The 485001-nt window shown below is 53.9% G+C and overlaps 4 protein-coding genes and 2 long non-coding RNA genes across 10 annotated transcripts; 3 read left to right on the top strand and 3 right to left on the bottom strand.

Moving 5' to 3' along the window:
- The first annotated feature begins 51492 nt into the window (after positions 1-51492).
- On the top strand, positions 51493-234448 carry GREB1L (GREB1 like retinoic acid receptor coactivator). The gene is made up of 34 exons (XM_068165491.1): positions 51493-51626; positions 127460-127563; positions 149517-149676; positions 150638-150835; positions 162959-163135; positions 166364-166540; positions 170206-170328; positions 174970-175104; positions 179245-179382; positions 180420-180539; positions 182216-182353; positions 184471-184656; positions 191068-191394; positions 193204-193332; positions 193860-193994; positions 195327-195524; positions 198365-198545; positions 199905-200097; positions 201883-202016; positions 204825-205164; positions 208823-208938; positions 209296-209540; positions 210501-211054; positions 211776-211878; positions 216628-216783; positions 216948-217087; positions 220275-220436; positions 220739-220943; positions 222213-222378; positions 223347-223574; positions 225886-226027; positions 227405-227605; positions 229455-229593; positions 231930-234448. The coding sequence occupies exons 3-34, from the start codon at positions 149520-149522 to the stop codon at positions 232091-232093; spliced, it is 5907 nt and encodes a 1968-aa protein (XP_068021592.1). The 5' UTR covers positions 51493-51626; positions 127460-127563; positions 149517-149519; the 3' UTR covers positions 232094-234448.
- A 934-nt stretch (positions 234449-235382) lies between these two features.
- On the bottom strand, positions 235383-278223 carry ESCO1 (establishment of sister chromatid cohesion N-acetyltransferase 1). Of its 2 annotated transcripts, XM_068165497.1 has the most exons (12): positions 277995-278218; positions 275196-275284; positions 272953-273151; positions 271051-272452; positions 270320-270431; positions 265420-265483; positions 261499-261613; positions 247674-247805; positions 242973-243062; positions 240245-240388; positions 239009-239196; positions 235383-236197 (listed from the first exon to the last, which is right to left on the bottom strand). In XM_068165497.1, the coding sequence occupies exons 3-12, from the start codon at positions 273147-273149 to the stop codon at positions 236050-236052; spliced, it is 2592 nt and encodes an 863-aa protein (XP_068021598.1). In that variant the 5' UTR covers positions 273150-273151; positions 275196-275284; positions 277995-278218; the 3' UTR covers positions 235383-236049. The 2 variants fall into 2 exon arrangements, 1 of the variants encoding a protein (XP_068021598.1); XR_010990733.1 differs by lacking the exons at positions 235383-236197; positions 239009-239196 and adding an exon at positions 243629-243746 and having other exon boundaries at positions 240300-240388; positions 277995-278223.
- A 7660-nt stretch (positions 278224-285883) lies between these two features.
- On the bottom strand, positions 285884-323562 carry ABHD3 (abhydrolase domain containing 3, phospholipase). Its single transcript, XM_068165502.1, has 9 exons — positions 323353-323562; positions 321701-321864; positions 319151-319333; positions 317446-317491; positions 314130-314242; positions 301647-301820; positions 299808-299856; positions 299558-299723; positions 285884-287934 (listed from the first exon to the last, which is right to left on the bottom strand). Exons 1-9 carry the CDS (start codon positions 323497-323499, stop codon positions 287756-287758), a joined length of 1221 nt encoding a protein of 406 aa, XP_068021603.1. The 5' UTR covers positions 323500-323562; the 3' UTR covers positions 285884-287755.
- On the top strand, positions 323324-327100 carry LOC137455013 (uncharacterized). 2 transcript variants are annotated; one of them, XR_010990735.1, is made up of 3 exons: positions 323324-323460; positions 325370-325621; positions 326481-327100. It is a non-coding gene; the product is annotated as an uncharacterized lncRNA (long non-coding RNA). The 2 variants fall into 2 exon arrangements; XR_010990734.1 differs by lacking the exon at positions 323324-323460 and adding an exon at positions 323593-323831.
- An 18944-nt stretch (positions 327101-346044) lies between these two features.
- On the top strand, positions 346045-455849 carry MIB1 (MIB E3 ubiquitin protein ligase 1). 3 transcript variants are annotated; one of them, XM_068165496.1, is made up of 21 exons: positions 346045-346602; positions 361446-361617; positions 367424-367553; positions 370199-370303; positions 377777-377843; positions 381661-381865; positions 385147-385330; positions 386786-386930; positions 388410-388543; positions 390940-391047; positions 393543-393740; positions 398535-398686; positions 426499-426631; positions 427036-427122; positions 431568-431696; positions 437234-437415; positions 440755-440947; positions 442473-442551; positions 444663-444776; positions 445723-445823; positions 454537-455849. In XM_068165496.1, the coding sequence occupies exons 1-21, from the start codon at positions 346374-346376 to the stop codon at positions 454675-454677; spliced, it is 2988 nt and encodes a 995-aa protein (XP_068021597.1). In that variant the 5' UTR covers positions 346045-346373; the 3' UTR covers positions 454678-455849. The 3 variants fall into 3 exon arrangements, with proteins under 3 accessions (XP_068021597.1, XP_068021596.1, XP_068021595.1); XM_068165495.1 differs by having other exon boundaries at positions 431568-431729; positions 444663-444749; XM_068165494.1 differs by having other exon boundaries at positions 346047-346602; positions 431568-431729.
- LOC137455015 (uncharacterized) lies at positions 410549-413233 on the bottom strand. The gene is made up of 3 exons (XR_010990737.1): positions 412464-413233; positions 410812-411040; positions 410549-410728 (listed from the first exon to the last, which is right to left on the bottom strand). It is a non-coding gene; the product is annotated as an uncharacterized lncRNA (long non-coding RNA).
- Positions 455850-485001: the final 29152 nt, after the last annotated feature.

Raw genomic sequence — 485001 nt, 5'->3', positions numbered from 1 at the left:
GGCTGGGAGCCCGTTTCCATGAGCATCAGCCTCTTTGTATCTGGGTGAGTAGGAACTTGTGCATTTCAAGCACTGACCACTCAGAAACCGTGGGAAGTTCCATCCTACCCAGCCAGTCAGGGCACTGAATGTGATGTTGCAGCTTGTTCTGTGCTTCCTGATAACAAATAGACTAAAATCAGCCATTGCTGCTTCCTACAGTTGTGTCACCTGTGTTGTAACTGAGCTGGCTTCTGTTGAGTGAAATGGAGGTTACTTAACTTATGCATGCCCTGATAACACCGAGCTGATCAAGCATGCAACCCTGAAAGATAAATTTCTTCTCTTTTTGAAAGCCTGTCTCTAATTCATGAAAGTGCCTCCATGTATGTGTTTGGCTGTGCCTAGCAGATAATCCTTAAGGAGACAGGAATCACAGTCCTCAGATCCATGCTCTTGCCTGGATTATAAGATATGGCTCTTGGTTTTGGTGTGGTACCAGTAAGACAAACTGACACTAACCTGCAAGAGATTGGAATTTACCATTAAATGCCTAAAATCAGTAGAGTTACTCCGTGGGTTCTGTGAAGGCATCATACCTTACCCAGGGAGGTAGCTGTGGCCCCATCCCTGGAGATATTCAAGGTGAGGCTCATCAGGGCTCTGGGCAACCTGTCCCTGCTGACTGCAGAGGGGGTTGGATTGGATGAGGTTTGGAGGTCCCTTCCAACCCAAACGATTTTGTGATGCTGTGATTCTGTGATTCTGTGATTCTGCTATCCTGTGATCCTACTTCTGAAGAGCAGCTGTAACAGCGTATGGTGCAGGCAGCACTCGTGTAGGCCAGAGCAGTAAGACTGCATCAGAGGAGGTTTCAGCAGTGCACAGCTCAGGAAGTGAGCAAACAGCAAGAGCACAAGAGCAGTGGAATACTCCACAAGTGCTAGCAGGGCCCTCCCTCAGCAGGTGCTGTCACCCAACCCTCTGGTGAAAAAGCTCAGAAAAACTGAGTGAAGCATCCTGTGGCAAAGCCAAAGGCCCTCCGGATTGCTTAGGGGGCTGGCTGTGCAGCTTTTGAAGGCATACACTCTGAGAGTGCTAGAAAAGGCCAGGGCACATCAGTTTCTGCTGTAACTGCTGCCCTCAGGAGAGCTACAGAGGCAGAAAGGAGCCTGTCTGCTGTTCCCCAGGCTCAGCCAGGTTAGCAGTGCAGGCTCTACCTTCACATTCAACTTCCTCTTTAGTCAACATGAAACCTGCAGCCGCTCAGTCCCCTTGCATTAAGCCTGCCTTTGGTCCACCACCCTCTTTGTTTGCCACAGAGAACTGGCTCAGGTTTGCCTCAGGACACTTAAAAGTCTCTGGACACTTAAAAGTGTAGGCCAGTATTGCTCAAAGCTGGGAGATGAAAACTGGTCAACAAACCCAGTCCTTGGGCAAAACATTCTGCCACTGCTAAAGCTCACCAGTGCAACAGAAAGGCCTTTGGCAGGAGCTCCCCACTTCAGGCAAGGGCTGATGGCTGCTCATGCAGATGTACCTGAGCTGACTTTAGGCAATGATAAAGTCACACCAACACTGACCTCAAGGTACTTGCCAAAGGAAAAAAAGCTGGGTTAGGTGCTGAACACTGCTGGCTGTGGGGAGCTGATGGAAAGCCACAGTCACACTGCTGACTGCAGTGCAGCTCCCTCACCTCCCTGGGGGCTCAGCTCTGCACTGAGACAGATCCTCGAGGAATTGCAGACTGTAAGGTCGAGGTGCTCTGAGTAGAGAACACACTGAAATGCTCTGCCAACAGGAGAGAGCACCCAAGGAAAGGTGGCAGACATCAACCATGTCATTTAGTGCACAGAGAACAGGCCCAGTGCTGATTCCAGCATGAGGCCAACTGTGTGAGCTAGGATAGAAGTGAAACAGAATCACAGAATGCACTGGGTTGGAAGAGACCTTTAAAGGTCATGTAGTCCAACCCTCTGCATTAGGCAGGGACATCCCCATCTAGATCAGGCTGCTCAGAGCCCTATCAAGCCTGACCTTGAATGTCTCTGGGTATGGGGCTTCCACTAGGGCTCTGGGCAGCCTACTGCAGTGTTCCACCACCCTCACGCTAAAGAATTTCTGCCTAATGTCCAACCTAGATCTCCCCTGCTCTCATTTAAAGCCATTGTCCCTCATCCTGTCACTCCCAGCAGTTGTCACAAGTCCCTCCCCAGCTCTCCTGGAGCCCCTTCAGATACTGGAAAGCTGCTCTGATGTCTCCCTGGAGCTTTCTCTTCTCCAGACTGCACAGCCCCGACTCTCTCAGCCTGTCCCCTCTGATCATCTTTGTGGCCTCCCCTGGACCCTCTCCATCAGGTCCATGCCTTTCTTGTGTTGAGGGCCCCAGAAAATTGGACTGAAATAGCCTAGACAATTTGCTGTGGATATACTAAAACAATAAACCCCAGTATCTTTGGGACATCTGTAGCTGCTGAACCAGTGCATCATGCACATATAAATCTGTGTGCTTTTCCTGTGTCTCACTGGCTTTAGTAAAGATGTGAGGCTCCTGGGACATAATCTTGCATATTTCAGTTTATCCCAGCTTCTTGACCAAGGGCAGTTGCTGTTTCCTCTTACAGCACAGCACATTTTCAAGTGCTGGGGTTTTTGCATCCAGCACTGGACGCAGAAGGAGAAACTGCTGCTTGTGCCTGATGAGTGAAGCAGAAGAGATGGGTACCCAGTTGTTGTTCCATTGCCTTGAATGAGCTAGAAAGAGGAACCTTTGGGAACTTTTGCAAAGGCCTGGTTTGATGGAGTTGGATCTGAAAACAAACTGTTGCAAGGGAGGAAGTAATCTGGAAGGGATTGTCTGCCCCAGTGCAAGCACAAATGCGCTGGCTGCCAGCAGACAAGGGCAGAGTTGTATAAACAGCGCAGCGTAGGCACACCCAGAGTCAATTCTGCTGCATCTGTGAGCCCAGGGACAGGCAGCACTGCACAGGGTAAGGATCTGGTCACCATATGGCTCAGGCCAACACCAGCCACGACTGCACACACAGGGCAGGCTCCCTTTGCTTTTGTGCCTCAGAAGTGCAGACCAAAAGAGCAAAGCCTGCGGCCAGTGTCCAGCAGGAGCTCACAGAGTGATTTGAAATCAAATCAAAACAAAACTCCAGTGGAATGCTGCGAGCGTCATACCTCAGTGGGGACAATTTCCATGGCAAATGCTATTTTCCCACTGCAGCCACTTGGAGGGTACAGAAAATGTTAAGATGCCAGAAATTCTTTATTTACCCTGGGAAAAGGCTTTTTATTTTCACTATCTCAGAGCTTAAAAATGGACTGAGTGCTGCTTGCTTGAAATCTTCAACAACTCAAACAGACTCAGAGAGAAGCTGCAGATAAACCCCCAGACATTAGCCTGGAAAAAAAAGAAAGGTTTCAGAAAGTGGGGAGCATATCCAAGCAGGAGTTCGAAATGAGGCTCCTGATGGTAGCCTTTAGCAGGATATAAAACACAAAAGCTGTGGCTTTTTACTTGGGTGAGGAGGGACTGCCACCACTGCAGCCCTCTCTGGAGATTAAGCTCCCCTGAGGCTGACTTTCTGCTCTATTAATTCGTTAGCTGTGAATCACCTACAAGGCTGAGACCTTCCCTTATTTCTCCCCTTCTTACCCCAAGTGCTCTCCCCCAGAGCAGATTTCTCCCACGCTACCTCACTCCTACTTCCTCCACATACCCAGATCTCATTTCCTGTGGGTGGATTGGTTTTGCAGTCCTCGCTCCAAAAGTCCTTCTGCTGCAGACAGAAGTTAAAAGTAAACTGGGCTGAGTTTAAAAGTAAACCAGTTTTGATTCTCCTGGCTCTGGGTTCACCAGCACTGTCCTAAACACCCCCACCCCCTGGAAAGTCTTGGCTCTGCTGGAGCCTATGTCAAATCCACAAACCACTGTGGCTTTATCTTGGGCCTGGGAAATATTTAACACTTTTCTGATTGTAACATCAAATTAACTTGCAAAGGACACATTTGACCACTCTGCTGGAATCAGTGGAGCAGGCTCCATGTGGTGCCCCTGTGGGCAGAGCAGCAGAAGTTGCAGGTTCTGACACAGTTTTGCAATGCAAGATTTGGACAATTTGTTTTACACCATGAAGCTTCACATGATTATGTATGGCTTGCATCTTTAATATAAGGTAAACAGTCCCTGCCCATGGCAGGGGGTTGGAACTAGATGATCTTGAAGGTCCCTTCCAACCTAAACCCAGAAGGCCAATTGCCTCCTGGGCTGCATCCAAAGCGGCTTTGCCAGCAGAGCCAGAGAGGTGATTCTGATACTGTGCTCTGCTCTGGGGAGACCTCACCTGGAGTACTGCATCCAGGTCTGGAGAGCTCCGTATAGGAAGGACACGGACTTGATGGAGAGGGTCCAGAGGAGGTCAATGAAAATGATCAAGGGCTTGGAGCACCTCTGCTATGAGGACAGGCTGAGGGAGCTGGGGGTGTTCAGCCTGGAGAAGAGAAGGTTCCAGGGGGGGAACCTAATAGTAGCCTTCCAGTAGCTGAAAGAGGCTACAAGAAGGCTGCAGAGGGACTGTTTGCAAAGGCCTGCAGGGACAGGACCAGGGGCAATGGCTTCAAACTAGAGCAGAGCAGATTGAGATTGGATGTGAGGAACAAGTTCTGCACCAAGAGGCTGCTGGAACACTGCAGCAGGTTGCCCAGGGAGGTGGTTGAGGCTCCATCCCTGGAGATAGTAAAGGTGAGGCTGGACAGGGCTCTGGGCAAACTGGTCTAGTTGAGGATGTCCCTGCTGAGTGCAGGGGCTTGGACTGGATGAGCTTTGGAGGTCCCTTCCAACCCAAACCATTCTATGGTTCTGTGATTCTCTGAATCTGCAGGGTCTCAAACCTTGTGTGCTTCATAGGATAACAAACAGACATTAAACACATTTTTTCATAGGATCTTTCCAGATATTAAACACATTCTGTACAGAGGTTTAGTCACCCACAAAGAATTCAAACTCATGGCACCCTCAGGATTTATAAATGAGACAACTTAGTCATTCTTCATGGCTTTTAGTCACTGAACTGGGGATTTTGTTCACACTCAGGATATTTTCAAGCCCTTCTGTTAATCTCATGCCACCACACAGCCACTTAACAGTTAGTTTGCACTGATACTACCCATGTTGCTGGTTCAGAGCTCTGCCACCCTTAGAGCACACCTGTAAGCTTCGAGTCCAGCCTTAGAGGGCAGAGAGGATTGAAATTAGCTCTCTGTTATGATTCTGTTTTCCATCAGCCATAACAACCCCAGACCCACAAAGGGAAGTTTTGTGGGTGTGACAGAAGACTATGGCATTAAAGTGTGAGCAAGATCCTTCCCAGTTCTGGAAGCTAAGGGTTAATCTCTTCCTTCTTCTCTCCCTCCCCTCCTAGAAGATAAAAGACACCAAGCTTCCTACTTCTTGTTGCAAAATGCCCTGCAAGTCTGTTGGGTAATTCAACTCCAAATACTTGCAAAATGGCAATTCTAGAGCAGTTTCAGCCCATTCTTGTGTTTCACTATTGTTGTCACTGTCATTGCTTTTATGTTGTCAGCAGAACTACCTTAAACTGCTTTGAAATGGAGAAGGGGACCTATAGATTCCTCATTTGATGAATCATAGAGTTTAGGTTGGGCATTACAAGAAACTTCTTCACTGAAAGAGTTTTCAGAGCCTGGCACAGGCTCTCCAGAGAGGTGGCTGAATCCCCATCCCATGAAAGTGGTTTAAAGAGGCAGAGATGTGGTGCTGAGGACCATGGGTGAGCACCAGAGTTAGAGAATCATTGGACTGAATGATCTGGAAGGTTTATTCCAACCAAACAGATTCCATGATTCTATGATCCAAATAAAACAAACCAAAAATCAATCAACATGAAGAGTAACCCTAAGGGGAACACAGAATCTACTGCTTTCCATAATCACAGGATCAGAGAACAGTCTGAGTCGGAAGGGACCTCCAAAGCTCAGCCAGTCCAACCCCCTGCACTCAGCAGGGACATCCTCCACTAGATCAGGTTGCCCAGAGCCCTCTCCAGCCTCACCTGGAATATCTCCAGGGATGAAGCCTCAACCACCTCCCTGGGCAGCCTGTTGCAGTGTTCCACCACCCTCATGGTGTAGAACTTGTTCCTCACATCCAATCTCAATCTGTTCTGCTCTAGTCTGAAGCCACTGACCCTCATCCTATCCCTGCAGAAACACCCTGACAGAGGGACAAGCTAAAGGCCAGGAATGGGCCTCTTGCTGAGATCTTTCAAAAGTGTGGTAGACCCAAAGTAATACCTCCTACATGGGAAGTGTTTAGGCAGAGGGGACAGAGAGCCACCTCAGCCCTCCAACAGGACTGGAGCATGGCAGGGCTGTCCTGGGCTGCTTCTGAGCAAGTACTGGCACCTGGCACAGGTTTGGAGCACTTCCAGCAGAGCTGACAGTGCAACAGACTCTCTCCAGCACTGAGCAGGCTTTCAGCCCAGCAGAGAATGCAGCCCTGGGAAGCCAGCAGGGCCTGGGCATGATGCAAAATCCACAGCACTCTGCTAGGCTGTTGCTGGAGCTGATGCTGAACTGCAGAATGATTTCCCTCTAGAGGTAACTGCTCTGGGTGTGTGTGGGGGTGAGTGTGTTGATAAAAGGCGTTGTTATGGGCTTGGAAAGAGGGAGGAAGTGAGTAGAGAGGGGGAAAAAATTGCTAAGAAGCACTGTAAGATATTTGTATGAGCTTGTTCCTGTGTGCCTGACATTTTGCCTCTGATCTCTTCTTTCTGCAGGGACTGTCAGACAATACCTTGAAAGGGCAGAACTGCATTTCAAGTGTCCAGACCTTGTGCTGCAATTGCCTTAAAGTTCGTTGCCCTCTGCTTCCCAGCAGATCTGTGCTGCCACTCCTGACATACCACAGTCTGCCAAGATGAGGCTGCTCCCTACAGGGCTGGGTTTAAAAAAGTCCCAGGTGATTGACTTGTTCCTGGCCCCTGGCCACACTGATGCGTGCAGAACTGCTGCTGGCTGATGTTCTTAGCACCTTTCCTGGAGAAACAAAAGGTGGCAGGGCAAGCAGAGCTGCCATCCACTCAGCACAGGGCTGTGCAAATGCAGATGCAAAAGCAGTGTCTGTAATGACTGACAGGATTAAGCTTCTGCAATCACTTACTGCTCTTCATGTGCCAGACCTTGCTGACACTCTGGAGAGGAAGAATTCAGAACCAAAGCAACCGATTTAAAATGACTTGTGGAACCCACAAGTACTGTTTCCAAATCACCATGGAGTTTGAGGTTGTTCTAAGGAAAATGTCTTTGGCTTACCTTGTCCAGGGAGGTGGTCAGGGCCCCATCCCTGAAGGTGTTTAAGCCCAGGCTGGATGAGGCTCTGGGCAGCCTGATCTAGTGTGGGGTGTCCCTGCCCATAGCAGGGGGGCTGGAACTAGATGATCCTTGTGGTCCCTTCCAACCCTGACTGATACTATGATACTATGATACTATTACCTCATTTTGTGTAGTTCTCAGCACTCCTTTGTAGTGGCCATGCCATCATCCTGTACACCTCTGACAGTGGCAACATTCTACAGCCTGCACTGTAAAATGACCAGAGCAGCTCAGGCCACATCTGCACCACCCTGATGGACCTGATGGTGTCATCCAGCAAGCTGAGGCCACGGCAGCTGCATCCTCTGACTCCAAATGTGAGCTACCTGCCAGCCCCAGGGTGCAAGAGCAGAACTTTGTCCTTGTGTGTGCAGAAAAGGGACTCACAGCCCTGCACCTCCAGTCTTGCCTGAGCTATGTTCTAGCCAGCTGGTCAAGGTACCTACAGCAGCAAAACCAGGCTCCACTCTCCATCCTGGTGCCTGCCCAGGACCCAGAGCCCACAGTGGCACAGCTGCATGCAGCTGTTCTTTAGACACCTGGATGCCATCACATCTGCCACGTGTGATGTCGATGTGGCCTGGATGGCTGTGGGCTTTTCACAGTACAGGCAGTGTAAGGCTGCTGCCTTCATGTGCATGGCAAAGGAGGACACAGCCAGCACAGAGCAGTGCTGGGAGCTGCTGCCAACTGGAGAAACACAGGACCTGTTCCACTGAAAGAAACCCAGGCTGCAATAGTTTGGATACAGTGCTGGCAGTTCCAGTGACTTGAATATAGAAGCTGCAAATAGAAATGGGAACATGAGATTGAGAGCAGCCCTGCAGCAAAGGACTTGGGGGTGCTGGTGGATGAGAAACTGCACAGGAGCCAACAATGGGCACTGGCAGCCCAGAAGGTCAGTGGCAGCCTGGGCTGCATCAAAAGAAGTATCAAAAGAGAGAGGTGATTCTGTCCCTCTGCTCTGCTGTGCTCTGTTCTGCTGAGACCTCACCTCAGAGCTGGGTCCATCTGTGGGGCTCCCAACACAAGAGAGACATGGAATGGTTGGAAGGGTCCCAAGGAGGCCAGCAAGATAGATCAGAGCCCCCTCCCCCCCCAGTAGGGAGAGGTGGAGAGAGATATGACTGTTCAGCCTGGAGAAGAGAAGACTCCAGGGAGACTTTAGAACTGCATCTCAGTATCTGAAGGGCACCTACAGGAAGGCTGGGGAGGGACTGTTTAGAAAGGCTTGGGGTGATAGGACAAGGGGCAATGGTTTGGAACTGGAGCAGGGGAGGGTTAGGTTGGACATTAGGAGGAAGTTCTGCACAATGAGGGTGGGGAAATACTAATCAGGGTTGTGATTGAAGCTCTGTCCCTGGGGACATTCAAGATCAGACTTGCTGTGGCCCTGGGCAGCCTAATCACTCTCCCTGGATGTGTTTAAGAGCCATCTAGATCTGGTGCTTGGGGACATGATGTAGTGGCAGACTTGGTGGAGTAGGCAAAATGACTAGACTTGATGATCTCAGAGACCCTTTCTGGCCTGGATGGCTCTGTGATCTAGTTGGAGGTGTCCCTGCTGAGTGCAGGGTGTTGGGCAAGAGGAGCTTTGAGGGTCCCTTCCAACCCAGTGCAATCTGTGGCTCTGTGAAATCCATCCAATTATGAGCAATCACACAGCTAGCAGTGAGTGGTCTCTGATGTTATCTGCACTGCAGTGAGAATGTCTTGTGGCCATTATTTATACTCTTTGATGCCCACATGATTGTTTTTCATCCCTGTTACTACTTCCTTCTTGACTCATTCCCAAAAGGCTCTGAAACATCCCAGTGTTATCACTCAGCCAGCAGTGACTGCAGCTGTCTGTAAGTTAGCTTTGCAAACCACCAGCAGGCATCTCCCAGCAGAAGGATCTGCACTCTCCACCTGGGCAGCTTGGAGTCTCCCTGCTCGCTTCACACAAGCCATTGAATCCAGCCCTTGGTGAGCTTGTGGAGCCTGGGCTGAGCTGAAGGGGAAGCTGTCCACAGTGCACTGCAGGGAACAGCACAGCATGGACACAAGGAGAGCAGTGCTGGTCTGGTGCAGTGGGGGAGGTGGTCAGCTCTTCTGCACAGTTGTCAGCTGGGTACAGGCTTTAACCACCCCATCTCAGCTCTGCCAGCCAGCAGTTCATTACACAGTGGCCTTCTCTAGAGCATCTGTTTGAAGGTGTGGGGGTGCTTTGTACCCTTTCTGGGCACACTCTTTGTTGCTGCTTGGCTTTCCTGTCCTGGTCAGACTATTGTAAAACCACAGACACAGGCTCCCCACCATGAGCCATGTCTGCAGCATGGGAGGCCTGCAGGATGTCGCTGCACAGAGGCACAGAGCTGTGCAAGCAGCATGGGAGAAGACCACGCTAGCACAGCAGCACAGCTTGCTTGTTAGAGACAACAACTTACCAGAAGAGCAGAGTGCCAGCGAGTCTGCACAGGCTGGCAGCTTCCAGGTAAAGCGTGGCAGGTTGCTTGTGACTCCCAAAGCCCTGCATGCCAGCCTGGCTGCCACGGGAGCTGCCCCTCTATGAAACACATCCTCCCATGCATCTGCAGAGAGCTGAAGCTATGCTCTGGAAGGGTAACTCCACGAGGGGACTCAAGGCACTGAACGTGACCTCCTTTGCACCGCTGGGTCCCCAACCTTGCCTCGCCTGCGGCATGTTCTGAGCTGTCTGGTTTCAGACCCACTGTCTGGGAGACTTTTCCCATCCATTGAACTGGGAGAGGAGCTGCATTACTCATGCATAGTTTCAGAACTGTGGGTAAACTGGGTGGTTTCTTGCTCCCATAGACAGATGACGTCATCCTCTCTATCTTCACAGCTTCATGCACTAGCACAGCCAGAAGAGGATCCTCTGCCTCAGAGGCAGATCCGTGCTGCCCTGTCACCGACTGAGTCCTTCCTTATCACCTGTGAAGAGGAAGGATCTGTGTGTAAAAGTGGCCCAGCCATGTGCTATCTCTTGGTTCCTACTTGGCAGCAGATCAGCTGCATCCAGTTTCAACAGCCTGGCTTTTCTTAACGTGTTCTTTCATTCCTCGTTACTTAGACAGGGCTGGCATGGGCTGGCATGGCACAACCCCACAGCAGGCCAGACAATAATGGCTCCCTTTTGAACAAGGGAAAAATGTTTTGCACTCAGTGACTCCTGATCCTGCCACAGCACAGTCACCTGGGCGAGTTACTCAGGCCTGAGGAAGTTGTAATTAGCACTGTGCTGCTAATTGCTGAAATGCTCTGTTGTGCTGCTACTGTCCATGAAGGATAAAAACCCTTATGCAGCCCAGTCCCTTCCAAGCCCTGCAATGTCCACTCACTAAATGAATAGAACCAAAACTGTATTCAGGAATTGTCCCATCCTGCTCCTTGTGCTTCCTCGCTCTGTTTCCTGGCATCTCTTACATGCAGCAAAGAACACCTGGAAGGCTTTGTTTATTCTCCTGTCATTGCTCAACCCCCCCAAACTACAAGGGCATGTGCAAACTGATACTGAGAAATAGCGATTTACACATCCTTCACACTCAATAGCTGTTTCTAGCAGCCTGCCTTTGTCCTTAGGATTTAATCAAATCTCTCACAGAAAGCAGAATTTGCTGGCACTTGACCTTTGTTTTCAGGGCCCCCAAACACAAAGGGCGTTTAGAATCAATGACAATGCACAAAACACAAACTGCTGCCCTTGGCCTCGGGGCCACACAATCCTCATCCTTTACACAGAGAGAGCCGAGGCTGAAAAAGGACTCAAATGCAGCCCCAGTGTTCTTGTGGAGGTCCTCTCCTGAAGAATCACAGCCACTGCCTCAAGCTGTCATGTAGTGCACCAGCACATGATGCCCAAGGCTACCACCCAAGCCATCTTTTCTCACACAACCTCTATCACCTTCCACTCATTACGGGGCTTTGTCTCAGCGCTAATGGCAGGGGCTGGCTGGGGTGGTGAGGAGCAGGCACTAACAACGATGTGAGCAACATTTGAATGCTTGCAAAACACCTCCAAACGCAGCTGAGAGTGAACCCTCTCGGCTGAAAGGGAAGCTAGGGGAAAGCTAAGCCAGAGAAAGATGCTGCTAAGTGGTCTGGAACTGTGTAGAAATGAGTGAGAAGCTACAGAGAAGAGTTTTGCTCCTGGTCATGTTACCAAGGGACAGTAAGCCACACAGTGACACTGTGATACTGTGATATTCCTGGAATTAGGAGAGCTTTCAAGTCTGAAACTCTCCTTAGCCCTTGCAGGGAGGCCCAAGTAAGATAAAGCTGCGCCCTTCCTATCGCGCTGGCCAGCCAGGTCCCTAACTTTTCCTCCCATTGCTCTCTCGGTCAGTTTTGGTCCCAGGAGCTGCAAGGAAGCCGAGCCACAGCTTCTTTGCCACCCGGGGCGGGCTGCACCACTCCCTGCTCCCCGTGCAGCTGGGGAAAGCCTGTCTGTGTCCTCTGGAGGAGAGTCTCTCCTGTGTCCTCTGGAGGAGAGTCTCTCCTGTGTCCTCTGGAGGAGAGTCTCCCCTGTGTCCTCTGGAGCAGAGTCTCCCCTGTGTCCTCTGGAGGAGAGTCTCCCCTGTGTCCTCTGGAGGAGAGTCTCCCCTGTGTCCCCTGGAGCAGAGTCTCCCCTGTGTCCTCTGGAGGAGAGTCTCTCCTGTGTCCTCTGGAGCAGAGTCTCCCCTGTGTCCTCTGGAGGAGAGTCTCTCCTGTGTCCTCTGGAGGAGAGTCTCTCCTGTGTCCCCTGGAGCAGAGTCTCCCCTGTGTCCTCTGGAGGAGAGTCTCCCCTGTGTCCTCTGGAGCAGAGTCTCCCCTGTGTCCTCTGGAGGAGAGTCTCCCCTGTGTCCTCTGGAGGAGAGTCTCTCCTGTGTCCCCTGGAGCAGAGTCTCCCCTGTGTCCTCTGGAGCAGAGTCTCCCCTGTGTCCTCTGGAGGAGAGTCTCTCCTGAGTCCTCTGGAGCAGAGTCTCTCCTGTGTCCTCTGGAGGAGAGTCTCTCCTGTGTCCTCCGGAGCAGAGTCTCTCCTGTGTCCTCCGGAGCAGAGTCTCTCCTGTGTCCTCTGGAGGAGAGTCTCCCCTGTGTCCTCTGGAGCAGAGTCTCTCCTGTGTCCTCTGGAGGAGAGTCTCCCCTGTGTCCTCTGGAGCAGAGTCTCTCCTGTGTCCTCTGGAGGAGAGTCTCCCCTGTGTCCTCTGGAGCAGAGTCTCCCCTGTGTCCTCTGGAGCAGAGTCTCTCCTGTGTCCTCTGGAGGAGAGTCTCTCCTGTGTCCTCTGGAGCAGAGTCTCTCCTGTGTCCTCTGGAGGAGAGTCTCTCCTGTGTCCTCTGGAGCAGAGTCTCTCCTGTGTCCTCTGGAGCAGAGTCTCCCCTGTGTCCTCTGGAGGAGAGTCTCTCCTGTGTCCTCTGGAGCAGAGTCTCCCCTGTGTCCTCTGGAGCAGAGTCTCTCCTGAGTCCTCTGGAGCAGAGTCTCCCCTGTGTCCTCTGGAGGAGAGTCTCCCCTGTGTCCTCTGGAGGAGAGTCTCTCCTGTGTCCCCTGGAGCAGAGTCTCCCCTGTGTCCTCTGGAGCAGAGTCTCCCCTGTGTCCTCTGGAGGAGAGTCTCTCCTGAGTCCTCTGGAGCAGAGTCTCTCCTGTGTCCTCTGGAGGAGAGTCTCCCCTGTGTCCTCTGGAGGAGAGTCTCTCCTGAGTCCTCTGGAGCAGAGTCTCTCCTGTGTCCTCTGGAGGAGAGTCTCCCCTGTGTCCTCTGGAGCAGAGTCTCCCCTGTGTCCTCTGGAGGAGAGTCTCTCCTGAGTCCTCTGGAGCAGAGTCTCTCCTGTGTCCTCTGGAGCAGAGTCTCCCCTGTGTCCTCTGGAGGAGAGTCTCTCCTGAGTCCTCTGGAGCAGAGTCTCTCCTGTGTCCTCTGGAGCAGAGTCTCTCCTGTGTCCTCCGGAGCAGAGTCTCTCCTGTGTCCTCCGGAGCAGAGTCTCTCCTGTGTCCTCTGGAGGAGAGTCTCCCCTGTGTCCTCTGGAGCAGAGTCTCTCCTGTGTCCTCTGGAGGAGAGTCTCCCCTGTGTCCTCTGGAGCAGAGTCTCTCCTGTGTCCTCTGGAGGAGAGTCTCCCCTGTGTCCTCTGGAGCAGAGTCTCCCCTGTGTCCTCTGGAGCAGAGTCTCTCCTGTGTCCTCTGGAGGAGAGTCTCTCCTGTGTCCTCTGGAGCAGAGTCTCTCCTGTGTCCTCTGGAGGAGAGTCTCTCCTGTGTCCTCTGGAGCAGAGTCTCTCCTGTGTCCTCTGGAGCAGAGTCTCCCCTGTGTCCTCTGGAGGAGAGTCTCTCCTGTGTCCTCTGGAGCAGAGTCTCCCCTGTGTCCTCTGGAGCAGAGTCTCCCCTGTGTCCTCTGGAGGAGAGTCTCCCCTGTGTCCTCTGGAGCAGAGTCTCTCCTGTGTCCTCTGGAGCAGAGTCTCTCCTGAGTCCTCTGGAGGAGAGTCTCTCCTGTGTCCTCTGGAGCAGAGTCTCTCCTGAGTCCTCTGGAGGAGAGTCTCTCCTGTGTCCTCTGGAGCAGAGTCTCTCCTGTGTCCTCTGGAAGAGAGTCTCTCCTGTGTCCTCTGGAGCAGAGTCTCTCCTGTGTCCTCTGGAGCAGAGTCTCTCCTGTGTCCTCTGGAGGAGAGTCTCTCCTGTGTCCTCTGGAAGAGAGTCTCTCCTGTGTCCTCTGGAGCAGAGTCTCTCCTGTGTCCTCTGGAGCAGATTCTCCCCTGTGTCCTCTGGAGGAGAGTCTCTCCTGTGTCCTCTGGAGGAGCATCTCTCCTGTGTCCTCTGGAGCAGAGTCTCTCCTGTGTCCTCTGGAGGAGCATCTCTCCTGTGTCCTCTGGAGCAGAGTCTCCCCTGTGTCCTCTGGAGCACAGTCTCTCCTGTGTCCTCTGGAGCAGAGTCTCTCCTGTGTCCTCTGGAAGAGAGTCTCTCCTGTGTCCTCTGGAGCAGAGTCTCTCCTGTGTCCTCTGGAGCAGAGTCTCCCCTGTGTCCTCTGGAGGAGAGTCTCTGCTGTGTCCTCTGGAGCAGGGTCTCTCCTGTGTCCTCTGGAGCAGAGTCTCTCCTGTGTCCTCTGGAGCAGAGTCTCCCCTGTGTCCTCTGGAGCAGAGTCTCTCCTGTGTCCTCTGGAGGAGAGTCTCTCCTGTGTCCTCTGGAGCAGTGTCACTCTATGCAGTCGGCAGCCCTGGGGGTCATGGCCTGGCTTTTGGCAGAACTGGAACCTGGGCTTTTGCATTTGCTTCAGACTTCTTGTGGGAGTGGAAGAAGCAAGGAGCAAATGCAAGTGTAGCTGGGGGAAATACTTGAAATAATTCACATTATTTTGTGACTTATTGTTTTTGCTCCCCTGCAGAAGGATCACTGGGTTTGCTTGGTGTTTTCAGATGCCCTCTGTGCTGTTGCTCAGGGTTTACACTGCTGAGGGGCCTCCTGCACTCAGGGCTTCTGGAATGCTACAAATCACATATTGGGAAGCCTTCTGTAGGAGAAGCAGAAGTGCCCACAACTTAAGAAAGCCTGGAAGATTGGGGGAGATGCAGTCCACAGACAGGGTGGCACTGACCCTATTTCCATCCTGCCTGTTGGTCAGACCGGCAAAGACTCCTTTTCCAGAGCAGGCTGTGCTCATGGGTCACTTCCACTGCACAAAAGCTGAGGGCTGGCTGTGGCCTCGCCTATCTCCGTGTACACATCTGGTGCAGCCCAGCCCTGCCCCTGCTGGAGCCTCTCCAGGAGCTGTGTGGGGCTGTGTGAATCACCGAGGTGTTCCAAATGTCTGCAGGCTGTTGCACCGGCTGCCAGGCAAGCTGCAGCGCTGCAAGCCCCTGCCCGGGGGCCGCTGCCGCTCGGGGCCGCTGCCGGGCGGCACAAGCAGGGGCCTGATCCGGCAGCTGGCTGAAGGAGGGACAGGCAGATGTTCTCCCGAAGGAAAAGAACTCCAGACACATCCTGTACCATGACTGCACATGCCTACAGAAAGCATGCTGCAGGAGCTGCCTCGCCAGGGCTGCCTTTGCCTTGATTTTCCTCTGGCCAGAAATAGGAAATGCATTGGGGAGTCCAAACCCATAGCCAGCCCTGGAGCGCTCTGCACTCAACAGAAACCAGCAAGAGGCTGCTTTTCTCCAGCATCTTTGTGTAATCTACTAAGCTCTTTCCAGCTTGCTTGAACCAGGAGCAGCCAGAGAATGTCAAGTCCTCCAGCCCATGGCTGTCCTGTCACCGCTCTGTGAGGCACGTCTCCAGGCAAGGCTAGAGGCCTCCACAACTACATCAGATGTCCAGATCACGAAATGTTGTGCTCAGAGGTAGATAATCATAGTATCATAGTATCATAGTATCATTCAGGGTTGGCAGGGACAACAAGGATCAGCTAGTTCCAACCCCCCTGCCATGGGCAGGGACACCCCACACTAGATCAGCCTGGCCACAGCCTCATCCAGTTTAAACCCCCCCAGGGACAGGGCCCCAACCACCTCTCTGGACAACCCATTCCAGGGCTTCACCACTCTCATGGGGAAGAACTTCCTCCTCCCCTCCAGCCTCAATCTCCCCACCTCCAGCTTCATTCCATTCCCCCTAGTCCTATCACTGCCTGAGATCCTGAGCAGTCCCTCCCCAGCCTTCCTGTAGCCCCCTTCAGATCCTGGAAGGCCACAATGAGGTCACCTGGGAGCCTTCTCTTCTCCAGACTGAACAGCCCCAACTCCTTCAGTCTGTCCTCACAGGAGAGGTGCTCCAGCCCTCTGCTCATCCTCCTGGCCCTTCTCTGGACACCTTCCAGCCCCTCCAGATCCCTCTTGTCATAGGGGCTCCAGAACTGGAGGCAGGACTCCAGGTGGGGTCTCCCCAGAGCTGAGCAGAGGGGGAGAATCACCTCCCTTGCCCTGCTGGCCACACTTCTCCTGCTGCAACCCAGGCTCTGGTTGGCTTTGCGGACTGCAAGTGCACACTGAGAGCTCCTGGTGAGCTTTTTGTCCACCAGCACCCCCAAGTCTCCCTCCCTCCTGAGATGTCCAGAAACAGGCAACATCCTACAGCTGAGCTCCCCTGCTCCTTCCCATCCCATACTCAAGTCTCTGCTGGCTTCCTTATTCTTTGTCCAGAGTTTTGACCTCTGATTGACTTTGAAGTTTACATAGGAGGAGAAGCAGGGAGGCAGCTGCTAAAACAAGCCAGGAGAGATCAAACAGCTCCAAAAGAATTAAAAACAAACAACTTTTATCTTCTGTGTTTACCAATACATTAACAGATCCAGCTAGATGGAGAGAGAGACGAATGCACAGACGTCCATTCAAACAATACCGCTGAGAACGGCACCGAGAATATTGTTTAGATTAGCACTGCTGAGCACTGGAGGATAAGGAAATTAGGGGAATTAGGAAATACCAGATTAAGATTGCAATGCTAATTTCTTTCTGCCACTGGGTGTGATTATCCTGTGTGGTACAGAATGAGGCATGCATCCTGTGGGAAAGTCTGGAATCTGGCGGTGTCGTAGAAGGGTTGGTAATGCAACCGGGAGGGACCACAAAAGGATTAGCCAGAGAGTCTTAAATCTGCCACTTCCTAGCATATCAGGAACTGCTGCTGGTGGCTGGGGCTGGGGAACTGGGATGGCCAAGCTTGTTTGTCAGGGAAAAAAAAAGCTAGAGGAGGGCAGCCCCCTGCAACAGGTATCGAGAAACACAGATCCTTGCCACTGACACCAGCGGCCGTGGTAAGCATCGATACCATCAGCTTTGGAGGGGAGGTGCCATGCCAGGCACAAGCAGGACTTATTTGGTCCAGATCCTGGAGCTGGAAGACCAATTAGTGCGAACCAGGTTTTATTTCCACTGCCTTACTAAATCTTCCTAACTCTCTTCTCTGTTAAATTCTCTCTTCTCAGTCCAGAGATTTCATCCTGCTTTAGCTGTGCGATTTCTCCCAACGCTTCCTCCTCTGTTCCTGTTTTAGCATCAGTTGAGAACTCAGGACTTTAAGGTGGTGCTTTTGTCCAGTTACTGGAGTTGAAGTCTGCCATGGCCTTCCCTGGAGAGATCAGCAGTGGTAGTTCCCAACAGCTGCCATGAGTGCACCTCACACAGACGTTCACAGCACACAGGATAAAATTTTGTCTCCAGGGTGAAGGACTTTGCCTTCCAAAGGCCACTGCAAACAATCAAGGTGTTGAACTTCCCCAGAGATGTCAGATTTCCCAAATACATGAGAATATTTCTACAGATATGACTCATTGTCTGGACCAGGGTGGGTTTATTTAAATTCAAACTACACAACTCTGCTTGTTTCCTCAGAGGTTTCCTTTCTTGCTACAGTGAGATACCCCTGGCTGGTATAATCCCAGCTCTGAGGTGCTCTGTGACTCCAGGCAGAGGCAGACCTGGCTGTGTGCTCTGCTGCCCCTTAGCACTGCTCATGCAGTTCACCCCCACAGGCAGCTAACTCAGCTCTGCTTCCTGAAGTGCTGACAAGGGGCTGCACATCATACCCAACGACAACTCTGTGTGTCAGTTTGCCTCTCTGCCACAGACAGTGAAAAGGAGCAGGCCAGGGGACAGAAACAGAGCACATGGACATTGGCAAGAGGAAGGCTTCCTCCGCCCTGCAGGAGGTCTGGCCCCACCTTAGCCCAGCTTTAAGATGTCGCTCATTTAAGCAGCTCCTGCTTCCAGTGCTTTACTCTCCACCTGACTTTGGAGATGTAGGCAACATTGTTGGTGCAGGACATGCTCTTGTCATAGTCCAGCTCAGGATTAACCTCTCAAGTCACCTCAGAAAACCACTTACCAATAAACAAACAAAGCAACAAGCAAGCAGATGGTGGTCTTAGGCTGACAGTTGGATTTTCCAACCAAAAGAATCCCATGGTCCTATGGCAAGACATTGTCAATCATGCAGCCCACAAGCCATTGTGTCTCCTATATGCCACAAGCAATTGTCTCCTACAGCCCATGAGCCATTGTCTCTCCTACAGCCCACGAGCCATTGTCTCTCAACAGCCCATAAGCCATTGTCTCTCCTACAGCCCATGAGCCATTGTCTCCTACAGCCCATGAGCCATTGTGTCTCTACAGGCCATAAGCCATTGTCTCCTACAGCCCATGAGCCATTGTGTCTCTACAGCCCACGAGCCATTGTCTCCTACAGCCCATGAGCCATTGTCTCTCTACAGCCCATAAGCCATTGTCTCTCTACAGCCCATGAGCCATTGTCTCTCTACAGCCCATGAGCCATTGCCTCTCTACAGCCCATGAGCCATTGTCTCTCTACAGCCCATGAGCCATTGTCTCTCTACAGCCTATGAGCCATTGTCTCTCTACAGCCCATGAGCCATTGTCTCTCTACAGCCCATAAGCCATTGTCTCTCTACAGCCCATGAGCCATTGTCTCTCTACAGCCCATGAGCCATTGCCTCTCTACAGCCCATGAGCCATTGCCTCTCTACAGCCCATGAGCCACTGTGTCTCTACAGCCCATAAGCCATTGTCTCTCTACAGCCCATGAGCCATTGTCTCTCTACAGGCCATGAGCCATTGTCTCTCAGCAGCCCATGAGCCATTGCCTCTCTACAGCCCATGAGCCATTGCCTCTCTACAGCCCATGAGCCATTGCCTCTCTACAGCCCATGAGCCACTGTGTCTCTACAGCCCATAAGCCATTGTCTCCTACAGCCCATGAGCCATTGCCTCTCTACAGCCCATGAGCCACTGTGTCTCTACAGCCCATAAGCCATTGTCTCTCTACAGCCCATGAGCCACTGTGTCTCTACAGCCCATAAGCCATTGTCTCTCTACAGCCCATGAGCCATTGCCTCTCTACAGCCCATGAGCCACTGTGTCTCTACAGCCCATAAGCCATTGTCTCTCTACAGCCCATGAGCCATTGCCTCTCTACAGCCCATGAGCCATTGTGTCTCTACAGCCCATGAGCCATTGCCTCTCTACAGCCCATGAGCCATTGCCTCTCTACAGCCCATGAGCCATTGTGTCTCTACAGCCCATGAGCCATTGCCTCTCTACAGCCCATGAGCCATTGTCTCCTACAGGCCATGAGCCATTGTCTCTCTACAGCCCATGAGCCATTGTCTCCTACAGCCCACAAGCCATTGTCTCCTACAGGCCATGAGCCATTGTCTCTCTACAGCCCATGAGCCATTGTCTCCTACAGCCCACAAGCCATTGTCTCTCCTACAGCCCATAAGCCATCGTGTCTCTACAGCCCATAAGCCATTGTCTCTCCTACAGCCCATGAGCCATTGCCTCTCCTACAGCTCATAAGCCATTGCCTATCTACAGCCCATGAACCATTGCCTCTCTACAGCCCATGAGCCATTGCCTCTCCTACAGCCCATAATAAACTACAAATGTGCCAGCCTGGATCAATGGAATGCTGAATTTCACAGGGAGGCTTTGGAGAGCAGAGGCTCACTATGAACAGGAGTAGCTGTTTCAGGTCAGCATTAGCTCTGCAGCTGAAACCACTTGTGTCCAGCTCCCTTCTCCATCTGTCCCTTGGGCACAGAGGCCACGAAAGAATTCCTAAAGAGGGAAGGAGAAGGCTTTGGTCAGGGTCAAACGGCAGCCGTGCGTAACGTGACGTACTAACCGCTGGCCAGCAGACATCGCTGCAGGAGGCTTGCCAAGATCTTAGCTGTCCCAAGGGCTGGAGTTCCATGCTTAAAAATCATCTCAGGTTCATTGTGGGACAAAGTCCTGAGAGTGGCACAGACTGCTTGTCCTAGCTGCATGGGCAGCGCTGAGGAGCTCTGAGAGAAGCCCTGGGCTCACTGAAGTGCTCCTCTGCCCGGTGGGGTCACTGCAGAGACAGGAAGTGTAACTCTGCAGCTCCAGTGCCTGGAGTCAGTGCAAAGCTCTGAGGTTATCATTGCAGCTTGCAATTAGCTCACGCTCTAATGAGCACGTGGCTTTGTGTAGCTCCTTGCACTTCTGGAAATGTCAGGTGGTATCCTGGAGACAGGCTGGGCACAACAACGTCCTTGTGTAGTACCAGTTTGCAGATGACACCAAGCTGGGAGCAGATGTTAGTCAGTTAGAGGGCAGAAGGGCTCTGCAGAGGGACCTCGACCGACTGGACAGATGGGCAGAGGCCAACAGGATGGCATTCAAGAAGTCCAAGTGCCAGGGGCTGCACTTTGGCCACGGCAATCCCATGCAGAGCTACAGGCTGGGGTCAGAGTGGCTGAGAGCTCCCAAACAGAGAGGGACCTGGGGGTACTGATCAACAGCCACCTGAACATGAGCCAGCAGTGTGCCCAGGGGGCCAAGAAGGCCAATGACATCCTGGCCTGCATTAGGAATAGTGAAGCCAGCAGGAGCAGGTAAGTCATTGTGCCCCTGTACTCTGCTTTGGTTAGGCCAGACCTTGAGTCCTGTGTCCAGTTCTGGGCTCCTCAGTTTAAGAAGGACATTGAGCTACTTAAAGGTGTCCAGGGAAGGGCAACAAAGCTGGGGAGAGGCCTTGAACACAGCCCTGTGAGGAGAGGCTGAGGGAGCTGGGGTTGTTTAGCCTGGAGAAGAGGAGGCTCAGGGGTGACCTCATTGCCCTCTACAACTCCCTGAAGGGAGGTTGTAGCCAGGAAGGGGTTGGTCTCTTCTCCCAGGCAAGCAGCACCAGAACAAGGGGACACAGTCTCAAGCTGTGCCAGGGGAGGTTTAGGCTGGAGGTGAGGAGAAAGTTCTTCCCTGAGAGAGTTGTTAGCCATTGGGATGTGCTGCCCAGGGAGGTGGTGGAGTCCCCATCCCTGGAGGTGTTCCAGAGGGGATTGGATGTGGCACTTGGTGCCATGGTCTAGTCATGAGGTCTGTGGTGACAGGTTGGACTTGATGATCCTCGAGGTCTCTTCCAACCTTAGTTATACTGTAAGACTGTGATAACTCAGAGCTGTACTCCATAGCCTTTGCACGAAAGCCTGCAAGTTGTGGATGTCATTTGTCAGCTCTCATCTCCAACAAATGGAGACCTACTCTGTACTGTTTCTGAAGCCAGAGGCTCAGTCAATACTCCATTCAAAAGACTCCTGGTGAATAAAATACTCCAAAGCACAGAGGGCTTCCAATCTGACTTCTGCTACACAAGACTGCGCTTCATCACCCCAGTGCTGGGCTCCCCACATCATGAGAAGAAATACCCCAAAGCATAGAAGCAAATTCTCACTTTGATAGCCAGGAGTTGATCAAGAAAACTCTTCTGAGCACACCAACTGGTGCCTGCTTAGATCTGCTGCTGAGGGAGAGAGCAGTAGCCTCAGAGCAGCCAGGTGATAGCTGTCCAGCAGTGAATGCTCCAGCCTTTCTCTCTGGTATTTCCCCTTTCCACCAGACTGAGAAGAACCTTTCCATGAATATATTAAAACATTTGACTTGCTGTGCTTTTCACTGTGGAAATTATTTGCATAGGTTTGGGGTGCTGCTTTTGGCTGAAGAAGGTGAGACTGCAGAGGGAACACTCAGAGTCACAGCCACCATCACACTTACTGTGGATTACTGAAGCATGGAGATGATCAGCATTTCCCAGGGGCACCAGCACCAAAGCAAGCTCTTTTCTTGTGCTAATCTTAATTTCCTACCAGTATTCTTCTGTGGTGAAATTCAGTAGCTAATGTTCATCCCCAGCCTATACCCACGAGTGTTTCAGTTCCATCTCTGTATAAAACTACAGAGGGAAAGATGATCCAGGGTCAGATACAAGAATGACTTTCTTTGCTGAGGGTACTGTTAAGCTTTGCTGCAATAGTCCTAGAGAGAGTTCTTGGGAACAAATATAAGAGCAACTAGCAATAAATAGTGTTGGGAAACAAACAAACAACACAACACAACAAACCCAACCCAACCAACCAAAACCCAACCCAACCAACCAAAACCCAACCCAACCAACCAAAACCCAACCCAACCCAACCAACCAAAACCCGACCCAACCCCCAGAAGAATTACTGAACTGCAGTGGTCGAAAGCTGATCTTCACCAAGAGTCCATCCAGATGCCTCCAAGCAGTATGTAGCTGGAGGGTCTGCACACCTGTGTGACTTGTGAGAGGCAGCAGCCGTGTCATGGCCCTTCCATAACTGCACTGGATCCTGAAGTCCTTGTGTACCTCCAGAGGATGCTGTGCAGGCATCTCAGTTGGTCAATCTTTTCTTCCAACACAAGGGAAGCTGGCAGCAGCCTGGAGCCTGAGCTGGAGTGGGCTGGATGAGCTGGGAGGTGGGGAGAGCAGCTGCTGATCCTGTTTGTGTCTGGACACCTGACACACCTCACAGGCTGCTCCCCCCTGCCAAAAGGCTTCTCTTGCTTCTGCAGCATTCAGAAGAGCCAGGCCTGTGCACTGCCTTCTCTGACTGCTCTGAATCCCATCAGCCTGATGCTTCTTGTGTAAGCTGCCCCACAGTGACCCAGGAGCTTGGGGTGGCTGTGTCAGGCAGGTGAAGTGCTGTGCCTGCCCTGTCCCATGTACCCACACACTCCTGAGTGCAGCACCCCTTGGGTGGCAGCTACCTGGGAGCAACTTCACCCCCAGTGCCAGGGAAGTTCTGGGGCAGCCCTGCTGCAAGAGCAGGAGCAGAGAACCCTCACCCAGCTGCCCTCCAGGGAATGCCAACCAGCAGAAAAGGGCAACTGGTGAGGGCCCTACAGAGCCAGGAGCCGTCCTCAGAGAGGAAAAAAGCATCTCCTTGGAGGTTTGGCCAAGTTTTGCTTCTAACTGCCAGGGCAGATACTGACAGCTGTGTTTGGTAACGGTGCCAAGGTACGTCTGAGCTCCCTCGTGCTGAGGAGCTTTCTGCCTTGGAGAGAGAAGAAAAAGCAAGGAGGTAAGCCACAGACTCCTTGCTGCCTTCTATTTAGGCCACCTCTGGGCTGCTGCCTTTCTCCTTCCTCTGCAGCAGCTGATGTGGGAGGGGCAGAAGCGGCTGTGGCTGCAAAGCCCCACGGTGCACCACAGAAACTGGAAGCAGCGACCTGCACATGGGGCACGGTGAGCAGCAGCTCCCCTGGGAGCCAGGGAGAAGAGCCAGGGCTCGGCAACCACAGCAGCAGCTGGGGAAGTGCTGGAGGTGCCTCCAGGTTGGCTGCTCTGGCCTCTTACACCTTCCTAGGGAAAGGTGTGGAGCTGCTGCTTGCTGCCAGCCCTGCCCTGCACCTTGACAGAGTTTCTCCATGCATGGAACGCTTGTCCCTGGGAGGTGAAGAATTCTGGCTTGCACTAATAGTTCATATTTTGTTATTAAAACTTAATAATCAACTGCATTAATAATGTATTTTATTATTATAGGGTGCTATGTGATTTATGTAAATATATTGGATTCTCTACCTCTGGCCTGGGCAGCTGGCTTGGCTTTCCTGGGGAGGAAGACTCCTTGCTTGGGAAGGTGTACATCCACCCCCTGAGGAGCTGCCAAGCCCTGAGACCCAAGTGCTGTCCTCCTGCACTGTGCCACCTGAGGGAAATGCCACTGGTGATGATTCCCTTGGGCTGAACTGAGGATGAGCAACACAGCCTGAAAAGAGGTGAATTCTTCTGCTCTCCCACTATGGCCTCCTCTTTGCTCGCTCTTGCAGAAGGTATTGGCTGGAGTCAGTATCTGTGCAGACAAGAGTTTTCTGAAGGGAGCTTAGCCAGGCCACTGGGGCATCTCAGAAGTGCTGAGCAAGAGCAGCCACCACTTTAGTTAGAGCAGAGCACTGTTTACCCCTCTCTCACTCCTTCACCTCTCCCATTTCCCTGTTTCTCACTGGAGGCAGAGGCTGCCTGAGGCATGGGAGTACCAACAGATCCTGCAGCTGCTAAGGCTGCCAGACTAAGAAGGGCACAGGGAGTCCCAGAGTGGCCACCCAGGCCCCTTGGAAATCTGCTCACCTTGCTACATGGTCCTGTGGCCATGCCCAGAGCACCCCTGCCCAAGGTCCTAGGGGGGAGATGCCACTGCATGGTCTGAGCTCCTTCATGCACACAGCCAGCCTGACTAGGGCAGGCTGTTTTCTCCTTCAGGGGTCACTGCCACTGCAGAGCATGTGTGTGTGCAGCTGGAGCTGGCCCCCTCCTCACCACCACTGCTTTGAGGTACAGAAGGAGGACCCCCATGCAAAGGGAGGTCTCCAGTCATAGTTTGTGGTCCTAGCTGTGCCGCTGCCAGCAAAGGTGTCCTTCACTGATAGGAAAGCAAAGAGGCTCATCAAGCAGCCCTGTGGCTGCCTGTGCTCAGAAAGTCTCAGGGGCCCAACAGCTGGCACTGAGCTCTGTTTCAGTCTTCTCTGTCTTCTTTGTTACAGAGGCCAGGAGGCTTGGCCCAACTGGTCATGCCAACTGGGTGAACTGGCTTGGGCTCTGGTTCACCAGGCTGGTGCAGCTCTCATGAACTCATGCAGGTTTCTGCCTATCTGCAAGGTTCTTTACTGATCACAGACACCACCATGGTGAAACCCCAGGTCCTCACAGAGGACCATAAAGGAAACTACAGCTTACCACTGGCCAGGCCAGATTCCTCAGTGAGCAGCCTGATGCCATCAGGAGCAGGAGAGCTGGGAAGGAGAGCCCAGTTAACAGCCCTGGGCATGGCACACACAGGAAGGTAGCTCGGACCTGCATGCACTAAGGATCCTGACTCCCCCTGCTTGTGCTTTTGGAGTCATTTCAGTTTTAAATCTGGTGTAAAAGATTTGCTGGTCCTGTCCATGCCAGCTTCATAGTGCAGACACATCCAACCCCCTGCACCAGACCTGCTGTGCACTGGCAGCTGCTGCTGCCACCTGCCATCCCAGCTGGCAGCCAGATGCTTTCATCTGCAGCTGAACATGGCTGTGGAGCCAGAGTGCTGAGGGTTGTTCCTACTGCAAGAAGAAATTGGTGGTGGAGCCACTTTTCCCCTGAGTTAGTTACAAGACCATTTCCTTGGACACAGCAGAAGGCAAAGAGCAGGAGGCAGTTACTTTGCTTGTCCCCTCCACCAGCTCCCACCACCCAGAGCTCAGCTGAAGAGGCTCTTCACAGAATCACAGCATGGTAGGGGTTGGAAGGGGTCTCTAGAGATCATCCAGCCCAACCCCCCTGCCAAGGCAGGGTCACCTAAAGAAGGTCACCCAGGAACACACCCAGGCAGGTTTTGAAAGTCTGCAGAGATGGAGACTCCACCACCTCTCTGGGCAGCCTGCTCCAGGGCTCTGCCACCCTTAAAGAACTTCCTCCTCACGTTCAGGTGGAACTTCTTTTGTTCCAGTTTGTGCCCAGTACCCCTAGTCCTGTCACTGGGCACTACTGAAAGAAACCTGACTCCATCCCCGTGACAGCCACCCTTCAAGTATTGATCAGCATTGGTGAGATCTCCCTCAGACTGCTCTCTTCGAGACTAAAAGGCCTCAGTCTTCTCAGTCTCTCCTCATAAAGGAGATGTTCCAGGCCCTTCAGCCCTGTTCTGTTCTCCTCAGAGACACATTCTATGGCTCCCTTCCTGTCTACAGGATCAAATATTCCCTTGCTGCTTTGTCTCAGAGATTCTCCCCTTTTCTGCTTCCCTTTTGGCTGTTTCCAGCATGCACTCCACATTGGCCACAGTCACTTTCCCTCTCACACATTTCTTGCAGGTCTGCTCTGCTACAGGCACTGACTTGCTCCTGTTTGGGATTGAGATTGCTGTGTTTGTATGGTCTAGCTACCTGGAGAGCCCTTTTCATGGCACTAGCTTAAATAAGGGCCAGCAGGGAGTCAAATGCACAGCTACTCAGTGTAGAGCAGCAAAGATCATTGATCAAAGCCCACTCTTGCCCCAGACTGCTTTGTTCTGTTGCACAGGCAGGGATGGCAACCCTTTGCTTCATAACATGTTAGAAAGGTAAAGAAACAGCTGTGTGTGTGAAGCTCCCAGACAGTGTCAGAGAAGCATGGAAAAGCCTAGGAAGAAGCAGGTGTTTGTCCTTGGAAAATGAGGCTTGGGTCAGGGGGAGAGCCCCTGTGCAGAAAAACTCACTTCTACCACTTGTCTTTTTCTGCCAGACATTCAGCCCAGCTCCTGATACTGTGGGACGTGGAGGAAGGAGTAGGGTAGAAGGGAAGGCACCACCTCCAGCAGATGACAGGGGCAGAGATCCCCTATTCACCAGGGAGACTCTGCTGTGGGAATCTTCAGGCTTGGCAGGCTGAGCAGTCTGTCCCTCAGGAGCAAGGACAAAGAGATGTCAGCTCAATTACCCCGAGTCTTCATTTCACTTGGGTGACTTGTGCCGTGCACTAAGTACCTCAGCACCTGGAGGCACACTGAACAGCAGCAGAAAGCCTTTTCCGGTGCCAAGAGCAGAATTTTGTGCAGTGTTTGTAAGGTGCAGAAGGGTTGGGGGAGAGGGGGCTGGGGGAGGCTGTGCCTTGTTTCCACTCTCCTGAGCAAACCAAACCTGTGTAGGAGGTAGGCTTGGGGTGGGGGGTGGGGTTGGGTTGTTTGTTTGGGGTTTTTTTTCGGTTGGGTTGGGTTTTGGTGTGTTGTTCGGTTTGGTTGGTTGGTGGTGGTGGGGTTTTTTGGTGTGTGTGTGTTGTTGGTTTGGGTTTTTTTATTGAGGGTATAGCTGCATGCCTACGAGTCTGTAAAACTGAAAGATGCAGAACCAGCTCCTGAATTGTCCTTACCGTTCTCATCACCAGCAGCATCTTCACCCTCATTAGCCTGGCTCATTACCGAGAGCTGAAAACACAAAAGAAGTAAACACGAGTTAATGAGGTTTGCACCTGGGAGGTGGGGAGCAAAGTGCTCTCCTTGCCTGTGAGCTCTGCGAGGGAAGCTTGCTGCTGCTGCTGGAAAGCAAATCTCAGCACAGAAAGGACAGGTCTGCCTGGGGCAAGGTGTGTGTGCAGGGAATGGGAAGAATATTCTCCTTCTGATCTCATAATTAGACAGGGAATGATGAGGAGCAAAATCTTTCCGAAGTTTGTTCCTCCAATTAGAAAACCCGCAGTTGCCTTAGCCTTGTTTTCCTTGTGGCTAGAAGCAGAAACTGTTGCTAATCTGATTCCTTGCTCCTTCTGTAGCCTGGGACGCTTCAAATCCATATTTTTCATCCCGAGGCTCTGTCTCAAGCAGAGAGAAGGGAGAGGCTGGCTTGACCTTAGAGGCAGTAACACGGCGCGGCTAAACAGGACGAGTCTTTGTGGACCATTATTATCAACACATTTAGAGCAGCAGGAAACAGCAGGACAAGGACTTTCCTTTGCTAGCTAACTGCTACTGCAGAGCTGCTGAAGTTCAGCTCCTTTGCCTTTGAGCTCCTGTTGCAGCGGCTGAAGGCTTTGGCAGAGCAGCAGCCGGAGGAGCTCGGTGCAGGGCAGTGGTGCAGGTGTGGTGTCCCTGGCTCTGCGCCTCGCCGCTGCCTCCCGCACCGCTCCGAACGCCGCTGGCCCCCCGGCGCCCGGCTGCCACCTCTCTGCCGCCTGCCCAGCCCGGAGCATCGCCGGCCGGCCCTGGGGAGCGGCACAGCGGGGCCAGGCTCCCCCTCTGGCGGCCAGCGCCAGGCTCGGTCCCGGTCAGCAAGGCGCTGCCGGGAGCTGTTCGCTGGCAGCACCGCGCTGCGCGCTTCGGTGTCGGCGGCAGAGCTGCGCCTGTGTGAGGGCAGCTCTGGGGGCAGAGTTCACTCGGCACACCTCAGCGTTCCCTTCTCTTCTCCTGTGCTTAAATCAGGGCGAGGATGGACTGCACTGGAGGTAATGGAGCCAATGCTGCACAAGTCGCAGGAGAATCAGGCTGCAGCTCTAAGTTTCCCACAGGACTGCAGGAGAAAATGTTTGCCCCTGAGAGCAGTCAGAGACTGGAATCATCTCCCAAGGGCAGCAAGGGAGTCCCCTCCATGGGGCAGTTGGGAGGCTCAGCTTGGCAGGGTGCTGGGCCAGCTCAGTTCAGTTCTGCTGTTACCTGGGAAGGTTGGAGCAGCTGATCTCTGGGGTCCCTTCCAACTCAGTATTCTGTGACTGTGAAATCTCTATTCCTGTTCCTTCTCAGACTTTTGTTGTGCAAATACATAGAGCTCTGTATGAACCAACCCTGAAGACCAGAAATCCCTAACTGCATATCCAGGCTGCCAGGAGCACTGTGTGCTGCTGGTGTGTGGAAGAGGTATCCTGGGCTGCAGCAAGAGAAGTGTGGCCAGCAGGGCCAGGGAGGGGATTCTGCCCCTCTGCTCCACTCTGCTGAGACCACAGCTGCAGCTCTGGGGCCAGGTCTGGAGCCTCTGTGCCAGGAAGGATCTGGAGGTGCTGGAAGGTGTCCAGAGAAGGGCCAGGAGGAGGAGCAGAGGGCTGGAGCTGCTCTGCTCTGGAGACAGCCTGAGAGAGTTGGGGTTGTGCAGGCTGGAGGGGAGAAGGCTCCCAGGAGGCCTCATTGTGGCCTTGCAGGATCTGCAGGGGGCTCCAAGCAAGCTGGGGAGGGACTTTTGAGGGTGTCAGGGAGGGACAGGAGTTGGGGGGATGGAGCAAAACTAGAAGTGGGGAGATTGAGATTGGCTGTGAGGAAGAAGCTGTTCCCCATGAGGGTGGTGAGAGCCTGGCACAGGTTGCCCAGGGAGGTGGTGGAAGCCTCATCCCTGGAGGTGTTTGCAGCCAGGCTGGAGGTGGCTGTGAGCAACCTGCTGTGGTGTGAGGTGTCCCTGCCCATGGCAGGGGGTTGGGACTGGCTGAGCCTTGAGCTCCCTTCCAGCCCTGACAGTTCTGTGATTCTGTGACAGGACACAAATGCACTCAGCCTGGGCTTAACTTTAACTTCACCCACACAAAAGATATCTTTATAACCAAGAGTGGTGGGAGGAAAGATCTCATTCCAGACCTCATGTTTTGGCTGAGGCTGGGTTTGGCTGACCTGACTTAAGACATTGCTCAGTGCTTTGGAAATTGCATCAACACTCTTGTGCTGGAGACGCCACAGCCAGGGGAAAAAAAAAGGTTCTATTTTTAATATTCTGCTGTTCCTTTTCAAAATAGCTCAGTGCAGCACAACTTTTCCTGTAGCTGTAATTCTTTCAGGCTAAGCAAACTGCAGTAATGTCAGAGGCAGTGGGAACAAGGGGTCACTTGGGGCCAGCCTCAATAAAATTAACTCTTTGTTCCTTCCCAGTCAAAGCTTTTGTTATTGCTGTTGCAAAGAGTCAGGGCATAAATGCAAAGGGAAGGTTTCCCTTGCAGGAAAGAGCACACTGACCAAGTGTGTAGCAGGAGCAGTCTCTGAGATGGACGCCACCAGAAAGCAGCTGTGGCTCTGCTCAGTACCTGTGGCTGGAGCACAGCCAGGTTTTGCTGAGTGATGACTGTCACTGGAGAGCTGGTCTCAGGAGGAGACTGCCAGGAGCCACCACCACCTCTCAGCAGCACTGTACCAGCCTGACTGCACCTTCAGGCCTGAGACCTCCAAAGCCTTTCCCTAATGAAATACAGCTGAGTCTTCAGATTTGGGGGTGAGGGGTGGAGGTGGGAGTGTTGGGGGAACAACATTGCAGCAGCATGAGCCCCTGAAGCAGGAGTTTCATGACTGTGTTGTGCTGGACACTTAGACCAGGGAGGTGGTTGAGTCATCGACCCTGGAGGCATTCAAGAGGAGATTGGACGTGGCACTTGGTGCCATGGTCTAGTCATGGGGTCTGTGTTGATAGGTTGGACTCGATGATCCTCGAGGTCCTTTCCAACCTAAGTGATACTGTGTGAGACTGTGATACATGATGGTACAACAAATCTGAGCCAGTGTTAGGCGATTCTTAACTCACACATTTTATTCCAGTGCCCACACAATCCCAAAGCACTGGAAACCCTGAGCACAGGGAGGTGGGCTGCCCTTGCCATGGATGGGTTTAGCTACACAATGGACTCTTGGCTTCATTGTACACCTTTGAGCATTGGCCATCCCACAGGTCAAGTCCCTTGGAGTAAAGCTCTGCCCTTGCCTGCCCTGTCAGCCATAGCTCAGTGCTGATTTCAACAGGGCCTAAATAAAGTCACATTTCTCTGGAAGTCGCTGACCATCCTCCTGGCAACTCACAGAGCAGACTTGGGTTTTTTACTACCTGTATGGGAATGGCATTAAAAACCCCAAACAAATCCCAGGCTACTTCCAACTGGGTGAAGTAATGATAGCTTGCAACTGGCAAGGCTCAGCCTCTGTAGCTTGAGAGCCAAACTGGCGAAGCTGGGATAGACATTCAGGCTTTGAAAACACCACATCTGTTTGTTTGTATCTACACTTGTGCTGGGATAAACAGCTCTCAGCAGAAGAAAATGCAATTCCTGTAAGTATTTCAGCCAAAGGACAGCAATTATACCAATGAGCCACTCCCTTGCCTACCTTCAAAGCATTTGCTGGTATCAACAGTGGACCCGAGACTAAGTGCCGAGGCTTGGATGTCTTTGAACTGAGCCAGCTTGACACTTCAGAGACCTGCTGTGGAATTAGACACTGAGAAACATGACAACTGTTTGCTAGTTGGAGCATTTCTGTCCCTTTGGTGGCACTACTTGGGTACATTGCAATGATGCTGCAATGCTTCAGGAAGGAGTTTCTTCGTGTGGTAACTGCAGAGTGTGAGCAGTGGGCAGGCTGGACACTAACAAACCTTTAGTCCCAGGCCCTTGGAAATGGCTGCAGCTCCTCAGCTGTCAGGAGACATTGCCTTGTTGAATCACAGAGATGTGTAATGGTACTTTAGCTTACACAACACTGAGCATGCATGATTTCTAGGCAAGGCAGGACAGCCAACTGCATCCTGGGCTGATCCCCAGCAGTGTGGGCAGCAGGGGCAGGGCAGGGATTCTGCCCCTCTGCTGTGCTCTGCTGAGACCTCCCCCTGCAGTGCTGGGGCAGTCCTCAGCACAGACAGGGACCTGTTGGAGCAGGGCCAGAGGAGGCCACAGCAATGCTGGCAGGGCTGGAAGCCCTCTGCTGTGAGACCAGGCTGGGAGAGTTGGGGTTGAACAGGTTCAGCCTGGAGAGGAGAAAGCTCCAGGGAGACCTTCTGGTGGCTTTTCAGTACTTAAAGGGGTGGATAAAAAAGATGAGGACAGACTTTTGAGCAGGGCCTGTTGTGACAGGGCAAGGAGTAATAGTTTCAAACTAAAAGAGGGAGATTCAGACTGGAGAGAAAAAGTGATGAGCTCCTGGGCCAGGTTGCTCAGAGCGGTGGTAGAGGCTTCATCCCTGGAATCATTCCAGGTCAGGTTGTTTGGAGCTCTGAGCAACCTGCTCTAGCTGGTGATGTGCCTGCTGACCACAGGAGGCTTTAAGGTCCCTTCCAACCCAAAGCATTCTATGATTCTATGAAAAAACCCCAGATACAAGAACCTGAAGGAACCTCTCCTTGTGTTAACAGCTTTGACTCGGCCAGCAGCTGAGGTCAAACCCAGCTGCCACACAAAACTCCCACACATGCCAGCCTCCTGGTGGGACAGGAAGGAGGATCCGGAGCAAAAGACTGACCAAAAGCCCCTGGGTGGAGATGGGGAGAGCTTAAGGGAGTCATGCCATCAAAGAGAGCCAGCAAGCCCACAGAAAGCACCCAAGGTTGGAAGCAGCAGAGACAGAAAGCCCTGGAAATAGGAAGAGTCACAGGTCACAGCCTGCACTCCAGGCTCCATCCACCTTTAGGTCACAGCCTGCACTCCAGGCTCCATGCACCCTTAGGTCACAGCCTGCACTCCAGGCTCCATCCACCCTTAGGTCACTCACAGCCTGCACTCCAGGCTCCATGCACCCTTAGGTCACAGCCTGCACTCCAGGCTCCATCCACCCTTAGGTCACTCACAGCCTGCACTCCAGGTTCCATCCACCCTGAGGTCACAGCCTGCACTCCAGGATCCATCCACCCTTAGGTCACTCACAGCCTGCACTCCAGGCTCCATCCACCCTTAGGTCACTCACAGCCTGCACTCCAGGCTCCATCCACCCTTAGGTCACTCACAGCCTGCACTCCAGGCTCCATCCACCCTTAGGTCACTCACAGCCTGCACTCCAGGTTCCATCCACCCTTAGGTCACTCACAGCCTGCACTCCAGGCTCCATCCACCCTTAGGTCACTCACAGCCTTCACTCCAGGTTCCATCCACCCTTAGGTCACAGCCTGCACTCCAGGCTCCATCCACCCTTAGGTCACAGCCTGCACTCCAGGCTCCATTCACCCTTAGGTCACTCACAGCCTTCACTCCAGGCTCCATCCACCCTTAGGTCACAGCCTTCACTCCAGGCTCCATTCACCCTTAGGTCACAGCCTGCACTCCAGGCTCCATCCACCCTTAGGTCACAGCCTGCACTCCAGGCTCCATTCACCCTTAGGTCACTCACAGCCTGCACTCCAGGCTCCATGCACCCTTAGGTCACAGCCTGCACTCCAGGCTCCATCCACCCTTAGGTCACAGCCTGCACTCCAGGCTCCATCCACCCTTAGGTCACAGCCTGCACTCCAGGCTCCATCCACCCTTAGGTCACTCACAGCCTGCACTCCAGGCTCCATCCACCCTTAGGTCACTCACAGCCTGCACTCCAGGCTCCATCCACCCTTAGGTCACAGCCTGCACTCCAGGTTCCATCCACCCTTAGGTCACAGCCTGCACTCCAGGCTCCATCCACCCTTAGGTCACTCACAGCCTGCACTCCAGGCTCCATCCACCCTTAGGTCACTCACAGCCTGCACTCCAGGCTCCATCCACCCTTAGGTCACAGCCTGCACTCCAGGCTCCATCCACCCTTAGGTCACAGCCTGCACTCCAGGTTCCATCCACCCTTAGGTCACTCACAGCCTGCACTCCAGGCTCCATCCACCCTTAGGTCACAGCCTGCACTCCAGGTTCCATCCACCCTTAGGTAACTCACAGCCTGCACTCCAGGCTCCATCCACTCTTAGGTCACAGCCTGCACTCCAGGCTCCATCCACCCTTAGGTCACAGCCTGCACTCCAGGTTCCATCCACCCTTAGGTCACTCACAGCCTGCACTCCAGGCTCCATCCACCCTTAGGTCACAGCCTGCACTCCAGGCTCAATCCACCCTTAGGTAACTCACAGCCTGCACTCCAGACTCCATCCACCCTTAGGTCACAGCCTGCACTCCAGGCTCCATCCACCCTTAGGTCACAGCCTGCACTCCAGGCTCCATCCACCCTTAGGTCACAGCCTGCACTCCAGGTTCCATCCACCCTTAGGTCACAGCCTGCACTCCAGGCTCCATCCACCCTTAGGTCACAGTCTGCACTCCAGGCTCAATCCACCCTTAGGTAACTCACAGCCTGCACTCCAGACTCCATCCACCCTTAGGTCACAGCCTGCACTCCAGACTCCATCCACCCTTAGGTCACAGCCTGCACTCCAGGCTCCATCCACCCTTAGGTCACAGCCTGCACTCCAGGCTCCATCCACCCTTAGGTCACAGCCTGCACTCCAGGCTCCATGCACCCTTAGGTCACAGCCTGCACTCCAGGTTCCATCCACCCTTAGGTCACAGCCTGCACTCCAGGTTCCATCCACCCTTAGGTCACAGCCTGCACTCCAGGCTCCATCCACCCTTAGGTCACAGCCTGCACTCCAGGTTCCATCCACCCTTAGGTCACTCACAGCCTGCACTCCAGGCTCCATCCACCCTTAGGTCACAGCCTGCACTCCAGGCTCAATCCACCCTTAGGTAACTCACAGCCTGCACTCCAGGCCCCTCCCATTTTTTCCCTTTCCTATGCCGCAGGCTTGGCATCAGCAGGGTATCAAACACCCACTGGCTGGTTCAGCTGCCTGTCTTGAGTGGTGCTCCCTTGCCAGACCTTCCCAGTCTGGAAGTGCATTCCAGGAGGGAACACTCCACAGTACAACTCAGAGTAGCTCCTCACGTTGGCATGGACACAACCCCAGGCAGCCTTCTCTGTGCTCTTGAGATTTCCACAAGCTGATCAGAACATGAAGAAACCTTCTAGTGATTATCTCTGTGGCTTTACAACCAAATGTCTGCAGCATATAAACGACCACAACAAATCACTTGTCAAATGCTAATGTATCAGGTGGATTAAAAACACTAGAGAGAACTGTTGAGAAGAAGAGTGTGCCTGGTTTATGCAGTGCCACCTCAGTGATGTCTGCTGGGCTCTATAGCACTGCTGGGCTTGACTCAGCTTTTCTGCCAGTGCTGCTTGAACACCTTTGTAGAGTACAAGCCGTGGTTGAAAAGCACAAGATAGAGGTGAACTGCTTGGTTGGTGGCTGCTGCTGGAGAGGTTCTCCTGCTGAAGGGGAAAATCAAAAGCAGGGCTCTCATCCCTTCTCCTTCCTTCAACCTTTCATGTACTTCCACAGTTTCATGTTGGGATTGTGCAGCACAAATGTTGTGCCAGAGTTCCATTTGGGAGTGACCCCCACTGGTGCATCCCAGCAGCTCGACGCAGACTGCCTGTCAGGTGCAAAGACTGCAGCTAGATCCTGCCTGAAACACCTCCCTGAGAACAGGCCATGGCTGTTCTGAGTTGTACAAGCTGAAGAGAGCCTGAGCACAGCCACCTAAGAGACATGCAAAGGAAGAAGCTGCAGGCTGGGGACGTGGTGAACTCGGATCAGAGCTCTGCAGTCACATAGGGTAAAGCACTTTGGTAAGCCATGGTTTTAGCTGAGTTCTGTTTGAAGCCAAGTTAACTGTGCAGGTGGATCTTGGGTTTATTCTGCTACTGTCAGAACAAGTGTCATCAACCACTTCTTGACTTCATCTCATATCCTCAGGGGACTGTTGCCAGTCACTGCTCTCCTTCAGCTGGAGACTGGAGTCAGAGCCTCACCGATCCCCACGCTGCAGCCCTTCCTGCATACCAGCTTCACTTGCCTTGCATGCCCTGCATGCTCTGCTTTCAACCTTCTGGGTTTTCCACCCATTTCTCATCTCCACCCTCACATTCTGAATATTGTGAAGCAACCTGAGCCAATCACAGAGCCAGAGAGGGGATTCTGTCAGTAAAGAGGTGCACCAGAATGCATGAGCACCCCCAGTGCTTCGCCAGCCCTGCCTGCCAAAACGCAGCCTGCACCCAGCTGAGGAGCTGGCCGTGTGCTGGCAGTGTACACCAGGATGGAGCTTACAATGCTCCTCCCACGTGGATTTGCACCAGAGCAGTGTGGAGACCCGTCTTTGAGGTGTGAGTACAGGAAGTCTAGTGACTGAAATGTATGGCCTGATGCAAGAGCGTGCTGAGGGCTCCTCAGGAGACCACCTGTACCCAAAGGAGGTACACAGGCAACCTGATGGCAGACTTCCCTTTGCTTGAGCCCCAATGATCTCTCATCATGAGAAAAAGTAGGGCCCAGGAGTGGTGAGTGGGCTGTTCTGGGAAGTGAGAAAGGTAGGCAGGCAGTGCCCTCTCTGTCCTTGGGTCTTGCTTACAGAAGGGCTTCAGGGTTAAACAGAATTAAATAATCTGCCTCTGGCCCATGTGAGGAAGCTTATTTGGGAGCCCTTTGCTGCCTGAATTTTGTGTGTTTGACTCCTTTTGTGAGCTACTCTGGTTCTCAGGGCATGTTGCCAGGTGCTTTGCCTTGTGTTCATGGGCAGGCAACATCCTGGTTCCACTCTATCCTCCAGAGAGTGTCCTTAGACACCCACAGGGACAGTCCAGCAGATTGACTTCAGACAGACATTTGGTGAAGTTAGCCTAACCCTGCATTTCCCCCTGAGCTGACCTTAGTGCACTGGCAGCTGTAAAAGCCAGGTGCAGTTTGACACTGCAGTGCTGTGTCCCTGGGAGAGCTCCCAGGAGAAGATACACTGCCACAGAAGTGCAGAGGCTCTTCCCACAGCCAGGCTGGCAGGCAGTGCTTGCTGCTGTTACCCTGTGACGTAGTTTGACTTGAGTGACAAGGGACTTCATGCCGTCAGAAATTCTGTGGGTCTTATACTCCAACAGGGCTGAGACTTCTCCTGCAGGCCGTCACGCTCCCCTGGCACTGCCCCCTCACCTTCTCCATCCATCAGATGTCTATCAAGTCCATACCTTCTCAGCTGGAAAGACCCAGTCCAGGAGTCAGCACACAGACATATATCTAAGGTGAGGGGCTCTGGACAGCCTGATCTCATTGAGGATGTCCCTGCTGACTGCAGAGGGATTTGGACTAGATGACCTTCCAAGCCAGACCATTCTGTGATTCTGTGTGACATTTCTTATCAGCCTGGACAAGGAGGGAACAAACTATTGATGCAAAGGTCTGAACAGAAAGGAGAAGTGTTACTTATCTGTGTAGCAGAGAGAATAATAATTGTTTAACTTTTACAGCAGTATGAAAGCCAGGGAGCAGAAAAAGGCAGCTGGAGTGACAGGCGAGCACCCAGCTCATCAAACCTGCACACCCCAGGGGCAGAGCTCTGTTCCAAGGCAGCCATGGCCGGGGCCAGGCTGCCCCTGCAGCCTCTGCTGCGCTCTCGCGTTTGCAATGCCCGGAGCAGCTCAGAGCAGCCGGTTGGTCCGGGGCAACGAAAGTCAGTACCGCGGGAGCGCGGCAGGCCCCGCTCCTGGAACAAGCCCCAGCTTCATGACGCGTCTGGCTCCTGGGGCAGCTCCCGGCACACCGCCGGCTCCCGGGCCGGGCCGCTCCGGAGCCCTGCCGCTGCCGCCGCCGCAACCGCAACGCGCAGGTGCCGCTAGGCGGCGCTGCAGCCGCGTGGGTCCGGCCCCCGGGCCCTGAAGGCAGGAGCCTGGAAAGAGCGGCAGAGGGATGGGGATGGGGTGGTTTAGCTTGTCCAGGCTCGGTTTGGTTTGGTTTGCTTGGTTTGCCTAGTTTTGATGCAGTTTGGCGTGTCCTGTTTTGGTCTTGGTTTGGTTTGGTTTAGCTTACTTGGTTTGGTTTGGTTCAGCTTGGCTTGGTCTGGGTTTTGTTGTTGTGGTTTGGTTTGGTTTAGCTTGACTTGGTCTGGTTTCATTTGGCTTGGCTGGGTATGGCTTTGCTTGTTTTGACTTAGTGTGATCTGGTGTGCTTCGGATTGGCTTGGTTTGACATGGTTTAGCTGTTGGACTGCTCCCCCTGTGAGCAGCCAATGCTGATGTCTCTATGTGGGGGTTCCTGTGTATGTTGCTGCCTGCATCTGAATCCCTCTGCACTGTGTCACCATGGTCATGTTGGCTACAGCAGCACCACCTGCACTGCTGGGAATTGAAACACCCCCCAGAGTGGCCATTCTTTGGTATGAGTCCTATGCAATTGCTTATTGAGGAGAGGCAAGAGGGACCCCTGCTCAGAATGGGGCCCAGTTAGCACATGCTGCTCGGGGTCTTTTCCAGTCAAGCTGTGAATATGTGCAGGGATGGAGATTCCTCAGTGCCTCTGGGCAACTCATGTTTGAAAAGCTTTTTCCCAGTGTGGCAGTGGAATTTCCCTCCTTGCTCCCCACCAGTGCCAACAGCTGTTTACAGGAGAAGGCAGCATGCTTGCTGGAGGGTAGAGAGGCTCTGCAGAGGGACCTGGACAGGCTGGACAGATGGGCAGAGGCCAAGGGCAGGAGATTGAACACATCCAAGTGCCAGGTGCTGCACATTGGCCACAACAACCCCAGGCAGTGCTACAGGCTGGGGGCAGAGTGGCTGAGAGCAGCCAGGCAGAGAGGGACCTGGGGGTGCTGGTTGATGGTAGGATGAACATGAGCCTGCAGTGTGCCCAGGCAGCCAGGAGGGCCAATGGCATCCTGGCCTGCATCAGGAAGAGTGTGGCCAGCAGGAGCAGGGAGGTCATTCTGCCCCTGGACACTGCACTGGTTAGGCCACACCTTGAGTCCTGTGTCCAGTTCTGGGCTCCTCAGTTTAGGAAGGAGGTTGACTTGCTGGAACGAGTCCAGAGAAGAGCAACAAAGTTGGTGAGGGGTCTGGAGCACAGCCCTGTGAGGAGAGGCTGAGGGAGCTGGGGTTGCTCAGCCTGGAGGAGAGGAGACTCAGGGGTGACCTTATCACTCTCTACAACTACCTGAAGGGAGGTTGTAGACAGGCAGAGGTTGATCTCTTCTCCCAGGCAGCCAGCACCAGAACAAGAGGACACAGTCTCAGGCTGCGCCAGGGGAGGTTCAGGTTGGATGTTAGGAAGAAGTTCTATACAGAGAGAGTGATTGCCCATTGGGATGTGCTGCCCAGGGAGGTGGTGGAGTCGCCGTCATTGAGGGTGTTCAGGAGGAGACTTGATGGGGTGCTTGGTGCCATGGGTTAGCTGTTTGGGTGGGTTGGATTGGTTGATGGGTTGGACATGATGATCTTGAAGGTCTCTTCCAACCTGGTCTGGTTTATTCTAATAAAGTTTATTCTAATGGCAACGTGATGAAGAGCAAACTTCTTTGCAGGGAGATGACATTGACATTCTCCAGCGTGCCCTTGGTCTAGCTGGTTGCTCAGCAACTTTTTTCCAGTGAAAGTGGCTAAGATTTGAGTACCAGCACTGCTGTCCCAGTTAAATGACCAGGCAGTGCACCAAAGCATTTGATGAAGTCAAAGGAGACTCAGTTGTGAGCAGCACTGTAGCAGTCATTGTGTGTACCTCTCTCCATTTCAGGTCCATCCTCTCATGCCAGTTTTAGCAATTTCTGGTTCCCTTTCTAGCAACATCTCTTGCAGGATTTAACACCCCTTCCTAATATCTCTGCTCTCAGCTCTGACTTGCTGACAGCACTGGGCTCAAGTTTCCACTCACAAGTGATATGCTTTTCCTCCTACTCTCAACTTCACTTGCAATGAACATTTCAGAGTCCTGTGATCTTCAAGTTTACTTTTGCATAATGTTCAAGCTCCTGATGCTGCTGATCACAGCAGGCACAGCCAGGGCTCAAGAACCAAAAGTGATGTCTGGCAACACTAAAAGTTCCTGCCACAGCTGGAGCCATCTGTAAGGCAGCACACAGCACCTTTGGTGCTGCAGGAGAAGTGTTACTCTCAGGTGGTCTGTTGAAGAGGCTGCTGCTGAGCCAGGCAACAATAGTCCTGGGTTTAATTTTGGGCTGCCCAAACCCAAGAGGAATCTTCTGCCTTTCAACTGCAAAATGTTACACCAGATGGAATTGACCTGTGAGGAAAATCCTTCCTCAAGGGCTAAGGGAAAATGAAGTAAAACACAAAAGAGGAAGCACAGGAGGGCAGAGATAGCATAGCTGCAGGATTTCTGGGCTGAAAACACTGCTGCTCTAGAAGCAGAAATCCATTCTGTGTGGTCTCATATTTGATGTCAAGTTCAGAGGTTGCTAAGTGTCCTAAGTGAACACAGCAAGAGACATTTATTGCTTTGGATGAACACAAACTCTTCCAAACAAACCAGAAAACCCAGAGGGATTTGTTTTGCATAACCTGGAGCCAGGCTTGCTCTGGAGCTGCTGGGACGTGGACCATTGTGTGCAAGAAGTACAGAATGATGGGAGTGAATAGAGAGGAACTGTTTCTATGCTAAAATATCCCACAGCATCAATGAGTTCAGGTTTGGTAGCCCTTAGGATTTTCTTCCTCTCCTTGGCTGGGTTTGGACCTGCTCTTCCTCTCCTGACAGCAGCTGGGTTTGGACATGTTTCTAATCACAGTCTCACAGTATCACCAAGGTTGGAAGAGACCTCAAGGATCATCGAGTCCAACCTGGCACCACAGACCTCATGACTAAACCATGGCACCAAGTGCCACATCCAATCCCCTCTTGAACACCTCCAGGGATGGGAACTCCACCACCTCCCTGGGCAGCACATCCCAATGATGAACAACTCTCTCAGGGAAGAACTTTCTCCTCACCTCGAGTCTAAACCTCCCCTGGCACAGCTTGAGACTATGTCCTCTTGTTCTGGTGCTGGCTGCCTGGGAGAAGAGACCAACCCCTTCCTGGCTACAACCACCTTTCAGGTAGTAGTAGAGGGCAATGAGGTCACCCCTGAGCCTCCTCTTCTCCAGGCTAAGCAATCCCAGCTCCCTCAGCCTCAAACCAGCGGTGCAAAGAGGCAAGCTTCCTCCCCTCCTGACAGCAAAGAGAATTCTGCCTGGCAGGAGAGGCTGCAAAACCTGTACAAAAATAGAAGAAAAGGTCTGTAAAAAAGCCATGCCCTGAAACCTCCTCCTGCAGTGGTGAGGATCCAGGCTGGGACAGTTGTGAGTTCTGGGGGGAAGCAGTGCAGGGCTTACTGCAGCAGCCTGCCCTGCTGACCACCACCAGCCCAGACTGCTTTCAAAGTGCATGCAGGGCCCCTCCAGGGATTCCCTCCTATGGGTGCCACCAGAACACCCATGGAAAGGCTGTGCAAGTGGTTAGCAAACTCAGCTGACTGTGCATGTGGTAGCACCAGGGGCTTGGGAGACAGTGATGCAGTGAAAGGCTGCAAAAGGGACTGAGCCTGGCAAAACAGGAGATGAGCCTGGCAAAACAGGAGAGCTCCCTGGCACAACTCAGTATGGAACCCAGGAGCTTTATGAGACATTCCTTCTCTCAGCCTCCCAGGAAAGCAGAGGGGTAGTTACACACAAGTAGCTGTAATTAATGCACTCTAACTCATGAGCAACTTGATTTTTGCAAGGATTACAGGCATAAGGACAGAGCAGGATTTAACTTGCTGGGGTGTTTTCTTTTTCCTTTCTTTGAGAAAGAAGAGGAACAGCTGGGAGAGGAGCAGCTAAAACACTGCCTGCACACCTGGGGAGTGCAGGTTAAGACAGCTGAACACCACCACCCTAGAGAGTGCCCAGGAGAGGTGTGGCAGCTCTTAAGACATGTTTCTGAAGCTCTGTGGGAAACCTCCAGTGTGAAAAGGCAGCTGGCAGCTCTCACCCCACAGCACACTCCTACTTTTCCTGCTGTGCTTCAAGAGAAATAAGCCCAACCATCCTGCATTCACATCCCCCCATGCATTCTTCTGGAGAAGGTGGGGAATTTATAAACATGGGAGTGGGGAGCTGAGTAGGCTCAGAGGTTTGCCTCCACAAGACTAAGTCTGCTGCTGACAGCACTTGAGCCTGTTCAGGTACAGGGAGTGCTGGACTAGCTTCACTTAGCAGCTAAGCTGCTCATTAGAATCATGGAATGGTTTGGCTTGGAAGAGACCTTAAAGATCATCCAGAGCCTGCCCCCAGCCATGGGCAGGGAGGGGTGGTCTGGTCTAGCACTGTGTGTGGATCTGGTAGGAAACTGGGAGGGGAGGGACTGCTGTAGCAGCTACACAAGCCTGGGGAATTTCCCCTAAGCTGCATTAAGAAGGAGTTTTGTCTGTGTAAAGGGAGCAGTGACAAGTCTGGGGAGCCTTCCCCACCTCCCCTCAAAAACATTTCCCATTTGTGAAAAAACCCAAAGGTCAAACACATCTGTGGCTGGCAAAACAAAGGGGAGGTCACAAACCAAGACAGGAGTGTGATACCCTAGGTATCATAGTATCATTCAGGGTTGGAAGGGACCACAAGGATCAGCCAGTTCCAACCCCCCTGCCATGGGCAGGGACACCCCACACTAGATCAGGCTGCCCAGAGCCTCATCCAGCCTGGGCTTAAACACCTCCAGGGACAGGGCCTCAACCACCTCCCTGGACAACCCATTCCAGGGCTTCACCACTCTCATGGGGAAGAATTTCCTCCTCCCCTCCAGCCTCAATCTCCCCATCTCCAGCTTCATTCCATCCCCCCTAGTCCTATCACTGCCTGAGATCCTGAGCAGTCCCTCCCCAGCCTTCCTGTAGCCCCCTTCAGATCCTGGAAGGCCACAATGAGGTCACCTGGGAGCCTTCTCTTCTCCAGCCTGAACAGCCCCAACTCCTTCAGTCTGTCCTCACAGGAGAGGTGCTCCAGCCCTCTGCTCATCCTCCTGGCCCTGCTCTGGACACCTTCCAGCCCCTCCCGATCCCTCTTGTCATAGGGGCTCCAGAACTGGAGGCAGGACTCCAGGTGGGGTCTCCCCAGGGCTGAGCAGAGGGGGAGGATCACCTCCCTTGCCCTGCTGGCCACACTTCTCCTGCTGCAGCCCAGGCTCTGGTTGGCTTTGCGGGCAAGCCTCTGCAGGTTCCAGGCAGTGAAGCATGTTGAGCACTTTTAGAAGGACTCAAAACGCCTTGCACTGCAGCCATCACACCATGGCTGTGGGGACTGCACTTGTGAGCCCTCTGCTTCTCACCTTTCAAATGCCCAGTGTCTTTGGCTTGACTCCCATCTGGCTTCAGGGCTGTTTTCTCTGTTGTTGCCTCTCTTGTGAGCTCATCGGCAGCATCTCCTATGAGGAGCAAATAACTCTTTCAGAAGAAAGCAGCAAGAGCAGAGCAGCAAGTGAGCCTCCTGGCATTCCCCAGCGGGCTTCAGAGCACATCCCAGCCCCAGCAGCCAGCACTGACATCCTGGCCTTGATGAGATTCACTGCTCCTGCTGGTGACAGCTACAGGAAGCACTGCAAATGTAGAATCTAAAAACCTTTCACCCTTGAGCTTCTCTGGTTAACCCCTGCCAGTGCTGTGAAAACCCCACAGCTTTCTTGAGCTCTGCTCTGAGCTGCTGATGTGAAACTGCCCCTTGCCCTGTTCCATACATGACTGAGGAGCCAGGGGACTTAAACGTGCCTGTGAGTGGTAGTGGGGTGCATGTCAATGGGCAGCAGCAGGGGGGATCTGTATAGATCCCTGTGGTGAGTGGTAGGGTGGCCCCAAGAAGAGGGACTGCATTCACCCAGTGTTGGTGGTGTCCAGGGGTGCAGCCTAATCTAGGTCTCTATGTTCCTGATGGTGTCCAGCCTAATCTAGGTGTCTAAGCTCCTTCAAAAGTCAGTGAGGAGAATGGCAGGAGAGGGGTGACCTCTTGCAGGTGGTTATGCAAGGATGGGATGAAACTTCCTGCTGAAGCTGCCAAGTTCTTTTCAGTTTTAGACAGGTTAAAGTTAGGCAAGACTACCTCCTGTCTAAGTATGGCTTGCTTCAAGGGATGGTTTCACTCTGGGCTATAAAACAGTTTGATTAGATGATGTATTTGGCAATGGAGACATCATTTAGGGGTAATAGGTCTATGTTTCAGTGGTGTTTCTGAGGAGGCAGCCTAGGGGATGATGAAAGAGCCAGAGAGCTGCTCTACAGAGCAGCCAGCACTGTGCCTGCTTCTCTGCTTGCTGAAGCTGTTGTTCTCTACAGTTGTGTGCTTCAAAACCATGCACACAGAGGGGATGCTTCCTGTAGACTGCACACAATTAGCCATGGCAAAATTCTCTGTGTGTAGTACCTCCTGATGACCAAAAGACTGTATCTAGAGATCCAGGGGGGAGAACAAGAGTCCTCAGATCTACAGATCTGATAGTGCCCTACCCACGCCTCCAAAGGCCCAGGGGAATCCTTCATGGTCTAGCTAAAGGCAACAAATCCAACTATGGTCAGGAAACTCCTCTGGAATCCTTTAAAACAATCAGCTACCAGGCTTTTAATCTTCCTTCCAAACATGATAGAGTATTGATAAGATTTTTTGCAGAGTGAACAATCAGAACCTCTCTTTGCCCTGCAAGAGGTCGGAATGGGTTGTGCTAATCCCGTGGTGCAGAATGCACAGCAGTTTGGGGATATATACAAACATATCCCAAGCTCAACTCTCAAAACCTCAGTTCACACAGGTGGTTCATCAGCCACAGTCTACAGTGGTGCACAGGTTAGCTCCCAGAAGGTCCTGCACTGAAAGGGTGGAGAAGTCTCAAAAGGAATTCTGAAATCAAAACGTGTCCAAGGCAAACCCTCATAAAGCCTCAGCTGTGCCAGGTGCTGCCTCACAGACGTTTGCTTAACACAGAACTTGCTTTTCACAGCAGTCCTGAGAGCACTAAAGAGAGGCAGTCCTTCTGCACTGCCTTATCTGGGACAAAACTCAAGTTCACAAGTGTCCAGAGAAGGGCCATGAGCATGGCCAGAGGCCTGGCAGCCCTGCTGTGTGAGGAGAGGCTGAGAGAGCTGGGGGTGTTCAGCCTGGAGAAGACTCCGAGCAGACCTTATTACCATGAACCAGTACATAAAGGATGGCTAGCAGAAGGATGGAGACTCCCTTTGTACAAAGAGCCCCATGGAAAGGACAAGGGGGGATGGGGACAAGGGACTGCTGGGGACATTCCCATGGGACTGCAGGAGAAAATGTTTGCCCCTGAGAGCAGTCAGAGACTGGAATCATCTCCCAAGTGGAGTCCCCTCCATGGGACAGTTGGAAGGCTCAACTCCATCATCAGCTAGAAAGGTTGGAGCAGATGACCCCTGGGGTCCCTCCCAACCTGGCACTCTGTGACTCTGTGACACATTGCTACAGACTCTCTCATGCAGTGCAGTTACCACAAGTGCCAAAAGTTCTGCCTGCTGCAGCACACCACTGCTCTAGGCAGGGCAGTGAATGCTGCCTTTGGCTGGCACCCAGCCTGCTGCTAAGGGCATGGCTCTGTGCAAAAGAAACAGCATCCTACTGTGCCTGGCATGATGGGGTACAGGTGCCAGCCTGTAAGCAGGAGCTGACACTGCCGTGCCAGAAGGTTCCAAGCCAGCAGGGACTCTGGCTGTAGGCTGTGCAGTCAGGGTGACAGATTTCAGTGGCTAACTCCAGGCCTTTTGCACAACCCTCTGTTTCTTTCTGTGCAGTCAGGGTGGGCATTCTGCAAAACCCAATCCAAAGCATGGACCAGCAAGTGAGCCTGTGCCACTGACTGTGTGCTGCTGCTGAGCTTGCAGGGTTTGCTGCTCCATGGGGCAATGGAAAGACAAAGCAGCCATGGTTCTGGTAGCTGTAAGAAATGCTCTGCCTCTTTCCCCTCGCTGTGCAGGAGCAATTCTTTCCTTCTGTCTTTATTTTTAGCTAAATATCAGTGCTAAAGACACTGAGGCCAAAATGTGTATTTTAAGGAGTGTTCAACAAAATAATAGAGATGAGAAAGCTTAGCTGTGATGGTATCAGGATCACAGCAGTGTCTGAGCATCAGGAGCTCTGAAGTCAATTCCTAGCTCTGCCCTCCAAGGGGCAGCCTTAGAGACATTTCTTTTTATGTACCTGAGCTCACCGCCTCCAGCACGGCTTCCTGTTTCATCCCCTCCACCTGCTTCAGCCGTGGAGAATAAACATCTCTTGTATTTGGGTAGTTCTTATGCCATGGATGCTGAGGGGACTGGAATATCTCCCTTATGAAGAGAGACTGAGAGAGCTGGGGCTTTTGTTCTGGAAAGGAGCAGACTGAGGAGCATCTCACCAGTGCTGATCCATACTCAAAGGGTAGCTGTCAGGAGGATGGGACCAGGCTTTGTTCAGGGGTGTCCAGTGACAGGACAAGAGGTAATGGGCACAAACTTGAACATGAGGAAGAACTTCTTTAAGGGTGCTGGAGCCCTGGAGCAGGCTGCCCAGAGAGGTGGTGGAGTCTCCAGCTCTGGAGACTTTCAAAACCTGCCTGGGTGTGTTCCTGGGTGACCTTTAGGTGACCCTGCCTTGGCAGGGGGGTTGGACTGGATGATCTCCAGAGGTCCCTTCCAACCCATTCTGTGATGCTGTGATAGACCTCAGTGTTAAACAGACCCAATGCAACTTCAGTGTTACAGCTAAGGAAAGAATAATTCATGTCACACCAAAAGTATCATGACTCTTAGAAGACCACTGGTGACTCAGACAGAAAGGTGAAATCCCTTAGGAGGCTGACAGCAGAATTCCCTATCAGCATGGGGGGCTTCCCTGTAGCCCCAACAAAGGAAGTCAAAGCAAAGTTTGCAGTCAGCTTTTAAGAACAGCAAGATGAGGTCTGTGGAACTCAGACACTTCGTTCAGGCAAAGTTTAATATGAGAGGTTTGCTAGGCTGGCTCAAGGAAAACACTCCTGTTGATGTCTGGAGGCCAGGAATCGCTGGGTTTAGTCTGCATGAAATGGAGAGTTCACAAATAACAAGAAATGAAAGCAGGGTTCCTCTGTGGCTATTCATTTGCTTAGGGGTTTGGAAACTTCATTTCTACGGTCAGATACATCCAGTTATCCATGAATCTGAAAATGCAGGGAGGGAAGACAAACACAAACAGAAGCTTCAGTTCAGAGAATGATCTAAGATAACTGATGATCTCTAGCAGGGGGAAAAAAAAGGTGAAGTCTGTTGGCAAGTTTGCTTTCGTGGGTAGGAAGGGGCAAAGTGACATTTCCTGCTATCCACAGTGTTCTGAGTACTCTGTCTGAGAGGATCTTGTTGCTGTTGTTCTCAGAATCAGGAAATAGGAAGAAAATTAAGAGATACCTGAAGGCAGGGGACTGAAGGATACCTCTCAGGCTCTGTAGTTCCACTGGGGGCCCCTCAGTCTTTGCACAAGCTGCAGTGTCACACCAGGCCCTTACACAGTCCCTTGTAGCAGAAGCTGATACAGGTGATGGCTTCTTGCTTTGTGAATATGAAAATGGCCAAAACCCAACCCAAGAATGACAAGGTTCTTCTGTCTTGCTTAGCCAAGGATCAGAAAACTCTGCTTGCTAAACCAGGTGCTTTTTTCACGACACCTCTTTACCTCAGTACTGACCTTGCTTCCCCAGAGAGCCTCTAATTGCTGTGTGCCTGCAGATCTGCTGTCAATAATTCCCAGTGACTGATTCCAGTTTCCCACTGCTTGAAGCCACACTTTTTTGTTCCCTCAAGCATTCTTTTGTTCTTGATGCCTGCATGGTCCCCAACTGTGTGGTCTCTCCTTTACTTCACTCCAGCAGCTGCTTTGGCATTCTGCAGCTTCTGTTTCAGACGCCTGAGCGGCTGCAGGTTTGTGTTGCCAATATCGTGGCTGTGAGCTCTGGAAGACTTTAATGTCCCCAAACGTTCTTGCTAAAGGTTGTGTCCTGCCATCTGATGTGCTGTAGGGCCCACAGGTGGTACAGATGAAACCACCCTACGAGCTGTAAATATTGATAGTCAAAAGTTAGTAGAAAGCCTACAACGAATGGTTTTGCCTTTCCAAGCGAGCAAAACAAAAGTAAGTCCAGATAGAATTAATAGCTGCTGCAGTAAAGCTACCAGAAGGATTCCCACTCCTTCAGGAGATGCCTCTAATTAAGGTTAAACAGTCTGAAATGTCAAGGGAAAGCTAGACTGCAACTATTGGGATCAATTTAGCTATAATTAATTACCCTAGGTTAGAATGAGCCTGTGCTATAGCAGGTAATCTACAGGCACCTTGGTAGGCTTTCAAATGGCTCAGGAACTTTTCACAGCAATAATCAAGTCATCTCTGAATCTGTCCAGGGTTGCATGGCAACCTGATCTCTAGGGACTGCCACTGCTTCGTTCCATTGTTTTGCAGAGTACCAACAGCAGGGTTGACACACAGCATGTGAGTGGGCACTGCGGCATGGCAGCCCAAACCCCTGCACAGCTATCTACTCCCAAATTACCAGCAAAGGGAAGTGGACGTTTTAGCATAAGCCAAGTGGCAAAGCTGTAAGGCCCAAGGCCTCACCTGACTTGGCAAAGTCTCTGAAAGTCTGCTTTGGCTAAATTTTTTGCTGCCTGTTGGTGAGGGTCATGGCATTAGCAACTTTATGAACACCCAGGTGCCAAGACAGGCCAGCAGAGGAAGAGTGTCTTCAAGTCATCCACAGCTGAGGCTCAGCTGCAGGCAATTCGAACATGTGAATAGTCCTGTCAGAGCCAACTGACTTTGCTCTTCATGTAACAATCACATAACTCACAGTCAAAATGGCCAATTAACAATCTCATTGAAAAGTTCTGTTTGGGAAGCACCTTGGTTTTGAGAACAACTCTGATATGAGACTGTAAGAGGTGAATATATAATGTAAATATCTTGAGAGGCTGGAGCAGGTCCAGAGAAGGGCAACCAAGCTGGGGAAGGGTCTGGAGAAGAGGGCTGGGGAGGAGCAGCTGAGGGAGCTGGGGGTGTTGAGTGTGGAGAAGAGGAGGCTGAGGGAGACCTCATTGCTCTCTGCAGCTCCCTGAGAGGAGGCTGCAGGGAGGTGGGGGTTGGGCTCTGCTCCCTAGGAGCAAGTGACAGAATGAGAGGAAGTGGCCTCTAGTTGCACCAGGGGTGGTTTAGTTTGGATATCAGAAGAAAATCCTTGATGGAAAGGGTTCTCAAAGCCTGGCAAAGGCTGTCCATGGAGGTAGTTGAATCCCCATCCCTGGAGGTGTTTCAAAGGGGCAGAGATGTGGTGCTGAGAGCCATGGTTTAGCACCAGCCTCGGTGGAGTCAGAGAATGGTTGGACTGGATGGTCTTAAAGGGCTTTTCCAACTGCAATGATCCTATGATTCTCTAGATATGAAAGCTCTGGGCCTCACAGCCACAGCCAAGAGCTAAGAAGCACTGAAGTACTATAAAGAAGTGCCAAAGAAATTGGTAAGAAACCAACTTCTTTTGGTGTATCCCAGCAAAGAAGTTGGTCTGAAGAAAAGCCTGGATCCAGAAACATAAATTGACATGGATGCAAAGGTAGTGATTATATTCTGTTGAATGCTCAAGGCCATCTCTGTTGTCAGCAGCCCTCTGTTCTCTCTTCCAAGCTGAGCAGCAGCATTGCAGTGCCACACCACTGCTGTGCCATCCCTACTTTCACCCAGAGAGAAAAGGCTGTGAGGGAAGCACTGACCAGCTTCCTTTTCTCAGGGTCACACAGCAGCAGGTCCCTGTGAAAGAACACAAGCAGCACCAGTGTGTGTTCTGTTGCTGTCGTGCTCTTCTCAGCCCTTGAGGCAGAGGGGGAGGACACTGCACAACACTGAGCCCTATGGTCCCAAGAGAAGGAAAAAGTTTTGGGGAAGGCTCCCAAGAAACACGTCCCTTTGAAAGCAAAATGAGAAAGGAGAGAGATGGTTCATATGGCAGTTTCATCAATCAAAGGCAAGAGGAAGAAAATGCCAAATCATTTTTCCCCAGTTCAATGAACATTTACCCTCAGAATGCCCTCCTGTGTTTGAAGCCTTCTTCCCATGATCCTGCTGCATCCAACCTCAACAGGCACCAAGAATCCCCACATGAACTTGAGCTCCATGTACAGCTTTAGGCATTCCAGATCCTTCTGTTTCCTTTCCAATGCACTCAGATCACCTCATCTCCACACCTTGCCTTGGGCCCAGTGCAGTTTAACCTCTGACACGAGAGGGTGCTCATAGCATCCTTCTCCAGCCCATCTCCAGCCCATCTCCTGCACCCTTCTCCAGCCCATCTCCTGCACCCTTCTCCTGCACCCTTCTCCAGCCCATCTCCAGCCCATCTCCTGCACCCTTCTCCAGCCCACCTCCCGCACCCTTCTCCAGCCCACCTCCCGCACCCTTCTCCAGCCCACCTCCCGCACCCTTCTCCAGCCCATCTCCCGCACCCTTCTCCAGCCCATCTCCCGCACCCTTCTCCAGCCCACCTCCCGCACCCTTCTCCAGCCCACCTCCCGCACCCTTCTCCAGCCCACCTCCCGCACCCTTCTCCAGCCCACCTCCCGCACCCTTCTCCAGCCCACCTCCCGCACCCTTCTCCAGCCCACCTCCCGCACCCTTCTCCAGCCCACCTCCCGCACCCTTCTCCAGCCCACCTCCCGCACCCTTCTCCAGCCCACCTCCCGCACCCTTCTCCAGCCCACCTCCCGCACCCTTCTCCAGCCCACCTCCCGCACCCTTCTCCAGCCCATCTCCCGCACCCTTCTCCAGCCCACCTCCCGCACCCTTCTCCAGCCCACCTCCCGCACCCTTCTCCAGCCCATCTCCTGCACCCTTCTCCAGCCCATCTCCTGCACCCTTCTCCTGCACCCTTCTCCAGCCCATCTCCAGCCCATCTCCTGCACCCTTCTCCAGCCCATCTCCTGCACCCCTCTCCAGCCCATCTCCTGCACCCCTCTCCAGCCCATCTCCCGCACCCTTCTCCAGCCCACCTCCCGCACCCTTCTCCAGCCCATCTCCTGCACCCTTCTCCTGCACCCTTCTCCAGCCCACCTCCTGCACCCTTCTCCCGCACCCTTCTCCAGCCCACCTCCCGCACCCTTCTCCAGCCCACCTCCCGCACCCTTCTCCAGCCCATCTCCTGCACCCTTCTCCAGCCCATCTCCTGCACCCTTCTCCTGCACCCTTCTCCAGCCCATCTCCAGCCCATCTCCTGCACCCTTCTCCAGCCCATCTCCTGCACCCCTCTCCAGCCCATCTCCTGCACCCTTCTCCAGCCCACCTCCCGCACCCTTCTCCAGCCCACCTCCCGCACCCTTCTCCAGCCCATCTCCCGCACCCTTCTCCAGCCCACCTCCCGCACCCTTCTCCAGCCCACCTCCCGCACCCTTCTCCAGCCCACCTCCCGCACCCTTCTCCAGCCCACCTCCCGCACCCTTCTCCAGCCCACCTCCCGCACCCTTCTCCAGCCCACCTCCCGCACCCTTCTCCAGCCCACCTCCCGCACCCTTCTCCAGCCCACCTCCCGCACCCTTCTCCAGTCCACCTCCCGCACCCTTCTCCAGCCCATCTCCCGCACCCTTCTCCAGCCCACCTCCTGCACCCTTCTCCAGCCCACCTCCTGCACCCTTCTCCAGCCCACCTCCTGCACCCTTCTCCAGCCCACCTCCTGCACCCTTCTCCAGCCCATCTCCTGCACCCTTCTCCAGCCCATCTCCTGCACCCTTCTCCAGTCCACCTCCAGCACCCTCCCAGCACATTCAGGTCCTTCAGGTCCATTGCCAGCTAAGGCTGAAACAAAGCAGTGACCGCTCTGACTGTGGCCTCTGCCCGGCCCGCGCTGCAGGGCCGCCTCTGGCAGGGTGGTGCTCCCAGTGCCGTCTTCTGTCCCCGTGGGCCGCCGAGCCACGCTGGGTTTCTGACAGGGATTTGAAGCTTCTCAGCTCCGTTCTCGGCTTCGCTCGGCGCAGGGCCCCGTCCCTTCCCTCCCGGCCTGGGAGCACCCCAGCTCGCTCCGTCCCCACAGAGCCGCTGCCGCCTGCCCTGGGGCGCCCACCCCAGCGCCCGCTCCTGAGCCGCTGCGGGGGCCTGGCTCGGGCTCCGAGGCCATTCCTCAGCCCTGCCGCCCACCGGACGCCCCTCACCTGAGCGCGCCCCCCCGCTCCCCTCCTGCTCCCCTCCCGCTCCCGTCGCCCACCGCCCCCCAGCCCTCTCCCTGCCGCTGTCAGAGCAGGAGGGGCAACACCTGCGGGTCCGCCCCATTCTCCTCCCCTCGCCTCCCCTCCCCTCCTCCCGCCGGAGAGAGAGAGGCTGAGACCCGAAGGGAGACGGTGGCACCGAGGGCGGCAGGCAGGACTGCCGAGCGCAGCTGCTCGGTGTGCGGGGAGGGAGGACATTCACAGCAAACAAAAGTGAGGGAGGGGTGGAAGGAGAGCGCTTCGCCTTTTCCTCTCTTTGCTCAGCAAGGTAAGGGAACGGCCGGGGGCTTCGCTTCGCTTTCTCGCCGGTTTCTGCGGAGGGCACAAAGGTAGCGGCGGGGGCCGCAGGGCGGCAGCGGCGGCCGCTCGCTGGGTCGCGCTCGGTGTCAGGCACCCCGTGGAGCGCAGCACCGGGAGCGGCGGGACGGGGACTGTGGGCTGCCAGCGGCCGGTGCCCCCACCCGGGTGAGCTCCAGCCCTTTGTTACCGTCACTTTAGACTAGAGAGGGGGAAATGACACCGCGCCGATGGGGCAAGGCGGGGGCAGGAGAGCCCTGGCCAGGCGGCTGCGGGCGCAGGGCAGCCGCTGCGGGCGGGAGGTGCGGGGAGCGGGGGGCAGAGGCGGGCTGGGCGCGGGGGGTGCAGGTGGCTCTGGGGAGAGCGGGCGGGCGGCAGCTCCCCCCCGCGCTGCTATGCAGGCTGCCGCCGGCAGGGGGCTCGGCTGCCCCGGCCTCGGCGCCCGGCGGCGGGGCGCGGCGGCGGCCCGGGGAAGCGGGGGTTGGGGTCTCGGTGTTGGGGTGTGCAGAGGAGGGGGGGGGGGGCCTGGTCCCCTTCCTCGGGGTGCTCTCCCTGTCGCGCAGGGGCGGCGGTGTGGCCTGGAGAGGCGGCAGCACAAGGGGCAGGAGCGGTGGCGTTGGTGGGGGCTGCGGGCAGACTGCCCGGGGGGCTCTGTCACAGGCGGCCCTTGGGGGCTGCCCTTTCCCGCCGGGCTTGTTTGCTGAGTTGAAGTAAAAGAGAGGGAAAAACCCGGCTGCGCTGGAGCCAGCGCCGGCTCCCCGGGCAGCGGACGGGCCGGCCAGGGCTCCCCGGCGGCCGCTGGGCACCGCCGCGCTCGGCGCTCCCCGCCGCTGCCCGTCCTGAAACCTCGGAGACGAAAACTTAGTTTAAACCTCAGGATTTGGGCCAGCCCGGAGGAGGGTGTGCCAAGGATTGCTGCTCGTTTAAGCCCCAAGCCTCCGAAGATTGATCTGTGTTCTGTAGTGTCAGAATTATCAGCGGTCAGATGTGTTTGGAATGCAGGAGACTTTTAAAGTTACTTGGTGAAAAAAAAGGTTTCCTACGTCTGCTGCTTGCCAGTGCGTTTGCTTTAAATACCCCGAGGAGACGACCTTTTAAACACAATTCCTTTTATTCATTGGCTACTCTTGCAACTTGTCCGCGGAATGGAACTTGAAGTATTACTGAAATAACATTTCATACTTCATTGTTACCTTGGTGCAAAAAGCTTTTAGAAAGCTTGAAAGAAAAGGGTAGTGAAGAAGAAAGCGCCGTCGTTTATTGTCTGACTAGGAATAACTGAAGTTACTTAAACGTAAAACTGTAGTTCAGAGGCGGAGGGGAGTCGGTGCCGGTTGCAGCGGCAGACACATAAGCGACTGCCAGAGGACAGCTCAAGCTTTCTGCACTTTAACCACGGTAATGCACGCTGAAGTTTGGGGGTTGTTAGGAGAGGCACCTTCTAAAGAAAAACAAGGCTGGCTCTTCTGCTGATTGCAAAGGTTATTGCATATGCACTGGTGGGATGAAAGAAAAACGTCCTTGAAAATATCAAACCTTAGCCAGGAGAATTTTCTTGCAAGGCAAAAACTGCTTACGGAGTTGGGAGGTTAACTTCGAGTAAGGGAATAAGGATTGTGTGAGGATCCTCAGAGAAATGTTTGTTTATTCTTCGTTCTAACCAGGGGGATTTGGGGCATGTGTCTTCTTTTTCTCTCTCTCTCTCAAGTATTTCCAGGAAAAAAACCCAACAGCACCAAAACCAAACAACAAAACAACTCCAGAAAGTCAATGACCATGCTCGGTCTGTGCCTACCTGGTTAAAGGCTCTGAACCCTGCAGGTTTAATTATGTCTGTTAATAGAGGTTACAAACTCAGTGCATGGTTTTGTTTATTAGTGTTTGTGCCAAACAAAGTTCAGTGATGAGCCCCAGTGTGTGTGCACCAGGAATCTGTATTGGCTGGGTTTGGCTGCAGATAACCTGACAGTGAGAAATGGTGATGGGGTTTGGGAGGGCAGTTTTTAAGCCCAGGATGTAATAATGCTGAAGGAAATAAGCACTACCAGGCAACCCGAGCCTGGATTGGGAAATTAAGATAGGTGAAGTTTCTTCAGATCTCCTGAGGACTTCACAGATGAAAGGAAGGCTGCTGCGACTGTGTGAAGTTTGTGTGCAACTCAACAAAGCGCGTTTGGTCAAGTTCTTAAACTCATCACTATTGACATTGATATTTGGCAGTTCAACAAGTCATGTCCAAAGTATTTTGCAGGTACAGGGAAGAAAAAGCCTTGGCGGTGCAGGAGACTCCAATTGGTTGCTATGGGATGGAGGGAATGCAACTGTTTTTCTAAGGGGAATCTGGGAAGGCTGTCATGCTATGTGTGACTGCTGAGCTGTTCATGCAGGGCAAGCCCAGACTCGGTATTATGTCAAAAATAGACTCAAGGAAATCTGATTGATAGCTTTAAAAGAGGAGTGAATGCATTTCTGTGTAACTCTCAGTGCTTCTGGGAAATTTCAAGTGGGCATGGAGCTCTGAGGATTTTACTTTCAGTGGTGTAACCTTTCGTGGTATCATATTAAGCAGTGCAGAGTGTTTTCAAAGTGCCTCTATGCTTGGTATGGTTCCATACCATATGTTTTTTATTTAATGTTGAGTGACCGCTGAAGTGCGGCCAACTTGGGGTGAATGTGGCAACTGTTAAGCAGCGCTTAGCAACAGCGCCCAGAGCTCGGGAGGGGAAGTGAGGAAGAATACCATGTCTAATTGAAACGGCAGGGGGGCGTTTAGGTAGGTAGGATGTAATTAACAAAACCTGCAGCTTGCACATCATATGAAGGCATCGCTTCGTTCCCCTTGGAGTTGTTTGTGCTTCCTCTCTTCTTGCACAGTTGTTTCTTGCACACGATGCAGAAGGCACGTTATCCTTTGCCTCTAAAGCGGGCTTGTGAGAGGGAAGGCTGTTGAGGAGACCAACAGATGAAGGAGTAATAAGCCTTGACATTTTGACAGTGATGACTTGTAGAGAATTAGTCCCAGGAACTGGAATTCATTAGGTGTAGGGATTAAGATATCTAATATTCTGAAACAGATTGCAGTGGCAGTCAGAAACCCACACTAAATGTTTACCATCAACGTGTTGTTATTTTCTCTGGGAGTCACTGGCTTGCCTCAAATGCTGTCTGTCTTGTCATGACATTCCTGAAAGTGTCATGAGAAGTGTTGCTTGTGAGAATATTTGTTCAACACACTTCTGCCTAACGGGATTGTGGTTTAATTTTTTAGCAAGTTCCAAACCTGGTAACTTTGTATTCTGTGTGGGAATACCTTCATGGACTGGTTTGATCTCTTGTATACCCCAAACACAACTTACACCTAAGAACTCTGAAAATGCCCTATTCTGAGCTTAGAGTTAGATAAAAGTTGGACTTCATCTTAAAGGTCTTTTCAAGCCAAAATGTTTTGATGATTCAATAATACTAAAGAGACAAGTAGTAAATGAATTTTCAGTGTGCCATTACAGGGCTCACTTGTAACACTGAGTATGAAAAGTACAGCCCCTGTTACTCAACTTGAAGGTAGGTAGTGAAGATGACTCAAAACCAGAGAGTCATGCTGTGACAGTGCTTATAGTGCTAAACTGCTCACTAGTATTTGGCTCTCAACAGTTTAATAGAATAATTAATGGGTTTGTAACCCAAAAGAAACACAGAATATGTGCTGGCAGAACTGGTGGCTGACAGAAATTTGGAACACTGTTTATTCCCAAGGGGAGCAGCCAAGTTCTGCATGCTGCTGTTGCTGGCTTGGAAGCACAGTATCTATCACAGTATAACCAAGGTTGGAAGAGACCTCGAGGATCATTGAGTCCAACCTATCAACACAGACCCCATGACTAGACCATGGCACCAACTGCCATGTCCAATCTCCTCTTGAACACCTCCAGGGATGGGGACTCCACCACCTCCCTGGGCAGCACATCCCAATGGCTAACGACTCGCTCGGTGAAGAACTTTCTCCTCACCTCGAGTCTAAACCTCCCCTGGCACAGCTTGAGACAGGGCAATGAGGTCTCCCCTGAGCCTCCTCTTCTCCAGGCTAAGCAACCCCAGCTCCCTCAGCCTCTCCTCACAGGGCTGTGCTCCAGACCCCTCCCCAGCCTTGTTGCCCTTCTCTGGACACCTTCAAGTATTTCGATGTCCTTCTTAAACTGAGGGGCCCAGAACTGGACACAGGACTCAAGGTGTGGCCTAACCAATGCAGAGTACAGGGCACAATGACTTCCCTGCTCCTGCATCAGAGGTATGGAGTTCTTATAGAAATGACAGGCTGGATGGATGGGCTGAGCCCAACTCTGAGGCTCAACAAGGCCAGGTGCCAGGTCCTGCACTGAGGTCACCACAACCCCATGAATGCTCCAGGCTTGGGCAAGAGTGGCTGGAAAGCTGCCCCTGCAGAGAAAGCCTTGGGGGTGCTGGTTGCCAGCTGGCTGAAGATGAGCCAGGCTGTGTGCCCAGGTGGCCAAGAGTTTGCCTTGAGTCCTTGGTTTGGCTTTTTGTAATTGCAGTTGTACTGCAGTGACAAAAAACGTGCATCAGATAGAGGAGAGGGGAAGAGCTGCCACAAAATCAGCAGGAGATGGCAGGGAGCAGCCCGAGTCAGTGTGGCAAGATCTGACAGGAGCCTTCCATGAATGCAAGCTTTAATCAAGGTCATTCTGAGGTAGTTTGTCAGACTAATGGAGCTGCAAACAGCAAAACAGTGTAGGCAGACTTAAGATACTGTTACTTAAGAGATTACCAGACATCTGTTGTAGTGGTTCCATGACCAAGCTTACAGTGACTAGCTTCATAAAATACTGTACCAGATCCTCATGTTCTGTCTCCAGCAGTCTGTAGTTGCCTCTTTTCAAGATCCTTGGCATGATCAGAGTAGAGCACTTGGAGGCTCTGAAGAAGTTTGTTACTGAAAGGGCCGAGGCGCACTCTCTTAACAGCGTTCTTTGGCTTTTCCTTTAAGTGAAAAGTCATCTGTGCCTCTCCCCTAAAGGAGCAGGGCTTGCCTGCAGCACACAGTGCAAAGCTGTTAAGGTTAGTTAGATGGCTGGATGGTTTAAACTGATGCATTTAGGGTGGCAAATGCAATTGGATGTTTTGCTCCTACCTCTGCTCCTTGCATGGGGTCCTGCTGCGTTTCCATCCCCAGCTTCTTTGTTGGATGCTGGTGTACCACCAAAGCTCCAGAGAGACCAGTAGCCTTCTTTGGAAAACAGTTTAGGCTGCTGGGTTTTGCTTCTGCAGAGCCATGCAGCATTTAAATTTGGCTTCATAAAGAAGAGTCACTGTGCACAGGAAACTCTTTCCCTTTAATGTTCTGCATACTTCAGAGGTATCAGGCTCCCCCCTTTCTTTCAGAATGCTACCTCCAAAACTCACTCTCTTGTAGGCTCTTGTGGCTCTAGACATAACAAAACCTCAGGAGACTTTTGCTGGGAGTTTGATAGTTAACTCCAGCTGTCTTTTGAAAGATAGTGAAGGTTCAGATGTGATTTTAATGCCAATGTTCAGTGAAACTCTGGATACTCAGAGCTGTAAGGCCCCTTCCTTCTTGTGCTATCTGTTGAGAGCAATCAGTAGAGTATTTGGACTTTGCTGTGTGCCTGATCCTCCACAATTTTTTTTCCTATAAAGAGGAAATGACCACTTTAAAAACTGCAGTGTAGCACAACCTCCTTGGCTGGGTGAGGTCCAAGCTCTTTGGGGCTTCCTTTACCACATCTACTTTGGAGAGATGTTGTAGTGGTGAGGAAAAGCAGTTCCTAATAGCTGAGTTCCGCTGCTTCTGATCCTGTGAGGAGTCTGGGCAGCTGCCTCTTGACACTGAAGTCCCTGGGGAGATAGAGACATTCACAGCAGAGTTCTGTCAGCATTCCTGTTGTGTACTCATGTCTCAGGGTGGAGAGCATGTGTGGCAAAACCTTGTCTTGCTGCCTGTCAGTCTGGGATTTGCAGAGGTCCGAGAGCTCTGCTCTCTCCCCTGAGCCGTGCTGCTGCTGGCACAGGACTTCTGCTCTTAGCTCTCTGCTTACTGTCTCCATGGTGATGAGGTGCTGGCTGTAGTCTGGTGTTTCACAGGGTATGACTGCGCCTCAGCCTTGCCATTCAGGACATCATGCCATTCAGGACATCATGCCATCCACTCTTATTGCTTTTGTTTCTGCCTCACTGACAAGCTCTTTGTAGCTTGTCAGGAAGCCCCCCCACCCTCCCCAAAGATATATTTCTGTGTTCATTTAGAGCCTTGGGTGGCTTTATTCTTCTGCCCTTCAACACTCTCAGCCCACTTTGGGAGCAGCTGTTTCATAAAGGCAGATTAATCTTGAAATTGCTGTGAACTACATAGAATCAAATTTTAGTGCAACTGGGCAATTCCTGTGAGAAGTCTGGGAACTGGGTCTGGAGTTTCACAGTTACAGTGCCCTCCACTGCACCAGGCAAAGGGAAACAGCCTCCTGCCACTCACCCATCTTCATGTGACACTTAGGAGCGTGGTGGTCTCCTAGTCTCATAAAAAGCCACTTTCAAAAATCTATTTGTGTGTCTGTGCATGAATGTTAAGGTGCTGTTCTTACCCTTTCTAATCTTAATGTTTTAGAGGGAAAATCCTGGCCATGGGAACAGTAAGAAATTAGATAGATTAGCCAAGTGTTGGTGAGGGGTTTGGAACACAGCCCTGTGAGGAAAGGCTGAAGGAGCTGGGGTAGATTAGCTTGGAGAAGAGGAGACTCAGGGGTGACCTTATTACTCTCTCCATCTACCTGAAGGGAGGTTGTAGACAGGTGGATGATGGTGTCTTCTCCCAGGCAGCCAGCACCAGAACAAGAGGACACAGTCTCAGGCTGTGCCAGGGGAGGTTTAGGTTGGATGTTAGAAAGAAGTTCTACACAGAGAGAGTGATTGCCCATTGGAATGTGCTGCCCAGGGAGGTGGTGGAGTCACCATCACTGGAGGTGTTCAGGAGGAGACTTGATGGGGTGCTTGGTGCCATGGGTTAGTTGATTAGGTGGTGTTGGATTGGTTGATGGGTTGGACACAATGATCTTGAAGGTCCCTTTCAACCTGGTTTATTCTATGTAATTCTATGTAAAGTGATCAGTGACAGCTCAGAGGAGCAATTTGGAAGATGACCTAAGGGGAAGGGAGGAAAAGGGCAAAGCCATCCAAAAAGATTTTAGTGCCTTGGGTAGAGGCACCCAGGACTAACAATGGTGTATTTAAAAGCAGAGCTGAAAGTGAAAAGTGTACATACAATCACTGTCCTCACTGCACCACCTTCAGCACACTTGGAAAGTCAGAGCTTGTCAGTTCTTTATCTGTTTATTAGGAGAGTCAGCTCTTGGTTTCCAAGCCTCTTGTGGAGGATGAAGATCACTTGCCTGCCTGATTATTTCGACTGATTCCTCCAGCTCCACAGTCATGGTTTCAGCAGATGTGGGAGGCAATCAGATTTCAAGGGCATCAGGAGTAAATAGTTGTTAGCTTGTGTGTCAACAGCTGTAGAATCTTTCTTATGGAACACACAATCACAGAACTGTCAGGGTTGGAAAGGACCTCAAGGACCTCCAGTCCCAACCCCCTGGCATGGGCAGGGACACCTCACACCGCAGCAGGTTGCTCACAGCCACCTCCAGCCTGGCTGCAAACACCTCCAGGCAGGAGGCTTCCACCACCTCCCTGGGCAATCTGTACCAGTCTCTCATCACTGTCATGGGGAAGAACTTCTTCCTAACATCCAGTCTCAATCTGCCCTCCTCTAGCTTGGATCCATTCCCCTCAGTCCTGTCACTCCCTGACACCCTCAAAAGTCCCTCCCCAGCTTTCTTGGAGCCCCCTGCAGATCCTGGAAAGCCACAATGAGGTCTCCTGGGAGCCTTCTCCTCTCCAGCCTGCACAACCCCAACTCTCTCAGGCTGTCTCCAGAGCAGAGCAGCTCCAGCCCCCTGCTCCTCCTCCTGGCCCTTCTCTGGACACCTTCCAGCCCCTCCAGATCCTTCCTGGCACAGAGGCTCCAGAACTGGCCCCAGAGCTCTAGCTGTGGTCTCAGCAGAGTGGAGCAGAGGGGCAGAATCCCCTGCCTGGCCCTGCTGGCCACACTTCTCTTGCTGCAGCCCAGGCTCTGCTTGGTTCTCTGGGCTGCAAGTGCTCACTGTTGAGCTTCTCCTCCCCCAGCACCCCTAAGGCCTTTTCTTCAGGGCTGCTCTCAAGCACACACTTTGTTTCTGTAGCAATAACTCAGTGATTCCTCTCCTGTTTTGTGCCTGAGAGTGCTTTGGGTGGAAGAGGCATAGGCACTTACCTCCTCCAGAGGCTGCAGGGAGGATAGTGTGTATGTGTGTGCATGTACATGCACACAGGAATGAAAGGATTCCAAGTGCTGGGGTCTAATATCATCATGGGCCAGTGTCTTCATGGCTCACAGGATAGGTTTTCTTTAGTGATTGTTTGGCAGAGATGGCTCCTACTGCTCTGGGCCCCAACACTGTGTTCAGTTTGCCTTTTCACATGTGTGTGACTAGGCCAGGAGTTGTTAGTGTGTAGTAGGTGTACCTCTGGTAATGTTATTCAGAATAGTGTGCCTCAGAAGCTCTTCAACAAAATCCACCACCAAAAAACTACTTCAGTTTTGAGCAGCAGATGTGACCTTGTGGCAGGAAAGCCTGAGGAAGTAATAAAAATTAAAGGAAAATAAAAGGCCTTCTCCTGGCTGCCCTCAGCTGTCACAGTGAGCAGTGTTTGCAGGGCTGCTTTGTTGAGAGATGTCTTGTGCCTGTGCTCAGTTTTCATTGCAGCACAGCTGGCTGGCTTTCTGTCAAGCTTGGCTTTGGGTGACTCCAGTTGGGATGTGGATTTGGTGTAGAAAGAGACTCTGGTTGTGGCAGGGGTTAAGCCCTCCCCTGCACACTGCAGTGTGGGGTTTCACAGTATCGCCAAGGCTGGAAGAGACCTCAAAGATCACCAAGTCCAACCTGTCACCACAGACCTCATGGCTAGACCATGGCACCAAGTGCCACATCCAATCCCCTCTTGAACACCTCCAGGGGTGGGGACTCCACCACCTCCCTGGGCAGCACATCCCAATGGCTAACAACTCTCTCAGGGAAGAACTTTCTCCTCACCTCCAGCCTAAACTTCCCCTGGTGCAGCTTGAGACTGTGTCCTTTTGTTCTGGTGCTGGTTGCTTGAGAGAAGAGACCAACCTCCACCTGGCTCCAACCTCCCTTCAGGGAGTTGCAGAGAGCAAGAAGGTCTCCCCTGAGCCGCCTCTTCTCCAGGCCAAGCAACCCCAGCTCCCTCAGCCTCTCCTCACAGGGCTGTGCTCAAGGCCTCACCCCAGTCTCGTTGCCCTTCAGCTGCATTTGCTCTCGCTGCAGTAAATCCACTTCTGATGCTGTGTCAGGTTAGCATTGGACAGATTGACTGCTGAGCTGAACTTGTGAAGCTGCATGTGTGATGTGTGTGGTGCCACAGTTCCTCCTGCTGAAAAAAGGCAAATCTTCATAACCTGTAGGTTCAGAAGAGTTGAAAAATCCTCCTACCACTGTTGCTTTGATGTCTGTTTAAAGCAGGGGCAGAAAAGAAGGATTTACTTTGGATCCTTGTTAAAGGATGCTGTCCCAGCAGTGTAATAAATGAGAACTGGATGTGGGATTTACTTCTAGTAAGAAACAGCATTCTTCCAGGTGCTTTCTAATTGAATTTTCCTGTGAGAGTGGGCTCAGCCCTGAATTCAGTACCAAGCACTTCAGGGTCTTAGGACTGAAAAAGAGAGGAATGCCACAGATGCTGCATAGTTTTGGTACTTGTCTGATGATACTGATATCTTCAGCTTGTGTTCTGATTCAGTATATAAACAAGAACAGCATGAACCTCTGGCTGGAACCCTCACACATGGTTGGATCTGTGCTTTGCACTTCATCTGTAGTGTGTCCAGACTGCAAAAGCTGTCTATGGGGAAGCAAATAAAGTATTGGCATCAATAAAACATTTCATTATCTTTGAGAACCTCTGTCTTGTGCCTTGGACTGTTTAAGAAGCAGACTTTCAGTTCTGATTTCATTGTGGTCTAGCTGAAAATGACCCAGAACTTCCCATTGAGATGTGACAGCTTTATAAATCAAACCTGCTGGTGTAGATCAGCCATGAGCCAAAATACATCACAGCACTGTTGGGTTTTCTTCCACAAACCTTCCAGTGTGGCCCTGCCATGAGTGTTAAGTTGGACTGGTGGTCCTTCCAGCTGGGATTGTTCTGTGGCTCTGCTGTTTGTTGTAAGGTGGGGGGGTACAAACCCCATAAAACTGGGCAGCATTACCTCTTGGGAAGACAGGGCTTCCTGAGACAGTTCACCACGGATCAGTGCTGGGCCCCATCACTTTAATATCTGCATTGATGACCTGGATGAGGGCATTGAGTCAGTCATCAGCAAATTAGCAGATGACACCAAGCTGGGAGCAGATGTTGGTCACTTAGAGGGCAGAAGGGCTCTGCAGAGGGACCTTGACCAACTGGACAGGTGGACAGAGGCCAACAGGATGACATTCAACAAGTCCAAGTGCCAGCGGCTGCACTTTGGCCACAACAACCCCAGGCAGAGCTACAGGCTGGGGGCAGAGTGGCTGAGAGCTGCCAAAGAGAGAGGGACCTGGGGGTGCTGATTGACAGCTGCCTGAACATGAGCCAGAAGTGTGCCCAGGTGGCCAAGAAGGCCAAGGGCATCCTGGTCTGTATCAAGAATAATGTGGCCAGCAGGAGCAGGGAAGTCCTTGTGCCCTGTGCTCAGCACTGCTGAGGCCACACCTTGAGTCCTGTGTCCAGTTCTGGGCTCCTCAGTTTAGGAAGGACATTGAGACACTTGAAGGTGACTTCATTGCTCTCTCCAACTCCCCGAAGGGAGGTTGGAGCCGGGAAGGGGTTGGTCTCTCCTCTCAAGCAAGCAGCACCAGAACAAGAGGACACAGTCTCAAGCTGTGCCAGGGGAGGTTTAGGCTGGAGGTGAGGAGAAAGTTCTTCCCTGAGAGAGTTATTTGCCATTGGGATGTGCTGCCCAGGGAGGTGGTGGAGTCCCCATCCCTGGAGGTGTTCAAGAGGGGATTGGATGTGGCACTTGGTGCCATGGTCTAGTCATGAGGTCTGTGGTGACAGGTTGGACTCCATGATCTTTGAGGTCTCTTCCAGTCTTGGTGATTCTGTGATACCTGGCCCAAGGGCTTTGCAAACCTACTCCAGGCAGTATGAAATGCTCCCTGCTGCTGCCTGTCTGGCCATTTTCTGCTGTTAGATGTACACTCTGTATGCCAGAAGTTTCTGCTGGTTACATATCCAGTCACACACAGCAGTGGAGAGTCTGAGTTCTCTTGCTGGCAGCAGTTGGCAGGAGTGGCTTTGTTACTGGATTGCAACCCAGAAATCATCTGGTGATTGAGGCATTGCTAGGCATGTGTTAATAGTAAGGCTGCAGAGCTTGAGTGACTCTGAGAGGCTGTTTGGCCTCTGTGGGATGGAGGATTGAGCATCAAAGGGCAGTGCTCCCTGACACTGACATTGTCGCTTTGTCTAAAATCAGGCTTTCTACCTTAATGTTCAGAATCAAGCATTATACTCTAAGGAAACTTTAAACCAAGCCCAGTGCTCTAAAGCTTTTCCATGACTAAAAGTGTGCATTAAAAAAGGTTGGTATTTCTGTTAATGAAATAATAAGTGATTGATTAACTGATGAGGTCTGGGAACTGCTTCTCTCAGTCCTGTGTCCTTGTGCATCATTCTGGTAACTGAGTTGCATTTTGCCCATATGTTTCATTTTCCTGGCCATACTGAGTCTGAGTCAGCATGTGGGTTGCAGTTTCTGTCTACTGAACATATTCCATGTGTCCAGGAAAACCAGCTGAGTGTGGAGGGCTCTGCTTTTGAGTTCCAGTTATGAGTAGAGGAAGGGAAGCTGAACCACCACACACTTTCTTTCAGTGATTGTCTGAAGAAACTGTAGGAGGTTGTTATAAAACACACATCAAGGAGGGGAAGAAGAACTAGAAACTGGCAACTAGAGATGGGATGCTCCCTGAGAGACCTGAGGCTTAGGACAGAGTTGACTGGCAAGTTAGCAATGGCCAGAGAGCAGAGCTGGGGGCAGGAGTTGATCTGCTGGAGGGTAGAGAGGCTCTGCAGAGGGACCTGGACAGGCTGGACAGATGGGCAGAGGCCAAGGGCAGGAGATTGAACACATCCAAGTGCCAGGTGCTGCACATTGGCCGCAACCTGAGAGCAGCCAGGCAGAGAGGGACCTGGGGGTGCTGGTTGATGTTAGGCTGAACATGAGCCTGCAGTGTGCCCAGGAGGCCAATGGCATCCTGGCCTGCATCAAGAACAGTGTGGCCAGCAGGAGCAGGGAGGTCATTCTGCCCCTGTACACTGCACTGGTTAGGCCACACCTTGAGTCCTGTGTCCAGTTCTGGGCTCCTCAATTTAGGAAGGAGGTTGAGCTGCTGGAAGGTGTCCAGAGAAGGGCAACAAAGCTGGGGAGGGGTCTGGAGCACAGCCCTGTGAGGAGAGACTGAGGGAGCTGGGGTTGCTTAGCCTGGAGAAAAGGAGACTCAGGGGAGACTTTATTGCTCTCTCCAACTCCCTGCAGGGAGGCTGTAGCCAGGCAGAGGTTGGTCTCTTCTCCCAGGCAGCCAGTACCAGAACCAGAGGACACAGTCTCAAGCTGTGCCAGGGGAGGTTTAGGCTGGCTGTTAGAAAGAAGTTCTATACAGAGAAAGTGATTGCCCATTGGAATGGGCTGCCTGGGAAGGTGTTGGAGTCACCATCAGGGGAGGTGTTCAGGAGGAGACTTGCTGGGGTGCTTGGTGCCATGGGTTAGTTGATTAGGTGGGTTGGATTGGTTGATAGGTTGGAAACAATGATCTTGAAGGTCTCTTCCAACCTGGTCTATTCTATTCTAATCTAATTTTTATTCATAACTCATCCTTTGCCCTATAGAGAGAAAACAAGGATGAATTCCTTAAAACACTTCTGTCCTCCCTGTTCCAAAGTGCAGCTCATGCTGAGAGGGACAGCAATTTCTCATCAAAAAGAAGCTTGTTGCAGCTGAGGTCTGTTCTGTGTGTTCTCACTGTGCCTTTCTGCAACAAGTCACATAGTATCATAGTATCAGTCAGGGTTGGGAGGGACCACAAGGATCATCCAGTTCCAACCCCGCTGCCATGGGCAGGGGCACCCCACACTAGATCAGGCTGGGCTTAAACACCTCCAGGGCTGGGGCTTCAACCACCTCCCTGGACAACCCATCCCAGGGCTTCACCACTCTCATGGGGAAGAACTTATTTCACACCATTGACTTCACTGAAGGAAGAAAACTGTTGCAGTCCACCTTCATTTAATATGTGCCAGGCAAATTGCTAGCATGAATTAGAGAAAGTGTATTGTATTCAGGTCTTATTCAGCCAATTTCTCCTGTGTTGGAGAAACAGATATATCTGCTCCTGACTAATTCTGGGATAACTATCACTGCCTGACTAATTTCAGTAAAGAACTGGACTGAGCTGGAGAGCTCTCACTAAGCTGTGAAGAGTCAAGGAAAACACAGCTGTAAAAATGGTGAGTTGGCTATGAATTGACATAAATAACAACTTGCTTTCATCTGAATGCTGAGGCTGATACTGCAATGTGGACTTGGATCTGCAGCAGTTCTGGGGTTCCTTTCAAATCCTCCTGGCTTCTCACTTGCCCTGTTGCTGAAACAAGGAGGGTGGTGGTGTGGGGAGTATTTAAAGGGTAATGATTAGCTGTTAGGGTCTGCTGGGGCTGAGTCTAGAGGGTTCTTTCTTCAAGTGTCCTGTCAGGAACCTGGGTTGCTGAGCTTTGTGCTTCCGTCTGGTAGACCTAGTGGACCAAATTGTGTTCTTGGTGTAGTTAGTAATCTGGCTCTTGTGTTCAAACCTTTCAATTAACTTTGTTGTAATTAATTGAATTGAGACACCTCAGTCTCTGGCTTCCCTGTGAGGTCTGGTTGCTGTGTGGAGAGCTGGGGCAGGGTTGCTGCCAAGATGGCTTTGTGCTGAGATGGATTCAGAAGCGCAGAGCCCTTCCTCTGCGAAGCAGCCTGCAGCCAGGGCGCTGTGTGCCCATGGCAGTGGTGCTGCCTGGGGTCTGCACTGGTGTTACAGGAGTGCATGAAATAGCCACTGAAACTGGGGGGCTGTGTGAAGCCAGCTGGGGAGGGAGCAGCTCTGGTCCTGCAGGTCCCGCTGCCCAGCCTCCCCGGTTCCTGGCCATATGTTTTGGCAGGGAGTCTGTGTCAGTGGCAATCCAGGCTCTGCCTTTCTGAAGTCTGATTATCCCATTTGGTGCCCAGCTGAGGCTTTTGTTTCTCCATTTAATTTTTGTGAGGGTCATAACTGTAAACTTTAAAACAAATGAAAGAGGAATTCCTCGCAGCTGACTGCCTGTGTGGCTGCATTTACCTTCACCTCCTCCCGAGGCCTGCCAGCCCGCTGCCAACTTTTCTGCGGGGATCAAACAAACGGCTCTGCTGCCATCTGAATTTCAGAGCTGCTGTCCTTCACCCCTGCTCTCTGCCCCCTCCCCTGCTCTCCACAAACAGCCACAGCAGGTCTCTGCCTCCCCTCCCCCCAGCTCCCCTCCTCCCCAAGCCCAGTAGAAAAGTAAATGCTGATTATCTTTCCCTGCTCATCCCACAGCCCCAAGAGCTGATCCTCGCTTAGGGTGGTTGATGTACCAGAGAGCTAATGCTCTGAACAGGCCAATTATTGGCAAGTCCCTGGATCTGAATGTTACATTGCAGGTATCCTGGTGCCTTTTGGAGCTTAAATTTTATGGGTTAGAGAAGGTACAGAGCTTTAGGATGACTCTAATAAAAATCATCTCTTTAGTCAGAGTGTGGTCAGAGCCACGTTGGGTTTTAATCGAGCAGTGCTCAGGAGTGCCCCTCCTTGGGGGGTAATTTTTCAGCTCTCCAGTGAACCTTGGCCAAACACAGAGGGGTTACTGATTTGCTGCTTGTACCCCAGCTTGATGATAGTGTTCATAGCACGGTTCCACCTTCTTGCCTCAAACAAAAAATGGCTGGTAGGCAAGCAGAAATGTCCTGGTGATTGCCTGGGATAAAGCCTCCTACCTGGCACTCAGAAAGCAGAGCCACAAGCATCCCGCCTCAGATTGAAATGTCTGTGTGTCAGGGAGGAGGGGAGCCACACCGAGCAAAAGATTTATGCCTTCCTTTGGGCTGTTGCTTGGTAACAGAAAATGCCTCTTAAGCCTATTTTTGGAGAGGGGAGGGGTGAAACTTGATTCAGTGACCATCTGTCCCAAGCTGGTTGATTTCCTGTTGAGCTCTCCTTTGTTTCTGTCAAACAATTGATTGTTACCCTTTACAGATAAGAATACTGTTGGTGACATTGCCCTGAATCAGCAGGTTGGCTTGTAGCTGCCACAAACCAGGCCTGCTAAATTATGATCACTGTTTGATTTTTAAGGGCTTTTGCTGGTTCTGCTGGCACTAACTGTGCTTTTGCTGGCCTGTATTTATCTGTATTTGTGGGGGGTTGGGTTTGGGGGTTGTTTTTTTTTTCTTGGGGGATGCTGCTCAGTACAGTAGGCAACTGTGAGAAATTAACTGAAACATCTTTGAAGAGGATGCAGTAATGCCTTGGGTTTGTGTTTGGGGTTTTCTTTTTAGCCTGAAATCACTGGGACAAAGCAGCCTCTCTTTTGGGCCTGTGAAACCTTTTGGTGTGTGGGGGGAGAGTAAAAGTTAATTGAAGACACTATTGGAGAAACCCCTCCTGCCTCTGTGAAAACAAACCCCAGATTCTTAATTGCAGATGGAATATTTGCTATTGTGCTTGCTTAATTGTCAGAAAAGTGTTCTCTCTTTGAGTACCTCCTGATGTTTGCTCAGTGGCAGGGTGCTGGATAGATTTGACCTCTGATTATTTTTAATTTGTGTGGCAGAAGCCCATGTTTTCCTTTTGGCTGTCTGCACTCAGGGCACAGGGTGCCTGCATGTGCAGATACATGTGCCTGCTCTGGGGCTGCTGTTGTTTGTTAAGCATTCCAATGCTATTTCCTTTTCTTGCCTGAATTTCAGCATTCAGATAAGAAGTTCCTAATTCCACATATCTGATAAAGATGGAAGGCATGTGTGTCTAGAGGAGACAGGTAGTATCTGCAAAGAGTCAAGTCCCCTGTGCAATGGGACAATGAGAGGACCTCTGATTTCCTTCAGTCACTGGAGCCCCCAGGAGCATTTCCACGATGCTGCCTTTCAGAGGAGGGTGAGAAGGAAAGTGCTTCAGTACAGATGTCTTTGCTGCTTTGAGTTTAGCCTCCCTCTGACTCAGCAGATGAAATGTGGAGGTAATTCCCAGGAGTAACTTGACAAAGGAGAAGGTGTTAGAGAAGTTAATTTCCCTTTCTCTTTTGTTTCCCCCACAAGCTGCTTTCCACAGGTAGAAGTGCTGCTGTCTGCAGCGTTTCAGCCTGGCCCTGGGGTGTAGGGCAGATTCAGCTCTGTTTGAAGGTAGTGTCAAAGTGCCTGCTGATCACTGATCTCGTGGATGTTGGGTCAGGCATGCTTGTGAGTTTTCCTTTCTCTTCAAAATTGCCTATGGTAACTAAAATGCCTATGGTAATTAAAACTGACTTGCTGGCTGCACCCACAGAGTGGCTGTCCATGGCTCCATGTCCCAGGGGAGGCCAGGGACAAGCAGAGTCCCTCAGGGATCACTCCTGGCACCAGGCTTGTTCTACATCTTTGTGGGTGCCATGGACAGTGGCACTGAGTGCACCCTCAGCAGGTTTGCTGCTGACACCAAGCTGTGTGGTGCAGCAGAGAGCTGGAGGGAAGGGATCCATCCAGAGGGACCTGGACAGGCTGCAGAGCTGGGCACAAGCCAACCTCAGGAGGTTCAACAAGACCAAGGGCAGGGTCCTGCAGCTGGGTGGAGGCAATCCCAGGCACAAATGCAGGCTGGGCAGGGACTGGCTGGAAAGCAGCCCTGAGGAGAGAGCCTTGGGGGTGCTGGGGGAGGAGAAGCTCACCAGGAGCTCTCAGTGTGCACTTGCAGCCCAGAAAGCCAACCAGAGCCTGGGCTGCAGCAGGAGAAGTGTGGCCAGCAGGGCAAGGGAAGTGATTCTCCCCCTCTGCTCAGCTCTGGGGAGACCCCACCTGGAGTCCTGCCTCCAGTTCTGGAGCCCCTATGACAAGAGGGATCTGGAGGTGCTGGAAGGTGTCCAGAGCAGGGCCAGGAGGATGATCAGAGGGCTGGAGCACCTCTCCTGTGAGGACAGACTGAAGGAGTTGGGGCTGCTCAGTCTGGAGAAGAGAAGGCTCCCAGGTGACCTCATTGTGGCCTTCCAGGATCTGAAGTAGGCTCCAGGAAGGCTGGGGAGGGACTGCTCAGGATCTCAGGCAGTGATAGGACTAGGGGGAATGGAATGAAGCTGGAGGTGGGGAGATTGAGGCTGGAGGGGAGGAGGAAGTTCTTCCCCATGAGAGTGGTGAAGCCCTGGAATGGGTTGTCCAGGGAGGTGGTTGGGGCCCTGTCCCTGGAGGTGTTTAAGGCCAGGCTGGATGAGGCTGTGGCCAGGCTGATGTAGTGTGGGGTGTCCCTGCCCATGGCAGGGGGGTTGGAACTAGATGATCCTTGTGGTCCCTCCCAACCCTGACTGATTCTATGATACTATGGTCGAGAGCAGTGAGTGCCACCAGCAAGGCCTGGCTGATATTCTCAGTCTCTGTAGAAATTACACTGAGATCAAGAAAATATTTGTCGAGCAAGTGTCAGTTTGGCTGATGTCTGGGGGCCAGGGAGTAACTTGGCAGTAAAGGAGCTGTCCTGAACTGGTTTGAGACCTCACTCTTTTTTTATTCCTGCAGAAATCAGTTTCTGGGGGGCTGGGGGGAGGGGCAGGAAAAGATGACTCTTGGGATTTTATTTCAGAGTTATAGACTCTGTTCTAGGTATTAGGAACCCAGTTTTGTCTGGCATAGAGAAAGAGAGGAGCAGTTGTCCTGGCTCAGGTTTTCATTGTTCATTTAGGAGAGCATTTCTAAGCTGCACAGCTCAGACTGTAGGGCCTGCCCAAGTCCAGTTCTTCTGCCACGTGTGGAGAGCAGTTCAGTCCCTGGCCTCTGCAGATGGCAGAGCAGTTAGCATTCAGGCCTCCACCTATCCTCATGCTTTTCCAGACCAAGTGGCACTGCACTTCTCCCTTTAAAACAGATCTGATGTGGTTTTGTTCCCAGATAAAAGCAGCCACAGAGCTGCCAGTCAGCAGAGACAGAGCCTGTAGCTTACCTTACAGTAACCCTAGAAAGGGAGGTCGGCACAAGGCTGGCATCTGCTTGCATTCACCTTCTCACGTTGCTGCTGCAAGGATGGAATTAATGATGTATATATATTTTTTTCCCCTTCTAAATGCAGTCAACAAGAACCTGAGCAATGCTATTTGGTGTCAGGGTGCTCTGCAGGGGATTTCTGTTTGGGGGCAGGCGCAGAGGTAGGGCCACGGGCAGCTGCTTTCCCACACCGGGTGAGTTGTGTGCACTCCTGACATGCTGCTGTTACAGTGCTCCTCTTGCAGCTCTGACTCAGCCTCCATTTACAGAGCTGATAGCACTGCTGTCCTGAGAGGGCTTGAACACTCCTTGCTGTAAGGAGAAGAATGATGCTATCCTTCCCTCCCCTCCCCATGCCCCAGCTCCAAAGCAACAAAGGTGAAAGTGCTGAACTTCCTTCTAGGAAAGTCTGGCCTCCAGTAGCACTAGCGTGCTTTCCAGAGGGGAGCAACAGAAGAAGGATCTTGAGGGAGTCTTTTGCTTCCAACAAGTAGCTTCCTGAAGCTACTAAGTTCAAGCTGAACTTGGGAAAGAAAAAACCCCATTCCTTGCTGGAGATACATGGCCAACTACAGTCCATCACAGCCCTTTTTTGTCAGAAGCCATTCCCCAGGCAAACCTGTCCTTCAGAAGAGCTCCAGGCCTTGGACATGCTGGGCTGTGCTTATCCTCTAATCTCTGCTTTGGCTTGGCTTTAGACTGAGCTGCTCTGCTTAGACCACTTCTGGCAGCTTTATTTATTTGTCATTAAGTGCACTGCAGGAGAGCAATTGTCACAATCAGTCCTGCCCTCTAGCTTTCTGCTCTTCTGACATGCTTCCTGGGTGATAGCTGTGGGTGCTGGGGCTGCTTAGTAGTTGGCAGCAGGGTCCATAGGAGATAGACATTTCTGGGGCTGCCTGTAGCTGCTGCTTTAGCTGCTTTGTCCTCTAACACAACGAGAGCATGGAGAGGCTTCATGAAGTGAGATGGCAAGGGACAGGAGCAGAGGAAATTGTTCCAAGCTGCCCCAGGGGAGGCTCAGGCTGGATCTCAGGAAAGATTTCTGCCCTGGAAGGGATCTCAGCCATTGGCAGAGGCTGCCCAGGGCAGTGCTGCAGTCCCCATCCCTGGGGGTGTTCCAGCAGCTGTGGCCCTGGTGCTTAGGGATATGGTTTGGTGCTGAGCCTGCAGTGCTGGGTGGAGGGCTGGACTGGCTGAGCTTGGAGCTCTCTTCCAAGCAGATGCATTCTGTGACTGGTTTAAGTTAACTTCAGTTGCATTTTTGTTTCTTCACAGTAGACTTATTCCTGGTACAGGTTCTGATGGGAGAGACTCTGCCTTCTTCCTTGCTGGAGGAACCTTCTCAAGGGCTGGCCAAGCAGTGGCAGGTGATGCTGCTCAGGGCAGCAGTCAAGGCTACACCGGGCCAGGCAGAAATGGAGTCTAAAGGAACAAAGCAAAATGTGATAGCTTAGAGGGAAGCCTGGAAAGAAAGAGTTTCTGATGATTTATGCAACCTCATAGCTGGTTCTAAGAAGAAGACACTGAATTTGGTTTGTGTGATAAAAGAAACCAGATTAAGTATTTTGAGGAGGTTTGGTTTTTATTCTCAGCACCTGGGGTTTCCTCTGGCATCCTTTTCTCCTAACAAATAGTTTGCAGTTGTGTTTGGTTTTCCTTGTTGCCTCAAGAACTGAGTGTCTCAAAACCAGGATGGACTGAGTGACCTGCAAATTGGACTTCTGAGGCCTAAGCTAATGTCTCAGCCCCTGAGACGGCCTTCCTTCTGCATGTGGCTGGAGGAAATGTGCTCTGCTCTAACACACTGCCTCGTTGCTTACCACTGTAGAGATGAGTCTGTTTCTGGACACCTGACTGCACTCAGGGGTCTGGAATAGCAGCTCCTTCCTCTGTGTATGTCTACAAACTCTGTCAATGGATCATGCACAAAGTATTCCTCCATGCATAATGGCTATCTGGATTTGACCTAGATGCTGATTCTGATTTAACTGGGAAGTTGCAGTTGCCTGCAGACAGGCTGCTGTGTGGCCCTGTGAGCAGTGCTCTGAGTGTGTCCCTTCAGTGCTGATTAAGGACATGTAACATGTCCAGTCACAGGACAGTGTGACAGGAGTCTGCAGTGCTGCCTGGAAAGTGGCTGCTGCCATCATAGTGCTTCATGGATGTGTGCAAAGGAGAGCAGAAGGCTGCAGATACACAGAGACAAGTGTCAGTAGGGGTCTGGAATGGCAGTCCCTGTGGAGGGAGAAGAAATGTGCATGAAAGGCAAAGGAGAGAATGCTAGGCAAGGCAAGAGCAACATCTCTGAACTGCTCTGACCTTCCAGGCTTTCCGGTGCAAAGATTTTTGTCACCACATGATAACCAAGTAGGCCAATTATTGCCATTTCTTTTTTTGTTTAGTCAGAGGAAAACAAACCCAACCATGTTCCTTTGCTCCTTTTCCATTCTCACTCTCCAATGCTGCTGTAAGTGTCCAGAGCAGGGCCAGGAGGATGAGCAGAGGGCTGGAGCACCTCTCCTGTGAGGATAGACTGAAGGAGTTGGGGCTGTTCAGTCTGCAGAAGAGAAGGCTCCCAGGTGACCTCATTGTGGCCTTCCAGGATCTGAAGGGGGCTACAGGAAGGCTGGGGAGGGACTGCTCAGGATCTCAGGCAGTGCTAGGACTAGGGGGAATGGAATGAAGCTGGAGGTGGGGAGATTGAGGCTGGAGGGGAGGAGGAAGTTCTTCCCCATGAGAGTGGTGAAGCCCTGGAATGGGTTGTGCAGGGAGGTGGTTGGGGCCCTGTCCCTGGAGGTGTTTAAGCCCAGGCTGGATGAGGCTCTGGGCAGCCTGATGTAGTGTGGGGTGTCCCTGTCCATGGCAGGGGGGTTGGAACTAGCTGATCCTTGTGGTCCCTTCCAACCCTGACTGATACTATAAGTTGGTCAGGCTTTCAGAGGAAGCTTAGCTTTGAAGAGCAGGCAGATGTTTTGCTTGGTTGTGCTGCTGTGTTTCTAGCTGGCTGCAGAATTGGTGGGTGAGGAGAGCAGTTGACTTTCTCCAGCTTTTTGACCAGGCCTGGTTTGTAGTTGGGTGAAGGAATCTGGGCTGTGTCTGCAAAGTTCAAGGCACTTTGGGGTGTTCTGGGGCTGGGTCACACAGAATACACAAGGCTGAATCTCCTGCTTGTTTTTCAAACACTTTTGCCTGCAGCTTTTTTCCAGGTTGTTTTCCCAAGTAACTGGATAGCAGTGGAGAGCAAGAGCATGGGCCTGAATTAAGCCAGCTAAAGGCAGGGGTTGGGATCTTTGTTTTGTCGTGAGCAGAGGATTCCCACCTGACCCCGATGGGGGCAGGGTCATGGATCTCAGTTCTTTACTTTCCTTCCCCCCTCCATCAGTGCAGTGGAAAGGCAGTGCTGCTTAAACCAGCAGCCAAATTCTGTCTGTTGGGCTTGAACTACCATAGTCCATGAAGCCTGTAAATAAGCTGTGGGGTTACAGAAGTGCCCTGATGGAGACCTTAGCTTTTTACTTTCCTGGCAGAATGTTTGTTTGAAGTGAAGTGTCTGAAGCCCCAGCAAAGTGGCTCTTTGGTGTGTGCTCCTTCTCTTTGGAATGCAGTTTATTAGTGATATCCAGAGGGGTCAGCAGCATGAATAATGTTTGTTTCCAGACTGGTTGGGTGTAAAGGGGCAGGGGGGAAGGTTCCCCAGTGAAGAGAGCTGTTTTGTTTGGTGTGGCTAATCAGGAGTGAGGCTGGAATTGCTCATAGCTGTCATTCAGGTTTTGTTTCAAAGTCCAAGGACCCACTGGGGAAAACAAAAAGCTAATGAAAGCTGACTGTATTTCGACCCAAACACTGTGGAATCCAAACTGATGTCCTGACACTCTGTGTATTCTTCCTCTCCTGCATTCCCATGGTTACTAAGGTAACAGGTTTTTAGAGGCTTTGCATCTTCATTGTCAAGTGTTTGCTACACTTATTGTTGCTGTTTACAGATTAGGGCAATCTAAACAATGCCTTTTGAAACGGGGATGGAAAAATACGAGAAGGGATACAGTAGGAAGAGTTGTAATGAATCAGTGACCCTCTCCTTTAAGTTTGCACTGCTGCTTCTCAGGGGCTGGGTACAAAATGTCCTGTTGGTTCAGTGCAGGGAATGCAGGCAGGGGGAGATGCCTTTTTCTCCAGGCACGTTCATTGCAGGGCTCCTTGGATACAGATGGGAAGTGACCCAGTGGCTTTTCAACCGGCAGAGCTGTCATGGAGAAACTGAAGCTTGTGTTTGCATCAGTGTTGCTTCCCTGCTTCTAATGCAGGAGGCAGTTGTCTGACTCTAGGGAGCTCTGACTTTTGCACTGCTGCACCTGGGAATTTGTACTTTCAGAAATCAAGCAGGCAGGGGGAAAAAGCCAGGAGAATGCTTTTTCTGCGAGCTGGGACCTGCATGCAGGGCTTTGTAGTCAAACATACTTCTTCCCTGCTTCCCTCTGTCCATTCAGCTCAAGCAGCAATATGCCTGCTCACATCTTCCCTGCAAAGCTGGCTTGTGGAGAAGATGGTCAAGCTTGCAAATGAGCTCCAAGAAGACACATTTGTAAATAGATTTAACTTCTGTTGGCTTGGTGAAGGTTTGTGCACTGCTGCAGCAAGTATCCTCTGCACCTGCCAGGAGAGGGGCTGTCAAACATTGCTGCAAATACTGCTTCTTGAAGTGAGGGAGGGCTTCACATCAGGCTCTGTGGCTTGGCTGTTAGGTGAGTAACTTTAAAGCTCTTGGCTTGTAGTTTTCTTCCTGTAAAATACATGTCCTGCTCAGTTATGAGTCTGGAAGGGAAACTGGAGATCCCAGCCTCTGTATCAAGTGCTGTGGGAGGATTTTGTCTGTAAGATGACGTGCTCAGATCGTGACAGGCAAAAGGTAAGGTTGGAACACTTCCTGCTCCTGATTTGCCAGTGCTTCAGTTCAAGTTTGAATCCCATAGATAGTTTAGCCATACAGTAACTGTATAGCTTTTACTATACCTGTGCTTTAATTGGAAGTGTGAAGTCCCTAGCACTGCTTGATTGTGGCTTTGTAAAACAGGGAATAGAATAGAATGAACCAGGTTGGAAGAGACCTTCAAGATCGAGTCCAACCTATCATCCAACACCACCTAATCAACTAACCCATGGCACCAAGCACCCTGTCAAGTCTCCTCCTGAACACCTCCAGTGATGGTGACTCCACCACCTCCCCAGGCAGCACATCCCAATGGGCAATCACTCTCTCTGTGTAGAACTTCTTCCTAACCTCCAGCCTAAACCTCCCCTGGCACAGCTTGAGACTGTGTCCTCTTGTTCTGGTACTGGTTGCCTGGGAGTAGAGACCAACTTCTGCCTGTCTACAACCTCCCTTCAGGTAGTTGTAGAGAGCAATAAGGTCACCCCTGAGCCTCCTCCTCTCCAGGCTAAGCAACCCCAGCTCCCTCAGCCTCTCCTCACAGGGCTGTGTTCCAAGCCCCTCACCAACTTTGTTGCCCTTCTCTGGACACCTTCCAGCAAGTCAACCTCCTTCCTGAACTGAGGAGTTGCTGTTCTTTTTAAACAGGAGGCATTGGTCTTTGGTTCATTGATGGGTTTATTTTGGTGGGGTTTGTTCTCCTTTTTCTACCCTCTCTACTCCTTGCCTCTTGGGGTTTTTTTTCCCCTGTCTTCCCCCTCCCCTTCTTTCTTACTGCACTTTAAAGGCATCAGTTTGTTAACACCTCGCTGCAGAGCTGCTTCTGGCTGCTGTTGCTAGAGCAGCCGTGTGAACACAGTTTCAGGCAGGGAAACTCTAAAGCTGTTGTTTAAAGCTGCTTTAGATGACCAAATATTACTTCATCCATATTAAATCATTCACATGTCTGATCTTCCTTGTTGCCAGCAGACAAGTTTGCTTTGTCTTTTTGTGCAGCAAACTGAACCACTTACTGTGTCTCTCTAAACTGAGCTGCTCATTCCATATCCATTTGTGCAGCTTGTGCTCCTTTGTAGCTCTGCATCTAGCAGGAGCCTTTCTCAGCCTGTGTAAAGGTGTTTGAGTTTTGGTAAAAGAAAATCTCTTTTGGGACTGTATTATCTACCTGCCAGGATTTCAGAAGTAGTAATCATCCTACAAAGTCATTTTTCCAGGCACAGGCAACACTGTTGTTGTGACTGAGTCAGTGTTTTCAACTGGGTATCTCTCCTCCCTTTAGAAAACCCTGCATCTGAGTAAGCACCTTAAAGATGGGAGTCTGTGAGGCTGAATGTGTGAAGTGGGCTTGGGGCTGAGGTTAAGATGCAGGTTTTGTAGCTTTTCACACTGACTTGTGTTCAGCCTGCAGCTGAGGTCGGGGTCTAAGGAGTCTTTTTTGGTGGCAGAAACAGGATGTTTCTGGTTGAGAGGGTTCCTAGCAGACTGGGGAAGGTACAGATAGTTGTTCTCTCTCTCTGGGCTCTTCAGATGAGTCCCTTGCCCTTTACTGGGCAAACCCTTGCAGTGTGTCCTGGTTTTGGGCCACCAGCTTCCCAGGACAAAAGGCCAGGAAAGATATTTTGCCCCTTCCCAAGGAGTGAAATAAAAATGCTCCACACTGGATTGGAGGTGCACATGGGAATTCTATTTACAAATATATACAAAAGGCACTCAGGTAACAGGAAGACATTCACAGATTGGGCTCAGTTCTTCACCTCCTCTCAGGCCAGAACCTCCCAGAGCCTCCCAGAACCCTCCACCCCCCTCAGCCTCAGTAGCCCAGGAGCAGCCCAACTGCACCCCCAGAGCCAGGCCTGCCCCAGGCTTCCCCAGGCCCTGTGGTGTAGCTGAAACTGGCTGCCAGCCCAGGCCAGGAGAAAGCCTCTGCCCAGCACCCCACAGGATAAGAGCAGAGAGAGCTCTGGCTGGGCACTGCCTTAGGGAGACACAGGGAAGCAGCACAGAATGGCAGAGTGCAGGCTCCTGGCACCAACTGCCTGTCCCCTGGGACTCTCTAGCCTCTGGAGGACTTTGCTTTGTGGTTGTACCAATTAACTCATGATTGCCCTTACCCTCTACCACACAGTGCCTCTGACTGTGAGTGAAACCCCCACCACATCCCTGCTGGCTTCATCTAGGCAAGACAGACTCTGGCCTTCCATGACGTTTTTCATAAGGGAAGGTTCTGTATCTCAGCTGCTGCTTTTCAGCTAAACAAAGGTCACTGGGAAGCATGAGCTGGAGAGGCCCTGCCAAGTGCCATTACCTTGAGTACTGTGTCCAGCTCTGGGCCCCTCAGTTTAAGAAGGACATTGGGAGACTTGAAGGTGTCCAGAGAAGGGCAACAAAGCTGGGGAGGGGTCTGGAGCACAGCCCTGTGAGGAGAGGCTGAGGGAGCTGGGGTTGCTTAGCCTGGAGAAGAGGAGGCTCAGGGGAGACCTCATTGCTCTCTGCAACTACCTGAAGGGAGGTTGTAGCCAGGTGGGGGTTGGTCTCTTCTCCCAGGCAGCCAGCACCAGACCAAGAGGACATAGTCTCAAGCTGTGCCAGGGGAGGTTTAGGCTGGAGGTGAGGAGAAAGTTCTTCAGTGAGAGAGTCGTTGGCCATTGGGATGTGCTGCCCAGGGAGGTGGTGGAGTCCCCATCCCTGGAGGTGTTCAAGAGGGGATTGGATGTGGCACTTGGTGCCATGGTCTAGCCATGAGATCTGTGGTGCCAGGTTGGACTCGATGATCCTTGAGGTCTCTTCCAACCTTGGCTGTACTGTGAGACTGTGATTTCATCACGGCTTTGCAGATGCTGCTGGTGGTGGCTTGAGCTTAGCAAGGCAAGCAGTTACCTGGGTTTGGTTACAACCACCTCTACTCCAGTATCAGCAAGAGGCAATTTCCTTGAGGTAGAAAAGACTTAGGAGGATAGTGTGCAGCTACTCTTGAGTACAGAGCAGGTCACCTAGGAAAATGGGGGTGAGAGATGGGTGACTGACACCAGAGGAGCTAAGTGAACTGCAGGCTGGACTGCTCCCTGCACTGAAGGCCAGGAGGTGCACAGCACACACCTCTCAGGAGTTATCATTTTAAAGTGTTTGTAGGGAAGCCTTTAATTTGATTAGGTCATTTCCTTAGGAGTTCTACCTGTGTGGCTGTTGCATTGCCCTGGGCAATGTGTGTGTGTGGCATCAAAATGTTTGTGAACATTTACCTTGATCACAAGCTGCCTATGAGAGGCATGGAACCCTTCTGGTAAGTACAAAAAGCTGCTGCAGGAAGGAATCTCTATAGGTATGTGGAAATGCTTGTGCTGTGCTGAGATTCCAGAGGGAATGCTCATCTTCCTTCTCCCTTGCTTAAGGGGATGTCCAGTGCCTCAGAGAAACGAGATGGAAAATGACTGCATGCTGTGTGCCACAGAACTGGAGTTGTTATTAACTCTTCATTTTTCTGCTGTTTGTGTCAGTGTGCTTACACCTCTTCTCACACTTGCAGAGCTTCCTTGAATTAAATCTCCTGAATGCTCTGAAGCAAGAGGGGCAACCAAGCTCTTTATACCTTGTGAAGCATTGGAGATCTAAAGCTACTGGCATTCACCATGTGGCAGCTGTAAGCTTACTAAGAGTGCTTGTAAATTCCTTAGGGGGGAAAAAAAAAGGGCACTGAAGTGTTAAGAGTTTAAGGAGAGACTTGACACTTGCATAAGTGTCCACAAGAGCTTGCCCTTACATTAAAAAGAGAGATAATTCCTACTGCTGTTTTACAGACTTGGAATAGTCCTTGCAAACTGATGTGGCAGGAGGCAGCAGTACCCCCAGCTGAATTGTTCCTCTCTGTGCTGAGTAGCTTCCTTCCCTGCTGGAAAAGGAATGAATGCTCCCTCAGCCCTACAGACAGAGCCCCTCAGAGGATGCCAGAGGAGGCCTCCAGAGCTGGGAGCAGGGAGGGTGTCTGGGTGCTTTGTGTACGCTCTGACATTCCAGATACAACAGCAGCAAAGCATTTGTGTGGTCCTCGAGGGATCCTTGCAGTTCAAATGAAGAGCAGCCTGCCTCCTCTCCTCTTCTCTGCCCTCACCCAAAAAGCAGGGCCAAATCTTGCACAGAAATGGAGTTTTCAACCCATTTTTTGTTGTTGCACCTGTTTGGGTGGGGTTTCTCAAGCATGGCTTTTGTTTTTCACAGTAGGCTTCATTTGCTTTCCACTTTGTTTGACAGTAGCATGCTGTTGTGTTCAGACTGCATCGTAGTCACACATCAGGCAGAGGCAATGGATGGAGAGCTGCAGAACTGGCAGCACCAAGCCAGGATTAGCAGCTCAGCAGGGTGCTTTGTGCTCTGGGGTTCAGATCAGCGTGTCCAGTGGTGGCAGATACTGTCTCACATTTGGGAAGCACAGGTTTACCTGGGGGTTTGGAATAGATATCAGAAAGATGATGTCTAGCAACAAGAGCAACTGATCTGCATCACATCTGCATCACCTCTGTGTTGATAGGTTGGACTCGATGATCCTCGGGGTCCTTTCCAACCTAAGTTATACTGTGATACCTCAACTGACTGCACAGATGGGCAGAGGCCAACAGGATGGCATTCAACAAGTCCAAGTGCCAGGGGCTGCACTTTGGCCACAGCAACCCCAGGCACAGCTACAGGCTGGGGTCAGAGTGGCTGAGAGCTGCCAAACAGAGAGGGACCTGGGGGTGCTGATTGACAGCCACCTGAACATGAGCCAGCAGTGTGCCCAGGCAGCCAAGAAGGCCAAGGGCATCCTGGCCTGCAGCAGGAAGAGTGTGGCCAGCAGGAGGAGGGAAGTCCTTGTGCCCTGTGCTCAGCACTGCTGAGGCCACACCTTGAGTCCTGTGTCCAGTTCTGGGCCCCTCAGTTTAAGAAGGACATTGAGAGACTTGAATGTGTCCAGAGAAGGGCAACAAAGCTGGGGAGGGGTCTGGAGCACAGCCCTGTGAGGAGAGGCTGAGGGAGCTGGGGTTGCTTAGCCTGGAGAGGAGGTCCCCTCTTGAACACCTCCAGGGATGGGGACTCCACCACCTCCCTGGGCAGCACATCCCAATGGCCAATCTCTCTTGCTGGGAAGAACTTTCTCCTCACCTCCAGCCTAAACCTCCCCTGGCACAGCTTGAGACTGTGTCCTCTTGTTCTGGTGCTGGGTGCCTGGGAGAAGAGACCAACCCCCACTTGGCTACAACCTCCCTTCAGGTAGTCATAGAGAGCAAGAAGGTCTCCCCTGAGCCTCCTCTTCTCCAGGCTAAGCAACCCCAGCTCCCTCAGCCTCTCCTCACAGGGCTGTGCTCCAGACCCCTCCCCAGCCTTGTTGCCGTTCTCTGGACACCTTCCAGCAGCTCAACCTCTTTCCTAACCTGAGGAGCCCAGAACTGGACACAGGACTCAAGGTGTGGCCTCAGCAGTGCTGAGCACAGGGCACAAGGACTTCCTTGCTCCTGCTGGCCACATTATTCTTGATACAGACCAGGATGCCCTTGGCCTTCTTGACCCCCTGGGCACACTGCTGGCTCATGTTCAGGCAGCTGTCAATCAGCACCCCCAGGTCCCTCTCTGTTTGGCAGCTCTCAGCCACTCTGACCCCAGCCAGTAGCTGTGCCTGGGGTTGCTGTGGCCCAAGTGCAGCCCCTGGCACTTGCTGCATGCCAGTCTAAATAATGCTAGTCTAAACAATAATTAAAAAAAGAAAGCAGAAATCCTCTCTGGCTTAGCATGAACTCACAGCAAACCTGCTGTGCAGTTAGGTGGAAGAGTTTGCCTTCATATGGGAAGTTATGGCCTGTGTTTAAGGCAAGCCTGCCCTTGCCACCCTAGCTGGTGTTCAGGAAACACGTAGCACCTGGGGACATGGTTTAATGGCTTGATGGTTGGACTTGATCTTGGAGGTCTTTCCCAACTGAAAGAGTTCTGTGATTTGGGTTGTAGATGTGCATGATGGGGAGCTGAAGGTGAAATTCTGACTTCCTGAGCCACTAGGCATTTACAAAAGGCCAGTTGTGCTTGCAGGGTGTTGCTTCTGTTGCACTTCTGCAAGCAATGGTTTGGGATCTTCAACATAGTAATGCTGCAGTGTGTTAGGTGGAAGGATCCTGCCTGTGGATTTCTGCAGATCTGAATGATGCTTGTGAGGTATTAAGGAATCAAAGAATGCCCTGTTACTGACATGGCACCTTCCAAACCTGGGTGGAGAGCTGTAGGCCATGCAGCAGATTTGAAGTAAGTTGAGTAATCTCTCATCTGACATGGAGTGCTTGATTGAATAGACAGTGATTATAATGTCTCAGCTATTCAAACTAAATGCCTCTAATGCTCATGAGCTAGGAGACTTTTCTGATACAATGCTTGCCTTAGTCTGTCTCAGAATTGGTGGGTTTGAAGTTCTGTAGTTAGCCTGGGAAGCTTTCTCTTAAGGACATGGAGAGCTGGAGCCTCTGGTTAGGCACTGGCTGAGTGTACTGAAGGGAGAAAATGTGCTGTTTCACTCTGCTACAGTGCTGCTGAAGCCAAGCCACTGCACACCACTGCTTACAGCTCCCTTTGGCCTATAGTGAGGGGCACAGTGGAAAGCAGAAGGCCAAAGGGGTTGTCTTCCATCTGTGCTGGAGATGCAAAGTCTTAGTATCTAAAGGGAAAGAAAGATGGCATTGCCCTTTAGCCTGGGTTTAATGTAGGTCAGTTGGGTCACAGATGACATGACTTTAATGGCCAAACTGCTTTTAACAATTGCCTTGGGCAGTGTTTAATTTCACTGATCTTTGCCAGCCTGCAGGAGAAGAGAGAGGAAGAGCCAACCTTCTGCTTTTCACACCATGTGGGCTCTGCTGCTTCTGTGATCTTTTATGGGTGGCCACTACAGAGCCACATGTGCCCGTGTGCTTCTCCACCTACCAAATGTCAGGAACTTCACACTGATCACAACCCACCCCACCAGCCTGACTTTGGCTTGTGCTGGTTTTTATTCTTTAACCTCAGTTTCTTGATGCTGAACACCCCAGGGACAGAACAGAGACATTCTATTCCTATCAGCTTTGCAACTGCTTGTTCTTCCTGAAAAACTCAGGTGCTTCACTCCTGCCTCACAGAGATCTCTAAGTCTGTATGATTTTGATTCTTCAGTCCTCTCCTCTACTGAAATGTCTGTAATGGAACCTGTTACCTGGCACAGAAGTTCTAGTGGGGAATGAGGAAAAGCTCAGTTTAGGAAGGACATTGCCCTTCTCTGGACACCTTCAAGTCTCTCAATGAGGCTGGGGAGAGGCCTTGAGCACAGCCCTGTGAGGAGAGGCTGAGGGAGCTGGGGTTGCTTAGACTGGAGAGGAGGAGGCTCAGGGGAGACCTCATTGCTTTCTACAACTCCCTGAAGGGAGGTTGTAGCCAGGTGGGGGTTGGCCTCTTCTCCCAGACAACCAGCACCAGAACAAGAGGACACAGTCTCAAGCTGCACCAGGGGAAGTTTAGGCTGGAGGTGAGGAGAAAGTTCTTCAGTGAGAGAGTCGTTGGCCATTGGGATGTGCTGCCCAGGGAGGTGGTGGAGTCCCCATCCCTGGAGGTGTTCAAGAGGGGATTGGATGTGGCACTTGGTGCCATGGTCTAGCCATGAGGTCTGTGGTGACAAGTTGGACTCGATGATCTTTGAGGTCTCTTCCAACCTTGGTGATTCTGAGATCCTGTGAGTGTCTCAGTGGTTTGTATTGAATTTCAGGAGGAGCTGACAAAAGGTTTGCCAGCGTTGGGCTCTTCAGCCAGCACAGGCAGAACTCCTCTGCTTAAGTGCCCTGCTCTTGCACGTGCAGTGGCTTCCTTCTCCTGAAGCACTGTGGCAGAGTCAGTCACAGATCATACCAGCACAGGAAGGACAGGGCTGAGTTCCAGTTGTCCTACTGCTTTGCCCTCCTGGTGATGGCCTGGGGTAGCAGTGCAGGCTATGTTCTTTGGGAGATCCTGGGTGTGTAACTGAGACAGGGCTGTGTGTGTCAGATGTGTGTTGATGCTCTGAGTGGGCTGCTGCTCAGAAACAGCCTCCTCATGGGATGGAGAGTGCTGGTGACATGCTGGCTTAATGGCTGGAGTGGGGTGGGGGGCAAGAGAAAGAAGAGCAAATGTTAAGAGTCATTGATGGGGGTGGGAAGGGACACCAGGGCAGACCTCATGATTTTGCCATCCATGTGCGTTTGCAGCATGCTTGAGGGCCAGGTGCTGGCTGCCTCCTTTGTACAGTAACAGATATAAAAAGTGGGGAAAATACAGAGGAAACAAGGAGTGATTGCCTATGTCCAACAGCTACTGCTGTGTGAGCAAGAGCTGCACTGACTGGACATCAGCCTGGGAGGGAGGCAGCTGAGGTCCACAGAGTACCCTGGGGCAGAAGGTGGCTGCTGTTCATGTTCTCTGTGCAACATGAATTGAGGAGCATCAGATGGAATGAGCAGGGGCTGTGCTGAATGCAGACAGAAGCTGGCAACTGCCAGGGTGAGGTGGGTTATAGCCCTGCTTTCTCAGGGCCAAGGCATGCTGAAGGCTTAGGTGGTTTCTAAAGCAGCTGGATAAACTCATGGTTGCTGTTAAATGAGCCTTGAGCTGCTGATCAGGGGAGGTTGGAGATTATTTTGGCTTATTGCTGCTGCAGGAATATCACAGGGTCTGTATCCTGCCCTGGGTGTCTGCTGTGGGCTGCTCTGTGACAGGGGGAAGAGGGCTGGTGGTCTGCCATGGCATGTCCTTGTGCTAGGTTGCTCCTATCACAGTATCACCAAGGTTGGAAGAGACCTCAAAGATTACCAAGTCCAACCTGGCACCCCAGACCTCATGACTAGACCATGGCACCAAGTGCCACATCCAATCCCCTCTTGAACACCTCCAGGGATGGGGACTCCACACCTCCCTGGGCAGCACATCCCAATGGCTAACAACTCTCTCAGGGAAGAACTTTCTCCTCACCTCCAGCCTAAACCTTCCCTGGCACAGCCTGAGACTGTGTCCTCTTGTTCTGGTGCTGGGTGCCTGGGAGAAGAGACCAACCCCCACCTGGCTACAACCTCCCTTCAGGGAGTTGGAGAGAGCAAGAAGGTCTCCCCTGAGCCTCCTCTTCTCCAGGCTAAGCAACCCCAGCTCCCTCAGCCTCTCCTCACAGGGCTGTGCTCCAGACCCCTCCCCAGCCTTGTTGCCCTTCTCTGGACACCTTCAAGTCTCTCAATGTCCTTCTTAAACTGAGGAGCCCAGAACTGGACACAGGACTCAAGGTGTGGCCTCAGCAGTGCTGAGCACAGGGCACAAGGATTTCCCTGCTCCTGCTGGCCACACTCTTCCTGATGCAGGCCAGGATGCCCTTGGCCTTCTTGGCCACCTGGGCACACTGCTGGCTCATGTTTAGGTGGCTGTCAATCAGCACCCCCAGGTCCCTCTGTTCTGTTCTGTGTGGGTCAGTGGCTTGGGTGGGGTGGGCTGCAGGAAGTGTTGCAGGTCTGGTCTGTGCTTGCAGTGCATTTGCTGCATGCAGTGAGTGCAAGCAGTGGCAGTGCTGTTTTCTCTTCTGCAGCATGTTGGTTTTACAGGTAATACAACTGAGTGTTAAACAATTCCAGTAGGGCCACAGCTAGAGAAGCCTGGTTTAAAGGCCTGGATTCTTGGCTGACAGACTCTGATTTGCAGTGTTTTCTGTGCTTTGGATGTGATTAGGATCAGCCCTTCCAATAGCTTCTTTTTGCACTGCCTTTTAACTGTCTCAGGCCTAAGTGGTTGGTTTTCCTGCTGAACACTGAGGGCATGAAACATACTTCAGGCTGTTACAGGCCTGAGACCAATGTCCTGAGTGTACATAAAAGTTTTTGATGGAATTCAAGAGTCCAGGGGCTGGGTAGGACATAAGAGATCTTTTTATCCCGTTCCATTGGTCTGCAAATTTTCTATGTAGTCTGAAGCACAGCTTGTTCTTCCTTTCTCTTCTTGCTGCTTTTCCCCCTGCCTCTCCTTCTGACCTTGCTTGCTCCTTCCTGTTTGGGTTATGGTAAGAAAGAGTGGTGGGGAGGAGAGAGAGAGAAGCTGGGCTGTTTGTCCAGGGGGGTGCCCAGGGGGTCTGGTTATTGCTGGGTTGTCCATATGTCTGTTTATTACCTTTTATATGTAGCTTACTTTTGCATTTAATCTCCTTCTGTAAACCTTACTTTCACTGAATTGCCCAGTTCTGAGCATGTGTGGTTGCTTACTCAACTCAGGGTAAATTCCAAGTCCTGTGTGGTGCAAAACCACTCCAGCCCCTAGCTCTGTCTGCTGTGTAGGAATTGGGGGTTTAAGAGGCACCAGACTTGGTCCCAGGAGCAGTGCTTCCCTCAGAAACCAGGCACAAAGAAACAGTGCAGAATGCAGATGATGAAACAAACCAAGGGCTCCTTCATCTTGCCCCAGAGCAGTGACACTGCAGTCCAGCCAAGGCCCATGGACGCAGGGAGCAGGCTTGTTGCAGTCTCTGCAGCCTGCAGTGCCATCCAGGTCAGTGTCTGTGCACAGGGCTGACCCAGCACAGGGAGCTCCAAGGGGCACATCCCCTTTTCCCTGGGTCACTTAGGCACTGACACACATGCTGAGCTCGTGCTGCTTGTTAACAGCAAGTGAATTATGAGGCCAAAGAGGTCTTCCTCCCCACAATGGCTGCTGTTTAGAGAAATGCAAGGGTCATGATCATGGCTAGTTGTTTGTAATGCCAAGTGGCTAGCACTGACAGTGACTGAACTGGGCAGGTCTGAAGGGTCAGCTCCCTGACTTACCTTCCCTGCTCTGTGAGCAGCAGGGGGGTCACTGCCACCAGCTGACTGCTGTGCTCTGCCACTTCAGGTGACTTCAGCCTTGGATGACTTCCCTGCATGCTTCTGTGCCAAGTAGGAGCTCTCTCGCTCAGTAGCTGTGTGCTGCTGAGAGGTGCTGCTCCATTAGCAATGGCATTGCCATCTTAAAAGAGAGAAGGAAGTCAACTTCTTTAGAACACATCTTGTGCTTTTGGGATAACTCCCCCAGCCCCCCCAGGCTGTAGTTAAACTTCAGTGGAGCCAAAATGTGTTGGTTTTGTCCTCCCATGTCACACAAGTGAATGGTAGCAGAGGTGTAGCTTTGAAATAGAAGCTTTTAAGTCAAGTTTGAACACAGACCTCTTGAGGTAAGTCTGGGCCATTCAACCAGCTTTGTGGCTGAAAACACATAGTATCCTAGTATCAGTCAGGGTTGGAAGGGACCACAAGGATCATCTAGTTCCAACCCCCCTGCCATGGGCAGGGACACCCCACACTAGATCAGCCTGGCCACAGCCTCATCCAGCCTGGGCTTAAACACCTCCAGGGACAGGGCCCCAACCACCTCCTGGACAACCCATTCCAGGGCTTCACCACTCTCATGGGGAAGAACTTCCTCCTCCCCTCCAGCCTCAATCTCCCCACCTCCAGCTTCATTCCATTCCCCCTAGTCCTAGCACTGCCTGAGATCCTGAGCAGTCCCTCCCCAGCCTTCCTGGAGCCCCCTTCAGATCCTGGAAGGCCACAATGAGGTCACCTGGGAGCCTTCTCTTCTCCAGCCTGAACAGCCCCAACTCCTTCAGTCTGTCCTCACAGGAGAGGTGCTCCAGCCCTCTGCTCATCCTCCTGGCCCTTCTCTGGACACCTTCCAGCCCCTCCACATCCCTCTTGTCATAGGGTCTCCAGAACTGGAGGCAGGACTCCAGGTGGGGTCTCCCCAGAGCTGAGCAGAGGGGGAGAATCACCTCCCTTGCCCTGCTGGCCACACTCCTGCTGCAGCCCAGGATCTGGTTGGCTTTCTGGGCTGCAAGTGCACACTGAGAGCTCCTGGTGAGCTTCTCCTCCCCCAGCACCCCCAAGGCTCTCTCCTCAGGGCTGCTTTCCAGCCAGTCCCTGCCCAGCCTGCATTTGTGCCTGGGATTGCCTTGACCCAGATGTAGGACCCTGCCCTTGGTCTTGTTGAACCTCCTGAGGTTGGCTTGTGCCCAGCTCTGCAGCCTGTCCAGGTCCCTCTGGATGGATCCCTTCCCTCCAGCTGTCTGCTGCACCACACAGCTTGGTGTCAGCAGCAAACCTGCTGAGGGTGCACTCAGTGCCACTGTCCATGGCACCCACAGGGATGTTGAACAAGCCTGGTGCCAGGAGTGATCCCTGAGGGACTCTGCTTGTCCCTGGCCTCCCCTGGGACATGGACCCATGGACAGCCACTCTTTGGGTGCAGCCATCAAGCCAGTTCCTTATCCAGGTTGGACTTGATGGTCTCTTCCAACCTTGGTGATGCTGTGATACAAAGTCTTACTGAGCTTAGAAATGGCAATGCAGAAAGAGTAACTTCTATCACAGTATCACCAAGGTTGGAAGAGACCTCAAAGATCCCTGAGTCCAACCTGTCACCACAGACCTCAGGACTAGACCATGGCACCAAGTGCCACATCCAATCCCCTCTTGAACACCTCCAGGGATGGGGACTCCACCACCTCCCTGGGCAGCCAGAAACAAAGGAGAGGAAGCAAAATATCTTTGTCCAAAAGTATTTGTGGTTTTCCTTCCTGAAGTGAGTATACCATAACCCATCTCGCTTGCTGCTACTTGCAAGTGGTTTCTGCTACACAGTGTGGTGTGTGGTGTGCCAGGGCTTTACCAGGCTTCAGCCAGGGCTTGCTGAGCAGCTGCTGCAGGCTGCTCTGTGCCCTCCTTCCAAAGTGCTTGGCAGTTTCTGGCATCAGCTGCACAGATGGAGCAATTGCAGTAGGGAAATCGCTGGGGAAACATTCTTGCCTTGTTTTTTGGCGACGTTCTTGGGCTCTAATTACTTTGTGCCTGGCCAGGAGTAGATTTCATCAGAAGTTTGCATCTTTGCTGTGCCTTCAGAAGTCAGCCAAAGCTATCAGAGTTAAATGGCAAAAATTCTGAGTTGATTCATGCTGAGATTCTTGGTGGGGCCTCTGTTAGAGCCCACAGCTGTGCAAGCTTTAGCTGTAACCCTGCTCCTTGTGACCTGGCTGAAGGTCAGGCACTGAAACTGAGGAGAGGTTTTAGGGTTGGTTTTATGTGTGTGTGACTTTACTGCTTGGATTTATGCAGTATGCAGGTGGCAGCTACTTGGCTTAGATGGTGGGGAAATGTAAACAGTCATGGGGGAAGGAAAGGAGGAGGCTGAGAAATACAGGAGAGCTTGGAGTAAAGGCTGTGGAAAAGAAGGAGAAGGAGCTTGGGCTGGCCATGCAGTAACCTGAGCCTTGGAAACAAAAAGACAGGCACATGCTGGAAGAAATCAAGAGTGGCTTGAAGAGGAAAGGTGTGGGAAATGGAGTAAGAAATGGAAATGAAGTGGCTGTTGGAGGCAAAGCTGGGCAGTGACACTGAGAATGTTGGCAAGGAGCCTCAGAACTGCTGAGGAAAGATGTGAATAAACCAACAGCTCCTGACAAATTCAGATACAAGCATGGGATCCAGTTTGTGAGGAGCCTTGGGATCATGGGAGAGTTGCTGGGATGGAGAGCAGCCAGGCAGAGAGGGACCTGGGGGTGCTGGTCGATGGTAGGATGAACATGAGCCTGCAGTGTGCCCAGGCAGCCAAGAGGGCCAATGGCATCCTGGCCTGCATCAGGAAGAGTGTGGCCAGCAGGAGCAGGGAAGTCATTCTGCCCCTGTACACTGCACTGGTTAGGCCACACCTTGAGTCCTGTGTCCAGTTCTGGGTTCCTCAGGTTAGGAAGGAGGTTGAGCTGCTGGAAGGTGTCCAGAGAAGGGCAATGAAGTTGGTGAGGGGTCTGGAGCACAGCCCTGTGAGGAGAGGCTGAGGGAGCTGGGGTTGCTTAGCCTGGAGAAGAGGAGGCTCAGGGGAGACCTTCTTGCTCTCTCCAATTCCCTGAAGGGAGGCTGTAGACAGGTGGGGGTTGGTCTCTTCTCCCAGGCAGCCAGCACCAGAACAAGAGGACACAGTCTCAAGCTGCACCAGGGGAGGTTCAGGCTGGAGGTGAGGAAGAAGTTCTACACAGAGAGAGTGATTGCCCATTGGGATGGGCTGCCCGGGGAGGTGGTGGAGTCACCATCCCTGGAGGTGTTCAGGAGGAGACTTGCTGGGGTGCTTGGTGCCATGGGTTAGTTGATTAGGTGGTGTTGGATGATAGGTTGGACATCTTGAAGGTCTCTTCCAACCTGGTCTGGTCTATTCTATTCTATGGGTTGGGATGGGATCCTAAGAGATGATGGGGGGTGGTGGGGACTGGAACTGGACAAAGCAGGTGGGAGAAGAGGCAGGAGGGTTAGATCCCAGTAATGTTTCCATGATCCCCCATTGCAGTGCCTGAAAGAGAATCAGAAGGTTTTCAAAGCTTGTTGCTCTTCTGCTGTGTGTGAGGTTGATTCAGGCTGGATGCCAGGTGCCCACCAAAGCTTCTCTACTGCTCCCCTCCTCAGCTGCACAGGGCAGAGAGGATAGAATGAAAGGCTGTTGAGTCAGGGTGAGCACAGGGAGATTACTCAGCAGTTATCATCACAGGCAAAACAGACTTGGTGAAATTAGTCTGATGTATTACCAATCAAATCAGAGCAGGGTAATGAGAAAGAAGCCTGGATCCTAAACCCTCTTCCCATCACTCCTCCCTTCTTCCTGCCCTCAACTTTACTCCCAACCACCTTCCCCTCGGTGGCACAGGTGGATGGGGCATGGGACTTGTGGTCAGTTCATCACCAGTTCTCTGCCACTGATTCTTCCCTGGGGAGAGGTCTCTTCAGACTCTTCCCCTGCTCCAGCTTGGGGTTCTTCCCATGGGAGATAGTTCTCCAGCATGAGCCCTTCCCATGGGCTGCAGCTCTCTGCAAACTCTCCAGCATGGATCTTTCCCACAGAGCATGGTCCTTCAGGAGCAGACTCCTCCAGCATGGTGCTTCCCAGAGGGAAGATTGGTATCTGCTCCTCTGTGGGCTGCAGGGGGACAGCCTGCTTCACCATGGTCTTCAACATGGGCCACTGGAAATCTCTGCTATGTCTCCTGGAGCTCCTCCTCCTCCCTTCTCCTGGCCTTGGTGTCTGCAGAGTTGCTCTCACATTCTCACTCCTCTCTCCAGCTGAAGTTGCCTTTATTTCCCCCCATTCTGAACTCTGCTGTGCCAGGGAGGCTGCCACTGTTGTTGATTGGCTTGCTCTTGGCCAGCAGTGGTTCCACCTTGGGGCCAGCTGGCATTGACTTTGTTGGACACAGGGGAAGCCTCCAGCAGCTTCACACAGAAGCCACCTCTGCAGCCCCCCCTTGCTACCAAAACCTTGCTAGACAAACCCAACAGACACTGTCAGGAAGTATCTTAAATCTATAGATTGACTGTGTCTTGCTGGTGGTCTGCATGGAGCACTCTGACCTGAGAGGAGGAGCTCCAAAGACCTTTGCCACTTCCAGCTGCAAAGCAGTTATGGGAGAAGCAAGCAGCACAGCACTCAGCTGTAGGGATGCTGGCAGCACTGCTTGGCTTCATCAAAGGGGACCACCAACCCCTGCCTCTTCCCCCTGTGTGGGGCTTAAAGATCTCCACAGATACTCTGTGATCACTGCTCTGCCTGGGATGTGGCTTCATGGCTGGGTCAGGCTGCTGCTGGGATAGAAGGGGGTCAGTGTTGGGAAGACCCAAGGGCAGAGCCCAAAGTCCAAACTTGTTAATGCTGAGTGCAGGGCTGTGGGAGCCAGGCTGTGGTGTGGAACGTGAGAGCTGCCACCCTGCCAGAGTAAGCACTGGGGCCTGGAGGCTGGGCTGGGGCACAGGCTGGGCTCAGATTTGCACCAGAATGCTGAATGGAGCCTGGTGAGGCAGGATGGGTGGGAATGAGTCCCTGGCTGTCAGAAAGCAGGGTCAGGGATTAAGGCCAAGAAGTGCAGCCCAGCACAGAACTGCCAGCTCCTGGAAAGCCTCCTGCAGAGATGTCTTATCTGAGCTCTGAGTTTTACCAAGTGTAATGAAGGAGGTCCTGATAATAGCACTGTTAGGACAGGAGAATTGGCTCTCTGGGAGACAGCTGGGGCCTGAAATACTGCAATTATGCACTTGACTATTTCAGAAGATGACAGCTCTTCACTTCCCATTGAGGAAAAGAAGAAAGTGTGTGGGAAGGCTGCTCTGAAATGAGTTCTTTCTGGTTGGTGGTTTTTGAGGGGGGGAAAAAAGAAGTAATTAGTGAATTTTCAGGTAGGTGAAACCAGTCTCCCTCCCTGTGAGAACCTTCATCTGATCCTGGCTGCTGGCAAGAGACAGGAGCTTCATAATGAGCATGGGATGGGCTGCTCTGTGGGTAGTGTGTAAGGTGATACCAGGTGTCAGTGAAGGGAAAGCTCATCTCTAGGTGGCTGGGCTGTGAGATTTCTACTACCACGAGCACAGTCAGTGCCCCAGAGTCCTGGCTGGTAGAGGCACCTGCAGCTCCAGGTCAGGAGGCACTGGAGGACTTCAAACATGGATTTCCATGGTGCTAGGGCTCCAGTGAGCCAAGTGGCTTCACTGCCTTGTGTGAAGTGGGAATTCAGAGAGAACTCAGCTCAAAGACTTGCATAAACCAGTCCTGATTCACAGACTTGGAGCTGTGGTGATTTCTGCTGAAATGGTCAGTGCTCATTGGTGGTGGGTGCATGGAAGGTGAGGGGACAGGAGCAGAAGTGACTCACTGCTCCTTTGGCCTGTCTCCATGTAGAACACAGAGGATTGTCCCAGGGCATGCTGGACCTTGGCTCACAGGAGATGCCTAACAATTTGGTGTGATTTAATTGGAATAAAACCAAACCAGGTTGGAAGAGACCTTCAAGATCATCGTGTCCAACCTATCAACCAATCCAACACCACCTAATCAACTAGCCCATGGCACCAAGCACCCCATCAAGTCTCCTCCTGAACACCTCCAGGGATGGGGAATCCACCACCTCCCCAGGCAGCACATTCCAATGGGCAATCACTCTCTCTGTGTAGAACTTCTTCCTAACATCCAGCCTAAACCTCCCCTGGCGCAGCCTGAGACTGTGTCCTCTTGTTCTGGTGCTGGCTGCCTGGGAGAAGAGACCAACCTCTGCCTGTCTACAACCTCCCTTCAGGGAGTTGTAGAGAGTGATAAGGTCTCCCCTGAGCCTCCTCTTCTCCAGGCTAAGCAACCCCAGCTCCCTCAGCCTCTCCTCACAGGGCTGTGCTCCAAACCCCTCACCAACTTCATTGCCCTTCTCTGGACTCGTTCCAGCAAGTCAACCTCCTTCCTAAACTGAGGGGCCCAGAACTGGAAGGATGTTGACTTGCTGGAACAAGTCCAGAGAAGGGCAACAAAGTTGGTGAGGGGTTTGGTGATTTGGTTTTCCTCCCTTCAGCTCAATTGCTGTCACTGGTGTTTGTCTGCCTGCTTCCTTCCACTCTGAGACCCATGCAGAGTGCTTCCTACCGTATGTTTCACCAGTCTAGGGGAGCTTTTGCTGGATGGACTTCAAATTCGTGGGAGTTTAGGGTGAGATTTCCTTCAAAATGTAATCTCCCACTGGTGTGTCAGGTGGGACTGAGAGGCATTTCTAGGTTAGATACACTGACATTAGTTGAGGGAATACTTGAAAAGGAAAGGCTGCCCCTCCAGGCTGCCCCTCCAGGCTGCCCCTCCAGGCTGCCCCTCCAGGCTGCCCCTCCAGGCTGCCCCTCCAGGCTGCCCCTCCAGGCTGCCCCTCCCTCCTGGCTTCCCAGCCCCACTCTCAGCTCCCCAGGAGTAGCCTGTTTGTGCATAAAGCTTCATTCTTCTTTCAGGGGTGGTGTTGAGTTATCCTCAGACATGGTCTTGGCCAGTTGTGAAGGGGTGCATCAAAAATGACAATTCCTGTGCCTGTGACTTGATGTATTTGTCCTGCCTGGCTCTGGTGGAGAGGGCAGAGTGTGCTGCACAGGCTGGGATGGGGAAAGGGCCCATGGCTAAGCTGAGCTGCAGCTCTTGGCTTCCTAACACTTGCTGATTCAGTTTAAAGCTTGCATTTCTATTTGGTGTTCTGTACAGCAGAAGGTCTGGGTCAGTTGTTACCTTTTTTGTGTGTTCCTCTGCTTCCCAGGCTGCAGCAGAGTGCTGTTCATCAGGAAGCTGTCCCAGGCATTGGCAGCAAAGCTTTTGGGCCCACACTCCAACTTCCAAGGGAATCAGAGTTAGGAGTAAAGCAAAGGGGTGGGGGTAGGACAGCAAATACCAGCCCCATCAGCTGCTCTGCCTCTCTTGAAAATCTTCTTCCTCCCCTGACAGCTGCTTTATAGCTGACAAAATGAAGCCATTTCCTAGCCTGAGCCTTTACCTATGGAGGTCATAAAAATTGCTAATGGAAAGGCTGGTGCCTTCTGTTGTGTGATTCTAATAGGAAATGGATCACTGCAGTTTATGGGGTACTTACCCTGCTGGAACATGATGAATGGCTCACTTCAAATGATGCTTCCTCATTGATTTCCTGGGGTTTGTCACCAGTGATGACAGAGCAGGAAGAACAACATTTCAACATGAAGTTGATTTTGAAGCTGACATCTTTTCACTGCAGTGTGAATTCATGGCAGTACAGCAGGAGATGCAGGAGAGGAGCAAGAGAGCTGGAGCCAGTTCTTTAAATTGCTCTTCAGATGAAGTGTCTCTGAACCTACTTTTTGTGATGCTGCTCTTAGCTTCCTTGCCTTTTCTTTGGTGGGGAGAGCAAGAGGCTTGCTCCTTGTAGAGGCTTTCATCACACTGCCTGTTCAGTGTTGTGCTCTTGAAACAAGTACCTGAGATATTTGTGTGTTCTTAGTCACTTTGTCTTGTCAGGCTCTTTTGGGGTGTGTACATTTTAAGGGAGGGGAAAATCCATGTGCAAGTGATTTCTGTGTGGTACTTTAGCCAGCACCACCAAAGCAATCCTATTTGTGTGGTAGTTCTTTTGCTACAAGACAGTACAAGTAGTGTCAGAAGAATCTCTCTTGACCTGCTCAGCTTCTCTGCTTGGGCTGGATTGACTCCAAACTGCAGCCTGTCCCTTCAGTTTCTGCAATGTCCATACAGTTGTCTTTTGTTGTGAGTGGCTCTGTGAATCACTGGGCAAGACCACAGACAAGCCAGCTCAGGGGCAGATCCAATCCTCCCAAAGGGCTGCTCTAAACTGAGTAGAGTAGAAAGGGAGGCATTCCTTTGCCAAGGGGGAGAGCTTGTTTCAGAATCTCAGAATCACACAGAATCACCAAGGTTGGAAGAGACCTCAAAGATCATCAAGTCCAACCTGGCACCACAGACCTCATGACTAAACCATGAGACCAAGTGCCAATAGTAGTAAAATAAGTAAACACAGAGCAATGGTGGGTTTAGAAATGGTTCACTACCTCTGTCAAGGGAAACCTAAAATATCAGTGACTTATGAACCAGGCTGAATTCTTTGACCAGTCAACTTATATATCAAAATTGGTCCTCAAATTGCTGCTAGGAAAGGGATGCAATATACAAAGTCAGAGCTATGAAATCCACAGGGTTATTGATATGAGATGATAACAGGGCAAAACCACGCACTGTGACCTCCTCATTTACACCTCCAGCCTTTCCTGAGAGATAAGGGTCCTGGGATTGTTATAGATAAGATTTTGTAGACATGTACTATAATGAATTTGTCTTTTGCAGAGAAACCCACATAGATTTTGTGTGCCACCCTGAAATGTCTGGTTATCTGGCTGTAATTCATCAGTTTGCTTTCCTCATTTCTCTTGGCCACATGAAATCTTTCAGTTTAGAAGGACATTCACAGAATCACACACGTTAGGGTTGGACCTCCAGAGGTCATCCAGTCCAACCCCCTGCCAGAGCAGGGTCACCCAGGGCAGGACACACAGAACACATCCAGGTGGGGCTGGAAAGTCTCCAGAGGAGACTCCACAGCCTCTCTGGGCAGCCTGCTCCAGGGCTCAGCACCTTCACAGGGACAAAGTTTTCCCTCTGCTCCAGCTTGCCCCCAGTGCCCCTTGTGCTGTGCTTGGACATCCCTGAGCAGAGCCTGGCTCCAGCCCTGCACAGCTTTACCAGAAACAAGGAGGGGCAGCCTTCAGGCTCCTCTGCCCCAGCTCCCTCAGCTGTGCTCACAGGGAGATGTTCCACTGCCTGCAGCAGCTCTGTGGCTCTGTGCTGGTCTCCTTCAAGCAGTTTCCTGAGGTCCTTATTGAGCTGAGGGGCCCAGAACTGGACCAAATAATCCAAATGTGACCTCACCAGGGCAGAGTAGAATAGGAGGAGGAGAACCTCTCTGACCTACTGCAGGTTTGCTAATAATAAGACTGACTTAAATTCCTTTGGCTTGACAGTGTGTGAATACTTCCAACTGTCAGAGCTCTGCAGTAGATGAAACTGTTCCATCTTCTTTGAATGTTGGTATCATAGTACCAGTCAGGGTTGGAAGGGAGCACAAGGATCATCTAGTTCCAACCCCCCTGCCATGGGCAGGGACACCCCACACTACATCAGCCTGGCCACAGCCTCATCCAGCCTGGCCTTAAACACCTCCAGGGACAGGGCCTCAACCACCTCCCTGCACAACCCATTCCAGGGCTTCACCACTCTCATGGGGAAGAACTTCTTCCTCCCCTCCAGCCTGAATCTCCCCACCTCCAGCTTCATTCCATTCCCCCTAGTCCTAGCACTGCCTGAGATCCTGAGCAGTCCCTCCCCAGCCTTCTTGGAGCCCCCTTCAGATCCTGGAAGGCCACAATGAGGTCACCTGGGAGCCTTCTCTTCTGCAGACTGAACAGCCCCAACTCCTTCAGTCTGTCCTCACAGGAGAGGTGCTCCAGCCCTCTGCTCATCCTCGTGGCCCTTCTCTGGACACCTTCCAGCCCCTCCAGATCCCTCTTGTCATAGGGGCTCCAGAACTGGAGGCAGGACTCCAGGTGGGGTCTCCCCAGAGCTGAGCAGAGGGGGAGAATCACCTCCCTTGCCCTGCTGGCCACACTTCTCCTGCTGCAGCCCAGGCTCTGGTTGGCTTTCTGGGCTGCAAGTGCACACTGAGAGTTCCTGGTGAGCTTCTCCTCCCCCAGCACCCCCAAGGCTCTCTCCTCAGGGAGAAACTGGTGTTGAAACTTGTTTGCATTCTTCATTTTCCTGGAGTTTGGTGGTGGCTAACTGGCCAGCAAAATTATGGTCAGGTAGGTTAGAACAAAGCATGGAGTGCCCAAAGTAACAGTGGTAGCTCTTACTGCAATGAGCTTGTCTTTTCATTTGATACCAACTGATTACGTTTTATAACTGCATGATTTGAAGCCCCTAAGGTGGAAGGTTCCTGGGAACTTGCACTACCTTAGCTTTAAAGTTAAAGGCAAAGCCCCACACCAGACTGGAAAGAATTGGAAGTCTCAATGGCAGTGCTATTCATAGCTACATACAACACTATAACACCAAGCCATAGTCCACCTCAGCCACAGGGCTCCAAAATACCTTCTTAGGCCAAAGCTTCACAGCCCACAACCTCCCTCCAAACCTAGGCAAAAACCTCAGACTTCATCCAAGTGCCAGGCTCTGCACATTGGCCACAGCAACCCCAGGCAGTGCTACAGGCTGGGGGCAGAGTGGCTGAGAGCAGCCAGGCAGAGATGGACCTGGGGGGACTGGTCGATGATAGGCTGAACATGAGCCTGCAGTGTGCCCAGGCAGCCAAGAGGGCCAATGGCATCCTGGCCTGCATCAGGAAGAGTGTGGCCAGCAGGAGCAGGGAGGTCATTCTGCCCCTGTACACTGCACTGGTTAGGCCACAGCTTGAGTCCTGTGTCCAGTTCTGGGCTCCTCAGTTTAGGAAGGAGGTTGACTTGCTGGGAGGTGTCCAGAGAAGGGCAACAAAGTTGGTGAGGGGCTTGGAGCACAGCCCTGTGAGGAGAGGCTGAGGGAGCTGGGGTTGCTTAGCCTGGAGAAGAGGAGACTCAGGGGTGACCTTCTTGCTCTCTCCAACTCCCTGAAGGGAGGTTGTAGCCAGGCAGAGGTTGGTCTCTTCTCTCAGGCACCCAGTACCGGAACAAGAGGACACAGTCTCAGGCTGTGCCAGGGGAGGTTTAGGTTGGATGTTAGGAAGAAATTCTGTACAGAGAAGTTTTTGCTGGAGGTGAGGAGAAAGCTCTTCACTGAGAGAGTCATTTGTCATTGGGATGTGCTGCCTGGGGAGGTGGTGGAGTCCCCATCCCTGGAGGTGTTCAGGAGGAGACTTGATGGGGTGCTTGGTGCCATGGGTTAGTTGTTTAGGTGGTGTTGGATTGGTTGATGGGTTGGACACGATGATCTTGAAGGTCTCTTCCAACCTGGTTTATTATTTTATAAATGCCATCCCCCTCCCCCCATGCCTCTCTATCCACCCCCATTCCAAACCCAAGTGACACAGCTGAAAATTCAGCTTGCAAGCTCCTGGCCCCACTCTACCACACTGCAAAGCTAAGGGAGGCTGTGGCAGGGAGGGAGCAGGGCTGGGCAGCTCGTGCTGCTCGCTCATGAAGGGGAGCTGCAGGCATCCTGGGAATGGAATAACAGGAGATCACCCTTTGCAGTCTGCATCTCCCACCCTGTCCAGTCCCCCTGGAAGACTTCTCTATGGCTCCTCGAGGCATCCAGCCTCAAACCATGACAATGTCAGCTGAAACCCCCCAAATACTCTCATCCCTCTCTGAAACAAAGCAGGAGTTCAAGTGAAATGTGGCTCTTCTTCTGGGAAGGAAGCTGGGGTGATGGCTCTACAGGAGCACTCTCAAGTGTTCCATACTTGACACTGGTGTCTTTCTCCCATCCCCCTGTGGTTGCTCTCAGCAGTGGTCAGAGATCTGTGAGACACTCTTGTGGTGCTGTTGTACACAAGGTTAGCAGCCTTGCAGGATGCTAGCTGACAGCTCTCATTAAGCCCTTGAGTAAAAGCTGTCACGTAAGGGTTGCCTCAATTCCCACAGTGTTCAAGTGAAGCCACCATGATTAATGACAGCCCAAGATCCCTTTGGAAGGGGATGGTAGTGGGGCAGACACTGAGTGAGAGGTGATTCTGGGCAATATTGGAACCTGGTGGGTAATTCAAAACCTACCTTCAAAGCCCAAACTGTGCTCCAGCTTGTTAGAAAGCAAGGGGCCAATGATGCACGTTCCTCTGGGGGATGTTACAAAGAGATGAGTGAGAAAGGGGGAAGGAAAAACACTGCTGGGCTGCTCTGCTGTTCTTCATCTCCATGGAAAGCAAGCAGCACTCATCTCAGCAGGTCTGCCTTTCTTTGTACCTTGGTGTTTGGTGCACATGCTGGAGTGGCAGGGAACAAAATGTGCTCTTTGAAGCTGAGAATGCTCTCAGTGCTGGTGATGAGAACAGCACGATCTGAACAGGCACAACCCATTCAGACACTTCCTTACATTTCAGATGGTGAATTGAAGTGACTGAAGTGATAGTACAAAATTACACACAACCTCCTCCTCTTCTTTCTAAATCCAGCTTTTAGAGCTTGATTTCTTGTACACCACACAGCTGTTGATGGCAAGTCTCTAAGTGACTGCCCCAAATCTCAGTTTGATAGCACTGGGGGAAGAACTGTTCCCAGTGTCTGCTCTTCTGAACCAGTCTTGTCTCTGACAGTGGTAGAAATGACCTCCTTGTTGTTGCTAAAGCTGTGCAGGGTGATGCCCAAAGGCTGGAGCCAGGCTCTGCTGGGGGATGCCCAATGCCAGCACCAGGAGCAGTGGTGGAAGCTGAGGCAGAGGAAGTGCCATGGAAACAGGAGGAAGGATTTTTGCCCTGTGAGGTGCCAGAGCCCTGGAGCAGGCTGCCCAGGGGGGTTGTCCAGTTCTGGGCCCCTCAGTTTAGGAAGGACATTGAAACACTTGAAAGTGTCCAGAGAAGGGCAACAAGGCTGGGGAGGGGTCTGGAGCACAGCCCTGTGAGGAGAGGCTGAGGGAGCTGGGGTTGCTTAGCTTGGAGAGGAGAAGGCTCAGGGGAGACCTCATTGCTCTCTGCAACTACCTGAAAGGTGGTTGTAGCCAGGAGGGGGTTGGTCTGTTCTCCCAGGCACCCAGCACCAGAACAAGAGGACACAGTCTCAAGCTGTGCCAGGGGAGGTTTAGACTCGAGGTGAGGAGAAAGTTCTTCACCGAGCGAGTCATTCGCCATTGGGATGTGCTGCCCAGGGAGGTGGTGGAGTCCCCACCCCTGGAGGTGTTCAAGAGGGGATTGGATGTGGCACTTGATGCCATGGTCTAGTCATGGGGTCTGTGTTGATAGGTTGGACTCGATGATCCTCGAGGTCTCTTCCAACCTTAGTTATACTGTGAGACTGTTGTGGAGTCTCCCTCTCTGGAGATATTCAAACCCCACCTGGATGTCTTCCTGGGTGACCTGCCCTGGGTGACCCTGCTCTGGCAGGGGGTTGGACTGGATGAGCTTTGGAGGTCCCTTCCAGCCCCTCACATCCTGTGACTCTGAAAGGTCAGTACTTACAGCCTTGGCTCTTGCTCTTGCTGCTGTCATGGCTAGCACTGAAAATCTCAGGTCTAGAGATCCTGACATTCTGGTGCAGCTGGAGAAGAGCATCTGGATCCCCATAGGCACAGAGCTGGGACAGACAAGTGTCTAAGTCTGGGACAACATTGGGTTTGTATGGTGCATGTTGCTGGAGGCCAGGGAACTGCAAAACAAATGCAACTGCAATCAAATTTGCCACGGTTAACGAAGCCACAACTGTTACATAAGTGCTCAAACCCAATTCACTTTTATCTTTACCTCCTCCTGCCATTAATAACTGAAAGCAAAAATCTGCTGTGGGTTCATGAAGAATTTTGGTTATCCAACCACATCCTTTCATGACCTTTGCAATAGAATTGGACAGAGCTCCATGGAACTGCAGAGAGACCTCCCAGAGCCCAGGTTCTGGGGAGGAAAAATCCTTAGAGGGAGCTTTGGATAGGTTAGAGCCTTTTGAAAATTCAGGTTTGATTCTTCTTATTCTTAAATAAAGTCTTAAATTATGACTCAGCAGTTTGTAGAGAGCTTTGTGAAATGTTTGCCTTTTAGAGGCTGGATGAGAGAGGCTCTTGTGATGGAGAGGAATCCTGTTTGCAGCAGCAGCAATGAACTTCTGCTGTGGAGTTTCTGTTTTGTTGGGTTTTTGCAGGCAGAGAAATTAAAAGGTGATTGAGCAGGGCTGTGTTACCTCCAAAAACCACAGCTACTGCCTGTAGCTGGGAGTCTCCTGCTGCCCTCCTCCAGAGGGTGTTGGCTGTTTTGCCTTGAAGCAGACTTGGATCCCCACAAGTCCATGGGACCGGATGGGATCCATCCTAGGGTGCTGAGAGAGCTGTCAGAGGAGCTGGCCAAGCCTCTCTCCATCATTTTTCAGCAGTTCTGGCTCACTGGAGAGGTCCCAGAGGACTGGAAGCTGGCCAACGTGGTGCCCATCCACAAGCAGGGCCGGTTGGATGAGCCAGGGAATTCCAGGCCTGTCAGCCTGACCTCAGAGCCAGGCAAGGTTATGGAACAGGACATCCTGAGTGCAATCACACAGCACTCACAGGATGGCCAAGGGATCAGGCCCAGCCAGCATGGATTCAGGAAGGGCAGGTCCTGCCTGACCAACCTGATCTCCTTCTATGCTCAGGTGACTGCCTGGTGGATGTGGGGCAGGCTGTGGATGTGGTCTGCCTGGACCTCAGCAAGGCCTTTGACACCGTCCCCCATAGCAAACTCCTGGCCAAGCTGTCAGCCCCTGGCTGGGACAGCAGCTCTCTGAGCTGGGTTAGGAAGTGGCTGGAGGCTGAGCCCAGAGAGTGGTGGTGAATGGTGCCACAGCCAGCTGGCAGCCAGGCACCAGTGGTGTGCCCCAGGCATCAGTGCTGGGCCCTGTGCTCTTTAACATCTTCATTGATGATCTGGATGAGGGCATTGAGTCCATCAGCAGTAAATTTGCAGATGACACTAAGCTGGGGGCAGGATTTGATCTGCTGGAGGGTAGAGAGGCTCTGCAGAGGGACCTGGACAGGCTGGACAGATGGGCAGAGGCCAAGGGCAGGAGACTGAACACATCCAAGTGCCAGGTTCTGCACATTGGCCACAGCAACCCCAGGCAGTGCTACAGGCTGGGGGCAGAGTGGCTGAGAGCAGCCAGGCAGAGAGGGACCTGGGGGTGCTGGTTGATAGTAGGCTGAACATGAGCCTGCAGTGTGCCCAGGCAGCCAAGAGGGCCAATGGCATCCTGGCCTGCATCAGGAAGAGTGTGGCCAGCAGGAGCAGGGAGGTCATTCTGCCCCTGTGCTCAGCACTGGTTAGGCCACACCTTGAGTCCTGTGTCCAGTTCTGGGCCCCTCAGTTTAGGAAGGAGGTTGACTTGCTGGAAGGTGTCCAGAGAAGGGCAACAAAGCTGGGGAGAGGTATGGAGCACAGCCCTGTGAGGAGAGGCTGAGGGAGCTGGGGTAGCTTAGCCTGGAGAAGAGGAGACTCAGGGGAGACCTTCTTGCTCTCTCCAACTCCCTGAAGGGAGGTTGTAGCCAGGCAGAGGTTGGTCTCTTCTCCCAGGCAGCCAGCACCAGAACAAGAGGACACAGTCTCAGGCTGCACCAGGGGAGGTTTAGGCTGATGGTGAGGAGGAAGTTCTATACAGAGAGAGTGATTGCCCATTGGGATGGGCTGCCCAGGGAGGTGGTGGAGTCACCGTCACTGGAGGTGTTCAGGAGGAGACTTGATGGGGTGCTTGGTGCCATGGGTTAGTTGTTTAGGTGGTGTTGGATTGGTTGATGGGTTGGACACGATGATCTTGAAGGTCTCTTCCAACCTGGTCTGGTTTATTCTAAATAGACTGTTTGAGCAGAGGTTCCCACTGTCGGTGAGCCCTGCTCAGTGCTTGCAGTTCACACAAGCAGTTCATCCACCCGAGCTGTGTGCCCCAGAGAGCACTCCCCTGGGCTACCTTCTGGAGGTGCCAAGTGCTGTGTTGCCAGCAAAAAGAGGAACAGCTGAGAGTGCTGTTCTCCAGTTTCTCCCTTGCTGCTTTGTGTTCTTAAACAAGAGGGGGCCCCAGAGCTGGAGGCAGTGCTGCAGGTGGGGGCTGAGCAGAGCAGAGCAGAGGGGCAGAATCCCCTCCCTGTGCTGCTGCTCTCCCTGCTCTGGCTGCAGCTCAGCACTCAGCTGGCTCTGGGCTGCCAGGGACCAGTGCTGGCTGCTGGGGAGTTTGTCACCACCTGACACCCCCAAGGCCTTCTCCTCAAAGGTGCTCTTGAGCCACTCCTTACCCCTGGCCTGGGTTTGTGCTTTGTATCATGCCCTGGTCCATCCTACCATCAAACAGAAAAAGCACTGAAAAGGAAAGTGCTGTTTCTTCCTCTCTTGTGCACTGCAGTGTACAGCTACCAAGCTGAGTGTCCAGGGAAAGGCAGGACTTCAGGAGATACTGACCCATGATAGCTAGAAGCTCCACGTGAGCTTTCCAGTCCACTGCTCAGTGTGCTGTCTGCAGCTGTAGGTGGCTCTTGCTGGGGCTCAAGCTGCCTCCTGCCTCCAGAGATCTGTGCTGGGGAGACAGAGCCTAGTGTGGGCTGCAGGCCAGCTGGGTCAGCTGCAGCTGCTGCAGTGCTCACTGCTCTCCCATCCTGCCCCTGGTGGGGACCTGCTCCTGTGCTTCAGGCATGGAATGCAAAATCCAGCAGTTGAGTGCTGAAATGGTTGTAGTTGTTAAACTTCACCTCTGACCAAGAGACCTCTGGCTTGCCTTTGGCCTTCACCAGCAGGAAGGGGGATCAGAGCTGTCAGAGGAGCAGTGCTAGTGACCCTTGCACAGCTGAAGGCTCATTACAAGTAATTCTCTGCAGTCTTTCAGTGATCTTTAATGCACTTCTCTGCTGCCTGTGCTCCACTGAAACTGTGCTGACAGTAAGCACGTGATAAATTCTTGCCACTGACTTGACAACAGAGAGGGAGAGTGCTCAGCTTTTATGGACATCAAGCTCTGTGATCTGCTCTGCTCTGGGGAGCTCACCTCTGGCTGGCCTGGGCCTTTGCAAGGTTACAGCTTACCCTCTATTGATCTGCTTTCCCCCCTCCTCCTAGTTTTGACCCTGCATTCATAGAATCATGGAATGGGTTGGGTTGGAAGGGACCTTCAAAGGTCATCTAGTTCCAACCCTCCTGCAGTCAGAAGGGACATCTCCAACAGGATCAGGCTGCTCAGAGCCCCATCGAGCCTGACCTTGAATGTCTGCAGAGCTGGGGCTTCTACCACCTCCCTGGGAAAGCTGTTCCAGTGTTCCACCATCCTGAGAGTACAAAACTTCTTGATGCCCAATATAAATCTACCCTCATCTAATTTCAAACCATTGTGCCTTGTGCAATTGCTTTATGCCTCTCAGAACAGTCCCTCCCCAGCTCTCCTGTAGCCCCCTTCATGTATTGGAAGGCAGCTCTAAGGTCTTCCCAGAGCCTTCTCTTCTCCAGGCTGAACAGCCCCAGCTCTCAGCCTGCGCCCACAGGCAAGGTGCCCCAGTCCTCTGACAACTTTTGTGGCCCTCCTGCAGACCCTCTTGATCAAGTCCATGTCTTGTGTTGGGGGGCTTATAGCTGGACAAAGTACTGCAGGTGGGGTCTCATCAGTCACAGAATCTTCTCTCATTTTGATGCTTTTGATGCAGGCCAGAGTGGGATTGGCTGCAAGTGTGCATTGCTGGCTCATGTGCAGCCTTTGTATCCACCAGCATCCCCAAGTTCTGCTCCACAGGGCTGCTCTCAATCTCCTCATCCCCAGGCCTGGACTGGCAAGGACTGTGCTGACCTTTGTACTTGGCCCTGTTGAATCTTATGAGGTTTACCTGGGCCCACTTGTCCAGGTCCTTCTGGATGCCATCCTGTCCCTCTGGTGTGTCACCTGCATCACTCAGCCTGGTGTCATCTGCCAACCTGCTGAGAGCACCTCAGCCCCACTGTCTGTATCACTGATGAAGCACTGGTCCTTGTAGATACCCCTGAGGCACACCACTTGTCACCCAGCTCCAGCTGGAGGCTGAGCCATTGACCACTACCCTCCAGATGTGACCAGCCAGCTCCCCATCCACCCACTGAATCTTTCCAACTCAGAAGGATGCTGTGGGGGATGATGTCCAAGGCCCTGCAGCAGTCCAGGCAGATGACATCAGCTGCCCTTCCCTTGTCCACTGATGCAGTCACTCCATTGTAGGAGGCCACTAGGTTGGTCAGGCAGGACTTGCCCTTGGTGAGGCCCTGCTGGCTGTCTTGGATCACTTCCCTGTCCTCCATGTGCTTCAGCACAGCTTCTAGGAGGATCTGTTCCATGATCTCCCCAGGCACAGGGGTGAGGCTGCCAGGTTGGTAGTTCTCAGGGTCCTCCTTTTAAGCCTCTTTAAAAATGAGAGTCCCTCTGCACGTGGGTTGCACCAAGTGTTGGCTTGCATGCAGCACTCTGAGCTGGGTTAGGAACTGGCTGGAGGCTGAGCCCAGAGAGTGGTGGTGAATGGTGCCACAGCCAGCTGGCAGCCAGGCACCAGTGGTGTGCCCCAGGGATCAGGGCTGGGCCCTGTGCTCTTTAACATCTTCATTGATGATCTGGATGAGGGGATTGAGTCAGTCATCAGCAAGTTTGCAGCTGACACCAAGCTGGGAGCAGATGTTGGTCAGTTAGAGGACAGAAGGGCTCTGCAGAGGGACATTGACAGGCTGGACAGATGGGCAGAGGCCAACAGGATGGCATTCAACAAGTCCAAGTGCCAGGGGCTGCACTTTGGCCACAGCAACTCCATGCAGAGCTACAGGCTGGGGTCAGAGTGGCTGAGAGCTGCCAAAGAGAGAGGGACCTGGGGGTGCTGATTGACAGCTGCCTGAACATGAGCCAGCAGTGTGCCCAGGGGGCCAAGAAGGCCAAGGGCATCCTGGCCTGCATCAGGAAGAGTGTGGCCAGCAGGAGCAGGGAAGTCCTTGTGCCCTGTGCTCAGCACTGGTTAGGTCACACCTTGAGTCCTGTGTCCAGTTCTGGGCTCCTCAGTTTAGGAAGGACATTGAGAGACTTGAAGGTGTCCAGAGAAGGGCAAGAAAGCTGGGGAGGGGTCTGGAGCACAGCCCTGTGAGGAGAGGCTGAGGGAGCTGGGGTTGCTTAGCCTGGAGAAGAGGAGGCTCAGGGGAGACCTTCTTGCCGTCTACAGCTACCTGAACGGAGGTTGTAGCCAGGTGAGGGTTGGTCTCTTCTGCCAGGCAAGCAGCACCAGAACAAGAGGACACAGTCTCAAGCTGTGCCAGGGGAGGTTTAGACTGGAGGTGAGGAGAAAGTTCTTCCCAGAGAGAGTTGTTAGCCATTGGGATGTGCTGCCCAGGGAGGTGGTGGAGTCCCCATCCCTGGAGGTGTTCAAGAGGGGATTGGATGTGGCACTTGGTGCCATGGTTTACTCATGGGTCTGTGGTGACAGCTTGGACTCGATGATCCTTGAGGTCCCTTCCAACCTTGGTGATACTGTGAGACTGTGTCCTCAGAGAGGTTTCTGGGGGGGAGCTGGCTGTGATCTGCAGTGTTCTGTTAGAAGGCATTTTATGAAGCTGCAAGTCCTGACAATCTCCTAACCCCCAGCTTCTGACAGCTTTACCTGGGAAGGGAAGAGGAAGCAAGTTCAACTGCTTTGTGAGAGCAATGATTTTACTGTGACTGATATCTAGAGGGTCTGTGATTGGGAGAGAAGGACAGGAGGCCTGAGTGCATGGTCCTGCTCCCAAGGGGAGTGAAAATGGAAGCAGCCATAGCTCAATTCAGAGAGAGTGTGTGCAAAATGCTTCCCTTTAGAAGGTCTCTTTCAGTGCCCAGTGATTGTGCCTTGGTCTCCACAATTTGTCTGGATTTTAAATCAGATCAGTGTAATTAGCTAACTTTACTGATTAGCTGGAGCTTACTCTGGTGGTACAAAGGCTGAATTGGTTGCCATTATATTTGTTTAACTGCTGTAAAGTGAGTTTCTAACAATAGGTTCCTACACTTAAATAGCACTGGTGCCCCATCAGTCAGGCAGCCCTCTCCCTCCTGCTGTCTGCTCTGATAGACAGTTCTGCTGATGTGGGGACTCTGGCAGAAGAGATCAGGAAGAAGGGATGATGGATAAAGACCATCTCCTGTCCTGGGAGGAAATCAGAGAAATCCTTTCTTTGGCTGAGGACAAGCTGCTTTGTCAAGGTGCCAGAGGATTAATCATGCCCCTCGAGAGCCACTGCTGTGCACTCTGCTTGGGCTGGGCTGGGCTGGGCTGGGGTTCTTCTGAACTCTGCCAGAGAGCTGCAAAGAAAGAGCCTGAGGAGGCTGCAGTCCCCTAACATCCCTGCCCCACCAGCCTTTGCAAAGCTCCTGGCATGCATCCCTGACACTCTGAAGTCAGTCAGAGGATTTGTGTTGAGTGCAGTCTGGACTTGATGTCATGAAATGTTTGGGGCCAGTGGCTGGTAAGGCCTGCCAGCAGGCTGGGCAGCTGGGGGGGATGAAGAGCAGCTTCAATGCAGAGGCAGGCAGCAACCCTGTCTGTGGCATAACCACCAATGTGCTGATGGAAACAAACATTCCTGGGGGGTTGGCAGTGATGAACCAGGGAGAGGGAAAATCTCCAGGCTCTGAGGGGTATTCCTGGCTTTGGGGCTGAGCACCTCAGTTTAATGCTCAATTTTGCTTTTCCCACTGTCCTCTTGTATGCTTTTGAGTAAACAAAGTGCAGAGTGTAATAAAATTTTACATGGTCAGTGACTCTTTGGGGAAATAAATAAAATGTGCTGACTTGAATTCTGAGCAGAAACACCCCCCAGACCCAAAGCAAAGCACTGCTGAAAGTATGAAGCCATCTCGACTCTCTCGCTTGCGTTATCACTCAGCTCTCATCAGCAGCTATTTAAGTCTTGCACAAACCACGTCAGCACAAGGACTCCTTCCATCTGGCCTGATGTGTGCCTGGCTCCTGTGCTCAGGTGATGGAAAGCAGTTTTTGCAACTGCTGATTGAACTTTTCCTTCTTCCCCCCCTTGGCAGTGTGAAGCCTTGCAGTAACCAAGGGGTTGTTAATTTGAGGAGAGTATTGCACATCGGCCACAACAACCCCAGGCAGTGCTACAGGCTGGGGTCAGAGTGGCTAAGAGCAGCCAGGCAGAGAGGGACCTGGGGGTGCTGGTTGATGGTAGGCTGAACATGAGCCTGCAGTGTGCCCAGGCAGCCAAGAGAGCCAATGGCATCCTGGCCTGCATCAGGAAGAGTGTGGCCAGCAGGAGCAGGGAGGTCATTGTGCCCCTGTACACTGCACTGGTTAGGCCACACCTCGAGTCCTGTGTCCAGTTCTGGGCCCCTCAGGTCAGGAAGGAGGTTGAGTTGCTGGAACGAGTCCAGAGAAGGGCAACAAAGCTGGGGAGGGGTCTGGAGCACAGCCCTGTGAGGAGAGGCTGAGGGAGCTGGGGTTGCTTAGCCTGGAAAAGAGGAGACTCAGGGGAGACCTTCTTGCTCTCTCCAACTGCCTGAAGGGAGGTTGTAGCCAGGCAGAGGTTGGTCTCTTCTCCCAGGCAGCCAGCACCAGAACAAGAGGACACAGTCTCAAGCTGTGCCAGGGGAGGTTCAGGCTGGAGGTCAGGAGGAAGTTTTACACAGAGGGAGTGATTGCCCATTGGAATGTGCTGCCTGGGGAGGTGGTGGAGTCCCCATCATTGGAGGTGTTCAGGAGGAGACTTGATGGGGTGCTTGGTGCCATGGGTTAGTTGATTAGGTGGTGTTGGATGATAGGTTGGACTCGATGATCTTGAAGGTCTCTTGCAACCTGGTTTATTCTATTCTGTTAACTCAAAGCAGAGCTCAGGAGCCACATCGCTGCCTTAGTTTGCTTCCCTTGGAATAGTTTTGCTGGGTTCACTGCTTGCAATGCCAAACCAGGGCCCAGGATTGGGTTTGGTGTTGGCTTTGTTTGATTGGAGCTTTTGTGCAGCTTTCCTTCATCTTGAGATATATTGAACTCCAATCTGCCACAGCTGAGACTGTAACGAACCCGAAGGTTTTAAACGTGGCTGTGCCTGACCTTGAAATGCTGCTAATAAAAGCTAATGCTGTTAAACTGCATGCCAAATTAACCCTCATTTCCAAATGCTTTGTTTGTGCATTTCCTGTAGGCCAGGCTTTGATCCTGCCCAGCAATGCTGCTTTGACAATCAGTTATTTTTCGGTGAAGGAAAATCAATGAATGAGTTGCAGTGCCTGCCTGCAGCAGCAGGGAGATGAAGTTTGCTTTGACATCCTGCTTTCTCTGCTCTGCTGAGTGCCTGATGTGTTAGGGTGCTTTGGTGCAGGGGTGAGATGGGTTTTCAGCCTCACTGTATTTTCATGTGTGTAAACCTTACTTTATTAGAATAAACTTTATTAGAATAAACCAAACCAGGTTGGAAGAGACCTTCAAGATCATCGTGTCCAACCCATCAACCAATCCAACCCACCCAAACAGCTAACCCATGGCACCAAGCACCCCAGCAAGTCTCCTTCTGAACACCTTCAATGACGGCGACTCCACCACCTCCCTGGGCAGCACATCCCAATGGGCAATCACTCTCTCTGTATAGAACTTCTTCCTAACATCCAACCTGAACCTCCCCTGGCGCAGCCTGAGACTGTGTCCTCTTGTTCTGGTACTGGGTGCCTGGGAGACGAGACCATCATCTGCCTGTCTACAACCTCCCTTCAGGTAGTTGTAGAGAGTGATAAGGTCACCCCTGAGTCTCCTCTTCTCCAGGCTAAGCAACCCCAGCTCCCTCAGTCTCTCCTCACAGGGCTTTGCTCCAGACCCCTCCCCAGCTTTGTTGCCCTTCTCTGGACTCGTTCCAGCAAGTCAACCTCCTTCATAAACTGAGTGGCCCAGACCTGGACACAGGACTCGAGGTGTGGCCTAACCAGTGCAGTGTACAGGGGCAGAATGACCTCCCTGCTCCTGCTGGCCACACTCTTCCTGATGTACTACAAGTTCATGTGAGAAAGGCAGAGCAAAGTGGGTAATGAGGACAAGGAGTAACTTTCAGCTGGGCTTGGTAAAGTCTTACTGAGGCTTAGTGTCACCAAAGATGGGGTTAGGTCTGAATCAAGAGAGTAAAATGTTTCTTCTTGAAGCTTCCAGGTTCACATCGTTTTAGCAGCTGTCCATTTCAGGGCACGTTTGGGACTCTTGGTGTTTGTTTCCAGTTCAGGAGTTCTGCTGCAGCAGCTTCTGCCTGCAGTCCGTGGGGTCTTAATGTCAGTCTCTCCAGAAGAAGCAGCTTTGCATGGGATTTAAGGGGTATAAGTGTGTGCCCCTGTGTGGGGCGTAGGGGGTACGGGGGTGTGCCTGTGTGGGGCGTAGGGGGGTACTGAGGGACTCTGGCGGTGTAAAGCAGAGCTCACAGCCGTGTCTGAAAGCAGAGTGTCTAAGGGGCAGTGGTGGAAGCTGAGGCAGAGGAAGTGCCATGGAAACAGGAGGAAGGATTTTTTCCCTGTGAGGATGACAGAGCCCTGGAGCAGGCTGCCCAGGGGGGCTGTGGAGTCTCCTCCTCAGGAGATATTCAAACCCCACCTGGATGAGTTCCTGTGTGCCCTGCCCTGGGTGATGCTGCTCTGGCAGGGGTTGGACTGGATGTGCTTCGGAGGTCCCTTCCAGCCCCTCACACTGTGATTCTGTGAAACCCGGCAGTGTGAGTGAGCAGAGGCTGCTGCCCCGCAGGTGCTGGCTTGTGCTCGCTCCTGCCTGCTGAGGACAAGGGGTTTCACTTTAAAATGGAAGCGAGTCTTTGCATCCTCTGACAAAGGAACTGCTGGCTGCCCCACCTCGCTCTCAGGGGACGTTGTCTTCCTGCGGGAAGCACTTGCAGCCATCAAGTGGATCATCAGTCTCCCTGGGCTGGGGCTGAAATCCCTGCCCTGTCTCCCTGCCGTGTCCTCTGGGATGTTGAGCTCAGGCTTCTCCCTCCCACATCCCTTCTCTGTGGCCGTGCCTGGGCTGCCTCTGTCACCCGTCCCTGTGTCCTGCCTGGGGCAGGGCTGGCCGTACTGGGTCCTTCTGCAGAGCAGCTGTGTCCTAGCTGGTTTGCTTTCATTTGGAGAGGGGAAGATCAGTGGGCAGGCTGTGCTGCTGGCTTCCCCATGTCAGGGGTGTGCTTGCTGGCCAAACACAGCCTTGTGCCTGCTCCCTCTGAAAACTGTTTCCAGCCTCCCACCTTGACTGTGTCACCTTTCTTTCTGCATTCCTCTGCCAGGCTTTTCTTGTCTTCATAGCATTGGACCTAAGCCCTTTTTATCTTCTCTTTCAAGGCCTTCAAATCCCCAAGGGACTTTTCTCCCCCCGATCTGTCCCTTGTGTCTCCTTGTCACAGAGATGCCAATCCCGGGGCACGTCCAGCCCCTAGTGCCTCACGGGGCAGAGGCAGCTGGCCTTGATCTGAGGCCAGGCCAGCACCAGGGAGCCCTGCTGGGTCTCAGCTCACTTTGCAGAGCCTCATTTATGTGGTGCTTTTGTATCTGAGACACGTTTTGGCCGCAGGGCTGGGAGTGTGACTGCACAGAGCCATCCTGGGCAGCTGCTGAGCCGGGGTGGATGAGCCCTCTCCCAGCGAGGGGCAGCCAGTTGGTGTGGAGGCATCAGCAGCTCTGCTCTGGGTGGGCTTTCTTGCACCCTGACTTGGGCCTGACCTTGCTGCTTTCAGGCCTCACCATTAAACATCTCTGCTCTGCTGCCCTGCTCTCTGGGGTGTTGCAGTGCCGCTCCTCCATGTGTGGGAGTTAACTCTTCCTTTGTGCACCACATGGTCTCGTGTGGGAGCTCTGGAAAGGAGCCATGCTGCAGGTCCTGCATGTGGCAACGGCTGCAAGGTGACACAGAGCACTTACAAAGCACGATGTGCTTCCCATGGCTACTTTGGTACAGGCCTTTGGCCATTGTAGAGGCTCAGGGTGGGGAGGTGTGAGGAGTTACAAGCAAGTTCAGAGTGAGAAGTCTCTGGATTGCCCAGAGGCTTTGTTTCCCTCATGTGCTTCTAAGTTTTTCAGGCACCATCCTCTTTCCACTCTAAATCCAAGAATTACTGTTACCTCAGCACAGAAAGCCTTAAGGCACAGTTGTTTCTTCATGCAAGTTTACTTTGCTTTTCAGCCTGCTTGGGAGGACCCTGAGTTTGCCTCCAGGAAAATCTAGAGGCAAGATTTCCAGTCTGTCCCTCGTGGTGGTGGTTTGCAGGGCTGTGAGGGGAAGCAAGGGGAGCAGCAAAGGAGGCTTGTGTGTGAGTGCATTGCTCCTGGTGGTGCTGAGGTCTAATCCAGCTCCTGCTCTTAGCAGGACCGTTGCCAGCATTTCAAATTTCCTTTAGGAGATGAAGAAGAAGGTGCTAGAGTATAACCAAAGATGTAAATTAATTGTATTGCATTAAATGTATTGTAAAGGCATTGGGGTTCTGTAAGTGAAGGAACCCTAGGAAACCTGGACAGGCTGCAGAGCTGGGCACAAGCCAACCTCAGGAGGTTCAACAAGACCAAGGGCAGGGTCCTGCAGCTGGGTGGAGGCAACCCCAGGCACAAATCCAGGCTGGGCAGGGACTGGCTGGAAAGCAGCCCTGAGGAGAGAGCCTTGGGGGTGCTGGGGGAGGAGAAGAAGCTCAGCAGGAGCTCTCAGTGTGCACTTGCAGCCCAGGAAGCCAACCAGATCCTGGGCTGCAGCAGGAGAAGTGTGGCCAGCAGGGCAAGGGAGGTGATTCTCCCCCTCTGCTCAGCTCTGGGGAGACCCCACCTGGAGTCCTGCCTCCAGTTCTGGAGCCCCTATGACAAGAGGGATGTGGAGGTGCTGGAAGGTGTCCAGAGCAGGGCCAGGAGGATGAGCAGAGGGCTGGAGCTGCTCTGCTGTGAGGACAGACTGAAGGAGTTGGGGCTGTTCAGTCTGCAGAAGAGAAGGCTCCCAGGTGACCTCATTGTGGCCTTCCAGGATCTGAAGGGGGCTCCAAGAAGGCTGGGGAGGGACTGCTCAGGATCTCAGGGAGTGCTAGGACTAGGGGGAATGGAATGAAGCTGGAGGTGGGGAGATTGAGGCTGGAGGGGAGGAGAAAGTTCTTCCCCATGAGAGTGGTGAAGCCCTGGAATGGGTTGTCCAGGGAGGTGGTTGGGGCCCTGTCCCTGGAGGTGTTTAAGCCCAGGCTGGATGAGGCTCTGGCCAGGCTGATCTAGTGTGGGGTGTCCCTGCCCATGGCAGGGGGGTTGGAACTAGATGATCCTTGTGGTCCCTTCCAACCCCGACTGATTCTATGATACTATGAAACGCTAACAGAGAGAAAGAAAGACGAAGGCTTTGTTGTTGCCACTTTTTGGCAGCGTTTCTCTGAGAACTTAAGGCAGGATGGGTTCTGCTGAAGTGTCCTTTCAGGGAGAGCACACACTCCCTGAGCCACCCAGACAAACACTTAGCCAAGTAGTGAGAAATCCAAGTGCATGTGCTCCAAGTGTCACCAAGAAGAGGTTGTCATTGCTGCCATTATATTCGAGGGCAGGAGTTCCTATGGGCAATTGGATTTGCACCATTTTAATAGCTTCAAAATGCTCTTAACCTATCCTGAAGGAACATGTGAGAGCCAGGAGTATCTTTGTTGCTGTCTGTTCGCCTATAGTTTCCTGCCAGTAAGGATTGTGTTGAAACTTGACACTAGTATTCAGGAACAAAGCATGCAGCTGATCCTCTGAGGACTGTTCTGAGTCCTGTACTGCTCTGTAGAAGCACAGAGGAGCTGAAGGAGCTGCTGCTTCATTTCGTAAGTAGGTGCACAAGAGAGGAAATGTGAGCTTCAGAAGAGACACTTCTGGAGAGGAGGTGAGATTGAGAGGAACTGACAACTTCACAGCATTAGTTGTTATTCTTTTTGCCTTCCTGGCAGCACAAAGTGTCCTTGTTGCACTTGCTGACCCAGGTGTTGCACTGCTGTTTCAGACAGTACTTATATTCCCTTTGATTTGATCCTCCCCCCACCGAGTTCTTGGAGAAGTAGTGATGTGCAACACGTGCTTGATAGGTATCAAGCAGCATCAAACAGTAGATCCCGAACAGAGAGGGACCTGGGGGTGCTGATTGACAGCTGCCTGAACATGAGCCAGCAGTGTGCCCAGGGGGCCAAGAAGGCCAAGGGCATCCTGGCCTGCATCAGGAAGAGTGTGGCCAGCAGGAGCAGGGAGGTCATTGTGCCCTGTGCTCAGCATTGGTTAGGCCACACCTTGAGTCCTGTGTCCAGTTCTGGGCCCCTCAGTTTAAGAAGGACATTGAGAGACTTGAAGGTGTCCAGAGAAGGGCAACAAGGCTGGGGAGGGGTCTGGAGCACAGCCCTGTGAGGAGAGGCTGAGGGAGCTGGGGTTGCTTAGCCTGGAGAAGAGGAGGCTCAGGGGAGACCTCGTTGCCCTCTACAACTACCTGAAAGGTGGTTCTAGCCAGGAAGGGGTTGGTCTCTTCTCCCAGGCAACCATCACCAGAACAAGAGGACACAGTCTCAAGCTGTGCCAGGGGAGGTTTAGGCTGGAGGTGAGGAGAAAGTTCTTCCTTGAGAGAGTCGTTAGCCATTGGGATGTGCTGCCCAGGGAGGTGGTGGAGTCCCCATCCCTGGAGGTGTTTCAGAGGGGATTGGATGTGGCACTTGGTGCCATGGTCTAGCCATGAGGTCTGTGGAGACAGGTTGGACTTGATGATCCTTGAGGTCTCTTCCAACCTTGGCTATACTGTGATCAGCCACATCTCCACCTTCCCAAAGGAGACCCTTTCCATGTAATGTTATTTCTTACAGGTTTTTGGGGGAAGGAGAAGCAGTAGCTTTCTGTTTGGGCAGTGGCACCTTGCAATGAAATCAGTGTTTCAGTGCTGTCCCTGTTGGTCTCTTGCCTTTGTAGGGGAGGACTCCCTGGCCACTGGGTTGTTTTCTGTGCAAACACTGGGGACACAAGGTTGGGCTGACCTTATGTGCTGGCCTGTTCCCTGCCACCGACTGTCATGTTTCAAAGGTTAAACTAACTGTGGATGAAATGCAATCAGTAGTGTGCTGGATCCTTTCCAGATCACACTGGAGGAGTGCAATAACCAGCATTGTTAGCTCTGGGAGAGCAAGAGACAGAGGTCATTACCTGTGTGCATCTGAGCATGAGGAACCGAATGCCTTTCCTGCTGCCTCCCACATATGTTTATTTAAAGCTTGTCTGGAATTGTTGTGCTGCTGGCCCTTGTTTGCTTTGCTTTGCTTTTGTTTATTCTTCACACACACTGTAATTTTCATCTTTCTGTTGATTTCTCAGAGTTTCCCTCAGACCTCAAATCCTAGCATTAGATGGGACATGGGTTGGTACTTGGGGAAGCAGGAAAAGCTGGAAGACAGAATTGCTGGTTTTAGATGACTGCCAAAACCAGGTCAGGGTAAATCAGGCAGGACTCTTAAGACCAAGACATACTGCACCAGCAGAAGGAAGATGATGTTGGTAGTGCCCTTCCTTTGCTAGTGGGTAGGTGTGAGAATTGCTGGTACAGTAGGAAGCTGGTGAGGGAGAGGGAGCAAGTGTGGGAGGAGGTGAAACAGAAGTAGTGAAGGAAAGATGGCATCTGAAAATGGATTGATTTCCTGTTCCTTCCTATGCTCAGCCACTCGTTCTCCCCAGCTCCCTCTCTCATTTGTGTGCACTTTAAGTCCTCTGCATGCAGATCTGCAGCAAGAGCCTGTTCCCAGCATCAGATAAAAGGCCTTCTGGAAGGCAGCAGAAAGGTGTAGCATATGGTGGGGAAGTCCTGCTTATTGTCACACCAGGGATTTCAGGGGTGACAGGCGGTGAAGCCAGTGCTTAGCTTTTACACAACCTGTCCTCTGAAGCTGCTTGTACAGCAACAATAGATTGAAGTGCCTTCCTTTTGAATTCCATGGAAGGATTCCTACCCCATCAAAGCTGCTTTTCTCTGTAGATTAGTAGATAGGCATGGCCTTGAAAACCAATACATTTAGCAGCAGTGGAGAGTTTTCTCTGGCAGGAGGTGGGAGGAGGAGGGAGGACTTGCATTTTGGAGCAGGTTAGACTATTGGGAGGGTTAGATTGTGTTAATGTATGGCTTTGCATACACTCCTGGTTGTTGTGATTAACAGCTGGCAATAGGAATGCTCTTTTTTCATCCCAGGCTGTCTCTTTATGGGTTTTTCAGTTCATGCAGTTTGTGGTAGCTTCTAAAGAGGCCCTGACAAGAATGGAGATCTCTATCAGTTTATAGAAGGTCAGCTCTGTCCTGAGGAGCTCAGTATAAATTGGTTATGATGCTGGGAGAAGAAAATGCTGTTATCCTCTTTAGTCCACCTCTCCCAGACTCTCTGAAGATTGTAATCACAAGCAGAGAGAGCTCCTTTTACAGTGCTCCCATCTGTTGCCCTGCTCCTATACTTCAACAGCAGAATGATCTTGTCCTTAGTCGTCTTTGTGAGACCTCCTCTCTCCTTCAGTCTGTGTGTGAGAACAGGCTGTTCCCTGCCCATTGACTCTCATTATTTCACTATTATTATTGAAAGGCTTTTCTCATTCCTTGACCTTTTCTTGTCGGTTCTCTCTGTGCCAGAGCACTGGAGATGTGGAAGAAGCAATTGGAGCACTAGGAACTGTCCTATCCTTGGGAGACTTGAGCAGTATTCTTTCCTTGCCCTGTGTCTTTCACCTGACACATTATCAGTGACAGATTTCTGTTTAATTGTTCAGAGAGCAGCTTGGTTTCTCCACCAGCCTTAAGATAAAATGCTTCAATCCCCATTTCCATAAACACTTCTGGCCTTCAGCATGACAAGCAGTGGCTGGGTCAGGCATCGTTTCTGTTTCTATTGGGGTACCTATTTCAATGTCTGCTAGCTGCAGCCCAAAATGTAGCTCAGGGGCATCAGCTCAGGGAGCTCTGTGGGCATGGTGGAAGTCTTTATTTAGAGAGCTTTTCAGCAGCAGGGGTTTTAATGTGAAGGGGGATGAAGACTCAGACTGCAGCTGTAGCACATTTGGATCTGCATGAGTAGTGAAGATGTCCTGATCTGTTTGTGGCTTTGCTGTTGGGTCTGTAAGGAGACAATGTCCCAGTCTGTGTGGGGGTGTTGGTTGCAGCCCTGCTGAGGGAACACAGCAACAAGAAAGCAGCTTCTTCCACCTCCCAGGTGTTCAGTACGCTGCCCACAACTGGGTCTGTGGTGGTCCCAGCTGAGAGAAGACTTGAGCCAGGTGCTTGACCCAATGTAAAAATAACCTGAATTCCTCAAAAAGATAAAGCTTTGAACATGGGCATTTTCAGGAGGCTCTGCCCACACTGTGCCTTTCTGCACAAGCAACAGCAGGCAAGCAGCAAGTCCTGACAGAGCTTCTGCTTTGCAGCACGACTGGAAATTGCCTTAGAAAGCTCTTTGTAATTAAAATGGGGGGTCAGCTGGGAGTAAATGTTTGAAGATGTGTGTATATATATATATATATATATTAAAATATTGTGATCAGCTTGCCCTTTGGTTTAGAGTGCTCTGACATTGTTATTAGAAAGGTACTGCAAGAAATCCCTGATGGTCATCTGCTGTGAGGGACTCCCAGGCAAAGGTCGCGTTGTCTCTGCAGTAGAAAAGCCAACTACATTGAAGTGCAGCATTTGAAGTGATAACTAGCAGCATCCATCTTTGCAGCATCCATCTTTGCAGCCTGACTGAGGCTTGGAAATACAAACAAGGGTTTCTGTGAATCTTTGAACTCCCATTTATTCTTTCCCTTCTCCTCAGCATGAGTGTTCAAGATGAGCCTGATGCATAACAGCGTTGCCTGCTCCCCCTCCATGCAGATTTACCCAGCAGGAGTGTGCACATTATGGCCCCAAGGACTCTTCTCTCTTAAACATCTATTTCCTTCTTGACTTGTTCTTTACACCTTCCACTACTTTTTCCTTCTGTGGATTTATAAAGGCATGGTCTTGCCTGAGTGCTGCTGGGGGTAAGAAGGGACCTTTAAAAGAACAATACTAGAAGAGGGGCTTCTACTCTGTCTTCTATCCATCCAACTCCTTTGTCTCCCAGGTGGTAGACATGGCAAAAATACTAGGAGCAGCATGGCTACCATGGGCATACTCTATCTATTCTTTACCATTGGACTGCTTTCACTCTTGCCTTTGCCCTGGTGTCAGTGTGTTGGTGCAGATGTCCTCAGAGGATGACCTTACTGTAGAACTAGAAATCTGCATTGTGGCTCTCCCCTTTCAGGGGTATCACAGTATCACAGTCTCACAGTATAACTTAGGTTGGAAAGGACCTTGAGGATCATCAAGTCCAGCCTATCAACACAGACCTCATGACTAGACCATGGCACCAAGTGCCACATCCAATCCCCTCTTGAATGCCTCGAGGGTCGATGACTCAACCACCTCCCTGGGCAACCCGTTCCAATGCCGAATGACTCGCTTGGTGAAGAACTTCCTCCTCACCTCGAGTCTAAACCTCCCCTGGCACAGCTTGAGACTGTGTCCCCTTGTTCTGGTGCTGCTTGCCTGGGAGAAGAGGCCAACCCCTTCCTGGCTACAACCACCTTTCAGGTAGCTGTAGAGGGCAATGAGGTCTCCCCTGAGCCTCCTCTTCTCCAGTCTAAGCAACCCCAGCTCCCTCAGCCTCTCCTCATAGGGCTGTGTTCAAGGCCTCTCCCCAGCTTTGTTGCCCTTCTCTGGAGACCTTCAAGTGTTTCGATGTCCTTCTTAAACTGAGGGGCCCAGAACTGGACACAGTACTCAAGGGGCGGCCTAACCAAAGCAGATCACAGGGCACAATGACCTCCCTGCTCCTGCTGGCCACACTATTTCTAATGCAGGCCAGGATGCCATTGGCTTTGCATTTTGGCAGAGTCCCCAGGTAGCAGAAGGTGTTTGCAGGAGGGGTTGTGGGAGCCTTTCACTGAGCCTGGCTGGCAGCATCTCCAGAGCAGTGCAGCCCATCCCTTCGGACCTGCACACAGCCACAGGCTGTCCACTCACACAGTGCCTCTTGCACCTTGCTGAGCTGTATTCTGGGTCTGTTTTCTCTGTGCTTATTGCTGAAGAGAATCAATTAGCTGTGGATGCAGATGCTTGTGACATCCCATCCCTGCTGGAGCTGGCAGGTTTAGGTAGGGAACGTGCACAAAACCCAGGTAAGAAATGCTGTGTCACGGCCAGGCCTGGTCCCTCCTCCTGGTTCAGGTGCTGGGATGCAGACAGCACAGCCAGGAGGCTGAAACCTGTGTGCCACAGCATTCCAACTCATGGACATTTCATAGCAGGGCAGTCTTGAAAAGACAGAAAAAGAGTTACTTGGGCACTGAGTATATAGAATTCTTTATAGTATGCAACAAATTGAGGTCAAGAGAGGTTCTCCTGCCCCTTTATTCTGCCCTGGTGAGACCACATCTGGAATATTATATCTAGTTCTGGGCCCCTCAATTCAAGAGGGACAGGGAACTACTAGAGACAGTCCAGCACAGAGCCACAGAAATTATTAAGGAAGAGGAAGATCTTCTTCATGAGGAGAGCCTGAGGGAGCTGAGGGCTCTGGAGCTTGGAGAGCAGGAGCCTGAGGGTGACCTCCTTGCTGTTGCTAAAGCTGTGCAGGGTGAGTGCCCAGAGGCTGGAGCCAGGCTCTGCTGGGGGATGCCCAATGCCAGCACAAGGGGCAGTGGTGGAAGCTGAGGCAGAGGAAGTGCCATGGAAACAGGAGGAAGGATATTTTCCCTGTGAGGTGCCAGAGCCCTGGAGCAGGCTGCCCAGGGGGGTTGTGGAGTCTCCCTCTCTGGAGATATTCACCCCCCACCTGGCTGTGTTCCTGTGTGACCTGCCCTTGGTGCCCCTGCTCTGGCAGGGGGTTGGACTGGATGAGCTCTGGAGGTCCCTTCCAGCCCCTCACATTGTGTGACATGCTTTCCCAACTCTCTTACATTCAACTTTCAAGCACACATGTGCAGCAAGCACACATGTGCAGTTACAAACACCTCCCTTAATGTTTTTCTTGACAGACTAAAAGCATCTCTTAATACCAGCAGAAAACAAGAGCTGGCTTTTATCCAGGGCAAGTCACCCAGTTTGGGAAGCAGCAGAGCAGCTGCCTGAACATGAGCCAGCAGTGTGCCCAGGGGGCCAAGAAGGCCAAGGGCATCCTGGCCTGCAGCAGGAAGAGTGTGGCCAGCAGGAGCAGGGAAGTCCTTGTGCCCTGTGCTCAGCCCTGCTGAGGCCACACCTTGAGTCCTGTGTCCAGTTCTGGGCTCCTCAGTTTCAGAAGGACATTGAGAGACTTGAAGGTGTCCAGAGAAGGGCAACAAAGCTGGGGAGGCATCTGTTCCTGTGTGAGCTGCCCTGGGTGCCCCTGCTCTGGCAGGGGGTCAGGCTGGCTGAGCCTTGGAGGTCTCTTCCAGCCCCTCACACTCTGTGACTGTGAAATTTGTGGCAGGTTTTCCAACGTTAGCCCAAACTGTGCTGAATTCTCTCTCTCTCCTCTCTGGCTATTCTTCTGGGCCTCAGTTTTGCCATTTGGCCCTCGTGGTCCAAGCATGCCCAGACTTGTTCCAGGATTAAAATCCTTTGTTAAGCTTCTGGCCAGAGCAGAATTCCTGTGCCGAAAGCGAGTGAGGAGATGAGGAGTGGCAGAGGAGGCAGCCCTCTGTGTCGCTGTGAGCAGGTTTGCTGAAGGCTTTTAAAGAGAGACAAAACTCAGGCATTTTCTGGGAGATCAAGACAGATGCAGCTCATGAATTCTCTGTTAGCCAAGCCCAGCAGTATGTGTTAAGCCTTCCAGCTGAAATCTGTACCACAGATTTAAAAATCATTATTAGAGCTTTAAAAGGCCATAAAGATTCAAAGGCCAAAAGGGCCTCTTTAAATTATACTGCTTTCAGAAACTCATCCAGGATGCCACACTCACAGCTTCATTGCTTCAAATGGCACTTGGGGTAGGAGCAGTTTTTTATAACCACACAGTAAACTCGGGATGGCTTAATGGAAATGATTTCTTCATGTGTCAAAATGACCTCTTTGTTTCTCATTTTACTCCTTTGTTGCCTGCAGCTAATCTGCTTTTTGGGTTATCAGATCCAAGCATCTTACACTGCTGACTCCAGCAGCAGCATTCAGCTGGAATGCTGCCTTTTGTTTACCAGTTTCACCAGGCCTCCAGTGCTTTCTTTGGTCATCTGGTGGCTCCACTAATGTGATTTGCACTCCCAGGCTCTGCAGGTAGTCCTGGGCTTTTATAGGAGAATTAGAGGCAGCCCTACCACCCTGCTTGCTAATGAATCCACAGGGGATTTCTTGTTTGTGTTTAGCTTTTGGTTTACACTTTTGTGGAATCTTTCTCAGCTCCACTTTGACTTAAGTTCCTAAAGTCACTTCACTTTGCTTGACAGGGGAGTACCCAGTCCTGCTGTTCAGGGTGTGTGCCTGGGGCTCCAGCAGGGTTTTTCAATGAATGAAGCAAGGATTTGATTTGCTCAGGATGTGGAACCAAAGACCAAAGAAATAAGTGCAGAATAAATGCTGATTTGCTCAGGCTTTGTAACTAAATACAAAGCTGTGTGAATAAGTACAAGTAAGTGCCTACACACAGCCTCACAACTTCTTTTTCCCTCCCCAATAAAGAGTATTAAAAAAAAAGTCTCTGCCACTATTGGATGTGGTAAGGAGCCCCAAAACTCTGCCTTTGTGAACATCATCCCTAAGAAAAGAGCAAATCTTGGTAGATGTAGGGGAGCTGCAGTGGCTTTGCTGTGGAGGCTGCAGCTGGGGTGATGGAATTCTGCAGGCACACCAGGAGCAGATGCAGGTTCAGAAAGAAGCGCAGCCAGGTCGGACAGCTTTGGGCCAGCGAAGGACATAGTTGGGGAAGTGCTGTGTTCACAAAAGCACAGAGCTCTCCAGTTCCACTGGGTATGAGGTTTACATGAAGAGAGTATAATCAGAAAGGAAGAGAGTATAATCAGAAAGGAAGATCTGCTCAGAGCCTCTTACATGCTGCTGCTGAAGCGGAGGTTGAGGCTGAGGAGCCGAGCAGAACGTCAGATGCTGAGTAAGATGCCATTCCTCCCCAACCTCCTACTTAAGTTACCCTCTGGATTTGAGTGGGGACTAATAGAGTGATTAAGGCTTGGGGTTTCCTTTATTTTCTTTTCCAGCTTAGCCCTGCAGTTCAATCAGTGCTGCCCTTTGCTTTGCACAAAGCCAAGCACAAACCCAAGCACGGTGTCAGTGGTTTTCCAGCTTCCCGCTAGTCTGAGCAAGGCTCCACCTCCTGTGGCAGGATCTTCAGACTTTTATCTCTCCTCAAAATATTTTTTTCACCCACTTCTGTTGCTTTAGAGTGGGAGATACCAAATCTGAGATAAAAGCAAAATCTGGAGAGGACTTTGGAAATAAATGGGCCCTTGCTATGCAAAAAATAGATAATATTGAATCTCCTCTCGCTGCTATTTACCTTGAGAGCAAGTCTATCTGTTTATCCAAGACTGAAGAATTCAGACTGATAAGAGCTGTGTTACTGATGTGTGGTTTGCAGGCTTGGGTCTTAAAGAGGAGGAAAAAAAGCTTTAGAAAGCCTGAAGCCCCTGTGGCGGTGCCCTGGTTTTGTAGCGCTGGGGAGTTTCTCTGTGGGGCACGTTTCGTTTCTGTAAGGCTCTGTTGCTATTTTGAATGCCTTCACTGAGAGTCAGAGCGTGGATTTCTGACCAAAGAATGGCAGTGAAGTTGCTGAATTGGTGTTTCTGCTTCAGAAAAACACTGTGGAAATTCAGGTGCAGGGCTGTTAATAGTGGACACATAAACCAGGAGTGCATTGATTGAGTTTTACTAGGCTGACAGCAGCACTGAAGGTCCTTGTGACCCAGAAGTTTGTGACCCATGAAATCTCCATTTTCCTTCCCTTGGTAATGTATCTTGAAGTACAGAGGGCTGGGAAATGCATCCTGTGTGACCAAACACATTGATTACCTACAAATGGAAAAATTATGTTGGTCTTGCTGCTCACAATGTGTTGGATACAAGTAAATATGAGAGAGGCTTAAATCATCTCCTTGAGCAAATGTTTCCTCACTAAGGCAACAGCTGAATCTTACAGGGAGGAGGAAGAGCTGCTGTGGTTTTCTTTACAAGGCAGATGTCAGCTGCTTGGCCATTTCCCTGATTCAGCCTGGCTGCTAGTGAGCAGAAGTCTAAATTCTGCTTTCTGAACAGAACTTTAATCAAAGGAGAGAAAGGATGGTGAGGAACTGGGCAGGGCCAGCTCCTGAAACCGCCAAATATCCAAGGCTGCTGAAAACCAGCCAGTACCACACAGGCACACCAGCAGGCAGATTTTACAGCTCTGTCCAGAGCACAGAGGGAAGATAAATCATGGCCATTCCCCTCTCATTTTTGACATGGCTCAACCCTGGGGTTTAGCTGAAGGACTTAAGGCGTTTTTGAAGTGCAAATGGACTGGTGAAGGGTAAACCTTTTCAGACTTTCATTTAGATGGATTTTTTTTTCCCCCTCTATGTGAATTTCTGGCACCAGCTGAGATCTGGAAGGCCACAGGATTTTTTTTGTTTTGTTTTTGATCAATCAAGCAAGCAGAACTTTCCAGAGGGGTTTACATTCTCTGCATACATATTGATCCTATTGTGTTTTAAAGTAGTTAATTTAATCAGGGCTTTTTGAAACCTTCCCCAGGAAGATTTGCATTATTGGAGCTGTCATTTCAAGGTCATGTTTCAGTGTCAATAACTTCGTGGCAATGACAGAAGTTACCTCTGATTCTAAAGGTAAATATTTCAGCTATCCCTCGTTCAAATAGCTTTGAATCAGAACTAATTTTCCATATGTGGATGTAAAGAGAAAAAAAATCTCCAGTTACAGCTGAAAGACGCTGCTTTCCTCCACTGAGCTGCTTCAAAGCAGCCTGCTGTTCCTGAGCACAACATCATCAGCAGTTGTGGTACTAATCGGTGCCCTTGGCCCCCCTCTTGCACAGGGAGTTTGGCTCTGAGAACCTATTTTACACCTGGTCTCTTCCAGCAAAATGGAGGTAAAGGGAGAGGTTTGACTCTGGTAGTTTTGACCTTTTCCCTCACCCTTTGTCTTGTGTGAAAGCAGCAGTGTGCAGAAGATGGATTGCATATTAACCATAAACACTTCTCTCATAAGCATCTGGAGGTGCAAGAAGCAAGGAGTGTCTGCATGATGAGAGAGATCCCACTGGAGTGCAGAGCCTGGATTTTATAAGGCAGGATAGAGTTTACTACTTCTCAGTCCATATCTGATTCCAAGAGCATCTAGCACTTCAGATGACAGCAGGATTATATTCTCAGGACTTTTCCTATGGGGATGTTAATTGCAGGCTTTATTTGCTGCTTTGATTTGACTGGGTTGGAAGGAGCTTCAGAAAGTTATCCTGGGCATGGTGACCATCGGGCTACACAGAGCTGATGGAGAGTGTTGGATACCACAGCAGAATGTACATCTCCCTGTCTTGGTTTTCTCATTGCTTTTCCTCTTGGTAGTTCCAGCACACCTTCATCCCTGCTTGCTGAGGACTGTGCTCCCAGAGCCATGTGGACCCAGCAGGCTGGGCTGTGAGGTACAGAGAGTATCTTGCATACAGCTTCTTCAGTCATGTCCCAGCAGCTCTCTTCTGTGGAGTTTCCTGGGTGTAAGGGTGTTCTGAATGGGATTTCATCAAAGGTGTCACTTGGTGGCTCAGAATGGGACAGGCACTCCCAAGGCAGGGTCCAGAGTTGGGACACTCTTTAGGAATGGCCAAACTTCTGGTTCAGTTGTTAGTTTCACTTCCATGGATTGGATGTCCCAAATGGTGCTGCACAGCACCCTGTGGGTAACAGCCTCTGGTTAAACCAGGGAGTTTCTACTTTAGTTCTGTATTGACAGTCTGGTGCTTCAATGCTGACCATGCTATTAGAGTGCAATAAAAATGCCCTAACTCCCCTCCAATTGTTAAATATGGTTAAAAGCAATCAATAAAGCAGGCTAAAGGAGTTCATATTGTGCTTCCCCCCTGACTTCACACTCCACAGAAGATGTGTAGTTACCAGGCCCCTGTCTTGGGCTTGGTTTTACAGCTCTGGCTCTCATGTCCACTGACCCCCATGCTGTCCATCTCAGGCACTGCAATGGTGCTGATCTGTGGTGTCTGAAAACTGGACACCAGCTGCCCTTCAAACCTGGCTGAGAGAGAAGGCAGTGCTTTGCATCTGGCTGTGGAGAAGGGCTCCCAGCATTTGTGGTGTCACTTCAAGCCTATCACTGGGAGCTGCTAACATGACCTTTGCTTTAAGTGAGAGATTTCTAGAGCCACTCAGGACTTCTCTCTCTCCAGCAGGCCTGAGAGAGAACTTGAGGCATATTTCAAGTCAGCAGTTTGTGCTAGTCTCTCTAGATAGAGAGTGCAGACCTTGGGTCTGAAGCAGACAGGGCTGTGGCTGTTGGCTGGAGAATCTAGCAGTGGAGCTGAGGTTTTGTCTAACTGATGTGTGCTCAAATGGCAGCCACCGGGGTGGCTGGTACTTGCAAACTACAGCTTTCTCCAGCAGCCAGTTCAGTGGAGTGCTCCTCCTGCAGTTACTGTGGGCATTTGTCAAGGGCACAGGCTGGCCCCTGGGCCTGAGCTCCCGCAGAAGGGGGCTGAGCAGCAGCTGGTCTGTGGGATGTGCAGATTCTAACAAGGTAATGTTTGTGTTTGGGTGAAGGACTTGTGGGGCATGCTGTGAACTGTCCCAACGTGTCAAGCCTGCAGGGATCCCAAGACAGTTTGGGGGTGAATTTTCTCCTCTCTCTCAGCACCTCTTAGTTTTATCCCAGGAAAATGCTACAGAATTCTTCCATGGGGAACTAGGGGGGGAAAAACCCCAACAAAACACCCAAAAACCACACAAGAAAACAGCAAAAAGAAAATGCAAGGCCCTCAGTACCACTCACTGCAGCCACAAAAGAAAGAAACTCCCTTTTTGCCCTTTAATTGTCAAATTCCTTTCCCCCACAATTGTTTTTCCTCCTCCTTTTTTTTGTCCTCACTTGAGAGAGGTTTATGGTGCTGTGTCCGTCAGGCTAACCCCGTCCCAGGGTTGAAGTTGTATTTCTCCTTCAGTTCCTAGAGGTGATGTTATCTTTTGTTCCCTCAGCAGTATGGCCATTCCTGAAAGCATCTGTCACTGTAGGCACTGGAAGATGAATGAGTCTCAAGTGAACTGCTGGTTGAAGCAAATGGTGAAAATAAGAAAAGACAAGGGGGCTGGAGGGCTTCGGGGAGGGGGTGTGGGGGGGGGGACACAGACAACAAGGAAGCACTGTTAGAAATCAAGAGTAAGGCAGTGGTAGTGGAAGGAAGAGTCAAGATGGATCACATGTTAGTAGATCCCACAGGTCTTGGAGACAAAGACTGGTGAGTGATAAATTCTGAAGAGATCCCCTGCGTGCTGGCAGTAGCTGCTGGCTTGTTCCCTGCTTCATTTGCAAATGAGGCAGGCTCAGAAGACGATCTGACCGCTGGATGAAGGAACTGGGGGGGGGGGGTGTTGTCACACTGTGTTGTAAGGTCAGGACGAGTTAATGCTGCCAGGAATCAGAAAAAGGCTTAGAGAGTTGTTTTTTGGTCTTAAATATTATTGGGTGAGCATCTGCCCCATGTGGGCAGGTAACAGCACAAATCCAAACCAGCAGGCTGGCTGCTGAGCTTTTGGAGCAAGCAACCGGCTTCAAGTGGCTCTTGGCTTGGATTTCGGAAGGTACTTCACAGTTTTTGCCAGATTGATTCACTACTGTACCTCTGATTGTTAGAGAGACCCTTCCACAGAAAGGAAGTGATAGAGAGAAGCACACAGAAACCCCGAGAAAACTCCTCCCAAGGCGCTGACAAGCAAATCCTTCTGCCCTTGCCCCCCAGGCTGAGCCCAGGGCTGTGTTTGCAAAGGCAGCCGGCTCAGGACAAAAGGCAGCAGGGCCCAGTGGGTGTCAAGGTTTGGGAAAGGGCCAGGAGCATCTTGGCTTGAAAAATTATTTTGTCACACCATTGGCATTGGTCCATAAGGGGAAGCACTGGTTGAAAGGTGAAGAAATTAAGATGATTAGAAGCTTTAAAGCTTCACAAATGGTAGAGTATCTCTCTTCTGAATGGATGTAAATAATAGATGAAAGGCCCAGGGCTGACAACAAAGGATCAGGGCGTTTAAGAGAATGTGTGCAGCCTGAATAGAGGTCTGTGGCCCAGGGCCAAAGGTCTTAACTTTGAGTGTAATTAGAAGAAAATACAAAAATGTCATTACTAGCAGGTGAAATGTTCAGCACGTGTCTGGAAAACAGCAATTTCGGAGCGGGAGCTGCAGGAATTAGCTTGCCCGTGTCCTGCAGACACCGAATCTCTGCGGAGCCTGCCCCTCGGAGCCAGGCTCTGTGCGTGGGAGCCTTGCTGGCCGGCGGCTGGCATGGTGCGGCTGCAGCCTGCCGGGGTCGTGGCAGTGGCCCTGCCAAGAGAGTTGTTTGGTGTCGCTGAGCACAGCAATCCTACCCAAAGCCTCTCCTGAGCGAGAGGTGAGGGCTGTCGCTGCTCTCTTTACTAGGCTGGGCTTTTAAACTGGCAGGAGGGGGAGGAAGCCTAAAGCCGTGTTGCTTTGGACTGTAAAACCTGGGGCTGGGGAGGTGCAGCAGAAAGCCACCTTCGGGCTGGTGTTGGCAGCAGGCCCAAGGCTTTAAGCCTCAAATCCCATTTGTGAGCAACAGGGGAAATGCCTTCAAATCTTTTGGCAAAATATTGTCCACTTCTATTGAGAAACCAAAGCAGCTCATGTGCCTAATGAAGTCTTGTCAAGGTTTGGGCAGTGATAACTTCATTTAAAGCCTTTCCCGATGCTAATGACTGTGCTGTATGGCCCTGGGGTGTTTTAGGAGCTACTCTTCTGCCTGCTGCTTGCTCTGCACCACCGTGCCCATTCTTTGGGGCATTTTGGGTGTATTCTCTCTAGCAACTGCAACTTCTGTTAGAAATGGAGACACTTAAATACCTTTATGGGCTGGCAGAGGGAGAGCAACCAGCTAACTCCGATTTCACTCTGACACTGATCTCCAGCTCAGAGTAGCTGACTGCTTCCCCGCTTAGCTTTTCCTTTCCAGCCAAGAGTGATCACTTCTACAGTAACATCTTCATTTTTATGGTCCTGTGACAGCTACTTTCCTCATGTTGAAGTGCTAAGTTCCTAACACAATGATTTCAGTGCCCAAGAGGTGCAGATCCTGTGACAAAAGTCTGCTGTGCTCCCGGCAGAGTGCAGAGATGCAGCCACGTAGCTTCAGCCTGGGAACAAACCTCTGCTTCCCCCAGCCCAGGTCCCTTTGCTCCCTAGGTCAGGTTTAGACAGGCAGGCTTTGTGGGCTTGTTCCAAACTATACACCAGCATGAGCCATAATAATGTTTCTCTTCTCCCTTCTTATTTTCCAGGTGTTGGGGAGTTGTAGACAAATTCGTGGCAAGGCTTCACGAACTCTTAGCTGCGCCCTCTGACCATGACTGCATTTCACATCGGTTAGAAGGAGTCTGAGCAGGTACTGTACCCTACCAGACAGTGCATGGGGGGTTGTGTGCAGCAGCTGTACTCCTGTTCCCTCTGCCTGCCTTGGAGCAGCACCACGGGCTGCAGAGAGCCAGCTGATTTTTGCCGTGGCCATGGGGACAGCTCTGCAAAAGCTCTGGAAATCCAGCTGGGGTCGTGGAACAGCCTCCACCAGAGAGGGCTGGGCTGGCCTTCCCTTTTTTCTTGTATATTCACCATGAGGTCAACTTCATTATTTAGTGACAGCTCTTTTGAAGCCGTAACGATTTCCTTCTGCTGTTTTACTTAGAGGCTCTGCAGATACCTAAGCAACTAGCTAAATATGTTTTATGCACTTGGAGGGGGGATGTTTGTTTGTCCTCTCAAAGGGTTTAAAACAAATGGGAAGAAGAATGCAGATCTTTGTAGTGATGGGGATGGGTTTGTGCTTCCAACTGAGATTCTCACACGTCTTCTTTTCTCTGCTTGCTTCAAGGGGGGAGGCTCTCTCCGTATACAATATTGGGCTTGCATAGTTTCTGGTTGCATTTAAATAGCCAGTGTACCCAGAAGGCTGAAGATCTTTTCTTGCTTTATGACCTGTTGTATCCCTGGGGCAAGGGCAGCTGAGCAGAGCAAGGGGGTCATGGCCACAGCCCGGGTTCTGAGTGGCACTTGGGGGGGGTTCCCAAAACCTGCCTGCAGGAGCATTTTGCTTGCCAACATCTGGAACACGGTAGAAGTCTGTAAGAGCGGGGAGCCTCTCGGATTTTGCTTTGCCAGGTGCTAGGAGGAAGCAACATTAGCCTTTTTGATGGGGAGGGGGTTGGGGGGAGGCAGATTCTGTGGTCCTGAAGTTAGGCTAAACAATTGCAGAGGTCAAAGGACAGCCGAGTGCGGTCAATGAGACACCCTGGGGTGTATTTTGTTACTTAGTAAAAGGAGCAGCATCCTAAAACCCTAAAGGATTCTCTTGAAAATCTGTGTTGTGAAAAGGTTTTATGAGTCTGATGGCAAAAAGTGCTGATTTAGCTGAGGAATGCTTGCTTTTGTCTAAATGAAAGGCTAATCCCCACCAAATGCTGGCAGCTATTATAGTGCGGTCAATGCAGGGCTGAAAGGACAGTTAGAGTAGAAGCTACTTGGGGATCCCAAATGTTTATCATTTTAATGGTTCTGTAACTGAAAAGAGTTTTGAACTCTCAGCTTGGATCCTAAAACTTACACCACCAGCAAAATATTTGAAGTGGTAAAACATTAAACCCCTTCATTCCTGAACTGACCAAGCATCTGCCCCTTCCCCCTTCCCCTGCATCCCCTTGCAAACTTGCTGTAGATTATCAGGGACGCTGCCTAATTTAATCTGCTTTTCATCTGCTGACACATTAATTGGTTGGGAGAAGAAAAAAACCACCCCACCAAGGTGGAGTTTTCCCTGGTCTTGAGCAATTTGTGCTGTCCTTACTGAAAAAAAAATGCCAAAGAGAAGAGGAGTTGATGAGTAATTAATTCCCAGGATTTGTTTTGTGTTATCTTTCTGTCAAGTGACAGCTCCTTAACACTTAACATTTGTCATAGAGGCAGATAAGAAATCAATGTCAGAGCCAAGACCTTGTAAATAACCCGAAAGGAAATGTAATAATGGCTGTCCTCAGCAGAGAGGTGGTGGTGGGGGGAAGGCCTGGGCATGTGGCAGAAAGGGTTCAGGGCTTTTTGTTTGCCTTTGGAAGCAGAGGTTGCTGCGAGGCACAGCCCCGGGGCCCTGCTGTCTTATGCAAACGCTGCTGGTCGGGCTGGGGAGCAAAAGGCCCTGGGTAGCAGTGGTGGCACTCTTACAGTGGCTGAGTTGGGGTCTCCCTGGGGTCTCTAAAAGAGCACCACAAGGGGAAATATTCATTTCCAAGGGGGGAAAAAAAATGAGCAAAGAGGTTGAGAAGTAATTTGGTATAGAAGAAAATGTGCTTGCAAAATAGAGCTCTCTCGAGACCTTCCTTGCTAAACTCTTCAGAAGTAATCTATAGAGGTGGTTAGTATTGATTAGTGTCAAGGTTAAGGCACCTTAAACAAATGAAGCTGGGAATGGATAAAGCCATTAAAATACAACTGGCCTATTCAACACACAAGTTGTTTGCCTAGCATTCAGGTTGCCACAAACCTGACACATGCCTCAAAACTCTCCTGATAACTCCTCCTGAACTCATCAGGAAAGGGCAGCCTGTGTGTTTGAGGGGTACACAAAGGAGGGGCAGCACAGGCCTCAGCGTTGACTTTCCAGGCTTCAGCTCCCTGCTGCCACAATAAGGCAATGCCACATGAAGAAAGGGTTGGGAGGATGGATTTAGCAACGGGGCTGGGCTGGCTTTTGCTGCAGGGTCTCAGTGAGATCTCTCTCTGAGGCTCTTTGCAGCTAGCAAGAATGAATGCCACATTCTACAGATGTATCTGTATGGGATGAAGGGCTGGATAAAGCAGAGCCCTTACATGGTTGTATGTGTAAAAGCTGGTGGTGAATGGTGCCACAGCCAGCTGGCAGCCAGGCACCAGTGGTGTGCCCCAGGGATCAGTGCTGGGCCCTGTGCTCTTTAACATCTTCATTGATGATCTGGATGAGGGCATTGAGTCAGGCATCAGCAACTTTGCAGCTGACACCAAGCTGGGAGCAGATGTTGGTCAGTTAGAGGCCAGAAGGGCTCTGCAGAGGGACCTCAACCGACTGGACAGATGGGCAGAGGCCAACAGGATGGCATTCAACAAGTCCAAGTGCCAGGGGCTGCACTTTGGCCACAACAACCCCAGACAGAGCTACAAGCTGGGGTCAGAGTGGCTGAGAGCAGCCAAACAGAGAGGGACCTGGGGGTGCTGATTGACAGCTGCCTATCATGAGCCAGCAGTGTGCCCAGGTGGCCAAGAAGGCCAATGGCATCCTGGCCTGCACTAGGAAGAGTGTGGCCAGCAGGAACAGGGAAGTCATTGTGCCCCTGTACTCTGCATTGTTTAGGTCACACCTTGAGTCCTGTGTCCAGTTCTGGGCTCCTCAGTTTCAGAAGGACATTGAGAGACTTGAAGGTGTCCAGAGAAGGGCAACAAAGCTGGGGAGGGGTTTGGAGCACAGCCCTGTGAGGAGAGGCTGAGGGAGCTGGGGTTGCTTAGCCTGGAGAAGAGGAGGCTCAGGGGTGACCTCATTGCTCTCTCCAACTCCCTGAAGGGAGGTTGTAGCCAGGTGGGGGTTGGTCTCTTCTGCCAGGCAACCATCACCAGAACAAGAGGACACAATCTCAAGCTGTGCCAGGGGAGGTTTAGGCTGGAGGTGAGGAGGTGTCTTCAAGTCCATGGGACCCGACGGGTTACACCCAGGGGTACTGAGAGAACTGGCAGAGGAGGTTGCTAAACCCCTCTCTATTATATTTCAAAAGTCCTGGCAGTCTGGGGCAGTCCCCACAGACTGGAAAAGGGGAAACATTGCCCCCATCTTCAAAAAGGGCAAGAAGGAGGAACCAGGGAACTCCAGGCCAGTCAGTCTCACCTCTGTGCCTGGAAAGATCATGGAACAGATCCTCCTGGAGTCACTACTCGCTCAAAAGAATAGTGAAGAGGTGATTGGGAACAGTCAGCATGGCTTTGCCAAGGGCAAATCCTGCCTGACCAACCTGGTGGCCTTCTATGAGCAGGTGACAAAATTAATAGACGAGGGGCGAGCAACTGATGTCGTTTACCTGGACCTGAGCAAAGCCTTCGACGCTGTCCCGCACCACATCCTGGTCTCCAAACTGGTGACACATGGGTTTGATTGGTGGACCACTAGATGGATAAGGAACTGGCTTGATGGCCGCACCCAAAGAGTGGCTGTCAATGGCTCCATGTCCCAGTGGAGGCCAGTGACAAGTGGAGTCCCTCAGGGATCAGTCCTGGGACCTGTCTTATTCAACATCTTTGTGGGGGACATGGACAGTGGCATTGAGTGCACCCTCAGCAAGTTTGCTGATGACACCAAGCTGTGTGGTGCAGCAGACAGCTGGAGGGAAGGGAGGCCATCCAGAGGGACCTTGACAGGCTGGAGAGGTGGGCACAAGCCAACCTCATGAAGTTCAATAAGAGCAAGTGCAGGGTCCTGCATCTGGGTCGAGGCAATCCCAGGCACAAATACAGGCTGGGCAGTGACTGGCTGGAAAGCAGCCCTGAGGAGAGAGACTTGGGGGTGCTGGTGGACAAAAAGCTCACCAGGAGCTCTCAGTGTGCACTTGCAGCCCGCAAAGCCAATCAGATCCTGGGCTGCATCAGGAGAAGTGTGGCTAGCAGGTCGAGGGAGGTGATCCTCCCCCTCTGCTCAGCCCTGGTGAGACCCCACCTGGAGTACTGTGTCCAGTTCTGGAGCCCCTATTACAAGAGGGATGTGGAGGTGCTGGAGCGTGTCCAGAGAAGGGCCACAAGGATGATCAGAGGGCTGGAGCACCTCTCCTGTGAGGACAGACTGAGGGAGTTGGGGCTGTTCAGTCTGCAGAAGAGAAGGCTCCGAGGAGACCTAATTGTCGCCTTCCAGTATCTGAAGGGGGCCTACAGGAAGGCTGGGGAAGGACTTCTCAGGATCTCAGGTAGTGATAGGACTAGGGGGAATGGAATGAAGCTGGAGGTGGGGAGATTCAGGCTAGATGTGAGGAGGAGGTTCTTCACCATGAGAGTGGTGAAACCCTGGAATGGGTTGTCCAGGGAGGTGGTCGAGGCCCCGTCCCTGGGGGTGTTTAAGCCCAGGCTGGATGAGGCTCTGTCCAGCCTGATCTAGTGTGGGGTGTCCCTGCCCATGGCAGGGGGGTTGGAACTAGCTGATCCTTGTGGTCCCTTCCAACCCTGAATGAAACTATGAAACTATGAAACTATGAAACTAAGAAAGTTCTTCCCAGAGAGAGTTGTTGGCCATTGGGATGTGCTGCCCAGGGAGGTGGTGGAGTCCCCATCCCTGGAGGTGTTCAAGAGGGGATTGGATGTGGCACTTGGTGCTGTGGTTTAGCCATGAGGTCTGTGGTGCCAGGTTGGACTTGGTGATCTTTGAGGTCTCTTCCAGCCTTGGCAATACTGTGAGACTGTGATACATGTGTATAGAATGCAGCCCATACACAAAATGTGTGTGTAAAACACAACTCTCCTATAAAACATGTGTGTATAAAATGCAGCCCTTACATAAATATGTGTATAAAGTAATAGTCCTTACACAAATGTCTGTAAAATATAGCCCTGACATAAAATACGTGTATAAAGTACAGCTCTGACATAAAATGTGTATAAACCTCAGCCCTGACATAAATATGAGGTGTTGGGCAACAGGTTGGACTTGAAGATCTCTGAGGTCTTTTCCAACCTTAGTGGTTCTATGTGTCTATGAGTCTATGTGTATCAAATACAGCCCTGACATGAAAGACATTAAAACTGCTTCAGGAGTCCCCTGTTTGAGCTGTAATGCTTCATGGATTTAGGAAGGGCAGGTCCTGCCTCTCCAGCCTGATCTCCTTCTATGCCCAGGTGACTGCCTGGTGGATGTGGGGCAGGCTGTGGATGTGGTCTGCCTGGACTGCAGCAAGGCCTTTGACACCATCCCCCATAGCAAACTCCTGGCCAAGCTGTCAGCCCCTGGCTGGGACAGCAGCTCTCTGAGCTGGGTTAGGAACTGGCTGGAGGCTGAGCCCAGAGAGTGGTGGTGAATGGTGCCACAGCCAGCTGGCAGCCAGGCACCAGTGGTGTGCCCCAGGGATCAGTGCTGGGCCCTGTGCTCTTTAACATCTTCATTGATGATCTGGATGAGGGCATTGAGTCCATCATCAGCAAATTTGCAGCTGACACCAAGCTGGGAGCAGATGTTGGTCAGTTAGAGGGCAGAAGGGCTCTGCAGAGGGACCTGGACAGGCTGGACAGATGGGCAGAGGCCAACAGGATGGCATTCAACAAGTCCAAGTGCCAGGGGCTGCACTTTGGCCACAGCAACCCCAGGCAGAGCTACAGGCTGGGGGCAGAGTGGCTGAGAGCTGCCAAACAGAGAGGGACCTGGGGGTGCTGGTTGATGGTAGGCTGAACATGAGCCAGCAGTGTGCCCAGGGGGCCAAGAAGGCCAAGGGCATCCTGGCCTGCAGCAGGAAGAGTGTGGCCAGCAGGAGCAGGGAAGTCATCGTGCCCTGTGCTCAGCACTGCTGAGGCCACACCTTGAGTCCTGTGTCCAGCTCTGGGCCCCTCAGTTTAAGAAGGACATTGAGAGACTTGAAGGTGTCCAGAGAAGGGCAACAAGGCTGGGGAGGGGTCTGGAGCACAGCCCTGTGAGGAGAGGCTGAGGGAGCTGGGGTTGCTTAGCCTGGAGAAGAGGAGGCTCAGGGGTGACCTCATTGCTCTCTACAGCTACCTGAAGGGAGATTGTAGCCAGCTGGGGGTTGGCCTCTTCTCTCTAGCAAGCAGCACCAGAACAAGAGGACACAGTCTCAAGCTGTGCCAGGGGAGGTTTAGGCTGGAGGTGAGGAGAAAGTTCTTCCCAGAGAGAGTTGTTAGCCATTGGGATGTGCTGCCCAGGGAGGTGGTGGAGTCCCCATCCCTGGAGGTGTTCAAGAGGGGATTGGATGTGGCACTTGGTGCCATGGTTTAGTCATGAGGTCTGTGGTGCCAGGTTGGACTGGATGATCTTTGAGGTCTCTTCCAACCTTGGTAATGCTGTGATACTATGTGACTTCTTATCCCCCAGGAGGACTTCCATCTCTGTGGTACAACAGTTAACCCTTCACCTGCAACATTCCACCCTTCCATTCCATTCCATTCCCTGCAGCAGTCCATTGGTCAAGCCAGAAACAGTCTCTGTGTGAGGAGGAGTAAAGTCCAGGCTGCAAGTCATTCCTCATCCTGGCTCTCTTTCAGGTGTTGGTCAGGGTAGGAGTGTAGAGGACATCAGGAAACAACCTGCAACACTTTGCCAGGCCTCAGTGGCATTACAGCAATGCCATTTGTGAACATTTAACCCTCAGATCCTTCCTGGGGCTCTCAAGTATCTAGGGGAGTTAACTGGAATGGCCAAGCTCCTCCTTTTAAATAGAGCCCTGGGCATGGTTGTGAAGTCATCTCCTGGTGGCCTGCTTGCTGGAAATGTCATCCTCACTGAAGTCTGGGATGTTCCAGAAGGCCTGGTAGTGATCTGCATCTTTGATCTCCACCAGGGGCTGCCCCTGCTCAGTTCAGAGGCTCTGCAGAGTGCTTTGTTTATTGTACAGAAGCATTTGTGGTATTCTGACCAGCACAGACTGTGCACAAGGCAAAGGAAGGGCCCTGCACAGCACTCTGCACTTGGAAGGTCACTTCCACTACCATCCAGGATGAAAAATATCTTGGTTTTCATAAATGAGCAGCAGGGACCTTGCAGAACAGGCCCAAGTGAGACTACCCTTGACATTAGTGGAAGGTTTAAGCTGGTGGTTAGGGGCTTGACCTGTGCAGGGCTTTGCTGCCTGCTCAGCCTCCTGCTCTTCATGCAGGACTGGCCATGGGAGCAGCTGCCTTTGCTGCATCACAGGCTGAAAGTGACTGCAAAAGCATCTGAGATTAGATGTGCCTCTGTCTAGAGGCTGCATGGGACCTTCAGATAAGGTTTGTTTGTTCCCTTCTGAAACACATTCTGGGTGGAAGTAAGCAGAAGCATGAGAGTTTTGACCAGCTGGGGAGAAGAGCTGTGCAGGAGCCTGCTGTGAGCAGACTTGATAAATGTTTTGACAGCAGCTCTCTGCAAAAGAAGAGAAGCTTCTCTCCACCTTGGTGGTTCCTTCTCAGGGGTGATGGTTTCCAAGCAGGTTGAGGGAGGTGACCCCCCCCAGGAGTACTGCATCCAGTTCTGGAGCCTCTGTGCCAGGAAGGATCTGGAGATGCTGGAAGGTGACCAGAGAAGGGCCAGGAGGAGGAGCAGAGGGCTGGAGCTGCTCTGCTCTGGAGACAGCCTGAGAGAGTTGGGGTTGTGCAGGCTGGAGAGGAGAAGGCTCCCAGGAGACCTCATTGTGGCCTTCCAGGATCTGAAGGAAAGAAAGCTGGGGAGGGATTTTTTAGGGTGTCAGAGAGAGATAGGACTGGGGGGATGGATCCAAGCTGGAGGTGGGGAGATATAGATTAGACAGTACAAAGACATTTGTGACCATGAGGGTGGTGAGAGCCTGGCACAGGTTGCCCAGGGAGGTGGTGGAAGCCTCCTGCCTGGAGGTGTTTGCAGCCAGGCTGGAGGTGGCTGTGAGCAACCTGCTGTAGTGTGAGGTGTCCCTGCCCATGGCAGGGGGTTGGAACTGGCTGAGCCTTGAACTCCCTTCCATCCCTGACAGTTCTGGGCTCCTATGCAAACAAGAACTCTTTGAGACTTGCCTTATTTTCAGCCAGGGCTCTGGAGGGAAGCAGCCATTTGGGGGGGCAAACAAGGACCAAGCACCACATCTAACCTGGCCAAGTGTGCTAGAGAAGGCAACTTTGATTCCTTAACACTTTATTACTCCTTGATTTAATTGTCCTTTCAATCTAGAAATCTGTGCTAGGGATTTGCTTAATCATCTGCTTGGATGGGAAAGGAACAAAATTTGGCAGTGCTGTTGGCAGCATGATGTGATGTGGGGAATGCTGCATGTGCAGCTCTTGGGGGCAGGCTGCTCTCCTTTGTGCAGCGTCACAGACATGCTCTGGCTGCAGAGATGATCTCTTTTGACCTGAAAACCCTGACATGACTTTCAGGTTGCATGTTTGAAGAGCTGCCATGCTGCATCTCCCACTCAGCCAGCTTAGAATAGAATAGAATAGAGCAGGTTGGAAGAGATCTCCAAGATCATGGTGTCCAACCTATCATCCAGCCCACCTAATCAACTAAACCAAGTACCCCATCAAGTCTCCTCCTAAACACCTCCAGTGATGGTGACTCCACCACCTCCCTGGGCAGCCCATTCCAATGGGCAATCTCTCTTTCTATGAAGAACTTTTTCCTAACCTCCAGCCTAAACCTCCCCTGGCACAGCTTGAGACTGTGTCCTCTTGTTCTGGTGCTGGCTGCCTGGGAGAAGAGACCAACCCCCACCTGGCTACAACCTCCCTTCAGGGAGTTGGAGAGAGCAAGAAGGTCTCCCCTGAGCCTCCTCCTCTCCAGGCTAAGCAACCCCAGCTCCCTCAGCCTCTCACAGGGCTGTGTTCCAAACCCCTCACCAACTTTGTTGCCCTTCTCTGGACTCCCTCCCTCTTCATGGGAGGCAGTAAGGATTGCTTAAGCAAAAGAAAGTCTGGAGTTTACCCAGTCCCCCTGCAGTGCTTCACTGCCAGCCTGTCCCAGCAGCGCCCCAGCAGCACCTGCACCAGATGAGATGAATGCTGTGGGAAAAGAAAGTGCTGAGTGGATGCTCCTGAAGAACTGAGTCAGCCCTGGAAGCTTTGGAGAGCTGAGGAAGTCTGTCCTGCCATCATGGCTGTCACTCAGGAGCAGCTGTTCCAGAGGGGTCACTTTCTGAGGATTAGAATGAAGGACTTTCAGAAAGTCTCTGCAAGGTGACCAGCAATTAGTTCCCATTGCCTGGCTACAGACAGTTCTGTGCCTGTCTTAGTAGCACTGGCACAGGAGAAAATGTGAAGCTAAAAAGAAAGAGCAGGGGAAAGCTTCCCCTGGCAGTGGAGATGCCTGGGATGACTTTTACTGTGGATTTGTTTTGGTTTGTTCTCTTTGCTGTGTCTTAGTGAGCTCTCATCCTGCTTTTCTATCACACACTCTCATCTTGGTTAGCAGCCTTCAAACTCTTGGGCAGTCTGCAAACAGAAGTTCCTGCACCAATCATGAATGATAGAAGGGCCTGGCTTGGAAGGGACCTCTGAAGGTCATCCTGTCCAACCCCCAAACAACAGCTTCTTTGCAATGAAGAGAGAGCAGAAGCTTTGCTGTTTGACACCCAGATTTTTGCAGCCTAAGTATTTACAATCATTTGCAGATGGAGTTTGCTAAGCCACAGGGCATGGCCCTGCTCTGTACTGAGGACCACACACCAGCCCCAGGCAGATAAATCTGTGCTTAGAGTTTTGAGGGCTGAAGGCAGATCCTGAGAGGTGGTGTAAAGAGGATATGCAGGAAGAAAATGAAAGAGAGTTGAAAAAACTCCAGGGCTGGAGGTAACATCGCTGCCATCAGCCTCCTCTCATGATCCAGCTCAGTGGTATTGGAGAGCTGATAACTTTTATTGATAAGGCACTCAGAGGATGCTTGGGATGGTAGGTGAAGTGCTCAGCTTCCTCTCAACCAGACCACATGTGCTGCATCATCATCATCCCTTTCACTGCCAGGAGCAGTGCAGGCTGAGGTGACACTGTTAGCATCTCTGACAGTGCCAGAGACACCCTTGGCAAGCTGGAGATGACACCAAGCTGTGTGGCCTCCTTGACACACTGGAGGGAGGGGATCCATCCAGAGGGACTTGGACAGGCTGCAGAGGTGTGTCCAAGCCCAGCCTCATGAAGAGGGCAGACTGAGACTGGAGATGAGGAGGAAATTCTTTAGAGTGAGGGTGGGGAGATTCTGGCACAGGTTGCCCAGGGAGGCTGTGGCTGCCTCCTCCCTGGAGGTGTTTCAGGCCAGGCTGGATGAGGCCTTGAGCAAGCTGTGCTGGTGGGAGGTGTCCCTGCCCATGGCAGGGGGTTGGAGCTGGATGATCTTTAAGGTCCCTTCCACCTGAAACCATTCTATGAGGTTTTCCAAAGTGCTCCTTCGTGGTTCATTGGAGCTGGCTCTGCAGGCTGTTGTGGGAGCAGACAGGCCTTGTAATATAATAAAGCCTTTTAACACTGCCAAACCCTGGAAATTAGAAGCTGGCTTTGCAGGGTGAGCTCTTGTTGTAATCTGGATTCTTCCTGTTGATAGAAGAGAGAAACTGTACCTCTGCTGCTGGAGATGTGATTTGGCCATCCCCTGTGTGCACTGTGAATGAGCCCAGGAGCAGGCAAGGATTTACTCCACCTTCTACAAATGAATTTAAAACCTTCACAGTAACATTTCTGACTTCATGACATCATTTCAAAGGGCTTGAAAAACCTTGCAGGCAGAATAATCACCATCATTAATCCTGGCAGCTGCTGTGGTGTGAAGGAGAGAGGTGTTCAGGGAAGCTCATGCTCCACTGTACAGCCTTGGTCAGATGCTGCTGTGCTTTGGGTTTTGATTCACTGACAGCTGAGTTTTTAACAACTCTTCCACTGTGTTATGGACAAGTCAGTTGTCTTCTGACTTCCTGTCACTGTCCACAACCATGTGTCATCAACCTTCCCATGAGACCCCAGGGCAAGCAGCAGGAGAAGCCTCAGAAGGATAGGTGTATTGAGCAGTGTGAACACTGTTAAATTCCACAGTAATAAGAAAGCAGAGGGGGAGTCCTTAGGGAGATGGTGGATTTGCAAAGGCTTGGGGAGACAATCACAGAATTGTCAGGGTTGGAAGGGACCTCCAGCATCATCCAGTCCCAACCCCCCTGCCATGGGCAGGGATACCTCACACTACAGCAGGTTGCTCACAGCCACATCCAGCCTGGGCTTAAAACCCTCCAGGGATGAGGCTTCCACCACCTCCCTGGGCAACCTGTGCCAGGCTCTCACCACCCTCCTGGGGAACAACTTCCTAAGGTCTGATCTACATCTCCTCTAGCTTGGATCCATCCCCCCCAGTCCTATCCCTCCCTGACACCCTCAAAAGTCCCTCCCCAGCTTTCTTGGAGCCCCCTGCAGATCCTGGAAGGCCACAATGAGGTCTCCTGGGAGCCTTCTCCTCTCCAGCCTGCACAACCCCAACTCTCTCAGGCTGTCTCCAGAGCAGAGCAGCTCCAGCCCTCTGCTCCTCCTCGTGGCCCTTCTCTGGACACCTTCCAGCCCCTCCAGATCCTTCCTGGCACAGAGGCTCCAGAACTGGCCCCAGAGCTCCAGCTGTGGTCTCAGCAGAATGGAGCAGAGGAGAAGAATCCCCTCCCTGGCCCTGCTGGCCACACTTGATGCTGGGTGGCTCCTGTTGAGAGGGCAGGGCTGTGTGAACAGATGTGTAGGGGTGGGTAGCAGAGCATGGTGCATGCAGCTGGTGGCAGCCCATGGAGACAGGGCCTGTGTGTGCAGGGGCATTTGCATGCACAAGGCAGCCTCTGCCCGTGGGGAGGAGCTGTGTGTTCACAGCAGCTGTCAGATGCTCTGTGATTCAAAGTAAATGGGATCAGCTGCAGTTTTGCTCTGTTCCAGTCTCCCCAGAGTACTCTCTGCTGTGGTTTCCTGTGCTCAGGCAGGCTCACATTGCACTCAGGGCTTCTAGCAGAGCTCCAGTCCTCCACAGGACCCAGGCCTCCCGAAGTCCTGCACGTTGTGCCCTCCCTGGAGGTAAATGAAGTAGTGAGGTCAGGGGTTTCCTGCATCTGCCTGTTGCACTGAGAGCCTTTTCGGGGAAGAAGTTTCTTTTAAGATCCAACCTAGACCTCCCCTGGAGCAACTTGAGGCCCTTTCCTTTTGTCCTATTACTTGCTCCTATGGGGAAGAGACCAACCCCAACCTGGCTCAGATCTCCTTTCAGGAGCCAGAGAGTCTCTCCTCACTCTCTTCCAGACTAAAGAAAGATCCCAGGTCCCTCAGCTGCTCCTCACTAGCCCTGATCTCCAGACCCTTCACCACCTTCATTGCCTGTCTCCAGCCCCTCAATGTCTCTCCGTGATCTCAAAGGTCTTTTTCCAACCAAAACAATTCTATGATCTCTTTACTGAGGAAAAGGCATCAGGTGTGGTCTGGCACATGCAGTCTCAGTCCTCATCTAGGGGAGTGTGTTGAGTGTCCCCAGTGCACCATGTCCCCAGTTCTCCTCACACCTCCTCAGGTGCTGCACAAGTTCAGCCTGCCTGGAATGCAGTGACTCCAGGTGGGAGCCACATCCCAGGGTGTAAGGGTTTGGCACGAGGGATAAGCTGCCTGCTGCCCCAACACAAAAGAGAGGAGAAGTAACACAACTCAGGGCTGAGATAAAGAGATAAGAGTTTAATGTAACATGAGACATCATAATCACAGTGCATAATTACCTTAGCTAATAATCTAATTACCCTAATAACACAATGCAGGATTACCTTAGCTCAGCCTGTTTGCAGGAGCAGCACAGTGAAACACAGAGCAAAACCAGAAACCCAAAGCCAGCAGTGACCTGAGTGCCACCTGTCCCACTGCCATGCCTGCAGAGAAAGCCAAGAGCCAAGAACCCAGGAGCAGCAACCAGGAAGCCTCCCTGCAATCTGAACTTCCAGCCCCAGGACACTCTGCTTCAGCCAGGACTCTCATTTGTGAGGCTGGCTTGACTGCAGCATGGCCTGGATATAACAGCAGCAGGTTCAGCTCAGCCATGGCACAGGGCAAGGTCTCTGCAGGTCTTGTCACCCAGCTCCGTGTGCAAACAGCTGGTGAGGTGATTTCCTGTGTGGGGCTGGGAAGAGCTGAGTTGGGTTTATGTAGTTTGCTTTTAGCTACACAGACTTAGCTCTGAAATGGTGTTTTAACACTGCAGCCTTGCAAAAGATTGCATCTGAAGGTTCAGGGAGGACCTGGGAAAGATGAAGGAAGCTGTGGGGTGTCAGGCAATGAGCACAGCTGCTGAACTCAGAGCAGCTCCTGAGCTGCTGTTTTATGAATGGGGCTGAAGGGTGTGCCCAGGTGGCCTAGAAGGCCACCAGCATCCTGGATCAGCAATGGTGTGGCCAGCAGGAGTGAGGAAGAGATTGTTGCCCTGTGCTGGGCACTGGTGAGGCCACAGCTGGAGTACTGGATTCAGTTTTGAGCCCCTCACTCCAAAAAGGACACTGAGAGGCTGGAGCAGGCCCAGAGAAGGGCAGCAAAGCTGGGGAAGGGTCTGGAGAAGAGGGCTGGGAGGAGCAGCTGAGGGAGCTGGGGGTGTTGAGTGTGGAGAAGAGGAGGCTGAGGGGGAAGCTTCTGGCTCTCTAGCAAGTGCCTGAAGCAAGGCTGTCACGAGGTGTTGTTGATCTCCCAAGTAACCAGCGATGGAACTCGTGGGAATGGCCTCAGGCTACAGCAGGGGAGGTTTAGGCTGGGTATTAGGAAAAATGTCTTCATGTCAGGCACTGGCACAGGCTGAGTCACCATCCCTGGAGGTGCTCAAATGCTGTGTAGATGTGGTGCTTGGGGATATGGAATGGTGGTGGACTTGGTCAAGTAGGGTTAATGGTTGGGCTTGGTGATCCTGAAGATCTTTTCCAACCTAAATGCTTCCATGAGAGTAGCACCCCCTGTGCTTTGCCTTCTGTTCCATGGCGTGAGGCACCTGCTGCCCTGTCCCACCATGCTCCATCTGCCTCTGCTGTGCATCCACTTGTCTTCCCAAGGAACTGTCCAAGTCCCAGGCAATCTGATGCAATACTCCAAGTACAGACACTATGAGCTGAGGAACTTTGTCAGGAAAGAAGAGTTCTGCTTGATCTGTCCCATTCCTCTGGCACAGCGGTGCCAGCCTCAGGCTGACAGACTGGGTCCTGAATAGTACTGGATGCTATCAGTATAAAATGAAAAACAAAGCTGAAAGGAAACCCCACTGTGAGCTGAGGCAGGACACACTGACAATTCCTTTTTCCTGACAGACTTTGAGGGTGAGTTATTCATCTGTCACTTGCTACACAAGGTTGGAAGTTCCTGTGCAGCTGTGATTGATGTCCTTAACCGAGACAAAAGCAGGATCTCGAAAGGACACTGCAGGATAAAGGGGATCTTGCAAAGGCTGTGAGATCAAGGATGCTAGTGGACCACTCTTCCTTGCCCTCCTGTATTGACTCATGCAGAAGTCCCCACTGAAGGCACTGCTGGGCTTCTGTTTCTGGCTGTGAAGCCTGCCTTCCAATTGGTGCCTGCCTTCGTGGTTGTCATTCTGAGCTGCCAGCCTTCCTGCTGCAGGCATGGTCGTGCTGCAGCCTGGTGAGGCTCTACCTGGAAAAACTCCTACTCCCAGAACATCTCTAAGAGTGAGGTGAATAACAGAAACTGCTTTCTGTGGCTGAAGCAGCAGTTCCCAGAGAGTCCTGCAGCTGAAGAGGGGCCTGGGCTCCCTTTGCCTGAGATAACCCTTTGAGATACAGAAGCCGTGCTGGGCCTGGCAGTGCCTTTGTGAAGGAACTTGCTTTCATTCCCTTTGAAGGGAAACTTTCCTGTGGGGTTAGGCCAGATCAGAAGGCAGATTATGTGTTTTGGAGAACACAATTACATCATTAGATTAAACACAAACTAAGGGCTTGATAGAGCTGACTTAATGGAGGGTGTTTGCATCAGATTCATCATTGGCTATCAGGTAATTGTGAAATTGCTTTAAGCCATAACAACAGCACTCCCTCCCTCCCTCCCTCCCTCCCTCATTCTCCACTGCAGTTCCTGTGCTTTAAAGTCTCTGGGGTCATGACCCACCTGGAGGCCAAATATGTGGTATCTGGTGTCCTGAATGATCTGATTATATTTTTACCAGCAGAGCCAGAGTGCAGGTCTAGCTCCCAGGAGCTGTTGGGTAACAATCCTCCTGCAGCAGCAACTGTCATACCTCAGTGTCTGGAGCTCTGCAGGGGAGCACCCTGAGTGATGGAGCCTGCAGCTGCAGGCCATCCCAGTGCTAGGGAAGTCTTCCCTCCTGTCATGTTTTGCTGCAGATTTGATTTGGGAGTGATTCCATTGTAATTGTGCCTTTTAGTCTCTCTGTAGTAAGTTTTAAGGACATGAAATAAAAATGTTCTGAGTGGAGTGGCCAAGCTGGTAAGGAGGGGAGGAATGGAGAGTGGCTTGCTTGGCATGGTGAGAAGGGAGAACACAGACCAGCAAGTCTTACTGTACTCTGCATAGTGCACACATGAACATCCTGCAGAGGCCAGCCCACAGCAGAGCTCAAGAGGTTACCAGCAGAAGCAGGCAGCTTGTGAATTGCACTGGGAGGCACTGGTGCAGGTGAAAGGAAAGGTGAGGTCTGGAATATTGTGTGACAGATGTGCAAAGAGCATGTGGCTGGGGATCTGCCCAGCTCAGTACTGGGATAGCTGCAATTAGTGTGCAAGTCTGTATGGACAGCACTGTGTAGCTCCAGGTCAAATCTCCAGCCCATCAGAAACCTCTCAGGCACCCAGGTGTGCTCTGGGGCAACTATGGCTGGGTACAGGACAGTGGGGCTGAGGGTGAAAGCTGATGAGCTGGTGTTGCCAGGAGAAAAACAGGCAGGGGGGAGCTCCTCAGCCAAGCCCAGCTCCCTTTTCTCTCAGACACTGTCAGACAGTCACACACAGAGTGCCAGCTCTCTGGAAGGGACCCCAGGGGTCATCTGCTCCAACCCTTCTAGGTGATGGTGGAGTTGAAATGAGCTGCCCAGCACCCTGCCAAGCTGAGCCTTCCAACTGCCCCATGGAGGGGACTTCCCTGCTGCCCTTGGGAGATGATTCCAATCTCTGACTGTTCTCAGGGGCAAACATTTTCTCCTGCAGTCCCATGGGAATGTCCCCAGCAGTGCCTTGTCCCCATCCCCCCTTGTCTTTCCCATGGGGCTCCTTGGACACAGGGAGTCTCCATCCTCCTGGCAGCCTCCCTTTAGCTGCTGCTCCATGGTGATAAAGTCTGCCCTGAGCCTTCCCTTCTCCAGGCTGAACAAGCCCAGCTCTCAGCTGGCAGAGCTCCCAGGCCTCTGAGCATTCTCCTGGACACTTTCTGGCCTGTCCACATCGTTTTTGTACAGTGAGGACCAAAACTGCAGGCAGTGCTTCAGGTGTCTCAGCTGCACGTGGCCTGGGACTCTCTTTCTTGCATCCCCTGAGCAAAGTGATGCTGCATCAGATGGGCAGGATTTCAGGGAAAACTTGTCTTAATAGCACTCAAAAGCAGTGGGTTGGTTGGTTTGTTGCATTTTTACTGAGTGGCTGTGCACAGGAGTGTAGGACACCCGTGTTGTTTGGCTCACCTAATAATGAGCAGCAGTGGGGTTCCATGGTGGGCCCTGCCCCTGTTTCCATGCAGATGTGGCAGGCACCTCTGGTAAGCATTTTTTTTCACCTCTTTTTTTTCCTTCTTTCAAATTCCACCAATTTATTTCTCCCTGAATCCAGCCCAGCAGCAGACACCAGCAGGTTTGCAGCCCATGACACTGCTGCTGCTGCTGGGGGGGGCTCCCTGGGAGCTGCCTCCAGTTGCACTGGAAGGAGGAGCACAAAATGTTGGGAGGTGGCAGCAGGCAGTGAGGGGCAGACTCCAAAGCAGAAGCACCAAAGGCATCAACACCTTGAGCTGGTGCTCCTGGCTGCTGGGCAGGATGGGTCAGGCTGCAGGACCTGAGTCACTCAGCAGCTCCCTGCCAAGAGTCTCACCAGCTCCTTGCCCCTGCAGATGGAGAGCCTCCTGCTCCCCCCAACCCTGCTTTGCCCCTTTCAGCTCCCTGCAGCTCCGGATGAGGCCCTGATGGCCTCGGGCAGTGTTAGGAAATCAGCTGCCCAGTGCTTGTTCCCAGCTAGTCCCTGGGGCTCCCAGCTTCCTCCCCTGTAGCCAGCAGGATCCCCAGCCCCTCTGGTTCTCCTGCCTGCGCAGCTGCATCCCTGAGGAGTCTCCCCCTGCCCCCTGCTCCCTTTCTGTGCTGCAGGGAGGAGTGCTGGCACAAGTTCTGTTCCTGTGCTTGCCTTCCTTGGCATTGCCAAGGGCAATCTTCTTCGTGCTTAGTAGCCTAGAAACAGCCTCCAGTAATAGTGACCAACCTCCTCAGGTCACCTGCACCTCACCACCCTCTCTCTGGGGGCAGGGAGGCACATTCCACAGCCCTGGCTCGTCAGCAGTTTTGCTGTGTGCAATCTGTACTTCAGCAAGGGTTCCCCAGCAAAATGACAGCAGCTGGCATGGATGCTGCACAGCACAGGGATTGTGGAAGACATGGGGGAGGAACAGGCTTCAAAACCACAGGACCACAGCATGGGGAGGGGTGGAAGGGGCCTCTGCAGATCCCGGAGTCCAGCCAGTGAGCAGGATCATCCAGGGCAGGTCACACAGGACCAGGGCAGGAAGATGTCCAGGCAGGCCTTGAACATCTCCAGAGATGGAGACTCTGCCACCTCTCTGGGCAGCTTGCTCCAGGGCTCTGCCACCCTCAAAGCAATTCCTCCTCATGTTTAGATGGAACTTCCTATGGTCAAGTCTATGCTCTTGTGCTGGGGACCACTGACAAGAGCCTGGCCTCATCCTCCTGACCCCCACCCTTAGATCTTTGTAAGCATAGATCAGATTCACCCTCAGCCTCTTCTCCAGGCTAACCACCCCCAGCTCTCAGCCTCTCCTCCCATGAGAGCTGTTCCAGTGCCCTCAGCATCTCAGGGGCCCTGTGCTGGGCTCTCTCCAGTAGCTCTTTGTCCCTCTTGAGCTGTGGAGCCCAGCACTGGGCCCAGCACTGCAGGCAGATAGGAATTAGAGGTTTTGGAGGGAATTAGAGGTGCTGTGGGAATTAGAGGTGTTCTGATTCCTAAAGGCTGATGAATTCTATGATATATGTGATGCTAGCTGAAGTCTTTTCATTTGAGTACATCCCTGAAACCCTACATTAAGCACACTGCTCCTGACAGAACCTTCCACAGCACAGGGATGGGATGTTGGGGTGTGCAGCTGGATGGTCACTGGATGTGATGATTTTTCACTGACATGTGTGGCAATGTCCTCTCTGCTCTCAGGAGTCTGTGCTCTCCACATTGATCCTCTGCAGCCTGTTCCCCATGGTACCTAATGAGGTGGACAAAGGTCAGACAGAGAGGCAACAGGTTTGGCTGATCTGCTGGTCCCAGTGCATAGTAATGAAGTGGGGCTTCAGTTCAGAACTTTCCTTCTCAACCTTCTCAGGATCTCAGGCAGTGATAGGACTAGGGGGAATGGAATGAAGCTGGAGGTGGGGAGATTGAGGCTGGAGGGGAGGAGGAAGTTCTTCCCCATGAGAGTGGTGAAGCCCTGGAATGGGTTGTGCAGGGAGGTGGTTGAGGCCCTGTCCCTGGAGGTGTTTAAGCCCAGGCTGGATGAGGCTCTGGGCAGCCTGATCTAGTGTGGGGTGTCCCTGCCCATGGCAGGGGGGTTGGAACTGGATGATCCTTGTGGTCCCTTCCAACCCTGACTGATACTATAACACTATGAACCTGAGAGGCAGGACTGCAGGCACTCAGCTGATTTCAGCCATGCTTTGTCAGAGGCTCCTGGCAGGATTCAGGGCACTTCAACCTTAATGCTGCTTCAGCTTAACTTTGTCCCTCACTTGGTGCAGCTGTTGGTACACACTCCCTGATGCTTCCAAATGGAATGAAAATGTATGGGATGCTGAAGACAGCCTGGTTGTCTTAAGGTCTCTATTGCTGACATACCTGACTGTGTCCTGTTCAGAAGTGGTGTTTGTGTTGGCTCTGACTGGGGGGGAATGGTTTGCCCCAGCACCTACTGAAGGCCACTCAAAGTCAGAGATGTGCAATTCTTTTCCCAAAGTTGTATGAAGTCTCTGAGCAGGGACCTGAGCCTTTCCCAGGGTGGAGGTGAGTAATCAGTTAAGCTTCATGCCTCTGCGTTCCAATAGTGTGAATCCTCACTATCAGCACAGGCTGGGGGAGGAGGGGATAGAGACAGCCCTGGGGAGAAGGACTTGGGGGTGCTGGGGGGAGAGAAGCTGGCCAGGAGCAGGCAGTGTGAGACTGCAGCACAGAAGGCCAAGGGCAGCCTGGGCTGCATCCAAAGCAGTGTGGCCAGAGATGGAGAGAGAGGATCCTACCCCTCTGCTCTGGGGAGACCTCACCTGCAGGGCTGTGTGCAGGGCTGGAGCTCTCAACACAGGAAGGACCTGGAGCTGATGGATCAGGGTCACAGGAGGCCAAGAAAATGGTCAGGGGGTTGGAGCAGCTCTGCTGTGGGGACAGGCTGAGGGAGCTGGGGGTGTTCAGCCTGGAGAGGAGAAGGCTCCAGGGGGTCCTAACAGCAGCCTGCCAGTAGCTGAAGGAGGCTACAAGACGTCTGCAGAGAGACTGTTTGCAAAGGCCTGCAGGGACAGAGCAAGGGACAGTGGCTTCAAACTAGAGCAGAGCAGATTTAGGTTGGACTTTAGGAGCAAGTTCTTTACCATGAGGGTGGTGGAGCACTGGCACAGGTTGCCCAAGATGCTGGTTGAGGCTCCATCCCCAGAGCTATTCAAGGTGAGGCTGGAGAGGGCTCTGGGCAACCTGATCCAGTGGAGGATGTCCCTGCTGAGTGCAGGGGGTTGGACTGGATGAGCTTTGGAGCTCCCTTCCAACCCAAACCATTCTGTGATTCCCTGATTCTATGGTCTGTCTAAAGCAGAGCTCAAGTGCTGCTCCAAGTGGCTGTTACCATGATTGTACTTTTACAGGTGGCCCTGGGGACCTTGAGCAACCCAGTGATAAAGCAGAAGGGGAACTGTAGGTTTTCTAAATGTCAACTTATCTTCTTGGCCAAGGTCTTTTCCTGGTCATGGGGCTAGGTGACATCCAGTGAGGGGAAGTACAGAGATAACATCACAGGGTTTGCACTTTCCTATTGATCCCATTGGGGAAAAGTTCTCTTTTGCAATCAGTGTCTCTGAACATGCAGTCTTGTGTTCCAGACACTGGGAAGTGTTAGATTGCTGAGTCTTTGGAGCACATCATGTGTGTGATGATCCAGCACAGTGGCAGGTGGCAGGGAGTCTCCCTTAGCTCTTTGTGAAACCTTCCAGGGCCAGCCTGGTACTAAAGGTTTACATCTGAGATTCTGTACCCAAATGCTGGGCTCACAAACACAACTCTGTGGGCTGCAGAGACCTACAGGGCTGCTTGTGCTCAAGTGTTGCATCAGTTCATCAACTCACCACTGATACAGACACACTGATGCAAACCTGATGAAGAGAGACTGAAGGAGCTGGGGAGGGTTAGTGTGAAAGAGAGGAGGCTGAGGGGAGACCTCCTGGCTCTCTGCAGCTCCCTGAGAGGAGGCTGTGCAGAGGTTGGTGCTGGTCTCTTCTCACAGAGGAACAAGAGGGAAGGGCCTCAAGCTGCACTAGGTTTAGACTGGACAGTAGGAAACATTTGTTCACAGCAGGAGTGGTTAGACCCTGGAAGTGCTGCCCAGGGAGGTGGTGGAGTCACAACCCTGGGGGTGTTTAAAGGTGGTTTAGGTGTGGTACATGGGGATATGGTTTAGGGGTGACCCTTGTAGAGCAGGGTCAGTGATGGTCCTGGGGATCTTTTCCAACCTGAATGACTCTGTGATCAGTTGTCACAGCAGATATCTCCCTGGTTGTTGTCTCTAGACTGGTGTAAAGCAGAACTGAGAACACTTGAGAGCATTTGCTGTGTATGGTTTGGATGTTATTTATTTCTCCTTGTGTTGCTTGCACCTTTTGCCATCAGAGTGTGATTAGATCATCGGAATGACGTGCATCAGACCTCAGTAAATCATGGTGTTGCACTGAGGGCACGGCCCTGAAAAGACAGGGAGCTGACCTGCCACCTAATCTCAGTTAAACTCAGCAAGAGCAGAATTCAAGGGGCTGGATGTCTCTGTGCAAATGGCACAGGCAGGTGGAATCCTGCAGGCACACTTGTTGGACAGTGAGTGGTGAAGCCACACTCGCTGGGTTAAGGGTCTGTGCTACCCACCCTCTGGAGATCCTAGGCAAGGCACTGGTAGTGATTTGATCTGCCCTGCTTTAAACTCTGCAGCAGGCAGGTTGTGGAGGCTGTGGTCAGGCTGTGCATGCAGAAGCCACAGAGCTGTGTTGGCAAGGTGCTAGAAGCTGCTACTGAAACGAGAGGCTGAGGGAGCAAGGGGAGCAGCAGCGCTGGGCAGAGCTGTTGCTGTCCCAGCCTCCTCCTTACTGACTGTATCACATAGACCTTAGCCAGACCTTGCTCCTCCTCTGCAAACGCCTGCAGATGCCCTTCCCCCCCTGCTCAGCTGCTCTCTTTGTGGTTTCAGATCATGGGGAATTCATATGCAGGGCAACTGAAGTCTGCCCGTTTCGAAGAGGCTCTCCACAACTCCATAGAGGCCTCCCTGAGGTGCAGCAGCGTGGTGCCGCGGCCCATCTTCTCCCAGCTCTACCTGGACCCCGAGCAGCCTCCCTTCGGGCCGGAAGGTAACCAGCAAAGTATGGCACCCCACACTTGCTCTTGGCTGGGGGGACAGGGGGCAGGCTGCTTCTCTGGAAGCAACACCCAAAAGCTGCACTGCAGCTCCTCCTGTGACACAGTCTGGCATCACTAAGGGGAAGGGAGGGCAGAGGGAAGGAAGGGCAAGGGGAAGGAAGGGCAAGGGGAAGGAAGGGCAGGGGGAAGGAAGGGCAGGGGGAAGGAAGGGCAAGGGGAAGGAAGGGCAAGGGGAAGGAAGGGCAGGGGGAAGGAAGGGCACAGGGAAGGAAGGGCAGGGGGAAGGAAAGGCAGGGGGAAGGAAGGGCAGGGAGAAGGAAGGGCAGGGGGAAGGAAGGGCACGGGGAAGGAAGGGCACGGGGAAGGAAGGGCAGGGGGAAGGAAGGGCAGGGGGAAGGAAGGGCACGGGGAAGGAAGGGTAAGGGGAGGGAAGGGCAAGGGGAGGGAAGGGCAGGGGGAAGGAAGGGCAAGGGGAAGGAAGGGGATGGGGAAGGAAGGGCAGGGGGAAGGAAGGGCAAGGAGAAGGAAGGGCAAGGAGAAGGAAGGGCAGGGGGAAGGAAGGGCAGGGGGAAGGAAGGGCAGGGAGAAGGAAGGGCAAGGAGAAGGAAGGGCAGGGGGAAGGAAGGGCAGGGGGAAGGAAGGGCAAGGAGAAGGAAGGGCAGGGAGAAGGAAGGGCAAGGGGAAGGAAGGGCAGGGGGAAGGAAGGGCAGGGGGAAGGAAGGGCAAGGGGAAGGAAGGGCACGGGGAAGGAAGGGCACGGGGAAGGAAGGGCAAGGGGAAGGAAGGGCAGGGGGAAGGAAGGGCAAGGGGAAGGAAGGGCACAGGGAAGGAAGGGCAGGGGGAAGGAAGGGCAAGGGGAAGGAAGGACATGTAGAGGGGCTGGCATGCTGGCTGTTTTCAAAGCAGACAGATGCAAGGGCTGTTGTCTCTGGTACTTTTGCCTGTTCTCAGATGTGAAGCCCAAGGTGGAGGAGCTGGACAAGGAGCTGGGGCATCGCTATTCGCAGAATGGAAGCCTGGACTTCTCTACCAACCCAGCTGCTAATGAAATGGAAGAGGAAGAGGAAGAGGAAGATATGTCAGATTCCAGTAGCCCACCAATTCCATATTCACAGAAACCTGCCCCAGAAGGGTCTTGCACTACTGATGGTTGGTGTCCATGGTTTTGCTGTGTGATCTTTACAAGTAACTCCCAGGGTTAGAAACTCTGCAGCTTGGCAGTCTGGGGATACAGCTTCTAGGCACAGCCTTGAATCTGAGAAGGTGCAGCTTGCAAGGGCTTGTTCCAGGCCACCAAATGCACTGTTTGAAAGCAGTGCCTAGGACTGCCTGTGGTCCCTTGCTAGGTTGTGAAAGCCCTTTGCTTTCTGTGGTTAGCAGTGGGGTACTGTCCTCAGAGAGCTTATGGAAGTCAGCAGCAGTGGGGCCTGGTTCTCCATCTGTTTCTCCATCTGTTTCTCCATCTATCTCTCAGAAACAGTGGCAGAGCTGGATTGTTCCTTGCATAGGCAGAAGGAAAAGTCTGGAGAGGAGAGATTTGGTGTTCCTTCTGCTGCCAAAGGAGAGAAGAGAGTGGAATCTTGTCTGGCTTGTCTTCCCCACCTGCCTGCAGACCACTCTTGCTTACCCTGATGGTTGTTCAAGATGAGCACTGAGTTGGGTTCTAAATGTGCTGCAGAAAGGGTCAGATCATTATGCAGCTATTTGGGACCAAGTAAGCTTACTGTAATGAGTTCATCTTATCCCCTAACTGTTCTGTTCTGAAGATTTACCTTCCTTGGACAAGTGCCATAGTTTAGACCCAGCTGGCACCTGAGCCCCATGCAGCTGCTCACGTGCTGCCCCCCACCCCTTGGTGGGAAATTGGATCGGGTTATGGAGAGTGTAATGAGAAATGCAAAGGAGAGAGAAACACCAAGAATCCCAAGAACACTGCTGAAGGAATGTGGCAGGTGAGCAGTTTCAAACAGGACAGGCTCACCTGCTTGTGACAAGCACCCAACCTGCAGGGGCTGCCTGGGTCAGGCCCCCCACACAGTGGGCATGGGGTCAGTGTGGCACTGAATGCCCCACTGGCTGGCCCAGCTGGCTGTGCTGGGACCTCTGCCAACTGCTCCTCAGAACATTAACCCTAGCCTAGCTGAACCCAGGGCAAGAAGGAAGATCTGTTCAGGTTCATTAGAAACACCTCAAACCACCCTTCCCCCAGGCCTTTCCTGACATTTTGGGAAATACCTTCCTGAGCTCTGGGCTTCCCTATGAAGAATTCATCAGCTGTGCTTTGTGGAATGCTTCTGTACCTTGCTGTGGTGTCTGGTTGCACACAGGGATGGAGATCAGCTCTAGTCACTGCTAGTTCTTGGATAGGTAGGGACTAATGCTGACATTTTTGCCTCTTGCCCTTCCAAGTGAGCATTCTCCCTGTAACACAGGAGCAGAGGCTGGCTGCTGTGGGAGGCTGGGGAATACTGCTGGGAGCATTTGTTTTGCCCAGAGCAGTGTGTTTGCTGTGCTGTGGGGGCTGTGAGCTGGTAGGAGGAGAGCAGGAGGAAGTATGAAATGATGGATTGCTAGGAAGGGATTCTCAGCTGAGGATAAGTGTGAATGGAGGCTGCAAAGTCTCCTGTGGAGAGCAGGAGCAGTGCTGATCATTTCTGTTGTAAAGGGAGATATAAAATAAGCTGGGCAGGATGTGGAGGAGAGCCAACAGTATGGAAAGAGAAAGGACTTGTAGCCCATGGAGCTCTTTGCCTGCTAGGACAAAAGCTGAGCTGACATAGGCTCATGTCTTCTGAATACAGCAAGGAGGAAACACTAAGGAGGGAGAGGAGTTGGTGATGCCAACAGGGCCCTGCAGGAATGTTAATGGTTGTGAATGTCAAAGGTGGAGGCTCTTTACTGGGGACACAGTTCTGGACCAGCCCTCCAGTAGCAGGAGAAGGACCAAATAAGCTGTCTGGCTCCAGGGCCACCATGTGCCTGAGTGTGAAAGAACTTTTTATATGACATCAAGAGGTCTTTCTCAGTCTCATGCATTCTGGTGGCCCCTGGTTGCACATCCACATCCAGACAGAGCTGTTAGCTGTGAGCTGTCAGCCTGTGCCTTCCCCACGTGCAAACTGTTCTGTGTTCACCAGTTGCTCTGCTGCCTCTGCTCAGGATTGTGTGGTGAGGATGGGACCTGCCCAGTGCAGCAGTGCCAGGAGGTGCTCAGCTCTCAAGCAATGCAGCCCCCTGCTGTGGCTGTGCACTGCAGCTCAGCAGGTTGTGCTGCAGCTCCATAGCAGATGTAAGCTGGACAGGCAGAACATTGTGTGTCCTGGAGAAAGGTGACCTCCCAGGGGCAGCTCTGGGGCTTGGGCTTTGTCTGGAAGTCTTCTATGACCAGAGCACACTAGAAGGAAGTGCCCTGGGTTCCAGCTGCAGAATTTTAGGGAGGTTGATAGTTTTTGTTCAAGTTCACCATTCTGAGTGCACACAACCTGTGCAATCTGCTCTCAGCTGTCAAGGAGCTGGTCTGGGAGAGCAGTGGGTTTGTGTCTGGAAAAGGAAAGGAAAAGGCTGCTGGGCTCTTGGGACAGCTTTGTGTACGTGTCCAGAGCAGCCAGGCTCCCAAACAGGCATGGTGCAGGCTCTATCCCATCTCTGCAGCTCACATCACTGCTGCCTGTCAGAGGGCTGAGCTGTCAGTCACACTGCTGCAGAAGGCAGCTCCCAATGCCTCTACTGATTGCTTAAACCAGAGAAGTGCCTCGCAAGTGAGTTTGCTCCTTCCCTGAGCTGGATCACTTCACCCTCCTGTTAGCCCACTGCAACGAGCATTTGCTGCTGACCCTCACTTCTAGAAGGCATTCACTTATTTCCAGGGCCTGTTTTTTCTCTGCTCAGCACAAACCTTTGTAACTAACTTCCACCTCCCATGGGAGTAAGGTTTCACGAGAAATCCTTCTTCCTTTTGACCCAGGTCCCTCAGCTATGCGGCAGAGCAGCCCGGGGAGCTGTTATGAAGCTCCTCTTGGCTCCAGCTTTGAAAAGAGGCTGCTGCTGGTTTGTGGAGTGGCATTTTATGCAGGCTGTGGGAAATACAATAGTGGCACCTTCCTTTTGTTAGTAAATCCTCAATTTACCTGGTGCTTAAAGAAAGGCCAAGGTAGTTTCAGAAGCAATTAGGCAAGCAGGTACTTAACACCTGATCACTTACTGTGAGGTTACAATAGCAAGTGACGGTGGCCGGCAATTTATATGTAATTGTGGGAAGCTAATTCCTTATGCAAATAGTCCATTTACTGCAGTACAACAAAGAGCTGGTGCCCCACTGAAACCACTTCTTGTTACTGCTGGGGAAAGGGCAGACGCAGCCAAGGTTCAGCCTTCAGAAGATTGCAGCGTTCCTAGGTGCTGGCCCTTTGGGGCTGGATTGATGTAAATGAAGTGATGGTGCAGAATGCAAATGTGCTTCTCAGGAGTAAAGCCCAAGGAGTTTTCTCTCAAAGAAAGGCAGATCATGTCTGCAAAAGCTCTGCCTTGTTCTTTCTTTGGTAGTTGAGAGTTGGGGTTGTGCAGGCTGGAGAGGAGAAGGCTCCCAGGAGACCTCATTGTGGCCTTCCAGGATCTGCAGGGGGCTCCAAGAAAGCTGGGGAGGAACTTTGGAGGGTGTCAGGGAGGGATAGGACTGGGGGGAGTGGAGCAGAACTAGAAGTGGGGAGATTGAGATTGGCTGTGAGGAAGAAGTTGTTGCCCATGAGGGTGGTGAGAGCCTGGCCCAGGTTGCCCAGGGAGGTGGTGGAAGCCTCCTGCCTGGAGGTGTTTGCAGCCAGGCTGGATGTGGCTGTGAGCAACCTGCTGTAGTGTGAGGTGTCCCTGCCCATGGCAGGGGGTTGGAACTGGCTGAGCCTTGAGGTCCCTTCCAGCCCTGACAATCTTATGATTCTATAGTTGCAAACCCCTGATGAGAATACAAATGCCTTTCTTTCTTTAAAGCCAGGCTGGGGCCCTGTGGGAAGATGATATTTCTTTATTTCATGGAGCAGCTCGGCTGTGAGCTTCTGCTTTTCAGAATGACATGTTGATACACAATGTCATAAAGAGAAGCTGGTTTGGTCTAGTGGCTCCCAGGTTTCCTCCTCTTCATACTTAGATGTTCATCAAAGATACACAGGGAAATGTGACACTAAGGTGCCATTCTTTCTCCTTAAGTCATCTGTGTTAGTGCTGCTTCACACAGGAATGCAGGTACAAGTTAGCTTGGAGCAGAGCAGCCTGAGGGGTGCCCTCATTGCTGGTGATAAAGATGTGCAGGGCAGTGTGGGGGATGGACCCAGGCTCTGCTCAGGGATGTCCAAGGGCAGCACAAGGGGCACTGGGGGCAAGCTGGAGCAGAGGAGGTGCCACAGGAACAGAAGGGAAATGCTTTTCAGTGTGAGGGTGGCAGAGCCTGGAGCAGGCTGCCCAGAGAGGTTGTGGAGTCTCTTCTCTGGAGATTTTCAAACCCCACCTGGATGTGTTCCTATGTGCCCTGCCCTGGGTGACCCTGCTCTGGCAGGGGGGCTGGACTGGATGATCTCTGGAGGTCCCTTCTGACCCCTAACATTCTGTGAGTGGCTGTGAAATGTCAGTGGATTTGCCATGTTCTAAATCTTAAACATGGGCAGCACAAGGTCTTGTACAGAGACATCCTGCCCTGTGATGTGGAGATGGCTACCTGCAGCAGATAAGCATCAGTGCAAAACCATGCAAAACAGGAAGGAAAAGCAGGTTGGGGGCTGTTTGCTAGCCACAAAAAGGCAGTGTGGCAGGGAAAGGGGTCAGGCCCTCCTTCCTCCCCCAGGCAGTTACTTGCTTCCAAGTCAGGGTTTCTTGGGTGGAATTTTCTCATTCAGTTTCCCAAAGCAGCAGGAACTTAAACCTACAGGAGTGACTGGCAGCCCTGAAAGCCACGGGGAAGGAGAGTGCTGGGGGCTCTCAAGTATGCCATCTGCATGTCTTTGAAGGAAAACACAAGGCTCCTCCTGCACAGAGGCAGATTTGCATTCTCTCCAGATCTCCTGGTGCCAGTGACCCCCAGCAGTACCTGGCCAAGCCCTGCAGCCCTCCCTGGCTCCCTCCCTGGCTGCCGACTGAACAAGAGGAGTCCCCGAGGCTCTGAGGGTCTGCCTGTGCTGTCCCCTCTCACTGCTCACCCATCGGCATCCCTTTCCCCTCTGCAGAGGGGAGCTGGTGGAAACCTTTCAGCATCAACCTCCTTGTGGCTGCCTCATGAGGTACATGAGGAACATGAGGTGCTGGCAGCTGCCTGGGAGCTCCTCTGCCAGGCAGCTGGGAGCTGCTTTCTGCCACTTCTGGCAGGGAGGCAGAGATCCTAGAGGCACTGAGTTTCAGCAAGACTGGTGAAGGTCAGGAGCTGGTTGGATGACATCGGTGTCCCCAGGTTAATGTCCCCTGCGGCAGAGGAGTAATTAGAGAGGCATGTGCCGGCCAGCCAGGCTGCACAGCCCCGCCTCTGATCCACAGATGTCGCCAGCCGCGGCAGGGGAGGATGCCAGAGCAGGTTGTGCAAGGAGGCAGGGGAACAGGAAAGGCTTCTGAGAGTGCTTTGGGTGCTTTGGGGTCTGAGAGCAGACACAGATAGATCAGTTTCAATGGGCACTGTTAAAATGGTGCTGAGAAATGCTTGGAAACTTGTGAAGGTGCTGGTGGGATCCTTGAGGGTTTCCTGCACCTCCTCTCCCGAGGACTCCTGCAGAGCAGTGATGTGCAGCTCCTCAGGGAGTAGCTGAAGCTGTTTTGCTCCTAGCCAAGCTTTTGATTTCATGTGAGATGCTGTGGATTGCAGGAGCATTGCTTCAGCTCCCTGGGACACCAAAACCCTCCAGCATCCCAGGAGGCTCCAAGTTTCACCTGCAGAATCCAGCCCTCTCCACGTCCTGGGCTCTTTCTGCAAGCGAGGCTGTGCTGGAACACGACTGTGAACAATGCTGACAGGCCAAACCCTCCCTCCTGCGGTGTCCCAGGATTAGCAGTGCTAACAATTCCTTCCAGAGCCTCCTATCCTTCCAATCTCTAACAGTCTGTGATTCTGTTGGTTGCCCTTTGTGCTTCTGGGCATTTCCTGCGCGTTTTGAGATGGAGACAAGGCTGAGGAGCAATTGTGTCAAGGTAGAGGTTCACGCTGTCTGCAGCCTTCCTGCACTGGCTCTTTCATAACCCTTATCTGCAGCTTTCCTGTTTGCCCACATTGTCAGCACTGGGGAAGTTTTCTCTGCAAATCTGGATGCAGAGTGGTGTTTTCTGAACATGTCAGCCCCTGAGGCCTCCCTGAGCACCTAAATATCTAAGACCAGCTGGGGAAATTCTGGACAGGGCACCCAAATGGCCTAAAGACTTGAACAAGCCAATGCTGTTGTGAGTGTGAGGGAGTTTCCTGCCTAGCCTGGAACTGCTGCTTTCTAAATTGCACTGGCAAGCCCAGGCAATGCTTAGCCTTCTGCTTCGTTAAGATCAGGAGGGCTCTGAGGAATACACTTTAAAAGGGTTTAGCACACTAAAATCAAACTGCAACAGATTCAAGATGCTGAACTTTGCTGTAAACGTGCAGTTTTGCTGCTTTTCCCCTCAAACACCTCTAGCCTCTTGTTGGTGAGTTACTGCAACATCCACTGATGGGCAACTAACACCCTGGGGCACTGCATGTGAGTTCATGGCTGGGAGAAAGCCCAGCTGAGGAGTCAGCCCAAGCCAGCTTGCCACTGGAAGGAGCTGAGCTGTCTGACTAACTGGAGAAACTCTGCAGACAAGAAGTGGTTCAGCAGATGCTGGGGAGTGGGCACACGACTGAACCTGTCCCACACCCTGCTCTGGGCAGGCTTCTGCTTGCTGGGCAGCTCCTGCTGGCTCAGGCTGTGCATTCCCCTTGGTGCATCTCTGCCTGCTCTGTGTCGAGGTCAAAGCAGCAAACTCACACTGCCAGTGCTTGTGCTGAAGGGTTGAACTATGAGCTGTAGCACAGCACACATCAGTGATGGTCGAGGCTAGGCTGTGATCAGTGTGGTTTCCCAGAGCCCTAGCCAGGGTCTTCCTCCAGTGGGGTCATTGCTTGCCTTAAAACTTCTGTAACAGCCATGGACTAACTGTAAGTGATGTGTGTGAGAACAGAGCTGGGGAGGGGTGGCTGAGGAACTGGAGGTGTTTGGAGGGGAGGAGGCTGAGGGGAGACCTCATTGCTCTCCACAGCTCCCTGAAAGGGGATTGCAGTGAGGTGGGGGTTGGGCTCTTCTCCCTAGTTTCAGGTGACAGAAGGAGAGGAAATGGCCTGGAGTTGTGCCAGAGGAGGCTTAGGTTGGAGATGAGGAAGAATTTGTTTGCTGCAAGAGTGGTCAGGGCTTGGCAGAGGCTGCCCAGGGAGGTGGTGGAGTCCCCATCCCTGGAGGTGTTCCAGAAAGCTGTGGCCATGGTGGTGTTGGGTTGCTGGTTGGACTGGATGATCTTGGAGGGCTCTTCCAACCAAAACAACTCTGTGATTCTATATAAGTAGCTGAAGTGTTAAGAGCCCTTACAGCCATTTCACATTTAGCTTGATGTGTTTCTGACAATAGTGTTGGTGATGGTGATGTTCATTAGTTGGAGATACTGATTCATACAGACCCATGCCATGTGTTGCCATGGGTTAACCCCAGCCAGCAGCTGAGTCCCATGCAGCCACCAACTCACTGCCCACCCCCAGTGGGATGGGAAGAAAAATCTGGAGCAAAATGCACACCCCCATGGGCTGAGACTAGAAGCTTACTAGAACATCATGAAGGGAGAAGAAACAGCAGGAGCAACATTAGCACTACTGAAGTGCTTCATGAGTGATGTCAAACACAGTGCTCCCTGGATGCCTAGGCCTGGGGGCCAGCCCTGCCCTTCTGCAGTGGGCTGAGGTCAGGATGGAGTGGAACACAGATTGGCCAACTGCACTGGGGTGGAAGGGACCCTCCAAGGTCACCTTGTGGAGCCCTCCTGCAGGCAACAGGGACACCTCCATCCAGAGCAGGTTGTCCAGGGCCACATCAAGTCTGACCTCGAATGTTGCCAGGCATGGAGTCTCAACCACCTCCCTGGGCAGCCTGTGCCAGTGTCTCACCACCCTCACTGTGCAGAGCTTCCTCCTGATGTCCAGCCTCAATCTCCCCTGCTCCAGTTTCAAACCATTGCTCCTTGCCTTCCTGTAGATGCCCTTCATGTACTGGGAGGCTGCTCTAAGGTCTCCCTGGAGCCTTCTCTTCTCCAGGCTGAACAGCCCCAGCTCCCTCAGCCTGTCCCCATAGGGGAGGTTCTGCACTCTGTGATGATCTTGGTGGCCTCCTCCAGAGCTGCTCCATCAGGTCCAGGTCTCTCTTGTGTTGCCCAGCCCTGCAGGTGAGGTCTCCCCAGAGCAGAGCAGGGAGCAGGATCCTCTCGCTCCATCTCTGCCTTGGATGCAGCCCAGGCTGCCCTTGGCTTCTGTGCTGGTTCAGTGTGCGGTCATGATGCTATGGGACACCCCATTGGCTGGCTCAGCATGAGGTCAGGATGCTATGGGACATTCCATTGGCTGGCTCAGCATGAGGTCAGGATGCTATGGGACACCCCATTGGCTGTCTCAGCTGCCTGTCCTGGCTGTAGCCTCTCGCAGTTGCCTGTGTAGGTTATCCTTACCCCAGCCAAAGCCAGGCTGTGTCACAGTATTTCTGTAGCTACAGCGGGAGGGAGGTGGTTGATGGATCCTTGGAGATCCAGAGGGACCTGGACAGGCTGCAGAGGTGGTGCCCAGGTGAACCTCATGAGGCTCAACAAGAGCAAGTGCAGGTCCTGCTCCTGGGCTGGAACAATCCTCACTATCAGCACAGGCTGGGGGAGGAGGGGATAGAGACAGCCCTGAGGAGAAGGCCTTGGGGGTGCTGGTGGGGGAGAAGCTGGCCAGGAGCAGGCAGTGTGAGCCTGCAGCACAGAAGGCCAAGGGCAGCCTGGGCTGCATCCAAAGCAGCATGGCCAGAGATGGAGAGAGGGATCCTGCCCCTCTGCTCTGCTCTGGGGAGACCTCACCTGCAGTGCTGTGTGCAGGGCTGGAGCCCTCAATACAGGAAGGACCTGGAGCTGATGGAGAGGGTCCAAAGGAAGCCATGAAAATAATTAGGGGGTTGGAGCAGCTCTGCTGTGAGGCCAGGCTGAGGGAGCTGGGGGTGTTCAGCCTGGAGAAGAGAAGGCTCTGGGGAGACCTAATAGCAGCCTGCCAGTAGATGAAGGAGGCTACAAGACGTCTGCAGAGAGACTGTTCCCAAAGGCCTGCAGGGACAGGAGCAGGAGCAATGGCTTCAAAGTAGAGCAGTGCAGATTGAGATTGGCTGTGAGGAACAAGTTCTGCACCAGGAGGCTGCTGGAACATTTGCAGCAGGCTGCCCAGGGAGGTGGTTGAGGCTCCATCCCTGGAGACAGAACCATAAGAATCACAGAACTGTCAGGGTTGGAAGGGACCTCAAGGATCAGCCAGTCCCAACCCCCCTGCCATGGGCAGGGACACCTCACACCACAGCAGGTTGCTCACAGCCACATCCAGCCTGGCTGCAAACACCTCCAGGCAGGAGGCTTCCACCACCTCCCTGGGCAACCTGTGCCAGGTTCTGACCACCCTCATGGGGAACAACTTCTTCCTCACATCCAATCTCCATCTCCCCATTTCTACTTTTGCTCCATTCCCCTCCATCCTATCCCTCCCTGACACCCTCAAAAGTCCCTCCCCATATTCAGGGTGAGGCTCAACAGGTCTCTGGGCAGCCTGCTCTAGTGGAGGATGTCCCTGCTGACTGCAGAGGGGATTGGACTGGATGAGCTTTGGAGGTTCCTTCCAACCCCTCCTGTGATTCTCTGATCCTGAAACAGAATGGATTTCCAGCAGCTGCTGCTGGGAGGTGCATGAGGCCAGTCTGCAGCACTGAAGCAGGGAGAGCCAGAGGGGAGCACCATGTTAAGAGTCAGGTTCTTCATAAAACTTGGTAGCGCTTCCACTGAGTGCTGCTAAGGGAAAGCAGAGCCTGGTGTGGTTTTGCTTTCCTGTGGAGGAAGCCACACAGCTGTTGCTTTCTCTCACACCTGTGCTCTCCTGGCTTCAAAGTAGAAATTTCTCAATACAAATAATATGATGGAGTTGTGCAAAACCTGCTCCCTGTAAGTCCAGAGGTGAAGCTGGCAGAGGAGCATTTGGATGCTGTTGTTAATGTGCTTGGTCAAAATAATCAAACCTTGAGGCTGGCTTTAGTTTGAGTGAGACATTGGTCCAGGTGGACCTCCCCAGATCCTGTAATTGCCCCAGGCTGCTCCACACAACCTTTCCAAAATCCCCACCATGGCTGCTTGGTGCATGGCTGCCAAGCTCCTCTGAGTCCTGAGCTCCCATGGGCTCCATGGCATTGCCCAGCCAGCTCTGGGCTGCCTTGCCATGCCTTGTGTGCCCCATCCTGCCACCTGCTCACAGCAGAAGCTTGCTGCAGTGCTGAGTTCTGCCCACTTCTGTCTCTGGCTCTACCTCACCTGTTGCACAAGAGCCAAGGTTGTGCTGTTATTTTGTGCTCATGTGGCAGGGGGGTGGGGAGGAAGACCTAACTGGAGACTTGAAGTCATCCAGTGCAGTGAGACTGCAGGAGACCCAGCTGGAGACTTCCAGAAAGCATCTCTGAAAACGGTGAATCGATCTTCTGCTTGCTGGAATTCCTGACATGCACAGGCAGCCTGAGGATCCAAAGTCAAAGTGCTTCCTGTAGCTGTCAGTCCCCAGCTTCAGCTGCTGCATTGTATCATTTGAGCAGGGCTTGTGATGTGTGCCACTGCCGGCCTCTTACAAGCAAAGGACACAAAACCTCCTCTTGACCAGACTGTAAACTGAAATTCAGCACAGCAGAGCCTGCTCCTGGGGGTGTTTGGAGAGCTGTTTTCACAAACTTTAGAATAGAATAGAATTAACCAGGTTGGAAGAGACCTTCAAGATCATCACATCCAACCTATCATCCAACACCACCTAATCAACTAACCCATGGCACCAAGCACCCCATCAAGTCTCCTCCTGAACACCTCCAGAGATGGAGACTCCACCACCTCCCTGGGCAGCCCATTCCAATGGTGAACAACTCTCTCTGTGTAGAACTTCCTCCTGACCTCCAACCTAAACCTCCCCTGGCACAGCCTGAGACTGTGTCCTCTTGTTCTGGTGCTGCTTGCCTGGGAGAAGAGACCAACCCCCACCTGGCTACAATCTCCCTTAAGGTAGTTGTAGAGAGCAATGAGGTCTCCCCTGAGCCTCCTCTTCTCCAGGCTAAGCAAGCCTCATGTTTTGAATGGTTTTGGAAGATTGAGTTTCTGTGCTGTTTGAAGTCTGCTCTTTAGAGACTTATGTCTCTGGAGGTGTTCAAGAGGGGATTGGATGTGGCACTTGGTGCCATGGTTTGGACTTGATCTTTGAGGTCTTTTCCAACCTTATTGATTCTGTGATTCTCTGCCTGAGGTTCTACCTGAAGGGAGGTTGTAGCCAGGCAGAGGTTGGTCTCTTCTCCCAGGCAGCCAGTACCAGAACAAGAGGACACAGTCTCAGGCTGCGCCAGGGGAGGTTTAGGCTGGAGGTTAGGAAGAAGTTCTACACAGAGAGAGTGATTGCCCATTGGGATGTGCTGCCTGGGGAGGTGGTGGAGTCATTGGAGGTGTTCAAGAGGAGACTTGATGGGGTGCTTGGTGCCACGGGTTAGTTGTTTAGGTGGGTTGGATTGGTTAATAGTTTGGACGTGATGATCTTGAAGGTCTTTTCCAACCTGGTTTGGTCTATTCTATTCTATTCTATTCTACTCTATTCTGTTCTGTTCTGTTCTACTCTATTCTAGTCTATTCTATTCTTCTATTATTCTATTCTATTAGTCTATTCTATTCTTCTATTCTATTCTATTCTATTCTATTCTATTCTATTCTATTCTATTCTATTCTATTCTATTCTATTCTATTCTATTCTATTCCATTCCATTCCATTCCATTCCATTCCATTCCATTCCATTCCATTCCATTCCATTCCATTCCATACAAGGCCTCTCTCAGGAGCCTGAGCTGGTGGGCCTTGGTGAGATGCTATCTCCATTTCCTCTACGTCCCTTGAGAAGGAGGTATTAAACCCCTCAGCTACAGCATCAGGCTGTGAAGCCCCCTGGGCTTTTGTGACTGGTGAAGGGAAGCAGACTAAAGGAAGCCTTTTGAAGATCTCTCCTGTGTTCTGTGTTGTAGGTTTTTGCCAAGCAGGCAAGGATTTACGGTTAGTGTCCCTGTGCATGGAGCAAATCGAGATCCCAGCAGGCTTCCTCCTGGTAGGAGCCAAATCTCCCAACCTGCCTGAGCACATCCTTGTCTGCGCTGTGGACAAGCGCTTTTTGCCAGATGATCATGGGAAAAATGCACTTTTAGGTAAGAGATGTTCATGTGTGTTTGTAAATTTGTTTATCATGCCCTAATCATTCAGAGTAAAGAGCAAAGAAGTCAGCTCAGAATTCGCTAAGGTCATCGCAGCTAATGAGCTTCTCTTGGAAACATGTTGAGGAGAGGCTTGGCTTCATGGCATTCAGTCTGCAGCTGAAGCTGCCTTCAAAGCCCGCTTTAAAATGAGTCTCTGCTTCCACAATTAAGCACAATTGAAGCTCAGTGATTTCTGTGTGGGCTGGAGTCCACTGGAGGCCTGGCATTCTAGCTGTGAGCTATCCACATGCTCTTTATCTCTGGTGATGCTTACAGCATTTTCATTTCATTTCAGGTGCTCTGTTGAAGATGAGCTTGTCTATTTTTCTGTAGATTAAGGGAAATGATCTGCCCTTGGCTGCACCAGGAGCATTGGGCTCAAGAGGAGCTCTGAGGGCTGTTTGCTTCTCAAAATCTAATACGTAGGAGGGGGAAAACAGAACCCGGCAGATTTACGTCACAATTGCTCACATCCATGAGCCTTAAAACTGTGCTACAAGAATGCTGCTTGGTGCTGGAACCAGCTGTGTGTGCACCAAGATTTTCTGCCTGGCTCACCACTGGTCCCCATTTTAACAGGCTAGTAGAAGTGATTGAATGTATTTTGGCTTGTTTTGAATTGACTCTCCCATTTCTCCCACCAGTCATTCTGCTGCCCAAAGAATCTTCACAAACCCCTTCTAGCAGAAAGTGCAGTAAAGCATAAATAACCCTGATTGAACTGTGCTGCTCAAAGCCTGCTCCAGACCAGAGAGCTGTTGTGTAGCTGCTGGAAACACCTCATCTTGGGGCCTGTGGGCTGTGATGTTGTTTTCCCCTTAAACCAATTGAATGTCCTCCTGCACACTGTAAACCTTTGCACCTGAGGCAGAAGGCCACGGGCTAGATAGGAGCTGGGTGTCCTTGTTGGGTGCAGCTGGGGAGGTGGGATCATAGGCTGCTTTGGTATATCCTGCCATCCTTAGAAGAGCTTCCCCCCTGCTGAGCAGGGGAAGTGTCAAGAATTGATCTGTAAGAACTGTCAGATAGACAGGCAGATGGTGTTTAGTCTGAGTAGATGTGGTACTGCTTGTCTGTGTTGATAAGCCTTCCTCCTCCCCTGCCCCCATCTACCATCTCTGATGATGAACCTGGCGACCTGTATCTGCTCTGCCATTGCTGGTGGTACCTATTTCAGTGCCTCTAGGCCTGTGGAACTGGTCCCCAAGAGCTAAGCACTGCCTCAGTGTCTCTGTGACCCCTGCTGACTGTTTCTGTCAGCTATGGAGCTGCACCAGCAGTTCCTGCGGGCTGCAGGGCAGAGGGGAAGGACCGATTCAGGCCCACGAGAAACAGGATGAGGGAATCTGCTTCTTGGCTTCCTCAGCAACATGATGGCCAAGGATGACAGTGAGGCACAGCAAGGCTGAAGACAATGGTCTAATTAATAAGACTTTGATGGCAGGTGGCTGTTGTCAAGAAGGCTGACTATCTTTTCCATAAAACTACAAGTCTGGCTGACAGGAAGCAGTGTTCCCCCAGGTGCTTGGCACGGTGGCAAATCATGATAGAGTGAGGAGGAAGAATTGTTCTGTGGTACATCCCATACTGAGTCATAAATGGGGAAGAAAAACCACCCCAAACAACAACCAAATAACCCCTAAAATAAAGCAAGTCTGGGTTTTACTCTGCCCAGCACTGCTCTAAATAATTGTTGATGCTCCAGGAATACAAACTGTTTCTTCATTAAGAATTCAGAGGGGAGTGGGGTGGCAAGGAAGCCAGAGGAGTTCAGCATCAGATAGCAGAGGGCTTATGCAAACAGCAAGGATTTAAAGACAGGCCCGTTTCAGAACATGTGCTTTGGTCTAGGAGATGCTGTACCAATGCCACCTGTATGCCACATTCCCTTTAACATAGCAGTGAATAGCACTGGAAGTGAAGGGTGCTCATAAGCTTCAGTCTTGGCTTGGCTTGAAGGAATGAGACAGGATCTTATTTTGACACCCCCCACATGGAGTGAAGTAAATCACTCTCACAGAATTGGAGAGAACTACAGAATTGCATTCAGCAGTATATATGGAACACAGAATACATCAATCCAGGATACATCAATCCATACTACCTACCAAGAAAACCCTTCCCCCATCCATGCTTTAATACCCAGGCCCAAGTGCTCTTCTCTTCCCCCCTGTGCCTTACTCCATGCTGCAGAGAGACCCAAAGTCCTCCCCCAGGGCTGGTAAGAACTCAGGCCTCCCCAGGAGGAGAAAGAAGGGAGAAAAGGGAAAGAGCTGGCAGTACAGCCTGCTTATAGTGAAGCAGCAGAATTATGGGATAGAATAAAAAATACACACTTTCTGGTCCATCCCTGAACCCTTCTGACCCCCCTGGAGGGCTTCCACTCTGTGGTTCTTAAAAGCATCCAGCCTCAAACCGTAAGAAGTCTGAACCCTCTCCTCCAGACCCCAGCTCAGAGCTTCACCCCCTACTCAAAATAGTGTTGGAGCCACTGCAGAAAGGAAGTCTTCTGCCTTTGCTCCTAAGTCTGCTGCTTTCAGGAGAGGCTGGGTTGTTAAAAACAGTCTGAAGTGCTCCTAGATTTGGCCACAAAAATCTTCACCTCAAAGTGCTTTAAAAGACTTTAACAAGCTGTAGGATGCAGCTCACTTGAAATGGCTTTGTATAAGGAGTCTCTGGAAAAGGTATTAGATAGTAAGGTCAGTTTGAGTCCCATGAAGGTGCAGTGTCTCCTGTGGCTTAGCCACTGCAGTGAGAGAGCAGCACACAGCCTGCAACCCAGGTGATCCTGTGAGGGTTTTCCACCAATGTGTCTTTAACGAAGAAGGAAATTTGTCTTTTCCTTTGCATGAATTTCCCAGCCTGGCCTTACAGCTCTGCCCCTGCCAAGGAGTTATTCTTCCCTGCCTTGTGCAGAGTGGAAAACTGGGGGTAGGATTTTTGCATGCATTAGCATGACCTAGGGAGATGTGAGAGTTTCAGAGCAGGCAAGGCTAAAACCTGGCTGTGCCTGGCTGTTTCCTGGCACACAGGTTCTGTGCAGGGCACACGCAGAGGGGTCTGGCTGGAGACCTGAGGTCACTCCAGACTGGCTGTGCAGGTTGGTTGAAGTGGCCTCATGGCTAGCAGGGAGCACAAGTCACTGAACCCCTGTGTGTATCTTCTGCTTCCTTCCTCCAGGGTTCTCTGGGAATTGCATAGGCTGTGGAGAAAGAGGCTTTCGCTATTTCACAGAGTTTTCCAATCACATCAACCTGAAGCTAACCACTCAGCCAAAGAAGCAGAAGCACTTAAAGTACTACCTAGTGAGGAGCTCCCAAGGTGTGCTGTCCAAGGGACCCCTGATTTGCTGGAAAGGTAACCAAGTGCCCACTCACTCAGGGGCTTTTTATTCCATCCTGCTGTGGTGCCAGATGGCAACTGGAAAGTTGCTGTTGCAAATGTGTTCAGAAGAGGCTTTGTGCATCGTGAAGGAAAAGTTCCCCCTGATGGCACTGGAGGCTGGGGTTTGCCAGAGAGCTTCATTTGAATATGAATGAGTCATGCAGTTGTGGATGGTCTTCCTCCATCTCCCCACACTCTCAGTGGCAGCCCTAAATCTGCCCTTAGAATGTGCAGCCAGCTTGGTAGAAGGAGTAAGGTTGCTCAGTCTGCTGGTTCTTTGCTGTGCCTGAAGCAAGGTGACTCACAGCCAGGGCTCCAGCACTGCCTTCCACTGATACTCATCTGAGTAAAGTGCAGTTCAGTGTGTCTGGTGCCTGAGGACAGCAGCATGCCATGAGGTTAAGAAAGCTCAGGTCACTGCTCTCAGGGCAAGAGGAGAAATCACACATCCTCTGCCCTTTGTGGGGAGTTTTAACTTGAGCTTGCTTTCTACTGGAGCAGCCTGGGCAATCTTGTGTGCTGAAGAGGTTCCACCTCTGACCCCAGGGGGTCTGCTACTGAAGGATGCAGGGGTTTGGAGCTAGAGCTGTGCAACAACTCAAGGAGAGCATGGCTTACCTACTCACTGCATGGCTTATCCTACTCACAGCATGGCTTATTCTACTCACAGCATTGCCTATCCTACTCACAGAATGGCTTATCCTACTTACTGCATGGCTTATCCTACTCACAGCATGGCTGCCTACTCACAGCATTGCTTACTCTACTCACTGCATGGCTGCCTACTCACAGCATGGCTTATCCTACTCACAACATGGCTTATCCTACTTACTGCATGGCTTATCCTACTCACAGCATTGCTTACCCTACTCACAACATGGCTTATCCTACTTACTGCATGGCTTATCCTACTCACAGCATTACTTATCCTACTCACAGCATGGCTGCCTACTCACAACATGGCTTATCCTACTCACTGCATGGCTTATCCTACTCACAGCATGGCTTATCCTACTCACAGCATTGCTTACCCTACTCACTGCATGGCTGCCTACTCACAGCATTGCCTATCCTACTCACAGCATTGCCTATCCTACTCACAGCATGGCTTATCCTACTCACTGTCTACTAAGCTGGTGTCAGTGCAGACTGCCTGTCTCCCTCAGCTGTGGGCTCACTCAGTAAAGGCAGAGTTTGATCTGCTGCCAGATGTTCTGAAGAGGATGATGTGAGGAGAGCAGAAGATCCAGAGGGCTGTCACACATCTGGGGAGTCACATCCTGCTGTGAAGAGCAGCATGACACCCCCCAGCGATGGCTATCAGCAGCTGGAGGGCTGGCTGCAGTGTTGTATCAGGCACTGCTTCAAAGGGATGCTGGCTGCAGCTCTCTTCTCAGCTGCAGGACAATTAACTAACTGCTGCTGCAGAGCAGGGGGTGGTTTGCAGCAGCATTTTACACAAGGACTACAGAAAGATCTCATTTGGCAGTGCAGTTCCAAAGGCAGAACAGGAAACCTTCTTTTACTTCTGGAATCCTTTCTCTGCCCCCCAGTGCAGCTGGGCTCAGTGTGTGTCCTGGTGACACACACCCGGGGTGCTGCTGGCTCCGTGCTGACTGCAGTGTTTCCAGCACCCAAAAAGCTTTAGGTTAGCCAAGGACAGCCCTCACAGGTGTGGGTTTGATAGGCTCTATGCCCACCTTGCTGCCACCCATCTGCTAACCCTTTACCCTTCACTTACAATGAAGATCTGGGTAGGAGAAATGCCTTCAACCACTCCCTGCTCCTCAGACAAGCATCTGAGCAGCTCTCGGCTTCAAAGCCAGAGGAATGTGTGGTTTTTAAAGTGACCTTTTCTTCCCTTAACTCACTTTTCACCCAGACAGTGCTGAGGTCCCCCTGCAGGTTTTGTGGAGGGGTGCTGGGACTCGGGGTCTCAGCACAATGTCACCTTTTAAAGGGCAGGTTCTGATGGATTGTATCAAGATGGCACTGCACAAGTGGCTGGGTGCCTCCTGGGGCACCTCCAGGACCTTCACATCGCTTGGAAGCTGTGAACTGAGGGCTCCTGCCAGCTGGCAGCAGCTGCCCCGTGCTTGCCTGGTGCTCGGAATGCCCCCAGGCAGTTCCTTAGTGAGAAGTCGCTGAGCGCCCTGCCACAGCCCTGCTGTCCCCAGCGCTGCCCTCTGCCGCTGTTGTGTGCCCTGCCCGTGCCGTGTGCCCTGCCCGTGCTGTGTGTCCTGCCCGCGCCGTGTGCCCTGCCCGTGCTGTGTGTCCTGCCCGTGCTGTGTGTCCTGCCCGTGCCGTGTGTCCTGTCCGTGCTGTGCCCTGCCTGTGCCGTGTGTCCTGCCCGTGCCGTGTGCCCTGCCCGCGCCGTGTGCCCTGCCTGTGCTGTGTCCGTGTGTCCTGCCCGTGCCCTGCCCGTGCCGTGTGCCCTGCCCATGCCGTGTGTCCTGCCCGTGCCGTGTGTCCTGCTCGTGCTGTGTGTCCTGCCCGTGCTGTGTCCGTGTGTCCTGCCCGTGCCGTGTGCCCTGCCCGTGCTGTGTCCGTGTGTCCTGCCCGTGCTGTGCCCGTGCCGTGTGCCCTGCCCGTGCCGTGTGCCCTGCCCGTGCCGTGTGCCCTGCCCGCGCCGTGTGCCCTGCCTGTGCTGTGTCCGTGTGTCCTGCCCGTGCCCTGCCCGTGCCGTGTGCCCTGCCCATGCCGTGTGTCCTGCCCGTGCCGTGTGTCCTGCTCGTGCTGTGTGTCCTGCCCGTGCTGTGTCCGTGTGTCCTGCCCGTGCCGTGTGCCCTGCCCGTGCTGTGTCCGTGTGTCCTGCCCGTGCTGTGCCCGTGCCGTGTGCCCTGCCCGTGCCGTGTGTCCTGCCCGTGCCGTGTGCCCTGCCCGTGCTGTGTCTTGCCCGTGCTGTGTCCGTGTGCCCTGCCCGTGCCATGTCCGTGTGCCCTGCCTGTGTCCGTGTGTCCTGCCTGTGCCGTGTGCCCTGCCCGTGCTGTGCCCTGCCCGTGCTGTGTCCTGCCCGTTCTGTGTACGTGTGCCCTGCCCGTGCCGTGTGCCCTGCCCGTGCTGTGTCCTGCCCGTGCTGTGTCCGTGTGCCCTGCCTGTGCCGTGTGCCCTGCCCGTGCCGTGTGCCCTGCCCGTGCTGTGCCCTGCCCGTGCTGTGTCCGTGTGTCCTGCCTGTGCCGTGTGCCCTGCCCGAGCCGTGTGTCCTGTCCTGCCCGTGCCGTGTGTCCTGTCCGTCACGTGTGCCCTGCCTGTGTCTGTGTGTCCTGCCCGTGCTGTGCCCTGCCCGTGCCATATGTGTTGCCCGTGCCGTGTCCGTGTGCCCTGCCCGTGCCATGTCCGTGTGCCCTGCCTGTGTCCGTGTGTCCTGCCCGTGCCGTGTGTCTTGTCCGTGTCGTGTGTCCTGCCCGTGCCGTGTGCCCTGCCTGTGCCGTGTGTCTGCCCATGCCGTGTGCCCTGCCCGTGCCGTGTCCGTGTGTCCTGCCCGTGCTGTGTCCGTGTGTCCTACCCGTGTCCGTGTGTCCTGCCCGTGCCGTGTGTCTGTGCGCGCTGCCCCTGTGCCGCCTGCGGCTGCCGCGCTGCGGTGCTGGCCGCGGGCAGGCCGGCGCCGTTAATCTGTACTGTAGCTGCTTCGTTTGCAGAGTGCAGAAGCAGGCAATCCTCTGCCGCTAGCCTCCCTGCTAAGCCCAATGCTGCCGTGTCGCCGTCCACGACCCCAGAGGGTGGAGCAGCTAATGGATACAAGGCAGGGTTCACGCAGACAGGTAGGAGCTGAAGGTGCTGTGACCATGACTGCGGGGGTGCTGAGTTGCCTCAGGCCTGGTGGTGCCGGGGTGCTGTCGGCAGCTGGCTGTTAGCCTCCAGCCATGGCCAGCTTACAGTGGGGAGGATGCCTTTCAAATCTTGCTGTGTGAGGGGTGAAGCCCCAGCTGAGGCCAGAGGTTAGCATAGTCCTCAGAAGGGCAGTCAAATATCAAGAGCTCTTCTGATTCATCCTTTGAGCCGGTGGCTCCCTGCCTGCCTTTCATGTCATGGTTTGCAGGTCTCCACAACCTTGGATGACCATTTGCAGGGGAGGGTTTGCCATTGTCTTGAGAAGGAGAGTGACCTCCTCTGGGGGGTAGGGAGGCAGCCTTGATTTGCCTGCTTGTGTATTTATTTGAACTCTCTTTCCCTGAAGGAATTAGAATTCCCCATCCACACAGCAGCTTTGTGCTCTCTCAGCTAACTTGCTTCCCACAGCTGCTCTCAGGAGCTGTGAGTGGCTCCCTTCAGCCAGGAGAAACTGTGCTCAGCAAGCAGGCACTGGCTGACAAAGCAGCAGCAGCAGCAGCAGCTCAGTTTCTTCTGTCTATTTATTCAGTGCAAGTAACTCAGGTGCTTTTCTTGGAGCTTTTTCTTTCCCTCCCCCCCACCCCCCCTGCTTCATTGCAGCTTCATCTGTGCTGTCCTGTGGCTTTGTGTCTGTTTGTGCCAGCTCTTGAGAAATGAAACACAGGAGAAAACTTTCTTGTCCCTGTAATCAGTTGATATTCATGCACCAGGACACAGATTTCTCTAGAGCAGTGTGAAGTGCAGGTACAAAGCTAAGGTAGGCAGAAGGCTTTCTCCACTGCCAAAGTGTACTGAAAAGGAAGGAACCCCAAAGGCTGAAGATGTTCTTTGCTATGGAATTGTAGCCACTGAGCAGAGCTTTCTGAGCCTCTGTCCCCAGGTGCTGCCCCATCTCTCCCCAGGAACTTGTATGCTTTGGGCTTTGGCTACAGTTAAATGAGAGTTGGTGCATTCCATGCCATGATCCTTTGGCTTCCACACCCTGGCATGAGATCTGTGCAGATGCACGAGCAGCTATTTATTTGAGCCAAGAAGGGATCCAATATTGACACAACTTTGCCTTCTGCCTGCCAAGTTAATGGATAGACCTCTGAGATACTGCTTGCTCCTTATCACTCGCTGTGCTTCTCAGGCTGCTTGTCTGGGGCACTGTTTGTACTCTCAGGTCATGGTTGTCCAAACCTTTTCAACTCCTTCTGCTGTTATCTTCTGGTGCAGATAGTGCCACACACACACATGTGAGTCCCCTGGGACCATGAGAAGGGGGCAGGGCAGCTTTCTTGGGTGGTGTGAATTCTGACATTGTCACCTCTGATGGTCTGACCTCTTCTCTCCTACATTTTGTGTGGCTCCTTGTACTTGGGAGTTGACTTCTCTGCTGTTTGAAAGCAGAACCACTTATTAGCAAGTTGCTTTCTGAAACCCTTTTCTCTTTATTGTCAACTCATGTGCACTTTTTTCCTTCCAGAGCTGTGTAAATATTTCTGTGTCTGCCCTTGCAAGGGAGCAGTGCAGGCCCTCAGCTCTGGAAGGAAAGCCATGGGTGCACTCAGTGCTGCACTAACATGGATATGAGAGCAGCAGAGAGTTGTGAGACAGCAGAGGTGAAGGTGACAGTACCGTGTGGCCAAGACACTCAGTCAGTTCTCAGGTCCTCCTTGCAGAATGACACAGGAAGGTGCAGTTCCCATGCAGAGAGAAGCTGACTGGCAATGAAAAAGTCTGAAACCTTGGACAGTATCAAAAATTCAGCTCTAGGCAGGCAAGGGAGAAGGAAAACTTCAAACCAGCTGTTAAAAGGGTCTTAAGCAACCAGAAATGGGTTTACAACAGAAATTTGAACAACTAACAACTGGCAGTACTACAAGTGACCTTATTACTCTCTACAACTACCTGCAGGGAGGTTGTAGCCAGGCAGAGCTTGGTCTCTTCTCCCAGGCAACCAGCACCAGAGCAAGAGGACACAGTCTCAAGTTGTGCCAGGGGAGGTTTAGGCTGGAGGTGAGGAGGAAATTCTATACAGAGAGAGTGATTGCCCACTGGAATGTGCTGCCCAGGGAGGTGGTGGAGTCACCATCAGTGGAGGTGTTCAGGAGGAGACTTGATGGGGTGCTTGGTGACATGGATTAGTTGTTTAGGTGGGTTGGATTGGCTGATAGGTTGGACTCAATGATCTTGAAGGTCTCTTCCAACCTGGTCTATTCTATTCTATTCTATTCTATTCTATTCTATTCTATTCTATTCTATTCTATTCTATTCTATTCTATTCTATGTTTAATAACTGGGACTACTGAAAGTTAGGACTTTGGAACACCTCCCAGGCATGTCTGCATTGCTAGAGAGAATTTCAAGAACCTCTGTTAGAACTAGAGAGAAGGAGGAAAGCCCAAAGCTTCTGGCCAGTTTCCTTTGAGGAGGCTGTAGCACACTGCAGGTGTTTGCTGCATCACATTTCATCACAGTCTCACAGTATCGCCAAGGTTGGAAGAGACCTCGAGGATCATCAAGTCCAACCTGGCACCACAGACCTCATGACTAAACCATGGCACCAAGTGCCACATCCAATCCCCTCTTGAACACCTCCAGGGATGGGGACTCCACCACCTCCCTGGGCAGCACATCCCAATGATTAACGACTCTCTCTGGGAAGAACTTTCTCCCCACCTCCAGCCTAAACCTCCCCTGGCACAGCTTGAGACTGTGTCCTCTTGTTCCAGTGCTGCTTGCCTGGGAGAAGAGACCAACCCCCAGCTGGCTACAACCTCCCTTCAGGGAGTTGGAGAGAGCAATGAGGTCTCCTTTGAGTCTCCTCTTCTCCAGGCTAAGCAACCCCAGCTCCCTCAGTCTCTCCTCACAGGGCTGTGCTCCAGACCCCTCCCCAGCTTTGTTGCCCTTCTCTGGACACCTTCAAGTCTCTCAATGTCCTTCTTAAACTGAGGGGCCCAGAACTGGACACCACTGTCCACCACTATCCACCACTGGTGTCATGAGACACCACTGCTTGCCTCCTGACCTGGGAGTCTGCTTTGGTAGTCCTTCAAACATGGACAAGGCTTTCTGGTGGAGCAGCAGAAGCTTCTGTGTCCCTTCCCCACCTCAGCTACTCCATGTGGCAAAAAAGACTCTCCTCACCATCCTCCTCTACCAAAGTCATGTGGCAGACCAAGTTTGTCTTTGCCTCCTGCTTCTCTACCTGGGTGCTTTACTAGGAGATCTGTAGTGAACTTTGCCTGCTTTGCCTACTGGTTGCTCTCTGGGCAGACATGGAGGTACTGTGCTCTCACTCAGGTTGTAGGGATTGCAAGTTGTCAGTGTCAGCACCTGAATGTCAATTCTTTGTTCCTGAAGTAAATTGTAGATACTAAATGCCTGATGTTAAAGTAAGGGCCTAGAGGCCAAGGGGTTGGCAGTCAGTTCTGATTCACATTTTTATGCTGGGCAAGGATTAGAATTTGTTCTTACACTTCTCCATCTATAAAATAAGGCTCCTGGTTTTCAGCCTTGGTAAAATGCTCTAAGGAGCTGCTGTTTGTTGATGCCTGCAGGGTTTGGCTCAGGTGCCCTGCATTTCTTAGCCTGGCTTGGAAATGGACATACACTTTTCATAGCCCTAGGGACAGTAGTGCTGGGAGGAGGTTAGGGAATTTTTGCTGCTCTATGTCAAGCTCAGCTGTGCCTGAGAGAGGTTTGGTAACTTCTTGAAATTCTCAGGGGATGGAGATTCCATAACCTTTTCAGGCAGTTCATTCATAGAATCACAGAACTGTCAGGGTTAGAAGGGAGCTGGAGGATCATCCAGTCCCAACCCCCCCTGCCATGGGCAGGGACACCTCACACCACAGCAGGTTGCTCACAGCCACATCCAGCCTGGCTGCAAACACCTCCAGGGATGAGGTTTCCACCACCTCCCTGGGCATTCCCCTGAGTCCTATCCATCCCTGACACCCTCAAAAGTCCCTCCCCAGCTTTTTTGGAGCCCTGTTCAGATCCTGGAAGGCCACAATTAGGTCTCCTGGGAGTCTTCTCCTCTCCAGCCTGCACAACCCCAACTCTCTCAGGCTGTCTCCAGAGCAGAGCAGCTCCAGCCCTCTGCTCCTCCTCCTGGCCCTTCTCTGGACACCTTCCAGCCCCTCCAGACCCTTCCTGGCACAGAGGCTCCAGAGCTGGCCCCAGAGTTCCAGCTGTGGTCTCAGCAGAGTGGAGCAGAGGGGCAGAATCCCCTCCCTGGCCCTGCTGGCCACACTTCTCTTGCTGCAGCCCAGGGGTAATTTAGGGGAGCAATGAGAAGCCATTTCCACAGTGAAAATGTTTTTTTCTGAGTCTATGTGGGTGCAAAATACTGTGGCTCAGTGGCTCAGTCCTGGGTTCATTAGATGATAAGACTCTGTGGAACTGCTGAGGGAAATGTTTGTTACAGCTCCTGAAAGATCCCAATGCGTGGTGCAAAGCCATTGTTGCATGCTTAGATGAGCTCAGCTAAATGTGTGTTCACTTGCATAGAACATAAACCACACCTGCACACTCCTGGGTAAGCTAAAATAATTCCTTCATTCAACAACTTCCTTTCTCAGATTCTTCAGTTTTCAGTCCAGCAAAGTCATCTTCTGCTGTTAACCTGAGTGGAACTCCAGACCTGCCCCGGAACAAGAACGTCGTGAAGCCTCTGGCTCTGTCTGTGCAGCTCGTGGGGAAGGCATTTGCTGCAGGTACAGCTTTGCTTTCCAGGATAGCTGAGAGCCAAGGGAATTGCCAGCTTCAGAGAGTCAAAACAGAGAGAAGGAAAGCATTCACTAGCATTCTCCAAACCTCATAGATTCACAGAATTGTTTGGGTTGGTCTCCAAACTGGTGACACATGGGTGTGATGGGTGACCACTAGATGGATAAGGAACTGGCTTGATGGCTGCACCCAAAGAGTGGCTGTCCATGGCTCCATGTCCCAGTGGAGGCCAGTGACAAGCAGAGTCCCTCAGGGATCAGTCCTGGGACCTGTCTTGTTCAACATCTTTGTGGGTGACATGGACAGTGGCACTGAGTGCACCCTCAGCAGGTTTGCTGCTGACACCAAGCTGTGTGGTGCAGCAGACAGCTGGAGGGAAGGGATCCATCCAGAGGGACCTGGACAGGCTGGAGAGCTGGGCACAAGCCAACCTCAGGAGGTTCAACAAGACCAAGGGCAGGGTCCTGCATCTGGGTCGAGGCAATCCCAGGCACATATCCAGGCTGGGCAGGGACTGGCTGGAAAGCAGCCCTGAGGAGAGAGCCTTGGGGGTGCTAGGGGAGAAGCAGCTCAGCAGGAGCTCTCAGTGTGCACTTGCAGCCCAGAAAGCCAACCAGATCCTGGGTTGTATCAGGAGAAGTGTGGCCAGCAGGGCAAGGGAGGTGATTCTCCCCCTCTGCTCAGCTCTGCTGAGACCCCACCTGGAGTCCTGCCTCCAGTTCTGGAGCCCATATGACAAGAGGGATCTGGAGGTGCTGGAAGGTGTCCAGAGCAGGGCCAGGAGGATGAGCAGAGGGCTGGAGCACCTCTCCTGTGAGGACAGACTGAAGGAGTTGGGGCTGTTCAGTCTGCAGAAGAGAAGGCTCCCAGGTGACCTCATTGTGGCCTTCCAGGATCTGAAGGGGGTTCCAAGAAGGCTGGGGAGGGACTGCTCAGGATCTCAGGCAGTGCTAGGACTAGGGGGAATGGAATGAAGCTGGAGGTGGGGAGATTCAGGCTGGAGGGGAGGAGGAAGTTCTTCCCCATGAGAGTGGTGAAGCCCTGGAATGGGTTGTGCAGGGAGGTGGTTGGGGCCCTGTCCCTGGAGGTGTTTAAGTCCAGGCTGGATGAGGCTCTGGGCAGCCTGATCTAGTGTGGGGTGTCCCTGCCCATGGCAGGGGAGTTGGAACTAGCTGATCCTTGTGATCCCTTCCAACCTTGACTGATACTATGATACTATGAAGACCTCTCAGATCATCAACCCAACCCCACCATAGCCCCCAAACCCTGGCCCCAAGTGCCATGGCCACACCTTCCTTGAACACCTCCAGGGATGGGGATTCCACCATCTCCCTGAGAAGCCTGTTCCAATCCCTGACCACTCTTGCAGCACAGAAATGTTTCTTCATCTCCAACCTAACCCTCCCCAGTCCTCTGCACAGACACTTTCCACAGGCATTCCTGGCCCCAATCTGAGCCACAGCTTGGTGTTCAGCCTTGCCATTGTGGCAGTGTGTTTCATTTCCCTCTTTGCACTGCCTAAGAGATCTAAGAGAGCACAAAAGTCTCCTCTTGAGGCCACACTGATTCTTGCTTCAGACACAGAGAGCTGTGCATTGTTTTGCAGTTGTCAAAACTAATCCTGCAGGTACATGGAATGAATTTGGTCTCCTTTAAAGAAGGTTCAATACCTGTGCTGCTTGCATTACTTATTTCTCTATGCCATGTTCAATAAATTAGAGCCCTCACCTGTGGCACCTCAATCCCTCACTGGTGCTCTAGCTGTTTAGCTGAGTAGTCCTTCAAGTAGTGGATAAAAAAAGCATCACACTTAGGGAAGGGAAGTATGCTTGAATGAAAGAACTCTGAGTGGGTTTGGTTTCTGGGTGCACATGAGCATTATGTTCTACACATGGCCTGTTGGTGCTCAGGGAGGTGCTGGAGTCACCATCCCTGGAGGTGTTGAAAGGTGGTTTAGATGTGGTGCCTGGGGCTATGGTTTAGGGGTGAACTTGGTAGGGTAGGGTTAGTGGTTGGACTTGGTGATCCCAGGGGTCCTTTCCAGCCTGAATGACTCAGTGACTCTGTGATTATCATGGCTGCTGTTTTATACACTGTGTATTGTTCTCTGCACATCACTATATTATAGCTAATGAATCATTGACAATTCTTTGTGTGAAATACCTGTTTCCCCCTCCACACTTGTGTAAGGGAACCTGCCTTGCTCTGCAGTGGTTCCCACTGTTTCAGCCACTTCTGGAACTGACCCACACCCTCCCTGTCTGTCCATACCAAGTGGAGATCCAACAGGGAGCTTGCAATAGGCAGATGATGTCATGGCCATTTGGCCAGCTGGCAGCCTGAGAATGATGTGCCTGAGTTGATCTGGGTGGCTGCACCCCAAGAGTTCCCTGTTGCAGCTGTAAGCAAATGCCCACATCCCAAAGGCTTTCTGTGGCAGCTGACATCAGCACACTCCTGCACCATCTCCTCCTGCCTTTGCTCCTGGAATATGTTCCTGGGAGCTAAATCCTTGTGGAGCTGGCAAATAATGGCAAGGAGCTGTAGTTACAGCATCACAAAATGGTAGGGGTTGGAAGGGACAAAGCAGGGTCAGCCAGGGCAGCTCACACAGGAATGCATCCAGGCAGCTTTTGAAAGTCCCAGAGAAGGAGACTCCACAACCTCTCTGCTCCATGGTTCCAGCAGCCTCACAGTAAAGAAGTTTCTCCTCGTGTTGAGGTGGAACCTTCTGGGTTCCAGCTTGTACCTGTTGTTCCTTGTCCTATCACAGGGCACCACCAGCAAGAGCCTGGCCCCTTCATCCTGACCCCCACCCCTCAGATATTTGTAGACATTCATAGTATCATAGTATCATAGTATCAGTCAGGGTTGGAAGGGACCACAAGGATCATCTAGTTCCAACCCCCCTGCCATGGGCAGGGACACCCCACACTAGATCAGCCTGGCCACAGCCTCATCCAGCCTGGGCTTAAACACCTCCAGGGACAGGGCCTCGACCACCTCCCTGGACAACCCATTCCAGGGCTTCACCACTCTCATGGTGAAGAACCTCCTCCTCACATCTAGCCTGAATCTCTCCACCTCCAGCTTCATTCCATTCCCCCTAGTCCTAGCACTGCCTGAGATCCTGAGCAGTCCCTCCCCAGCCTTCCTGTAGGCCCCCTTCAGATCCTGGAAGGCCACAATGAGGTCACCTGGGAGCCTTCTCTTCTCCAGACTGAACAGCCCCAACTCCTTCAGTCTGTCCTCATAGGAGAGGTGCTCCAGCCCTCTGCTCATCCTTGTGGCCCTTCACTGGACAGCCTTTGCTGAACAGTCCCAGGTCTCTCTGTCTTTCCTCATAGGAGAGATGTTCAAGCCTCCCAGTCACCCTTGTAGCTCTCCATTGGACTCTCTCCAGCAGATCCCTCTTTCTCATAGCTGGGGAGCCCAAAACTGGAGAGAGCAGTGCAGGTGTGGTGTCCCCAGGGCAGAGTCCCCATGCAGTCCATGGCTGCTCTATGCAGGATGCCTTTTATATTTCCTTATGAAAAAAACAGGCTATGAAAAAGGAGTGAGAGGGAGCTCAGGGGTGTGAGGATAACTTCTGGCAATCCCCTGATCTGGGTACAGTGGATCCTACCAGGGTGGCAGGCTTGCCTGGCCTGGAGGGGCTTAGGCAGAGGTAGCAAAATGCAGCATGTGTGGGCTCAGACCCATTGGCTCAGGTGCATGGCACATGGGTGGCTGGGGGGCAGTACCCAGCTGCACCACAGTGCCTCAGGAGCCTTTACAAACTGGATTCATGATGTGCATTTATTGAGGTTTTCAGTGTCTAAAACAAATGAGTTCCAAACTTCCCAGGGCCTTGGGGGTGTGTAATTGTCTATTTTATTTTGGTGGGGGTTGTTTGGGATGTTTTTTCCCCCCCTACCTATCCTCCTCACCCTGACATCTGGAGACCCTGCTTCAAGGTTAGGATTGTGCAGCCTGTGCCCAAATTACTCTGTGCCAAGCACACCTCCTGCTTCCCCTGGAGCGTGTTCCAGTCACACTCCTTGCCGTGCTCTTCTGGGTGTGCAGGTGGCTGTATGCTGTGGCTTGTTGTGTCTCAAGACACAGACTCTGTCCTTTACCATGCACAGCTCCTCTTGCCCTGCGTGCCTCTGATGTTGCCAATGGAAACACTAACGGAGGAAGAAATAATCTGCTGAGCTCTGGAGCCTCCCGGCCAGTGCCACACTCAACATCTCCAAGTCCTGGCTGTGCAGCTGGAGACCAAGGTAAAGAAAACCTCTCTGGCTTGGTTTTAAGCTGCACTGGCTGCTAAGCCTGAAACTTCTAATTTTGTTCTTCTTCCCATCTGTTTCTACAAGTCAGTCTCTGCAGACCCATTTGGGTTTTGGCATCAGCATTACTGATGGTGCTGTGCCTCACAGGCCAGGCACCAATATAGGCTGTGCAGGGACTGGCTGGAGAGCAGCCCTGAAGAAAAGGCCTTGGGGGTGCTGGGGCAGGAGAAGCTCAGCAGGAGCCAGCAGGGAGCACTTGCAGCCCAGAGAGCCAAGCAGAGCCTGGGCTGCAGCATGAGAAGTGTGGCCAGCAGGGCCAGGGAGGGGATTCTGCCCCTCTGCTCCACTCTGCTGAGACCACAGCTGCAGCTCTGGGGCCAGTTTTGGAACATCTATGCCAGGAAGGATCTGGAGGTGCTGGAAGGTGTCCAGAGAAGGGCCAGGAGGAGGAGCAGAGGGCTGGAGCTGCTCTGCTCTGGAGACAGCCTGAGAGAGTTGGGGTTGTGCAGGCTGGAGAGGAGAAGGCTCCCAGGAGACCTCATTGTGGCCTTCCAGGATCTGCAGGGGGCTCCAAGAAAGCTGGGGAGGGACTTTTGAGGGTGTCAGGGAGGGATAGGACTGGGGGGGATGGAGCAGAACTAGAAGTGGGGAGATTGAGATTGGCTGTGAGGAAGAAGTTGTTGCCCATGAGGGTGGTGAGAGCCTGGCACAGGTTGTGCAGGGAGGTGGTGGAAGCCTCCTGCCTGGAGGTGTTTGCAGCCAGGCTGGATGTGACTGTGAGCAACCTGCTGTAGTGTGAGGTGTCCCTGCCCATGGCAGTGGGGTTGGAACTGGGTGAGCCTTGAGGTCCCCTCCAGCCCTGACAGTTCTGTGATTGTCACATCACAGGCTGCCTTTGGCTACATCTGGGGGTGAACCTATGGTGCTCTGTGACCTGACATTAGCTTGACACCAGTGTGAAATGGAAAGGTGGGCTGGAATGTGGTCAGTGGGGAGGGTGGAGGTTAATGCTTTGATTTTGTTCTCAGCATCAATGTCCAGTTCTGGACCACCCAAGAAGCGTCACCGGGGATGGTCTCCTGGGTCCCCAGTGCCTCCTCCTGGGGTAGCAGTGCCTGTCCCTGCAATTCGGTCTGCAGCAAGAACAGGTAGAACTGGGAGGGTCAGAGATGGCATTTGTGGAACCCTCTGCTCAGCCAGACCAGTAGGTCTGTGCTGCTTCCCTCAAGTGCTGCACAGGAAACCTACCTGAAGCAGCCAAGGACACCATGACACATGTGATTGCCTGGTCCTTGTTGTCATAATCACAGATGTGGCACAGGGAGAGAGAAATTACTGGGGGAGGGAAGATGCAAATAATGTGAACACCACCAACAAAAGAATAACCAGAGCTACCTGAGCCAGTGTAACTCAGTTCTTCTGAGACTGTGCAGGTCTCTGGATACATGAAATCATTGCAAGGCCTTTCACTGGCCTTCACCCTGAATGCTGTGTCTCAGCCTGCTGTGGCTGCCACAGGAACCACCCTCTGTTGGTGCACAGGAGAAACAAGGTTATACCATGTGGGCCTAACAAAGGACACCACTGTCCACTAGGACATCTGCAGCTAAAAGCATAAAGCTTGTGAGGCTTCCTGTCTGTTGTGCTTGGCAGTGCTGTGGGAGGCTGTGTAACTGTCACGGGCACCAGGGCTGGCTACAAGCACGTGTGCAGGCTCAGCAGTGTCCATGCAGCTACCTCCTTCTACAGCACTCCCAATAAAGCTGTTGATGATTGAAGCCCCTTTCACTGCTGGGATTCAGCACACTCTGTGAAGGGGAATTGATCATTGCTTACTCTCTACAGACAAGGAGGAAGAAAAGACATTTGTCAGCCTGCAGAAGGTTCTCTTCCCTCTGCTTTGCAGGGCTTGCTTTTAAGGTCTTTTGGAATTAAGTTTCAGAGAGAGCCATCAGAGGAAGAAGGTTTGCAGGAGGGTGCAGGCCTGCCTGCTTAAGCACCTCAAATGAACTGCAGCTTTTGTAGGTTTCTAGCTTGAGAGTCCTGCTGCAGATCCCTGACACTGGGCAATCTCCTCCTTGCTGTTGGCCTGTCTCCACCAGTCTGCTCCCTCTGCTGTGGACCCCGTTTCACACCAGACCTCCGTGGTGGTTTTTGCTGATGGATGAACAATTTTCAAAGCCAAAACACATGCCTGGGCTCATGCTGCCTTTGATGCTTTTCTGTGATGCCATTGTTTGAAAGATGTGTTACAACCCCCTGGCAGAAGCCTGAGCCACTTGTGAAGCAGAGCTTACACTGAAGCCTGATGGCAGGATGAGAGAATCCTTGCATTTCGTTTCTCTTCACTTGTGAAAGCTACTCCTGCTCCTTTATGAGCAGTTTTTATCTTGCAGCAAATGTCTAAAGGCAGCTTTGAGATGTTGGCCTGGCTTTGTTTTGCTTAGTTATGTATATTCTAGGTGAGAAGTCAGAGCAGTTCCTTCACTTGTATTGAGAGGCAGTTCTGAGAGGTGGCCTCCATACTAGAGGTGACCTTTTGGCTTAGTCCTTGGCTTTGTTTCAAGATGCATATTCAAAGCTGTGTTTCCCTCTCTCATTCCCACCAACAATACAGTGGCCAGCAAAAGTTTTATTTTCAGGGTGGGGCTAGGGGAGGATATTGGCTCTTCATTTAAATTGCTTAAAGCAGCAGCAGGAAATGCAGAGGCCTCTTGCATTTTATTACAGTTACTGATCTGCAGAAATATTTTATGTGTTCATAGGGCCAGATCACAGTGTGGGCCTTGGGGTAATGGAACTCTCTCTTTTCTTTATTTTATAGAGCCTCTTTTGTCAGTCCCAGTTCCTCAATCCATGTTAACTGGAATTTTACAGCCTCAACCCATCCCAGCAGGGGAGACTGTGATAGTTCCTGAAAACCTGCTGAATAACTCAGGAGTCAGACCAGTGATTCTGATAGGTAAGTCTGACACTGGGGCAGAATTGCTGCATTGCAGCAAACCCCCCCCAGCAGAAAGGGGCTTTGGTTTCTTTTGGCTGCTTCTGGCATTCAGTGCAGCACAAAGTCAATTTCTCCTGGAGAGTTTGCTTTGCCTGCTCAACACTGAACACTGGGAGTTAGGCGGTTTCTGGAGGACCTGAAGGCAGGTCACAGCCAGGTCAGGCTGGTACCAAACCTCTGGCCAGATGGAGGCTTTGTGCAAATCAGAGCTGTGTAAAATCCCAGAATAGAAATATTTCCATGCAATGAAAATAGCTTCCCAGGATAAACAGCTTGCAAAAGAGGCAAATACTTCCTGCAACATTTACAGCCCAGATCTTTAAGCCCAAGGATTCTGCATGAGAACCAGAAAATGGATTGGAACTAACTGATGGGAAGCAAATCATACTAACATTTTGTCTTTTCTAGTCCATTCTTCTTGTAGGCAGCTGAGCTCACAGCTCCTGCTTTGACAGCCCTTTTCCTGCACAAAGTGTGTTGTTGTTGACCCTTAGCAAGACATTGCTGTTGCTTTAAAAGTGTGACTCACAACGTGAGTCTCCCTCTCAGCCTGAGCTGCTTGAAGGTGTACTCCACCCCAGAGATGCACTGCCAACATTTTGATGAGTGACCTTTTGACGTTCAGACTCTGCTCAGTCCAGCAGAGTACAGCTGGCTGTAGAAAGTAGCTTCAGGGTTAACAGAACGTGCCTAGCAGTGCGACCCATGGAAATGTTTATCACTGCTGAAGGTATGGAGAGGCTCTCCAAGTCCTCACTTGCACAGATAATGCTGCTGCACCCAGCTCCCAGAGAATGAGCAGGGCCATCTACACCAGCAGATCCAGCAGGGGCAGGGTTACACTTTGGGTTTGTTTAGCTTAGTGCTGGAAACCTGTCTGCAGCTCTAGCATGGTGCTCTAAGGGTGTTCAGAGGAACATTTCCTAGTTGAGGAGGAGTCATCAGCTTAAGTGCAAATTGAGTGCAGCCCTTAGGCTCTTGGAGGGTTGCCAGTGAAGTCCTCAGGCTGCATGTTAGTGGCCCTGAGAAACAGCATCCTATTATTAGCAGAGAACCAGATGTACCCAAATGGATGGGGCTGGCAAAATCTGTGGAAATAGTTTCCCAACAAAAACATTCTCAAGGAAAAGAGGAGTGAGGCTTTCCTTGTGTGCTTTCCCTGATGGAGCAGCAAGGTTAGTGATTGGAGTTTATTTAACATGCTGATGAAAACATGTGGCACAAAAACAGTGCAATCAATCACAGCACCACCACAGTGGCTGACTCAGAGCTAATGTGGCTTCTGCTGCTTTGATAAAGTGCTTTGATCAGTGTGCTTTTGCTTCCATTGATTTTTCTGTTTGGTACACTGCACTGTGGAGAATCTGTATTTAAAGGTCAGGGGAGGACCCAAACAGATGATAATGTCATCTGTGTTTGGAGGGCAATCATTATTCTCCTGCTGGTGTCCAGGTCATAGATTCATAGAATGGTTTAGGTTGGAAGGGACCTTCAAGATCATCCAGCTCCAACCCCCTGCCATGGGCAGGGACACCTCCCACCAGCACAGCTTGCCCAAGGCCTCAGCCAGCCTGACCTTTTTAGTTCTTCCAGCTCTTGTAAAGCACAGCAAGGAAGCCCTGGCCTGTCTCACTGATTTTGTGAGCAGTTGCAGTGTCAAGAGCAGGCACTGATGCAGGAGGTTTTGCAAGGTAACTTTAAGAGGTAGTGATAGGACTAGGGGGAATGGAATGAAGCTGGAGGTGGGGAGATTGAGGCTGGAGGGGAGGAGGAAGTTCTTCCCCATGAGAGTGGTGAAGCCCTGGAATGGTTTGTCCAGGGAGGTGGTTGGGGCCCTGTCCCTGGAGGTGTTTGAGCCCAGGCTGGATGAGGCTCTGGGCAGCCTGATCTAGTGTGGGGTGTCCCTGCCCATGGCAGGGGGGTTGGAACTAGATGATCCTTGTGCTCCCTTCCAGCCCTGACAGATACTATGATACTATGATACTAAGAGGTGTGGAAGTGTTTCTGCTGTGCAGCATTTCCTGGGGTGCCACACTGGGTGGATTTCTGGGTGTTTGTTTTTTCTCCTCTCAAAGGTTATGGCACTTTACCTTACTTCTATGGAAACGTCAGTGACATTGTTGTGAGTCCCTTGCTGGTGAATTGCTACAAGATTCCACAGCTGGAAAACAAAGATTTGGATCTCTTGGGTTTGAGCAGCAGTCACCTGCTGAGTGTGGAGAATATGATACTTCTAACCATTCAGTATCTTGTCCAACTCGGTAAGACACTTGTCCTAAGCACTTGTGTTCTTTTGTGACTGTCCTTTTTGTTTCCCTTCCCTCTCTATGTCCATTTCAGAGCCGACATTTGTGCCTGGAAGAGGTAAGTGGCTCCATCTAGTGTGTGTGACGCTGCTGCTTCGTTCATCAGGCCGAGGAAGTGCTTTTGGAGGCTGGTCCCGCTTCTGCTCTCCATATGGGGACTGACCAGGTCACCGCTGTGAAAATGCATTTGCAATGCAGATAATTCATTTGCTTAGGCTATCAAAGCAGCAGTTAGCACAGCTCTTTCCAAGGCCCCCCAGTCTGGTTTATTCAGAGTGGTGACAGATGCTGGCAGATGTGTGATGGTCAGCATTGTTTTGGTGAGGGCACTGTTTAGATGAGAACCACATTTGTTATGCACTGAACATCTCACTCCTGGAGATGGTTTTGAAGTGGGCTCTGCAAGTCTGAGAGCAGACCAGCAAGCCACATTTCCATTCTCTTGTTTGCAGGTGCAGACATTTTTTAACCACCTTAAAAAGGCAGTGAGTATTAACAGGGAGATTTTAGATGTTAAAGAACTCAGAGAGTGTTGGGAAACTTCTCAGTCTTCACTCTGTATTTGAAGGGTGCTGCTTAGCACAGAGGAGTGTGAGGTGGATTTGGGGAAGAGCACACTGCTTTTCCTGCCCTGAGCTTCCACCAAGGCAGCTGTAACAATGTGAAATGTGGGAATGTTTGCAAAAGACCACAGCTGGAAATAACCTGGTAATTGGACAGCAGCACTCTCTGCTGGCTTAGGAACTGGCTGGAGGCTGAGCCCAGAGAGTGGTGGTGAATGGTGCCACAGCCAGCTGGTGGCCTGTCAGTAGTGGTGTCCCCAGGGATCAGTGCTGGGCCTCATCCTGTTCAATATCTTTACTGATGACCTGGATGAGGGGATTGAGTCAGTCATCAGCAAATTTGCAGATGACACCAAGCTGGGAGCAGATGTTGGTCAGTTAGAGGGCAGAAGGGCTCTGCAGAGGGACCTCAACCAACTGGACAGAGGGGCAGAGGCCAACGGGATGGCATTCAACAAGTCCAAGTGCCAGGAGCTGCACTTTGGCCACAGCAACCCCAGGCAGTGCTACAGGATGGGGTCAGAGTGGTTGAGAGCTGCCAAACAGAGAGGGACCTGGGGGTGCTGATTGACAGCTGCCTGAACATGAACCAGCAGTGTGCCCAGGGGGCCAAGAGGGCCAGTGGAATCCTGGCTTGCATCAGGAAGAGTGTGGCCAGCAGGAGCAGGGAAGTCCTTGTGCCCTGTGCTCAGCACTGCTGAGGCCACACCTTGAGTCCTGTGTCCAGTTCTGGGCTCCTCAGTTTCAGAAGGACATTGAGAGACTTGAAGGTGTCCAGAGAAGGACAACAAAGCTGGGGAGGGGTCTGGAGCACAGCCCTGTGAGGAGAGGCTGAGGGAGCTGGGGTTGCTTAGCCTGGAGAAGAGGAGGCTCAGGGGAGACCTCATTGCTCTCTCCAACTCCCTGAAGGGAGGTTGTAGCCAGGTGGGGGTTGGTCTCTTCTCTCAAGCAATCAGCACCAGAACAAGAGGACACAGTCTCAAGCTGTGCCAGGGGAAGTTTAGGCTGGAGGTGAGGAGAAAGTTCTTCCCAGAGAGAGTTGTTAGCCATTGGGATGTGCTGCCCAGGGAGGTGGTGGAGTCCCCATCCCTGGAGGTGTTCAAGAGGGGATTGGATGTGGCACTTGGTGCCATGGTTTAGTCATGGGGTCTGTGGTGACAGGTTGGACTGGGTGATCTTTGAGGTCTCTTCCAACCTTGGTGATACTGATTCCAGCAGGGTTATCCAGCCTGTCTCCTCTTCTCAGTCAGATCTTACAGGTGTTCTGTCTGGCAGCATGCAGGGTGAGCTCTGTTTTCCTCCTCAGGCTGCCCACATTGGCAGCACAGGTCACATTCCGTCGTTGGTAATCATCTGCTGCTCACTGTTGCACTGCCCTTCCTGCAGGCCCAATCTAAGCTCTGTGCTTTGGCTTTTCAGCTGGAGGGGATTTCTAGACCTTCTGGTAACTGCCTGGCTAGAATTAGAAACAAACTCTCCCTGCCCTCTTGATGTGGGAAGGTTGGAATTGCTTTGACTGTGTGCATGCCGTGACTCCAGGCAGGGAGCAGCCTCTGCCCTCCGTGGAGGAGATGCTCAGCCACTCAAAGCAAGGCACCATTCCAGCATTCTCCTGCTGTTAGGTGGTTGGAGTAGTTCCCTGGGAGATGCACCATGCAGTGTGCTTCTACCCAGCAATGGGTGGTGTTGAACACCATGTCTCAAACTGCAGGTGCTCTTGGCAGCATAGCTGTGTTCATCAGGTGCTGATATCTCTTGGTTTGCAGTTCTGTTCTCTCAAGTCAAGATGATCCCTTGCACACTCATTTCTGTAGAGAGGCTTCCAAATATCCCCTTTTAACCCTGACAAATCCCTGCCCATGTGTTCATGAAGCTGTTCACTGTCAAAATCAGCATCTATCATTCTGTCTTCCATCTCATCTGATATTAATGCTGTTATTTTCCTGGGCAGTGGTGCAGCAGGGCTGCCTTCAGGCAGGGGTGGCAGTAAGCACTGCACCAACTCAAACTAGTGCCTCAGCAGTGCCTCTGATACCCAGCCACTGCTTCAAGTATTTCTCCTGTAGATTACCTGGGGGAAGTTCTGTGTGTTCTCATACAGCAGTCCTTACTTTTGTGTTTATTTCAACACTCTTGGATGATCTCAGAGATCTTTTCCAACCAAAACAATTCCATGACTCTGTGATGCCCCCTATGTCTAGAATGGAATGGAATGGAATGGAATGGACTAGACTAGACTAGACTAGACTAGACTAGACTAGACTAGACTAGACTAGACTAGACTAGAATAGAATAGAATAGAATAGAATAGAATAGAATAGAATAGAATAGAATTAACCAGATTGGAAGAGACCCTCAAGATCATCACATCCAACCTATCATCCAACACCACCTAATCAACTAACCCATGGCACCAAGCACCCTGTCAAGTCTCCTCCTGAACACCTCCAGTGATGGTGACTCCACCACCTCCCCAGGCAGCACATCCCAATGGGCAATCTCTCTCTCTCTGTGTAAAACTTCCTCCTAACCTCCAGCCTAAACCTCTCCTGGCACAGCTTGAGACTGTGTCCTCTTGTTCTGTTGCTGGCTGCCTGGGAGAAGAGACCAACCTCTGCCTGGCTACAACCTCCCTTCAGGGAGTTGGAGAGAGCAATAAGGTCACCCCTGAGCCTCCTCCTCTCCAGGCTAAGCAACCCCAGCTCCCTCAGCCTCTCCTCACAGGGCTGTGCTCCAGACCCCTCCCCAGCTTTGTTGCCCTTCTCTGGACACCTTCCAGCAACTCAACCTCCTTCCTAACCTGAGGGGCCCAGAACTGGACACAGGACTCAAGGTGTGGCCTAAGCAGTGCAGTGTCCAGGGGCAGAATGACCTCCCTGCTCCTGCTGGCCACACTGTTCTTGATGCAGGCCAGGATGCCATTGGCCCTCCTGGCTACCTGGGCACACTGCTGGCTCATGTTCAGCCTACCATCAACCAGCACCCCCAGGTCCCTCTCTGCCTGGCTGCTCTCAGCCCCTCTGCCCCCAGCCTGTAGCACTGCCTGGGGTTGTTGTGGCCAATGTGCAGAACCTGGCACTTGGATGTGTTCAATCTCCTGCCCTTGGCCTCTGCCCATCTGCCCAGCCTGTCCAGGTCCCTCTGCAGAGCCTCTCCACCCTCCAGCAGATCAACTCCTGCCCCCAGCTTGGTGTCATCTGCAAATTTACTGCTGATGGACTCAATGCCCTCATCCAGATCATCAATGAAGATGTTAAAGAGCACAGGGCCCAGCACTGATCCCTGGGGCACACCACTGGTGCCTGGCTGCCAGCTGGCTGTGGCACCATTCACCACCACTCTCTGGGCTCAGCCTCCAGCCAGTTCCTAACCCAGCTCAGAGAGCTGCTGCCCCAGCCAGGGGCTGACAGCTTGGCCAGCAGTTTGCTATGGGGGACGGTGTCAAAGGCCTTGCTGAGGTCCAGGCAGACTCCATCCACAGCCTGCCCCACATCCACCAGGCAGTCACCTGGGCATAGAAGGAGATCAGGCTGGTCAGGCAGGACCTGCCCTTCCTAAATCTAGAGCCTGTCCCCCAGTTAGCAAAAGCTTGCTCTGAATTCTTTCAGTGTACAACCTCTGTTGTGCTGTGGTTGATTGATGTGCTGTAGATAGACTTTATTGCTGCAGATGCTTTCTCTCTCTTTCAATACACTGTCTGTGTTTTCTGTTTTGAGCTCTTCAAAGGCCTAGAATGTGTAATGCTCTCTGAGGAGGAGAGAAAATACACTTGAAAAAACCAGAAGAATAGAGAGGGAAGTGTACCCATGCTGCCTCCAGTTAGACTCATCAGAAGGTTTGGGGTTGCATCAATGAGGCCAGCCTTGCCCTGCCAAGGCTGTAGCTGTCCTCCCACCCTGTGGTGATTGGGTGGTGACACTCTCCATAGGTTACCTCTCAGAAAGGCAAAGTGACACAAGTGGCAGATTTTACAGACTCTGCTGTAGGTCATTTGCCTACACCCTGCCCTTCTTCTCACGCAACCTTTGTTTCCCTTCCTTGCCCCTCTTGCTTGTTGCCTTTGGCTCTGAAGGAAAACACAACCCCCAAACTAGCATTTCAAATATCTCTGGTATTTGAGCCCCCTCCTTCTGCCACAGAGGAGCAAGCTGCTGGAGCATGAGGCTGTCTCCTGGGGCACTGACATGAGATCTTGGCAATCTAAGCTATGGCCACTTCTCACCCTGCCTTCATCAGGGTGGTGTTGTGCTCAGGAATACTTGTAGCTGTTCCCAAGTATCTTTGACAATGAGAAAAATCTTACAGAGCAAAGTGTTAATTGGAGTTGAGTTGGGGGGCTGATAGTTTCTATTATTAGTTTGGAATTCGAGTTCACAATGCAGCTTACAAGGCCTGGGGAAAGTAGGGCTGAGGTTGCAAGGCCCTCTTTACATTGGCAGTTTGAAGATCTGCTAAACAAATACAGCTGAAGGCTGTGCAGCCTTTCAGAGAGGCTTGGACAGACTGAGAGCTGGACAGAGAGGAACCTAAAGAGGTTCAACAAGGACAAGGGCAGAGTCCTGCAGCTGGGGAGGAAGAATAAACTACTGCAGCACAGCCTGGGAGGGGATCTGCTGGAGAGCAGCCCTGGGGAGAGGGACCTGGGAGTGCTGGAGGCTAACAAGCTCTGCATGGGACAGCAATGTGCCCTGGGGGCCAAGAAGGCCAATGGGGTCCTGGGGTGCAGCAGAGGAGTGTGGCCAGCAGAGCCAGGGAGGTTCTCCTCCCCCTCTGCTCTGCCCTGGTGAGACCTCACCTGGAATATTGCATCCAGCTCTGGGCTCCCCAGCTCAGGAGGGACAGGGATCTGCTGGAGAGAGTCCAAGGGAGGGCTGCAAGGATGCTGAAGGGACTGCAGCACTGCCTGGGGAGGAGAGGCTGAGAGCCCTGGGGGTGGTTAGCCTGGAGAGGAGGGGGATCTGATCAATGTAAATATCTGAGGGCTAAGGGCCAAGAGGGAGAGGACAGGGACAGGCTCTGCTCAGCTGCAGCCTGTGATAGGGCAAGAGGCAATGGATATAAACTCCAGCACAGGAGGCTCCACCTCAACGTGAGGAGGAACTTCTTTACTGTGAGGGTCCCAGAGGCCTGGAGCAGGCTGCCCAGAGAGGTTGTGGAGTCTCCTTCTCTGGAGACTTTCAATCCCCATCTGGATGTGTTCCTGGGTGACCTGAGCTGGATTCTATGGACCTGCTCTGGCAGGGGGGTTGGACTGGATGATCTCTGGAGGTCCCTTCCGTTCCAACCCCTGACATCCTCTGAGCCTGTGATGTAACTAAACTAAAAGAAGAGTCAAGCATGTTTATTGGCATCTATGCTCAGTTGACTGTCATGCCTGATGAGAAAAAGCAGAGCAAAGAGCACTTGACAGGCTTTGTCTTAATTGCATGGCTGTGATTCAGAGGGTGAGGAGAAGCACTTGGGGTTTGTGCTGTAAAAACACATGGAGGCTGCGTGCTTAATCCTTCTGGTCCAGCAAACAGGCACATGCTGTGATCCCACTGGTTTCTGGAGGGAGAAAAGCTGGCAGTGAGATGGAATCTCCACTGTTGAAAATGACAAGGGAGATGATGGGAGAGAGAGGCTTCTAATATGAGAAGCCACGAGTGAGCCATGGAGTGGCTACCTGCTGCATAGCCACCGGGCTTTGTAGCTCTAGAGCCATGGTGCAGGAGCTCGTTGGAGCAAGATGGACGCAGTCATTCCTGGTCAGGAGCACTTTGACATGAGGTCATGTTCTTCTGTTTGTTTGCTTTCCATGCAGGTCCTGACCAGATCCCTCTGAGGGAAGAATTTGAGCAGATCATGCTGAAGGCCCTGCAGGAGTTCGCTCTGCGGGAGCGGTCGCTGCAGCTGAGCAGCCAGTGTGTCTCTGTGTCCCCGGGGCAGCTGCCCTGGCTGGCCAGGCTGATCGCCAGTGTGTCCCGGGACCTCGTGCACGTGGTGGTCACCCAGAACTCCCTGGCAGAGGGCATCTCAGAGACCTTGAGGTCTCTCAATGAAATGAGACATCATCAGAAGCTGCCAGACTACGTGGTTGCCATCTGCGCCTCCAAGATCAGAGGCAATGAGTTCTGTGTGGTGGTCCTGGGTGAGTCTCTGCTCTCTGCTTCCTGTTCCACTGCACTGCTGCTGAATTACCTTTTCCTGAGCCATTGTTCCCTCTCCTTAACCATAGTATCATAGTATCATAGTATCAGTGAGGGTTGGAAGGGAGCACAAGGATCATCTAGTTCCAACCCCCCTGCCATGGGCAGGGACACCCCACACTAGATCAGGCTGCCCAGAGCCTCATCCAGCCTGGGCTTAAACACCTCCAGGGACAGGGCCCCAACCACCTCCCTGCACAACCCATTCCAGGCCTTCACCACTCTCATGGGGAACAACTTCCTCCTCCCCTCCAGCCTCAATCTCCCCACCTCCAGCTTCATTCCATTCCCCCTAGTCCTAGCACTGCCTGAGATCCTGAGCAGTCCCTCCCCACCCTTCTTGGAGCCCCCTTCAGATCCTGGAAGGCCACAATGAGGTCACCTGGGAGCCTTCTCTTCTGCAGACTGAACAGCCCCAACTCCTTCAGTCTGTCCTCACAGGAGAGGTGCTCCAGCCCTCTGCTCATCCTCCTGGCCCTGCTCTGGACACCTTCCAGTCCCTCCAGATCCCTCTTGTCATAGGGGCTCCAGAACTGGAGGCAGGACTCCAGGTGGGGTCTCCCCAGAGCTGAGCAGAGGGGGAGAATCACCTCCCTTGCCCTGCTGGCCACACTTCTCCTGCTGCAGCCCAGGCTCTGGTTGGCTTTCTGGGCTGCAAGTGCACACTGAGAGCTCCTGGTGAGCTTCTCCTCCCCCAGCACCCCCAAGGCTCTCTCCTCAGGGCTGCTCTCCAGCCAGTCCCTGCCCAGCCTGCATTTGTGCCTGGGATTGCCTCCACCCAGCTGCAGGACCCTGCCCTTGCTCTTGTTGAACCTTCTGAGGTTGGCTTGTGCCCAGCTCTGCAGCCTGTCCAGGTCCCTCTGGATGGATCCCTTCCCTCCAGCTGTCTGCTGCACCACACAGCTTGGTGTCAGCAGCAACCCTGCTGAGGGTGCACTCAGTGCCACTGTCCATGGCACCCACAGAGATGTTGAACAAGCCTGGTGCCAGGACTGATCCCTGTTTGTTCTTTCTGCATGGTTACACTGCAGTGTCACAGTTTGCTGTTCCTGTCAAGATCTGTAGGACTGCTGTCCCCAGGGCTGTGTGTGACAGCTGTGTGCTGGTCAGCACTGCCCCTGCAGAGGCCTGGCACTGCTTGTGTGTGGCTGCCTTAGAAAGCATCTCCAAGTGACCCAGGGACAAAACAGTCACTTTGTGTATCTTGGTGTCTCTGGCAGCTGTGCTGAGCAGGAGTGGGCTGAGCCCAGCCCAGTGCAGACCAGATCATACTTCTTGTCCTTTGCACAGTGCTGGTTTTCAGACTCCACGCTGGCTGCTGGCTGAGATGTTGGTGTGTGCAGGAGTGTGTTTGGGTGGGAGAGAATGTTGACTCTCCTCTCCCCTGGGTAGGCAGATAAAGTAAAGATGTAATTTTTTGGGTTACTTGTTCCACACTGGGAATAATTGCTTTTCATATTTACCCAGACTCCTCCATCCCATCTGAGGTACAGATACTTATCTTACCTATTGTTTGCCACCCACGTGTGGAAAACTGTGGACAAGAGCTTTCAAATGATGTGTTGAACCAGTGGAAGGAATCCTGCCATCACTGGCAGGATAACCTTGAGGCTGCTCTCCCAGTCCCCTGGGGACAGGTGGTAGGATCCGTGACTGAAGACCAGCGTGGCCCACACTTGTAGGATGAAAAGGTGGTGTTGGTTCTGCACTGTATTAAAGATGGCTTTTGCTGTTTTCTCCCTCTTCTCCAGGTCAGTATCAATCCAGGGCCCTTGCAGAGAGCATGCTGACCACCAGTGAGTTTTTAAAGGAGATCAGTTACGAGCTCATCACAGGGAAAGTTAGTTTCCTGGCATCACATTTCAGAAACACATCTTTAGGTGAGTGATCCTAAGAAACAGAAATTGTAGCCAGGACAGTGATTTCTTCAGGGTTCAGCAGTCAAAGCACATGAGCCCAGCTCTGCATTCTCTCCTTCTCTCCAGCCTCTGAGTACAGAGGGGTGCTGGTGGCCCTCGGGTGTGCACTGAGAGTTGCTCCTCCTGAGGCAAAGCATTCTCTGCTCTCTTGGTGCTGCCGAGCGCTCCGGCAGGGCACCTGTGCACGTGTGAGCCTTAGCACAGGATTTACAGGTGCTGTTACTGTGTGCTCATCAGATGGCACTGCTGGCTCCAAAGGCACAGAGCTGAAGCTCTTCAGCTGTGGTTTCTCTTTTTTTAAGTCCATTCAGCAGGCAAATCAGTAAATAAACCCCAGCCCCCTCCTCCCTCCCTCTCTTGCCTGCATCTCCAGTCCCCTGCCCCTTCTCGGTTCAGCCTCAGCTGTGTGAGAAGATCTGGATGTAGTGTTCTACATCAGCCTTCTGCAATGGCCTCCAGGTCATTTGGTGCTGCTAATTCTCTTCTAGGTGATGATTTGGACAAGCTGCTGGAGAAAATGCTGCAGCAGCGAGGGGAAAGTGTCATTATTCCTTTCAACGGGGACGTTAGCGAGTGTGTGTCAGCTCAGGAGGCCACTGCCATGGTTTCTACCCAGGAGCCAGGTAATTTTCTCATGTGCAAGCTGGGAAACAAGGGAGCAGTTTGTTACACATCAAAATGCACGTGTCTTAGAAGAGTCTGAGGGCACAGCTGCAGTCAGGGTGCCACCCTCCCAACACCAGCGCTGCCTGCTGAGTGGAGCGATGCAGCAGACTCTCAGACAGAAAGTCTCTGCAGCAGCCCTCAGCAGCCTCTGGGTTTGGGGAGCTTTTCCTGGGGTTTTGGAAGAAATTTGCCCCAGGTAATTTTTGTGACTAAGCCATCCATTGATCAGACTGGAGTTTAGAGTAGGACACTGACATGAGCAAACCCTGTCATAGGATGAATTGGGTAATTTGCAAGTTGAGAACATTCAGGAGCTAGGGAAACAGCTCCCTGGGCACAGGGTTTACCTACTGGAGATACTGAACTACAGGAACATGGTTTTCCTCATCTCCAACCTAAGCCTCCCCTGGCACAACTCCAGGCCATTTCCTCTCACCTGAGACTAGGGGGCAGAGCCCAACCCCCAGCTCACTGCAGCCTCCTCTCAGGGAGCTGGAGAGAGCAATGAGGTTTCCCTCAGCCTTCTCTTCTTCAGACTGAACAATCCCAGCTCCCTCAGCTGCTCCTCCCCAGCCCTGCTCTCCAGACCCTTGCAGCAGTTTCATTGCCCTTCTCTGGACCTGCTCCAGCCCCTCAGTGGAGTGAGAGACCCAAAACTGAACCAGTATTCGAGGTGTGGCCTCACCAGTGCTGTCTGCTGGCCACACCATTGCTGATCCAGGACCAGGCTGCTGGTGGCCTTCTTGCCCACCTGGGCACCCCCTGGCTCATCTTCAGCTGCTGCCAACCAACACTCCCAGGTCCTTTTCTGCTGGGCAGTTTGCAGCCACTCTGCCCCAAGCCTGGAGCACTCCTGGGGTGGTTGTGACCCAGGTGCAGGACCCAGCACAACTGACCTCAGCCCATCAATCCAGCCTGGCCAGGTCCCTCTGCAGAGCCTTCCTAGCCTCCAACAGGTCAGCACTGCCATCCAGTGTAGTGCCATCTGCAGACTGACCGAGGGTGCCTCGGTCCCCTCATCCACATTGTTGATAAAGACATCAAACAGAACAGGTCCTAGTAGTGTGCCCTGGGGAGCAGCACTTCTGGCCTGCCACCAGCTGGTGCTTTCAATCTGTAAACAGCTCCCCAGAGTGTTGGGATTTATTCTGGTGATTGATTCTTTGGGCTATTTGTTTTTCCTGGCAGTAGAGGGTAGGCTGCTGGGAGGGTTCTTTCCTGGGAGGGTGGGAGAAGCAAACCTGCTCTTTGTTGTGTTGTGTTTTCTTTCCCGCACAAACACGCTCTAGATTTGGATGTTGATACCTTCCAAATTTACCAGCCACAGCTCACAGTTGCCAGAAAGCTCTTGTCCCAGGTTTGTGCTATTGCAGACAGTGGCAATCAGAGCCTGGATCTGGGCCACTTCAGCAAAGTAGACTTCATCGTGGTAGTTCCCCGATCGGAGGTCCTGGTGCAGCAAACGCTTCAGCGGATTCGACAGTCAGGTACGGGGGGGGGAGGGAACAGGGACTCAAACCCAAGTTTGGGAGGTTATGGAATCCTGCCTGGTGTAAATGAAGAAGTTGCTCCAGCAAGCATTTTGCGTGTTCAGTGTTAGCTCCATTAGTTGGTGAACTCCAAGTGCCTTCCTCTCACCAACTGAGCCCAAGCTGTGCTGTGGAAGTGTCAAAAGAAATGGCCATCTTCATCCAGGGCTGAGGAATGCAGGACCTGGGGAAGCATCCATCTGTCAGGAGAGGAAATGCAGCTCCTCACATCTTTTATCCCCTAGCCCTGTTGGTGCCATTTGTCCTAGGCCCACATTTGAGCACAGGCTCTCACAGGGGTTAGCACGGAGCCAGGAGCAGGAAGCTCTCTTGCCTGGGTAACACACACACTGGCACACCAGAGCTGCCAGGCTTCCTCAGGTGGGGACTTCTCTTGTCTGGGGATCTCTGTCTGAGCATGGCTGGCACCAAATGCTTCAAGAACAAGAAAGCTTTAGCAGACAGGTGCCTGCCTTGAGAACAACCTCTTCTACCCACTCTGTCAGTGGCTGATGTGTATCCAGGAAAGCACAAGAGCTTCTCTGTGGAGAAAGTTCCTGTCTGATAGAGCCAAGGACTATCCATGGAGATGTCTGCTCCTCTCCAGCTCTTGATCTCTGGGATTTATTACTCTGGGAATAATAAAGTTCTCAGGATAGTGGTGTGCTAAGGATTGTATTTTTTGAATCAGCTGGAGCCTTTTCTCTGCTGCCTCCAGCTTTATCTAATGATCCCTTGTGTCTGCACTGGAAGTGGGCTGCTGGAGTAATGCATCTAGGAGTGGTTTGGCCTTTTCCCCTCCTGTTTTCTACTCTGAATTAAACAGCCACACTCCTTCTGAAAGTGCAGATGAGCCCTCCTAGTGCTCAGTGTTGTGGCCCATCTCTGTTGGCTTTTTCCTCTGCTGTGTACTCTTTTGCTGGCAAAAGGAAGAGAATAAAATACACTTAAGTACAGGATTCCTCTCCTTTCTGCCAGAGCCTTATGAGGACTTCTGTTCCATTCCTTGATTCTTCAGACATTTTACTAGCAGTTGTCTGCTGCTATCTCTTAGCAGGCTTTCACTATTTCTCTTGTTTTTAATATTAATGGTCTTTGCTTCTTAAAATCATTGAGACCCTGGCAATGGCACAGTGTGAGCCACATTTCACAGTGCCTTGCTGCAGCTTCTTTAGTTCAGCTGCTGTTCACAGCCCTCTGCATCACACCCTGCCCATTCCGTGAGCGTGATGGCAATCCATCATGGCAAAGACTGCTGGAGAGTGCTTGTGTTGGCAGGAGCACTGAAGCAGGGCATCAAAAAAAGTTCTTGATATCAGTGAGAGGCAGTTTTGTGTATATTTATGATTTATTTTGGTTTTGCAAAGGAAAGGTCAGGATAACTTGAGCAGGATTAATGTGTTACCTAAATGCAGACAAGCTTGGCCTAGGATCATGAGGCACAGCCAGCTGAACTGACCTGGAAATGTCTGTGGAGGCCTGAAGGGTTTTTGTTTTGTTTTGGGAGTGTGAAAAGTCTTTGAAATGTCTTCAGACACTCTTTAAAAGAAGTACAGAAGCCAATCAGCACATTCTGGTCAGATGTGGATAGTCATACACTAGAGTGTATCAGGGATTTGGCTAAGTCACAGAATCCCACAATGGATCTGGTTGGAAGGGATCTCCAAGCTCAGCCAGTCCAACCTTCCACCCAGCACTGCAGGCTCAGCACCAAACCATGTCCCTAAGCACCAGGGCCACAGCTGCTGGAACACCCCCAGGGATGGGGACTGCAGCACTGCCCTGGGCAGCCTCTGCCAATGGCTGAGATCCCTTCCAGGGCAGAAATGTTGCCTGAGCTCCAGCCTGAGCCTCCCCTGGGGCAGCTTGGAGCCATTGCCTCTGCTCCTGTCCCTTGGCACCAAGGAGCAGAGGCTGTCCCCTCCTCACTCCAACCTCCCTTCAGGGAGCTGCAGAGAGCAAGGAGGTCTCCCTCAGCCTCCTCTTCTCCAGGCTGAACACCCCCAACTCCCTCAGCCCTCCTCTAGCCCAGGGGCTCCAGGCCCTTCTCCAGCCTGGCTGCCCTGCTCTGGACAGGCTCCAGCCCCTCAATGTCCTTCCTGGAGGGAGGGCCCAGAGCTGAGCACAGCACTCGAGGTGTGGCCTCCCCAGTGCTGAGCACAGGGGATGGTCACCTCCTGTCCCTGCTGCCCACCTTGCTTCTGACCCAAGCCAGGCTGCCATTGGCTTCCTTGGCCCCCTGGGCACTGCTGGATCCTGGTCAGTGACTGCCAACCAACACCCCCAGGTCCCTCTCCAAGCTGCAGCTTTCCACCCACACATCCCCAGCTCTGTAGCTCCCCACGGGGTTGTTGTGACCCAGGTGCAGAACCTGGCCCTTGGCCTTGTTGAACTTCATCCAATGAGCCTTGGCCAATGCTCTCACCTGCCCAGATCCTGCTGCAAAGCTTCCCTGCCCTCTAGCAGATGGACACAGCCACCCAGCTTGGTGCCACCTGCAGACTGACTGAGGCTGCCCTCAGTGCCCTCATCCAGATCATTAATGAAGACATTAAAGAGGACAGGCCTCGGTACTGAGCCCTGAGGGACACCACTGGTGACTGGGTGCCCGCCAGGTTCAGCTCCATTCTGGGGGCCCAGCCATCAGCCAGCTTCTTATCCAACACAGAGGCACTGAGCCGAGCCCTGTGCCAGGAGTTTGTGTCCCCATAGCAGCGGAGGAGTGGCAGCCTGCCAACGATGCTGCATGCTGGGATGCTCTCAAAGGGAGAGGTGTTGGCTGCATCCCTCTGTGGCAGGTGTGCTGGTGGACCTGGGGCTGGAGGACACGGGCTCGGCGTACCAGCGGGCTGAGAAGTACGTGGTGCGGCTGGACGGCGAGGTGCAGGCCAAGCTGGAGCTGTTCCTGCGGCGCGTGAAGCAGAACCCCTACACGCTCTTCGTGCTGGTGCACGACAATGCCCACGTGGATCTGACAAGGTAGCTGCCTTCACGCACCCCCAGCCCCTCTCTGCCCGTGCCTTGCAGTCAGGGCTTTCTGAAGCCCCAACCTGACACAGCCAAGGCTTTCTCTAGGCCTCGTGTGTGTGGTGCTTCAGAATCAGAAATCACCTGGGGGGTTGCTTGCCCAGGACGTTTGTTAGCTGGCTCTGACCCCACTGGAGATGGTGAGGCTAGCGTCAGATTTTTGGGTGGCTAACCAGGGTGTTTGTAGGAAGTGCTGTGCTGCTGAAATCCAGGGACAAAAGGCAGCTTTGCAACTTCCTTTGTTCCTCCTCTCTTTTTCCCCTCCCACCTCTTTCTCTCTGTTCAGCCCCAAACCTCCCCTGCTCTCCAGCCACTCATGTTTGAATTCAGAGATCCACAGAATGGGTTGGGTTGGAAGGGACCTTAAAGACCATCCAGTTCCAACCCCCTGCCGTGGGCAGGGACACTTCACACTAGCCCAGGTTGCTCAAGGCCTCACCCAGCCTGTTTTTATCATGTTTTGATTGTTAGTAACATAAGAATTGCTTACAACCACTTGCCTCTGCAGAACCTGAAACACGCCCCAGCCACTGTGAGAAGAGGATTTAAACCCCCTCTGTGCTGGATTTGGCCAGCATTAGCTCTGAACACAGCCCCCCACACACACCTGTGCAGAAACATTTCCTCACACTGAATCACAACTTTGCTAAGTAAATAACCAGAGGTAATTATTCTGCTCTTTTCCTGTGGGTAGACTGAGGAGGAAAAGTCCTAACATGATTTATCAGAGTTGTGATGAGCAAAATGTTCGCCCTGAGGAACAGCTGAATACAGATAAAAGCAGCATTCCTCCTTCCTGATCCTCACCATCAGGTGTTTGTTGCTGCCTGTGCTGTCCTTTGGGTTGGATTTTTGTCCTCTTTTTCTTTAGTGTTAGTATTTGTTTCCAAATAAAACTCCTGAATGTCCTGGAGGCAAAGAGAGCTCCAGGATCAGAAAATCAGGAGACTATCAGAGCCCCAAGTCTGTTATAGACAGGTTGTTTCAGACTGGAAAATCCACTGGGTGTTGCCAAAGCGCTGCTGTGCCCTCCCCTCACGTCTCACACAGCAGTGCCAGGGACTGAATCAGTTCTGGCTCATCTTTTGTTTTCTCCACCCCATGCTCTTCTAAGTTGGCACATTAATTCACCTTCTTGCTGTCAGCAGATTGTGCTCCTTGTTTTCCCCTCTGTTGCCTGACCCTGCCCAGAGAGAGCCCTCAAACCTCTCACCCTTCTGGAGAGATTTCTGACTTGTGATCATGTGGAGATTTTCCTGCAAGAGTCTCAGGATGTCAGTAAGGCAATTCTTTGCATTCTTATCTCTGCAGTGCCATTTCAAGTTCCCTGTCTCATGGCGAGCCTAGCCATGGTCTGGCTGATAGAGTTATTAATTGCAGGGAGGTCCTTGAGGCATTCAACCTCATTGTTCTTCAGGTCAGCTCTTTCCCTTACGCCTTGCAAACGCAGCAGTCCCGGATCAGCTCTAGCAATGAGGTGCACTGGATACAGTTTGACTCTGTGGTAAGTGTTTCACTGCTCGTTTCAGCTGTGGGCTTTGGTGTAGAGTTACCTGAAGCAGTCTGGCAGATGTGTGTTAAAGACAATTGTTATCAAGGGAGCTCTTTCTCTGCTGGAGTGTTTCTCTTAGGTAGCCATGGGATGCTGGGGGTAGAGGCAGCATTGCCATGCAGGCCCAGGAGCTGCACTTGCCCTTTGTCCATACATGCAGCATGAGGAGCTGCTGTGGTCTGGCCAGGCCAAGCTGTGCAGCAATGCCGTAGAGCTCAGGAGCTGGCTGGCCATTGGCAAGCAGTCTGACTTTAGGCTGCAAGTTCCATGTCACATAGTCTGATCTGATCATTACTTCTTTGGTACTAATCCATCCATGTGTTAGGTTAAGAAGCAGTGGTACAGGAGGTGCCAGCATTGTGCAGAGAAGGTCTTCCTGGAGCCATTGACTTTTGTTCACCATTTCAGCCAGCAGTTTTGGCTAAATCTGATTCAAACCCCCCCACACCTTTTCCTATTCTTTGTTTGGCATATTTGTATCATGCTTGACTCTGCTGTGCTGAGTGGCCTCTTGGTGTCTGTTAAAGTGTCTGAAAGTGTAGCTTTAAAAAGCAGCTGAAGTCAAACTGAGTGGTGGAAACAGAAGACTGGATGACTGTGCAAAGCTTGCCTGATAACACAACCCAGTGTGGTCACCTCTTGTAAAATGGGCCAGAGAAGGTTTTGTTTCCAAAAACAAATCAGCAGCTTGCAGTCTTCTGATGAGAACTAAATAAATCAAAGCACAAACCCCCCAACCACACCCCAAAACAGAGGGAGGCTGCCTGTGATTCGTTATGCTGGTAGTGACATTGCTGTAAGGGCTGGGCTGCCCCCAAAGGCCTCCTGACACTGAGGCAGCAAATGCTCTGCCCCTCTGCCTGCTGTCTGCAGGTTGACATCCCAGCAAAGAAATGGACAGCTGTGCTGTCCAGAGACCCTCTGCAGCCACAGGGAGCAGACACACTGCTGTCTCAGTTGTAGGAGCAGGACAGGCTCTCTTTAACTCTTCTCAGAGTACGTAAAGGGAAAAATCCCTCCCCCCATGGACTGGATGGAATTGGGAAGTTGAAATGGAAGTGCTGTTCACAACTAATACTGCAGTGCAAAGCATAGAAAAGGCAAAGAAATCCCCAGGCCACAAAGAACCTCCTTAGGCCAATGCTTGCCCCAGCCTCCAACAAACCAGGCCAGAAATCCAGGCTCAAATGGCACCCCCCCACCTCCACCCTCCCCCATACTAAGCCTCTCTGCAGCCTCCCATTCCCAAACCCCTGTGATGCAGCTGCAGTTTGGCTCTCCAGCTCCAAGCCTCTGCCAAGGGCTAACTCCCCTGCATCACAAAGATGAGGGAGCAGCATCAGGAAGGAGAGGGAGGGAGGGAAAGGGAAGAAACTCTCCATGCAGCCAGTTTTATGTTGGAGATGCAGGCATTATGGGGATGAAATAACAAAAGATTACAGTGTCCTGTCCACCCCTGGACCTCCTGGAGGTCCTCAGCTTATGGATCTTAAAGGCACCCGTGTCAAACCATGACAGCTGGAAAACTTGCAAGCACCTCTGCCTACCTTTCCTAGCTGCAGCGAGATGACAAGTGATCAACAACTGGCATTCTGTTGTATTCTTTGCAAGGGTGTCACTGGGTGGGGAAGAGAGGATACTTTGGGAACTGTTGTCCATTGCTCTTTGCAATTAGCTGAGGAAATTCAAGTGGTTTGCAGTTTGCCTCACAGCTTTTGCTGTCTCTGTGTGGAACAGGAGGACGCAGCGGGCGAGGACAAGCTGTACTTCGGTCTGAACGAGTACAGCAAATCCCTGCAGTGGGGAGTCACAAGTCCCCTGCTGAGGTGTGATGAGACCTTTGAGAAAATGGTCAACACTCTTCTAGAAAGGTAGGAAGTGGCTTGGAAGCTTGGGATTCTGCTGCACTGGGATCTGAATGACACTGATAGGTTTAGTTCCTTACACCTCTTGAACTTGGGAGCCCAGAACTGGACACAATACTCCAGATGTGACCTCAAGGTATTGTGTCCAGTTGTGGGCTCCCAAGTTCAAGAGGTGTAAGGAACTGTTGGAGAGAGTCCAGCAAGGTCCATGAAGATGCTGGGGGGACTGGAGCATCTCTGTGGGAGCTGGGGCTGTTTAGTCTGGAGAAAAGCAGCCTGAGAGGGGATCCTCAGTGCTCAGCAAGAGCTAAAGGGTGGGGGGCAGGAAGATGGGACTGAGCTCCTGTGACAAGACAAGGGGCAGTGGGCACAGACTTGAGCACAGGAGGTTTCACTGAAGGAAGAAATTCTTTCCTGTAAGCCCTGGAGCAGGCTGCTCAGAGAGGTTGTGGAGTCTCCTCAGGAGGGATTCCAAACTCACCTGGACATCTGATCCTGGGCAACCCAATCTTACTGGGCCTGCTTTAGCAGGGGGGTTGGGCTGGCTGATCTGCAGAGGTCCCTTCCAACCCTCACCTTTGTGTGTCTGTGTGGATTTATGAGCCCCACTGCAGAGGGGTGGAGGCATGATGTCCTTTGACACTGATCTTGGAATCTGTGAAGTGTATGCAGCTCTTTGTTTCTGTACCAAATGTAGTGCTGGTGAAGGAGGGGATGCCCTCCTTTGGCTTCCAGAGGAACTTAGGCCCATGCAGCAGTAGGCCAGGCTCTGCTCTGGTGTTCTCTGTGCCTAGGAGGTATCAGAGGTTTCATTCCTCACCACTTCTGGCATCTGTCTTGTTGAGACTGCCAAAGTCTTGTTAGTGGTGGCCCAGGTGAGTGATGGCCTTTCACAACCATCAGTTTTGTTTTGTTTTGTTTCACTAGAGGGCTATGGTATTGCTTCCTGCAGCTCAGAGTGGCTTCTTAGTAGCCTGCAGCTGCCTGACTAAGCTGCTTGGGTAGCAGCTCTCCATGATTAAAGGCACTCAGTGCAGGAGTGAAGGCAATACTGTCACAGCACTGGGGAATTCACAGCACTGGGGAGTTCGCCTGTGCTGCACATCAGCAGGACAGATCCCTCAGAGCACTTCAGGCTATAGTTGTCACTGTGTTTTGATGTTTGCTAGATCAGCAGCAGTGTCTCCCACACTGTTTTCCTGGTTTACTTAGGTGGCTATTATAACTGCAAATGGGTCTGTATCTGTGAAGTAAAATACAGTATCAGTGATTCTTGTTGCTAAGAACATGTGCAAGTGCATCATTAATCCGTCATGTTTACTCTTATCTACAAGTATGGGAGCAGTGGATGTGCTAAATCATGATAAGCTCAGTTACTCTTTGCATGTCAAGCCTTCAGGCTTCTCATAGCCTTTCTGGCCCAGGGGCAGAGACAGTGCTCACCACTGCTCCCTTTCTGTCCTTAACCTGTGAATGGGGAGAAGGCTATAGGAGGATTAGTGCAGGTGCAAATATTGCCCTGACAGTACATTGGGGGAGGACCAGAAATTGATGGGAGGTGAACCTCTGCCTTGGGGCCAGGATGTGCTTTTGCATCCCAGTTTATCAACTTGCCCTCTGTTTTCAAGGAGCTGGGTTATTCCATCTGAGCAGATGAGCCCCACAGGCTCAGCTGAAAACACTGCAGACATTTTGGTGTTGTAAAAGAGGCTCCATGGTTTTAGCAGCAAAAGTGCAGGGGGAGGAGGCGTGAAGTGTATTGTAGAGATATATTGATTTAATGAGTGGCTTGTGGCACACAGGGCAAGCTACTGCACCTCTGTTCAAAGACACACAACACTTCATTCACAGGGATCCCATTAAATCATTCAAGAAAGAGACCAGATAAATCTGGAGCTTTAAACTGGTTTAGTCATTTGGAGTTTTGTGGCACAAGGCTGGCACTGAAGGCACCAGCCATAGAGTTTCTCTGTGTGATGATGGTGAGTGAAGCGGGGGGCAGTGTCCAGAACCAGAGTGCTATTTCCTTGAGTAGATCTTAATACTGTTCTCTTGGCATTCTGCTTTATGAGTTCTTATCTGCTGTCCCTGCATGTGGCTGTGAGGAGAGAAAGAAACATTAGCTAAGTTAAAAGGCAAGCTGGAAGCTCAGAGCTGGCTCAGAGCCAGCAGCCCCTGCTGGTAAATCAGACTTTCTGGTGAGGAGTTGAGAGATGTGCAGTGCTGAAGTCCTTCTCCCACAAAATGCTTGCAACAGCAATGGGAGTCCAGGCTCATAGGAGAAAAGCTCATGGACAGCAAAGCAGCTGCTCAGCTGTGCTCTTCATGTGCAGTGGCCTGAGGTGATCTGTGTCTCTCAAGGCAGTGTGACTGAAACTCTGAGGCACAGGAAGGTAACCAGAGTTTACAGTTTCAGTTACTCAAGGCTTGGCTCTGTGTCTCCTCTATTTGGACCATTATGGAACAGACTGCCCAGGGGGGTTGTGGAGTCTCCCCCTCTAGAGATATTCAAGACCCACCTGGATGTGTTCCTGTGTGATTTGGTACAGGTGCTCCAGCTCTGGCAGGGGGTTGGACTGGATGGGCTTTGGAGGTCCCTTCCAGCCCCAAACGTTCTGTGACTCTGTGATATGTGGTCACTTACAACACTGATCTTGTGTGAAATTACTGTCCATTAAAATCAAAGTCTTCACTCTCTGAGTGCCACAGAAAACCCCAAGGGTAGTGTTTCAGCAGCCAGTCCTGGTGCAGGCTGGTTGGCAGCAGTTGCTGTGATCTTTGCATGTGCTAACTCAGAGCTGTGTCTCCTCGAAGGTACCCCCGGCTGCACAGCATGGTGATTCGCTGCTACCTTCTCATCCAGCAGTACTCCCAAGCTCTGATGGCTCTCACCACCATGGCCTCACTGAGGGATCACAGCACACCAGAAACACTCAGCATCATGGATGACCTTATAACTTCTCCAGGAAAAGATAAGAATGGCTGTGGCCACATGCTGGTCATTCGGGTGCCATCTGTGCAGCTGGCCATGCTGGCCAAGGAGAGGCTGCAGGAAGTGAGAGACAAGTTAGGGCTGCAGTATCGTTTTGAGATCCTCCTTGGGAATCCTGCCTCAGAGCTGGCTGTCACCAAACACTTTGTGACACGGCTGAAGGTTAGTAGAACATCAATATGTGTTTGTATGCCCTTGGTAGTGACCTGAACCTCTGTCCTGTGTCCCTTGCCCCACGTCTGCAGGGAAAGGCTGCCTGCTCTGTGTCTGTCTCACTGAGTTTTGCTGCACTTTGGATAAGGATCAATGCTTTAGGAACTTGGGAAGTACCTCTCTTGTTAAAGCTGTGTAACAGCATGAGGCAAATGATTTCATCTCTGAGTCTCAGGGAGCAGAGCTCAGACCTCCTTAGGAAAACTAATTCTTTCCACTGGCTTAATCTGTCTGTCTAGTGTATCTGTCATGTGCTCTGTCCATCTGTCATGTGCTCTGTCCACCTGTCTTCTGCTCTTCTGGTAACTGCTGAGGTATTCTCTTTGTCATAGACTTCTGAAACTGCTGCCCCCTGGCAGCCCCTTCTGCACAGCACACAGGCACCAAGCTGAACTGTTTGCCAAACCCATTCCTGAGTTACCCTTCCCACATGCAGCAAAGAGCTGCCACAGGCATCAGTCTGAAAGTAATTCTGGTTCTGTCCTGCCTCTTGCTCTAAGCCTCACATAGGCACAATTGTCTGTTTCTACTGCAAGTTACACAGAGGAAAGGAGTGCATTTGGTGAGCCTTTCTGAAAGAGCTGTTGCAGGTAAAATGTCCTTTAAAGAAGCTACAACCTCTGCTTCTCAAACCTGGTCCTCAGCAGGAGAGGGAAGAGAGGAAAGCAGTAGCCACAGAAGAGAAAACGTGAGGCAGCAGCTCTGTGCTGCTGGAGTTTTGGTTGGGCATTAACTCCAACCTGAAATCATTCTGGACTGGGACTCCTGTGAGGGCTTCTTTGCTTCTGTCTGCTCACCCCTTGCTGTAAAGGGCTGCAGCCCTCACACATTGCAGGAGCAGCCTGTGAGGCCTGCAGGGCAGATCAGGATTGAGTGTGAAGCTGTTGCAGGGGAATCTCTGCAGCCACTAATCTGGAACAGAGGAATTTCATCAGGCAAAGAATGGAGACTCTTGTAAATAGTTATCCTTACTCCCTCCCCCACAACCTCAGATGTTTTTGAGGAGTACAGAGAGGTGTAGGAATCTGTGCCTATTTTTACCCTTGACTAGACAAATTAGCTCTGAAACATGCATGTGAAGGGAGGGAGGAGAAGAATGCAGCTCTCCACAGGTAAGCCTGCAGTGAGTTTTGAGATGGGTCACCCCAGTGGCACTGCAGAATGGTGATCATCTGTGAGTCTTGTGCTGGCTGGCCATGCCTGGAGCCTGGGAGAGCAGGGGGTATCTGCAGAGCTGTGAGCCTGTGTCTGGGCAGCTGGCTGCCATTAGAAAATGGATCAGCTGTGATACTACTGAGTCTAGGTTATTGCAGACAGTTTTGCTTTAGTCTCCATGCTGCTTGGCTCTTCTCCTGAGGTTGGATGGAGTAACAAAGCTGGAGGTCCAGAGCAAGTGGTCCTGTGCTGGGGGGAGAGCAATAGGAGGCCACTGGGAGCTTTCTGGTGGGACTGGGGCTCAAAATGCTGGTCCCACCAATAACTGCTGTTGGTTGCAGGGAGGATGAGACCTCACCTCAGCAAAGTGTGTGGTGCTGCAGCAGGGCAGGGAGGGTTGGCAGCTGTGTCTGCAGAGCTGGTATCTGGACCCTTCCATGCTGGCCAGCCAGCCAGATCTGTCCTTCCATCAAGGAGCCAGGCTTCAAGGGGGATGGTACACCCAGAGATCCAGAATGAGGCCTTGAGTAGCCAAGTGTAGTGGAGAGGTGTCCCTGCCTGTGGTGGAGAGGTTGGAGTAGATGATCTCTGAGGTCCCTTCCAACCTGAGCCATTCTGGGATTTTAAGGAAATCATTTCAATAAGATTTTTGTGTTGCCCAGGCACAGCCTTTAACTGTGACAGAGTCAAACCATTTGGCAGGCATTAAGAAGAGAGGGCCCCAGGGAGCTGTAGCTCTCTGCACCTCTTGATTAAGATGTTTAAAATATACATCTCTGTGCAAGTTCACAGCTCAAAGCTTCAGTCACTTCAAGTCCTTAGGCTTGGGCTTAGGCTCAGGCAAATCAGCTTTGTGTCTGTCTTCTATTTCATTTTCTGGCCATGCACTTTCAGAGCACCTTCCAGCACAGCAGGCAGGATAACACCCAGCCAGCCTGACCCTGCTGAGCCAGCACACAGCACTCTGCTGCCCAGGCTGCTTGCATGAGCCAGTGGTGGCTTCTGGGTGGCTGTGAATATGAGGATGCTGGAACCACCAGGGGAGAGACATGAGGACTGAGGGAAGAGAATAGAGCCAGAGCTGAAAAGGGGAATATTGCTCCAAATCCTGCTCTTCCTGTGCTAAGGAACAACTAATCCTAGAGGTTTTTTGGTGGGGATTTTCCAAAGGTGGAATGGCACACTGGGCCATCAGTGAGTCCTCCTGTTCCATCCCCTGCAGCTGCCTGAGGAGATCACCCACAAAACTTGGCCTGCCTAGGGAGGAGGGAACAGGACAAGGGTGCAGACTGAGACTGGAAGAACCAAGAGGGACTTGATGACAGGGTTTGTGGGGAAGTTCCCCACAAAGCTTGCATCAGTCTTGTTGCTCTATCAAGAGAACTTGGCCTCATGTTGCACATCTGTGCTGAGAAGAGCAATAAACATTTGCAGTGGGCAATTGGAGTGGTTTGGCTTCCTGTCATGACTCAGAGAAGAAGACTCTGTCTCAGCTAGGTACAAGTCTTCTCCAGAACTGCTATTGCCCCAACATGGAAATGGAAATGCCTGGGGAGAGCTTCTCTGCTGATGTCCTGCCTTGACTGGGCAGAGATTGAGGAGACTGTGTTGTCAGTTTGCCTCCTGGTACCCACAATGTATTGACAGGAGTGGCTGGCTATGACCCTGCCTGCCAGCAGTGTTTGTGGTGCTTGTGGCTTGTCTCAGTGAGCCTCTCAGCCCTCCAGCTGAGTTTCATTTCAACAGCTGCTGTAGGGTGCTGGTTCAGGTCTTGATCAAATGCTGCCTGTGTCATCTGGAAGTCTGTGCACAGACTCAAGATCTAACACTGGTTTTAGGAGTCTACATCCAACAGAGAGAGCAGAAATGGGCTCAGCCAGGCTCAGTAAGGTTGGCTGAGCCAGGAGGGCTGAGGGCTGTAAGGCCTGATGCCTCCAGCCTGTTGAAGCCTTGGTAGACTGTCGTTAAGGAGTCCTTTCCTGTGGAGCTACCTCCAGGGAAAGGGAGCATGTCTTCCTTTTTCTGTCATGTAATCTTTCATTATATAGAATATCTGAGCAAATAGTTGAGGATCATGGAATCATTTTCATACCCCACCTGAAGGTTTCACTTGAGCTTCACACATTCCTTTCAAAGAACTTTCATCTGTGCCAACATGAAATGGAAGGCATCACCTGCATTTTTCTCTGACAGACCACATTATCACCACACCAGATGTGTGGTTCCAGCTCTGAGTACCATGCTGTGCATCCTTTTTCTGTGCCTTTAATGCCTGACTAACACACTGCTACAAACAAAACATGCACGTCTGTACCTAAGATCTGAGATTCTAAGGTCTCCTGCTTGCTGGCTGTTGGGAAAGCTAACTCTGTGGACAAAGAACTGGCAAAGAGAAGGGGTGAAGGTTTAGAAGGTGCCATTTAATTGTGACTGGGGTTCTCTCTGTCCACAGGCTTGGAGGGGGAATGAGCAGGAGGACTGGATCCCTCGCACCTACCAGGATTTGGAAGGTCTGCCTTGCATTGTTATTCTAACTGGCAAGGACCCTCTAGGAGAAACCTTCCCCAGGTGCTGTTGTTGTTTGTGCTCTATGGTTATTCTCTAGCAAGTTCAGATAGGTTGGGGGGTGGGTAAGTGGTTTGATACCATCTGGCCTTTATTTCAGAGGAAAAAAAAACCACCAAACATGTGCTTCAGACTTCATTGAGGAGCAGTTTCCCGTTCTGGGATGTGTGGTTTGTGAGAGGCTGCTGCCCCGTGTGGGTCAGTGAGTGCACAGCTGCTGTGCTGAGCAGCGTTAAAGACTTCTCTGTTTCCAGGCAATTGAAATTGTTCATTGCTATTTTAGCAGCACTGGAAGGCAGGGAGTGTTGATCAAAGCCAGAGAAACAAAGCATTTCTTTCTCCTTGGGCTGGGTCTTGCAGGTCACTGAAGTACTGTGACCTTCGGCTGATCGACTCCAGCTACTTAACGCGGACCGCGCTGGAGCAGGAGGTAGGCCTGGCCTGCTGCTACGTCTCCAGGGAGGCCATTCGAAGGCCAGTGGTAGCTCTTGACCTGAGCGAGAAGGAGCATGAGAAGGCTAATGGCAGCGAGAATGACTCTGATGAGCTGCTGATAGACCTGGACCGACCCCAGAGTAACAGCAGCGCTGTCACTGGAACCTCAGGTCAGTCCCTCTGCTGTTGCTCTGAAGCACACATCTTGGTGCCTGTGTCGCTGGAATCCGAGTGCAAACACTGAGATGTTTAGTCCAGTGGTTGCTTACCTGCACCATGCTGCAAGCTGGGCAAGGAAATGCTAGCAGCAGATTCCTTCCACAGTGAGCAGTTTTGCTGTGTACAGCTAAAGGGGGATGGTGGTGCCATAGCCAAGGGTCCCTTGGCAGTTTTGTTTGTAAACTTCTATTTCACATTAGTTGCTGGTTTCATCTGTGGGAGCCTGAAAAGGTCTAAAAATGAGAGTAGAAATGGATAGTATAAAATGCTAGGAGTAGAAGAGTGCTCTGTAGCTGCAGGGGCAGCTATGGGTGAGGATGGATATTGGCCTCCTTGCCAAGAGTGGAGAGGTCTTGCCCTACTTCTTCAGGCATGAGTGGAGCATCACCTCCCACCAGGAACTTTCTTGCATCCCTGGGTCCTTCCCTTTGTTCCCTTATGAGTTTGAGGTATTAAGAGAGCTGAACTGGACCTTTGCCATACACCAGATCTTCCCATGTCCCACCTGAGACTGACTGGTATGGAGGAGGGAGCTCATGTTAAAGTGGCAATGAAATAATGCTCTGTCCCCATAGGAAGCAGTGTCAACGTGATCTGTACAGTGGTGTCCTATACTTGAATTTCAGAAGGTTGTACTATGAAATTCCAAATCCCAGGTGGGGAATGGGAGGCTGGGCTGGAGGCAGGTGTTTGGACTCTGAACCCTGGCAGAAGGCACAAAGAAGTGTCAAGAGTTTCTGTCCAAATGGTGAAACCCTGACCTGAGCCACACGGTGAGCTCACCCTGCAGCACTCACTCAGCAGAAGTGTTTGAAGATTGGAATTGTCCCCTGGATGAAATGAGTCCCTGATGTCTTTGCACTTCCTGATGCCAGCCAGTGTCTGCTCACTGCCTGCTCGCTGCTCCCCAGGTTCCCTGGCAGACAATGGTGTGAGCTCCTCGAGCGCTGCGGACAGGTCCCAGAAGCAAGCTCCAGCAGCTGACTGCCAGGCCGCGGCACACAGCTCCGTCGACGAGGGAGCTTTCCCCAGCTGCACAGCCAAGGAGAGCCTGAAGCAGGAGTGTGACTCGCTGGGGAACCAGATGGCCAGCAGCACCACTTCCAAAGTGTCCTCCCTGTCCTCCGCCTCGCAGCCGCTGCGCTGGGCTGCCCAGGACAGCAGGGCCCTGCGTGCCGCGCTGCCGCGCATCGTCATCCTCTCCAAAGCTGCCTACTGCCTTCTGAGCTCCCAGAAAAGTGGGAGTTTGCCTTCTTCCTCTTCTCTCCTGCCTCACGCTGACGTGTCCTGGCTGAGCTCTCTGAGGCCTCTGCTTCACAAGGACATGACCAGCGAGGAGCAGTCTCTGTACTACCGGCAGTGGACAGCGGCCCGGCAGCACCACGCAGACTTCAGCAATCAGGGCGAGGCCACTGGCTCCAGGAGCTTTCACCCCAGGCGGCTGCTTTTGACAGGACCACCACAAGTAAGACAGCAGTTCCTTCCTCTTGCCTTATGAGCAGGGTGAAATACCAGGGGTGAGGACTGGAGATCATAAAGGCTCCCTGCAAGGCCACACACAATCGCTTTTTAGGGCTAAGTCCATGCTGGAAGCAGCAAGCAGAGGAAGGGTGATGCTGTGTCTTGTGCTTTAGCCTGATGAAACACACATGGATGGCAGTGGGCAGAAAATTGCCAGGGGAGTATCAGCAGAGAAGCAGTAATGCAGACTGTGGGCCAGGCTGTGCTCACAGATCCATTCAGCATAATCCAGTGCCTGAAGGGGGCTACAGGAAAGCTGGGGAAGGACTTTAGACAAGGATGGCTTTGAGCTGGGAGGAGGGAGACTGAGACTGGAAATTAGGAAGACATTGTTTGCAGTGAGGGTGGTGAGACACTGGCACAGGTTGCTCAAGGAGGTTATGGCTGCCCCCTCCCTGGAGGTGTTGAAGGCCAGGCTGGATGAGGCTTTGAGCAAACTGTGCTGGTGGGAGGTGTCCCTGCCCATGGCAGGGGGGTGGGAGCTGGATGAGCTTTAAGATCCCTTCCTACCCAACCCATTCTGTGGTACTGGGGAATGTTATGTCATGTTTCCTGTCTTCAGACAGAGCTAGAATGGGGGATGCCCAAAGGCATTTATCTGAAACTTGTCCTTCCTTCATGTTACTCTGAGTTGGGATCTGGACTCTTTCCCCTCTCTGGCTCAGGTGGGGAAGACTGGCTCCTACCTGCAGTTCCTGAGGATCCTCTTCCGCATGCTGATTCGCTTGCTGGAAGTCGATGTGTATGATGAGGAAGAGATTGATGCCAGTAAGTATTCAGCAGTCACTCTTCATGTCCCTCACCAAGAGCCTCTGCTGTGGTGCTATTTAGCAGTGACAAACTGCTAGGCTCACAGACAGTGAGACCTGCCTGTCCTGCCTGTCCAGCAGCATGCAGGAGGGGTCTGCATGGATTCAGTACAGCTGAATCAAAATGCAAACTTCATATCAGGCTTGGATGAGTGCTGTTAAAAGTGGTTTGGGTTAACCTGTGTGGATAGCATTAAAATGGACACAAAAGAGTAAATGGAAAACATCTGCCCATCTCACCTCTCCTTGCTAGGCTTCAAGCAGTGGCTGCTTTTAAATAAGCCATTGAAGAACATTCCTGGCCCCAAGAGCTCTGTTGTTTATGTTTAGTTACACATCACCTCCCAATTCTCAGTAAGATATCTTCTGTCTGCACTTTTCAGATGCTATGCTGAGGAAGGAGGTGGGGGGGAGCCTCTTTGGACTGGCAGTCCTTTGTCAGACCTCACAGATCCATTAAGTGCTGTGTCAGGACTTTGCCTTGGGAAGCACAAATCCTCTTAAAAATCATTCCTCTTCAGGGTGTTCTTTACATAACTGTGGTTTGACTCTGAAGATAACTCCACAGGGCATTCATCTCATGACTGCTGGGCTGATAGCCTGACAATGCAGTTGTCAAACCTTTGAAAGGACTCATCTATGGTCCTGCTCTGCAAGTGCTGCTGGATGAAAACCCCATGTGTTTTCCTTGGAGTGGGAGCTTGGGGGCTGCTACTCTCTCATCATTTGACCTAAAGTACCCCAGAAACTCAGGATGAAACAGCCAAATGGAAGAGCAGCTCTGCCTTGTGTCTTCTGGCCTCTTGCCTGGCAGGGATGTGCCTCAGCTCCAGCAGCTGAGCAAGCTGGCTTTGCCTGGGAGGTTTGGTTCCACTACTTGTACTGCAATGCTTCTCCAGACTGATTAAGGAAAATGCCATTTTGTTCTCCAACCCATGGATGTTACTGTCCCACTTATAAAGGTTCTCTTTGGGACCAAGGGAAGCAGTGATTGAAATTAAAATACCTTCTCTGTTCCTTGGTGTCTGTGATGTGGTCAGGCAGCAGCCCCTCCTCTGAGCTTTTCATTCCATTGCTAACCTACATCTGCCTTAATGCTTACAGCGTCCAAGGGCATGAGACTGAACAAGTCTGAGTGCCAGGTTCTACACCTTGGCCACAACAACCTCATGCAGTGCTACAGCCTGGAGAGCAGCCAGGCAGAGAGGGACCTAGGGATGCTGGTTGACAGCAGCTGAACAGGGGCCAGCAGTGTGCCCAGGGGCCGAAGAAGGCCAAGGGCATCCTGGCCTGCAGCAGGAACAGTGTGGCCAGCAGGAGCAGGGAAGTCCTTGTGCCCTGTGCTCAGCACTGCTGAGGCCACACCTTGAATCCTGTGTCCAGTTCTGGGCTCCTCAGGTTAGGAAAGAGGTTGAGCTGCTGGAAGGTGTCCAGAGAAGGGCAACAAAGCTGGGGAGGGGTCTGGAGCACAGCCCTGGGAGGAGAGGCTGAGGGAGCTGGGGGTGTTTAGTCTGGAGAGGAGGACACTCAGAGGAGACCTTCTTGCTGTCTACAACTCCCTGAAGGGAGGTCATAGCCAGGTGGGGGTTGGTCTCTTCTCCCAGGCAAGCAGCACCAGAACAAGAGGACACAGTCTGAAGCTGTGCCAGGGGAGGTTTAGGCTTGAGGTGAGGAGAAATTCTTCCCAGGAAGAGAGATTGCCCATTGGGATGTGCTGCCCAGGGAGGTGGTGGAGTCCCCATCCCTGGAGGTGTTTAGGAGGAGCCTGGCTGCGGCACTTGGTGCCATGGTTTAGTTGATCAGGTGGTGCTGGCTGATAGGTTGGACTGGATGATCTCTGAGGTCTTTTCCAACCTGGTTAATCCTGTGATTCTGTGATGTTACATGTTGCTATCTTCTGTTTAATCAACTCTTTCAATTCACAGACCCTTCACTGGCTCCATTTGCTTCAGCTCTGGTAGCAGCTTGTCAGACAGTGCATTATCAAATCCTTCACACTGGAAGTTTCCTTTGGCCAGAGACACAGCTCTGCTGCAGCTGTAGAGTGGAAGCAACACAGGATTGCTTTCCTTAACCCATGCTGCATTTTTTTATGTTGTCCATTTACTTTGACATCTTCAAGTATTTCCTTCACCCTCCCCAAGTTGTTAAGCATACAAAGGTCAAAGTCAAAGGCCCAATGCTCTGTAGCTTGCTGTATCTCCTCTTCAATGGTGATGCTGCACTGTCTGTGCATTGGTATTGAGTCATAGAATGCTCTGGCTTGGAAGGCACCTCCAAAGCTCATCCAGTCCAACCCCCTCTGCAGTCAGCAGGGACATCCTCCACTAGATCAGGCTGCCCTGTCAAGCCTCACCTTGATACAACACTATGTGACAAGTTGGAGAATGGTTTGGGTTGGAAGGAACCTGCAAAACTCATCCAGTCCAACCCCCTGCACTCAGCAGGGACATCCTCCACTGGATCAGGTTGCCCAGAGCCCTGTCCAGCCTCACCTTGAAGATCTCCAGGGAAGGAGCCTAACCACCTCCCTGGGCAGCCTGTTGCAGCATTCCAACAGCCTCACAGTGCACAATTTGTTCCTAACATCCCATCTCAATCTGCTCTTTACTTTGCAGCCATTGCCCCTTCTCCTATCACTGCAGGCCTTTGTAAGCAGTCTCTCTCCATCCTCCTTGTAGCCCCCTTCAGCTACTGGCAGGTTGCTCTAGGGTCTGCCAGGAGCCTTCCCCTCTGCAGGCTGAGCACCCCCAGCTCCCTCAGCCTGTCCCCACAGCAGAGCTGCTCCAACCCCCTGAGCAGTTTTGGTGGCCCTCAGTCAGCCTCCTCTCTCACATCCCTGCTCTCTCAGAAAACTGCCATGGAGAATGTTCTTTCTCCTTGTTTTGAGTTTGTATCAAGCTTCTGGAGTTTTGATTCCATCCTAACTTACAGGAAACCTTTTATGCCCTTAAAAGAATCAAACTGTCAAAGTGAAAATCACACCACAAGATTTCATGTGTGTAGCTGGGGTGAGACAGATACCAAAGGAAGTCGTTTAGGTGTCATGCACCTTCCTGAGGTCTAGCCCAGCCTGACACCTGGCAAAGCTTATTATATCTCACCCTTGTTGGCAGTGAAGACAAAACTTCATTCACTGGTGAGCTTTTCCCATTCCTCATGGGCTTTGCCTGTTCCTAGTGTCCTTTTTGATGTAGCCCCTCTGAAGCCCCTGCCTTTTGTTTGGTTTGATACTCTCATTGCTGCAATTCCAGGAACTCCAACTCTTCTTCATGGACACATCCTCTTGCATCAGCCCTTGTGGGGTGAGCAGCTGCCTCTCTGCAGTCCCAACCTTCATTCATCTGAGTTTGCTTTTTCTCCCATCAGTAACCTCAGTTCCCTACCTGCTTTTGTCTTTTCTTCCACTTCCTTGCAAACTGAACTGACTCCTACTCAAGCTGTTGTTTCCTTGGCCAGTGCCTTCTGATGGTCCTGCTACTTACACTTGGCTTTCCACTTTAGGCTGATCTCTGCTGGAGCAAAACAAAGTTCCAGCTGACCTTTGCTGGCCACATCCCACCCTGCAACTGGAGAGTGTCCTTTGCTGCCTTTCTCAAGTGCCACCTGCTGCTAGTTCAGCAATGTGCAGTGCCTCTTTCTCTTGGCTTTGCCTTTGGATACTTTGGCTTCAGTTTGTACAGTGATCCTCACTGCACCACAGAGAGGCTCCAGACTACACCTGTCTCTTCTGCACAGACAGGACCCTTCCTCTGAGCAGTTTATGCTTAAACCAGAGGGAATTATACCTCAGCAGCCTGATGAGGAGCAGGGCAGAAGACACTTCTGTGGCTCCTTCACTAGAATAGAATAGAATAGAATAGAATAGAATAGAATAGAATAGAATAGAATAGAATAGAATAGAATAGAATAGAATAGAATAGAATAGAATAGAATTAACTAGGTTGGAAGAGACCTTCAAGATCATCAAGTCCAACCTATCAACCAATCCAACACCACCCAAACAACTAAACCATGGCACCAAGCACCCCATCAAGTCTCCTCCTGAACACCTCCAGTGATGGTGACTCCACCACCTCCCCAGGCAGCCCATTCCAATGGGCAATCACTCTCTCTGTGTAGAACTTCTTCCTAACATCCAAGCTAAACCTCCCCTGGCACAGCTTGAGACTGTGTCCTCTTGTTCTGGTGCTGGTTGCCTGGGAGAAGAGACCAACCTCTGCCTGGCTACAACCTCCCTGCAGGGAGTTGGAGAGAGCAAGAAGGTCTCCCCTGAGCCTCCTCTTCTGCAGGCTAAGCAACCCCAGCTCCCTCAGCCTCTCCTCACAGGGCTGTGCTCCAGACCCCTCCCCAGCTTTGTTGCCCTTCTCTGGACACCTTCCAGCAAGTCAACCTCCTTCCTAAACTGAGGGACCCAGAACTGGACACAGGACTCAAGGTGTGGCCTAACCAGTGCAGTGTACAGGGGGAGAATGACCTCCCTGCTCCTGCTGGCCACACTGTTCCCATATGCAGCTTCCAAGGAGCTGCCAGTCCTCTGGAATGACTTTGAGTGGGTTCTAATTTCAATTTGAGCACTGTTTAAGAGGTTCAGAGAGGTGTCTGTATGTGGACACCTGAGTGAGCTCCTGTGCAATGGCACTTCAGCAGACATCATGTGGACACCACTGGGTATCTGCTGCTGCTAACCTGAAGTGTGTTGTTGCAGGTCATGCAGAGAGCAGTGAGGTCACTCAGTCTAGCAATGACCACTGGCCAGACATTGAGATCTTCAGCAAAATGGCTTTTGACCTGAGTGTGCATGACCCCAAGTACAGAGCTATAAGTCCTGTGTACACAGAGCAGCTCTCAAGAGTGAAACAAGGTAAGTAAACAGCAGAGCTCTTGAGGAGTGCTTCCCTGCAAAGACTCAGGTGTCACTGGTGTGGTCGTTCACAAGAACACAAACACCCCTCTGCTCCTTGCTGGCATCACAGCCTCTGGTTTTCAGCACTCAGAACTTCTGTTACTCCTTCTCTTTGTGCACAGAAACCAGCAAAGAAGCCACATCAGAGGAACCTAAGAAAAGGGAGACTGTGTCCATGATGTTGACTAAGTATGCAGCTTACAACACCTTCCATCACTGTGAGCAGTGCCATCAGTACATGGACATTAACCCTGCTGCACAGGTTGGTGGCAGAGTCCAGGGGTCAAGGGCATCCTTCATTCTTTTGTGGCCTCTTCAGGCACACCACTCTGGTGTCAGGACTCATCCTTTCACCTTCCCTGAGATGGAATTGTTGAATTCTTCCATTCTCAGGGGAGACATTGAGCTACAGACCCTGGAACTGTGTCTGCCACCCTCTGCATGAGCAGCTGTCCTCTCCAGTGCCTCTGGCAGAGGGTGAACATTGTTCCTGGTTGTCTCATCCAGAGCTTGCCCAGAGGGCTTGCAGTCTCTCAAGGGAGAGGACTGTAAGATCAAGAGATGCCTACCTTACCTAAATGCCAGCTGTCTACACCTGTGATGGGAGACTGGAAGGCCTCCTTCTTCCTCCCTTTGAGCTGTGCATGCTTCTCAGCAGTAGCTTAGTAGTTGCTGGCTAAACCAACCACTTTAATTGCTTAGTTAAACTTTTGGTCTTTAAAGCAAAGTTGTACTTGCAGGAGGCTGGCAGGGAAGTTATTCCTGGTTAAGAGCTCAGACATTATTTCTGAGCCACCAGCACCATTTTACTTGGAAGTTTCTTGTCTCAAATTGCTCTTTCCTTGCCTGCTGATCTCCTCCAGCAGCTTGCTGTTGAGCTCTCACAGTGCTGACACTGACCTGGCAGTGCACAGTGCCAGGTAGCTCTGGCTGATACACCATGCTGCACAGGAAAGTCCCCACAAAGGACATCTGCTGTTCCCTCCACTCATCCTTGTGCTTGTGGTCAAGCATAAGGAGTAGTAATAAATAGCAGCCTCTGCTGTCTGTGCAGGAGTTGGCTGTGTGTGTCACAGAATCACAGCATGGTGAGGCTTGGAAGGGACCTCCAGAGAGTCCAACCCCCTGCCAGAGCAGGGTTACCCAGGGCAGGGCACACAAGAGCACATCCAGACAGGGCTTTAAAGTCTCCAGAGATGCAGACTCCACCTCCTCTCTGGGCAGCCTGCTCCAGGGCTCTGTTACCCTCACAGTAAAGAAGTTTCTCCTCATGTTTAGATAGAATTCCTATGGTCAAGTCTATGTCCATTCCCTCCTGTCCTGTCACTGGGCACCACTGACAAGAGTCTGGCCTCATCCTCCTGACCCCCACCCCTTAGATATTTGTAAGCATTGATCAGATCCCACTCACCCTCCTCTTCTCCAGGCTAACCAGCCCCAGCTCTCTCAGCCTTTCCTCATATGAGAGCTGTTCCAGTGGCCCTGTGCTGGGCTCTCTCCAATGGTTCTTCTTGAGCTGTGGTGCCCAGACCTGAACTCAGAGAAACTGCACACCCAAAAGGAGGTCACTGGACAGCTAACATTATGGAGAGAGACTCTTCAATGCCTTAACATAACCTAAACAAAGCCCCTTCCATCTCTCATCTTTCCTTAGGCTAATTGTTTCATGTCAAAGGCTAGAGAGAGCCTTTGACCCTGTAGTAAGACAGATGCTCCTGTGGGCTGACATCAGATATGTAGGCACTTGGCCTGTGCTCCCATGGCTCAGAGCAGTGCTGTGCAAGCTGAGCTCACCCAGACTCTTCATGGCCTGGTTACTGCTGTGCTCTGCTGGGGTTCCCAGGCTGCTGAGGAGAGTATCACACAGGAAAAACCCCAGAGTGCTGCAGCCCTGCTCTGCTGAGCTGTGTTAGTGCCAGTGGTGGGCACACATTCCCCCTTGCTCTGTGCCCCAAGCCCTTGGGGAAAAGCTCCTGGGACAGTTTGTTTCCTAGTACATGTAGCAGCAGCTCCATGGAGAAGGATCTGGGAGTCCTGGTGGACAGTGAGTTCTCCATGGGACAGCAATGTGCCCTTCTGGCCAAGAAGCCAATGGTTGCTTATTGTGCATTAAGAACAGCCAACAGGTCAAGGGAGGTTCTCCTCCTCTCTACTCTGTGAGATGTGAGACCACATCTGGACTGCTGTGTCCTGTTCTAAGCTCCTGAGTTCAAGAGGGACAGAGATGGACTGGAGAGTGCCCAATGGAGGCTGTGAGGATGATGAAGGGCCTGGAACATGTGTGATGAGGAAAGGCTGAGAGACCTGGGGCTGTTTAGTCTGGAGAAGAGAAAGATGAGAGGGGATCTTATGAATGTCTATCAGTATCTGCAGGGTGGGTGTCAAGAAGGGGCCAGGCTCCTTTCAGTCCTGGGATGGGACAAGGAGCAATGGACACAAACCTGGAACACAAACCTGGACACAAACTGGAACCCAGGAAGTTCCATTTCAGCATGAGGAGAAACTTCTTGCCTGTGAGGCTGCTGGAGGCCTGGAGCAGGCTGCCCAGAGAGGTTGTGAAGTCTCCTTCTCTGGAGGCTTTCAAGCCCCATCTGGATGCATTCCTGTGTGCCCTGCCCTGGGTGATGCTGCTCTGGCAGGGGCTTGGACTGGGTGATCTCCAGAGGACCTTTCCAACCTCTCCCATGCTGTGAGTCCTCAGGGGCTGCAGCCAGGGGCTGCAGGCTGGCCTAACTTGCACTGGTAACGTGGTAAATGGGGGGGGGGGGGGGCATCAGGATCTGCTTGCTCAGCACTGTCCTGATGGCTGTGTAGGAGCTTGTGTGAGCCACTGCCACATCAGCAGTAGGATGCAAAAGCCAAGAACTGAGTGGTGGAGAAGCTGCTCTCCACACCTTAGGGGGATGCTGATGGTTGTAAGAGATCTCCAGCCATGTTGTTTGCTGTGGTGGATGCTTTGCTTTGCTGTGCTTGCTGCTTCCAAAGCCCTCAAGTTTCATATAGTGGACAGTAAGAAACAGATACTTAGGGAGGTTGCTGCTGGGACACCATCCCTGGAGGTGTTCAAGAGGGGATTGGATGTGGCACTTGAAGCCATGGTTTAGTTAGTCAGGAGGTGTTGGGTGGCAGGTTGGACTTGATGATCTCTGAGGTCTTTTCCAACCTTATTGATTCTATGATTCTGTGTGATTCTGAGTAATTTCCATCTTCAGCAGAGTCCCTGTGGCCCAGGATCAGTGTGGGTATACAAAGCTGATTCTTTCAAACAGCAGGGGCAGGCACATGCCTAAGTAATGTGGTTTATGTTAGCTTCAGCTCCTGGAAGAGGACATCCTGGATGTTCTTCTCTGGTGGCTTCCAGCACGGATTGCAAGAGCAGGTAGCCCTCTAGTCCTGGTGTGTTACCTCTTTGCAAATCTTGCTCTTTTTGTATGCTTTTCTGTCTGCAGGTCTCTGACTCCACTCTGCATGCATTCACATTTTCATCCTCCATGCTGGGAGAAGAGGTTCAGCTGCATTTCATAATCCCCAAGTCCAAGGAGAGTCACTTTGTCTTCAGCAAGCAGGGAAAGCACCTGGAGAGCATGCGTCTGCCACTGGTCTCTGACAAGGTCTGTGCTGCTCCTGCCCACCTGCTGCCTGCCTGCAGCCTGGCCTGCAGCTGCAGGAGGATGGTGCTGGCCTGGGCTTGTTCTGTTGGGCCTGGGGTTTCTGTAGTCTTTAGCATAATTCCCACCTGACTGTCCTTAGAACTTGAGCTCTTTGAGCACAGGCATCCATTTGTCTTCCTGGTGTCCAGGAATGTGCTGCAATGAGCAATAAAATCCAGGGGGAAGAACAAATTAGCAGAACCCCCTGTCAGGAACAGCTTGGTTTGTACCTAATGCTGCCCAAATGTCTCCTGCTCCAGCAGAATCTGAATGCAGTCAAGAGCCCTATCTTCACTCCCTCCAGCGGGCGTCACGAGCATGGCCTCCTCAACCTCTACCATGCCATGGAGGGCATCAGCCACCTCCACCTCCTGGTAGTCAAGGAGTATGAGATGCCCCTCTACCGAAAATACTGGCCCAACCACATCATGCTGGTGCTGCCAGGCATGTTCAACAACGCTGGAGTTGGTAAGAGAGCCTCAGTGCACTGCTGGCAAGAGAACCAAACCCACGGGGGGCAGTGTGGCGCTGAGGGACATGGTGCAGCAGCTGCTCACATGCCTGCTTTGGTCACAGCAGCAATGCCTGTGCAGAGTACACCCAGGTGTAAGGACTGCCTGGGGCTGTGGAATGCCTGTTTGGATTGATCTCTGCCTTCTCAGTGGCATGGCTGATGTTTGGTGGGCTGTGTGCCATCCGTGGGGTCTTGACAGGCTTGAGAGGTGTGCCCGTGCCAGCTGCATGAGGGTCAGCAAGTCACAGGGCAAGGGGCTGCAGCTGGGACAGGCCAATCCCAGGCACAAATCCAGGGTGGGTGCAGAGTGGGGAGAGAGCAGCCCTGAAGAAAGAGCCTTGGGGGTGCTGGGTGCTGAGCAGCTCCCCAGGAGCCAGCAGTGCCTCCTGCAGCCCTCAGGCAGCTGGGTGCTGGCTGCAGCCAGAGCAGTGTGGGCAGCAGGGCAGCAGAGGGGATTCTGCCCCTGGGCTCTGCTGAGACCTCACCTCCAATCCTGCCTCCAGCTCTGGTGTCCCCAGCAGAAGAAGGACTCAGAGCTGCTGGAGTGAGTCCAGAGGAGGCCACAAAGATGATCCAAGTGCAGGAGCAGCTCTGCTGTGAGCACAGGCTGAGGGAGCTGGGCTTAGACTGGAGCTGAGGAAGAAGTTCTTCAGTGTGAGGGTGGTGAGACTCTGGCACCGGCTGCCCAGGGAGGCTGTGGATTCCTCTTCCCTGGAGGTGTTCAAGGCCAGGTTGGATGAGCAGCCAAGTCTTGGTGCCTTCCAACCTAAGGCATTCTGTGACTCACTTATCTTCCTCAGCCCTGCTGTGTGGAAGTTCATTCCAGACATTTTAACCAAGACTTCTTCAGTCAGCTGAAGCTCAACATTAACTGCAGCTGCACGCTGAGGGCTTGAACTTGGGACTTCAGTTTCATGAGGCTGAGCTTTTCCTACAGGAAGTAGCTTCAAGTTTAGAATCTTAGCTTCTTCTTGGTTCAGGATTCTTCTTGGTTCATGCCCACAAAACCACATTCTGCAGAGTCTGCTGGAAGGGCCAAGCTTGTTGCTGTCTGCCTCTTGGCTCTGCTCACTCGGACAGAGGGACGTAGTCAGTTCTGTTTAAGACGTTGTGAGCACTCAGTTCCTAAAAGCTAATGGCTGCAGGTGTTGCTGTAGCCTTTTTCTGGCAGGAGGGGACGGGTGAGGGCCACTGAAGATCTCTTCTTTGTGGTCTTCTGCCAGGTGCTGCCAGGTTTCTCATTAAGGAGCTCTCCTACCACAACCTGGAGCTGGAGCGGAACCGGCTGGAGGAGCTGGGGGTGAAGCGGCAGTGCGTGTGGCCCTTCATCGTGGTCATGGACGACTCCTGTGTCCTGTGGAACATGCACAGCATCCATGAGCAGTCCAGGTGAGCAGCCACCCCCCACTGGGGGCCCTGCACTCAGCTGGCACACCTGCAAGTCACAGGCTCCTCGCTGGCATCTGACAGGGCAGGGCAGAGCAGGCAGCAGGGCAAGCGGAGAGCTGGAGCTGCTGGCCACATGCTCCAAATGCTGCCAAACAAAGGCAGCTTCCAGCCTGGCTTTGCTGCAAGAACTGCTGGCTGTGTCCAACAGGCCTGGCAGATAATCACTCAGCTTTCATTCAGCTCTCTCAGAAGTGTGCCCCCAGACATCAGATACCTCATCAAGAGTGCAGCCAGGCAGCTCTTTCACTCACAGCAGCAGGAAGGCAGCAGATTTGCCTTGCTGACCAACCAACACCCAACCTCCTGCTGCTGAACACTTCCACCTGGCTCTACCTTCCCATCCATGTCCCACAGGCAGTACCATCAACAAAGCTCTCCTTGTGCTTGTTCCTTGCCTAAAGCCATTCTTGCTCCCAGTGACTCTTGGGGTGATTTTTTCAACACTGATCCACTTTGACTCAATTTGTGTTTCTCAAGGGAAGAGCTTTTCATGGGCCCTGGGGCTTCTGAAAAGGCCTTAAGCTCTTGCCTTTCTTACACTTATGTTGCCTATCACAGAGGGAAAAGGCCTTCCAGAAACAGTGCCTAAGGCAGTCCTTTAGCTAAAGTGTGGAAGGCCTTATGCACTGGTCTGACACAAGGTCTTGTAAGGCCTTACTCAACTGGCTAAAGTCTTACTCTGCTGAGAGACCCTCTTCCTGCAGTGATGGAGCTGATGGGATGAGGTTGGGTGGCTGCTGCTCACTCTGTGTTTCTGCCCTTATTCTTGCAGCATCTGCAGTAAGGCTCTCAGTCCTTAGTGGGATTTGCTGCTGCCTTGCCCAGACACACACACACACACACATGTGTAAATGCAGAGTGTGTGTCCCCAGTTCTGTTTGGATGTTGTGGATGATTGTGTTTTGCAGCCAGTCCCTGGAGCCTGGGGGTTCCAACAAGAATGTGTCCCTGAAGAGTGTCCTCCAGCACATTGAAGCCACCCCAAAAATTGTTCATTATGCAATCCTGGGTGTGCAGAAGTGGAGCAGCAAGCTGAACACCAGGAAAGCAAAGGCTCCCTTCTCCAGGTGCCACGTGCATGATTTCATACTGCTCAACATAGACCTGACCCAGAATGTGCAATATGACCTGAACAGGTAGGCACTGCAGCCCTCTGTGCTAAAGTCATACCTGGCATGGGGACAGTCTTGCCACCAGAGTTCAGGTTGCTGTCAAGATAAACAGAAAGGCCTTGTCTGGGGTGTGAGTGCACAGGCACAAAGCCAGAGGGAGAGGTGCTGCATCTGAAGGAATCATGCATGGAAGTAAACTTAGGGAAACCTGGGAGAGACAGGCCAAGAGGCAAGGGCAAGGCAGGGTACAGAGGACTGGGGAGAAAGAAGACACTTCAGAAGAAAAAGGTAACCAGGACACCAAAAACAGGAGAGAGAAGCTGAAATTGCTTCAGTTCCAGGAGGAGTGTGGAGCTTCCAGAGAGCCTCTGTCAGAGGCAGGAGCTTATTGCAGGAGTAGGGACAAGAGTACAGGAGGTGGTTGAGCTGTGAGGAAGGATTCCTTGCATTTCCTCCAGAGCCATGCATCCTCCCTGTTTCAATAAGAACAGATCAATAAATAACTGCCCACTGTTTCCCTCCTCCCCTACCTCCATCCTGAGGCCTTATCCCTTGGGATTTTTTAAGGCCAGGCTGGATGTGGCTCTGGGCAGCCTGATCTAGTGTGAGGTGTCCCTGCCCATGGCAGGGGGCTTGGAACTAGATGATCCTTGAGGTCCCTCCCAGCCCTGGTAGTTCTGACTTGTACAAAGCACTCATGGGGCTTTGGTGCTCATCCTCATCACAGACTGAAGCAGTGCCCAAGTCCTGCCAAGTGAGTGCAGAATAACCCCTGCCCAGGGGGCATCTCACCCTGCTCTCCTGCTGCTCTTCTCAGGAGTGTCTGAGTGAGGAATTGCAGCCTGGCTTCCAGAGCTCTTGGTGGGAGGCACCCATGAGTGCTGGAGGAGCTGGCTAAGGTTATTGCTAAGCCACTCTCCATCATTTCTGAATGATCATGGAGAACAGGGGAGGTGCCTGGGGACCGGAGGAAAGCCAATGTCACTGCAGCCTTCAACAAGGGCACCAAGTCAGCCTCACCTCCATCCCTGGAAAGGTGATGGAGCAGCTTGTTTGGAGGTTATCTCTAAGCATGAGGGAAAATGGAAGATAACCAGGAGCAGTCAGCAGGGATTCCTGAGGGGGAGCTCAGGCTTGGCCGTTCTGATAGCCTTCTATGATGGTGTGCCCAGCTGGGTAGAGTGGGGAGAGCAGTGCCCAAGGCTTTGGCAAGGCTTTGGACACTGTCTCCCACAGTGAGGTGGGTTGAGAACTGGCTGGAGGAGAGCACAGAGGGTTGTGATCAAGAGTTGGGGTCTAGCTGGAGGCCTGTGGCTTGTGGTGTTCCCCAGGGGTCAGTACTGAGTCCAGCCATGTTCAACATGTTCATCTATGACCTGGATGAAGGGACAGGGTGGATCAGCTAGTTCCAGCCCCCTGCCATGGGGGACTGGAACCTCATCTCACACTAGACCAGGGGAAGGCACACACAGCTGCCCTGCAAAGGGAAGACTTGTTTGATTTTAAGGTGACCAGAAGTCATTTTCCTGCCCCAGGAGCACACTGAAGGGTTGAGTCTCAGAACTCAGGTGGCCAAGAAGGCCAAGGGCATCCTGGCCTGCAGCAGGAAGAGTGTGGCCAGCAGGAGCAGGGAAGTCATTCTGCCCTGTGCTCAGCACTGCTGAGGCCACACCTTGAGTCCTGTGTCCAGTTCTGGGCTCCTCAGTTTAAGAAGGACATTGAGAGACTTGAAGGTGTCCAGAGAAGGGCAAGAAAGCTGGGGAGGGGTCTGGAGCACAGCCCTGTGAGGAGAGGCTGAGGGAGCTGGGGTTGTTTAGCCTGGAGAAGAGGAGGCTCAGGGGAGACCTTCTTGCTCTCTGCAACTCCCTGAAGGGAGGTTGTAGCCAGGTGGGGGTTGGTCTCTTCTCCCAGGCAGCCAGCACCAGAACAAGAGGACACAGTCTCAAGCTGTGCCAGGGGAGGTTTAGGCTGGAGGTGAGGAGAAAGTTCTTCACCAAGCGAGTCGTTCATCATTGGGATGTGCTGCCCAGGGAGGTGGTGGAGTCCCCATCCCTGGAGGTGTTCCAGAGGGGATTGGATGTGGCACTTGGTGCCATGGGTCATGAGGTCTGTGGTGCCAGGTTGGACTGGATGATCCTTGAGGTCACTTCCAACCTTAGTGATGCTGTGAGACTGTGAGACTGTGAACTCTGCAGGGCATTTGTGCAGGCACCATATCAGGTGGCCTGCAGGAGCCCCTGCTGGGCCTGCTGCAGTGCACCTCAGCAGCAGCAGGGGGGTGCTTGCCCACAGCAGTGGTCCCCCAGCTGCCCCAGCCATCCCCTTTCCTGCCCAGGTATTTCTGTGAGGATGTGGACTTCAACCTGAGGACCAACAGCAGCGGGCTCCTCATCTGCCGCTTCAACAACTTCAGTGTCATGAAGAAGCACATCCAGGTTGGAGGCCAAAAGGACTTCCTTGTGAAGCCAAAAATCATGGTGAGTGGGGGGGGGGGGTGCTGGGTGTGCTGTGGGAGGTCAAACCAGGGCCTGATTCTTTCCTGGCTGAGAGGGATCTGATCAATGTCTACCAATATCTGAGGGGTGGGGGGCAAGAAGGGGCCAGGCTCTGGCCAGTGGTGTCCTGTGACAGGACAAGGAGCAATGGACACAAGCTGGAACCCAGCAAGTTCCACCTGAACAGGAGGAAGAATTCTTGACTGTGAGGGTGACAGAGCCCTGGAGCTGCCCAGAGAGGTTGTGGAGTCTCTTTCTCTGGAGACTCTCAAGCCCCATCTGGCTGTGTTCCTGTGTGACCTGTGCTGGATCCTATGCTCCTGCTCTGGCAGGGGGCTGGACTGGGTGATCTCTGGAGGTCCCTTCCAACCACTACCATTCTGTGAGCCTGTGATTCCCCTAGCAAGAAAGAATCCTGTGTCCTTTTCTTCCATGCTGGTTGACAGCTGCCATTCCCAGCTAGCCCGTGGTGGGTCTGCCAGGTCAGAAAGAGCAGATAAGAACTGCTTTGGTAATCAGAAGTTGTTAACAACAATCCCCTGCACTTCTTAGACGACAGGCTGGGATTGGCAAGGTTTGGTCTAACTGTTCCTCTGACTAACACTGCTAAAAGCAGGCAAGCTGTACTGCTCTTGGGGTCAACACTTCCAGCACAGCCACCAGATCCCAGTGTTTGCTGCTTTGTGCTGGCAAAAAGAGACCTGAGCAAAGGCCCTGAGCATTGGAGCCTGCTGGAACCCACCTGGGAGACCCCAGTATGGATCCAAATGGGGTGGAGAGGCCAAACATTGCACCAGAGCATGTGGCACCTGTGCTGGCTTGCTGTGGAGGGCTGTTTCCAAGGGCTGCCTTCAATCCAGGCCTCTTAGAGTTCATGTCCCTGGTGCCTCTGGACACCCCCACAGCCCTCCTCTTCTAAAAGCTCTCTCCCTGTCTCACAACTAAACCCCAGGGTGGAGTATTGTGGGAGGTGGTTTTCTGAATGTTGCTTCCCCTGTGCTTGCAGTGGAGTCTGTAGTGACAGGCTGGCCTGTCAGAAAACCCCACAGCAAACCTCTGCTGTGGCTGACTCCACACCAGAGGGTTGCTGTGTCCCACACTGCCCAGGGGCAGGCAGGTTTGAGGCCCCTGCCTGCTGTCCCCTCCTCAGGCAGGCAGGTCTCCACTGACGTGCTTGGCAGCTATGGGACAAGGGCTGGCTTCATTTCTGTGCTGTGATGCTTTGTCAGAACGGAGCTGGGATCTGTGATCCTTTCCCCTAACTCCTCTCTGCCTGCCCTGTGATGGAGACCCCTCTCCTGCCAGAGGGGCTCCTGCAGAGCAGCTGGGCTCAAGGGGGCTGCCCTTGGTCTGTTGCAGGTTTCAGACAGCCTGGCCCAAATCATGCCCCTGCAGTACGTGTGTGCCCCTGACAGCGAGCACACGCTGCTGGCGGCCCCCGCGCAGTTCCTGCTGGAGAAGTTCCTGCAGCAGGCCACCTGCAGGCTCTTCCCCAAGGCTGTCCACAACTTCAAGAACCCTGTGCTGGCCATCGACTGCTACCTGAACATGGGCCGTGAGGTACGGCTAGGGGGCGCCGAGGGGGAGGGACACCTTCCCTTAACATCTCCCTGCTCTTGCAAACCTCTTCAGTGGTGTCTGGGCTTGGCAGGCAGCAAGACAGAGGCTCTTTGGCACCTCCCCAAAGGGGTAGAGCTCTCCACACAGGACTGCAGGGAACTGGGAATGTGACTGGAAATACTGTTCACAAGTGTCTGACCACAGTGCAAAGCCACACACAATGCACAGAAACACTAAGTCAGCTTCATCCAAATCCTCCCCCCAAAAATGCCACCCCCCATCCCCACCCCATCCCATACCTCCCCACCCCATCCCTTACCTACCTACCCCATCCCATACCTCCCTACCCCATCCCATACCTCCCTACCCCATCCCTTACCTCCCTACCCCATCCCTTACCTCCCCACCCCATCCCATACCTCCCTACCCCATCCCATACCTCCCTACCCCATCCCATACCTCCCCACCCCATCCCTTACCTCCCTACCCCATCCCTTACCTCCCTACCCCACCCCATACCTCCCTACCCCCTTCCTTACCTCCCTACCCCACCCCATACCTCCCTACCCCCTTCCTTACCTCCCTACCCCATCCCATACCTCCCTACCCCATCCCTTACCTCCCTACCCCATCCCTTACCTCCCCACCCCACCCCATACCTCCCTACCCCATCCCTTACCTCCCTACCCAGGCAGTAAAAACTCAGCTTGCCAGCTCAAGTCCCTACTGCCCCACAGAGCAGAGACAAGGGAGCAGGGAGAGGAGAGGGCAGAAGGGACAGCTCTGCCTGTGTGTATCTGGGAGTAGGTGCAGAGCTGTGGGATGGAATAACAACAGGTTACACTTTCTGGCCCACCCCTGCCTGCACCTCTCTGGTACTTGGAGGACTTTCAGTTCCATGGTTTAAGACATCCCAGTTCTTAAACCCATGACAGATGAGCTCTCAAGCATCAGGGGTAGCATTGGAAGACTTTGGTCTCAAGCAGGGAGACTCTGCAGGGAGATAAGGGAGCAGCTCTGCTGGAGGAGTTGGCAGTGAGGCCTGGCAGATGCTGGTGTGGGCAGGGCTGGGTTGCTGTGGCTGCAGAGGAGCAGAGCCTGTCTGCCTGAGAGACACAAATGGAAGTGCTGCAGAGGCTGTGTAAAGGCCACCCACAGAACTCTTGGGGTCACTGTCCCCTCACACAGCTTTATGCTGTCTGTGTTTGGCCTGTTCTTGCAACAAACTCAGAGAGTTTCTGATGCAGCCCTTGCCTGGTGGCTTCTTCACTCGTGGCCAGAGCTCCTCCTGAGCTGGGTTTGCAGCGAGCTAGGCTTTTGCCTCAGGGAGATCAGAGCTTTGGAACCTGTTGGTCAGCTTGAACTGAGTCTGAAGCTGAGGGAAAATCTAACAAAGGTTTTGTGGAGGTCAGTGGCAAGAGAGAGAAGAATCCTTTGGTACAAGCAGCCATCGGAGCACTGACACAGAGGAGAGCCCCAGCGCTGGGAGCCTTTCAGGTGCTGACTGCGGTCAGCAAGAGGAGGCAGGAGCCAGTGCTCAGGCTTCAGCAGCTCAGTGCTGGTGGAGTGGCTTTGTGTGTCTGCTAGAACAGCCTGCAGAGCCCAACAGTCACTAGGAGCAGGTAGCTCACAGGGGAGCAGACAACCAGAGCGAGCCCTGGGATAGCATCCTGCAGACCCCAGTTAGACATCTGTCCTGCGTGCTGGCTCCCAGGGCAGCTTTGCTTCCTGCTGCATTCTGCTGGGCTTGCACTTTCACCAGCACCAGCTGCCTCCTCTCTCCCCACAAAGTCCTGCTCCACTCCCTGGCCCAGCACAGAAGGGCTTCCTCTCTTCCCTGCTCCTGCAGGTGGCGATTTGCTACGTCAGCTCCCGCCCGCACTCGGTGAACGTCAGCTGCGAGGGAGTCTTCTTCAGTGGGCTCCTGCTCTACCTCTGCGACTCCTTCGTCGCTGCAGACCTCCTCAAGAGGTTCAGGTTCCTGAAAGGTAACTCCCCTGCTCTGCTGGGCATGCTGCCTGCTCTCCTGCCAGCTGGTGGCATGGGCGCCAGGGGAAGGGCAGAGCGAAAACCAACTGCCTTGAACAGCTTCCTGGGGAGAGAGGAGAGCTGCTCTGCTGGTCACAAGGGCCAGCAACTGAGCCTCGGCTTCAGTAAAGGACTGGGGACTGGCCTCAGATGGAAGTGGGTGCAGGAAAGCAAGGAGGGGCATGGGTGCAGGAAAGCAAGGAGGGGCATGGGTGCAGGATGGCATGGCTGCAGCAGCTCCCTGTGGTGCTGAGTGAGGATGGTGCAGGTGCCAGAGGGCAGTGTGGGTGACCCTGAGCCAGTCCCAGGATCCTCAGCTTGGATTCTGCTCTTGCACCATCTCGGGCCCCCAGCACAGGGGCAGCCATGGTGGGGATGCTGCTGCCATTGCCAAGCCCCCAGAGCTGGTGTGGGTTGAACGTGGCCAGAGGCAGCACTCCTGGTGCAGGTTCTTCTCCCAGGCAGGCAGGCAGGGGATGCCTGGCAGAAAGGTCCTTCCCTGCCTGGGAGCACACAGGGGAGGGAGCTGAACCGCAGCTGCCCATGGCCCGGGGGGTGTGTTGCAGCACACAGAGCAGGCCCTCGGGTGCAGCTCTCCTGCTCATGAAGTGACTCAGCCTGGTAGCACCAGGTGGAAGGAGCCTGTGAGTTTAAGAGAGAGGGATGAGGGAGCTGGTTCATTGTTCCCCTGCTGTGCCTCACCAAGGGCAGCTCTCATGCCTAAGGCATACTCCAGGAGTCACTTGTGGGACTGACTGATCTCTTTCTATGATCAGGTGACCCGCCTGGTGGATGTGGGGAGGCCTGTGGATGTGGTCTGCCTAGACTTCAGCAAGGCCTTTGACACCGTCCCCCACAGCAAACTGCTGACTAAGCTGTCAGCCCGTGAATTGGACCACTACACTCTGTGCTGGGTTAGGAACTGGCTGGAGGGCCGGGCCCAGAGAGTGGCCGTGAACGGTGCCACATCCAGCTGGCGGCCAGTCACCAGTGGTGTCCCCCAGGGATCAGTGCTGGGCCCTGTGCTCTTCAACATATTCGTTGATGATCTGGATGAAGGGGTAGAGTCAGTCATCAGCAAGTTTGCAGATGACACAAAGTTAGGGGCAGATGTTAGTCAATTAGAGGGTAGAAAGGCTCTGCAGAGGGACCTCGACCGACTGGACAGATGGGCAGAGGCCAACAGGATGGCATTCAACAAGTCCAAGTGCCAGGGGCTGCACTTTGGCTACGGCAATCCCAGGCAGAGCTATAGGCTGGGGTCGGAGTGGCTGAGAGCTCCCAAACAGAGAGGGACCTGGGGGTGCTGATCGACAGCCACCTGAATATGAGCCAGCAGTGTGCCCAGGTGGCCAGGAGGGCCAATAGCATTCTGGCCTGCATTAGGAATAGTGTGGCCAGCAGGAGCAGGGAGGTCATAGTGCCCCTGTACTCTGCATTGGTTAGGCCACACCTTGAGTCCTGTGTCCAGTTCTGGGCTCCTCAGTTTAAGAAGGACATTGAGACACTTGAGCGTGTCCAGAGAAGGGCAACAAGGCTGGTGAGAGGCCTTGAACACAAGCCCTATGAGGAGAGGCTGAGGGAGCTGGGATTGTTTAGCCTGGAGAAGAGGAGGCTCAGGGGTGACCTTATTGCCCTCTACAACTACCTGAAGGGTGGTTGTAGCCAGGAGGGAGTTGGCCTCTTCTCCCAGGCAACCAGCACCAGAACAAGGGGACACAGTCTCAAGCTGCGCCAGGGGAGGTTCAGACTCGAGGTGAGGAGGAAGTTCTTCGCCGAGCGAGTCATTCAGCATTGGAACGGGTTGCCCAGGGAGGTGGTTGAGTCATCGACCCTGGAGGCGTTCAAGGGGAGATTGGACGTGGCACTTGGTGCCATGGTCTAGTCATGGGGTCTGCGGTGTCAGGTTGGACTCGATGATCCTCGAGGTCCTTTCCAACCTAAGTGATACTGTGATACTGTGATACTGTGATTTTCAGCACAACAACCCCAAATGTTCTCGGGGGGTAGGGGGAAAGGTAGGCTTTGTTCCTTTGGCATAATGATCAGTAGGGATCTGGGGTTCAGGCTGTCCTCTGCTGCAGCTGAGGATCCCAGCAGCAGTGGGGCAGTGACACCGAGCAGACCCCGCAGCCCAGTTCATGCTTTCCACCGCTGCCCCTGCTCCAGGCTGGCTGCCGATAGACCTCCCCTCCTTGCTCACAGCTGGCAGCAGAGGCTTCCTTAGGTGGTCTTGGGCAGGTCTTGGAAGGAAGCGGAGCGGTGCCCTGAGCGGCTGCCGTGCTTGTCCCCTCAGGTGCCACGCTGTGTGTCATCTGCCAGGACCGCAGCTCGCTGCGGCAGACGATCGTGCGGCTGGAGCTGGAGGACGAGTGGCAGTTCCGGCTGCGGGACGAGTTCCAGACGGCCAACAGCAGCGAGGACAAACCTCTCTACTTCCTCACCGGCCGCCACGTCTAGGCTCGGCCAGAGCCGCCGGCAGAGGGAGGGGGAACTGCTTGTGACAAACCAAGTACAATCACTGTGGAGCAAAGTGCAACCTGTATTTACCTGGACGGCTCGGAGCGACTCCCCACGGCCGCGGCAGACAACGACCCCAGCGGCTGCGGCTGGAAGGATCCCGGGGGGGTCCTTTGCAGGAGCCACACAGCCGGCCCGGCCCGGCCCGGCTGCAGCGTCTGGGAGGAGGACATCGTTTGGGTGGAGAGGAATCCTTCCGTCGGGCTGGGCCAGGGGAAGAAGCTGCCCTCAGCAGCTGCTGGCTCCGGTGTGTGGCACGAAGCAGAGCCCAGCAGGTGGGATCGGGGGAAGCTGTGTGGGGAGAGCCCAGCGCGTCTCAGCTCTGTACTGCGGTACAGGAATACTCAGGGCTTTGAAATGACAATAGAACAGATATTTGTACTACGAGGAATAGTCTCCTTCTCTGTGCAGTGTTAGCTGAAACCTTGTACTTGTCTATGTATTGAAACTGTCCTTGGCAAAATGTCCACAGGTGGTCAAAGTTTACTACTTAAACCTGAACAAATCGGCAGAGGCAGGGCAGGCACCGTGCCCCCAGCTCCCCCCAGCGCCATCCCTGCACCCTGCTCGGCAGCTCCTCCCTGCTGCTCAAAGCGAAAGGCTCCCCGCAGATGCTCTCCTCAGGCAGAGGCCATCGGGGTCCCTTGCCAGCAAATCCCCGGCAGGCTCTTGTCAGTCTTGCAACCCTGTGGCTCGTCCTCTCCTGTGTATGGACACGAGTCCTGCTGCACACCTGGTGCCTTGCCATATGCAACTTACCCTCTGTGCCCCTCAGCTCCAGCTGGCTGCAGAGCTCGGCTCAGCTCCTAGCCGCGTACAAAACCCTGCGGGAGGGCAGCGCCGCCCGAGCTGGAGCTGAGGGAAACAAAGGATGACTGCGACAGCTCCGGGGGAGGGGAGATGTCCCAGGGCGCTGGGGCGGCTCAGGAGAGACTCTGTCCGGAAGCAAAGAGCTTTGCCTCACCCAACACTGTCAGGCCTGTGTTTTGGGCCTGACCTCTAGATGCTGGCTGCAAGGGCAGCTGCACGTTGTTCTGCCTAGGGAGGGTCAGTCAATGCAGGAGCTGCTGCAGCATGGGCTGGGTGCAGCAGCAGTTGGTTGTCAGGGTTACACTGCAGCAGGGTTGTGTTGATGCTCCTGCAGCTGGCTCGGTGCTTGAAAGCAATCAGCAGCTTCCTGCACTTTGTGACCCCTTCACTGGCAAGCAGGCTGCAGTCTGTGCTCAGCAGGGATTCACTCCCCGAGCCAGCAATGAAACGAAGCTGACCTGCAGCCCGCTGAGCAGCAGCTGCAAGGCTGTGGGTGTATTTTTTTTATGCCTGGTGTTAATGAAGCAACTTTTTTACCTTGTGAAAAGAGCTATTTACAGATGAGAAAATGTAATATATTTGCCAGAGGCTGGGGGGAGCTGCTGTGCATCTCTGTGCTGCTGGAGCTGCACCCTGAGGCTGAGAATGGAGCAGGGGAAAACCCTTCCTCTGTTCTCTGCTTCCCTTCAGACACAGCCTGCCTTATCTAGTGGAGCACCTGGGAGCAGCAGGGACAGCAAAGATGCTTTGGGAAGCTTTTTGAGCCACACCTGAATGTATTGCAGCCCTTCTGGGTCTGCCAGAGGAAGGGCTTGAGGCCAGCCCTGAGTCTTGGTGTGGTGCAGAAGGTCAGAGGTGGTTTCCTTTTTGTGTTTGTGTGTTTGATGTTTGCACTAAGTTCCTACCATTCCAGGTGCTGAGATCCCTACCAGGAGCGAGCCCTTTGGTGAAGCAGTGCAGAAGCATCTTCAGGGTTGAGGGTGCAGTCAGGACCTCCATTCTTTGCCTTTACCGAGCAGCAAACCCTTTCCTTTCCCCTCTGCCGTGTGGGAGCAGGGCTGGGGAAGGCTGTGCCCAGGAGGTGCAGGCCTGGCCCTCTGCTGCTGGGCACTGGCTGCCATCACCAGCAGCTGGGCAGGGCTGCTGCTCGCCGGGGCTGAGCCTCCCCCAGCAAGGCTGCTCTGATGAATGTATGCAGCTGGCCAGCTCTGCACTGGGCCTGCAGATGTCCTGGCAGCTCACAGGTTCCATTTGAATGTAAGATGGGAGGAATCAGCTGCAGAGCCTTTGTGGCTAGCCTTTGGAGCTGCTTGCTGGGACTGTGGGAGAGGGTTCAAGCTGTTGCTTTCCTCGTGTAAATTCTTTTCTTAACCAAAAAACCTTGGTGAATTTAGCTTCACTAGTCAGTCTACCTCATGTGATGTTTATCACCTGGACCTGTCCCAGCTGTGTCTGTGTTTATAATGTGGTTCATTAAATTGGAATCCATGAAGTGACCACTGCAGGCCTCCTCTCTCCTCACTGCTGCTGGGGCTCTTCCTAGCCAGCACTGCTTGCCTCCCACGAACCCCAGCTCCTACCAGGGGCATGAAGCTCCCATGGTGACCTTATGGAGCTCACCTGGGCTGCAGCCAGAGCTAGAGAGCCTTCCCCCTGGGTATGAGGGTCTGGCAGAGGCCTTTTGGGTCACTCAGCCCAGAGGGAGGAGCCAAGCAAACTGTAAATCCCAGCTTTGCCCTCCTGAGCTCAAAGATGAGCTTGGTCTGGGCACACTTCAGCACTGCTCAGGCAGAGCCCAAGAGCAGCAGAGGCACCTCAGCACTTCTTGCTGCTGAGCCTGCCAGAAGATCACTTTCAGCTTTTCTGTGACCCCACAACACTCTTTTGACAAAGCCCTTCAGAGCCTGCTCAGCACTCCCTCTGACAGCAAGAAGTCTTCCCTGGAGGCATTTAAAAGCCAGGGAGCTGTGCTGCTGAGGGCCAGGGAGTGGTGGTGGCAGGGGCAGTGCTTGGTTCATGGCCAGGCTTGGTAACCTTGAGGATCTTTTCCAGCCTAGGTGGATCTGTGTCTCTGTGTCACAGCTTGGCAAGAACAGCCTCCAGAGACCAGCACTCTAGTCAGCTACTACAACACTTCTGAGGTGGTGCAAGTGCTGTGCTCTGGCACCAGGCCAAGGCAAGGCCAGCACAAGACAAGCAAATGTGTCCTGACTGCCCCACAGCTGCTACTCAAGGCTGAAGGCATCACCTTGTCAGCCCTGTGGGAGCTGATCCTTGGAGGGTGATGCACAGAGCCCCCACACAGGTGAGAATGCAGCACCTCTGCCCTCCAGAGGCTGCCTCCAAAGCCCCTGGGGCCCTGTTTCAGTGCCCCTCAGCCCTGCCCTGAAGCTCAGTCACACTGGGAACCAGCACAGAGTAACTTTAAAAAAGGCTATCAAGTATTTTATTTCTCAGCTATCTACAGTATGTACAGGTCAAGAAAGGCCACAGCAGTTTTCAACATACAAACCCTTGAAAAGAGATTCTGAAGGAGTGACAAGTACCAAAGTGAAGTCCCTCAGCCGCGGTGTGTGCTCAGCACAGGCCTTGGGGTCTGCATTCCACACCCTGCTGGGGAAGGGCAGAGGGGGTGGCACAAGCCTCCCGTGCTGCCAGCACCTGGTGGTGCACAGAGCGCAGCCCAGCAGCCACGGCAGGGCTGTGAGCGGGGCCAGCCCTAGCAGCTGCACCCTCGGCAGCCCTGCCCCAGGGAGCAGAGGCCAGGGGCACAGCAGCGCCTGAGGAACTTCAGCCCGGCCTGGTCGGGGAGAGCAGAGGCTGTGCCTCAGCCCACAGCCCCTGTGAAGAGTTTCTGCTGCATGTAAACATGACTAGCTAGATAAAATACAATCAAACTTCTGCAAAAGTTACCAAAATAGCTTTCTGTTAAAAAAGAGGAGGCAGCCGCAGCGCCGCCTGCCGGTACAAAACAGCACAACCCGCGGGTTGCTACCAGTCCTGAGTTCACTGTGATAAAGCTGCCCTGGCTCCCGCGGCAGGGCTGCCCCCCGGGGCCCTCGGGCAGAGGCCTCCCCGGGGAGCAGCTAGGCCTGGTGCTGGCCGTTGAGGAAGTTGTAGACCAGGAAGCGTCCGGTGCCGCAGTACTGGGTGGCGAAGAGCTTGCCGTCGGGGGTGGGGTCGGAGAAGGCGATCTCCTCCTTGCTCAGGTACGAGCCGTAGATGAAGTTGCTCCTGTTGGAAGGCAAACCGAACAGGGGGGGCTCAGTCTGCAGAGAAGGCTGAGGGGAGGCCTCTCTGCTCGCTACAGCTCCCTGCAAGGAGGCTGGAGCCAGCTGGGGGTGGGCTCTGCTCCCTAGGAACTAGTGCCAGGCCTCAGTGTGCCCCAGGAGAGATTTGGGTTGGGCAGCAGCAGAAACTTCTTCCCTGAGAGGGCTCTCAGACACAAACTGTGAGCTGTGCCCAGCCCAGTGCCAGGACTGAAAACCAAAGGTGGTTTGAAATCTCCCCACAGCAGGGAGTGGTGGGACCATGGCTGCAGTCACTGAGCTGCCAGCATGCTCACAGAGACAGCTGGAAGGCCCTGATGACATTCCAAGCTCCTGGGCTGAAACCTATCTGCCCTTTGGCTGGGAGCACCTCTTGGGTTACTGCAGGACACCTAAGGGCACAGCCCATGAGGAAACCTCTTTGAAATGGAAGAGCCAAAGTGCTTCACTTCTTCCGGCACACCCTGGCCCTGTGGTTTGCTCTTCAGGAAGAGGGCAGAGAACCAAGAGGCACTGCTCTGCTTTTGGCCACTCAGAAAACTGCTCTGCAGGGCAGGAGGAGGCAGCAGCTGCCCCTGGGAGCAGGAGGAAGTCTCACCAAAGCTTTTAGTTCTCACCCAGGAAGCTGAGCTGTGCCTGCAGGGCAAGCAGCAAGGGCCAGCACATGGAGAGCTGCACAAAGCAGGAGACCAGAGGAGCAAAACCTTTTGAGTTATTCTCAACTTGAGCCCCTCCTCTGTCTCCTCAGGCAGATACTTTGCAAGGGTCTGCAGAGTGCCTGGCCAGGTGCCTGTGACTCCAGGCCAGCTGTGGAAGCTGTGGCAGATGTGCTCAGAGCAGGCTCAAAGATCTGCCAGGCCGCCTCCGGTGCGCGCCAGGGCTCAGCCGGCTGCCAGCGGCGTCCTGCTCCCCAGCAAGGACACTGCAGTGCCACTGGCAGCTGAGCAGCTCCAACTGCTCACTGCCAGCAAACAGCAAAGCCTCACTCCTTGCCTTTCCCTTCTGCAGCTTCCTGGGTTCCCTTGTCCAGGCCAGTCCCTGGTGCCCTGTTTGCTGCCAACGCAGCAAGGAGCTGGCAGCAGCCAAGCAGGCACCGACTGGCACCGTGCCCTGCAGAGCTCAGAGCTGAGACTTCTCACTAGCTGCCACCAACCACCACAGCTGACTCCAAAGATCCTTCAGAGCTGTAGCTGAGGGAGCTACATCACTCTGGGGAAGAAACCACTCCTGCTCCTGGGCAGCTCCTGAATGCACACTGGAAACAGCCCAAACCAGGCAAAATTCACCAAGCTAATGCTGAGCTGAATGCAGCTTTACAGACAGTGCAGGGTCAGGCAGAGTGTGATCCAGTCAGACCCTTCCAGTTGCTCCACCAGCCAGGCAAGATGCATTCTGCAGAGCTTTGCTAGCTTCTCCCAACACCCAGGAGGGCTGCCAGGCCTTGGCAGACACAGCAGCCCCTGTGCCACAAACTGCAGCAAGATGGAGCCAGCCAGGCACCTGGCACCAGGCTGACAGCCCAGCAGGAGCTGGGGAGCTCTTGGCATTGCTCAGAGCAGGCATTTAAACTCCTGTGAGGTGCCAGTGGAAGAAAGCTAAGGTTTGGAGATTGGACATTTTGAACATTTCCCTGCACAGCAGGGTGGATGTTTGAGTCCTGCAGACCCAGCACAGCCTCCAGCTGAACACTCCCCACTGGCCAGTGGAGCTCCATGGAGACTGAGCACATCCCAGCAGGCTCCTGGACCCCAGGAAGGCAAAACAGCTCCAAGCCATCAGCTTCATGGACTCATACAAACCACAGAATGGGTTGGGCTGGAGGGACCCCAAAGCTCATCCAGTTCTGCCCCCCTGCCATGGGCAGGGACACCTCCCACCAGCACAGCTTGCTCAAGGCCTCATCCAGCCTGGCCTGGAACACCTCCAGGGAGAAGGCAGCCACAGCCTCCCTGGGCAGCCTGTGCCAGAGTCTCACCACCCTCACTGCAAAGAATTTCTTCCTCATCTCCAGTCTCAATCTCCTTCCTCCCAGCTCAAAGCCATAGTCCCTGTCCTGTCAGGTGCACTCTGCTCTAAGGGCAGAGCAACCTTCCAACCTCTAAGGAATGGACATTTGGCCAACAGTCAGGTCTCAGGCCCTCACACCTGGGCAGCCTCACGCTTTGGCCAGAGCCTCTCACTGCCTTCACTCAGGGCTGCCTCAGAGGAGCTCAGCCAAGCCCTGCAGCAACCTCCTCGAGTGACTCAGGACAGACTGAAGGAGTTGGGGCTGTTCAGTCTGCAGAAGAGAAGGCTCCCAGGTGACCTCATTGTGGCCTTCCAGGATCTGAAGGGGGCTCCAGGAAGGCTGGGGAGGGACTGCTCAGGATCTCAGGCAGTGCTAGGACTAGGGGGAATGGAATGAAGCTGGAGGTGGGGAGATTGAGGCTGGAGGGGAGGAGGAAGTTCTTCCCCAGGAGAGTGGTGAAGCCCTGGAATGGGTTGTCCAGGGAGGTGGTTGAGGCCCTGTCCCTGGAGGTGTTTAAGGCCAGGCTGGATGAGGCTCTGGGCAGCCTGATCTAGTGTGGGGTGTCCCTGCCCATGGCAGGGGGGTTGGAACTGGATGATCCTTGTGGTCCCTTCCAACCCTGACTGGTACTATGATACAACTGCCCTGAGCAGGAAGGTCATTGGTACAGACAGAATGGTAGTGCTGGTTGCTGAACTCCACACAGCACCAGAGCTGCCAGCTGTGCCCAGATGCACAGTGGGAGCAGCAGCAGGGCCCTGCCCTTACCTGAGGCACTCGATCATGCGGGAGGCGACCTTCCTGCGCCGCATCATGCTGAACACCCAGATGCGGCTGATGCCGCAGATGGCGGGCTCGGGGGAGGTGGAGCAGCACCAGGCCTTCTGCCTCTCAAAGATCACCTTCTCATTCTCTGAGCTGACCTCTGGCACCTTCTCCTCGATCACTCTGTAGCCCTGCAGGCGATGGACACAAGGAGTTGGTCACTTGCTGAGAGCATCACAGTGACTGCGCAGGTCTCCTGGGCAGCTGCTTCCAGCCACGCTGCCTCCCCCAGCTGCCTCCCCCAGCTGCCTCCCCCAGCTGCCTCCCCCAGCCAGGCTGCAGTTTATGCCTCAATTTGCCTTAACAGCTTCACTACTGGAACAGAAGAGATTAACAGAGGACACCCTCCAGAGCTGATCCAGTTGACACTGCCAGCCACAGCTGATGCAGGTCTTGCTGCCGCCTGTGTTAAAGTGCTGCATCCACTTCTCTGACTGTGATTGGTGTGCCCCTTGTCTGCTGCTCCCCAGGGCTGGGAGAAAGCAGCAGCACAGCTCAGAGGAACAGCCAAAACATGCAAGAAATGCCTGCCATCAGTTTTGCTTCACTGCAGCTGGCAGCACAGCTTCTTGCCCTGCACAGCTCTGGCCTCTGCTGCTCTTCGCTGCAGAGCTCTGGGACTCTGTTAGGCTCCAGCTCAGTCCTGCAGAGTCCCCAGCTCTTCACCCCTGCTGGTTCTGTCAGGCAGGCAGCTGGATCTGCTTGTCAACAAGCAACAGGAATCCACAGCTGGCCTAAGAGCAGCAGAGGAAGCACAATGCAGCCAGCCCTCAGCTGCAGCCAGCCCTCAGCTGCAGCCAGCCCTCAGCTGCAGCCAGCCCTCAGCTGCAGCCAGCCCTCAGCTGCAGCCAGCCCTCAGCTGCAGCCAGCCCTCAGCTGCAGCCAGCCCTCAGCTGCAGCCAGCCCTCAGCTGCAGCCAGCCCTCAGCTGCAGCCAGCCCTCAGCTGCAGCCAGCCCTCAGCTGCAGCCAGCCCTCAGCTGCAGCCAGCCCTCAGCTGCAGCCAGCCCTCAGCTGCAGCCAGCCCTCAGCTGCAGCCAGCCCTCAGCTGCAGCCAGCCCTCAGCTTGCAGGGGCTGCAAAAGAGCTGCCGAGAGGCTGGACAGCTCCCGGCTACTTCTGTAGCCTCAGGCTGGCTGGAGAACACAAGCACCCAGCCCTCAGCCCTGCCCTGGCACTCACCCACTGGATGTGCTCTGCAATCAAGCAGCCAATAACCTTTTTGTCATTAGAAATGAAGAGCAGAGTTTTGGTTCTGGAGTAACACATGAGTGGAGCCTGCTGAAACCCCAGGTCGTTGTCTACCATCTCTCTGATTTCTTCCACCTGCCAAGAGAAGTTGGAATGCTGCTGAGGAAGCAGGGAAAAGCACACTTGGGCAGAGCTCTGGATTTGCACCACACACCAAGGGCCCCACAACACTGAAAGCTCTCCCAGGAGTCAAGGACATCCCTCAGCAGCCTGCAACACATCAGCCCCCACAAACAGGCCCTCAGTGAGGCCTGGCCTTAGAGCTCATCCAGTTCCACCCCCCTGCCATGGGCAGGGGCACCTCCACCAGCCCAGCTTGCTCAAGGCCTCATCCAGCCTGGCTCTGAGCACTGCCAGGCTTGGAGTTTTCATCAAGTCCAAACTCAATCAGCCAAAGGCTAGCAGAGAGAGGGCAGGGGAAGTGTGGACTATGGTGTTCTAGCAGTAAGTGAAGAGCAAGGTCCTGCAGCTGGCTCAGGGCAATCCCAAGCACAAACCCAGGCTGGGCAAGCAGTGGCTGAGAGCAGGCTGCAGGAGAAGGCCTTGGGGGTGCCAGTTGGTGACAAACTCCCCAGGAGCCAGCACTGGTCCCTGGCAGCCCAGAGCCAGCTGAGAGCTGAGCTGCAGCCAGAGCAGGGAGAGCAGCAGCACAGGGAGGGGATTCTGCCCCTCTGCTCTGCTCTGCTCAGCCCCCACCTGCAGCACTGCCTCCAGCTCTGGGGCCTCAGCACAAGAAGGACCTGGAGCTGCTGGAGAGGCTCCAGAGGAGGCCACAAAGTTGATCAGAGGGCTGCAGAACCTCCCCTGTGGGGCCAGGCTGGGAGAGTTGGGGCTGTTCAGCCTGGAGAAGGCTCCTGGAAGACTCTAGAGCAGCCTTCCAGTACCTGAAGAGGCTCCAGGAGAGCTGGGGAGGGACTTTGGACAAGGGCTGGGAGTGACAGAACAAGGGAGGATGCACTGAAGCTTGAGGAAGGCATTGAGACTGGAGAGGAGGAAGGAATCCTTTGCAGTGAGGGTGGTGAGACTCTGGCACAGGCTGCCCAGGGAGGCTGTGGCTGCCTCCTGCCTGGAGGTGTTCCAGGCCAGGCTGGATGAGGCCCTGAGCAGCCTGGGCTGGTGGGAGGTGTCCCTGCCCATGGCAGGGGGTTGGCACTGGATGAGTTTGAAGTCCCTTCAGCCCAACCCATTCCATGGGTCTGTAACACCTGCCATGCACAGCAGGGCTTATGAGCACAGCAAGGCACAGACCTGCCCTGCTGAGCCTCCACCAGTGCACTGTGCCAGGAGAGACATGAGGCATGGTGCCAATGGCAGCCATCCAGAAGAGTACAGAGCACTATGGAGGAGTACAGACTAAACCCCAGCAGATCCCCTCAGTGAACTGAAGGTGTAAGAGTTTGATCAGGCCCAGCAGAGCTGGTGCAGGGAGAAGGAAGAGGAGGAGGAGGAGGATGGTCTCTGCAGCTGCAGCAGGCTCAGCTGCTCACAGGTTAGCAGTGTGGCCTGCAGCAGCAGGGCAGAGATCCTGGCCCTGCACTCAGCAATCACAGTATCACAGAATCACCAAGGTTGGAAGAGACCTCAGAGATCATCCAGTCCAACCTGGCACCACAGACCTCATGACTAAACCATGGCACCAAGTGCCACATCCAATCCCCTCTTGAACACCTCCAGGGATGGGGACTCCACCACCTCCCTGGGCAGCACATCCCAATGGCTAACAACTCTCTCTGGGAAGAACTTTCTCCTCACCTCCAGCCTAAACCTCCCCTGGCACAGCTTGAGACTGTGTCCTCTTGTTCTGGTGCTGCTTGCCTGGGAGAAGAGACCAACCCTCACCTGGCTACAACCTCCCTTCAGGGAGCTGTAGACAGCAATAAGGTCTCCCCTGAGCCTCCTCTTCTCCAGGCTAAGCAACCCCAGCTCCCTCAGCCTCTCCTCACAGGGCTGTGCTCCAGACCCCTCCCCAGCCTTGTTGCCCTTCTCTGGACACCTTCAAGTCTCTCAATGTCCTTCTGAAACTGAGGAGCCCAGAACTGGACACAGTAAATTGTGAGGCCACAGCTTGAGCACTGGGTTCAGTTTTGGGCCTCTCACTCCCAGAAGGACATTGAGAGGCTGGAGCAGCTCCAGAGAAGGGCAACCAAGCTGGGGAAGGGTCTGGAGAAGAGGGCTGGGGAGGAGCAGCTGAGGGAGCTGGGGGTGTTGAGTGTGGAGCAGAGGAGGCTGAGGGAGACCTCATTGCTCTCTGCAGCTCCCTGAGAGGAGGCTGCAGGGAGGTGGGGGTTGGGCTCTGCTCTCTATTTTCAGGTGACAGAAGGAGAGGAAAAGGCCTGGAGCTGTGCCAGGGGAGGTTCAGGTTGGAGATGAGGCAAAATGTCTTTGCTGCCAGAGGGGTGAGGGCCTGGCAGAGGCTGCCCAGGGGGTGCTGGGGTCCCCAGCCCGGCGGTGCTGCAGGCACATGGCTGTGGCAGCTGGGGCCGGGGTGGGGGTGGGGTTGGATGCTCTGGGAGAGCTTTCCCAACCCAAACACCTCTATGATTCCACCTGGCTTACACAAACCTCCCCGAGGTCACTCTCAGCACTCACAAGCAAGCATCGCCCGGGCAGAGCCCCGGCCCCGCCCCGGCCCCGGCCCCGCCCCGGCCCCGCCCCGCACCTTCTTCAGCGCGTACTTGGGGTCATCCGGCAGGACCATGATTATCTTTCCATCAGGGTACTCAGCCAAGATCCTCTCCTTCTTCCAGCCCTAGGGAAAGCAGAGATGGATGCAGAGCACGCAGGGCGGCGGTGCACATCCTCTGGCTAGAGACTGAACCTCTGCAGAGGCCTCACAGCCTGCCAGGGGAGGGAACTGCAGCTAGCCCCTGAGCACCAGCACAGCACACACAGGGTGACCTCCTGTCCAGCAGAACTCACACAACAGCCTCACTGCAGCTACAGACAGTCTCTCCAAGTCTCTCTCAAGTGGCCCAGCTGGATGGATTCCTTGCCCAGAGGCTGGGTGCCAACTCAGCCTGCAGGCAGGTGGTGACCTCGGCTCCCATCGCTGCTCTCCAGCCCTGCGCCACAGCCCTGGGCCACGGGGCAGGGGGTGGGGAAGTGCCCTCAGCTTCCCAGGAAGGCTCTCCCTGGCACAGAGTCACCTCCACAAACACTCAGCTGTGGAGTCTGGCGTGTGAGAGACCTCTGGGAGGCCCTGAGGAGGCATGCAGCTGCCCAGCAGGGAGGCAAGAGCTGAGAGGTCAATGTTTGGGCTGCTGCTCAGCAATGTCAAAGCCACAAGAAGGATACTAGAAAGAAATTGATAACTACCTTCTAAGAATCTAATGGGGAAGGAGGTTGTGTGTATCTGAAGTATTAACAGACTCAAAAAAAGAGAGGTAATTAACTCTTCTTCAGATCCACACTGGTGGTGAATTATGAGCAGTACCTGCATGGGAAAAGACAGAACAAAAAAGCCACTTAAATCTAGCAAGATGGGACTGGCAGACATCAGAACTCAAGCTGCTGTGGTGGGGCCCAAAAACACTGAGTGCAGAGGCAGCTCCAGGCACTGGGAAGGCTGACCTCCAGGCTTCAGCCCAAGCCACTTCCCAGCAGAAAGCCTGTGAAGAAGCAATGATGCTGGAGCAGCTCTCCTCGGAGCCTGCACCTTCATGGTCTTCCACCACCAAACCTGGCCCTCAGCCACTGCCATGCAAACCACCAGCTGTTACAAGACTCAAGCTGCAGCTCACTGCAGTGCTGATTTGAGGCCCTCACTCCACACAAGACAGGAGGAGAACTTGCTGCTAGCCCTGGAGCTCCCTAGACCTGAGTTCAGCACCCGGCCCAGCAGCGGCTGCAGCACAGCCACCACCTCAGCCCTGCCTGCTGCTCCCCAGCAGCAGCTGCACTCAACACCAACACAGATGCAGATCCTGCTGGAGCCTGGGCACATGCTGGTCCCCACCCAGAGCACAGCAAGCAGCAGTGTCACAGCACTGAGGCAAGCAGCACAGTGCAGCTTGTGGGACTGGGCCAGGCTCCTGGAGGCTGCTAGCAAATGGCTGAGGAGAGGCAGGCAGGGATTACTGCTGCCCAGCCTCCAACCATCCTCTCTCAGCTGTCCTCTTCCTGCCTGTTTGCCCTGCCCAAGCTTTCTGCACCTGTTTTAACCAGGCTGTGACCATGCCTCAGAGAATCAGTGCAGTCTGTTTCCAACCCTACCAGTGCAGCACCTTGCAGGGCTGATGCCAGACACTGACCTCTCAGTTCTAGCCTGCAGGCCTCCTGCACAACGTTCCCCACCCCAAAGCTGCAGCTCAGGCAGCTTGCTTGCCACAGCCAGGTCCTGCCAGCCAAGTGAAGCCCAGGGGGGGAACACACTTCTGCACATCACACTGCTGACTGTGCCTTCAAGCAAGAAGGCTGCAGGGAGCTCTGCACCCCTGTAGTGACTGACTCCCTAGCACTGAGAGCTCAGCACCTTCGCTCTTGTCCACCTCTCCATTTGCTACAGCCATTCAGATCCTGGGGCCTCCACATCCACAGGAGGAGCAGCTTCTAAACTGAAGCATTTTGGACTTCACTCAGAAATGAGTCTTTCAGGTGAAGCTTGCCAAAAAGCTTCTGCAAAGCTCAGGCTCAGCCCAGCTGCTCCATGGAGGCATTTCAAAGCCAAGTTCCTTGGGCACTGGTGCAGCTCTGAGGACTTCAGCAGTGAAAACTAACCTTTCCCATAGGGATCTGCACCTTCAGCATCCTTCTTGGTCAGCCTTGGCCTCCTTTCACCAGACACTGCAAGGCTGCTCACAGCTCTGTCATGCTCTAAGATGAAGGAAAGTGTGCTGCAGCTGCAGCTGCCCTTGGCCCCAGCAGATACCTGCCCAAGCTGTGCTTCAGGACCAGGGTCCTGCATGGGAGCTGAAGATTATTCCCCTTAACTGTTCATCTTTTTTGTTAACCCAGCCTCACTGCTTTCAGACTATTCAGTCAAAACACAACAGTCTGCAAGGTGCTTCAAGCCCTGAGAACTCAAGTAGGGCTCCTTCCCCCAGGCAGATGGCAAAGCCACCTTGCTGGAGCAAGAATCAGAAGCACTGTCTGCAAGAGCAGAGAAACTGCTGTGCCTTCACCAGGTCACAGCCTGCACTGGGTTGGAAGGGACCCTCCAAGGGCATCTTCTCCACCCCCCTTGCACTCAGCAGGGACACCTCCAACTAGAGCAGGCTGCCCAGGGCCACAGCAAGGCTGATCTTGAATGTCTCCAGGGATGGAGGTTCAACCACCCCCCTGGGCAGCCTGTTGCACTGTCTCACCTCTCACTGTGCAGAGCTTCCTCCTGCTGTCCAACCTAACTCAGCCCAGTTTCAAACCACTGGCTCTCATCCTATCCCCACAGCCCTTCTGAGCAGTCCCTCCCAGCCTGCCTGTAGGTCCCCTGCAGATACTGCAATGCAGCTCTGAGGTCTCCCTGCAGCCTTCTCTTCCCCAAGCTGGGAAGAGAATTTTAATTGCCACTACTTCAGGGCCTTAAGAGCTCTTCACTGTAGAGTCAGCTGCCCAAGCACTGACAGTGTGCTGTCTGTGATGCTCAAGGGTGTCAAAAGGAGAGCTTTCCTTCCCCCCAGGACACATGCTGCCTTTGCACCACTGCTCCCTGGCACTGCAGTGTGTGCTCACCACAGAGGCCTGGCACACACAGCCCCCTCAGCACAGCTGGGCAGAATGGTGCTGTGCAGAGCCCACTGGTGAGGAAGAGCTGCTGCAGCACCCTCCTCTCCTCCATGGCACAGCCACTTATCCTACAGGTGCTGTGAGGCACCTGCTGGAGAGCAGAGGGCAGCTCTGCAGTGCACACTTCACTCACCTCCATCCACCTCCAATTTAAGGGAGGCTGGAGGCTGCTGCTTGTTAAGTGTGATGGCAACAGAGTGACAGCAGAAAGAAGTCATCCAAAAAGGGCCCCAGCCAGGCAGCTGCTCCCACATCACAAACAGCACTCTGCTGGGTGCTGCCCTCAAGGGGTGCTGCCAGGGCTGCAGTAAGAGATGGACAGAGGGCTCCAGCAGCAGGGCAGCTCAGACCCCCAGCACTCCCTTCCACAGGAACTATGTTCTGCTCAGAGCTTAACTAACCTGGGAGGCAGATTGGGCTGGGAATGCACAAGTCAGAAGACAACAGACTGCTTCCCCTGTGCTGCTTCATGCTTGGGAAGGGCTTCTGTAGGAGCAGGGGATGGGACAGCAAACCTGCTGCCTTTCCACACACCTGTACCCCCTGCTGCTTGGATACAGACACAAACTCAGGTTGTGCTTGCTTCTTGCACTGCTCTGCTCCTCAGAAGCACTGAGGAGGAAGTGCTGAGCACTGTGTTGGTCCTCACTAACAGCTGCATGTTGGAAATCTTCCCCAGCAGTCAGGCTCAGTATGGCATGGGCACTTCCACCCTTGCCAGTGTGTAGGGAGAGGAATAAAGAGAGGAAGTGCACTGTGTGCTGCCACTGTAACCCCCTCTGCCCCACCACACCTTCTGCCCAGCCTCACCCTGCAAGGAGGCTGAAGTGTGTCAGGAGAGACCCTGAGAGAGGTTTGGATTATTGAGGACAAGCACCAGAACCATTTCCCAGCCAGCTTCAAACTCTCAGCCACGAAGCTGTGTATTCACAGGGGGGTGAAATTGAGCTTGAGCTTCAAGAGCCCCACTGACAGGAAAGGAGTTGGTGGCCTCAGCTCAGGGATCCTGGAGGTCTTGCCCAGTCAGTTGTAGAGTACTGAAGGCAACATGTGTGAGACAGACTCTGGGGAGTCTGCTCTGGAGTTCAGGCACCTGAACAGCCATTGCCTCTGAGTCTTGCACCAACAGCTAGTGGGGAAGAGCTGGTTTGACAACAGCCTTTGTCCTGGACAAAGCTTTCCAGCTCTGATCCCACAGGCACACTCAGAGCTGGCACCCTGCAAGGAAGTTATGGGAAACTCTGGACTATAAATCCAGTCCTTTCCAAACACTCTGGAGGTGTAACAGCTGGGTTCCAGGCAGCCTCTCCTGGCTGACAGGAGAGACATTCAGACTCAGCTCCAGAGCCAGGCCTTCATCTGAGTAGCAATCCAACACTGCAAAGCCTGGCACTGCACCCTGCATGCAGCACTGGCAGAGCAGGGACATTCCTTGGCTCTCCTGTCACTACTCTTCCCCCCTGCAAGGCTGGGGAATGGTGACAGCAGGAATACAAAGGCAATGAGCCCCCCACTGGCTGCAGCACACAGAGCCTCTCTTACAGACAGCTCCCAAAGGGGATCATTCCTGGCCTGCACTGTGGGTGACCTGCAAAGAGGAGAGAATGCTGATGTCTTTAGAAAGAGAAGGCTTCCTTACCACATATCTGACAGCACTTATGAACTGGTTATGAAAGAGCAGGTGCTGGGTTTCATCCTCTGGGTTTGAGGCCGTGTAAAGCATCCCACAGACGTTGCAGGAGACGGCACCAAACCTCTTCTGTCCTGCGTCCTGCTCACAAACACAAGGAGGAGTCTGTCAGTCACAGCATGCAGGCTCAGCTGAGCTTCCAGCTGCTCAGGTGTGCCCTCCAGCAGCTCTCTTCTGCAGCTCACCACAGAGGTACAACGGAGTGAAAGAGGAGAGAGAAGAGCGGGGGATGGACCCCTGCCTGTCACACACACACACACAGCCTCCAGGGGCACAGGCACCAAGCACACAGCAAGCTCCACCCAGGTGCAGTCAGCTCCAGCCCCCTGAGGTTTGATCCAATGGCTTCTCTCATCTCATGAAAGGCAAAGAACAGAGAGTTCTTCCTTCCTTACCCCACCTGCAGCAAACAGAAGCACTTCCCACACAGCAAGCTCCCACATCCAGCCCCCCACTGTTTGGCTTTCCCTACAGGTCTGCTCCTGCCTGGGAGATGCTCTGAGCTGAGCCAAAGCTGAGCTGAGCCAAAGCTGAGCTGAGCTCCTGACTATTTGGAAGGGGACAAGGGGCAGTGGATGGGAACTCCAGCACAGGAAGTTCCACCTCAGGATGAAGAACAACTTCTTCACTGTGAGAGTCACAGAGCCCTGGAGCTGCTCAGAGAGGTTGTGGAGTCTCCTGCTCTGGAGCCTTCCCAGCCCTGTCTGGATGTGTTCTGTGTGCCCTGTGCTGGATTCTATGCTCCTGCTCTGGCAGGGGCTTGGACTGGAAGATCTCCAGAGGTCCCACCCAACCCTGTGATGCTGTGATCTGTGACTTCACATGCCAGAAAGCATCAGCAGGCTCAGCAGCACACGTGCAAGAGCTGAGCACTGCCTTGCAGGGTTTCACAAACCACTTCAGGGCACTCAAACAGCATCAGTGACCTCCAGCCCTCTCTTCAGTGATGTAAAGCCCCATCTAATACACTCCCAGGTCTGAAGTCATAACTGAAGCCAGCCAGCTGTGGTGTCTCCATGCTCTCCTAACTGCACAGGGTGCAGAACTTTCCTTCTGCAGAGCCTGGACAGCAGCTGCAGCACAAGTGGAAGATGCCAGCAGTTCATTCATGTCCCTTTACATCAGCCACTGCCCACTCCAGGGCACCCCCCAGCACCCACTGCTTTTGTTTACTCCTTCAGACAGAGTCACTTGGAAGCCTGCTCAAAGGTGTCAGTGCCTGGGGAAGAGGGAGGTGTCAGGGGCAGGGGGTGCCTTTGGCAAAGGGCAAGAGAACAGCAGCTGGAGTGAAGCCTCTGGCCCCAAAGGCATGCTTGTGGCTTGGTGCTCAAACACACTCTGTGCTCTGTAACTGCCTCTGGGGGCTGAGTTGATGCAAGTGTCCCTTTTCACCTATTTCCACATACCTCACAAGCAGCAGAGCCCCCAAGCCTCATTCTGTGTTCTAAGGTTCTGTTTGAGCAAAGACAGACTTGGGGGCAGTGCCTAAAGGAAAACTGATCTGGCTGCACAACTCCAAAGAGCACAAACTGCAAGAAGGTTAATGACCTGAGCTTCATTTTGCTTCCTGAGGGCTGGCAACATTCACAGCCAGGAAGCCTGCTTCAGAGAGGGAGCAGCTGGCAGCACAGCCCCAGTGTTTACAGGTCAGATCTTTGAGGATGGAAGGAGCAAGAAATGTTTAGGTCCCTCTGGGAGCTAGAGAGCAGCCCAGGCCCCTGCCCAGGACAGCCTGTGTCAAGCAGTCACCAGGGAAATCAAACTGCAGCTACAGGTTTCCTTCCAAGAGGAGCCCAAAGGTACAACTGCCCAGAGAGGAACTTCTCTTGAGGAGCACAGAGGGAACTCAGCCCAGAGCAAGCTGATGAACCTGAGGAGCCCTTCCCTCAATGGTGCACCCAGCTACAGCCCCTGCTGCAGACACAAGCAGCAACAGGAGAACAGAACAGAACAGAGCAGGTTGGAAGAGACCTTCAAGATCATCGTGTCCAACCCATCAACCAATCCAACACCACCTAAACAGCTAACCCATGGCACCAAGCACCCCATCAAGTCTCCTCCTGAACACCTCCAGTGATGGTGACTCCACCACCTCCCCAGGCAGCCCATTCCAATGGGCAATCACTCTCTCTGTGTAGAACTTCCTCCTGACCTCCAGCCTGAACCTCCCCTGGCACAGCCTGAGACTGTGTCCTCTTGTTCTGGTGCTGGCTGCCTGGGAGAAGAGACCAACCTCTGCCTGGCTACAACCTCCCTTCAGGTAGTTGCAGACAGCAATGAGGTCACCCCTGAGCCTCCTCTTCTCCAGGCTGAGCAACCCCAGCTCCCTCAGCCTCTCCTCACAGGGCTGTGCCCCAGACCCCTCCCCAGCTTTCTTGCCCTTCTCTGGACACCTTCCAGCAGCTCAACCTCCTTCCTAACCTGAGGAGCCCAGAACTGGACACAGGACTCAAGGTGTGGCCTAACCAGTGCAGTGTACAGGGGCAGAATGACCTCCCTGCTCCTGCTGGCCACACTCTTCCTGCTGCAGGCCAGGATGCCCTTGGCCCTCCTGGCTGCCTGGGCACACTGCAGGCTCATGTTCAGCCTACCATCAACCAGCACCCCCAGGTCCCTCTCTGCCTGGCTGCTCTCAGCCACTCTGACCCCAGCCTGTAGCTCTGCCTGGGGTTGCTGTGGCCAATGTGCAGAACCTGGCACTTGGATGTGTTCAATCTCCTGCCCTTGGCCTCTGCCCATCTGTCCAGCCTGTCCAGGTCCCTCTGCAGAGCCTCTCCACTATCCAGCAGATCAACTCCTGCCCCCAGCTTGCTGTCATCTGCAAATTTACTGCTGATGGACTCAATGCCCTCATCCAGATCATCAATGAAGATGTTAAAGAGCACAGGGCCCAGCACTGATCCCTGGGGCACACCACTGGTGACTAGGAGGATGCTCATTTTCTGAAGGAAGACAGCAAGGAGAAGCCTGGGGCTGGACTTACAGAGCCAGGGCAAGAGGAGGTTTCTCAAGGTGTGAAAACTCAAGCCTCCCCTGTGCTGGGGCTTCCGGGTTGGTTTGGTTTTGACCTGTAGATTTCCTTTAGTACAGCAAAGCAGTTCAAAAGCAAGTAGCCATGTGGCCACCTACACCTCCTGCACTTCAAGGGGTCACAGGTGAAAGGAGGAGGAAAGGCAGCTCAGCAGGAAGGATGATGTGCAGGGGGTGGCTGAAGAGGAACCAAGAGAGTCACACTGGCTCCTTTGTGTCTTGAAGATGGAGAACATCCTGCCCCAGGTAAGAGGGTATGGAAGTGAGGAGTGAAGAGGAAGTCTGCTTTGAAGCTTGGGACAGAGCTCCATAAAGCAACTCTCAGCACCCTTCACATGCACCAGGACTGCAGGGAGCCTCCTGGGACACCTCCTGTTCAAATGACCAAGAGCTATGTCAGCTGAAGCACCTACTGCTACTTCACAACCAAATCTCTCAAGCCAAGAAGCAGCCTAGCTGGCATAAAATCAGGGAATGGTTTGGGAGGGGAGGAAGGGAGGGACCTCCAGTTCCACCCCCCTGCTATGGGCAGGGACACCTCCCACCAGCCCAGCTTGTTCAGCCAGCCTGGCCTTCAACACTTGCAGGCTTGGAGCCTCCACAGCCTCTCTGGGCAACCTGTCCCAGTGCCTCAGCACCCTCCTGGGCAAGAGCTGCTTCCCAGTGGCCAATCTAAACCCAGCTGCCTCCACTTGGAAGGCAGCACCCCTTGCCCTGTCGCTGTGTGTGAAGCCATCAACAATTCTGGAGCAGGGATATCCTCCCAGGGCTCAGGCTCCTAACCCCCCTCCAATGTGCCCTGCAGCAGCCTCCAGGCACAGCTCAGCTGCCTGGGGCAGCCCTGCCATGCTGCATGTCACAGGCTGGCTCTCTCAGCCCTTGCTGGGACCATTTGCTGCTCAAGGCTTTCACTGGGGACTCTACAGGCACTGCTGTGCCAGGGGGCTGCACACAGAGGGCAATGTACAAAGCCTGTGGTGTGAAGGGTCAGAGGTAGCACTCTGCAGGGTCTCAAACCACCTTGGGAAGTCTGCAGCCCTACCAAACACCAGCTATGCTTTTCAGCAAGCACTTCAGGGCATCCCAAAGACCACAGCCCTTGTGTGCAGCTGGAGTGCTGCCTGAAAGCCACACCACATAATGCCCCAGAGAGAGGGAACCAACACTAACAACCCAGCCCTGTGCACCTGGTGCCCCTCAGCACAAACAGGGCAGGGAAAGCAAGGCAGGAGGCATGAGGAAGGCTTTTGTACTTGGGCAGAACACCCACAGAACCTCACTGACTTTAACCTGGGGGTGGCTTTGGGCACCTCAGTCCAAGAGAGATGTGGAGGTGCTGGAGCCAGGGCAGAGCAGGGCAAGGAAGCTGGGAAGGGCCTGGGGAAGAAATGTGCTGGAGAGCAACTGAAGGAGCTGGGGAGGGTTAGTGTGAAAGAGAGGAGGCTGAGGGGAGACCTCCTGGCTCTCTGCAGCTCCCTGAGAGGAGGCTGTGCAGAGGTTGGTGCTGGTCTCTTCTCACAGGCAATTAGCCCCAGAAGAAGAGGGAAGGGCCTCAAGCTGCACCAGGGCAGGGTCAGGCTGGCCACAGGAAACATTTTTCCCCTCAAGAGTGGTCAGGCACTGGAGCTGCTGCCCAGGGAGGTGGTGGAGTCACAGCCCTGGAGGTGTTTCAAGGTGGTTTGGATGTGGTGCTTGGGGCTCTGGTTTAGGGCTGAGCCTTGCAGAGCAGGGTCAGGGGTTGGACTTGGTGATCCTGAGGGTCTCTTCCAACCTGAATGATTCTGTGACTCTGAACTGGAGCACAGCTGCCAGTCATGCTCCTGTCCTTGGGGAGGAATGTTCCACTTGCACTCTGCTATGCTGCTTTGCAGAGCTGCCTGCCTGCAGGGTGCAGTTTGGGCTCTCTTGTGGGAGATCTGAGCCTGAGAGATCTGCCACCCAGGGTCAGTTGGACTTCACAATCCAGAGGGTCTTTTCCAGCCTGGATGTCTCCGTGGCTCTGTTACTGCCACAGTAACAGGCCCTGCATGCCCCCAGGCACTACCACTGCAGCAGAGGCTGCCAGTCCCTCCTGTGGGGAGGGAGGAAGAACAAAGCCACTCCAGAACGCCTCAGGCCCCACATGTGACAGCAAATCAAAGGTACAACAGGAATCTGGGGTGGGGGCAATGCTGGTAAGCAGACAGCAGCTACTGAGCCCTGGAGAGCAAACAGTTAGCTAAAAGATGTGAGAGGGTTTGGTCCTCAGAACCTGGAGAAAGGTTTTCCAGAGCCACCCTTAAGAACATGTGGGTCTGCAGGCAGAAACATGTGTTCCTCCTCCATCTGCTGAGCAGCAGCCATGGAGAGCAAGGATCCTTTGATCTCCTAAGCAAGTGCTGCCCCTGTGGATGGCACTTCCAGACCCCTCAGGCAATCCCCATGGCATGGGCACAGGCCAGAGGAGTCCCTGCTCCAAGGCCAGCTGCAGCTGACCATCACAGCCACCTGGCCTTCACCACCAGAAGGGTTTCTTTGCTCTGTTAGACAGAAAGAAAAGTCTTACCAATCTCTTCTCTGAGAAGGTGCATGTCTGCTGTTCCTCCATGTGTGGAAGAAGGAGCCCTGCAAGCAAAAAAGGCATTTGGTGCCTCTGGAGGAGATGCAAAGGGGCCCTGCTTCTGTGGTCCAGGCCTCTCTCTTCAGGCACAGCTTAGGTCACCTCCTCCTTCACTCCCCAGGGTGACTGAGAGGAAGTTTGGGGTTTCCTCCAGGTCCTTTCACAGAGCAAGAACAGAACCCAGCCATAGAAACAGGAGGGCATGGAAAGAACTACAAGAGCAGGAAGCAGCTACGCAAAGATCTTTGGGGCTCTCCACAGCAAATGACAAGGTCAGAGGATGCTGTCCCCAGCAAAAGCTGCACTCCAGGGGGAAGCTGATGGGCACATGCCCTGGCTGGCCAGGGGGACCAGAAGACATCACCCAACTCTCAGGCAAGTTTCACTTCCAGATGAAGAGTGTGGAGTTCAACAACCCCCAGCCAGCTCCAACCACCTCACCACCAGCACCCAGCCTCCTGAGCCAGCTGCTTCAGCCTAAGGGCAGAAAGCAACCTGAAGCTTTCAGAGCTGTGCTGGGTCTGGCTTTATGTCACCTGCATGAGCAATGGAACTGGAGAGTCAGCATCCACCAGGGGATGAGATCCTCATTGGCTCAAGCAGTATGGAACAGACAGACTTAACCCCCAGCTCTGCAGAGGGCTTACAGCAGGCAATAAATCCATTCTCAACCCAGACACAAACATCACTGACAGAATGCCAGGGGGGAAGGGACCCCAAGGTTCAGCTGCTCCAACCTTACTCAGGAATATGACAGCCAGAGTTCCAGTGCCTACTGCCTTTTGCCTGGGGGAAGGTTGATTCCCTCCACAGCAGCTGCTGTGGTGCAGTGATTTGGGTTTGTGACCAAAGGAGGTGCAGCAGATGGAGGAAGGTTCTCCTCCCCCTCTGCTCTGCCCTGGGGAGACCTCACCTGGAGTATTGCACCCAGCTCTGGGCTCCCCAGCTCAGGAGGGACAGGGATCTGCTGGGGAGAGTCCAAGGGAGGGCTGCAAGGATGCTGAAGGGACTGCAGCACTGCCTGGGGAGGAGAGGCTGAGAGCCCTGGGGGTGGTTAGTCTGGAGAGGAGAAGGCTGAGAGGGATCTGATCAATGTCTATCAATAGCTGAGGGCTGGGGGTCAGGAGGGAGGGGACAGGGACAGGCTCTGCTCAGCTGCACCCTGGGATAGGGCAAGGGGCAGTGGATGGAAACTCCAGCACAGGAGGCTCCACCTCACCCTAAGGAAGAACTTCTTGCCTGTGAGGGTCCCAGAGGCCTGGAGCAGGCTGCCCAGAGAGGTTGTGGAGTCTCCTTCTCTGGAGGCTTCCAATCCCCACCTGGATGTGTTCCTGTGTGACCTGAGCTGGATTCCATGGTGCTGCTCTGGCAGGGGGTTGGACTCAATCTCCAGAGGTCCCTTCCCACCCCTAGCACCCTGTGACACCCAGGAGCTCCAGCTGCTGCTGCACAGTGTCAGGGCCTCTGCTGTTTCTCACCAGCAGCTGTGCTGGGAGGAGACTGGGCTGGGACAGCTGGCCCCAGGTGAGGAGGGGGTGTCCCACACCGTGTGATGTCATGGTGAACAACAGAGGAGGACATCTGGGGTTACAGCACTGCTCTGCCCTGCTGTACACAGGTCCTGCTTTGCTGGAGATGGCCAAGCAGCTGCCAGCTGAAGGAAGCAGTCAGTGAATCCCTTCTCTCATGCACACAGTGTTTTTACCTCACCTATGAAGCTTGGTTCAGGAGATCTCTACTGCATCCTTCTTGGGAGGAGCAAGCAAGCAGCTGCACAGTGCTCAGGCACCTGCCAGAGTTAACCCACAGGCCAGGTCAGTGGCCTGGGGGCCTCAATTCTTGCCTCAGGTCCCCAGCTACAGAACCTTCAGGACATAGGACCCCAAACACAACCTGAATCTGCTAGAGGGAGCTGGGGTGCTGCAGGGAAGGAGTGACATGAAGCAAGGAAGGCCACTGCTGCCTCCTAAGAGCAGAAGCCTCATCCCTGAAGGTTTTAAGGCCAGGCTGGATGTGGCTGTGAGCAACCTGGTGTGAGGAGTCCCTGCCCATGGCAGGGGGTTGGAACTGGCTGAGCCTTGAGGTCCCTTCCAGCCCTGACAGCTCTGGGATTCCAGCCCAAAGGCATTGTCTGGGAGGAGAGGATAACTTAACTGCTCCCAAGCTCCCTCCCCAGTCACTGATGCAGTAACCACTGCCTTCCCCTTCCTGGCTAGCAGGGAATACAAGAGGCAGTGTGGAGCTAAGGTGAAGAACAAAACCTTAGAATCATAGAATCACAGAATCAAGAAGGGTGGAAAAGACCTCAGAGATCATCAAGGCCAACCTATCACCCAGCACCTCCTGACTAACTAAACCATGGCACCAAGTGCCACATCCAATCCCCTCTGGGGACTGTGACTCCCCCAAACCCCTGGGCAGGACATTTCAAAGGCCAACAAATAGAATCATAGAAGAAATCTTGTCCCAAAGCACTTCAGGGAGGCTGCCAGCTGGACTGCACCAGCTCAAAGGGAACAGCAGCCCCACAGCAGCTCCATGCAGCTTTCTTCAGGGCCAAAGGAATCCTTTCACATTTAGCAGTCCCCCTGAGGAGCAAGTCCTCAGCTTCAGGGCAACAACTGCTGCCCAATATCACCTGCTTCAAGCAGCAAACTCTGCTCAAATGTAACTGAAATAGGTGCAAGGACCAGCTGAGGTGTGACAGCAGCCACACTGCACACCACTGCCACACACAGCACCAAGCCAAACCCCACCACCAAAAGCTTCTTCCCTCAAGCAATACTGACCCATGCACCCCAGGAGCAGAGGTTGTGTGGGACCTCTGGAGATCACTGAGTCCAACCCCCTGCCAGAGCAGGAGCATAGGATCCAGCTCAGGTCACCCAGGAACACATCCAGGTGGGGATTGGAAGTCTCCAGAGCAGGAGACTCCACAACCTCTCTGGGCAGCCTGCTCCAGGGCTCTGGGACCCTCACAGTGCAGAAGTTCCTCCTCATGGTGAGGTGGAGCCTCCTATGCTGGAGTTTATATCCACTGCCCCTTGCCCTATCCCAGGGTGCAGCTGAGCAGAGCCTGTCCCTGTCCCCTCCCTCCTGACCCCCAGCCCTCAGCTATTGATAGACATTGATCAGATCCCTCTCAGTCTTCTCCTCTCCAGACCAAACAGCCCCAGGGCTCTCAGCCTCTCCTCCCCAGGCAGTGCTGCAGTCCCCTCAGCATCCTTGGAGCCTCCCTTGGACTCTCTGCAGCAGATCCCTGTCCCTCCTGAGCTGGGGAGCCCAGAGCTGGATGCAATACTCCAGGTGAGGTCTGACCAGGACAGAGCTGAGGGGGAGGAGAACCTCCCTGGCTCTGCTGGCCACACTCCTCTGCTGCACCCCAGGACCCCATTGGCCTTCTTGGCCCCCAGGGCACATTGCTGTCCCATGCAGAACTGTTAGCCACCAGCACTCCCAGGTCCCTCTCCCCAGGGCTGTTCTCCAGCAGATCCCCTCCCAGCTGTGCTGCTGCAGTTTACTCTTCCTCCCCAGCTGCAGGACTCTGCACTCTTCCTTTCTGATACTGCCCAAAGCCATCCACACTCCCTGTTTGCTTCACCCAGGCATTGACTCAGCTCAGCAAGGCAGAAGCTGTGTTCTTCTCACTCCAGTGACTTGCTCTGGGGTGGATGCTTTTCACATGCCCTCTCCTACAGCTGATGCTCTCCTTCCCAGAAGGCTGCCCTCATGTGCACAGGAGCACAGCTGCCTAGGGGCACAAAGTCTCCCTGCACCTCAGGGGGACACTGCCACCATTCCTTTGCAGCCTGTCTCAGCTCCTGCTCTTCTGGACACAGTTGTGTCCCCGAGCTGGCAGGCAGGCAGGATGCTGAGGAGAAGCAGAACTGCTCTCCTTCTCTTGGATGCCATCTCAGCTGAGGGAGCAGCAAACACATGCTCTGCACAGCTGGTTGGCTTTCCATCTCAGGAGTTAGAGGAACAGATGACTTCAGGCTCTCACATTTGCACATCAGATTCAGCTACTTGGAAGCTGAAGAACAGTTTTAGTGCACTGCTCCACAGAATTCCCAGCATGGAGCTTCCCATAACCTTGTCCAGCTCCCAGCTGAGCCCTGAGCTGTGCCAGGGCAGACCTCACCAACCTTCCCCAGAGACTGCTCTGAGCCTCAGGGAATGGCCTTGGAGCAGCACATTTGTGGCTTCCATCTTTACTTCTTTCTTCCAGGGACAAAGAGATCCTACTCTGCTTGGTCTGCAGGAAGCCTGCAGGCACTCTGCACACCACTGGCCCCTGGCACTGCTGGCCTCAGGAGCTTTGCTGCCACACTGCATTACTGGCTCCTTTCAGCTGAAGCTCAGAGCTCAGACTTGCTCTGGAAGCTGTGACAGCAAGCAAAGCTCTCCCCTGGTGTCTTGGTTGTACCTCTCCAAGATGAAGATTCATCACAGAGGGTGAGGGGCTGGAAGGGACCTTGAAATCTCATCCAGTCCAAGCCCCCTGCCAGGGCAGGGGCAGCCAGGGCAGGGCACAGAGGAGCACATCCAGCTGGGTACTGCATGTCCCCAGAGCAGGAGACTCCACAGCCTCCCTGGGCAGCCTGCTCCAGGGCTCAGCACCCTCACAGTGAAAATGCTTTCCCCTTCTGTTCCAGTGGGACCTCCTCTGCCCCAGCCTGCACCCACTGCCCTTCTTCCTGTCACTGGACATCCCTGAGCAGAGCCTGGCTGCCCAGAGCAGTAGCTGTGCACCAAGAGAGGGAAGCACAGCTGCTAAGCACTTCCCCAAGTGGAAGCTGTATTGTTTTGCCTCAGAGCTGGTTAACAGTGCTATGACTTCAGCAAACTAAACCAAACCTGTCAATGGCAGCAATCCCACGGGAGGAGGGAGGGAGGTGCAGCTCTGAGAGATGGCAGAAACTAAAGCCTGCTGTGGGAAGCAAAGCCTGGCTGCAGCAGCACACCTCTGGAAAGGCAGCTCAGGGAATGCAAAGGTTGGGACACACAGACAGGGCTGGGAGCCTCAAGGACAGAGGTCAGACTCCAGCCCAGATGACCAGGAAGATTCAGCTACAAAAGAAGAGCAGGACAAAGGCAGTGCTGCATGTGGGGAGGCACACTCATCCCAGCAAGGCTTTCTGCTGGGGCTCCAGGAAGGGTTTGCTCTGTATGGGTGGCAGATCTCTCAGGCTCAGATCTCCCACAAGAGAGCCCAAACTGCACCCTGCAGGCAGGCAGCTCTGCAAAGCAGCATAGCAGAGTGCAAGTGGAACATTCCTCCCCAAGGACAGGAGCATGACTGGCAGCTGTGCTCCAGTTCACAGAGTCACAGAATCATTCAGGTTGGAAGAGACCCTCAGGATCACCAAGTCCAACCACTGACCCTGCTCTGCAAGGCTCAGCCCTAAACCACAGCCCCAAGCACCACATCCAAACCACCTTGAAACACCTCCAGGGCTGGGACTCCACCACCTCCCTGGGCAGCAGCTCCAGTGCCTGACCACTCTTGAGGGGAAAAATGTTTCCTGTGTCCAGCCTGACCCTGCCCTGGTGCAGCTTGAGGCCCTTCCCTCTTGTTCTGGGGCTGATTGCCTGTGAGAAGAGACCAGCACCAACCTCTGCACAGCCTCCTCTCAGGGAGCTGCAGAGAGCCAGGAGGTCTCCCCTCAGCCTCCTCTCTTTCACACTAACCCTCCCCAGCTCCTTCAGTTGCTCTCCAGCACATTTCTTCCCCAGGCCCTTCCCAGCTTCCTTGCCCTGCTCTGCCCTGGCTCCAGCACCTCCACATCTCTCTTGGATTGAGGTGCCCAGACCTGGACACAGCACTGCAGGTGTGGGCTGCCCAGAGCTGAGTGCCAGGGGACAATCCCCTCCCTGCTGCTGCTGGACACAGCATTGCTGATCCCAGACAGGAGGCCTTTGGCTCTCTTGGCCCCCTGGGCACACTGCTGGCTCCTGTTCAGCTGCTTGCCCTTCAGCACCCCCAGGTCCCTTCCTGCCAGCAGCTTTCCAGCCACAGTGCCCCAGGCCTGGAGCCTTGCTTGGGGTTGTTGTGCCCCAAGTGCAGGACCTGGCACTTGGCCTTGTTGAAGCTCCTCCTGGGAACCTTGGCCACGGATCCAACCTACCCAAGTCCCTCTGCAGAGCCTCCCTGCCCTGGTGCAGATCAACACTGCACCTGGCTTGGAGTGCAGACTCCCTGATGAGACCTTGGAGAGTGCCCTGAGTTCTGTCAGGTGAATCAAGGATGTTGATCAACTCAGTTCTCAGAAGATGGGATCTTACTCTCCAGTGTGGGTGGGCCTGAGGGCTCAGAATGCACCTGACTCTATTTCAGTTCATTTGCTCATGTGTCCAACACCACACAATCCATGAAAACCCTGCAGGCTGGCCAGAGCACCACTGACAGACAGAACCAGCTGGAAAAGACCTTTGAGATCATCCAGTCCAACCATTCTGGTACTCCACCCAGGCTGGTGCCAAACCAAGGCTCTCAACACCACATCTCTGCCTCTTTGAAACACCTCCAGAGGTGGGGATGTGACAACCTCCCTGGGCAGCCATCTGTGACTCTGAGTTGTGGAGAGCAATGAGGTCTCCCACAGCCTCCTCTGCTCCACACTCAACACCCCCAGCTCCCTCAGCTGCTCCTCCCCAGACCTCTTCTCCAGACCCTTTCCCACCTTGGTTGCCCTTCTCTGGACCTGCTCCAGCCTCTCAATGTCCTTCTGGGAGTGAGAGGCCAAAGCTGAACCCAGCACTCAAGCTGTGGCCTCCCCAGTGCCCAGCACAGGAGGACAATCCTTTCACCATTGCTGCTCCAGGCCAGGCTGCTGGTGGCCTTCTTGCCCACCTGGGCACCCCCTGGCTCCTCTCCAGCTGCTGCCAACCAGCACCCCCAGCTCCTTCCCTGCTGGGCAGTTTGCAGCCACTCTGCCCCAAGCCTGGAGCACTCCTGAGGTTGCTGTGACCCCAGTGCAGGACTCAGCACTTGGCCTTGTTGAACCTCACACAGCTGAGCTCAGCCCTGGAGCCAGCCTGGCCAGGTGCCTCTGCAGAGCCTTCTCACCCCCAAGCAAATCAACACTCCCTCCCTCCTTGGTGTCACCTGCAAGCTTGCTGAGGGAGCCTCACTCCCCTCCCCCAGACCATGGATAAAGGGATCAAAGAGAAGTGCTCCCAGCACTCAGCCCTGGGAACACCACTGGTGACTTGGCCACCAGCTGGGTCTAACTCCATTCCCCACCACCCTTTGGGACCAGCCAGCCAGTTTTCTACCCAGCAAAGCACCCACCCACCCAAGCCAGGAGCAACCAGCTTCTCCAGGAGGATGCTGTGATACAAAGGTGTGAAAGGCTTTGCTAAGGCCCAGGCAGGCACAGCCTCTCCCTGATGCACTCAGCAGGTCTCTGTCACAGGAGAGGAGGCTGGTCAGGCAGCACCTGCCCTTCACACATATGCTGGGAGAGGGGAAAGCCTCTTCCCTAAGCAGCTTACTGCAGAATGCTCTGCTGTGATGGCCTGGATTCTTCTCCCTCTGTAGCTCCCCAGCTCCAGCCTTTCATTCCTGAAGCATTACCTAATGCAGGGATTATTATAAACCACAGACCCAAACCCCCAGTGTGTGGTGTGTGATGCTGTGAGGCAGAACAAATGGCTGCAGGTCACTCTCCTCCTCTTGCACTGCCTTGGTTTCAGAGATCCCTGCATTTGGTAGCTAACAGCAGAAGCTGCAAGCACAAAGCACTGCTGCTGCTCAAAGTGAGGGCACAGGAAGCTCTCTCTGTGTGTCTGAGAGCAGTGGGCACTGGGGTGATGCAGGAATGGGTCTGCTGACATCAGCTTTGCACCCACCCTGCCCCAGCAGCCTGACATCTGAAGCATGTGAGGGTTTGCATGGAAGTAGAGGCAGTTTCCCTCCCCCTGACAGCTGGCCTGCCACTGCCCTGCCACTCTGTGGGAAAGATGCAGAGAGCTGTTTGACCAAGCACCAGCTTTACACCTGAAGCCTCTCTACCACCCTTCCTCCACCACCAGCCTGACACAGACCCTTCCACAGCTCACTGAGGATTTGAAGGCAGCTTCAGGAACACACAGCACATTTCTCCAAGGAGCTCTAAGCCTTACTCAAAGCACATTACTTACTATGATCAGCTGCTTATCACCATCCTTTCCTGCTTCTTTTAGCTTCTGAATATGCTCCTCAGATGGTAGGGTGTTACTGCATTTGGATGCCAGTGAAGGATTTGACAGTGGAACCCTTGAAATACAAATACACTTCATGTTAAAAAGAGGGACTGCTCCCACATGTCCTCCCAGATACTCAGAGCTGGTGTGGTGAGCAGAAGCAAACCTCAACAGGATGCAAATCCCAGCTCATTACCCCAACCAGTCCTAGAGATCTGCAAGTCAAATGGAAGGGGGGGGAAAAACACCTCAGGAAATGAAAGGATTAACCAAAAAGTCGTTTGTGACTAACTGAATGCAGAGAGCTTTTCAAATGGAAATGAAGCTGAAGTGTCAGACTTCTAACCGGGGAGGGGGCAGGTTAGGCACAGCCATTAACACAAGCAGGTAAAATGAGGACAGGGAGCTGCTGGAGCTGGCCCAGAGGAGCCCAAGGAAGATGCTCAGAGGGCTGCAGAGCCTCCCCTGTGGGGACAGGCTGGGAGAGGTGGGGCTGTGCAGCCTGGAGAAGAGAAGGCTGCAGGGAGAGCTCAGAGCAGTGCCTCCAGTCCAGGAGAGCTGGGAGGGACTCTGAACAAGAGCTGGGAGTGCCAGGATGAGAGACAGTGGCTTTGAGCTGGGAGAGGGGAGACTGAGACAGGAATTATTGAGAGGGTGGGGAGAGACTGGCACAGGTTGCCCAGGGAGCCTGTGGCTGCCTCCTCTCTGGAGATGTTCCAGGCCAGGCTGGCTGAGGCCCTGAGTAGCCAAGTCCAGTGGAAAGGTGTCCCTGCCCAGGGCAGGGGTTAGAACTAGGTGATCCTTAAGGTGCCTTCCAACCCAACCACTCCATGACTGGGAGTCTCAGAGCATGACTGATGCTAACTCTGCATTTCCCGTGCAGGGATCTGGTGCCTGGCTTCAGGCAGCCTGCAGCAGGCTGCTAAGGCAGCAAGATGGAAATAGAAAGCATGTCAGAAAGGTCTCAAACTCAGGTCAGACTTCTTCTAATGGCTGGCAGGGAAGGGAAGGGGAAGAGGACCTAAGGAGTAAGTATGGAGGCATCCCTGGAGCCTCTCTGATGGAGTTTGTTTCCCCTCCTCATGACTGGGAAGTCCTGCAGCAGGCTAGAGTTATCCTATCAGCTTGCTGCTGTGCTCAGGGGAAACACATTCACTGCAGGGGGGATGAACTGGGGAGGTCACCCAAGCAAAACACATCCAACCCCACTGCCCCTCCAGCAGGAATTCCCAGCTGGGCTGCTTGTCAGCAAACCCAGGATGTGGCAACTGCACCCATGGGCAGCAAGGGAATTGAGGGAGCTGCTTCCAGAGCCAAAGCTCCTGCCAGGCATTTGTGAAGCAGCACTGCTGGGGCTCAGCCACAGCTGTGTTTCACCTCCTGCCATGTACCCCAAAGTCTGCATCAGGTAGCTGCTTCAGGGGCAGCTTTTCTTACAGGACAGCAGAAAGCTACCCTGGAGCTGTGCACATCACTGCTACAGCAGCAGGAGCAGGAGGGGAAGGCTGCTCCCAGCCTGGAGAGCATGAGGGAAGCAGGGGCAGAAAGCCCTCACAGGAAAGCCAGCCAAAGCTTCTTACAACAGTCTGTGCAGGGAGATGGCAGCACACAAACCCCTGGGGAAAGGCAGCTCTGGGCCACTCAGCTCCAAGCAGGGGCTGCACTCCAGTACCCCTCAGACAGCTGAGACTGGCACACCAGGCACTGCAGCACAGGAGTGAGTGCCCACAGACAGCTTGGCTGCCACAGAACACAGCTCAGCCTGCACTCATTTGTAGCTTGAGAATTCATAGGTTCACAGAACAGTTTGGGTTGGGAGGGACCTCGAAGCTCATCCTGCTCCAACCCCCTGCCATGGGCAGGGACACCTCCCACTAGAATGAGGTGCTGAAAGATTCATCCAACCAGGCCTTGAACACCTCCAGGGATGGGGCAGTGCCTACCAGAAAGCTCTCTGGCAGTTGAGAACAAACCCAGGAATCCTCAAAGGTTTATAGCAGCTACTGAGAAGTGCCCAAGTGCCCCTGGGGCTGCAGCTCCTCACCAGCCCTGCTGGGGGGAATGCCACAGCTGGGGAGCCTGGCAGCAAGCACAGCAGGGCTGGCTGCTCACAGCTGGTAGCTGGCCTCAGAGGGATGTGCTGGGAGTGAGCAGCAGTCATCCTCACCTTCATCACTGCTACAGAGAGCACTACCAGCACACTGAGCACTGCACCAGCTGTGTTCAAGGGAGCTGGCAGGAAGAAACTGCAGTCCTGAGCCTGGAACTGCCTCAGTTTGTCAGAATTGTTCACAGACTACAACAGACAACACAAGCAAGGACAGAACCCATCTGGACTGTTAGTAGCAGGAACAATTCACTCAGTAGTAAACCCATGAATCACTTTTCCATCTGGCAGCTGACTCCTTCAGCAAGCCCAAACCTACCCCAAATTAAAAGCCCTCCTTCCCATGCCAAAAGAAACTCTGCCCTGCTGAGGCCACAGCTGGAACCTTGGGCCCAGCTCTGGGGCCCTCAGGGCAAGAAAGGCCTCAGGGAACTGCTTGAGAGAGTCCAGCACAGAGCCACAGAGCTGCTGAAGGCAGTGGAAGATCTTCCTCATGAGGAGAGCCTGAGGGAGCTGAGGGCTCTGGAGCGTGGAGAGGAGCAGCCTGAGGGTGAGCTCCTTGCTGTTGCTAAAGCTGTGCAGGGTGAGTGCCCAGAGGCTGGAGCCAGGCTCTGCTGGGGGATGCCCAATGCCAGCACAAGGGGCAGTGGTGGAAGCTGAGGCAGAGGAAGTGCCATGGAAACAGGAGGAAGGATTTTTGCCCTGTGAGGTGACAGAGCCCTGGAGCAGGCTGCCCAGGGGGGTTGTGGAGTCTCCCTCTCTGGAGATATTCAAAGCCCACCTGGCTGTGTTCCTGTGTGCCCTGCCCTGGGTGATGCTGCACTGGCAGGGGGGTTGGACTGGATGAGCTCTGGAGGTCCCTTCCAGCCCCCCACATTGTGTGACATGCTTTCCCAACTCTCTTACATTCAACTTTCAAGCACACATGTGCAGTTACAAACACCTCCCTTAATGTTTTTCTTGACAGACTAAAAGCATCTCTAAATACCAGCAGAAAACAAGAGCTGGCTTTTATCCAGGGCAAGTCACCCAGTTTGGGAAGCAGCAGAGCAGCTGCCTGAACATGAGCCAGCAGTGTGCCCAGGGGGCCAAGAAGGCCAAGGGCATCCTGGCCTGCAGCAGGAAGAGTGTGGCCAGCAGGAGCAGGGAAGTCCTTGTGCCCTGTGCTCAGCACTGCTGAGGCCACACCTTGAGTCCTGTGTCCAGTTCTGGGCTCCTCAATTCAAGAAGGACATTGAGAGACTTGAAGGTGTCCAGAGAAGGGCAAGAAAGCTGGGGAGGGGTCTGGAGCACAGCCCTGTGAGGAGAGGCTGAGGGAGCTGGGGTTGCTTAGCCTGGAGAAGAGGAGGCTCAGGGGAGACCTTCTTGCTCCCTCCAACTCCCTGCAGGGAGGTTGTAGCCAGTTGGGGGTTGGGCTCTTCTGCCAGGCAAGCAGCACCAGAAGAAGAGGACACAGTCTCAAGCTGTGCCAGGGGAGGATTAGGCTGGAGGTGAGGAGAAAGTTCTTCCCTGAGAGAGTTGTTAGCCACTGGGATGTGCTGCCCAGGGAGGTGGTGGAGTCCCCATCCCTGGAGGTGTTCAAGAGGGGATTGGATGTGGCACTTGGTGCCATGGGTTAGTCATGAGCTCTGTGGTGCCAGGTTGGACTGGATGACCTTTGAGGCCTCTTCCAACCTTGGTGATCCTGTGAGCCTGTGATCCCAGCTCACACCAACCCCTCTGCTCACCCTGGGGAAGGCTGCTGTGATGTCCCCATGTGTGCACTACTGTACCTGTTCTCAGTTTCAGCAGTCTGATCTGTAAATGAAGTTTGTGTCAACTGCTTGGGAGCCAAACCTGCAATGAAGGAGATGAGCAGTGGGTTAGGGAGTTCACTGGCAAAGGGAGCCTCAGCCACACCCAGAGGGATTTGCCAGAACACATTCACACAATCACAGAATGCTCTGGCTTGGAAGGGGCCTCCACAGCTCAGCCAGTCCAAGCCCCTGCACTCAGCAGGGACATCCTCCACTGGAGCAGGTTGCCCAGAGCCCTGTCCAGCCTCACCTGGAATATCTCCAGGGATGGAGCCTCAACCACCTCCCAGGGCAACCTGTTGCAGTGTTCCACCACCCTAATGGTGCAGAACCTGCTCCTGACATCCAACCTGCATCTGCTCTGCTCTAACTTCAAACCCTTGCCTCTCACCCTGGCCCTGCAGGCCTTTGGGAGCAGTCCTACTGCAGCCTTTTGTAGCCTCCTTCAGGTACTGGCAGGCTGCTATCAGGTTTCCCTGGAGCCTTCTCCAGGCTGAGCAACCTGCTCCAGTGTTCACCACCCTCCTGGCAAAGAGCTTCCTAAGATTCAGTCTAAATCTGCTCTTCAACCTCAGACAATGTTGCAATCTGTTCAAGGCCAGTGAAGCAAACAAGGAGCCTTGAGGCAATGCTCAGATGTTCCTTCATATACTCCTGAAAAAAGCCATCTCTTCACCTGGTTGACTGAAAGCCTTCTGCCCTGTGTTTGAATGGAGGTGAGGGCACTCTGCAGAAGCAGCACTCTGCAGATACAGCTGCCCCCCAGCACCTGAAGGGCTCCTGCAGGAAGGCTGCAGAGAGACTTTTCCTGAGGGTGTCTACAGACAGGCCAAGGGGGAAGGGTTTGAAGCTGAGGCAGAGCAGGGTTAGAGTGGAGCTGAGGAAGAAGCTCTTCAGTACAAGGATGGTGAGACTCTGGCACAGGCTGCCCAGGGGGGCTGTGGCTGCCTCCTCCCTGGGGGTGTTTAAGGCCAGGCTGGATGAGGCCTCCAGCAGCCAAGTGTAGCTGAGAGCTGTCCCTGTCTGTGGCAGGGGGGTTGGAGCAGAAGATCTCTGAGGTCCCTCTCAACCCAAGTCACTCTGTGAGAAGGCACAAGTGAGACTTAAGGGTGTGCCTGGGTCACAGCCAGCCTTTGGGGCAGTGCAGATCAAACCCTCCAAGAGCTGCTTTAGTCACTACAGACCTGGGAAGAGAACCTCAGCAAAGAGCCAATGGAGTTGAGTCACTGCCTTTGAGGATGCAGTGGGATGCCATTTCTTACACATGGAGCCACTGGATGATCAATCTATTGACACTGCTGTGCAGGGGGTTGAAGCTGATTAGACAGGAGGAGTGGTTAAACAATTGCTCTCTCAGCAGCTTGCAGCCAGGTTGCAGCAGGGCTAGAGGGAAGTGAGCTAAACAGCTGCCTGGGGGAGGCTGTGCTGAGACTCCCATTTCTGGCAGCCTTCTGAGGCCAAGCAGCAACTGGGGCATGTCAGAGTACCTCCCTCAACCTGACCTGCCCTCACAACTGCTGCATTTATTGGTTGGCCCTGATGACCTTAAAGGCCTTTTCCAGCCAGAGTGACTCCATGGCTCTATGTCAGCAGCAGTGCAAAGCAGCTTGCAGCAGTGAAACTCAGTAATGAAGCTGTGTGGCTGCAGCCTGTTCACACCACCCCTCCTACAGACAGCTCTGTGGGTAGGGTTAGAATCAGAGCCCCCAGCTGAGGGGTGCTCTGGGGCCCTCTAGGAAAATAACCAATAGCAAGAGAAAGAAAAAGGAGAAGGTTCTATTTTCTGCCCTCCAACACCACCCTGGGAAAACCCCAGCTGTTCAGTGAAGCTGGAAAGTTAGGGCCCTCAAAGTCAGGTTCAGAGCTAAAACAAACCCCCCCACAACACCAAAACCACAAAACCAACCCAACCCACCCACCACAAATCCATAACAAAGGCATTCAGACCAAAGACAAACCTCCAAGGAACCCAAAACCCAAAAGCAAAAGGAGGAAATATCAAGAAAGGGGTAAGGAAGTTCATGGAGAGATGTTGGTGATCACTGCTAAGAGCCCTCAGCCAGAGGCAGTTCCTGGGACCTGTCTTGTTCAACATCCCTGTGGGTGCCAGGGACAGTGGCACTGAGTGCAGCCTCAGCAGGTTTGCTGCTGACACCAAGCTGTGTGGTGCAGCAGAGAGCTGGAGGGAAGGGATCCATCCAGAGGGACCTGGACAGGCTGCAGAGCTGGGCACAAGCCAACCTCAGGAGGTTCAACAAGACCAAGGGCAGGGTCCTGCAGCTGGGTGGAGGCAACCCCAGGCACAAATGCAGGCTGGGCAGGGACTGGCTGGAAAGCAGCCCTGAGGAGAGAGCCTTGGGGGTGCTGGGGGAGGAGAAGCTCACCAGGAGCTCTCAGTGTGCACTTGCAGCCCAGAAAGCCAACCAGAGCCTGGGCTGCAGCAGGAGAAGTGTGGCCAGCAGGGCAAGGGAGGTGATTCTCCCCCTCTGCTCAGCTCTGGGGAGACCCCACCTGGAGTCCTGCCTCCAGTTCTGGAGCCCCTATGACAAGAGGGAGCTGGAGGGGCTGGAAGGTGTCCAGAGCAGGGCCAGGAGGAGGAGCAAAGGGCTGGAGCACCTCTCCTGTGAGGACAGACTGAAGGAGTTGGGGCTGTTCAGTCTGGAGAAGAGAAGGCTCCCAGGTGACCTCATTGTGGCCTTCCAGGATCTGAAGGGAGCTACAGGAAGGCTGGGGAGGGACTGCTCAGGATCTCAGGCAGTGCTAGGACTAGGGGGAATGGAATGAAGCTGGAGGTGGGGAGATTCAGGCTGGAGGGGAGGAGGAAGTTCTTCCCCATGAGAGTGGTGAAGCCCTGGAATGGGTTGTCCAGGGAGGTGGTTGAGGCCCTGTCCCTGGAGGTGTTTAAGCCCAGGCTGGATGAGGCTCTGGCCAGGCTGATCTAGTGTGGGGTGTCCCTGCCCATGGCAGGGGGGTTGGAACTGGATGATCCTTGTGGTCCCTTCCACCCCTGACTGATACTGTGATACTATGATTCCCATCACAGCCACCAGAAGGCTGACAGACTGCCCTCACAGGCCAGGAACAGCCAGCAAGGAGGCAGCACTTTGGTCAAGATCAAGCAGAACAACTTAGGAGAAACAAAGGTACTTACTCAAGGGAAACAGTAACCCTGCACAGAAGCCAGCCCCAGGGAAGAGCCCAAGTGAAACCTGGCAGTGCTGCTACTTGATGAGGTGGCTGAGCCATGGCTGGGGGGGTTGTGTCTCTCAAATGCTGTCACTTCACTCTCACTGGAGTATATGGAGCATTGAAACACTCATGCATGAAGCACAAAGGTGCACTGAAAGCAGAGCTGGGTAGAACAACAGACACCTCCTTCCCTCAACTCATCCCAGAGATGAAAGGGCAGTGGCCATGGGGGTGACACACAAAGAAATGTGAACAAGTCCTATGAGGAGCAGCTGAGGGAACTGGGGGTGTCTCCTCTGGAGGAAGCTGAGGGGAGACCTCATTGCCCTCTACAGCTCCCTGGAAGGAGGTGGGAGCCAGGTGGGGGTCAGTCTCTTCTCCCAGGCAGCAGATAGGACAAGAGGAAACAGCCTCAAGTTGGGCCAGAAGGTTGGACATTAAGAAAAATGCCTTCACTGGGAGAGCTGCCAAGCCCTGGATCAGGCTGCCCAGGGCAGTGGTGGAATCCTCACCCCTGGAGGTGTCCAAGAGAAGTGTAGATGTGGTGCTGAGGGACATGGCTCAGCAGCAGCCTTGGCAGTGCTGGGCTTCCAACATAATGATGATCTGGATGAGGGCATTGAGTCCATCAGCAGTAAATTTGCAGATGACACCAAGCTAGGGGCAGGAGTTGATCTGCTGGAGGGCAGAGAGGGACCTGCAGAGGGACCTGGACAGGCTGGACAGATGGGCAGAGGCCAAGGGCAGGAGACTGAACACATCCAAGTGCCAGGTTCTGCACATTGGCCACAACAACCCCAGGCAGTGCTACAGGCTGGGGTCAGAGTGGCTGAGAGCAGCCAGGCAGAGAGGGACCTGGGGGTGCTGGTTGATGGTAGGCTGAACATGAGCCTGCAGTGTGCCCAGGCAGCCAAGAGGGCCAAGGGCATCCTGGCCTGCATCAGGAAGAGTGTGGCCAGCAGGAGCAGGGAGCTCATTCTGCCCCTGTACACTGCACTGGTTAGGCCACACCTTGAGTTCTGTGTCCAGTTCTGGGCCCCTCAGTTTAGGAAGGAGGTTGAGTTGCTGGAAGGTGTCCAGAGAAGGGCAACAAAGCTGGGGAGGGGTCTGGAGCACAGCCCTGTGAGGAGAGGCTGAGGGAGCTGGGGTTGCTTAGCCTGGAGAAGAGGAGGCTCAGGGGAGACCTTCTTGCTCTCTCCAACTCCCTGAAGGGAGGTTGTAGCCAGGTGGGGGTTGGTCTCTTCTCCCAGGCAGCCAGCACCAGAACAAGAGGACACAGTCTCAGGCTGCACCAGGGGAGGTTTAGGTTGGATGTTAGGAAGAAGTTCTACACAGAGAGAGTGATTGCCTATTGGAATGGGCTGCCTGGGGAGGTGGTGGAGTCCCCATCCCTGGAGGTGTTCAGGAGGAGACTTGCTGGGGTGCTTGGTGCCATGGGTTAGTTGTTTAGGTGGTGTTGGATTGGTTGATGGGTTGGACTCGATCTTGAAGGTCTCTTCCAACCTGGTTTGGTTTATTCTATTCTAAAGGACTCTGTGATTCTAGAACAGCCCTGGTGAACAGCCCCAACCCTAGCAGCTTAGCTCTGCACCAACTGCACCTACTCCACCAAACAGCCCTCTGAGAGGAGGCCTTGTGCTTCCCATCTGATTGGGCAGAAGAGTTAAGATCAGTAGTGAACAGTTACCTTGAGGCTCACACTCCCCAGGCTCTTTCCTGCCTTGTTTGGGTGGTTTGGGAGCTGTGACACACTTCACTGGAGAACTTTCTGGACTTGCCTCCAAGTGTAATTGAAAGTTCTAAACAAACCAGAGAACAGTGAGTGAAAAACCTGAACAGCTTGGTGCCCCTGAGTTCCTAACCACATCATAAACTCACCCCTCCAACAGGGCAGCAGCCTTCAAAGTCCTACATTACTTCAAGCCAAGCTGATTAGCTGCTCCATGCTTGAGGCATTCATTCTGCACACAGTTCTCCAGCTGACACACAGCCTTGCACATCAGCTTCCCACAGAGCACCTTGATCCTTACCATCTTACAGTTTCATTTCCTTCTGGTGGAGAAGGCTTTCTTCTGTCTCATTGCCCTTAACACACCTTTTCAGAACAGCTTTGCAAGCTTAACTCCTCAACCAGCATCCACATGGATCTGGACAACCTCTGGCTTCAGCAGGAGGTTTTTGCCCATCAACCATTGAGTTAAGTTAACCAGAGAACTCAAGAGGGGTGGAACAGATTCAGCTTCCAGCTTGCCATCATCCCACCCCCACCAGCACACCACTCACAGATCTTTAATACATCAGAGGTGAGGTTGCCTCCACGTGAAGTCACTGAAACAAGACTTCAGAGCACGGCATCCCCAGCAGGCAGCCCAGGAGGAGAGCTCCCTCCCACCCCACAGCACAGCTCCAACTCCTTACCTCATCTGCTCTGGGCTCACAGGCAGGTTTGGTCAAATTACCCAACAAGCCATTCTCTGCACCTCTCCTGGAGGGCTGTTGCAGTTCCAGTGTCCCTGATTTCAGAGGTGCAGCTCTCTCAGGGGAAGGATCCTGCGCACAGGTCGCACTTGCGTCCTCAGAGAGTCCTGCTGCCGCCAGCTTGCCGGGTGCCTTCGAGAGCTCTGCTTCTGCAGCTGCTGGGCTGGCCTCTGACAGCTCAGGCTCCTCTTTTAACCTTAACAGCTTGAGGGCACTTGCAGGACTGCAGCCACTCTGCTTCATGCTGCTAGCTTTGAGTAACTTAATTTTGGTCCACTTGGAGTTCTTGTTTGAGGCGTTGCTCCTGCCGTTCAGCGTGCACTTGACAGGCATCCCTTTTTTGCTGGGGAAGAAGCGTTTGCATTGGGTGCTTTGAGGGGGCTCTCCCTGAGGAAGCCTTTCACCCTGCTGAGCCTGGCCCTCAGCAGGCTTTCCTTCTGCTTTGCTGGGCTCGGCAGCAGGGGAATCCTTTTTCACCTCCACCGTATCCGACTCGATCTCACCGGCGATCTCCTCGCACAGCTCCAGGATGCTGACCCTCTTGGATCTCCCGTCGCTCTCTGGCTGCTCAGCCACATTTGCCTCACCTGCAGGTGGCTCTGGGGTCTTTTTTGGCCTTGCACTGTTTCTCACGCTCTGCTGCATTTGCTGCTTCTCCTTAGTCGCTGTCTTAGGATTTGGCTGAAGCGGATCCGCTGCCACTTCCCTCGCGCCGCCAGGAGCGGGAGGTACTGAGTCCCTTTGCTCTCTCTTACCTGCCTCAGGACTGCCAGCAGGACACGATGACGCTGGAAGGCTGTGCTGGAAGCCATTGGAATTGTCACTTTTGCTCTCTGCTTTACACCTTTTCTCTTTCAGAGAGCTTCTCACCTCTGCAGCCGTTCCTTTTCTCCTTTCCTCGTTCGTATTGCTTGGCTTAGTCCTTGTGTTTTTGTGCTCAGTTTTCTCCCCAGCAGATGCAGCAGCTTTTGCTGCCACACTGTGAGAGTGCCTTTTTGCAGAGTGACTCTGTTTAACTTCCAAAGCTTTCTCCTCTGAGAGCTCTCTGCTGCGCAGGGACCTGGCGGGGGCCGGCACGCTGGCGCACGTCAGCTGCTGCAGGCGCTGCGACCTCCTGGCTGCTGGCTCCTTGGGCGCAAGCACACACTTGGACTCAGGAGCCCCCTGCACACACTTGGACTCAGGAGCTCCCTGCACACACTTTCTCTGGCACAGCTCCTTAGCTTTTGCAGACTTGGGCTGCTGCTGGGCCTTTCTGTGGAGGGCTGGCTTGCTGCTCAAGCTGAGTGCCGCTGATCTCGTGGTCATGCGCGGTCCCAGCTCAGGCTCGGGGCTGCTGTCACTGAAAGATTCCAAAGGTTATTTGGTCAGCATCTGGAAAGGAGGTTTTGTCATAAGCCTCTTCTCAGTCCTGCTAACCTCTGCCTCCTTTCCTTTTCAGACCACTAAATCTTACACCCTCAACACCTGCAGAAGAACTTTCCCTCCACTCATTCTAGAAGGCCCTCAGTTGCACCTGGTTCCTCTGCAGTGCAGTCCACCGTGCTTGCAGTGCAGGGCCAGACTGAACTACGAACCCCAGAGGAATGCCTTTTAAGGTCTCTAGCAGTGGTTAGTTGTTGACACTTCTGGCTTTCAGATAAAGCCTCAAGCTTACAGACTGTTAGCTTTATTTTTGCTTCAGAAACTCTTTTGGAGGAAGTCATTCCAAGTTCCCAGGGCAAGATCAGGCAGTGGATACCACGCTTAAGGGTGTAAGGCTCAGCTCCCCACTATTCAGTTGCATTCCTTCTCCTAGGGCTGGTGCTGCACTAGCACAATGATATGGCTTTTGTAACTGACCTGTTAGACTTGACAGAGGTTTTGAGCACAGCTTTCTCCTGCACTGCACACTGATTGGGCTTTGATTTACTCGAGACATGCCTTGCATCTGACACCTCTCTCTCCTTCTTCACCGATGACTGTTTGCAGTTCTTGTCCAGCCTGGGACGTTTTGCAGAAGGCTCTACTAGCACAGACTTCCTTTTCTGAGCTGCCATTTCTGCAAAACACAACCAGTGAGTCAGCTTTTGGAGGCTGCCAGTTGTTGCCACAGTGTCACTTAACACAACCAAAGACCTGCCCATTTTACAAAGCAAGGTAACTGGGTGTTGGGTCACCTCCATAGTAACCAAGTGACAGGATGAGAAGAAACGGCCTCAAGTTGCCCCAGGAGAGGTTTAGGTCAGACATCAGAAGAAACTTTTCTTCCCTGAAAAGGTTCTCAAAGATTGGAAAGGACTGCCCAGGAGGGCCTCTAGCCACACTCCTGATGTTATGGAAGACAATGCCAGGGACAGGGAGGAAGAACTGCCCATGGGAAGTGAAGGTCAGGTTGGTGATCACCTGAAGAACCTGAAAGTGTTCAAGTCCATGGGACCCCACGGGGTACACCCAGGGGTGCTGAGAGAACTGGCAGAGGAGGTTGCTAAACCCCTCTCTAGTCTATTCCAAAGGTCATGGCAGTCTGGGGCAGTCCCCACAGACTGGAACAGGGGAAACATCACCCATCTGCAAAAAGGGTAAGAAGGAGGAACCAGGGAACTCCAGGCCAGGCAGTCTCACCTCTGTGCCCAGAAAGATCATGGAGCAGATCCTCCTGGAGGCACTGCTGGCTCAGAAGAATAGTGAAGAGGTGATTGGGAACAGCCAGCATGGCTTCACCAAGGGCAAATCCTGCCTGACCAACCTGGTGGCCTTCTCTGAACAGGTGACAACATCAATAGCTGAGGGGAGAGCAGCTGATGTCGTTTGGCTGGGCCTGAGCAAAGCCTTCCACACTGTCCCACACCACATCCTGGTCTCCAGGCTGGTGACACATGGGTGTGATGGGTGACCACTGGATGGATAAGGAGCTGGCTTGATGGCTGCACCCACAGAGTGGCTGTCCATGGCTCCATGTCCCAGGGGAGGCCAGGGACAAGCAGAGTCCCTCAGGGATCACTCCTGGGACCAGGCTTGTTCAACATCCCTGTGGGTGCCATGGACAGTGGCACTGAGTGCACCCTCAGCAGGTTTGCTGCTGACACCAAGCTGTGTGCTGCAGCAGACAGCTGGAGGGAAGGGATCCATCCAGAGGGACCTGGACAGGCTGCAGAGCTGGGCACAAGCCAACCTCAGGAGGTTCAACAAGACCAAGGGCAGGGTCCTGCAGCTGGGTGGAGGCAACCCCAGGCACAAATGCAGGCTGGGCAGGGACTGGCTGGAAAGCAGCCCTGAGGAGAGAGCCTTGGGGGTGCTGGGGGAGGAAAAGCTCACCAGGAGCTCTCAGTGTGCACTTGCAGCCCAGAAAGCCAACCAGAGCCTGGGCTGCAGCAGGAGAAGTGTGGCCAGCAGGGCAAGGGAGGTGATTCTCCCCCTCTGCTCAGCTCTGGGGAGACCCCACCTGGAGTCCTGCCTCCAGTTCCGGAGCCCCTATGACAAGAGAGATCTGGAGGGGCTGGAAGGTGTCCAGAGCAGGGCCAGGAGGATGAGCAGAGGGCTGGAGCACCTCTGCTGTGAGGACAGACTGAAGGAGTTGGGGCTGTTCAGTCTGGAGAAGAGAAGGCTCCCAGGTGACCTCATTGTGGCCTTCCAGGCTCTGAAGGGGGCTCCAGGAAGGCTGGGGAGAGACTGCTCAGGATCTCAGGCAGTGATAGGACTAGGGGAAATGGCACGTTGAGGCCCTGTCCCTGGAGGTGTTTAAGCCCAGGCTGGATGAGGCTGTGTCCAGCCTGATCTAGTGTGGGGTGTCCCTGCCCATGGCAGGGGGGTTGGAACTGGATGATCCTTGTGGTCCCTTCCAACCCTGACTGATACTAGGATACTATGAGATGGTTGAATCCCCACCCCTGGAGGTGTTTCAAAGAGGCAGAGCTGTGGTGCTGAGGGCCATGGTTTAGCCCCAGCCTTGGTCATTAGACAGTAGTTGGACTCGATCTTAAAGGTCTTTCTCAACCAAAATGATTCCACACTCACTTTTCCTTTCAGAAGCAGACCAAGCCAGCTGGGAGCAGAAAGGGAATCATCAAAGCAATCTCAAACCAAACTACACTTGTTTTACTTACAGGTTTTTACAAGAGGCCAAAGTAACTCATCAAGGTGTGCCCAGAGCATTCCTCAGGTGTATGCTTACAAACAGGATGGTTCATGCCACCTGTGAGGAGCAGAAGAGGTTCATGCAGTAAGCATTTCAGTAACTCCCTTCTCAGACTGACTCTGGCATTCCCATCCTTTCCCATCCCTTCAAACAATGCTCAGCTTTAAAGTTTCTTTGATAATTAAGCCCAAACCACCCCAAACCTCCCAACTGACACTACAGCTTTTTATTTCCATATCCAACAGCTGTTGGCACTTTGCTGCCCTAAGCACTACCCCTTCCCCTTGGGGAAGCTGGCAGCTAAGAGCACCGTTTGAAAGGAACATCCCAGCCTTTCCTGGTGTTCCAGAAAGCAGGAGGTTGCTCTTTCAGAGACCACAAACAGTGGACCTGTTGCCAGCCCTGTGCCCACACCAACTCCTAATATATCACAGAACAGTCCAGGGAGGAAGGGATCTCCAAAGGTCATCCAGCCCAACACACACACACTCCCCTGCAGTCAGCAGGGACATCCCCAGCTAGATCAGGCTGCCCAGGGCCTCATCCAGCCTCACCTTGAATACCCCCAGGGAAGGGGCCTCAACCACCTCCCTGGGCGACCTGCTGCAGTGTTCCAGCAGCCTCCTGGTGCAGAACTTGTTCCTCACATCCAATCTAATTCTGCTCTGCTCTAGCTTGAAGCCACTGCCCCTGGTCCTGTCCCTTGCAGGCCATGTGAACATCCATTAGGTTCTGCTGAATTTTGTGGCTGCTACTACAGAACTTCACAGACAATAGCAACTGCCTGCTCCTTCTAATATGACTTAAGCTACAAATCAGGCAAAAAGCCTAGAAAGTAGCATTGTCTGCCTTGGGCAGTAGAGGATGACTTCTTCAGGAGAACCAGAATGGTGTGAACAAGGCAGAAGTTATCTGCACAAGGACCTGAAAGCTAGCAGAGGTCATCAGTAAAAGCCCTTCACAGATTTATTCACACCCAGCACAGCTGCTTCTGCCTCCTGAAACCTTTACTCAAAGAGCTTGGGCTGGAGCCACGGCACAAGCAGTGACTGCTCAGCAGAGTTCCACTGGCATCTTCTACAAGGCAGTTTCCTGGAAGACCCAGAGCTCAAAACTTCCACAGCACCTTTCTGGGTCAAGAATGATTCATTAGTTTTTGACTGAGGAAGAAGTATTTCTGTGACAGAATTGTGTTACTGCCCTGCCTCAACCCACCTGCTGGGGAGTCTGACAGATTTTAAGGTCAGACAGGACCTTTAGGTTACCAGGTGTATAGCACAGACAATTTCATTCCATCCTTCCTTCCAGCCCTGACACATGGAGTTGCAAAGAGTTTGGCAGAGCCTTACCTTCAGCCCCCTTTAACAACTCTTCATCATGGAAAAAGTGCAGTGCTGTACTGTCCCTTTTCTTTCCAGATGTTAAGCTGTCCCTCACTCCACTGCCACTCATCCTTTCTTTATGAAGGCCTTCCTAACCACACGGGGCTGACAATGCTCACATTCCAGACACCAGTGCTGCCTCCTTCCTCCTTCAAGGAAGCTGTGTGACCAGTGACTCACATTTGAGACAGCATTGAAGAGCATCTCCAGGAAAGAAAGCTCTGCACAGCCCTTTCTGTAGTGCTATTTCCATGCCTCTCCCTCAAAAGACAGTAAAATAATTTGTCTGCCTTACTTCCAGTGGCTCAGGAGCTCCAGGACACTCAGCACCTCTACAGGTTTCCACTAGTCAAAGTTATCCATCAGAGCCACAGTGCAGCCACTCGCCCCGGGAAGAGCAGCTGGAGCTGCTGCAGGATGAGGCTTCGGTCTCTTTCTCTTAGCTTGGAGCACAACACCGGCTCTCAGAAACGGGAACACAACAAACCCATCCCGACCTGCTTGAGGGGTTGTCCAGACATAAGCAGGCATCGCTGTCACTCTCAGCACGCTCAGGAAAGAACAAACAGAAGCCTTCCCTCGCCGGTATCGCCTCCCAGGACACCGACCTCAGCTCTCTGCTCCGCAAGGAGAGCTGCCTCTTTAACTGCAGTTCCCTTCCTACACCAGGACTTTGCGGAGCACAGCAAGGACTTTTTGACATTCAAGATCCGGCAGTTTCTGCCCTGAGGAAGTCGCCTCCAGTAAGAGCTTGACTACGGAGCCAAGGAGAGACACAAGAGCAAACTGCACAACAGTCAGCGGCTGCAAGAAGTGGAGGAGGGCAGACACACGCAACTCCCACACCCCCAAGCCCTGGAAGCAGGGGCAACCCCTCGGTCCCTGCCGAGACAGGGCGCTGGGGTCTCCCAGGAGCCTGCCCGCGCTTCAGCCCCCGGCTGAGCCCCCACCGCGGAGCTCCGAGCGCAAGGAGGCAGAGCGGAGGCCTCCCGGCGCGGCCCAGTGTCACCCACCCCGGCGCCCCGCCGTCACAGCCCGCTGGGAGCAGGGAGCCCCCAACTCGGCTCAGAGTTCCTCGGGCCGAGGCGAGCGCCGGCAAGGGGCAGATGGGGGCTGCGGAGGGGAGCGCCCGCCCGCTCCCGCCTCGGCCGCGGGGACAGCGGCGGCGGCGGGCAGGCCCGGGCCCGGGCGCGGCGGGCAAGGCAGGCCCCAGGAGCAGATGCCGGCCTCTCGGCCCCGGAACGGAGCGGGCGGCACCGCTCCGCGCCAGGACGGGCTGCGGCCACGCAGCGGGGCCGCGGAAAGCTGCCGGGGGCCGCCGGCACCGCAGCCGGGCTGGGGGAAACTTCCTGGTCCCCCACTCCGGGTGAGAAGCGGCCGCTTACCTCGGCGCGAGTGTCAGCGACGTGCCGGCTGCACCGGCCGCCCTCCTGCCCGGCTCGCCAGCTGCAGGGAGGGGGAGGAGAGAAGAGGAGGAGGGGGCGGAGTGGAGCCGCGCCGCGGAGCAGGGCGGGCCGGGGCGCAGCGCGGGGAGCGGGGGCGCGCCGCGGGCTGTGGCGTCCAGGCCCCCTCTACCTCTGCCCCTGAGAGGCGGCGACGAGCGCAGCCCCAGCGCCGCTCACATCCGGGCCGCGGGCAGCCCCGCCCCGCCCCGCCCCGCCCCGCCCCGCCGGCCCCACCGCCCCCGGCCCAAGCCGAGGCCGGGGCACTTCCGCGGGGGAAGGCGCCGCGCATGCGCGCTGCGGCCTGTGCCAGGCGCGGGCTGGCCGGGCGCTGCCTGCCGCGGCGGCCGCGACCCCAGCGCTGCTCAGCTGCCCCCCAGGGGCTGGCGGGGGGGTGCCGCCGCCTCCCGGTGCCGGCGGTGCGCTGGGCCCCGCGGCCTCACCGGCTCGGGTGCCGAGCGCCGCGCTCTGCCTTCCCTTAGGCTCCTCGCCTGCCAGAGCGGGGGGCGCAGGCGGCCCCGGTGCTGCCCGGCCCGCGGTGTGCCAGGGCCGGCTCCGGCCCGGCGCTCGGAGCGCGGCAGCAGGGCTGGCGGCGGTCGGGCAGCGGTGCTCGCTCAGCCCTCTCCGGGTGCTTGTGGAGCGCTGCTCACGGACGGGTTCGGTGCTGTCCTGGATGTGCTCTGGGCACTGCTCTGAGGGTGCAGAGGCACCTCCCGGGGCACTGCCCCCCGGCCCAGCTGCGGGCGGCAGCAGGCGGTGCAGCTCCGTGCCGCTCGGTGCTGCCCCGGTGCTGGTCTGAGTCCCGGAGCCCGCGGGGGGGCAGCCGGAGCCCGCGGGGGCAGCCGGAGCCTGCGGGGGCAGCCGGAGCCCGCGGGGGGCAGCCGGGTGCTGTGCGGAGCCTGCGGGGGGCAGCCGGAGCCTGCGGGGGGCAGCCGGGTGCTGTGCGGAGCCCGCGGGGGGCAGCCGGGTGCTGTGCGGAGCCCGCGGGGGGCAGCCGGGTGCTGTGCGGAGCCCGCGGGGGCAGCCGGAGCCCGCGGGGGCAGCCGGAGCCCGCGGGGGGCAGCCGGGTGCTGTGCGGAGCCCGCGGGGGGCAGCCGGGTGCTGTGCGGAGCCTGCCGCTGGCTCCGGAGCAGCGGGCGCACACAGCCCCTTCCCGTCCGGTGGAGTTTCCTTCCCCAGGCTGAGCAGCAGCCCTGCAGGTGCCGGCTAGCTCATCTCCACGCTGTGTCTCACGGCCTGCCTGGTTGCACACCCGTGGACTCGTGGGTTTTTCCCTCTGTCGGGGACATTCCAGTCCTTGCTACACTGGGTAGTGGATTTCAGCCTCACCTAACCTTACCTTGTGGCTTTATTGCCTCACGATGTTTGCATGTCTGAGCCTACATCTGCGCTGGCAAGAGGAGCTCTGAGGGGACTGGAGCTCCAGAGCAGGGACAAGCCAGCCCAGCCCAGCCCAGGTCTAGTCCTGTGCCTGCAGCGACTGCTGGGCTTGGAGCATGCTGGCTGTGTGCTGGGGGTGCCTCTGCCAGCTTTGCTTCCTTCCAAAGTAATCGGTTGTGTGCACTCCACGACCCAGTATGAGAAGTGGGAGCAATCAGAAGGCTTCCTTCAGAAGTGCACTGCTGCTCCTAACTGGAATGCTGATGTAGAACTACCTCATGTACCTGCTGCACTCCATCCATGTTGCTGCACTGGGGCTGACCTCAAGCCAACCCCACCTGAACTTCATGGAGGATGTGTGTGAGGGGCTCACCTGGAAGCAGCTTTGCAGTTTGTTTCTCCTATGAGGATGTTTTGCTTCCTGTCAGACAGAGCCTCAGCTGCCTGTAACTTTACACAGTGATGTGTGTTCCATCACTGCTTAGCAACAGGAGAACAGCACAGAATCATAGAATGGTTTTGGTTGGAAAAGTTCTTTAAGGTCATCCACTCCAACCATCAACCCAACCCCACCATGGCCACAAGTGCCATGGACCCAAGTGCCATGGCCACAGCTTTCTGGAACACCTCCAGGGATGGGGACTCCACCACCTCCCTGGGCAGCCTCTGCCAGTCCCTGGTCACTCTCACAGCAAACAAATATTTCCTCATCTCCAACCTAAGCCTCCCCTGGCACAATTCCAGGACAATTCCTCTCCTATCACCTGAGCCTAGGGAGCAGAGCCCAATCCCTACCTCACTGCAGCCTCCTCTCAGGGAGCTGCAGAGAGCAATGAGGTCTCCCCTCAGTCTCCTCCACACTCAACACCCCCAGCTCCCTCAGCTGCTCCTCCCCAGCCCTCTTCTCCAGACCCTTCCCCACCTTGGTTGCCCTTCTCTGGCCGTGCTCCAGCCTCTCAATGTCCTTCTTGGAGCGAGGGACTCAAAATCAAACCCAGGACTCAAGCTGTGGCCTTCCCAGTGCTGAGCACAGGGCTGGGATCCCTGCACTGCTCCCTCCGACCACAGCAGTGCTGATGCAGGCCAGGATGAGTGCAAGCTCTGTGCCCCTGGTAGCATCTAGATGCCAGCATTTAGTAAGTGTCTGATCCTTCACTAGGTGGAAGAAATTGTCCTTCTCACTGTCTTTACAGGCAGTCCTTGACTTGCCCTTGGACCAGCTGCAGAAGTGCAGATCTTAGCTGCATCATCTGGGCCTTTGGAAGCACCACTGAGGCAAAAACTCGAAGGGAAAGCCAAGGATATAAAAGCCTGGGGGCTGCTCCAGCCTCTCAATGTCCTTTCTGCAGTGAGGGGCCCAGAACTGAAGCCAGCACTCAAGCTGTGGCCTCACCAACACTGAATACAGGAGGACAGTCCCTGCCCTGCTCCTGCTGGCCATACCATTGCTGGTCCAGGCCAGGCTGCTGGTGGCCTCCTTGGCCACCTGGGCACACTGCTGGCTCATGTTCAGCTGGCTGTCAGCCAGCACCCCCAGGTGCTTTTCTGCCAGGCAACTTTGCAGCCACTCTGCCCCAAGCCTGGAGCGTTCCTGGGGTTGTTGTGACCCAGGTGCTGGAGCCAGGCTTGGCTTTGTTAACACATGAGGAACCTTGGTCCTGGCCAACCTCTCAATGACTGACAGAGGGTAGAAGAAAAGTTTCAGTGGCAGCATGTGGCAGGGTTTCTCCTAGAGGCTCCTCCTTCCCAGATCCCTGGGTACACTGTGCTGACCCAGCAGAGACCATGGAGGTATTTTAGCACCTGGAAGACGCAGCACAGATGTTCTGCAAAGAGTCTTTTCTTAAGTTCTGAAGTACATGAGCAGTGGTGACTTTGATTGTTACAGTGAACTTCTTAGGCCTTTCTAAAGCTCTCCCTGGCAGTGATTTCTGTGGCTGTCACATTTGTGGGACTAATTGCTGTTAATTGCAGTGAAGCTGCTGAGTAGCATCAACAGCTTTTCATACAGATCAAATTACCTGGAGAGAGTTTGTGCTGCCCAGAAGGTGTTTTGTAGGATGAGAGGCAGTGGTTTGAACTGAGAGCAGAGCAGATTGAGATTGGATGTGAGGGACAAGTTCTGCATCCATGAGGGTGGTGGAACTGGAACAGATTGCCTAGGGAGGTGGTTGAGGCTCCACCCCTGGAGATATCCAAGGTGAGGCTGGGCAGGGCTCTGGGCAGCCTGATCTGGTGGAGGATGTCCCTGCTGAGTGCAGGGGGTTGGACTGGATGAGCTGTGGAGGTCTGTTGGTATTCAGTGATTCTATGACTCTCTATTAACTGTCTTCCTTGTTAGGTTCTCTTCCTGGACACAACTGAATGCAAGCATGGTTTGTCTTAGACAAATGGAAGCTTTCAGCAGCTGCAATTTTTGGAAGAGCTGATAGGAGGAAATGTTATTGACTGGCAGCAGCTCCTCTGCAGTGTGTGATGATCTGCTGAGTGCAGCACAGAGGTGTTCAGCATCCTGCAATGATGTGGGCTGAAGGGACCTTGAAGATCACTTAATGCCAGCCCCCTGCCACGGGCAGGGACCCCTCCTGCTAGCCCAGCTTGCTCAAGGGCCCAGCCAGCCTGGCTTGCAACACCTCCAGGCTTCCACAACTTCTCTGGGCAGCATGTTCCAGTGCCTCACCCCCTTCATGGGGAAGAATTTTATCCCAGTATCTAACTGGAATTGACATTACCTCTGTCCTGTCCTTGACTCGGTGTGGCCCTGGGCAGCCTGCTCCTGTTGGAGGTGTCCCTGCTCAGAATAGAATAGACCAGACCAGACCAGACCAGGTTGGAAGAGACCTTCAAGATCATCGAGTCCAACCTACCATCCAACACCACCTAATCAACTAACCTATGGCACCAAGCACCCTATCAAGTCTCCTCCTGAACACCTCCAGGGATGGTGACTCCACCACCTCCCTGGGCAGCCCATTCCAATGGGCAATCACTCTCTCTGTGTAGAACTTCTTCCTCACCTCCAGCCTGAACCTCCTCTGGCACAGCCTGAGACTGTGTCCTCTTGTGCTGGGTGCCTGGGAGAAGAGACCAACCCCCACCTGGCTCCAACCTCCCTTCAGGGAGTTGGAGGGAGCAAGAAGATCTCCCCTGAGCCTCCTCTTCTCCAGGCTAAGCAACCCCAGCTCCCTCAGCCTCTCCTCACAGGGCTGTGCTCCAGACCCCTCCCCAGCTTTGTTGCCCTTCTCTGGACACCTTCCAGCATCTCAACCTCCTTCCTAAACTGAGGGGCCCAGAACTGGAGACAGGACTCAAGGTGTGGCCTAACCAGTGCAGTGTACAGGAGCAGAATGACCTCCCTGCTCCTGCTGGAACCCTACAGGGGGTTGGACAAGATGACTTTTGAAGGTTCCTTCCAACCTGGTGCAATCTGTGCATCTGTGAATCTCTCACTCCCTGTCTTTGTCCAAAGTCCCTCCCCAGCTTTCCTGCAGCCCTCCTCAAATACTGGAAAGCTGCTCTAAGGTCTTCTCAGAGCCTTCTCCTGGCTGAGCAATCCCAACTCTCTCAGCCTGTCTTCATGGAAGTGGTGCTCCAGCCCTCAGGTCATCCTCATGGCCTCATCTGGACCTGCTCTCACAGTTCCATGTCCTTTGCTGGGGGCTCCAGAGCTGGTCCCAGCACTGCAGGGAGGGTCTCAGCAGAGCAGAGCAGAGTGGCAGAATCCCCTCCCTGACCCTGCTGCCCTGGCTGCTGGGGATCAGCCCAGGACACTGCTGGGTGCCAGCCTGTGTGGTCTCCTGCTTTCCTACAAAAACCTGATGAAGGAGACTTTCCAGATGAAGCTGAGCTGCCTCCAAGCCTCCTGGAGGGTACTGGATCCTGTTGTCAGTGGTGCTGTGCACTTAGCCTGATGTTTTCCTGTCCCTCCTCCGGAGGAACTGGAGCAAGTGTAGCTGCCTTTCCTGACATGCTCCAGGGAGCAGTCAGCTGCGGTGCCGCAGGGAAGTGGTCAGGCAGGATTCGACGTCAAATCCCGACACTTGGGAGAAGTCCCTTGGTGGGAAGGAAGAGCAGGAGTGAATTCCCAGGCTTGCACAGGGGGTGGCAGCCTTCGGAGGCGCTGGAGCAGCTCCGCAGGAGCTGACTCCTCTCAGCTGTGGCAGGTATGGACAGGAGGGCTTGAGCATGGATTTGCTGTGGAACTAGGGACCTGGGAATGGAGGAGGAACTGCATCACATGCATGGAGTATGTGGATAGGGCAGACTGACTTGGTGCCAAGGTCTAATCACTTGGTGCCATGGTCTAATCACTTGGTGCCGTGGTCTAGTCACTTGGTGCCATGGTCTAGTCACGGCGTCTGTGTTGATAGGTTGGACTCGATGATCCTCAAGGTCCTTTCCAACCTGAGTTATACTGTGAGACTGTGATACTGTGAGACTGTGATACTGAATCCCACAAGCATTTTACATTAACTGAGCCTCGTTTAGTGCTGCTGTGACACTGCTGGAGTGCCTCTGGGCTGCAGGAAGGGCAGCAGTAACTCAGCCGATGCCTGGCTCACCCCACCGGCTGCAGAGTGCTCAGCCTACAGCTTGTGGGGATGCAGTGCCCCTGTGTCAGAGCTGACTCACTCAGCAGGAGAAGCCTCCCACCCTAGTTTCCTCCCTTTCCCAACTCCTTCCCTCACACCACCCTCCATCTAGCACCTGAGGCACCCCAGCAGGCAAGCAAAGTGAACTTACTGAGCTAGCAAAACATGGACCCAGGGGAAACACTTGGTCATACTCAGCTGGGGCCAGAAAGGCTGAGGCCAACATCACTGGAGTCAGGGAGATGGGAAGAGGCGGGAGGGCTGGAGGAGCAAGGCTCCCAGTTGACACAAAAGAGCAGGTAACAGGCAGCTGCTTGTGAACATGCAGCCTTGGGGTGGGCTGCATGGTTACAGCACTGAGCTCCTGGTCCCAGGCTCAGTCACAGCAGTCCTGCAAGCACACCAATTCTGGAGGCCCAGCTGACATCCTCCCACCCTGCCCTGCTCTTCATCAGGCAGCTCTTCCGAGCAGGGAACCTGCGACTGACATCAAGAGGCAGTAACTGCTGAAACCCTGTGCTGACATCAACCCTGCATCACCCCTGGGGCAGCACAGAATGCCTCAGGTAGCTCAGGCCACACCTGAGGCTGCTCTAAACCAGAGCCTCAGTGTGAAATACACACCAGGGGTTAGCTGCTCTTCAGTCACAGGAACAGATTCTCCTGGGTGAAACTGAGGATGTTCAGTTTCTCTGTTTTTCAGGAGTGGATGCAATGATTCCTCTAAGTCTTGGTCTTTATGGTCTGGTGCTGACAGCTGAGGTCACAGATGGCTCATGGGTGGCTGAAGGCCTCACAGATAGGAGCAGTACTTTGCACTGCCTCCAGGAGCACACCAAGAGGAGGAGGATGTTCTGGAGCACGTGCAGATTGTGTCCTGTTTTGAGCAGGGAGATTGGACTGGACTAGGTCCCCTCCAACCTCAGCTACTCTCTGATTCTGCATGAGGAAGAAAGTTCAACAGATGTCTGCAAGCTCTGTGACATGTCATTGCCATTGTACTCTGTCCTTGCACCAATGAGTCCACTGATCACTCACAATTTTCTCCCACCTCCAAGATCTTCTGGGCTTGGAGTTAAACCTCCCTGGCTAGGAGTTCCACCTTCATAGCGTGCAATTCCACCTCCATATATTTGAGTTGCACCTCCCTGGCTTGGAGTTGCACCTCCCTGGCTGGGTGGACACTGAGAGTGCATGAAAAGCCCAATCCAGACCCTCTGAGTTTGCACTGTTTTGAGTAAGGGTCACCTTCTCCACTTTGGCTCTCTGGTGAGACTCTGCACAAGGACCTTACACAGCAATAAGATTGATGGCACCTCTGGGGAGCTTGTCAGCCCCCTGCAAGGACTGAGGCGAGTGTCTGCTTTGCATCTTTCGGGAAATCTGACTGGGAAAAGCTTGAAGCTGCCCACAGTAAAATGTGATGGTGGCCACTTTGCACACAGTGCTTTGGCAAAGCATCTTGTGGATATAGACTCCAGCACAGGAGGCTCCACCTCAACATGAGGAGGAAATTCTTGACTGTGAGGGTCCGAGAGCCCTGGAGCAGGCTGCCCAGAGGGGTTGTGGAGTCTCCTTCTCTGGAGCCTTTCCAGCCCCATCTGGATGTGTTCCTGTGTGACCTGTGCTGGATTCTATGGTGCTGCTCTGGCTGGGGGGTTGGACTGGAAGATCTCCAGAGGTCCCTTCCAACCCCTAACATCCTGTCAGCTGTCATCTTCCCAAAGGGGGTGTAAGGAAAACCACTTTCCACTGGGGACAACCCCACACTCCCCCCAAACTTTATAGCTTTAGAGAGGAATGTCTGTAGGGGACTGTTGGCCCTAAGTGAAAGAAGACAGTGCCAAGGGGCAGCAGCTCTGCCATTAACCACGTTACTTTTATTGGAACAGGAAGGTCTGTTTTAAATGTCAGTGGTTTTACCTTTATTAAACACTGGGTGCTGCCCCCAGACAGCTTTACAAGTACAATGCTCAATACACTGTTTATTGCTCCTTGGGTGTGGATCAACATAAAACCTGGGAATGAATGCAAGAACAAGTAAGGCACCCGACTGACAGACTGCTCCCATGGCCTGCAGCTACATGCTCAGCATTCTGCTTTGCTTTCACAACTGCTCATCCCCACAACCAGGGGAAAAAAAACCACATCAGACTTTGTCATCTGGGCAAGGGACAGTGAGAAGCCAGAACCTGAAAGCCCTTTCTGATTGACTACCTGACAGAAGCTCTCCTGTGCCATGCCCCAATTTCTGTTTCTGAAGTGGTTTTGTTCTTCCTTTGCTGTTCCTAGGAAATGCCTTGCAGGAGGACTGCCCAGGTGCTGCCTGAGCCTGAAGTCCTGACTTGCTGTTTTGTCCACACTTCCTTGTGCTGACCCTGCTCAAAAGGGAAGAATAAAACTGCAGAGGCACATTTGCTGCCTCCTCCTGTGTGCCCGGGCCCAAAGCAGCGCTCAGCACAAGGTGGAAGCTCCACAGAAGCTGCTGAAATGCCTTTAGGATTTAATAAGCTCTCTCTGAGGCCTTCCCAACCCTTTCAGAACACTTTCTGTCCAAATGGCCTCTTCCCTCCGTGCTCAGCTTTGCTCTTCTGCAGGGCTGAGGACAGCAGCAGGGCAGAGGACAACAGCAGGGCTGAGGACAGCAGCAGGGCCTCGGCCAGCCCTAGGGCAACCAGCAGGGCAGAAATCACTTTGCAAAGGCTGCAGTGAGTGACAAGCTCTTGCTGCAGTGCTGACAAATGATCAGGCAGAGGGACGAGGCTCCCACCTCCAACCCAGCTCTCTTTGAGCAGCTGGCTACATTCTCTTCAGAAATGAGCTGCAACAACAGCAGAGACAAAGGGCTGGATCCCTTTTTCTTTTCCTTTAATGTGAAGCAGATGATATCAGCATTCCCTGCTGGCCCAGTGCTTATTCTTGACAGCTGAAACACTCTGGCAGGATAATATGAACACAGGAGGGAGAATCCTCAGGCTGCAGAGTGTGTCACACTACACCCAGCTGGGGAATGCAAGATGCCTGTTAATGACAGAGGTGTTACAGTACCGGTTAAGATGAACCTGTTGGTTACATGTAAACACTAGAAATCAGCTGTTTGAAACCCCACCACCTAAGACAAGGATGACACTGGCAGAGTTGAAAACCCAACAGCTAGCCCTAACTAGGAATACTCTTGGAGCAGAACAGCAAAAGCAGGTTTCAGGCTAATGCTCTGGAAAAGCCATGCTGACATTTGGACTTCTTTTAAGAACCAGGTCTCCCCTCCCTGTGCTCCTTGCTTCTCTTGTCGCCATCGCCCCAGGTGTTCACCCCCTCAGGGGTGGGCCAACTCCCACTGCCTAGGTGTGCCAAGAGAATCTATTGCTATTGCTGAGTGCTGCCATTCCAGCAGTAAAAGCCATCTACATTAAGTCTCCTACATGTGCACTGCTTGAATCTACAAGGCTGAGGACTTAGCATCTGTCTGCTTGTTGCTTTTGGTTAGGTGCAGCTCGATGGGTGCAGGATGCTCTTTCACTTAAGGTCATTCTTAGTAAGGCATATTAAAAATAAATACAAAAGTGACAACAGAATCTTTTAGTCCCTTGCTACAAAATCTTAGGCAAAAAATATTTTTGCATGTAGTAATGGACTTCATCCATTTGCTGGCTTACAGGAGTTAAAATCTCTGCATTAAGCTGAACTGCCCCTGTCAGAACGTGCCCCCCGGGCTAGAGTAGTGGTCCAAAGCTACATGCTAAAGATTTTGTTCCCATGCTCAAACACAGCCTGCACAAACTGCTTGAAGACTCTGTCCATGTAAGTGCACTTCCTGGGCCAGATCCCTTCCAGGAACCCAATGTGGCCTCCACAGGACGTCAGCACCAGAGCCACGTTGGCGTTTTGTTTGGCAGCTTCCACCGGGATGGCTGAAAAGGAGAGGGGAAAGGTGTGAGTCCTCCTGCTCCTCTGAGACAGCAGCCACTGGAGAGCTGCTCCTCAGTGTGTCTCATATTATGGATGATGAAATGTGCACAACAGTATCACACACTTCACTGCCTGGGAAAGAACAACCTCATGGAGGAGAGGAGAGGAGAGGTTCGGAGAGGAGAGGTTCGGAGAGGAGAGGTTCGGAGAGGTTCGGAGAGGAGAGGAGAGGAGAGGAGAGGAGAGGAGAGGGAGAGGGGAGGGGAGGAGAGGAGAGGGGAGGGGAGGGGAGGGGAGGGGAGGGGAGGGGAGGGGAGGGGAGGGGAGGGGAGGGGAGGGGAGAGGAGGAGGGGAGGGGAGGGGAGGGGAGGGGAGGGGAGGGGAGGGGAGAGGAGAGGGGAGGGGAGGGGAGGGGAGGGGAGGGGAGGGGAGACCTTCAAGGTCATCAAGTCTAACCTACCATCCAACACCACCTAAACAACTAACCCATGGCACCAAGCACCCCATCAAGTCTCCTCCTGAACACCTTCAGTGATGGTGACTCCACCACCTCCCTGGGCAGCACATCCCAATGGGCAATCACTCTCTCTGTGTAGAACTTCTTCCTCACCTCCAGCCTAAACCTCCCCTGGCACAGCTTGAGACTGTGTCCTCTTGTTCTGGTGCTGCTTGCCTGGGAGAAGAGACCAACCCCCACCTGGCTTCAACCTCCCTTCAGGGAGTTGTAAAAAGCAAGAAGGTCTCCCCTGAGCCTCCTCTTCTCCAGGCTAAGCAACCCCAGCTCCCTCAGCCTCTCCTCACAGGGCTGTGCTCCAGACCCCTCCCCAGCTTTCTTGCCCTTCTCTGGACACCTTCCAGCATCTCAACATCTTTCCTAACCTGAGGAGCCCAAAACTGGACACAGGACTCAAGGTGTGGCCTCAGCAGTGCTGAGCACAGGGGGAGAATAGATTGGGGACTGACCTGTTGGAGAGCAGTGAAGGGGAAAGGGACCTGGGGGTCCTGGTGGATGGGAGGATGACCATGAGCCAGCAGCAGTGTGCTCTGGTGGCCAAGAAGGCCAAGGGCAGCCTGGGCTGGATTAGAAGGTCAGCAGGTCAGAGAGGTTCTCCTCCCCCTCTACCCTGCCCTGCTGAAGCCACATCTGGAATCTTGTGTCCAGTTCTGGGCCTCTCAGGTCAAGAAGGACCTCAGGGAACTGCTTGAGAGAGTCCAGCACAGAGCCACAGAGATGCTGCAGGCAGTGGAAGATCTTCCCCCTGAGGAGAGCCTGAGGGAGCTGAGGGCTCTGGAGCTTGGAGAGGAGGAGCCTGAGGGTGAGCTCCTTGCTGTTGCTAAAGCTGTGCAGGGTGATGCCCAGAGGCTGGAGCCAGGCTCTGCTGGGGGATGCCCAATGCCAGCACAAGGGGCAGTGGTGGAAGCTGAGGCAGAGGAAGTGCCATGGGAACAGGAGGAAGGATTTTTCCCCTGTGAGAGTGACAGAGCCCTGGAGCAGGCTGCCCAGGGGGGCTGTGGAGTCTCCCTCTCTGGAGGTATTCAAACCCCACCTGGATGTGTTCCTGTGTGGCCTGCCCTGGGTGATGCTGCTCTGGCAGGGGTTGGACTGGATGAACTTTGGAGGTCCCTTCTGCAGGGCATTCCAGACACAAACCCTTTACTGTCACAGTAAGATTCATTCTGCATTTGGATACCAGCATTTAGTAAGTGTCTGATCCTTCACTAGGTGGAAGAAATTGTCCTTCTCACTGCCTTTACAGGCAGTCCTTGACTTGCCCTTGGACCAGCTGCAGAAGTGCAGATCCTAGCTGCATCATCTGGGCCTCTGGAAGCACCACTGAGGCAAAAACTCGAAGGGGAAGCCAAGGATGTAAAAGCCTGGGGGCTGCCAGCCTGGGTGGGGAAGAGCCCAGCTGCCATCAAGAGATGCAGACCACAATGTGCTGTTTCTTGCCATCCAGCACAGGCATCATCTCCACCACCCAGACCCAGCAGGTGTCCATCTGGAGCTCTGGCTGTGTCCATCTGCCCAGCAGGCTCTGACCTGGCTTCCCCTGGAGCAGTGTTCAAGGACAGTGGCCACGAGTCCTGGCAGCCTCTGGCACCTGCATGGGAGCTTGCCCACTTCTCTGTACCCAGCCCCCTACACTTCTCTTCCCTTTGGTGGCACACTGACCATGTTCAACAGGATCCCAGTAGGGAAGTGGGGACCAAACTCAAGGCTGAGCTCCCCACTCCTGCTTTAGGCACTGAATCTTGCTTTAGGCACTGAATCTTGCTTTCCACAGCCACTCTGCAGCTGTCTCCCTGGTGACTGAGGGGACTGAAGGATAGGCTTAAAGGCAAGGGTATGGGGAAGGGTGAGACAGGCCTGAGCTCCAGGAATCAGGGAGAACCTGAGAGCTCCATGGATCTGAATGGATCCAGGATCAGTTGCCCCTGGCTTGAGCACACTTCTTCTGTGGTTGAGATGGTGCAGAAACACACCAGTCAGTCCCTGCCGCAGCATGCCAAGGTGTGGAAGAAACTGCTGCTAAGAAACTGCTCAGCTGGGGCTGTGGAAGGGAGAGGACAAGGAATGTCTCCTCTGCTGGGGAAGCCCTCACAAAGCTCACTGTGACCTCTGCCCAGCTGTCATTCTGAGGTTGCCAGGGCAGTGACACCTCTCAGATCTGTTTGCTGGTGGCTAATTATTGATTCCCAGACTGAGTGGCAACACTGCAGCGGGTGCCACGTGCTGCCTGCCCCCACACAGCTACAGCAGCTCCCTCCTAGGCTGTTGGTTATCTTCTGTAGCAGGAGAGGTGTGAGCTACACACAGGTCTACACAAACATCATCTTCCCCACCCTGAGGGTGTCTCTCCCTGTTCTCACTAACATGAGTCTGCACACAATGCTGCCCTTGCCACCAGCTGCAGCGCTGTGCTGAGTGTGCAGGCAGTCATCTGCTTCCCTCTGCAGTCAGGACTTTGTGCAGGTGCCAAGCCTGACCTGCTGCTGCCTCTCTGCTCTTAGCTCCCCTGTGGAGCACAGGAGAGCCTGTCCTTGGCACAGTTGGCCTTGGTACAGTCAACACTTGTATGGTTCCTCCCCAGCAGAGTTTCTTGCTCTGCAGCTTCTCAGGAGGGCCCTGAATGTGTTGTGTCGCTCTCCAGTGCCAAAATGCAAATGCTGCCTGGCAGGGGTGGCAGTGCTCTGCTGCTCTGCTGCTCTGCTCAGGGCTGTTTCCAGGGACTCTCACAACACAACACATTGCACAAGAGAGCAGAGCTAACCCTGTAGTGCAGGGGGCTGGTGGATGGAGCAGGGGGGGTGATGCACTGCAGGATACAGGATGGTGTGCCACAGGCTGCTCCTGTTCATTGTTGTCCACATGTAACCTTGGACTTGTGTTTCTGTTGACCAAACTCTGCACTGCTGCCTGGCCAGCAGGCACAGGCCTGCTCCTGTGCACTCACCTCATTCCAAAGCATTTGTTGCATGCTCTTTGCAAACAGTGTTTTGCAGGGAGGAGCAAAGGAAAGCATCCATTGAGCATCAGCTTCAACAAGTCACTGCTGGCAGACTTCCTGCCCCATTGTTGGGTTCTCTTCTCCCTGCTCTTCACACTCTTACCCTAAGTGTTAGCCCCCTAGCCCTTCCCTGCCCAGCTGGTCCCTCCAGACAACTTCACCCAGCTGTGCTCTTTACATAATAGGATGGAAAATAACAGAAATGGTCCAGAGGCTTCAATATAAAGTCCAGCTGGGCTCCAGCCATGCACTCCTTTGGCTCAGTGACTCAGGAGGGAGCTGCCATGGTACCCAGTGTCAAGGGCAGGCTTTGACCTTGGGCTCAAGGCAGTTAGCTAAGTGTTAGGGGAGTGAACTGCAGCCTGATACACTGCTTAAAGTCACTGTGGAGAAGAAGGCCACTTCAGGTGGAAAGTGAAACGTGCCACTGACCATGAAGGCTGCCACTCCATCTGCCTGATTTACTGCTCACACTCACAGGGGAGGGCTGCCTTGGCTCTGCCAGCTCTTTCCCAAAGCAGTGGCTCATGTCCATCAGTGAGAGCAAGAGAGGCAGCCTGCAGCCTTTGTTTCCATTAGTGTGGGCCAAGATGAGGATTGCATTCCAGAACCTGCCTACAGATCAATCAGCTGCCAAGCTCTGAGAGCAAAGGGCACCAAAGGGCTGCTTAAGAGGAGGTGACCAGGGAGGAAGTGGCCACAGCAGCCACACTGCTTCAGGGAAGTGTCTCTTTAGGTCCATGCTGTGCAGTAACTAAGCTGACTGGGGTTTGCATTCCCTAAGCTCTGCTGTAGGAAGCTGGATGTGGCTGGCTTTAGAAAGGATGTTTAACCACAAAGGAATTCTGGAGCAGCCTTCTCCCTAAGGAGTTCTGGAACAGCCTTCTCCCTAATGACTTCTCCAGGCCTGTTTCCCAGCTGCTGGAAACTACAGCTCTCTGCAACAGAGGTGAGGAGGAGCCTAGAGGCTGGTAGGTATTGCTGGGAGAGATGAAGCCTGAGATGACAGAACCAGTCCCCAAAGCTGGCAAAAGGCTGGGGTCTGGTTGAGAAGCAGTTCTGTGGCTTTGGATCCATGGTACAGTTTTGAGTGGGAACTGCCTCTGGTTGCCAGAGCCTTGCACATGTCCACACAGAACAACCCAGCCACTTGCCAGCACACAGCCACCTCCCAGACTAGCACCAGCCCATCATGTGTGCTAACATGAAGCAGCTGCACCAGTGTGGAGATGAATGAACTGCAGTGACAGCAGCAAGCAGCTGCTCACCAGGGAGCCCTGTGCCTGCTGCCAGCACGAGGGTCACACTGAGGGTGCAAGGCACAGAGAGGAGCAGCCCAGGGCAGGCAGACAGAACAGAGCCATGCTGTTAGCTGCCAATCAGCTCATCCTGGCCCTCTCTCAGGTAAGCTTTGTCACCAGGGGGACAAGGGTTGATGGCCAGCAGCATTACTCTGTGAACAGGGAATAAATTACTGCTCACCACCCAAACACCTGCCTGGAGAAAGGCTGCTGAGGGTCAGAGTTAGAGCACAGACATTACAACCAGCTCTGACACCTCTTGTTTCAAGTGCCTCATGGTGTTCTACCTCACCTGCCCTGCACTGCAGGGCTTTTAGGGCATCTGAGGAGAGAGGAGAAAGTTCTTCACTGAGAGAGTCATTGGCCACTGGAATGTGCTGCCCAGGGAGGTGGTGGAGTCATCATCCCTGGAGGTGTTCAAGAGGGGACTGGATGTGGCACTTGGTGACACGGTTTAGTAGTCATGAGGTTTGTGGTGACAGGTTGGACTGGATGATCTTTGAGGTCTCTTCCAACCTTATTGGTTCTGTGATGGGTTTGATGCTTAATCTCAGACAAGAGACCTCTCCTGTACTCCACTGTTCACCAAGAGTGAGGTTTCTCATAAAAACCAGCTTCAAGGGAGGAAACATCTGCCACAGCTGCACTCTAGGGGACTCAGATCTTTTGGCTAGTCAAACTACACAGCCATGGAAGTCCTGAGGCTGGAAGACACCCCTTGAGAATCTCTGGTCAAACTTCCCTGCTCAACCTAGATGCCCAGCCAAGAGTGCATCCAAGCAGGTTTTGAGTCTCTCCATAGATAGAGAACCCCCCCCAGGCTCTCCATGCCAGTGCCTGACCACTCTCACAACAAAAAGCTCTTTTGTGTTCAGATTGAATTTTGTAGCTGGCTCTTGAGAGCTGGAGGTTGTGTTCCACAATGGAGCATGTCCAGGGAAGGGCAACAAGGCTGGGGAGGGGTCTGGAGCACAGCCCTGTGAGGAGAGGCTGAGGGAGCTGGGGTTGCTTAGCCTGGAGGAGAGGAGACTCAGGGGAGACCTTCTTGCTCTCTCCAACTCCCTGAAGGGAGGTTGTAGCCAGGTGGGGGTTGGGCTCTTCTGCCAGGCAAGCAGCACCAGAACAAGAGGACACAGTCTCAAGCTGTGCCAGGGGAAGTTTAGGCTGGAGGTGAGGAGAAAGTTCTTCCCAGAGAGAGTTGTTGGCCATTGGGATGTGCTGCCCAGGGAGGTGGTGGAGTCCCCATCCCTGGAGGTGTTCAAGAGGGGATTGGATGTGGCACTTGGTGCCATGGTTTAGTCATGAGGTCTGTGGTGCCAGGTTGGACTTGGTGATCTTTGAGGTCTCTTCCAACCTTATTGGTTCTATGATAGGTTCTTCACATAGATTGTCCACTGGGATGTTCTGCCCAGGGAGGTGGTGGAGTCCCCCATCCCTGGAGGTGTTTAAGGAGGCACTGGTGCTGAGGCACTTGGTGCCATGGTTGAGTTGATTAGATGGGGCTGGACTCAGTGATCTCAAAGGTCTTTTCCAACCTGGTTAATTCTATTCCAATTAAGAGACAAGGGGATGGAGTATCTGCAGTAGCTTTGATCTAGCTAACAAAGGTCCCAGCTTCAGGGACCAGAGGCTGGGAAAGGTTAGCAGATCCTGCAGGGACAGAGGCACCCTGCCTGGCCACTGCTGTTGCTCCTGGTGCTCATTAGCTAGCTTGCTCCTGCCACAGTCACTACTCTGCTTCAGAACAGAAACCACAGAGCTGAAGCTGAATATAGAGGTGAAGCCACTGTTCCCTATGACACTTAACAGCAGAAGCCTGGCAGAGCAGAGCAGTCACCTTGCAGCACTGGGGGGAAAGTCATCCCCAGGGTCATAAGACCTACAAAAGTTTATCTTCAGACTCACTGAGCAGATTTTGTCTTTGGGCACAGACTTTAGGGTCCCATCCCCTCTCATCTCAAGGACATTGTAACATACACTGCCTTGGGTTGGAAAGGATCTTAAAGGTCACCCAGTTCCAACTCCCTGCCATGGGCAAGGATACCTCCCACCAGCCCAGCTTGCTCAAGGTCTCATCCAGCCTGGCCTGCAACACTTCCAGGCCTGAAGCCTCCACAACTTCTCTGGGCAACCTGTTCCAGTGCCTCCCCACCCTCATGGGGAAGAATTGCTGTCCAATGGCCAATCTAAATCCAGCTTCTTCCAGTGTGATGCCATCTCCTCTCATGCTGTCCCTCCAGGCTTTTGTCCCTCCAGCTCTCCTGAGCCCTCCTCAGGTACTGGAAGGCTGCTCCAAGGTTTCCCCAGGGCCATCTCTTCTCCAGGCTGAACAGCCCCAGCTCTCAGCCTGACCCCAGAGGGGAGGTGCTTCCACCCTTGGATCATCTTTGTGGCCTCCTCTGGACCCTCTCCCACAGTTCCATGTGCCTCTTGTGCTGGGGGTTCCAGAGCTGGAGCTCTGCTGGGTGCTCCTGACAGAGACAGCAACTAGCCAATTTCAAGGGACAAACCCCAAAGGCAGAGAGGCCAGGAAAATCCAGAGGGGCTCACTCTGTCCAGGAAGTCCCTGACCTGCTGAAGGTGCATGCAGCATTCTGGAAGATTATTGCTGTTCAGGCTGTGTTGTGGCCCAGGTAGCTGACAGGTAGCTTGGCTGATCCAAAACTCATCATCTTTAACTTTAGAATGTTTAGAATAAACCAAAGCAGGTTGGAAGAGACCTTCAAGATCATCCTGTCCAACCCATCAACCAATCCAACCCACCCAAACAGCTAACCCATGGCACCAAGCACCCCATCACCCACTCCTGAACACCTCCAGTGATGGTGACTCCACCACCTCCCCAGGCAGCCCATTCCAATGGGCAATCACTCTCTCTGTGTAGAACTTCTTCCTAACCTCCAGCCTAAACCTCCCCTGGCACAGCCTGAGACTGTGTCCTCTTGTTCTGGTGCTGGCTGCCTGGGAGAAGAGACTTTGTATTAGGGCAAACCAGTCTGAGCAGGTGGCTGCCAGCTCCTTCTCCTGCTCATGCACAGATGCTTGTTGTTGAAGAGCAGATGCAGCCAGGCTGTTTCCAGCTCTCTCCAGTGGAGTGGCCTGTGCTCTCCTTGGCACACCTGCCTCTCACAGCTCCCCACACTGTGGGCTCCAAGGTGTGTGCCTGCTTCTGCAGGTGCAGGAGCTCTGGGCACAGAAGAACAGTGCACACACAGAGCCTCTTCCAATCCCTTCCTCCCATTGCTGTTCTAATCCAGTTCCCTCCTCACTTTGGTTTTGTGACTCAGTCTACAAGAATCTCACTTGGCTCATGGTGGCAGAAGAAAATGTCCCTGAAAGAAACCCTATGGAGGTGTCAAGTGCTCCCTGCTGAAGCCTGTCCCCTCCAGCTCTCCCTGAGCTCTCCCTGCTCAGACACTGTGCCCCACACACAGGCTGCAGGAGCAGGTATCTTTGGCTGAAGCAGTCAGCCACAGGGGTTTGATCTTCAGATCAAAAGCAAAATGAGGATAAAGATCAGGAGTTTGGCAGAAAAAGGGAAGGGAAGAGAGGGTCGGAGAGGGTCGGAGAGGAGAGGGTCGGAGAGCGTCAGAGAGGGTTAGAGAGGGTCAGAGAGGAGAGGGTCGGAGAGGAGAGGGTCGGAGAGGGTTGGAGAGGAGAGGGTCGGAGGGGAGAGGGTCGGAGAGGAGAGGGTCGGAGAGGAGAGGGTCGGAGAGGGTTGGAGAGGAGAGGGTCGGAGGGGAGAGGGTCAGAGGGGAGAGGTGAGGTTTGGAGGGGAGAGGGTCGGAGGGCAGAGGTGAGGTTCAGAGAGGTTCGGAGAGGTTCGGAGAGGTTCAGTTCAGAGAGGTTCAGAGAAAAGAGGTTCAGAGAGGAGAGGTTCAGAGAGGTTCGGAGAGGAGGGGTTCAGAGAGGAGAGGTTCGGAGAGGAGAGAAGAGGTTTGGAGAGGAGAGGTTTGGAGAGGAGAGGAGAGGTTTGGAGAGGAGAGGAGAGGTTTGGAGAGGAGAGGTTTGGAGAGGAGAGGAGAGGAGAGGAGAGGAGAGGTTTGGAGAGGAGAGGAGAGGTTTGGAGAGGAGAGGTTTGGAGAGGAGAGGTTTGGAGAGGAGAGGAGAGGAGAGGAGAGGTTTGGAGAGGAGAGGAGAGGAGAGGTTTGGAGAGGAGAGGAGAGGAGAGGAGAGGAGAGGAGAGGAGAGGAGAGGAGAGGAGAGGAGAGGAGAGGAGAGGAGAGGAGAGGAGAGGAGAGGAGAGGAGAGGAGAGGAGAGGAGAGGAGAGGAGAGGAGAGGAGAGGAGAGGAGAGGAGAGGAGAGGAGAGGAGAGGAGAGGAGAGGAGAGGAGAGGAGAGGAGAGGAGAGGAGAGGAGAGAAGAGGAGAGGAGAGGAGAGGAGAGGAGAGGAGAGGAGAGGAGAGGAGAGGAGAGGAGAGGAGAGGAGAGGAGAGGAGAGGAGAGGAGAGGAGAGGGTCGGAGGCTTCAGCCTGTCACTAGCTGATTTTGCTGCTTCATCTCCTACTTAGGTTTTTAATCTCAACAAGGCTCCTTCTGAGAGCTCACCTGGTGTAGATCTCTTCCCTTACCCCAGGCTTAGCACTACAGCTGAGCAACATTTGTTCTTTTCATTGTCAGTTGCTGGAAGTGGCAGTGAAGCACAAGCAACTCCCAGACATTCTTTGAAGGGCCTGGACTGAAAAATGGCAGCACAATAATTGCTTGTTTCACTTCCACTGCACTCTGCAGAGCAGACATCTGCACCCATGCTGCTCAGCACAGACGCTCTTCATCCTTGGTGAGGAGACACTGGGGCTTCTGAGAGCATATCACATCTGATACCTTCCTTAGAGAGAGAGAGCTCACACCCCACCTGCACATTTCTTTATTTTCACAGATTCATAGAATAGTTTGGGTTAGAAGGGACCTTAAGGATCCAGCTCAAACCCCCTGCCATGGGCAGGGACACCTCCCACCAGCACAGCTTGCTCAAGGCCTCATCCAGCCTGGCCTCAAACACCTCCAAGGAGGAGGCAGCCACAGCCTCCCTGGGCAGCCTGTGCCAGAGTCTCACCACCCTCACTGCAAAGAATTTCTTCCTCATCTCCAGTCTCAATCTCCCCTCTCCCAGCTCAAAGCCATTGTTCCTCATCCTGGCACTCCCAGCCCTTGTCACAAGTCCCTCCCCAGCTCTCCTGGAGCCCTTCAGGTACTGGAAGGCTGCTCTGAAGTCTTCCCAGAGCCTTCTCTTCTCCAGGCTGAACAGCCCCAACTCTTCCAGCCTGGCCCCACAGGGGAGGTTTTGCAGCCTTCTGATCACCCTCATGGCCTCCTCTGGAGCCTCTCCAGCAGCTCCAGGTCCTTCTTGTGCTGGAGCACCAGAGCTGGAGGCAGTGCTGCAGGTGGGGGCTGAGCAGAGCAGAGCAGAGCAGAGGGGCAGAATCCCCTCCTTGTGCTGCTGCTCTCCCTGCTCTGGCTGCAGCTCAGCACTCAGCTGCCTCTGGGCTGCCAGGGACCAGTGCTGGCTCCTGGGGAGTTTGTCACCAACTGACACCCCCAAGGCCTTCTCCTGCAGGCTGCTCTCCAGCCCCTCCTCACCCAGCCTATACTTGTACACACTTCACACTGCAGCAGGCAGTGCAATACTTACAGTACTTACTGAACTGCAACTAACTTGGGGCTTTTAGACAAAGGCTTTTAGAAACTCAGCATCTTGGAAGCTTTTAGCTCTGTGTCAGGGAAGGTTGCAGTTGGCCAACATTTCAAAGTTGGGTGGTGGAGAAGGGCAGGAAACACTGACAGGCAGATTGATAGCCAAACAAGTGGGCAGCATGGTCTTAGGAAACTATGGAGGCTGTCTTTGGAGCAGAGGGAGCAAAAATAGGAGCCAGAGCTAACAGGGAACAGGGTGGGTGAACAGCCCCAACTCTCCCAGCCTGTGCCCACAGGGGAGGCTCTCCAGCCTCTGGTCATCTTCATGACCTCCTCTGGAAGAGGAGCCGCTCCAGCAGCTCCATGTCCCTCTTATGCTGGGGGCACCAGGACTGGAGGCAGTGCTGCAGGTAGGGTCTCACATGTCTCCTCATGGCCATTGAGTCCTGTGTCCAGTTCTGGGCCCCTCGGTTTAAGAAGGACATCGAAACACTTGAAGGTGTCCAGAGAAGGGCAACAAGGCTGGGGAGGGGCCTTGAGCACAGCCCTGTGAGGAGAGGCTGAGGGAGCTGGGGTTGCTTAGCCTGGAGAAGAGGAGGCTCAGGGGAGACCTTCTTGCCCTCTCCAACTCCCTGAAGGAAAGTTGTAGCCAGGAAGGGGTTGGTCTCTTCTCCCAGGCACCCAGCACCAGAACAAGAGGACGCAGTCTCAAGCTGTGCCAGGGGAGGTTTAGACTCGAGGTGAGGAGGAAGTTCTTCCCTGAGAGAGTTGTTGGCCATTGGGATGTGCTGCCCAGGGAGGTGGTGGAGTCCCCATCCCTGGAGGTGTTCAAGAGGGGATTGGATGTGGCACTTGGTGCCATGGTCTAGTCATGAGGTCTGTGGTGCCAGGTTGGACTCGATGATCCTTGAGGTCCTTTCCAACCTTAGTTATACTGTGATGCTGTGATACTGATTGGCCACTCCAGCTGCTTCTGCATTCTGGTCTCTGTCAGCAGCTGGTTTGTCTCTTACTCTGTCAGTAAACTGCAAGACTGATCCATCCCCAGAGGGTCTGATTCTATGCACAAGCAACACCTAAAGACACCTCCACCCCTAAGCTTGGGAAGGAACTGAGAGCCATTGCATTTGTCTTAATGATTGCACAGACAGATAGATGTATTCTTAAGTGGCTAAACTTACCATGGCCTGGTGAGAAGACATCATCCACAGAGTTCAGGCACAGCACCGGGATCCCTACGGACTTGAGCTTGCGGCACGGGCTGGCGTCTTCGTAGTAATCATCAATTGTAGGGTAGCCAAACATGACTGAGGTGAATTGCTTGTCAAATTCCCTTACAGTTCTAGCCTGAAGGACAGAAGGCAGACAGGGAACTATGTCAGCACCTGGGAAGCAGCAGCCAGCCAGAGCAGAAGCAGCACTGTCACATACCTTCATCACCAGGTCCATGTCAAATAACTGCTCCAGCATTTGGCGATGCCTAAAAAGCAAGAGAGAAAACTTGGAGGCCTTGGGTGCTGCTACATAAGCAGATGGAGAAGAACTCTGCCTCACAGGCAAACCATTCCCTAACAAGAACATGCCTGGCTTTCATTTTCTGTCATATTAAAAACCTGTCTGGACCCCAAGAGCAGAAGAATTGCTCAGTCACACACAGAGGCCAGCAGCAGCCGAATATGCACGAGCCACGAGAGGTGCCCCTGAGAAGAGAACTCAGTGTTTGGGCACACAAAATGCAGGCTGATTTTGTAAAGCAAAGGCTGAAGCAGTCCTTTCCTTGCGGCCCCATCCTCTTTAATATCTTCATTGATGATCTGGATGAGGGCATTGAGTCCATCAGCAGTAAATTTGCAGATGACACCAAGCTGGGGACAGAAGTTGATCTGCTGGAGGGCAGAGAGGCTCTGCAGAGGGAGCTGGACAGGCTGGACAGATGGGCAGAGGCCAAGGGCAGGAGATTGAACACATCCAAGTGCCAGGTTCTGCACATTGGCCACAACAACCCCATGCAGTGCTACAGGCTGGGGGCAGAGTGGCTGAGAGCAGCCAGGCAGAGAGGGACCTGGGGGTGCTGGTTGATGGTAGGCTGAACATGAGCCTGCAGTGTGCCCAGGCAGCCAAGAGGGCCAATGGTATCCTGGCCTGCATCAGGAAGAGTGTGGCCAGCAGGAGCAGGGAGGTCATTCTGCCCCTGTACACTGCACTGGTTAGGCCACACCTTGAGTCCTGTGTCCAGTTCTGGGCCCCTCAGGTTAGGAAGGAGGTTGACTTGCTGGAAGGTGTCCAGAGAAGGGCAAAAGAGTTGGTGAGGAGCTTGGAGCACAGCCCTGTGAGGAGAGGCTGAGGGAGCTGGGGTTGCTTAGCCTGGAGAAGAGGAGACTCACGGGGGACCTTATTGCTGTCTACAACTCCCTGAAGGGAGGTTGTAGCCAGGTGGGGGTTGGTCTCTTCTCCCAGGCAAGCAGCACCAGAACAAGAGGACACAGTCTCAAGCTGTGCCAGCAGAGGTTCAGGCTGGAGGTCAGGAGGAAGTTCTACACAGAGAGAGTGATTGGCCATTGGAATGGGCTGCCTGGGGAGGTGGTGGAGTCACCATCACTGGAGGTGTTCAGGAGGAGACTTGATGGGGTGCTTGGTGCCATGGGTTAGTTGTTTAGGTGGTGCTGGATGCTAGGTTGGACTCGATGATCTTGAAGGTCTCTTCCAACCTGGTTTATTCTATTCTATTCTATTTAAAAGTTACACTTGCATATACCCAAAGTCAATATCATGTCTCAAAAATGAAAGCATCCATGAGGACAGCAGCACAATGGTTTCATGCCGAGGCCTGTGAGGAGCACCCAGGTTTAGGCACATTGATGACAACTCCTTCTGCCAAAGGTCCTTCTCAAAACTCAGGGAGCAAAGCACAAAGAACAGCCAGGTGAAGAGCTGTGACAGCATTCATCATGCCAACACCATGCTCATCCTGACATCCTGCCACCTTGCTAAATGGAGCAAAGGGAGCAAAAGTAGAAGTGGGGAGACTGAGATTGGACATCAGGAAGTTGTTCCTCATGAGGGTGGTGAGAGCCTGGCACAGGCTGCCCAGGGAGGTGGTGGAAGCCTCATCCCTGGAGGTTTTGAAGGCCAGGCTGGAGGTGGCTGTGAGCAACCTGTTGTAGTGTGAGGTGTCCCTGCCCAAGGCAGGGGGTTGGAACTGGCTGAGCCTTGAGGTCCCTTCCAGCCCTGACAGCTCTGTGACTCTAAATAGTGCAGAAGGCAACTCACCTGCTGATGGAGGATTGTAGACAAGTAGTCAAGTAATAGTTGAAGAGAAGCCAGTTCAGAGGCTTCTCCAGAGATTCTACAGATTCAAACACATTCCAGCCTGCAGAGAAGATTGCAGCTGCCATCAAGGGAGTGTCTCTGCCAGTTTTGCCCAGGTAATTTAAAAGGAGCATGCTACAAACAGAAATGAAAACCAGAATGTTAGGGTTTGAGGCTGGATTGCCTTCAGGAGCCACAGAGAAGTCTTCCAAGAGGACCAGAGAGGTCCAAGGATGGACCCAGGGAAGTGTAGAATGGTTATCCTGCCCCACAGTTGTGCTGTCTCTTTACAAGCTGGCTGCATGGCTAGCTCTCTCTTCTCCCTGCTCCTGGGAGCCTGTGAGCTCTCTCTCTGGTGTGGGAGAGGATTTGGAGCCTACCTGCAGCCTCGAGTGCTTTGGCTCATTTTGCCTATGCAATCCTGGCCTGGTTGGGCCTAATGTAAGGAGGAATTGGGGGAGGGGGAGAAAAGAGCACTTAGGTCTGGGTGTTAAGGCATGGCTGGGGAGGAGGCTTTTCTTGGTATGCATTTGTGTATTTTATTTGTTTGCACTGCAATAGGTAGCTTTGAATTGCATTTCCATTTACACTTCCCAATCCTACCCACTCCTGAGTGTTTTCTTTCACTCCTATCAGAAGGGTGAAGGAGCTCTGTCCCACTCCTTCCAGAAGAGTGAAAGAGCTCTGTCTCACTCCTTCCAGAAGAGTGAAAGAGCTCTGTCCCACTCCTTCCAGAAGATTAAAGAGCTCTGTCTCACTCCTTCCAGAAGAGTGAAAGAGCTCTGTCCCACTCCTTCCAGAAGATTAAAGAGCTCTGTCCCACTCCTTCCAGAAGAGTGAAAGAGCTCTGTCTCACTCCTTCCAGAAGAGTGAAAGAGCTCTGTCCCACTCCTTCCAGAAGATTAAAGAGCTCTGTCTCACTCCTTCCAGAAGAGTGAAAGAGCTCTGTCCCACTCCTTCCAGAAGATTAAAGAGCTCTGTCCCACTCCTTCCAGAAGAGTGAAAGAGCTCTGTCTCACTCCTTCCAGAAGAGTGAAAGAGCTCTGTCCCACTCCTTCCAGAAGATTAAAGAGCTCTGTCTCATTCCTTCCAGAAGGGTGAAAGAGCTCTCACTCCTTCCAGAAGGGTGAAAGAGCTCTGTGCCACTCCTGTCAGAAGGGTTAAAGAGCTCTGTCTCACTCCTTCCAGAAGGTTAAAGAGCTCTGTCTCACTCCTTAAACTGAGACACAGAAACCATCAAAGTGTTTTCTCCCAGGTAAAGCAAACACAACACTCAGCCATCCTTTCCTTCTCCACAGCTGCTTGTCTCAGCCCTCCAGCTGTACCAAATGCTTCTAAGAGGCAGCTGATGGAACCAACCCATGGCTCTTGGAGTCTGCTTCCTCCCTGCAGTCAGAGAGGAGCTGAGTGCACCACAGAGGACGTGGGGAGGATGTGCATTAAGAGGTAAGCAGAGCTGGACCAGTCTTGTCTGCATCACTGAAGGGAGGAAAGGTCAGATAACTGTCTCTGACTCATGGAGCAGGTGTGCCCAAGCTGCCACTGAGTTTTGCCATCTTACAAGCTGTTAGTCTCCCTGAGCTGCTCAGTCTGACAAACACAAGCTGCCCCTGGCACACCTGCCTCCCCATCAGCCTCTCTGGGGAGTGCCCCACGTCACACAACTGTTCTGCAGCACAAGGTAGGGGAAATGGGTAGAACCAGTGGAACAAAACTCTGAGCCATGAGGTGGCTTCAGCCCTGCCTTTCTGACCAACTGCAGCGTGCAGCCTACTGCCAGAGTGTAGTTGCACTGCCAAAGGGGAGAGCTCATCAGCACCTGACTCTTGCAGCGAGGAGAAAGGAAAGCAGCAGGCAGAGGGAAGTAGTCGCCACGTTGGGTGAGCGGGGTTACAGCCCCGCGAGGCGAGCGGCGGCTCCTGGCGGGTGCTCGCACTGCTGCCGGTGCTCGCATTGCTGCCGCTGCCCGCACTGCTGCCGGTGCTCGCACTGCTGCCGGTGCCCGCCCTGCTGCCGGTGCCCGCCCTGCTGCCGCTGCCCGCACTGCTGCCGGTGCTCGCACTGCTGCCGGTGCCCGCCCTGCTGCCGGTGCCCGCCCTGCTGCCGCTGCCCGCACTGCTGCCGCTGCCCGCCCTGCTACCTGTGCCCGCCCTGCTGCCGCTGCCCGCCCTGCTGCCGCTGCCCGCCCTGCTGCCTGTGCCCGCCCTGCTGCCGCTGCCCGCCCTGCTGCCTGTGCCCGCCCTGCTGCCGGTGCCCGCACTGCTGCCGGTGCCCGCCCTGCTGCCGGTGCCCGCCCCGCTGCCCGCCCCGCTGCCGCTGCCCGCCCTGCTGCCGCTGCCCGCACTGCTGCCGGTGCCCGCCCTGCTGCCGCTGCCCGCACTGCTGCCGGTGCCCGCACTGCTGCCGCTGCCCGCACTGCTGCCTGTGCCCGCCCTGCTGCCGGTGCCCGCCCCGCTGCCGCTGCCCGCCCTGCTGCCTGTGCCCGCCCTGCTGCCGGTGCCCGCTCTGCTGCCGGTGCCCGCCCTGCTGCCGCTGCCCGCCCTGCTGCCGGTGCCCGCACTGCTGCCGGTGCCCGCACTGCTGCCGCTGCCCGCCCTGCTGCCGGTGCCTGCACTGCTGCCGGTGCCCGCACTGCTGCCGCTGTCCGCCCTGCTGCCGGTGCCCGCCCTGCTGCCGGTGCCCGCACTGCTGCCGCTGCCCGCCCTGCTGCCCGCCCTGCTGCCGGTGCCCGCACTGCTGCCTGTGCCCGCCCTGCTGCCTGTGCCCGCCCTGCTGCCGCTGCCCGCACTGCTGCCTGTGCCCGCCCCGCTGCCGCTGCCCGCCCTGCTGCCGCTGCCCGCCCTGCTGCCGCTGCCCGCACTGCTGCCCTGCCCGCCCCGCTGCCGCTGCCCGCCCTGCTGCCGCTGCCCGCCCTGCTGCCTGTGCCCGCTCTGCTGCCTGTGCCCGCCCTGCTGCCGCTGCCCGCACTGCTGCCGCTGCCCGCCCTGCTGCCGGTGCCCGCCCTGCTGCCGCTGCCCGCCCTGCTGCCGGTGCCCGCCCTGCTGCCGGTGCCTGCACTGCTGCCGGTGCCCGCACTGCTGCCGCTGCCCGCCCTGCTGCCGGTGCCCGCCCTGCTGCCGGTGCCCGCACTGCTGCCGGTGCCCGCACTGCTGCCTGTGCCCGCCCTGCTGCCGGTGCCCGCACTGCTGCCGGTGCCCGCCCTGCTGCCGGTGCCCGCCCCGCTGCCCGCCCCGCTGCCGCTGCCCGCCCTGCTGCCGCTGCCCGCCCTGCTGCCGGTGCCCGCCCTGCTGCCGCTGCCCGCACTGCTGCCGGTGCCCGCACTGCTGCCGCTGCCCGCACTGCTGCCTGTGCCCGCCCTGCTGCCGGTGCCCGCCCCGCTGCCGCTGCCCGCCCTGCTGCCTGTGCCCGCCCTGCTGCCGGTGCCCGCTCTGCTGCCGGTGCCCGCCCTGCTGCCGCTGCCCGCACTGCTGCCGGTGCCCGCACTGCTGCCGGTGCCCGCACTGCTGCCGCTGTCCGCCCTGCTGCCGCTGCCTGCACTGCTGCCGGTGCCCGCACTGCTGCAGCTGCCCGCCCTGCTGCCGGTGCCTGCACTGCTGCCGGTGCCCGCACTGCTGCCGCTGTCCGCCCTGCTGCCGGTGCCCGCCCTGCTGCCGGTGCCCGCACTGCTGCCGCTGCCCGCCCTGCTGCCCGCCCTGCTGCCGGTGCCCGCACTGCTGCCTGTGCCCGCCCTGCTGCCTGTGCCCGCCCTGCTGCCGCTGCCCGCACTGCTGCCTGTGCCCGCCCCGCTGCCGCTGCCCGCCCTGCTGCCGCTGCCCGCCCTGCTGCCGCTGCCCGCACTGCTGCCCTGCCCGCCCCGCTGCCGCTGCCCGCCCTGCTGCCGCTGCCCGCCCTGCTGCCTGTGCCCGCTCTGCTGCCTGTGCCCGCCCTGCTGCCGCTGCCCGCACTGCTGCCGCTGCCCGCCCTGCTGCCGGTGCCCGCCCTGCTGCCGCTGCCCGCCCTGCTGCCGGTGCCCGCCCTGCTGCCGGTGCCTGCACTGCTGCCGCTGCCCGCACTGCTGCCGCTGCCCGCCCTGCTGCCGGTGCCCGCACTGCTGCCGGTGCCCGCACTGCTGCCTGTGCCCGCCCTGCTGCCGGTGCCCGCACTGCTGCCGGTGCCCGCCCTGCTGCCGGTGCCCGCCCCGCTGCCCGCCCCCGCTGCCGCTGCCCGCCCTGCTGCCGCTGCCCGCCCTGCTGCCTGTGCCCGCCCTGCTGCCGCTGCCCGCCCTGCTGCCGCTGCCCGCCCTGCTGCCGGTGCCCGCACTGCTGCCGCTGCCCGCCCTGCTGCCTGTGCCCGCCCTGCTGCCGGTGCCCGCACTGCTGCCGGTGCCCGCCCTGCTGCCGGTGCCCGCCCCGCTGCCCGCCCCGCTGCCGCTGCCCGCCCTGCTGCCGCTGCCCGCCCTGCTGCCGGTGCCCGCCCTGCTGCCGCTGCCCGCACTGCTGCCGGTGCCCGCACTGCTGCCGCTGCCCGCACTGCTGCCTGTGCCCGCCCTGCTGCCGGTGCCCGCCCCGCTGCCGCTGCCCGCCCTGCTGCCTGTGCCCGCCCTGCTGCCGGTGCCCGCTCTGCTGCCGGTGCCCGCCCTGCTGCCGCTGCCCGCTCTGCTGCCGGTGCCCGCACTGCTGCCGGTGCCCGCACTGCTGCCGCTGTCCGCCCTGCTGCCGCTGCCTGCACTGCTGCCGGTGCCCGCACTGCTGCAGCTGCCCGCCCTGCTGCCGGTGCCTGCACTGCTGCCGGTGCCCGCACTGCTGCCGCTGTCCGCCCTGCTGCCGGTGCCCGCCCTGCTGCCGCTGCCCGCACTGCTGCCGCTGCCCCGCCCTGCTGCCCGCCCTGCTGCCGGTGCCCGCACTGCTGCCTGTGCCCGCCCTGCTGCCTGTGCCCGCCCTGCTGCCGCTGCCCGCACTGCTGCCTGTGCCCGCCCCGCTGCCGCTGCCCGCCCTGCTGCCGCTGCCCGCCCTGCTGCCGCTGCCCGCACTGCTGCCCTGCCCGCCCCGCTGCCGCTGCCCGCCCTGCTGCCGCTGCCCGCCCTGCTGCCTGTGCCCGCTCTGCTGCCTGTGCCCGCCCTGCTGCCGCTGCCCGCACTGCTGCCGCTGCCCGCCCTGCTGCCGGTGCCCGCCCTGCTGCCGCTGCCCGCCCTGCTGCCGGTGCCCGCCCTGCTGCCGGTGCCTGCACTGCTGCCGGTGCCCGCACTGCTGCCGCTGCCCGCACTGCTGCCGCTGCCCGCCCTGCTGCCGCTGCCCGCCCTGCTGCCGGTGCCTGCACTGCTGCCGCTGCCCGCACTGCTGCCCCGCCCTGCTGCCGCTGCCCGCCCTGCTGCCTGTGCCCGCCCTGCTGCCGCTGCCCGCCCTGCTGCCGCTGCCCGCCCTGCTGCCGGTGCCCGCCCTGCTGCCGGTGCCTGCACTGCTGCCGGTGCCTGCACTGCTGCCGCTGCCCGCACTGCTGCCCGCCCTGCTGCCGCTGCCCGCCCTGCTGCCGGTGCCCGCCCCGCTGCCGCTGCCCGCACTGCTGCCGCTGCCCGCCCTGCTGCCGCTGCCCGCCCTGCTGCCGCTGCCCGCACTGCTGCCGCTGCCCGCCCTGCTGCCGGTGCCGCCGCAGCCTCCCCGCCCTGGGAAGGATGCGGCCGCAGGCGCCGCTGGGCTGGGTCGGAGCTCAGGCGGCGGCAGAAGCAGCGGCGGCCCTGGCTCAAGTCCAGCCGGTGGCAGCGGGAAAGGGCACAGCAGACGAGGAGGAGGAGGAAGCGGCCGCCCGGTCCCCAGCTCCCCACAGCCGCTGGGCGAGCGCAGGATGCTGAGAGGGACCCTGGGCCATAGTCACACCGTGGGGAAAGGGCCTCCCCAGGCCTGAACCTGCTTTTCAAGTGCCAGGGGCTGCACTTGGGCCACAGCAACCCCAGGCAGAGCTACAGGCTGGGGTCAGAGTGGCTGAGAGCTGCCAAACGGAGAGGGACCTGGGGGTGCTGATTGACAGCTGCCTGAACAGGAGCCAGCAGTGTGCCCGGGGGCCAAGAAGGCCAATGGCATCCTGGCCTGCATCAGGAAGAGTGTGGCCAGCAGGAGCAGGGAAGTCCTTGTGCCCTGTGCTCAGCACTGCTGAGGCCACACCTTGAGTCCTGTGGCCAGTTCTGGGCTCCTCAGTTTAAGAAGGACATTGAGAGACTTGAAGGTGTCCAGAGAAGGGCAAGAAAGCTGGGGAGGGGTCTGGAGCACAGCCCTGTGAGGAGAGGCTGAGGGAGCTGGGGTTGCTTAGCCTGGAGAAGAGGAGGCTCAGGGGTGACTTCATTGCCCTCTACAACTACCTGAAAGGTGGTTGTAGCCAGGAAGAGGTTGGTCTCTTCTCCCAGGCAAGCAGCACCAGAACAAGAGGACACAGTCTCAAGCTGTGCCAGGGGAGGTTTAGGCTGGAGGTGAGGAGAAAGTTCTTCACCGAGAGAGTTGTTAGCCATTGGGATGTGCTGCCCAGGGAGGTGGTGGAGTCCCCATCCCTGGAGGTGTTCAAGAGGGGATTGGATGTGGCACTTGGAGCCATGGTTTAGTCATGAGGTCTGTGGTGCCAGGTTGGACTTGATGATCTTTGAGGTCTCTTCCAACCTTGGTGAGACTGTGATACTGTGAGACTGTGAAGAGAGTAACCCCAGCATCACTAACAGAAAAGCTGCAGGTCTTACTTCACTGCCTGAGACCCTGAAGCTTACAACCAGCAGCTTCATACCAAACTTTTAACTCAAAGCACTCCAAGTTGTACAACTTCACATAGCTCCCTGGACCAACAAAACTCTGTGCCTTGGCTTCTTCTACCATGCTTCAGGGGACAGCAACCTGTAGCAAAGACACCATGAGCCAGGCTGCTATCACAGAGCCTTTCCCCCCACTGCACTACCTATTAGACCACAGGACAGCAGCACCAAAGGGAATCCACTTTGTGGTGTCACCAAAGATTTGCCAGTTGGTAGCAAGCAGCAGCCAAAGAACGGCAAACAGCACCTGGGGGTGGGTTCCTGCCACCAGTTCACACAACTAAACCCCACAAAGAAAGTCACCTGTGGCCCATCTAGGAGCCAGGTGCCACATGCTCCCTGTCACCCACAGAACAGCAGGCACTGAGTCACCACCTCTGCCCTGCAAGAACCCAGGAAGCAGTGAGCAAGCTGCAGGAGGAGAAGCAGGAGCTTGTCTGGCACAGTTCACAGCATGAATGTGCCACAGTGACCCAGGAATCTGTCTGCTGGAAAACCAAGCCCCTTTCCAAAGAACAGTGGCCAGTGACTGGCTGGAAAGCAGCCCTGAGGAGAGAGCCTTGGGGGTGCTGGGGGAGGAGAAGCTCACCAGGAGCTCTCAGTGTGCACTTGCAGCCCAGAAAGCCAATCAGATCCTGGGCTGCAGCAGGAGAAGTGTGGCCAGCAGGGCAAGGGAGGTGATTCTCCCCCTCTGCTCAGCACTGGGGAGACCCCACCTGGAGTCCTGCCTCCAGTTCTGGAGCCCCTATGACAAGAGGGATCTGGAGGTGCTGGAAGGTGTCCAGAGCAGGGCCAGGAGGATGAGCAGAGGGCTGGAGCACCTCTCCTATGAGGACAGACTGAAGGAGTTGGGGCTGTTCAGGCTGCAGAAGAGAAGGCTCCCAGGTGACCTCATTGTGGCCTTCCAGGATCTGAAGGGGGCTCCAGGAAGGCTGGGGAGGGACTGCTCAGGATCTCAGGCAGTGCTAGGACTAGGGGGAATGGAATAAAGCTGGAGGTGAGGAGATTCAGGCTGGAGGGGAGGAGGAAGTTCTTCCCCATGAGAGTGGTGAAGCCCTGGAATGGGTTGTCCAGGGAGGTGGTTGGGGCCCTGTCCCTGGAGGTGTTTAAGGCCAGGCTGGATGAGGCTCTGGGCAGGCTGATCTAGTGTGGGGTGTCCCTGCCCATGGCAGAGGGGTTGGAACTGGATGATCCTTGTGGTCCCTTCCAACCCTGACTGATACTATGATACTATGATAACAGCAGCACAACATCTGGGCTTTCAGTTGCATTCACACCTCTGTGAAGTGGATGCTGCCTTGCATTCTGCAGTGGCAGATGTGTGCTGTGCAGGTTCACAGTGACTCAGACAGCCCTGACAAGGGACAGGTGATAAAAGCTGCTGCAAGATTCAGACAAGTGGATGATTTTCACAATGCACCCCTGGTGAGATCTCTGCTCCTGCTTCATTTTCAACTGGCAAGTGCTCCAATTAATTCTGCAGCACAGAAAGAGTCCCCATGGGGCTGGTCAGAGGCTCTTCCAGCTTTCTGTACAATGAAGCATCTGCTGTCTCCTGTGGAGCAGGGTTGCATAGGCAGACTGCAGGAAGAAGGGGGAACATCCTGCCTAAAATCACCCAGTGGTGGAGGAGAAGTAAAAGCCAGGAACACAACACAGATCCCCTGTGCCAACCTGGCACACTCCAGCACTATTTAGCATAGCAGAATTAGGTTAATCCAAGGACAGAAATAATGCTGAGGACTGAGGGTTCTACTGCAGCTTCAGCCCTGCAGCTCTGCAGCTTCCCCTGCTACACCCTAGGTGCTGTACTGATGCACCACATGTGAAGCTACCCATGAAGAACTACTGTGCTCCAAGCATGGAGGGCATCATTGAAACAAACCTCTCCTGCAGGAGCAGCTGTGGCTCTCACCATCCCCAAGGAAAGGCTTTGTGCAGCACACCAGGTTGGTTGATGTCTTGCATGCTGGGCAGAGAGAGCCTGCCAAGTGAGGTAAGGGCCAGCAGGCTTGCTAACCCTGTCAAGAAGAGCTTTTAACTAGGTTCAGCAAGGGATGGAGAGCAAGATCTGAAGAGGAGCAAAGGCCTGACAGGCCCTGATGAAGCATTCCAGTGACAGCACCATGGGGGAGGCTCTCACACTTCCCTGAGAAAGCAGCACAGCTCCTGTGCCAGTTCATGCTCCAACACAGCATGGGAGAAACCAGGAGGAGGAAGCAGGCTGGGGGTGGTCACAGAAGACTGCACTGCATCACAGACATGAGAGACTCACAGACAGACATGATGGCTGCAGAAAGACTCTTCATGAGAGCCTTAAATGCAAAGAGGAGCATCTAACCCTCAAGAGGAGGGTTTGCCCCTTAGAGGAAGAAGCCATCTAAATGCACAGAACCTTTTCCTGCTGCAAGTTTTCAGAGCTCAGAGCTAACAGATCACAACAACCCCAGGAATGCTGCAGGCTTAGGGCAGAGTGGCTGGAAAGCTGCCTGCAGAGACAGATCTGGGAGTGCTGGTTGACAGTGGCTGAAGAGGAGCCAGGGGGTGCCCAGGTGGGCAAGAAGGCCACCAGCAGCCTGGCCTGGAGCAGCAATGGTGTGGGCAGCAGGAGCAGGGCAGGGATTGTCCTCCTGTGCTCAGCACTGGGGAGGCCACAGCTTGAGTGCTGGGGTCAGCTTTGGGCTCTCACTCCCAGAAGGACATTGAGAGGCTGGAGCAGGTCCAGAGAAGGGCAACCAAGCTGGGGAAGGGTCTGGAGAAGAGGGCTGGGGAGGAGCAGCTGAGGGAGCTGGGGATGTTGAGTGTGGAGAAGAGGAGGCTGAGGGAGACCTCATTGCTCTCTGCAGCTCCCTGAGAGGAGGCTGCAGTGAGCTGGGGGTTGGGCTCTGCTCCCTAGGAACAAGTGATAAGAGAAGGGGAAATGGCCTCAGGTTGCACCAGGGGAGGTTTAGGTTGGATATCAGAAGAAAATTCTTCCTTGAAAAGGTTCTCCAAGCCTGGCAGAGGCTGCCCAGGGAGGTGGCTGAATCCCCACCCCTGGAGCTGTTTCGAAGGAGGCAGAGCTGTGGTGCTGAGGGCCATGGCTTAGCCCCAGCCTTGGTAGAGCTGGACTGAATGAGCCTAAAGGTCTCTTCCAACTGAAGTAATTCTATGCTTATATGAAATCAAAGAGGGGGCTAGCAAAGAGGGTAGCATGGAAGTGCCTGCTACAGACCTCCTGACCAGGAGGAGTAATTAGAGAATCCAAGTCTTTGAGAGTTGGAAGAAGTTTCACAATCACTGGGCACAGTGAACTGCAACAATGCCAACATCAACTGCAACAACACTGCAAGGCACAAGCAGAGATTTCTGAAGAGTACTGAGGACAAGCTTGTGATGCTTGAGCAATGACCCCACAGGGGAAATGTTCTGGGGACCTTTTCCATGGAAGGAAAAAGCTGCCAGGAACAGGAGGGTGCAGAACAGCCTTGGCTGCTGGGATTGTTTTGATGGTGAACTGTGAAGATCAGAAGTGCATGGGGAAGGTAAGCAGTGGGATTACAATGCTGCAGAGATGGCTTTAATTTGGTCAGGGATCTGCTGGGCAGCATCCCATGTTTGCCTAATGGGCAAAAGGTCTGGGAAGGGTCTGGGAGAGCTGTCTGCCCTTAGCTGAGCATCCAGCACCAGTGTGACACATTCTGCAGAGCAGGAGGCTGAGCAAGAGTGGCTGAAGACCAAAGTGAGGAACAAAAACTGCTGAGGGAGTTCAGGAAGGCAATATCCTGAAGGTGGAAGGGAAGCCTGGGAGCAAGTCCCTGCCCTGGGAGTGCTCTGCTGGCAAAGCCCTGGGCAGCCTGAGCCTGCTCAGCAATGCAACCTGCAGCAGAGAGGACAACCATTGGCATTCTGTGCTCTGCTGCAAGGGCAGAACAAGCAGGTCTGGGGCAGAGACTGCTGCCCTGCATTTGGCACTTGGGAGGCTGTATCTGGAGTATTGTGCCCAACTGTGGGCTTCCCAGCAAGGCAGGCACTGGCATGCTGGAGAGACTTCAATGTCTTCATGCTGAAGAGAGGCAAAATCCCAGCAGCATGAATGGAAAAAGACTGACCTGATTTAAAGGCTTCCAAGTGACTTCTTGATTTGATCAGCACTAACAGCATTGCTTGAACAGATCTGTGTCTATCCCAAAGCTCCTACAAGTCATGAGCAGAGGAATGTCAATACACAGGGCTACAGCTGCCCACCCTCCAGACACTGCTCAGACAGAAGGGAAGCCTCAGTGTCTGCAGTGTTCCTAATGGAAGTTCTCCTCTCCTCTGACTCCCCTCAAAGAGGTTGTCTGAACCTTGCTCCTAGCTTCTAGCAGAGATTTTTCTAAGCAACTGTGCCTCCATTGTGTGCTCTAGCTGTGCTTTCTGGAGAGCAGCCAGGCTACAGCAAGTCTGAGTTCCACCTGCTTCACAACCCAAACTGCTTGCAGCAACAGCACTACCTGCTCCTGAGCCAGACAAAGCACACACACATCCCTTCCAGCTTCACCTACCCCCCTGATGCAGAACCCAAACACTGACATCTGTCACTTGCAGAGGTTGCTAAGAAACTTGGTATGATAGCTCTGGCTCCTATTTTTGCTCCCTCTGCTCCAAAGACAGCCTCCATAGTTTCCTAAGACTGTGCTGCCCACTTGTTTGGCTATCAATCTGCCTGTCAGTGTTTCCTGCCCTTCTCCACCACCCAACTTTGAAATGTTGGCCAACTGCAACCTTCCCTGACACAGAGCTAAAAGCTTCCAAGATGTTGAGTTTCTAAAAGCCTTTGTCTAAAACCCCCAAGTTAGTTGCAGTTCAGTAAGTACTGTAAGTATTGCACTGCCTGCTGGAGTGTGAAGTGTGTACAAGTATAGGCTGGGTGAGGAGGGGCTGGAGAGCAGCCTGCAGGAGAAGGCCTTGGGGGTGTCAGCTGATTAAAAACTCCCCAGGAGCCAGCACTGGTCCCTGGCAGCCCAGAGCCAGCTGAGTGCTGAGCTGCAGCCAGAGCAGGGAGAGCAGCAGCACAAGGAGGGGATTCTGCCCCTCTGCTCTGCTCTGCTCAGCCCCCACCTGCAGCACTGCCTCCAGCTCTGGGGCCCCCAGCACAAGAAGGACCTGGAGCTGCTGGAGAGGCTCCAGAGGAGGCTATGAGGGTGATCAGAAGGCTGCAAAACCTCCCCTGTGGGGACAGGTTGGAAGAGTTGGGGCTGTTGAGCCTGGAGAAGAGAAGGCTCTGGGGAGACCTCAGAGCAGCCTGCCAGTACCTGAAGGGGCTGCAGGAGAGCTGGGGAGGGACTTGTGACAAGGGCTGGGAGTGACAGGGTGAGGGACAATGGCTTTGAGCTGAGAGAGGGGAGATTGAGAGTGGGGATGAGGAAGAAATTCTTTGCAGTGAGGGTGGTGAGACACTGGCACAGGCTGCCCAGGGAGGCTGTGGCTGCCTCCTCCCTGCAGGTGTTCAAGGCCAGGCTGGATGAGGCCTTGAGCAAGCTGTGCTGGTGGGAGGTGTCTCTGCCCATGGCAGGGGATTGGCACTGGATCTTTAAGGTCCCTTCCATCCCAAACCACTCTCTGACCATGACTGCAGTACTAAGCTGCAGTCAGGCTCCATCAGTGCCTTTTTACCATCCCAGCCAAGCTGAGACCTGTGTTACATAAGACCTTACCCTCCCATGGAGACACCGGCTGCCATGAACGGAGCTGAGGGGTGCAAGCTGTGTACATGATGGATAACAGCCTCCAAATCCTCTGTGTTAGCTGCACAGTAAGTCCTTGGTGTCTGTAAGGAGTCAGAGGGAAAAATGCCATCATCAGCTGCTGCATTCTCCTGCAAGGCCGAAGCACAGCCATGCTTTATGTAACCAGATAAATATAGCATCGAGCATGGAGCTGCACTGCATGGCAGACACACACCCAGAGCCTGCCAGGAGGCCAGGGAAGCAGCTACCCTTCTTGTCATTGCAAGGCAAAACAGGTGACAAGTATCCTCAGCATCTGTCAGCTCCAGGCCATCAGGTGGAATGGGGAGCTGGACCACACAGAGCTAGATGGGCACTGGGACTTGAAAGTGTCCTGAGGAAATGGGAGCACCAGCAAGGCTGCCAGTCACAGAAAGGAAAGGTATCCTGACACTGCAACCATCTTCACCCACACTCCAGTGCAGAAGGAAACAAGACAGTTCAGGTTCTGTCAGCTGGCACTTGAAAAGTAGCCAACATTTGGGTTGTCCCCCCAGTGAAAGCAGAACACCTCCCCAGTGCCATGCAGCTCATCTACTGACACACTGCATTAACTACAGCAGTGCAACTCATTTATCAGCCCTCCTCTGTCCACCAGCAGCATCTCTTTGTGTCTTGAAATGAGACTTGGAACGACTTCTGCTGGTGCCACTGGGATTTGGGTAAGCCCTTCCCTTCTGAAGGATCAGCACAGCTTGGAGCCTCCCTGCAGACAGCTGCTACAGGAGACAATCTGTGGGACCCCGGGAGCAGGGCAAGGGGGAGAAGTCCTTTTAGGTACAGTAACAGGAAGCCCTTTCTAATGGTGTCCAATCTACAACAAAAGAGAGCTCTTAGCTAGAGACTTGCTGCTAACATGTCAGAGCCCTTGACTACAGGCAGTGGCTGGCCTGCCAGTACTCAGTAGGAACACTGAAACTAAACACAAGAGTGCTTAGTGATAAGTGGCTTGATCTTACCTCTTGCCTGAGGCACCAGAGTATTTTAGAGGGCTGGGTCGGTTGGGCTTTTTTAACTGCTTTCAGTTACCCAGCCTGGAGATTCCTGGCCAACTTTGTAACAGAGTTGATGGCATTAAACTAATTAATGGAAAGACATTTAGCAAGAATATTGAAATGCTGAAGTCAAAAAAGGAAAGAAAGCCTAAATCTGGCTCATTAGAACCAAAGCCATTCTTGAGTTCTGCCTGTGCTGCACTTGCAGCTCTGATCCACATGACTCACTCTGAGCTGTTTCATACCCTACTAATTATAAAAGGTGTGAATGTGCTTTACTTAAATTAAATTGTCAAGCTTACAAGGAAGAAAGAAGTTCTTTTTTGTGTCTAGGGGCTGATGTATTCTAACCCAAAGTGCCTCTGAGGAGAAGGCTCTAAAGCCATCCTGCATTTCCATTCAGTCAGAACCACAGAAGGGTTTGGGTTGAGAGGGACCTTAAGGATCAGTCAGTTCCTACCTCACTCCTGACACTTGAGTGTCTCTCTCCTCACTGTGTGAAGCTGTGGTGAACCCAATATCTGGTGATTCCACAGCCATCATCCACAGCAACTTCCAGCACCAATCAGGAACTGTGTTTTATAGCTGAGTCTTTAAAGAGGAGCTAGAACTCCTGGAGTGACTAATTGCTGCCGTGGCGCTCAGCTCTGCTTCAAAGTCATTCACTGAGGATTTGAGATTAAGATGCAGAAACACCTCTGCAGAGAATGTGATCAGTTCAGCTGCTTTGCTTCACAGCAAGATCTTGCACAGCTTAGAGATGTAAAGCTGATTAGGGTAACACACACACACACAATACATCCAGACAAGAGCTCTTTTCTCTTAACGGTGCAGGACTTCATCAATAAGGACTTTGTGTGCCACATGACTGCCTTGTAGATCCATCTCCAAAAGTATGCAGGGAACCACTCTTAAGGTGGCAATATTTGCAGTGAGATGCTTTATCTGATTATGGGCAAAGAGCCTGAGCTCTCCTGCAAGTTTGAAACCAGAGGATTAAGACCTGCAGAACAATACTGCCTATTATGCACATTTACTCCAGCTGCAGGACTGTCAACAAAAATGTAGCTACAGAAACAAAGCTTATTCAGCAATATTTCATCAGGCCTTGTCCCTTGCTGCACAAAACAGTTAGCTTCAAGACTTTCTCATTGGTGGAACTGCAAATCATTTCTAAGCCAACGTGACAAGTCTGTCCCAGAGACAGAAAAAGGCCTTTTTGTAGCTGTCTTTGTGTCCTAAGTGCTGGGGGGGAAAAAAAAACCCCACAGCAAGATATGGAACTTGTGGATGTGGCTCTCTGCTGCAGGGATTCAGCAACACATCACATGGATCAGTTGCAATGACACAACTTCTAACCAGGTGAAAGTCTGCCTTAAGCTCCTATTGGCAGCTGGGAAAGTGGTGCTGATTGCTTCTGTTTGCATTTGAGTGCTAAAGCCGTGGGAGAAAAGTGCAGGGACTGAAGAGCTTATCTTGGACCTCAACATCGCAGATACTGAGGTGCTTTTGGAAATAAAAGCATAAGGAGTGGTTCCAGAGCAGCTCTGAGGAGAAGGATTTAGGGTGTCAGCTGACTAAACACTCCCCAGGAGCCAGCAGTGGTTGCTGGCAGCCCAGAGCCAGCTGTGTGCTGAACTGTGTCCAAAGCAGGGAGAGCAGCAGCACAGGGAGGGGATTCTGCCCCTCTGCTCTGCTCAGACCTCACCTGCAGCGCTGCCTCCAGCTCTGGGGCCCCCAGCACAAGAAGGACCTGGAGCTGCTGGAGAGGCTCCAGAGGAGGTCATGAGGGTGATCAGAGGGCTGCAGAACCTTCCCTATGGGGACAGACTGAGAGAGTTGGGGCTGTTCAGCCTGGAGAAGAGAAGGCCCCAGGGAGACCTTGAGCAACCTGGGCTGGTGGAAGCGGCCCTGCCCATGGCAGGGGCTTGGAACTGGATGATCCTTAAGGTCCCTTCCAACCTCATCTATTCTATGAAAGGAATCTATGCATTTTCATGTTACAGAGATTAACAATTTCAACTGTTTCCTCACATGAAATGTTTACAAACACTCTGTGCCTCAGCTGGCCTCTGAGTTTTAAAACAGAAGGAGAATATTGGGCCATAAGTGATCTGCCAGGCAAGTAGATTCTCTTCTCTGCACTTTCAACACATCCTGTGGGGTTCTCCCAGCTGTATCCCCAGCCAGCAATGATTCCATACATAATGCTTACAAGTGAGAGAGGCTGCCTGAGAAGTGATCCTTACCAAGAGCTCCTCCCCAGCAATCCCCCGGTTGTTGAAGACCACACACCTAGAAATGAGATGATAAATTCCATTAGAGACATTGCTGACTGCAGTGCAGGAGACCAACACACCAAGAATGAAGAATGCAGAAGGCAACACGAGCCAGGTCTAGGAACAAGCTCAGGACATTAATACTTACAGTCCTAGAGAGCCTGACCTGGGTGGAACCACCTTTATAGCAACATGGAGCTCAGAGCTCTGTGGTGGTGCTGGCCAAGGTCAGCTTGCAGGATGAGAGCCTGAGGTTGACCTGAAGATGGCACATGCAGCTTGTTCTGCCTGCACTTTCTGCTGGTCAGACAGAGCCATGTGCTCTGCCAGGGCAGGGCTGAGCCTAAAGCTGTGCTCTGAAAGAGAACCTCACAGACATCCTCCAGAGTACTGAACAGCAAGAAATGAGCTGAATCAGGATTCCAACGACAGCTGCATCTCAGCTGCAGGTTCTTGGGGAGGAGCTGGTTTGGTCAGGCATAGCAGAAGTGTCTCTTCTCTCTCTGCTGGTGGGAGCCTCTGAATTCTCCAGCAGTGCCACCCTGATTTAAGGCCCCAAGCTCTCTTACACACTGGACTGTTCCATTAATCTGCTACCATCTCCCTGTAAGCATTTGATGAAATAATGCACACAGACTTGAGATGCATTCAAGGCAGGAACACTTACCTATTGCTGTGTTTCTCTCAAATGTTGCTGTTTACAAGCAAAATGAGAGCATTCCAGTGAAACCTGACCTACAGTTCTCCTTTTTAGCACTCTCCCTTTTTTCCTTAGGTGATCAAAACCAGCTACTTCTTTCAGGAACACCTGACAACTGAATCATGAGTAGCTAGCTGTTGGCTTGAGGGTTTTCCCCTCGTGGTGTTTTTCATTGGTAAGCTTTAAAGTGACTTCATTTAAGAGTCCTTGGAATAGTTAAAGTGCTTCTTTACTTTCCTGATTTAGCAAAGCAGCTCTCCAAACCTCCAAGCAGAGATAGGCAGACATGGAGATAAAAGCTCATTTAGACAGAGCTGAAGAACTGATTCTAGTCAGTAGCAGAAGCCAATCTGCACAGACCAAATGCAATGTTCCAAATGCAGCTCCTGGAACACTAACAACTTCTTCTAAAGCACAGCAGCAGCAGTATGATTACGTAAAGGAATCTACCCATCCACTAATCCACTTATTTCACCCAACTCTGGCCAGAAGCCTTCATAACAGAACTAAATCAAGCAGTGACAGTTAGGCAGTGACAAGCCTCTTCCTTAACCACCAGCAGCAAGAGGAAGCTCTCCTTTCTGTGCTCACAAAGTTGAGGCTGCTGAATCAAGCAATCTTGGCATTCAGAAGCTGACCTCTTCCGAGGCCAGCTGCCAGCAACACATCCACATGGGTCTGCTTGGAACTGAACACAGACTGCTCGAGGAAGTGTAAAGGTAACATGAATGCTGATCTTCTAATCAGGAGCAGCAGCAAAGGCAGGCTTAGCTTGCTTCCACTGCAATCTCTGGGGCACATCTGCAGGCACTAAAGCAGCCCTGTTACATAACTCTACTATCATTATTATTATTACTAATAATACTTTCTTCCGTGAGCTAATGTCTCGAGGTCTCATTTGCCTCAGGAAGGCACATCTCATACATATGCATACTGAGGTCTGATCTTATTAGAGGCAGGAGAAGACAACAGCACCTGTATCCCAGCATTTCACTCTGATGGATCATGTGAAGAATGTAGGATTCCTTGCTTGTTCCTGTCAGGCCAGGCAGCAGCAGGACGGTGGGTCTGGTGCTGGCATCTGGATAATGCAGGCTGCCATTATTATCAAACCAGTCCAGGGAAATCTGTCCTCCATCTGCTGTTTTAATGAGCTCACTGAAAGGCACATTTTGAGACAACACTGATTAGATTGGGACATACATGGTTGGAGTGCTTGCAGGGTGTCATTAAAACACAGAATTCCAAGTGCCAACTAAGAGGTGCAGTTGTGTGCTCACCACCAGAGAGCTGCGCCTGCAGCTGACCCGAGCGGGCACACTCAGCCCGTGGAGCAATGCCTCTTGCCAGCAAATGTAAAGCTGCCCTTCCATCAATTGCTGCTGAGGTCATGGAACCTTTCAACAACTGGGGGGTTTGGCATTGCCTTCTGATTTCTGTAGGATCCTCTGAGGCTCTGCTGATGGCACACTGGGCAAGGTGTGACACAGTTAGCAGGTGTTTGTCTCTTTACCCCCAGAAGCAGCACGTACCACGGCTGGCACTTGGCTGTGCTTTAGTGCAGGCACACACTGTGCACCTTTCACCCTGCACCTCCACAAACACCACTGGGATGCACTCTTAAACCATGCATCTTAAGAATGAACCAAATTTATGATACCCCAGGGAGCTAAGCATGCATTAAACAATGACAAGAAGGTTTCTATCCTTTCCTTTAAGAAACACACAGCAGCAGCCCTCTTCCTGGCAATAGAGACACTGTGATGGGAGAGCTGGGGTGGGAACTACCACAGTGTCAGCCTAACTTGCATTTGCTTTATCCCTTGAAAGTCTTGATAGCACCTACTGCAGATTTCAAAGCTCATCAGCCTTGTTGCACTCATTACCTCAGCCTTGCCCGTTTCCAGTGCTGGGAAGCAGAGGCAGTGCTGGTGTGTCCTGCCAGCACACTCTCCAATGGTGCAAAAGAAGCACTGCCCCATGAAACTATGTTTCTTCCCTCACAAACCCTCAAACAGAGGGCACACAAGAAGGGCTAGAAAAAAGTGGACATGGCCACACAACTGAAATGTTTCCTAGTTACTAAGGGAAGCTGCTAAAGGCTGAATCTATTCTACCATGCAAAGAGAGCTGAAACAACTTGTGCTGCATCCAGGTTCCGGCACAGAAAAGCACTTCTCCTTAGCTCCTGTGCCAAGTGCCTCACTTGCCAGACTAAGCCTCAGCTCTGTGTGAGCAAGATCAGCTAAGGACAAACACTAAATGCAAGTTTTTTCCCACTCTTAGAATTTAGGCAGCAAAGAACACAACACAAGCCCCCAGGAGCAGTTACTCCAAAACCCCCTGAGAGGGCTAAGTGTGCCTGTGCCATGGCTAGGGCAGGACTTGCTGGTTCCACGGGCAGGTACAGGATGGCATGGCCACTGCTAAATGGTGGCACTCAAGCACCAGAATATTGGATTCAGCAGGTGACTGGGCTGCCATCCAGAGGGACCTCAACAGGCTGGAGAAAGGGGTTGAGAGGAATTTCATGGAAGAGCAAAGTCCTGCACCTGGGGAAGAACAAGCCCATGCACCACTGCAGGCTGGGGGCTGACTGCCTGGAAAGCAGCTTGGCAGGAAAGGACCTGGGGGTCCTGGTGGACACCACAATGAACATGAGCACAGGAAAGGCCAACAACCTCCTGGGCTGCATTAGGAGAAGCAGCATTGGCAGCAGGTCAAGGGAGGCAATCCTTCTCCAATCAGCACCACTGAGGCCACACCCAGAGTACTACTAGGCCCAATTCTGAGCTCCCCAGGACAAGGGAGACATGGGCAGACTGGAGAGAGTCTGACAAGGACCACAGAGATAACGAAGGGAGTGGAGCATATCTCCTGTGAGAAAAGGCTGAGAATGCTGGGAGTGGTCAGCTTGGGTTAGAAAAGGCTCAGGGGGCATCTTATCAATGCATTTTAGTACCCAAAGCAAAGGGCAAAGATGACAGAGCCAGCCTCTTGTGAGTGGTGCCCATTAACAGGCCAAGAGGCAATGGGCACAACCTGAACCACAGAAGGTTCCCTCTGAACATCAGGAAACACTTTTCCTCTGTCCTTGTGACTGAGAACTGGCACAGGCTGCCCAGAGAAGCTGTGGAGGTTCCATCCTTAGGGATATTCAAAAGCCATCTGGACACTGTCTGGGGGCAAATGGATCTAAATGTCCCTCCCTGAGCAGGGGGGCTGGACAAGGTGACCTCCAGGGGTCCTTCCTGACCTCAACCCTTGTGTGATCCTGAGAGCTTATAACCACAGCAGTTCCTATACTGTCACCAATATTTCAGTGCTCCAAAACTCTCAGAGCTAAACCCTGGGAACCCTGCCCTTCTAAGCCCACTGCATATAGAGCACAAGGCAGAGAGGGTTCCAAGCCTACAGTGGGGTTGTGAAGGCAGGCACAAAGCAGACAAATGGGCATCAGCTTGAGCAAGGCCAGCAGCAGTGCCAGCCACCCCATCAGTCACGTCCCAGAAGCAAGGCACTTACTTCCTGTACTGCACTTGGGGTCGGGAGGTGATGAAGGGGCGCAGCAGGGTCTGCACCCGACCTTCCCAGCACCAGATGGTGGGGTAGTAAGTTTCTGTCACCACAGGGCAGTGCTCCTCCAGGAAGCGGCAGAAACGGTCGTTGCTGGCCACCAGCTGGGGTTTCTAGGAAGAAAGACCTGGTCAGGCAGGGGCACTCGGATGAAACCGACTCACAAACAAACAAAGAGATGAAAGCTGGTTTGAATCCTCCCCAGCAAACTGACTGCGCCTGCAGAATCATCTGCTGTGCTTTTTCCTTCCTGCTGAAGAGGTAAGCAAACTAAACCCAAGTGAGATGCCAAAAGGCCCAAGAGAAAGGCTCTGGAGGATGAGGGATTCCTTACCTCTTTCTGATCACATGCTGCTCTAGCTGTACTTTTAGCAGCATTGTTTCTTTCAGTGACAAATCCAAACCCCACTGTCTCACAGCAAGCCCAGAAGGCTTTTACCAGATCCCTTTCAGAGCACACAAATGACGTCTCATCCCTGTACTTTGTGCACCTGCAGTAGCTATTTTAACCTGGGAGGACACTCCTCTTCCACCTCATGCTCCACAACTGCATTGGTTGCTGATCTCCAGCAATGCTCTGCGGACAGAGATTTCTCTTACAGCTTCCATGTGTACTCCCATTAACACGGCAATGCCTCTGTGCCAAAAGGCTCTCCTTTCACCAACCACATTGCCTCAACTCCTCTTTCACACTGGCTCTCCAGCATGCAAGCATTAGCAGGACAGTTAAGAGATGCTTTGAAGAAGACCATTAGATGTACGCAGCAGCAGTGGTACACCCTCCTGACCCTTAGTTTTTCTTCTCTGGCCAAATTCAGGTCCCCTCTTCTCCACGAAGAGGAAGGCTGCCTTCCTAGTGGTCCTGTGAAAGACTGTGGCAATATGCATGTCCTCAGCACTCATAAATCTTTTGATGTGGCTCTCTGCATCTAACTAAGGATTCAACGAGGCAGCTCACCACGGGGCCACTTTAGATCAGATCAGGCTGTGTCTAAGTGATTTGCCACTGCCTAAATCGTCCGTGAACCTGCTATAGAGGAGGAGACGAACCAGAGTGCTCCTGGAACGCTGCAATCGCGGCTCCAAAGACACTTACAGTGGCTCCCGAAGGCAGGCACCAGGGCAGCAAACTGCCCCATCGCCTGCCCTGCAGCCCGCACAGCTCGGGTCTCTGTGCTGGAGGGAGGGTGTCTGACCTCCCTTGCCAACCCAGCGCCCCCAGCCAGCCCCTGCCCCCGGCACCGCTGCACTTGGGGCGACAGACGCCAGAGCCCCATCCCGGCCAAACCGGGCGCTGCCCCGGGCCGGCGCTGCCGGGGGTGTGCGCGGCGCCCGGCCTGCGCGGGACGGCAGCGGGGACCCGGAGCGGCGCCTACGGAGGCAGCGCAGCGGGGCTGAGGGGGCGGTGGGCGCAGCGCCCGGCCCCGGATCAGCCATTTCGGGTGCCCAGGCTCCCCCTGCCCTGGCCAGCGCCGCGCCGGCCGCCTCCCCTGCCGGGGCGGGGGTCGCGGTGACCTTGGCGGGATGCTGCCCCCCCGGGACCCGACCCCCTCGGCGGGACACCTGCGGAGCCCGCCCGCACTGCCGCCCTCCCGGCTCACCTTGGCGATGCTGCTGAGGTAGTAGCAGGCGTACGCGACGCCGAAGCCCAGTACCAGCGACAAGCCCACGCCGGAGCCGAAGAGCCCCACGCGGACTTGGTTCTCCAGGTAGAGGGACAGCTCCCTGGTCAGCACCTGCCAGTCCATCGCGGGGCGGCGGGCACGGCAGGGCAGGGCAGCGCAGCGCAGCGCACCCCCGGCTGCCGCGGCCAAGCACACCCCGGCGAGGCGGCGGGAAGGAGGAGGAGCTGCCGCCCGCCTCCCGCGGAGCGCTGCGCGCCACAGCGCCGCCGGCGGTATCCCCGCACCCCCCCACCGCCCGCCCGGGCCTGCGGGGCGCAGCCGGCACACCCAGGCCCTGCGCGTCTTGGAGGGACCGGGAGAGAGGGGCTGCAGGCTGGCCGGCCCCCTTCTGCCAGCGGCCTGCCGAGCCGCGCCGAGCCGGGCCGCACCGCTGGGGCCAGCGCCTCGCCTGCAGGGCAGGGAATCCTGAGCGCGGCGCGGGGCAGCTCGCCCGGCGGGCAGGCAGGGTTGGGGGGGCAGGTGCCCGGCGGGCAGGCAGGGCCGGGGGGGGGCAGGCAGGGCCGGGGGGGGCAGGTGCCCGGCGGGGGGGCAGGCAGGGCCGGGGGGGGCAGGTGCCCGGCGGGGGGGCAGGCAGGGCCGGGGGGGGGGCAGGCAGGGCCGGGGGGGGGGCAGGCAATGCCGGGGGGGGCAGGTGCCCGTCGGGCAGGCAGGGCCGGGGGGGGCAGGTGCCCGGCGGGGGGGCAGTCAGGGCCGGGGGGGCAGGCAGGGCCGGGGGGGGGGCAGGCAGGGCCGGGGGGGCAGGTGCCCGGCGGGGGGGCAGGCAGGGCCGGGGGGGCAGGCAGGGCCGGGGGGGGGGCAGGCAGGGCCGGGGGGGGGGCAGGCAATGCCGGGGGGGGGCAGGTGCCCGTCGGGCAGGCAGGGCCGGGGGGGGGCAGGTGCCCGGCGGGCAGGCAGGGCCGGGGGGGGCAGGTGCCCGGCGGGCAGGCAGGGCCGGGGGGGGGCAGGTGCCCGGCGGGCAGGCAGGGCCGGGGGGGGCAAGGCAGGGCCGGGGGGGGGCAGGCAGGGCCGGGGGGGGGGCAGGTGCCCGGCGGGCAGGCAGGGCCGGGGGGGGCAGGTGCCCGGCGGGGCAGGCAGGGCCGGGGGGGGGGCAGGTGCCCGTCGGGTGCTCCGGCCGTGTCACGGTCCCGCAGCGCTTCCCGCGGGCAGCACGCGTGGGGGCAGCTCGCAGGGCAGCGCCAGGAGCAGCTGCTGCCGGCCTGCGGGGGCTCGGCCAGGCTGGACGGGCGGCGTGCCCCAGAACACCGCACTGCTGTCCAGAGCAGGGCAAGGAAGTGGGGAAGGCTCTGGAGGAGCCTTGTGAGGAGCAGCTGAGGGAGCTGGGCTTGTTCAGCCTGGAGAAAGAGGAGGCTGAGGGGAGACCTCATTGCTCCCTGAAAGGAGGCTGGAGCCAGGGGGGTGTTGGGCTCTGCTCCTTAGTCTCAGGTGACAGGAGAGGAAATGTCCTGAAATTGTGCCAGGGGAGGCTTAGGTTGGAGAGGAGGAAAAAATTCTTTGCTGCAAGAGTGGTCAGGGCTTGGCAGAGGCTGCCCAGGGAGGTGGTGGAGTCCCCATGCCTGGAGGTGTTCCAGAGAGCTGTGGCCATGGCCCTTGGGACCAGGGTTTGGTGGCCATGGTGGGGTTAGGCTGGTGGTTGGACTCAATGACTTTAGAAGTCTTTTCCAACCAAAATGACTCTATATCATACATATGGACTAGGAGACACCCAGGCTTCCAGACACACCAGTGCTCTGTCTAAATACTTCGAGTGAGACTGAAGCATGCAGCTGCTTTTCTACATCTCACTGCTGTCACAAAACAATCATGATGACCAGAGAGGAGTAGATGTGTGTGTGCTCTAACTCCCAGGAGAAATTCTGTGTGCTCCCTTTTCAGCTGTGTGCAGTGTTGCTTGAGGCCCTAACAGGTTTGCTAACTCAGATGCTTCCCCCTTCAGCTTCAGAAGAGCACACACAGCATCTGTGTCTTCCTGGGCAAAGTCCTTGGGAACCCAGCTGATGACACAGAGGTCTTGGAGCGATCGAGGGAAGCGCTGCCGTGTTGGTGCTGCGTGGTCACGGCAGTGTCCTCCAGTCCTGCTGTCACAACCACCAGGAGAAGCCATGGGAGCATCTCAGCAGTGTAACTGCAGTCAGATGGTTGTTTCTGATTGCACTGCAAACCCGATGATGGGATCTGGAAGCACTGGGTATGTATCATAGTATCCTAGTATCAGTCAGGGCTGGAAGGGACCACAAGGATCAGCCAGTTCCAACCCCCCTGCCATGGGCAGGGACACCCCACACTAGATCAGCCTGGCCACAGCCTCATCCAGCCTGGGCTTAAACACCTCCAGGGACAGGGCCTCAACCACCTCCCTGCACAACCCATTCCAGGGCTTCACCACTCTCATGGGGAAGAACTTCCTCCTCCCCTCCAGCCTGAATCTCCCCACCTCCAGCTTCATTCCATTCCCCCTAGTCCTAGCACTGCCTGAGATCCTGAGCAGTCCCTCCCCAGCCTTCCTGGAGCCCCCTTCAGATCCTGGAAGGCCACAATGAGGTCACCTCGGAGCCTTCTCTTCTCCAGACTGAACAGCCCCAACTCCTTCAGTCTGTCCTCAGAGGAGAGGTGCTCCAGCCCTCTGCTCCTCCTCCTGGCCCTTCTCTGGACACCTTCCAGCACCTCCAGATCCCTCTAGCTCTTCAGTCTGACGAGCAGAAATCTTCTACTTGCCAGCTTTTTCCTCTCAAGCAGAAGCAGTTTGTGCAGTTTGAAGCATTTGTCATTAAAGGGCCATAATGATAAAAGTTTGCAAAGTAATTAATGGATGAATAAAGGTTCTGAAGACAAATTGCCTATTTCCCCTAGCTGGTCAGCTGTCCAGCTTTCTAAAGACAGAGGGGCAGAGCCACTGCAGCTGCTGCTGAGTGTGGGAATTGGTAAGCAGAGGCTAGGGAGGATGTGGGCTTTGTTTCTTTCCTCTGCAGCTGGTACAGAAGAAGAAAAGTGAGCAGGTGGAATACCTCTTGTCATCAACACTGTGCTTCCTCTGCTTCTGCCTACAGAGAGGAGCCACACTGAGCTCCAGAGAGGCTGGAATGTGTGTTGCACACCACAGATAAAAGGATTTAATGTGAAGGAGCACTCCAGTGTGAGCAGCTGGAGCAGATAGCTTAGTTCTGAGAACATTTAACCTTCATCACCAACATGACCATAGCAATCTTCTGAGACACTGATCTGGCTGACCTGAGGACCGTAGGATGCAGAGGAACCTGCTTCTTCTGAAGCAGGAAACTGGATGTGGCTTGCACCAGACTATTCTCCTGCATTCAAGTCCCATCCCCCCCCCTCTAAGCTGAAGAATCCTTGGTCCACCCAAAAACTAAAGAAAAGAAAAATCTGAAGTGGCTGAGGGAAAATGTGAGGTAAGGTCTGAAAATGCACACAGAGACATCTGACCCACAAGTGCATCCTGGGCTGCATCCAGAGAGGCAAAACCAGCAGGGCCAGGGAGGGGATTCTTCCCTTCTGCTGACACAGTCTCACAGTATCACCAAGGTTGGAAGAGACCTCAAAGGTCATCGAGTCCCACCTGTCACCACAGACCCATGACTAAACCATGGCACCAAGTGCCACATCCAATCCCCTCTTGAACTCCTCCAGGGATGGGGACTCCACCACCTCCCTGGGCAGCACATTCCAATGACGAACGACTCGCTCGGTGAAGAACTTTCTCCTCACCTCAAGCCTAAACTTCCCCTGGCACAGCTTGAGACTGTGCTCCACTCTGCTGAGACCACAGCTGGAGCTCTGGGGCCAGTTCTGGAGCCTCTGTGCCAGGAAGGATCTGGAGGTGCTGGAAGGTGTCCAGAGAAGGGCCATGAGGAGGAGCAGAGGGCTGGAGCTGCTCTGCTCTGGGGACAGCCTGAGAGAGTTGGGGTTGTGCAGGCTGGAGAGGAGAAGGCTCCCAGGAGACCTCATTGTGGCCTTCCAGGATCTGCAGGGGGCTCCAAGCAAGCTGGGGAGGGACTTTTGAGGGTGTCAGGGAGTGATAGGACTGGGGGGGAAGGAGCAAAACTAGAAGTGGGGAGATTGAGATTGGATGTGAGGAAGAAGTTGTTGGCCATGAGGGTGGTGAGAGCCTGGCACAGGTTGCCCAGGGAGGTGGTGGAAGCCTCCTGCCTGGAGGTGTTTGCAGCCAGGCTGGATGTGGCTGTGAGCAACCTGCTGTGGTGTGAGGTGTCCCTGCCCATGGCAGGGGGTTGGAACTGGCTGATCCTTGAGCTCCCTTCCAACCCTGACAATTCTATGATTCCATGATTTTAAGTGGAAGGCCTGGCTGTTGCTGGCAGAGACACAATTGCGAGGCAGACAGCACTCCAGTGCCTTGATTAACCATCCAGAAAGACTGAATGCTTGGGAAAAAGATCCAGACACAAAGGCTGATGAGAAAGCAAAACGTGCCTGAAAAAGATGCTCTGTCTCTTCTGTATCCTAGACATCCATCTAAGCATTAGGTCTTGGAAGAAGCTCAATTTACACAGACATTAGGAAGCAATTTTTCCCTGTGAGGATGATGAGGCACTGCAACAGGCTGCCCAGGCAGGTTGTGGAGGCTGCATGCCTGGAAGTGCTCCAAGCCAGGCTGGTTGGGGTCTTGACCAAGCTGGGCTAGTGGGAGGTGACCCTGCCCGTGGCAGGGGGTTGGAGCTGGATGAGCTTTAAGGTGCCTTCCAACCCAAAAACCATTGTGGGATTCCAAGGGAAGGTTTATCTGGTCTTTGAGCACTGCCTTGTCTTGATTTGTGATGGGAGTGTGACCACTGACAGGCATGTATGACATGCCATGGGCAAACCCAAATTGATTAGCTGTGCTGAGCAGAGCTTGTGGCTGGTTGGTGGCGTGGAATCATGTCACTGTGCTGTCAGTGGCAAACATCTTAATCACTTCCTTGGGATTTAGGCACTCCCCAGCAGGTCCTTCTGTTCCAGGCATGGTTTGGGTTGTTTGGTTTTTTGTTGGTTTTGTTTTGTTGTTCTTTTTTACAAGTCTTTAAAAGTTTATCCTTTGGCCTGCATCACATGGCCTGCATCAGGAAGAGTGTGGCCAGCAGGAGCAGGGAAGTCCTTGTGCCCTGTGCTCAGCACTGCTGAGGCCACACCTTGAGTCCTGTGTCCAGTTCTGGGCCCCTCAGTTTAAGAAGGACATGGAGAGACTTGAAGGTGTCCAGAGAAGGGCAACAAGGCTGGGGAGGGGTCTGGAGCACAGCCCTGTGAGGAGAGGCTGAGGGAGCTGGGGTTGCTTAGCCTGGAGAAGAGGAGGCTCAGGGGAGATCTCATTGCCCTCTACAGCTACCTGAAGGGAGGTTGTAGCCAGGTGGGGGTTGGTCTCTTCGCCCAGGCAACCAGCACCAGGACAAGAGGACACAGTCTCAAGCTGTGCCAGGGGAATTTTAGGCTGAAGGTGAGGAGAAAGTTCTCAGAGAGAGTCATTCATCATTGGGATGTGCTGCCCAGGGAGGTGGTGAAGTCCCCATCCCTGGAGGTGTTCCAGAGGGGATTGGATGTGGCACTTGGTGCCATGGTCTGGTCATGGGTCTGTGGTGCCAGGTTGGACTCGATGATCCTCAAGGTCTCTTCCAACCTTAGTGATAATGTGACACTGTGATACATGTTGCAGAGCTGAAAGAAGACAAGGCTGTGCTGCTCATATTGCAACCACTTCCAAGCAGTTTAGTGATTGCACATTGTGCCCATGGGGAGAAATTGAGAGGGTCTCCATGGTGCCTTGAAACCTGCCTGTGGTGTTGTCAGACAGCCCTGCATTCCCAGAGAGACCTGCTCTTTGTACTGTGCTCTCTGCTCTGAGTGCTTCAGAGAGTGATTGCATCAGGCCATCTCTAATGGCTTATGGATTAGTCAGAAAGCAAAGGGCACAGGGTTTGTGCTTTCATATTGCCTCCTGGTTTATTCTGCTGAAGCAGTAGATGGAGAATAATGATCAGAGGCAATTGGTTCAGCCTATTGGTTTCAGCCTATTTAAGAAAGTTGTCTGCAAAGTCCCCTGGATAGCAGCCCTCATGAACCAAGGGGTCCAGGAGGGTTGGAGCTACTTCAAACAGGAGCTCTTGAAGGCACAGGAACTGGCGGTTCCCACGTGCCGGAAGGCAAGCCGGCGGGGAAGGCGACCGGCCTGGATGAGCAAGCAGCTCCTGGAGGAGTTAAGGGGGAAGAGGAGGCTGTATCACCTTTGGAAGGAGGGGAAGGCTTCTCGAGGTATGTTCAAGGAAGCTGTTAGATTATGTAGGAATAAAATTAGGGAGGCTAAGGCCCAGCTGGAACTGAAGCTGAACACCTCTGTCAAAGACAATAAAAAGCATTGTTACAAATACATTAACAATAAGAAGAAGGGCAGGAAGAACCTGAACTCCCCAGTGGACCTGGAGGGGAACGCGGTGACCGAAGATGAGGAAAAGGCTGAGGTCCTGAACACCTTCTTGGCCTCAATGTTTAACAGCAAGGCAGGAGGAGTTCAGGATGAGTGGCCTCCGGAGCTGGGCGATGGGGTCGGGGAGCAGTGTGATGCCCTGGAAATCCATGAGGAATTAGTTGGGGACCTGCTGAGCCACTTGGACACTCACAAGTCCATGGGACCGGATGGGATCCATCCTAGGGTGCTGAGAGAGCTGGCGGATGTGCTAGCTAGGCCACTCTCCATCATTTTCCTCCAGTCCTGGCTCAGAGGTGAGGTCCCAGAGGACTGGAAACTGGCCAATGTGGTCCCCATCCACAGGAAGGGTCGGATGGAGGAACCTGGAAACTCCAGGCCTGGCAGCCTGACCTCAGTGCCGGGGAAAGTGATGGAGCAGATTATCCTGGGGGCAATAACTGCACCTGAAGGATGGCCAAGGGCTCAGGTCCAGCCAACATGGATTTAGGAAGGGCAGGTCCTGCCTCTCCAACCTGATCTCCTTCCATGCCCAGGTGACTGCCTGGTGGATGTGGGGCAGGCTGTGGATGTGGTCTGCCTGGACTGCAGCAAGGCCTTTGACACCATCCCCCACAGCAAACTGCTGGCCAAGCTGTCAGCCCCTGGATTGGACCATTACACTCTGTGCTGGGTTAGGAACTGGCTGGAGGGCCGGGCCCAGAGAGTGGTGGTGAATGGTGCCACAGCCAGCTGGCAGCCAGGCACCAGTGGTGTGCCCCAGGGATCAGTGCTGGGCCCTGTGCTCTTCAACATCTTCATTGATGATCTGGATGAGGGCATTGAGTCAGTCATCAGCAAGTTTGCAGATGACACCAAGTTAGGGGCAGATGTTAGTCAGTTAGAGGGTAGAAAGGCTCTGCAGAGGGACCTCGACCGACTGGACAGATGGGCAGAGGCCAACAGGATGGCATTCAACAAGTCCAAGTGCCAGGGGCTGCACTTTGGCTACGGCAATCCCAGGCAGAGCTACAGGCTGGGGTCGGAGTGGCTGAGAGCAGCCAGGCAGAGAGGGACCTGGGGGTGCTGATCGACAGCCACCTGAATATGAGCCAGCAGTGTGCCCAGGTGGCCAGGAGGGCCAATGGCATCCTGGCCTGCATTAGGAAGAGTGTGGCCAGCAGGAGCAGGGAGGTCATAGTGCCCCTGTACTCTGCTTTGGTTAGGCCGCACCTTGAGTCCTGTGTCCAGTTCTGGGCTCCTCAGTTTAAGAAGGACATTGAGAGACTTGAAGGTGTCCAGAGAAGGGCAACAAGGCTGGGGAGAGGCCTTGAGCACAGCCCTGTGAGGAGAGGCTGAGGGAGCTGGGGTTGCTTAGCCTGGAGAAGAGGAGGCTCAGGGGTGACCTCATTGCCCTCTACAACTACCTGGAGGGAGGTTGTAGCCAGGAAGGGGTTGGCCTCTTCTCCCAGGCAACCAGCACCAGAACAAGGGGACACAGTCTCAAGCTGTGCCAGGGGAGGTTTAGACTCGAGGTGAGGAGGAAGTTCTTCACCGAGCGAGTCATTCGTCATTGGAATGTGCTGCCCAGGGAGGTGGTTGAGTCATCGACCCTGGAGGCGTTCAAGGGGAGATTGGACGTGGCACTTGGTGCCATGGTCTAGTCATGGGGTCTGTGTTGATAGGTTGGACTCGATGATCCTCGAGGTCCTTTCCAACCTAAGTGATACTGTGTGATACTGTGGTTAGTCACAGTGTGGTTCACATCTCCAGCAAGGAAGCTACACTGGTGCTTGATTGCCTTTCTTTTGTTTAAGGGAGGTGGTTCTGTGATCATTTGTGTCTTGAGGGGCAGTTCCAACCTTCTCACTGACTGCAGTTCTCTGCAGCCTCATTCCTGGGATTGATTGCAATAGGCTCTGCAGCAGCTCTGAGGGGGAGAGGGGGAAAGTGACTTTTAAATTCAGGGCTCTGTTTGTTTACATTCTTTTTTGTTTAACTTCAGATTCATCTAAGAAGCTGGAGGGGGAAAAAATCTTTGTGTCAGCTGGCCTGTGGAAAGCTCCAGCTCTGTGCATAAAAACAACTGAGAAATTTTCCATCCACACAGGGAAGAAGGCACTCGCTGCTCCTGATGTTTGTTGTCAGCAGGGGAAGGGGAGAGAAAAAATCCACTAGGAAAACCCAAGCAGGATTTCTCAAGCCTTCCTCATGCATGCTCCAGTTTTTCTTTCCTTAGAGTATGAATGAGGCAGGGAATTCATGAAGTCAACAGAAATGTTCTATGTTGGAGGCTCCTCAAGTTTCAGAGGGAACAAAAAACCCCAGTCTCCTGGTGCTCATGATAAAGTCAGTGCTTGTGGCATCAGGAACAGCTGCTTCTGTGTTCTTGAGTTTTGTCCTCTTTCCTGTTCTCCCCACACTCCCATGCAGCCATGCATTTTTCTTCTTCTCTGCACTCCCTCATGAAGCATTTGCCATCTTCATAGTATCCTAGTATCAGTCAGGGCTGGAAGGGACCACAAGGATCAGCTAGTTCCAACCCCCCTGCCATGGGCAGGGACACCCCACACTAGATCAGGCTGCCCAGAGCCTCATCCAGCCTGGGCTTAAACACCTCCAGGCACAGGGCCCCAACCACCTCCCTGCACAACCCATTCCAGGGCTTCACCACTCTCATGGGGAAGAACTTCCTCCTCCCCTCCAGCCTGAATCTCCCCACCTCCAGCTTCATTCCATTCCCCCTAGTCCTATCACTGCCTGAGATCCTGAGCAGTCCCTCCCCAGCCTTCTTGGAGCCCCCTTCAGATCCTGGAAGGCCACAATGAGGTCACCTGGGAGCCTTCTCTTCTCCAGCCTGAACAGCCCCAACTCCTTCAGTCTGTCCTCACAGGAGAGGTGCTCCAGCCCTCTGCTCATCCTCCTGGCCCTTCTCTGGACACCTTCCAGCCCCTCCAGATCCCTCTTGTCATAGGGGCTCCAGAACTGGAGGCAGTACTCCAGGTGGGGTTTCCCCAGAGCTGAGCAGAGGGGGAGAATCACCTCCCTTGCCCTGCTGGCCACCTTCCTAGTGGTAAAGTTGGAAGGAAGATCAGGTTCAGAAGGAATGTTTTGTGCTTGACTTTCTGTAACTCCCTTTCCTTCCAGGAGGTGCCCTGGTTTCAGTTGGGATAGAGCTAAGGCTTTATTCACAGAGGCACAGATTGCATTGGCTTGGAGAGGAGCCTCAAAGGGCATCTTGTCCAACCCCCCTGCAGGCAGCAGGGACACCTCCAGCTACATCTGGCTGCCCAAGGCCACATCAAATCTGATCTCTAATGTGGCCTCAACCTCATCCCTGGGCAATCTGTTCAGTGTCTCACCACCCTCTTTGTGCAGAACTTCCTCTTGGTGTCCAACCTAACTCTGCCCTGCTTCACTTTCAAACCATCGCTCCTTGTTCTATCACCACAGACTGTTCTGAACAGCCCCTCCCAGCCTGCCTGTAAGTGCCCTTCAGATGTTGAAATGCAGCTCTAAGGTCTCCCTGGAGCCTTCTCTTTTCCTGACTGAACAACCCCAATTCTCTCAGCCTGTCCCCATAGCAGAGCTGCTCCATCCCTCTGCTCATCTTTGTGGCCTCTGGACTCTGTCCAGCAGGTCCATGTCTCTCCTGTGCTGGGGACCCAAGAGCTGGGCACAGCACTCCAGGTCTTTCCCCCTGATTACAAACGCAGCCACATAATCTAGAGCTCTTTCACTCCATGTTTAGGTGGTTGAAGATCCTTCAACAGGTGCTTCAACATGAAGACTGCCCAGGATTTGTCTCCCTTGCAATGGGGCATGCAGGATCCAACCTGCATGAAACCAGTTCCCTGCAGGTGAATCCAGTGGGCAAACTGCTGACTGCAAAGGGAGGATCACACTTGAGCCATCAGCATGTTGAATACTGGTAAAGAAACAGTGTTTTGGGTCCCCTGAAATGTTCACCTAAGATTTAAAACTCTGTGAGGTGTTGTGGCTTGGACAGCAGCACTCTGTGCTGGGTTAGGAACTGGCTGGAGGCTGAGCCCAGAGAGTGGTGGTGAATGGTGCCACAGCCAGCTGGCAGCCAGGCACCAGTGGTGTGCCCCAGGGATCAGTGCTGGGCCCCAGCCTGTTCATTGATGATCTGGATGAGGGGGTTGAGTCAGTCACCAGTAAATTTATGGATGACATGAACTTAGGAGCAGGTGTTTATCAGTTAGAGGGTGGAAGAGCTCTGCAGAGGGACCTTGCCAGGCTGGACAGATGGGCAGAGTCCAATGGGATGGCATTCAACACATCCAAGTGCCAGGGGCTGCACTTTGGCCACAACAACCCCAGGCAGAGCTACAGGCTGGGGTCAGAGTGGCTGAGAGCTGCCAAACAGAGAGGGACCTGGGGGTGCTGATTGACAGCTGCCTGAACATGAGCCAGCAGTGTGCCCAGGGGGCCAAGCAGGCCAATGGCATCCTGGCCTGCAGCAGGAAGAGTGTGGCCAGCAGGAGCAGGGAAGTCATTGTGCCCTGTGCTCAGCACTGCTGAGGCCACACCTTGAGTCCTGTGTCCAGTTCTGGGCTCCTCAGGTTAGGAAAGAGGTTGAGCTGCTGGAAGGTGTCCAGAGAAGGGCAACAAAGCTGGGGAGGGGTCTGGAGCACAGCCCTGTGAGGAGAGGCTGAGGGAGCTGGGGTTGCTTAGCCTGGAGAAGAGGAGGCTCAGGGGAGACCTTCTTGCTTTCTCCAACTACCTGAAAGGAGGTTGTAGCCAGGTGGGGGTTGGGCTCTTCTCCCAGGCAAGCAGCACCAGAACAAGAGGACACAGTCTCAAGCTGTGCCAGGGGAGGTTTAGGCTGGAGGTGAGGAGAAAGTTCTTCCCAGAGAGTTGTTAGCCATTGGAGTGGTGTAGTGGTTTGAGCCTTAACTGAGAGTTTAAAGTTCAAATGGGGAAAAGGCTGAGAATCTCTTCCCCACTCCCCCCCCCCCCCCCCCCTCCAAACAGGGAGAGGGAAAAAAAAGGGTAAGGAGCAAATCCACTAAGCAACAATCTGGAGTCAGCTTGGAAGTAGAGAGGCAAATATTTTTTTCTTCAAATTTTATATATGACAATAACAGGGAAAAAAAAGGTTCACAAGGGCAAGGAACAAGAATGGATGGGAGGGGGACAGAAAAGAATAATACAAAACCAGTCTGTCTCTGAGGAGATGCACAGGCAGCAGGGAGAAGGATCAGGTGCAGCCACGTGGCTGAGGAGCAGGAGGGCAGCTGCAGTAGCTCTCATCCAGCAGAGGCATGAGCCAAAAAGGAGCTCCAACAGCTATGATGTCCTGCTTTTTATACCCTAGCTGGGCAGGGAGGGGGGAGTGGAACAGACTCAGCTTTCCCGGGGGAAACGCCCTGCAGGGAGGGTAAAGTACCCGCAAGCCCTCCACCCTGCTTTCTTCTTTTGTTTTCAGAAAAAGGCATTAACCCACCACAAATGTGCTGCCCAGGGAGGTGGTGGAGTCCCCATCCCTGGAGGTGTTCAAGAGGGGATTGGATGTGGCACTTGGTGCCGTGGTTTAGTCATGAGGTCTGTGGTGCCAGGTTGGACTGGGTGATCTTTGAGGTCTCTTCCAACCTTGGTGATACTGTGAGACTGTGAATAGTGGAACTGTAAATTCCCAGGCATTAGACACAGTGTGAGATGAGATGGGGAGCAAAAATATTGTCAGTGTTTAGCCACAGGTCTTTTTTTTGCTGGTTTTACATTTTCTAGCTGTGTTTTTAACACACAGATTTCAACAGGTGCATCGGAGTGGAACAGAGAGCTTGGAACTGAGGGTTGTGGAATGTTGTGACTTGGGAACATCCAATGTTTGCATGTGGCTTGAGTTACCCTTTCAGAGGGTTAGTAGAATTAAGCTGGACAGGGACTTTTGATAGCTCCAGGGGGGCCTTTGAGAAAGCCATGGAGTGACAGGGTGAGGGGTGATGGCTTCAAACTGGAGGGAGGTGGATTTAGATTGGTTGTTAGGCAGCAATTCTTCCCCAGCAGGGTAGTGAGGCACTGCAACAGGCTTCAAGCCTCATGTTGAAAGGCAGGTTGGCTGGGACCTGGAGCAAGTTGGGCTAGTAAGAGGTGTCCCTGCCCAGGGCAGGGGGTTGGAACTGGAAGGTCTGTAAGGTCCTTTCCAACCCAAACCATTCTACAGTTCTGTGACTCAGATGCATTCAGCTCTGGGCCCTCCCTGCAGGAAGGACACTGAGGGGCTGGAGCCTGCCCAGAGCAGGGCAGCCAAGCTGGAGAAGGGCCTGGAGCCCCTGGGCTAGAGGAGGGCTGAGGGAGCTGGGGGTGTTCAGGCTGGAGCAGAGGAGGCTGAGGGAGACCTCCTTGCTCTCTGCAGCTCCCTGAAGGGAGGTTGGAGTGAGGAGGGGACAGCCTCTGCTCCTTGGTGGCAAGGCACAGGAGCAGAAGCAATGGCTCCAAGCTGCCCCAGGGGAGGCTCAGGCTGGAGCTCAGGAAATGTTTCTGCCCTGGAAGGGATCTCAGCCATTGGCAGAGGCTGCCCAGGGCAGTGCTGGAGTCCCCATCTCTGGGGGTGTTCCAGCAGCTGTGGCCCTGGGGCTTAGGGACATGGTTTGGTGCTGAGCCTGCAGTGCTGGGTGGAAGGCTGGACTGGCTGAGCTGGGAGCTCTCTTCCAACCAGATCCATTGTGGGATTCTGCTTCAGTAATTTTTTGGTGACTACTTAGTGCATGTTCAGTGCCTCTGTAACCCAAGGACCTGCACTGGGCTGCAGGCACATGAGCAGCCCACTGACAGCAACAAAAGTTACTGTGCAGAGAAATCAGGAATGCTCTTGAAGCATCCTGATGTCCCAGGCAGGCAGTTTATTCTCCTGTCACTCTGGAAGTGTGACCTAGCTGGTTCTGACCACAGCTGAGGGTTTCAAGGAAGGATTTTCTTTTCCATGTTTGCAAGGAAGACATTTAATACCAGGAAGAGATTAGTCCCTGCTGCCAGGGCATCAGCCAATTTAGGCATCACCTGTGAATAAAACTTCAGTGTGTGGCTAAACATTTGGAAGTACCTGGTAAGAAAACCTCTGAGGTGTGCTGAAGGAGGAGAATTCCTGTAGGTGTGCCTGGGGTTGTGGTCTGTATGCTCCAGATTGCTGCAGGGTGTTCTTAGCTTACTTTATCTTGTCTTTAAATGCTGAAAATCTGGAGCAGACCTTCACAGGGCTGTTGTTTTCTCTCCCCTCAAAAGAGTTCAGCCTGCTCAAACTTAGAACTTTAACCAAGGGAGAAGATTGCAGGATGCTCCTGCTGGGAAAGATCATGGAATCACAGAGCTGTCAGGGTTGGAAGGGACCTCAAGGCTCAGCCAGTCCCAACCCCCCTGCCATGGCCAGGGACACCTCACACCACAGCAGGTTGCTCACAGCCACATCCAGCCTGGCTGCAAACACCTCCAGGCAGGAGGCTTCCACCACCTCCCTGGGCAACCTGTGCCAGGCTCTCACCACCCTCATGGGCAACAACTTCTTCCTCACAGCCAATCTCATTCTCCCCATTTATAGTTTGTTCCATCCCCCCCAGTCCTATCCCTCCCTGACACCCTCAAAAGTCCCTCCCCAGCTTTCTTGCAGCCCCCTGCAGATCCTGGAAGGCCACTATGAGGTCTCCTGGGAGCCTTCTCCTCTCCAGCCTGCACAACCCCAACTCTCTCAGGCTGTCTGCAGAATAGAATAGAATAGAATAGAATAGAATAGAATAGAATAGAATAGAATAGAATAGAATAGAATAGAATAGAATAGACCAGGTTGGAAGAGACCTTCAAGATCATTGAGTCCAACTCATCAACCAATCCAACACCACCTAATCAACTAACCCATGGCACCAAGCACCCCATCAAGTCTCCTCCTGAACACCTCCAGGGATGGGGACTCCAACACCTCCCCAGGCAGCACATCCCAATGGGCAATCACTCTCTCTGTGTAAAACTTCTTCCTCACCTCCAACCTAAACCTCCCCTGGCACAGCTTGAGACTGTGTCCTCTTGTTCTGCTGCTGCTTGCCTGGGAGAAGAGACCAACCCCCACCTGGCTACAACCTCCCTTCAGGTAGCTGTAGAGAGCAAGAAGGTCTCCCCTGAGCCTCCTCTTCTCCAGGCTAAGCAACCCCAGCTCCCTCAGCCTCTCCTCACAGGGCTGTGCTCCAGACCCCTCCCCAGCTTTCTTGCCCTTCTCTGAACACCTTCCAGCAGCTCAACCTCCTTCCTAAACTGAGGAGCCCAGAACTGGACACAGGACTCAAGGTGTGGCCTAACCAGTGCAGTGTACAGGGGCACAATGACCTCCCTGCTCCTGCTGGCCACACTCTTCCTGATGCAGGCCAGGATGCCATTGGCCCTCCTGGCTACCTGGGCACACTGCAGGCTCATGTTCAGCCTACCATCAACCAGTAGATAATGGTCTTACTTCTCCTAAAAGGATTTTTTTCAGTCAAGATGTTGAGGGTTTCAGCCTCACAGACAAAGAAATCCTTTTTAGCATATTTCCATAGTATTCTGTTTCACAGCAGGGAAATGAAGTGGTGGATTTATAAAGTGTTCCCTGCTCAGCCCTTAATCCTTTCCAGTATCAGGTGACAGAAGGAGAGGAAAGGGCCTGGAGTTGTGGCAGGGGAGGGTGAGGTTGGAGATGAGGCAAAATGTCTTTGCTGCAAGAGTGGTCAGGGGTTGGCAGAGGCTGCCCAGGGAGGAGGTGGAGTCCCCAGCCCTGGAGGTACTCCAGAAATGTGTGGCCATGGCACTTGGGGCCAGGGTTTGGTGGCCATGGTGGGGTTGGGTTGACAGCTGGAGCTGATCTTACAGAGCTTCCCCAACTAAAACCATCCTCTGATTTTAGGATTCTGAGGAAAGGAATGTCAGATCGAAATCTTTATGGAGAGGAACAGTGTCACAGGCGCTGTGGGGTGATGGATGTCTTCTCATGAGCTCTTTCACAGAGGGTGCCAGCAGGACAGTGAAAAACAACCCCAAAGCCACCAAAGCCATGTGCTGTCTTGCATTAAAAATGTTTTCCTCTGCAGAGACTCGGAGAAAAATCACTGCCAGCTGGTCAGGAGGTGTCTGGAAGTGGAGGAAGCTATGGGAGCGGTACGGCTGCTGACTGGTGAAACCAAGCAGTGGAAATGGGGTGCTGTGAGGGAGCCGCAGCGCTGTGCTTGGCATTAATTAGAGCTGCTGGATGGCCACCTGATGGCAGCAGAGCCTGAGCAATTAGGGGTGGGTTTGTCCCTGCAGGAGCAAGGTACGGCCTGAGATTTCCAACTGCTTCTTCAGGTTCTGCAAAATACAGAATCACAGAGCTGTCAGGGCTGGAAGGGAGCTCAAGGCTCAGCCAGCTCCAACCCCCTGCCATGGGCAGGGACACCTCACACCACAGCAGGTTGCTCACAGCCACATCCAGCCTGGCTGCAAACACCTCCAGGCAGGAGGCTTCCACCACCTCCCTGGGCAACCTGTGCCAGGCTCTCACAACCCTCCTGGGCAACAACTTCTTCCTCACATCCAATCTCAATCTCCCCATTTCTAGTTTTGCTCCATCCCCCCCAGTCCTATCCCTCCCTGACACCCTCAAAAGTCCCTTCCCAGCTTTCTTGTAGTCCCCTTCAGATACTAGAAGGCTACAGGAAGGTCTCCTGGGATCCTTCTCCTCTCCAGCCTGCACAACCCCAACTCTCTCAGGCTGTCTCCATAATGGTCTTATTTCTGCAGGAGCCCAGGACTGGACACAGGACTCAAGGTGTGGCCTAACCAGTGCAGTGTACAGGGGCAGAATGACCTCCCTGCTCCTGCTGGCCACACTCTTCCTGATGCAGGCCAGGATGCCATTGGCCTTCTTGGCCCCCTGGGCACACTGCAGGCTCATGTTCAGCCTACCATCAACCAGCACCCCCAGGTCCCTCTCTGTTTGGCAGCTCTCAGCCACTCTGCCCCCAGCCTGTAGCACTGCCTGGGGTTGCTGTGGCCAATGTGCAGCACCTGGCACTTGGATGTGTTCAATCTCCTGCCCTTGGCCTCTGCCTATCTGTCCAGCCTGTCCAGGTCCCTCTGCAGAGCCTCTCTGCCCTCCAGCAGATCAACTCCTGCCCCCAGCTTGCTGTCATCTGCAAGCCTACTGATGATGGACTCAGTCCCCTTTGTCCAGATCATCAATAAAGATATTAAACAGGACTGGGTCCAGAACTGCTCCCTGGGGACACCACTAGTGCTTGGCCACCGACTGGGTGTGACACCATTCACCACCCCACCCTGGGCCTGGCCAAAGTGGGGGTTGGGCTCTTCTTAGTCTCAGGTGATAGAATGAAAGGACATGGCCTGGAGTTGTGCCAGGGGAGGCTTAGGTTGGAGATGAGGACAAATTTGTTCGCTGCAAGAGCGGTCAGGGCTTGGCAGAGGCTGCCCAGGGAGGTGGTGGAGTCCCCATGCCTGGAGGTGTTCCAGAGAGCTGTGGCCATGGCACTTGGGGCCAGGGTTTGGTGGCCATGGTGGGTTGGGTTGCTGGCTGGACTGGGTGATCTTAGAGAGTTTTCCCAGCTGGGACCATTCTGTGATTCTGTGATGCTATGAAGCCAAGGCTGTTGCTTAGTTTTTCCTAATCCTTATCTTTATACTTTTGGCCACAGGGGGAGGAAAAATAACCAACCCTGCATTATGGGAACTCCTTTTGGGGCAAGTCAGCAAATGAAAGTCTAGAATGCCTCAGGTTTTTAAGAGGAGGACTGAAAAACCTGCTGGTTGTAACACAGTGCCTTGAAGTGAGGAGGCAGGAGCTTTAGCTGAGGCTGGGAGAGATGGGTAAGGGCTCCCTTTGTGTTTTAACAAGGAATCTTCATTCTGCTCCCATTATGGCAACTACCTGCTTTGCCTCAACTCCCAGACAGCTATTTATTTTATCCTTCATATGGCAGATTCTCAGAGCTTGGAGTTGGTGCAGGGCAGTAACCAAACCACAAAACTCAATGAGTTAATTATTCTCTTTCCAATCAGTTTGGGATTATTCCTTTTCCCTTCTTCTCAACCCTATAAATGCAGGCTGCCCACATGAGATGGTCTCCTGCTATAGGCACAGCCCCCATTCTGCACTGAGTGTTCCAGACCCTGCACTGAGTGTTCCAGACCCTGCACTGCAAGTTCAGCTGTAATCAAGTGAGACAGCCCAGGAAAACCTCTCTCCAAGTCTCTTTCAATCCATGCAAATACTTAGATTAAGATTCTCTGCTGGAGCACAACATTGTGCCGACCTGAAAGGCAACCAGGCAGAGTTTAGGTCAGGAGCTCTCTGCAATGGCTTAGATGAACAGGGGCATAGGCTGGATGACCTCCAAACTCCTGTTCCCTGTGACTGTGAGGGGTGTCTTGAGGGCTGCCCTGTCCTCTTGGAGCTGCTCTTGTGAAAAGCCAACACAGCCTACAGTATCATAGTATCAGTCAGGGTTGGAAGGGACCCCAAGGGTCATCCAGTTCCAACCCCCCTGCCATGGGCAGGGACACCCCACACTACATCAGGCTGCCCAGAGCCTCATCCAGCCTGGCCTTAAACACCTCCAGGGACAGGGCCCAAACCACCTCCCTGGACAACCCATTCCAGGGCTTCACCACTCTCATGGGGAAGAACTTCCTCCTCCCCTCCAGCCTCAATCTCCCCACCTCCAGCTTCATTCCATTCCCCCTAGTCCTATCACTGCCTGAGATCCTGAGCAGTCCCTCCCCAGCCTTCTTGGAGCCCCCTTCAGATCCTGGAAGGCCACAATGAGGTCACCTGGGAGCCTTTTCTTCTCCAGACTGAACAGCCCCAACTCCTTCAGTCTGTCCTCACAGGAGAGGTGCTCCAGCCCTCTGCTCATCCTCCTGGCCCTTCTCTGGACACCTTCCAGCCCCTCCAGATCCCTCTTGTCATAGGGGCTCCAGAACTGGAGGCAGGACTCCAGGTGGGGTCTCCCCAGAGCTGAGCAGAGGGGGAGAATCACCTCCCTTGCCCTGCTGGCCACACTTCTCCTGCTGCAGCCCAGGAGCTGATTGGCTTTCTGGGCTGCAAGTGCACACTGAGAGCTCCTGGTGAGCTTCTCCTCCCCCAGCACCCCCAAGGCTCTCTCCTCAGGGCTGCTTTCCAGCCAGTCCCTGCCCAGCCTGCATTTGTGCCTGGGATTGCCTCCACCCAGCTGCAGGACCCTGCCCTTGCTCTTGTTGAACCTCCTGAGGTTGGCTTGTGCCCAGCTCTGCAGCCTGTCCAGGTCCCTCTGGATGGATCCCTTCCCTCCAGCTGTCTGCTGCACCACACAGCTTGGTGTCAGCAGCAAACCTGCTGAGGGTGCACTCAGTGCCACTGTCCATGGCACCCACAGGGATGTTGAACAAGCCTGGTGCCAGGAGTGATCCCTGAGGGATTCTGCTTGTCCCTGGCCTCCCCTGGGCCATGGAGCCATGGACAGCCACTCTTTGGTGCAGCCATCAAGCCAGTTCTGTATCCATCCAGTGGTCACCCATCACACCCATGTGTCACCAGCCTGGAGACCAGTGATAACAAGCAGTTCCGAGGGATTCCATCAGGCTCTGTGGAGGGCTGAGTTCTGCACAAACCAAAGCTCTTCTCTCCTAGCCCCTCCCTGGATGGCTCTAATGTGGCTGGAAGATTGCTGAAGACCACAGTTTCTAGCTGGAGGATGGTGTGAGTCAGCAATACGTGGCATTTTGGGTATCCTGAAGGGAACTCGCTCTGTGGCTCCTTTGGTGCATCCAGATTGCTGCACTGAATGCACTTGAGTGAGGCAGTGCAATTGCAAGCAAGAAGGCCTAAAGCACTGTGGATTGCCTTCCTCCAGCCTGATTCAGCTGCTCTGTCATGACTCCCTGAGGTGCTCAAAGCCAGCAGTGCCTCACGTGGCAGGCAGCAGTGCTTAATTACAGCAGCACTGCTCAGGCAAATAAAGCCTGCGGCAGGTCAGCTTCAGTGCTGCTGCTGAGCAGCTTAAGGCATTCCCTCCCTGCAGTCCGCCCTGGTGGTCTGCTGCTGTAACAGGGACAGAACACCCCACCTCCCACCCTCCCCAGTCCTCTGCCTCTGCCTGTGTTAAGTTAGAATATTAGAATAAACCTTTATTAGAATAAACCAAACCAGGTTGGAAGAGACCTTCAAGATCATCGTGTCCAACCCATCAACCAATCCAACACCACCTAAACAACTAACCCATGGCACCAAGCACCCCAGCAAGTCTCCTTCTGAACACCTTCAATGACGGCGACTCCACCACCTCCCTGGGCAGCACATCCCAATGGGCAATCACTCTCTCTGTGTAGAACTTCCTCCTGACCTCCAGCCTGAACCTCCCCTGGTGCAGCCTGAGACTGTGTCCTCTTGTACTGGGTGCCTGGGAGAAGAGACCATCATCCACCTGTCTACAACCTCCCTTCAGGTAGTTGTAGAGAGTGATAAGGTCACCCCTGAGCCTCCTCTTCTGCAGGCTGAGCAACCCCAGCTTCCTCAGCCTCTCCTCACAGGGCTGTGTTCCAAACCCCTGACCAACTTTGTTGCTCTTCTCTGGACTCGTTCCAGCAAGTCAACCTCCTTCCTAAACTGAGGAGCCCAGAAGTGGACACAGGACTCGAGGTGTGGCCTAACCAGTGCAGTATAAGTTTGGGGAGGCTTGTGAGTGAGTATGATCTCTAGACTGCAGACCCCAAAAGCAAAGAAATAAATACTCTACTAACTCCACTAGCAAGGCCCTGGTGGAATTTGTTGCCACAGTTTGAGGGCTGATAGGTCAAAATCCCTGGGGTGTGAGCATGTCTGGCTCGAAGGCTGTAAAAAAGCCACTCTGTATCATAGAGTCAGAGGGGAAATGCAAGTTTAGGAGATGTGATTGACTCTCAGCATTCATCAGGAGAAAGGAACAGGCTTGTTGAGGGGCCAAAGTCCTGTTGGAGGCATCTGGAAATGCCACATGCATGGAATCTGTGCAAAACCAGATGAGAAACTGACCTTCTCTGCCTGCAAAAAGGCCCTAGGCCAACAAGTTACTTCAGCTGGGAAGTGAATGTGAGTTCTTTCTTAAGGTATTAGTGTGCCCAGTCTCCCACTGCAAACAAAATGCTGACACATGCCTGGTTCCTGCAAGTAAATCATCTGATAGAAAAAGGTGAGTAGGGGAGCCAGGGGCTTTGGGGACAGCTGGAGCAGGAGTGGTCAGGAGAAGGATTAGCAGAAGAGAAGCAGCTGCAGGATAGGATCTGCCCACATGCAGTGCTGCTGGAGTGCAGCAGCAGACTCTGCATGTCTGTAATTCAGAATTTCTTGGGAACCCAAATTTAACTCTTCTGATTCTCTCCAGGAGAACTAGTTATGACCCCAGACTTGGCTGGTTCTCCTGTCACGGGTTTCCTAGTTGCAAAAAGGCTTTTCTACCCAAGTCTATCAAGGAAGAAGTGCTCTGGGTTATCTTTAGATACGCATAAGCCACAACTCTGAAAGCATGGAGAGGTACCTTGAGTCCTGTGTCCAGTTCTGGGCCCCTCAGTTTAAGAAGGACATTGAGAGACTTGAAGGTGTCCAGAGAAGGGCAACAAGGCTGGGGAGGGGTCTGGAGCACAGCCCTGTGAGGAGAGGCTGAGGGAGCTGGGGTTGCTTAGCCTGGAGAAGAGGAGGCTCAGGGGAGACCTCATTGCTCTCTACAACTACCTGAAAGGAGGTTGTAGCCAGGAAAGGGTTGCTCTCTTCTCTCTAGCAACCAGCAGCAGAACAAGAGGACACAGTCTCAAGCTGTGCCAGGGGAAGTTTAGGCTGGAGGTGAGGAGAAAGTTCTTCACTGAGTCATTCATCATTGGGATGTGCTGCCCAGGGAGGTGGTGGAGTCCCCATCCTTGGAGGTGTTCAAGAGGGGATTGGATGTGGCACTTGGTGCCATGGTTTAGTCATGAGGTCTGTGGTGACAGGTTACACTCGATGATCTTTGAGGTCTCTTCCAACCTTTGTGATACTGTGAAGTAGAACAGGGCAGATGGGAGCATTAGCACCATAGGTAGAGCCTAGCTAGAGCCTTTGACAGTAAGGGGAATTCTGCCATTGCTATTTAATTGCAATCACATGTATCAGATGTAAGAAGCCAGTAGAAGCTGTGGGAGCTTTTGTATGGGGAGAAGCATCCAGAAGCAGAGCCCAAGCGCCTGCTCGCACGGCCTCCTGGCGCCGCTGCTGAGCGCTCTGCTGCAGCAGCAGCAACCAGACGCTGCTGGGCACTGCCCCTTGCCAGGACTCCATTCCACGCTGAAACCTCTTTACCCTCAGCATGGTTTAGGAAGGACTGAATGATGTGAGGAATGTGGTGGGAGTCTCTGGTCGTTTATGCTGGAAAGGACCTTTGAGATCGTGGAGTCCCCATCGCTGCCAAGGCTGCTGCTAAACCGTGTCCCTCAGCACCACATCCACATCCCCCTTAATCACCTGCAGGGATAATGATTCAACCACCGCCCGGGGCAGCACATTCCAGTCCTTGAGAACCATTTCAGGGAAGAAACGTTTTCTTATGTCCAACCTAAACCTCCCCCGGTGCAATCTGAGGCTGTTTCATCTTATCCTGCACTTCAGAGAAGGAACCAACCGCAAACTGCTTCTGACTTCCTGTCAGGCACCTGGAGAGAGCCAGAAGGTCTCCCCTTCTCCAGGGCCAACAGACCCAGGCCCCTCAGCTGCTTCTTGGAGGACTTGTGCTCTGCAGCCTTGCTGTCCTTCTCTGGACCCGCTCCAGCCCCCCAGGGACCTTCGTGGAGTGCGAAACCCTAAGCCTAGCCCTCCCAGACGGAGCCCAGTGCTGAAGACGTAGCCTCATCAGTGCCGAGGACAGGGCGACAACCACCTCTCTAGACCTGCCGGCTCAACCTACGCCAGAGGTCAGGCGAGGCTCTCGCAAACCCTTCCAGCCCTGGCGGCAGAGGCAGCGCAGCACCCAGCCCCGGGCCGCCGCCAACCTTCCGCAGCCACTGCCCTGCTCAACAGGCGCCGCTGCTCGGCCAGCTGCATCCCGGCCCCACAGGGGGCGCCCCAGAGCCGGCCCGCCCGCAGCTGCGCCGGGGCTGGGTGCGCATGCGCAGGGCGGGCCGGCGGCCGCCGCCGTCTCCCTGGTGCCGTCGCGGCCGCAGGTCCCGGATGTAGCGGCGGACGCGTGGGGCCGGCGGTGGCTCGCCGCTGTGGGGTGCGGGAGGGGGCCGCTGGGGATGGGTGCGTAGGGAGAAAGGAAGCGAGCGAGGGTAAGGGCCGGCCGGAGCCTCTCGTCTGCCAGCTCCCGCCGCCCCGGTCGCCTGCCCCGGCCCGCCGGGAGGGCCCCTGCCTCCCCTGCTCGCCGTCGCGCCAGGATTGCTCCGCCCTCCGCTCGCAGCACCGGCGCCCGCGCCCTGCCTCCCCACCGGCCCCATCGAGCTCCCCCTCCGGCGCCGGCGGGCTGCGCGCCCTCTCCAGCCGCCGCGGGGCCCGGGCCCGCGGGGCGCCGCCGGGATGAGCAGCTCGCGGAACAACCGGGTGATGGTGGAGGGAGTCGGGGCCCGGGTGGTCCGAGGCCCGGACTGGAAGTGGGGGAAGCAGGATGGCGGCGAGGGCCATGTGGGCACCGTCCGTAGCTTCGAGAGCCCCGAGGAAGTGGTCGTGGTGTGGGACAACGGCACGGCCGCCAACTACCGCTGCTCCGGGGCCTACGACCTCCGCATCCTCGACAGTGCACCCACCGGTGAGCGGCGGCCGGGACCCTGCGGCGGGAGGGAGGGACCTTGCGGCGGGCGCGGCGGCTGGGGCCCGGCCCTGGCCCCGCGGGCGAGTCGCTCCCCACCTTCCCCTGGGGCTGCGCCTTTCCCTCGGGGGCTGTTTTGGGGGGGTAAGGCAGCTGCCCTGCCCCCTCCCTTCGCGCGGCCGCCCGGGGGGGTGCGCGCCCCTGTGCCCGTGCGGGCGGTGCGTGTATGGTGCGGGGCCGTGGGGCAGACAAAGCAAAAGCCATCTGCCGTGGAGAGCCGGCGGTGGGTGTGCGGGGGGCAGGGAGGGAGCCGAGGGGATGGCAGCTCAAGGGTTTGGTTTGGTTTTACCCCATCCCCGCCCTTGAATTTGCGTTTCGGGGCTGTTCTGTAAGATGGTGCCTGTCGCCGAGCCGAGCCCAGGGGCGCCTGCAGGGAAGGGCAGCACCGCTGCGCTGAAGATTACAGCAAGTGCTTGAAACAGTGTTTTTCGGTCTGTGTCTTGGCTTTTATCTGCACTGCCAGACCGGCTCTACAGCGGTGAAGGTACTTGGTACCAAAAAAAGCATTCCTTCCTTCTTTTAATCACTTCGCTGCTTGATATTTGATGCTTTAAATCCAGTCCCGTTTGGACAATGGCTTTAAGTCTGCACTGGCATTATGCGGCAGCCTTAGCGTTGCAAACGCTGCAGGGGAAGGTTCGTTTCGGCACCTGTTTTTACGGGGAAAGCTCTTAAAGATAGCGTTTGGTTGCCTCAGAAATACAGTGAGGTGGTTTGGGGCCGAGGAGGGTTGCCTCCATAGGAAGATGATCGGGCTGATTTGTTGGGAGTGCTGAGAGGTAACGTGGCTTTCATTTAGAATACGTGATGGAGAGGAGAGACCATCTTTGAGCCAGCTACGTGCAGTGCTAGGAAAATCACAGCAGCAGGGTGAAGCTAACAGACTTCTGAAGAGACAGCGGCATGGAATTCCTTCTTGTTACCCAAATGTTGCTAAGAGAAAAAGCCAACCCACCGCAGCTGCATCCTTCACCTTTGGGATGGGTTTCATTGTCCCGTGTCTGGGGATCTGCCTCTCCCCTGGCTTTTGGATGTTAGGAAGAAGTTCTACACAGAGGGAGTGATTGCCCATTGGAATGTGCTGGCCGGGGAGGTGGTGGAGTCACCATCCCTGGAGGTGCTCAGGAGGAGACTTGCTGGGGTGCTTGGTGCCATGGGTTAGTTGCTCAGGTGGTGTTGGATTGGTTGATGGGTTGGACGCGATGATCTTGAAGGTCTCTTCCAACCTGCTTTGGTTTATTCTATTCTAAATAAAGTTTATTCTATTCTAAAGGACTCTGTGATTCTAGAACAGCCCTGGTGAACAGCCCCAACCCTAGAAGCTTAGCTCTGCACCAACTGGCTGGGGTTTTGTTGCTTTGGAGGCTGGGTGCTATTAAAATGGGCTGAAAGTCTTTTTGAGATGGACCTTGGAGCAGGAAGTTGAGAGCAGTCTTTCAGGTTGGGGATCCTGGTCTCGCAGCTGTTTATGCTCTGAAACTTCACCGGCATTTGATGTCCTGTAGAAACCAGTGGGACTGCTTCTGCTTAGAGCTGAGGTGTGTGCTTAAGTGTGTGCTTGAATGCTCATCATTCCAGCTCTGCCTGAGTCCTTGTCAGCTGAGGGAATCCTGGGGACTGCATCTGGAAGCCTGCTCTTAAACTGTGCTCAAATCCCCACTTCTTGTTTGGATTGGGGTTGGGTTTTTTTTGGCTTCTTTTTAGTCCTTCTGATTTTCAGTTGTGTTTATACTCTCATTTTGGAACTTCGATTTCTGCTTCAGGCAGGGCTGTGTATGTTGCTGGGGGAAAAACCCTCACAAAGGTTGCTGTTTCCAGGCTTTACAAAGGGGCATTTCTCTTCTCCTGAGGTTTTGAGCCCACATGTGTGTCATGCTCGTGGAGCTGCTCAGGGCTGTGTTTTGCTATGGGGAGTTCTGTTTGAGGTCATGGCTCCTTGTAAAGCAGCAGCACCAAAAGGGCAGAGTTACTGGCATTAGGATGCTGCTGTTTGGCCTGCAGTCCTGCCTTTGCTACTGATCCAGTTTTGTGTTCCTGAGCAAATCACTTCCCTTCCAAAGTTTTCCACCTCCTTGTACTTAGTTTTCTGCTTGGCAGTGACCAGCTGTGGCTTAGAACAGGGGACTCTGACTTGGGTGATAGTTTGGTACTATCTCCAGGGGTATTCAGGTCATTTGGCTGTCAGGAGTCAAAGGAAGAGTGGGATTAGGTGATGGAAACTTCTGCTGGTAGTATTAATGATGCTGTTGAGCAAGGGAATGCTGTAAGAGATGAGGGTTTGGGTTGATGATGCTTTCAGCATTGAATCATGGCTCTTGCAGTGTACAATGAAAAGCCCATCTGTTTTGCAGATGAGCAGGCACAAGATGACTGGGTGTTTGTAGTGAGAATATACATAGAAATGCAGCTGCAGGAAGCACAATTACTTTAGCTATTGCTGGGAGTTCTTTTCTGAGCTCTTCAGAGCCAGGCTTGCTGGTAAGTCCCTAGCAGTGGCGCTTGCAGCCGGAGCTGCTGCTCTGGGCAGTTAGAGGCTTGTAGGGCTGCAGCAGGAGCCCACAGCCTGGCAGAGGCACTGTTTGAGGCTCATTCTGTTGAATAAAACCCAGAACCTGCCCTCAGCTGGGTACCTCTAGGTGCTTAGCTAGCCATACACCTTTGATGCCAGGACCATGCTTCCCAGACTGGATGATGTGCTGTTCTCTTACTGGTAGGCTCTCAACAGCCTTGCCAGGCCCTGGTAGCTTTTAATGACACTGCCACAGCCTGAGTATTCACATTTCAAACCAGTCTGCTTTAAAGTCAGACCTCCTGGATGATTTACATGAGAGGCCTGGGGCTGTTTGGTCTGGAGAAGGCTGAGAGGGGATCTTACTAATGCCTGTAAATATCTGAGGGGTGGGTGTCAAGAGGACAAGGAGCAAAGATATAAGCTGGAACCCAGGAGGTTTCACCTCAGCATGAGGAGAAAATTCTTTGCTGTGAGGTTGCTGGAGCCCTGGGGCAGGCTGCCCAGAGAGGTTGTGGAGTCTCCTTCTCTGGAGACCCCTCTGGATGTGTTCCTGTGTGCCCTGCTGTAGGTGACCCTGCTCTGGCTGGGGGCTGGCCTGGATGAGCTTTGGAGGTCCCCAAATATTCTGTGGTCTCTTGTAAGCTGCTTGCTGCAGAGGCAGTCACTTGGGTGAGAAGTGGTTTATGGTAGAAGCTGTTTGATTTCTCAGAGTGGTCTACCATGCTGGCTGTGTTTGCTGTGGGTGAGCACACTGACCCTGGGCAGCTTGCCTTTAAGCAGGACAGAGCACTAGAGAGGCAGCAGGGATCTGGGACTTGGAAAAGAAGTGACTTTTCAGTTCGAAGTTGAGTTAGGTCCTGTGTAGTGAGCTCCACATGGAATGCATGGAGGCATGCAGTGCATCAGCAGCGTGATGTGGCTGCAGGCACATCCTGGTCCTTCTGTAAATCAGCCTTTTGCCAGGATCTAAGTGTCCTGAGAGTCCTCTCTTTCCTGTAGTGCTGTGGAACAGGAACAGTTCTGGCAGATGCTGAACAGAAGCTGGAAGCACACTCACAGGACGCTCAGTGCAGGCACTTCGGTTTTGTGGTCTTTCTGGGGAGGATTTGCTTGCTGCGTGGCTTAGACCAAAACTCCTTTGTCATCCATTTCCTCCTCTCTGTGGTTGGTTCAAAGTAACAATGTTATTTTCCTGCTTAAAATATTTACCCAGTGGCCTTTGAATGCGGGGAGGTGGTTGAGGGGCTGGGGTCAGGAAGTGGAATCTTGCCGTGGGGTTGTCCTGCAGCTGGAGCGAGAAGAGCTCTGTGTGCTGGCTGCTGCCAGTACAGGAAGTGCAGATGCTGTCTGGGGAGGAGCTGAATGCTTTCTGCACTTGTGTTGATAGCTTTCTGTAACCTGAAGGGCTGCATCAGTCACCACAGAATCACAGAGTGGCCTGGGTTGGAAGGGACCTCCAAAGCTCACCCAAGTCCAACCCTCTCTGCACTCAGCAGGGACATCCTCCACTAGATCAGCTTGCCCAGAGCCTTGAATAGCTCCAGCTGCCTCCCTGGGCAGCCTGTTGCAGTGTTCCAGCAGCCTCCTGGTGCAGAACTTGTTCCTCACATCCAATCTCAATCTGCTCTGCTCTGGTTTGAAGCCATTGCCCCTGCTCCTGTCCCTGCAGGCCTCCTCAAACAGCCTCTCTCCATCCTCCCTGTAGCCCCTTCAGGTACTGGAAGGTTGCTATTAGGTCTCCCTGGAGGCTTCTCTCTGCTGGAGCATTTTAAAGGGTAGACCACCTCAGCTGATTCATCCTCTCCATTTGTTTATCTCTTCTTGTATTTAGCACATTGAATGCAATCTGAGGCAGATTTTCTTTGTCAAGGTTTTTGTGCTGGCTGCTCAGAAGTGCAAAACTCGGAGAGCTTTGTGAGCAGCGGTACTCGGGAAGCCTGCTGCTTTGGCTTTGATAAACATGTCCTTTGTTCTTCCTGCCCTTCCCCCCTGTGTCTCCTACACAATAATCCTCTCCCTCCTCATGTATCTTGTGCTACCCTCACCAGAGAGGAGCTGTGCTTTGGCAAGTCTGGCAGCTCTTGTACAGAGCAATTGCCCCCTAGGCTGCTGCCAAACAGGGTATTTAATAGCTGGGTTATGTTTGTAGGGCCACTGGTTTATGTTCTCACACAATTATCTCTAAGATTCTCTGGTTTCAGTATGCCTGGAGCCTGTCTGTGGTGTAAAAGTGACCTGGAGTGAAAGAATGGGAGCAGCAAAACCTTGCTCTTGCTTTTTGAATTGGTGTGTGGAGGGATCGGTTTGCTGAGCAGGGCATGGTAGCTCTCCTCTGCTATTGCCACTCTGATGTGAAAGGAGTTCAGAGGAGAGTAGCAAGGCTGTTGGAAACCAGATTTTGCTGGTTCTGACAAGTAATTGAGATCACTTCTGCTGTGCTGAACAGTGAGTGGTGCAGATACCTCCTGTGCTCCTCCTGGGGTGCATTCAGAGGAGTGTGGCCAGCAGGTCAAAGGAGGTTCTCCTCCCCCTTCCTTCTGCCCTGGGGAGGTCACATCTGGGGTGTTGTGTCCAGTTGTGGGCTCCCAAGTTCAAGAGGTGTAAGGAACTGTTGGAGAGAGTCCAGCAAGGTCCATGAAGATGCTGGGGGGACTGGAGCATCTCTGTGGAAGCTGGGGCTGTTTAGTCTGGAGAAGAGCAGCCTGAGAGGGGATCCTCAGTGCTCAGCAAGAGCTAAAGGGTGGGGGGCAGGAAGATGGGACTGAGCTCCTGTGACAAGACAAGGGGCAGTGGGCACAAACTTGAGCACAGGAGGTTTCACTGAAGGAAAAAAATCTTTCCTGTAAGGCTGCCTGAGCCCTGGAGCAGGCTGCTCAGAGAGGTTGTGGAGTCTCCTCAGGAGAGATTCCAAACTCACCTGGACATCTGATCCTGACTGGGCCTGCTTTAGCAGGGGGGTTGGGCTGGCTGATCTGCAGAGGTCCCTTCCAACCCTCACCTTTGTGTGTCTGTGTGGATTCTACTGTTAACAAATTCCTGCATTGGGCAGCTGTAAATTGCCACCTAATTAGCTGCAGGATAGAAGAGATTTCCCCCCCCCAAGAAATCCCTAGAGCAGGGTGAGCAGCCCTGCTTCTGCTTCCTTTAGCTGTGAGAGAATAAACCTTTATTTAGAATAAACCAAAGCAGGTTGGAAGAGACCTTCAAGGTCATTGTGTCCAACCCTTCAACCAGTCCAACCCACCTGAACAACTAACCCATGGCACCAAGCACCCCAGCAAGTCTCCTCCTGAACACCTCCAGTGATGGTGACTCCACCACCTCCTTGGGCAGCCCATCCCAATGGGCAATCACTCTCTCTGTGTAGAACTTCTTCCTAAAAGAAGCAAGCAAGGCTTTTAAAAACTTGTAGGCAAAGGCTCTAACCCTGCTGGATGAGAGTGAGGTGACAGAGGAGTGGTGAGCTGGGTAATCCAGGGAGGATCTGGGAATAGTGCAAATAGCTGTGGCAGGGGCATGAAGGTAGGAAGTGACTAGGAAATACAACTAATAAAGGCAGCAATGAGCAGGGGAGGTTGGGAGTGCTGGCTGGTTGTGGTGTGCAGAGGTTGGAGGGACACCAGGAAGTGGCTGCTGTTCAGAAGTCATTAGGCTTGGTCAAAGCAGCCTCATTACCTGCTCTGCTTGGCTGGGGGTTTTTCAGTGCAGGGGAGAGGCTGATACAGAAGTGGTGCTGTTTTGAAACAGCCTGCTCCTAGGGAATTTAGAAGGATATTGAGGTTTAGCTTCTGCCTTCTCTCATTTCAGAGGTGACATGGTGCACAGCTGGCCAGCTGCAGGGCTGCTGTGTGAATTGTGGGGTTTGATGGCATGTTTAATGCATTGCAGTGGTTTCACTGAGGTGTTCTTCCCATGCATACACTCTCTGCATGGCATTTCCCTGTCCCAAACAGCCCTTCAGAGAGCAGGAGTGATTTGTGTGACAGATAGAGGTAGCATTTGGGGCAGGATTTCAGTTTGGATCTGGAGCTTACACCTGGCCCAGTCTCCTGCTTGCTCCTGTGCAGTGCACTTGGGTTCACACCACACAAACTGCTTTGCTCTGTGGTGAAAGTGAGTTGAAAGGTAAGATCTCAGTGCTGAGTCCCTGAGCAAAGCTTGTCTTCAGCATTACCTCCTTCCCTCCCCAGCATCAGTTTCTCAGTACTGACTTTTGGCAGGGAGATGGTGATGGAGACCCCAGTGACACAGCCTGTGCAGGGCCACAGTAGAGCAGACAATCACCCTGCAGCCTGTGGAGCATCCCCTGCTGGAGCTGGTGGATGAGCCTGGAAGGAAGCTGCAGCCCATGAATGAGCAGTGTGTTCCTGGAGGACTCCAGCACATGGAGGGGAGCCAGGCTAGGGCAGGGGGAAAATGTGAGGAGCTGTTAGGAACTGCCATAGCCACTTGTTTCCCATCTTCATTGGTGCTTCTTCACTGAAGGGATGGTCAAGCACTGCAGCAGGCTGCTCAGGCTGAGTCACCATCCCTGGAGGGCTTTTGAGGACATTAGACATGGTGCTTGGGGACATGCTTTAGTGGTGTCTGCCACTTGGCAGTGTCAATGATTAGGCTCCACTGTCCTAAAGGTCTTCTCCAACCAAAATTCCTCTGTGGTTCTGTCTCCCCTGGGAAGAAAAAGGGGGATGGAGGAGTTGGGAGTAACAGTCTCACAGTATCAGCAAGGTTGGAAATGACCTCGAGGATCATCAAGTCCAACCTGGCACCACAGACCTCATGACTAGACCATGGCACCAAGTGCCACATCCAATCCCCTCTTGAACACCTCCAGGGATGGGGACTCCACCACCTCCCTGGGCAGCACATCCCAATGGCCAACAACTCTCTCAGGGAAGAACTTTCTCCTCACCTCCAGCCTAAACCTCCCCTGGCACAGCTTGAGACTGTGTCCTCTTGTTCTGGTGCTGGTTGTCTGGGAGAAGAGACCAACCCCCACCTGGCTACAACCTTCCTTCAGGGAGTTGCAGAGAGCAAGAAGGTCTCCCCTGAGCCTCCTCTTCTCCAGGCTAAGCAACCCCAGCTCCCTCAGCCTCTCCTCACAGGGCTGTGCTCCAGACCCCTCCCCAGCTTTCTTGCCCTTCTCTGGACACCTTCAAGTCTCTCAATGTCCTTCTTGAACTGAGGAGCCCAGAACTGGACACAGGACTCAAGGTGTGGCCTCAGCAGTGCTGAGCACAGGGCACAAGGACTTCCCTGCTCCTGCTGGCCACACTCTTCCTGCTGCAGGCCAGGATGCCCTTGGCCCTCCTGGCCCCCTGGGCACACTGCTGGCTCATGTTCAGGCAGCTGTCTGTCAGCACCCCCAGGTCCCTCTCTGTTTGGCAGCTCTCAGCCACTCTGCCCCCAGCCTGTAGCTCTGCCTGGGGTTGCTGTGGCCAAAGTGCAGCCCCTGGCACTTGGACTTGTTGAATGCCATCCTGTTGGCCTCTGCCCATCTGTGCAGTCAGTCGAGGTCCCTCTGCAGAGCCCTTCTGCCCTCTAACTGACCAACATCTGCTCCCAGCTTGGTGTCATCTGCAAACTTTAACATCAATGAAGATGTTAAAGAGCACAGGGCCCAGCACTGCTCCCTGGGGCACACCACTGGTGCCTGGCTGCCAGCTGGCTGTGGCACCATTCACCACCACTCTCTGGGCTCAGCCTCCAGCCAGTTCCTAACCCAGCTCAGAGAGCTGCTGTCCCAGCCAGGGGCTGACAGCTTGGCCAGGAGTTTGCTGTGGGGGATGGTGGCAAAGGCCTTGCTGAGGTCCAGGCAGACCACATCCACAGCCTGCCCCACATCCACCAGGCAGTCACCTGATCATAGAAGGAGATCAGGTTGGAGAGGCAGGACCTGCCCCTCTTAAATCCATGCTGGCTGGACCTGAGCCCTTGGCCATCCTTCAGGTGCAGTTATTGCCCCCAGGATAATCTGCTCCATCACTTTCCCTGGCACTGAGCTCAGGCTGCCAGGCCTGGAGTTTTCAGGTTCCTCCTTCCGACCTTTCCTATGCATGGGGACCACACTGGCCAGTTTCCAGTCAGCTGGGACCTCACCAGTGAGCCAGGACTGGAGGACAATGATGGAGAGTGGCTTATGAGGGAGTGAAGCTGCATCTGCAAAGGAGTGTGGGCAGAAGGTGTTCTCATTTTTGTCTTTCTCACTCTCCCCTTTTCCTTTCCAGTGGCTGTGAATTGCACTTCTCCCAAGCCATGCCTGTGCTGGCAGCTGGGAAGTGAGCTGCTTTTCCTCCTGACCTGCAAGCCTGTGCCTTTCATTGTCACTCCCTGTCTCGGTGCAGTAGCTCACATTCAGTTGTGTTCTGAAGATGAGTGAGAGGTCAGCTGTGGCATTTTGTGATCCAGCAGCAGCACCTCTTTCCAGCAGATGAAGTTCAGTGTCTCTCAGCTGGCTGGCACCAGAGGCTCACAAACCCACTTCTGCCTCCAGCTCTGAGTGCAGTGGTTAAACATCCTGTGACAGGATAACCTTCCTGCTGCCTCCCTGCAGCTCTCCTTTGCTGTGCCAGCAGTGCTGCACTGCCCCACAGAGAGCTGTGCTGCCAAACCAAGCCAGCTGAATGTTTTTCCTCCTGGCTGTTTCTGGCTGGCTGCCTTGCTTGGTCCAGCTTACAGCTCAGCCCTGCAGAAGCCTTTTGCTGGCACAGGGGACAGGATGGGGCAGCCTGGGTGGGTGAGGTGTGCACTGGAGTGGCTGTTGCTGCTGGTGTCAGGAGAGGGGAGAAGAAAGGCTCCAGCTGGCAGGGTGGTGCTGAGGGGGCTGTGAGATGGAGACATGAGACTGAAGCAGAGGCTCCAGCTGCAGACAAACACTGCTCTCTTTTAAGCCCCAGGCACTGCAGTCTGTAGAATGACTTTAGAGTCACATAGCTTTGTTTTCTTTTCCTGGTGCTTTCCTCAGGTAGTTTTTCAGAGTTTTTGCCCAGCAGCCTTTGCCTCATTGGCTGCAAGTTCCAGTTTGCTGTGAGGTGACCCAGTTCTGTATCCTGTGCCTCCTGGTGATAGCTCTTTTTTTCCCCTTCTGCTTGGACAAACTGAAGAATCCTGCAGCACTCAACATCCAGAAGAAATGTGGTCCTTGGCAGACAGTCTTGCCTGAGGGTCAGCAGCCATTTAAAGCAAGAACCCAGAGATGTGGAAATTCTGTTGCTGTGTGAAAGGCAAATTTAGCATTTGGTTAAAAATCCTCCAGCAAATACCACCCCTGAAAGCCAGGCACCAGAGGATCACAGAATGGGCTGGCTTGGAAGGGAGCTCCAAAGCTCAGCCAGTCCAACCCCCTGCACTCAGCAGGGACATTCTCCACTGGATCAGGTTGCCCAGAGCCCTGTCCAGCCTCACCTTGAATTTCTCCAGGGCTGGGACCTCAACCACCTCCCTGGGCAACCTGTTCCAGTGTTCCACCACCCTTATCACAGTACAGTGTCACAGTATCACCAAGGGTGGAAGAGACCTCGAGGATCATTGAGTCCAACCTGGCACCACAGACCTCATGACTAAACCATGGCACCAAGTGCCACATCCAATCCCCTCTTGAACACCTCCAGGGATGGGGACTCCACCACCTCCCTGGGCAGCACATCCCAATGGCTAACAACTCTCTCAGGGAAGAACTTCCTCCTCACCTCCAGCCTAAACCTCCTCTGGTGCAGCCTGAGACTGTGTCCTCTTGTTCTGGTGCTGGTTGCCTGGGAGAAGAGCCCAACCCCCACCTGGCTGCAACCTCCCTTCAGGGAGTTGGAGAGAGCAAGAAGGTCTCCCCTGAGCCTCCTCTTCTCCAGGCTAAGCAACCCCAGCTCCCTCAGCCTCTCCTCACAGGGCTGTGCTCCAGACCCCTCCCCAGCTTTCTTGCCCTTCTCTGGACACCTTCAAGTCTCTCAATGTCCTTCTGAAACTGAGGAGCCCAGAACTGGACACAGGACTCAAGGTGTGGCCTCAGCAGTGCTGAGCACAGGGCACAATGTCTTCCCTGCTCCTGCTGGCCACACTATTCTTAATGCAGGCCAGGATGCCCTTGGCCTTCTTGGCCCCCTGGGCACACTGCTGGCTCATGTTTAGGCAGCTGTCAATCAGCACCCCCAGCTCCCTCTCTGTTTGGCAGCTCTCAGCCACTCTGCCCCCAGCCTGTAGCTCTGCCTGGGGTTGCTGTGGCCAAAGTGCAGCCCCTGGCACTTGGACTTGTTGAATGCCATCCTGTTGGCCTCTGCCCATCTGTCCAGCCTGGCAAGGTCCCTCTGCAGAGCCCTTCTGTCCTCTAACTGACCAACATCTGCTCCCAGCTTGCTGTCATCTGCAAACAGTATCACAGTATAACTAAGGTTGGAAGAGACCAACCTTATGGTCCAAAAGTTGTTCCTAACATTCAACCTAAATCTGTTGTTCTCTCATTTCAAAGCATTGTCCCTGGTCCTGTCCCTGCAGGCCTTTGCAAACCGTCCCTCTGCATCCTTCCTGTAGCCCTTTTCAGGTACTGCAGGCTGCTATTAGGTCTCCCCCATGTCTGGTTTGACTTGTCTAAGGAAGGCAACAAAGCATCAACAGGTATCTGAATCCTTGTAATGCCCCAGCCCTTGAGGACTCCCAAGGAGCAGTACACCAGTGCAATACAATTCATGGCTGTTACTCTAGCTGCTGCTGTCCTGTGGAGTGTCATCAGGTTGCACCAGGGGAGGTTTAGGTTGACTATTAGAAGCTTCCTCACTTAAAGTGTTCTCAAACACTGGACCAGGCTGCCCAGGGAGGTTGCTGAATTCCCATCCCTGGAGGTGTTTGAAAGGGGCAGAGCTGTGGTGCATGAGGCCCCAGCCTTGGCAGAGTCAGAGAATGGTTGCACTTGTTGTGGTTGGGAAGGACCTTTAAGATCCTCAGTTGTGTGCTCAGCAGGTCCCAGCCATCACAATCTCAGTGTGCATAACCAGGGAGTCAGCTTTCTCCTTCTTAACCCTCCATGCTGGCAACAAGGCCACTTGAGGGGTTGTGCAGGGGGAAAAGATCTGGAGGAGATTTCCAAATGTTCCTGTGCAGAAAGCCAGCAGGGTTTAGTTGTTCTCAGGCAGCAAACACCTGTTAAATGTGGGGAAGGTACTTAAAGAATGGGTTTGGTATCCCAGGTGTCTTGTCTGCTAGTAGGAGCTGGCAGTTAATGGCAGGGGTTATAGGACTTCCCTGTGCTAAATGTTTGCCACTTCAGCCCAGGCTTCGTGGGGAAGGTGTGGATGGTGCCCTGCTGCTGCACCACTCTGGGAGGTACAGTGAGCAATTAGTGTGGCATCAGGGAGGTACAGTGAGCATTTAGTGTGGCATCAGCAGCTTCAGGGCTTTTGTGGTCACTGAAGGCTCTCTCCCCTGCCCTTGAAGAGCTGTTCAGGTCTCTGCAGTGCTCACTGCAGTTTGTCCTCCAAATGTGTTGCCTTTTGTGGCTTTAAGTGAGTATTTATGCTGTTTACTCCAGTGGTCATGCATCAGGACAATTTAATCAAGAGTCTTCCAAACTGCACTTACACTTGAGGCTGGGGTGAGAAGCTTTCTTGTTAGGAGAAGTGAACATGAGCTGGTTCTGCTGGCATTCAGAGGGACCCTGGCAAGCTGGAGGAATCTCTTATCCCTCCCTATGCACCTGAAGAGGAGTGAGCCCTGCAGCAGCAGAAGCTGGGGACAGCTGCTTGGAGAGCAGCCTTGCAGGCAAGGATCGTGGGTGCCAGTGGGCAGGCAGGTGACCAGGAGCCAGCAGCTGGGTGCATTGGGAGTGCTGTCAGCAGCTGAGGGAGGTGCTCTGTCCTCTCTACTCTCTCCTGGTGAGACCACACTTGGAGTACTGGTCCAGGTCTGGGCTGCCCAGTGTGAGAGGGACAGGGACATACAGAATGTGCCAAGAGAAGGGCTGCAGGTGCGTTTGAGGGATCTTAAGGCATCTGGTGTGAGGAGGGGCTGAGGGATCTGGTGCTGTTTAGCCTGGAGAAGGCTCAGGGGGAGCTCAAGAGTGTGTTTACCTGGTAGAGATTGTAGAGAGGATGGATCCAGGATGAGGTAATGGGCACAAGCTGAAATACAGGAGCTGCCACTTAAGAGTGGGAAGGAACAATTTTGCTCTAGGGATGACTGAACACTGTAGCAGGCTGCATTCTTGGATGTGCTTAGAGCCTGGCTGGATGTGGGCCTGGGCAGCTGGCCCCAGTTTACCCTGCTTTGAGCAGTGGTGGTTGGAGTAGACCATCTCCAGAGGCCACTTCCACCCTCAGCTGTTGTGTGATTCTGTGAGCTGATCACACTCTGGCATTTCCTGCAGGTTTGCTTCCCAGCTGTTGAGTTTGCTTCCCTGCAGGAGGCTCAGGTGTGGGGCACAAGAGGCTGACAGGTTTAGAGTGAAGCTGGCAATGCTTTCCAAAAGCATCCTTCTGGAGGCACAAACCCCACTCTTGCCCTCCCTGGTTTTGTGGCTGGCTGGTTTGGTTTCCTTAAGGGTGAGTGGCTAGCGATGTTTTTGTGTTGCTGCAAGCTCTTGGTGCTGTTTTATGCTGCAGACTGAGTGCCAGTGCTGCTCCCTTCCCTTGTTCATCTCCTTACAAACAGCAGCAGAGTTGGGTTTTTCATAAGCTTGTGACTGTGGAGTGTATTTGGAATGCAGGGGTGGAAGCTGTAACTGATCACTTTCACTCTGCTGCAGCTTGGCAAAGCTGGGGGGGGGGAAGGGGTCTTTGGAGCACTCTGGTTTTGTGCAAGCCTGGGTAGAGCACATCTGGGACATGGCTTTCAAAAACCCCAAGGTATAAAGCAGCAAACTCCTTCCAAAGAGGCAACAGCTTTTCATGAGGCCAATGGCAACTATCCAGGAGGGCTTAGTTTTCCCCCTCTGTTCAAAAGGCCAGAGAGAAGCACTTCCCTCCTCTGCTGTGCACGGTGTGTAAGGCACACCAGTGATCTCCAAGCAGCTGTGCACAGGTGAGCACAGCAGCCTTGGTGTAAGGTGCCCTTCACCCAGAGAGAGGATTCCAGGTCCCCTGGGTCTCTTGCTGTACTGGCATTTCTGACCCTTTAACCGGGAGTTGAAGGGCTTCTCATTTCTTTCCTTGATTTGTGTGGATGGATATAGTCATGCACAGCTTCCCTGGCTGCTGAGCTGAGAAAAGAGAGAACATTGCAGGAGCAGAGCAGCGATGGGAGATAGGAGGCAGAGTCCATCCTCTCGTGAGACCCCACCTGTTGTACTATGAGCTCTGGAGCTCCCAGCACTAGGAACACAGGGAACTGTTAGAGCAGATCCAGGGGGGACCGTGGAGAGGGTCAGAGGGCCAGAGCACCTCTCCCATGATGAGAGGCTGAGAGAGTTGTGGCTGTTAAACCTGGGGAAGAGAAGGCACCAGGGAGAGCTTCCAGCACCTGAAGGGACTCCAGGAGAGCTGGGGAGGGACATCTGTCAGAGGCATGGAGTGGCAGGATGAGGAGGTGATGGCTTCAAGCTGGAAGAAGCTGGGCTTAGGCTGGCCATTAGGAAGCAATTCGTCCCTGGGAGGGTGATGAGGCATGGGAACAGGTTGTCCAGAGACGTTGTGGAGGCTCCAAGGCTGGAAGTGCTGAGAGCCAGGCTGGCTGGGGCTCTGAGCCAGTTGTTCTGGCAGGAGGTGTCCCTGCCCCTTGAAGGTGCCGCGGTCCTGCGGTTGGCTCCCCTCGCTCACACAGCCTGCCAGGGTATCTCCAGCAGCCCTTCTCCGTCCTTCACTTGGCGGGCTGTGGCTCCCCCGCGGGGGCGTGCCTCGGCGGGCTGCGCGGGGGGCGTGCCTCGGCGGGCTGCGCGGGGGGCGTGCCTCGGCGGGCTGCGCGGGGGGCGTGCCGCGGCGGGCTGCGCGGGGGGCGTGCCTCGGCGGGCTGCGCGGGGGGCGTGCCTCGGCGGGCTGCGCGGGGGGCGTGCCTCGGCGGGCTGCGCGGGGGGCGTGCCTCGGCGGGCTGCGCGGGGGGCGTGCCTCGGCGGGCTGCGCGGGGGGCGTGCCTCGGCGGGCTGCGCGGGGGGCGTGCCTCGGCGGGCTGCGCGGGGGGCGTGCCTCGGCGGGCTGCGCGGGGGGCGTGCCTCGGCGGGCGGTGCGGGGGGCGTGCCTCGGCGGGCTGCGCGGGGGGCGTGCCTCGGCGGGCTGCGCGGGGGGCGTGCCTCGGCGGGGGGCGTGCCGCGCGGGCGGCGGGGGCGTGGCCGCCGTGTCAGCCTTGCTCTTGCCCGCAGGCATCAAGCACGACGGCACCATGTGCGATACCTGCCGGCAGCAGCCCATCATCGGCATCCGCTGGAAGTGCGCCGAGTGCACCAACTACGACCTCTGCACCGTCTGCTACCACGGCGACAAGCACCACCTGCGGCACCGCTTCTACAGGATCACCACCCCGGGCAGCGAGAGGTAAAGCCTGCTGCTGGCTGGCTGGGCTGTTGTGGGGCTTTGCCTTTCCCCCTCCTGCAGCTGAACAGGGGCAGTGAAACGTGGTTAGCTTGCAGAGTTGGTCACTAAAGCTGGGCTTAGGTAGGATGACGATGTGAGCTGTGGCTCCAGCTGCTGGCTCTGCCTCTTTGTGAGGGAGGGTAGCTAGGGCCTGTCTTTGGAACACCTGGGAATGACCAAAAGGGAGGAGCAGAGAAAAAAGTTAGCATTTGATCAGATCCTTTTAACCTCACTGCAGTCTTCCTGGAGAAGAGGAGGCTCAGGGGAGGCCTCATTGCTCTCTACAGCTACCTGAAGGGAGGTTGTAGCCAGGTGGGGGTTGGTCTCTTCTCTCAGGCAACCAGCACCAGAACAAGAGGACACAGTCTCAAGCTGTGCCAGGGGAGGTTTAGGCTGGAGTTGAGGAGAAAGTTCTTCAGTGAGAGAGTTATTGGCCATTGGGATGTGCTGCCCAGGGAGGTGGTGGAGTCCCCATCCCTGGAGGTGTTCCAGAGGGGATTGGATGTGGCACTTGGTGCCATGGTTTAGTCATGAGGTCTGTGGTGCCAGGTTGGACTTGATGATCTTTGAGGTCTCTTCCAACCTTGGTGATTCTGTGACACTGTGATAGCAGCTGTAAGACAGAGGCAGCAGTCTTCACAGTGTATGATCCGTCACACAGTGCTTTGTAATGAAGTCCTGAGTGGGAAAGCTCAAATAGGCTCAAAACTGGTGCAGACAGATTGAGAGGAAGAGCTCTTTTTGTGGGCTGTGAAAAGCAGAACATTCTGCAGACAAAACCTTTGTCTTGAACTGCTTAAACTGCTCAGACAGAGCAGTAAAGGAAGCTGGGAGGGGTTGTTCTGCCCTTGGTTTGGGTTTGCTATTCCTTTCCTAAGCACCTGTTACTGTCTGCCAGCACAGAACTCTGAGCATTGGCATTCCCTGTGTTCCTCTGTCTTGAATGAAAGAAATTCTCTAAGTCCAAAGCCCTCTCTGTCCTGATTTATCACAGAATCACAGAACACATCCAGTGGGAAGAGAGCTCCAAGCTCAGCCAGTCCCACCCTCCACCCAGCACTGCAGGGTCAGCACCAAACCATGTCCCTAAGCACCAGCTGCTGGAACACCCCCAGGGATGGGGACTGCAGCACTGCCCTGGGCAGCCTCTGCCAATGGCTGAGATCCCTTCCAGGGCAGAAACATTTCCTGAGCTCCAGCCTGAGCCTCCCCTGGGGCAGCTTGGAGCCATTGTCTCTGCTCCTGTCCCTTGCCACCAAGGAGCAGAGGCTGCTCCCTCTCACTCCAACCTCCCTTCAGGGAGCTGTGGAAAGCAATGCGGTCTTCCCTCCAGCAGTTAAGTGAGAGCAGTGATCTTGGCCTGTCCCTAAGTGCTTGGAGAGCTATGGTAAAGTCTCTGCCTGACCATTGTGTGAAGGCTGTGTGCTGTGGTGTCACCTTTGGGCTAACTGCAGACTGTTCTTGCATTAAATCCCTGGAAGCTTTCCTGTTAGATGTGAGACTCAGTTCAATCTGGTGTGTGTCACACAAGATGTATTTCCTTTCCTTGGAGCAGGAAGGCTTATTAACTGTGGTAATTCCTTGATGTGCTTTTATCAGAGCTTCCACAGGTGAGGGAAGTGGTTGGAGCACACACACTGACTTCTAGATCATGTCCTGCAGGGACTGTGGGTCTTTTTTCTGCCCTCTATGGCTCCAATGCCCAGGTCAGTGCCTGAGTCAAAACATAACTGCTTTGCTTTTGAGGTTCATGCCAGCAGATCTAGCTATGAAGATACCAAATCTGATGTCTCAATTCCAGTGCTTGCAAAAGGAGGCTGAGAATCACCCAGAATCATCCCCAAGGATCATCTGGTCCAACCTTTGGATGTAACAGCAGAGCTGGAATAGGCTGGCCCAGCACCCTGCCCAGCTGAGCCTTCAAACTGCCCCATGGAGGGGATTCAAGGGCAGGAAGTGCTGGCTTAGTGTAATTGAGGACAGGTACCAAAAGACAAACTTGGCTCTAGAAGGCCTGCCTGCCTTTCAGAGTATGTGCCAGGTTTCTCCTTGTTATGTCTTTAGCTGTAGTGTGCAGGGGTCTGTTATGGTGTGCAAAGCACCAGCTGTAGTCTTGAGAAGAGATGTGATGCAGTGTGCAGAGCTGCAGGAGATGCTGCCCTTTCTCCATGCCTTTGGTTACTCCCACTGAGCTCTGCTCTGCAGCTCTTACCTAGACTCTAGGCAGCTTCATCAGCCAAGGGGCTGTGTATTGGCTCAAGCTTAGCTGAGAAAAACTGATGTTGGTGAGCTCTTTGAAGGAGGAGACAAAGGCCAAGCAGGGCTAGTGAATGTCAGGGAGGTCTTGCAGGGAAAATGGCAGGAGGCATCCAAGGGTGCTTGGATGAAGGGAATCATAAACTCTGCCTATTTGCTTCTTGACTCTGGGATACCCCTTGCTGCTCATGGCTTGCATGGGTGGACACTTCCCTGGCTGATGACCAGAGCCAGAGAGCAGTGGGGAATGGGGTTAACTCCAATGGGCAGCTGTTGCCCAGGGCTCAGCGCTGGGGCCAGTTCTCTGTAGTGTCTTTATCAATGGTCTGCAGGAGGGGATTGAGGCACCCCCAGTAAGTTTGCAGATGACAGTAAGCTGGGGAGGGAGTGTGGAGCTGCTGGAGGGTAGGAAGGCTCTGCAGATAGATCTATGGCTGAGGCCAATGGTAGGAGATTCAGCAAGGCCAAGTGCTGGGTCCTGCATTTGGGTCACTGCAATCCCCTCAATGCTTGGGGCAGAGTGGCTGCAAACTGCCCAGCAGAGAAGGAGCTGGGGGTGCTGGTTGGCAGCAGCTGAAGAGGAGCCAGGGGGTGCCCAGGTGGCTGAGAAGGCCACCAGCAGCCTGGCCTGGAGCAGCAATGGTGTGGGCAGCAGGAGCAGGGCAGGGATTGTCCTCCTGTGCTGGGCACTGGGGAGGCTGCCTCTCAAATGCTGGTTCAGTTTTGAGCCCTCACTCCAGGGACCTTGAGGGCTGGAGCAGGTCCAGAGAAGGGCAACCAAGCTGGGGAAGGGTCTGGAGATCAGGGCTGGGGATGAGCAGCTGAGGGAGCTGGGGGTGTTCAGCGTGGAGGAGGCTGAGGGAGACCTCATTGCTCTCTGCAGCTCCCACAGAGGAGGCTGCAGGGAGGTGGGGGTTGGGCTCTGCTCTCAAGGAACAAGTAATAGAAGGAGAGGAAGCCATCTCAAGTTGTGCTAGGGAAGCTTTAGGTTGGGTGCTAGAAGAAACTTCTTCCCTGCAGGGGTTGTCAAAGCCTGGCAGAGGCTGCCCAGGGAGGTGGCTGAATCCCCATGCCTGGAGGTGTCTCAGAGAGGCAGAGCTGTGGTGCTGAGGGCCATGGCTTAGCCCCAGCCTTGGCAGCTTGAGAATGGTTGGACTGGCTGTTCTGAAGGGGCTTTTCCAAGCACACTGACTCTGTGCTGATCTGGGCTGTGCACCACAGCAGTGGGTGCTGTTTTCTCTCCCTTCTGTAAGCAGTGAGAAGCTTCTAAAACGCAGCTGCAAGCAGCCAGCCTTTGTGTTCTCTGTCACTCTGCTGTGGCTTGGGCAGACCGGGGGATCCCGGGCGCTGCTCTGTGCATCCACTCCAGCAGCTCAGCTTTTGCCTCCCCTGCCATCTGCTGGATGTTAGCAGGTTAGCAGGAGGTCGATGCACTTCTACACAGGTCAGGAAACAATTTCAGCACAGAAACACTCTTGCCTGGCAACGTTTTCCTGGCATGAAGTTTTGTCCCATGCAGATGGTGGCTTTTGGGATGACTGAGAAGGCAGGAAAATGTCTTTGGAGGTTGAGTCCTCATGAGCTGTTTTCTTGAGGCTTATCTCCTTCAGGTCTGCTGAAGTCAGAGCAAAGAGGTTTGCTTTGGAAAACACCAACATAAATGTCCTGAAACTGTGCCAGGGGGGGCTTAGGTTGGAGATGAGGAAAAATCTGTTTGCTGCAAGAGTGGTCAGGGCTTGGAACAGGCTGCCCAGGGAGGTGGTGGAGTCCCCAGCCCTGGAGGTAGAATACATAGAATAAACCAGGTTGGAAGAGACCTTCAAAATCATTAAGTCCAACCCATCAACCAATCCAACACCACCTAAACAACTAACCCATGGCACCAAGCACCCCATCAAGTCTCCTCCTGAACACCTCCAGTGATGGTGACTCCACCACCTCCCCAGGCAGCACATCCCAATGGGCAATCACTCTCTCTGTGTAGAACTTCTTCCTAACATCCAACCTGAACCTCCCCTGGCACAGCCTGAGACTGTGTCCTCTTGTTCTGGTGCTGGCTGCCTGGGAGAAGAGACCAACCTCTGCCTGTCTACAACCTCCCTTCAGGTAGTTGGAGAGAGCAATAAGGTCTCCCCTGAGCCTCCTCTTCTCCAGGCTAAGCAACCCCAGCTCCCTCAGCCTCTCCTCACAGGGCTGTGCTCCAGACCCCTCCCCAGCTTTCTTGCCCTTCTCTGGACACCTTCCAGCAGCTCAACATCTTTCCTAACCTAAGGAGCCCAGAACTGGACACAGGACTCAAGGTGTGGCCTAACCAGTGCAGTGTACAGGGGCAGAATGAGCTCCCTGCTCCTGCTGGCCACACTGTTCTTGATTGAGGTATTCAGCTAACATGTGGCCATGGCTCTTGGGGCTGTGGTTTGATGGCCATGGTGGTGTTAGGGTGGCGGTTGACTGGATGATCTTGGGGATCTTTCCAACCCAAACAATTCCATGACTGTGATGTTATGATTGAAAAAATTGATGGTGATGTGTTGAGTGAAATTTGCCAAGGCATGCTCTCAGGAGTATGAACTGAGATGAGTAAGTAGGATGAACTCTAAGGAGATGAGCTGAGAGATGGGGGAAAGAGATGCAGCTCTTACTTCATAGTCTGACTCAAAACCAGCAGGGCAGTTGCAGGGCAGTGATGTTAGCCTAGGGTGCATCCAGGTTACATGATACCTATCCAATAGCTAGGTCTGCTGGCATGAAGCTCAAAAGAACAGAAGCTGCTTTTTGATTCAGCCCCTGAGCTGGGCATTGGAGGCAAGAGTAGTGCTGGTGGTGGGAAGTTTGGAGAAGAGAATGGTTTCTATCATTAGGCTGCAGCTCCTCTGCTGTGGGGGACAGGCTGAAAGAACTGGGGCTGCTCAGCCTGGAGAAGAGAAGGGTCAAGGGACACCTTGCAGCTGCAGTTCAATATCTGAAGGGCACCTCCAGGAAGGCTGGGGAGGGACTGTTTAGAAGGGCCTGTGGGGATAGGGTGAGGGACAATGGCTCAAAACTGGAGCAGGGGAGGTTTAGGTTGGACATCAGGAGGAAGTTCTGCACCATGAGGGTGGGGAAATACTGGAACTGGTTGTTCAGGGATGTGGTTGAGGCTCCCTCCATGGAGACACCGGAGATCAGACCTGATGTGGACCTGTGCAGCCTGATCAGGTTGGCGGTGTCCCTGCCAAGTGCAGGGGGTTGGCCAAGATGACCTTTGAGGATCCCCTTCCAACCTGATGAAATCTGTGACTTAAAACTGACCATGAAGCTGCAACAGATCAGTCAGTGGGAGGTGCTGGAGCTCTGTCTTGTGGGCGGCTGTTGGAGCTGGGAGGTGAAGGGATGTGACTCATGCACTGACCCCTGCGTGTGTGGGCTTGTTTGTTTGCTTGTTTGTTTGTTTGTTTCCCATCCCTAATGCTTCACCTTGGATTTCCTTCATCACCTTGACACTTGTGGGTTCTTCTTTTGCTGACTTCAGGGTGTTGTTGGAGTCCCGCCGTAAGTCAAAGAAAATTACAGCAAGAGGAATCTTTGCAGGTGCCAGGGTGGTGCGAGGCGTCGACTGGCAGTGGGAAGATCAGGATGGTGGCAATGGGCGTAGAGGAAAGGTAAGGATGACACTCCCTGAAGTCAGAAGGGTCCTGGGCTGGCCTCAGTGGCCTTTCTCACTTCAGAGTGAAAACATCAGCATAAAAGCTGCGGACTGTAACTTGCTGGGCGCTCAAAAATCTTGCCCTGTAATGCTGAGGGCTCTGGGGAGAGCAGAGGCTGTGTGCTGTGACCACTTCCTGGCAGTTCAAACTTCAAGTGCCAGCACTGAAGCTCTGAGACTGCTGAGTGTGAGGGGTTTGTTCTGTTTAAGGACTGCCTGGTCACAACTCTAAGAAGACCTTGGGCACACCTGAGCGTTACTGGAGAGCTGGTGTAAAGGCACAGCTCTCAGGAGGGGCCCTTCCTGGCCACTGCTGCCCTCTCTGGCCTGAGAGCCAGCACATTTCTGTGTCTCTTGGCCTGCAGTGCTTGCACCTTGGATTTCTGTTGTCCATCTGATAATTACTGGGGTTTTCCCAGTTTAACCTTTTTGCAGGTATTGGATGTGGATCTTCCTTGGCTGGCTTAGGACGCTGAGTGGTGCTGGTGTAGCTCTAGAATGAAAGTGTTTGGGTGTGCTGGCAATTGCATGGAATGATCTGTTGCTGATCATAATCTTGGCAAATTCTCTGTTCACAGCTGACCTTTACCCTCAGGACTCATGAAGGCTTGCTGTAAGGATAGCAGCTTCATTCCATTCCCCCTAGTCCTATCACTCCCTGAGATCCTGAGCAGTCCCTCCCCAGCCTTCTTGGAGCCCCCTGCAGATCCTGGAAGGCCACAATGAGGTCACCTGGGAGCCTTCTCTTCTCCAGCCTGAACAGCCCCAACTCCTTCAGTCTGTCCTCACAGGAGAGGTGCTCCAGCCCTCTGCTCATCCTCCTGGCCCTTCTCTGGACACCTTCCAGCCCCTCCAGACCCCTCTTGTCATAGGGGCTCCAGACCTGGAGGCAGGACTCCAGGTGGGGTCTCCCCAAAGCTGAGCAGAGGGGGAGAATCACCTCCCTTGCCCTGCTGGCCACACTTCTCCTGCTGCAGCCCAGGCTCTGGTTGGCTTTCTGGGCTGCAAGTGCACCCTGAGAGCTCCTGGTGAGCTTCTCCTCCCCCAGCACCCCCAAGGCTCTCTCCTCAGGGCTGCTTTCCAGCCAGTCCCTGCCCAGCCTGCATTTGTGCCTGGGGTTGCCTCCACCCAGCTGCAGGACCCTGCCCTTGGTCTTGTTGAACCTCCTGAGGTTGGCTTGTGCCCAGCTCTGCAGCCTGTCCAGGTCCCTCTGGATGGATCCCTTCCCTCCAGCTGTCTGCTGCACCACACAGCTTGGTGTCAGCAGCAAACCTGCTGAGGCTGCACTCAGTGCCACTGTCCATGGCACCCACAAAATGCTGAACAAGCCTGGTGCCAGGAGTGATCCCTGAGGGACTCTGCTTGTCCCTGGCCTCCCCTGGGACATGGAGCCATTGACAGCCATTGATCCATTGACAGATTGTTAGCCTGTTTTATATTCTAGCCATTTTGGAAGCTTTGAGGCTTGGAAGAAGCTGGATTTGGATTAGAAATGAGGAAAGAATTCTTCACCACAAGTGTGGTGAGGCACTGGAAGGCTGTGGAGGCTCCAAGCCTTAGATGCATTGGAAGCCAGGCTGTCTGGGGCCTGAGCAAGGTGGCCTAGGAAGGGGTGGCCCTGCCTGTGGCAGGGGGTTGGAACTGGATGATCTTTAAGGTCCCTTCCAACCCAACCCATTCTGTGAATCTTTATGACTTTTGGCAGTTCCTTTGGGGATTTTAATTGAGAAGAAACGTCTTCAAGCACTGAAATAAATGTCTTTAAGCAAAGGATACTCAGAGGCAGCTTTGTTTTGCACCTTGATGATTTCCCTGTTGCTGTGAACTGGGCAAGATGCTTGGAGGTTTCTGAACCTTGGCAAAGTCAAAGTCTTAACCTGCATTGTTTCCCTTCTGCCCTAAACTTGAATCATTGCTGTGATCTGCAAGCTGGAAGCGTTGTGTAGATGCATACAGAGGTTTTTGATGAGGAAAAGCAGATGGTAGGTGCAGCAGGAGCAGCTTTTAAATGCAACAAAGAATGAAGACATTCTGGGAATTGATGATGTTAGTTTCCCCCCCCCCCCCCCCAGTGATGAATGTGTCTCCAGGATTTGGTGCATGGCCTCGTGATTTCAGCAAGTGTCTGAAAAAGTCCTTTTCACTTTCCTTCTGTTGTACCCTTGTTCAACAGGGTGCAAAGTGCCTCTGGAAGGAAAGCGTTCCCTCCTAACATAGCGCACTGCCACCAGCTAGTGCAGGTGAAAGCAGACAAATTGAAGCAATTAAAATCCTTTGCAGCCAGGTTTTGGAAGCTAAACGCTGCTTCTAGTGAGAAGGTGGCCAAGCATCAAGAAATAAATGTGTGCAGTTCAGAGGCAGTGAACAAAAGCTGTGATGAGGTCGCTCCAGCCCCTAAGGAGCAGCAGGCCTGCGGAGCAGCAGCTCAGGCTGCTGCCGCGCTGAGGCTCCCAGGGAGCTCCTGCATCAAATGGAAACCAACTTCAGAGTCGCTTCTATTGGTTTGGTAAAAGTGATGTGTCCTGAAGTATTCTGAAGGTTTTAACTTCAAATTGTGCTGCTGAGTCGGTGTCCAATCCTCTTGTTTTTCCAACGGCCCAGGTGACAGAGATCCAGGACTGGAGCGCCTCCAGCCCGCACAGCGCAGCATATGTTCTCTGGGACAATGGTGCTAAGAACCTCTACAGAGTCGGCTTTGAGGGCATGGTGAGTGGGGAAGAACACAAAGGGTGAAGCGCAGGGTGGGGGGAGGGTGGTAAGAATAACTTGTGCTTCATTATCCTGCCTTTGTCATCTCCTTTGTGGGTCTGCATGCGATTAGCCAGGTCGTGGCCATCCAGCTGTATGGCTCATGCATACCCATTAGTGAGAGAGCCTGGTCTGGGCATTTGCAAGACAGCTGAAGGACTTAAAACTAGGGGCTGGTTCCTACCAGGACTGTTTATAATGTAAATCTTTACATCCCATCCCTGGTTAGCTTAGTGCTGCTGCTGTGCTTAAACTGAAACTGAGAAGCAGCAGCTCAGTTAGGAGCCTTTCAGGGCCCCTGTTTCTTCAGCTCCTCACGTTTTGCTGTGATCACTGCAAGCTTTGCAGTTTTGCAGTGGCTGGCAACACTCAGAATCCTCTTGGCAGCAAAGTTTTTGTCAGTGGCAAGGTGTTGATAAAGCTACAACCTTAATTTGCTTTAGCAGTGAATTTTCCTTTTGAACTTCCCAGCTCCTGCAGCTGCTTCTGCAGCCTGAGGGAGAAAACGGGCCAGCCTCCAGCCTGAGTGCCTTCTGTTGTGGGGTTTTCTTATCCTAATGTGGGTCAGGAAAGGTTACTTTGATTATCCACTGTTCAGAGCATCCTAATTAGCCTTTTCTTGGCATGAGTGTTCTGTTTGATGCTGCAGAGCAAAACCATGTTAGCTTGGAAGTGTCAGCTTGTCAGGTGGGATCTCAAACAGTGGCTGGTCTGCCTCCTTTTGGGGAGGCAAATGTTTTCCCCTCATAGCCTCACTTGAAACAAAGCTGAGTTTTAGAGGATACTGAACACCACTTTTGCAGTCAGTGCGTATTTTTAGTGTCAGGCTTGAAGTGAGTAAATACCCTCAGTGCAGGCCAGCATGAGGATGCTGAGGGTGAGAACAAATCAGTATTGAACTATGTGCTTGGTGGTTCCCCTTCCAGTTCTAAAGAAAGGTAAAACAGGGGCAGTGGGAAAGTAAGTTCATAGTATCCTAGTATCAGTCAGGGTTGGAAGGGACCACAAGGATCATTCCAACCCCCCTGCCATGGGCAGGGACACCCCACACTAGATCAGGCTGCCCACAGCCTCATCCAGCCTGAGCTTAAACACCTCCAGGGACAGGGCCCCAACCACCTCCCTGGACAACCCATTGCAGGGCTTCAGCACTCTCCTGGGGAAGAACTTCCTCCTCCCCTCCAGCCTGAATCTCCCCACCTCCAGCTTCATTCCATCCCCCCTAGTCCTATCACTGCCTGAGATCCTGAGCAGTCCCTCCCCAGCCTTCCTGTAGCCCCCTTCAGATCCTGGAAGGCCACAGTGAGGTCACCTTGAGCCTTCTCTTCTCCTACACAATGTTCAACCCAAGGTTGGTATCTCCCCTCTTGTATTGGAATGTGATGCATGGGAAGGGGAAGCAATCACAAGCTCTAGATGGAAGGAGACAAAGGTCAACTGCTCCTTTCTTGGCTTTTGGTGTGGATTTAATCACTATGGTGAAGTTTGTGGCCTGCATAGTAGGAGTGCTGTGGAATCATTAAAGATTCCTTCTGGCCTCCAGGAAAGTCCATTTCAGGTAAGTTTGATTCTGTTCCCTTGTTAATGAAAAGGTATTTACTATTTGTACATCATTTCTGGTCTGCTGTGAAACTCTTGCCATGGAAGTGAGCACTGAATCAGCCACTGCAGCAGCTGGACATTGAGGTGGGTTGGGGTGACCCTGCACAGCAGATCTGTGCAGTTAGCAATGTTTGCTCAGTCCTTTAGCAACAGAGAACTGTCAAAATGTGTGTGAAAGCACCTAGGTGTGGATAGTAAGGATAATAGATCATTGAACAGTGGGCACCTGCAGCCCAGAAGGCCAGTGGCAGCCTGGGCTGCATCAGAAGCAGCCTGGCCAGCAGCTCTAGAGAGGGAATCCTGCCCCTCTGCTCTGGTGAGACTCCTGCAGTGCCTGAGTCCAGCTATGGGGCCTCCAACACAAGAGAGACAGCCTGCTGGAGAGGGTCCAGAGGAGGGCTACCAAAACCATCAGAGGGCTGGAGCACCTCTGCTGCAAGGACAGGCTGAAAGCTTTGGGGCTGTTCAGCCAGGAGAAGGCTCTGGGGAGGCCTTAGAGCTACATTGCAGTATCTGAAGGGCACCTACAGGCAGGCTGGGGAGGGACTGTTCAGAAGGGCCTGTGGTGGTAGGGCAAGGGGCAGTGGTTGAAACTGGAGCAGGATGGATTTAGGTTGGACATGAGGAGGAAGCTCTGCACAGTGAGGGTGGGGAGACACTGGAGCAGGTTGCCCAGGAATGTGGTTGAGGCTCCATCCCTGCAGGCATTCAAGATCAGCCCTGATGTGGCCCTGGGCAGCCTGATGTGGTTGGAGGTGTCCCTGCTGCCTGCAAGGGGCTGGCCAAGATGAGAGCCCCCTCCAGCCCAGTGCACTCGGTGAATATCTGTCCACATGGATCCAAAGGATCCTGTCAGGCTTCCTGTGCAGTGTTTCCTGCTTGTCAGCCACTCCTACCACCAGTTCAGCTTCAGATGCTTTATCAGGTGCAATTTTTGCTCCAGCCAGGAAGGGTTCTGGGATCTCTGGCAGGAGCAGGCCTGAACAGAGTGCTGTATTTTCTGACTTGTTAATTACTTGCTGAGTATCCCATAATGACCCTCACTGCTGTTGGTGGGCCCCTCAGTGAGGCTGACTAACAGACTGTCAGAAAGCTCATGAAAGGCTGGGGCAAACCTGGGACTTAGAAGTTGGTTCTTAATGTGCAGAGAATGTCACCAGTACTCAGAGTGCCTCTGTAAATACAGCTGGGGAGAGAGCCCTGCTTTGCAAATGAATAACTCTGGACTCAGATGCAAATGGGGCTGATTAAAGGAACACAGCTTATCATTGATAGCTGAGGGGCTGCATCTGGCCCTCAACATTAATCTATCTGGCCTGACAGCTTCGCCCCGGGAGAGCCCAGGACTGGCTGGGGCAGCAGGTGGTGGCTGGAAACTTGCATTTCCTTATGGGCAGATCCTTTGAGTTTGCCTTGCAGGTTTCTGTTGCTGTATTTCCACGTGGAGCAGCTGAGTGAAGTGCATCCTGCCTTCCTTTGTGAAGCCTGGCATTGAAACCTGGGAGCCTCTGCTGCCACGGGCCACCAGTTCCCCAGCTGAGCTGTGCTTTTGTGCTGCTGTGGGGCCGAAGGACCTGTGTGCTGCCTCTGCAGCACCGCTGGCTGCCGTGGTTATTGGCACTGCCTGCATTCCCTGGCTGTGTCTGGGTCCACTCTGTGCAATGAGACCTGAGAAGTCTGTGATTTAGCATTTGGGGCTTGGTTCCAGTTCTTATTTCTTCACATGGCACAGCTGGGGAGGTAAAGCTGGGGACTTCCCTCGGGGTTCAGTAAGCATTCTGTTCTGCTGCTGAGAGCCACAGTCATCTTCTGTAACAAGTGAACAAAGTGGTTCCAGCAGCAGGACCCGGACTCAGTGCCATTATTTAGGAGTCAGCTTTGCCCTGCCAGATTCCTTTCCTCAGCATGACCTGGCCTTGTTGTGCTGAGCTGAGCCTTGCTGCTCACGATGGAGGATCTTGCTGTCAGAGAATCAGAGACTAGTTTGGGTTGGAAGGGACCTCAAAGGTTATTTAGTTCCAACCTCCTGTCATGGGCAGGGACACAGCCTACTAAAGACCAGGTTGCTCAGGGCCCCAGCCAGCCTGGCTTTCAGCAGCTCAGGGAGGAAATGAGAAGGGCTGAAGCCCAACTAGAGCTTGATCTGGCCAGTGTGTGAGTGAGAGTAAGAACTGTTCCTGTAAATCTACCAACAACTAAAAGAGGGCCAAGGAGAGCCTCCAGCCCCTGGTGGATGCAGGGGGACAAAGGATGAGGCTGAGGTTCTTAAAACCTTTATTCAGAATAGAGTAAACCAAACCAGGTTGGAAGAGACCTTCAAGATCATCGTGTCCAACTCATCAACCAATCCAGCCCACCTAATCAACTAACCCATGGCACCAAGCACCCTATCAGGTCTCCTCCTGAACACCTCCAATGATGGTGACTCCACCACCTCCCCAGGCAGCACATCCCAATGGGCAATCACTCTCTCTGTGTAGAACTTCTTCCTAACATCCAACCTGAACCTCCCCTGGCACAGCCTGACACTGTGTCCTCTTGTTCTGGTGCTGCTTGCCTGGGAGAAGAGACCAACCCCCACCTGGCTACAACCTCCCTCCAGGGAGTTGTAGAGGGCAATAAGGTCTCCCCTGAGCCTCCTCTTCTCCAGGCTAAGCAACCCCAGCTCCCTCAGCCTCTCCTCACAGGGCTGTGCTCCAGACCCCTCCCCAGCTTTGTTGCCCTTCTCTGGACACCTTCCAGCAGCTCAACCTCCTTCCTAACCTGAGGGGCCCAGAACTGGACACAGGACTCAAGGTGTGGCCTAACCAGTGCAGTGTACAGGGGCACAATGACCTCCCTGCTCCTGCTGGCCACACTCTTCCTGATGCAGGCCAGGATGCCATTGGCCCTCCTGGCTGCCTGAGCACACTGCAGGCTCATGTTCAGCCTACCATTGACCAGCACCCCCAGGTCCCTCTCTGCCTGGCTGCTCTCCAGCCACTCTGACCTCCTTTACCTCAGCTGTTCCCTGGGGCCCCAGCCCCTGTGCTGGGAGATAGAGATGGGGAGGAGGACCAGGAGCTTATCACCACCCCTGGTACTTCACTTCAAGCTCACTTTCCTTTCTGGATCAGTGCAGCAGCCCAGTGCTGGAAGCAGAATCACAGCTGCTTACCCTGCTGCCTTGTAGCTGAACTGCAGTCAAGTACAGCTTCCTGTCCTGAAACTCCAGGATCAGGTTTGGATTGGAGTTTGGTTTTTAAGGCGTTGGCAAGCATTTAGCATGTTGATGTTAAGTTTTTCTTATCAGTGCTGTTCACAGAGATGCTGAAGGACCTTTACCCTGTGCATATCAGAGGGGTTTGGGTGCCTTAGCCTCTGCCTGTGCCTCAGCTTTTGGGTCCTCAGTTTTTTTGGTGAAAGCTTAGGTGATAAAATAAATGCTGCCTTGCTTTTCTAGGACACTTAGAAGAGTCTCTGGTTTTACTCTTCAGTGATCTTGAGTGCTGTGCTCCATTGGGGGAACCTCACTGCAGGAAAGACATTCAGGTGCTGGAGCAGGTCCAGGGAAGGGCAACCAAGGTGGGGAAGGGTCTGGAGAAGAGGGCTGGGGAGGAGCAGCTGAGGGAGCTGGGGGTGTTGAGTGTGGAGAAGAGGAGGCTGAGGGAGACCTCATTGCTCTCTGCAGCTCCCTGAGAGGAGGCTGCAGGGAGGTGGGGGTTGGGCTCTGCTCCCTAGTCTCAGGTGCTAGAAGGAGAGGAAATGGCCTGGAGTTGTGCCAGGGGAGGCTTAGGTTGGATATGAGAAGAAACTTCTTCCCTGAAAGGGTAGAACAGGCTGCCCAGGAGCTTAGCTGAATCCCCATCTCTATAGGTGTTTAAAAGATGCAGAGATGATCCCAGAAACTCCAGACCAGTCAGGCTGACCTCTGTGCCTGGCAAGGTCATGGAGCAGATCCTCCTGAAGGCTTTCCTAAGGCATATGGGAAATGAAGGGGAATGGTGATAACCAGCATGGCTTCACCAGGGGCAAGTCCTGCCTGCTGAACTTGCTGGCTGTTTCTGATGGAGCCTCAGCAAGACTGTGGATGACACCAAGCTGTGTGGCCTGGCTGACAGGCTGGAGGTGTGCCCAAGCCAACCTCATGAAGTTCAACAAGGCCAAGGGCAAGGTCCTGCAGCCAAGTCAGGGCAATCCAAGCACAGATCTGGGCTGAGTGAGGGATGGCTCAAGAGCAGCCCTGAGGGGAAGGCCTTGGGGGTGTCAGTTGGTGACAAACTCCCCAGGAGCCAGCACTGGTCCCTGGCAGCCCAGAGCCAGCTGAGTGCTGAGCTGCAGCCAGAGCAGGGAGAGCAGCAGCACAGGGAGGGGATTCTGCCCCTCTGTTCTGCTCTGCTCAGCCCCCACCTGCAGCACTGCCTCCAGCTCTGGGGCCCCCAGCACAAGAAGGACCTGGAGCTGCTGCAGAGGCTCCAGAGGAGGCCATGAGGGTGATCAGAGGGCTGCAGAACCTCCCCTGTGGGGCCAGGCTGGGAGAGTTGGGGCTGTTGAGCCTGGAGAAGAGAAGGCTCTGGGGTGACCTTAGAGCAGCCTTGCAGTACCTGAAGGGCTCCAGGAGAGCTGGGGAGGGACTTGTGACAAGGGCTGGGAGTGCCAGGATGAGGGACAATGGCTTTGAGCTGGGAGAGGAGATTGAGGCTGGAGAGGAGGAGGAAATTTAGAGTGACAGTGGTGAGAAAGTGGCACAGGTTGCATCTGGATGTGCCCTCCCTGGAGATGCTCCAGGCCAGGTGGGAGGTGTCCCTGCCCATGGCAGGGAGTGGGAACTGGATGATGTTTAAGGTCCCCTCCAACCCAACCCATTCCCTGCTTTCAGTCCTTTCGAAGGAGCACACTGCCCAGGAATCTCAGGTGTAGGGAAAACATTTGTTTAGTTCTGGTTGGCTATGCCATAACCACCAGCTGTCCTCTTGTTTCCTCCCTGCTCCCATAGATGATTCAGGCACATTGTGCAAACAGTTTCCTGTCTCCTCCCCAGCTCCTCATGCAGACAAAATGCCCTTTGTCTGCTGAGGATTGCTCCTCAAGGAGCACTGGCAGATGGTGGCTGTTTGCCTTTAGGGGTTGTGAAGGGAGTAAGCCAGAGGAAAGGAGACTTGCAGGAGCCCTGCTGGCTTGGTGAATAGGAGCTGGTTACCACCCTTGGTACTGCTGCTTCCCAGGCTCCACCAGCCAATGTCCTGAGGATGAGCTTTAGGGCTCTCTTTCAAAGGGCCATGGTTAGCTCAGCATGGTGCTGGGGGTGGGGTGGTGGTTGTTCATTTGGGGTTTTAGGTGTTCAGGGTTCTGTGTTCTGGGTGTTCTGAATTGGAAAGCCTTCATTTTGTGGAGTTTGGTTGCCAGGTTTGCTGCTCTGATTCCAAGATCTGTCTGTCAGGAAGGGCTGGGAAAAGGGGACCTGAGCTGATGGATGCAGGAAGGGCTGGGGCCCCAGCACTGTCTGCTGAGGTTGTTTCCTTGCTTGTGTCTGCAGACATTGCTTTCTTGAAGGGGAATGTAACTCCCTGGAACAGTGCAAAGCAGCTCTGTGTTACTCTGGCACCCTTCTTGGAGTTGAAAATGGCTCATCCCTTGGAGCCTTTTGTGTACTGGTCAAGGCTGTTAAAATGCTGGCCCTGGGGAGTGTTTGTGGTTATGTGCATCAGCCCTGGGTTCACAGGGCACCTCTCACCTCCCTTGCAGCTCTTCTCACTGCAGTGTGCCTCAGTTCTGGTTCTGCTGACCTCTGCTAACCTGCAGGCTCAGTCAGGACTGAAGTTGTCTCAATCTCTCTCTCTCTCTCTTTAGTCTGACCTGAAATGTGTCCAAGATGCCAAGGGAGGCTCATTCTACAGGGACCATTGTCCAGTGCTGGGTGAGTTGCAGATGCTTTACCTTACTGTGTGTTGATTGTACTTACTCTGGATTGCTCTTTCCTTTTGGAATCTCCTTGCTGGTGAGATGCAAGCAGCAGCACTTCTGTGCATTAGTGATCAGTTGTGAGACTGCCTCTGGGAATCATTCAGTCCAACCCCCCTGCCCAGGCAGGAGCATCTAGAGAAGGCCACACAGGAAGATGGCCAGCGGGGTTTTGAAAGTCTCCAGGGACTCCAGCACCTCTCTGGGCAGCCTGCTCCAGGGCTCCAGCACCCTTACACTAAAGAAGTCTCTCCTCATGTTCAGATGGAACTTCTGATCTTCAAGTTTGTGGCCAGTACCCCTTGTTTTGTCACTGAAACAAGCCTGGTCCCATCCTCCTGACAGCCACCCTTTAAGTATTGATCAGTGTTGATGAGATCTCCCTCAGTCTGCTCTCTTCTAGACTGCAAGGCCTCAGTTCTCTCTCTCTCATAAGGGAGATGTTCCAGGCCCCTCAGCATCTTTGTAGCCCTAATACCCTGGCATCCATGTGCCAAGTGGATGGCCAGGGAGCTCATCCTCGAGCTCACCAATGTGGCAGTGAACCACATCAGTACCAGGGGTGTGCTCCAACTACCCCATGGTAATTAGGTCTCTGTCCCAGTGTCTAAAAAACCTCTCTGGATTTTAATGCAAGTGTAGGTTTCAATTCACAGCATGAAGGCATCTGTGAGCTGTGCTCAGAAGGCAGAGAGAATTCTAACAGAGATGGCACACAGTGCAGCAAGAGTGGCCAGCTGAGGTAACCATCACCCACTGAGAGCAACCCAATGCAGTGGGAGGAGGAATAGAATAGAATAGACCAGACCAGGTTGTAAAAGACCTTCAAGATCATCACATCCAACCCACCTAAACAACTAAACCATGGCACCAAGCACCCCATCAAGTCTCCTCCTGAACACCTCCAGTGATGGTGACTCCACCACCTCTCCAGGCAGCCCATCCCAATGGGCAATCACTCTCTCTGTGTAGAACTTCTTCCTAACATCCAGCCTAAACCTCCCCTGGCACAGCCTGAGCCTGTGTCCTCTTGTTCTGGTGCTGGCTGCCTGGGAGAAGAGACCAACCTCCACCTGGCTCCAACCTCCCTTCAGGTAGTTGTAGAGAGCAATAAGGTCACCCCTGAGCCTCGTCTTCTCCAGGCTAAGCAACCCCAGCTCCCTCAGCCTCTCCTCACAGGGCTGTGCTCCAGGCCCATCACCAACTTTGTTGCCCTTCTCTGGACACCTTCCAGCATCTCAACATCTTTCCTAAACTGAGGAGCCCAGAACTGGACACAGGACTCAAGGTGTGGCCTCAGCAGTGCAGTGTCCAGGGGCAGAATGAAATCTTAAAGAACAGTCTCACAATATCTTTAGTGGCTCACACAGTCAAGTATGGCAGCAGCCTCAAAGCCAGCTGCATGCAGAAAACACAGACACTGGCACAGGCTGCCCAGGGAGGCTGTGGATGCCTCCTACCTGAAGGTGTGCAAAGCCAGGCTGGATGAGCAAGCTGGGCTGGTGGCAGCTGTGGAACTGAATGGTCCTTGGGGTCCCTTCCAGCCCTGAGAGTTCTGATTCTGTGACATCACTGCAGCTGGGGCAGGTTCAGAGTGGTTCTATTAGGAGGATGGTGGACATCAGAAGAGGGGAAGTTGTTGTCCCACTCTTCTCAGTGGTGATGTCTAGAAGCTATGTCTAGAATTCTGTGTCCAGTTTGTGTCATTGTCCATCTGTCTGCTCTTCCTTCCCCTTCCAGTGCTGGGAGGATGTAGAGATTCTGCTGGTGGCCTGCTAAAAGGGTTAAAAGACTGAGAGAACATGAATTGCAAGGGGGAGCAGCTGGGCTTACTTGGGCTAGGAAGGAGGTTAAGAGGTACTTGGCTAGCCACATGCAGCCACATTAAGGGTGACTGCAAATGGTGGCACCAAAGTGTCAGTAGTGGCAAATGTCAGAGAGACAAATGGTTCATGGCCCTAAAGCCACCACCTGAAGTGACTGGAGGCTCAGAGTCCTGCAATGCTTGGGGTTGGAAGGGACCTGGAAGGGATCCTGGAATGCTGCATCCAGGTCTGGGCTCCCCAGCTCAGGAGGGACAGGGATCTGCTAGGGAGAGTCCAAGGGAGGGCTGCAAGGATGCTGAAGGGACTGCAGCACTGCCTGGGGGGGAGAGGCTGAGAGCCCTGGGGCTGTTTGGTCTGGAGAGAAGACTGAGAGGGGATCTGATCAATGTCTATCAATAGCTGAGGGCTGGGGGTCAAGGAGGAAGGGACAGGGACAGGCTCTGCTCAGCTGCACCCTGGAATAGGGCAAAGGGCAATGGATGGAAACTGCAGCACAGGAGGTTCCACTTCACCATGAGGAGGAACTTCTTGCCTGTGAGGCTCCCAGAGGCCTGGAGCAGGCTGCCCAGAGAGGTTGTGGAGTCTCCTTCTCTGGAGCCTTCCCAGCCCTGTCTGGATGTGTTCCTGGGTGACCTGTGCTGGATTCTGTGCTCCTGCTCTGGCAGGGGGGTTGGACTGGAAGATCTCCACAGGTTCCTTCCAACCCCTGACATCCTGTGAGCTGTGATCATCTAGTTCTAAATCCCCTGTCCTAGAGCATGGAGACCTCCTACTAGAGCAGCTTGCTCAAGCCCCCACCCAACCTGCCTTTGAACACTGCCAGGTTTGGAACCTCCACAGCTTCTCTGGGCAACCTGTTCCAGTGCCTCACTACCCTCATGGGGAATAATTTCTTCCTAATGTCTCATCTAAATCCAACTCCTTCCAGTTTGAAGCCACCAGCCCTCATCCTGTCATTCCAGGCCTTTGTCAGAAGTCCCTCTCCAGCTGCCTTGTAGCCCCCTTCACATGCTGGAAGGCTCTGGGAGGTCTCCCTGGAGCCTTCTCTTCTCCAGGCCCCAACTCTCAGCCTCTCTTCACAGCAGAGGTTCTCCAGCCCTCAGGTTGTCTTTGTGGCCTCCTGTGAAGCTGCTCTGACAGTTCCATGGCCTTCATGTGCTGGGGGCTCCAGGGCTGGCCGCAGGACGCGAGGTGGAGTCTGGCACAGGAGGCACTTTGTGGCTGACTCTCTCAAATGTACCAGGGCTGAAAAGCTCTGCTGAAGTGTCTCACCCTGTGTGACAGCTGTCACATCCCAGTTAGAGCCCAGAGTGGGGCCTGGCACAAGTATTTGGCATTTGCCAGCTGTGTTGTTTGCCTTCAGCTCAACAAGAAAAACAGAAGTCTGTGGCCAGAGGTTCACAGAATCACAGCATGGTTTGGGTTGGAAGGGACCTCCCAAGGGCATCCAGTCCAACCCCCTGCAGTCAGCAGGGACATCCTCCACTAGATCAGGTTGCCCAGAGCCCTGCCCAGCCTCACCTGGAATAGAATCCCAGAATTGTCAAGGTTGGAAAGGACCTCAGGGACCATCCAGTTCCAACCCCCTGCCATGGGCAGGGACACCTCACACTACAGCAGGTTGCTCACAGCCACCTCCAGCCTGGCTGCAAACACCTCCAGGCAGGAGGCTTCCACCACCTCCCTGGGCAACCTGTGCCAGGCTCTCACCACCCTCATGTGGAACAACTTCTTCCTCACAGCCAATCTCAATCTCCTCACTTCTAGTTTTGCTCTTTTCCCCCTGGGAATGTCCAGGAAAGGGGCCCCAAGCACCTCCCTGGGGAGGCTGTACAGGTTCTTCTGTGCCTGTCCCCTGCCTTTCAGCACTACAGCTGGCAGAGGAGTTAACCTCCCTGAGTCGCTGGGAGCCGTGGGGCCGTGCCAGCAGCGCTGTGTGCCTTGCAGGTGAGCAGAACGGGAACAGGAACCCCGGCGGGCTGCAGATAGGTGACCTGGTGAACATCGACCTGGACCTGGAGATCGTGCAGTCGCTGCAGCACGGCCACGGGGGCTGGACCGACGGCATGTTCGAGACCCTCACCACCACCGGCACCGTCTGCGGCATCGACGAGGACCACGACATCGTCGTGCAGTACCCCAGCGGCAACAGGTCTGCCCCAGCGCCCAGCATGCAGTGCTCTGCCCTCCCCGGGTGCCTGCAGTGCCCTGCCCTCCCCGGGGGCCTGCAGCCCCTGCCCTCCCCGGGGGCCCGCAGCGCCCTCCTCTCCCCGGGGGCCTGCAGCCCCTGCCCTCCCCGGGGGCCTGCAGCCCCTGCCCTCCCCGGGGGCCTGCAGCCCCTGCCCTCCCCAGGGGCCTGCAGTGCCCTGCCCTCCCCGGGTGCCTGCAGCCCCTGCCCTCCCTGGGGGCCTGCAGTGCCCTCCCCTCCCCGGGGGCCTGCAGCCCCTCCCCTCCCTGGGGGCCTGCAGTGCCCTCCCCTCCCTGGGGGCCTGCAGTGCCCTCCCCTCCCCGGGTACGGGCAGCCCCTCCCCTCCCCGGGTACAGGCAGCCCCTCCCCTCCCCGGGTACAGGCAGCCCCTCCCCTCCCCGGGTGCCTGCAGTGCCCTGCCCTCCCCGGGTGCCTGCAGCCCCTGCCCTCCCCGGATGCCTGCAGCCCCTGCCCTCCCTGGGTGCGTGCAGCCCCTCCCCGGGTACAGGCAGCGCCTCCCCTCCCGGGCGCCTGCAGTGTTCCCCCTCACTTTGCCTCTGCTAAGACTCCTTTGAGCAAGCAGATGCCTGCTGCAGCCTAGTACCCAGACAGACACTGTGGAGTAGTTGCACTCCTCCTGCAACACAGACTCAGGGCTTGGCCTCAGGGATGGCTTCATGAGAGAAGGAAGCTTCTTGCCCCTCTCATGTGGGGGAGATCAGAGTCCAAAATAAGGAATGATCTTCTGGACTGACTTCATTCCCAAGTGTAAGCTGCAGCACAGGAGGTTCCACCTCAACACAAGGAGGAACTTCTGTACTCTGAGGGTCACAGAGCCCTGGAGCAGGCTGCACAGAGAGCTTGTGGAGTCTCCTTCTATGGAGCCTTTCTAGGCCCATCTGGATGTGTTCCTCTGTGACCTGAGCTAGATTGTATGGTCCTGCTCTGGCAGGGGGGTTGAACTCAATGATCACTTTGGGTCCCTTCCAAGCCCTGACCTCCTCTGATCCTGTGTAGTATTTAAGCAGTAACTTCTTTTTCATTCCAAAGCATCCCCTGGCTTCAGGAGCCCTGGGAACAGCCCTGCTGTGAGGGGCTGCTGGAAAAGGATTAAGAGGGCATGTGGTAAAGTTTTAGTGCTGGGGATCTTGTCTAATGTGGGGTGACCTCAGCATGGTCTGCATCTGGTGTTGTATTAGTCCAAGGAATGTTACTCCATGTAAATGTACACCAAGAAGGGAAAGTGCTGGGGAAGCTGCTGCCAAAGCCACTCCCTGCAAGTAGTTTAGGTCTGAAGTTTGATGAGCTCCATCCATGCTGAGAGGATTCAAACCCAGCCCTGTAGCTGGCTCAGAGCCAGTAAGTCCACATGCTTTTGTGTTGTGTTGCTCTCAAGCATTTGGCTTATCTTTCAAAGGCAGCTGATGAATGAGTTTCATTTCAGTTTTATCTGGAGCCTGACCTGTGCAGCTTGTCCAGAAAGCACTCACAAGGCATTATTCATTCAGGCTTTCCCTCCAGATACTGTTGGTTACCACTGCAAAGTGATGCAAACCAGAGCTGCTTTCCCAGCTGGCACAAGCTGAAGGAGCTGCTCTTGGCTCTCCTGGCTGCATGTGGTTCCCTGCCCTGGCCTTTACAGAGTTCAGGTGGTTGAATGCAAGCAAACCCCAGACCAAATGCACGTACAGGAGAGGTCACCATAGAGTCTGTTGGACTGCAGCTCATCACAGCCAGCTGGACTGTACAAAGCAGCAGGATGTGGACATCTCCTTAAGTGAGAGGAGTGTTTTCATAGCTGAGTGGTGGAGCTTTTGAGCTCAGAGGAGGGGGCAGAATTCCCTCATCTTCCCAGGATGCTTCCTGACTGCCCAGTCCTGGGTGAGCCAAGCCTGTCCTCCTCTGCACGTGGAGCTGCTCTCAAGACTGTGTTGCTGCCAGCTTGATTCACCTTAGGATATTTCTTCTCTGCTCTTACAAATGTGCCTCTCTGAAGGCACCCCTGAGCATCACAGAATCACAGACCTCCAAAGCTCAGCCAGTCCAAGCCCCTGCACTCAGCAGGGACATCCTCCACTGGAGCAGGTTGCCCAGAGCCCTGTCCAGCCTCACCTTGAACATCTCTAGGGATGGAGCCTCAACCACCTCCCTGGGCAACCTGTTGCAGTGTTCCAGCAGCCTCCTGGTGCAGAACTTGCTCCTCACAGCCAATCTCAATCTGCTCTGCTCTAGTTTGAAGCCATTGCCCCTGCTCCTGTCCCTGCAGGCCTCTGCAAACAGTCTCTCTGCAGATTTCCTGTAGCCCCTTCAGGTCCTGGCAGGCTGCTATTAGGTCTCCCCAGAGCCTTCTCTTCTCCAGGCTGAACACCCCCAGCTCCCTCAGCCTGGCCTCATAGCAGAGCTGCTCCAACCCCCTGATGATTTTTGTTGCGTCCTCTGCACTCTCTCCATCAGCTCCAGGTCCTTCCTGTGTTGAGGGCTCCAGCCCTGCACACAGCACTGCAGGTGAGGTCTCCCCAGAGCAGAGCAGAGGGGCAGGATCCCTCTCTCCACCTCTGGCCACATTGGCTTGGATGCAGCCCAGGCTGCCCTTGGCCTTCTGTGCTGCAGGCTCACACTGCCTGCTCCTGGCCAGCTTCTCCCTCCCCAGCACCCCCAAGTCCTTCTCCTCAGGGCTGTCTCTATCCCCTCCTTCCCCAGCCTGTGCTGATAGTGAGGATTGTCCCAGCCCAGGAGCAGGACCTGCACTTGCTCTTGTTGAGCCTCATGAGGTTCACCTGGGCACCACCTCTGCAGCCTGCCCAGGTCCCTCTGGATGCCCTCCTGTCCCTCTGGCCCCTGGACAGCACCACTCAGCTTGGTGCCATTGCACAGTGCTGATGGTGCCTGGAGCCCTCTGGCTGTAGCAGTGATAAAGATATCAACCAGTGCAGGTCCCAGCCCCTGAGGGACACCACTGTCCCTGCTCTGCATCTGGGTTTCAAGCCATTGGGCACTGCCCTCTGGGTGTGAGCACCCAGCCAGTTCCTTATGCTCTGAGCAGCCTGCACAGCCAACCTGTGTCAGCTGAAGAGGCACAGGAAAACTTGACTGGGCCAGAGCTGGTTGCCAACAGACAAGCAGCTGTGCTGTCCACCTGCAGAAGGCTTGCAGGCACACAAACAGAGTCTTGACCAGCAGGTTCTTCTTAAGCCTTTATTTCAGCTTGCATGTTGAACCTCTCCTTTGCATGGCTCCCTGTCTAGGTGGACCTTCAACCCAGCTGTGCTCACCAAGGCCAACGTGGTGCGGAGCGGAGACGCCGCCCAGGGCGCTGAGGGAGGCACCTCTCAGTTTCAAGTGGGTGACCTTGTGCAGGTCTGCTATGACCTGGAGAGGATCAAACTGCTCCAGAGGGGCCATGGAGAGTGGGCTGAAGCCATGCTCCCGGTGAGTAGCTGTGTGCTTGGGGGCAGACTGCAATAACTGGGCTCAGGGTTGTGGTTGTGACTGGCAGTCAAGGCTGGAGGTGGTGGAGTCCAAGTGTTTCCTCAAAGGCAGTGTGTTTCCTGCCTGGTGAGGCTGATGGTGTCACCAGCACCCCACATGGCTGTTCTGAGCCTGTCTTCTCTGCAGTGTGCCCAGGCAGCCAAGAGGGCCAATGGCATCCTGGCCTGCAGCAGGAAGAGTGTGGCCAGCAGGAGCAGGGAGGTCATTCTGCCCCTGTACACTGCACTGCTGAGGCCACACCTTGAGTCCTGTGTCCAGTTCTGGGCTCCTCAGGTTAGGAAGGAGGTTGACTTGCTGGAAGGTGTCCAGAGAAGGGCAACAAAGTTGGTGAGGGGTTTGGAACACAGCCCTTTGAGGAAAGACTGAGGGAGCTGAGGTTGCTTAGCTTGGAGAAGTGGAGGCTCAGGGGTGACCTTCTTGCTCTCTCCAACTCCCTGAAGTGAGGTTGTAGCCAGGTGGGGGTTGGTCTCTTCTCCCAGGTAGCCAGCACCAGAACAAGAGGACACAGTCTCAAGCTGTGCCAGGGGAGGTTCAGGCTGGATGTTAGGAAGAATTTCTACACAGAGAGAGTGATTGGCCATTGGGATGTGCTGCCTGGGGAGGTGGTGGAGTCACCATCCCTGGAGGTGTTCAGAAGGAGACTTGCTGGGGTGCTTGGTGCCATGGGTTAGTTGTTTAGGTGGTGTTGGATTGGTTGATGGGTTGGACACAATGATCTTGAAGGTCTCTTCCAACCTGGTTTATTCTATGTAATTCTATGTAATTCTGTTGTAGTGTCCATCTTCTATTTAAAGCATGAGACATGACTAATGGAGCACCTCAGCACCTCCCCTGTGGGGACAGGCTGAGGGAGTTGGGACTGTGGAGCCTGCAGAAGAGAAGGCTCCAGGGAGACCTTAGAGCAGCCCTACAGTACCTGAAGGGGCTACAGAACAGCTGCAAAGGGACTCTTGCCAAGGGCTGGGAGTGCCAGCATGAGGAAGAATGGCTTTGAGCTGGGAGAGGAGAGATTGAGACTGGGGATGAGGAAGAAATTCTTTGCAGTGAGGGTGGTGAGACTCTGGCACAGGCTGCCCAGGGAGGCTGTGGCTGCCTCCTCCCTGGAGGTGTTCAAGGCCAGGCTGGCTGGGGGCTTGAGCAAGCTGTGCTGGTGGGAGGTGTCCCTGCCCATGGCAGGGGGTTGGAGCTGGATGAGCTTTGAGGTCCCTTCCAGCTCAAACCATTCTGTGAAAGGTGATGGAGTATCTGCTCAGCCTGCTGAACCTTAGCTCAAGGTATCAGTGGTGGCCTGCTGAGCAGTGGAGCTCATCACACCTGGGCCATGCTGTAGCACAAGCAGATTGCTAACCACTCCATCTTCAGCAGTGTTTGCAGTTGATGTTTTCTTTAATGCAGACCTTGGGCAAGGTTGGTCGAGTCCAGCAGATCTATTCAGACAGTGACTTAAAGGTAGAGGTTTGTGGAACATCTTGGACATACAATCCAGCAGCTGTCTCAAAGGTGGCATCAGCAGGATCTGCTATCAGTAATGCATCTGGTGGTAAGTCTGAAGCATGAGCAGCAGTGTGTCTGGGGAGTGCTTGTGTTAATGGGTTGTGAGCACTAACCCCTCCTTTGGGTGCAAGGCTTGGGGGTGGACTAAGGGATGTTGCACCTTTGAGGAGGATCTGAGGAGGAGCTTCAGTTGGTGTGGAGGTGGAGGTGGGAGTTAGCTTGATCAGGTGAAAAAACTCCAAATGGAGTTTGGGGTTCAGTTTGCCTGGGGTGCAGGGATGTCTGGGGAGGTCTGCTCTAGAAACAAAGTAATTAGAGTATGGCATGAAGAGAATGTCCCTGGCTGGAGCTGGCAGACTCCTTGTTCAACAGCTGGATCTGCTGCAAGCTGTTACCCAGGGCATTGCCTTTCATCACAACTCAGTGATGGACATTCCCACTGGTGACTGTGGGAATCTTCTCTGTGTTGAGGCAGTCACATTTCAGTCCTGTGTGACCTGCTCTCATTCATCCAGTGAGGCAGAAGGTGTCTGGTGTGTTTCATGTGCTGTTGGCTCTTTCACAGATCAGTTCAACCAGACTTGCCCTGGGATTGGTCACAGCTGGGTTTATTGTCCCCTTCATGGGTTTGCTTTAGTGCCAACAGCCCCTTCTACACAGTTTTCTAGTTGTTGTGTTTTCATTTTCTAGGGAGATAGAGGTACAGAGAGTGTTCTCAATAAAGACACAGTCAGAGTGTCCAGAAACCTGGCCAGGAGAGTCATCTGATTTGGTTACAGGACATAGAGGGGATAGGAACTGTCAGAGTGAGTCCAGAGGAGGCCACAAAATGATCAGAGGGCTGGAGAAGCTCCCCTGTGAGGACAGGCTGGGAGAGCTGGGGCTGCTCAGCCTGGACAAGAGAAAGCTCCAGGGGAGACCTCAGAGCAGCCTTCCAGTACCTGAAGGGGCTGCAGGAGAGCTGGGGAGGGACAAGGGCTGGGAGTGCCAGGCTGAGGGACAATGGCTTTGAGCTGGGAGAGAGGAGACTGAGACTGGAGATGAGGAAGAAATTCTTTGCAGTGAGGGTGGTGAGACTCTGGCACAGGCTGCCCAGGGAGGCTGTGGCTGCCTCCTGCCTGGAGGTGTTCAAGGCCAGGCTGGATGAGGCCTTGAGCAGTCTGGGCTGGTGGGAGGTGTCCCTGCCCATGGCAGGGGGTTGGAGCAGGATGAGCTTCGAGGTCCCTCCCAACCCAAAGTGTTCTGTGAACCTATGAATTCTCAAGCTACAAATGAGTGCAGGTTGAGCTGTGTTCTGTGGCAGCCAAGCTGTCTGTGGGCACTCACTCCTGTGCTGCAGTGCCTGGTGTGCCAGTCTCAGCTGCCTGAGGGGTACTGGAGTGCAGCCCCTGCTTGGAGCTGAGTGGCCCAGAGCTGCCTTTCCCCAGGGGTTTGTGTGTTGCCTTGAGAAGCATCATGACTGTAGCTGATACTTTGCTGTTGTGCTGTGCTGAAGGTTGTAATCCTGGCTTCTGTTTAATAACAGAGAGGTTGTCCCAGCTATTGAAGAAGTTATTTGAAACCCAGGAATCTGGAGATCTCAATGAAGAACTGGTTAAAGCTGCTGCCAATGGAGATGTTGCTAAAGTGGAAGACTTGCTAAAGAGACCAGATGTGGATGTGAGTGTTCTGGTTGGGGGGGACTTCTCCTGGGGACCTGTAACACTAAAGAAAGAAAAGCAGTCCTGGATACTCCCTGCCAGTCAGTAGTGTGCACAGCACTACAGCTGGGTCCAGTGTCTCTGCTCTGCTCTGGGGGAGGGCCTGGAGAAGAGGGCTGGGGAGGAGCAGCTGAGGGAGCTGGGGGTGTTGAGTGTGGAGAAGAGGAGGCTGAGGGAGACCTCATTGCTCTCTGCAGCTCCCTGAGAGGAGGCTGCAGGGAGCTGGGGGTTGGGCTCTGCTCCCCAGTCTCAGGTGAGAGGAGAGGGAATGGCCTGGAGTTGTGCCAGGGGAGGCTTAGGTTGGAGGGGAGGGAAAATTTGCTTGCTGCAAGAGTGGTCAGATTGCAAGAGTGCAAGATGGGCACAGGCTGCCCAGGGAGGTGGTGGAGTCCCCATCCCTGCTGGTGTTCCAGAAACCTGTGGCCATGGCACTTGGGCCCTTGGTGGTGTTGGTTGCTGGTTGGAGCTGATGCTCTCAGAGAGCTTTTCCAACCCAAACAGTTCTCTGATTTTCCCATTTCTCTAGGAAATGTGTTGGGGGGGTGTGGAAGTAATGCACCACCCCCTTCCTTGGCAGACAGATGTTGAGTTCTGCTGTCTGCCATGAACTGAAATACCTTCCAGCCTCTCTCTGCCAGGGCTGGGGCAGAGGACCAAACCCTGTTGGTGCAAGGTCTTCAGCTGGTGTGCTGTGTGTGGTGGCAGTGTGGGTGCACAGGAGGCAGTAGGGGGGATTTGGGGCTTTGTTGCTGCTGTTGTGGATCTTGGTGTTTTAACTCCCCAGGGAAGCACCCAGCCTGGTCTGTCACATTCCTTTCACCAGCTTCTCTGATCACCTCACTCTGAAATGCCTGGAACAAAATGCCTGAGAATAAGCCTAGTGGATGCTGAAGGTTTGGCTCAGGGAAGCTGTTTGTAAGCCACTCTCAGAGGTTTCTCTCACTGCAGCAGCAGGAATTCCTGCAGACAAGAGACTAAACTCCATCAGTTCTGAGGACTGATTTGCAGCTTGAGGTGGTGCAGGACCTGGCATTTTGGTCAGACTGACTCCTGCTGTTGTGTAGATGAGGAAATCTCTTTCAGTACAGTGCAGAGCAGACAACTGCTGCTGGTCTGCTGCGATTCCCACCCTCTGCTCCACTTCCACGAGACCTCACCTGCACTGCTGTGCCCAGCTCTGGAGCTGCCAACATAAGAAGGTCATGAAACTGATGGAGCAGATCCAGAGGAGGCCTCAAAGAATGATCAGAGGGCTGGAGAACCTCCCCTGTGGGGACAGGCTGAGAGTTGGAGTTGTTCAGCCTGAGGAAAAGGCTTCAGGGCAGCCTTAGAGTGGCCTTCCAGTGTTTGGAGTGACCTACAGGAGAGCTGGAAAGGGACTTGTGACAAAGGCATGGAGTGATGACTGTACAAGGGATGATGGCTTCATACTGGAAGAAGCTGGGTTTAGATTGGCCACTAGGCAGCAATTCTTCCCCATGAGGGTGAGGAAGCACTGGGACAGGTTGCCCAGAGCAGCTGTGAAGGCTGCAAGCTTGGGAGTGTTGGAAGCCAGGCCTTGAGCAAGCTGGGATAGTAGGAGGTGTCCCTGCCCATGGCAAGGAGGTTGGAATTGGATGATCTTTGAGGCCTCTTCCAACCCAAACTATTCTATGATTCTGAGACCTATTCTCAAAGTCTTTACAGTAGCCCAGAAGCCAAAAGGTTTTAATCCTAAGTATTGTTAAAGTATTAATGTTGAAGTAAATCCCTTTCTTCTTCCCTTCAATCCAACTAATGCTATAGGCATGAAATGAGATTTAGAAGACAGGCTGAGAGAGTTGGGGCTGTTCAGCCTGGAGAGGAGAGGGCTTTGGGGAGACCTTGGAGCTGCATTTCAGTATCTGAAGGAGACCTAGAGGAAGCTGGGGAGGGACTGTTCAGAAGGGCTGTGGGGATAGGAGAAGGGGCAGTGGTTTGGAACTGGAGCAGGGCAGAGTTAGGTTGGAGATCAGGAGGAAGATCTGCACAGGGAGGGTGGTGAGACACTGGAACAGCCTGTCTAGGGCTGCAGGTGAGGCCCCATCCCTGGAGACATTGAAGATCAGACTTGATGTGGCTCTTGATCTGTTGGAGGTGTCCCTGCTGAGTGCAGGGGGATTGGGCAAGATGCCCTTTGAGAGTCCCTTCCAACCCAGTGCAAGCTGTGGCTCTGGGAAGCCAATCCATCTGTGCTAGAAAGGCAGCTGGGTGTTGTTCCCTTGCTGCTTTCCTGTGCATGCAGCTGTGTGAGGTCTGCTCATGCTGCTGAGGGGTCTGCTGGGTGTGGGAGGGGGGTGCCCCCTGCAGCTGTCTGAAGGGCTTGCTGTGTTGCAGGTGAACGGGCAGTGCGCTGGGCACACGGCGATGCAGGCCGCCAGTCAGAACGGCCACGTCGACATCCTGAAGTTGCTCCTGAAGCAGAACGTGGATGTGGAGGCAGAGGTAACGCTGCTCAACTTCCTCAATGCTTACACTGTGCTGCTGAAGCAAACAGAGCTCCTGGAGAGCCTTCTTAAATGTGCCTGTGAGTGACAGGCTGGGGAGATGCTTCCAAGCTGGCCTCTTGCTGACAGTGCTGCGAAGGATCAGTGCCTGATTGTTTGGCTCCTCCAGTTAGGCCCAGTACAGTGCTGGTGTGACAGCTGTGTGAGCTGGTCTCTGACTGCAGGGGCTGGAGCCCCTTATTTCAACTGTAAAATGCAATATTCTGTTCTGTATGGCTGAAGAGGAGCCAGGGGGTGCCCAGGTGGGCAAGAAGGCCACCAGCAGCCTGGCCTGGAGCAGCAATGCTGTGGGCAGCAGGAGCAGGGCAGGGATTGTCCTCCTGTGCTGGGCACTGGGGAGGCCACAGCTTGAGTGCTGGGGTCAGTTTTGGGCCTCTCACTCCAAGAAGGACATTGAGAGGCTGGAGCAGGTCCAGAGAAGGGCAACCAAGGTGGGGAAGGGTCTGGAGAAGAGGGCTGGGGAGGAGCAGCTGAGGGAGCTGAGGGTGTTCAGCATGGAGGAAGCTGAGGGGAAACCTCATTGCTTTCTACAGCTCCCTGAGAGGAGGCTGCAGTGAGGTGGGGGTTGGGCTTTTCTCCCTGGAAACAAGTGGTAGGATGAGAGGAAGTGTCCTAAAGTTCTGCCAGGGGAGATGTTTAGATGGACCTTAGGAACAGTTTCTCCACAGGAAGGGTTGACAGGGACTGGAACAGGCTGCCCAGGGACCGTGGTGGAGTCCCCATCCCTGGAGGTGTTTAAAAGCTGTGTAGATGTGGTGCTGAGGGCCATGCAGCAGGCTTAGTAGGTTGGACTCAAAGGTCTTTTGCAACCTAAAAGCCAAGTGTGAGGTTCAGAGGCAAAGCTGATGTTGGATGCTGCATCTTCAAGCTTAGCTCCTGGCTGTGCTCATGTAGTGTTCAGTTAGGAGAAGAGTTTCCATTCTTACCTAATGCAAGTGAGAGAACAAAGCAATAGGAGTCCTGGAGTGGGGACTGCCAGCTCTGCTGCCACTTCCTGAGGCTGTTGGAATATTTTAACTTCACCCCACATGGAAGAGTTTCTTTTGTTTCAGGTGTTTAGCATTAGTGCCTGTGAGAAAATTCTGTCAGCATCCTGTGAGGTGTGCAGGTTGGGTTTTGCTGTGCTTGCTTCATAGCCTGCACTGTGCCAAACTGCTCCAAACTGCTTGTCAGCTGTACTGTGGAACCAGAGCTGCCCTCTTCAGTGGCTGACTGATGCCTTCTGCTGTGCTGTGAGGGAGGATCAGAAGCATCAGGGAGGGAAGCAGCAGCACAGCTTCAACAGCTTCATGCTCCTACCCCTGGTCATCTGCCAGAAGCAGCAGCACTGTCCAGAGCTGAGGTTTGCTCAGGCCTCAGCACTATCAGAACACTGTCAGGGAATGGATCCTCCCCTGGATTTTATTTCCATAATTAAGCCTTTTTCATGGAGCTCTGAGTTCCTACTTAATTATGTAACTGTGTTAATTAATGATGCAATTGCCATCCCTGAGGGGATCCTACAGAAAGGCTGCAGAGGGATGGTTCCTGTCTCTAGTGACAGGACAAGGGGGAACGGTTTGAGGCTGAGGGAGAGCAGGGTTAGACTGGAGCTGAGGAGGAAGTTCTACAGGTTGGGGGAGATAGATTCTGGAACAAGCTGCCCAAGGAGGTTGTGGCTGTCCCTTCCCTGGAGCTGTTCAAGGCTAGGCTGGATGAAGCCTTGAGCTGCCTGGGCTAGTGGGAGGTGTCCCTGCTCATGGCAGCGGGTTGGAACTGGATGATCTGTAAGGTCCTCTCTGTAGATTCTATGAAATTCTGATAGATTCCAGTGTCAATCCAACATCTCCTTTGGAAAAGGCTTAACAGCTTTAAACCAAGGCACATGAAACAACACCTAATGAATCCTGGCTTCATTGTATGGAGAAGGCAACCCTGGGGTCTTACACCAGGCTTTGGAGTGTGTAACCCCTGGGCTGCAGGGAGGAGTTGTCCTGGCTTGCTGAGGGTAACATTGTGGGGAGCTGGGTTTTGTCTGTGGTTTGGTGGAGGTTGGTTGGGGATTTGTGGCAGTGCTTCCTCCGTGGTGGAAACCCAAATCACTCTGATGTTCTGGAAACCCAAATCGCTCTGATGCTCTGACGCTGGTCTCAGGCTGATGGTTGGACTCAGTCCAACAAGGATCTCTGGGACTTGGTGATGAGCACATCACACACAGCTTCAGGGCAGTAGCAGAGAGTATCAGATGCCAGTGAGTCTGTGTGTTTAGGTACAGCAGACTCTGCATCCTGCTTGCTGTCTGAGCCACTCTCCTGGTGCGAGGTGCCGGTGGGGGCAGCCTGGCTCACTGTCCTTCCCCTCAAAGAACTCCAGCGTGCCCAGTTCTGCGCTGCAGTCTTGTTCAGGTGCAGAGGAAACGACTGCTAATGGCTGAACTGACTGCTTCTGCTTCAGGACAAAGATGGGGACAGGGCCGTGCACCACGCAGCCTTTGGTGACGAGGGGGCCGTGATCGAGGTGCTGCACCGCGGCAGCGCCGACCTCAACGCCCGCAACAAGCGGCGGCAGACCCCGCTGCACATCGCCGTCAACAAGGGGCACCTGCAGGTGGTGAAGACGCTGCTGGACTTCGGCTGCCATCCCAGTCTCCAGGTGAGGTAACCACTGCTCTGGGGGCACTTGGTAGCTGCTGAATTCTGACTTGTCATAGGGAGATGCTTCGTGCTAGGTGATAGACCACACTTGGAGCGCTGTCTCCAGTTCTGGGCTCCCCAGCTCAAGAGAGACAGAGACCTGCTGCAGAGAGGCCAAGGCAGAGCCAGGAGGATGCTTAGGGGACTTGAGCATCTCCCCTGGGAAGAGAGACTGAGAGCCCTGGGGCTGTTGAGTCTGGGGAGGAGAAGGCTGAGAGGGATCTGATCAATGTCTCTCAATAGCTGAGGGGTGGAGGGCAAGGGGAGGGGGCCAAGCTCTTGTGGGTGATGCACAGCAATAAGCTAAGGAGCAGTGGAGACAAACTTGAAGAGAGAAGGTTTCAGCTCAACATGAGGAGAAAGTTCTGTCCAGTGCCAGAGCTGTGGAGCAGGCTGCCCAGAGAGGTTGTGGAGTCTCCTTCTCTGGAGCCTTTCCAAAGCCACCTGGATGCCTTCCTGTGCAGCCTGCCCTGGGTGATGCTGCTCTGGCAGGGGGCTTGGACTGGGTGACCTCTGGAGGTCCCTTTCAGCCTCTGACATTCTGTGATCCTGTGAAGGGATCTTGTGGAGGTCTCTGTCCCAGCCTCTACCCCAGTGTGTGTGCAGCCCTAATTAAAGTGCTATTGAATCTGTTTCCTTGGCAGCTAGATAAGCACCTGAGTTATTCTAGGCAGTTGGTGTTAACTAGTATCTTCAGACTAGTTACATGTAGTTGTTAACTTTCTCTTCAGATTGGTTCCTTCTCTGTGGAATCCACAGCTGTTTGCTCCCTCTGCAAGGCTTTTTTCCAGAATTAGCTCTCTCTGCTTGAATTGTTTAGCCAGATTCTCTGCTGGAAATGCCACCCTTTGATCCCAAACCCCCTCATGCACAGCATCCCATAACTTCACAGGGAGTCTGGTCCATAATGAACGTGGCAGAAGCTGACAGATGATTGCAACCTCCTGTTGAGAAGGTAAAGTAGAAACTGCTGCCACATAAGCAGGTGCCCACACTCTGCAGGAGCTGAGTGCAGCCAGGTGCACTGCATTAGCAAACCAGCTCAGCACAGGCAGGTTTGAAATGTGCTGGGCAGATCAAGACACAGTTGCAGCACCTTGCCCTCAACAGCACTTTCCCTCAGTGGGGTCCAAGGCCCATTCAGGATTGCAGGCTGCAGAGGGCCTTCCCAAAGGCCTGCAGTGATAGGATTTTTAGAATAACCTTTATTTTAGAATAAACCAGACCAGGTTGGAAGAGACCTTCAAGATCATCACATCCAACCCATCAACCAATCCAGCACCACCTAAACAACTAACCCATGGCACCAAGCACCCCATCAAGTCTCCTTCTGAACACCTCCAGTGATGGTGACTCCACCACCTCCCCAGGCAGCACATCCCAATGGGCAATCACTCTCGCTGTGTAGAACTTCTTCCTAACATCCAATCTGAACCTCTCCTGGTGCAGCCTGAGACTGTGTCCTCTTGTTCTGGTGCTGGCTGCCTGGGAGAAGAGACCTGGGAGAAGGATGAGGAGCAGTGGTTTGAAGTGGGGGAAGAGCAGAGTGAGATTGGCTGTGAGGAACAAGTTCTGCACCAGGAAGCTGCTGGAACACTGCAACAGGTTGCCCAGGGAGGTGGTTGAGACCTCACCCCTGAAGTGCTCAAGGTGAGGCTGGACGGGGCTCTGAGCAACCTGCTGTAGTGGAGGATGTCCCTGCTGAGGGCAGGGGGCTTGGACTGGATGAGCTTTGGAGGTCCCTTCCAACCCAACCCAACCCATTCTATGATGATTATTTCCTTTAGTGTTGTATGTGGAAGTGAAAAAAGCCAGCTGCCCATAGCTAGTCAGGAACTAGTGACAGTGCTCCTGCTGTGTCTGTGCTCAGGTAAGGATCTAACAGACTCCCAAGTACACACATACCTGTACTGTAGGACAGGAAACTCAGCTTTCTCAAAAGGGATTTCTGTCATCTTTGGACAATACTTCTGTAGGAAGCAGGCTAAGGGATTATTTCCCTCAGAGCTGGGCCTGGATCTCATGGTTTGGATGCTAGAAGAAACTTCTTCCCTGGAAGGGTTCTCCAAGCCTGGCAGAGGCTGCCCAGGGAGGTGGCTGAATCCCCATCCCTTGAGGTGTATCAAAGGGGCAGAGATGTGGTGCTGAGGGCCATGGTTTAGTCCCAGCCTTGGCAGAGTCAGGTAATGCTTGGACTGGATGAGCTTAAAGGTCTTTTGCAATCAAAAAGATTCCTTGAATTACCTCCATGGTTTGCCTTGTCAGTAATCAGGAGGCTTCTTGAGGCTCACATAAAGGTGAGCAAACTGTCTTGGAACAAGGGAATATGGTGATTGTGTTCTGTGTCCACCTGGCTTCATGGGCACTGTCCTGATCTTGCTAACACCCACCAGCCCCTCTTGAGTCTTTGTTGACCAGTGGATAGGAGTCCAAGCAAAGGTGGCAGTGTATCATGGAATGATGTTGGGCTACCCATGTGGAGTCAGACTGGATGTGCTGGACTGGAAGACCTAGAGGTCTGTTTTGAGTGGAAGAACTCAGTAGAATGATGCTGAGAAACTCCATCTGGAAAACCTAATTGTCATGAAAATAATGAACCTCCAGGTCCTGCAGGGGAGCTGAGGAGCTCCCATGTGCACCTGTGGATGAGAGCAGACAGCAGGCAGGCTCAGGCAGGACTGGGAGATTTCTCTGGCCAGCACTCTGCTGCTGAAGCCTCTTCACTGTGTAGACAGAGATCTCTTAGCCTGTGAGCAGTACATTCAGGGAACAGGATCAGTTAAACCAAATCAAAATGACATCCTGTGGTTTTGGCAAACCTCTCCAAGTGTTCCCACATTCTGGCCAGTTTTGTCTGGCAGCTTTTGATTCTGTGAAGATCTGGGTTTGTATCAGTGCACTGCTGAAGTGCTCAGGTCCTGTGTTGGTTTGCAGTGGAGTCAGTGACAAAAGGCTTCCTGGCTTCTATGCAGTCAGGATTTTACTGGAAGCATAAATCTAGAGAGCTTTGCCTGTGCAGCAGCAAGTAAGCTGCCATGGCTGTGGTTTCTCACTGTTATCACAGGGCATTTCAGGCCTTGAATAAGAAATGCACAAAATGCCTCTAGGAGTGTGAAGTGTTTTTCCCTAATTTGGGGTATTTGAAAGCCAAAAAGCCAGGCTAAAAATGCAGAGCCTTTGCCTGCTGGATTTCCATGGCCCTTGTTTCATCTGGGCTTAGCCATCATGAGTTTTAAGCTGCATGTTGCTTGTGACCTTTGCTTCATGGACAGTGATCTGTGGCCCTTAAAACAGCCCAAGTGCCTGAGTTCATTACCTGGGCTGCATTTTATTGTGGTGTGCTTATGCTTTCATGCCACACTCTTGTCTCTTGCATGGTTAATGGCTAGCTCAGTCCTTGCCTTCATCACTCCAAGATCCCTCTCTCCCCCTGCCAGACTGCTCATCTCTGTTCATTTTTGTTGCTGTCCTTCTGTTACTCATAAATTGTAATTTAGGCAGCAGCTCCATCTGGGTATGAGGCAGGCAGGGAGAAGCTGATGTCTGTACCAGTGTCTTGAGTCCTAGCAGGTGCAGGGCACGCAGGAGTTCTGGTGGTAATGTAAGCACAGAGCCCTGGTGGCTCCCTGAAGGGTTGGAAAACCCAGAGCAAGAGCAGAAAGGAGCTGGCTCTGGGCTCTGCAGCAGAGCCTCACTGAGGTCTGAGGAGCTGCTTTGGGTAGTCAGTTTTCCCAGCAGTACTGAAGCATGATTTTCCTTTGCTGTGGATGGATGATGCTATGATGATACTATGATCAACATCTCTGTGGGTGCCATGGACAGTGGCATTGAGAGCACCCTCAGCAGGTTTGCTGCTGACACCAAGCTGTGTGGTGCAGCAGAGAGCTGGAGGGAAGGGATCCATCCAGAGGGACCTGGACAGGCTGCAGAGCTGGGCACAAGCCAACCTCAGGAGGTTCAACAAGAGCAAGGGCAGGGTCCTGCAGCTGGGTGGAGGCAATCCCAGGCACAAATGCAGGCTGGGCAGGGAGTGGCTGGAAAGCAGCCCTGAGGAGAGAGCCTTGGGGGTGCTGGGGGAGGAGAAGCTCAGCAGGAGCTCTCAGTGTGCACTTGCAGCCCAGAAAGCCAACCAGCTCCTGGGCTGCAGCAGGAGAAGTGTGGCCAGCAGGGCAAGGGAGGTGATTCTCCCCCTCTGCTCAGCTCTGGGGAGACCCCACCTGGAGTCCTGCCTCCAGTTCTGGAGCCCCTATTCCAAGAGGGATCTGGAGGTGCTGGAAGGTGTCCAGAGCAGGGCCAGGAGGATGAGCAGAGGGCTGGAGCACCTCTCCTGTGAGGACAGACTGAAGGAGTTGGGGCTGTTCAGTCTGGAGAAGAGAAAGCTCCCAGGTGACCTCATTGTGGCCTTCCAGGATCTGAAGGGGGCTCCTAGAAGGCTGGGGAGGGACTGCTCAGGATCTCAGGCAGTGATAGGACTAGGGGGAATGGAATGAAGCTGGAGGTGGGGAGATTCAGGCTGGAGGTGAGGAGGAAGTTCTTCCCCATGAAGCCCTGGAATGGGTTGTGCAGGGAGGTGGTTGGGGCCCTGTCCCTGGAGGTGTTTGCAGCCAGGCTGGATGAGGCTGTGGCCAGGCTGATCTAGTGTGGGGTGTCCCTGCCCATGGCAGGGGGGTTGGAACTGGCTGACCCTTGTGGTCCCTTCCAACCCTGACTGACACTATGATGTCAAGACTGATGTGAGCTGCTCTGCTTGCAGGACTCTGAAGGGGACACTCCACTCCATGATGCCATAAGCAAGAAGCGTGATGACATCCTGGCTGTGCTGCTGGAAGCTGGAGCAGATGTTACCATTACCAACAACAATGGCTTTAATGCTCTCCACCATGCTGCACTGAGGGGAAACCCTAGGTAAAAATCTGCTTTACATCTTGTCATTTGCAAAAGGAGAGGACATGCATGGGGGAGGGAGGGGTAGGGGATGGTATTCCTTCAACAGATCCTTGAAGCTGCATGCAGCCTTCCCTTACATGTTGGTGCTGCTCAGCTCTGTGTCTCTTTGCTGCTTGGGGAGGCATTGCTAGAATGGAGCTGCTCTGTTCAGGTGACTCCAGGTCCCTCAGAGATGCCCTGCAGTGGCTGGAACATTTTGCCAGTAAATGCTTCAGTCAGCAGGTTCTAAAGTAAGATCTGAAGACAGGGTTTGTGGAAGTGTTTCCTTCCTTGAGTGTTGGAGTTGGGAAAGGGATTTGAGGTTTGGAGCCTGTCCTGTTGGTGAATTACTTAAGGTGCTGTGAGGTTCCAGTGTGATCCTGAGGTTGTGGCATTCAGTTGTGTTTGTCAGTAGAAGAAACATTTAACTTCCTCTGCTTAAATGCATAGGAGGAGTCTCTTACTTCACCTTCTGTGTAGCACTTCACCTGAGAAGGTTCATTCCAAGGCATATTTGTTTTGGTGCTGGTTGCACTCTGTCCCTCTGCAGTTCCACCTGCAGCAGGAGCTTTCAGAAGCTGTGTTGCACAGAGAGAAAGTGGGAGGCTTGCTGCATGGCTCCTTGCTTATTCCATTGGATAAAGGGAATTCCTCCTGAGTGCCACTCCAGCCACAGCTCAGCATGCTGCTGGTGTGGTGGGGAGCTGAGTGGACTTGAAGTGGGCAATGTGTTTACTTGCTCACTGACTTCTGCTGCTGCTCAGGGGAGGGCAGTTGGAGGGCAACATGGATTCAGGAAGGGCAGGTCCTGCCTCTCCAACCTGATCTCCTTCTATGGTCAGGTGACTGCCTGGTGGATGTGGGGCAGGCTGTGGATGTGGTCTACCTGGACTGCAGCATGGCCTTTGACACTGTCCCCCACAGCAAACTGCTGGCTAAGCTGTCAGCCCCTGGCTGGGACAGCAGCACTCTGAGCTGGGTTAGGAACTGGCTGGAGGCCGAGCCCAGAGAGTGGTGGTGAATGGTGCCACAGCCAGCTGGCAGCCAGGCACCAGTGGTGTGCCCCAGGGATCAGTGCTGGGCCCTGTGCTCTTTAACATCTTCATTGATGATCTGGATGAGGGGATTGAGTCCATCAGCAGTAAATTTGCACATGACACCAAGCTGGGAGCAGATGTTGGTCAGTTAGAGGGCAGAAGGGCTCTGCAGAGGGACCTTGCCAGGCTGGACAGATGGGCAGAGGCCAACAGGATGGCATTCAACAAGTCCAAGTGCCAGGGGCTGCACTTTGGCCACAGCAACCCCAGGCAGAGCTACAGGCTGGGGTCAGAGTGGCTGAGAGCTGCCAAGCAGAGAGGGACCTGGGGGTGCTGATTGACAGCTGCCTAAACATGAGCCAGCACTCCCTAGGCAGTGACATAGAGAAGCACCTTGAGTCCTGTGTCCAGTTCTGGGCCCCTCAGTTTAAGAAGGACATTGAGAGACTTGAAGGTGTCCAGAGAAGGGCAACAAGGCTGGGGAGGGGTCTGGAGCACAGCCCTGTGAGGAGAGGCTGAGGGAGCTGGGGTTGCTTAGCCTGCAGAAGAGGAGGCTCAGGGGAGACCTCATTGCCCTCTCCAACTCCCTGAAGGGAGGTTGTAGCCAGGTGGGGGTTGGGCTCTTCTCCCATGCAACCAGCACCAGAACAAGAGGACACAGTCTCAAGCTGTGCCAGGGGAGGTTTAGGCTGGAGGTGAGGAGAAAGTTCTTCACCGAGCGAGTTGTTCGTCATTGGGATGTGCTGCCCAGGGAGGTGGTGGAGTCCCCATCCCTGGAGGTGTTCAAGAGGGGATTGGATGTGGCACTTGGTGCCATGGTCTAGCCATGAGGTCTGTGGTGATAGGTTGGACTCGATGATCCTTGAGGTCATTTCCAACCTTAGTTATACTGTGAGACTGTGAAGGCTGCACTGTGGTGCATGGGAGTGAAAGCTTTGTTAGTCTCTTAGGGCATAGCTATCAGGACTGATAGGTAATGAATAGTAACAAGCATTTCCAAATGTATATGGAGTGGAATCACTTCACAAAGGAAGTGTTGATAGCAACAATAAATGTGTTGAGGGTTTTCTACAGCTGCTACAAGGGCTGTGTGAAAGAGCAAACACATCAGGGACCTACTGAGGGGAGCTTAGGTGTGGCCAATTTTTTCAAGTCTCAGTAACTCACTCTCTTAATGTGAATTCTATTGAATCACAGACTGGTTTGGGTTGGAAGGGACCTCAAAGATCATCTAATTCCAACCCCCTTGCCATGGGCAGGGACACCTCCTACTCTCCCAGCTTGCTCAAGGCCCAGCCATCCTGGCTTCCAGCACTGCCAGGCTTGCAGCCTTCACAGCTGCTGTGGGCAACCTGTCCCAGTGCTTCCCCACCCTCATGGGGAAGAACTGCTGCCTAATGGCCAATCTAAACCCAGCTCTTCCAGTGTGAAGCCATCATCCCTTGTACTGTCAGTCCATGCCTTTGCTACAAGTCCCTCTCCAGCTCTCCTGGAAACCCCAGTGCACCCTGGCAAGGCTGAACATTTCCATCACCCAAGGCAGGGGTCCTGCTCTCTGGGTGCAGTTACCTAGGTGGGATCTTTGTTATTAGTTCTTTTTTCCCCCCTTTGATCCTTTCTTTAGACTCTTGTGAGATGCTGGGGAAGTTTGTGGGGAACCAAGCTGCTGAAGAGTTTTGCTGTGGAGAAATGTTTGGGGAGTTGCATCTTCACACTTTGATAGGATAGAACAGAACAAACCAGGTTGGAAGAGACCTTCAAGATCATCGTGTCCAACCCATCAACCAATCCAACACCACCTAAACAACTAACCCATGGCACCAAGCACCCCAGCAAGTCTCCTCCTGAACACCTCCAGTGATGGTGACTCCACCACCTCCCTGGGCAGCACATCCCAATGGGCAGTCACTCTCTCTGTGTAGAACTTTCTCCTCACCTCCAGCCTAAACCTCCCCTGGCACAGCTTGAGACTGTGTCCTCTTGTTCTGGTGCTGCTTGCCTGGGAGAAGAGACCAACCCCCACCTGGCTACAACCTCCCTGCAGGGAGTTGGAGAGAGCAAGAAGGTCTCCCCTGAGCCTCCTCTTCTCCAGGCTGAGCAACCCCAGCTCCCTCAGCCTCTCCTCACAGGGCTGTGCTCCAGACCCCTCCCCAGCTTTCTTGCCCTTCTCTGGACTCATTCCAGCAGCTCAACCTCCTTCCTAACCTCGGGGCCCAGAACTGGACACTGGACTGAAGGTGTGGCCTAAGCAGTGCAGTGTACAGGGGCAGAATGAGCTCCCTGCTCCTGCTGGCCACACTCTTCCTGCTGCAGGCCAGGATGCCCTTGGCCTTCTTGGCCCCCAGGGCACACTGCTGGCTCATGTTCAGGCAGCTGTCAATCATCACCCCCAGGTCCCTCTCTGCCTGGCTGCTCTCAGCCACTCTGACCCCAGCCTGTAGCACTGCCTGGGGTTGCTGTGGCCAATGTGCAGCACCTGGCACTTGGATGTGTTCAATCTCATGCCCTTAGCCTCTGCCCATCTATCCAGCCTGTCCAGGTCCCTCTGCAGAGCCTCTCTACCCTCCAGCAGATCAACTCCTGCCCCCAGCTTGGTGTCATCAGCAAATTTGCTGCTGATGGACTCAATGCCCTCATCCAGATCATCAATGAAGATGTTAAAGAGCACAGGGCCCAGCACTGCTCCCTGGGGCACACCACTGGTGCCTGGCTGCCAGCTGGCTGTGGCACCATTCACCACCACTCTCTGGGCTCAGCCTCCAGCCAGTTCCTAACCCAGCTCAGAGAGCTGCTGTCCAAGCCAGGAGCTGAGAGCTTGGCCGGGAGTTTGCTGTGGGGGACAGTGTCAAAGGCCTTGCTGAGGTCCAGTTCCACCGGCCTCCCCACATCCACCAGCAAGGATCCAAACTGCAGTGCAGGCTGCTTGAGTTTCATGGTTGTCAGAGTGTGAGAGACAGTGCAGCTCTCTCCAGAGCCCTCTCCCATGTACAAAAGCTTTGACTGGAAGAACAGGAAAATACTTCTGGTGTCAGTGAGTTTATCCCCATGTAGGTCTCCCCCCAAGGGAGAGTCTTGTCTCCCCCACAGAGTTAGTGATTTGATTGCTCTGCAGCAGGAGGTATTTTACACATCAGCCTGGAAAGAAATGAATGAAAATAAAACCAAAAGGGGGAAAATTTGAACAATATGTAACTTTTTTTCCCCTTGCCACTATGATGATTCACTTGAGTTGGAGTTTCCCAATGGTCCTTTACTGGACTCTGCCAATGGCCTCTTTAAGGATGGAAGCAGAGGGTTTGTTGTTGTTCTCTGGTGCAGCAGAGTGGAGGTCTGCTGGATGCACAAAGCACAAGCTATTTAAAACCCTGTTAAAAATAACTACCTGAACTTCAGCTGGTAGCTGTTCTGGGGCACAAGCAGCCTGTGCTACATTCTGCTTGAAACCTCCCTTAAGGATCTGGCTTTCCTCATCTAAGCTTTCACAGCACAGCTCAGGTTGGGAGGCATCTCATGGATCTTCTCTTCCAGCCCCCTGCCATGGGCAGAGACACCTTCCACTAGCCCAGGGTCTCATCCAGCCTGGCCTTAAGCACCTACAGGAGGGAGCAGCCACAACCTCCCTGGGCAGCCTGTGCCAGAGTCTCACCACCCTCATACTGAGGACCACCTTCCTCAGCTCCAGTCTAACCCTGCTCTCCCTCAGCCTCAAACCATTCCCCCTTGGCCTGTCCCTAGACACCCTTATGAAAAGTCTCTCTGCAGCCTTCCTGCAGGATCCCCTCAGGTATGGCAATTGCATGATTAATGAGCTCAATTACATAATTAAGTAGGAGCACAATCTTCACTGAAGCAACTCAGAGTTCCAGGAAAAAGGCTTATTTGTTGAAATAAAATTCAGGGGAGGATCCATTCCCTGATAGTGTTCTGATAGTGCTGGAGCCTGAGCAAACCTCAGCTCTGGACAGTGCTGCTGCTGGCAGGGGTAGGAACATGAAGCTGTTGAGGCAGTGCTGCTGCTTCCCTCCCTGATGCATCTAATCAGGAACATTGCCTGCAGCAGGAACAGTGTGGCCAGCAGGAGCAGGGAGGTCATTCTGCCCCTGTGCTCTGCACTGGTTAGGCCACACCTTGAGTCCTGTGTCCAGTTCTGGGCTCCTCAGTTTAGGAAGGAGGTTGAGTTGCTGGAACGAGTCCAGAGAAGGGCAAGAAAGCTGGGGAGGGGTCTGGAGCACAGCCCTGTGAGGAGAGGCTGAGGGAGCTGGGGTTGCTCAGCCTGGAGAGGAGGAGACTCAGGGGAGACCTTCTTGCTCTCTACAACTCCCTGAAGGGAGGTTGTAGACAGGCAGAGGTTGATCTCTTCTCCCAGGCAGCCAGTACCAGAACAAGAGGACACAGTCTCAAGCTGTGCCAGGGGAGGTTTAGGCTGGAGGTGAGGAAGAAGTTCTACACAGAGAGAGTGATTGCCCATTGGGATGTGCTGCCCAGGGAGGTGGTGGAGTCACCATCCCTCGAGGTGTTCAGGAGGAGACTTGATGGGGTGCTTGGTGCCATGGGTTAGTTGTTTAGGTGGTGTTGGATTGGTTGATGGGTTGGACACGATGATCTTGAAGGTCTCTTCCAACCTGGTTTGGTTTGGTTTATTCTAAAAATAATCCTCCCTCACAGCCCAGCAGAAGGTATCAGGCAGCCACCCTGCTCCCCCTCAACTGGGGCTGTAGCAGCTTTGGGCTGTGGTGTCTGACAAACACTGCACTGCACTCCCCATTCCCCATTGAGTGCACTGCATTCCCCTTGAGGTCAGAGCATAGGATCCTAGAATGCTCTGGCTTGGAAGACACCTCCACAGCTCATCCAGTCCAAGCCCCTGCACTCAGCAGGGACATCCTCCACTGGAGCAGGCTGCCCAGAGCCCTGTCCAGCCTCACCTTGAATCTCTCCAGGGATGGAGCCTCAACCACCTCCCTGGGCAACCTGGTGCAGTGTTCCAGCACCCTCCTGGTGCAGAACTTGTTCCTAACATCCAAGATCTCTGAAGATGTAAGGAGAAAGGTTCTTTTCTATCAGTTAACCAGGTGGGGATGTGTGTAGAGAAGCATGCCACATCCCTATGGATCTACAGTGCTAAACAGAACCCACTGTGTCTGTAAGGATTGGTAAGGTCCATATCCATCTTCCTACTTGCTGACAATGAAATGAATGCCTGTGGGAAGTGTGTGAGAACCACTGAAAGTGATCTGGGTTGCTACAGAAGTTACAATAGCTCATCTCAAAGGGGGGGGTTGGAACCAGTTCCATTTGCAGTGCAAAACCTGCTCTGATTCGTGCTCGAGCCCTGACCTTTCCCAGCAGCGGGGAGAGAGAGCTCCGAGAGGAAACCCAATCCCACAGCCTGCTGGGGAGAATGGTTGGAAGCTGGGGGTTTTCCTATGAATTAGTAATTAATGCTTGTGCCCTGATGGTGTTTAATGCTTGTACTCTGATGCTGCTCCTCCCTTTAGGATTATTCTCCTCTTAGGATTACGTTTCTCTCCTATTTAACACACTGGAACGCTTTGGTAGGAGGAAAAGCCATCACTGTCAAAGAGCTCAGATGTTTTTCAGCTCTTACTCTCTTGGCAGTGTTTTCCAGGAGGCAGTGAGTGGTGTGTTTTGGAGAGCACCCTATTATTAGTGGAATGTTTTGCCTTGTACTAATTTGCTTCTGTTCCTACCTTGTGAGTCGGCACAGCAGCAGCAGCTCCTGGCTGCGGTGCTGCCGTGGGCCGTGGAAATGGGGTTGGTTGCTGCTCGCTCCCTGTTGTAGGTAGCTTTGAACTTGTGCATGGGAAACAGAGCTAAAAATGTGAGATGAAGTATGGGGAAGTTCAGGTTTTGTTTAACAGCAGGTTTCTGGCTGCTGATCTCCAACTGAGTCAGCCATATTAAAGCACATTTATTTTGGACTTCTTTCAAAGCGCTCTCAGACTCCAAGCTTTGGCAGGCTTTGCCTCCTCAGTGTTAGGGAGGGGTTTCAGACAGGAAGAAAAGGAGAGTCCAATGTGAGGATCCTGTGTGGATTGGTAGCTGGGTTATTTTTTCCAGCCTGAGCAGCTCCTGGCTGTGTTTTGATCTGTTTGGATACCTGTGACTGCAGCTCCCTGGGCTGTGAAGTGTGGGTGTGTTTGATATCCACTGCCCTAGTTAGGCTCAGATTTGCATTGTGTCTTCTCAGGAGCTTTCCTCACGCTGCAGCTAGCACCTGAAACAGAGGCTGCTTCTAGAGCTGGCCTGGCTCTGCATGTGCACACAGCCACCTCTTCAGAGCCATTCTTGCTGCTGGTCTTGGGGTAGGATGCAGATTCCATCCACTGCTGTCCCAACAGCACGGAAGGAGTCATCTTGATCTTCATGGAGCACCTCTCCTAGGAGGACAGACTGAGGGAGCTGGGGTGGTTCAGTTTGGAGAAGAGAAGGCTCCAAGGAGACCTTCTTGTGGCCTTCCAGCATCTGAAGGGGGCTACAAGAAAGCTGAGGAAGGACTTTTGAGGGTGTCAGGGTGTGATAGGACTGGGGGAAATGGATCAAGGCTAGAGGAGGAGAGAGTTAGATTAGACATTAGGAAGAAGTTGTTGCCCATGAGGGTGGTGAGAGCCTGGCACAGGTTGCCCAGGGAGGTGGTGGAAGCCTCCTGCCTGGAGGTATTTGCAGCCAGGCTGGATGTGGCTGTGAGCAACCTGCTGTAGTGTGAGGTGTCCCTGCCCATGGCAGGGGGTTGGAGCTGGCTGAGCCTTGAGGTCCCTTCCAACCCTGACAGTTCTGTGATTCCTCAGCCAGCAAGCAGGAGAGGCTGGTTTAGAAAGGAATGACACATTGCCTCATTTAGTAGATCTTGCCTTGTTTTCAGGCTTGCAGGTGGTTGGAAGTTGTTGGCAGTGGGGTTTTTAACTGGTGTTGGTAATGTATTTGGGACATGGGGTTTCATGCCTCTGCTTAGTGCTAATGAGTGCTTGAGAGACTTTTGTGCTTCACTGTCACCAAGGTCCTCACAGAGACAAGTTGTGAGGTCCTCCCAGAATTGTACAGTTCTCTTGTAAGCTGTAAAAGGGATTTTTTTTGGGGGGGACACTTAGATATTTGCAGTTCCAACAGTAAGTGTAGGTTGAAGCTAAGTGCAAAAAAAGCACACTCCTAAAACTCTGCCAGAAGTGTTCTGTCAGGAAATGCTTCCAGAGAGAACTTTGATTCACATTGATGTGGAGAGAAAATGTGACATCTAATCTCCATGAGCAGAGCTGTAGTGAGGTCACAGATCAGCTGTTGAGGCCAGTGACAAACTTACTGCCTTTCAAAGGTAAATAACAAGCCCAGCCTGTGCAAGATGGACAAACACAGCTCCTGCCTGGCAGAGCTTTCAAACAGAAAGGGGGTGAGGTGCATGGGGATGGAGGTGGCCAGAAAGAGGACTTCCTGTCACTGCCAGGAGTGTTGGTGATTGCTTCCTCTGGAGCAGGTTGTGTTGGTCAGTTCTGCTACTAAGGGCAACAGCCTTGAGGAAAGGTACAAGAGACATTAACTCATTGCAAAAGGTTTATTTCACTGTTCTGCTGTCTTCTGTGTAAATGCTGTAAGAGTGTGGACAGAATATTAAACACCAGGAGCTGCTTGTTTGCAAGTAAAACCTTGAAATGCTGGCACACAGAGGTTGCTCCCCTCCTTACCTTCCACGGGCAACATGCCTACATGCAGTAACTAAGCCCAGCTGCAGAGAGGAGCATCCTCACTCTGAGCAGGCCTCATGTCCTGCTTGGCAACTCTGAGGAGTCCTGTAGTGATCAATGCATAGCTACAGCTGGTTGAAGGGGACCAAATCCATTGAAGAGGTGATTTGGTTCCATTTTACCAGCTTTAGCAAAGCATTGGAGTGCAGGGAGGGTGGAATCCAGGAGCAGGCTGTGCAGCAGGTGAACGGTTCCCAGGGGACATGTGGCTTTGCTCTGTGCTACGTTTTGGTTTAGTCACTGCAAGTGGAATTCCTTTGCTCGTTTGGAGACAGCCAAGTGTTGAGCTGTGCACCAGAGAGGCCTCTGCAGTGTCCAGGCTTGCTCCTTCCTCCAGAATTGGCTTGAGGCATTTTGGATGAGGCTCAGTTCAGATTATAGCTACAGTTTGACCTTTTTTCTGTCAGCAGTAATGAAATTCTAGAGTAGTAACCATAAGCTGTAATCTTCAGATCTGCTCTCCTGGAGAGCTCCTTTTGCTGAAGTGAGCTGGGGAAGAAGGTTTGGGGTTCCACCTCTGCCCCCCTCCCATGCCTTTTCTGGCAGCTTCCCTTTTGCAGCTACTGTAATGCTGCAGTAAATGTCACATGCCTTCAGTTCAATCCCTGCACCTCTGGTCAGTAGGAACTTTTTAGGAATGCTTCCACAATCCAGCAAGGTAGGTTGGTGTCAATAGTGTGTGAATAGAATAGAATAGAATAGAGCAGAGCAGAGCTTATTATAAACCCTGGCAGTGCCAGGAAAATGTGGCTTTGAAAGGCTGAGCTGGGCTTGCCACCAGTCTCTTCTGAATTGAGGTCCTTAACATATTTGTGGATGCTCCTGTAGCTCCTGTGTTGTCTGCTGGCCTCTCTCTGAGCTTTGGCTGCAGTGGGGCCCAGCCTCACTTGAAGCCATTCCCCTGTGCCTGCTGCATGGCCCTGATGCTGCTGGGCAGATTAATGTGACCATAGTCCCAGCAGCCTGTATCCTAATAGAGACATGGCAGGTGTGTCACTTGGACTGCAGCATGAAGATGGCTGTAAAATGAGTTTCTATTTTTACCAGTCAGACAGGAACTGTTTCACAGATACAGCTGCTCAAGTGTGCTGTTGGATGGCAAAGACAGTTCCAGGCAGTGGCCATATCGGGGCAAAAAGCGGCCCTGGCAAAAAAGCCGCCGAGCATTTGATAATGTCAGCATCTGCTCTCCCTGTCAGTCTCCCAGATGAAATGTTGGAGTTACAACTGTGTCAGCAGATGCCCAAAGTTCACCGTGTGCTCAGTTAAAGTCGAACAGCTGATCTGAGTGATGAATGTGACATTTCGGAGTGACTGAGGGGATGTATTCTTAGAGCTCCGCTACCGTGAACTAGCGGGGAGCAGTGTCAACAGATAATTTTAACTTCTGTCTCACTCTGAGCTGTCACTTGGGTTTGGAGTAGCATTGCAGCGTTACACAAGGCAGGCAAGGCAGAGCACAGCCTGGTGAATTGTTCACCCCAAACCCACTGAAAATAAATGGAAGCTGTTAGGAAGAGTTGGGCTCCGTCTATAGCAGAAGCCACGCGCCCGCCTCGGTGGCGAGGGCAGGAGCTCTTCAGGAAGAGCAGTAAATGCTTAGCAATGAGCCCCTCTATAAACTCCCAGTGATAGCAAATTGCTCCTGTAAAGCATGGCTGAGCTCAGCAGCACTGCTCCATTTAAAACCGCTGCTGCAGTTTGATTTGTTTCCCCCTGCAAAGCAAGCTTTCGTGTAGACGTTAAGAGACTGTCGACTTCATGCCAAAGTATCTGCTCATGAGGGAAACAGCTCTAAACCCAACATTAATGCTCCCCTTCAGAAAGTGCTTCTGATAAGATAATGTCTCTTCTCAAGTATGTTAGGCTGTAGTTTCAGGTAAGAAGCCTAGCAGGCTGGTATGCTCTTCACTGCTGAGCTTTACCTGAGTACTTAAAAACAAGATTCTCCATCTAAAAATCAGGCATTGCTTTTATTTTCCTTGGCCTGGTTTTCTCCTGGACATTTTAGCACAGTGCTGCAGTTTAGAGTCTTTCATCTGGGCCAGATGTGTCTACTGAGCATGGATGGATCCTATTTAGTGGCTGCTTTTAGAAGGCTGCTCTGGTGAGCAGCAGTGGGTGGCTCGCTGAGCCAGGGGGGCTTCCCTCGCTCTGGGGTTGCTGTTCATCACCCTCAGGACAAGCTGCCTTGGCACACGCTAATTAATCCAACTTTTAGAGCTTGAAACTGTTGCAGGGCTAGTTCTGATGTACTGGGTGCTACAAAGTCCTGGGGGTTTTGGTGTGTGCTGTTTCCTCACAGCCTTTGAGGTTGTAGAGCTGTCACTGGTGTTCTCATTTGGGGATCTGTCAATAGCTTTAATCCTCCGATTAGCAGCTGCGGCCCAGAAATCTCTGTATTGTCCCTTTCTGTGCCCAAACCTGACACTGCACTTTGCAGGGAAGAGCTCAGTGAGCACAATAAGTGCTGATCTGGAGAAGATTCGACCTTAAGTCTCACATATTACATTGCAGAAGTGATTATACTCCATTCTCTGGGCTACCCTGTTCTCTAAATCACAGCCTTCGTTTCTTAGCAGTTTGTACTTGTCTCCAGCAGCCTGCAGATGAAAGGTTCAGTCCTAGGTGTCAGTTTAAATGCTGCCAGCTGAAGTACACAGCAAGCACGGGCTGTGGCTAGTTTTTGATGAGATCTGGTTTGATAACCAGGCTTTTAAGGTTAGTTTAGGATCTGTGAGGAGTGCTGGTAAGGATGAACTTTGCTGTGGTCCTAACTGCTGCATTTCAGGACTCTGTTTCCAAGCCTTGTTTTGAATTCTTCCTTTACAACCAATGTTCTGCTTATCAGCTGTTAACAGTTCTGCCTACCCACTTCCATAGGAATCCAATTGAATGTTTTGTGATTTGTTACTAACAAGTATGAGTTATTTTGGCAATAGCACCTGACCCTTAGCAAGCTAATTTGTCACATGAATGTCATTCAGACAAGAGGGAAACCTGTTTCTTCCAACAGCTGTTTAGTTTCCTCTTACTGGTGGCTCCATGCCTGCCAAAAATACATACTTCTTTACATTCCATAGCATTGTATGTTCATATGGGTACATAAAGAAGTATGTACTCTGAGCAGGTACACACACAGCTGCTCCACTACCTCTCAGATGAACCTGGGCAGTACTTTAGCTGCTTTCCATGGCTGTCCTTAGGTAAAATTCCGGCTGACAATTCTTTGGAGGAACAATGCTAAGATTAACTGACAGTGAAAGAAATCAACTTAAGTGTTCTAACTGAACTGTGCAATGCAATTTACCTGCAGGGTGGCTTAAAGCTGGTTAGAGCTCATTGCTCTGGGATGTCATGGACACTGGAAGTGCTTTTCCAGACTTGCAGCCTTCTTTCTGAGTTTGAGAGCTGAGTTGCTGGTAGCTTTGCAGCTTGTTTTCTTGCCATTCATAGTTGTATTCCTCTGCAGAAACTCCAGCTTCCTCCCAGCTCTTCTAGCAGGCTCCCATGCTGGTGTGCTGGTAGCATCTAACATCCTGAAGGAAAGCACAGACTGGTCTAACACACTGCTTACAAACTTAAGTTTCCTACCCTCCCCAATCCCACTTCCACACTTCCTTGCATCCCACCCAGCAGTCTGCAAATACTTTGCAGGTTTGTGTCTATCTCTGCTGTAGTTCAGAGAGGGTTTAAATGAAACTAACTGCTCCTGGTCATCCTGCTCATTGTAAAGGTTCTGACATTGAATTAAGGAAACAGCCTCGGACCTCACTGTAAAGGTTCTGACATTGAATTAAGGAACCAGCTTCTGACCTCATTGTAAAGGTTCTGACATTGAATTAAGGAACCAGCCTCTGACTGCTGGGGCAGGATGGACACTGTTAGGCCAAAAGCCACAAGAGAAAGCTAATACCAGTCCAACACCTCTGCCAAGCAGCTCTTCTCATTTCTTAAAACTGGCACTCACCTGCTTCAGTCAAATTCTGGTCCACACTTGGAATCTTTATGACAACTGAAAAAAACCCACCCAGAAACCAACCCCAACCCCTCAAAGGAACAGCCCCCACCTTTAACCCTGATTCGTCAGCTGCTGTGTGCCTTGGTTTGAAATGGAAGGGATGTCTCTGGCGTTCAGTAGGGGGTTGACTTCTAAGGGGCTGTCAGGCAGAGCTTATGGTTGCTTAATTTGTATTTCAGGAGTTGGTAGGGGTTGCAGTAAGGAGCAAGCTTTGCACTCACAGCGTTAGAAGGCAAATACGAAGCAAGTTCAGCACTTAGTAACCGCAGTGGTCGCGGGGAGAGCCGCGAGCAGAGCAGGAATTTCTGCAGCCCGTGACAAAAACCCAGTGCAGCTGGGAGAGAGCAAATCAGAGTGTGGCAGCAGCTAGCACAGTACTACAAGGAGAAACAGCAATGCAGCATCAGAATCACAGCAGTCACATTCTAGTTCTTAAGTAGGTTGTTCTGGTGCCCGTCTGAGATCAGGCACCTTGAACGTTCGGCCGAGCCCTGCTTGCCAGCTCAGCACTGCACTGCCACTGCTCATCAGATTTGCTTTGCCAAGTTGGGCAATATATTTTTTTTCCCTTCAGTTGTGCATAAGAAGGTAGGAATAGAGTTCACTGAAATGAACAACCAGTTAGTGGCACTGCAATTTTTGACTGGCAATTCTTCTCTGGCAAGAATTCTGCCGAACAAGCAAGTTGGGCTTTTGGGCTTGGTTTTGGGGCTGGGGTTTCTTTTTTGCTAGGAGATTTGGGCTGATGTTGTTTTCCTTTCAGCCTGCTCTTTATCCTCCAACTGCTTTGATACTTTAACACACTCCAAATCAAGCTGCTACCAGAGGGATTAATAGCACAATAAAGAAAACACATTTCTAGTAAATAAGATACACATGCAGAAAGTCATAGGCATCCTTTAAACGTGCAGAACAATGCAGGTCTCCTGAGGTTCTGTTACCTGTAAGCTTAGTATCATGCAGCATTTGCAGTTGGAAGAGAGGTAATGACCTAGAGACACATCAGCAGCAGCCATCTCCTCCTGAGTGCTCTCTCACTCTATTCGCTGAATCAGCTCTTCATGACAGGGGAGGGGGAGGCAGGGGGGGGCAGTGTCGGTGCATACAGTACCTCACCACCTTAAACAGATAAAACTTCAAAGGAAAAAAAACAGCCACAACAACCAGGAAAAGAAAAGGCATAAAGGAGGGCGCCTGCTTGGCACCTGCTGCCTGTCTTGGAATGCTAAAACACGGATAACGTTGTATAGAAATGATACCTTCTGTCTGCTGGACTGGGAGTTAAAGAGTCCAAGGAAGCCCGGGGAAGGTGAGCTTAGCCCACTGTCAGATGAAAAGAGTCACAGGCAAAAATCACAACCCAGCCAAGAAGCCGCAGCCAAGCCCCCCAGGGATGGAGTCGCTTTCAAAACAAGAGGAAAAAAAAAAAAAGAAAAGGAAAAAAAAACCCAAAAGGCACAGAAAAAAAGTGCAAATGTCTCCCCCCTCCCCCCGCCAGGAGTGGTTTCTTCTAGTTCCTTAGATATTGCACTGCATCTTTTCTTCCTTGAGGTTATGTTCCCAGGCTTAACTGGAGGCAGGTCTGTGGTGAAGCTACTTCCCATCCTCAGAGGTCAGGGCTGCTGGCGAGGTCAGGGCTGCCGCGCACCGCAGCCGGCACTCGCCGCGCTGCCCCCGTGCAGGGCACCCGCGCCACTGGGACGGCTTTATAGGCAGCTAAGCATTTGAAACATGCACTCGCAGGCAAACAGGCGCTCTGGTGCCTCGCTCTTCCCTGACCATATTTAGTCAACCATTGCAAAAAATAGTCCCTCAGCTGTCGATGGTCGATCGGGCAGCGGCGGGAGCCCGCATCCCGCGCTCTGCCTATTGATTGTGCAGCCTGCAGCGGCTGCCCGGCGCGGCGCGGCCCGGCCGCGCTTAGCACTGCCAAATAAAGCGCTGCTCGTGTGCCCGGCCAGGCTTCCCTGCCCGCACTGAGCCTGCGCCGCGCCCGGTAAACCCTGCTGAGCCTGCCACTATACTTAGAAACCTGGAGGGGAGGGGGAAGGGAGGGAAGGAGAGAAGGGGGTGGAAGAGAACGGCAGCAGCCTGCCAGTGGCGAGCGAGGAGAGGACTCGCCGCGGCCCCGGGGCTGCCCTCCGCCGCCGTTGTGTAACGGCCGCCGGCTGCCCCCGACGTGCCCTGAGCGGCGATCTGCTGCTTCGCCATCCGCAGCCCTGCCCGCGCCGGCCGCTCGCTTCTCCCGGCCCTGCTGTTCCTCGATGGTGTTGATTGGTGGCCCCACGTTCCCACAGTCAACTCGGGAATCGCTGGAAGAGTCCCTGCTCTAATCCGTGGAACGGCAGAATGGTTCTGATTAGCTGTTTGCTCTGGAGAAGAGAAGGCTGAGAGGGATCTGATCAATGTCTATCAATAGATGAGGGCTGGGGGGCAAGGGGAGGGGGCCAAGCTCTTGTGGGTGGTGCACAGCAATAAGCCAAGGAGCAGTGGAGACAAACTTGATGAGAGAAGGTTTCAGCTGAAGAGGAGGAGAAAGTTCTGTCCAGTGCCAGAGCCCTGGAGCAGGCTGCCCAGAGAGGTTGTGGAGTCTCCTTCTCTGGAGCCTTTCCAAAGCCACCTGGATGCCTTCCTGTGCAGCCTGCCCTGGGGCTTGGACTGAATGATCTCTGGAGGTCCCTTCCAATCTCTAACATACTGTGATACTGTGTGATTGGAAAAGACCTTTATGATTCATAGATTAAGATCCCTTCCAACCCAAACCATTCTATAAAGACATCATCTAGCTCCAATCCCCTGTAATGGGCAGGGACACCTCCCACCAGCACAGCTTGCTCAAGGCCTCATCCAGCCTGGCCTTGAACACTTCCAGGGAGCATCCCCAACCTCCCTGGGCAGCCTGTGCCAGTGTCTCATCACCCTCACTGAAAAGAATTTCTTCCTGATCTCCAGTCTAAAACTCCTCTCTTACAGCTTAAAGCCCTTGCCTCTTGTCATGTCACTGTAAAACTGCCCTCCCCAGGTGCTGGAAGGCTGCTTGAAGGTCTCCCTGGGGCCTTCTCTTCTCCAGGCTGACCAGCCCCAGCTCCCCCAGCCTGTCCCCACACAGGAGGTTCTCCAGCTTCTGATCATCTTTGTGGCTTTCTCTGGACCCACTGCAGCAGTTCCATAGATCATCCACCCCAACCATTGCCTGACTCTACCAAGTCTGGTGCTAAGCCGTGTTCCTTAATACCACATCCCTGTGTGATCTGATGATCTTGGAGGTCTTTTCCAACCCCGGCAATTCTGTAATTCATATCATTCCATAATAGGCTGAACAGGAGCCAGCAGTGTGCCCTGGTGGCCACAAAGGCCAAGGGCATCCTGGCCTGCATCAGGAAGAGTGTGGCCAGCAGGAGCAGGGAAGTCCTTGTGCCCTGTGCTCAGCACTGCTGAGGCCACACCTTGAGTCCTGTGTCCAGTTCTGGGCTCCTCAGGTTAGGGAGGAGGTTGACTTGCTGGAAGGTGTCCAGAGAAGGGCAAGAAAGCTGGGGAGGGGTCTGGAGCACAGCCCTGTGAGGAGAGGCTGAGGGAGCTGGGGTTGCTTAGCCTGGAGAAGAAGAGGCTCAGGGGAGACCTTCTTGCTCTCTCCAACTCCCTGAAGGGAGGTTGTAGCCAGGTGGGGGTTGGTCTCTTCTGCCAGGCAAGCAGCACCAGAACAAGAGGACACAGTCTCAAGCTGTGCCAGGGGAGGTTTAGGTTGGAGGTTAGGAAGAAGTTCTACACAGAGAGTGATTGCCCATTGGAATGTGCTGCCTGGGGAGGTGGTGGAGTCCCCATCCCTGGATGTGTTCAAGAAGAACCTGGCTGAGGCACTTGGTGCCGTGGTTTAGTTGATCAGATGGTGCTGGGTGAGAGGTTGGGCTTGATCTGCAAGGTCTTTTCCAACCTGGCTAATTCTGTTCTGTTGTGTTGAATCATTCCTCAGCACTGTGTTTTGCACCTGTGAATTAGGTGGTGTTGTGCTCTGAACAGATTCAAATGTTTTGAATGAAAAAGAGATGAAGTGGACAGCTCAGTCCCCCAGGCTTTGATGTGCACAGAGTTGGCCTGGAACAAGACACAGTCAAATCAAATGAGGAAATCTTTTGGAAGGGAGATTTTCTTATCCACAGAATCACGGAATTGCTTTGGTTGGAAAAGACCTTTGAAAACCCAGAGCCCAACCATCAACCTAACACTGCCAGGTCACCACTCAGCCATGGCTCTTTGCAGCTCTTCCACACAGCTTTTAAAGTGGACTCCACCACTGCCCTGGGCAGCCTGGTCTAGGGCATGAGAACCCTTTCAGGGAAGAATCTGTTAGTCTAAACGTTCCCTGACACAATTTCAGGCCATTTCCTCTTATCCCCCATATCATAACTCCCTGAAAGGGGGTTGTAGTAGATGGCAATTGTGCCTCTCTTCAGCCCCCTTCACACTCAACACCCCCAGCTCCCTCAGGTAAGAATGGAAACTCTTCTCCTAACTGAACACTACATGAGCACGGCCAGGAGCTAAGCTTGAAGATGCAGCATCCAACATCAGCTTTGCCTCTGAACCTCACACTTGGCTTTTAGGTTGCAACAGGCCTTTGAGTCCAACCTACTAAGCCTGCTGCATGGCCCTCAGCACCACATCTACACAGCTTTTAAACACCTCCAGGGATGGGGACTCCACCACGGTCCCTGGGCAGCCTGTTCCACCCCCTGACAGCCCTTCCTGTGGAGAAACTGTTCCTAAGGTCCAACCTAAACATCTCCCCTGGCAGAACTTCAGGACACTTCCTCTCATCCTACCACTTGTTTCCAGGGAGCAGAGCCCAACCCCCACCTCACTGCAGCCTCCTCTCAGGGAGCTGTAGAGAGCAATGAGGTTTCCCCTCAGCTTCCTCCATGCTGAACACCCTCAGCTCCCTCAGCTGCTCCTCCCCAGCCCTCTTCTCCAGACCCTTCCCCAGCTTGGTTGCCCTTCTCTGGCCCTGCTCCAGCCTCTCAATGTCCTTCTTGCAGTGAGAGGCCCAAAGCTGAACCCAGCACTCAAGCTGTGGCCTCCCCAGTGCCCAGCACAGGAGGACAATCCCTGCCCTGCTCCTGCTGCCCACACCATTGCTGCTCCAGGCCAGGCTGCTGGTGGCCTTCTTGCCCACCTGGGCACCCCCTGGCTCCTCTTCAGCTGCTGTCACCCAGCACCCCCAGGTCCTTTTCTGTTGGGCAACTTTCCAGCTACTGTGCCCCAAGCCCATAGCAGTGCAGAGGGTTGCTGTGACCCAGGTGCAGAACCCTTGTGACCCTGTGACCCAGGCACTTGGCCTTGTGAACATCGTACAGCTGACCCAAGCCCCTCAATCCAGCCTGGCCAGGTCCCTCTGCAGAGCCTTCCCACCCTCCAGCAGATCCACACTGCCACTCAGCTTGGTGTCAGCTGCAGGCTTACTGAGGGTGCATCAGTCTCTGCATGCAGACCACTGATAAAGATATTGAAGAGAGCTGCCCCAGCACTGAGCCCTGGGGAACACCACTTGTGACTGGCCACCAACTGCAGTTAACTCCATTCCCCACCACCAGATTTAACCCAACAAAGCATCCACCCATCCAAGGCAGGAGCAGCCAGGTTAATATAATAATAATAATAATAATGATAATAATAATAATAATAATAATAATAATAATAATAATAATAATAATAATAATAATGATACCAGGTTGGAAGAGACCTTCAAGATCATTGAGTCCAACCTATCAACCAATCCAACACCACCTAAACAACTAACCCATGGCACCATGCACCCCATCAAGTCTCCTCCTGAACACCTCCAGTGATGGTGACTCCACCACCTCCCTGGGCAGCACATTCCAATGGGCAATCACTCTCTCTGTGTAGAACTTCTTCCTCACCTCCAGCCTAAACCTCCCTGGCACAGCTTGAGACTGTGTCCTCTTGTTCTGGTGCTGCTTGCCTGGGAGAAGAGACCAACCCGTGCCTGGCTACAACCTCCCTTCAGGGAGTTGTAGAGAGCAAGAAGGTCTCCCCTGAGCCTCTTCTTCTCCAGGCTAAGCAACCCCAGCTCCCTCAGCCTCTCCTCACAGGGCTGTGCTCCAGACCCCTCCCCAGCTTTCTTGCCCTTCTCTGGACACCTTCCAGCAGCTCAACCTCCTTCCTAACCTGAGGAGCCCAGAACTGGACACAGGACTCAAGGTGTGGCCTAACCAGTGCAGTGTACAGGGGCAGTTTCTCCAGGAGGGTGCTGTGGGAAGCAGTGTCAAAGGCTCTGGTGGACACATCCACAGCCTTTCCTGCACCCACTCAGCAGGTCACCTTGTCACAGAAGGCCAGCAGGTGGGTCAAGCAGGCCCTGTCCTTCACGAAGCTGTGCTGGCTGGCCTGATTCCCTGGTTGTGCTGTTATGTGTAGGGTGATGACCCTCAGGATGCTCCAGGGAGGCCATGCAATATTTTCTTCAGAAAAGAACAAAGTGACTGAAATTGAGCCATTGAAATTCCACACCCAGGAACCCAAATGCTTCCAGACTTTCTGTATTTCAAACAAGATTCTTTATGTTGCTTAGCAGCAAGAAGAGTTGGAGTTGAAAGCCTCACAGTCTAAGATTAAAACACTTCTTAAATGAAAATGCCATCTGAGTGAATACTGCTGGAGGCAATAGTTCCTAATGCAGGGAAGTTCATGGAGTTGTAGAATGCTTTAGGTTGGAAGAGACCTTCAAGCTCATCCAGCTCCAACCCCCTGCCATGGGCAGGGACACCTCCCACCAGCTCAAGGCCTCATCCAGCCTGGCCTTGAACACCTCCAGGGAGGAGACATCCACAGCCTCCCTGGGCAACCTGTGCCTGTGTCTCACCACCCTCACTGCAAAGAATGTCTTCCTCATCTCCAGTCTCAGTCTGCAGCTGAAAGCCATTGCCACATGTGCTGTTGCTACAAGCTCTTGTCAGAAGTTCAGCCCTGGAGGGTAGAGCATGAATTGCACAGTCCTGAATGGGCTGCTTGCTGCCTTGGATTTAGACTTCACTTGCTGCTGCTTTTGACATTGACTTCATCCTGTGCCTGGTAGCTGCTTACCCTGCAGCTCCCACTGCAGTGCAGCTCTCTGGGAAGGCACATGCTTTCAGTTCTCTTTCTGGCCCTCCACTGAAGCCAAAACTGCTGTGTGAGGTTTAGGGCTACTGCAGAATCCATCCCAGCTGAATGTGTTCATTGAAATTAATGTTGATAAAGATGTGCTGGGGAGGATGGAGCCAGGCTCTGCTCAGGGATGCCCAAGGACAGCACAAGGGGCACTGGGGGCAGCTGGAGCAGAGGAGCTGCCACAGGAACAGAAGGGAAAACTTTGTGAGGGTGCAGGAGCCCTGGAGCAGGCTGCCCAGGCAGGTTATGGAGTCTCCTCTGGAGACACTCAAAACCTGCCTGGCTGTGTTCCTGGGTGACCCTGCTCTGGCAGAGGAGTTGTCTGGATGATCTCCAGAGGTCTCTTCCATCCCCCACTGTCCTGTGAAATTCTTTCAAATGCCAGGAGGATCTGAGAGACAAAAGGAAGGAAACAGCCAGCCTGCTTAAACTGCTGCCAGCTGAGGCACCAGTCAGCTAGGAACTGTTAAACTCCATCTCCAGATGCAGGCTGCTCAGTGCTGGCAGCCCAGGGCACTCATCTCCTCTTTGGTCCTTGTTCCTGAGGGATGCTTCCCTCTCCCAGCCCCACTGCCTGCCCGGCACGGCGCGCGGTGTGGAGCGCTCGGGGCAGAGCTCTGGCTGGAGGCTGTGTGCTGACGTGCTCCTCAGATCACAGAGCTGCCAAAAATAGCACTGTCCTGCTCCTGTGCTACTTCTTGCACTGTGCTAGTACAAACATCTTGTGGCTTCCCAGCAGGCAGGCCCAGAGTGCTCTTCTGCATGAGAAATAACTCGTCAAAGAGGAGGGGCTCTTTAGGTGCTGCCTTGGGACCACTTGGGGGAGGCTCTTGAGCAGAGGTGGTAGGCAGAGGGCAAGAACAGGGTGAGGAAAAAGTGGTCTTGTTTCTGGTGTGTTGTAAAAGGCATGTGGGGCTGCATTGAGGAAGCTGGGCAGTGAAAGCTCTCTTTAGATCTGATCTGCTCCTGAAGCTCTCTGTAGATGTGATCTGTTCCTCTAACTGTGAGAGCATGCAGCAGGAGACAGGTGAACAGATTCATCTGAGCCAGGGTGGGAATAAATGGGCAAGAGAATGAGTGTGGTGGTGGTGAACACTTCAAGCTTGGATGGCTGTAAGATATCTTCTATTCTAAAAGCATTTTACAGTGAGACAGTGGAAAGCTGACCTGAGGGAGGAGAAGGGCAGGAGAGGAGAGAAACTTCTGGTAGGAAGTGCATCAGCCTTAGGAAGAAGTCCTTCAGTACAAGGTGGTGAGACTCTGGCACAGGTTGCCCAGGAGGTTGTGGCTGCCTCCTCCCTGGAGGTGTTCAGGGCCCTGTTGGATGAGTCCTTGAGCAACTTGGTCTAGTTGAGAGGTGTCGCTGCCCATGGCAGGGGAGTTGATCTCTGAGGTCCCTTCCAACCCAAACCATTCTAGGATTACAATCCCTAGAAATATGATTCCTCAGAAGTTGATGCTAATCTAAGGCTTTGCTTCTGGAAAGGGCAGTCTGCCCTCCCTGAAGCTTCCTCGCTTCCTCATTCCTCTCCCTTCGAGTGACTGCAGTGGCAGGGGGACTTGGATCGTCTCATCGACCTGCATGAGAGCAAACTTGCCACAGCCAGAGTCTGGTGGTTTGCTTCACTCCCTAGGCAGTGACATAGAGAAGCACCTTGAGTCCTGTGTCCAGTTCTGGGCCCCTCAGTTTCAGAAGGACATTGAGAGACTTGAAGGTGTCCAGAGAAGGGCAACAAAGCTGGGGAGGGGTCTGGAGCACAGCCCTGTGAGGAGAGGCTGAGGGAGCTGGGGTTGCTTAGCCTGGAGAAGAGGAGGCTCAGGGGTGACCTCATTGCCCTCTACAACTCCCTGCAGGGAGGTTGTAGCCAGGAAGGGGTTGGTCTCTTCTCCCAGGCAAGCAGCACCAGAACAAGAGGACACAGTCTCAAGCTGTGCCAGGGGAGGTTTAGACTCGAGGTGAGGAGGAAGTTCTTCACCGAGCGAGTCGTTCGTCATTGGGATGTGCTGCCCAGGGAGGTGGTGGAGTCCCCATCCCTGCAGGTGTTCAAGAGGGGATTGGATGTGGCACTTGGTGCCATGGTTTAGTCATGAGGTCTGTGGTGCCAGGTTGGACTTGGTGATCCTTGAGGTCTCTTCCAACCTTAGTGAGACTGTGAAACTGTAATTGCTCTGGTTGGAAAAGCCCTCTTGAGACCATCCAGTCCAACCTTCAACCCAGCACTGCCATGGCCATCAGACCATGCCCCCAGGTGTCCTGGCCACACATTTCTTGAGCACCTCCAGGGATGGTGAGTATCTGTAGAGCCAGCATCATGCAGGAGCTGAGTGCAGGCAGAAGGGGGGCTGTGTCTCTCAGCAGCCACTCCAGGCCAGGGTGCTCATGCAGGTTGTGAAGTAGCCTTTCTAGGGTTATGTTCTTTAAACAACCAACCAACCAACCAAACCCCAAAAGGGCAAACCATCAAAACTGCTTCCACCACCATCCCACAACACTCCACCTTCCCCATTCAGCTCATCCTGCAGCCAAATGGCAGTTGGTAGCACAGAACCTCTAACTTCTCTTTCAGTATCCTGCCTTTGCAGTTAGGAAAGGTAGGTCAGGAGTCACAGTCTCACAAAGGTTGGAAGAGACCTCAAAGATCATCGAGTCCAACCTGTCACCAGAGCCTTTACTCTACAGTGAGTTCCAGCTTACTACAAGCACTTGCAGATTCCCCAGCTCTCTGTTGCCTGCACTTCCAGGTGCTGCTGGTGAGCTTGTGCTGCCTAAGGAAAGAGCTTGCCTCTGGAGGGTGTTCATTCAGTTAACCACATGGGAAAGCTCTTGATCATAGCAGCTATTTTTTGTTAGGTTTTAACGTTGCTGACTGGTGTTGCAGAGTGCTCTGTGTGGCTAAGAATTAGGCAGTTGGTTGGGCAGGTCTGTGAGGCATTTCATGTCTTTTGTAAGTACATTTACACAAGTGTGCAGTTCCTGCTGTGGGACCCTTCCCAGCTCTTCCAAACCCTTCTGTGAATCACAGAATCACCAAGGTTGGAAGAGACCTCAAAGATCACCAAGTCCAACCTGGCACCACAGACCTCATGACTAGACCATGGCACCAAGTGCCACATCCAATCCCCTCTTGAACACCTGCAGGGATGGGGACTCCACCACCTCGATCAAAGAGTAGCCAAACCCACAGAGTGGCTGTCCATGGCTCCATGTCCCAGGGGAGGCCAGGGACAAGCAGAGTCCCTCAGGGATCAGTCCTGGCACCAGGCTTGTTCAACATCTCTGTGGGTGCCATGGAGAGTGGCACTGAGTGCACCCTCAGCAGGTTTGCTGCTGACACCAAGCTGTGTGGTGCAGCAGAGAGCTGGAGGGAAGGGATCCATCCAGAGGGACCTGGACAGGCTGCAGAGGTGGGCACAAGCCAACCTCAGGAGGTTCAACAAGACCAAGGGCAGGGTCCTGCAGCTGGGTGGAGGCAACCCCAGGCACAAATGCAGGCTGGGCAGGGAGTGGCTGGAAAGCAACCCTGAGGAGAGAGCCTTGGGGGTGCTGGGGGAGGAGAAGCTCAGCAGGAGCTCTCAGTGTGCACTTGCAGCCCAGAAAGCCAACCAGAGCCTGGGCTGCAGCAGGAGAAGTGTGGCCAGCAGGGCAAGGGAGGTGATTCTCCCCCTCTGCTCAGTTCTGGGGAGACCCCACCTGGAGTCCTGCCTCCAGTTCTGGAGCCCCTATGACAAGAGGGATCTGGAGGGGCTGGAAGGTGTCCAGAGCAGGGCCAGGAGGATGAGCAGAGGGCTGGAGCACCTCTCCTGTGAGGACAGACTGAAGGAGTTGGGGCTGTTCAGTCTGCAGAAGAGAAGGCTCCCAGGTGACCTCATTGTGGCCTTCCAGGATCTGAAGGGGGCTCCAAGAAGGCTGGGGAGGGACTGCTCAGGATCTCAGGCAGTGCTAGGACTAGGGGGAATGGAATGAAGCTGGAGGTGGGGAGATTGAGGCTGGAGGGGAGGAGGAAGTTCTTCCCCATGAGAGTGGTGAAGCCCTGGAATGGGTTGTGCAGGGAGGTGGTTGGGGCCCTGTCCCTGGAGGTGTTTAAGGCCAGGCTGGATGAGGCTCTGGCCAGGCTGATCTAGTGTGGGGTGTCCCTGCCCATGGCAGGGGGGTTGGAACTAGCTGATCCTTGTGGTCCCTTCCAACCCTGACTGATTCTGTGATGATACTATGATCAACCAGCATTCTGCAGCTCTTGCTGATGGAAATACAGCACATAGCTATTAAGCTGTGCTCCCAGACTCTCTAAAAAGCTGGATTAAAGTAATAGACACCCAGGAGAGATGTGGCAGGGTCCAACTGAATATTCATTCAGCAGCAGCAGTATTTGCTGTTGCTCTTCTGGGTCTCAGATGGAATCTGACACAGTACAAATGGCTGCTCCCTCTATCAAGTCGCTGGACTCTCATTTTAAGGGGATGGGTTGTGTGAATTATGGGGGGCTTTGTAAGTCACTGCACCCCCAACAGCTGTGCCTGTGCCAGGCACCTTGATCTCAGCCTCTCCACACACATCTTCTCAGTATCACAGTATCACAGTATCACTTAGGTTGGAAAGGACCTCGAGGATCATCGAGTCCAACCTGACACCGCAGACCCCATGACTAGACCATGGCACCAAGTGCCACGTCCAATCTCCCCTTGAACGCCTCCAGGGTCGATGACTCAACCACCTCCCTGGGCAGCACATTCCAATGCCGAATGACTCGCTCGGTGAAGAACTTCCTCCTCACCTCGAGTCTGAACCTCCCCTGGCGCAGCTTGAGACTGTGTCCCCTTGTTCTGGTGCTGGTTGCCTGGGAGAAGAGGCCAACTCCCTCCTGGCTACAACCACCCTTCAGGTAGTTGTAGAGGGCAATAAGGTCACCCCTGAGCCTCCTCTTCTCCAGGCTAAACAACCCCAGCTCCCTCAGCCTCTCCTCATAGGGCTTGTGTTCAAGGCCTCTCACCAGCCTTGTTGCCCTTCTCTGGACTTGTTGCCCTTCTCATTGCCTTTAGTCCCTGAGCAGGTGTTCAGCTCCTGTGAGAGCAGAGCCACTTTCCTCATCCCCTCCCAAACCTTGCAGACCACCCCCTCCAGAATGCTCACTGAGGCTTTCCTTTTGCTGTCCCATCCAGAACATTTCACAACTTGCAAAAGATCATCCAGCTGAGAAAGAGCCAAAATCTTCATCAGCTTCCTGCTGCAAACACTGCAGAGCAACAAATGCCAGAGCTCACCTGCTGCACTGCCTTTCATTACTACTTTTAATAGCTCAGTGCTGATGTCACTTCAGTGACTGCAGAAGGCTTTGAAGCAGCTCGTCAATAATAACACTGGAGGTGTTCAGGAGGAGACTTGGTAGGGTGCTTGGTGCCATGGGTTAGTTGATTAGGTGGTGTGGGATGATAGGTTGGATGTGATGATCTTGAAGGTCTCTTCCAACCTGGTCTGGTCTGGTCTATGCTATGCTATGCTATTCTACTCCACTCCATTCCATTCCATTCCACTCCATTCCATTCCACTCCACTCCATTCCACTCAATTCCATTCCATTCCATTCCATTCCATTCCATTCCATTCCATTCCATTCCACTCCACTCCACTCCACTCCATTCCATTCCATTCCATTCCATTCCACTCCACTCCACTCCACTCCACTCCACTCCACTCCACTCCACTCCACTCCATTCCATTCCATTCCATTCCATTCCATTCCATTCCATTCCATTCCATTCCATTCCAAATGGTGCTTCTCAGTGCAGCCAGTGCTCACTTGTCACATTCCCTGAAGCTTTGGTACTTTGTGTTTCCCTAAGTTATGTCTCTGTCTGGGAAGTCCTTGCCCTAAGTGCTCCTCTGAGGCAGTCAGTGGTGGTGGTTTGGGGTTTATTTCCCAGTTGTTCCAGTCTGTTTTCCTAGCACCTGATAGAGCTGTGCCAGGCACTGGGGCTGGAAGCTGAGCCATGGCTCACAGGGAGCAGTGGACAGTCTGTTAAGTGTTGGCTTACTTTGTGTTCCAAGTGATTTGGACTGTGAGGAAGTGAGAAGCTTAGTCCTGCCAGGAGACAACCATTCCAGAGAGGTTAGGAGTGGTGTCTTTCTTACTTGTGCACCTCAAAGAGCTGTGATTATGATGGACTGATACAACACATGGACTGGGAGGGCTCTGGAGAGACCTCATGAGCACCTTCCAGTTCCTGAGGGGGGCCTCCAGGGACAGGACCAGGGGCAATGGTTTGCAGTGAGAGCAGAGCAGATTTAGGTGGCATGCTAGGAACAAGTTCTGCACCAGGAGGCTGCTGGAACACTGCAGCAGGCTGCCCAGGTTGGTGGTTGGGGCCTCAGCCCTGGAGATACTGAAGGTGAGACTGGACAGGGCTCTGGGCAGCCTGGTGTAGTAGAGGCTGTCCCTGCTGAGTGCAGAGGGGGTTGGAGCAGATGACCTTTGGAGGTCACTTCCAACCTGGCTGATTCTATGACTGCAGGATGCCTCTGGTTCCTGGCCAAGGGCCTATGTCCATGCTGCAGAGGACAAACCTCAGGAGCAGCCTGGCTGTGGATGCTCCACATGGCAGTTGCTCATGGGCCTCCTGTGTGATCTTGCAGCCTGAAGGTGCAGCTGCTTAGTTCCCTAAGACTCTGAACCCGGGGAATAAAGTGAGTGTTGTGCTGCAGCTGCTGGGGTGGTGCACTGGGTATGAAACTGATGCTGTGTACTCAGTGCAGCACCAGGAGCAGATGGAGGTGCTGAAGGAGTCAGGGTCTGTCAGGACAGCATCCAAGCAGTGCCCAGGGAGGAGGGCACTCTGACTGCCACAGCAGGCTGCCTCATGGCCTTCATCTTGTGCTTTTCAGGGGGGGGAACTGTCCCCACAAGCACAGCTTTTGGGTTGTTTGGGAGGAAGCCCTCTGGCTTACTCCAGGAGAGCTCAGGGGTGAACAGAAGTGCTGGCTGGGGGGGATTAGGAGCTCAGTTGTCACTCGACAGTGCAAGCAGCTCACTGCTGCTTGTAGAGGATACTTGTAAGGGAAAACTGAGACCCTGGCTGGGGGTGTTTGGGAGGCTCCCTGGCTGGGGGTGTTTGGGAAGCTCAGGGTGTTTGGGAGGCTCCCTGGCTGGGGGTGTTTGGGAGGCTCAGGGTGTTTGGGGGCCTCCCTGGCTGGGGGTGTTTGGGAGGCTGGGGGTGTTTGGGAGGCTCCCTGCCTGGGGGTGTTTGGGAGGCTGAGGCTGTTTGGGGAGCTCCCTGGCTGGGGGTGTTTGGGAGGCTGAGGCTGTTTGGGAGGCTGAGGCTGTTTGGGAGGCTCCTTGGCTGGGGGTGTTTGGGAGGCTCCCCAGGGGCCATGGTTTCAGCAGCAGGTGGCTGGTGAGGAGCTGTTGGTTCAGTCGCAGCCTCTGCCTTGCCAGGCGTCCTGTGGCCAGGTGGTGCCACTGCCCCTAGCTGCTGTCACTTGGGTTTGGGAGTCAGGGTTTTGTGCAGAAGCTTCAGTTTCTCCTTCTCAAGCCCCACCTGGCTGCATTCCTGTGCTGGATTCCGTGCTCCTGCTCTGGCAGGGGTTGGACTCGATGGTCTCCGGAGGTCCCTTCCAACCCCTGCTGTGCTATCAGCTAGAGGGAACTGCTCATGGTGTGCTCTGGAAGTCTTGTTGCAGCTTTTCACCCTCTTGTTCTCCTTGAGACATGACTGATGTTATTTTAGCAGCTGCTGTTAGCTGTCCTGCTGCTGTGCTGTGGCCGTGGCACCAGCCCCTGCTGGGTGCCCTGAGGCCGTCTCCTCACCCTTGTTTCAGTGCCATGCGAGTGCTCCTGTCCAAGCTACCACGACCCTGGATTGTGGATGAGAAGAAGGATGATGGTTACACTGCCTTGCACCTGGCAGCTCTCAATAATCATGTGGAAGTGGCTGAACTTCTGGTCCATCAGGTAGGACTCTTTGCCCAGCAGGGTTTTCATGTCACGCTTGAGTTAACCACCAGATGTGAAAGTGCTTTGCTCCTTTATGCCTGAAACTGCAGTGCAGGAGCAATGGAGCAGGGAGGAGCATGTGGAGAGCTCTAAAGGTCACAATGAAGCAGGGAAGAACCTGTGGAGAGCTCTAAAGGTCAGATGTGCCTCTGAGAGTGTTGCAGTGGCCTCATGGTTGAGGGGAGCTGAACCAAACCCAGCTGGGTTCCACAGACCAACATCTGTACAGTGGATATTAAAGTACTGAATCACTTCTGCTCTCAAAGCTCCAAACCTGGAATCATCCTCAGGGTTGTACTCAGTGCCTTGCCTGGGGGGCAGTTGCTGGGGTGGTGATGCTCTCATGCTTGAATGTCTTGCAGGGCAATGCCAACCTGGACATCCAGAACGTTAACCAGCAGACCGCTCTGCACCTCGCTGTGGAGCGCCAGCACACCCAGATCGTCAGGGTAAGGAGCCTGGGGCTGGTGGAGCCTGGGGCTGGTGGAGCATGGCTCCAGCTGGCTCTAGGCTGCCAAGTCATGGATCCTGCATGAACATTGTCAGGATGTTGCCATTAAATATTAGCCTGATTAACTGTGATTAGTTTAGGAACCTGCCAGTGTGCCCAGCAGGGCTCAGCAGCAGGAAGGAGAGTCCAGGAGTGCTCCTGGTTTGTGTGTGCACATTCTGGCTTCCTCTGTGCAGCTGCCAATCCCTGCTGAGTAAGGGAGAGTGTGCTCCTCTGCTGCTTGTCTGAGTCCTGTGGGCCTGCAAGGGGACCTTCAAACAGCATTTTTGATGCCTCTTGCTGTGTGAGGCTCTAGCTGTGCTGGAGTGCCTGCTGTGGCCTCTCTCTGTCTCGCCTGGAGCTGTCATCTTCATCAGGGGCCCCAGATTTCTTCAGAACACAACTTCAGTGAGGATGGCTGAGGAGGCTTTGGGCCAGGGAGGAGTTCAGGAGGGTTCTGGCCAAGGAGGAGATGAGAGGAGGGTTTGGGTCAAGCTGAAGCTCAGGACAGTTGTGGCTTCATTTTGGGCTGCTCCCTCCAAAGCTGCTGTTTGGGGTGGGCAGGGCAGGTGACTTTCTGCACCTTGCCTCTGCTGCCAGTTGGCAGGTGAGACCCCTCTTTGGTCTTCTAGGTGTTCAGAAAAGGCTTGGATGTGGCCCTTGGAGCCATGGTTTAGTTGTCAGGAGGGGTTGGGTGAGAGGTTGGACTCGATGACCTCTGAGGTCTTTTCCAACCTTATTGATTGATTCTATGAGTAATTCTTCTTGCTCCTCACTTCTGCAGGTTGTATCTAGGTGAAGCATCTGTCACAGGTTTAACCATTTTCCATCTCCCAAGCATGTGCTTGCCCTGCTCTCAGCTCAGGAGAGCTGTCAGCAGTGACAGAAGCACCTCACTGGTGAAGGCACAGGAATGAGGAGCCTGGCCCAGCTTGCTCCTCCTGGCCCAGCTTGCTCCTCCTGGCCCAGCTTGCTCCTCCTGGCCCATGTGCCAGACTCTCCATGCAGGGCCTGTGTGACTTGTTCTTTGGATTGCCAGTGTGGGCTGTTGAGGCTGAGAGGGCATCACTGCTCTAGGAGATGGTCACCAGCAGTAAAGACATCAACCTGGCCCTGGCCCTCTGCATAAATGGTTTAAATTTGTCTTTCATAGAATCATAGAATGGTCTGGGTTGGAAAAGCCCTCCAGGAGCAACCAGTCCAGCATCAACCCAGCACCGCCATGGCCACCAAACCCTGGCCCCAAGTGCCATGGCCACAGCTCTCTGGAACACCTCCAGGCATGGGGACTCCACCACCTCCCTGGGCAGCCTCTGCCAACCCCTGACCACTCTTGCAGCAAAGAAATTTTCCCTCATCTCCAACCTAAGCCTCCCCTGGCACAATTTCAGGCCATTCCCTTCTTGTTCTGTCACCTGAGACAAGATGGAAGAGCCCAACCCCCACCTCCCTGCAGCCTCCTCTCAGGGAGCTGCAGAGAGCAATGAGGTCTCCCTCAGCCTCCTCTTCTCCACACTCCACACCCCCAGCTCCCTCAGCTGTCTCTGACCAGCCCTGTCCTCCAGGCAGTCATCTTACATTAAAACTATCTCTGGCTCAGCCCTAAGGAGGGCTGTGCCCCCTGCACAGACCTGTCTCTGTGTTCTGCTTGCTGCAGAGCTTCCCCATCCCCAGGGGCTGATGGATGTGGTGCCCTTACATTGGAACATGTGACAGGCCCCTGTATCTGGCACTGCTTGCCACCAAAGCAGTGGGTTCCTGGAGTCAGTGTCACCTGCAGGCAGCAGGGCAGCTCTGCTTGGTGAGCTCCTGCACCCTGGTGGAGCTGCCTTGGGCCCTGGGCATGCAGACCTGGGATGTGCTTTATCCCTGGGTGGTGAAGTGGATGACCCTGCAGAGTATCGATGCTCCAGAGCTGGATTCAGCTTGAGAAGTCCCAAAATAACTCCTGCAGCCATGCAAAGAACATGTTGGCTCCCTCTTGCTGGGCACCTTCCAGAGCTGGGTTGTACCCTCAGGCATCTGTGGAATAGTGGTCAAAGGTAGCAGAGCTCTTTTCAAAGGCTGAGGGCTTGCTGCTGTGCTGTGCTCTCTTTGCCTTTGCTTTACATTTCCATGGCAGCCAAGGGTTCCAGGCTGCTCTGAAAGGAGGTGTTTGTAGATTTTCACCCAGGAGAAACTCCTAAGCAGCAAAATCTGGTGGCAGGCACGAGGCAGGAATATGAGGAGGCAAAATGGGGCCAGAGGAGGTCCCTGCAGAGCGTTAGGAGGAGACTGTTGCAGCTCTCAGCTGCTCTTCTGGGGTTCACTTGTAGAAGAGAAGCTGTAAGCTGCAGTCAGTGCCAGGCAGATAGTTCCTTGAAAACTCAGTTCTGAATTGCTTTTAATCTTTTTTCCTTTTAGCTTTTCTAGAGCCTGAGCTTCTCTGGTTCCAGGAGGCTGAGAGCCTTGCAGGGAGGTTCTGGAGAGGGAGAGAGCCCCTTGCGTGTTTCTAGGCTGTGCCTTCTGCCTCTGCTGCTGATCCAAATTGCACAGGGTAGCAAAGGCTCAAACCTGAAGTTAGTCTCAGCTGCTCTCTCCCTGTCTGCAGGTTTCAGAATAGCCCTTTTAGGGGCAGCTGTAATTGATCAGCATGTGTGGGTTTGTGTTGAGTAAGAGTGTGACTGAGAAAGCCCTGGGAGACCTCCATGCAAAGGCAGCCTGGAGAGGAGGGCATGGGAGGGCTGTGCAGCCTTGTGCCTGCTGTCATGTCCTGGAACCTGGGATCTGTGCCTACAATTAGCCTGAAAGACCACAGGTTGTTACTCCCTGAGAGAGTATTGAACAGTCTTTGGGTTCTGTCTTCTGCTGAAGAAAGCTAAACCCAAGTGGATGCTTAACCACTTTGCTGATGGGAGGATACTGAAAAGGGAGAGGTAAGGTTTAGCATGGGGGTGAGGTCATGGAAACCTAATAGCAAAGGACACATCAGCATCTAGAGTTCTGTCCCTGCTGTACTGCTCAATGTGTGACTGTAGGCCAGCTTGGAAGAACTCAAGGGTTTGGGCAGTAGAAAGAGTCCTCTGAAAGAACATTCCTTGTGGTGCTCCCTCAGGGCACAACAGGCTTTGGGCTTCTGCTGGAAGAAGCTTGCTTGCTGTAGGAAATCCATGTTTCACTTGAGGGGTGAGCTCCAGGCATGGAAAACACAGTGTCACACAGTGTCACACAGTGTCACACAGTGTCACCAAGGGTGGAAGAGACCTCAAAGATCATCAAGTCCAACCTGGCACCACAGACCTCATGGCTAGAATGTGGCACCAAGTGCCACATCCAATCCCCTCTTGAACACCTCCAGGGATGGGGACTCCACCACCTCCCTGGGCAGCACATCCCAATGGTGAGCAACTCTCTCAGGGAAGAACTTTCTCCTCACCTCGAGTCTAAACCTCCCCTGGCACAGCTTGAGACTGTGTCCTCTTGTTCTGGTGCTGGGTGCCTGGGAGAAGAGATCAACCCCCACCTGGCTCCAACCTCCCTTCAGGGAGTTGGAGAGAGCAATGAGGTCTCCCCTGAGCCTCCTCTTCTCCAGGCTAAGCAACCCCAGCTCCCTCAGCCTCTCCTCACAGGGCTGTGCTCCAGACCCCTCCCCAGCTTTCTTGCCCTTCTCTGGACACCTTCAAGTCTCTCAATGTCCTCCTTGAACTGAGGAGCCCAGAACTGGACACAGGACTCAAGGTGTGGCCTCAGCAGTGCTGAGCACAGGGCACAAGGACTTCCCTGCTCCTGCTGGCCACACTCTTCCTGATGCAGGCCAGGATGCCCTTGGCCCTCCTGGCCCCCTGGGCACACTGCTGGCTCCTGTTCAGGCAGCTGTCAATCAGCACCCCCAGGTCCCTCTCTGTTTGGCAGCTCTCAGCCACTCTGCCCCCAGCCTGTAGCTCTGCCTGGGGTTGTTGTGGCCAAAGTGCAGCCCCTGGCACTTGGACTTGTTGAATGCCATCCTGTTGGCCTCTGCCCATCTGTGCAGCCTGGCAAGGTCCCTCTGTAGATCCCTTCTGCCCTCTAACTGACCAACATCTGCTCCTAACTTGGTGTCATCTGCAAACTTGCTGCTGACTGACTCGACCCCCTGAGACCTCTCCCCCAGTTACCGGGGGGCAGAGAGGAAGGAGAGCGGCAGTGCCAGACCCCACCGTGGATTTTATAGTGGTGCAGGCATCATGGGAATGGAACCCCTGGTTTCCTGTGTCCACCCACTGGGCTGGGCCTCTGGATACAGGAAGCAGCCCTGTAGCAGAGGGCACCCAGGCCAAACTACGACAGAGGCTTCCTGGAGCATGACAGCCATGGCTTCCTGAGCTCGGGGTTAGCAGGAGTGCCGAGGTGCTGGTGGGGTTTAAAGTGGGTTCTCTCTCTCTCCAGCTGTTGGTGCGGGCAGGAGCTAAGCTGGACATCCAGGACAAGGATGGAGACACTCCTCTCCACGAAGCCCTGCGGCACCACACCCTCTCCCAGCTCCGCCAGCTCCAAGACATGCAAGATGTGGGCAAGGTAGATACCACTTGGGAGCCATCAAAGAACACAGTAAATAAAATGCATTTATTTATTCCTTTTTTTTTCTTTCCTGTCCATTTGTCTGCCCTGTCTGATTCTGTACTGCTGAACTGGGGCTTGGCAGCCTGGGCTTGCTGGGCTGGGGTGCAGATGGCTCTGTGTGAACCTGCAGTGCAGGCAGAGTGTCTGCTGTGGCTTCTCACGGGTCAAGAAAACCAGGGGTATGAAGTGGAGTTCCTCAGGGATCTCTCCTGGCTCCATCTCTGGCAGCAGCATGGCCAGGGGGATTGAGGCAGCCTCAGAAGGTGTGGGGCTGGACTCACTGGGGGGCAGGGATGGCCTCCAGAAGGGTCTTGAGAGGCTAGAGAGGTGTGCCAGTGGCAGTACATGAGGGTCAGCAAGTCACAGGGCAAGGGGCTGCAGCTGGGACAGGCCAATCCCAGGCACAAATCCAGGCTGGGTGCAGAGTGGGGAGAGAGCAGCCCTGAAGAAAGAGGCTTGGGGGTGCTGGGTGCTGAGCAGCTCCCCAGGAGCCAGCAGTGCCCTCCTGCAGCCCTCCTGCAGCTGTGTGCTGGGCTGCAGCCAGAGCAGTGTGGGCAGCAGGGCAGCAGAGGGGATTCTGCCCCTGGGCTCTGCTCTGCCCAGACCTCACCTCCAATCCTGCCTCCAGTTCTGGTGTCCTCAGCATGAGAAGGACACAGAGCTGCTGGAGTGAGTGCAGAGCCTGGAGAAGAGAAAGCTCCAGGGGGACCTTAGAGCTGCTGCAGAGAGACTTCTCCTGAGGGTGTCTGGAGACAGGACAAGGGGGAAGGGTTTGAAGCTGAGGCGGAGCAGGGTTAGAGTGGAGCTGAGGAAGAAGTTCTTCAGTACAAGGGTGGTGAGACTCGGGCACAGGCTGCCCAGGGAGGTTGTGGCTGCCTTCTCCTTGGAGGTGTTAAAAGCCAGGTTGGGTGAGGCCTAGAGCAGCCAAATCTAGTTGAGAGGCATTGCTGGCCAGGGCAGGGGGGTTGGGGTAGATGATCTCTGAGGTCCATTCCAACCTGAGCCATGCTGTGATTCCCAGATATTTCTACAAGTCATTCTTGTGAGCACCAAGAGCAGCTTTGGGGCAAGACAAATCAAGCAGTGTTCCAGTACAGAATAAGACTGCAGCTCTCCTCTGTGGCTTGGCATCCTGCATGTCTTCCTAGCTTGAATTGTTTAGCTGCCTCTCTAACCTTCTGTCAGCTGGTTCTGTGGGAGCAAGGCATGCTTCAGCTTCTGTGGTTGCTGCCCTCCATCCTTCTGGCAGAGTTCATTTCACAGACTGTGCTGCAGTAGAGAGAGAGTCCAGGAGGCTCCCTGGAGCAAAGGTCAGACTCAGAAAAGAAGTGATTGCTGTGCAGAGCCTGTCTGGAGGTGAGATGGAGAGCTCTGCTGACAGGCAAAGCTTCTGGAGTGGTTTTTCTGTGTTGAGCATTTCCAGATGCAGAAGCTGAGAGTGGCTCAGGTTTGCTGCCTCATTAGTTACCACTCTCAGCATCTTCTTTCCAGCTTTAGCTGTAAGTGGAAAGATTTTTGCATCTCATTCAAACTCCCAAAAGCTAACCCAATAAACCCCAAACACCCAGGTCAGTGAAAGGCCTTTGTTCAGAAGAGGGGTGCCAGTGCAGAGCAGATGTGCTTCAGCTCACTGGAATGCACTGGGGTGAGCTTGGAGAAGAGGTGTGGAGATGGGAGGAAAGGCTTTGGGGCTTTGGGGTGAGAGGAGCAAAGCAACTGCAGCTCAGCTCTGTGTGTGATCTGAAATGGACTCTGGCAGAGGTGGCCCCAAACTTCCTTTGTGTGCATGTCTGTGAAACCAGAGATGGGAGAGGAGCACTGCTCTGGTCCTGCACTGCATCCAGAGGTGTCTCTGCTGCCCCTGGTGTGAGTGAATGACACCGAGGTTACTGTGAGGGGTTTGTAACGCAGGAAATGGTTTTGCCTTTTTAGAGGATTTGATGTGTCAGAGAATCAGAGAATGGTTTGGATTGGAAGGGACCTCCAAAGGTCATCCAGTACAACCCCCTCTGCAGTCAGACCTGCTTCACTCAATTAGGTTGCTCAGAGCCCTGTCAAACCTGACCATGGCCACCAAGCCCTGGCCCCAAGTGCCATGGCCACAGCTCTCTGGGACACCTCCAGGGATGGGGACTCCACCACCTCTCTAGGCAGCCTCTGCCAAGCCCTGACCACTCTTGCAGCAAAGAAATTGTTCCTCATCTCCAACCTAAGCCTCCCCTGGCACAATTCCAGGCCATTCCCTTCTTGTTCTGTCACCTGAGACTAGATGGGAGAGCCCAAGCCCCACCTCCCTGCAGCCTCCTCTCAGGGAGCTGCAGAGAGCAATGAGGTCTCCCTCAGCCTCCTTTGGATCCTTCAGACTGTGACCCCAGCTCCCTCAGCTGCTCCTCCCCAGCCCTCTTCTCCAGACCCTTCCCCACCTTGGTTGCCCTTCTCTGGACCTGCTCCAGCCTCTCAATGTCCTTCTTGCAGTGAGAGCCCAACACTGAACCCAGCACTCAAGCTGTGGCCTCCCCAGTGCCCAGCACAGGAGGACAATCCCTGCCCTGCTCCAGCAGCCCACACCATTGCTGCTCCAGTTGCTTTCTTCCAGATGCAGTGTTCCTGGCCTCAACAAATGTGTTGTTGCCCAGGCTCACTTGGTCTGAGTTGTTTCCCTGTAGGTATCTTTCAGAGCCTTGAAGGTTCCAAAAGGTAGCACTGCCTAAACCTTAACACACAAGAGACTCCAGCAGCAGGCAGCGGGCAGCAGGCGTTTGCATCGGGTAGCTCAGCACTGCTTAAGTGCTGTGCTGGTGCCTTGCAGGGCTGGCATCCTCCTGGGAAGGCATCCTGCAGCTCTGCCAGGCCCTGAGACGTGCTGGGGGGGTTCTGTGCCTGGCTGTTGGGCTGGTGGCTCTCCCAGCCAGAGCCTTGCAGGCTGGCAGAGAAGCGCCGAGGGGCGCAGCCTGGCGCAGCTGCCCGCACAGCAGGCAGCAGGCAGAGGCCTTCCAGGGGTCAGGGTTGTGACTGCAGCCAGGCTTGGGGCAGTGCAGGGCCATGCCAAGAGCTCTGTGTTTGATTGCCCTCTTGGAGACACAGTAGCTGGTTTCCTTCAGGAACAGCATACAGAGCACTGAAACCTCCTTGAACTGGAACTGTTGCAGCTGGGCCAAAGACCTTCCTCTGATTGTTGTGCCCAGTGCTGGGCTCCCCAGCTCAAGAGGGACAGGGATGCAATGGGGAGTGTCCAAGGGAGGCTGTGAGGATGCTGCAGGGACTGGAGCATCTGTGTGATGAGGAGAGGCTGAGAGCCCTGGGGCTGTTTGTTCTGGAGAGGAGAAAGATGTGGGGGGATCTGATCAATGTCTTGCAGTGTCTGAGGGGTGGGGGGTAAGAAGGGGGCAGGCTCTGTTCAGTGGTGTGCTGTGATGGGACAAGGAGCAAGGGACACAAGCTGGAGCCCAGGAAGTTCCACCTGAACATGAGGAGAAATGTCTTTACTGTGAGGCTGCTGCAGCCCTGGGGCAGGCTGCCCAGAGAGGCTGTGGAGTCTCCTCTGGAGGCTTTAAAGCCCTGTCTGGATGTGCTCCTGTGTGCCCTGCCCTGGGTGACCCTGCTCTGGCAGGGGGTTGGACTCAGTGATCTCCAGAGGTCCCTTCCAGCCCCTCCCATGCTGTGATTCTATGATTACAGCCTAGTGTTGCTTTGCTGAGGGTTTCTTAGTGGTGCCAGCAGTTTCACCAGCTGTGTAGTCCCCTTACACATTTTATCTGATCAAGCTCTAATAGACGATGATGTTGGGAGCAGGCCCAGAGCACTCCAGAGCAGGTGACTCACAGTCTCACAGTCTCACAGTATCACCAAGGTTGGAAGAGACCTCAAAGATCACCAAGCCCAAGCTGTCACCACAGACCCCATGACTAGACCATGGCTCCAAGTGCCACATCCAATCCCCTCCTGAACACCTCCAGGGATGGGGACTCCACCACCTCCCTGGGCAGCACATCCCAATGGCTAACAACTCTCTCTGGGAAGAACTTTCTCCTCACCTCCAGCCTAAACCTCCCCTGGCACAGCTTGAGACTGTGTCCTCTTGTTCTGGTGCTGCTTGCCTGGGAGAAGAGACCAACCCCCACCTGGCTCCAACCTCCCTTCAGGGAGTTGCAGAGAGCAATGAGGTCTCCCCTGAGCCTCCTCTTCTCCAGGCTAAGCAACCCCAGCTCCCTCAGCCTCTCCTCACAGGGCTGTGCTCCAGACCCCTCCCCAGCTTTGTTGCCCTTCTCTGGACACCTTCAAGTCTCTCAATGTCCTTCTTGAACTGAGGAGCCCAGAACTGGACACAGGACTCAAGGTGTGGCCTCAGCAGTGCTGAGCACAGGGCACAAGGACTTCCCTGCTCCTGCTGGCCACACTCTTCCTGCTGCAGGCCAGGATGCCCTTGGCCTTCTTGGCCCCCTGGGCACACTGCTGGCTCGTGTTCAGGCAGCTGTCAATCAGCACCCCCAGGTCCCTCTCTGTTTGGCAGCTCTCAGCCACTCTGCCCCCAGCCTGTAGCTCTGCCTGGAGTTGCTGTGGCCAAAGTGCAGCCCCTGGCACTTGGACTTGTTGAATGCCATCCTCTCCTTGCTGGCCAGTGCCTCCTCTCCCTTCTTCTGACTGGTCCTGGGACTTGCACAAGAGGTGCAGAAGTGCAGGGAGAGCTGTGGCAGAGCTAAGGAACACTGCAGGGTTAGGAGAGGCGTGAGAGTGGAAATCCCTGCCTGCTGAGGTAGCAACCAAAGCCAGGGCTCCTTGAGCAGGTCCTGTACTCACTAGGCTAAAGAGCAAGCATGCATTCCTCTGCCTGCCCAGCCATGTGTGCAGGCCCAGGGTGGCACTGGGAGCCTTCTGCCTGCACCTGGCACTGGCAGTGCACTTCAGTGTGTCCTGCATATAGCCAGTGGGACTTTGCCCTCTACAGTGCTTGTGTAGAAGGACAACCACTTGGGAGTGGGTCTGAGTGTGCAGGGCTTGAATGAGCTGAACCACTCCTGCCTGAACTCTACTTTGTTGGGTGTAGCTGATTTGTAGTCAGCTGTAGCCAGCTTGTAGTGACAGGATGAGAGGGGAGGGATTGAGGCTGGGAGAGGGGAGATAGAGACTGGAGAGGAGGAAGAAATTCTTTGCAGTGAGGGTGGTGAGGCTCTGGCACAGGCTGCCCAGGGAGGCTGTGGCTGTCCCTGGAGGAGCCCAGCTGGGTTGTATGAGACTTTGAGCGACCTGTGCTGGTGGGAGGTGTCCCTGCCCATGGGAGGGGGTGGGAGCTGGATGATCCTGGAGCTCCCTTCCAGCCCGGAGTGCTGTGTGAATCTCTGACAGTGCCGCAGCCCTCCTTGCTCTGCTTCTGGCTCCGGAGATGCTTCCTTGTGCTTCCAGACTGGCACGTGGCTGCCTGTGTGCTTTCCTTGAGCCAGCCTGCTCTGCCTGCTCAGAGTGGCTCAGGCTCTTCCCTGCTGCTTTCCCTGCAGCTCATCATGGGCCTGGGCACGCAGGGGGCGGAGAAGAAGAGCGCAGCCTCCATCGCCTGCTTCCTGGCCGCCAACGGCGCCGACCTCGGCATCCGCAACAAGAAGGGGCAGTCCCCCCTGGACCTCTGCCCTGACCCCAGCCTCTGCAAAGCTCTGGCCAAGTGTCACAAAGAGAAAGTCAGGTTTGTATGTTGCTCAAATCCCCTGGGTCTGACTCTCTGCTGTGTGTGCAGCGTTGGGCCCTGCTCCGCGGTGGTGGGGAGGGGCAGGCTGCTGCTCGCCTTCCTGTTCACATCTGCTGCGTCCTGTGGTGCTCTGACTGCTGCTCACAGAGATCTCAGATGAGGCTTACAACACCTTCCTGTGTGCTGGGGGGGGGGAGGAGAATGGAAGGTGGCAGTGTGTGCATGTGGAGGATGTTTGTGTTGGAAAAGCCCCCTGAGAACACCCAGTCCAGCATCAACCCAGCCCCACCATGGCCACCAAACCCTGGCCCCAAGGGCCATGGCCACAGCTCTCTGCAACACCTCCAGGGATGGGGACTCCACCACCTCCCTGGGCAGCCTCTGCCAAGCCCTGACCACTCTTGCAGCAAAGACATTTTGCCTCATCTCCAACCTCACTCTCCCCTGGCACAGTTTCAGGCCATTCCCTTCTTGTCCTGTCACCTGAGACTAGATGGAGGACACCAGCCCTCACCTCCCTGCAGCCTCCTCTCAGGGAGCTGCAGAGAGCAATGAGGTCTCCCTCAGCCTCCTCTTCTCCACACTCAACACCCCCAGCTCCCTCAGCTGCTCCTCCCCAGCCCTCTTCCCCAGACCCTTCCCCAGCTTTGTTGCCCTGCTCTGCACCCTCTCCAGCACCTGTGTCTCAGTGGGCAGCAGCTCACTGACCATCTCCTCTTGGACTATGGGGGTTTCATTCTGCTCCCCATCTTCCAGCTCAGGGTGCTGAGTACCCAGTCAACAACTGATCTTACTGCTAAAGACTGAGGAGAAGAAGGTATTGAGTCCCTCAGCCTTCCCCTCATCCCTGGCCATGGTGTTCTCCTCTGTACCCAACAAAGGACAAAGGTTTTCCTCAGTCCTCCTTGTGCTGCCAATGTATTTGTGGAAGGAAGGATTTCCTGCCCTCTGATAGCTGAAGCCAAAGTAATTTCCAGCTGGGCATTGGCCCTTCTGATTTTCTTCCTGCCTAGTGGCAGCTCAACACAGCCCAGCAAAGGGGGTGGGGATCACTGGAATAACAACTGAGCACTGGGACAGCTTGCCCAGGGAGGTTGTGAAGCCTCTGTCCATGCAGGTGTTGAAGACTGGAGTGGGCAAAGTGACCTGGTGTGAATTCAGTGCTGGTGCTGCTCTGGGTGGGTGACCTGAGGACCTGCCTGAATGACTGGGTGATGTGTGAAGAAGAAGAGCTGGGGCAGGAGCTGCTCTGCCTGTGCAGGAGCTGCTCTGGCTGTGCAGGAGCTGCTCTGGATGTGCAGGAGCTGCTCTGGATGTGCAGGAGCTGCCCTGGCTGGGCAGGAGCTGCTCTGGCTGGGCAGAAGCTGATCTGGCTGGGCAGGAGCTGCTCTGGATGTGCAGGAGCTGCCCTGGCTGGGCAGGAGCTGCTCTGGCTGGGCAGGAGCTGCCCTGGCTGGGCAGGAGCTGCTCTGGATGTGCAGGAGCTGCTCTGGCTGGGCAGGAGCTGCCCTGCCTGGGCAGGAGCTGCTCTGCCTGTGCAGGAGCTGCCCTGGCTGTGCAGGAGCTGCTCTGGCTGTTCAGGAGCTGCTCTGGCTGGGCAGGAGCTGCTCTGGATGTGCAGGAGCTGCTCTGCCTGTGCAGGAGCTGCCCTGGCTGTGCAGGAGCTGCTCTGGCTGTTCAGGAGCTGCTCTGGCTGGGCAGGAGCTGCTCTGGCTGTTCAGGAGCTGCTCTGGCTGGGCAGGAGCTGCTCTGGATGTGCAGGAGCTGCTCTGCCTGTGCAGGAGCTGCTCTGCCTGTGCAGGAATTGCTCTGCCTGGGCAGGAGCTGCTCTGGATGTGCAGGAGCTGCCCTGCCTGGGCAGGAGCTGCTCTGGCTGTGCAGGAGCTGCCCTGGCTGTGCAGGAGCTGCTCTGGCTGTTCAGGAGCTGCTCTGGCTGGGCAGGAGCTGCTCTGGCTGTGCAGGAGCTGCTCTGGCTGTTCAGGAGCTGCTCTGGCTGGGCAGGAGCTGCTCTGGCTGTGCAGGAGCTGCCCTGGCTGTGCAGGAGCTGCTCTGGCTGGGCAGGAGCTGCTCTGGATGTGCAGGAGCTGCTCTGGATGTGCAGGAGCTGCTCTGGCTGGGCAGGAGCTGCTCTGGCTGTGCAGGAGCTGCTCTGGCTGGGCAGGAGCTGCTCTGGCTGTGCAGGAGCTGCTCTGGCTGTGCAGGAGCTGCTCTGGATGTGCAGGAGCTGCTCTGGCTGTGCAGGAGCTGCTCTGGCTGTTCAGGAGCTGCTCTGGCTGTGCAGGAGCTGCTCTGGCTGTGCAGGAGCTGCTCTGGATGTGCAGGAGCTGCTCTGGCTGTTCAGGAGCTGCTCTGGCTGGGCAGGAGCTGCCCTGGCTGGGCAGGAGCTGCTCTGGCTGGGCAGGAGGTGCCATGGCAGGGCAGGAGGTGCCCTGGCAGGGCAGGAGCTGCTCTGGCTGGGCAGGAGCTGCTCTGGATGTGCAGGAGCTGCCCTGGCTGGGCAGGAGCTGCTCTGGCTGGGCAGGAGCTGCCCTGGCTGTGCAGGAGCTGCTCTGGCTGGGCAGAAGCTGATCTGGCTGTGCAGGAGCTGCCCTGGCTGTGCAGGAGCTGCTCTGGCTGTGCAGGAGCTGCCCTGGCTGTGCAGGAGCTGCTCTGGCTGGGCAGGAGCTGCTCTGGCTGTGCAGGAGCTGCCCTGGCTGTGCAGGAGCTGCTCTGGCTGGGCAGAAGCTGATCTGGCTGTGCAGGAGCTGCCCTGGCTGGGCAGGAGCTGCTCTGGCTGTGCAGGAGCTGCCCTGGCTGTGCAGGAGCTGCTCTGGCTGGGCAGGAGCTGCTCTGGCTGTGCAGGAGCTGCCCTGGCTGTGCAGGAGCTGCTCTGGCTGGGCAGAAGCTGCTCTGGCTGTGCAGGAGCTGCCCTGGCTGTGCAGGAGCTGCTCTGGCTGGGCAGAAGCTGCTCTGGATGTGCTCAACAAGCACTCCCTCTGCTGGGTCAGTTCCTGGCTGACCTGGCTGGCAGCTCAGGGCTGCTTTCAGGAGCTGTCACCTGCTGAGTGCTGGAGCTGTGCTCTTGGGTCAAGGCTTGAGCTGTGCAGCTCTGACTCTCCCGGTTATGCCTCTGCCCATAAAGGAAACTCTTGGCAGGAGAGGGAAGGGGTTTTAGATTCATGAGATGCTGCTTGGCCTTGTGTGGCCTGTGTCTGCCCCATGTCTGGTGGGAGGCTGTGCCTGTGGGGGCCCAGGAGCTGGGCTTGCTTTGTGCTGCAGGCACACAGCCACCTGATGTGCACTGAGATGAAGACCCAGCAGCCCTGAGCAGAGTCTGACTGCTCGGTGCCTTTGCAGTGGGCAGGTCGGCTCCCGAAGCCCATCCATGATCAACAACGACTCTGACACCCTGGAGGAGTGCATGGTGTGCTCAGACATGAAGAGGGACACCCTGTTTGGCCCCTGTGGGCACATTGCCACCTGCTCCCTCTGCTCACCACGGGTGAAGAAGTGCCTCATCTGCAAAGAGCAAGTTCAGTCCAGGACAAAGGTAAGAGCTTCACTGCTCAGTGCTCATTGCTCCTTGGTCTGTTTGCCATGGGAGGGTGAAAACAGAAAAGAGGCCAAGCAGCAGTGTGACCTCCTCTAAGCAGCATTTTGCCCTGCAGGTCTCTCAGTGGGTGGAATGAGTCTGGCCCTGCCACACTGTCCTGCCCCAGCACTGCACCTGCCTCTGCTCTCCTTGCCCAAACCCCTGTGATCCCTGCCCCTTCTTGTCTCTCCACCTGGCAATGTCCTTACTGCTCACCTGGCAATGTCCTTACTGCTCAGGCCTCAGGAGTTTCTCCTGCAGTGCCCTGAGGATGCTTTCTTGGCATGGGTTGGGGATTTTTTTCCTCCCTGGTGATTTTTTCCCCCATGTTAAGATAAGTTGCTGCTTTTCCACCTGCTGGCCACACTGCTTTGGACCCAGCCCAGGCTGCTTTCTGGGCTGCAAGTGCCCACTGCTGGCTCATGTCCAGCTGCTCACCCCCAAGTCAGTGAAAGGCTTCTGCTGGTGGCTGATTCAGGAGCAGCAAATAAGGCTTCTGCTGCCACTTGGCCACCTCCAGAAGGCAATCTGTGGAACTCAGCTTTCCCAGCTGAAAGCTGACCTTGGGGGGAGCCTCCTTGGCTGTCATTTGCTGAACTGGACTGAGAGGCTGGACCTGTTCAGTGCCTCTCTTAGCTTCTTCTCTATAAAAACTTACAGCCCTGACTGTGAGGCTGAGAAGTCAGTGAACCTGGCCAGCATTTGTGTAAGCTGGAAGAGGCTGTCCAGACCAGAGTGTGGCCACACTTTGTTCCATAGAGTTGGTCACATTAAAGGGCCTGAGAAGCCCTAACCAAGACTATTAAAGGAGAGTAAGTCTCTTGTAAGGGAATCTCATAGAGCAGTTTGGGTTGGGAGAGACCTCTCAAGGCCATTCAGTCCAACACCCCTGGAGAGTCAGCAGGGACAGCTGCAGCTACAGCAGGTTGTTCAGAGGCCCATACAACCTGACCTGGAATGCTTCCAGGGATGGGGATCTCCCACCTCTCTGGGCCACCTGGGGCAGGGTCTCCACATTCTCAGTGTAACTATTCTTCTCCTTCTCTCTAGTCTGAATTTCCCTCTTTTCATGCACTCCCATCACCCCCTGTCCTGTCACAGGCTGCCCTGCTCAAAAGTCTGCCCCCCTCTTTCTCACCAGCCCCTTTAAGCAGTGAAAGGCCACCAGCAGGTTTCCCTGCACCTTCCCTTCTCCATGCTGAACAGCCCCAGTCTGAGCATACAGGGTGGAGAAAAGGGGCAAAGGATAAAGCAAACTAAAGATCTCAGTGCCTGCCAGTGAGCTGGGCACAGAAATCCTGCAAACAGCTCTTCCTGGAAGCCAGGGTGGTAGTTAAGCTGCACTTAATGTGCTAAATAGTTAAATTAACAGCAGGTGGAGGCTTTCCCAGGCCAGAGGCCTCTCCAAAGAGAGTGTAAAGGCAAACCAATGCAGAGAGCAGCAGACAAAACTTTTCTCATGTGTGCTTCTTGTTGTTCACAGATTGAAGAGTGTGTGGTGTGCTCAGACAAGAAGGCAGCAGTGCTCTTCCAGCCTTGTGGTCACATGTGTGCCTGTGAGAGTGAGTAACCCACCAGCTCCTGCTGGGAGTGATCTGGAGAGAGAGCACTGGCCATCAGGCTGCTGAAAGCTGCTTGAGCCTGGCCTGTGGTCAGAACTCTGGCATGAGTTGGTGTGCTGGTAATGGAATCATTGGAGGGCAGGCTGCAGATGTTCCAGGCTGCAGGCAGCATGTGCTCTTCCACCTGAGTGACTTAGTGTCAGCAGGCTTGCTCAGCTTAGAGAAGCCTGCTGAGCATCACTAAAACTTCTGAAGTCATTAGAGCTCAATTTATGGCCCTGTTGCAACTCTGGGGGCATTGCAGATGGAGAGGTAACATTCTGCATTACTGACCTACAGAGCTGCACAGGGGCTGAGGTTTACCCTGCAACACTCAGCATGTGTTAGCAGAGCACACCAGGGCTGACTGCTCTAACCCTAACCAGAGAGCACACCAGGGCTGACTGCTCTAACCCTAACCAGAGAGCACACCAGGGCTGACTGCTCTAACCCTAACCACAGAGCACACCAGGGGTCACTGCTCTAACCCTAACCAGAGAGCACACCAGGGCTGACTGCTCTAACCCTAACCAGAGAGCACACCAGGGGTCACTGCTCTAACCCTAACCAGAGAGCACATCAGGGGTCACTGCTCTAACCCTAACCAGAGAGCACACCAGGGCTGACTGCTCTAACCCTAACCAGAGAGCACGCCAGGGGTCACTGCTCTAACCCTAACCAGAGAGCACACCAGGGGTCACTGCTCTAACCCTAACCAGAGAGCACACCAAGGGCCACTGCTCTAACCCTAACCAGAGAGCACATCAGGGCTGACTGCTCTAACCCTAACCAGAGAGCACACCAGGGGTCACTGCTCTAACCCTAACCAGAGAGCACATCAGGGCTGACTGCTCTAACCCTGACCAGAGAGCACGCCAGGGCTGACTGCTCTAACCCTAACCAGAGAGCACACCAGGGCTGACTGCTCTAACCCTAACCAGAGAGCACACCAGGGCTCACTGCTCTAACCCTGACCAGAGAGCACGCCAGGGGTCACTGCTCTAACCCTAACCAGAGAGCACACCAGGGGTCACTGCTCTAACCCTAACCAGAGAGCACACCAGGGCTGACTGCTCTAACCCTAACCAGAGAGCACACCAGGGGTCACTGCTCTAACCCTAACCAGAGAGCACACCAGGGGTCACTGCTCTAACCCTAACCAGAGAGCACACCAGGGCTGACTGCTCTAACCCTAACCAGAGAGCACACCAGGGGTCACTGCTCTAACCCTAACCAGAGAGCACACCAGGGCTGACTGCTCTAACCCTAACCAGAGAGCACGCCAGGGGTCACTGCTCTAACCCTAACCAGAGAGCACACCAGGGCTCACTGCTCTAACCCTGACCAGAGAGCACACCAGGGGTCACTGCTCTAACCCTAACCAGAGAGCACACCAGGGCTGACTGCTCTAACCCTAACCAGAGAGCACACCAAGGGCCACTGCTCTAACCCTAACCAGAGAGCACATCAGGGCTGACTGCTCTAACCCTAACCAGAGAGCACACCAGGGGTCACTGCTCTAACCCTAACCAGAGAGCACATCAGGGCTGACTGCTCTAACCCTAACCAGAGAGCACACCAGGGCTCACTGCTCTAACCCTAACCCTAACCTTACCCCTGCACTGGGAGTTTTAATGGGAATTCTGTTTACAAATACATACCAAAGGCCCTGAGGTACAAGGAACACACCTGGGCCTGCCAGGCCAGAACCTCCCAGAGCCTTCCAGAGACCTCCACTCCCCTCAGCCTCAGCAGCCCAGGAGCAGCCCAACTGTACCCCTAGAACCAGGCCTGCCCCAGGCTTCCCCAGGCCCTGTGGTGTAGCTGAAACTGGCTGCCAGCCCAGGCCAGGAGAAAGCCTCTGCCCAGCACCCCACAGGATAAGAGCAGAGAGAGCTCTGGCTGGGCACTGCCTTAGGGAGACACAGGGAAGCAGCACAGAATGGCAGAGTGCAGGCTCCTGGCACCAACTGCCTGCCCCCTGGGACTCTCTAGCCTCTGGAGGACTTTGCTTTGTGGTTGTTGCTTGGCCTTGAGCTGCCCCAGGAGCTGACTGAGTTCTCTGCCCCCAGACTGTGCCAGCCTGATGAAGAAGTGTGTGCAGTGCCGGGCGGTGGTGGAGCGCAGAGTGCCTTTCATCATGTGCTGCGGAGGGAAAGGTACAGAGGATACCACTGATGATATTTGTGAGTGACTCCAGACACAATACTCTTTCCTCTTCCCTCACCAGCAGCTTTTTCTTTCAAGTGACCTAACTATTCCCTTTCCTTTTTAGAGAGGTTTGACAGGAGCAGTCTCAGGCCAGGGCTCTGTTTGCAGTCTGTGCCACTCTCTGGCTGCGAGCAGCAGATGCATGGCCCCAGCAGCCATGGCACTAAAGGGTTGCTTCCAGCAGCCAGAGGAGAGGCTGGACCATGTATGGGGGCATCCTTGTCAGTAGATACATACAGGAATGATCCTTCAAACCAGGTGTTTAGTTCCCTTACTGGAAATCCAGAGTGTGTCACACAGTCATGGGATAGCTGGGTTGGAAGGGACCTTAAAGATCATCCAACCTCTGTGCCATGGGCAGGGACACCTCCCACCAGCCCAGCTTGCTTAAGGCCCCATCCAGCCTGGCCTTGAACACCTCCAGCATGCTCATTTGAAATGCTCCTCAATTGTTCTGCTTCTTCCAGTAGCAGCCCCCCAGATCAGCCAGTTACAGGGCTGCTCACCTGAGCTGCTTCAGGAGTTGAACAAACTGCTTAAGGAGCCTGTGCAGTTCTGCACACCACACAGAGCTGGCTGGGAGGAGGAGAAGCCTTTGCAGTGTGGAAGGTTTGGGCTTTGTTGTTGGCACATGCAAAAAAACTTTACTTCAGGCAGATAAGGACTCTGAGAACATTAGCAGCTGGGAGGCACTTGGAGCATCAGCACTGAGGAAACATTTGCCAGAGAAGCTGTGCCACTGAGCTCAAAGAGGTTCCTTATGAGTCAAGCTTCAGTCATGGCAGAGAGCTTCATGAGAGGAGCAAATGTCTTTGATTAGCACGATTTCAGGAAATGAAAAGTTGCAGCCAGGGCACTGGGAGTGCTGGCTCCTGAGGCACTGCAGGTCTGCATCACCAGGGGTCTTTGTTTTCTCTGCAGCAAGTGGGAACATTCCAGTGTTGCAGAAGGACAAAGACAACACCAACGTCAATGCAGATGTACAGAAGCTGCAGCAGCAGTTGCAAGACATCAAGGAACAGGTAACAAAAAGTGCTGGATGCAAATGTGGGGGACCCCTGAAATCACTGTAAGATCCAACCCATCTGCTGTAAGCTGAACAGCATGGCAGTTGGGAGTTACAGCTTGCTTCAAGAGCCACTGCTCTCTGTGTGTGCTGTGCATTCTGTCTGTGCTGTGCATTCTGTCTGTGCTGTGCATTCTGTCTGCTCTGGACAGGGCTAAAACACAGTAAGTTTCCCCATGAGAACAAGTCAGACATTGGAGTCCTCTCCCAGGGCAAGCAGTGGAGTCCCCTCCATGGGGCAGCTGGAAGGCTCAGCTTGGCAGGGTGCTGGGCCAGCTCCTTTCAGCTCTGCTGTCAGCTGCAGAGGTTGGAGCAGGTGGTCCCTGGGGTCCCTCCCAACCTGGCACTCTGTGGCTCTGTGATAAAGATCAAGTGGCATTGTTTGATAATCTCTTAGAGCATCTATTGGATTATCTGTTGGTAATCTGTTAGAGCATCTATTGGATTATATAGCATCTCTGTTGGTGTGTCAGGGAAAGGCTGCCCTGCCCAGGCAGCTGGCCTGAGGGTACCTGTACAGCAGAAGCTTTATTGCCCTTCTTTGGACCTGCTCCAGCAGCTCAGTGTCCTTGGAGTGTGTGGCCCAAAGCTGAGCCCAGCACTCAAGGTGTGGCCTCAGCAGTGCTGATCACAGAGGCACAATGCCTGCCCTGCTCCTGCTGCCCACACCATTGGTGATCCAGGCCTGGCTGCTGGTGGCCTTCTTGCCCACCTGGGCTCATCTTCAGCTGCTGTCAGCCAGCACCCCAAAGTCTTCCTCTGCTGGGCAGTTTGCAGCCACTCTGCCCCAAGCCTGGAGTGTTCATGTGCAGGATCCACTGTTTGGCCCTGTTGTATCTCATCCCACTGGCCAGGTCCCTCTGCAGAGCCTTCCAACTCCCACCCAATCTAGTGTCCCCTGCAAGCTTACTGAGGGTGCACTCTTCCTCTCCTAGACCCCTGACAATGTCATTTTTGCCTTCCCCATGTGTAACTCAATTGGCAGAAGCCTTCCATGGCAGCAGGGAAGAGAGATCTCACAGCATTGCTTGCCTTTTCCTCTTGCTGTGACATGGAGTCCAGGTGGTGGTTGCTGTCAGCTGTTCATGTGTGTGAAAGCCCAGACTGGAGTGTTCAGATCAGCAGCTTTAGGAAGCATCTCTCTTAATGCCTCAAATCTGGGAGCTGCTCTGCTGTCAGATTTGAACCTCAGTGGCCTGGCTGTGAAGAGCTGTTCCTGTCCTGTGGAGGCTTGGCCAGTGACACAAACCCCAGGAGCCAGTGCCAGACAGATCCCTCTGTCATTTTGGTCTGTACAAGAACATGCAGACTCAAGCTGTCATGTGGAGAATGCATGTCTGCCTTGCTGGCAGGAGCTGGACTCCCTAGAGACCTCTGGCTTCTTACAGCTCAGGGAGGCTGGACTCAATGATCTCTGGAGCTCCCTTCCAGCCTCTAACAGTCTGTGATCCTGCTTGACTTTATAACAGAGGATTGACAAACACAGGCTGGCTGCTTTGGAAGACTCTGTGTGCAAAACCTGCAGGTGAATGCTTGCATGCAGGAATCTCTTTCCCCCAGACACCTTCCTTTTCTCATGACTTTAGGAGTTAATAAAAGCCTGCAGCTCTCCTTGGGTGTGCAGATACCTCTGGGGTGTGAGAGGTTCAGTTTGGTGCAGTTTTCCTTCCATGAGCTCAGTTTGTTCAGTTTTCCTCAGGTGCTCTTTTATTCTGGGCAATTTTGTCTTACCCTTGTGTTCAGGAATTGCTTGAATAATTAGTTAAGATGTAGCAAATGGACATTAATGACAGCAGTAATAACCTTCTATTAACATGAAAAGATTGCATCACTTGATGCATCACATCCTGGGCTGAGCAGGAGAAGCACAGCCAGCAGGGCCAGGGAGGGGATTCTGCCCCTCTGCTCCACTCTGCTGAGACCACAGCTGCAGCTCTGGGGCCAGTTCTGGAGCCTCTGTGCCAGGAAGGATCTGGAGGGGCTGGAAGGTGTCCAGAGAAGAGCCAGGAGGAGGAGCAGAGGGCTGGAGCTGCTCTGCTCTGGGGACAGCCTGAGAGAGTTGGGGTTGTGCAGGCTGGAGAGGAGAAGGCTCCCAGCAGACCTCATTGTGGCCTTCCAGGATCTGCAGGGGGCTCCAAGGAAGCTGGAGAGGGACTTTTGAGGGTGTCAGGGAGGGATAGGACTGGGGGGGATGGAGCAAAACTAGAAGTGGGGAGATTGAGATTGGCTGTGAGGAAGAAGTTGTTCCCCATGAGGGTGGTGAGAGCCTGGCACAGGTTGCCCAGGGAGGTGGTGGAAGCCTCCTGCCTGGAGGTGTTTGCAGCCAGGCTGGATGTGGCTGTGAGCAACCTGCTGTGGTGTGAGGTGTCCCTGCCCATGGCAGGGGGTTGGGACTGGCTGAGCCTTGAGCTCCCTTCCAGCCCTGACAATGCTGTGATCTGTGATTCAGAATGTCTCAGACAGGTTGGATGTAGGGCTGAATACATCTTCACAGTGGGGATGTGCAGTGCTTAGGCAAATACAACAATTTGAGCAATTTAAGCACACCAGAAGGAATAACAGAGAGAGAATCCCCAGGAGTACAAATGGCTCTCAAGACTCCACCAGAACCCTTAGGCAATGACCCTTTAGTCTGTGACTGCAAACCCTTCACCACCCCCTGCCCAGCATCTGCCTTCACCACGCTTGCAGCACTTGCTGCTCCACAGTGGATTCATTTTGTCACCATGCCCCTGTACTTGGTGGGAAAACCTGGTCTGAGTCATGAGTTCATGTTTCACACAGTGTAAAATGCCTCAGTGGTGGAAAAAGCTGATCTGAAATGCAGATCCAGTTGTGCTTGGAGGAGCAAGGAGAGCCTGCCTGAGCCAGAGATGTCATTCTCAGAGGAGCCTTTTTATACCATTTGTTTGCCTTCCAAAGGTGGGAGTCAGATGCTTCATGCAGCTATGAAAGGGGCAGTGTGGTGTCACATAGAGAATGTTCTACCAAACCAACAGTCAGACAGGAGCAGCTCCTGACTGCCTGCTGCTGTGGCACAGCTTTGGTGCAGGGCAAGCAGTGAACTTTCTCCTCCTGCAAGTCATAGAATGGCTCAGCTTGGAAGGGACCTCAGAGGTTGTCTGCTCTCACCCCCTGCCATGAGCAGGGTCTCCTCTCGACTGGATTGGCTGCTCAGGGCCTCATTCATCCTGGCTTTGAGCACCTCCAGGCTGGAGGCATCCACAACCTCCCTGGGCAACCTGTTGCAGAGTCTCAGCACCCTCATACTGAACAACTTCTTCCTTGGCTCTGAGCCTGCTCTGCCTCAGCTTCAATCCATTCCCCCTTGGCCTGTCTCCAGACACCCTCTGGAGAAGTCTCTCTGCAGCCTTCCTGTAGCCCCCTTCAGGTCCTAGCAGGCAGCTCTGAGGTGCCCCTGGAGCCTTCTCCTCTCCAGGCTGCACAGCCCCAGCTCCCTCAGCCTGTGCTCACAGCAGAGCTGCTCCAGCCCTTGGAGCATCCTTGTGGCCTCCTCTGGGCTCACTCCCCAGTGCATGCAAGCTGTGATCAAGTGCTGACTGCTGCTTGAAAGCTGGATAAAGCTCAGTGATTTGGGCTGGCATCTCACTGGGAAACTGAAGAGCCAGTCCCCAAAATCTGTGTGGGAATAGAATTGCACAGCAAAGGGGAAGTTTGGCTGTTCTGCCAGCTGAGTCCTCCTGCTGTATGCTGTAGCTTCAACACAAACAGTCTGGTTCTGGGGAGTGAAGCAGCTGAGTGATTTTTGCACTGCATTTTTCCCAGGCAGGAGCCATGGGGCAGGCAGGAGCCATGGGGCAGGCAGGAGCCATGGGGCAGGCAGCTAACACTGGATGCAGCTGCAGAGCAGAGCTGCACTGTGAAAATGTTGAGGCTTCTGTACCTCAAGTCCTCCAAAGGAGTGGTTTTAGTTCTGTATACTGCTGAGGCCCTTGGGGGTGCTCTCATTTGCAGATGCTGGTGTGGCATTTGGGAAGACATGAGAATGAATAGAATAGAATAGAATAGAATAGAATAGAATAGAATAGAATAGAATAGAATAGAATAGACCAGACCAGACCAGACCAGACCAGACCAGACCAGGTTGGAAGAGACCTTCAAGATCATTACATCCAACCTATCATCCAACACCACCTAAACAACTAACCCATGGCACCAAGCATCCCATCAAGTCTCCTCCTGAACACCTCCAGGGATGGTGACTCCACCACCTCCCCAGGCAGCACATCCCAATCAGACCCAGGAGACACTTCAGGGGTTCTGGGGTTATATTTAGACACAAAAGCTAACAATGAAGCTGAAAAGCCCACACTCAGGTGACAAGGCTTCTTCTCCAGAGGTAGGAGTTGGGTTTGCTTTGTCAGTCCTTTGTCACATCCTGTCAGCTCTTGTCACAGGGAGGGTGTCTGCTGTGACTGGCAGTAGCTGATGCCTTGGCACTGGAAGGCTGTAGGTGACTGGAGGAGCAGTGTTCCCCTTGTGCTGTTGGGATGTGAAGGTGATGACTTGGTGTGAATGGAGGGAGGCAGGAGTGACTGATGGGCAGACAGAGCAGAGCAGAAGCAGGGATCTTCAGTGATCATCTAGACCAGCTCAGCTGCCTGGCCACCTGGGCATCTCCACAAGTTACAGCATGGTATTGAGGGCATCACAGTCTCACAGTCTCACAGTGTCACAGTATAACTTAGGTTGGAAAGGACCTCGAGGATCATTGAGTCCAACCTGTCTCCACAGACCTCATGGCTAGAATGTGGCACCAAGTGCCACATCCAATCCCCTCTTGAACACCTCCAGGGATGGGGACTCCACCACCTCCCTGGGCAGCACATCCCAATGGCTAACAACTCTCTCTGCGAAGAACTTTCTCCTCACCTCCAGCCCAAACTTCTCCTGGTGCAGCTTGAGACTGTGTCCTCTTGTTCTGGTGCTGGCTGCCTGGGAGAAGAGACCAACCCCCTCCTGGCTACAACCTCCCTTCAGGGAGTTGGAGAGAGCAATTAGGTCACCCCTGAGCCTCCTCTTCTCCAGGCTAAGCAACCCCAGCTCCCTCAGCCTCTCCTCACAGGGCTGTGCTCCAGACCCCTCCCCAGCTTTCTTGCCCTTCTCTGGACACCTTCAAGTCTCTCAATGTCCTTCTTGAACTGAGGAGCCCAGAACTGGACACAGGACTCAAGGTGTGGCCTCAGCAGTGCTGAGCACAGGGCACAAGGACTTCCCTGCTCCTGCTGGCCACACTCTTCCTAATGCAGGCCAGGATGCCCTTGGCACTCTTGGCCCCCTGGGCACACTGCTGGCTCATGTTCAGGCAGCTGTCAATCAGCACCCCCAGGTCCCTCTCTGTTTGGCAGCTCTCAGCCACTCTGACCCCAGCCTGTAGCTCTGCCTGGGGTTGTTGTGGCCAAAGTGCAGCCCCTGGCACTTGGACTTGTTGAATGCCATCCTGTTGGCCTCTGCCCATCTGTCCAGTGGGTCAAGGTCCCTCTGCAGAGCCCTTCTGCCCTCTAACTGACCAACATCTGCTCCCAGCTTGGTGTCAGCTGCAAACTTGCTGATGATGGACTCAATCCCCTCACCCAGCTCATCAATGAAGATGTTAAAGAGCACAGGGCCCAGCACTGCTCCCTGGGGCACACCACTGGTGCCTGGCTGCCAGCTGGCTGTGGCACCATTCACCACCACTCTCTGGGCTCAGCCTCCAGCCACTTCCTAACCCAGCACAGAGTGTTGCAGTCCAAGCCAGGGGCTGACAGCTTGGCCAGGAGTTTGCTGTGGGGGATGGTGTCAAAGGCCTTGCTGCAGTCCAGGCAGACCACATCCACAGCCTGCCCCACATCCAGCAGGCAGTCACCTGGGCATAGAAGGAGATCAGGTTGGAGAGGCAGGACCTGCCCTTCCTAAATCCATGCTGGCTGGACCTGGGGCATTGTCCAGATGCCCCAGGAGCAGGGCATTGACCACCTCTCTGGGTAGCCTGTTCCAGTGTCTGACCACCCTCTTGTTTCCTGATGCCCAGGGTGAGCCTTCCTGCTACAGTTTGGATCCATTCCCACACGTTCTGTCCCTGGGTCCCAGGGAGAAGAGCTCAGCACCTCGCTGCTGCAGGTGTTTGGGCTGGGGGTGTTCTGTTGCAGTGCTGTGGAAGCTGTGGCACAGCTGGAGCACAGCTTTTGGGGGAAGAGGGTTTCAAACAGAAGCTGAGCTCAGGTTCTCTCTGGCAGGGTCAGAGCCCTGCTAGCTGATTGCACTGATGTCCTGGAGATTAAAATAGGCTCTTGGCCAGCTCCCTGCCAGCTCAAGTCCTGGGTAGGCAGACTGGTGGGGGACTTTTTGCTCTTGAACTCAGCTTTGCCCTAGGAAGTGATACCTGTGGATGCCATGGAAAGTGTGCTTTGAAGGTGTGCTGAGCAGGGCATCACTTTGCTGTGGATTCTCTGATGAGAGCATGCTGAGTGACATCAGCCCCCAGGGGTGAGCATGGAGACGAGTCAGAGGGGCAGGGTGGGGATCAGATGGGTTTGCACTGCAGATGTGATGACTGCCAGTGTTTCACCTGAGGAGAGCAGCACTGAGAAGTGTGAGCACAAGCAGTGTGGCCCAGGTCTGAGGACTGCTTGGTTGATCTGCAGAGTGGTCTCAACAGTTCTCATCTGTTGCAGCATCTCCTCATTGCTAACCTTTGGTGAAGTGCCACAAATGAAACCCCAGTGCCACAGAGCCATGGAAGGGGTTGGCTTGGAAGGGACCTTCAGGGTCATCCAGCTCCAACCCCCTGCCATGGGCAGGGACACCTCCCACCAGCACAGCCTGCTCAGGGCCTCATCCAGCCTGGCCTTGAGCCCCCCCAGAAATGAGGCATCCACAGCCTCCCTGGGCAGCCTGTGCCAGCGTGCTCCTGGTGAAGGAACACTGCTTAGCAGACCTGCTCCTGCCCATGACAGGAGGTGAGGGACACTGTCCTTCAGTGCCTGCTACAGAGTGAATTCTGCTGGTGAAGAATTTCAGGAGGTCTTTCCTGGGGCACTGGCTGTCACTAATGACAGCTGATCAGAAGTTTGCCCTCCTGAATGAAAGTCCCAAATCTGTGGATGTACTGAATCCTTCTGCAGTTGAAACTTGAGATGCTCCTCTGGCTTCAAATCTGAATGAACAAGGACCAAGGGCTGGGCGTCCCAGGGTTGAATCTTGGCATGTAGTGTGGGTTGGGCTGCTGCAGACCTTCAGTGCCTGGTGTCTAAAGGTAACTGCATGGGTGGCAGGGAGCCTGAGGAGGAGTTGCACCATTGCCAAGCCCTGCACACACAGAGCTGCTGGTGGAAGGTTCCATCACAGGAAGGGGAATGCTCCTGCAGGCCTTGGTGCTGCAGGCGTGGGTAATGATCACAGAATCACAGAGTCCTGGGCTTGGAAGGGACCTCCAGGGAGCATCATTTCCAACCCCCCTGCCAGAGCAGCATCACCCAGGGGAGGCCACAGAGCAACATATCCAGGTTGGCTTTGGAAAGGCTCCAGAGAAGGAGACTCCACAACCTCTCTGGGCAGCCTGCTCCAGGCCTCTGGCACCGTACAGAAGTTTCTCCTCATGTGGAGGTGAAACCTTCTCTGTTCAAGTTTGTCTCCACTGTTCCTTATTGCTGTGCACCACCCACAAGAGCTTGGCCCCCTCCCCTTGCCCCCCAGCCCTCAGCTATTGATAGACATTGATCAGATCTCTCTCAGCCTTCTCTTCTCCAGACTCAACAGCCCCAGGGCTCTCAGTCTCTCTGCACAGGGGAGATGTTCCAGTCCCTGTATCATCCTTGTGGCTCTCTGTTGCACTCTCTCCAGCAGATCTCTGTCTCTTGAACTCTAAACTGGACAGAGTGTTCCAGGGCAGAGTAGAACCTCCCCAGCCCTGCTGGCCACCCTTTTACCACTGCACCCCAGGATGCCATTGGCCCTCCTGGCCACGAGCAGTCCTGAGCACAGAGTGTCACAGACTCACAGGGCGTTAGGGGTTGGAAGGGACCTCGAGAGATCATCCAGGTCAGCCTGCTACTGGGCTCTCTTAGCCCTATGAGGGGAGGCTGAGGGAGCTGGGGTTGTTTAGCCTGGAGAAGAGGAGGCTCAAGGGAGACCTCATTGCCCTCTACAACTACCTGAAGGGAGGTTGTAGCCAGGAAGGGGTTGGTCTCTTCTCCCAGGCACCCAGCAGCAGAACAAGAGGACACAGTCTCAAGCTGTGCCAGGGGAGGTTTAGACTCGAGGTGAGGAGAAAGTTCTTCACCAAGAGAGTTGTTAGCCATCAGGATGTGCTGCCCAGGGAGGTGGTGGAGTCCCCATCCCTGGAGGTGTTCAAGAGGGGATTGGATGTGGCACTTGGTGCCATGGTTTAGTCATGAGTCTGTGGTGCCAGCTTGGACTCGATGATCCTCGAGGTCTCTTTCAACCTCAGTTATACTGTGAGACTGTGAACCCCGAGGTAGCTTTTGTGTCATGGGGGAGGAAAAGCCTAACTGCTCCAAGTGAAGGGAAGGCCAAACGTGGAGCGAAAGCCTTGCGTGCAGCTCCGCGGCAGCCGCTGGGCCCCGCTCCGGCAGCAGCCCGCGGGCTGCGCCTCTGCCGGCCTCGGTGCTGCCACTGACCCTGTGCCCTGTGCCCATCTCTTGCAGACCATGTGCCCTGTCTGCCTGGACCGTCTGAAGAACATGATCTTCCTGTGCGGCCACGGCACCTGCCAGCTCTGCGGCGACCGCATGAGCGAGTGCCCCATCTGCCGCAAGGCCATCGAGCGCAGGATCCTGCTCTACTGAGCGGCCCCGGCCTCCCCCGCGGCACTGCCGGCACCCTGGGCGCTGACGCCTTGGCATCGTGGCAAGGACGCTGTGGGGACTGATGGAAGTGGGGGCTGAAGCCTTGGCATCGTGGCAAGGACGCTGTGGGGATGGAAACCTCCAGGAGTCTGAAGGGCAGCAAGAAGCTCTCCTCAGAACATTGCTCATACTGTAGCCCAGGTTCTTGGGGTGGTGGCTGTGGACACCCCCCTGAGAACAGCCTTGGACAGTGGTGACTGTGAGCACCCCCCTGAGAACATCCTTGAACAGTGGTGGCTGTGAGCACCCCCTCTGAGCACAGCCTTGGACAGTGGTGGCTGTGAGCACCCCACCTGAGCACAGCCTTGGACAGTGGTGGCTGTGGACACCCCCTCTGAGCACAGCCTTGGACAGAGGTGACTCTGAACACCCCACCTGAGCACAGCCTTGGACAGTGGTGGCTGTGGACACCCCCTCTGAGCACAGCCTCGGACAGTGGTGGCTGTGAGCACCCCCTCTGAGCACAGCCTTGGACAGAGGTGGCTGTGGACACCCTCCCTGAGAACAGCCTTGGACAGAGGTGACTCTGAACACCCCACCTGAGCACAGCCTTGGACAGTGGTGGCTGTGAGCACCCCCTCTGAGCACAGCCTTGGACAGTGGTGGCTGTGAGCACCCCCCTGAGCACAGCCTTGGACAGTGGTGGCTGTGAGCACCCCCTCTGAGCACAGCCTTGGACAGAGGTGACTCTGAACACCCCACCTGAGCACAGCCTTGGACAGTGGTGGCTGTGAGCACCCCCTCTGAGCACAACCTTGTACAGTCAGCTCTTAGCTTTCCTCTCACAGAGCAGCCAAGCCTGCAGTAACCCAGAGCAGTCCTTTTTGCAGTTGCTTTGTCTTCTCCCCTGTGAAGGTGAAAGGGCCAACTGGTGTTTTTTACTGTACAGGGTGTCAAGGGATGTGCCAGGGGTGGTGCTGTGGGGGGGTTTACACTGTCAGCTGATAGCAGATACAAATATTTTGGACTGTTTTTGTTTGATGCTTTTCTGGAGGGCCTCAGCCTTGCCTCTGGCAAGTAGGATGTGCCAGAATCCCCGGTTTGAAATGTACAATAATGCAGAATCAATACAAAATGTATCCACAGCAGTAATAAATGTACTGTTCCCATAAGACCAGGCCTCAGAGTGCAGTGTGAAGGGGACTGTGGCTTCATCATGGCCTCTCTGGCTGAGGAGGGCTTGAGGAGGAAGCAGTGAGAAGAAAAACATCAGAAAAATCATAGTATCAGTCAGGGCTGGAAGAGACCACAAGGATCATCCAGTTCCAACCCCCCTGCCATGGGCAGGGACACCCCACACTAGATCAAGATGCCCAGAGCCTCATCCAGCCTGGCCTTAAACACCTCCAGGGACAGGGCCTCAACCACCTCCCTGCACAACCCATTCCAGGGCTTCACCACTCTCCTGGGGAAGAACTTCCTCCTCCCCTCCAGCCTCAATCTCCCCACCTCCAGCTTCATTCCATTCCCCCTAGTCCTAGCACTGCCTGAGATCCTGAGCAGTCCCTCCCCAGCCTTCTTGGAGCCCCCTTCACATCCTGGGAGGCCACAATGAGGTCACCTGGGAGCCTTCTCTTCTCCAGACTGAACAGCCCCAACTCCTTCAGTCTGTCCTCACAGGAGAGGTGCTCCAGCCCTCTGCTCATCCTCATGGCCCTGCTCTGGACACCTTCCAGCACCTCCAGATCCCTCTTGTCATAGGGGCTCCAGAACTGGAGGCAGGACTCCAGGTGGGGTCTCCCCAGAGCTGAGCAGAGGGGGAGAATCACCTCCCTTGCCCTGCTGGCCACACTTCTCCTGCTGCAGCCCAGGCTCTGGTTGGCTTTCTGGGCTGCAAGTGCACACTGAGAGCTCCTGGTGAGCTTCTCCTCCCCCAGCACCCCCAAGGCTCTCTCCTCAGGGCTGCTTTCCAGCCAGTCCCTGCCCAGCCTGCATTTGGGCCTGGGGTTGCCTCCACCCAGCTGCAGGACCCTGCCCTTGGTCTTGTTGAACCTCCTGAGGTTGGCTTGTGCCCAGCTCTGCAGCCTGTCCAGGTCCCTCTGGATGGATCCCTTCCCTCCAGCTGTCTGCTGCACCACACAGCTTGGTGTCAGCAGCAACCCTGCTGAGGGTGCACTCAGTGCCACTGTCCATGGCACCCACAGGGATGTTGAACAAGCCTGGTGCCAGGGCTGATCCCTGAGGGACTCTGCTTGTCCCTGGCCTCCCCTGGGCCATGGAGCCATGGACAGCCACTCTGTGGGTGCAGCCATCAAGCCAGTTCTGTATCCATCTAGTGGTCACCCTTCACATCCATGTGTCACCAGCCTGGAGACCAGGATGTGGTGTGGGACATCTTCATCTTCAGCTAAGTTAAATAAGTGACCTTCTTTGTGCTGCCAGGCACAGAGCTCTGTGTGGAAGTGCTTTTGACTTGGCTGGGAAGGAGAGGACCAAGGCAAGAGTGCAGCCAGTCTGTGTCTGCATGCTCAGAAGTGCACCCAGTCTGTGTCTGCAGGCACAGGAGTGCAGCCAGTCTGTGTCTGCATGCTCAGAAGTGCAGCCAGTCTGTGTCTGCAGGCACAGGAGTGCAGCCAGTCTGTGTCTGCATGCTCAGAAGTGCAGCCAGTCTGTGTCTGCAGGCACAGGAGTGCAGCCAGTCTGTGTCTGCATGCTCAGAAGTGCACCCAGTCTGTGTCTGCATACACAGGAGTGCAGCCAGTCTGTGTCTGCAGGCACAGGAGTGCAGCCAGTCTGTGTCTGCATACACAGGAGTGCAGCCAGTCTGTATCTGCATACACAGGAGTGCAGCCAGTCTGTGTCTGCAGGCACAGGAGTGCAGCCAGTCTGTGTCTGCATGCTCAGAAGTGCACCCAGTCTGTGTCTGCAGGCACAGGAGTGCAGCCAGTCTGTGTCTGCATGCACAGGAGTGCACCCAGTCTGTCTCTGCATGCAAAGGAGTGCAGCCACTCTGTGTCTGCATGCACAGGAGTGCAGCCAGTCTGTGTCTGCATGCTCAGAAGTGCAGCCAGTCTGTGTCTGCAGGCACAGGAGTGCAGCCAGTCTGTGTCTGGTTGCATGCCCTGGTTAGAGTGACCAGAATGGAGCAAGTCTCCTTTAGAGCTCTGGGAAATGCTTTCTTTGTCCCAAGCTTCAGTGTCCTGGATGCAAACTCTTCCCCCTGCAGAGCTGCCACCGAGCACAGGAACAGTTCTGCTGTGGTTAACACCAACTTTGCTTCTTCAGCCACCTGTGGATTTGGGGCCTGAGTGTTGATGGGAGAGCTTTCAGATTGCCTGTGTGACTGCAATGGAGGTTTGTATGCAGATTCCTTTCTGTCCTTGCTTCCATTCAGTTGCTCAGTCAGGGCTAAGCCTTTCAAGGGAAGTGCTCCTGTTCTGTGTGGTTAATAAAAGTGATTGGACAAGGCACTGACTTTCCCCAAAGCTCTGACTTCAGAGCCTGACTGGCCTGAAGCAGTGCAGGTGTCTGTGCAGGGGAGCTCATTGCTCCTTTGTGGTGATGATGCTGGATGGCTCCTTGGAGTTAGAGAGTGAAACACATGAACAAGTGTGTGGTCCCTCTGCCACCTTTGACAGACAGAGTGAAGAGGTTCACAGTTTATTTATTGGCACAGCTTGCAAGAACGACTTCAGACTGGAGAGTAGGAATAGGACAGCAAGAATGGTCAGACACTGGAAGTGCTGCCCTGGGAGGTGGTGGAGGCACCAACCCTGCAGGTGTTTAAAGGTGGTTTGGATGTGGTGCTTGGGGATGTCATAGAATTGTCAGGGCTGGAAGGGAGCTCAAGGATCATCCAGTCCCAACCCCCTGCCATGGGCAGGGACACCTCACACTACAGCAGGTTGCTCACAGCCACATCCAGCCTGGCTGCCAACACCTCCAGGCAGGAGGCTTCCACCACCTCCCTGGGCAACCTGTGCCAGGCTCTCACCACCCTCATGGCCAACAACTTCTTCCTCACATCCAATCTCAATCTCCCCACTTCTACTTTTGCTCCATCCCCCCCAGTCCTATCACTCCCTGACACCCTCCAAAGTCCCTCCCCAGCTTTCTTGGAGCCCCCTGCAGATCCTGGAAGGCCACAATGAGGTCTCCTGGGAGCCTTCTCCTCTCCAGCCTGCACAACCCCAACTCTCTCAGGCTGTCTCCAGAGCAGAGCAGCTCCAGCCCTCTGCTCCTCCTCCTGGCCCTTCTCTGGACACCTTCCAGCCCCTCCAGATCCTTCCTGGCTCAGAGGCTCCAGCACTGGCCCCAGAGCTGCAGCTGTGGTCTCAGCAGAGTGGAGCAGAGGGGCAGAATCCCCTCCCTGGCCCTGCTGGCCACACTTCTCTTGCTGCAGCCCAGGCTCTGCTTGGCTCTCTGGGCTGCAAGTGCTCCCTGCTGGCTCCTGTGCAGCTTCTCCTCCCCCAGCACCCCTAGGTCTTTTTCTCCAGGGCTGCCCTCAAGCCAATCCCATGGTTTAGCAGAGTAGGTCAGTGGCTGGACCTGGTGATCCCAAGGAGCTTTTCCAACCTGAATGATTCTGTGAAAACCTGGCTCTTCATGTAAGGTCTCCCTGAGGAGTGAGCTTCAACAAGTCCAAGTGCCAGGTGCTGCACTTTGGCCACAGCAACCCCAGGCAGAGCTACAGGCTGGGGTCAGAGTGGCTGAGAGCAGCCAAACAGAGAGGGACCTGGGGGTGCTGATTGACAGCTGCCTGAACATGAGCCAGCAGTGTGCCCAGGGGGCCAAGAGTGCCAAGGGCATCCTGGCCTGCATCAGGACGAGTGTGGCCAGCAGGAGCAGGGAAGTCCTTGTGCCCTGTGCTCAGCACTGCTGAGGCCACACCTTGAGTCCTGTGTCCAGTTCTGGGCCCCTCAGTTTAGGAAGGACATTGAGAGACTTGAAGGTGTCCAGAGAAGGGCAAGAAAGCTGGGGAGGGGTCTGGAGCACAGCCCTGTGAGGAGAGGCTGAGGGAGCTGGGGTTGCTTAGCCTGGAGAAGAGGAGGCTCAGGGGTGACCTCATTGCTGTCTACAACTACTTGAGGGGTGGTTGTAGCCAGGTGGGGGTTGGTCTCTTCTGCCAGGCAAGCAGCACCAGAACAAGAGGACACAGTCTCAAGCTGTGCCAGGGGAGGTTTAGACTCGAGGTGAGGAGAAAGTTCTTCATCGAGCAAATCGTTCGTCATTGGGATGTGCTGCCCAGGGAGGTGGTGGAGTCCCCATCCCTGGAGGTGTTCAAGAGGGGATTGGACGTGGCACTTGGTGCCATGGTCTAGTCATGAGATCTGTGTTGATAGGTTGGACTCGATGATCCTCGAGGTCCTTTCCAACCTAAGTTATACTGTGACACTGTGAGCACCATCAGCTGTGTGCCTTGGAGCCTCCCAGACAGTCAAATACTAAGCAGCACAGTGAAAGCACAGAGGGTGGATGATGTGGTAGTCACAAAAAGGAGACTGAAACATTCTCTCAGGTTTTTCTGCAGCTCTGCAGTGCAGAATGCTGAGGGCAGCTGCTGAGCTGATGTTGGACTCCAGGTCTGCTCATCACTGAATGGCCTTTATAGGCTCTCAGAATGTGGGACACAGGATCCCCCAAGCCCTGAGCAAGCACTGGCTGCTGCAACATGGTTTATGCGTTCAGTTAATGGCCACATTGGCCCAAAATGCAATGAGTGGCAACCAAGCCAAGCAGCCTCTTATGGCTTAGTGATTCACCTTCATGATTTCTCAGCAGGGCCCAGCTGAGAAAGGAACTGCCAGAATAAAAAGTTTGTTGCTTCTCTTTCTTGGTTTCCTTTGTTCTTCAAGACTTCTTCCCCCTCATTCTCCCTGCCCAGGCTTGGGTGAACACAGCCCATTTCCAGGTGTCTCTTGTAAACCCCCTTTTTCTTTCACAGCAGCTGATGCAGTTTGTCAGAGAGCACTGCCAGGGGTATTTGTTCTGTGCTGCTCAGGAGCTGTGCACATAACTGCTCCATGGAAAGGGCTGGATGGGAACAACCTTGGCACAGGGACTCTGGGCAGTGGGGGTCCTGCCCCTAATGTTGGTCACAGTGGCAGCTGCTGGGCTTGGTGGTGTCTGCTCCTGGGATTCCAGAATAGAACAGAACTAACCAGGTTGGAAAAGACCTTGGAGATCAAGCCCAACCTATCACCCAGCACCATCTGATCAACTAAACCATAGCAACAAGTGCCTCAGCCAGGCTCTTCTTTAACAGCTCCAGGGATGGGGACTCCACCACCTCCCTGGGCAGCACATCCCAGTGACCAATCTTTCTTGCTGGGAAGAACTTCTTCCTCACCTCCAGCCTAAACCTCCCCTGGCACAGCTTGAGACTGTGTCCTCTTGTTCTGGTGCTGGCTGCCTGGGAGAAGAGACCAACCCCCACCTGGCTACAACCTCCCTTCAGGCAGTTGGAGAGAGCAAGAAGGTCTCCCCTGAGCCTCCTCTTCTGCAGGCTAAGCAACCCCAGCTCCCTCAGCCTCTCCTCACAGGGCTGTGCTCCAGACCCCTCCCCACCTTTGTTGCCCTTCTCTGGACACCTTCCAGCAGCTCAACCTCTTTCCTAACCTGAGGAGCCCAGAACTGGACACAGGACTCAAGGTGTGGCCTCAGCAGTGCTGAGCACAGGGACATACTGTACTGGCATTGACAGAATGGTTTACAGCTGCAGGGTTCTGTGATGGGCACTGTGCTGTGCCCAGCAGGCAGCCAGGGGCTGCAGCAGGGGTGATGAAACTCCCTGGAGAGTCCCTCTGGATTGGAGATGTGGTTCAGTGCAGGAGGTGGTTTCAGGGTTGGAGATGTGGTTCAGTGCAGGAGGTGGTTCCAGGATTGGAGATGTGGTTCAGTGCAGGAGGTGATTCCAGGATTGGAGATGTGGTTCAGTGCAGGAGGTGGTTCCAGGATTGGAGATGTGGTTCAGTGCAGGAGGTGGTTCCAGGGTTGGAGATGTGGTTCAGTGCAGGAGGTGGTTCCAGGGTTGGAGATGTGGTTCAGTGCAGGAGGTGGCTTCAGGATTGGAGATGTGGTTCAGTGCAGGAGGTGGCTTCAGGATTGGAGATGTGGTTCAGTGCAGGAGGTGGTTCCACGATTGGAGATGTGGTTCAGTGCAGGAGGTGGTTCCAGGATTGGAGATGTGGTTCAGTGCAGGAGGTGGTTTCAGGGTTGGAGATGTGGTTCAGTGCAGGAGGTGGCTTCAGGATTGGAGATGTGGTTCAGTGCAGGAGGTGGTTCCACGATTGGAGATGTGGTTCAGTGCAGGAGGTGGTTCCAGGATTGGAGATGTGGTTCAGTGCAGGAGGTGGTTTCAGGGTTGGAGATGTGGTTCAGTGCAGGAGGTGGCTTCAGGATTGGAGATGTGGTTCAGTGCAGGAGGTGGTTCCACGATTGGAGATGTGGTTCAGTGCAGGAGGTGGTTCCAGGATTGGAGATGTGGTTCAGTGCAGGAGGTGGTTCCAGGGTTGGAGATGTGGTTCAGTGCAGGAGGTGGTTCCAGGATTGGAGATGTGGTTCAGTGCAGGAGGTGGTTCTTCATGGGAGAGAGAGGGAGCAATTGGCAGCAGTGTTTGCATAAGCAGCTCTAACCTTCCCTTCCAGACTCGTTTCTCCCCCATGTGGGAAGGTGCTGCCAGTCAGCCAGAAGCAGCCTTGTTGAAGGTCTTGCTCTTGTGCTTTGTGCCAGTCCTCTTCAAGCCAACAAGTGGCCTGCACTGGAAGACTTTTACTTGAAAGAATGAAGCCTGTGAACTGTTCCTGATACTTAGGGAAAGGCTTGGGGCTGGAAAATACTTCAGGGCTTTGGAGACTTTGTTATGTCCAGGTTCTCCAGGAGATCACGAGGGGAGGGGTTGAAAGAGCAGCCTCTGGGGGCTGGTGCTGTGGTGGGGAGAAATAGTTTAAATTGCTTTAAAAAGTAGAAAATGAAGGAAAAATGGACCCAAACAATAAACATGAAGAAAGGAAGAGCTGTGCCAGCTGGGCATGAAGAGTTTTGTCCTGCAGCAGTGCAAGACTTAAAGGAAAGGAAGTGCCACAGCTGCTCCTTACTGCTAGAGTTTGCTGACTCTTGTCTGAGTGCCCCAAAGCAGTTGATGCAGCTCTGGGCTTCTCCAGGACAATGCACTTCCCAAACACTTGGGTGTTTGGATGTGGTGCTTGGGAATATGGTTTAGGGGTGAGCCTTGTAGAGCAGGGTCAGTGGTTGGACTTGGTGACCCTGAGGGTCTCTTCCAACCCGATTGCTCCTGTGCCTCCGACACTGCTGACCCCCTGCAGGAGGAGCAGGATGGCCTTCTATGAGCAGGTGACAACATCAACAGCTGAGGGGAGAGCAACTGATGTCATTTACCTGGCGCTGAGCAAAGCCTTCCACACTGTCCCACACCACATCCTGGTCTCCAGGCTGGTGACACATGGGTGTGATGGGTGACCACTAGATGGATAAGGAACTGGCTTGATGGCTGCACCCACAGAGTGGCTGTCCATGGCTCCATGTCCCAGAGGAGGCCAGGGACAAGCAGAGTCCCTCAGGGATCAGCCCTGGCACCAGGCTTGTTCAACATCCCTGTGGGTGCCATGGACAGTGGCACTGAGTGCACCCTCAGCAGGTTTGCTGCTGACACCAAGCTGTGTGGTGCAGCAGACAGCTGGAGGGAAGGGATCCATCCAGAGGGACCTGGACAGGCTGCAGAGCTGGGCACAAGCCAACCTCAGGAGGTTCAACAAGACCAAGGGCAGGGTCCTGCAGCTGGGTGGAGGCAATCCCAGGCACAAATGCAGGCTGGGCAGGGACTGGCTGGAAAGCAGCCCTGAGGAGAGAGCCTTGGGGGTGCTGGGGGAGGAGAAGCTCAGCAGGAGCTCTCAGTGTGCACTTGCAGCCCAGAAAGCCAACCAGAGCCTGGGCTGCAGCAGAAGTGTGGCCAGCAGGGCAAGGGAGGTGATTCTCCCCCTCTGCTCAGCTCTGGGGAGACCCCACCTGGAGTCCTGCCTCCAGTTCTGGAGCCCCTATGACAAGAGGGATCTGGAGGTGCTGGAAGGTGTCCAGAGCAGGGCCAGGAGGATGAGCAGAGGGCTGGAGCACCTCTCCTGTGAGGACAGACTGAAGGAGTTGGGGCTGTTCAGTCTGGAGAAGAGAAGGCTCCCAGGTGACCTCATTGTGGCCTTCCAGGATCTGAAGGGGGCTACAGGAAGGCTGGGGAGGGACTGCTCAGGATCTCAGGCAGTGCTAGGACTAGGGGGAATGGAATGAAGCTGGAGGTGGGGAGATTGAGGCTGGAGGGGAGGAGGAAGTTCTTCCCCAGGAGAGTGGTGAAGCCCTGGAATGGGTTGTCCAGGGAGGTGGTTGAGGCCCTGTCCCTGGAGGTGTTTAAGCCCAGGCTGGATGAGGCTCTGGGCAGCCTGATCTAGTGTGGGGTGTCCCTGCCCATGGCAGGGGGGTTGGAACTGGCTGATCCTTGTGTTCCCTTCCAACCCTGACTGATACTATGATACTATGACTGAATGTCCCCGGGGGAGCTGAGCAGCCCACAGCCCTGGGCAGCTTCCCCAGCTCCCTGGCTGCCCGGAGTGTTCCTTCCAGGAGGGGTCAGCAGCAGCCTCCCTCTGCCAGCAGGTTCCTGCAGCGAGCGCAGAGCAAACAGAGGCTGAGGAGGATGATTGCATTCATGTGTGGGTGGACCAGACCTCACTCGTCCCCTTCTTCAGGCAGGCTGAGTATAATTAGCTTATTTGCTGACTTCAGTAAGCACCCATTCTGTCCTCTGACTCTCATGTGACATGAACATTGCTACTATTGATTAGGGCAAAGTTCCAGTGAAGTGTTTGCCTTCAGCTGCAGTTGAAAGTATTCCTTGAGTCTGGCTTGTTGCAAAAGCACACAGTGGGAGCAGATAAACTCTGGGAGAGAGCTTGTCCAGTGGGCAGGGGGAAAGAATTCTTCTGTGAGTGTCCCACAGAATGATAACCACAGGCTCCCTCGATGGCTGCAGCTGATTAATATTCCCCATCATGAAATATGCTTTGCAGCCTCTCAGCCTGCTGAGGGGAAGGAATGTCCAGCTGCTCAAGGCTCCCCTCAGCCTGCTGGCCCCTTGGAGACACAGGTTTGAAGGAACTCCTCTTTCCACCACAGGCTGAAGAGTGAGCTGCTGTTCACCAGACAGAAATCCCAGAACCACAGAATAGATCTGGATGGAAGAGAGCTCCCAGCTCAGCCAGTCCAGCCTCCACCCAGCTGTGAGAGACTAATAAGTTTGTCTCTCTCTATGTGAGTCAACAAAGATAAAAGTGATAGCAGAGCCACTGGAAAGAAGGTGGAAAGAATCCTGTCCACCAATCCTGGATGCAAATCAGCTTGTGATTGCATCGTGATAACACGGGACTACAACAATGGACCCAAGGACCCAGCCATCACACCTTTAGGGCAAGATAATCACCACCTGTTTCCTGAGCTTTGTCTGGATGGAGACAGGGTAGACGGAGATTCCCCCCTCCTCCAGCCAGGGTCTTGCCCAAACACACAGATTTCCTGCCACTGGAATTCCTGAGGGACAATATTTGACTACATACCTAAGGACTAAAAAACTGTATAAAAGACTTGAGCAACTGCTGGTTTGTAGAGAGAAACAGAGGAGACAAACAGAGGAGAAAAACGGGGAGAAAAACGGAGATGAAGGAAAACACAGGAGACGGGCCAGGCCGCTGAGAAGCCGGGACAATGCTGCTCCGGAGAAAAGCTGCCCGGAGGACCACAGCTCCAGCCAAGCCTCAGCATCCTTTCTCTACAGACCCAGGCTGCCCAGAGGAGCCTCAGCACTGTTCCTGTATCAACCCAACATCTCCCCAGAGGACCACAGCTGTTCTCCAGCAAAAGCCTCACCACGGTTTCTCTACAAACCAAACATCTCCTGCAGCACCTTTCCTCCACAGACTTTATCCTGGGGGGGATGAGGGGTGTGGTAATATAATTCCTTTCCTCTTCTCTCTCAGAGCTTCTATCTCTCGTCTCTCCCACTTTCTCTATTTTCTCCCTCTCCCTTTCTTATTTATGTATTAAATAGTCTAGCTGTTGATACTTTGGCCTCGTTTGTGCCTTTAATTTCACAACACGGGAATATTTAAAAGAACTGTGTCTCTGGACCGAGACAACTAATGTCTCCGGACCGTGACATTTAAATGGCGTAGTCGGCAGGATTCCCGTGCAGTGAAAAGTATCACAGCAAAATTATTGCATTTCTGAGAACCCCAAAATGTGTGTGTGTGCCTGAGACGTACTTTTAGTACGAAGCGAGAGTGGAGTCCAGATTCGCGTTTCCACTCGCCCGCGAGGGAAGTGGCCGGAGAAGGACGAAGCGAAATTTTCAGAGAGACTGTGTGGGAGTTCTCAAAAGCTTTAAATGTGTGTGCTTTCTCGGGGAAGATTATCCGGGGTACAACTGTTGGTTTTATAGTGTGACCTCCTCGAGAATCCTCTGTACCCTGCTTTAAATTTGTGTGTGCATTCCCGGGGAAAATTATCTGGGGTACAACTGTTGACTTTATAGTGTGACCTCCCCGAGAATTCTCAGTACCCTCTTTTAGGAAACCCAGTGTTGGTGATATTTGTAAAGTGTGGCTTTCCCGAGAAGCCCAGTACTGAAGCAAAAGTTGAGAAACTTCTGCCGGTGTGTGTTCGCTCAGGGAAACAGAGTAACTCTTCCCTAAGAATCACAAGGTTGTTGTCCTAGTGTAACAAAAAAAATTGAGGTACAAAAGCTAAGAAGCTTTTGCAAGTGTGGGTTCTCTCAGGGAAATAGTGTGACTTCCTTGAGAAGCCCAGGTTGTTGTTGTTTTTTCTTGTGTGTGACCTCTCCTGAGAAATCTATTGTGCATTTTTCCTGGAGAAGATTATTTTGGAGTAAGCCTTTTAAAAGTGTACGTTTTTCCAGGGAAGATTTTGCTGGTACAAACAGTGTTTTGATCTGACTTCCCCGTGAAACTTAGTGCCCTATTAAGAAATGCTTTCTGAAACAAAAGAGATGGCCGGGAGTGAGAAGCTTTTTAACCTTTTAGAAGTTCACGGTGCCCGCCCATCTTTACAGGTACTTGACTGGGCCCGTGAAAATTGGCATAATTTCCAGAGTGTGGCTGATAGAATTGTGGCCCTGCAGAAAGATGCACGAGCAAAAGCCGGGAAAGGCAAAGGTTTTATTTGTGCGGTTTTAGGTGCCTGTTTAGCCGCCTCAGTGAAGGAGAAAGAGGAATGGCATGAACAGGAAAATATAACTATTTCCTCTTTGCAGGACTTAGTTTCGTCACTACAAAGCCATGTTGCCACTTTGAAAGACGTAGTGGCAGATCTTAAAATTCAATTGGAAAAGGAGAGGAGGCAAAATTCGTATTTGGACTCAAAAGAGGGTGTGAATTACTTGGAGTCTGCCCCTATGTGCCCTCGGGCAGAACTGACAGTGGCTAAGGAAGCTGCTGCGCATATCAGACCTCTCATTAAAACTGAAGTTTTATATGAGGATGGGGAGGTTACCCCCACTATCACAACCAAAGAAACGCCTTTCTCCTACACTGAATTGGCCAAAATTCGTAAAGAATTTGCACGCTCTGCTGAGGAATCTGAGGTGGAATATGTCTGGCGAGTTTCAAAAACTGGAGGTGATCAGATTATGTTAACAGAAGCTGAAGCCATGGGCTATTGGGGTGATAATGTTTTTCTAACTACAAAAAACAGAAGTGGACCCTGGAGTCTTACGCAAAGAGCTGCCTATTGGGCAGGGGGGTTTGATCCAAAGGAGAGGGGTGAACCCCTAATTCTGCGGGGAGGGATGAATCAGATAATGGAGAATGTGCAAAAAGCTGCATGCCTGCAGATGATATATGAAAGGGAACTAAAACATCATTTTGAATCCCCTCTTTCTATCCTGGTGGATGCAAACAGAATGACTCCTTTGATCAGGGGCCTCTCTGACTTGCTTAAAATAAGAGGTATCCAGCTTCAAAAAGAAATAGCTAATACCCCACTTTCTTCCAGGACATGGCAAGATGTGGGGAGGGAATTATTAGATTATGCTAGGCAGTATAGTGTACCTGAGGAAATGAAAAAACCTCAAACTAGAGGCTTGAGACATGTGAAAATGACTCACCCACCAAGGCCCCAGGGCCAGATGCGCCGTATTCCTAGTAGGCACCTGGCTGGGGGCAGGGAACACTTGAATACCCGGCAATATTGGTGGGGGGTGGGTCGGGAGAAAGGTATTCCAAAAGAAGTGGTTGATGGGGTAGCCACGAGACAATTACGAATCATTGTGCAATGTTGGCCCGAGCCTAAAAAGAGGGCTGAGGTCACTGCTCCCCTCTTGGTGGGACCATTTGATGAGGGGAGGGATATGGCCCCCAGGGCAACTAAGGGCTTCACTTCCCAGCGGTGAATTGGGGGGTGAAGCATGAGTCAGGAGATCACCAAAAAATTGTACTTGGTTTGGAAAAAGGCCTTTGTTTGTGTTTAGCTTGGCTTTGAGAGAACCTGAAACAATCAACGATACTTACAGGCCCATTCAAAGTAATTATCACCTGAGAGGGTGGCTCTGAATGGTAACCTGGAAATACCAGTTTTGTATGTTTCAAGGTTGTGTTTCTTATTTAAGTTCTAATGCTAAATTTAAGTTCTAATGCTGAAGACTACCTGATGTATTGTCAGAAGGACTTGTCTTGCTACAATATGGAAGACTTCTCAAGTTTTGCATCACAGAAGACATCTCTTCAAGGACTGTACTTTCCATAACCCCGCAGACATTCAGATCTGGACTGAAGCTCTCACTTCAATTCCAAACTGAAGGACTGACGGGGTGGGGGGGGGTATGGGTTTGTTTGTTCTCCTGGATTCCAGGAGGAACAAGAATGCTTTCACCTTGTGTAATTACCTGGTTTAATTTTGTTATATTTTCTTAGCATTGTCAATCTTGTATAAATCCCTGTTGTATACAGTGATTCAACATGTAGTGTCCAATATGGTGTGCAACAGATTTGTGCTGTTAGCCAATCAAAACTTATGTCTATTGCAAAAATTGTTTAAAACTTCTTTCCTTCCTTTTCCACTTCTTTCCTTTCTTTTCTTTCTTTCTTCCTTTTATCTTTGATTGACGGGGTGGTGTGAGAGACTAATAAGTTTGTCTCTCTCTATGTGAGTCAACAAAGATAAAAGTGATAGCAGAGCCACTGGAAAGAAGGTGGAAAGAATCCTGTCCACCAATCCTGGATGCAAATCAGCTTGTGATTGCATCGTGATAACACGGGACTACAACAATGGACCCAAGGACCCAGCCATCACACCTTTAGGGCAAGATAATCACCACCTGTTTCCTGAGCTTTGTCTGGATGGAGACAGGGTAGACGGAGATTCCCCCCTCCTCCAGCCAGGGTCTTGCCCAAACACACAGATTTCCTGCCACTGGAATTCCTGAGGGACAATATTTGACTACATACCTAAGGACTAAAAAACTGTATAAAAGACTTGAGCAACTGCTGGTTTGTAGAGAGAAACAGAGGAGACAAACAGAGGAGAAAAACGGGGAGAAAAACGGAGATGAAGGAAAACACAGGAGACGGGCCAGGCCGCTGAGAAGCCGGGACAATGCTGCTCCGGAGAAAAGCTGCCCGGAGGACCACAGCTCCAGCCAAGCCTCAGCATCCTTTCTCTACAGACCCAGGCTGCCCAGAGGAGCCTCAGCACTGTTCCTGTATCAACCCAACATCTCCCCAGAGGACCACAGCTGTTCTCCAGCAAAAGCCTCACCACGGTTTCTCTACAAACCAAACATCTCCTGCAGCACCTTTCCTCCACAGACTTTATCCTGGGGGGGATGAGGGGTGTGGTAATATAATTCCTTTCCTCTTCTCTCTCAGAGCTTCTATCTCTCGTCTCTCCCACTTTCTCTATTTTCTCCCTCTCCCTTTCTTATTTATGTATTAAATAGTCTAGCTGTTGATACTTTGGCCTCGTTTGTGCCTTTAATTTCACAACACGGGAATATTTAAAAGAACTGTGTCTCTGGACCGAGACAACTAATGTCTCCGGACCGTGACACCAGCCCTGCAGGCTCAGCACCAAACCATGTCCCTAAGCCCCAGGGCCACAGCTGCTGGAACACCCCCAGGGATGGGGACTCCAGCACTGCCCTGGGCAGCCTCTGCCAATGGCTGAGATCCCTTCCAGGGCAGAAACATTTCCTGAGCTCCAGCCTGAGCCTCCCCTGGGGCAGCTTGGAGCCATTGCCTCTGCTCCTGTCCCTTGGCACCAAGGAGCAGAGGCTGTCCCCTCCTCACTCCAACCTCCCTTCAGGGAGCTGCAGAGAGCAAGGAGCTCTCCCTCAGCCTTCTCTTACAGTATCACAGTATAACTAAGGTTGGAAAGGACCTCGAGGATCATCAAGTCCAGCCTATCACCACAGACCTCATGACTAAACCATGGCACCAAGTGCCACATCCAATCCCCTCTTGAACACCTCCAGGGATGGGGACTCCACCACCTCCCTGGGCAGCACATCCCAATGACGAATGACTCGCTCGGTGAAGAACTTTCTCCTCACCTCGAGTCTAAACCTCCCCTGGTGCAGCTTGAGACTGTGTCCTCTTGTTCTGGTGCTGGCTGCCTGGGAGAAGAGACCAAGCCCTTCCTGGCTACAACCTCCCTTCAGGGAGTTGGAGAGAGCAAGAAGGTCTCCCCTGAGCCTCCTCTTCTCCAGGCTAAGCAACCCCAGCTCCCTCAGCCTCTCCTCACAGGGCTGTGTTCAAGGCCTCTCCCCAGCTTTGTTGCCCTTCTCTGGACACCTTCAAGTGTTTCCTCTTCTCCAGCCTCCAGCTCCCTCAGCCCCTCCAGGCCCTTCTCCAGCCTCACTGCCCTCCTCTGGACAGGCTCCAGCCCCTCAATGCCCCTCCTCACAGAATCATAGCCCCAACACCCCAAGCCTTGTGCCAAAGCCACTTTTCACAAGGAAGGGCTCTGAGGTGGTTGGTGTCACCCAGGCTCTTGCCTGCTGAATTAACCAGGGCTCTTCCCTGCCTTCCTGTGTGCACCTCTGCAGGGGGCTCCAAGAAAGCTGGGGAGGGACTTTTGAGGGTGTCCGGGAGGGATAGGACTGGGGGGGATGGAGCAAAACTAGAAGTGGGGAGATTGAGATTGGCTGTGAGGAAGAAGTTGTTGCCCATGAGGGTGGTGAGAGCCTGGCACAGGTTGCCCAGGGAGGTGGTGGAAGCCTCCTGCCTGGAGGTGTTTGCAGCCAGGCTGGAGGTGGCTGTGAGCAACCTGCTGTGGTGTGAGGAGTCCCTGCCCATGGCAGGGGGTTGGGACTGGCTGAGCCTTGAGGTCCCTTCCAACCTCAACCATTCTGTGATTCTCTGAATGTATGAATTGCTGAGGAGCTGAAGGGCCTCCCCTGCCAGCCAGGCATGCAGAGCAATCCCAGCCCAGCAGTCCCAGCCCAGCAGTCCCAGCCCAGCACAGTAACTTCCTGATGAAAAACTAAACCCCAGTGCTAGTGCTGCTCCATGGGCTTGCCAAAGACCCAACAGGCATAGCAAGCACTAATAATTCCACCACCCCAGCAGTGGGAATGATTGATTAGCTACCAGTTATGTACCAGTGTATATTTATTGTGCTTTAAACGTAACTGTTGATCATTGTTTACTTATCACAGGATCACAGAATGTCAGAGCTTGGAAGGGACCTCCAGAGGTCACCCAGTCCAAGCCCCCTGCCAGAGCAGCATCACCCAGGGCAGGCTGCACAGGAAGGCATCCAGGTGGCTTTGGAAAGGCTCCAGAGAAGGAGACTCCACAACCTCTCTGGGCAGCCTGCTCCAGGCCTGGCACTGAACAGAAGTTTCCTCTCTTCTTGAGCTGAAACCTTCTCTCTTCAAGTTTGAACCTGATGTTCCTTGGCTTATTGCTGTGCACCACCCACAAGAGCTTGGCCCCCTCCCCTTGCCCCCCTCCCCTCAGCTATTGATAGACATTGATCAGATCCCTCTCAGCCTTCTCCTCTCCAGACTCAACAGCCCCAGGGCTCTCAGTCTCTCTGCACAGGGGAGATGCTCAAGTCCCCTAAGCATCCTCCTGGCTCTCCCTTGGCCTCTCCCCAGCAGGTCTCTGTCTGTCTGGAGCTGGGGAGCCCAGCACTGGACACAGTGCTGCAGGTGTGATCTGAGCAGGGCAGAGCAGAGGGGAGCAGAACCTCCCCAGCCCTGCTGGCCACACTTTGCTTGCTGCCCCCCAGGACCCCATTGGCTCTCTTGGCCCCCAGGGCACATTGCTGTCCATTAAAGCTGCCAGTGGCAGTGGCTGTACCGAGATGCAATGTGAAGTGAGCTGACAAAGTGCCAGCTCCTGGGGCAAGGTGTTGCTGAGTTCCTCTCTCAGTGTTTTTGCCAATGCAAGATGCACTGCAGGACTCTGGGACTCGACCTGCCACAGCCAGTGGGGGTCACTGCAAGCATTGCAGTGAGGGAAGAGCAATTCTGGGGAGAGAGAATAAAAAAGTTCAAGTGCAAATGGAATTCATTTTTTTAAGCTAGAAATAAACACTGGAAAAAAATCAATTAAATTCTTGCAACCTTGCATTCATAGAACCACAGAGCTGTCAGGGATGGAAGGGAGCTCAAGGCTCAGCCAGCTCCAACCCCCTGCCATGGGCAGGGACACCTCACACCACAGCAGGTTGCTCACAGCCACCTCCAGCCTGGCTGCAAACACCTCCAGGCAGGAGGCTTCCACCACCTCCCTGGGCAACCTGTGCCAGGCTCTCACCACCCTCATGGGCAACAACTTCTTCCTCACAGCCAATCTCAATCTCCCCACTTCTAGTTTTGCTCCATCCCCCCCAGTCCTTCACTCCCTGACACCCTCAAAAGTCCCTCCCCAGCTTTCTTGGAGCCCCCTGCAGATCCTGGAAGGCCACAATGAGGTCTCCTGGGAGCCTTCTCCTCTCCAGCCTGCACAACCCCAACTCTCTCAGGCTGTCTCCAGAGCAGAGCAGCTCCAGCCCTCTGCTCCTCCTCATGGCCCTTCTCTGGACACCTTCCAGCCCCTCCAGATCCTTCCTGGCACAGAGGCTCCAGAACTGGCCCCAGAGCTGCAGCTGTGGTCTCAGCAGAGTGGAGCAGAGGGGCAGAATCCCCTCCCTGGCCCTGCTGGCTGTGCTTCTCCTGCTGCAGCCCAGGCTCTGCTTGGCTCTCTGGGCTGCAAGTGCTCCCTGCTGGCTCCTGCTGAGCTTCTCCTCCCCCAGCACCCCCAAGGCCTTTTCTCCAGGGCTGCTCTCCAGCCAGTCCCTGCCCAGCCTATAGCAGTGCTTGAGATTGCCCTGCCCCAGCTGCAGGACCTTGCCCTTGGTCTTGTTGTACTTCAGGAGGTTGTCCTGGGCCCAGCTCTGCAGCCTGCCCAGGTCCCTCTGGAGTTGCCAAGATGATTCTTGGAGATGCTTACAAAGGATTGGAAATCCTTACACTGTTTTTATTGATTTTAGCTGAGTATCCCAGCTGGCTGAAGGCAGATCCTCTGGAGTCACATCCCTGCCAGCTCCCAGGGCCATGCTGCACCAAATGCCCATCCCCATCCTCATGCTGGCTGTGGTGCAGCTCAGGGATGGCAGTTAGGGGTTTGTGGTCTTTTTGTTGGGTGGCTGTGGGTTTTTGTACACAATCTCTCTGACTCTCACCCTCATCTTCCTCAGGCAGCTGGCCATGCCCAGGCCCCACCAGCTCTGAGGGAAAAGCCTTTCCTAGAAACAGAGAATTGTTTCAGCTGGGAAAGGCCTCTCAGGTCATCAAGTCCAACCATGCAACCTGAAGATGCTTTCAGAAAAACAATTCTTCCTCATCTCCAACCTAAGCCTCCCCTGGCACAGCTCCAGGCCATTTCCTCTCCTTCTAGCACCTGAGCCTAGGGAGCAGAGCCCAGCCCCCAGCTGGCTGCAGCCTCCTCTCAGGGAGCTGCAGAGAGCAATGAGGTCTCCCTCAGCCTCCTCTGCTCCACACTCAACACCCCCAGCTCCCTCAGCTGCTCCTCCCCAGCCCTCTTCTCCAGACCCTTCCCCACCTTGGTTGCCCTTCTCTGACCTGCTCCAGCCTCTCAATGTCCTTCTTGCAGTGAGAGGCCCAAAGCTGACCCCAGCACTCAAGCTGTGGCCTCCCCAGTGCCCAGCACAGGAGGACAATCCCTGCCCTGCTCCTGCTGCCCACACCATTGCTGCTCCAGGCCAGGCTGCTGGTGGCCTTCTTGCCCACCTGGGCCCCCCCTGGCTCATGTTCAGCTGTCTGCTGACCAATATCCTCAGGTCCTTTCCCACTTTTGATTCAGTCTCTGCCCTTAGATCTGATCCAAAGAGATGGCAGTAAGATTTTTGCTGTCCTTGGTCAGTAAGATGTCTCCAAACTTATGAACCTGTTTGGGAATGGAGGTGCTGATTGACAGCTGCCTAAACATGAGCCAGCAGTGTGCCCAGGGGGCCAAGAAGGCCAAGGGCATCCTGGCCTGCAGCAGGAAGAGTGTGGCCAGCAGGAGCAGGGAAGTCCTTGTGCCCTGTGCTCAGCACTGCTGAGGCCACACCTTGAGTCCTGTGTCCAGCTCTGGGCCCCTCAGTTTAAGAAGGACATTGAGAGACTTGAAGGTGTCCAGAGAAGGGCAAGAAAGCTGGGGAGGGGTCTGGAGCACAGCCCTGTGAGGAGAGGCTGAGGGAGCTGGGGTTGCTTAGCCTGGAGAAGAGGAGGCTCAGGGGAGACCTTCTTGCTCTCTCCAGCTCCCTGAAGGGAGGTTGTAGCCAGGTGGGGGTTGGTCTCTTCTCCCAGGCACCCAGCACCAGAACAAGAGGACACAGTCTCAAGCTGTGCCAGGGGAGGTTTAGGCTGGAGGTGAGGAGAAAGTTCTTCCCTGAGAGAGTTGTTAGCCATTGGGATGTGCTGCCCAGGGAGGTGGTGGAGTCCCCATCCCTGGAGGTGTTCAAGAGGGGATTGGATGTGGCACTTGGTGCCATGGTTCAGTCATGAGGTCTGTGGTGCCAGCTTGGACTTGGTGATCCTTGAGGTCTCTTCCAGCCTTGGTGATACTGTGAGACTGTGAAGCAGGGAAAACCCATAGCTGTGGAGTCACAACTTTGAGGCAGTTTGGTTCAGAAGGAGGATTGAAGAGATGTGCCTCAGAGGGCAGCAGACCTGTGGGGTGCCGCTGCCATGCCCCCAGCTTTGTATGCAGACTGAGGAGCACATTCAGAGTGCCCTGTTGCAGTCCTGTGAGAGCTGAGCTGGGGAAGGCTGGCTGAATTGGTCAATGAGCAACTCTGATGAGATATTAAACACAGCCAGAGTTGTGTCAGCCAAGCTACTGCTGTGAGCCTTCCCCTCAGAGGCACTCAAGTGAGGATGAGCCCTTCCCTCCCAACAGGCTCTGCCCTCTGCACCCAAAATCCAGGGAAGAAGAACAGAAAGCAGAGGATACAGCAACGCCCTGCTGCTGAATGGGTTTCAATGGACAGCCAGAGCAGCGAGGTGACATCTTTATCAGCCTCATAAACCCTGATTGAACACACACTGATAAGGCTGTTTGAACTGTCAGCCTCTGCACAGCCCTGCAGCCCCGGCCCGGCCTCAGCACTGCCCGGGCAGGAGAGGCCCTCCCAGAGCTGCAGACCCACTGGGGGTGCAGACCCTGCCAGAGGTGCAGACCCCACTGGGGGTGCAGACCCTGCTGGGGGTGCAGACCCTGCCAGAGCTGCAGACCCCACCGGGGGTGCAGACCCTGCTGGGGGTGCAGACCCTGCCAGAGGTGCAGACCCTGCCAGAGGTGCAGACCCTGCTGGGGGTGCAGACCCTGCCAGGGGTGCAGACCCTGCCAGAGGTGCAGACCCCACTGGGGGTGCAGACCCTGCCAGAGGTGCAGACCCCACTGGGGGTGCAGACCCTGCCAGAGGTGCAGACCCTGCTGGGGGTGCAGACCCTGCCAGGGGTGCAGACCCTGCCAGAGCTGCAGACCCCACTGGGGGTGCAGACCCTGCCAGAGGTGCAGACCCCACTGGGGGTGCAGACCCTGCCAGAGGTACAGACCCTACCAGAGCTGCAGACCCTGCTGGGGGTGCAGACCCTGCCAGGGGTGCAGACCCTGCCAGAGGTGCAGACCCCACTGGGGGTGCAGACCCTGCCAGAGGTGCAGACCCTGCTGGGGGTGCAGACCCTGCCAGAGCTGCAGACCCCACTGAGGTTGCAGACCCCACTGAGGATGCAGACCCTGCTGGGGGTGCAGACCCTGCTGGGGGTGCAGACCCTGCTGGGGGTGCAGACCCTGCCAGGCAATGGCTGCAGTGTAAACAGCCCAGAGCTGGCAGCTGGGGGAGCTGGGGGCCTGGCCCAGGGGGCTCAGCACAGCTCCTCATGGATCCCTCGAGGGCACTGCAACAGGCTGCCCAGGGAGATGGTGGAGTCCCCAGCCCTGGAGGTGTTGCAGAGAGCTGTGGCCATGGCCCTTGGGGCCAGGGTTTGGTGGCCATGGTGGGGCTGGGTTGAGGTTGGAGTGGGTGATCCTGGAGGGCTTTCCCAGCCAACACAGTTCTGTGATTCTGTGAGGACCTGAGGGAAGAAGGGACAGTAACCAGCACAGCTGCTTTGGCTGTGAGCTGTGTAGGTGCAGCACTGAAGAGCTCTGCAGATAGCTGTGAGTCTGTACAGGCAGGAAGAAAAAGGAGAGAGAAGAGGGGAGAGGTCTTTAATGCTGTGTTAGGGGTCCCCATCCCTGGAGATGCTCCAGAAAGGTGTGGCCATGGCACTCTGGGGCATGGCTTGGTGGCCATGGTGGTGCTGTGGTCATGGTTGGGCTCAGTGACCCGAGAGGGCTTTCCCAAGTGAAACACTCCTGTGGCTCTGTGGCACTGGAGTGGCTGATGTGGTCCTGAGCTCTGTGCTGTGCTGCTGCCCAGGGGCTGCTCAGGAGGGGCTTGGTGCTGCTGGGCTGTGACACAAGATGTGCCTTGAGCTGCCAGTGCTCTCCACAGAGTCACAGAGTGTGAGGGGCTGGAAGGGACTCCAAAGCTCACCCAGTCCAACCCCCTGCCAGAGCAGCATCACCCAGGGCAGAGCACACAGGAACACATCCAGGTGGGGGTTGAATATCTCCAGAGAGGGAGATTCCACAACCCCCCTGGGCAGCCTGCTCCAGGGCTCTGGCACCTCACAGGGAAAAATCCTTCCTCCTGTTCCCATGGCACTTCCTCTGCCTCAGCTTCCACCACTGCCCCTTGTGCTGGCATTGGGCATCCCCCAGCAGAGCCTGGCTCCAGCCTCTGGGCATCACCCTGCACAGCTTTAGCAACAGCAAGGAGCTCACCCTCAGGCTCCTCCTCTCCAAGCTCCAGAGCCCTCAGCTCCCTCAGGCTCTCCTCATGAGGAAGATCTTCCACTACCTTCAGCATCTCTGTGGCTCTGTGCTGGACTCTCTCAAGCAGTTCCCTGAGGTCCTTCTTGAGCTGAGGGGATCAGAACTGGACACAAGATTCCAGCTGTGGCCTCAGCAGGACAGGGTAGAGGGGGAGGAGAACCTCTCTGACCTGCTGACCACAGCCCTTCTAATCCAGCCCAGGATGCCCTTGGCCTTCTTGGCCACAGGAGCACATTGCTGGCTCATGGTCATCCTCCCATCCACCAGGACCCCCAGGTCCTTATCCCCTTCACTGCTTTCCAGCAGGTCAGTCCCCAGCCTATCCTGGTGCATGGAGCTGTTCCTTCCCAGGTGCAAGGTTCTTGGAAACTGCATGTCTGCAACACAGGACTGTAGCTTCATGGGCCAATAGTTCATAGAACCATAGAATGGCTTAGGCTGGAAGAGACCTTAGAGATCATCTAATCCAACCTCCCAGGAAGCTGCACTGGAGACCTCTAAGGACTCTGCTTGCCATGGGCAGGGACACCTCTCAACAGGGCCAGGTTCTGGCTGTGTGTCAGAGCTGAAGAAATCACTGCAGTGAATAAAAGAGGGGTGAACTATGTTCAGATTCCCTGGTTGTTCCTGGGTGCTGCACTTCGGCCACAGCAACCCCAGGCAGAGCTACAGGCTGGGGGCAGAGTGGCTGAGAGCTGCCAAACAGAGAGGGACCTGGGGGTGCTGATTGACAGCTGCCTGAACATGAGCCAGCAGTGTGCCCAGGGGGCCAAGAAGGCCAAGGGCATCCTGGCCTGCATCAGGAAGAGTGTGGCCAGCAGGAGCAGGGAAGTCCTTGTGCCCTGTGCTCAGCACTGCTGAGGCCACACCTTGAGTCCTGTGTCCAGTTCTGGGCTCCTCAGTTTAAGAAGGACATTGAGAGACTTGAAGGTGTCCAGAGAAGGGCAAGAAAGCTGGGGAGGGGTCTGGAGCACAGCCCTGTGAGGAGAGGCTGAGGGAGCTGGGGTTGCTTAGCCTGGAGAAGAGGAGGCTCAGGGGAGACCTCATTGCTCTCTGCAACTCCCTGAAGGGAGGTTGTAGCCAGGTGGGGGTTGGTCTCTTCTCCCAGGCAAGCAGCACCAGAACAAGAGGACACAGTCTCAATCTGTGCCAGGGGAGGTTTAGGCTGGAGGTGAGGAGAAAGTTCTTCACCAAGAGAGTTGTTAGCCATTGGGATGTGCTGCCCAGGGAGGTGGTGGAGTCCCCATCCCTGGAGGTGTTCCAGAGGGGATTGGATGTGGCACTTGGTGCCATGGTTTAGTCATGAGGTCTGTGGTGCCAGGTTGGACTTGGTGATCCTTGAGGTCTCTTCCAACCTTGGTGATACTGTGAGACTGTGAGACTGTGATGAACACCAACAGGAAGCAGGTAAAGACCAAGTCTCTCTTTGTCTTGTCCTGGAAGCTCCTTCATTTCAAAGTGGCTTTGATTTTCCCTCAGCCCATGCCCTGCTCCTAGCTGTGGTTTAAAGCAAACACATTGTCCCAGCTGCTGCCAGCCCCAGTTGTGCCAGTCTTCAGCCAGCTCTTGTCTCTGGCAGGGGGAGGGTGCTCCGTTCCAGTTTGGAGGAGAATGTGTTGTAAAGCAAAACAGATACACAAATCCATAATAAAAGCATATTGGTTGCAGCTGTTTGCTGTAGTGTGAAAGAGAGAAATATTGCAGGAATCCACTGGCTAAACAGAACTGAAAATGCCTGGGCCAGGCACAAATCAGTTGAGATTAAGCATGTAAGCTTAGGCTGCTCTGGAAAACGGGGGGGTGGGGAGGATATTCAATGGATTCCTTAGATCTGCAGCAAGCTGCTGTTATTTATGCTGCAGCACATTGGCCCTCTCTGCATCCCATGGAGCCTGTGCAGGCTGCAGGCTGCTGGCAGGGCAGGGACGAGTCTCTCACTGCCTGTCCAGCGCCGCGGCTGCCGGCGAGCCCGCAGCTATCAAAGGCTTCGCCGCTGGGCGAGTGCGTTTCACAACGAGAGGCTGCTCTGCGGGCATGCTGACACCGAGCGGGGATCAGGCAGCAAATGAGAACCAGAGCCTCTCCACCACCACTTGTTAACACTTCTAATGATTGTTTGCTTATTAACGCTAATTTGGGGCATGCCTCCACTGGAGCTGCGTGCCGGCCGGCCCGAGCGCCAGGCTCGCGGGTGGGCAAGGCTTGAAGGAGAGCTGTGCTGCTCTCCGCAGCTAAAGTCACTGTGGCCTACTGTGGCCTGCTCTGCCCTGCTCTGCCCTGCTCTGCCCTGCTCTGCTCTGCCCTGCCCTGCCCTGCCCTGCTCTGCTCTGCCCTGCTCTGCCCTGCTCTGCCCTGCTCTGCTCTGCTCTGCCCTGCTCTGCCCTGCTCTGCTCTGCCCTGCTCTGCCCTGCTCTGCTCTGCCCTGCCCTGCCCTGCTCTGCTCTGCTCTGCTCTGCCCTGCTCTGCCCTGCTCTGCTCTGCCCTGCTCTGCCCTGCTCTGCTCTGCCCTGCCCTGCCCTGCCTTGCTCTGCTCCGCTCTGCTCTTCTCTGCTCTGCCCTGCTCTGCCCTGCTCTGCCCTGCTCTGCTCTGCCCTGCCCTGCCCTGCCCTGCCCTGCCTTGCTCTGCTCCGCTCTGCTCTTCTCTGCTCTGCCCTGCCCTGCCCTGCCTTGCTCTGCTCCGCTCTGCTCTTCTCTGCTCTGCCCTGCTCTGCTCTGCCCTGCTCTGCCCTGCTCTGCTCTGCTCTGCTCCGCTCTGCCCTGCTCTGCCCTGCTCTGCTCTGCCCTGCCCTGCCCTGCTCTGCTCCGCTCTGCTCTTCTCTGCTCTCCCCTGCTCTGCTCTGCCCTGCTCTGCCCTGCTCTGCTCTTCTCTGCTCTGCCCTGCTCTGCTCTGCCCTGCCCTGCCCTGCCTTGCTCTGCTCCGCTCTGCTCTTCTCTGCTCTGCCCTGCTCTGCCCTGCTCTGCCCTGCCCTGCCCTGCTCTGCCCTGCTCTGCCCTGCTCTGCCCTGCCCTGCTCTGCCCTGCTCCGCTCTGCTCTGCTCCGCTCTGCTCTTCTCTGCCCTGCTCTGCCCTGCTCTGCCCTGCCCTGCCCTGCTCTGCCCTGCTCTGCCCTGCTCTGCCCTGCCCTGCCCTGCTCTGCCCTGCCCTGCTCCGCTCTGCTCTGCTCCGCTCTGCTCTTCTCTGCTCTGCCCTGCCCTGCTCTGCCCTGCCCTGCTCTGCCCTGCCCTGCTCTGCCCTGCCCTGCTCTGCCCTGCTCCGCTCTGCTCTGCTCCGCTCTGCTCTGCTCCGCTCTGCTCTTCTCTGCTCTGCTCTGCTCTGCTCTGCCCTGCTCTGCCCTGCTCTGCCCTGCTCTGCCCTGCCCTGCCCTGCCTTGCCCTGCTCTGCCCTGCTCTGCTCTGCTCTGCTCTGCCCTGCTCTGCTCCGCTCTGCTCTTCTCTGCTCTGCTCTGCCCTGCCTTGCTTTGCTCTGCTCTGCCCTGCTCTTCTCTGCTCTGCTCTTCTCTGCTCTGCCCTGATCTGCTCTGCCCTGTTCTGCTCTGCTCTGCCCTGCTCTGCTCTGCTCTGCCCTGCCCTGTTCTGCTCTGCTCTGCCCTGCTCTGCTCTGCCCTGCTCTGCTCTGCCCTGCTCTGCTTTGCTCTGCTCTGCTCTGCCCTGCTCTGCTCTGCTCTGCCCTGCCCTGTTCTGCTCTGCTCTGCTCTGCTCTGCCCTGCCCTGCCCTGCTCTGCTCTGCTCTGCCCTGCCCTGCTCTGCTCTGTCCTGCTCTGCTCTGCCCTGCTCTGCCCTGCTCTGCCCTGCTCTGCTTTGCTCTGCCCTGCTCTGCCCTGCTCTGCCCTGCTCTGCTCTGCTCTGCCCTGCCCTGCTCTGCTCTGTCCTGCTCTGCTCTGCCCTGCTCTGCCCTGCTCTGCCCTGCTCTGCTTTGCTCTGCCCTGCTCTGCCCTGCCCTGCTCTGCTCTGCCCTGCTCTGCTTTGCTCTGCCCTGCTCTGCTTTGCTCTGCCCTGCTCTGCTCTGCTCTCTGTGCAGTGTTTTATATCAGAGGAATTGTTGACCCCTGCCTTATCAACTCACTCTATCTGTTTGCCTTTCAACAGTAGCTGTGGTGCTCCCTAGAATATTTGCCTGGGGTGAAGCTATTTCTGCTGCAGCACTGATGGCCACTGGGCAGTGACCAGGAGCACTCTGCTCAGCACAGTGCTTCTGGAAGCAAAATTGCTGGTTTATGTCCACAGGATCCCTGGAATATGAGTGGAGTCCAGTGTGGCCCTTAGGTCTTGCTCCTTGGTGCTTCATGAGCACGGCACTGCTTTCCCTGTCCTGTTTGTGGCCTTCCAGTATCTGCAGGGGGCTCCAAGAAAGCTGGGGAGGGACTTTTGAGGGTGTCAGGGAGGGATAGGACTGGGGGGGATGGAGCAAAAGTAGAAGTGGGGAGATTCAGATTGGATGTGAGGAAGAAGTTGTTCCCCATGAGGGTGGTGAGAGCCTGGCACAGGTTGCCCAGGGAGGTGGTGGAAGCCTCCTGCCTGGAGGTGTTTGCAGCCAGGCTGGAGGTGGCTGTGAGCAACCTGCTGTGGTGTGAGGTGTCCCTGCCCATGGCAGGGGGTTGGGACTGGCTGATCCTTGAGCTCCCTTCCAGCCCTGACAGCTCTGTGATTCTGTGGTTCTTTGTTGTCACTGCAGAACATCTGTGGGCTCCAGGAGGGGACGAGAGGGCACTTTGCTGATGTGTTGTGCAGGCAAAACCCAAAAGCAGAGGTTTTGCTGAAGGCTGCAGCCAGCAAAGCCAGACAGCTGCCTGCTTTTCTGGAGGAAGCTCACTGGGGCAGCTCCTTCTGCTTTGGAGAGCTCTAAGAAACTTCTATTCACATTTAGGACTTGCCATCAGTTTGTCTGTGATTTGGGGCTTCTCTCTCTCCTGCCTCTCTCTCTGCTTGCCTGAAAACTAAGCCATCAAGGAGTGGTCCTCAGGCTCTTGTTTTGCTCGAAGCAGTTGACTGTGGGCATGCTGAAACTGGGCTTGATTTGCCTTTTGGTGTTCTGGGAGTTAAGATAGAAAGCATCTTGGTCCCAGCCAGTTGCTGAGTTCAGGAAGCTCCATTCACTCCGTGAGCAATGCTGGCAGGGTGTGGAGGAGAATCTGACCTCTGGCAGCAAAAGATCCTTTTGGGAGGGTTTCCAGGTTCTGAGCTGCAGTCCCCCCCCAGCCACATGTGCTTGCACAAATTTTGCTCAGTTGCCAGGACGTGGTTGCCATCCAAAAGCTCATCTGGCTTTGAATGTGTATTGATTCCTGTTTCCTGATTTAAATCCAGAAAGAGCTCTGGGTGTGAGGATGAGAATCTGGTGGTAATCCTCTGTGGAACAAAAATGCATTAACTATGAGCAGCAGCATGAGGTGCCTGGTGCTGGGTGGGAAGGCATCCTCAGTGCTGAGTAAGTGACTTTTCCCTTCTCCTCTCCTCTGCACCAGCCAATGTGGTGCTCACAGAGCTCCATTTCAGCCATGCATGGGAGGTGTTCCACCTACAGTAGCAGACCCTGAACATTGAGCTGGACAGACTCACAGAACTGTCAGGGCTGGAAGGGACTTCAAGGATCATCCAGTTGCATCCCCCCTGCCATGGGCATGGACACTTTCCACTAGATGGGTTGCCCAGAGCCACATCCAGCCAGGCCTCCAACCTCCCTGGGCAACCTGTGCCAGTGTCACACCACTCTCATGGGGAAAAAACTTCTTCCTAATGTCTGATCTGCATCTCCCCTCTCCTAGCCTGGATCCATTCCCCCCAGTCCTCCAGGTCTGGAGCCCCTATGACAAGAGGGATCTGGAGGGGCTGGAAGGTGTCCAGAGCAGGGCCAGGAGGATGAGCAGAGGGCTGGAGCACCTCTCCTGTGAGGACAGACTGAAGGAGTTGGGGCTGTTCAGGCTGGAGAAGAGAAGGCTCCCAGGTGACCTCATTGTGGCCTTCCAGGATCTGAAGGGGGCTCCAGGAAGGCTGGGGAGGGACTGCTCAGGATCTCAGGCAGTGCTAGGACTAGGGGGAATGGAATGAAGCTGGAGGTGGGGAGATTGAGGCTGGAGGGGAGGAGGAGGTTCTTCCCCATGAGAGTGGTGAAGCCCTGGAATGGGTTGTCCAGGGAGGTGGTTGAGGCCCTGTCCCTGGAGGTGTTTAAGCCCAGGCTGGATGAGGCTCTGGCCAGGCTGATCTAGTGTGGGGTGTCCCTGCCCATGGCAGGGGGGTTGGAACTGGATGACCCTTGTGGTCCCTTCCAACCCTGACTGATGCTATGATGCTATGATACTATGATACTATGATACTATCACTCCCTGACACCCTCAAAAGCTTTCTTGGAGCCCCCTTCAGATACTGGAAGGCCACAATTAGGTCTCCTAGGAGCCTTCTCTTCTCCAGACTGAACAGCCCCAGCTCTCTCAGCCTCTCATCACAGGAGACACATGCAGCAGCAGAACCATGCCCAGGATAAACAACCCCCCACCCTGAAGCAGCACTGCTATTACTGGGTGTTAGAAAGAACCACCCCTGGCTTGGAAATGTGGGAAGTGCTCAGCTCATGTGCACTGCACACACAAATGCAAAGGTGGAACTAAGGCTACAGACAATGGCTTAAAGGAATCCCATTTTAGTCTAGGCTTCCTGAAAATAGTACTGGGTTTATACTGTTCATGAGGTAAGTGATGTTACATGGGCAACAATTTAGCCAGATCACAGGATCATAGTATCACAGTATCATAGAATCAGTCAGGGTTGGAAGGGACCACAAGGATCAGCTAGTTCCAACCCCCCTGCCATGGGCAGGGACACCCCACACTAGATCAGCCTGCCCACAGCCTCATCCAGCCTGGCCTTAAACACCTCCAGGGACAGGGCCCCAACCACCTCCCTGCACAACCCATTCCAGGGCTTCACCACTCTCATGGGGAAGAACTTCCTCCCCACCTCCAGCCTCAATCTCCCCACCTCCAGCTTCATTCCATTCCCCCTAGTCCTAGCACTGCCTGAGATCCTGAGCAGTCCCTCCCCAGCCTTCCTGGAGCCCCCTTCAGATCCTGCAAGGCCACAATGAGGTCACCTGGGAGCCTTCTCTTCTCCAGGCTGAACAGCCCCAACTCCTTCAGTCTGTCCTCACAGGAGAGGTGCTCCAGCCCTCTGCTCATCCTCCTGGCCCTGCTCTGGACACCTTCCAGCCCCTCCAGATCCCTCTTGTCATAGGGGCTCCAGAACTGGAGGCAGAACTCCAGGTGGGGTCTCCCCAGAGCTGAGCAGAGGGGGAGAATCACCTCCCTTGCCCTGCTGGCCACACTTCTCCTGCTGCAGCCCAGGCTCTGGTTGGCTTTCTGGGCTGCAAGTGCAGACTGAGAGCTCCTGGTGAGCTTCTCCTCCCCCAGCACCCCCAAGGCTCTCTCCTCAGGGCTGCTTTCCAGCCAGTCCCTGCCCAGCCTGCATTTGTGCCTGGGGTTGCCTCCAGCCAGCTGCAGGACCCTGCCCTTGGTCTTGTTGAACCTCCTGAGGTTGGCTTGTGCCCAGCTCTGCAGCCTGTCCAGGTCCCTCTGGATGGATCCCTTCCCTCCAGCTGTCTGCTGCACCACACAGCTTGGTGTCAGCAGCAAACCTGCTGAGGGTGCACTCAGTGCCACTGTCCATGGCACCCACAGGGATGTTGAACAAGCCTGGTGCCAGGACTGATCCCTGAGGGACTCTGCTTGTCCCTGGCCTCCCCTGGGCCATGGAGCCATGGACAGCCACTCTTTGGGTGCAGCCATCAAGCCAGTTCCTTATCCATCCAGTGGTCACCCATCACACCCATGTGTCACCAGCCTGGAGACCAGGCTGTGGTGTGGGACAGTGTGGAAGGCTTTGCTCA

Source organism: Melanerpes formicivorus, unplaced genomic scaffold (genome assembly GCF_026170545.1).
Source record: "Melanerpes formicivorus ecotype bairdi unplaced genomic scaffold, bMelFor1.0.p_v2 SCAF_89, whole genome shotgun sequence".
Classification (NCBI taxonomy): domain Eukaryota; kingdom Metazoa; phylum Chordata; class Aves; order Piciformes; family Picidae; genus Melanerpes; species Melanerpes formicivorus.
Note: the sequence above shows the minus strand (reverse complement) of the source record. Positions and strands in the feature narration are given on the sequence as shown.

Bases quoted from the DNA above. Each gene is read 5' to 3' on its own strand.
- GREB1L (XM_068165491.1), top strand. From the start codon at position 149,520: ATGGGGAATTCATATGCAGGGCAACTGAAGTCTGCCCGTTTCGAAGAG. The intron at 166,541-170,205 runs GTAACCAAGTGC...CTTCGTTTGCAG, and splicing joins ACCCCTGATTTGCTGGAAAG to AGTGCAGAAGCAGGCAATCC. The intron at 191,395-193,203 runs GTGAGTCTCTGC...CCTCTTCTCCAG, and splicing joins GTTCTGTGTGGTGGTCCTGG to GTCAGTATCAATCCAGGGCC.
- ESCO1 (XM_068165497.1), bottom strand. From the start codon at position 273,149: ATGGCAGCTCAGAAAAGGAAGTCTGTGCTAGTAGAGCCTTCTGCAAAA. The intron at 239,197-240,244 runs GTGAGTGCCAGG...CATCGCCTGCAG, and splicing joins TTGCAGAGCACATCCAGTGG to GGCTACAGAGTGATCGAGGA. The intron at 236,198-239,008 runs GTAAGGGCAGGG...GCCTTCCAACAG, and splicing joins CGCATGATCGAGTGCCTCAG to GAGCAACTTCATCTACGGCT.
- ABHD3 (XM_068165502.1), bottom strand. From the start codon at position 323,499: ATGGACTGGCAGGTGCTGACCAGGGAGCTGTCCCTCTACCTGGAGAAC. The intron at 321,865-323,352 runs GTGAGCCGGGAG...CTTTCTTCCTAG, and splicing joins ACCTCAGCAGCATCGCCAAG to AAACCCCAGCTGGTGGCCAG. The intron at 314,243-317,445 runs GTAAGGATCACT...GACTCCTTACAG, and splicing joins TTGCTGGGGAGGAGCTCTTG to ACACCAAGGACTTACTGTGC.
- MIB1 (XM_068165494.1), top strand. From the start codon at position 346,374: ATGAGCAGCTCGCGGAACAACCGGGTGATGGTGGAGGGAGTCGGGGCC. The intron at 393,741-398,534 runs GTGAGGTAACCA...CTCTGCTTGCAG, and splicing joins GCTGCCATCCCAGTCTCCAG to GACTCTGAAGGGGACACTCC. The intron at 437,416-440,754 runs GTTTGTATGTTG...GTGCCTTTGCAG, and splicing joins TGTCACAAAGAGAAAGTCAG to TGGGCAGGTCGGCTCCCGAA.